At 39.3% G+C, this 576,716-nt stretch overlaps 1 protein-coding gene and 1 pseudogene across 1 annotated transcript; one reads left to right on the top strand and one right to left on the bottom strand.

Annotated features, from left to right (window-relative positions):
• The first annotated feature begins 15,297 nt into the window (after nucleotides 1-15,297).
• On the top strand, nucleotides 15,298-308,573 carry SUCLG2 (succinate-CoA ligase GDP-forming subunit beta). Its single transcript, XM_068981830.1, has 11 exons — nucleotides 15,298-15,419; nucleotides 86,243-86,384; nucleotides 159,090-159,189; nucleotides 159,878-159,968; nucleotides 165,331-165,483; nucleotides 167,012-167,101; nucleotides 174,482-174,578; nucleotides 186,081-186,242; nucleotides 188,369-188,511; nucleotides 284,560-284,680; nucleotides 307,510-308,573. The coding sequence occupies exons 1-11, from the start codon at nucleotides 15,336-15,338 to the stop codon at nucleotides 307,623-307,625; spliced, it is 1,299 nt and encodes a 432-aa protein (XP_068837931.1). The 5' UTR covers nucleotides 15,298-15,335; the 3' UTR covers nucleotides 307,626-308,573.
• Nucleotides 308,574-487,111: 178,538 nt separating this feature from the next.
• On the bottom strand, nucleotides 487,112-487,458 carry LOC138087671 (large ribosomal subunit protein eL30 pseudogene; annotated as a pseudogene).
• Between the last annotated feature and the right edge of the window lie 89,258 nt (nucleotides 487,459-576,716).

Raw genomic sequence — 576,716 nt, forward strand, 5'->3', positions numbered from 1 at the left:
GGTGGCACTGGTGTTAAAGAACCCATCTGCCAATGCAGGTTAGGCTTAAGAGACATTAGTTTGGTCGCTGAGTTGGGAAGATCCCCCGAAGAAGGGAATGGCAATCCATGCCAGAATTCTTGCCTGGAGAATCCCATGGCCAGAGAAACCTGGCAGGCTACAGTCCATAGGGTCACATAGAGTTGGACACTACTGAAGCAACCTAAGAAATAGATAAAAATAGAGTAGTGTGTGTCACTTCAGTGTGAAGTTAACTATTGTATAAGCTTAAATTATCATTTGATCTCAACTATTGTTGTATTGTGCTTTTAAATCCTTGAGTGAAAATACGGTGCTGAATTCTGAAACACCCAGAAAACTTCAGATTGATGTTCATGTTGGACCTCTTATTAAAAGGAAAACAGCATGCTTATATTATTCAATGTCATTAGTCATTCATAGGAGGGAGAAAAATGCAGAGAATATATTGAAGAAGGAAATTATAGGGCCTGGACTCCATCTTAGGCCTGTTCATGCTGATCATGCTCAGCCACCTTTCCAATGGACTCTGAACTCTGTGTTTAGTGCCTATGAAATCAACAACAGAAGGATAAGACCCCCTCCAGACAGGGGAACCTTGAAGATCATATCTAGGTTACTCATTGCCTAAGAGAAAACATACACTAATCACCCCTTCCTTCAGACAGGCCATAAATTTTTCTGTATCTATCAGAGTGTAATCTCAGGTTTATTGATTATTGGCTAATTGTTTGACTGTTTGAGCACATGAGCACATACCACGTGAATGACGGGGTTACTGGGATTGTATTTTCCTTGGTTTATGTAAGTCTCAAGGAATTTGGAGTGGTGGGTTCAGACATGTACACGTGGGGTATAAAAGATTTTCATAAATGCTGGTCGGGGTCCTTGACTAAGAGGAGACTCTGCCTTGGGCCCGCTGGTGTAATAAACTGCCCTCCATTATCTGCATTGTCCTTCTGAGTGAGTTTGTTTCCTGGAATGCATGGCTACAACAATATTACTCATAAACAAAATTCTTCCTAAAAGGAATACGTTGCAACACATCCCATGAGGCATCTGCAGATCTTTAGGGACACAAAACAATTTATTGAAACTTCTGTACAAAGTGAAACTCGTATTTGGAGCAATGCATTAAAAACCTACAGATCATTTATTCATGCTCTTCACTGAAGGAATTGCAGACATCACTTCTTTTACGCAAATGCTCCTTTAGTGATTAAAATTCCTTCTGTCTGGCATATGGGTGGAAAAGAAAGAAAGGCAAGTGAATAAGAAATGCAACCCTCTCTGATGCTGATAGATAAACTGCATATATTTAAGAACAAGGAATGTAGTGTATGCTTGTTATAGTATTAAAAAATAAAATATATTGGGAACTCCTTGAATTTCCTTCCCAGTAATGAGTGGCAAGGGTGAAAATGTCACTTACAACAATTTCATTGGCGTACCATCAGTGAGGCCAGAGTGGATAGTTGAAATAGACGTCAATAGGGTATCATTTTGATATTACTTCTGCAAACACAACTAGGAGAATTAATGTCATTTAAAACTGCATGTCAACACTTCAAAAGAATCACGACAAATAAAGGAAAAAAATCCTTGCAATTTAACTAGTTTTTCCTGGAGCTATCTTTTTCAGGTATTATCAAACATATAAGAAAAAGATGCTGGCATTTCCCAGGTCCACTAGGTAAGCTTGTATTAATTGTGCACACAACAACACCAAAGGGGCTGGCTTCAGAGTTGCAGTACAGTATAAAACATATAATTGAGAGTTACTCAGAGTTGGGTGGAACCTGACTTTGCCACTTAATACTCAATTTCTTTATTAGTCAAATGGGAATAAAAATACCTACCTTTACATTAATTATGGGAATTGAATAGGTTAATGTATAGGAAACAACCCAATATGTAGCAGATGTGCAACAGTGGTCGTTATTACAACTTTTCTAGTTAATGTCTGTCTTTGGCTTTCCCAATAGTAGCCTCTTAGACAAGTATTTGGGTGCAAGAAGTTTATTAAGAAATTACAGAAAGCACAGGGGGAAAGGAGTTGGGAAGGGAGACAAAGAAGGGAAGGAAGACATTAGCAGGTGATTTGTTGACCAAGTGGCTGGTAGCGGTAATGGGCTCAATTCTTCAGGGGAACTGTAAGAGATCAAAGCAGAACAGCTTCAGTATTATCCCCACCTAAGAGGTGAGAAAGCTAGGGTATTTATCCTATTATTGGTTGAGAACTGTTTCTGGAGACATTAACCTTCCTGCCCTGCATGCTAGACCAGTCTGTTCCCAAAAGCAAATGACCACAGGCAGAAAGAATCAAAGGGATTTCAATAACTGGCCTTTCAAGTACAGAAGTGTGCACACAGGGGATATGGGTAGAGCTCCAGCAGGATCTGGATCTCCACTACTTATGAGCTAAGTGATCAGGTATCTTAGTTCATCTCTCTGAGCCTAAATGTCTCTTTTGTAAAAAAGAGTACAGGAAGACTTACCCCACAGTATAGTGACAAGAATATGAAATATAAATGTAATTTATACATTCTTCTTAACCCAGACTTTATTAATCTCCTTAACTCCTTTATGATGATCCTACTTTATGATGTTATTATAATATAGGTAAAATCTTTCAAGCTATATTCTTAGGCATCTGCTTGTCTGGAAACTGTAGGCTGACAAGATTAGAGTGTCAACCCTCTTGTTGATTGGACTTAGAAATTTGAACTTGGACAATCAGATTTTATAACAGGGTTGGTTTGGTAGACATTCTCACAGAATTTACTATTGGAGAGATTGGACATACACAAGTAAAAAATTTAAATTTAGAAATTTAAGGTACCAAAGTAGATAGTAGGTGCGGTATAGTTTTCTAAGTGAGATGTGAGGTTTTGTCACTGGGAAAGCTGCTGAAATTCCTAATGCTTTCAACTAGTATCATTTCCCATTTCACTTTGAAACTTCAAGGGATCTAGATAGGGCACACACTTACTTAGTGCTGACTTCTTAAACTATCACCTGCGCGGCTCAGTAGTGAAATGATACATGATTTTGTGAAACGGAGTAAAAATGGCCAAAGACTGGACATGTGCTAGGAAACAGAATTATTCTGTTTCATTATTTTTAAGAGGAAAAAGAGCAGGAAATGGGCTATTTCCCAACTGCGGCATAAAGAACGCATCAAAGCTGGAGGCAAGACTTTTAAGTGAGAGTTTAAAATTGGAAAACATCTTTTGAATATGTAAATTTTGCTAATTAAAGTGAATAACAAGCAATTACTAAGTGTCAAATTTGTGTTCTTAGAAAGATGCGGAGGGTGAAAACAGCACAGAGTTTGCTGAGGGAAAAATCTGAGATCTAAGCTCCACTACTTATGAGCTAAGTGATCAGGTATCTTAGTTCATCTCTCTGAGCCTAAATGTCTCTTTTGTAAAAAAGAGTACAGGAAGACTTACCCCACAGTATAGTGACAAGAATATGAAATATAAATGTAATATGATACATAAAAGTGATCAAATCCATCAGCTGGTGAACAGATAGACAAATTGTGGTACCCCTATACAACAGGGAGTTACTCAGCAATAAAAATGAATGAACTAGTGCGTGATGCACAAAACAACATGGATTAATCTCAAGCTAAGTCAAAAAGCAGAGTATATATTGAAGGATTTCATTTATATAACATTCTAGAAAATGCAAAGTAATCTACAGTGACAGAATGCACTTAAGCAATTTCTCGAGGATGGAGGAACCAGAAAAGGGAGAAAGTGATAGGTAAGAAAGAGAAACTTCTGTAGTGATGAAGATGTTCGTCATCTTGATTGCTATAATTGTTGAATGGATGTATACATATGTCAACATTTCTCAAAGTTATACTTTAAATATGTGCCCTTTATTGTCTTATAATTATACTTCAATGAAGCTGTTGACAAAAACTGTTACTGACACAGAAGATTCTCAGTAAATGTAATTTTCCTTCTCTGAATGTGTTTGGGCTTCCATCATAGCTCAGTCAGTAAAGAATCTGTTTGCAGTGCAGGAGACCCGGGTTTAATCCTGGGTGGGGAAGATCCCCTGGAGAAGGGAATGGCAACCCACTCCAGTATTCTTGTCTAGGGAATTCCATGGACAGAGGTAATCAATCATAGAGAACCAGTACTTTGGCCACTCAGGGATAACTTATGCAGGAAACATCAGTGCTGTGTGGCCAGCCCCCAGCTTCCCTGGGCTATGCTGCAAAAGGCTGGTACCTGCAACCTTCCTCAGAGGCTTGCATTCGGGCTGCTAGAGCTGCCTCACGTCCAGAGAGCAAGAGCTGAAAGTGTCTAGGAGATTATACCCTCTCAGGGCAACCTGTAGCTAACTTACTGGTACATAGGTGACAAGCCCAGCTTCGCTGCTTCCACACAGGGACAAACTTTGACATGCAATTTATGGTCCAGAGCTCCCTGTTGGATCAGAAGGAGGCTGGCACTTCATCTGATATTGTAGCTTTGGCAGACTCTTTTCCTTCCTTTACCCTGTTTCCCCCATTTGCTTACCATTTTCCACAGGGAGAATTTCTTGGAGAAAACCACTTGTACTTGAACCCAATCTAAAATATCATGGCAGTCCTTTCTGGCCACAGAGATGCCAAGAAATGGAACTGGGACACCAGAACGCCTCATCAGAATCTTTCAGATATTCTTTTAGAACTTGAGTTAGGGAATGAGGACTCTCTTTCCTCTATAATCCAGAGGCAGTAAGGATGTGATATGGAAGCTCCTGTTACCCACTTCTTCATCTTGTGAAAAATGATTTTAAAAGCCAAAGTGAGAGAAACTCAAACCATGATGATGATGATGATAGAGACAGAGAGAGACTCCTGTGCTAAGTTGCTTCAGTTGTGTCTGACTCTTTGCAACCCCATGGACCATAGCCTGCGAGGTTCCTCTGTCCATGGAATTTTCCCAGCAACAATACTAGAATGGGTTGCCATGCCCTTCTCCAGGGGATCTTCCTGACTTGTATTTCTTATGTCTCCTGCATTGGCAGGTGGGTTCTTTACCACGAGCCCCACCTGAGAAGCCCCTTCTCATGATATTTAGGTCCGAACAGTTATATTTCAGAATAGATACTCTTTCCTTCTGGAGTGTTTTATATTGGCCAATAAATGAGTCTGGTTTAAGATTTGTCACTTGTAATAGAAGAAGTCTTGATCAAAATTTCTGGTTAAGCAATGGAACTAGGGCTTTCTGCCCTTGCCATGTGAAATGCACAGGTTAGAACAAACTGGATCAAACAGGTGGACTACTCTTATCCAGTAAGGCCATAGGCAATAAAAAATATTGTGTTCAAATTTTGCCTTTCAGAATTAGGGTTCAAATAGATTTCATATTTTTCCCCCTCTGGCAAAGAAATACAACTTGTATTCTGAGGTACGATCAAATACTTTGATAATATTTTTCATACTGTATGGCAACTGTTTTTAATAATTCAAACTGATTCTCTTTAGAATGCAAAATTCTCCCTTTGCACAGACTGATGATATAAAGTCACTAAGGGGGAATATGGAGGCTGATTTTACGTTTGTTCCATTAAAAAATATACTTTTCCCTGAGACACAGAATGATAACATAAAAACCCATTTACCAAAGGAGAAAAAAAAATGATCCTAATTGCACAGACTAACAGTAATAGTATAAAATGACTTCCTGGGAAAGTTTAGCTCACAAATGCTCTGAACTTTTACTAAATCAAATGAATAACAGGACCATCAACTGCTTGGAGAACTTTCAAATTGTAATTTTCTATTTTGTGCAGAATATTGGAATAGTACTTACTTGGCTTGGCTAAAATCAGACTAATGACTTGAGAGTTACTATTTTAATTCATTTAATGATTGCTTGATGACTTACAAAGTTTTTGCTTCCCTTTTGCTATGGCTTTTTAATGAAATTAATCTATGAAATGATTAGATTTATAAAACGAAAGTTTTGTACAATAATCTCTGTTGCTCTCAGTTTGATAATTGGAAAATTGGTGGAAGAAGAGATGTATCTAGGATTATGAATGTCCATGGGGAAATGACAATATTATATTGTATTAAGCAAAACAATAAGTATTGCATTTCTGCTCTATGAATAAGTATTTATATCAGTGGTACAAATATTTATACTACAGGAGATTTTGCTCCCTCTCCTCCTCCATTAATACCCCACTCATCTCAAGGACATTTGGCAATATACAGTAACAGATTTGATTGTTACTATCAGTCATTTGCTACTGGCATCTAGCAAGTAGAGGCTAATCTTGCTAATAAATATTCTACAATGCACATCCTAAAAATGTTAATAGTATTGAGGTTAAGATCCTCTAACTTATACGCTTGCTACCAAACATTCTTTCTTTCACTGCTTCTGAGTTGTACACTGCAGTGGTTAACTCGTTAACGCTTGGAAATGATCTGTGTTCATTGTTAAACATCTGGATTGGACTCTGGATTGAAAAGTCAGCCCTGCCCCCTTGTAGCCATATAACCTGAGGCAGATCCATATAACCTGCCCCTATGTCTTTTTTCTAATCTGTAATAGAGGAATAGCATTCATCTCACAGAGCTATTTTGAGAACTGACTCAGGTGGACACTCTTAGTAAATGTGCTTAACACACTGATTGCACATATTTTAGATCCAACTCAATTATTGTTGTTTTTATTACTATGAGAAGAACTTGGGTGGGGTTATGGTGGATGAAGCAAGGTATTTTGTTTGGTCTGTTTTAATGAAGCCATTTTGGCACTACAGATATTCTGATATAACCTAAAATATAAGACACTAGAATTTCATTTTAAAAATTATTGCATAACTTCTACCACAGACACCCTTAGTCCAGTCTTCAATCCCTAAGTGTATTTAGGATTGAAGAATGGACTATTCTCTCCCTTCTCCCTAAGTCTGAAACATCTTGTCCATCTGTCATTTTCAACCTACCCCCATCCCTATTTTGAACCTCAGTTCAGTTAAGTTCTGTCACTCAGCCGTGTCTGACTCTGCAACCCCATGGACTGCAGCATGCTAGGCTTCCCTCCCCTTCACCAACTTCTGGAGCTTGCTCAAATTCATGTCCATTGAGTCGGTGATGCCATCCAACCATCTCATCCTCTGTCACCCCCTTTTTTCCCTGTCTTCAGTCTTTCCTGGCATCAGGGTCTTTTCCAAGGAGTCAGTTATTTGCATCAGGTGGCCGAAGTATTGGAGTTTGAGCTTCAGCATCAGAGAATCAGACGGTTAGATGGCATCACTGACTCATTTAGGCTTTCTTGCTTTGTCTTCTAAAGGAAACCAGATTTTCCACCCATGACAGTAGATGCTGTGGGAAGATGATGCTGTCAAAAGGACTTAGGAATGCAACTGGGAAGAGCTGGGTGCTTCAGGCTCAGGTTGTGAAGGATGGCATTCTGGACAGGACAAAAGCTATGACTAAGTGTGCCAAGGCAGAATTTATAAGGCCTTTCCTGAGGACAAAGAGTTAATATCCAACTCTGGCTGAGCAAACCCCTCATGAGGGAAGCCATTGGGGAGACAGTTAGAAACAGGTATTTAAACCAGTGGTTCAATAGCCTTAAGCACTGACTGGAAGAATTTAATTTAATTTATAGTGATGGGAAGTATCACATGATTTAAAATAGGACATATAAGTGACAAGATGAAAAGGATCTTTTGAGTCCTTTAGAAATATATTATTTTTTATTATAATATGCATTAATTATGATAAATTTAGATAAAAATAAAGAAAAATCACCCCAATTCTACTTTCTAGATTTCAAATTATTTATGGTTATATATGGGCTTCCTGGGTGGCTAAGTGGTAAAAAATCCACCTGCAATGCAGGAGACACAAGAGATTCAGGTTTGATCCCGAATTCGGAAAGATACACTGGAGGAGGGCACAGCAACCCACTCCAGTATTCTTGCCAGGAAAATCCCAGTTAGATAGTGTACACCTGGAGTAGTCAGCAGGGCAGCCATTAGCTATGAGTAGCTATTCAAAATTAAATGTAAATTAATGAAAATAAATTTAAATAAAGAATTTATTTTCTTAGTTCCACTAGTCACATTTAAGTCCTCAAAAGCCATACATGACTGATGGCTATAATACCAGACAGCCCAGATAAAGAACTTTTCCCTCACTGCAAAAAGATCTATTGGATAGTGCTGGCATAGATTCAGTCCCAGATTGATTGAGATTGGCCTCTTCCTAATCATTATCTCAGGCAACTTACTCTCTTCCATGAGACTCAGTTTGCAAATCTGTAAAATAAGGCTGTGGGGTGGGGACTAAGTTCTGTAAGGCTTGGAGAAAGCACATACCTATTTAATAAAAGTTGGGAACAAGAGAGAGAGGTTGGGGAGAGGTGGATCTTGACGGTATCTAAGAACTCTAAAGAACAGTGAAGAAACCCATTAGTGTTCCGTCTAACACTGGGCAGGTTTTTTCCCTTCATGGACCTCAACTTCCATTCTTATTAGAAGGTATTGGCAGATTTCTAGATATTTTTGAATCTTTGAATTTTCTTTTTAGGGTGATTTTCGCACTGGTTTCATCTTCATTTTGTTATCCATCTAGCCAGGATTGGTTGAGTACCTCCTGTCTTCCAGGCACTGTACTGGTTGCAGGGTCGTAAGAGCAAGGAAGACATAGTCCTTGTCATTGTGGATTTTTAGATTTATAGCAGAAACTAACACATCATTGTACAACAATTATACTCCAATATAAAGAAAGAAAGCAGCAGACAAGAAACCACTGGGGTAATTGCCTAGTGATAACCACCAAGATGACTCCCAGCCTTGCCTTCAGGGAAGCTTCCTGAAGGGGATGGTGACTGAAGAGGAGGGATGAGATAGCCAGAGTCTGGTGGACAATAGGGAAGAGTTGTTTCTGGCAAAGGGAACAGCATGGAACCTTCTCTTGGAGTTTCATTCCATACTGTTTGATCTCATGTAGTAATTAGATTTCAGGGAGGTAGGGAAAGGTTAAGGAACATACTAGAAGTGGGGTAAGAAATGGAAAAGAAAATGAGCGAGAAAGAGAATTGGATGACTGCTTTTTTCTCTAGCCTACTCCAAGTCCCACTTTCTGGGTCAGTGCTTCTCCAGTCATGGTAACTGGATCACCAACAATACAGATGGTGGGGTGGGAGAGGTACTTATAAAAATACAGAAGGGCTTACTGAATCAGAACATACGGAGGATATGGTCCCAAGGATATAAAACAAACAAACAAACTAAACCAAAACGGGATTCTATTAAGAACTCTGCTGTGACTGCTTATTTCCCAACAAAGCAGGGCATTTGAAATGGAATGTCTTTAATTTTGTTATTTAAATAAAGGATATGTTGATAATAGTGAAAGTGCTAAATTCCACAGCTCCCAATGGCAGTGGGAATGCAGATTTTGTTTCTGAAGAGAATTTCTTTCCCACAGTCTGGTGCCAGTTTTCTCTTTCAGTACATGTTTCTTCATTATTTTTTGTATAAATGTTCCTCACTTCATCCATTTCCTAATTTCCTGACCAGTAGAATGACATTGCCTTTGTTTTTATCCTTATATCTTATTCTCCACAGCTTTTCAAGTGACCTTCTCCCCGAATGCTCCCTCTCTGAGTTTCTAGTCCTTACTCTTCCTTCTTTTTCATCTTAACTTTGATCTGTTACTATAGCTCAACCTTGCCTCCCCCAAATTTTCTCCAGGATACAATGAGAATTCCTCTTCAGTTCATTGCAGTTTTGTCAAAGAAGACATATTTAGTTTCAAATCCCTTTTCTTCTGTGCACCTTATCATTTAAATAAGCTGCTCAGAAATGCCATCAAAATTAATCATTTTAATGCATTATTGAAGAGGGAAAAAAATAACTTCAGCACAATGGCACTTCTTTCTGTGCCATTGGCAAATAACAAAATCGAAGCATTGGTTAAAATGGCTGTCACGAACAGCAACAGAGATATTACCTATATACATAATGAAAGGCCAAAGTTTCTTTGTCTGTGAATTCAAGAAATCTGTTATCCATTAAAGAAGAAATAACCAAACAAAATCCACAAATGCCCTTTATTTCATCACCATAATAGTGATTTTCATTCCTGACAGGGAGCAGCATGAACTCAAACACATTATTCATGGAAATTAGGGTTGTTTTGTAAAAAATTCTATTCAGTTCTACTGGTTATAACGAGTTTGTATTTGTCAAGTGGTTTTTATGCTTAAATGAAAAGGTAATGATAAACAACACTGGAACTGCTGGATGCATGATCCCTGTGCTAGGTTTCCTGACGTGCCTCTCTGGCAAATCGGTGCCTCACGAGTAATCACTGTGGATATGAAAATGAGCACATTATTTCACTGTTAACATGCATTGCTAAGATTAAGAGAGGGTGTGTGGGCCTACTGATGTTTTTATTTGCCTTCCTGGAACAATTAACTCAATAAGAAATAGTGTAGGCCATTTGTTCTAAATCCAAAGTTTGATCTATGAGTTTTGGAACTTAATATTTTCAGTGTGTGCAAAATTTATGAGAAGTGCTACATTGTTGAAATAAGGTGCTGTCATACTTGGCCTTCATTTTACTAATGGGGAAACAGGCTCACAGACGTAAATAGTTAACTAACAAACATGAAAAAGGATTTCTTAGTCAAGTAAAGAAAGCCTGGTGGCTAACACCCACTGGGAACTTGATAATGCACTTGTAATAGGGAAGAACCTTTTGTATTCTATCAATATTCTAAGTTAGTTACTAAAGGGATGTTGTCCATAAGCTTAAGTTATACATAATGACCAATCTCTGGGAACCCTGCCTCCCAAGTAATGAGCATCAAGCTAAAATACCTTTGTTCAGCTCTGGAAACATCCTGACCAGGTTCAACCGGTAAATGATGGCAAGGAGGAAGAAATTAACAAATCCCCTCCAGAAGGTGACCAGAACCAGGGAATGCCTGACATTACTTCTTCCCCTTTTAGTAAAAGAAGCCTGAATTCTAACTTGCACAAGATGATTCTTTGAGGCATGAGTTCATTATATTGTCAGTTTGCTGGCTTTCCAAATAAAGTCACTATTCTTTGCCCCGATAGTTTGTCTCTCAATTTATTGGCCTGTTGTGTTTGTGTGGTGAGCAATACGAGCTTGGAGTCAGTAACACACTGGCAAACTACATACTATTATAACCCCTTTTTCACATATAAAGGATTGAGACTTGAAATAACTGCCCCTGGGTCAGAACTTTTAAATTACAGAGACAAAAGCTGAACTCAGCTTGTCTAATGTCTCCCTCTGTGCTTCAATCTGATAGCAGACAGCATGGAATACTTTTGGTGGTGCTACTGCCTATGGCCACAGTTACTACTCAAGCAGTTCACAATTGCAAAATTGATCGAAAAAAGAATAGAATCACTCTTTATTCACCCTTAGCCAATGGTTCCATGCATCAGGGCTGACCTAGGCCCCTGGTAGAAGATAGGTCTTGCACCCACATGTCAAGAATCTCTAAGAGCAGCATTTAGTCATCACCTCCATCTACGATTCATAGGGTTTTCAGTCTACACTAGGAACTCAATGGAAGAACAAAGGGTAAGCTGTCTCTTGATTCACTGGGAAAGTTCTTGAGCGTTTACCACAATGGTTTGATTTGTTTGCTGCTTTTCTTTTTTTCTAGTTTTTGAACTAAAGAACCTTTTGAGAAAATTATTTACAAATGCAGATCTCAGACTCTATCCTAAATGATTCAGTAGGTCTAGAGTGGTGCCTAGGAATCTGTATTTTCAAAGCTCTAGAAATGTTAAAGGTTCCCTGACCCCTATCCTCCACCCTCTTCCAGGAGGCAACGACTTCAGACTCTTAATAGTTTCATCTGGCATGTACATACCTCTGCCCTTGTCCAATGCTATCAAGGTAAGTTACAAAGTGTCAGGGGTCTTATAACCCATATCTCAGATTGACTCTGGTGTTTCACATTAGATATCAAATAAATATTTATTAAGAACTTAGAGGAAGAAACATAACTTTTTCTTTTTTAGTTTTAAACATGAGGTTAGACTTTATTATTTAATACATTAATAAAGAAGGACATTTACCATATTAACATTGTGTTTTTTAACATTTTGATAACTATTCTAAATGTAACTAGTTTCTTTTACCATTCCAGGCACTTTTTTTATGTATTCAAAAGCATTGTTTAGAAAAGGGGTCATGGGCTTTTCACCAGGCTGCCAAAGGTGTCCATGGGCCCTGGTTACATACACACACCCACACACACACATACACACACTGATCCTTGATCCTCGTTGAGAGTGGGGTCAGTCTTTCCCTGGAACCAGAGCCCCTGCCAGGTCCAGGCAGCCCAATTCTCTGAGCATGTTGAGGAAAGTAAACCACTCCTGACACATGACCAAGATACTGCTTTAAGAAATATAACATTTATTAAGACCCTATTATGTGCAAGGTCTTTACACACATCTTATTGAATACTTACTATTGCTGTATGATGCAGGTAGCTCCTCAGATCACAGATTCATAGAAGACAGATATGGGGTTTGAACTCAATCCAGTTTCACAGAAAACCCAGTGCTCATCTCAGTAAAGTACGGTGTAGAACTCTGGTGGAATCCTTGACCTCAAAGAGCTTCCTATTTGGGAAATAAAAAGGGTAGAAGATAGGGAGAAGTCTTAGGAGGTACTCCAAAGTGTAAGTCATCCTACATGTGTTTATTTCAAACTTTCTCTAATCCTGGCCTAATGCTAAGCACTGGAAATACCATATGAAGGTCCTTATGCTCTATAGTCCCCAAACTCTTGGCTGCAGAGATGGCAGAATGAGAGAATCTGGATGAAGACACTGAAAACTTGCAGATGCAAGATTTATGCTCAAGAGCTGACGACTAGCCAGTCTTCCAATTGAAACAGGAAAACTCATATGACGCTCCCCAGCCCAAATAGTCACTAGTAGATAATGAAGCAAAGATTGCCACATATACTTGAATGGTAATCAGAAAGCTTCTGCCCACTCCATTTCTAAAAACTCTACCCCTATAGAAAAAAATTCCATCCTAATAGAACACTCCTCAAAGACTGTCTAAATAGGTTCACCTTCTTCTTTATAAAGTGTACTCTTTTTTTCAAACCCTTTCAAGTCTCGGCTGGAAAGAAAGTGATAGTAACCAACTGCTTTGCCATAGACTGTCTGAATAAGCAGACTTTGATGAATTCTACAGGTGGTCTGCTTCCTTCTGTCAACATGTTCAAAGCTCTCACCAAGTTTAAACATTCAGTCTGCAAACATTAATAAGAGTCTTTTCTCCATATTGACTAGATGGTAGAACTCAATACGAGTACTGAGGATGAAGTGGGAATTCAGATCGACTCATGTTAAGAGGAGGGTATGGTCAGCTTTGGGTCACGCTCCCAAGCTGTGATCCTGGGCAAGTTACATTTCTTTCATGCAGTTACCCCTCTGGTACAATGAGAATAATAGCATCATCCTTTACAGGGTTCCTGTGAGAATTAAATGACCCATATTCAGAGGCAGCTGAACTGAGTACATGTAAAGGAACGAACATAGGTTTGACAGTGAAAAAAAAGGGACCTGTAAGTTGATACTGATACAAGTGAAAACAAGAATAAATAAAGAGGGATTTCCCTGATGAAACAGTGGTTGGGAATCCGCCTTCCAGTGGGGCAAATAAGCCCCCATCAGGAAGACCATGAGATCTGGAGCCTGCCCTCCACAAAGAAAAGATCTTGTATGCCGCAACTAAGATCTCAGGTGTACCAACACCCGACAGAGAAAAAAATAAATATTAAAAAAAAGAATAAATAAACGTGGGGGACAATAAAGCTCTTCTGAGTAGAACATAGACTATAGAAAATCTAGAAAGGAATGGAACTAGACAATCATGATTTTACAACCATCACAGTAAAAACTGATATAAGAAATAATCATCAATGGATAAGAAATCTAGCCAGTAAAACTACTATAAAGCTACATATCTTTATCTATTAAAAACGGGGATTGAGGCAAAATGTAAACAAGTGCTATCAATAAATCTGCATAAAGGATATTTGGGGGTTTGGGGATAATATTCTTGCAACTTTTCTGTAGATTTTTTTTGGGGGGGGGTCAAAAAAAAAAGGATAGCTCAGTTGGTAAAGAATCTGCCTGCAATGCAGGAGACCCCAGTTGGATTCCTGGGTTGGGAAGATCCCCTGGAGAAGGGAAAGGCTACCCATCCCAATATTCTGGCCTAGAGAATTCCATGGACAGTAAAGTCCATGGGGTTACAAAGAGTGGGACACAACTGTGTGACTTTCACTTTCAAAGAAAACTAGCAGAAATAGTTGCTCAGTTCTGTTAAATTTGTACCTTTTCTCATGATCACAGGCTCAAGAATAAAGTAAGGTTAAAAATTCGAAAATGACACTTTATAGGAGAAGAAAGCATGAGTTTGAAACTCTTTCAGTCCTTATCAGATCTGTGACCCTCAATAAGCAAGGAAACCTCCTTGTGTCTCAGTTTTTTCTTCTGCAAAATGGGGATTTTTTCCATTGGTGCCTACTGGAAAGCTTGCTATGAACACTAAATGAGTCCTTATTTGTAAAGTGCCTGCCATATATTAAGCATATTTGCTAGCTATTTTTATTCCACAGACAGTGCTTAGAGCTATATAAACTCCAAGTAAACTCTTGGTCTTACTTGGGCGACTACACGTTTAAAATCCTTCAATACCTTTGTCTAAATCTTCACAAAGAGACAAAGTCTCACTAAAGGGTAGAGGGCCTCCACTGACCTCTTCAGGCCCGCTTGCTTCTCCCTTACTCCCTCAAGGTTCACCTCAAACACCGCTTCCCTACAGGAGCCCCTGAGGCCCCAGGACCAGAGCAGAGGCCTATCCCTCGCTTGGCATCCCATACTGGCCGCTCCTCAGAGCACTCCCTGGAACCGGCAACAGGCACTGGCCTCTCGCTCCAGGGCACTTTAAGTCCACAACCGCTGGGCTCGGGGTGGGTTTTCGCTCACACTGTGACCCGCGGTAGCGCGAAGAGGAGGCTCCAAATGCTGAAAGTGAATTTGGGGCCGAGGTGGCGGTCGTCGTGGGGGACGCAGGGCTTCGACAGGGGCTCCCTCAGGAGTGCGGCCGCGTCCCAGGGTCACCAGGCGCGCCCGGGCGGAGGGGGCGGGGCAGGCGGTAGGCGGCGGGCGGCCCCGCCCCTTCCCCCTCCCTTCCTCTTCCAGCCCCCTCCCGCCCTGCCGGCACCCCGTCAGGATCCCCTCGCTGGCTTCCTGGATAAGATGGCGGCCCCCGTGGGAGCGCAGGCCCGGAAACTTCTGAGAGACCTGGCGCTCCGGCCCCCGCTCCTGGCGGCTAGGTCCCAGGTGAGCGGACCCCTTGGTGGGGGCCTCGAGCAGCCGTTGGTCCCCTTCCGTCCCCTTCTGTCCTCCTCTTCCTGGTACCGGGTGCGCGGTCGCCGCGGCGCCACACCTGTGGAGAGGACGCGCGGTGCTGCGTCTGGGGCGCACGAGGGACCCCAGCACCCTCTGCTTCATGTGTGGAAAGGGGGTCTCGGGCTGAGGGGTTAATGACAGCCGGGGCCACCTCAGAGTGAGAGCCACCCAGCTCCCAGTTGTCGCTGACGTGGATTCCCTCAGCGTCGGGAGGGCGCCGGGCCCTGTACCTGGCGCTGCACAGGCAACTTCAGGAAAAGTTCCTGGAAACGGGGTTTGAGGTCCTGAGGTGTTATGGCGTTGCCAGCACACACACACACAAACACAACCAAAACACATGTTGCCAACACACACACACAACACCAAAACACAACCTAAAAGTTGAGAAATACTTTTTTTTTGAGGCATTTATTGAGGACTGTATCCTGAGGAAGTTTCTGGATAGCTCTGAGGAATTGTTGGAAAGAGGTAGGGGAGGAGCCAGGATGTACAAGAGTTTTTGCTGGAAAACAAACAAAACACAAACCTTGTTGTGGAAGCTTAAAAGGTTAAGACTAATCACAAAATGTAGAAATGGCAAGTTAGTGATTTTGATGCTTTTCTCCATATGGAAGCTGTAAGAGTCTGGGTATATTGAAATATTCCTTTGATATGCATCTTAACGTTATCTGCTGCTGCTGCTAAGTCGCTTCAGTCGTGTCCAACTCTGTGGGACCCCATTAGATGGCAGCCGACTAGGCTCTTCCATCCCTGGGATTCTCTAGGCAAGAACATTGAAGTGGGTTGCCATTTCCTTCTCCAATGCATGAAAGTGAAAAGTGAAAGTGAACTCGCTCAGTTGTGTGAAGTCGCTCAGTTGTGTGAAGTCGCGACCCCATGGACTGCAGCCTACCAGGCTCCTCCGTCCATGGGATTTTCCAGGCAAGAGTACTGGAGTGGGGTGCCATTGCCTTCTCCAGTTCCCCTCAGGGTGCACTGTATGGGGCGATTGCAGTGGCTACTGATTTGATGGTAGGCAACATTACTGTTTACTATAATGGTGGGAAACATTTTTTTCTTGTCTTCAGTTACCTGTTCTGAGGTAACTGCCTGTCCTCAGTTGCCAGTCCTGCTTTTGAACCCATTTGTTAGGCCATGTGATAAAGGTACCTAGAAACCCACCCCAGCCTTGCTGGTTTAGTAACTCACTTCCTGGAATGAGCTGCCTGCTCTTGCCAACTGGCAGGGTTGGGTATGGGTGTGGGGTGCTGAGATGGTGAAATGAGGCGGTCAAGGAGAATGATGGGAAACGTCTTTCCTCAATTTAGTGAAAATTCAGTCCTATCATTGGAACACATTTGAGTATTGACCTTGTCCTCTTTCTCCTTGTTTCTAGAGAATAAAATCCTAGGAGGGCCAATGATGGACACTGAATAGCTATTAGAACTTGGCCTTTAGGAGATTTTACTTTCTGTAGATGGCAAGAGCCATAGTAGCCAGAAGGCCTTTGGGGAGTTATGAGTTGGTGATGACTCTTGGAGAAATGACTCAAGTACTCAACTTTACATTCTCTGTTAGAAATATCTCTTCCCTTTTGAAGAAAACAATATGGAGCTTGACCACAGCACAGCCTTGTCCTTGTCCTTTTCCCCATTTTTAATTGATGAGAGACAATTAAAATGATGATCATTCCTGCAGTTTTATCTAGGATGTGCATAGTATTTTTTTTTTTAATTGAACGATAGCTACTGATGATTTTTGGAGTTACTCTAAACTTTGGTTAATTATGACATCTGAGTTATTCTTTTCTTCTTTTCTTTTCCTGACTTCTCATTTGTATGTTTGTGTTAATGCAAATTTAAAAGGTGCTAATAACATTACTGTAATATCTTTAACAGGCACTTGACAATATGATAGGATAGCAAAGGGAATGGTGGCTTTTGTCTAATTAAAATCACTAATAACTGTTGTAGTAGAGTAAGGGGAATACCTCCAGGTGATCAAGTTCCATTCATTAAATGTTAGAAAAAAACCAAGAACTGTGGTGCTAACTATGAGAGTAGACTTGAATTGATGAGCAACATGAGGCCTAAGGCAGTGAAAATTCAAGCAAAAGAAGTAATTGTATAGAAAAATCCAAGTGTTTATCTGAAGTATGATAGGGCTTCTTGCCTTACCAAGAAATGGGAGCCTGAATACAACACTTTAGAAAATCTGGGTGGGGGAATACCCTTGGTTTTGCAAGAAGACTGGGTAAAAGAATCTTCTGCCTCACTCTATCTGAAAACTTTGATTTACTTACTTGTAGATGAAGTGTTGTCCTGTGAACACAAACTTAGGAGATGAGAATTCTTTTTTTTTTTTTAAGGCAAGAATAGTACACAGTGTTCAAGAACTGGAAATGGGCATTAGCAAGCATCTGATCCAAAAAACTCATTTCACAGGTCGAAAAATGGAGCACTAAAGAAGTTCAAGGACTTGTTCAAGGTTATAAAGAGAGTTTGTGGCAGAGCTGATTCCAGGTTAAAGGTTTTCTTTTCAGTTTCCATTATACCAATTTCTGGTATAAGTTTCTTCATGAAAATACATTATATCAGCATGTAAGTTGGTCTGCAGAGCATAGAGTAAGTAACCATGACCAACACTACTGATTGATTTTAATTTTCTTCTTTGTAAACATCTTAGAAAAAATAAATGTTATGTAAGGAGCCCTTTTCATATTATTGGGTGTTTCTTTGTATCTGCTCCACCTGTCTATGCATTTATGTTGTGTTTGCTTACTCCCTTGCCCAGGGCAGACATTACACTTGAATAGGACCCTGTTTTTCCAGAAAACTTTATAATCCTCCCGAAGTGACTCAGAAATTGGTTGCTATTCTTGGTTCAGACCTACTTTGTGCCATCCCTTGTGCAAAACTTTTGTGTGTACAGAGATAAAAGACCCAGTTTCTCATATATGCATCAATATATGATACATGTTTTTCTGACTTACTGCACTCTGTATGCGGAGAAGGCAATGGCACCCCACTCCAGTATTCTTGCCTGGAAAATCCCATGGACGGAGGAGCCTGGTAGGCTGCAGTCCATGGTGTCACTAAGAGTCGGACACGACTGAGTGACTTCACTTTCACTTTTCACTTTCATGCATTGGAGAAGGAAATGGCAACCCACTCCTGTGTTCTTGCCTGGAGAATCCCAGGGACGGTGGAGCCTGGTGGGCTGCCGTCTATGGGGTCCCACAGAGTTGGACACGACTGAAGCGACTTAGCAGCAGCAGCACTCTGTATGACAGACTCTAATGATGACCTAGATGGGTGGGATGGGAGGGGGTAGGGAGAGCTAAGAGGAAGGGGATATATGTATACATAGAGCTGATTCACTTTATTGTATAGCAGAAACTAACATAACATTGTAAAGAATTATACTCTTTAAAAAAAAAGACCCAGTTTCTGCTGTGAGAAGTAACTTCAACCACTCTCACAGAGTGCCGTAGAATGACACTATCTATCCCCTCCTCATAGTTAAATTTGCCACATATTCTTAGGGCTTCCCTTGTGGCTCAGCTGGTAAAGAATTCGCCTGCAATGTGGGAGACCTGGGTTCGATCTCTGGGTTGCGAAAATCCCCTGGAGAAGGGAAGGGCTACCCAATTCAGTATTCTGGCCTGGAGAATTCCATGGACATATAGTCCATGGGGTGGCAAAGAGTCGGACACGACTGAGTGACCTTCACTTTCACTTTCCTGATGCTTAATGTCATTGACAAACTGGAGATAGTGAAGGACAGGGAAGCCTGGCGTGCTGCAGTCCTTGGGGTCATAAAGACTCGGACACAGCTGAGCAACTGAACAACAACAAATGTTGTTGACATTTTGTTTTCTCTGTTGTTGGACCTCACATAGTTAGCACCACAGTTCTTGTTTTTTTTTCTAACACTTAAATAATGACTTTTATTTGATGTTACATCCTTAAAGTGTCACCCTTTTGCCGTTTATTTTACATATTTTTTTCTATTCAGTTTCTACCGGGAAAAAGGCCTTTGAAGTGCTGATATTTGGGGATGGTAAACAAGACAGGTAGAGATCTTGGCCACATGATACTGTATTTTAATAGGGGTGGGAAATGGCTAGACTGTACTTACATAAACAGTAATGAAAATGACTTCAGCCAGTGACAGATGCTATGAAGAAAGTAAAACAAGGTCTTGGGGTAGAAAATGAATAGTCTAGCCCAGATGGTGTGTCATAGATTAGTTTATCAAGGAAAACCAATTTGACAACTTGTTCTTTTTATTGTTTTGGTTTAATATTTTTATTGGAGTGTAACACATATACTAAAAATATACATGTTATAAGTGAACAGTTTGAGTTTTCACAAACTGAACGTGTCCAGGTGATCAGATCCATATCAAGAAATTAATCATGTAGCAGCAACTCAGAGAACATCCTTGTGCGGTTACAGTATTCCTACCGAGAAAAGAGTAACTGGTCTCCTGAATTAAGTCACCACAGACTGGTTTTGTTTTGTACTTTAAGTAAATGGAATTATATGCACTCATGTAATCAATATTATGAGATCCTGTAGGTGGCATTTTCACATTTGAACTGAGACCTGAGTAATGAAAAGTAGCTAACCAGGTGACTTGACATTCTGGGGAAGAGAGGACAGCAAATGCAAAGGCCTTTAGGTATGGCCTAAACTCAACATATCCAGACCATTAAAGAGGTGGAACGTGATAGTACTAGTCATGGTGTGTAAGGTTGGCAGGGCCGGGATCAAGTAGGGCCTTGCAGGGACTGGTAAGGAGTTTTTAAAAACTTACAGTTCTTGCATGACCTACCCACAGTTTTTCAGCTAGTAAAAAATAGCTGAATCCCAGTCTGGCTGCCAAAGGCCAGGCATGTAATTATAGTGCGCTCTCTATTATAAATAGCACAATATAGCAAGGCACAGCCTTATTGGGCACTAAAATGAGCCGGTTACATTAGTCATGTCTTAGGAGAAGTCTTGATTGGGGGCACTGAGTTTAAATGTTTAATGGTGATCTAATCATGGTATTTAGCTTTTTAGTATGTTTACCCTCTCATAATGGTTGGGTGCAGTTAACAGAGCTGTTCTGTTGTAGGAGAAGCACATTGTGGGAAACACTGTCCCTAAGACCCCTAGCTGTACAGTCCTTGGTGTGTGGTTCTCTAAAAAGCCCACAGCTTCTGTCCAGGAACTCAGGGAGGAATGTGCCTTGTTGAGGGAAATGGAAACCATGCCTCTGCTCTTGTATACCTTACAGTAGCTGACTCCAGCTTGATTTTCTGCTCTTACCAGAAGTGGGAAAAGAAAGATAGATGCCTGGCTTTTAGAAGGGAAGGCTGAAGCTTACATGGAAATTTTTAATCAGCTAAATATGGCTGTGGAGCCTGCGTTGAAAGTTGTGACTGACCTTTATCTGCCTTCTTGCCTAGAAGAATAAATATCTGACTTTTTTTTCTTTTTAAAAAACTGCAATGTCCTTAGAAAAGGAAATTCATGTCAAATACTTTAGATGATAAACTACTGATTTCTGTGTGGGGAAGATCTTTTAAGTGATAGCTCATCCCAAGTTGGTTTCGTTTACTGAGAAGGAAGCATTTCTTTCATGTATGAGAGATGGAGTACACAGACCCACGGTCATGAGAATCTTGCTGCCCTTGTATCCTGGCCCAATTCTATAGACACAATGCCCAGAAACTCACTGACATATCTTGTAGTTTGGGGAGGAAAACCAGTTATATATGCAACTTCAGATCATTTGTCTTTCAACTTGTTTTACTATTCACTCAGTCTGGTATTGTCCTTTGCTAGCTACATCCATCATTCTCTGTTACTTGATGAAAACGTTTGCCCAAAGAATTTGAGCAACTTCTATACATTTGAGCAAATAATAAAATCAGTATGTGTGTGTGCTGGGTGTGCTCAGTCGTGTACAATTCATTTGCAACCCCTTGGACTGCCAGGCTCTCAGTCCATGGGATTTTCCAGGTGAGAAAACTAGAGAGAATCGCCATTTCCTCTTCCAGAGCATCTTCCCAACCCAGGGATCGAACCCACGTCTCTTGCATCTCCTGAACTGGCAGGCGGATTCTTTACTGCTGCAACACTTGGGAAGCAGTGCAGAAAGTCAGCATATTGATGAAATTTTGGGAAATGACAGAATTAGAATTAAAGAGGATATAGGAGAAGGCATGCCAGGTGGAGTGGATTATGGGCCAAGGCAGAGGAGAGAGAGATGGGGAGATTAGAGCAGTCATTGCAGCAGACATGAAAGCCTGGTAGAGATCTTTTAGGCAAATGAGGAAGGAAAGAAGGGCTCTAGAAAGGCCAGAATTTGCCATGATACTGAACTACATAACTGAACATCAAGCACATATTGTTCACTTAGTAAATATTTTCTGAATGCTTAGTCTTTGCCCAGTGCTATTTGTTGTAAGCTCCCTGAAGGCAGAGACTATTTATAGGGAAGACTATCTTCCCTATAAATTTAGTGCTTTAGAGAATGTACCATGAGTGCGGGAGTGCAGGAAGAGGACACATAGCCCTACCCTCAGGGGGCTCATTGTCTAGTGGCAAAACTGATGTGTAAACCAATAATCATACTGCAGCGTTGTGAGATCAGTAGAGCTATGTTTTTAGTCCTCTAAGACACTGTTAGAGGCACTTGCTTTTTCCTCTGCCTGAAACGCTATTCCCTCTGATTTCATGCCTTGTTCTCCTCTCCCATCATTCAGCTTGTCATTCAACTTTCTGATTCTAAGTAGTCTTCCAACAGGGCTTTTGCTATATAAGATAGTATCTGACTAACCTTCTCCCCTGAGACTATTTTCTGCTTCTCACCTGCTTTTTAACACTTTGTGCTGTGCTTTGTTGCTCAGTTGTGTGTGACACTTTGCGAGCCCATGGACTGTCACCCGCCAAGCTACTCTGTCCATGGGGATTCTCCAGGCAATAATATTGGATTGAGTTGCCATGCTCTCCTCCAGGGGATCTTCCCAACCCAGGGATTGAACCCAGGTCTCCCACATTGCAGGTGGATTCTTTACCACTTTTTTTGGTAGTTTATTATGTGTTTTTATTTGTTTGTTTTATTATCTGTCTTCCTTCCTTTCCCACAAATGTAAGAATGTAAAGTCTGTGAGGGTAAAGACTGTTCTTATACACTCCTATTTTACCAGTCTGCCTGACCAAGTGTCCAGTAAGCTTTTGTGGTTTAGATGAATTCATGGAGTGCAGAGAACAAGAGACAGGTAAGTAACAGAGAAATTGAGGACTGATGCCCCTGTGACTTAGTGGGTAAAGAATCCACCTGCAGTGTAGGAGATGTAGGAGATGCCAGTTTGATCCCTGGGTTTGGAAGATCCCCTGGAGGAGGGCATGGGATCCCAGTCTAGTGTTCTTGCCTGGAGAATCCCATGGACAGAGGAGCTTGGCGGGCTACAGTCCATGGGGGTGCAAAAGAGTTGGATATGACTGAAGTGACTGAGCACGCACACACACACACACACACACACACACAGATAATTTAGGCAAGTGAGAAAGGAAAAGTCTGGTGGTGAAAGGGCTTTCATAATAATAGTACTGTGCTTTCATATGTGACGATTTTTGTGCAGAGTGATTTCTGTGCATGATTTCCTTAAACCTTACATGTTACTGCAGGCAGATTGTACTGTCTTCATATTGCATGTAACAGAGCAGAGGCATGGACCAGTCACGTAATAACCTGCTTAAAATCACAGGGCCTGGGAGTCACCTGCCTCATGATGATACCTGTTAAAACAGTAAGTTATGTTGCCAGATGGTCTTGTTTGACCTGAACTGTTTAATTATGCTGATTGCCTACTTCCACATCTTTTTGTCCCTGAGGGATGGATACCTTGGTGTTTGAGCTTATGCTAATTTATTGTTGTTCAGTCACTAAGTTGTGTCTCACTCTTTGTGACCCCATGGACTGTAGCCCAGCAGGCTTCCCTGTCCTTCACCATCTCTGGGAGTTTGCCCAAAGTCATGTCCATTGAGTTGGTGATGCCATCCAACCATCTCATCCTCTTTTGGCCCCTTCTGTTCCTTAATCTTTTCCAGCATCAGAATCTTTTCCAGTGAACTGGCTCTTTGCATCAGGTGGCCGAAGTATTGGATATTCGCCTTCAGCATCAGTCCTTCCAATGGATATTCAGGGTTGATTTACTTTAGGATTGACTGGTTTGATCTCCTTGCTGTCCAAGGGACTCTCAAGAATCTTCTCAAGTACCACAGTGTGAAAGCATCAATTCTTCAGCACTCAGCCTTCTTTATGGTCCAAGTCTCAAATCTGTACGTGACTACTGGGAAAACCAAAGCTTTGACTAGATGGATGTTTGCTGGCAAAGTGATGTCTCTGCTTTTTAATATGCTGTCTAGGTTGTCATAGCTTTTCCTTCCAAGGAGCAAGCGTCTTTTAATTTTATGGTTGCAGTCACCATCTACAGTGATTTTGGAGCCCAAGAAAATAAAATCTGTCACTGTTCCCACTTTTTCCCTTTCTATTTGCCATGAAGTGATGGGACTAGATGCCTTGATCTTAGTTTTTCGGATGTTGAATTTTAAGCCAGCCTTTTTGGTTTCTTCTTTGACCCTGATCAAGAGGCTCTTTAACGTAGATGGACTAATCAACTTTTCATGATTGTCTTCTTATCTGGCTCTTTTGTTGTTCTTTAATAGTTCAGTCGTGTTTGACTCTTCACGACCCCTTGGACTATAGCATGCCAGGCTTCCCTGTGCTTCAACATCTCCCAGAGCTTGCTCAAACTCATATCCACTGAGTGGGTGATATCATCCCTCTGACTCTTATCAGGCTCTTATCTGACACCCTCCTTCCTAGGCTCCAAGGTCTGGGAAGCAGGAGAAAAGGGTATGATTTCTGTATTAAAATAGGGCTAAATTCAAATTCTAGGTCTGCCAAATTCTAGCTCTACAAATTATTGAACTTGACTGACTCTCAATTTCTTGTTCTCTAAAAGGAGATACTTCTTACAGATGGTTACAAAGATTGAGTGAGATGATATGCATGACATCTGACGTTCTGGTTAGATGGTAGGCTCAGAGTCATTATTTCTCTTGAAGTGAATTTTTGAAGCTAAATTTAGTTGCTTTATAAATTTAGGCTTTATTAAGTCAGAATAGTTTTCCTTTCCCAGATTTGGTACATATTTATCATTTGCTGCCATATCAGGGTTAGGTACTGCGTTGGCATTTCCAAATGTTTTATTTCACTTAATCCTGTAGCAACCACATGAAACAGGTGATTATTCTGTTTACATCTAGGGATCTTGAGGCTCAGAGAATTGAAGGCCTGTCTCCTGGGCCCCAGTTCTCATTGCAAAGATGGGGTGAAGGTCTGGTGAGGCTTAAGGTGGCAGTAGGGAAGGTCACATGGGGAGCTCAGTTGCACCATCCTGGATGTTGCTTCATTCCAGAAATGTTTGCACATCTTAGTGTTGACTTAGTAGCTATGGTTTCTGGACCTCATGTGCGTCAAAGATTTGAGGTGGGCAGACACCCAAACACTAGGTTACAGTGCTTGACATGTACCCAGGGGCAACTGGCATATGCCCTTCACTGTCTGGCGAGCACACAGCACTGCCTTTAGCATTTCAGGAATACTGAACGAATTGTGAAACTGGCTTTGGAGAGTGAGTTTTGGGGAATGGTGATAGAGAATAGAGTTTTCTAGTATTCTGAGTTCACACTTCGATCAATGTGCTGATTATGTTGCCAGCTTTTGTCCCTTTCTAGAAATGAGTCCAATAATACAGCACCTGAATACTAGTCACAAAAGCATAAATTTCTAACGTTTACCTCTAAAATTTATTTTTATTTTAAAATGAAGGAGTTTGATATAATGTTTGAGTTGATATTTGAGACATGGCAAAGCTTAAGGAACAGGTTTGTGTAAGTTTGGGGCATAAGAATGAGGGTGGAATAAGAGGGGCTGGATCTTCTTCTACCCTCATTTCTCCATGAGCTTATCCCATTTCCATTTCTAGGCTGTCTTAGGTCCAGGGTTGTGACTCAAGGATCCTGAGGAATTGGATAAGGTGCCTTGTGAAGTTAGAGGTCAGGGAGCAGTGAGAGACAAGTTTGGAGACATAAGCAGGGGCAAAATTTTGCTAATCTTGTGAGTCTGGTAATGCAGTTAAGATTAGTTCTTGAGGACAAGGGGAGCCATTGAAGTATTTTAGACAGTGGGGTGGCAGGTTTAGAGTATTCCTTCTGCATGTAGTGTGGAGAGGGTTGGAGGGATATAAGTATGGAAATCATTCAGGAGATTGTTGTACTGTTTGAGTGCTGGTAGTAATTATGCCCAGGATAATAGACACAGACCAGGACTGGACTCACACTGCGTGAGTTTGTCTTGCCCTCAACACTGGTTATCTTTGTGATGTGTGAAAATTATTTACATATGATATTACAAGATTCATTTTTTTTTCTTTTTCACATTTTAACACCTCTGAAAACTGAATGTGTTTGTACACTTGTGTCACAGATTGAGGGACAGTTTTTTGTTTTTCCCTAGAGTGGTGAAAGTGAAAAAAGATGAGGGTTTTGGATCAAAATCAAGGTGATCACATAATTTATTGTCAAATCAGGATACTTTTCAGAGTGAATGTGAGCACTGTGAATAATTACACCAGCACATGTAAGAGAAACCTAAACTGTGCCTAGAAAACTGATATATGGTCCTTCTAACTAAAATGGACTGAATGGTGACAGTCAGGATAGAAGAGAAGCATTGGCATTATTAAGGAAAGAGACTGAATAAGATTCATGCTTTCCCTGCTGGATCTCCATTGCTGGCTTCTTTTCTCCACTACTGTGTACTAAAAAGGTGATAAAAGGCTGTTTACTGTTCCTTAGCAGAGAAGGTGTGAGTTGCTGTAGCTATGAAAGATCCTTACTTATCTCTGCCATGGAACCAAGTGCTCTGTCCTTATGCTCAGGTGTTCTCTGGACATGTTGTTATGGCCTACAGAACAAGAACAGGTGAATAAAAGAAGAGAAGTATAAAGACCCATAAATTTGCCAGGCTTGCAAAGCACAGGTTTCTAAACTTGAGCACAATGAAGAGCTTTCCCAAGTCCCAAGTCTACCTTATCCAGTATTCACAGCATTCTGGGCCCTGTGGAATCTTGCCATCTGGCTTAGTTATTTCCTTTTGCGCTCTCACTCTTGTATGAACGATGCAGTTGGTTGTTATACCTTCTTTGGTTGAGAGATCTCCTTGGACTTATCTCAAGGGGGTAAAAAAAGAGAAAAGTTTATTGAAAGGGACACATACCAGAACTCAAGATTAATCTTCCTTGATGTTGGCTCCTCTGTGCATCTTCGTTCTCTATAACTTCCACCTGCCCATAACTTTGTCCATTTTTTGGTCCACTCCAGCTTCATAACCCTAACACATCATCCATCCGTGTCTCCCAGAATGTTATAGTTTTAATAACAAGAACATCTCATTGATCTAGCTCATCATTTTGCTCTAATGTTCAAGTCACTGACCAGCTGCAAGATTGGATGCTGCTTTGTAAAGTATGCATCTCTGCCCTTCCATTTGTGGTTGAAGTAGGGAGGTCTTAGAAAGGACCAGCATCATAGCCCCTTGAGTAGGAGGTCTCTGGGTGCGGTGTTGGTGGGGTGGCCTGATCCATTTAGAATTCCTTTATGAACTGCTGCTAACTTGTCCATCTTCTTCTCCAAGTTCACATGTTCACTTTTGGTTTGTTTCCTTTTTTGCATTTTCAAATTTCTGAAGATTGTCTCACTTTTCACTTGGCTGATCTTAGGCTAATTTATCGGAAATTAAGGTGAGGATGAAATAGTTGGATAGCATCACCGACTCAAAGAATATGAATAAAAGCAAACTCTGGGAGATGGTGAAGGACAGGGAAGCCTGGCATGTTGCAATCCATGGGGTCACAGAATCAGACACGACTTAGCGACTGAACAACAAGGTGATGTAGTGGGCTTTGTTTTAGACCATTTTCTTATGATCATAATGAAGTAATTCTCTGGAGAAAGTTATTAAGTAGGAAAAGGGTTATCATGGCAATCATCCAAATAGTCAAGTGAGTGTTTTCAAGACAAATGTAGAAAGCAGGCTTTATGTGGCCCTGGAATACTTCTCAGCTTTGTTTGGAGCAATAATCTGATTTGAAGTAACCCAACTTCTCTTGGGTTCATCTCCACTTTACACTTCCCTAAGAGGATTTGTTTGGGTTCTTTTGCCATCACTCAATAAAAACCTGCCATATTGGGCAGGACTTCCTTGAAGCTATCTGCAGAGGGTGCTGGCTCTGACATTAATCCCTGGTGCAGTCATGTGGGACTCAGGGCACCGGATTTATTTCATTTAAACCATAAGTAGGAAAACTATATTTTATCCTCCAAAGTGGGACACTTTTGATAGTTAAAGGGAGCACTGTTAATAATTGTGCCAGAATACTAGGTTTCCCAGGTAGCCCAGACAGTACAAAATCTGCTTGCTATGCAGGAGACCTGGGTTTGATCCCTGGGTTGGGAGGATGACCTGGAGAAGGGAATGGCTATCCATTCCATTGTTCTTGCCTGGAGAATTCCATGAACAGAGGAGCCTGCTGGGCTACAGTCCATGGAGTAGCAAAGAATCAGGACAAAACTAAGCAACTTTCACTTACTTACTTAATGGGCATAATTTGGAGATGGAAATGGCAACCCACTCCAGTATTCTTGCCTGGAAAATTCCATGGACACAGGAGCCTGGTTGGCTGTAGTCCATGGGGTTGCAAAAGAGTCAGACACAACTTAGCAACTTAATGACCACAACAGACATAAACCAGGACTGGAACCAGGCTGCCTGTATTCATTCTCACTTGTGACACTTAGTAGATTTGTGGTCTTGTGAAAATTACATATTTTATTATAAGACACTTTATGTTTTTCACATTTCAGCATCTCTGAAATATAGATGTGTTTTATCCTGTGTCATGGATTGATTGGCAAGTTTTTCCTAGTGGTGCATTAAAGTGGTGTGAAAAAGTTGCTTATTCTTGAAACTTGATGAAATTTCTCTGTTTTTGGTTTTCTCTTCTATAAAGTGTAGACAGTTACAGTAGTCACCTCCCAAAGTTATACTGAGGATTAACTGAGGCCCTGTATACCCTCTTAGCATCATGCCATAGATGATCAATAAATTGTAGTTATTGGTTTTTGTATTATATTCACTGACTTTAATAAATTATATTTAAATCATAGTTAATTAAGTCATATTATATAATATGATTAAATTTCATTTAACGTAAATGTGTTCATTAAATATATTATCTAAATAAATATATTAAATAAGCTATCAATTAAAATGTAATAATTAAAGCAAATTGATGATGTTCAGTTAAAATCACTACAGATGGTGACTGCTGCCATGAAATGAAACAATGTTTATTCCTTGGAAGAAAAGTTATAACCAACCTAGACAGCATATTAAAAAGCAGAGGCATTACTTTGCCAACAAAGGTCCATCTAATTAAAGCTATGGTTTTTCCAGTAGTCATGTATGGATGTGAGAGTTGGACTATACAGAAAGCTGAGCACTGAAGAATTGATAGTTTTGAGCTATTGTATGAAGAAGACTCTTGAGAGTCCCTTGGACTGCAGGAGATCCAACCAGTCTCTCCTAAAGGAGATCAGTCCTGAATATTCATTGAAAGGACTGATGCTGAAACTCCAATACTTTGGCCACCTGATGTGAAGAACTGACTCATTTGAAAAGACCCTGATGCTGGGAAAGATTGAGGGCAGGAGGAGAAGGGGATGACAGAGGATGAGATGGTTGGATGGCATCACCGACTCAAAGGATGTGAGTTTGAGTAAATTCTGGGAGTTGGTGATGGACAGGGAGGCCTGGTATGCTGCAGTCTGTGGGGTCGCAAAGAGTCAGACCTGACTGAGTGACTGAACTGAACTGAATTAAAATATTATATTAACTATGTATAACAAATATACAGTTAAGTTCTGGCTACATAAGTAAACAGAAGGGCTTTATTTTTATAATAAACCTCCTATGATGTTTTCCTTGCTTTCCTCCTAAATCCCCTCAATATTGCAACTTGAAAGGGAGATGAGCAATGTAAGCCAAGTCAGATATCAGAAGAATTGAGGTGGGGAAATGGCAGGTAAGGAGAGAGAGAGGTTCCCTGTAGTGTCATGCTGATGTCAGGAGGGCTATAAGGAAATCTGCAAGGAAATTTCTTGGGGTAAGGACTTTCTTGCACTTAGCCCCAGACTGGGAGTGGAGACCAGCCTTTTAGATTTTTTTTTTACTTTACACTTTTTATTTCGTATTGGAGTATAGCTGATTAACAATGTTTTGATAGTTTCAGGTGAACAGTGAAGGGACTCAGTCATACACATACATGTGTTCATTCTCCCCCAAACTCCCCTCCCATCCACGCTGCCACAATGAGCAGAGTTTCATGTGCTGTACAGCAGGTACTTGTTGGTTATCCATCTAAAATATAGCAGTGTGTACACGTCCATCAAGACTCCCTAAGTATCCCTTCCCACCAGCAACCATAAGTTCGTTCTCTAAATTTGTCTCTTTCTGTTTTGTAAGTTCATTTGTATCATTTCTTTTTTGATTCCACATATAAAGGATGTCCTATGATATTTTTCCTTCTCTGACTTACTTCATCAGTATGGTGGTCTCTAGGTCCATCCACATAGCCGCAGATGGCATTGTTTCATTATTTTTAATGGCTGAGTAATATTCCATTGCATATGTGTACCATTATCTTCTTTATCCATTCCTCTGTCAATGAACATTTAGGTTGGTTCCATGTGTTGGCTGTTGTAAACAGTGCTGCAGTGAACATTGGAGTGCATGGATCCTTTTGGATCATGTTTTTCTCATATGCCTAGGAGTGAGATTGCAGGGTCATATAGTAGTTCTAGTTTTAGTTTTTAAGGAACCTCCATACTGTTCTCCATGGGCTTCCCAGGTGGCTTGATGGTAAACAATCTGCCTGCCAGTGTAGGAAATGCAGGTTCATTCCTGGGTAGAGAAGATCCCTTGGAGGAGCAAATGGCAGCCTACTCTAGTATTCTTGTCTGGAACATCCCATGGACAGAGGAGCCTGGCAGGCTATGGTCCATGTGGTCATGAAGAGTTGGACATGGCTGAGAATGCAGAACAGTATTTGCCATCACTGTTTAGTTGCTAAGTCATGTCTGACTTTTTTGCGACCTCAAAGACTGTAGCCTGCCAGGCACCTCTGTCCGTGGGATTTCCCAGGCAAGAATACTGGAGTTGGTTGCCATTTCCACCTCCAGGGGATCTTCCCAAATGAGAAATCGAACCTGTATCTCTTGCATCTCCTGGATTGGTAGGCAGGCTCTTTACCACTAGCGCCCCCTGGGAAGCTCCTGTTTTCCATAGGGGCTATACCAGTTTACCTTCCCACCAACAGTGTGGGAGAGTTTCCTTCTTTACATACCCTTTCCAGCATTTATTGTTTATGGATTTTTTTGATGATAGCCATTCTCCAGCCATTTATAATCAGAAAATGTTACAGTTTTCAGCTTATATGTGGAGATATCATTACATTTTTATAAGGAAACGATCTTTATCTTTTGTTTGATGTTACCATCTATGCTAGTGTTCTCCTAATTGCTGTCCAGATGACCACTTGGACTTCGAGGGACGTATTTGGGTTAACATAACTTTGAAATGAAGGGCAGAAAAACCACGTTTAATATGCAGTCTTATACCAGCCTTAGGGCTTACTTACATAGGTCTTTAATAAGTAATATAAAGAAAGCTGAGAGTTATTAATTATTTTTGATTAAGTGTATAAACTATTAATGGTGAGTGTTTGTTAAGATTCAGAACTTTTTAAAAGTGGTTGTAAACCAACAATACAGAGAAAGAAAAGACTTCAGGTTTTAACCTTTTTATAATTAGCATGAAAAAATAAATGTGCTATTTGGTTAGTTAGAAAAACTAAATAAATTTTAAGATAGTGAAATTATAAACAAATTTTCCTTATTAATTTAAAAATAATGAAAAAAATGATGAAGGACTGAATGGCTGAGTGTGGAAGAGATAAGTTTCAAATGGAAGCAGAAGTCTTGTGACTGGTTTAGGGGAATGCTGAGCCTGAGGGCATAGATTCTAACATCAGTTTCAATGTATGAGTTTTTTAATACCACCAAGCAATTCTCGAGCAGCTGGGTGTCCTACAATGACACTAAAGTCTGACACTGTTGACATGGAAATAGCATTAGATTCACAAGTTAACGGCACAATCCAACATGACTGCCACCATCCCACTTCAGAGACCGATATCAAATCTAGGGTGTCACATGTACTACTGATCCACTGGTTATAGATTGGAGGTTCCCATGACCCCCTCCTCAGGTTTCATTAATTTGCTAGAGTGGCTTACAGAATGTAGAGAAAGATTTTACTCATTAGATTACCAGTTTATTGTAAAAGGCTATAACCCAGGAGCAGTCAGATTGAAAAGATGCCATAAGCAAAGTGTGCAGGGAGGCTTTATGGAGTGAAAAACTCTCCCTCAGTCTCCACATGTTGACCACACTTCTGCTCTCTCAATCTCCTGGTACACAGATTTTTATTACAGAGCCAGGACTGATTAAATCTTTGGCCTTCAGTGATTGAACTTAATCTTTAGCCCCTCTCCCCTGCCTGGGGTGGAAGGGTGAGACTGAAAATTCTAACCCTCTAATCACTAGGTTGGTTCCCCGGGCAACCAACCCCCATCCTTAGCTTGAAAGTGGAAGTGTTAGTCAGTCCTGCAACCCTGTGGTCGGTATCTGTCCATGCAATTTTCGAGACAAGGATACTGGAGTGGGTTGCCATTTCCTTTTCCAGGGGATCTTCCCAAGCCAGGAATCAAAGCTGAGTTCTCCTGCCTTGCAGGCAGATTCTTTACTGAGCCATCAGATAAGTCCTATCCTTAGGATCAGTTCAGTTAAGTTCAGATGCTCAGTCGTATCTGATGCTTTGCGACCCCGTGGACTGCCCAACACCAGGCTGCCCTGTCTATCACCACCTCCTGGAGATTGCTTAAACTCATGTCCATCGAGTTGGTGATGCCATCTAACCATCTCATCCTCTGTTGTCCACTTCTCCTCCTGCTTTCAATCTTTCTCATCATCAGGGTCTTTTCCAATAAGTCACTTCTTCGCATCAAGTGGCCAAAGTATTGGAACTTCAGCCTCCGCATCAGTCTTTCCAATGAATATTCAAGACTGATTTCCTTTAGGATTGACTTGTTGGATCTCCTCACAGTCTAAGGGACTCTCAAGAGTCTTCTCCAACACCACAGTTCAAAACCATCAATTCTTTGGCGCTCAGCTTTCTTTATGGTTCAACACTCATGTCCATACATGACCACTGGAAAAACTATAGCTTTGACTAGATGAGTCTTTATTGGCAAAGTAATGTCTCTGCTTTTTAATATGTTGTTTAGATTTGTTATAGCTTTTCTTCCAAGGAGCAAGTGTCTTTTAATTTCATAGCTGCAGTCACCATTTGCAGTGATTTTGGTGCCCAAGAAAATAAAGTCTGTCACTCTTTCCATTGTTTCCCCATCTGTTTGCCTTAGGATACCTAGTGGCTTTTCAAAAATTGTCTCACTTAACAAAGACACCTAAAAAAAATTTTTTTTGAGTTTTAATTGGAGGCTAATAAGTTTATAATTTTGGGGTGGTTTTTGCCATACATTGGCATGAATCAGCCACAGTGTACATGTGTCCTCCATCCCAGACGCCCCTCCCACCTCCCTCCCCATCCCACATCCCTCTGAGTTGTCCCAGTGCACTGGCTTTGAGTGCCCTATTTCATGCATCGAACTTGGACTGGTCATCTATTTCACATATGGTAATATACATGTTTCAATGCTATTCTCTCAAATCATCTCACCCTCGCCTTCTCCCACAGAGTCCAAAAGTCTGTTCTTTATATCTTTGTCTCTTTTGCTGTCTCACATATAGGGTCATCATTACCATCTTTCTAAATTCCATATATATGTGTTAATATACTGTATTGGTGTTTTTCTTTCTGACTTACTTCACTCTGTGTAATAGACTTCAGTTTCATCCACCTTATTAGAACTGATTCAAATGCATTCTTTTTAACAGCTGAGTAGTATTCCATTCCATTTTGCATTCCAAGGAAAAGAAATGCAAAAGAGCAAAATGGCTGTCTGAGGAGGCTTTACAAATAGCTGTGAAAAGAAGAGAAGTGAAAAGCAACGGAGAAAAGGAAAAATATACCCATTTGAATGCAGACTTCCAAAGAATAGCAAGGAGAAATAAGAAATCCTTCCTCAGTGATCAGTGCAAAGATATAGAGGGAAACAATAGAATGGGAAAGACTAGAGTTCTTTTCAAGAAAACTAGAGATACCAAGGGAATATTTCATGCAAAGATGGGCTCAATAAAGGACAGAAATGGTAGGGACCTAACAGAAGCAGAAGATATTAAGAAGAGGTGACAAGAATACATAGAAGAACTATACAAAAAAGATCTTCATGACCCAGATAATCACGATGGTGTGCTCACTCACCTAGAGCCAGAAATCCTGGAACGTGAAGTCAAATGGGCCTTAGGAAGCATCACTATGAACCAAGCTAGTGGAGGTGATGGCATTCCAGTTGAGCTGTTTCAAATCCTGAAAGATGATGCTGTGAAAGTGCTGCACTCAATATGCCAGCAAATTTGGAAAACTCAGCAGTGGCCACAGGACTGGAAAAGGCCCATGTTCATTCCAATCCCAAAGAAAAGCAGGAAGGAAGGAAAGTTATGACCAACCTAGACAGCATATTAAAAAGCAGAGACATTACTTTGCCAATAAAGGTCTGTCTAGTCAAGGCTGTGGTTTTTCCAGTAGTCATGTGTGGATGTGAGAGTTGGACTATAAAGAAAGCTGAGCACTGAAGAATTGATGGTTTTGAATTGTGGTGTTGGAGAAGACTTGAGAATCCCTTGGACTGCAAGGAGATCCAATCAGTCCATCCTAAAGGAGATCAGCCCTGAATATTCATTGGAAGGACTGATATTGAAGCTGAAGCTCCAGTACTTTGGCCACCTGATGCAAAGAGATGACTCATTAGAAAAGACCCTGATGCTGGGAAAGATTGAAGGCAGGGGGCAAAGGGGACAACAGAGGACAAGATGGTTGGATGGCATCACCGACTCAATGGATATGAGTTTGAGCAAGCTCCGGGAGATGGTGAAGGACAGGGAAGCCTGGCATGCTGCAGTCCATGGGGTCACAAAGAATCAGGCACTACTGAGTGATTGAACAACGAGCAGACGAACTCAGGTGGAGGGTGGCAGGTACATACTGAGACCCTAGACTGGTTGGAACCAGAAGGTTGATGAATGAGATTCCTAGAATACTATTCTTACCACACCACTAACGAGTCAAAAAGATACACCCTGAAGCCATCACGTCAGATGTAGCCTTAAAATTACTTCCCTGAAAGCCATTGAGGAATTTAGGTCTTTTGAGTACAAGCCACTCATCCTTCTTGCTTGGCCCTTGCCATAAACCTTTCTTTACTTCGAACTGCAATGTTTTGGTTTGTTTCGCCTCGTTGTGCATTGGTCACATAAACTTGGGTTCAATGACGTGTCATGTTATTCTTCCTTTTTCAGGGTGGTTAATATATGCATATGTGCATATGTAACATTTTGTTTTATGTTGTTTCATCAATGGGCCCTTGGATTGCTTCTGTACGTATGTATATGTCATGGTCTGCGTGTGGGTTGGAAAAGAATTGCCAAACGTGAGGCAGAATAAGAGGAGAATATTTTATTAGAGTGGGAGGCACTGTTAGAACAGTGGGCTGGCTCATGGAAGAGCCGGCCCCTAGCATATTCAAAAGCAGAGACATTGCTGACTAAGGTCTGTCTAGTCAAGGCTATGGTTTTTCCTGTGGTCATGAATGGATGTGAGAGTTGGACTGTGAAGAAGGCTGAGCGCTGAAGAATTGATGCTTTTGAACTGTGGTGTTGGAGAAGACTCTTGAGAGTCCCTTGGACTGCAAGGAGATCCAACCAGTCCATTCTGAAGGAGATCAACCCTGGGATTTCTTTAGAAGGAATGATGCTAAAGCTGAAAGTCCAGTACTTTGGCCACCTCATGTGAAGAGTTGACTCATTGGAAAAGACTCTGATGCTGGGAGGGATTGGGAGCAGGAGGAGAGGGAGACGACAGAGGATGAGATGGCTGGATGGCATCACTGACTCGATGGACGTGAGTCTGAGTGAACTCCGGGAGTTGGTGATGGACAGGGAGGCCTGGTGTGCTGCAATTCATGGGGTCGCAAAGCGTCGGACACGACTGAGCGACTGAACTGAACTGAGCCAATTTTTACAGCCTCAAGACAGAAAATTTCTACTGGAAGGGTGGCATTAGGTAATTGGTTAGGATGCCATAGGATGGGTGCTGCTGCTGCTGCTAAGTCGCTTCAGTCGTGTCCGACTCTGTGTGACCCCATAGACGGCAGCCCACCAGGCTCCCCTGTCCCTAGGGTTCTCCAGGCAAGAACACTGGAATGGGTTGCCATTTCCTTCTCCGATAACATGGGTAATAAGATGGATATTTTATGTAATACGGGGTCGGGAAACTGTCCTGTTTAGATCTGGAGGCTCATAGCAACAGTTGCTATGGGGCTGAGTAAGTTCCAGAGATTTTTGTCCTTTGAGCTTGGTACAGGGCTCCACAGTATACATACAGTGTGTGTATGTATAACATTTTGTTTATATTGCTTCATCAGTGGACACTTGGGTTGTTTCCATCTTCCCATACCCAGGCAAAATGTCTGTTAAGGTTAATATTTCATTAAATTTTCATAACCATTTATCCTTCTGTCAGGTATTTGTTAAATTCATAATAGGTACACTGTTAGGCCCAGAAGATAGTGGGTTGGTAGGAAGCTTGAGCATATGAAACTGCTACTACCTTCAAGGAACATATAGACTCACATGGTGGAGATCAGTGGTAAATAGACAATTACAGTGAGAGGTGTTTGGTGTTACAAGCACTCCCCAGGGCTCTCTGGCTACACAGCTGTACTGCTTCTCTTGGACTCAACTACATGGTGGCTATGAATAGTGTCTGCTGGAGGATCGGAAGTTAGTCCAGGTAGAAATAGACACTTGCCATTTCTCAAGCACATTCCTTAGGCCAGGCCTGGTGGTGTGCTCTTGAAGAGAGTCATCTGTTTGAGTCCTCACAGCCCCCTTAGGAGGTCAGCACTCTTACTGCCATCACTAAGCCCACTTTAAAATGCAACAAGCCTTGGTTCAGAGTCTTTAAACAACTCTGTTGTCGTAGCTTTGGTTCTGCACAGCTCCTTGCTATGCCACTCACACTAGGTCTCTTCAGTTGTGCCTGTTATTCAGTGAATTGTGTCTTCTCCAAAATTCATACCCTGAAGGCCTCACCACCAGTACCTCAGAATGTGACTTTATTTGGAAATAGGATGTTTCTGGAGATAATCAAATTAAAAGGAGGTCATTAGGGTGGGTCCTAGTCAGGATTAGTGTCCTTATAAAAAGTGGACATTTAGACTCAGAAATGCAGACAGGGACATTACTATACGAACATAAAAAAAGAGATAAAGGTGATGCTTCTACAAGCTGAGGAACACCAGAGATTACTAGCTAATTACTATAACCCAGCTGAGAAGCATAGTTACAGATTCTCCCCCATAGTGTCAGATGGAACCAACACTGAAATCAACCCATGATCTCAGACTTATGGTTTCCAGAACTGCGAGATGATTGTCTTGCTTTAATAGGCTTCATATGCTTGTTGTGGTACCAAAATATTGCTTCCCATTGTTCTATTCACTGGTGTTGGACTTGAGAAGCTCTGATTATTTCTGAAAGTGAAGTCAATTTAAAGGAAGACGAAAAGAATGTTTTAGGTATGGGGCACAGGCTTTGATACCAGATTCCAAATAAAAGTTCTCAAAATACCTTGAACAGTAGCAAGAAATTGGAATAAATGCACAGCCTTACTTACTCAGATATGTCAGTTCAGGTATTTTTCATTTTGGTTAAAATAACAGTAAAGCTCATTATTTTTTGAGCTCATCCAGTTTCTAATGATTCTTTTTATTCAGACAGCTCATCCAAGGTTAAATAAAAAACTACATTTTAAAACTTGTGTTACAGATGTTTTAAAAAACAGTTACATAGCTTAATCCAACTGATTTCATAATCAGAAGCATAACGCCAAGTACTGTTTTTCTTCACTAGTATAAAGTTTAAATTTAAGAATAATCAGCATGCAATCAAATGCTGATTATAAATGAACAATAATGAACTTAAAAGTGAAATCAGTTGAGGGTTATAATGAAAGAAAAAAAGGAGTAATAACAGTATTCAAAAATAGGAGAGTAATAAAAATTGAGTATCATAATGCTGAAAGGAAAATACTGGGTGAAAATCAGCCTGCAGTGATGTTCCATGAACGTCTCAAACAGTTTTGGGAAGAATGGGGGAAACAGACAGTATAAGAGAGTGAAAATCTATATACTTATATTGATTTACTGCCATTGATGAAGTCACCTAGGAAACATCAACAGTGGGTTTTTAGGAATGTGCCTCTTGATTCTAGATGCTGGCAGATGGTATGGAAAGACAAGGTTCAGTTCAGTTCAGTTCAGTTCAGTTGCTCAGTCGTGTCCAACTCTTTGCGACTCCATGAACTGCAGCACACCAGGCCTCCCTGTCCATCACCAACTCCCGGAGTTCACTCAGACTCACGTCCATTGAGTCTGTGATGCCATCCAGCCATCGCATCCTCTGTCATCCCCTTCTCCTCCTGCTCCCAATTCCTCCCAGCATCGGAGTCTTTTCCAATGAGTCAACTCTTCGCATGAGGTGGCCAAAGTACTGGACTTTCAGCTTTAGCATCATTCCTTCCAAAGAAATCCCAGGGTTGATCTCCTTCAGAATGGACTGGTTGGATCTCCTTGCAGTCCAAGGGACTCTCAAGAGTCTTCTTCAACACCACAGTTCAAAAGCATCAATTCTTCAGCGCTCAGCCTTCTTCACAGTCCAACTCTCATATCCATTCATGACCACAGGAAAAACCATAGCCTCGATTAGATGGACCTTAGTCAGCAAAGTAATGTCTCTGCTTTTGAATATACTATCTAGGTTGGTCATAACTTTTCTTCCAAAGAGTAAGCGTCTTTTAATTTCATGGCTGCAGTCACCATCTGCAGTGATTTTGGAGCCCCCAAAAATAAAGTCTGACACTGTTTCCACTATTTCCCCATCTATTTGCCATGAAATGATGGGACCAGATACCATGATCTTCGTTTTCTGAATGTTGAGCTTTAAGCCAACTTTTTCACTCTCCTCTTTCACTTTCATCAACAGGCTTTTTAGTGCCTCTTCACTTTCTGCCATAAGGGTGGTGTCATCTGCATATCTGAGGTTATTGAGATTTCTCCCAGCAATCTAGATTCCAGCTTGTGTTTCTTCCAGTCCAGCGTTTCTCATGATGTACTCTGCATAGAAGTTAAATAAGCAGGGTGACAATATACAGCCTTGATGTACTCCTTTTCCTATTTGGAACCAGTCTGTTGTTCCATGTCCAGTTCTAACTGTTGCTTCCTGACCTGCATACAGATTTCTCAAGAGGCAGGTCAGGTGTTCTGGTATGCCCATTTCTTTCAGAATTTTCCACAGTTTATTGTGATCCACACAGTCAAAGGCTTTGGCATAGTCAATAAAGCAGAAATAGATGTTTTTCTGGAACTCTCTTGCTTTTTCCATGATCCAGTGGATGTTGGCAATTTGATCTCTGGTTCCTCTGCCTTTTCTAAAACCAGCTTGAACATCAGGAAGTTCATGGTTCATGTATTGCTGAAGCCTGGCTTGGAGAATTTTGAGCATTACTTTACTAGCATGTGAGATGCGTGCAATTGTGCAGTAGTTTGAGCATTCTTTGGCATTGCCTTTCTTTGAAATTGGAATGAAAACGGACCTTTTCCAGTCCTGTTGCCACTGCTGAGTTTTCCAAATTTGCTGGCATATTGAGTGCAGCACTTTCACAGCATCATCTTTCAGGATTTGAAACAGCTCAACTGGAATTCCATCACCTCCACTAGCTTTGTTCGTAGTGATGCTTTCTAAGGCCCACTTGACTTCACATTCCGGGATGCCTGGCTTTAGATTAGTGATCACACCATCATGATTATCTGGGTCGTGAAGATCTTTTTTGTACAGTTCTTCTTTCTGGCCCATGAATCAAGTTTGTGGCTTTAGGTAAGACATTCAGCTTCTCTAAGACTCAGTTTGCTCATAAAGCTGTTTAATATTTTTATATATTGATCATGTACCATGAATTATGGTATGTGCTAGATACATAAACAGTTTTCAAAGAGGCTACTAAAGCAACACTTCCCTAGTTAAGTGCATGCCACTTGCACTACACAAGACCAAGTAACTTGGGGACATCTTTCTGTTGTCAGATACCAGTGAGTTACATAGTGAGGAAATTGCTTTTTTAAAAATATCTTTGAAACCTTAAGATTTTGTCAAGGAAAATTATTTAGTTCTGTGCCAGTGTGTTGTTGTTTTTTTTTTTTTAAAGATCTTCTGCTAAAGACTTTCTGCCTAGACTGGCCAGAGTTGAATTTCTTTTATTTTTAAATTGTACTGGCATCACCTTTTTATAATACAAGCAGAGTAGGTAGTGATATACAGCCACCTTTTAAAATAAAGTTCTTTATCTTAAAACTAGCTACATAAAGAACTTAATAATAGTATTAGTGTTCTGTGACTATGGCAAGAATTGTGTATGAGTGATTATCATTTGGGGAACTCTGAACCAGTGTAACCCATGGATTTCTCTTAGTTTGAGTTCCCTGGTAACAGATCGTGAGAAAAGGATTCATGTGATAGTGATTTTGGGGGAAGGTATTCCTAGGGCAATCTGGAAGGATTGGGAAAGCTGAACCAGAAGGAGGAGAAAGCTGAGAAGGGTGTTACTTAGCCGTTTCCAGAAGATAACTTCTTTATTTCTACAGGGCAGCTGCGGAGAAAGTACATGACAACCTCAGAGTTGTCACCATTAGGGGAAGAAGAGCTGGAGTGTTTATACACCCTCATCCCTCCCATCAGAATGTAAATTCCCAGGCATTTCTTAGGGTCTTCAGGTCTGTTGGCAAGTTGGCTTCAATACCCCATGGCAGAGGATCACAGGGTTTGACTGTTGGAAATGAGCACACAGAGTCTGTGTGCAAAAATGGTGGAGGAATCTGAGGCCATAGGTGGGGCACCAATAGAATTTATGTGACCTGTGAAACAGCAACCTTATGTCTTACACTTTTGGTTTAAGCCTTTGTGTCTTGATTTCCTCATGTTGGCTAGTATAACAGTTGAACTTGTCTCTGGGGTTTTTATGGTGTTTAAATAACAGTATTATGGATTTACTATTTTTCTGTAAATCCACAGTTAAGCTGCAGCTGAAGCAACAATATCCTTGAAATTATGAGCTTGGTAAGTAATTGACATATATTTCTTTCCTAACATGTTAACAAGCACACAGAGGAGAGTCTTGATGCAGAAAAAACACTCATGTCAGAATTATCATCTCTTAACTGAAGATATCTCTCCTTTTCTCCAGATGCATGGCTGTTCTGCGTTTCTCAGCTTGCCTTGCAGCTGGACATAGTCCTGTGACTGAACCGTAGACCAGTGGAATATGCCTAGAGGTGTGGGCCAGTCTAGCTTATCATGAATTCTTGTATGGTTCCTTTATGTTCTTGTGCCTTGCCTGTTGACTGAAATGGTGATGTTGTAATTTGGAAGCCCTGTGGTCAAGATGGCAGAACCTCTGTCACCTAGGTTTCTGAGCTCTTGTGGATAAGAACTCCCTCCCTACCTGTTTGCCCTCCCAGAACTGACTTTAGCAAAAAGGACACTTTTGTTGTGTTGAAGCACACTGTGTTTGTATGTATTTGTTACCTTAAGTTCTTGAACCTGAACTAGTACAGAGCTCAAAAAATGTTAGCTAAAATCCCACATAGGACCTTGAGCAAATCAGTTTACCCCATTTGTAAAATTGGGATAGTTAGTCTGACTTCAAGGGTGGTTGTGAAGGTCAGAATGGAAATGAAGAATGTTTGGTGGATAGTGAAGAGCTGCACATAGAGAGGGGTTATTGTGGTCTTTCAATTTGTGCCCATGAAAAGGAGGGAACCGAGGGCAGTGTTACTTGGCTGCTACTCTCACTGCTGAGATTTCTCTCAAACTTAAACATATTGACAGGGCTCCTCATTCCTTGTGACCCCCGAATTACACTGGGAGTGGTGAACGGGAATGGAGAGGGGTCCAGAGGAAAGGCCAGAATTTGCCTTGATGTGATATACAGACAGTTGGTGGCATCAAGGCTGATATTTGGGATACTTTGGTGAACATGCTAAATGTTCAATTATAAATGCAACTTACAATTGAAAAATCTCTCTCTCATTCTAAACATGTACTTTCATATAATTGCTTGAGGTGAGGTTCAAGTAAGTATTTGAGTAAAACATAGATAGTAGGCTTAAAAAAATAAGTATACTTCTGGTAAGGAGCTGTAGCAAAAATCAAGGAAGTTGGATTTGCAAGGTACTATAATGATAGAGAACAACATATATGTCATTTTTAGTTCATCTGTCTTTAGTTTATTCATTGAGCAAGTAATATGCAAGTACCTGCTATCATTTAGGAACAATTTTAGTGACCAGGGATATAACAGAACAAAACAGACAAAAAATCTCTGCCACCTTTCTAGTGGAGAAAGAGAGACATTAAACAAAGAACATGTATGGTGAGATAGATGACAGTATGTGCTATTGAGAAAAATAGGGCAGAGAAAAGACAGATTGTGGGTAGTGGTGTTGCACCTTTAATTAGGACTGTCAGTGAGGTAGTCATTGATAAGGTGGTAGTTGAGCAAAGATCTGAAGGTGGGAGAGCTGTGGAGAAGTCCGGGAGGTGAGAGTTCCAGGTAGGGAAGGGGCAGGTGCAGAGGCCCTGAGATGGGGTCATGTACCTGGCATGTTTGAGTAACAAGTAGCCAGTGTTATCTTGGGAGAGAAAGGAGCTTGGTGAGATGGACAGAACTGTCATAAATTACCACCAATGAGGTAGCTTCTGAGTTCAGAAATTTTTTTTTTCTCTTTAGAGTTCTGGAGGTCAGAAGTTCTGAATCTAGGGGTTGGGAGAATTTGCTGTCTCTAGGGTTCTAGGGGAGAATCATTTCTTGCCTCTTCTAGCTGCTGATGACTCCAGGCATTCCTTGACTTGCATCTGCATAGTTTCAGTCTTCCCCACCATCTTCATGGGGCTTTTTCCTCTTCTCCTGACTACCATCTTAGCTTTTTTCTCTTACAAGGAAACTCATCATTTGAATTATGGCCCACCTGGGTAATCCAGGATCATTTCTTCTCCAAATCTGTGTTGTAATCGAATCTGCAAAGATCCTTTTTCCAAAGAAGGTCATATTCAGAGGTTCTTGGATGTGAATGTTGCAGATGGAACCATCATTCAAGCTTTTACAGGCAGAGTATTACACATCTTTAAGGACTTGTAGGGAGTTTTTAAGACTTTAGTTTTTACTCATAAGTGAAATCTTTGAAAGATTAGACTTAGCTTTTAAAGAGACCTAAAGAAGGTCCTTTTTCTGTGAAAAGCATATACTGTGTGTGTGAGTAGGGATCAAACCCAGGTCTCCTGCCTTGCAGGCGGATTCTTTACCAGCTGAGCTACAAGGGCAGCCTGTGAGCAGGGAGACCAGATAATAATCCAGAGAAATGAAGATGGCTTGGACCCCCAGAGTGTTGGATATAGATGATAAGAAGTGGTAGGATTCTGGAAACATTTTGAAAAGAACATTGAAGGATGACTCAACTCTCCTTGCCTAATTGGCAAGATGGAATTTAGTTACCAATTTACTCAATACTGAAAAGTTTCTTAGAAGTCTTCTTTCTTAAACATTTTATTTTAAAGTAAGTATAGATTCACAAGAAATTGCAAAGATAATACAGAGAGATCCTGTAGTATTAATACAATTACGATATTACATCTTCTTTAATTAGAAGTTTGTTCCTAAAACCAGGAATTTTATACTGATATAAAATTTGTGTATTCCTGCATGGCATTACATCACACGGTAAATTTTTGTAACCACTACCACAATCAAGACACAGAACTGTGTCATCATCACAGAGATCTTCCTTGTCCTAATCTTTTATAATCTTCCTTAACCCCCCACCCGCCACTCTATGATGCCTAATTCCTGGCATCCTGAAATCTGTTTCCTATCTCTGTAATTTTTTCTGGAATTTGGAACTTAGATATCTTTGATATCATCTGTTGCAGTTGATAAAGCAGCTGAATTGCGTAGAAGTTAAATGTGGGAGACCATTTATACTGCCTTGCTCAAAGTGGGAACTTGAACCCTTGTCTTATGACTCGCATTACAGGGCACTTACAGTTTCTAACTCCAGTGAAGTAAAAGTGTTTAGGTGTTTGGATAAATTTTGTTTATGATGTAAGCTCGGTTGTTTGTGTCTTTAGATGACATTGTTAATAGTTTAGGACCATTTGAGATTCTGGAAAGAAAAGTTTTACATTTGTGCTTAAATTCCCATAGGCTCTGGGCTAAAGAACCCTGGCAGAGCTCATCTATCCACCTGCATTAAAAATATTTTACCTTAAAAACTTGGTATTTTGGTCAAGTCAGTTTATATATTTTCTGTTTAGAAGCTTTCTTCCTACAGTTTTGTAGTGTAATAGACCACAGTAACCTGGAGAATGTATCCATCAGTGATAGTCTTGGTAACATTTATAATCTGTTGATCAGATAAAAATCGTTGAAATGGGTTCAGGTGATGTGATGACAACAGATTTGTTTCAGCTTCCTTTCTCTGGTTCTCTTAGGAAAAAAATTGCTGGAAACTCGAGTTTTCCTTGACTCTTTATAGAACCCCACACGTAGATTGTAATTCTATTTTGACAGTGTTTTATAGAATTTTAGGACTGTAGGAACTTTGAAAATGCTTCAGTCCTAAGTACAGAAAATCATGGCATCCAGTCCCATTACTTTGTGTAAATAGATGGGGAAACAGTGGAAACAGTGAGAGACTTTATTTTCTTGGGTTTCAAAATCACTGCAGATGGTGACTGAAGCCATGAAATTAAAAGATGCTTGCTCCTTGAAAGAAAAGCTATGACCAACCTAGAAAACATTTTAAAAAGGAGAGACATTACTTTGTCAATAAAGGTCCATATAGTCAAACCGATGTTTTTCTGGTAGTCATGTATGGATATACATAAGTACCTAGAGTTAGACCATAAAGAAAGCTGAGTGCTGAAGAATTGATGCTTTGAACTGTGGTGTTGGAGAAGACCCTTGAGAGTCCCTTGGACTGCAGGGAGATCAAAGCAGTCAATCCTGAATAATCTTTGGAAGGACTGATGCAGAAGCTCCAGTACTTTGGCCACTTGATGGGAAGAGCTGACTCACTGGAGAAGACCCTGATGCTGGGAAAGATTGAAGCAGGAGGAGAAGGGGATGGCAGAGGATGAGATGGTTGGATGGCATCACTGACTCGAGGGACATGAGTTTGAGTAAACTCAGGGAGTTGGTGATGGACGGAAGCCTGATGTGCTGCAGTCCATGGGGTTGCAAAGAGTTGGACACGACTGAGCAACTGAACTGAACAGTAGATGAAATTTAAACAAAGAAAGTAAGATAAGAACATTTTGAGGTGTGAAGTTCCTGGGCTAGTACAGAAAAATGAAGGATACTTAATGGAATATGAACACACTGAGCAACTGAACTGAACTGAAGCCATTGCATTTAACATGGGCAATGAAAGCTTGATTATGGTCACCAGGAACAGAAAATCTGGTGTTTTTTTTTTTTCTTTTACACTAGAATATGACTGTTACATGGAATCAAATTGGTGTTTAAAAGCCTTTGTTTTTATTCATTTTCAATAGCAAGTACTGTAACTAAAGACTCTAAAAAAGTATTCATAGTTTGGTGGGTTAAACCATAGACATGCTGAGTTGGGGGGAAAAAGGAAGAGGTTGGTAAAAGGGTAAAAACGTTCAGTTTTAAGATGAATATAGTCTGAATATCTAATTGTAACTCGGTGACTATAATTGATAACCCTATTGTATGTTTGAAATTTGCTGAGAGAATAGAACTTAAATTTTTTACCAAAAAAAAAGAAAAGGATAGTAAATATATAAGGAGATTGACATGGGTGTGTTAATTAACTTGGTGTTAATCCTTTCAGAAAGTATACATACACAGGTTATCATATACTTAAGTATCTTGCCTCAATTTGGAAAACTCAGCAGTGGCCACAGGACTGGAAAAGGTCAGTTTTCATTCCAATCCCAAAGAAAGGCAATGCCAAGTAATGCTCAAACTAAGGCACAATTGCACTCATCTCGCACGCTAGTAAAGTAATGCTCAAAATTCTCCAAGCCAGGCTTCAGCAATACGTGAACTCTGAACTTCCTGATGTTCAAGCTGGTTTTAGGAAAGGCAGAGGAACCAGAGATCAAATTGCCAACATCTACTGGATCATGGAAAAAGCAAGAGAGTTCCAGAAAAACATCTATTTCTGCTTTATTGACTATGCCAAAATCTTTGACTGTGTGGATCACAATAAACTGTGGAAAATTCTGAAAGAGATGGGACTACCAGACTACCTGACCTGCCTCTTGAGAAACCTATTTGCAGGTCAGGAAGCGACAGTTAGAACTGGACATGGAACAATAGCCTGGTTCCAAATAGGAAAAGGAGTATGTCAAGGCTGTATATTGTCACCCTGCTTATTTAACTTCTATGCAGAGTACATCATGAGAAGTGCTGGGCTGGAAGAAGCACAGGCTGGAATGAAGATTGCCGGGAGAAATCTCAATCACCTCAGATATGCAGATAACACCACCCTTATGGGAGAAAGTGAAGAAGAACTAAAAAGCCTGTTGATGAAAGTGAAAGAGGAGAGTGAAAAAGTTGGCTTAAAGCTCAACATTCAGAAAACAAAGATCATGGCATCTGGTCCCATCACTTCATGGGAAATAGATGAGGAAACAGTAGAAACAGTGTCAGACGTTATTTTTTCAGGCTCCAAAATCACTGCAGATGGTCACTGCAGCCAAAGATGTTTACTCCTTGGAAGAAAAGTTACGACCAACCTAGATAGTATATTAAAAAGCAGAGGCATTACTTTGCCAACAAAGGTCCGTCTAGTCAAGGCTATGGTTTTTCCAGTAGTCATGTATGGATGTGAGAGTTGGACTGTGAAGAAATTGAGCACCAAAGAATTGATGCTTTTGAACTGTGGTGTTGGAGAAGACTCTTGAGAGTCCCTTGGACTGCAAAGAGATCCAACCAGTCCATTCTGAAGGAGATCAGTCCTGAGTATTCATTGGAAGGACTGATGCTGAGGCTGAAAGTCCAGTACTTTGGCTACCTCATGCGAACAGTTGACTCATTGGAAAAGACCCTGATGCTGGGAGGGTTTGGGGGCAAGAAGAGAAGGGGACGACAGAGGATGAGATGGCTGGATGGCATCACTGACTCGATGGACATGAGTTTGGGTGTACTCCGGGAGTTGGTGATGGACAGGAGGCCTAGCGTGCTGTGATTCATGGGATCACAAAGAGTCGGACACTACTGAGCGCCTGAACTGAAGTATCTTGCAATTTTATTCATCAGTTAGACCTCAATAAAGTAGGGGAAAAAATACAAATTAAGCAATAGAAAGGCAAATAAACAGAAGTCATATATGGCTATGAGAATTGGACCATAAAGAAGAGTGAGTGCCAAAGAATTGATGCTTTTGAATTGTGGTGCTGGAGAAGAGTCTTGAGAGTCCCTTCAACTAGAAGGAGATCAAACCTGTAAATCCTAAAGGAAATCAACCCTGAATATTCACTGGAAGGATTGATGCTGAAGCTGAAGCTCCAGTATTTTGGCCACCTGGTGTTCAAAGACTTTGATGCTGGGAAAGATTGAAGGCAGGAGGAGAAGGGTGTGACAGAGGATGAGGTGGTTGGATAATATCCCCAACTCAATGGAAATGAGTTTGAGCCAACTCCAGGAGATAGTGAAGGACAGGGAAGCCTGACATACTGCAGTCCATGGAGTTGCAAAGAGTCGAACATGACTTAGCAGCTGAACCACAACAACAGCTACAGGTAGCCTTCTAGCCCTGGCCTAACTGTGTGTTCTTAGGCAGGTAGTCTGAACTCTCAGAACTTTATTTTCCTTTTGTGTCTACTGCGGAAATAGAAAAAGGAAGTTGTAAACACTTAAAAGGTTAAAACTTCAGAGTACATAGTGAGTGCTCAGTAAATGGTGGTGATGGTGATGATATTAGTAGTACTAGTTGTTTTGTTAGGAATTATAAAAAGAATGAATTTTGTTTTCAAAGTTTAATAAGTTGAACATTTTCTTAATATATCATTTTACATATAGGGATGTTATAAGGTTGGATTATATAGTATGCTTTCTTAAAGTAGCAAGCTAAATAACTTAGGCTGTAACTGACCAGTTTGGAAAGTAAGCATCCATTCTGTTGATTTTCTCTGGATCACCAGAAGCCTGTTGCAGAAAGTAATCTTGGTCCCACGGTGGGTATTGGCCACATTCTCGTTTCCTCTCCTGACTCACTGTGAGCCTCATCCTCTTTCTCCTCCTGTATGTGGACTCACATGCAAACCCAAACTCATGTTAATATGACACTGAACTGTGAGGTCCCTTCAAACATTAGACTTGGTTGTCCTCGTATTTTTATATATGATGTTTGCTGTGCAGAAATGCCATTTCCTAACATCTCTGTTGTCTTTTAATATGTAGCCCGAACGGTACTTCTTGTTATGTTTTCTGTTTCTCACTGTTAACTTTTCTCCCACCCACCTCCAGTGGCCGAGTCTCTTTAATCTTTGTGTTTTCAGCGTCTAGCACACCGAAGTTCTTAAGAATGAATGTGTCCCATCTCTGGTTAACAGAAGCTTACACTTACTTGAAAGCAAGGAGTTTTCTGCTTCTGATGAATAATTAATTACTTTAAATTGTCCAGGAGAAAGTGTGGGTGTCTGGAAATCATCATCAGAACTTGGAAATTTGAGAGACTAATTCTGTTTCTTAGTTAATAAAAAAGTGCCCATGAATAACCAATAAAAATTTAATTGAAAGAATAATCAGATATTGCTTCCAGCCATTCTCCCCTTCCCTCTCCACATGTGGAAAACCAATTACTTCACTTTTTTACCTGAGGAACTATTTAATCAGTGTGATTTGGAATAGATTGTAATGGAGAAGTTGATAGTTTAATATCTGATCTTAATTTTCAAAACTTGGAAGCTTGGTGCTATGCCCGTAGTTGATGCTTTAATATTATTTATATTTATTAGTGTGTTTTTTCAGTACATTAAAATTTATTGTATTAAATGGCAATATTGCACATAAATGTGGGCATAGCTGGAAAAGTTTTTGGTTCTAATGTGAGGTCAGCTTTACAGAGGACAATATATTTGATTCTGCTTGTGGTGGTGGTGGTGGTGGTTAGAATCTTAGCTTTTTATTTACTGTCCAAAATTTATGTGTTACTCACATTTTAATTTATTTTGTGGCATAAAATGAAGGAATGAATGACAACAAGATAAGAAACAATTTGAGGGGGATAGTAGAGCCAAATATCTTGTCTTTTCAAAAATATTTCATTTGGGTATGAAAATTATTTCAGGGAAATCCTTTGATTTTTAAAAAATATTATTTTGTCACCTGGATATTTTGTGCCTCTTTGCCCAGCACTTCTGGTTTATTCTGTGACTAGTCTGTTCAGGTTTTTATTAACCATCTCAAAATTAAATGTCTTCTAGCTTGACAGATCCCTGGAGAAGGAAATGGCAACCCACTCCAATATTCTTGCCTGGAGAATCCCATGGATGGAGGAGCCTGGTAGGCTACAGTCCATGGTGTCACAAAGAGTTGGACACGACTGAGCGACTTCACCTAGCTTGACAGATAGCAACTGGCTCCATATCAAGCTTCAGTTCTGCTAGGAATCTGAGAATATTTAAAGAAAACTTTTTTGACAATTAAGTAATATTTTGAAGGTATCAAGTTGCTGACATAAAATGATTGATATAAGGCATAGTCTTGGAGAAAACCTATAGTGATCAGATATTTTAAATGTTATTTCTGCATAAGAAAATTTCAGTTGCCACTTATTCTAAAAAAATCTCGGGAAGCCACAGAAAAATGTTGAAAGGCCATAAAGATCCCTGCAACTAACTATGCCTTAGAGAAAGCCATCGTGAGCAGTAGTGCGTATCGTTTCATTATTTTTGTACATGTATCCCTTATGTACATACATGGATCTTCTAAACAAAGTTAGGGTCATACTGGTTAGATAATTTTGTTTTGTGATTTCTCTCCCATTTTGCATAAAATCATAGGTATTAACCTATGCATCAAAAATTTTTGCAGATACTGACGCCAAAGGTTTTGGAGAAAAAGAAGTTGTGCTCACATAGATTTCCTCATCTATTTTGCTATTTGCTTATTAGTGGGCATTGGTGTTATTTTTGATGTTCCTCTCTTTTAATGTTGTGATGAATATTCTTAAACATAAATTTCTGTTTATTAATCAAATAAATTATTAAGATGTTTTATCAAATTGGCCTCTGGAAATGCTTTACAAATTTACACTCTCTCTGTGGTGATTAGTAATAACAGCAATAATTGTGGCTTCTATTTATTGTATGTTATATGGTACATCCTAGTCTAAGCACTTTGTGTGAATTACCTAATTTATTCTTAACAAAACAGTGGCCTCCTTTCAGAGTAAGAAAACCAACATGGAATATATGTGAATGTAGGGTTTTTTAATCGCTTGACCAACATCAAATATGCTAATTTTTTTTTAATAGATGGGAAATAACTTCTCATTGATTCAGGCTGTTTGCTCTGATACTACAGAGATTGTACATTTTTTTGTCTGCCCTAAAATAAACACTATTATCTTCCTCTGTCTTAGGAAGAAATTTGTTTATGAAAATCACCTAAGACAAGTTTTAAATTCTTATGAGTCAAAAATACAGTTTTTAACTCCTGATTTCAATAGGAAAAATGCATTGAATGCATTTTGAATGCATTCTTGACTTATAAAATTAATACTATTTTATGCTAAACAATACTAAGCCCTGTTAAAATGGACACAGTTTCTTTAGGAATTAAAGTCAACAGTGGCCACATGACTGGAAAAGGTCAGTTTTTATTCCAATCACAAAGAAAGGCAATGCCAAAGAATGCTCAAACTATTGCACAGTTGCACTAATCTCACACGCTAGCAAACTAATGCTCAAAATTCTCCAAGCAGGGCTTCAACAGTACGTGAACCGAGAACTTGCAGATGTTCAAGCTGGATTTAGAAAAGGCAGAGGAACCAGAGATCAAATTGCCAACATCTGTTGCATCATAGAAAAGCAAGAGAATTCCAGAAAAACATTTGCTTCATTAACTATGCTATAGCCTTTGACTGTGTGGATCACAACAAACTGTGGAAAACTCTTCAAGAGATGGGAATACAAGACCCCCTGACCTGCCACCTGAGAAATCTGTATGCAGATCAAGAAGCAACAGTTAGAACCGAACATGGAAAAACAGCCTGGTTCCAAATTGGAAAAGGAGCATGTCAAGGCTGTATATTATCACCTTGCTTATTTAATTTGTATGCAAAGTACATCATGCGAAATGCCGGATTGGATGAAGCACAAGCTGGAATCAGGATTGCAGGGAGAAATATCAATAACTCCAGACATGCAGATGACACCACCCTTATCGCAGAAAGTGAAGAGGAACTAAAGAGCCCCTTGATAAAAGTGGAAGGGGAGTGAAAAAGCTGGCTTAAAACTCAACGTTAAAAAAATTAAGATCTTGGCATCTGGTCCCATCACTTCAATGCAAATAGGTGGGGAAACAGTGGGAACAGTGACAGATTTTATTTTCTTGAGTTCCAAAATCACTGCAAATGGTGACTGCAGCCATGAAATTATAAGATGCTTGCTCCTTGTAAGAAAAGCTATGACTAACCTAGACAGTGTGTTAAAAAAGCAGAGAGATTACTTTACTGACAAAGGTCCATCTAGGTAAAGCTGTGGTTTTTCCAGCAGTCATGTATGGATATGAGAGTTGGAGCATAAAGAAAGCTGAGCATTGAAGAATTGATGCTTTTGAGCTGTGATGTTGAGAAGACTCTTGAGAATTCCTTGGACAGCAAGGAGATCAAACCAGTCCATCCTAAAGGAAATCAATCCTGAATATTCATTGGAAGGACTAATAGTGAAGCTGAAGCTCCAATACTTTGGCCACTTGATGCAAAAAACTGTCTCACTGGAAAAGACCCGGATGCTGGGAACAATTGAAGGCTGGAGGAGAAGGGGAGAATAGAGGGCAAGATGGTTGGATGGTATGACCGACTCAGTGGACATGAGTTTGAGCGAGCTCTGGGAGTTGGTGATGGACAGCAAAGCCTGGCGTGCTGCAGTCCATGGGGTCGCACAGAACTGAGCAACTGAACTGATCATGACACAACATAACACGATGGTTTCCTTTCATTGTTTGCTCTGTAATGGGTCTGTTCTCTGAACTCCTTCAGCCTTTGTTTAGCCGTATATTTTGTTGTTCAGTCACTCAGTCATGTCTGACTCTTTGCAACTCCATGGATTGCAGCACACCAGGCTTCCCTGTCTTTTCATGGCTGCAGTCACCATCTGTAGTGATTTTGGAGCCCAAGAAAATAGTCTCTCACTGTTTGCATTGTTTTCCCATCTATTTGCCATGACGTGATACACGCTTAATATTCTTTTTAGCAAGTATTCATTGATTCTCACTGTTTATGTAATTGAAAGTTTAACACAAGCTCCATTCAAGAAAACCATAAAGCATACAGAAAAAAATCAGTGAAAACAATGCAAGCAGTACATGAGATAATTAGTATGTATTATGAACTACCACCCATGAGCACATATAAGGCTGCTTGCATGATATTTCTTGTTTTCAGCTTTCGGCTGCTCACAAGGCATGAGGTACCAAAAATTGTCCTTATAAAGAAATGCCATGTCAGTTGAACCAGATTTATTAAATGAAACTCCTCATTAAGTTGAATTCTTGTAACTTGATGGATATATCTCAGGGTCTTACTGTATTATAAATAATTGGGGAGAGGGAGGGAGTGAAGGTTATTTCATGTCATGTAGCTCAGGTAAGTGTTTTAATTGAGTTTCACAAATGAAGGTTTTGGTGCAAGGTGATTAGATTTCAGTTTTCGAAGTATCACATTGACTATTGGATGGAGAGTAAACTGCAGCCAAAAAGGTATAGAGGTAGTCCTGAGTTAGGAGGCTGTTTGGAGAGTCAAGTGGAAAGGTTCAAGTGTGATTCTTAGATCATTTGTATCAGGATCACCTGGGATACTTGTTTAGAATGCTGATTCCTGGGTCCCCATGTATATAATCTATAGTTAAAATTCAAAAATCTGCAGTGTATTAATGTTTGTCTCATTAATGTTTGAGAATTAGCGATCTAGAGATCTGTAGAATCTGTTTTAGCCCTGTATATGAAAGAAAACACTCTTTGGTCTGTTTTATGAATTTTTGAATAAAGGAAAATAAATATACCTTTCGTAAGAATTAATTTTGATACTATGTCTTGGGAAAAAAAGGATCATTTATTGGATATTTAATAGTTACCAGGCATTGTCCTAATTGCTTTTGATATCTTTTTTTTTTTTTCCTTAAGCTTTCCACAACTGGGCAAATTCAGCATTAATAACACAATTTCTAGATGATAAACTGAAATTCCTAGAACCTGAAGTTAGAATACTTTTGGCTGCATGTAAAAAAGTCTTGACTCAAACTGACCTAAGTAATAATTTTTTATCGTAATTATCAGGGATTCCATAGTAGGTTGTGCCTCAGGTTGGTGAATTTCAGTGGCTTATGTATGTTATTGAGACTCCAGGATCTTTGCTTTTCTCTGCTGTGAGGGTGTTGGCACTGGTTTTACCTTTTGGAAGCAAGGTGACTTTCACATTTCTGGGAGAGAGAGATTCTTCCAGAGGAAGAATAGAGATGTTCTCTTTTTGTTATTTTTCTGAAGGGAGGAAGTTCTTCCCATAACCCTCCCATCAGGCTTCCTTTCATATGTTTATGGAGAGAATTGGGTTACATACTCATTGCTGAAGCCATTGAGGTGGGATTCCCATCACTGGCTGGGACTACTGAATGATTTAGAAAAGGTACTGGAAGTCACTTACAGTGTCTACTATGGTCAGACTGCTGGTGAGTGGCTGAATTAGGATGTCAGACTACAAAGTCTTCTTGGTTCTTCCTGATTCCGAGTTATGTTTCAAGTATTCATTTGCAAGCCTTCCCATTCCTAGGCTGTTGAGGGCATCTCCAGTTGCTGGAGCTCATAGCCACGGTAAAAGGACTACATTTACTTTCAGCTTTCTGCTACCCCAGGGCAGTTTGAAAAGCTGTGTACTGTCCACTAAGAGGGGAAAGGTCAAATGTTACTACCAGCTGGAAATGTATTGATGTGTGTCAGCCTAGCAATGAGCAGTGATGTGGGAGGTAGTTTCTGAGCCTTTACAGAGACAGCCCATCCTTTATAGGGCCCACTAAGTGCCAGGTTAAGCACTCTAATTGTGTTTTCTACTTGACACAGCAATATCATGAAGTATGTACTATTATTATCATTATCTGTCATTTTCCTTATTTTACAAGAGGAAACTGAAGCTTCCATGGGTTAGTTTGCCTAAATTCACCCAACGTGTGAATGGTAAAGAGTCCTGATTTGAATTCACTTTTACTTCAAAGATTTTTACACTTACACTTGTATTTAAAGATTTTTACAATTGTGAAGTATAGCATAAAATACTGAAAACAAATCTGTACAATTTATGTGTAGTTTAATTTGTAATTATAAAGTGAATATCACTCCCTGGACCAAAATAGAAGGTTATCAATACACCAGAAAATCCTTATCTCACTGTTTCTACTGATCAGCTTCCATTACTACTTATTTTTGTGGTACTCTTTCAGTTGTGAGAGTTATACTCTTAATTACTCTGCTTAATTTTCCTTCTTAGGAAAATCTTAGGGCTTCCCTGGTAGCGCAGCTGTTAAAGAATACGCCTGTTATGCAGGAGACCCTGGTTCGATTCCTAGGTCAAAAATTCGCCTGGAGAAGGGATAGGCTACCCACTCCAGTATTCTTGGCCTTCCCTGGGGGCTCAGACGGTAAAGAATTCTCCTGCAATGTGGGAGACCTGGGTTTGATCCCTGGGTTGGAAAGCTCCCCTGGATAATGTAATGGCAACCCACTCTAGTATTCTTGCCTGGAGAATCCCCGTGGACAGAAGAGCGTGGTGGGATACAGTCCATGGGGTCGCAAATAGTTGGACACATCTGAGCTACTAAGCACAGCACAGCAAGTCATAAAATGGCATAAGGGGAAGCTAGATGGACCAGAAATCAGAGGCATTGGTGTTCCCCTTTTGTAATTATATTTACATTAATTAATTATATATCAGCCAAGTCATGTCTTCAAAACGGCAAATGTAAGGCCAAATAACTTCTAATAACCATTATCCAGATAAAGAGTTGGTTGACTAGGACTTGAAAACCAAGTTGGAGGGCAGGTTTTGCTTGCTTTTTTGTTTGTTAATTTAGTATTATTGGTTTTAGAAACCCTTAACAATTCGGTGGTATACATCACTCATTTTGAACAGCAAGTATTTTGTTTGCTATGTAAGTCAGTAAATTGCCCTTGCACCTTATTGATTAAAATGTCCTAGCTCTTGAAGGACTCACAAGTATAATTTCTCTAAGACAGACTGTACTTATGTTTTTTAAAATCCACCATTGAGGTCTGTCCATGATAAAGTGGAACCAAGTGATTATTAATTTTTCATTGAAATCTTCTGAATAAGTGTTTTTTTCTTGGTTGGTTTCAAAAGGAGTCATATTCCTGAATCTAATTAGAGGCAGTTCATGTACTGTAGGCTTATTAAGATTCAAGGCACTTTTTTATTTTAGCCTGTCTGATATCCCTTTTTAATTTCACTTAAATTTGAATTACTCTAAGCATCGTGTGGGCATATTGAAGATACTCAGGGTTATTAATAGTGATGATGTTGACGAATCTGTCCCATCTTACTCTTCTCAAGTTCCATAACCTTATTCTTGATCTTGGCTTGTGAATACGTGTGACTGTGCTGCTTCCCTTTTCTTCCTGTGGCAAACATCAGTAATCAATCATGACATTATTCTAGTGGGCCCAGACAAAGCCCATCGACTGTTTTCACATAGCACACTAAGCAGACAGTTCCATTTGGCCAGTTAGCAGGCCCTTTGCCATTCCTGGTCCTGATATTGGTTGTCTTAGGTCTAAATGTGTGTATCCTTCTTTATGACCTATTGAGTAAGTTGCTCTATCAGCTGTTTTTTTCTTTTCCCTCAGTTTCTGCCTTGGAGTATCATTTTTCTCCTTTTGAATGAAGATCTTTCCCTTTACTATTCAGTTGAGTCGCTCAGTTGTGTCCCAACTGTTTGCGAGCCCATCAATCACAGCACGCCAGGCTTCCCTGTCCATCACTAACTCCCAGAGTTCATGCAAACTCATGTCCATCAAGTCAGTTATGCCATCCAGCCATCTCATCCTCTGTCATCCCCTTCTCCTGCCCCCAGTCCCTCCCAGCATCAGAGTCTTTTCCAATGAGTCACCTCTTCACATGAGGTGGCCAAAGTATTGAAGTTTCAGCTTTAGCATCAGTCCTTCCAATGCGCACCCAGGGCTGATCTCCTTTACGACGGACTGGTTTGGTCTCCTGCAGTCCAAGGGACTCTCAAGAGTCTTCTCCAACACCACAGTTCAAAAGCATCAATTCTTCGGCACTCAGCTTTCTTCACAGTCCATCTCTCACATCCATACATGACCACTGGAAAAACCATAGCCTTGACTAGATGGACCTTTGTTGGCAAAGTAACGTCTCTGTTTTTTAATATGCTATCTAGGTTGGTCTTAACTTTCCTTCCAAGGAGTAAGCACCTTTTAATTTCATGGCTGCAGTCAACATCTGCAGTGATTTTGGAGCCCCCCCCACAAATAAAGTCTGACACTATTCCCACTGTTTCCCCTCTATTTCCCATGAAGTGATGGGACCAGATGCCATGATCTTCGTTTTCTGAATGTTGAGCTTTAAGCCAACTTTTTCCCTCTCCTCTTACACTTTCATCAAGAGGCTTTTTAGTTCCTCTTCACTTTCTGCCATAAGGGTGGTGTCATCTGCATATCTGAGGTGATTGATACTTCTCCCGGCAATCTTGATTCCAGCTTGTGCTTCTTCCAGCCCAGCGTTTCTCATGATGTACTCTGCATAAAAGTTAAATAAGCAGGGTGACAATATACAGCCTTGACATACTCCTTTTCCTATTTGGAACCAGTCTGTTGTTCCATGTCCAGTTCTAACTGTTGCTTCCTGACCTGCATACAGATTTCTCAAGAGGCAGGTCAGGTGGTCTGGTATTCCCATCTCTTTCAGAATTTTCCACAGTTTATTGTGATCCACACAGTCAAAGGCTTTGGCATAGTCAATAAAGCAGAAATAGATGTTTTTCTGGAACTCTCTTGCTTTTTCCATGATCCAGCGGATGTTGGCAATTTGATCTCTGGTTCCTCTGCCTTTTCTAAAGCCAGCTTGAACATCTGGAAGTTCGCGGTTCACGTATTGCTGAAGCCTGGCTTGGAGAATTTTGAGCTACATGTGAGATGCGTGCAATTGTGCAGTAGTTTGAGCATTCTTTGGCATTGCCTTTCCTTGGGATTGGAATGAAAACTGACCTTTTCCAGTCCTGTGGCCACTGCTGAGTTTTCCAAATTTGCTGACATACTGAGTGCAGCACTTTCACAGCATCATCTTTCAGGATTTGAAACAGCTCAACTGGAATTCCATCACCTCCACTAGCTTTGTTCGTAGTGATGCTTTCTAAGGCTCACTTGACTTCACATTCCAGGATGTCTGGCTCTAGGTGAGTGATCACACCATTGTGATTATCTTGGTTGTGAAGATCTTTTTTGTACAGTTCTTCCATGTATTCTTGCCACCTCTTCTTAATATCTTCGCTTCTGTTAGGTCCATACCATTTCTGTCCTTTATTGAGCCCATCTTTCCATGAAATGTTCCCTTGGTATCTCTAATTTTCTTGAAGAGATCTCTAGTCTTTCCCATTCTATTCTTTTCCTCTATTTCTTTGCATTGATAGTTGAGGAAGGCTTTCTTATCTCTCCTTGCTAATCTTTGGGACTCTGCATTCAGATGCTTATATCTTTCCTTTTCTCCTTTGCTTTTCGCTTCTCTTGTTTTCACAGCTGTTTGTAAGGCCTCCCCAGAGAGCCATTTTGCTTTTTTGCATTTCTTTTCCATGGGGATGGTCTTGATCCCTGTCTCCTATACAGTGTCACGAACCTCCATCCATAGTTCATCACACACTCTGTCTATCAGATCTAGTCCCTTAAATCTATTTTTCACTTCCACTGTATAATCATAAGGGATTTGATTGAGGTCATACCTGAATGGTCTAGTGGTTTTCCCTACTTTCTTCAATTTAAGTCTGAATTTGGCAATAAGGAGTTCATGATCTGAGCCACAGTCAGCTCCTGGTCTTATTTTTGCTGAGTATATAGAGTTTCTTTATCTTTGGCTGCAAAGAATATAATCAATCTGATTTCAGTGTTGACCATCTGGTGATGTCCATGTGTAGAGTCTTCTCTTGTGTTGTGGCAAGAGGGTGTTTGCTATGACCACTGCGTTCTCTTGGCAAAACTCTATATTTGCCTTTGCCCTGCTTCATTCCATATTCCAAGGCCAAATTTGCCTGTTACCCCAGGTGTTTCTTGACTTCCTACTTTTGCATTCCAGTCCCCTATCCCCTTCTCAGTGTGTGCACCTCAGAACAAAGTACTGGGCGTACCTTGACTAGTCTTTGTTCATTTCTTTGGAGTTTGTTCTTAAAAGTGACTCCTTTCTTAAGATGAGGACTCTTTCCTGTTTTAGTAGCATGAACTCATAAAGACTATCTCTGGTTGAATTCCTACTGCACATGTATCAGACAGTCTCTGTTTGCAGCATGGCCATGTAAACTCCTAACTTTGGCCACCGGATGCAAAGAGCCAGCTCATTGGAAAAGACCCTGATGCTGGGAAAGATTAAGGGCAGGAGGAGAAGGGGGCAACAGAGGATGAGATGGTTGGCTGGCAACATCGACTCAATGGACGTGAGTTGAGCAAACTCCGGGAGATAGTGAAAAACAGGGAAGTCTTGTGTGATGCAGTCTGTGGGGTCATAAAGAGTTGGATGTGACTGAGTGACTGAACAACAAAAATAAAGTTCTTAACAGGCTGAACTTTCCATAGCTACTGACTATATGTTCTGGACAAAATGCAAAAAGACAGAACTTGAATGTTCTGGAGAGTGAAGAAAAGCACAGGGATCCCAGAAGAGAATTGAAATTGGAAGAGACAGGCATACTGTATTCCCAGTTTTTACTTCCAAGATTTTTCTTGATAACAGGTCACACCCCAATCCAGGGGTCAAACCCAGGTCCTCCCTCATTGCTGGTGGATTCTTTACCATCTGAGCCACCAGGGCAGCCCAAAAGCAGGTCACAGTGATATGTAAAACTCCAGTAGAATGCTTCTAGTCTTTCTGCTCTGAAGAAACAGAACAGAGTTAAGGATAAGGACAGCAACCAGAAAGTAGGGGTGGGGTATCCTGAATAGGAGAGAGACTAGGGGTGAGTCCTGGGTCCTGTGCATAAACTGTGCAGATCAGAAGGTTCCCTCTGAAGGATACATGCTGAGTGCAGGTGGCCCAGCTAAAGTGAAAAGGCTGAACTAAGATCTGAACTGCCGCCAAGAGGGAGTTTGAGTCTGAGTCTGAATGTGTCACCAGTGAATCACTCTTCTCTGAGAACTCAGCTTTTTTTTTTATAACCTGTGTCTGATACACACAATGTAAATATGCTTCTTTTCCCACTGCTCAGTTGCCTGTCTGAGTTTTGTGTGCTTCGTTCAGAATTCACAGTTTTTGGGCTTAAAAGGCAGGAAAGAGATCTAATATATTTAGAGTTAGTGGAAAGCCTACCAAGGCAGGAGTTTGATATGAGATTTTTAAGAATGATGGTTCTGCCACAGTTCCCACCCACTTCTTATGCACAGTTACTAGTGTGTTGTGAAGATTGCCCCCATGTGTACTAATGCCATGGTTACCTCCTTTGTTGGCTCTTCAGCATGGTGTTGGTAGCAGTGTTGACTATATTACAAAAATCACAGTAATAATAAGTGGTAACAGCTAATATTTTCTGAGCTCTCATTACACAACAGGCACTGTTCTAAGCACTTTATATAGTAACTGATTTTATTCTTTTGGTAATCCTTTTTTATTATTCTTATTTTATAGTTGAGGTTGAATTGTTGTTTAGTCGCTAAGTCGTGTCTCTTTATGACCCCATGGACTGCAGGGAGCCAGGACCATCTGTCCACGAAATTTCCTAGACAAGAATACTGGAGTGGGTTGCCATTTCCTTCTCCGGGGGATCTTCCCAACCCACGGATCAAACTGATGTCTTGTGCGTTGTCAGGTGGATTCTTTACCACAGAACCACCACCAGGGAAGCCCCAGGGGTTGGATATATATCTATAAAGTGGTAAAGCCAGGAGCCAAGTGAAGAGGAAGATAGGTTGGTATGGTATATACACATGTACACACTCTCGGAGAAGTTTGGTTTGAATTGGGAGATGGGTATCGTCTGGACCGAGTTCCAGTAGACTCCTCAGCAAAGCACATGTGACAGATACCGTTTTCCTGCCACTGTGTCCTGTCAGGTTTACTGGCATGATGTTGGTAGGGATAAGATTAAGAAATACTTGTGTTAACCCAAAGATTGAAGCCTAATTTAGTTAAAGAGATAATTAACCAGTGAGTAGTTAGCCTGTCTTAGTTAAGTTAGATTCTATCTAGGCAACAGTTTTTTGACTCTTGTGACTAAAGTACCAATGAAATTTTTATTTGTATTGAGCAAATTATTGAGTATAGTCAGTTAGAATGAAAAGAAGAAAAGAAAGTAAGAGAAATAATAGTTCACTTTGTTTAGGCTAGAGTTTTGGATGTCTGCTCACAGGCTTACAGAACCTTGATGATGGTAGTGGTCCTGAAGTCAAGAATTGAAAAATGTACCAAAGAGCTTTTATGATACACTGAGCACTGAAAGTTACTGATGAGGTGACTCGGGGTCTCTCTGGATACAAAAGGCTTACATAACTTACAGAGGATGTCCAGGATGGAGATGTGGGGTTTCTTCTCTGTTCCATATTGTGCAGACCACGTCTGAAACTTTGTCTTCTTCTGAACACCATGGTTATAGAATAGACACTTCATCTAGTAATGGAGTAGCTAGTATTGGACTAATGGGTAAAATTTAAAACAATGATAACTTGTTGACAAAATAGGAAAAAAATTCAACAGTATTAAAATATTCGATGATGTTATTGACAAAGTGAGGAAGAGAGAGAATTCCATACGGGAGAGAATTCCATCCTTTAAGGAAGGGAAGTGCATGAGTAAGAACCACATTTATACAGCTTTGCCTTTGAAGGCTCCTCCCATGCTACCCAGAGCATTAAATATCTGTCTATTGAAATCTTATTTTTGTGTATTTGCCTAGACAAGTTTGTGTTGTGCCATGCTTAGTTGCTCAGTTGTATCCAACTCTTTATGACCCCATGTACTGTAGCCCACTAGGCTCCTCTGTCCATGGGGATTCTCCAGGCAACAATACTGGAATGGGTTGCCATGCCCTCCTTCAGTGACTCTTCCAAACCCAGGGATCAAACCCAGGTCTCCCACATTGCAGGCGAATTCTTTACTAACTGAGCTACCAGGGAAGCCCTAGACAAGTTTAGGCTTTACTATTGCCGGGAAAAGTTGTTGACACTGATAGGAAGCATTGTTTTTTAACTGATACTGATTACAGCTTTCGCTATTACAACTAAATGTTTTCCTGGCACTTCATTATGGAATATGTCCTTAATTTCATGTATACTTGGGGATTTACACTATTCCATAGGTTATAAGACATGAGGAAATCAAATATACAGTGAAGGAGTCATATGGATTTTGGTTTAGAACTTCCTTTATGAAAACATGCAAAATTCATGTGCTGTTTCTGTATTTTAAAGGTTTGACCTCTGTGTAAATGACTTCACTTCAGAAATTGATTGCAGTGTATTGCAATGTTTTTGAATATTGATATAATAAATATTTAATGGATACATCTTGATAGTAAGTACTCCATCTAGCATGGAATTAGAGAAATTTTACCTGAATCAGCCTGTAAAACAGCCAGAAAAACATAATCATGTCCTTTTGAATAACTTTAAAAACATTTAACTTTTCATTATTAATTTGTCCTTGCTTTTTGGTTTCTGGCTTAAGCTTATTAATTGAAGAACGTGGTACCTGTAAATTCATCTCTTTACATTTATGGGTTCTAGGGGTAGAGGCAGTGGAAAAGAAAAACCATACAGCTCAAATTTGTATTTGAATGTGAAGAATTATGAAGCATTTTTGTACACATCCGTTACATCTGTGGAGTACCAAACAGATTCTTTTATTGACTGTAGATGTTTATGACAATATAATAGTCATAATAGTAAAAGCATTTATTGAGGGTCTTCTTAGTGTTAGGCACTATGACTCATACTTCAAGGGGAGGATCTCATTAATGACAGATGGTAACCTGACAGGATAGTGATTAAGCTCATGAGCTCCACAAATTTGGTTAGAATTCTTGAGACCTTGGAAACATGTCTAGTCTTCTGTGCTTCAGTTTTTCACCTGCAGTTGGGGATAATCCTCTTCCTACCTTCCTGTTTCTAAATTTATGTACTGGGACAGTTATCTCTGTGGTCACTGCCTGTTAGTGGTCATGGTCATCAACATAGTAGGGCAAGGGCTCAAAAGCAGGTCTTTGCAGAGTTCATGACCTTCCACCATCCTCTGTGTCTAAGCATGGCTGACACATAGTAGGTGCTAAATAAATGTACTCTGAGGTACATCTTCCTTGTAGAGTTTGTGTTTGTTTGAACTGCGATTTGTATGTAATATATGGCAAAATGTAGAAAGAAACTTTTCACTGTTGTAGTCTTAGAGATAAGTGGTGGGCTTGTAGACTGAAAATTGGATCATTCTGAAAACATGAATACTGAACTGCTTGGAGAAGGAAATGGCTTAGCTCAGAAAGTGCCTGACCTTGTCTAATTTAGCTTCACAAGAACTGTTGTTGTCTCCTATGAAGGCAGTTTGGTGGCCCTGGTTTAAGGTTGAGATCATTTTATCTGTGGTCTTTATATCTAATAAACTGTTATCACTCTGCCAATACTTATGAAGTGCTTTGTACATACCAGGACTGACCAGGCACGAGGGATGCATTGGTGAAGCCATCAGGCCTGGTATGTGCCTTTGAGGCCATCATAATTTCTTGGGATGCCCAAACATTGACAGATCACACAAATATGTCATCACTCGCACTTTGAGAGATGCTGTGAGGGAAAATGATGGACTTCGGTGAGAAAGATTAAGCTAGAAGTGAAATGCTGATGTAGGTTTTAGGTTAGCAAATATTTTCTCTAAAGGACCATATAGTATATATTTTATGCTTCTGCTCCTTACATTCTTTATTGGAACCACTCAACTATTATCAACTGTAAAGTGAAAGCAGCCCTTGACAATATATAAAAGGATAGATGTGGCTGTATGCCAATAAAACTTTATTTACAAAATTGGCTGGTGGGTAGATATGTCCAATGGACTGTGGTCTGCTGAATCCTGATTTAGGAAATCGGGAAAGGTATTCTGGAGAAAATTACTCATTTGAAAAAGTAGTTTATGCCTTTGGTACAGAATTAAAATCATTGGGTGTTATAACAAAAATAAAATCTCCTACACCCTGTGCCCTTCCTCAGAAGAGAGCACCCTTGCTAGTTTGGGGTGTAGCATTCTGTGTATAAAGTTTACTTTATAAGCCACACCTATAAATTTAAATAAACTATTTAGAGGTTATTTATTGAATAAGCTGAGTTAGGCAAGTTTTGTGTGGGGGAAAAAGCTGGTACTGCTGCTGGATCTGCTGCTGTTCAGTGATGAGATGAGGTTAGGGAACTCTGCTCATCATTAGTCTTCCTTTTCCATCAATAATGGGACGCAGTCTTTCAGTTCTTAATACAGATAAGGATTTGTGAAAATTAGTGTCTGCTCTTGAGACTTTCTGATCATAATCTGATATTAGTGGGAGGAGAAGGAGCACCTCTGGAATTGCTGTAGAAAGGCTTAGCAAAATAAGATTTACAGTCTGGAGCTTCTCATGCTCCTTCTACTTGTGCAGTTTTAGAGAAGGAACTATTCTCAAGGAAATTGACTATATGTGGTACTCTGCAGAAAATGTGCTCAAAACTTGGATTTGATAGCTTCTGGGTGAGAATTTCCATCTTATTCCCTGTAATGGAATCACATGTTGAGTTAATTCCTGGCTGTTTTGCATTTTCTCAGTTGGGAAATAAAACAGCATACCCACAATACCCCTCCCTTTTCTTTTGCCCTGTCCCTCTACAAATAGACCTTTTATTCCATGATCTGGGCTGGTGAGAAAGGACATTTGGGCTAACAAAATGTTTCTGATGCCAGTCAGAAAGACTTATCAAAATCCATAGCTTGACTTTACTTAATGAAGTAGTGTCTTACTGTATCTGCCCTGGAAAGCCTCATGTATGCTTTCTCTTAGCTAGTGAGGTAAAAAACTCTCCTGTGGGACTCTCAGCGCTAATGATAGAGGGTATGAGGATGCAGTTTCCTTCTCTGGATTCTCAAGTAACCTGTCCTCATCTTATATTGAGGACAGGAGTCATCAAATTGTTTCTTCAAAGACCATCAGTTCAGTTCAGTTCAGTTCAGTCGCTCAGTCATGTCCGACTCTTTGTGACCCCATGAATCACAGCACGCCAGGCCTCCCTGTCCATCACCATCTCCCAGAGTTCACTCAGACTCACGTCCATTGAGTCCGTGATGCCATCCAGCCATCTCATCCTCGGTCGTCCCCTTCCCTCCTGCCCCCAATCCCTCCCAGCATCAGAGTCTTTTCCAATGAGTCAACTCTTCGCATGAGGTGGCCAAAGTACTGGACTTTCAGCTTTAGGATCATTCCTTCCAAAGAAATCCCAGGGCTGATCTCCTTCAGAATGGACTGGTTGGATCTCCTTGTAGTCCAAGGGACTCTCAAGAGTCTTCTCCAACACCGCAGTTCAAAAGCATCAGTTCTTCGGTGCTCAGCCTTCTTCACAGTCCAACTCTCACATCCATTCATGACCACAGGAAAAACCATAGCCTTGACTAGACAGACCTTAATCGGCAAAGTAATGTCTCTGCTTTTGAATATGCTATCTAGGTTGGTCTTAACTTTCCTTCCAAGGAGTAAGTGTCTTTTAATTTCATGGCTGCAGTCACCATCTGCAGTGATTTTGGAGCCCAAAACATTAAAGTCTGACACTGTTTCCACTGTTTCCCCATCTATTTCCCATGAAGTGATGGGACAAGATGCCATGGTCTTTGTTTTCTGAATGTTGAGCTTTAAGCCAACTTTTTCACTCTCCTCTTTCACTTTTATCAAGAGGCTTTTTAGTTCCTATTTACTTTCTGCCATAAGGGTGGTGTCATCTGCATATCTGAGGTGATTGATATTTCTCCCAGCAATCTTGATTCCAGCTTGTGTTTCTTCCAGTCCAGCATTTCTCATGATGTACTCTGCATAGAAGTTAAATAAGCAGGGTGACAATATACAGCCTTGACGTGCTCCTTTTCCTATTTGGAACCAGTCTGTTGTTCCATGTCTAGTTCTAACTGTTGCTTCCTGACCTGCATACAGATTTCTCAAGAGGCAGGTCAGGTGGTCTGGTATTCCCATCTCTTTCAAAATTTTCCACAGTTTATTGTGATCCACACAGTCAAAGGCTTTGGCATAGTCAATAACCATATAGTAGGTATTTTAAGCTTTGTAGCCATGCATTCTCTCTTGTGACTACTCAGCTCTGCAATTGTAGTGAGAAAGCAGTAAGAGACAATATATAAACAAGAAAGTTCATCCCAAATACCTTGTCAAAATATTCCTTCCAACTATATATCAGGGTCTTCCTGAGAGATTTTGGGAGTTGATGTACCTTTGTCCATCTTGAATGTCCACACATGACATTCATTCCATAAAAAACTGAATTGAGTACTTGCTATGTATCATACAGTGCTCTAAGCACTGAACAGTCATCTGTGAACAAACAAGTTTGGGCCTGATGGACTTGACATTCTAGCCCTATAAACATATATTATTAGTTACAGATATGGAGAAGAAAATGGCAGCCCACTCCAGTGTTCTTTCCTGGAGAATCCCAGGGATTGGGGAGCCTGGTGGGCTGCCGTATGTGAGGTTGCACAGAGTCGGCCACTACTGAAGCGACTTCGAAGCAGCAGCAGCACAGATAAGGAGTCATCAAACGGGAACAGCATTGTCTAAATTTCTCTGTATTCATACTTTTCCACTCCTGCTTTTTTCATTTGGAGTTCAGTCAACTACACTAGTTATTTTAACAAGAATAATTTAATGTAGCAAGTTGATTAAAGAAATGTTGGGAGGACTGCAGGGACAAAAGCGAACCCTGACGAAAGCAGAGATTGTAATTGTAGGAAGCAGCTACCACCCCTGGAATAAACTCTCCAAGAACTTGGAAATGGGCAGGAGGAATCCTGCAGTGCTGGGATCCAGAGCATTCAGGAAGAGGCACTGCCTGGCTGGGTTCCAATGGCTCTGAGGCTAGTCTAGGAATATAGGCAAAACCTTGTAAACTGAAAGCAGGTGCTCTTGGAACCAGCTGATACTGCCAGGGTGAAGAGCTGTGGCTCGGAGCTCTCATGAAGGAATATCATACCCTGAAAGGAGGGAATGCTTTCTCCATCCTCCAGCCTTCTCATCTTGCAGTGGTGCCATGTATTGGCAGAACATAATGGGAAGCTGGTTGGCAAAGGAGAAACTTGATTTGCAGAGTTTCAGTTAGCAGAGTGGTGGGCACCTAGACGGGAGGTTTCAGAACTGATTAAAAATAGCTTAATAACTGGCACATAGTGATAAGGCTGAAGTGTGGGTCCTCGTTCTGCACTGAATCCCAAAGAGGTTGTGCAGAACAATAAGATAAGTGGAAATACCTGAAAAAACAAATATATACTTTCACACAAAGGTGAAACAACTCCTGTTTCCTTCCATCGGATATTATGGTTAGTTGTGTACTTGAATTTTTTTGCAATCTATGGTATTTCCTAAGGGAGTAACTAGTTCCATGGGATCTAAAGCAAATGTCAAGTGAAAACTGGTTTGGGGAAAACTGTGAAATATATCTAAATATGCATAATTTTAAATGATTGGACTTCTCAGAACCTTTAGTAAGATAATGTGTGTTGAGAATATGTAAGTAATGAAGTAAAATGGTGTATTTGGCAGATATTTGACCATGAACTTCTGTCCTCCAGTTTCTAGTTCACTAATTTATCATCTGAAAATATTTATTTTCAATGGATCTCTTCTTGCCTGTTTTTTTTCCACTGATCAATAAAAAGTTTCAAGATCTTTAGATAAATTTTTTAATTGCTACATTATTCTGTGACATGTCTGATGTATTATTTTTTTAAGGCACAGTTTTGTGCTTTGTTCTATATGAGTTTTTTCTCTCAGATATTAGTTATTTTCTTTGTTTCTCTTTCCTGATGTTGGTGAGCTTCCACTGTTTATTGCTGACTTTGTTCTTACAGCACCCTGCTGTCAGTGGCTGTGGGGAGTGGACGAGCATGTATCCCCATGGAACGTGCCAGCAACCAGTCTCTTCCCAAGGTGTCAGGGGGCACCCGGGCCACTGTGTCAGCCCTTGGGCCCAGGTGCCCCAAAACACCACTTTTTGTCTCACATATCTTGTACTACCTGACATCAGTTAAGTTACCCTAATAGTTGCCTTATGAAAAGGCAAAATGATAGGATACTGAATGAGGAACTCCCCAGGTCAGTAGGTGCCCAACACGCTATGGAGATCAGTGGAGAAATAACTCCAGAAAGAATGAAGGGATGGAGCCAAAGCAAATAAAAATACCCAGCTGTGGATGTGACTGGTGATAGAAGTGAGGTCCGATGCTGTAAAGAGCAGTATTGCATAGGAACCTGGACTGTCAGGTCCATGAATCAAGGAAAATTGGAAGTGGTCAAACAAGAGATGGCAAGAGTGAACTTCGACATTCTAGGAATCAACGAACGAAAGTGGACTGGAATGGGTGAATTTAACTCAGATGACCATTATATCTACTACTGCGGGCAGGAATCCCTCAGAAGAAATGGAGTAGCCATCATGGTCAACAAAAGAGTCTGAAATGCAGTACTTGGATGCACTCTCAAAAACGACAGAATGATCTCTGTTCATTTCCAAGGCAAACCATTCAATATCACAGTAATCCAAGTCTATGCCCCAACCAGTAACGCTGAAGAAGTTGAACGGTTCTATGAAGACCTACAAGACCTTTTAGAATGAACACCCAAAAAATATGTCCTTAGGAAGTCAAGAAACACCTGGAGTAACAGGCAAATTTGGCCTTGGAATGCAGAATGAGGCAGGGCAAAGACTAACAGAGTTTTGCCAAGAGAACGCAGTGGTCATAGCAAACACCCTGTTCCCACAGCACGAGAGAAGACTCTACATATGAACATCACCAGATGGTGAACACTGAAATCAGATTGATTATATTCTTTGCAGCCAAAGATGGAGAAGCTCTATGCAGTCAACAAAAACAATACCAGGAGCTGACTGGCTCAGATCATGAACTCCTTATTACCAAATTCAGACTTAAATTGAAGAAAGTAGGGAAAACCACTAGACCATTCAGGTATGACCTCAATCAAATGGCTTATGATTATACAGTGGAAGTGAGAAATAGATTTAAGGGCCCAGATCTGATAGACAGAGTGCGTGATGAACTATGGATGGAGGTTTGTGACATTGTACAGGAGACAGGGATCAAGACCATCCCCATGGAAAAGAAACGCAAAAAAGCAAAATGGCTGTCTGGGGAGGCCTTACAAATAGCTGTGAAAACAAGAGAGGTGAAAAGCAAAGGAGAAAGGAAAGATATAAGCATCTGAATGCAGAGTTCCAAAGAATAGCAAGAAGAGATAAGAAAGCCTTCCTCAACTATCAGTGCAAAGAAATAGAGGAAAACAACAGAATGGGAAAGACTAGAGATCTCTTCAAGAAAATTAGAGATACCAAGGGAACATTTCATGGAAAGATGGGCTCAATAAAGGACAGAAATGGTATGGACCTAACAGAAGCAGAAGATATTAAGAAGAGGTGGCAAGAATACACAGGAACTGTACAAAAAATATCTTCATGACCAAGATAATCACAATGGTGTGATCACTCATCTAGAGCCAGACATCCTGGAATGTGAAGTCAAGTGGGCCTTAGAAAGCATCACTATGAACAAAGCTAGTGGAGGTGATGGAATTCCAGTTGAGCTGTTTCAAATCCTGAAAGATGATGCTGTGAAAGTGCTGCACTCAATATGCCAGCAAATTTGGAAAACTCAGCAGTGGCCACAGGACTGGAAAAGGTCAGTTTTCATTTCAATCCCAAAGAATGTTCAAACTTCCACACAATTGCACTCAGTTCACACACTAGTAAAGTAATGCTCAAAATTCTCCAAGCCAGGCTTCAGCAATACGTGAACCATGAACTCCCTGATGTTCAAGCTGGCTTTAGAAAAGGCAGAGGAACCAGAGATCAAATTGCCAACATCCGCTGGATCATGGAAAAAGCGAGAGAGTTCCAGAAAAACATCTATTTCTGCTTTATTGACTATGCCAAAGCCTTTGACTGTGTGGATCACAAAAAACTGTGGGAAATTCTGAAAGAGATGGGAATACCAGACCACCTGACCTGCCTCTTGAGAAATCTGTATGCAGGTCAGGAAGCAACAGTTAGAACTGGACATGGAACAACAGACTGGTTCCAAATAGGAAAAGGAGCACGTCAAGGCTGTATATTGTCACCCTGCTTATTTAACTTCTATGCAGAGTACATCATGAGAACACTGGGCTGGAAGAAGCACAAGCTGGAATCAAGATTGCCTGGAGAAGTATCAATCACCTCAGATATGCAGATGACACCACCCTTATGGGAGAAAGTGAATAGGAACTAAAAAATCTCTTGATGAAAGAGGAGAGTGAAAAAGTTGGCTTAAAGCTCAACATTCAGAAAACGAAGATCATGGCATCTGGTCCCATCACTTCCTGGGAAATAGATGGGGAAACAGTGGAAACAGTGTCAGATTTTAAATTTTTGGGCTCCAAAATCACTGCAGATGGTGACTGCAGCCATGAAATTAAAAGACACTTACTCCTTGGGAGAAAAGTTATGATCAACCTAGATAGCATATTCAAAAGCAGAGACATTACTTTGCCGACTAAAGTCCGTCTAGTCTAGGCTATGGTTTTTCCAGTGGTCATATATTGATGTTAGAGTTGGACTGTGAAGAAGGCTGAGCACGGAAGAACTGATGCTTTTAAACTGTGGTGTTGGAGAAGACTCTTGAGAGTCCCTTGGACTGCAAGGAGATCCAACCAGTCCATTCTGAAGGAGATCAGCCCTGGGATTTCTTTGGAAGGAATGATGCTAAAGCTGAAAGTCCAGTACTTTGGCCACCTCATGCGAAGAGTTGACTCATTGGAAAAGACTGATGCTGGGAGGGATTGGGGGCGGGAGGAGAAGGGGACCGACTGAGGATGAGATGGCTGGATGGCATCACTGACTCAATGGGTGTGAGTCTGAGTGAACTCCGGGAGATGGTGATGGACAGGGAGGCCTGGCGTGCTGCGATTCATTTGGTCGCAAAGAATGGGACACAACTGAGCAAGTGAGCTGAACTGAACTGAATGGTTTCCTTGGCCCCTCCTGTGCTCCCTGTGTACTAGCCTTCAAGTTAAAAGTATAATCCATTACTTCCACTTCTGGTACAATTCGTTTCCTAGTTGTTTTAGATGTGGGATTCTTTCAGTCTAGTTCCTATTTGCCTGACATTCTTCAGGGATTTTTCTCAACTTCTGGTCTACGAAGTGTGCTGCCTTCACTATTATTTTCTCCAGTGCTGCTTTGACTGTTTTCTTTAGACATTTTGGCCCAATCATGTGTTCTTCCTTTCTGCGTCCCTACTCTGTTTAGCTTTTGTTCTAGCCTTGTAGAGTAGGTAATGCTTACTAGTCTGATTGCTTTTGTGAGGGGACTTTGTCTCAAGGTGGCAGGTCACTTCTCCAGCCATCATTTTGGCAGTATTTCCTTTGGATGTTTCCTCTGCCTTGGGAAGGTTGGGTGCCTCAAATGTGCCAAGATCTGTGGAAATCACAGATATCCAGATCTGAGGGGAATGTCCTCCACTAGAGACAAAGGAGGAGGTCCTCCAGAAAAGAGCTTGACAACCAACAAGGGAAAGGACTTATTATTATCTTTTTGTGATATTTATTTATTGGGATGTACTGGGATTTAGTTGTAGTATATAGGATCTACTCTCGAGACCAAGGATTGAACCTGGGCCTCCTGCATTGGGAACTCGAAGTCTTAGCCACTGGACCACTAGGGAAGTCCCAAGGGTGAATTATTTAGGCTGTTTATCCTGGGATAGCCATTGGATGCTGGCTGAATCTGGCCACATGGAAAGTAATGGAGCACCGTCTTCTCATTTCTTGCCTTTCTGTGTTGTTTCTTGATCCCAGATCAGATTGAAAAGGGATGTCATAGACGTTGTTCATTTTTTTCTTTTTTCTACAGCCTTGTAAGTTTGTAATGGTTGATAATTTTATTTAACTCAAGAAGATATAAAGTCATCTACCAATGAACAGTAGGGCAAAGATGGACCACCAGATCTTCAGCTTCACCCTTTTAAGCCCATTTCTCACTGTCAGCTCCTGAACCCTTCATCACAGAATTACCAACCAGTACATCATATTTTGTAGTTCTATTTCTCATCTTCTCTGTTAACTTTTAGTTTCGACCAGATGTTTACTTGTAGTAATATTGTATAACATTTCACTCTAGGTTCTTGAAAGAAAAATAATTTGGATTAAACTTTCTTGAGATTTCTTAGGTTCTTTTGAATCCCTCAATTTTAAGAGGATATAGAATGATTAGAATATTATTTTCTTCGCTGCTCAGATATTGTGTCATGTTGTCTATTTTGCAAGTCCTTTCGTCTGTGTGCGCTTTTCAGGTTTTTCTATCATCATGACATACTTTTCAAATGAATGACAGTATTTCTTTCAAAAGTTTCCTGGAACAAAGTGAATGTCATGTATCCTATGCTGTGGGATAAATTGTCTTTTCAGGAATTATTTTGAAGTTTCATTTTCACGTTATCTAATTTTCTGAAAGCTTGCCTTGAAGATTCACTTCTGTGGATTATTTATACAGATATAGGTAAAATTTAGCAATCTCTGCCTTTCCAACTCTGACTAAAGGAACTCAGATTATTGCAAGAGAAGAGATGACTAATACGAATCAAAAGGTCTGGTGTCTATCTTTCTAAGGAGGACATTTATATGGGATATTGGGCAATCAGATTTAACACTTGAGACTGTAGTTTCTCCTAAAGTGGGAATTCTGTCAGTGGAAACATGAAGAAAGGGATACTGTATGTGTTGATAACTTTCTTAATAGACAATTCTAAGATCTCACTCCCCAGAGTAGTAGTATTTCATTCATCAACAAGAATGAAGTCTCCTTCTAAACACAAATAATGCACTTGGAACCTTGCAGACACGAATTATCATTCTGTACAGCAAACCTTCAAAATGTCAGACGATCTCAGGAATTTCAGAAGCAAAGGTTGATCATTTACTACACTCCGAGTCATTTCTTCAGTGTGCCAGGGTGGCAGGTGAACCTGTGAGATTGAGTTAGCTAGGTCACTCAAAGTTGCTGCTATAAAGAAGCCATGAGAAGTTTATTTCTATCACGTAAATCCCATTAAACTCAAATGTATCCTAAAAAGTGCTATTAGATTGTTAGAAGGAGCACAGGTGTGTTGATTGAAATAAAGTTGGCCCCTTGCAAGCTTTCAACTGAATTTATTGGAAGGGACTTCAGGGAATAATTTAAGGAGAGCTGACAAATTGGGCAATGAAGGGAATGGAGTGGGGAAGGTGGCAGGGCTCTATTGGGGAGCTGAATCTGAGTTGATACATGCGACTCATGGTAATGGCCATGCTGAATACATGTAACAAAACACCTTCACAGACCTCCTGTGTTTATATCCTCCCAGCAATCCTGGAAGATTTGGTGTTCTGCTTCACTAATATCTCTGCTTTACTTACTCAGGGTCACAAGCTCATTTGAGGTGGAGTTCTTGTAAACAGTCTTCTCACACCTTTGGGCAAGGTTGCTGAAGAAAAGTATCTTAGCATTTTCTCTTTTCTTAGTATTACATGTAATCTCCTCTGGTGGCATGTGTAAATGTATAAAATGATTGGCTGGGATTAGCTGAGTAATTAATGGCCCCAGAATACAAGGCTGAGCACTGGCTGTTGTGTTATTCCACTGTTCTGAATTTGTTTTCCAGTGAGCACTTTGCATGAAGACTATTCTTGGAACCCCAAAGCCACAGAGACTACCACAGAGACTCACTTGCATGAGTGAAGTATCTCTCTCTCTCTCTCACACACACAAACACACACACTTTTTATGAGGTGAAACAGAGACCTGATTTTCAGGAAATTACTTCTAGAGTTACTCACTCATGCTAGAAATGAGCAGAAAGACAAGTTTTATGAATGTGAACCTGACATAAAAGCAAGCCACCTGGCACAGCCCTGAGACAGTTCATGGATGAAAAGCTATATCCTCCCCTGCTTCCCTGAGCTCACCTGTTCTGCACAGCTGTAGTGCTGGTGTGCTGGAACGGCCTGAGCACGCGGGTGGATGCTTCATGCTGGCTTGATAAGGCTGTGACAGCTTGGCAGCAGGGGTAGAAGTCCTCCAGAGCTCAGTTACTCACGTACAGTGTGAGCTATTGGCACAGCATGATCCCAGATTTCTTTTAGATCTGATTTTTTACTTCTGATGAAGATTATTTCTGGCTTGTTCTTTTGTATTTTATTGATTAATAAATCCATCTTAACTCATGGAATTAGGCATAGTTATTAAATTTATTCTGTTAAGTACATAACTATTTAAAAAATGGGTAATGATGAGATTACTATCAAGTCATATGTGTGTCAAATATGAAGAAGCTTTAAATGCTGCTTTCTTTTTGTGTTAAAAATGGGTAATGATGAGATTGGGAGAAGGCAGTGGCACCCCACTCCAGTACGCTTGCCTGGAAAATCCCATGGACGGAGGAGCCTGGTAGGCTGCAGTCCATGGGGTTGCGAAGAGTCGGACACGACTGAGCGACTTCACTTTCACTTTTCACTTTCATACTTTGGAGAAGGAAATGACAACCCACTCCAGTGTTCTTGCCTGGAGAATCCCAGGGATGGGGGAGCCTGGTGGACTGCCGTCTAGGGTCGCACAGAGTTGGACTCGACTGAAGCGACTTAGCAGTAGCAGCAGCAATGATGAGATTACTATCAAGTCATATGTGTGTCCAATATGAAGAAGTTTCAAATGCTGCTTTCTTTTTATATTTGCTCAGATAATGTTTAAATAGGCTTCCCAGGTGGCACTGTGGTAAAGAATCTGGCTGCTAAGGCAGGAGACTCAGGTTTGATCCCTGGGTCAGGAAGATCCCCTGGAGAAGGAAGTGGCAACCCACTCCAGTATTCTTGCCAGGAAAATTTCTGTGTACAGAGGAACTTGGCAGGCTACAGTTCATGGTGTCGCAAAGAGTTGGACACGATTAAGCACATATGCACACAATGTTTAAATAAAGGTCATAAAGTGTACTTGATTCTGTTGAGGTCTCTTGGTGCCCCTTCCCCAAACTCATGTCTCTCTCTGACTGTCTAACTTAGTCACTGTTCTAAACTTGGTATGCCATTTTTTAAACTATTTTGATATGTTAGCTCACCTTGTTGCAGAAGGAAAAACTTTTCCTCTACCCATCTTCGGTTCATTGTCTGGGTTCCTTCAAATTAGGCTGAGAAAAAAAAAGAGAAAAACAAAGTTTATTAACAGGTGCAGTGTGCACACACATGGCAGCACTCAGTGATGAGTAACTTAAAGAGATGATCAGAATTCAGGCTTTTATAGCATCTTAACAGAACAATCAATTTGTAGGGGAGTGATAGGATGAAGGAAAAGGACTTCTAGGGGGAGCAAATTGTGGAAGGTTAAATAGATGGGGGATATTGATGGGAGGTAAGGACTAGTTAGTAGGTTCCTTGAGTTGATCCCTCTGGTGCTGTTTCTGTGGTGAGTCTAGATTTATCTTCCCTGATTAAGAATCATTCTACCCTTGGGAAAGGAGTTTGGGGGAGAATGGATACAAGTATATGGAAGACTAAATCCCTTTGCTGTCACCCTGAAACTATCACAGCGTTGTTAGTTGGCTATACTTCATATAAAATAAAATTGAAAGAAGGATCATCCTGTCCGTCCTTGTTGTGCATGTGTGTGTCAGGGACAGGAAGACAGAGAGGTAGTTGGGAGCAGAGAGTTTTTCTTGTGTCTGTTTCTTTCTGTTTACTTTTAGCTTAGAATAATCCTTATGCCTGAATGGCATATTTTGGGGGTAGCATGCTCTGAACCCCTTTATCTCCATAAAATTGTTTAATATTATTGTTTTTCCTGTTTAAGTATGCATACTCTTATGTGTCCCTTCTTGACTGTCATTTGCTTTCTTTTCCCTCTCTCTATTTTGCTTTGAAAATTTGTTTGTGTTGATCTATTTCAAGAGCTGGCTTATTCATTCGAAACATTTTAAGAAATTCCATTGGATATGCTACATTTTATTAATCTTTAGATTTTATTTCTTCTTCTTCTTCTTTTTTTCTTTTTTTTCTATTTCTGCTTGCTCTCTCTTTAATCAAGGGAGGGCTTCTGTTTTCTCCTTGGAGAGAAGCTGCATATGGGCCACTGTAGCAGGAGAGTGCTATAGGAGGGCCGTTTGCCTGTTGCCCACTGGGATCTATATTAAATAATGGAAGAAGGTTATAAGATCAAAGACCCAGCAGCTCTGATGTTGTGAAATGATGTACAGAAGTGTCAATAATTAAGTGTAATGCAAAGGCCAGTTTGGGCAAAAAAGTCCAAAGTTAAGATTGTTTCTAAAGAAATGCTTTTTTATGAGTAGCAGGTACATAAAACTCACCAGGCTTAATGAACGAACCTTGTAAAGAGTGTGTTTTTTGGGTGCATGTGTGTGTCTAATACTAGATTTCTTTTTACTTTATTCCCCACATCTAATCCATGAGGAAGCTTTGCTTAATTACCAAATTCTGCCTCCATTTCTGTTTCCATCTCCACCACCTTCTCTGTGGTCTAGTTGAGGATTCTACAAACTGTGGCCTGCTAGCCACATCGTTTTTGTAAATAAAGATTTATTGGAACACAGTCCTGCCCATTTATTTATGTATTATCTAAGCCTGCTTGTGCTACAAAAGCAGAGGTAAATAGTTGCAACTGAGACTATCTAGCCTCAAAGCTTATAGTATTTACTATTTGGCTATTTACAGAAAAAGTTGCAGGCTCTATTCTCGTTTAATATTGCTCTCATAATTGGTTTCGTTCTGTTAAACAGAAGACACAGTGATTTTTCTGAAATGTGAATTTGATCTTCTCATCCTCCCTGTGAGTGAAAATAATCTCAACTCCACTCTGTAGCTTAAAAGCACCTGCATGGCCTGGTCCCTGCTCACCTTTCCACCCTTATCCCTTTCAGGATTCCCCCTTGTTCTGGTCATACTGAGCCTTTCCTGCATCAGAACAGTCTGCTTGAATTCTCATGGTTACTTCACATGTCTCCCTGCTTTCTGACTGTAGGTTTTTGCATGGATGACATTTCCTCAGAGGTGACTGCTCAATCTGCAATTGGCCTCCATCATTTATTGTGCGTATTTTATTTCCTTCATAAGCTTCTTTGTAATTATACTCTTCATTTATGTGCTCACGTCTTTCTTCCTTGCTTCCTCTCTTAGGATGCAAACTCTGTGATGGCAAAAAACATGCCTGTACTGTTGATCTTGGTTGCCAAGCATAGTTACTGCCACATTTTAAAGTCCACTGGAAAATTGTTGAGTGAATGAACAAGGTATAGCTTCTGCCTAATTCTTTGGTAGGAGTTAAAATGCAAGCATATGTTTATGCTACCTAATTTGTTTTCTTTCTCTATATAAATAAACTTGCCCACTTCTGTTCACAGTGTAAACTTAAGGTGATTTTCCTTCAAAACATAATCAAACTGGCATACTCTTCACCAGGAAACAGGCAGGCATTTTGAAATACTGTTTCTCAGGATATTTAGAGCCTTTTATACATTTGTTTCTGCTGTTATGTTAATATGCTAATATTTTTGGAGGTTGTATTTTTTCTCTCCCTTTCTTTCTTGCTGCTGGCAGAGCAGCAGTGTGGAGTTACGGAGTGAAGCCCCCTTTGGGCATCTGTCCTTACTACAAAGAGTTTTACATTTCTTTGCTCCTTAAAAAAAGTGCTGCTTTTCTGCTGAACCTAGGATAAAAAGAATGAAGCAGTATCTTTGAGCATCTTAATTCTTTTGACTTAGTGAAATCCATTCAGGAACCTCTCTCTTATTTTGAGCTTCTCATTTTTCCCTTGAACCTCCTTTCAGCTCAGTACTGTTCTACAATGAAATCCACAAAACAGAACCTCCCGCTTCTCCTCTTGTCCCAGTTTATTTCACTGCCCAGGACCCACTTTTGTGGGCTGGGAGGCCATTCAGGATTCTGCCTTACTAAAGAGCACAGACTCTCGAGTCTGACACACACAATCCTGGACTAGAATGCGGCTTTGCCTGTAACCACTTAGCTTTCCTGAGCCTTCACTTGCTTATGTGTAAAATGGGCTTCTGCTAGTTTGTTTCCTTGTAGAGTGATTGTGAAAATTAATTGACATAGTACTTTTCTAGTATCTAATACAGTTTCTGCAGCTTCGTGGCACTTAACAATGGCCAGCTAGTATTTGGTGTAGTCATAAAATATTATACTTTGTCGAGGTACTCACAGAAGAATTAAATCTAAAATAGCAACCGTATGTGATCCAGTGTCTGGAGAGTCTGAAAGGGCAGCTTTCAATTCTTCCCTGGTAGGACAGATTATTTTATTTTTGTAACAGTTGCTGCCCCCTTTACTGTGGACCTTAGAGAAGATGTACTATCAGAGATGTATTGCAAGTGAGGCGTGAATAGCCTCAGGCTGCTAGTCTGATCCTCATCTAATAGTTTATTGTAAAGAAGAGTTCAAGTATTACTTCTCTTGATCACTTTATGGGCAGGCCACTCAAGATGGCTGTTCTCTTGCTTTCTGTCCATCTCCTGTCTGACCAGTGCCTGCTTCACCTACACCCTACTCACTTGACTGACCTTTCTATGAACTTGCCCCATGTCCCAGCTATTGATTGTTCTTATCAAAGGGGTAGTAAGGAGCATGCCCCTCTCTGGTTTCCGTGGTAACTAAAGAGCCCACCTGATGTCCATTCCCCTCTAACTGGTAATCTCCTCCTCCCCCCAGAAGCAATCCACGTCCTGCCCACTGTCCCCACACACACAATGGGGTGTTGTTGCTCCAGGACCCTGCTTCAGACACATATGTTCCCCATCTTTATTGTTTATATGGTCACCTACTATTTTTATTCTAATGATTGCTCAATGTCTCCTTGTCACCCTTTTCTCCTGATTTGTTTTTCTACGTTAAATAATAGTAGCTAACCTCTTTTTGGTGCTTATGATACACTGGGCATTGTTCTAATTGATTTGTATTTAGTTCCTCAGTTCAGTTCAGTCGCTCAGTCGTGTCTGACTCTCTGCGACCCCATGAATCGCAGCACACCAGGCCTCCCTGTCCATCACCATCTCTCGGAGTTCACTCAGACTCACGTCCATCGAGTCGGTGATGCCATCCAGCCATGTCATCCCCTTCTCCTCCTGACCCCAATCCCTCCCAACATCAGAGTCTTTTCTAATGAGTCAACTCTTCACGTGAGGGGGCCAAAGTACTAAAGTTCCCTACAGCAACCTATAAGGATTGGCCTGTTCGTTTTCTCCCTTGTAAATGAGGAACCTCATTTCAGCTGCCATTTCTCTCATCCATAGAGGGTAGCTTTCCTCTCTACTTCTGTTAGAGTTTAGGGACTCAGGCACAGGGGACTCGCTAATTGCTTAATTAACTTCCTTACAGTGTGCAAAATGGGAATAATGTGAATGGCACGTGGCCAGTTCTGGACAGAAAGGATGCTATATTTTCAAAGGTTACCCACACGAAGGCCCCACACTTTAGCTTGAACACACAGTAAATATAACAGTGTCTTGGTACTCACTTTCCTGCTCTTTCTTCTGACATTATTCTTTCCTTTCCATAGGCTTAGGCTTCAAATCATGATGCTGCTCTTCTTTATCTGTTTCTTTAGCATGTTTTCTTTGTGAAGCAGGAGTTGACCTGCTGGCATTATCACATAAAGGGCTAAATAGAAAAGTGCTATTACTATTATTATTGTTATGATTATGTTATGATTATATTATGTTATAAACAGGTTCCACTTAATCTCTTTTCCAGGGCATCAGTGAAGTTGCTACTTCATCAGAGTCTGTTTTAAGCAAGCAGACCTTTTTCTTTATGGTACTCTTACTGAGACACATCAAGTTATATCTGTCTTTTCATTGCACCAACATGTTTATTTGAAGTCTAGTATTTCCTAGGTAACGTGACTAAGGTAGATTTATGGGTCCTAATTTGCATACAGAATAACATTGGCAAAAGCGAAAATATAGCAAACGATACCAACTCTTGGCCTGCCATAGCCCACCGCGCATCTGCCTTCCTTGCCTGTAATGAGAGGGAAATGTATTTTCTTTCGAGTTTATGGTTAATTCCTTGTTTGTATTCCACTCTTGTCAATGCTTTTGAGAGCTCAAAATGAGGTTTAAGAGCCTCTTCCTGCCTAATAGCAGGCGTATGTGTTAGAGGTGGTAGTTCTGTGTCATAGAGAAAGCAAGCCTTTGCTTTCCTACCCCAGTTTCACACCTCACTTGAAGAAACCCTGCTACATTTAAGTAAGCAAGCAAACCCTTCATTGTCTAGGCAAGTGAGGTTATACATTTGGGTTAAAGCCTAGGTTTAATGACTTCCTCTCAGTGTTTTTGAGTAAATTGATTTTCATTCCACAAATAATGAATTTTTTGTCTGTTTTAAATTTAAATTAGGTTAAGTCTTTCTTTGATCACCATGTTTCTGGTCTGCCCCCCTCAGATTCACTGGCATTTCAAGTTTGGTGAACTTTTTCTGGCCCTTTTCTTACATACCTCCTTATTCATATGTTTATCCTTGAAAGATACAGAATATTTCTTTGTGTGTGGACACGTGTGTTTGAAATATATATGTTATTCTACTTTGCCATTTTCTTCTAGTAACGTGTGTTGGAAAACAGTCAGTGTTAGGCCTCCATACTTATGAGGCTAGACTAGTCAATGAGAAAGTTATTCTCGAGATCTAGATGGTCAACACATCAAAGGTTTATTTCTTGTTCATGCAAATGTGTGACTCTTAGGCAGGGGTCCTCCACATAGTAACTCAATGATCCATGCTGTTTCAAACCCTCAGACTCCGCTGTCTCCACATGTGGCTACCAAGTCCTTGTAGCCATCAGAAAAGGGCCCTGAGGGGTTGCACATGGTTGCTGCAGAGTTTTGGCACAGTAGGTACAAGAGAACTGAGAATGGAGGGAGCACATGGATACCAGTGGTAGTGTGTTGCCACAGGAGCTTTCAGTGCTTCGTATAGCTTGAATATATTGTGGTTTAATCAACTAGTCTCCTATTTGATGAGCATTTAGATCACTTTCAACTAAACTCTTTATCATGTACACCACTACACAGAAGAGCCTTGTATGTATCTCAGGTACACATGTGAGTATTCTGCTAGTTTAAGCGCTCAAGAAGTAGACGTCCCAGTTCAGAGAATGTGGGTGTTTTGGTTACTGCCATCGGTGCTGTCAACATTGTTTTTGGAGTTGGTCACTCTGGTGTTTGATCACCAATGACATTATCAGACCTTCATTGTTTTGCCCCATCAAATGGCATCTTTGTTACTTTTGGCAAAACGGCTTCTCCTTTTTGTTGTAGGTTGTATTTTCCTGGTTAGTAGTGAGTTTTCTGCTCTTTCTCGGTCTCTGTTGTGCTGCCTTCCTGAGTGAAGCAGGACCATGGACGGTCAGGCTGAAGAAAGACAGGGCGTGTGGAGAGCCCGTGGGCAGATGTGGCTCGTGTGTTCTCTCTTTGGGGATGGGGGCGCCCAGCTCAGTGACATTTCTTTCTATACCCCCTTTATTGTGTTTTTTTTCCTCCCATGGTGTTATTTCAGTAGTCTCTACACTTCTAATTTTAAAACCATGGGGAAAGATGCTTTCTTGGTCGTGTCATTTTTTTTTTTCTTCTGTGTAGCTGTCTAATTTTGTGCTTTGAGTTTTCTCATGAATTTTTGCCTGCTTAGTCATTGGCTTTTTATCTCTTGGTTCTCTTTGTCCTTTCCCTCATTTTTCATTCTTTTTCTTCTGCCTCTACTCCCTTATTCCCATAGGCCCTTAAATCTTTATGTGGTGCTTTTCTTTTAAGTTGTATTTTCCTCTTCCCCTCCAAGCTTAGAAATGCTTGCTTTGTCAAAGAAATGCAGAAGGGAAGGGAGCAACAGAAATCTGGAAGGAAACCAAACCCAGGTGCCCACCCATTTCAGCTGTTTTGAGAATATGGTGCTGTCCCTGATGTGGTCACTTTGCCAAAATCTGTATGAAAGAAGGAAAGAACACTGAAATTAGTCCCTTTCACAGTAGGGTCTCTGGGCACATTACTTCCTATCTTTAGGTCTCAAGTTTTTGAATACAAAATGAGGAGGCTGGACCTCAGTAAGGCTTCTCTAGTGGCTCAACAGTGAGGAATCCACTTGCCAATGCAGGAGACACAGGTTTGATCCCTCAGTTGGAAAGATCCACTGGAGAAAGAAATGGCAACCCAGTCTAGCATTCTTGCCTTTTAAATTCCATGGACAAAGGAGGCTATTGGGCTGCAGTCCATGGGGTTTCAGAGTTGGACACGACTGAGTGCGCACACAGACACAGTTGCAAAGAGCACAGGAAGTGATTTGAAGGCAAACAGGCAAATTTGAAGGCAAGCAGGCAGAAACAACTAAAAGGCACGGGGTCACATGATCTTTAAACTCTCTTCTGTTACATTCCAGAGTTCATAGATTCCTTCGGAGATTCTTAACTTCTTCAGTGAAGATAATAGTATAGGGTTTTAATAGGTCATTCCTCTTAGGAGACAAAACAAACTACTTACACCATTTTAGAGTCTTAGGTCAGCATCCACTCATACCTTCTCTTCCCTTACTGCAAAAACCTGGAGCAGCTACATTTTTCCTTACATGCACTGTGCCAGCATTTCATGAGGATCTAATTTCTGGTAGATTGTTGGCCTTTTGAAGACAGGAATATGATCCTGCTTATATCAATCTCAGTCTTTATTACCAAGAGGCTTCTGGGAATGTGGGGCCAGAATATAGTCACAGGGCAGTACCATTGATCAGAGAAGCTTTGCTGTGTTATAGACATCTGTCATATTGGGGCAGTGGTCAGCCCTGCAGCCTGGGTTTCCTAACTGGTAAGATAGAGTTGACTCATTGGAAAAGACTCTGATGCTGGGAGGCATTGGGGCAGGAGGAGAAGGGGACGACCGAGGATGAGATGGCTGTATGGCATCACAGACTCGATGGACGTGAGTCTGAGTGAACTCCAGGAGATGATGATGGACAGGGAGGCCTGGCATGCTGCAATTCATGGGGTCGCAAAGAGTTGGACACGACTGAGCAACTGAACTGAACTGAACTGAAGATGGTTTTTATTAGGACAGGTTCGGTGCTATAGATGGGCTAAGTTCTTCAGCAACAGCAAATAGCTAAATGTCAATGGCTAAAAGTCCACAAAGGTTTATTTTTCACTGCACATTCATTGTGATCCACCTGGGGATGGTCAGTCCTTTCTCTAACCCCTAGCTCATAGATCAGCTGCCATCTTGAATACTGACAATCTCCAGGTCATGAGAGAGAGCCTGGGTGGGTAGCAGATTGACAATCAGACGCTGGACCTGATGTGTCATGTACCATATGTACTCATGCGTTATTACCTGGATCTAGTTGCATGGCCTCACCTAACTTCAGCTAAGGCAAGGAAGTGCCTGGTAGGAGGACAGTTTGGAATATTTGTTAGTTAGCATTAATGGTAAGTACAGAGATAGATAATAATACTTCACTTTTCATGATTTTTTGGCTGTTAGATAATATGAATACTTTTAATGCCTAAACCATAGAACATGCTCAGTCAATAATAGGTGGAACCTTTATTATTATTATTGTTATTATTTAGCAGTTGATTACATTTCCAGCGTTCTTTACAACATCCTTCTACTGAGAACGTCTTTCTCTTCTTTTTTCTTCTCATGAAAATGCTAAAGTAGACTCAACTTGTTTGCCTCTAGACATATCACAGATTCTTAACTAATGAAGTTGAGTTAATGAAGTTTTAGAGCAAGACAGGGGCCCTAGTTTAGAGCTGACAGATACAGGTCATTATTCTGTAAGATGATCACTTTGTGAAGTGATGGCTTGAATATCAGCAGTGGCTTCAGAACTATGTTCACTGTGTTGGTTTTCAATTTAAGAGCCACAGACTCTAAACAGCTTTTCATTTTGAGTCAGTGCAGAAACCGTCAATATGTATTATATGTCTATGAAGCTGGTCTCCGGATCAATTGCAGTTAGTTTGCAGCAGATTGCATTAACATATCTAAAATTAATACAGCGAATGTTCTGATGAAAAGAAATTGACCACAACCACACTGTGGCTGTTTTTAGTCTCTCAAATGTTTTTTTCCAACAGTATTTCTATTCTTCTTTTGTTAATGGCTTTAAATTGGTATGTCAACTTAGACTTAATGTATTGATCCTTCCCTAATTTGCCTTTTAAAAGTGGTCCCAGAATATGGCACATTACTAATGTTCAATCATTTCTTTCTTTAGGGGACTTTTACTAAATGCCTTAAGCTTGAATTTTTTTTTTTTTTGTCATGTTACATGAGGTGCTGTTAAGACTGCTAAGTCAACAAGTACATTAATTTTTGAATTATGTTTTTCAAATTACTAATGTTTCATCAAGATTTAAAAATTCAGAAGTAAGATTAACAAATTATATATAATTAACAAATTATATACAGTAAATGTGAGCATTATGTCTAGTAGTTTATTTTTATCTTAGCATTTTCTGTTTCTAAAGAAGTAGTGCAGGCAACTTCAGTTTTAATAACATCATTACCAGTATTTATAAGGATGGAACAAAGAGACAGCTTGAAGCTTGATCATGTTGAAATGTGAATTTTTTTACAAGTGTGTATAAATTATGTTATGCTTATTTTAGATCTGAAGGAGTTTTACTTTTTTTAGAGCAAGTCAGTTTCTGGAAATGAAAATTATCTGTATCAGGGGACAAAAAGACAAAAGGCAAAATTTATTCATTTGGCTATCTTACTGGTATTTTTAAAAATTTCTTCTGTATGCCAAGTACCATCACATTCTTCATACAGATGCAAATAAGTTGAAGACACACTCTGCCCTTGAGTAGAACCCAGTCTTGCTATAAGGTTCTGGAGCCATTTTGGAATGCCTCCTATCCAAAAGAGCTTCATGAGTGCATTGTAGCTCGGAGATGCTAAAAGAACATGCTGTTTTAAGGACACATTAGAGGTCTTGAAAGCTACTGGCTCCACGTGGTAAAGCCCTGTGGATCTCAGTTTATGGTCTGTGTGTTGTTGCTCAGTCACTCACCGAGGCCCTTGCCTGGAGTTTCTAGGAGGTGTTTCCGGTGATCTTCCACCACCAGTCTAGTGATCCAGTTGTGTGACTGATTCTTTGGTTGGCTTGTGTATTAATGGCATTGTTATCTTGCCTCCTGTGAACCGTGGTTCCTTTGTATCATAGCCATGGATACATGGATATGGATACATGGATATTTCATTTCATGGATAGAAATGAAACTAAGTGTGTTTATTTTTTCTTTTCTTTTAAAAACAAGGCTTATGAATTTAATGGGCTTCCCTGATAGCTCAGTTGGTAAAGAATCCGCCTGCAATGCAGGAGACCCTGGTTCAATTCCTGGATCGGGAAGATCCACTGGAGAAGGGATAGGCTACCCATGCCAGTGTTCTTAGGTTTCCCTTGTGGCTCAGCTGGTAAAGAATCTGCCTGCAGTGCGGGAGACCTGGGTTCTTTCTCTGGTTTGGGAAGATCCCTTGGAGAACGAAAAGGCTACCCACTCCAGTATGCTGACCTGGAGAATCCCAAGGACTGTATAGCCCATGGGGTTGCAAAGAGTCGGACACTACTGAGTGACTTCAACTTTCACTTCACTTTCGTGAATTTAATAGATAATGTTATTGATCTTATTGGATAGAATGAGAAGAGTTTTTCATGTCATTCTATCCTTTGATCCTTTTCTTTCAGTACAAATGAAAGCTTACTGATCAACGCGTAACGGAAGACAACTTTCATATGATTCTTAAGCAGTTACTTTAATATACAAATTGCAGTTTTTAGGAATTAGTAATTTAATTAATGGTGACTATTTCAGATTACTGTACTCAACTTTGGTGAGTTGGAAATAATCTCATTAAACACGTAATGGAATCCATTAAAAACCACAATAAAATGGATTAGTCTGTGGCCCATTGACCTCAAAGAGTTAAAACAAATTTCCTGAGTTACCTTAATGTTTAATGATGTATATAGTTATTTAAATAATGGTATGAACTTTATTTGTTTGGAGTGGAGACAGGGAAAAGCATATGCTGTACCACAGAGTCCTTAACAGTTTTAAAGGTAATTTTTAAATAAAGTCCTTATAGACACCCAGGCAGCTGCAGAACTAGTGCAGCAGTCCCATGTCCTCTTCACCCAGTGTCCCCTCGTGTTGACTCTCACATAGTTAAACTCTAATATCAAAATTAGGAAATTGGCCTTGACTGAGCCTACAAGCCCCCTATTAACTAAATTTAGACCTTATTCATTTGGGTGTATGTGCAGTTGTCCTTAACAGTTTTGATTAGAAAAACAATTAAGCATGGAGAATTCATTATATATATATATATTTCTTTGCCTCTAAGATTTCTGTTGCTAACTGATGTTTGAGGGTACCTATAAGACTGGCCCTACCAGTTGACTGTTACTTTTCTTTCTGTTTTAAGTCTTCTTATCTCTCTTCCCCAATTTCTCTAGGTGGTTCAATTAACATCCAGAAGATGGCTGAACCTGCAGGAATACCAGAGTAAGAAATTAATGTCTGACAACGGAGTGAAAGTTCAAAGATTCTTTGTTGCCGACACTGCCAGTGAAGCTCTGGAGGCTGCTAAGAGACTAAGTAAGCTAATTCATAATGGGTGAAATATGCTTGGCCAAATTAGTGAATTCACAGGTAGTGGTTTCCCACTAGTTAAATTTTTCAGTTGCAGGTTATAGTAACAGTGACAGGTACAGTGGAGAACTTTGAGTTGTGAGGGCAAAATGCCCAGTTAAGAAAGCTTTATTCTTTTACATGAGACAGAAGCATATGTGGTTCCACTCTATAGTAATTTTTCCATGTTTCTCAGCCACCATTTCACCTAGTTCTCTTATCTGTGGTTTAGTGGCTATGAGAAAATTGGTTGAAGGGTATAAAGTGTCAAAGAGAAGCCTGTTGCAGGGTGAGTCAGGAAAGACAGTTGGCATCCTTCATTTAAGCCTCTGAGAACATGGGGAAAGTTCCCTCTGAGTGAATGGAAGAGAGAAAGGGAAGAATCTGCATTTCGAAATTCTGCTGACTTTGGTTCAGTGTTTTGCCCTTTGATTTATCAGCTCTATAACTTTGCGTAAATACTTTTTCTTTTCTGTCCCTCTTTTTGTTAGTCTGTAAATCAAGGCTAATATGTTTACCTCCCAAAGCTATTTAGAGCCTTTAAGGGAGCCTTCAAGGGAGACTGCATAGAGCTTCCCTGGTGTCTGAGTGCTGAAGAATCCACCTGCCAGTGCAGGAGGCACAGGAGAAGTGGGTTTGGTACCTGGATTGGGAAGATGCCCTGGAGTAGGAAATGGCAATTCATTCCAGTATTCTTGCCTGGGAGATCCCATAGACAGAGGAGCCTGGCAGGATACAGTCCGTGGGGTAGCACAAAAGTTGAACACGACTTACCAGCTAAACAACAACAATAAGGGAGACTGCACACTAGTACATGGTAGAAAATCTAGTTCGTTTCCCTAGTTATGGATTGAGAAATGAGGACTCAGACTTTGATGTTCTTCAGTGAACATTCCTTTAGTGCCATGTAGACTCTCTTGTTGTTGGTCTGGATAAGCACCATCCATTAGAAATGTGAGCCACACAAATATTGTTAAATTTTCTAAGTCACCTTAGTAAAGGTAAAAATAAATAGGTGAAACAAATTTTAATAATATATTTTGTTTACTCCAGTATATCCAAAATACTATCATTTCAAAATTTAATTAATATAAAACAGTTTTCAAGCGGTTATTTTATATTCTTTTCTAGTGCTCAGTTCAGTTCAGTTCAGTCACTCAGTCCTGTCCGACTCTTTGTAACCCCATGAAGCACAGCACCCCAGGCCTCCCGGTCTATCACCAACTCCCGGAGTCCACCCAAACCCATGTCCACCAAGTCGGTGATGCCTTTGAACCATCTCATCCTCTGTCATCCCCTTCTCCTCCTGCCCTCAATCTTTCCCAGCATCAGGGTCTTTTCAAATGAGTCAACTCTTCACATCAGGTGGCCAAAATATTAGTTTTAGCTTCAACATCTGTCCTTCCAATGAATACCAAGGACTGATCTTTAGGATGGACTGGTTGGATCTCCTTGCAGTCCAAAGGACCCTCAAGAGTCCTCTCCAACACTACAGTTCAGAAGCATCAATTCTTTGGTACTCAGCCTTCTTCACAGTCCAACTCTCACATCCATCCAGACATGACCACTGGAAAAACCATAGCCTTGACTAGATGGACCTTTGTTGACAAAGTAATGTCTCTGCTTTTTAATATGCTGTCTAGGTTGGTCATAACTTTCCTTCCAAGGTGCAAGCATCTTTTAATTTCATGGCTGCAGTCACCATCTGCAGTGATTTTGGAGCCCCCCAAGATAAAGTCAGCCACTATTTCCACTGTTTCCCCATCTATTTGCCATGCAGTGATGGGACCGGATGCCATGATCTTAGTTTTATGAATGTTGAGCTTTAAGCCTTTTTTCACTGTCCTCTTTGACTTTCATCAAAAGGCTCTTTAGTTCTTCTTCACTTTCTGCCATAAGGGTGGTGTCATCTGCATATCTGAGGTTATTGAGATTTCTCCCCAGCAGTCTTGATTCCAGCTTGTGTTTCTTCCAGCCCAGCGTTTCTCATGATGTACTCTGCATAGAAGTTAAATAAGCAGGGTGACAATATAGAGCCTTGACATACTCCTTTTCCTATCTGGAATCAGTCTGTTGTTTCATGTCCAGTTCTAACTGTTGCTTCCTGACCTGCATATAGGTTTCTCAAGAGGCAGGTCAGGTGGTCTGGTATTCCCATCTCTTTCAGAGTTTTCCACATTTTATTGTGATCCACACAGTCAAAGGCTTTGGCATAGTCAATGAAATAGAAATAGATACTGCTAATGCTCACAAATCTGATTTATATATTACATCTCCAGGACATCTCATTTCACATTGACCACATTTCAGGTGCTTGAAAGACACATGTTGTGGCTACCCTGTTTTATAGTACAAATCTGGACAATAGAAAGATGTGTCTGTGCATTCTTTGGTTGCAACCTTGGAGAGTGTTGTTTCCCATTAACGAATAAAGAATAGAGCATCTGCTCACTGGCATTGCCCAGGCAGTTGTAGCAGAGTTTGAGAGTACAAAACAGGCAGGTCCTGTATTTCAATTTTTCAATTTTCTTTGCTCTTTTAAGAGTAAGAAGTGAGGTACTTCAGCTAGTACTTGTTGTTTTACCTCCCTTTCAGAGTTCCCCCAGATGCTTAAATGCAGCTCCTTTATTATGTTAATTGGAATATATATGTATTCTTTCTTTCAACAAATATTTATTGTCACCCACATGTTGTAGGCACAGTGGATGCAGCTGTGGAGGATGAGCGAGCCCCTTTTCTCCTTTGAAGTTGCATTCTAGAAAGAAATGGATTTGTACTTTTCAGATGCTAAATGTAGAAACTGAGAGCAGTTTATATTTTAAGAAACGAAAATTGGTTTTATTTTCAAGAACTATCAAAATTGGTTTTTATGGTGGAAAAACATTAGACCTACACGTGGATGAGAGTGCCTCAGTGAACTGTGGTAATAAACTTGGTAAAGTTAGTATTGCAACATCTTTACATGAAAGGGTCATTTTTGTTTTATACTCCTGTGGTTTGGGGATTGGATAATGAGAGCAAGAAATGTAAAGTTCAGGTTAGTCTTTGCTCTTCATTTCCCCCATTATTTCCTCAAATGTGCTGACTCACTTGTAGTCCAGGTTGAAGAATCTTTCTTAAGGGAATTCGAGAAGCCAGCTGATTACTTCCCACCCGTTTAAGTGGAGCACAGCTAAGAGGACTTACCTTTCAGATTTTCATAGAGATGTGGAGTTAACTAATTGGCTTCTTAGCCATGGATTTGTTTTATAAGCATTTATTTAGCCACCACTTTGTGGTTGGGGCTTGTATACTGTGTCAGACAGGATTTTTGTTCTGGAGGAATTAACAAGGTGATTTCCAGTGCTAAGGGAGGGAAAGAAATGAAGAGTGAAGCAAGCTTAAATAAAAGAAAACTAAAATTCAGAAATGAATATCACCTTTTAAAGAAGGCAGTGTGGTACTTGAAGAGTGGTTCTTAAAAGAAAATGAAAGTGAATTGAGAGTGATATGGCTGTATGTGTGCCTTGGCCAGTGCATACCCATGATAATTCTTAGATGAGGTGGCCACAGGAAGGCCTTCCTGTGATCTGCTTAGAGCTAAAAGGGAATTTAGAGAACTAACAGAGCACCTCATTTGCTGCATGAATGAGTAATCCTCCTCTTACTCAGTGAGTAGTTTTGGTGGAAGGAAGAGCTCTGATTTTTGTTGTTTAATAGATACTTTTGATCAGAACAGTAATTTATAGTATTGGAGGAGGAGGTGGTACCAAGTCTAGTTGATAAAATGAAAGAAGTTAATAGTGAATATGAAAGGAAGTATGCATATCACTGAGATAGTTTGGAGAGAGCAAAACAAGAAGAATCTTGCAAAATTCCATAGTATTTTTTATATTCTTATCAGTGTAAATTGATAAGCATCAACAGCACAATTGAGAGATTCACCGAATAAATTTGAAGTTAAAGCTGGATCACACATATATGTTGCCAATTGTCCTGAAAATGGGACCTCTGCCTTATAATTATAGTATTTTAATAGGGAAAAATTATGTAGAAGAATAACATGTATAACATGCAATACCTGCCTGAAAATGGGACCTCTGCCGTATAGTATTTTAATGGGGAAAAATTATATAGAAGAATAATGTGTGTAACATGCAATAAACACTCTAGAAGATATTACTGTTGCCATCACAGGTGACAGCAGAGGCATGTAATTCTAAACGGTTCACTACTGTCATGAGGTAAGGTCACAGACAAATCAGAGACCTATGATAATGAGTATTTTGTTGATTGTATGTTCAGAGAGTTCATATTATAGTTTGCAAAGTTTGTAAGTGACTGAAATGTATTAGCTTACCTTTCTGCTTTATTGATATTTGGATATATTTTGAAATAAAATGACATTTTGTAATATATTAATATTTTGAAGACAAATATTGATATTAGCCATGTCTGTGATTTCCATTGTAATCTCTGTGTGGATCAGCTCACAGATCTCTTTGTGTTTAAACTCACACTGCTGGTTTTCTGTTTGCCATCCACTTATGGTGGTCTCCTCCTTTCCTGGCCCACGTGGAGCTTGTCATCTCTTGGTTGCTCTGAACCCATTCTCCCACTTAGCTCTTCTACTTACTCAGCTGAGATACACCTGTGTCATCTTAAATGCTTCTCATGTCTGTCATATTCATGCCTTTGCCAAAGCCTGCTATTTTTAGCACAGTATTGTTATTTTGCTAAAGCAACTAAACAGGTAGGAAAAGGTTAAAAACAGCTAATGATTGACAAAGATGGGATTTTTACCCAGGCAGATTAGATTTAATCTCCTCCTCAAACATTTTTGCTCTTTGCTAACTTGATGATGTTGTTCTTAGGAGATTTTAATAGATGGATCAGCATTTTTAAGATAGGAAATGCATACTAACAAAATTAGAAGATTGAATTAAAACTAGACGTGGCAGGTTCTAAGACAATTTATAGAAACTCTGTAATCTTCAGATATTTTCTTAATGATTCATTTTGTTGTATCTATTTGGGAAATAGAACTTTTTGCTGTGTAGTGATGGAAATCTTGTTAATTTGAACATTTGTTTCAAATGGGTAATACAAACCTTTTGTTTCTGAAACAATTAATAATGATAAGATATTGAGTGAGACCCTCATTTTCTTGCACAGAAAATGGACTTGTGTCTGATTAAGAGTAAATTTGGTTTAGGGATGTAAGTTTTTAATATGTGGATAATATTCAATTCTGCGGCATTTTTTATGAGCTACCTTTTGTAATCACGCTTTCAGGAAGGAATTGTTTCCCTTGCGTGTAATTTTCTCAGGAGACTTACTCATTATACAGATTTCTCCTGTATGGATTGCATTTAATGTATACAATCAGCAAATAATTACAGAATACCTACAGTGTGCATGACTAATTTCTGTGTTGTCTTTCAGGTCACTTTAGAAATGAAGACATACATATCTCACATAACTCTAAACTCTTAAAGGCCTGTCTTAAAGGAGATGTTTATAAAAGAATAGATGAAACTTACTTCAGACCACCACTTGTTAGTTTTTGGAATCTCCACAGTTGTTGCTTTTTTTTTTTTTTTTTTGCCTTTTTTTAAAAAATACCTTTATTTATTTGTTTGTTTTGTCTTTGGCTACGCTGGGTCTTTGTTGCTGCGCAGGCATTTTCTCTAGTTGCGGCAAGTGGGGGCTTCTCTCTAGTTGCAGTGCGTGGGCTTCTCTGGTTGCAGAGCACAGGCTGTAGGGCACATGGGCTTCAGTAGCTGCAGCTCACAGGCTTCAGAGCATGGGCTTGGGCTTAGTTGCTCCACAGCATGTGGGATCTTCTCAGATCAGGGATAGAATCCACATCTTCTACATTGGCAGGTGACTTCTTTACCACTGAGCCACCAAAGAAGCTCTTCCCTCCACAGTTTATTAATTATTCATTTCATGTTGATATGAGACTCTTGATATTTGATTAAGCAGGAAGACTGTATTTTGCAAACTCACAGTTTTATTTTTTGCCAGGAAAGAAATTAAAATATGAATGGAGAAATTAATCTTTTCTGAGCTAATGACATGTATCCTAAAATGGAGATAAGGAGCTCTTATTGAACTCTGCTAGCTTTGAATTGCTTTCAGCTCCAATGTATTTCCATTTGTCAATATGATAACTTATTCTTTTCCTTTTATATAATCACATCCTAAAACCTGGTGAATTACTTGTACCATTAAGGTATTGTATTTTATATAAAAAGGGAACTGCTGTCCATTGACTACAGATTGGCATGTACTGTTTATCCTGTAGGCAGTTAAATACATCATAAGCCTCTTTGTTGCTTTGTCATATCTGATTATGTGGTGAGGATCTTGCACAAAGATCTTAAACAACCTTTGTGTTGAGATGGTGGTCATTATGCTGTTATAACGACAGGTGAGGATAACACTGGATGCTCTGTAGTAAATCTTTTTACCACTGTATCAGCTGTCCACTATTTTGAATCTGCAGTCAGGAATGCAATTGCAAGGGTGATGGCAAATACAGGCCATTAGAGGTTAAAGCAGTGTCTGTTTTCTGGGAATCATGGTGGTGAGTCATCCAGACAGAGGTGTTTATGGTAGGTTCTGAGGCATAGTGAATGTTCAATAAATATTATTGTTGCTCACAAAATTTTCATTTGCCCATGTTTACTTAGAAATGCTCCCTAAAGGAGCATCTGAATTGATAATAAAATCTGTCCCTGACTGTGTTTATTAAGACTATGTTTATCCCATTCAAAAAAGTAGAGCCTTTAGTAATATTTCCTACTATATATATTTTGTAAAGAGATTCCCCCACTTTTATAAGCTGTTCTTTTCTATTTTTCCAAAGATTGTACATATAAACGGGCTTGTCTGGTCATCTCCTTAGAATTCCTCTTTGCTAGAATATCTTTTCCTGGTTATCTTGTGCTGCTCAGTGAATAAAAGCAGGAGGAAACCCATCGAGTGAAGGGTAAGATCAGGACAGGTTGTGGGCAGGCAGGGTTTATGGGAGTGAACATGAAGCTTCCTGTCACCTTCCTTAGAGAAACAAATGAGAACAGAGCTTTGAAAGTCAGTGCCTCAGCTTGATTTTTGTCTATGTAATAAGGTAAGGATTAATTCTTCTCACATTTTAATCAATAAAAATAATATTGGTGGGATTTAACCTTTGGCCTCTTGCCATGTTCCTGGTATCATGGTGAGCATTTTGCAAGTGCAATATCATGTCCTCAATTAAACCAAAGGGAAGGCTTTCCTTTAGGAACTGGTTCCAGATATTACTGGATCCTGTGTGTCAGTGATTGTGTATCCACGGTGACCAACAATTTCATTCAGTCTTTTCAATGTGTTTTTAATGGAGTTACTTATTAATTTGTTTTTAAAGCTACCTCATTGTGAATGAACAAAGAAGTTATGTGCATTATCTCATTTTGCATGTCTTTCCTATGAATAATTTGTGCCTGGGGGTCTTTGACTCACCCCAGGGTATGTTACGAATTCTAAATGTCCAGAGGGTACTTTGTAGGGGGTTGTAAATGTAGAAAAGCTTTGCCTAGGGTACGTTGGCATAAAAGCTAGCTTCTTATTGTCCATCTATCTGGACATACTGGTCTTTTAAAAGAAACCTTAAACATAAACAAAATGACTGCAGTGGAGACTGCAGCCATAAAATTAAAAGACACTTGATACTTGAAAAAACAGCTATGACAAACCTAGACAGCGTATTAAAAAGCAGAGACATTACTGCCTTCATTGGCAGTGGGAAGATCAAAGGAGATCAAACAAGTCAATCCTGAAAGAAATCGACCCTGAATATTCATTGGAAGGACTGATGCTGAAGCTGAAACTCCAATGCTTTGGCCACCTGATGCGAACAACTGACTTGTTGGAAAAGACCTGATGCTGGGAAAGATTGAAGGCAGGAGGAGAAGGGGACAACAGAGGATTAGATGGTTGGCTGGCATCATCGACTCAATGGACATGAGTTTGAGTAAACTCAGGGAGATAGTGAAGGACAGGGAAGCCTGGTATACTGCAGTGCATGGGGTTGCAAAGAGTCAACATGACTTAGTGACTGAACTGAACTGAAACATAAACAGATAAATCTCTTCTGATTATCAAAGGAATATTTTGATTTTGAAACTGAAAAAGCACAGAGACCTATAGTCTCATTACCCAGAGAGAACCTGCTTTCAGTTCAGTTTAGTTGCTCAGTCATGTCAGACTCTTTGCGACCCCATGAATCGCAGCACACCAGGCCTCCCTGTCCATCACCATCTCCCGGAGTTCACTCAAACTCACACCCATTGAGTCCGTGATGCCATCCAGCCATCTCATCCTCAGTCGTCCCCTTCTCCTCCCGCCCCCAATCCCTCCCAGCATCAAAGTCTTCTCCAATGAGTCAACTCTTCGCATGAGGTGGCCAAAGTACTGGAGTTTCAGTTTTAGCATCATTCCTTCCAAAGAAATCCCAGGGTTGATCTCCTTGAGAATGGACTGGTTGGATCTCCTTGCAGTCCAAGGGACTCTCAAGAGTCTTCTCCAACACCACAGTTCAAAAGCATCAATTCTTCGGTGCTCAGCTTTCTTCACAGTCCAACTCTCGCATCCATACATGACCACTGGAAAAACCATAGCCTTGACTAGATGGACCTTTGTTGGCAAAGTAATGTCTCTGCTTTTCAATATGCTATCTAGGTTGGTCATAACTTTTCTTCCAAGGAGTAAGCGTCTTTTAATTTCATGGCTGCAGTCAACATCTGCAGTGATTTTGGAGCCCCCCCCAAATAAAGTCTGACACTGTTTCCACTGTTTCCCCATCTATTTCCCATGAAGTGATGGGACCGGATGCCATGGTCTTTGTTTTCTGAATGTTGAGCTTTAAGCCAACTTTTCCACTCTCCTCTTTCACTTTCATCAAGAGGCTTTTTAGTTCCTCTTCACTTTCTGCCATAAGGGTGATGTCATCTGCATATCTGAGGTTATTGATATTTCTCCCAGCAGTCTTAATTCCAGCTTGTGTTTCTTCCAGTCCAGCGTTTCTCATGATATACTCTTCATATAAGTTAAATAAGCAGAGTGACAATATACAGCCTTGACATACTCCTTTTCCTATTTGGAACCAGTCTGTTTTTCCATGTCCAGTTCTAACTGTTGCTTCCTGACCTGCATATAGGTTTCTCAAGAGGCAGGTTAGGTGGTCTGGTAGTCCCATCTCTTTCAGAATTTTCCACAGTTTATTGTGATCCACACAGTCAAAGGCTTTGGCATAGTCAATAAAGCAGAAGTAGTTGTTTTTTTGGAACTCTCTTGCTTTTTTGATGATCCAGCGGATGTTGGCAGTTTGATCTCTGGTTCCTCTGCCTTTTCTAAAACCAGCTTGAACATCTGGAAGGTCACGATTCACATATTGCTGAAGCCTGGCTTGGAGGATTTTGAGCACTACTTTACTAGTGTGTGAGATGAGTGCAGTTTGAGCTTTCTTTGGCATTGCCTTTGTTTGGGATTGGAATGAAAATGGACCTTTTCCAGTCCTGTGGCCACTGCTGAGTTTTCCAAATTTGCTGGCATATTGAGTGCAGCACTTTCACAGCATCATCTTTCAGGATTTGAAATAGCTCCAGTGGAATACCATCACCTCCACTAGCTTTGTTCGTAGTGATGCTTTCTAAGGCCCACTTAACTTCACATTGCAGGATATCTGGCTCTAGGTGAACCTGCTTTAATATCAACTTATTTCCCTCCATTTTCCTTCTGCATTCATTGAGTCAGCGACATTAGTTTCTGTGCACAAATTTACATAAATATAATTGACAGTATGTTTGTTTTTAACTCTAGGAAAACACTGTGCATATAGTTTTGTGTCCTGCATTTAAAAGTCCACATAATAACATAAGCATGACCTAAATATTAAATAATGTTTTTCATAAATATTAGTGTGATAGTTATAATCCCTAGATTGACTGTTTCCTATTGTTACTTACTTAGATTGTTTTTTCTGTGTTTGCATGTTAGGTAGGGAATGCTAATTTATAACTGCCCAATTTTTGATGGATTAACATAGTAAGGAGTTTTTAGTCACATATGGGTTCAGTATGGTGTTCCTGCTCCTGCTGCTGCTAAGTTGCTTCAGTCCTGTCCAGCTCTGTGTCACCCGATAGACGGCAGGCCACCAGGCTCCCCCCGTCCCTGGGATTCTCCAGGCAAGAACGCTGGAGTGGGTTGCCATTTCCTTCTTCAGTGCATGAAAGTGAAAAGTGAAAGTCAAGTCGCTCAGTCGTGTCTGACTCTTAGCACCTCCATGTACTGCAGCCTACCAGGCTCCTCCATCCATGGGATTTTCCAGGCAAGAGTACTGGTGTGGGGTGCCATCGCCTTCTCCAATGGTGTTCCTGGTTTGCCTCTAATTGGTGACTCACAGATTTCGACTCCTTCATCATCTCACTCTGGCCTCTTCAACACATGTCTCTCAAAGACGACCTGAGGATTGTGTCTGTTCCAGCCACGTAAGAGAGAAAAAGAGCTAGGAGTGTTATGTGTGGAGATTGCACAGAGTGTATCACATTCAATTGCTGAAATTCATCAGATGGTCACAATGAACTGCAGGTGAGGCTGGGAAATATAGTCCCAATGTGTGTGAACGACGAAGAGGAAATGGGTTTGGTGATCATGGTAGTGGCTTCTGGAGCTTTTAGAATTTGGGGGAAATTTGTTTCTTTGCTTCTTGACTTAGAACCAGCATGGACTCTACAGACAAGACATCATCCCATGTCTACTTTGATTACCTAAGTCACAATTTGCTTGACTATAAAATTGAGGCTAATGATACATGCATTAAGGAATGATTTGGATTAAAAAATAGAAAGAAACAAAGCACATACCTCATTTACTCACTGATTTACCTTCTTTCCTTCCTTTTATTTATTTATTTTTTTGGGTCTGAACTGAGTGAATGTAAGCCATCATAAAAGGCATATAACAACAGCTATTAAAAGCATCAACAGCAGATAAAAAAATAACAATGATCAGTGCCTTTGCAGTAAAAGCAGAGTGTTTACCTATGCTTATTGCACAGCTCATCAGATGATTTGGTAATGAATATATTACTTGTATACTGTTGGTTGATATTTTTCTTGGGAGATGAAAGTATGTGAAGTCAAAAGTTGCATAATTTTGAAAGAAAATGAAAGATATTCTTTCTTTACATTCCAGCAGAATAAATATTACCTAGGGCATTATGCTTTTTAAGATGCTACTCTGTTCCCTAAGGTGGTGGTTACAGGAGTTGACAGTGTTTAACAGCTGTTCATAAATAGTACTAAGACTCCACTTGAGTTTTCTAGGTTACTTACTAAGGTCAGGTATGGAATTGAAAAAACTTAAAAAATTTCTTGATCTACCTTAGGATACAAACTAGATGAGTAAATAAGCTACTTCAATTATGTATCTTTTTTTCCCTTTCATTCTGCGTGGAACAAGCTAACAGGTTTGTGAGTCCATTATTTTTCTCAAATTAAGTGTGGGGCAAATATTATAATTTTTTTGTCTTTAAGCTTTTATTTGAGCAAATATACCAGTCACTTCAGTATGGAGGAAGAAGAAGCAGATGGGATGTGGATAACAGGGGAAAAATAATAATGCTAAAAATGTTCGATAGGCAAAAATCAAACTGTTCCCAGAGTCTTCAGGTGTGAGATGTAAAACAGCTTTGTATAATCTAAAAAACAGCTTTATATAAACATATATTATCTTTATAGGTAACCTTACTCAGAAGCCCTTACTACTCTTTCTTGTTTGTGGGTTCACAACAACCAGAAGTTCCCTTTATTTTGGTTTACTGAGTGTTTTTTCAAGTCATTAATTGACACTGAATACTGTCATGCATTTTCTGCACCTGTGTTGAACATCGCCTGTGATATTACTCTGTTAATCCATGTATTGCAGCTTGTGTGCATGCTCAGCGTGTCCAGCTCTCTGCAACCCCGTAAACTGTAGCCCATTAGGCTCCTTTGTCCATAGGATTTTCCAGGCAAGAATACTAGTGAGTTACCGTTTCCTCCTCTAGCAGATCTTCCTGAGGCGGGGATTGAACCTGTGTCTCCTGCAAATCTCCTGCCTGGCAGGTGGATTCTTTACCACTGAGCCACTGAAGAAGTCTTAATTCATGTTCTTTTCTTTATGAGTTATTAATGTAGTGAATTATGTTGGTTGATTTTTGAAGTTTGAACCAGACTTGCATTCTTAGAATGGGACCTGCTTGGTTAAGGTGTATTGTCTTTTATTTATTATGGGATTGTGTAATATAATATTTTGTTTAGAATTTTTGTGTCTATATTTCTGAAGGGTGTTGGTCTATCATTTACTTGTTTTTTTAATATATGTCTCTGGTTTTGCTATTAGGATCATGTTGGCTTTATAAAATGAAAAAAATAAAGATGGTTCCCCGCCCCCACCTCCCATATTCACCTCACCTCCTCTGGCAACCACCAATCTGTTCTCTGTATTTTTGAGTGTATTTGTTTTTTAAGATTCTACGTGTAAGTGAGCTTATGTGGTATTTGTCTTTTTCTGTCTGACTACTTAGCGTAAGAACCTCAAGGTCCATGCATGTTGTTGTAAATGTTGTAAATGTAGTATTTCCTTCTTTTTTTTATGGCTGAATAGTATTCACATATCCTTTATCTATTCATCCACCGATGGACAGTTAGTTTGTGTCCATGTCTTAGCTGTTGTAAATGGTGCTGCATTGAACATGGGAGTGCATATCTTTCCAAGTTAGTTTTTTCATTTTCTGTGGATAAATACCCCAAATGGAATTGCTGGATCATATAGTGGTTCTATTTTTAACTATTTGATGGCCTTTCATAACTGTTTTTCATAGTGGCTGCCCCAATTTGTGTGCCCACCAGCAGTACAGATATTGTCATCTTATTGCTGTGGTTTTTGCTGTTTATGCTTAGTGGGGTGCTCCACATATCAGTGTACAGGTAGTGGCAGTAGAAGCTATCATTTGACTTGTGGTGTCTTCTTTTTCAGAAAGAGAAGGCACATTACTTACGAGACAGTTTGTATGCTGACCTTTCCACACAATACTGTTCATACAAAGAAGAGATTATATGTGCTCCTGTAAACCAAGACAGGTTTCAAGAGTCATCTGGAATTTACCATTTTCTTAAGGGTCTTTAAGCATAGTTGACCATCACTGTTGGCTTGTTTGGATAGACTTATGATATGAAGGCTGTTTTATGGAACGGAATATGACAGCCTTAAGTATTGCCATATTAATTCATGTAGCTTTTGAATGAAGGATGAAGAGGAGATGGAAGGGTGTCCCTGATACTCTTAGGGATGGTGACAAGGAGCCAGAGTTTAAAAACAGTTGCATAGGATAAAGTTTGATTCTTAGTTTCAGGGCCAAGGCTGTTTCCCACCCATCGTTGCTCTCCTGGCATCCAGAACATAGTATGGGTTCAATAAGTGGTTACCGAATGGAAAAACTAGTAAGAGAACAAACCCTCCAGTGAACTTTCCATCTAGTTTCACAATTGCCAAGCAGGACTTCTGTCATGTACTCACCCAGTGGGTTTTCTTTCATGCCACTGGGTCATGTCTTTAAGCTGGGCTTAGGAAGAAGGCAAAACTAAGGGAGCAGCAGTTCCATGGGCCATGTTGATAAGGTAGGAGGTCATGATGGGGGATGTTAACTTGATGGCTTCATCCTTTGCCAGCTTTCTGGCAGAAGTTAGTTTAGGATTTTCTTCAAGCTGGTCCTCTATTGCCACAGAATAGCTCTGGTTAGTATGTGGGGTTGGTCAGGTCTTCTGATATTGCCAGGAACGAGTCTTCTTGGACAGTGTCAGCTTCACTTTCTCTCAGGTTCTCTCTGAGCTCATGGTAATGGTAGTCCCTATTTACATCACCCACTTCTGCTTTCAGTTAGAGCATCAGTGGATATTTTTCCATTTTCAATTGAAACGTACCTAACGAATGCTTCATTTCAATGCCAGTTTTTGTCACTTCATCTGCCTACTGATGGAAACAAAAATAAATATTGCACAGTATTAGCTAGTAGCTTTCCATCCTTGCCATAGTGCTGTGTTTATTACCCTTGGACAAAATAAGAGAATGGAGTATAAGGAAACAAAGGGAAGACTGAAAAACACCTGTAATTTAAGTAATCGTTTCTATGTGATGTTAATTCATCTAACAGTGATGTCTAAAATCATTTAAGCACTGAATTTGGTTGGGCACATGGATGACCAAGAATAGTTGCTGCTTCCAAGATGTTCACTGCGTTGTAGAGAGACTGATGTATAAACATCTAGGAATGCAGTGATGGTGGAAGTATGGCTTAATGGTATGGGCACACAGAGGGGAAATGGGTACCTATTCCCATTGTGGATGCTGAACAACCAGGGAAGACATCCTGGAAGAGATGAAAATTACATTTGTTTTTCTGACCCTATGAAATCTAATATATGTAATGAACAGAGTTTATTCTGATCCTAGAATAGAAACTTTGGTCTTCTTTACTTCTTCTTGTTTTTTTTTTTTTTTTTTGTCTTTCTTTGGTTCTAATGGAAATGATGTCTCAAAATGATTGGTGAGGTATTGGCAATACTAACTCTGAGGAGACAAGTCATAACTTAGATAATTTTGCTATTTGTGCATCAAGGTAGGAAAGAGAGAAGTGTGCTGCCTGAGGGAAGTGTGCTGCCTTCCAAGATATGATTCTGTGGATAGTGTACCAAGGGATACTTCTTTGAGTAAACCTCAGGCCTCTGCTTACCTTTGTAGGTTGTAAACTTTTGGGAACCTATTCAGAATTTATCAGACTGAAGAGACTGAACTCTCACAAACCAAACTTACGAGAATGATGCATAAACCAAAACCAAAAATGGAGTGTTTCTGTTAGATTGGAATGTTCATATCTGCCATCCTGATTGATGTCTTAGAACAGTGGTCCACAACCTTTTTGGCACCTGGGACTGGTTTTGTGGAAGACACTCTTTCTGTGAACCAGACTGGGGGAGATGGTTACATTTATTGTGCACTTTATTACTTTTACATCAGCTCCACCTGAGATCATCAGGCATTAGACCCGGAAGGTTGGGGACTCCTGTCTTAGAAGGGGATGCTTTGTTTTACCTTTGCGCAGGTTTTTTTTTTTTTTTTTTCCCCCCTTTTTTAAGCAGAAGACTATACTAAAACAGCAGAAGCTGAGACTTTCGTTTACTCATGTACTCAGTAGAAATTTATTGGGTAAATGCACTAGGTGGTGGAAAATACAATGACTAACATAGTCTTGAGAACTCCATGTATGTTTAACAACTCTGTTAAATGCTTTGCCTGAGTTTTCTTGTTGAATCTTCATAAGACATTTCTAAGATATGTCATTGTCCTTATTTCTAGTTTATAGAAGAATACTCTAAGAGGCCAGCACAGCAGCAGCAGTAGCAGCAGCCTCTAAGAGGCTCTAAATTATCCACATTGGCTAGACTCATACCTTGAACTAAGTGGACTTTACAAATTCCAGACTAAATGATGAACCTCTGAGTGATAGAAAAGCAAAGTCAAGGGCCCTTTACTTCTGAGCTCAAAGTCAAGGGACTAGGACCTCTAGTCTCCTGAGCACTGTTCATAAAGTTGTTTGTCTTCACCCAGGGACTCTAATTCATCTTTTCATACCTTCTTGCTCCCTAAAGCTTAGTGTAAAATGCCTTAGACTGGGTAAGCCCCAACCAGAGCCCTCCCTTCCTGCTTGAGGCCAACCCGACCACCCATCTCCTGGGTTGATTTTATTAGTCAAAGTTCTCAGAAGTCCTGGTGTCTCCCCCTTCCCTTCATGAATACTGTAAGCATCACCCATTAGCTGAACAAGGAACTGAGTCTGTTGTATTTCACATTACAGCGATACTCTCAATATAGAAATACATCCACTGTCATGATCCAGTGCCTTTTAACTTCACAGTAGTTGAAGTTTAAAGGCAACTTTTGTGAACATTGAAATCCCTAAAGAAGGTGGACAGCTAAAGTTTACCTCTAGGCCAATAGTATGGAACTATAGTGATGGAGAATGATTCTTTCATTGCTTCTGTTTTAACTTCTGTAGCTAAAAGGTCAAACAATTTTTATTTGTTCAGCTTCCTTCAGTTTAAACAAAGTAGTTTTAGAAGTGGTGGAGGGTTGTTACAAGGTTTTGTTAATGAGGTTGTCTTTCATTTGGAAAAAGCAATGCAACTAAAGTATAATTCTGTCTGGTTTTTAATAAACTTATATCCAGCTAACACTCCTCCCTCATTAAATCTGTTTGGACTTTTCGATGGATAAACATAATCTGTAGCACTACTATCATAGCGATTTTCACTTTCTGTTGTCAATAATAAAAATCTTTTACACTTCAGACCAGGACAGTTTCAGATTAGTAGATTTTCTGGACCACTGGGTACCATTCAATTGATATTGAGTAACTTACAAAATATTGAATATTTCAGCTAGGTTGAGATACAGAGTATGAACAAATTAAAAAATTAGTTACAGAATGCAAAAGGTGCAGTGATAGACATAAACAAGTGGTGAATCATAGAGGACTTAGGATGATAAAGTCTTTGAGGAGGTGATTTTAAGTTGGCATGCAAGGATAAAAAGGAGCCAGTCATGAGAAGAACTGGAAGCAAGGTGTTCTAGGCAGAGGCAGCTGGTGGGTCAGAGATCATAGGAGACCAGTGGGACTTATAGACAGTGCAATGAGGGAGGTGAGAGCACAGATCATGCAGAGTTTTGTGAGCCAGATAAGTCTTTTTGGATCACTTTTTCTTTTGGCCATGCTATGCAGTATGTGGTGTAGGATCTTAGTTCCCCAACCAGGATCAAACTCATACCCCCTGCATTTGGAAGTGTGGAGTTTTAACCGGTGGACCACCAGGAAAGTCCCAGTATTTTGGATTTTATTCCAGGTGGAATGTGAAGCTGTTGAAAGATTTTGATAAAAACATACCTGAGCTAGGGATTACTTCAGCAATTCTAGATGCCAAACCATCTCCAAGCTTCAGTGAGTCATTTGTTCTTGCTCAAACATCTGCATGCATATTGGCTTCTGTATAGAGGTCTCACTGAGTTTGGCTGTAAGCTACTATTGCGGGCCACGTCTGCTCCATATGTCTTTCATCCTCCTTGGACTATTTGGCTAGCTGGGGCAGACCTTCACAGGGAGATGTCCCAAATGCAAGAGAGCAAGCCCAACTACTAGCATATATCAAGCCTCTTTGCACTATCATCTGCTGATATCATGCTGGTTGAGCCCAAGAACAGATGACCCAGATCTCTGGTGGAGTGAACTGCAGGGGCACATGGCAATGGGTATGAATTCAAAATGGGGCCAGTGATTCATGTGACCACAAGTAGTTGCCTGATTTTATCTGTTTTGTAAAAAGTTCACAGTTGAACTAGGGTGACCGACTATCTTGCTTGCCTAGCAATGAATAACTTCCTGGGCTTCAGATCTTTCAGTGCTAAAAGTGAGAAAGTCTCAGGCAAACTAGGATGAGTTGGTTACCCTATAATGGATTGTGCTGTGGTGAGTTGATTAACAGAGCTGCAGAAAAAGTAGGGAAGAGGTAGACTGATATGATTATCCAAGTGAGAGAAGATAGTGGTTGGATGGTAAGGATGGCAGAAGAGCTAAGAAGAAGTGGATGTCTTGGGGATGTATTTTGGAGATAGAGCTCATGGGTCTTGCTGATATATGGGATATGGTGAATGAAGAAAGGTGTTGAGGATAAGTTAGACCAGCTGAATATATTGTTTTCTTGAGTATGATGATCTAAGCTAAAAAGTAGTGTCACAAGTTTTAAGAATATGATAATAAGCTAGTACTTGCAATTGCATTCTATATTGAAGTCACACAATATGGTATTTCTCTGGAAATTAGTGGAATAAATGGGGAAGTTGCTATATCTAGACCCAGTCCTAAACTAATGAAAATAAGTTGTGTCAGAAAAAAAGATGGCTGCTAACAAAGAGCAACTTCCTAATAGCTTTCACTGGCTTCCCAAGCTCAACACAGCACTTTGCTATAGTGAGCAAGCAAGCCATGGATGTTGGACAATGCGTGTGTTCTCTTCATTCTGATTTGTCAGTGGCTCATCACCTCATGATTTATAGTTTACTTTGATGTTGTAACACTGTCTTGGGTGATAGTGTGCCTAATGTGGTGGAAAGCAGGTTAGAACAGGATTCAAAAGGTGTAAATTTGAGTTGTGGCTTTCATATTCACCATTTTCTTATCTTTTCTTTTTTTTGCAGGGATGGGGACATTACATGGAATTGTGATTAGGCACTGCCAATTCCTTTTCCCCACCTGTTTAGTTTGCTATCTTAAGTGGTTAGGAGAACCATTTCCCCAGAACATTCAGGGATGCTGTGTGAATTAACATTGAGTTAATACTACTTTTCATGAGGGTAGTGCCACTAAATACTTTGGTGATCTGAATGACTTACTTGGCATATTTGGACTCTGTAAGTTCTATGTGAGCTGGGAACCACAATTTAAGTGTGTTGTGAGGATCCTGTGAGAGATTGTATGTGAAGGTGCTCTGTGAGGTCCTATCAATAATATGCTCTTTTCCATCAAGGCAGTCAATTTCCAGGCCTGAATTCATATTGGCTTCCTTTTTTTTTTTTTTCCATCCACTGTACCAGTACCCATCCATTTAGTGGTGATGAAAATGTATTTTTTGGAAGGCATGGCAGAGAAAATATCTCCTTTCTAATAGTTCTTGATTCTTCTACTTACCTCTTGGCTGCCTTTGTGAAGCTAAATCTCCTGAATTCTTCTATAATTTTTTTTTACATTAGATCTTGGAAAGGTGCTTAATCTCCATGTGCCTTAGTTTCCCCTTCTAAAGGACTAATAATATTTCTTACTTCAGAGACTTGTTGTCTTCTCTTCATGTTATTAATAATTGTAATAATGTGTTATGATTAGAACAGTGGATAAAAATTATAACTATTCAGTGAGTGTTACCTCCATTATTATTATTGCTGTTACTACTTACACGTAAGTTTCCTGCTAAATTTACTTGATTTGTAGACCTAAGAGTGAGATAGAAGTATCTGGTTATATATTGATAGAAAAATGCAGTCTCTGTGTTATGAACTCTAAGGGGTACTTCAGAATAGATTTTCAGTGTTTATTTTTTGGTGATTTGTAGTTTTTCTGGTGGTTAGTGAACCCCATTTGATGAGTTTATTGTATTGTGCAAAGTGGTTTTGATCATATAAAATGCAGTCTTTCTGAATCTCAGCCCACTGAAACCTTATTTTGTTTTCTCTTGTTGTGTATTGGCCAGAATCCGTTTTAGTTTTTACTGCACTTTGGCCAGCTCTCTGCTCTTCTTAAGTATTTGAGTTTTTCTTTCTTTGTCCTAGCTTCTTTATGTGTTCTGTTTGTGCTCTTGATTTATTAAATCTCTAGGGTCATCCTTTCTCTGGGATGGAAGCAGAGTCTTTTGGACAGACAGCCTGGGAAATCTAACACAGCCTCCAGGGTGTACTTCATGTTCAGTTCACTCCAGCAACTGATTAGAGATCAATAAATGCACAGTGCTGCTGTATATTATGTGCTTTTCCTGGAAAACAGATCTGTATTCAGTGGGCTAAATAGTAGAAGAGGCATGTTTCAGTTGGCATGGCTTTGTAACTATAAATAACTATAATTCTAGAAGATTTTTTTCTTAAAAAATAAAATTCTGTTTTAATGTTTAAACTCATGGGCAGTCTGGTATCTTTTTCCTTTTGGAAGGATGTAAAACCTTGAAGGATAGAGAAATAATTTTATGAGTACTTAACACTTCGAACAAATGAAATGAATATTAAAACTCTGTCTAACTCAAAAGTTTCTCAAGGCCACAGTAGCTTTGAGATTGGCAGTGGAAATTTTCATGGTCTTCACTTGGCTGAAATATGTATGGAGGCATATTGAAAGGAATGCAGTGATATTACATTATACTTTCTATAGGTAGTTATGTATAGTCTCATTTGTTCTTTACATAATATGGGAGGCAAGACAGGAATTACTTCTCTTTCTCTGATGACAAAACAGGTTCGTAGAGATCAAGAGATTTGGTCAAAGACTCACAGTGGCAGATAGGCCTACCCCTAACATTTGTAGGAGTGGATAGAAACCCACATCCCATATGTTCAAATACAGTTATAAATCAAGCTAACAGTTTATCGCAAAGAGTGGGGCAAAGAGTGGGACAAAGAGTTGGACATGACTGAGTGACTAAGGACAAACAAGCAACAGTTGATCAGATCAACTAACATATACCCAAAATGGAATAAAATGTCTTACCTAGACAAACAGTGGAGAAGGCAATGGCAACCCACTCCAGTACTCTTGCCTGGAAAATCCCATGGACAGAGGAGCCTTGTAGGCTGCAGTCCATGGGGTCGCGAAAAGTCAGACATGACTGAGCAACTTCGCTTTCACTTTTCACGTTCATGCATTGGAGAAGGAAGTGGCAACCCACTCCAGTGTTCTTGTCTAGAGAATCCCAGGGACGGCGGAGCCTGGTGGGCTGCTGTCTATGGGGTCGCACAGAGTCGGACACGACTGAAGCAACTTAGCAGCAGCAGCAGCAGCAGACAAACAGACTTTCATAATGACCTGGTAGATTTGTCGTGAATCTTATATTTCTGAGTTTTGTTTTGTTTTTTCCCCTGGCCACACTGTATGGCTTGTGGAATCTTGTTGCTTGACCAGGTTGATCTTGTTCATTGACCTTGGCAGGGAAAGTGCAGTGGCCCAACCACTGGACCATGAGGGAATTCCACATATTCTGGACTTTCCTGAAAGAATGTACAGTGTAAGGATTACCAAACCCTGGCCTGTGGTTTCTCTTTTCACACCAGCTCCATCCAATATTGTAAGATGTCTCATGTACATTCATGCCCAGATCCATCCTCCTCTCCTGCATATAGCCATCCCACAGGCCGAAGAGTATACATAGGGACACCATATTCTTCCCTTAGAAGGCCAGGTCTTGAGAAGAGACCCACACTGGATCATTTGGGCACAGATTTTAAAGAGATAGACGCTGGGCCCTTTTATTTTATGGACTCCTTATCCCATCCTGTCATGAAGTCTGATGATGAGGCTAATAGTGGAGTATCCAGTATACAAGTTGGATTCACAAGGATTGTTTGTCCGCTTCAGTCACGTTATTAGTAAGTTTAGAGGAAAACAAAGTTTGTTCCTTCATTCAGTATGCTTTTACTATGTGCAGGTACTTGGGGCTAGAGATGTAGCTGTGGATAAGACATTTCTTTGGAATAGTTTTATATTCTAGTGGGAGGAGATAGAAAAATAAACATGTAAATAATTGTAAAATAATGTCTGAAAATTATCAGTGCCATGAAGAAAATAAAAGAAGATAGTGAGCTAGTGATCTAAGGGGAGGAGAGGGTAAGGGGGCGATGGTCAAGGAACCCTTCTCTGAAGAAGTGACATTTGCAATGTGAATGCTGAACAGCTGCAAGAAGATCTAAGGGAAGAGTGTTCTCAGCTGGTGGAATAACGTGGGCCTTGGCTGTTAGATTGGAAGCTTCAGGGGGACAGAAAGACCATCATGGAAGCTTGGGTGTAGTTGGTTGAGGAGAGGAGAGAGTTGAAGCTGTGGAGAAAAAAGAGCTTCTAGGAGGTCACTAGGGTGTTGTCAGCCCTGTAAGGGATTTGGGTTTTTTCTGGTAGGAACTTTTGGATGATATTAAACAGGGGAGTGACAGTAAAACTTTAACTCAAAGTGACCTGTCAAAATTTTAATTAATTTTCCAATTTTAAAGGAAGCCTCCTGCCATTCAGAATCCCTCCTGTCTTGAATGTCATAGGTATATTTTGTGGACATTTTGAAGACTTAAACATCAGTGCTCCTGGCAAGTAATGTGAAAAAAAGATGGCCATATATTTAGCTATCAAGTTTCATGTCTTTTGCTAAAAATATAAAACCAAAAGAGCTTTGAGCATAAATATAAGCATGCTCTTGGTGTTGGTTATTTCATAACTATTCTTAGGTGCCAGATGTCTTCATCTTTGTGCGATTTATAGTAATGTAAGTAATGTGTTGGAGACTAACAAATCAAAATCTCATTTCAGAAATGTGACACAAATGTTGTGTGTTGACTTATTGTTTCATGTGTTAGATTTCTGATGCACTTCCTAAAATACCTTCTTGAAAGGAATAACAGGAAGAAACAATTGTGGTACCAGATATTCTGCTGTATGTACTTTCTTATTGGTAAGAGATTGCTAATCAATTCTTAATTGTGTTTAGTAACGTATTAGTGTACTTCAGTGTAGGGACATGCAGCAGTTTAAAATCTTTTGATAGCAAGGCACTGAGAAGTAGTTTGATGCTTGTTAAAAGAGAACAAAGACCAATTTTAGTTTTTATTATAATGAGGTTTTTTTTTTTACCATTAAAGATGTTTTCTCAACAATAATCAGATGTGTAACATAGAAGCAGCTGCATGAAATTTTCATTTTTATGCATAATATTAGAAATCTTAGACAAGGTTTACTGTATGTTTGGAAAATGAAATGATCTTTTCCTAGTCTGAACAGCTGTGTAAAACAGAATGAAAACATCTTCTCCTGTCTCCAAGTGACCATCTGTTTTTATGGGACTTGACAGGTAATTTATTAATTTTAAGAGGTTTGTTTTAGTGAAATGTTGGCAAATGTGCTGTAGCAGATTTTTAGGAAATACTGTAAAGCTCTGGAGTTTTTAAGGGCCATTCTAAAGGTCTGGGAGAATCTTTAAAATCTTTTTTCCTATGTTTTGATAGATAAAAATATTTGCCAATGAATGATAGAATAGGGACTACAGGCTTCAGCGACACATTTGAGTGTTTTGTTTTGCTTTTGGCTGATTTTAGGAATATTACCCGTTCCATTAAGAAAGAGTCTATTTAAAAAAATAAAGAGTTTATTTAATTTTTCTTTCATGTGTCTGTTCTTTTTAATAGAAAAATTAAAAAAATAAGTGGCAAGTTACTTTTAAAACTCTGTCATCCTCTGTTCTAGCTGTCACTACACTTTGTTAGGGTCCTCCTGGCATCTTCTCACATTTTGCAGGAGATGTCAGCTCTTTTTCATATTCATCTGTCGCTTTTAAGGTGTCACTGAATTACCCAGACTGAATGCAAAATGTTATGAAATGCCATCGTTATTATGCTGAGTGCAGACGCATGTGGGAATTCTTTATGATAGGCCCTTACTCATGTCTTCATACTTTATTTATTCCAGTGTGCTTAGCAAGCCAGACTGACCTTGTTTCTCTCCAGGTAGATCAAATGGCTAGAAACTGTCCTACCTATTTTTTTGGGGGGGAGCTGAAATGTTTTTAAGATTAGTGCTCATGGTGGATGAATAGAGTCAAGCTTCATCAGTTCTCTCTCTGCCTCAGTCACCAACTAACTCTAGAACTTAATCATCTTTAGCTTAATTCCACAATCTGCACAGTGAGATTTATGTCACTGAGATAGCATTAGAAAAATGAATTGAATGTGGTGACTGTTTTTTGGAAAACTTTTGCCTAGTGTGTCTTTTTAGACTTTAAGATGTGATCAGGTAAACAAAACAGTTTAGATTATTGTCTATAATACGGCTCTCTGATAGTGGGGATGAGGATAATGATGATGGTGGTGTTGGTAGAAGAAAAAGAGTGATTATTATAAATGGGAAACATCTTAGACTAGTGACCAAGCTCATGGACCGTGGAGCCAAACTGTCTTGATTTAAGTCCCTGTTATTTACTAGGTGTGACATTGTACAGGAGACAGGAATCAAGACCATCCCCCCAAAAAAGAAATAAAAAAAAGCAAAATGGCTGTCTGAGGAGGCCGTACAAATAGCTGTGAAAAGAAGGGAAGTGAAAAGCAAAGGGTAAAGGAAAGATATACCCACTTGAATGCAGAGTTCCAAAGAATGGCAAGGAGAGATAAGAAAGCCTTCCTCAGTGATCAATGTAAAGAAATAGAGGATAACAATAGAATGGGAAAGACTAGAGATCTCTTAAAAAAATTAGAGATACCAAGGGAACATTTCATGCAAAGATGGGCTCAATAAAATGGAACTGTACAAAAAAGATCTTTACGACCCAGATAATCCCGATGCTGTGATAACTCACATTCACCTAGAGCCAGACATTCTGGAATGTGAAGTCAGGTGGGCCTTGGCATCACTATGAACGAAGCTAGTGGAGGTGATGGCATTCCAGTTGAGCTATTTCAAATCCTGAAAGATGATGCTGTGAAAGTGCTGCACTCAATATGCCAGCAAATTTGGGAAACTCAGCAGTGGCCATAGGACTGGAAAAGGTCCATTTTCATTCCAATCACAAAGGAAGGCAGTGCCAAAGAATGCTCAGACTACCACACAATTGCACTCATCTCACACGCTGGTAAAGTAATGCTCAAAATTCTCCAAGCCAGGCTTCAACAATATGTGAACCATGACCTTCCAGATGTTCAAGCTGGTTTTAGAAAAGGCAGAGGAACCAGAAATCAAATTGCCCACATCTGCTGGATCATCAAAAAAAGAAGAGAGTTCCAGAAAAATATCTATTTCTGCTTTATTGACCATGCCAAAGCCTCTGACTGTGTGGATCACAAAAAACTGTGGAAAATTCTGAAAGAGATGAGAATACCAGACCATACGACCTGCCTCTTGAGAAGTTTGTATGAAGGTTAGGAAGCAACAGTTAGAACTGGGCATGGAACAACAGACTGGTTCCAAATAGGAAAAGGAGTATGTCAAGGCTGTATATTGTCACCCTGCTTATTTAACTTATATCCAGAGTACATCATGAGAAATGCTGTTCTTGAGGAAGCACAAGCTGGAATCAAGATTGCCAGGAGAAATATCAATAACCTCAGCTATGCAGATGACACCACCTTTATGGCAGAAAGTGAAGAAGAACTAAAGAGCCTCTTGATGAAAGTGAAAGTGGAGAGTGAATAAGTTGGCTTAAAGCTCAACATTCAGAAAACGAAGATCATGGCATCTGGTCCTGTCACTTCATGGCAAATAGATGGGGAAACAGTGGAAACAGTGTCAGACTTTATTTTGGGGGGCTCCAAAATCACTGCAGATGGTGATTGCAGCCATGAAATTAAAAGATGCTTACTTCTTAGATGGAATGTTAGCATATTAAAAAGCAGAGACATTACTTTCTCAACAAAGGTCCATCTAGTCAAGGCTATGGTTTTTCCAGTGGTCATGTATGGATGTGAGAGTTGGACTATAAAGAAGGCTGAGCACTGAAGAACTGATGCTTTTGAACTGTGGTGTTGGAGAAGACTCTTGAGAGTCCCTTGGACTAGGGGGAGATGCAACCAGTCCATCCTAAAGGAGATCAGTCCTGGGTATTCATCGGAGGGACTGGTGTTGAAGCTGAAAGTCCAGTACTTTGGCTACCTGATGCAGAGAGCTGACTCATTTGAAAAGACCTTGATACTGGGAAAGATTGAGGGCAGGAGGAGAAGGGGACGACAGAGGATGAGATGGTTGGATGGCATCGGACATGGGTTTGGGTGGACTCCGGGAGTTGGTGATGGACAGGGAGGCCTGGCGTGCTGCACTTCTTGGGGTTGCAAAGAGTCAGACACAACTGATCAACTGAATTGAACTGATTTACTAGGTGTGACCCGGGCAAATTACTTAAATCTCTGAACCTAATACTTCAGTTTTGGGATTAGGACCTACACCTGCCTTGGCTTGAGTCCTAACCCCTGTACAATGTTGCCTTAAAATAAAAACAGAAAAGCCCTAGAACATGTTCTAGAGCATTTGAAAACATCTTCTGACAGTTTAAAAATGGGAGAAATCAGAGATATTATTATATTCTTTAAAATACTCCTTAAAATTTAAACAGTATCTCATAGGCGTCCCTGGTGGCTCAGATAGTAAAGAATCTGCATGCAGTGCAGGAGACCTGGATTGGATCCCTGGGTCAGGAAAATCCCCTGGAGAAGGGAGTAGCTATCTACTCCAGTATTCTTGCCTGGAATATCCTATAGACAAAGTAGCCTAGCAGGCTACAGTCCATGGGGTCTCAAAGAATTGGATATGACTGAGTGACTAAAATTTCACTTCACTTCATAGGCTTGTGGACCGAAGCAGGTAGATTGACTCCCTGAGGACTGAAATTGGCATATTGTAACTCTGCTACAAAGTTTGCTTATTTCTTGTCTCTTACAATCAATGAATCTTGCTATTAAGAATGGTTCTTTTATTTTTTTATTTATTTAGGTAAAGCACTTCGTTTGCAAAAAGAAATTATTGTTCTGTGCATTCTAGGGTGTTTTGGTGGCTTGTTGAGAAATAACTTCCCAGGTGGCTAACTGGTAAATAATTTGCCTCAGTAAATTGGTAAAGAATTTGACTTGGGTTCAATCCCTGGGTTAGGAAGTTCCCCTGTAGGAGGAAATGGCAACCCACTCCAGTATTCTTGCCTGGAGAATCACTGGGACAGAGGAGCCTAGTGGGCTGCAGTCCATGGGATCCCAAATAGTCAGATAAGACAGATAAATGACATTTCTGAGGTTAATTGGTACTGTTATCTTAACGTGGAAGTTTCTATCCTGTTTATCTGGTAGTGCAGTTTTGGCCATAGTTATGAAGGAGCCTCTCTAGAGTGTCAGTAGCTACAGTCTCTTAGAAAGTCATTGAGATTTATAAGTAACATACTCAGTATGTGTGTGAGCGTGGTCGGTCGTGTCTGACTCTTTGCAACCCCGTGGATTGTAAACCTCCAGGCTCCTCTGTCCATGGAATTTTCCAAGCAAGAATACTGGAATAGGTTGCCATTTCCTTACTCCAAGGTATCTTGCCAACCTAGGGATTGAACCTGCATCTCTTCTACCTCCTGCATTGACAGGCAGATTCTTTATCACTGTGTCACCTGGGAAGTTTTTAAGATACTCTGTCTTTGTAACAAAAGGAATAATAAAGAGTCTGATGAAAAAGTGGAAATAAAAGTTTTTTTAAAAATTACACTGCAATTTATTTCACTGCACAAGTGGTTCTTATAAAGCGGGGACAATTTTTTGTTATTTCAAGATTGAAGTTGTTTGATTTTGGCATTATTTTGCAAATGTTGAAGAAAATCTGTCATGGAAATAATTGAAATAACTGGGCACTCGGGAGTGAGAGCAGCAGCATGGCGAAAGCATTGATAAGTGCATCCCTGGTGTAGTCAGCTAGTGACTCTAGAAGCTTATTGGCATTGGTGTTAGCTGGAGAAGGATGATGTAGTGATAATGTTTCGAAGAATGTCCTTTGCTGTCTAAGTATCACAGTGGTCAACCTTTATCGTTGTTAACAATATGATCATTTTTTCCTTATACCTTTCCTTACCCTCCTAGGAGAGCAAAAAGGAAGCCCTGAGTGTCCTCTTCCTGTTACTACGGTCAGCGCCATGTTGATTCAGAACTGATTCCAGAGAGATCTGGATCCAAAGCAGTGATAGTCTCGTTCAGAGGGTTGAATTGGGCAGGATAAATTAAAAGTGTGCTGAGGCTTGAATGTGTAGGGACTAGTCAGGAAATAGTAAGGAGGTCAAGATGGCAGAAACAAGCTAATGGGAAAGAGAGCACAGTAAGAAATGAGGTCACATTGGGATACTGGGAATTCAAATTGTGTAGGACCTTGTAAGCAGGTGGAGGAATGTTGACTTTAAATCTGCATAAAAAGAGATCACTTTGCAATGGGTTTATTTGTTTGTAACTTTTATGAAGTTTATTGAATCATGTTTTACGTATCATTAAATTTACTCACGTCAGGAGCGCAGTTTAACGACTTTTACTACATCAACATAGTCCTGTTTAGAAAATTTTCATCCTCCAATATGATCCCTCATGCCTTTTTACTGTTAACTCCAGCTGCAGACAACCATTAATCTACTTTATTTTCCTATAGATTTGCCTTTTCTGTAAATGTAATCGTATAACATGTAGTCTTGTTTCTGGTTTCTTTCACATAATGTGATTTTTTTTTTGAAGTTCATTCATGTCATTAAATGCATTAGTAGTTTCTTTTTTGTATTTCTGAATATTTTTTGAATTAGTACCCATTGTATGGATATAGCACATTTTATCTATTCACTTGCCAGTAGGTGGACGTTTAAGTTGTTTTGAATTCTTGGCTGTTGTGATTAGTGGTGCTTTGAATATTTGTGTGCAGATTCTGTGTGGAATGTGTCTATTTCTCTTGGGTAGTGTGATGGGCCGAATTCTGGCCCCATGACCTTCACCCCTGGTGTTGTACCCATGGGTCTGGGACTTGCAATGGCAAAAGGCATTTTATGGTTATAATTAAGGTTACTGATTAGTCAACCTTAATATAGGGAGATTATACTGGGTTAGCTAGGTGAATTCTGTGTGGTCAGTTCAGTTCAGTTGCTCAGTCATGTCCGACTCTTTGTGACCCCATGGATTGCAGCACACCAGTCCTCCCTGTCCATCACCAACTCCTGGAGTCTAACCAAATTCATGTCCATTGAGTCAATGATGCCATCCAACCATCTCATCCTCTATCATCCCCTTCTCTTCCTGCCCTCAATCTTTCCCAGCGTCATGGTCTTTTGAAATGAGTCAGCTGTTCGCATCAGGTTGTCAGAGTATTGGAGTTTCACCTTTAGCATCAGTCTTTCCAATTAACACTCAGGACTCATCTCCTTTAGGATACAATGGTTGAATCTCCTTGCTGTCCAAGGGACTCTCAAGAGTCTTCTTCAACACCACAGTTCAAAAGCATCAATTCTTTGGCGCTCAGCTTATAGTCCAACTCTCAACATCCATAAATGTCTACTGGAAAAACCATAGCCTTGACTAGACGGACCTTTGTTGGGAAAGTAATGTCTCTGCTTTTTAATATACTGTCTAGGTTGGTCATAACTTTCTTTCCAGGGAGTAAGCGTCTTTTAATTTCATGGCTGCAGTCACCATCTGCAGTAATTTTGGAGTCCCCCAAAATAAACTCAGCTGCTGTTTCCACTGTTTCCCCATCTATCTGCCATGAAGTGATGGGACCAGATGCCATGATCTTAGTTTTATGAATGTTGAGCTTTAAGCCAACTTTTTCACTCTCCTCCTTCACTTTCATCAAGAGGCTCTTTATTGGAGAAGGAAACGGCAACCCGCTCCAGTATTCTTGCCTGGAGAATGCCTATGGAGCTATAGTCTATGGGTCATGAGAGTAAAATGAAAAAAAAAAAAAAAGAGTCTCTTTACTTCTTCTTCACTTTCTGCCATAAGGGTGGTGTCATCTGCTTAGCTGAGGTTACTGATATTTCTCCTGGCAATCTTGATTCCAGCTTGTGTTTCTTCCAGTCCAGCATTTCTCATGATATACTCTTCATATAAGTTAAATAAGCAGGGTGACAATATACATCCTTGACATACTCCTTTTCCTATTTGGAACCAGTCTGTTGTTCTATGTCCGGTTCTTACTGTTATTTCCTGACCTGCAGATTTCTCGAGGCAGGTCGGATAATCTGGTATTCCCATCTCTTTCAGAATTTTCCACAGTTTGTGGTGATCCACACAGTCAGAGGCTTTGGCATGGTCAATAAAGCAGAAATAGATATTTTTCTGGAACTCTCTTACTTTTTCCATGATCCAGCGATGTTGGCAATTTGATCTCTGGTTCCTCTGCCTTTTCTAAAACCAGCTTGAACATCTGGAAGGTCATGGTTCACGTATTGTTAAAGCCTGGCTTGGAGAATTTTGAGCATTACTTTACCAGCGTGTGAGATGAGTGCAATTGTGCGCTAGTTTGAGCATTCTTTGGCATTGCCTTTCTTTGGGATTGGAATGAAAATGGACCTTTTCCAGTCCTATGGCCACTGCTGAGTTTCCCAAATTTGCTGGCATATTGAGTGCAGCACTTTCACAGCATCATCTTTCAGGATTTGAAATAGTTCAACTGGAATTCCATCACCTCCACTAGCTTTGTTCGTCGTGAGGCCTCTGCCCCCATATGATCACATGAACCCTTAAAAGCTGAAGAGGAAGGTAGAGGAGTTCAAAGATTGGAACAGTGAGAAGGATTTGATGCAGTATTGTTGGCTTGAGAATTAAGGATCATATGTGAAGGAAAGGAAGACCTCATCCAATGATTGATTGTAAGGAACTGAATTCTGCCAATAACCAGTGAACTTGGAAGATGACCCTGATCCCTGAATGAGTATCATGCATGTGTGTGTGCAGAGTTGCTTCAGTCCTGTTCAACTCTTTGAGATCCTACGGACTGTATCCCACCTGGCTTCTCTGTTCATGGGATTCTCCAGGCAGGAATTCTGGAGTGGATTGCCATGTCCTTCTCAGGGCATCTTCCTTACCCAGGGATTGAACTCATGTCTCTTGGGTCTCCTGCATTGGCAGGTGGGTTCTTTACCATTAGTGCCACCTCGGAAGCCCAGTGCATATCACAGTCCTGGCTAATATCTTGATTTTAGCCAGGTGAGATCCTATCACACTGTGCTTGACCTCAGACCCACAAACACTGTGAGATAATAAATGAATGCTCTTGTAAAACATAATGTTTGCTGTATCTGTTACAACAGCAATAGAAAACTTAAGAGAGTAGGTTCCTAGGATGGAATTGCTGGGTCAAATGGTAAGTTCCTACTTTAAGAAACTTTGCAGCGGTTTTGAATGGAGCAATGAAATGATGTTTTGAAAGGATCCTCTGGCCATGCTGAATTAGGCCTGTGGAGGGACCAAATGAGGACACGCTTGAGTCACAGTTATTACTTTATTGTATGCCCTTCTCTTTTAGAAACACACTTCGCCTTTATTCTCCTAAAGAACAAGTCTTTTTTGGGCAAGTCACTTGTGATTGACAAACCTCCCAATCCTTTTGACAAACAAATGTGGGAGAGTATATTAAGTTGAACACAGTCTATTTTGTGTCACGTCTGGTTGCTACCATCCTTTTTAGGAGGAGACAGCCACGCACTAAGCACTTTTGGTCTTGTGCCTTCCTAGTTTAGGGGAATATTTGGAGTTTGCTCTTGAAAATAAAACTGCTGTGGGGAAGTCTAAAGATGGTGCTAACCAGCATTGGTTAAATGGCTTACTAACTCCCTTTGTATCACTGCACAGGGATATGTGTATGAGAAATGTGTTTATTAGAAATGGACTGGACAATCATGTATTTAAAGGATAAAATAATCTTTTGAGGCAGTTAGCATGGTTTAATGTGCAAGATACTGTGGAGGGGGAAAGCTTTGGTTTCAGGAGCACAAACTCAACCAAATACACGGGATCTTCTTTTCAGAGGGTCTTGTCCAGATTTCCTGTTCATGCACCTATAAATTTCCACAAACAATTCAATTTTATTTGACATTTATTGGGTTACACTTGACATTTCCAAGTACAGCAGACATTTTTTTTTTCTTTCTGACAACTCAGTTGTGAAATTATGATTGGCACTCTGTAATGCTCAGCTCAATTGTGTTCAAAACTGACCAATGGTGTTACAAGATGAATCAGTTTCAGATTTTGTGATCCATGCATCCTCACCCTACAAGTGGAGCTAATGTTAATTGTTAATCAAAAGGCTGTCTCTGCTAGTGTTCTGGTATCTTAGACTTCATTTCTGGACTCAGTACTTTGGCTAGTCTGTATATGTCTCTCAGTGTCCTCTGAGGAGCACTGAGCAAATATTGGGTTAAATAATGAATATAGCTACTTTATATCTTTCATTATCTTTAAATTAATTTATTTAGCACTTTTCTCCCTCAAAAAAAAGATCAAGTGGAATTATGCCACCCAGAGATTTCCACTATTGTCAGTTTGATTTATGGCCTTCCAGACTGAGGTGTGAATGTGTAAGTGCATATACATAGCCACAAAATATGGCTTATAATGTACCTAACTATTCATTTCAGTTAAGACATGATGGCTATCCATGATGAGGGAGTAACAGTCTCCACTGTAAATATATACACTCATTATTTGCTGCAGTTTACCTTATCTAACCAATCCTGTTTCTTAGGCATTTAGGATGCCTTTTTTCCCCTTTTATGAACACCCCTGCTGTGAATATCCTTAGTCTATATATCCTTGTTCACTTAGGTGTTATTGCTGTAGGAGTGGAATTGCTTGTTTCTGAGTATATGACCCTTACTGCCTGTAAAATGTACCAGGGAGCCCCTTTGGAGGTATTTTGGTTTGGAATTTAGCCACAATAAATTTATTAAAATCTATTGAGATTTTTTCCCCCTTTACTTTATATTAAACACAGTATGAATGATAAGGTGTTTTTTTTTTTTATTAAAGTGATGAGAAATAAAACCTTTTGTTCTGAAGGGTGAGGTATTAAGCAGTGATGACTGTGTCAGTCTCATCCAATTTGAGGATCTCAGAAAAACAAAGTTCTCTGAGCACTTGGCATTAATTAAGTTAGGTGTAGAGAACATATCTCTCACTTAAATTAATGCCACTTGACATTCTAAATTCTTCTACTCTTAATCTTGTAATTGCCTCATTTTGCCCTGATTTATAAATTGTGAACTTGGATCCTTTATCCTACTGAAAACTCAATTGTAAAAGGATCTGTTAATGAGAAGCAATAATTTTATTTTCAGCTTTAATATACATTTGGATGTTACATACAACTGTAACTTCTAATTACTTCTTTTAAAGAACATTTTAGGATTTCATAATTTGAGTTTCAGCCTTTGGAAAACATCAAATCTCAGAAGGTACCTTGGACGAACCTTAGGATTTTCTGTAAGGGCAGAAATTCTTGGACATTTTCACAGAAGCTCAGCCTTCCCTGTACCTCCTCATGCTCTGGGTCTGAGTGAATACTAGTCTCCTCTGAGGCCCAAGCTGAATCACACCAGACCCTCTGAGGCTCAGGCTCCTCCCACCAACTTTTGGCAAACTTTAAACAATAAGAGAAAGGAGATGGAAGACAGAGGAAGCCTGCAGATAAATCTCTTGCTCTGCTTTTCTGCCCCATCTCATCCCTTCCTCCTCCTACATGGCCTGTTCCCAGATGCAGTGATACCTGTGGCCTCTCTGGAGACATCCATTCTCCATGGCCAGCCATCCAGCTGAAGCAGTAGCCACCTTGGCAGTTGCCACTTTGGATTCTTTTCCCTCATGCCTACCTTGCTGCCCTGTTCCTCTCACCCTGGCTACCCTGATATTCTACCCTCAAATACAAAATACACTTTGCATATGTTTTAAAAAATATGCTCTTGTTTTTTAGATAAGACAGTCTAAGATGTTTTGAAAGCATAAAATGTCACCATTATTTTGTGTAAATGTTTATTGAGTTACTGGATAATTTCTACAGACACAAGCTCTTATTCTTGATTAGGTGACTCAATATTTTACCTCTTACATACAAAAATAGCCTTTAAAATTACATATGTATGAAATTTATATTACTATGTATTGATTATATTATTGATTTTGTACTATTCATTGCAAATAGTGTATATTAATTGCATATATAATTAATTATATAGCAGTGTATATATTAATCATCTTAATGAAAAGTAGACTTGTGATTTTGAAGTGGTGTAACCTAATAATATTATTTTATGACTTTATCAGGAAGAAAAGCACAAAGAGAAAGGAAGAGTAAAAAAATAATAACCCCCTGGTCTTTCCTTACCCCATTCACTCTCACCAAGGTCTGTTCAATTGATTGATGATTTTTTTTTTTTGAAAATCACGTTTGATGGGTCATTCTCCTTTCCCTTCCTCCAGTTGTTCTTAAGATAGAGAACTATCCTTTAATTTTGGCCATTGGGTCTTTGGGAAAATGGAGATTTGATTTTATTACTTAAGATAAAACAGAGAAAGTGTATAATGTCTAGCATAATGGCTGGCTAGACTATAATGTGGCTGGCCCTCTAGAGTAGAGCTGTGTCTAGCCACCCTGATTGCATAATTCTCTCTTCCCATTCCTGCCATTACTAGAAGAGAAAGATCCAGACAAAACAGAAGCTTTGGTGCAGCTTCTTGACAGTCAGATATTTGCCCTGAGCATCAAAAGTTATTTTAGGTATCATTGATTTTAATGCCACCAAGTTTTGAGTCTCTGCTCTATAATAATACTGAGTCTTTTAGTTAGCATTTAGTAGCTATGAAAAGTTAATGTTGAAGTCAGATTTTCTTCTTACATGTCATTTATTTTCCATGTGTTCTTTACTTAATCTCACTTAATCTAACTTTTTCTAGCTCTTAATTCTACTTAAAATTAATAACCAAATTGTTCTGAATCTTAATTCTTTTCTAATAAAGAGTATACCTTGTTCTTGTAAAAGTCTTTATTTTTGACGTTGGATAGCTCAAAGTATACTACTTGTTTTATTTTTGTTTATGTTATGCTCACCATGGGCTCTTTTTCAACTGTTCTTTAATTTTCTCCAATGTAAACTCTCTTCTTAACAGCTTATTTTTAGCATAAGGTGAACTTTACTCTTAACTGCTATAGTTATCTTAATTCTTTACCATCCAACTGGGTTGGGTCACTCAGGTGACATCCATTGTGAGTTTTTGTCTCTTTTTAAAATCACTATTCTGGTATTGTTAGTAAAAGTTCATTTGATCAATTTGGTTATTAATCCTTAGAATGGATAAAGAATTTTCTGTCTTCTCAACCTGTATGCTCTACCCCCTAACCCATTTGGTATGAGATATTTATTTTTAGTCGGCAGGGAGAAGTAATTCTCAACTGAAATTCTCTAAAATCAACAATTGGGAAAAATGAGGCACTCGATAAGGTTCTCTGAGAAGGTTTCTATTTTCCTTGAGATAGTCTCCATGTACATAGCACAGCAGTTTTCTCAAGCAGAGGATGTTCTTGACATTTTACCAAACTGTCGCAACTCCTCAAGATTGCTCTGGGAATTTAAATAGGTTTATCTAAATCCATCTATTTACTATTTAAAGAGGAGAATGTTTCAACACATTTGTGTATGGGGAATACTTCTTAAAACTCTGTTCGATTCTAGAATCAGGAAAATTTCCTGTCTACCTTTTTCCTCTGAAAAATTTACAGATTATTTAGTAGAACACACCCACTCCAATATTATTGCCTGGGAAATCCCATGGAGCTTGATGGGCTACAGTCCACAGAGTTGCAAAGAGTCAAATATGACTGAGTGACTAGAAAACAACATGAAATGCTTTCATGTTTTTCTTTGTACAAACTGTATCCTAGCATAGTTTGTTTCTTCTTCAAAGAGAGTCTCTGGGTTATGAATGAACAATGTCTGTGTAAATTCAGTGAATGTGTCATGAAAACAAGACTTGATCTGTGATTTTGTTGAATTTTTTTCTCTGCTATTCTGTTGATTGGTAAATAATCAGGTTATTTATAGTTATGGTCACATCCACATACAACTTTGGTGTCAAAATAGCAAGGGAACACATTTTCCCTTTAATTATTCATTTATTCGTTCTTCTGTGTGTTCCTCCACTTGCTTTTATACATCTATGTGGCCATCTTTACATCTGTTCTCTTATCCATCCAAAACATATGAGTTAACACATCCAACATGCCAGGTGTGGTGTTAGGTTTTTGGGCTTGAAAGGGAAAAGTTATGCCTCTTGTCTGAGGAGTTCACTTTATCACAGAAGGTGGTGGGAGAGACAGAGCCAGAAGCAAACAAATTAAACCTTTTTAGTTCTCAGATGTAACATGCACAGGTCTGTGCCCTTAATCATTTCAAGTATTGATCAATTTGTAATTTTCTGGGAGATGGTCTTATAGTAGGGAGTTGCTTACCTGTTGGTTAACTTTACCAGGTGCTTATGTTCAACTGACTGCCCATCAGTATCATTACTGAATTGCTTGGTTTATTTTCTTTGTCATTGCCTCTAAAGTATTTCTCATGTGTGATATAAACTTTGTTTCTTGATATAAAATGGACACCAGGAAAATCTACTATGTGTGATGGTAATGAAGGCAAAGAGGGGAAAAAAGGGTCATGGACAGAGAAGACAAATTTTACATAGAAATAATTTTTTGGCAGCTCATATTTATGACACCAAGAAGTCATCTATCTGTTCTGCAAGAAATTAAGAAGAAGCTGATTTAGAAACCTGATTTTCCCAGTGTTCCAATCATTAAATTTTTTTTAATGATTTCATCATACAAGGAAGATTAAGTGACATATAGTGAACATTAAACCAATGCTTACTTTGGTCCAAAAACTTTGCTAAATCATTTTAATATATGACTTCATCTCTTCTGTAAATAATTATGAGGGGTAAATTGTAATCACTAGTTCAATTTTACAAATTAGGAAATTGGGGGCCAAAGGTTTAGAAGTTTGCCCAGTGTCAAACCCTGGTGGTTTATAGGGAATGGGCATTTGAACACTGACCCTTGGAATTTAGGTGCTGTCTCCTCACTCTTTCTAGAGTTGTCATCTCAGATCTGGGGTTTCACCCTGAGACTCTCAAGTGTCTAAAGCAGGGGTTTTAAAAATTGAGACCACTGACCCTTTGGATTGGGTAATCCTTTGTTGTGAGGGTGTTGCTGTGCTTTGTAAGATGTTTAGTAATATCCCTAGCCTCTACTCCTAGAATTTAGTAGCATCCCTAAGTTGAGACCACCAAAAATGTGTCCAGACGTTGTCAGATATCCTCTGAGGGACAGAATCACCCTGAGTTTAGAACCACTGTAACTATTAGGTTACATTGTACTGTGGTATATACTGAAAGAAATCATAATGAATGGTTTTGGACACTTAGGAAAAAATGTTATTGCAGTGGTAATATCTGAAGTTTCATTTCTAGCTGGGGTTAGCCAAAGTGCAGAATTAGAGGGCACAGTCTCCAAGAGTGTCTTTAATTCTGACACCAACTTCCAAGTTTTGGGGTTTCCAGAAACTACTCTCAGATTTGTTTGTTTGCTAAGAGGACTTGTAGATCTCACTAAAAGGTGTTAGGCATACAGGGAAAGGATATGGATTAAAAGCAGGCAAAGGAAGACATGAATAAAGCAGAGTTTGGGACGGTTCCATATATGAAATTCCTTGTCATTTTCCTATAGAGTCAGCACACATTACCATCCCAGCATTAATGTGTGATGATGGCCTCAGTTTGGTGATCAGCATTTTTACTGAAGCTCCACTGTGTAAGCTTAGTTAGTTAGTTGTTTGGTTGCCCATGTGATTAGTTTCAGCTTCTGTGTGACCCGGATCCCCGACACTGAATCGTACTGTTGTTTTTTTCTGGCGTGGCCAGCCTTTATCCTAAGACAATCCTAACAACCCACCTCCTGAACAAAGACACTCCATCAGATATGACACAGATTACTTCCTGGAAGCTGAAGACAAAACACAGACCACTCTTTGCGCAAAGCCAAACTTAACAACAGAACCCCTGAGAAAATGATGGCATGTACTCTTGTTGTTGGATGGCATATATTCTCAGCCATTAGCAATTTTGAGATAGAGTAAATGGCAGGTGTTTTGGTTTACTAGGTCTGCCACAATAAAATGCTGTTGCCTGGGTGGCTTAAACAAAAGCAATTTATTTCTCACAGTTTTGGAGGCTAGAAGTGTAAGTAAGGGTGAAGTGTTGACAAGGTTGATTTCATTCTGAGGCTCCTCTCTGAAGGTTACAGAAGGTCACCTTCTTACTATATTCTCATGAAGTCTTGTCTCTGTGCCCACCAATCCATGGTGTCTCGTTTTTATAAGGATACTAATCGTAATGAATCAGGGCTCTACTCTCATGGCTTCATTTTAACTTAATCACCTCTTGAAAAGCCTTATTTCTAAAAATGGTTGTTTTCTGTGGGACTGGGGTTGGGACTTTAACATATAAATTTTGCCAGGGACATAATTCAGCCTCTGACTTTCTGTCCTCTAGCCTTCCACACTCCCAAATTCATGGCCTTCTTTCATGTAAAAGATATATCCCATCAACCCCAAATGTATCAACTCATTCTAGCATAAACGCTAAGACCAAGAGTTCATTTAAGTATCTGTATCAGCCATGAGTGAGACTCCAGTACGATTTATCTTGAGGCAAAATTCCTGACTCTGAACCTTTGAAACCAGGCAAGTTATCTTCTTCCAAAACACTATAGTACTACAGGCATAGGCTAGAAGTTCCCATTCCTAAGGGAGAAGTTGGAATGAAGAAAGGGATCATGATTCCAAGCAAATTCAAAACAAGGCACATTCTGTTAGATTTTAATGGTCAAGAATAATCTTCCTTGTTTTGATGATGCCCTGTCCTCTGAGCCCACTCGAGTGGCAACCCTGCCTTCTGAATTTACGGGGGCAGTCTTGTTGTTCTCTCATGGATGGGCGAAAGCTTTGCCCTAACAACTCCTGGCTAAAGTAAATATGATTAGATATGAAAAATACTGTGTTTTCCTTGATCCTTATATGTTTAAAAGCTGCAGTCAAGATGGGTAGGTAAGCATCTTAATAGACAGTTGTAACAAATTAATAGTAAGTTCCATGAGTTTCAGAGAGATTTTGTATTAAGAGTTAAAACATTCTCATCTAGGATATCCTTAGGAATATTTTGAGATTTTTATTAACCTCATTTCTTATGACTGAACTAATGAATCATGAAAGGAGATAATTAATGCATTTGCTTTAGTAACTTTGATAATTTCTGGATCCCCTGTAGCTTTAGGGATCATAACTGGAAAAATTCGACAGTCTGGTCATCATTCCTTAATATATTTCTAATATAGTTTTAGCTTCCATAATCTTTCTTCAGATTTAGAAATGTTTTCCCTAAATAGCTCTGAGTTTGATCTGAGTGCTTTCAATATTTATTTTTAAAAGCTTGCTACTGAAGAAAGAGGCCAGATAATTTTAAGGATTCAAACTTTGTATTCAGAAAATATTTGTGATATGTCCTTAAAAAAGAAGTTACTTTTCCCCTCAAAAACTTGCCCATAAATGTTTATAGCACCTTATTCATAATTGCCAAAACTTGGAAGCAGCCAGGATATCCTTCAGTAGATGAGTGGATAAATAAACTGTAGAATATCAGACGACAGAATATTTTTTAGCCCTGAAAGGAAATGAGCTATCAAGCCATGAAAAGACATGGAAGGAACTTAAATGCATAGTACTAAATAAAAGAACTCAATCTGAAAAGGCTATATACTACACGATTCCAACTGTATGACATTATGCTGCTGCTGCTAAGTCGCTTCAGTCGTGTCCAACTCTGTGCGACACCATAGATGGCAGCCCACCAGGCTCCCTCGTCCCTGGGATTCTCCAGGCAAGAACACTGGAGTGGGTTGCCATTTCCTTCTCCAATGCATGAAAGTGAAAAGTGAAAGTGAAGTCGCGACCCCATGGACTGCAGCCTACCAGGCTTCTCCGTCCATGAGATTTTCCAGGCAAGAGTACTGGAGTGGGTTGCCATTGCCTTCTCCAGTATGACATTATGGGAAAGGCACAATTTTGGAGACAAAAGATTAGTGGTTGCCAGGGTCTAGCAGGGAGGGAAGCATGATCAGATGGAATACAAAGGATTTTTAGGGTGATGGAACTATTTTGTATGATACTATGATGATGGAAACATTTGTCCAAACCCACAGGATATATCCAATACCAACAATAAACTCTAATATAAACTATGGACTTGGAATGATTATGATGTTTCTCTTGATTGGGTTCATCAATTTTAACAAAGGTAGTACTCTGGTTGGGAATGTTGATAACACTGAGGCTGTGTATGTGTAAGGATAGGAAGTATAGGGGAAATCTCTGTACCTTCCAGTCAGTTTTACCGTGAGCCTAAAACTGCTCTAAAAAAATAAAATATAGTTAAAAGAAAAAGAGAAGAGAAAGAAGTCACTTAAGCTTTCTGTAAGACCAAAATGGAAAGCATTTTTTTCTCACATTTTCTCTCATTTGCCTCTTTTTGTGTTGCTATGGAATCTCAGGCTTACATTAGGAGCAAAGAATCATATTGATTTTTAGACTTTATTTTTCATTCTTTACTACTTTAAATTTTATTTGATGTTTTTCCTTCAGAGTTGTAGCTGGCTGTATTCCACCATTTGTTGGAAAACTATGTCCAGCCCTTTTTTTCTCATTTGAGGATCCCTTTGGATTCTCATTACTCTGTTGCCTTTTGTGTAACATAAATACCATTTTCTTTAACATATTTAAGCCCAGCAGTGATTTTTTTTCCCCTCTAATTAAAAAATGTTCAGTGACTCTGATACAGGTTCTTTTACGGCCGTAATCTCTGTCTCAGGTACAGTAGTCACAGGAGGCTGGCCTCTACGGTGCCCATGCTTTGCGTTTTGATGGAGTTTCAATTGTGCCTTCTGTTCTTGAAAGAGCTAATCAACGCTCATCTTTCTTCTGTGCTGAAGTGGCTAATAGTGTTGTCATTATCATCTTTTCTTTTCTCCTTTACACTTTTTGGTGTTATGTCAGTTGAAGTAAATTTCCCTAGCAATAGTTCCGAAAGCATTTTCTCAAGAACAGAAAGACAGATTTTCTTTGTGTATAAATAAAGAAGATGGTTTATTCTAGGAGAATAAAGAATCTTTAATAAAACATTGCCCCTCCTCTACTTTGGTTCAACTGGGAAAAAATCAATTTTAGGTTCTTCAAGTGCAAAGAAAGACCAAAAGAAAAAACTGAAAGTCTCAACAGAGGGCAAGCTGGGATGCTGGATTTGAGTCCCATCTCTCTTGGTGGACTTTAAGCAAACTCTTTCCAAATGGAATAAATTAAAGAGACTAGAATTTTCTTCTCTGGGAGTGGGAATAAAGAGTGATATGAACACAAAGATTGTCAAAATGTTTTTGGATTACTCTTTCAGTCTTGAAACTCTTGACAAAAGAAGCATAGTTCTGTCTTAGTAAAATGCAGTACTACCTTATATTTAAAAGTATAATTTCATTGATATTTCTTCCTCCTATCCAGAAGATGTTAAACATATTGCAGTTATACAGCATTAAAAATGCAGAGTGTAAGAAATTCATAATTATAAATGTAATCATTAATCTTCAAAATCCTAGATAATTGTATCTTTCAAATTTCTTAAAAATTCATTGTATTTGCTATGAAGAGAATCATAGTGGCTCATTTGTGTATGTGTTTTTAATGTATACAGTTCAATTAAAAGTATAAAAAGTATAATAGTGGATAATTGTGGAAAAAGTGTTACTTTTTTTTTCTTTATTTATTTTTTATTTTTTTAATTTTAAAATCTTTAATTCTTACATGTGTTTGCAGAAATCTAGTATAATTATCTGTTAGGGACACGCACTTTTTACTTTAAAAAAGTACATTATTTTCAGAATTTCTATAAGTAATGCTTGGTCCTGGTAGAAAAAGTTTGAAACCAAAGAGAATTATGAGGAAGGAAGTTGGACTTACTCATTTATCTTGTGCGCTGAGAGATAATTTAGATGGTCCCTTTTGGTTTTCTGAATGCAAGTATATACATATATTAACTATTTTCAAATAGCCTTGTTTCAGAAAATTTGATCATAGTTTATATAAATTGTAGTCTTTATATATTAACATGAAAGTGAAAGTGAAGTTGCTCAGTCATGTCCGACTCTTTGCGACCCCGTGGACTGTAGCCTACCACGCTCCTCCGTCCATGGGATTTTCCAGGCAAGAGTACTAGAGTGGGTTGCCATTTCCTTCTCCAGGGGATCTTCCCGACCCAGGGATCGAACCCGGGTCTCTCATGTTGTAAGCAGATGCTTTACCATCTGAGCCACCAGGGAAGTCCTGTATATTAACATAGTATACGAGAAATGTCTCTTGTTAAACAGTTCCCCCGAGTGTAATTGTAGTAATTATAATAAAGTCCATCAGTTGATGAATTAGCATTTTTTAAACCATTTTCCTCCTATGGCATTTTCAGATTGATTTCTCTAAATTGACTCTCAATTTACAGTCTAGGGGTAAAGACATAACTTTATAAGGTCAGGGACCATTGGAATGTTCACCATCTTCAGAGAATCAAAAAATTCATTAAAGAGGCTCATCAGCTGCCTGACACTGGAGCATCTCCTTGCAAATGCTTGCTTTAAGTTGAAAATCTTGTCTTGAGTGGACAGGTGTGTGGTTCCTCCCAGCAGGCTGTGCTCTCTCTGACTGAAGGAGCCAAGGTTGTCACCACAGTAACTGGAACAGAGTACACCTCAGTAAAGCAAAGATAGAGAAAGGAATGGTTTTCAGATATGATAGACAGTTGAGGTGGACAAGAATTTTACAGCATTTCTGGTTTAAGCAGTGAATATGCTTTGTGGAACCGTGGAGAACATTGAGTGATAGCTGCCTTGTAGGGTTTCATTCACCCTCTGTCACGTGCATTCAGCAGAGCTGTATCTAGTGACTGAAGCATGCCAGGCACTGGGGAAGGTTCTGGTGACACACCATGAATGAGGCATAGTTTCTGCACCCAAGGAGCTCCCAGTTTACAGAAGGAGACATAGCTTTAGAACAGTGAGAGAAGTACATGGTAGAAGTATGGATAAGTTATTGTGGGAAGGTGGAGGATTACACACCTTAAGAAGCAATTGGGAAGACTTCTCTGGGGCAGTGGTATTTCTCATGCTGATTAATTATGAAGGGTATTTTTTTATATACCAGTCTTAAATAGTTTGGACTTGAGCCAGCAACCAGTGATACATGTTACATTTTTAGAAACATGGCACATTTGTATTTTAATAACTAATATTGGATTACAGAGTTGGATATAAGACTGAAATCATAAAATACCTGGCTTTCACATGGATACCCCCCAAGGGATCCTGTGATGACTATTAAAAAGAAAATTATCCAATATTCAGTAGAATTTTTATTGCTAACTCTTCATAAAATCAGGAACTATTGAAGAATGTCTATGTCTTTATCAAATAGTTCGTGAAATTATTTTTGGAATGAACCACCACCCACCATTGGACTTAGGACATGAGCCCAGTGAAAGCAATGACCTTGTTTATTATATTTACTTCACTATCCCCAGCACCCAGCATAGTACCTGGCACATAACACATATTTAATAAGGCAGTAATGTCACTTTCTGTTTGAGATAATTTTGACTGATTCCATTAGGTTCCATTATTTTGATTTTCCTATGCCACAGTTTGAAAATCTAATGCATGTACATTATTTAAAAAAAATCCTGTGGGAAGAAGTACTATAATACAAGATATATTTTACAAAGGAAAAATGTTGCTCTAAGATTACAAATAGCAGTATATGTTTCTTTCAATGATTATTTTTTTTAAAATTGTTACACTTTCCTACTGGAGTACCAGGATTTCAAGCTCTGACTGTTTTGTGCAGATTCTGAACCTGATAGTTGAGACAGGGATGTAAAGGGCCGACAAGAGAAGATTTCATTTAGGAATTGCTATTCATTATGGTGAATATAGAAATTATGATTGTGGTGTTTGGTTTCTTCCCAGTTTCACTAATATAACCTGCCACGCCAACTTATTCCTTCCTTATTTTGGCAGACTTCTTTGTAGGTTGCAGAAACTCTAAATTAAGTTCCAATATGAAATATATACTGGAGTGAATACTAGCAGAAAAAACAAAACAAAAGCCAGTGAGCCCTTTAAATCAACTCAACACAGTGTCTATGCTGGAATTTCAACCTTCACATATAATATTCCAAGGAGAAGAAATCTGTCCAGAGACTGTTTACTTCTGATGCTGGCAGTGTGCTCTGTTTACAGAAAGGAAAAACATGTGAGGTTGGTCAGGTTACACTGCCATTACAGATATGCTGTTTTTCTAGTAGGAAATATTTTTATAATCTTAAAGTTTTCATCTTCTTATTCTTCCCTTTATCCCTTCATACATATTAATTGACAAAAGAAAACTTCAGGGACAGTTAGTACTTTCTTTTCTAACATCTGCTAATAGTTGAAAATGCAGGTTGTCTAAGTACTTCTGCCAGGCTTGGTCAGCCTGAAAGGTGGAGTATTATACATTCTCTTCTGTACTTTGCCTTTTTTCCCAGAACAATGCGTTGAAGATCATTATGTAAGGAACTTCTTTATTCTTTTCTGCCAGTTTGTAGTATTCCAGTTTATGGAAGTACCATATTTACTGAACCAAACTTTTTAGCCTAATAAGAATAATATTCATAGCAGTAATAGGAACCACCACCTGCTGAGCACTTAGTTTGTGCCAGGTGTTGTCTTGTGACATTGGGACAGTTTATAAAAGTCAAATGGTTTTCTTTTTTTTTTTTTGACCATGTGGCTGGGCATGAGAGATGCTATTAATATAATATGTTCCCTACCAGGGATTGAACCTGTGGACCTGTGTCTCCTACAGTGGAAGTGTAGGTTCTCAACTGTAGACCACCATGGAATTCCCAAATCAGAGCATTTTAATTCTTCAGCCACCTTATAAGGTGAATGATGTTGCCTTCATCTTACAGGCAAGGCAATTGATGTTGAAATGTTTGTGTAATTTGTTATGCTCCTGACCATTAGTATCATACTGCTTCCTTTATACATGTAATTGAGGTACTTGGGTTCTTTGGGTGCACTTTAAAGGACAAGCATGGAGGAAAACCTCCAGTGCTGAAGATTATAGAGGGAGGAGTTTGCAGTGAAAATGTATGTGCTCTGTTCGTCAGCTATATGGGAGGGTACTGAAGGGGCAGGGTGGATTTAATGAGCAGTGGCTTTTCATCCTCTTACTACATGTTCTTCTTACTGCAGAAAATGAAAAGGGAAATGGAGGCAGGGAGTAGGAACAGGACTAAAACCTTGGTGAAAATCACATGTTGGTCTCGCCTAGTCCTGAGGCCTAATGTGATCTGAGTCTCCTGGATGATTGATAAACTCTGTGTGTGTGTGTGTGTGTGTGTGTGTGTGTAATGGGTTGCTGTTAAACTCTGTGTGTGTGTGTGTGTGTGTGTGTGTGTGTGTGTGTGTGTGTGTGTAATGGGTTGCTGTTTCGTACTCCAGGGGATCTTCCCCCACCAGAGATTGAACCCATGTCCCTCTTGTGTCTCTTGCATTGTAAGGTGGATTCTTTACCACTGCACCACCTGGGAAGCCCAATATTTACAGGTTCAGTTCAGTTCAGGTACTCAGTTATGTTCGACTCTGTGACGCCATGAACCGCAGCACACCAGGCCTCCCTGTCCATCAACAACTTCCGAGTCCACCCAAACCCATGTCCATTGAGTCGGTGTCCAACCATCTCATTCTCTGTCGTCCCCTTCTCCTCCTGCCCTCAATCTTTCCCAGCATCAGGATCTTTTCAAATGAGTCAGCTCTTCGCATCAGGTGGCTAAAGTATTGGAGTTTCAGCTTCAACATCAGTCTTTCCAATGAACACCCAGGACTGATCTCCTTTAGGATGGACTGGTTGGATCTCCTTGCAGTCCAAGGGACTCTCAAGAGTCTTCTCTAACACCACAGGTCAAAAGCAATTCTTCGGCGTTCAGCTTTCTTTGTAGTCCAACTCTCACATCCGTACATGACTACTGGAAAAACCGTAGCCTTGACTAGACTGACCTTTGTTGACAAAGTAATGTCTCTGCTTTTTAATAATTACAGAATTATAATTATGACCTTCAAAAAGTGGAAAATTGGGTTTTGGAAACCTCTATAATGCGATAGCAGACTAGTAACCACTGGGTTTATTTACCCAAGTATGTATCGTGTGTATGTGTCTGCACTTTAAAATGATAAAGAGAGGAGTATAGAAACCCAGGATGCACATGATAAATACAGTTATTTCATTTCATTGGAAGTTTGTAACATGAAACTCTAAGAATTTCGTGAGTCATTTCATGGAAGTGGTGGGAATAGGGTGGAAAATAGAGGGAAACTGAGAGGAAATGATAGATCATTAAATATTGAGGGGGGAGGTGTTTGATCAGACTTGTTTTTTTAATATTTATTTTTGCTTGAATATGAAAATATACTTAATCTTTCAAACTCATTTTAGTTTATATGGCTAGCAGAGCAGGTTGGATGCTGCAGCGGTTAAGCTTCGTGCTATTCTTTTGTCAGCCATGAGAAGATTTTTGAAAAATAGTTGTCAAGAACTTAATATTTGCTGAGTGTGAAACACCACATAAAATATTGTCTTAACATTGACAGTGTTTAAGCTAAAATTAATGCAAGGAAGCAAAAGATATCAAGGAACTGGCTTCATTTTCTTGGTGTTCATCAGTGTCCACAAACAGAAGGGTGAATGGCTGTTGTGTTTAGTGGTTATTAACTTCTTATAACAAAAAGTAAAAGGCATGATGCTTATAGTTTTTGCTCATTACATTTGTAGGAGGCATTAAAAAAGATGCAAATAGCCTCTGGGAATAAGACAAACCAAATATAATACTAAATGACCGAGAAGGTTGTATCATTCGTTGTAGGAAAAAAAAAGGTTGGCTATCAAAGAGAATTTAAAAAATATTCTCCAAGCATCTGGCAGGGTCAGAAGTCTCCCATCCTAGATGAGCAAAATATACAACTGTGTTAATGTTAATTTGCTGATTTTATGTTTGTGGTGCTATTTTTATATTCACTCCGTGAGTGTAGGTGAAGGCAGAAGGGAAAAAAAAATGGGGCTAGGTGGGGAAAACTTTCTAGTATTAATAGTTATCACTGCCACCTAGGACATCTCAAGGTTGTTGAAAGACTAGAATATGGAGGTTTTGCTATTTAGTACCTTCAAAGAAGAAAAGAGTTTGTTATTCCAGGGATGTGAGAAGAGAGCTGGGCATGACAGTTCAGGAAAGTTGGAGTTACTGAGAGGAGACACTGGAAAGTCATTGGGGGTTATCCTTCAGTGGTGGAGGCTGGCTTACTCTAGGGGGTGAAGGTGGAGATGAGTAGTGTGGGAGTACACTGCAGTCACCTGCGTTGCCCTCACATAGAGCTGTGAGGAGGGTGCTGCTACTACCAAGTTGTTCTCACATAAAAATTTGATGAGTTTAGAGTTGAAAATAGTGAAAGACTAATAAAATGGAGGATTTTTATTTTCTTTCACACTATGTTGAACAGTCTTGCTGTGTTTTGCTTTGTTTTTTAACCTCTCAGCTGATGATTCTGCCAAAATTGGACTCTTAGGAATTGACAGTTATACCCTATGCTAAGTGTAAAAGGGCCATCCCCTTAGTTTCCAGAGGGAGCGTTTCTTTCCCCAGCCCTCCTCAGCCTAGAATAATTATATTCACTGCTTGAAAAAAATCACCTGCTTTCAGTGGGACTGTGTATTCTCCTCCTGGCTTGGGCAGATGGCACCGTTGTTTCAGACATCACCTTTTAGAAATGGGTCAGTAGAAAAGTTCTACTACCAGAAATCACTTGTTTCAAAAGGAAACAGTTCTTTCAGTCCAGCTCACTGATGTGAAATGGACAGCCCAGCACTTTCTCACAGCTTCCCTGAGACACTCCACCAGAGGAAGAGCGATGAGGAAGTAAACAGGCAAAAAGCCAGGTGGGACCTCAGCCCTCACCTAGCCACTGCCAAGCTAGAAGATGGAGTGTCGGGACATAATTTTGGAAAGTGGGGCATCTTCTTTCTAGAGAGCTACAGATGCTGTTGCAGTTTCAATTTTCTCTGTGGCATTTAGACCGTATGATTTTCTTTTTTTTAGTGTCAAAGAATAGAAAATTAGTTTTAATTGTTGCTTATGAGGCACCATATGGCTACTCTATAATTCTGGCTTCCCATGGAGCTGCATGTGCATATGGAAAATGAAATTAATTGGAAATCACACCCTGAAATCTATTATTAAGTTAATATAGCTAACAGCTTGTGGGGTGTCCTCATACTCAGCATGATGTAATTGCACATAACAACAAGTAACGATAAACTCATAGAGGAGACCAGGAGGGATAAACAGAGGTCAAAGGGACAGCCTTTAGAAAGGAATGGCATCAATAATGGATGCTACAGCAAACATCTTGGTTCCTCACTGTCCACAAACCCAGGGTACAAGGAAGCAGTTTAATCATATTCAAATGAATTAATCAGCAGTCTTGTGAATTTCACAGCCCCAAGGGACTTATTTTTATTTTGCCAACTAGTGTTTTAGTGAGCTAAGTTCACTCTTGGTGGAATTAGTGATGGTTGTTCAAGTCAAAAGTTCTCAAACTTACCTGTGTATCAGAATCAACTGAAAAACTGTTAAATGAACTCTGAGCCTGATTCTTGGGATTTTGATTGGTTAGTTCTGGATTTCTGATTTAAGATTGCCATAAGTATTCTGATATACCTCAGACACAGACCTTGGAAAACACTTATTGACGTGATAAGCCATCACACATGGCTCGATATATTTAAATGATGAAGCCCACAGTTAGCATGCATTCAGTTTCCCTAATTTGGTTCCTAACTTTGAAACACAGTAAAATAAGTTAAAGTAAAAACATAACCTAAGATTCAGTACTTCATTTGTAAACCTAGAAATGCTGAACAGTTTTTTATCATACATGCTTTTTATTCATTAGTTTACATTGTCCTTCCCAAGCCTGTGGACTCGGTAAGGGCAGTTATTTTAGTCATCTTGGTGTTCAAGGCTCAGTGTGGAATGAATTCAGTATATGTTGATAGACTGTGAATTTGAATGTGAAAAGAGGCAAAGTATTCATTTTTAGAATTAATAGCTGCATGCTTTCTTCATAGTAAACATTGGACACAATTGCTATTCATCATAAATTGACATGAACAGATATTATAAATGACAACACAATTTGTGATATTAGTATTTAAGTGCCTAGCCTTCTTTAGGTCATTGAGGAAAGAATCTGCAGATTTGAAACTAGGAATGATATTTTTTTCCGTTGTCTTTATTCCTTTTTCTATAAGTGCTAGGTCTGCAAACATAAGTTACATTGATAAGAGCAGTGTCTAGAATTCTAGTTGAGAGACTCATTGATTAGACTTTCTGGAAAAATACAAAGTCCAGGTAGGTTGTTTGCACTCGTGGTGGATCTCTGTGCTTGTTGTACAGGTCCCCCAGGGCTGTGGCTCTGAAAACTCGCTCTCCCTTCTGTTTTGTTGTCTACATTTTGTGCTGTCACATGTTCCCCACCTTGCCTGAGTTGTTCTCCAGTTTTCTTGGCGTGTTGCTTCCATTCTTCTGCTCCTGCTTAGTTTCAGCCTCAGAGCAGATTTGTGTCAAGAAGCTCTTAAATGCTGTGCAGATACTATGATGTTGAAAACACCTTCTTATCTGCCTGAGAATGTTACTGCCTTTGGTAACCGTGACCAGTTTGGAAATAAGGTGGGTTGGAATCTTACTGATGGACCAGAGGAAAAGGTATGATGTTGCTAAAGGAAACAGCTAGAGCAAGACCGTGGGAAGAAAGATGATGACTGTAGAGCTGAACAGAGACAAGGAAGGTATGCAGATACAGCAGCCTGATGTGTGGCCTGACCAACAGGGGCCCCTAGCTGTCTCTCACTGTCAGGACTCTCCTTCCTGAACAACAGACCTTGAGGGTTTTTTTTTTTTTTTTAATATAGTATTTTGAAATAATTTCAAACTTGTGGTGAATTCTAACTTCCATATCACTTTCACCCCAATTCACCAGCTGTTAACATTTGAGAGCAAGTTGCAGACACAATGCCTCTTCACACTAAACATTTTAGTGTGTACTTTCCACATCATTACCATTCTACCCTTCAAATCAGGAAGCCCTGGTTATTTTTAGTGGAGGTGTTATTTGAAAACCACTTGGCATGTGACTGTACTCATTATTATTGAGGTGTCATTGCTTTTAGATCATCTTAAGAGACAGTGGGGTACATATATGCACATAAACATATATGTGTGCATGTACATAGGTACAAATATATAGGTATGTAAAATTATATATTTATTCTGCTCTGTATACTACACACATTTACAAACAGTCATATATCAATAACCATTTCTTTGTCTGTGTATGTTACAAAAGACCTTGTGTTTATGTCAGTAATTCTAATCCAAACCTTGATTCTTTCTAGCTTCCCCTTTCCATGTTTGGAAATACCCTTCTTCAACAGAGAGAAACATGGCTCTCATTATCTTCTATATAAATTTGTTTCCACAGTTGATTGTGACCTACGGATATGACAGATGGAACTCTACTGTTTGACCACTACCTGACACTTTCCAGTGTCTTTAGTTTGGGGTGCTGTCAGGTACCCTATTGACTGTCTGTTTGGGGCGCCTCTTTCCCTCCTTCAGTAACTGTGTGCTCGCGCTCCAGCAGGAATGTGCCAGTGCCTCCTGACATTCCTCCTCTCCCCTTCAGCACTCCTTGTTTTCGGGTACCTGGGGGCTACTTAGTGTTTCACTAATAAGCACATGGCTACCCGGAGCAGAGACTGTGTTTCCCAATCTCTGGCAGAACTGGCCAACTATATAGGCTTATAATTTGCTTACAGCCAGTGACTGCCAGTTTGACCATGAAGTCAAAGTGATATGTTGAGGGACTTGTGATGGTTGTGGAATTGTGATACCAATTCTTAACAACTCTCCTTGGGACTTTCTGTGAGAGAAAAATAAACTATCTTATTGAAAATTTCAAAATTATTATTTAACATTTTTTGGTCCCTGAACAGCTAAGCCAAATTCTAACTAATACTACCTCTGCTAGGCAAGAAAGAAAAAAAGAAAGTCTGAATTCCATGAGACAGTAAAGAATTGTGTAAAGGAGACCAGGACCAAATTGATAGAGGTCCAGTGAGTGCTGAATTTAGTCTCCTTGAATCAAGTGACAACGTTTATAGACATTTAAAAGAATTAGAGTAGAATATAAAGGATCTTATGGAATGGCATTAAAATCCTCAGACAATAAAAAGGCAACTGAAATTCCTAAAAAGGTTAAAAAAATCCAGAAATGTAAAACACAAAACCATATATGTAGTCAGTGAAAATAATAGTTAAAGCCCTACAGAAGGTGGCCAACTTCTCTCTGCTGAAATCAAATGGAATTCAGCAGAATCAGGTTGGTGGTATTACCTGAGTGATTCTGGGTTACATATATAGTCCACGAGACCACCCTGCTTGGGATCCACATTTCCCTTGGCACCTATTAAAAATAGTTCCATCCTGCCCATCAGGAGTACATGAAAAATCGCTCCCACCCTGACTAAGAATGTAACTTCAATTCCTCTGGGTTGTTATCTCATCTGTGACATGGGATCTGAAAAGTATTTCCTTAGTCGTTATGGTACTTTTAAGCCAGGTAGATAGATACCTTAGCAAACAGGTGATGAAATTTCTAAAACCCATATGATTAATCCTAATCAATTATTCATTATCTGTATATATTGTTTTAGTTGATGTGTTTGTAATGTTTAAGAGAATTTGACATATTCAAGTAACAGTGTAGACATTAATTCTTTCTTATAAGTTTAATTTAGTAATTGAAATTGCTTATAAATTTTATGTTGAAAGATAAGGCTTTTGACAAAGATTGTAAATAGTATTGCAGTGGTTTTAAGATCCAATGAATCTTTTATTTTAATTTGTTAGGGAACTGCTGGTGCAGTTTAGTACTTGAGAAGGTTTTACTCATTGAGTCAGACAGTTAAAGTGCTTGAGAAAAGAAAATGGATACATTCAGTTTATAAATTTAGTTTAAAATGTTTAAGAAAAATTAAATGTGTAAATGATACTGATTGCTGAGGAGCAATTTAGTATGTCCAACTTGAGTTGTTTGAACCTTAATCAAAGCCACCTTGAAAGTAAATGTTAAATTTTTAAAGTAGTAGAATGTTAAGAAGTAGAAGTTGAACTCAAAGCCTTATAAAAATGAGTTAAAAAAAAAAGCAAACACCTGTCACTTTAGTAAAGCAAATGTTTCATTTAATCACAGGTGGACTGTTTGCAGCAAAGGCACCCTCAGTCTCCCCAAAACACTGACATGATGAGCCTTTCACCCTGCAGTGACTATAACTGAAGATTTGTGTTGGACAGGACTGTGGTTCTGGCAGAGCCTGGTTGCCAAAGCTGAATTCTGGCAATACCCCCTGGGCCATGGAAAGACTGGAGAACTGTCAGACTTCAGAAGATGGGCAGCTGTCCTGGGCAGCAAAATAACAGTCACATCCCCTTCTTGCTTGGGATGGAAAACTGTAAGAGGAAACGCATGGCCTGGAGGTCATACTCCATAACACATCACTTAAAACTTTTGAACTCCATTCAGTGTTTTCTTCTGTAGAATGGGGACAGCTATTTTTAAATTTTGGAATTACTGGAAGGATTGAAGATAGTAGATGCAAAGCACCCATTATATTGCTTGCTGGCTAGCAGAGGCTCAAACAGCAATGACATTTGGTAGAGAGAAATGTGAAGGCTAATGGATTTATTTAGGGAATGTGTGAGACCAAATCAGAGGATGTAAGTCATCAAACCTATAGTAGGTCACATGCTTTAGTTACTTGCTGTATTGCCAGGTGTTGTTTAAAGTATTCACATGGATTGCACATTTGAATTAACCCAAGAGATTGACTGTTATTCTGTCTGTTTTACAAAGGGAAGTTTAGAGAAGTTAAGTAACTTTTAAGATTATATACAACTAAATAAAGGAGTCGAACCGTAATTTGAATGCTAGGGAGTGAACTCCGGTGCACATGATGGCCTTTCTGTGTTATGTACAATCTCTGTCTCCAGTAGCAGTGCCTCAGAGAAGGAAGGACCAGTGTTGCCTTTGACCTTATAGAATTTCTGTCTGACTTTTGCACCCCAACAACCCAGACTACTGTCTTTTAAAAAAAATAATAATGATAAGAAAAATACAGAAAAATACACTGATAGAGTAGACTTTGTTTTATTGGAAGATAATCAGGTATCAGTTCAGTTCAGTCACTCAGTTGTGTCCAACTCTTTGTGACCCCATGGACCGCAGCACTCCAGGCCTCGCTGTCTATCACCAACTCACGGAGTTTACTCAGACTCATGTCCATTGAGTCGGTGATGCCATCCAGCTATTTCATCCTCTGTCATCCCCTTCTCCTCCCACTTTCAGTCTTTGCAGGCATCAGGGTCTTTTCACATGAATCAGTTCTTTGCATCAGGGAGCCAAAGTATTGGAATTTCAGCTTTAGCGTCAGTCCTTCCAATGAATATTCAGGACTGATTTCCTTTAGGATTGCCTGGTTGGATCTCCTTGCAGTCCAAGGGACTCTCAAGAGTCTTCTCCAACACCACGGTTCAAAAGCATCAATTCTTTGGTGCTCAGTTTTCTTAATAGTCCAACTCTCACATCCATACATGACTACAGGAAAAACCATAGCCTTGACTAGATGGACATTTGTTGGCAAAGTAATGTTTCTGCTTTTTAATATGTTGTTGAGGTTGGTCATAACTTTTCTTTCAAGGAGTAAGCGTCTTTTAATTTCATGGCTGCAGTCACCATCTGCAGTGATTTTGGAGCTCAAGAAAATAAGATCTGTCACTGTTTCCACTGTTTTCCCATCTATTTGCCATGAAGTGATGGGACCAGATACCATGATCTTCGTTTTCTGAATGTTGAGTTTTAAGCCAACTTTTTCACTCTCCTCTTTCACTTTCATCAAGAGGCTCTTTAGTTCTTCACTTTCTGCCATAAGGGTGGTGTCATCTGCATATCTGAAGTTATTAATAATTTCTCCCAGCAATCTTGATTCCAGCGTGTGCTTCATCTAGCCCAGTGTTTCTCATGATGTACTCTGCATAGAAGTTAAATAAGCAGGGTGACAATATACAGCCTTGTACTCCTTTCCCTATTTGGAAAGGTATAATACATCAGAAAAACATTTGAGTGTGTAGACAGTTGAAAGGATTGTCCGTGAAGCTGTTAATCCTTGTGAGCTACCTGATGGGCATAGCCTTTCCTTTGACTCAAAATGGGCAGTTTTTCTCATTATTGCTCTTATTGGGTCATCATGTTTTCTTCTTTGTACTTGACTGACCCCAGAACTCATGGTCAGGGATTCTGGTCACATTGGAAGTGGTTGGCTTGCCTTCTCCCTGACCGTTATCACATCACATCCTCACAAGCTCATTCACTCCTGCAAACGTGAATGGGCAAGGATAGTAGCAGGTCATGCTCAGATGGCGTTGGTGGATCTCCTCTCGCCTGAGCCTGTGCTCTGGAATTTACAGCTGTGTGATCTTAGACAAGGGATTTTATTTCTCTGAGTTCCAGTGTCCTGATAACCTAGAATATTATCTTATGCAGAGAACTAATGTGAAGATTAAATGAGATGACGTGTATAAAGTCCTTTGAATAATTCTTGGTAGACAGTCAGTGCTGAGAATTTGATGTCTTTAAGACATGTACAACAGCTTCGACGTCCATAGTAACAGTAATCACAATAGCAATAATGACACTGAAGGACAGAGAGCTATGTGTCCTGCCACTGATGTACAAAACGCCAGCCAAACTCCATGTCTAGCTTGCTTCCAGCTTATTTTCCCTCCCCTGCAGGCTGCCACAGGGTTGGAATGGACCCAGCATCAATGCTGGGGGAGGGATGTGCTGTGCTGGTACAAGCCTCAGCCTGCTAATGAGGCCTGAAGTTGAGCAACTCCAGATGGAGTCAAGCGACATGTTCTCTGCCAGGAAATGTGTAGCTGGGCCAGGGCCACTCATTCCAGGCAACAGTCATGGATATCAAAAAGCAAAAAGTAAGGAAGCATGCAGGCGTTGGAACTAAACAAACTATCCAAATGTAAATAAAAACACAGTGTGCATTTGTGGCAGGGAAATTCTGTCTGGGATCCAGAGATGGTTTTCTTACAACAGCAGTAGTCCATCTGGGACAGGAGAGGGAAGTGCTAAATGTCTGTAAATGTGAGCTTCTCCTGAACTTTTCTGACCTTTCAAAGCTTGATTTGAGCTAGTATGTTCTCATCAACCATGAGTACATTTTATTGATCATTCTGAATGATTGAAAAAATAGACATTGATATCTTAACACTTATAAAAGTTGGTAAGACTAGATTTCTTACTATGAAATATTTTTGCCCAATGTACAGCATATTCATCTTTATCATCATCATCTATTATTTATTTGAAACTTAAGATGTGAATGTAAGTGAGAATGTAAGTCAGATATTGTGTTAAATAAGTAACTTAACATACCTTATATACTCCTCTCACCCCCTTCTCCCACACAGTGCTAACTTCCTAGCATTTAATACTCATAGAAACTCTCACAGGTAAGGGCTACATTTACGAACTTCATTTCATAGATGAGAACATTGAGGTTCTGTTTTCTTCAGCCAAGATCACTCAGTTCGCTGGTGAGGAAAAAGGCCCGAGTTGTGATCCAAGGCCATCTGACCAGTGGCTCATTAACTTACCCATGTACTCTGATCATCTCCAACATGTTTTCTTCTTTGGATGGAGCTTAAGACAGTTGGTAGATTAAGTACATAGAAAGAAGATGCTCTAATTTTCCATACATGCATCTGAAGGGCACTTCAAGAGGGCACTTGACCCCTGTATGTAGCCCTTAAGGAAACTGGTGACTTGAGACCCAGTGACTCATCCTGAATGTCACAGGGATGAATCTTCATGTTTCTTGCATGGATCCGATACAGTTAATTCTGGAAAGCACAGATGTGTGAGTCTCCAGGCCCCAAGGAACACCATGGCTGACTTTGAACTGGAAGATTAGTTGCTGCATTGAGAAGTGGCTGAGTCTTGCCTTCATCCTCAATTCCAAGCCCATACTGCTTATGAAATGAAGAAAGGGTGCTAAAGCCCAGTAAAGCTGAATGACAGCATTCTGTGTACATTTCAGGCACCAGTGTAATCTAATGTGTGATAAGTGTGTTTTAAAAATGAACTATTATTTCCCCCGTTCTTTGTAGCATATCTGTAGTCAAAAAGAAGAAAAAAATTACTGGTAATCTCCCCCTCTCCAAATAATCAGTTAATAGTTTGGTATATTTTCTTTGTAGCATATCTGTAGTCAAAAGAAGAAAAAAATTAATGGTAATCTCCCCCTCTACGAATGATCAGTTAATAGTTTGGTATATTACCTATATACATATTGGTATATATATATATTTATTGCAAAAGCTTTATGCCTCTTACCCCCCCACCCTACTTAGCAATGATAATATTGTTCTTATGAGGTCACATAAATATATATTTTATTTAAATCTGAAAATAATTTTCCTCTGATTATAAAAGGCATAAGCAGTCATTGTGAAAAGTATAGGTAATATCATGACTGTAAAGAAGGAAGTAAAAATCATTTGAAACTTGACCCCACAGAGATAACTGTTGATATAGACTTCCTGTCTTTTAAGACTTAAAAAAAAATTTTTTTTATATGTATTTTTCACAGTTTGCAAATTAGTAATGTACTCTAGGTTATAACATAGATGTGTTTTGCCTTTTCTCTTCTAAATACTTTCTAGTGGTTTTCTTTCAAAAACCTTGGATGCTTAGGGAAAGTCTTGAATCCCAATATGTTAAGCTTCAGGCAGTGACAGTGACATTGATGGCCTAGAAAACCTTTGGGTTGAAGATAGTCCTTTTCATCACTCCATCACTTAAGCATCAGACCAAGGCTTGAAACATCATCCTGACTTTTCTGGAGGTTGCAAGAATACCCAAGAGAATTCACTTCCCTTTTCAAAATGAAATAAACACTCCAAAATATCAGGACACACATGGTGCAAGCAAACACCTTTGGTGCAGCTATTGTTGGAAGTGTCCCTGACCTTCCAAAATATCAGTGCTGGAAAAGTTCATATTTTAAAATAATTAATTGTTTTCCAAAAGTTCTATATGTTCGTGGTAAAAAACAAACAGAAAAAAACACCCTCTCGAAATCAGCGCTTTACATGCTACTAACTCTGACTAGGAATGTTTCAAGTAGAATTGATTGCTTTTTATACTCCCTTGAATAGTCCAATACCTGTTGGTGGCCAGACATGGATCTTTGTGCTGAGGTGTAAGAATTTAACATTTTGTTATGTTTCAATGAAAATTCAGTAAGAGACTTAACATCCCCATTGGCAGTGCTGCTCTATTTTGATATTTTGTCCCAAAGACACTTTTGTAATATGCTCTCATAAATAACAGTATATTTCCTGATTGGGAAACAGTATATTTCCTGACTGAGTCACACAGGTAGATACATTTGTCAAAATCTATGGAATAATACATTTCAGATTTGGGCATTTGACTGTGTGGAAATTTTATCTCTTGCCAAAAAGGAACTGTAAACAAGTATCAGCTCTAGTCATTGATAGCTCTGCTGAGGGGAACTGCTTTGATGCCTGCAACTTACTTTGAAATGCTTGAAAAAATAAGATGAACTGTGATAGATGCAGAGATTTGGAATAAAGTAAATGTAGTTAAATGTTAGCAGCTAAAGAATTCAAGTGGTGAGTATGCAGATGTTTACTTATAGTTCAACTTTATTTTAAAATGGGATTGGTAATTTTTATAACAAAATGTTTGGGAGGAAAAACCCAATAACAAGGCTCTATGTAGAAGAACTAAAGCACAGTCTATAGAATTATTTTTCTTGCTGAAACATTCTGACTCTGCTTCTTACTAGCTATGTGACTCCAGATAATTCAGCCTCGGTGAAGTTGTTCAATGTGAGTAATGAATACACTTAGCACAAATCTTACTCTACAGTAAACACCTGATAAATACTGTGATGATAATTCCACAGTGCAAAAGAAGTGGTGATTATAAATGAATGACCTTATGCTGAGGGCACACTGTGTGTCTGGTACTCTCGCTTGGTCATTTCCAGAGGAATGAGGCCATCATTCTGAATCACGATGTGTGTAGCAACAAACACTAGAGAAGGTGTGAGGAGCATGACTGGGCAAACTGAGAGTGGCTTCACTAAGTGTGACACAGCTCCTCCCCAGCTCTGTGGCTCCCCTTCGGTATGGCATTTGCTGTGAACTAGAAGGCTCTTCAGAGGAAAGGTAGCATCTGCTTTGTTAGACTTTGTAGCATTCCCGAGTTGACGTTGACTTAATTCATCACAAAAATCGCTCCCTTTGTGTACGGCCAAGGCATTCTATTTTGAGGTTGTCATGTTTTAGCTTTATGGACAGATACTTGGGAAATTCATCTAGGGTGGTATGATCTCCTTTTGTCCCCACAGTGGAATCATGTTTATGCATTATGACAGCCTGTTCCAAACTCCTGCTGGGAGGCCAAGAGAAAGGGTCAGGGACCTGGAAAAAGCTGCAGCTGGATTTAGGAGCACCAGCAGTGGGGGATGACAGGAACAGTTCAGGTAATTCTGTGGATGTGCTGTTTATTTCCAAGTGTCTAATATCATACTCCTGAAAATTAAAGTAAAAAACAGTAAAACAAAAAACCCCAAAAACTGCGCTAGTGAGGGAGAGTGGGGGAATAGAACAAATGTTGGCTACATTTTGAAGGGGAGGTTGGTGGGCAGGAGGAATAGACTTATTCTGCTGACTTTCCAGCTGCTGTAATGAAATCTGAATCTTGATCTAAATGTCTCCTAATGATTGGGATTCCAGAGGGTATCCTCATATAGGACTGCTTGCTGGGTGAAACCAAGTGTGAAACAGGATTTGATTTGTCTGCCACCCTAATACCTTTGGAGAGCTACTTAAAACCTGCCAGAATTTTCTTTTACCACATCTTGATCCCAGCTCTTTTACCACTTACTGATGCCGGTATTTTACTATGTTTTGGGGTTTACAGCGCCAAACTCAACTCAAAAGACTGTGTTATCTCTTTTCTCCAAGAAGTAAAATGCACATCAGCTTGTTAATTCTTTACTTTCTTCTTTTTTACATTGGAGGATAATTTACAGTTTGTTTTAGTCTTTGTTGTTGTCCATCAATGCAAATCAGTCATAATCACTAAGTCACTGCTAAGTCACTTCAGTCATGTGTGTGTATATATATACACACAAAATATATATATATACATGTATGTGTATATATATACACATGTATGTATATATATACATGTGTGTGTGTGTGTATATATATATATATATATATATATATATATATACACAAAGCTCTTCTCTCCATGGTTCTTCTGTTCTGTCTCCTGCCCTGTTTAACTTGACACTGTTTCCCTTTTTCACTGTCCTTAATTCTTGTCATTTATGAAAGCATTTGTATTTTTCAGTAATTCTTTGTTTATATCTCTTTATATCTCTTCAGTCATGTGTGTGTATATATATTTATACCCCCTCCCTTTTGAGCCATCCCCCACATTCCATCCCTCTTTATTGTCTTGTTTGTAATACTTGGCCTGGATCATTATGATATGAATTCTTATTCAAACCAGGCATTTTTTTCTTTAATGATTCAGGAAGTTCCAGAAGAGACCATCCTAATTTGAATGCTTCAATGATCATCAGAAAGGTTGTTCTGAAGACAGTCTAAGAAAGTAGTTTCTGGCTCTGTGGCTTCTGAATATGTGTTTATTTGCAGGTTAGGAGGGGGTGGACATATACTTAACTCTTGCTATCATTAAACAGCTGCTTAGCTTGAATCTCATTGACCCCTTGGAAGCTTTCACAACTCTCTTTGAAAGTGTGCCTGATTGGGGGCTTTTTAAAAACCACCATGAGAAAATTATTAGAGATGTTAAAAGCACTTAGGACAAAATAACTAAATTTAAAAAAGATAATATATGTGTTTTTTTCACTTAAATGCTTTTCTTGAATATGGAGAAATAAACTTTAATATGTAGAGTTTTTCTGAAGATCTGATATAAGAAATTTGAGTGCTGAATCCTTGGCATGCTTGACTGGTTTATTTGAAGCAGTGCTATAGTGGTTTCTAATTTAAATAGGTAACTGCAACAGCCAAGTAAGTATAGCAGAGTAGCCTTTCTTAGTTATTTACCTGTTGGTCTCTTCACTCCCTGGCTTTATCTACCTAGAAAACTCAAAGCTCTTCTCTCCATGGTTCTTCTGTTCTTTCTCCTGCCCTGTTTAGCTTGACACTGTTTCCCTTTTTCACTGTCCTTAATTCTTGTCATTTATGAAAGCATTCATATTTTTCAGTAATTCTTTGTTTATATCTCTTTCCTTCAGTAGATTTTAGGTTTCTGAAAAGCAGTGACTATGACTTTTTAAAATCTTTGTATTTCCTTAGGTCCTCAATAGATGTCTTAAAAAGGCAAAACATTTTTCTTTTGCTGTTAGTTTTCTTGCCTGACACTTAGGAGGTCACGTTGTAAAATTATGAGCCATGTTTCTTGAAGGTGTTTTCTGGAGGCCTGCTCAAATATAGACATCCCTGACCCCACAAAGAAAAACTATAAAGGCTCATATAGAAAGGAACATTTAAATATTCAAGACAAACCACTATAAATAACTGCCTATATTTATCTCACATTTTTAAAGTCTCAGTTTTATTTTTTTATGACAGCTCATGATAATTGCAAAAAATTTACATCAGTACTGAAAGGTACCAATAATACTCCTCCTTACCTCCTTAAGATAACCTTAGTTAATAATTTGATTATTGTCCATTTAGATTTCATTATGACTATATAACTATTCACAAAAGTGAATATTTATTTTTAAATATTGTTAGCTCAGTTTAAAACTTATAGTGTCTGTGGACATTTCCCTGTGTTTTTGCATAAAGATTTACTTAAACCATGTTGTTGTTTAGTCACTAAGTCATGTCTGACTCTTAGCAACTCCATAGACTATAGCCTGCCAAGTTCCTCTGTCCATGGAATTCTCCAGGCAAGAACACTGGAGTGGGTTGCCATTTCCTACTCGAGGGGATCTTCCCAACCCAGGGATCGAACCCACAACTCCTGTTTGGCAGGTGGATTTTTTACCACTGAGCCACCAGGGGCTCTAATAAATATATATAGTATTTGTATTATTTCATCATGTGGATATGTACAATTTGTTTTTCCAATCCCACATGTTCAAATACTGATGGGCATTTTGGTTGTTTTCACTGTTTCCCTCTTACAGTTACATTGCAGTGAAAATTCTTATTTCTGTAGTCGATTTTCACAGAATTGGGATTGCTCTACCAAAGGGTGTTCTGTGCATATTGGACAGATGGACCTCCTAATTGTCTTAGAACATTCCAGGTTTCTTTACCATCATGAATTTTTCAGAAGCAGAGAACAGATGCCCAGTACTATTCCTTGATTTGCATTGGACTTGGAGGTCTGTGAGAAGGATTTTGAATGTATTTTGCAATTGGAAAATCAGGGCCTGTCTGGAGAAAGGGTTTCTAAAGAGCGGAGTGGCTTAGAAAAGTGCAGGGCTCTTGTGAGGTCTCTGTAAGGAAAGGGGTTGGCTGGGCAGCAGTAGCTACAGCTCCTAGGGCACACAGGATTGTCAGATTTGATTGATCCTGGTCTCCTCTGGAGACTGTGTCCTCTGGGACAGAGATTATGCTGAAAAGGAAAAAGCTGTCTCACCAGGGGCTCCACCACTCTGCTTTAGAAGTTCTCCAGAGGGGACCCACCTGTGAGAAGTTGGGGAATCTTTCTTGAGTAGGGGAAACTGGTGACAGTGTGGCCAGTAGACCATGGGCAGCAGAATGAGAACAGCAAACAGGCAGTGGGGCTGATTCTGGACAGTGGTGCTTGGGACCATCTCTCACCAAGTAGAGAGCCAGATAGAGGAATGGATTTAAATAAGAGAAGATAGTGAACAGACGAAGTTTCTAATCATGAAAGTGAAAAATCTCAGAATACTAGTAGTGTTGCTCTGAAAGTGAAGGAAACATTTTTAAATGTGGATACAGACAGGCAATGTATATGTTACATACATTTTAAATGTTATAGTCTTTCCACTTGGCTCTGAAAATAAAACCTTTGTGAGTTTGTCTTCCCATATCAATTCCAGGCATCGCCACCTTTTCCTCCCATTCATCACTGGTTCAGATCAACAAGAGATACCCTTATGTTATGTATTATCAGGTAGCTTCCAGTTGTCTGCCTCTGAAGCTGGGATATACTCTTGCCCAGGATAGGTTCTCCAAAAACTGTCAAAAATTTTAGTTCTGAACCTGCCAACAGTCATGGTCTTTGCCTTGTGATGCCTTTATTATTAGCTCTGGTGATTTATACTGTGCCAGCGTGGTCAAGGTAGAACTCTGTCTTGCAGAATCTCCTTCCCTGTGTAGTTCAGGTTAGAATTGGCTAGATATGGGATTGCACAGAATTTGGAATGCAGCTATTACTCTGTGATACAGTGATGGGCTGATGTAGACATGCTGCCAAGAGGGTCCAACCTGTCTTTGCTGTTCTCTGCTCCATGTCTAGCAATTTTTCTCCATTGCTGACTTTGCTAATCAACATGAACACAAACCCACTTGGCAACAAGTCCCATCCCCTTCTCTGTGAATCTTGGATATGCTGGTTTCTCTGATTGGCTGGTTGGTGACTCTTGTGATCCTTCAACTTCCACTTTCACACCTTCCCTTTGTCAGTATCTTTTACAAATTCAGCTTTAATTGCTATAATGAATCTCTTATCCATAACTCACGGTGGTTCTGCTTCCCTAATTGAACCCTGACTGAACATATCTTTGCCTTAAAAGTCAGGGAAAAAATGATTTTTTTGATAGCTAGTTTTCTTTTATCATTCCTTCCTTTCAAATGTACTGCAAAACACTGTAGAAATGCTATTGATATTCATAAACGCTTTTCATCATCTGTGACTATTTCCAGGATATGTTGAAGTTACAAATGTTACACAGGTATTTTTATTACTAGTGTATATCATTAATCCCTACTATAATTACATAGAGATTTCTTCTGGAGATTTCTTTTTCTGAAGAAACTTGTTTGTTCTGAAAGATTGTCTTTTTTTTTCCCAAGTGGTTTCATTTGCAGAAGGTTTGCTTAATGTCCTGTGGTTTCAGTCTTAGAGTATTAGACTTTTTTTTTTTCCTTACTACAGGTACTTAATAAGGTCATGTTAATTTTGCCATCAGTGACAGGAAGTTCTATCCTTAACCTTTCTTTTAGAAACATATCTTTTAATCTAGTAGGCAAAATGAAAGATTGGTTTATAACTGTTAAAGGATAGAAAGGTAAGATAGCAACTGAATAGAGCCTTTCTGGAGGTAATTTTTTTCTAGCTTTGAAATTTTTATCACAAATGGAGTATGTATTAATAGTTATGAAAACAATTAATAGCACCAGTGACAAGGTCAGAAGAATAGGCTAATTTATCATTATAGATTTTAATGAAGCCTGTAACATGGTATTATATATATAGTATTTTTAAGAGTATGGCAGTTTGAAAAAAAACAATGATTTATCAAACTAATTTAGGGATTGTTCATGTGTGTGTGTGTGCGTGCTCAGTTGTTTCTGAATCTTTGCAACTCCATGGACTGTAGCCTGCCAGGCTCCTCGCTCCATGGACTTGTCCAAGCAAAAGTACAGGAGTGGGTAACTGTTTCCTCCTCCAGAGGATCTTCCAAACTTAGGGATCATACTGTGTCTCTTGCATCTCCTAAATTTGATTTTGGTCATACCTGAATGGTCTAGTGTTTTTCCCTACTTTCTTCTATTTCAGTCTGAATATGGCAATAAGGAGTTCATGTTCTGAGCCACAGTCAGCTCCTGGTCTTGTTTTTGTTGACTATATAGAGCTTCTCCATCTTTGGCTGCAAAGAATATAATCAATCTGATTTCAGTGTTGACCGTCTGGTGATGTCCATGTGTAGAGTCTTCTCTTGTGTTGTTGGAAGAGGGTGTTTGCTATGACCAGTGCATTTTCTTGGCAAAACTCTATTAGTCTTTGCCCTGCTTCATTCCACATTCCAAGGCCAAATTTGCCTGTTACTCCAGGTGTTTCTTGCCTTCCTACTTTTGCATTCCAGTCCCCTGTGATGAAAAGGACATCTTTTTTGGGTGTTCATTCTAAAAGGTCTTGTAGGTCTTCTTAGAAGCGTTTAACTTGAGCTTCTTCAGCGTTACTGGTTGGGGCATAGACTTGGATTACTGTGATATTGAATGGTTTGCCTTGGAAACGAACCAAGATCATTCTGTCATTTTTGAGATTGCATCCAAGTACTGCATTTTGGACTCTTTTGTTGACCATGATGGCTACTCCATTTCTTTTAAGGGATTCCTGCCCACAGTAGTAGATATAATGGTCATCTGAGTTAAATTCACCCATTCCAGTCTGTTTTAGTTCGCTGATTCCTAGAATGTCAACGTTCACTCTTGCCATCTCTTGTTTGACCACTTCCAATTTGCCTTGATTCATGGACCTGACATTCCAGGTTCCTATGCAATACTGCTCTTTACAGCATCAGACCTTGCTTCTATCACTAGTCACATCCACAGCTGGATGTTGTTTTTGCTTTGGCTCCATCCCTTCATTCTTTCTGGAGTTATTTCTCCACTGGCTCCAGTAGCATTTTGGGCACCTACTGACCTGGGGAGTTCCTCTTTCAGTATCCTATCATGTTGCCTTTTCATACTATTCATGGGGTTCTCAAGGCAAGAATTCTGAAGTGGTTTGCCATTCTCCAGTGGACTACATTCTATCAGACCTCTCCACCATGACCTGCCCATCTTGGGTGGCCCCACAGGCATGGCTTAGTTTCACTGAGTTAGACAAGGCTGTGGTCCTAGTGTGATTAGATTGACTAGTTTTCTGTGAGTATGGTTTCAGTGTGTCTGCCCTGTGATGCCCTCTTGCAACACTTACCATGTTACTTGGGCTTCTCTTACCTTGGATATGGGGTATCTCCTCGCTGCCGCCCTCCCTGAACTTGAACATGGAATAGCTCCTTTAGGCTCTCCTGCGCCTGCACAGCTACCACTCCTTGGACGTGGGGTAGCTCCTCCCAGCCACTGCCCCTGGCCTCGGACGTGGGGTAGTCCTCTCGGCTGCTCCTGCGCTGTTGCAGCCTGGCACTCTCGGCCCCCGTCCCTGACCACGGATGCGGGGTAGCTCCTCTCGGCTGCCGCCCCTGACCTTGGACGTGGGGTAGCTCCTCTAGGCTGTTCCTGTGCCCTCCTAGCCTGGCCCTCTTGGGTGCGGCCCCTGACCTCGGATGTGGGGTAGCTCCTCTCAGCCGCCGGTCACAGCACATACGTGTGTCACTTTGACTGTGTGGATCACAATAAACTGGAAAATTCTGAAAGAGAAGAGAATACCAGACCACTTGACCTGCCTCTTGAGAAACCTATATGCAGGTCAAGAAACAACAGTTAGAACTGGACATGGAACAACAGACTGGTTCCAAATAGGAAAAGGAGTACGTCAAGGCTGTATATTGTCACCCTGCTTATTTAACTTCTACACAGAGTACATCATGAGAAACACTGGGCTGGAAGAAGCACAAGCTGGAATCGAGATTGCCGGGAGAAATCTCAATAACCTCAGATATGCAGATGACACCACCCTTATGGCAGAAAGTGAAGAACTAAAGAGCCTCTTGATGAAAGTGAAAGTGGAGAGTGAAAAAGTTGGCTTAAAGCTCAACATTCAGAAAATGAAGATCATGGCATCTGGTCCCATCACTTCATGGGAAATAGATGGGGAAACAGTGGAAACAATGTCAGACTTTATTTTGGAGGGACTCCAAAATCACTGCAGATGGTGACTGCAGCCATGAAATTAAAACACGCTTACTCCTTGGAAGAAAAGTTATGACCAACCCAGATAGCATATTGAAAAGCAGAGAGTCAAGGCTATGGTTTTTCCAGTGGTCATGTATGGATGTGAGAGTTGGACTGTGAAGAAAGCTGAGCCCCGAAAAATTGATGCTTTTGAACTGTGGTGTTGGAGAAGACTCTTGAGAGTCCCTTGGACTGCAGGGAGATCCAACCAGTCCATCCTAAAGGAGATCAGCCCTGGGATTTCTTTGCAAGGAATGATGCTAAAGCTGAAACTCCAGTACTTTGGCCACCTCATGCAAAGAGTTGACTCATTGGAAAATACTCTGATGCTGGGAGGTATTGAGGGCAGGAGGAGAAGGGGATGACAGAGGATGAGATGGCTGGATGGCATCACGGACTTGATGGACGTGAGTCTGAGTGAACTCCGGGAGTTGGTGATGGACAGGGAGGCCTGGCATGCTGCGATTCATGGGGTCACAAAGAATCGGACACGACTGAGTGACTGAACTGAACTGAACTGAACTGAAGTTAATTGACTATCATATTCAATGGGAAATTAGGATTTAGGACTTACATAAAAAAGCCTTATCAGTGACGAATGTTTTAAGGTAAAATAATCTCTCCCTGGACAACTTCCTATTTATATCATAAAACCCCTGTACTGGAGAGTCTTATTTTCATCTTTTGCTTCTATTTGTAAATCACTGCTGTATGTACATGTAATTTAAGTCTTTGATGTAATTTAAGCTAAGTAGCATACTGATACTGGAGAAGGCAATGGCACCCTGCTCTAGTACTCTTGCCTGAAAAATCCCATAGATAGAGGAGCCTGGTGGGCTGCAGTCCATGGGGTCATGAAGAGTCGGACACGACTGAGCGACTTCACCTTCACTTTCATGCATTGGAGAAGGAAATGGCAACCCACTCCAGTGTTCTTGCCTGGAGAATCCCAGGGATGGGGGAGCCTGGTGGGCTGCCGTCTATGGGGTCGCACAGAGTCGGACACGACTAAGCAGCAGAAGCAGCATACTGATAACAGAGTCAAGTATCTCCAATTCTGTTTCATCTAGGGATGTAATCAATGGTGAAATGACTTACTCCAACATCTCATATGTTTAAAATTCTCTATCCTAGTGTTTGTGAGCCCTTGTCAGAGTTATCGAAAGTTGAAATAGTTGTTTGGTCTCAGAATCAGTCTTCTTCTCAGCGAGTGACCTAGTCACAATCAAAGGAAATAGGTAAGTCAGTCTATAGGAGATATTACAGTAATGAGTGAAGATGGGTAATTCACCAATTTCAGGTTCAGGTTCTGGAGTTGTAACGAAAACAGGGATGTTAGCTCATTTGTTTTGGGAAATTGCCACTTGAGTCTCCATTATCACCCTATAATTGTATGTTCTTTATTAAGATTCATCTTTTCATAGTATTTTTCAGCTTTTCTCTTGCCTCCCTCTCCCCTTTCACCATGCCTTCCATTTGTAATAGGTAAATCTGAAATACATTTACTTTCTTCTGTTAAGAATTCCATCAAACCTCGTGAAAGGTGATCACTAGGCTCAAAATTACACAGTGCAGTTGTGCTGAAAACTAAATGTTCCAATATTGCTTATCAGTCAATCATAGAAATCATAGTTCCCCCAAAGCTCCAGTGTTATTGACTCAAAATAGATGATCATGGTGGTAGTCATCTCGCTGTAGTATTGCATGTAGAGTAATACATTTTGTGTTTAGAAAGTATTATACTTTGAAAGAACAATGCTGAATAAAACCAGTTCAATAATACAAATATTTGGTTCAATACCAAACTGTTTAAATAAGGATAGCTGAAAATAGCTTACTCTTACTGATATTCTTGGCTAACATTTCAGCTGTTCACTGTGGCCCATTTGTGTTTCGGTTTTGAGGTATATCTTGTAAACATTATTTTGCATTAATATATTTTCAGAATTCCATCTCTGAAAAACAAAGTGAACTAGTTCTACAAAGCTTTTTTAATTAAAATGTTTTTTATTTATTCTATTTAGGCTTTGTTGTTGCTGTTCAATCACTCAGTCGTGTTCCACTCTTTGTGACCCCATGGAGTGCAGCACGCCAGGCTTCCCTGTCCTTCGCTATCTCCTGAAGTTTGCTCAGACACATGTCCATGGAGTTGATGATGCCATCCAAATATCTCATCCTTTCTTGCCTCCTTCATCTGCTGCCCTCAATCCTTGTCAGTGTCAGGGTCTTTTCTAATGAGTTGGCTCTTTGCATCAGGTGGCCAAAGTATTGGAGCTTCAGCTTTTGCAGTCCTTCCAATGAATATTCAGGGTTGATTTCTTTTAGCATCAACTAGTTTGATCTTCTTGGAGTCCAAGGGACTCTCAAGAGTCTTCTCCAGCTCCACAGTTCAGAACCATCAATTCTTCAGCACTCAGCCTTCTTATGGTCCAAATCTCACATTCTTATATGACTACTAGAAAACGGAAATCAGTCCTTTAGGACTGTACTATAATTATACAATTACAAAAAAAAAACTGTATTATAATAACACTCATTGTGAGGGAGAATGAGAGGAAAACAGTGAGAAAGCATTATTTTAATGCAGCTAATAGAATGAAATAAAACTGTGGCTTAGAGAGTTTCCTTTAGGTTTTCTTAATGGCTATAAATTTTGTTCTCTTAAGTGATAATGTATTTGGAAGTATTACATGTATATTCAGTTCAGTTTATAGTCGCTCAGTCGTGTCTGACTCTTTGCGACCTCATGCCCAACAAATTGGTGATGCCATCCAACCATCTCATCATCTGTCATCCCCTTCTCCTCCTGCCCTCAATCTTTCCCAGCGTCACGGTCTTTTGAAATGAGTCAGCTCTTCGCATCAGGTGGCCAAAGTATTGGAGTTTCAGCTTCAGTATCAGTCCTTCCAATGAATATTCAGGACTGATTTCCTTTAGGATGGACTGGTTGGATCTCCTTGCAGTCCAAGGGACTCTCAAGAGTCTTCTCCAACACCACAGTTCAAAAGCATCAATTATTTGGCTCTCAGCTTTCTTTACAGTCCAACTCTCACATCCATATATGACCGCTGGAAAAACCATAGCCTTGACTAGATGGACCTTTCTTGGCAAAGTATTGTCTCTGCTTTTTAATATGCTGTCTAGGCTGGTCATAACTTTCCTTCCAAGGAGTAAGCGTCTTTTAATTTCATGGCTGCAGTCACCATCTGCAGTGATTTTGGAGTCCCTCCAAAATAAAGTCTGACACTGTTTCCACTGTTTCCCCATGCATCTGCCATGAAGTGATGGGACTGGATCTTAGTTTTCTGAATGTTGAGCTTTAAGCCAACTTTTTCACTCTCCTCTTTCACTTTCATCAAGAGGCTCTTTAGTTCTTCACTTTCTGCCATAAGGATGGTGTCGTCTATATATCTGAGGTTACTGATATTTCTCCCGGCAATCTCGACTCCTACCTGTGCTTCCTCTAGCCTAGCATTTCTCATGATGTACTCTGTGTAGAAGTTAAATAAGCAGGGTGACAATATACATCCTTTATGTACTCCTTTTCCTATTTGGAACCAGTGTGATGTTCCATGTCCATTTCTAACTGTCGCTTCCTGACCTGCATATAGGTTAAGGTTATCAAATATGTCTCTTATAGTGCTTTTTTCTCCATATATATATATACATATATATATATGAATGATAGTAAACCAGTTTCCATCAAACCCAGTAGAAACCTTACCCTAAGCACTGTTCATTATCAGAAACTCACTGGGAAAGAAACAGAGTAAAGCAGATGTATTGTGTATTTAGGCTACTTTATGTAAGAGTATCATTTAAGAGTCAGGAATTTGGAGTTAAGTAGACTTCAGTTTTACCAGTAATATGGTTATTAATGTATATATGCAATCCATATCTAGACAAAATCCATTGGAGGAGAGTTTTACCCCCCCCCTCTCTTTTTAGCTTTATATCCTATAATACAGTTAGATCACATGCAAAAATTGAATTTCCTCATTGAGATATCATTTATTTATTTATTTATTTATTTATGGCTGTGCTGGGTCTTTGTTGCTGCATGCAGGCAATCTCGAGTTGCAGTGAGTAGGGACTACTCTTTCTTTGTAGCTTGCGGGCTTCAGTAGTTGTGGTACATGAGCTTAGTTGCTCCGTGCCATGTGGAATCAAACCCGTGTACCCTGGATTGGCAAGTGGATTCTTAACTACTGCACCACCAGGAAAGTCCCTGGAATATTCTTTTGTAATTCTCTTTGGAAACAGTGAGGTAATGTTAAAAAAGAATGGAAATTTGTATGAGTTTTTGGAGACGTTAGATTTTTAAATAAAATGGAAACAGTGACATTAAGTATGAAACCATTTGGTAAATACTAAATGAAAAAGCCAGTTACTGTTCAGTAGAATCTGGTCTCTTAATTTTCAACAGTTTGAGTAAATAATCACATGAATTAAATTACTTTATGTGAGTTTCCCACAAGACAAGACAAACTTATTTTACTTTGGTTAGTGACATACTGCTTTATTAACATTTGAGAACTACCCAGAAGAGGTGATTGTAATGAACTTATTTTTAACCTGCAAAATAAATTGCAGAAGATACACCTAGATTTGACAGTCTTTTTCTTTCCCTCTTTCTCCATGCCCTAGTATGTGTCTTCACAGTCTCCAAAGTGGTTGCTTGGTCTACCAGCTGGGTGGCATGAAGTCCTTTGATAAGTGATGTGAATAATGGACAACACTTTTATTGAGCTTACAACTTTTTCTCTGTCTTGATGGTTAGTGCCTAAAACTTAACTACTCAAGCCCATGTAATGTCAGTTAACATTGCCCATTTAGGTAATCTGCATGGCTTTGAAGTTTTGCTGCTGGAAAGCTTGGAGAGGAAAGCATCTTTTTTTTTCAGATTCATGAGGTTATGAAAAATGATAGTGGCAATGGAATGCTGGCTATTTTTAAAGAATTTGAAGAAAATGCAGTTAAAAATTGAGTAAATAGCAGAAGTCTTTTTTCCACTTAATATCTTCAAAGGGAAATGGGAAATTTCCTTCTGAATTCTACTTTTGCTGAATTGCTGAAAATAATGATGGTACTATAATAGCTATAATATTTTGACTCTTTGTTTTAAATATGCCAGACTATGAGATGAGTACTTTACCTACTTTCTTCATTTGTTTCACATCATTCTAACACTGTAAATTGTTATGACTATTTTATAGTTGGACGTGTTACTTTTACCTTTCTGAATCTCATTCTCTTCTCAATAAAGGAATAGGTAGAATTGGAGATTTTAACTAAGTCTGTTTTATACCAAAATTCTTATCTTACTACTACTTCTACATGCACTAGCCTAAATGCACAATAAATTCATTTTACTTGGTTTCATTCCTAGTAAGGATTTGATAATAAGCAGTAACGATAACTTGGCTTCTACTCAGTTTGATGGGAACCAGTTTATTCTAAGACATTGTTTGACTGATGTTGTGATGGTTCATATCCAGGGCAGAAACTGTTGTCAGAGGTTATAGAAGGCAGCAAAGAAGGAGCTGTATTTGCTTCTGAGAGAAAGTGAACCTGATTTTTTGAGTGTGAGCAAAAGAAGGATGACCAACCAATAAGATTATGAACCTTTACGATCTGATTATATCAGCTAGAGTGACTGTTTTACCCAGTGCCTTCATAGTGTCAAATCCTTCCATAGCTCTTCCATTTCCTTCTTGAAAATACCTGTGGCTCCTTCTCTTTGAACCTTTGCCTGCTTGCCTATGAGTAGTAGTAACAATGGTAGTACTGGTTAAAATAGCCAACATTTACAGACCGTGCATGAATGGTGGCAGATTCCATTACTTTTTTCCATTTCTGCTTGAAGAGAAATAATCATTTTGGTTCTTCACAATATACAAAGATAGTAAAATGAATTAATTGATCATGGTGATAATTTTTCATTACTGATAGGAGTTTTTAGGCTGTTAGGATAGTCACATATATTTTCTAATTTAATTCTTGAAACAGCACTGAGTGTTGTATCATAAAGACATTAGGTAACTTGTCCATTGTCACACAGCTGGGCAAAGGCTGAAGCCTTGATTAAAACCTGGGTCTGCAATTTTAAACCTGCTGTGCCAAACTAGAAAACTATTAGAGCCATATCAGAGATTGTCTGATTTCATTCTCTAATTTTAGATAAAACTGAATCACATACGGAGAATGATAATTGTGGCTGGAGGGTGTGTACTGTTTGGTTTATTAAACACATTTAATTTGTGGGCTGCCTCTTTTTTTTTTTTTTTTTTTTTCATTTTGTTGATTGGATAGGGGAGCATTCCTATTGGCTGATGGTCCTTTCTCTATCACTGGGCTGCTTCACACACCCAGCTTTCCCACCAGGCCCATAAACATGTTTGAGTTTATGACTGGTCTCAGATGTCAGGAGCGGACCATTCACTCTTTCCTTGAGTGTTTTGACAAAGAGAGAGTCCACAGCCACTTTGCTCTGGGATATTCTGTTACCCTGCCAACACTGATAAAATACTGCTTCCTTTTAGCTTTAATCCATTTCTTCCTCCCTTACCCAACCCTACTGATACATAGAACAACTGGTCAGAAAACTGTTGGTGTCTAAGAAAACAGCTATTAAATACTCCCTTTACAACTTTTCTTTAAAACTTTCCTCCAAGTACACCAGTCTTCCCTCTGACATCTCAGATGGCTGACAGGTAGTTAGCTCCTCTGACTGGCAGATTGGTGTCTCTGTCACATGGGAGTGTTGTTATGCAGTAGAATTAATACTTCCAGCCTGGATTTATTTAGCATCTTCTGACACTTAGAAGAATAAGGGAACACATGCCTTGTTCTCCCTTGGGATGTTTGAGAATTAGATTAAACTGGCAGGAAATATTTGAATGTCCACAGTAAACAGACTTTGTATTTAGGTGTATTGATGTTTTTTTGAAGTTCTCTATTGCCTTCATTTTCAAAGTTGTTTTGAGAGAGCTTTTGCCAGTCACTTTTGGAAGTTATGTCATTACCACTTGCTGGTTGCTAAAAAAAAAAAGAAATTTAAATCAGCTGCTAACTCTGGATTTTCTTTTGCAGATGCAAAAGAAATTGTTTTAAAAGCCCAGATCTTAGCTGGCGGAAGAGGAAAAGGTGTCTTCAGTAGCGGTTTGAAAGGAGGCGTTCATTTAACAAAAGAGTAAGCGTGGAGGTTTTAGTTCCTTATCTTTGGGCAAAGCAGTTATGGAAGATGCTGCTTATGATGGAGAGGAGCACTGAGACAGGGAGTAGGAACAGAAGGTCCCAAATAAATGATGTAGACAACAGGTAGAGGGCTCTGCAGTGTCCCAGTTTTCCTTCTCCTGTAAAAGGATTTTTGTTCACTAATTGGTGAAAGCTTGACACCTTTTCTGTTCTAGACAATCAGTGAAAACACTTTCCTCTCCTCTCCTGTCACATACCTTTCAGTGGTTTACTTTGATCCTTCCTCTTCCCTTTATCCCCATCTTTGGGCATTACTTCCCAAGTTGCCCACTATCTTACCTAAGGCTGCTGTGCATTTCAGCATGGTCTCTCTACTATGACTGTAACTTATTTGGGGGGAGGGGAGAACAAACTTAAGCAAACTTATTTTCATTTCCCTCCCCTCCTCTTCCTTCTACTCTTACTCATTCATTCATATGTACTTTGGACTCAGGGAGCGTCTGCTACACTGCTAAGCACCTGGTTTATAAACAGAAAGTACCATGCATTCTGTGAAGGTGGAAGGTGGGCCAAGGCAGGGTGGATGTGGAGGTATAGTATGGACTGTGTCTTAAAATTGTTTTCAGTATAAACATTGACTTTCTTTTCTTTCTTCTCTCTCTTTTTTTTCTCCTCTCTCTTAGCCCTAAAGTTGTGGGACAGCTGGCTAAACAGATGATTGGATATAATCTAGCAACAAAGCAAACTCCAAAAGAAGGTGTGAAAGTTAAAAAGGTAATGTGAATGCTTTTGGCCATCTTCTGTGTATGTGTTAAAAAAAAAATCATACTTCAGTTTTGACAGAATCTAATGAAGCAGTACACTTGGTCTATGTGTGATTTTTTTGAACCTCACGTAGTTTTTGGTGTAGTATGACTTTGAGGAGAGATAAAAAAGGATTCTAAATTAGTAATACTGTTTATTATCATCAGAATTTGGTAACGATGGGTAATGATTGAAATAATAATTTTTTTCTTTTAGAACACAGACACATTTTGTTTAAAAAAAAAGGACTTAACATGACAGTTCCTAGAATCAGTGAGGGACATTCTCTGCTTCCTCACAGCCCCACCCTCATCCAGTGCATCAGAATTACTGTGCTTGTTTTGGTGGTTTTTCTGAGTTCCCCTATAACTTATTTTGAAGTTATTACCATTTTGACTCACTGTTATTACTGGGAGTATGTCATATTAGTGGGATCTGTTGGGATACCCAAGTGTGTACAGGGCACATACTTGTACACACACACACACAGAAAATAAAATCTAAAGCAAAGTGGCCCACCGCAGCCATGAACCGTGACTGGTAGATCTGAGAACAGAGCCTAACTTGCCCTCCTATTATTCTGTTTAGCTTTGTTGAACTCCCTGTTATGTATCAAGGCACTGGAACTGACTGCCTGATTTGCAGGATCCAGTACAAAATGAAAATGTGTGATTCTTGTTCATATTTCAAGTTGGCTGCAGCAGAACATCAAATTAGAGACCAAGAATAGGACCCTCTGGCATGCAGGCCTGGACGACCGCACAGGTCACTCACTCTAGGCCTGGGAGCTACAGATGACTAGAAGGCCCCATCATGACATTGTAACAGCAGATTAGGGTCCAGCATTTTGGGGAGGCAACTGTCTGCTCCACAGGCACAGCATCACGTATGGATTATCACATGATAATCTCTTCCAGAGTTCCATTCTTCAGGCAGCTGAGGCAGTGCATTCCATTTTTACATTTCAGAAGGAATTGTCTGGAAAACTTGTGATATGACAGCCCCCAGAAATCACCAGCTGGGTCTTCTTAGCATACTTAGCTTACCAAGCACACTGCCTTGGTCCTGAAAAGGACACTGAGCTGGAGGGAGATGGGGATACTGGTGGGTCATTAGCCCCTTCCCTCTAAGAACACAGAGTCTTTCTGAAGGTTGAGGAGATGCACAGACAAAACTGACTCTGGTTATTTCCCTTTCCCAGTGTCTTGCAGCTAGATACAAGAACTGTTTACATTTTACAGTGGTTTTGAAGAATTATTTTTGTTCAGCTCAGCACCGTACTTTTATTTTCCCCTTTAAGCTGGTTATGAGCCTCTACCTATATAACTTGTTCAAAATTTGTTTATAGGAGATATGATTAGTGGTTTTGGTTGTAGGAATTTATTGTTTTTTATGGACACATGGAGTTTGAGATTAGAGTTTGTGATACCTTTGAAAAGCATATAAAATACACACAAGAAGATTCACACACAGACTATATATATATGCATAAAATTAGTTCATAGATAGGTTCCTGAAATCCTGGGGATAAGTGCATTCTTGTAAATAAAATCATTGCCAAGAAATGACCAGAGTGATATAGTTTTAAGTATTTATTTCCCTGAATGCAAAAATGATTAACATGAGAAAAATTCCAATAGTACAGAAATATAAAAATCAGAGAGTAAAATTTTCTTCTATTCTCACCTTCTAGAAATAATTGTTAAATATTGTTTCTGGTCCTTTTCCCATGTAAAATATGTATTACCACATACTTGAAACAGTAACATTATATATACTTTAAGGAAACTGCATTTTTTTTTTAACTTTTTAAAAAACATGTTTATTGAGGTATAATTTGCATACCATAAAATTTACTCATTTAAAATGTACAACTTCAGTAGTTTTAATAAATTTATGGAGTTGACAGCTATTACCACAATCTAATTTTTGAACATTTCCATCAACCAACCCCAAAATCTCCCATCCATTTGCAGACAATTCCTATGCCTACTCCCAGCCTGGGGAAACACTAATCCAATGTGTGTGTATTGATTTTCTCTTTAATATGATATAATTCATATACCATAGAATTCATCCATTTAAAATGTGCAATTAAGTAGTTTTTAGTATATTCTTGGGTTATGCAACCATGACCACTATCCAATACCAGAACGCGTTCATCACCCTGAAAAAGAAACCCATACCCATTGGAAGTCATTCTCCATTGTCTTTCCACCCCTTGGAAACTATGAAACTATTTTCCTATATTCATGGATTTGCCTATTCTGGATATTTCATATCAATGGAATGTTTCAAGCCTTTTTTGTCTGGCTTCCTTCACTTAGCGTATTTTCAAGGTTCATCCATGTTGTAGCATATATCAGTACTTCATACGTTTTTATGGTTGAATAATACTGATTTGTATGACTATAACACATTTGGCTTATTCATTCATCAGGTGATGAACAATTAATTGTATTGTTTACCACTTTTGAGCAAGCATAAACTTTTGTGTATACATTTTTGTGTGAACATTCATTTGTATTTTCATTCTTCCTGAGTAGAGCTTTGGGGGTGAAATTCCTGGGTTAAACGGTAATTCAGTGCTTAAGTTTTTCTGGAACCATCAAAATGTCTTCCTAAGTGACCATGCCATTTTACATTCCGACCAGCAGTGTAGGTTTAGTCGCTCAGTTGTGTCCAGCTCTTGCGACACCATGAACTGAGTCCAGCAGGCTCCTCTGTCCATGGGATTTCCCAGGCAAGAATATTGGAGTGGGTTGCCATTTCCTTCTCCATGCATTTGTAATTTATGGAATCTTGGCCATCAATCAGAAGCCCCCAGATGATAGAAACTTTAGGTCTTAGTTTGTTTTAGAAGCTATTTAAGCATATTACCTACATCTGTTCACATTGGGTTTTTTTTCCTAAGTCTGTGTTTGTAGTGTTTTCCTTGGGATAGTGATAGGAGAGGTGAGACAGTGCTACTACACATGTGCTCCACGGGTCACTATCAGTAATGGTTCCTGTTCCACAGAGAGTGACTGAGTACCGTTAATCTTATCTAATTGCTGTTCTGTTACAAATAGTTTGTGCACCGGCTCTCATCCACATACTATAGTCTGACTAGCATGATATATAAAAAACCAAACAAAATGAACAGACAGTAAGAAACATGAAAAACAGATTCATTGCTCAAGAGTAAAGTACCTTAAAAAGATTCTCCATACTGGAAGACGCCACGAAAAGGCTGTGCTGATACAGTTTCTATCCATCACAGTTAAAGATGGTTGAAATGTGTTTAACTGAGCTTCTCATGACATGAGAGTTCACAGAGTCCCTTTAAGTTCTCTCTGTCACAATTCCTAAAAGGATTTCAACATCCTGGGTCATATAAAGGCCATCTCAATGTCCGAAAATTTGTCTGTATGTAAAAGTCCATGAATTGTCTATTGAAAATCATTATTTTCTTGGGAATGTTTTCTTAAAGAGTAATGGGCTATTTCTACCAAGCAAGAGCTGTTTGAGACAGCAGCTGGTCTTTACAAATAGAAATTTGATAGAATATAGAGCACATCTGTCAACACTTGAGAAAATTAAGAATAGGACACTTGAATGACACTTATCCTAAAAACTTGTTATAGTAACTACTGAAAGTTGTTAAATCTGGTTCGTTAGACTAGCTGTGTATTAGAAAGTGAGCTTGAAATAAAAATGGTTCTATGAAAATCCTAATACCATGTGCCAAGAAATATTTCTTACAAACTCATGAGCTACCATTTATGATAGAAAAATCACTATGAAGCCCTTTCTAAGGTATTCTATTTTTAACTAGTCATAAATTCTATAGAGGTGTGAAATGAAGGAGTTAATTGTATTCATTACATTATAGCTTTCTAGGTCGTCATATATTTATCCCACTTTATGTGACTTAAAAATTAGTGCTTTTGTGGCTTCTAGGGAGCTAAACTCTATTATTATTTAATCAGGAACATTTTTGGTGAAACATATTACTGAATTCCTTTTTAGGAAAAGCAATGTATGTGATTTTATTATTTTTACTTCTAGTGCTAATTCTTTATAGATGTTCTTATTTTCTTTTAAAAAGCATCCAAGACATTTTTTTACTATTTTTGTTGGTAGTGTAAGTTGGTCCAGCATCTCTCTCCAAGGAAATTTGATAGTACTTATCAAAATTTTAAATATGAAGAATCTATTGTAAAACCTAGCCATTTTATCTTTATATTCCTTGACCAGGGGGATACTAAAACAATGGCACAAAGGTACACATACAGAAATAATCACTGAGGTAGCATCTATAGAAACACAAGTCTACATAAATGTCTGTCAGCCAGGACAAGGTCAAATAAATATTGACATATAAGTACTATGTAGTCACAATGAAGAGAGAAGACCTTGTACAGTCTAAGTTATAGTATTAAGATAATAAACAAAAAGGAAGAAAAAGAGGCATTTAAGCATGTGTAATATTTATCTGTGTGCAAGATGATTCCATGTTGGTAATGCTTACCGATGCATAGGGAAGAGGTAAAAGTTAGTAGTGGATTTTCCTGGTAGAGCTGCTTCGTGCCTTTGTTAAGGTTGTGCAGAGCCAAAGGGACCTGGCTGGAGCATGCGTGGAGAAGGAAATCCATCTGTCCAGTTTGCCTCCTGCCCAGTCATTGCCCCGGAATGTGACTACATCCTCATATAGAAAGGGATGTTTTTTTTTCTGATCATCACAAAGGTTCTGCTTGGGGCCCAAGGGGTATGTATGTGCAGGAGGGGACTGCTTTCACTGTCCCCTCTATATACTTTTAGTATTGTCAACATTTATTTTCAAACAAGCAAATATTGTGTTTGTAATTTAAGAGCAAGTATAAATTGAAATAAAAATACAGTGATCCAAGAGACAGAAGTATCCAAACATAGGAAGCATCAGACACACCATAAAAAGAATCCTTCTTTGGCAAGCAAACTTGGTTTCCCACCAGTGCAATCTGAGAAGAATCAGTGTAGTAATATATATGTACTGCTAATGCCGCAAATTAAAATAACATCTGCTTCCCTAGAGTTTTTCTCAAGTGTCAGGGTTTCTGAAGAAGAAAAGGAAGATTAAAGTGGGAAGGTTCCTTGAGGCAAACTGAATACCTGTCACTTGAAAAGTTAACAGGATCAATTAAGGAGGTGAAAATGGGCACTGTGCACCACGAGAGCAGAGCTCTCAAATCTCCCTGGGTTTAAAGAGCCTGAAAATGAAGCTGTTTGATTTGTGTAGCAAGTTTATATAGATTTCCAAGTGGAAATCAGCTCGATGCTGACTTAATTGACTTTCCCGCTAATGTGGTAGGTGATGGTTGCGGAAGCCCTGGACATTTCCAGGGAAACCTACTTGGCCATTCTGATGGACCGGTCCTGCAATGGCCCCGTGCTGGTGGGCAGCCCTCAGGGGGGCGTTGACATTGAAGAGGTGGCAGCTTCGAATCCAGAACTTATTTTTAAGGTATGTTTAGATTCCTGACTATGTTCTGTTCATGGATTGTTTCTGTACACGCTGTTAAAGACTGAATATGAGCCTGATTTCTGAGTCTGGTGTACTGTTTCTGGGATTTAAGGCATGAAGATATTGAGTCCTTTTTCATACTGGATATCCAGTAAGAAAAGGTTGGGTAGATCAAAATATGTGCTTTTCAAGATCTTTTCTGTGCCCTTCTTCTCCCTGTAGTTTCTTTCCATCCAACTTGCCACAAGAATTAACCAATGGCAGAGGAATGTGAAATTTCCATTTCCTCTTGGTTAATTCTACCTCATTTATAAATATGACCCAGAAATTGTCTCCTGGAAATCAGATGTGAACTAGAAACTTCCTCGATGTCTTTCAGTACTGGTAATAAAGCGACTTAGCACAGTGCAAAGTAGAATCTTTCTAAGGCCCAGATTGTTTGTTTCAATCCTTTAAATCTTTTATGTGTAGTTTGTTGTTGTTGTTGGGGTTGTCCTTTTTTTATTTTAGATGTTAAGATTAGTTTCTAGTCAAACAGACCTGGGGTCAAATCCTAACTAGCCAATAAGTTTCTCAGTTTTTTGAGTCAGTAAATGAAAATGGGGATATTCCCTCCCTATAGAATTGTGGAGATTAAATTAGATAATATATGCAAAGTGCTTCTCAACCTACCTCAGCTATAAGAAGAAAATCCTAAGGTCTTTAGAACTATAACCATAGCTTTTAATTCCGAGTTCTTAGTGTCAAAAAAATCACACAAAAATTTTCTGGTAAAAACCTTTATTATTTCTTTTAGAAAGTGATTTTTTTTCCTTCTAAAAAGCGAGAATTTTATTTCTTGAAACTCTTCATTTATAAGTTACTAATACTTTGAAGATTGGTTTTAAAATATTTTCACCAATGTTGCATATTTAAGTTAACTACTTTGGAAGTTAAATTGAGACTTTACTTGCTGGCTTACCAGTAACACCTACTTTTTTTTTTTTGGAAACAAGTCATTACATTTGTTAAGAGAGTACATGAAATAATATATCTAAACAACACTCATTATCTTGGAGGGAATAGCCCTTTGTAGAGCTTGGATATTATTAATAATTGTCATCATCAACAGAGTATTTAAATCATAAGGTAATATTTAACCTATATAAGACAAACTCTGAACTTAACAGCAATATTAGGCAGGAAAAACTTACTTTGGAAGCCTTCCAAAAACATGACATAAAAATTAACTGACTAAATATTCGTCACTGCCATCTGTATAGTAATTAAAAGTGAAAACTGGCATCCGATCATCTTGTCAGCATGCCACACTGAAGAATTATATGGTTTTGAAAAGGCTGTTTTATAGATGGTGTGCTAATTAAAATATACCCCATAGGCAGCTGTGGTGGCCCAACTCAGAGATCTCTGGAAAGGTGCCACACTTTTAATTACTCATTTACACATAAATACTAAGCATTTTCTTTTGAGGTTGTAAATCTTTTCATTTGATTGTCTGAATTTTGTTGATCTGATTCATTTTTACTAGGAGCAAATTGACATTATTGAAGGGATAAAGGACAGCCAAGCTCAGCGAATGGCGGAAAATCTAGGCTTCCTCGGGCCTTTGAAAAACCAGGTACTTGAGCAGTTGGAGGCTGGTTTGTCTAACATGTTTCAGAAAACGTTCGGGAACTTTGCCTAATTGTGTCTAATGTTTGTGATTATCAGGATTTAAGGCAATTTATTGTTTTCTCTTTTTTTCCTGCAGTTGTTTATGGTGAAAAAATACTTCCCTGGTGTTCCAAAGAGAATGTTTATGACGCATGTGTTTATATATATATATATATATATATATATATATAGGTGTGTACATGTGTAATAAGAGTGTGTTGCCTGCAGACACATACAGCTTGTTATGTATGTTAGTTTCTTTGTTAGTTATGTATGTTAGTTTTTTCTATAGCAGCGCATCTCCAGCACATCATTTATAAGATGCGTTATACTGGTTAGAATCACAGGCTATAGAGTTAGGCAAACTGAGTTTGAATCCTGCACTGCTACCCAGTACATGTGTGATTCAGACCATCTGAACATCACTTTCATAGTCTGTAAAATGGGGGTGATGAAATCCTAACTGAGAGTGTTATTATGAGGATTGAGTAACCTGATGTGTGAAAATACATATTCAGTACTCCAGAAAGGTCACTTCTTATTATTAATAATAATATTCATTATCTAATTAGTTGCTGTTCTTTTATAGCTAATGGGCATTTGAGAGGAATACTAATTACACAGAGGTGATACTTGACTGAAAACAGCTTGAATTATGCCAATTTAGTAATTATATCCCTTGGTTTCAAAGATAGGAAAATTGTTCTGTGAGCTATTAAGGGAGAGAGTCTGTCTTGAGCATCACAGTCCTGTACTGCCTTTGGTCCTGCCCATGGAAACTGATTTTATGTCTATGCAGGCATGCTTCCTTGTCTCATAATTAAATCAGAAAAACTTACTGGCTGTTGTTTTCCTCCTCTGTCACTAACATAAGCCGCCTTAATAACCCTTCATTGTATGTCTGTGTGTGTGTGTTGTCTTAGGGTTCTGGGATTCTTGTAGTTTCCTTTAATTTAGTTGGGCAGCATTCCTCCAGTAAAACAGTCAATTGCACACTCTTTATTTTATGTCTTTACCTTTTCTTTTGATTAAGTCTAACTTTAAAAGCTTAAGGGTAACATGAAAGCAAGTTATGGAAAGGTGAAGCACAATAAGACTTTAAAATATATTTGTTTAAATTAAGAGAGGATGGCACTTACTTGAAGATTGCAGGAAAAGCTCCAGTGGAAAGCAGAGGGTTCAACACGGTAGTAGGAAATAGGATCATCTGGGACTAAGCTGCAGGAGGAGATAGAGCCAGGATTCAGTGGACAGTTAGAGGAATTAGCCGTCATTTCGAGACTGGTGAAGAATGCCAGGTTAGTGACCTGCTGAAAGAGAGATACTGGAGGATTCATGGGTAAGGGCTGCAGTGGTTGGTGTCGCTTCCTGAGAATAAGGCCCTGAAGTATATTAGCTACTGACTATATTAACTGATCATTTGACATTTATTAAGTAACTTCTTGTGTATTGGTGGTGGTCACAGAGAGCTATAGTCGCTGTGTTCTAACCGTACCATCCTACACTCAGCTCCAGCATATGCCCTGTAACTTTGTTTATATCCTCTATACCTTGCACATCTGTATTTCTCTTGGACATTTGCAGTCTCGTTTGCTGGATCTTCATCTGCATCACGGCAGGGACTTGGTTGGTCTTGTTCACTACTGTGTTGCCAACAAAGCGTTTGGCAAATATATTAGATGTCCAAGAAATATCTATCATATGCATGAATAAGTGAAATAACACATCTGAGGTGTCTAATTGGAAGAAATTCCGGGGGAGTCAGGAATGAGTAGTTGTAAGTGGCAAGAGAATAAATTTGGAGTGGATAAAATCTACTCACCATGTGGTTTGAAAGCTCAAGAGGTAAATATACATGAAAGTTCTAGAGAAGGCAGTAGCAGCATTATGCATGTCACAAGTTCCCCCCAACCCCAAACATAATGTAAGAGACAATTAACAGTTATTTATATAGCTCTTAAATGACTAAATCATGTTTCCTGACTAAATCATGTTTCCTGACTAAATCATGTTTCCTGAGTACCTTAAATACGCCAGGTTTTAAGTGAGTTATCTATGGAAGGAAGATGAACCTGCAGATTCTCAGGGATTGGTAGTAGCTATATTGTCATTATATTTTTGATTTTATGTATCTAGGAAGGTAAAGAAGTCTTTTAATTCATGTATTTTGTATTATCATTGCCAATTATACGAAAGACTTTAAATCTTCATTTCCTCAGCAGGTTGAACCAAGCTCATTTGCTGAACCCTGTTGAACCGAGATGCTAAGAGCAGAATTGTTCCCCAGGGGCTCACAGGGAAGTGGTCCACCTGCTGACAGTGAACACAGGAAGAGGGGATGTGAAGGAGTGAAAATGGCGGGGCGAGGCGGGGGTGATAGGAGAGACAGTGATCTCAGCTGCAGTTGTGTCAGAATTTGTTCATCTGGGGACATCCATTTGTATTTGAGCAGTAGAACATGAAATGCATGGCACAGGAGCACAGGGTAAATGGGTGCTATAGATTTGGGAGTCTGTGTTTTATAGTGCTTCCTCCATACATGAGTGGGCAGTGTGCATTGAGCATAGGGGGTGCCTGAGGGGAGAAAACATTTATTTAAATGATCAACCATTGGTGATCTTTTGATAAACAAGTGGTATTGCCCCCTCGATTCAATGTGACTTTGAAAGTTACTTAATTTTCAGCTAGGATGTGGTTTGGTCCTTTGGAAGTGCCTTAGTCATGGATGAACAGTATATAAAATGATTCTCTTATAAAATTAATATCTTTCCTATGACTCATGCCTGATGTCTTTAAAATATGATGTATTAATATTAGATTTAACCAAAAATAAACATCACCTTGCATAAAAACCTACAAAATACATGTTTCTGGTGAAAATATATTTCAGCAAGAATTGGCTGAAAAGACTAAAGCCATGAGAAAACTGAATATGACTAAAATCCACAAATTCCTCAAGGATGTCTTAATTATCATCTATACTATTCATTTCTGAAAACGTAGGCTCCATGAGTTGTCAGCATGTGCCTCCAGTATTTAATCAGCTAATCAGTATCTGATCAGCCAAGTTAATACTAGCTCACTAACCCTTCTAGGTATGGTTTATATCTCTGGTTAGCTTTAAGAACCATATTTCAATAGTGCAAGTGTTAGTTCCTGGGATGCAATAGAAGTTTTTTCCAATTTTATTTTAACTTGTTAAAACATTTTTGAAGACATTGGTAAATGTGTCAGAGTTTCATGTGCACGGCTCCAAGGATGTTTGATTTTAGGCTTAATTTTTTAATTGCTTAGCATATAACCTTGACATAACATTAATTGTGGCAAAAGAATAAATATTTGAACAGCATGGTTCCTGAGGAAATAAGTGGCAGCAACAAACTGGTTCACAGCACATTAACTAGCAGAATGTTTCCTTTGACTGGTGTTTAATCTGTTTTTTAAATTGGAACACATTTAGAAAGTAGAAGAGCCAACCTCAGCTTGCCATAGGCCCTGCTATTTCCTGCTATTACACCTGGGCAGACTGACCCATTTTGCCTGGATGGCCTTTATAGTCATTTGGTGTATAGCCTCTGGAATAAGGCACGTTCTGTCTGCAAGCCAGACTGGTTCTCCCTTGTGGATATTACAACACAGATTTTATAATGTTTACCCCTTCCAGATCTTACACCACAGATTTAGTCTTACTTCAAAAAATGTTTATAGTCGCCTTTGCACAATAATAAACAGTTGTAATAATGGATACCCCCCAAGTGCTGTGTTAATGTATAACTACAGTGGCAGTAGCATGAGAAAATTCAGGCTTCATGCTAAGCGACATTAATATAGGCTTTAGAAGTTTTGAAGCTACGGAGGTGTTCATAGACAAGTAAATGGATAAATGGAATATAGTATATACATACAATGGAAGATTGTTTGGCCTTGAAAAAGAGGGAGGTCCTGACACATGCTGCATTGTAGTTGAGTCTTGAGAACATTGTGCTAAGTGAAGTTGTGTGTGTGTGCGCGCTTAGTCAGTCATGTCTAACTCTTTGTGACCCTGTGGACCATAGCCCGCTCCTCTGACCGTGGAATTCTCCAGGCAAGAATACTGGAGTGGGTAACCATTCCCTTCTCCAGGGGATCTTCCCGACCCAGGGATCAAACCCATGTCTCCTATACTGGCTGGCGAGTTCTTTACCACTGAGCCACCAGGGAAGACCTGAAATTTATGTTATGTGTACTGAAAAACAAAAACTTTTTGAAGTAGCTAGGATAAGACCTTATACTTGTATGCACTCAGAATTTATTTCTGTTATGAAGTCTCTCCATATTATTACATTAATGATTATTTCTACCGTTGTTTATTGTATTGACTGTGTAGAGAGGCTGTGTAGGTATAGTGATGCTATGGTGTCCAGAATAGACATCATGCTTTTGTCATGCAGCTCAGATTGCACATTTGTTTGATAACCTGGGAAATCTCTAAAAATGTAAAAAAGTTTCAACAATGAGTCACTTACCTGCTTTACACTGTAATTCAAATAAAATCCACTTGGATTGTACCCCTCCCCCCCAAAAAAAGTAAACATTAAATAAAGGAAATCTTAAGGTTTTGAAAAAATAATGATAGAGGTTGGGACCAACCTTTCCCAAGTCTGACACAAAGCCAGAAGCTATAAAAGAAAAGAATGACATTATTATTAATATTATTAGATTTCCATGTGGCAGAAGTAACAAAACATGGGCAAAAAAACAAATGTTAAAGGACAAAAAAAATTGCTATTTCTATGACATAAAGAGCTAAAATCCTTCATGTAAAAATGCCTCCTATACATTATATATATGAGAGACATCAAAAATATGTGAATTTTTCCTATGCAGAGTTCATAGCATAGGAAATACAGATGTCTCACTCTCATAGAATACTCAGGTCTCTTCATAATTAGAGTCTTTCAAATTAAAACCATAAATGAGATACCCAAATAGCTGATGATTGTGAGTTAAAAAAAATAAAAATCTCTATAATGCTGGTTTGTAGGAGGGGACATTAGTGAAAGCTTCAATTTAAGATAAGAACAAGAACAATTTCAGATAATCTTTTATTATGTAAAAGGCCCACCCCTTGTTCTCCACTTCAGAGAATAGATCCTATAGATTTTTAATCACTGTAGGATATAAAGAGATATATATATATAGATAGATAGATAGATATAGATACACACACAGATAAGGCAGCATTTGAAGTAATGTCAAGCTGCTGGAAACCAGATGGCCATTATTTAGGAGACAGGTTAAATGAACTATGATACATCCATACAATAAGATATTTATGTGGTCATTTACAAGATCGTGCTCTTTGTTTTGCTGCTGAAGGCTCTCTAAAATCTATCAGTAAAGAAACAAAGTGTAGAACCAAGTTTATTTTTTTAAAAAGATGAATGGAAAATGTGTACACTTGGATTTGTATAGCTGTATCCCTTAATGAACCAATAAAGTGGCTGCTACAGAAGGACATATAGGGGGCTCTGTTGCTGGGGAGTCTAGTGAAGATTCTGAGGGAGAACCTTGTGTACCTTGGGGATTATGTATTATGTACATGTACTACTAGCCACAAAAAATTAATATTATAAATACTCAGTGTAACTCATTATATATATTTGGTTATATCCACTGGCTTTCAAATTAGGATTTAAGAAAGTTTGCACATGTACATCAAACAAAATAGGGTAAAATGAATTACTTACATCTCCAAGAGTTGTTTAGTTAATACCAGAACAGAGAAATCACTCCTAGTGGTTACCACGTGCATGTGTGCTAAGTTGCTTTAGTTGTGTCCAACTGTTTGTGATGCTATGGACTGTAGCCCCAGCATGCTCCTCTGTCCAAGGAATTCTCCAGGTGAGCATTCTGGAGTGGGTAGCCATGCCCTCCTCTAGGGGATCTTCCCAACCTAGGGATTGAACCCTTGTCTCTATGTCTTCTGCATTGGCAGGCCGATTCTTTACCACTAGTGCCACCTGGGAAACCCCAGTATTGACCAGAGTGGGACTTTATTCTAGGTAATCAGTTAAGTAGGTGCTATGAGAACTGAGAAGTTTCAGAGTGACAGAGAGGCAACACAGAGAGCTAAACAGCAACAGAAAGTGGTTGCCACCTGTGTGCTCAAGGAGCAAAGTGAGGTGGTAGTGTCACTGGACTTTGAGATACCGAAGTTGGGACCCTGATGGGAATTAAAGTGAGAGGATGCAGAAAGAGAGGAGTAAAAATATCCTTTCTTTGTCCTTCTTCCCAGCTCCTGTCTCCCACTGCTGCTTCCCACTGGCTGAACTGAAGCCAGCTGGCCCAGGAGCCTTGAAAACCCTGCGTACAAGTGTCAGCTCCCCTGATAAATAGAGTAGAAATGGGGAAAAACTGGAAAGGAATCTGAGGGCAAATAATGCAGGATGGGAACCATGAAAAAAAATGTGGAAATGGGGAAAGCATGGCTGGGAAATAAGTTGGAGCTAAGAATAAGACTAAACCCCAACATTCAGCCTTGATTGCACATTACAAAGTCTCACTTTCCTGTGTTAATGGTGAACAGGCTGTGTTTACTGCAGGTGCGAGCTTTCCTGGGTGCTGTCACACCTCATTTGTGATCCTCCCCCTAGCCCCAGATCACATAGTGCCAGCCTCCTGTGACATGAACAATTAATAAATGTTGGTTGAAAAGAATGAATGAGCCAGTGAATTTCAAGCAGAGTGAGAAAAATGAAGTTAGGGTACAACACCAGGGAACTGTTGAATATTCTGGTTCTTTGTGGCGTATGCCTTTGTGACAAACTGTTTTCAGTTTGAATTGTGCTATTCAGTAAGTGTACTGTTTAGGTCTTCCATCTTCTTGTTTGCAGCCATTTCCACAGATACTCAGTAATTGTTGTTTCACAGATTATAGGTTTGGATTGATGAATATAATAGCAGTTTATTCCAGCATAATAAGGAAAAACTCATCATTAAAAATTCTCAAAATCATGTTTACCTTTTACTTAAATGGAGTTTTTTTGTATTAGTAATTGTAGCTCATATTGCAGTGTAGCTCAGCTAATAGGGACATGATAATTTTCAAAAAGAGTCAACAACATTTTTTGGCCATACTGAAAATATTTTGTTTCTTGATGATGGTCTTTTCTACTGTCTGGAGGAAAGTTGAACAATTCCTTCTAATGAATAGCAAGAAAATTAAAACAGTTATGCTTCTCTTTGTTTCCTTTCAGAAAATCTAACTGAAAATAGACAGCTTGTTATTTTTTAAGATTTCATTAATGTAGCAAAATAATTTTTTCTACTTTTATGAAATTTCATTTCACTTGATCACATTTAGGCTGCAGATCAAATTAAGAAGCTGTACAATCTCTTCCTGAAAATTGATGCTACTCAGGTGGAAGTGAATCCCTTTGGTGAAACTCCAGAAGGACAAGGTAAGAGAAAAAGAGAGAGAGAGAAAATGAATGAATTTAATTATTTATGCAAACTATAAGCTGTACAAAAGACTATAGAGCAGCCTTGCATTAATTTCTTTCAGTAATTTAATTCCTACCGTAGTTTCAAATGTTCCCATGATGCAATTGAACATATTAGCACTTGAATTTGTATCCAAATGCCAAGCCTCATGGGAAGTTACTTTTTATTTTATTTAGAAACATCCATCTACCACCATCCCCTGGTTTTCAGGTCCCTCCTTGTTGCTATGATGGTAAAGATTTAGGTGTGAACAGGAGCCACAGTGCTTGGGTGTGATGAATACACCAGCTTTTATGGAACTGGAACTTTTTAGTTTCTCTGAATCTGCTAATTTCACATTGTGTCTTCTACTGAAGTTATGTCATCATGGTAGAATCCCTAATGCCCCATCATCGATCTCTTTCACCCCTTGGTTAGCAGCTTTTGCTTCAGGTGGGAGAAGGAGACTTTTGTGGGGAAGGTTTTATCTTTTCACTGGGTACTTGTAGTGAATCAGTAACTCTCTTACATCTCAGCACCTACCACAAATGCACTGTCTTGCATATAGCAAGTATTCAGGAAGGTCTTATTAATTTGAGAGCAAAAGCTTAAAGATCTGCATGTTTAGGGTAGGAGGTAGACTATCAAGGAAATAGGATAGTGTTACCAAAATGTACTGGTAAATTCCAGGAACCTTGCCTTTTAAAATTTTATCTCAACCCCGTTTCTTACTTTTTGCTTAGCATATTGTGGGCCACCAGTAAATAAGGATTTACCACTGGACTGATAAATACCCATTATGTGCAAATAGAAATACGTTGTAGACCAGTGTGGATGATACAGTGCTTTCTCTCTAGTATATTTCAGAGACTATATAGTCAGAGTCAGAAAATCTAAAATATCATGTCCCTGAAACCTAGAGAGGCCTGGGATTACCATGTTCCAGCCACGTACATGGGCTAAGCCTCAGGGATTTTTTTGTTTTTGTTTATAAATCCAAAACAGTGAGTAAAAACATGATAACCTATCTTGTAGGGCAGTTTTCCAAGTGAAGTGACTGATGATTGTATAATAAGCATAAGCATCCAGTTTCAGACACAAAATAGGCTAGTCCCACCCATTCATAAAATATAGTTGTTCTTCTCAAGTAGTATAAAAGTAGTCCAGGAAAGGTATAGATTTTATATTTTTATCTGTTTATTTTTGTTTTGTTTGTATATTTTTGAAGGTTTCAAATTAGGACAGGCAAAGAGCTCATGTTTAAGAAGCCATTGAAATTAATGTTTCATAGTTTACACAAGTGACCTCTAGATAAAATTTTGTGGCTGGTGGTTTATAAGCAAACTACCTGTATAATTAAATATTTTTAAAATTGCTTTTGACTGTAAAATAATCAGTATTTTCTAGAGAGAGGGGAAGAAAATTGTTTCTTGATCTCATACATCCGGTGCTGTGATAAGTGTACGTGTCTTCATTTTTATCATTTAACATAAACCTGCAGAGTTAGGAGTTGTTATCCCATTTTATAGAATACTGAAAGATGAATTTGTTTTCCCCAAGGGCAGCTAGATACTAGAGCTGGGATTCAAACCCTTGTCTTTCATAGTCTGGTATGCATGTTGATTCTGATATGCCAAACTAACTTATGATGATCTGCTTTCTTTTCTTTTCTGTTTTTTCCTTCTTAAGCTATTAATTTACTTTAATCAGAGTGATCTAGAAATAGTCTCCAGTTTGAAAGTATCAGTTAAAATTCATGCTGCATGGAGTGGCTGATAATTAAATCCAAGAGAGGAAGTTCACTCTAAGTTCTTAAAGGTCATACATAGATTGCTTTTTAAGCTAATATGCATAAGCAACCTGGTTATTTCATAGTAACAAAAAATGGGAACTGAGCCACAGAATGGGATAAAAATGGTATTTTCATTTAACCCTTTGGGAAGCTGTCAGTCACAAAATGGTTTACAGCAGGGAAGAGGGATATGAGAACCTTTTCCTAGAGAATGTTTGTAAAACCTCATGAAATCTGAAGTTTTCTTTTTAATTATTAAGATAAAATATAATTATTGAGCTTCTTTGAAGGAATCCCCATAAAATACATTCCATGTATACAATTCATTAAAACATAAGTCTTATATGATATTTTTAACAGGAAAGTTTAGCTATCAATTTGTTCATTGTACCATAAAGGTTCAGCTATTGAATTATAATCACAGTTAAATGAATGTGTTGGTTTATAACTCTAATGAGCAGTAGTCAAATTAAACTCAATTAGGAAACATTGATTACTGACCAAATGTACAAATTAACTTCATCATTGTTACAGTTCCCTAAAACTTTCCTTTATTTAGGAGCTATAAAAGCAGTCATATATTTTAGCAATATTAACAATATTTATAATCAGCATATTTAAAGTTTTTCCTTTTAGATCAATAATAGGAAAATATATAGCAACCACTAATGCTGAAGAAGCTGAATGGTTCTGTGAAGACCTACAAGATCTCCTAGAACTAACAAAAAAAGATGTCCTTTTCATCCTATGGGACTGGAATGCAAAAGTAGGAAGTCAAGATAACTGTGGAGTAACAGGCAGGTATGGTCTTGGAGTACAAAATGAAGCAGGTCAAAAGCTAACAGTTTTGCCAAGAGAAGACACTGGTCATAGCAAACACCCTGTTCCAGCAAACAAGAGATGACTCTACCCATGGACATTATCAGATGGTCAATACCAAATGCAGATTGATTATATTCTTTGTAGCCAAAGTTGAAGAGGCTCTATACGGTCAGCAAAAACATGACGGGGAGCTGACTGTGGCTTAGATTATGAACTTCTGATTGCAAAATTGAGACTTAAATTGAAGAAAGTAGAGTCTTCCCTGGTGGCTCAGATGGTAAAGCATCTGCCTGCAATGCGGTAGACCTGGGTTCGATCCCTGGGTTGGGGAGATCTCCTGGAGAAGGAAACGGCAATCCACTCCAGTACTCTTGCCTGGAAAATCCCACGGATAGAGGAACATGGTAGGCTACAGTCCATGGGGTCGCAAAGAGTCGGACACGACTGAGTGACTTCACTAGGGAGAACCACTAGGCCATTCAGGTGTGACCTAAATCAAATCCGTTATGATTATACAGTGGGAGTGAGAAATAGATTCAGAGGATTAGATCTGATAGACAGAGTGCTTGAAGAACTATGGACGGAGGTTCATAACATTGTACAGGAGGTAGTGACCAAAACCATCCCCAAGAAAAAGAAATGCAAACAGGCAAAATGGTTGCTTGAGGAGATATTACAAATAGATGAGAAAAGAAGAGAAGCAAAAGGCAGAAAGGAAAGGAAAGATATACTCATCTCAATGCAGCGTTCCAAAGAATAGCAAGGAGAGATAAGAAACACTTCCTAAGTAAACGATGTAAAGAAATAGAGGAAAACAGTAGAAAGAGAAAGACTAGAAATCTCTTCAGGGCTTCCCAGGTTGCTCAGTGGTACAGAATCCGGCTGCAGTGCAGAAGACACAGAAAACACCATGGGTTTGATACCTTGATTGGGAAGATTCCCTGGAGGAGGGTAATGGCAAACCCATTCCAGTATTCTTACCTTGGAGAATCCCATGGACAGAAGAGCCTGGAAAGCTGCAGTCCATAGGGTCCTACAGAGTCAGTCATGACTGAAGTGACTGAGCATAAGCATGAGAGACCTCTTCAAGAAAATTAGAGATGCCAGGGGAACATTTCATGCAAAAATGGGCACAGTGAAGGACAGAAATGGTATAGACCTAAAAGAAGCAGAAGATATTAAGAAGAGGTGGCAAGAATACACAGAAGAACTGTACAGAAAAGATCTTCACAACCCAGATAATCACGATGGTGTGATCACTCACCTAGAGCCAGACATCCTGGAATGTGAAGTCAAGTGGGCCTTAGGAAGCATCACTATGAACAAAGCTAGTGGAGGTGATGGAATTCCAGTGGAGCTATTTCAAATCCTGAAAGATTATGCTGTGAAAGTGCTGCACTCAGTATGTCACCAAATTTGGAAAACTCAGCAATGGCCACAGGACTGGAAAAGATCAGTTTTGATTATAGTCCCAAAGAAGGACAGTGCCAAAGAGTGTTCCAACTATTGCACAGTTACACTCATTTATATGTTAGCAAGGTCATGCTCAAAATGCTTCACGTGAGGATTAAACATTACATGAACTGAGAACTTCCAGATGTACACGCTGGGTTTAGAAGAGGTAGAGGAACCAGAGGGTCCAACCCAGTGGCCAACATCCACTGGGTCATAGAAAAAGCAAGAGAATTCCAGAAAAATATCCACCTCCGCTTCATTGACTATGCTAAAGCCTTTGACTGTGTGGATCACAACAGACTGTGGAAAATTCCGTAAGAGATGGAAATACAAGACCACTACCTGCCTTCTGAGAAAACTGTATGCTGGTCAAGAAGCAATAGTTAAAAGCAGACATGGAACAATGGCCTGGTTCCAAATTGGGAAAGGAGTATGTCAAGGCAGTATATTGTCACCCTGCTTATTTAAGTATGCAGAGTACAGTATACGAAATGGTAGGCTGGATGAAGCACAAGCTGGAATCAAGATTGCCAGGAGAAATATCAATAACCTCAGCTATGCAGATACCACCACCCTTATGGCAGAAAGTGAAGAGGAACTAAATAGCTTCTTGATGAAGGTGAAAGAGGAGAGTGAAAAAACTGGTTTAAAACTCAGCATTCAAAAAGTTAAGATAATGGCATCTCCATTCCCATCCCTTTATGGCAAATAGGTGGGGAAACAGTAGAAACAGTGATGGACTTTATTTTCTTTGGCTCCAAAATCACTGCAGATGGTGACTGCAGCCGTGAAATTAAAAGACAGTTGTTCTTTGGAAGGAAAGCTATGACCAACCTAGATAGCATATTAAAAAGCAGAGACATTACTTTGCTGCAACAGGTCTGTCTAGTCAAAGCTATGGTTTTTCCAGTCGTCATGTATGATTGTGAGAGCTGGGCTGTAAAGAAGGCTGAGTGGCAAAGAATTGATGCCTTTGAACTGTGTTGGAGAAGACTCTTGAGAGTCCCTTGGATTGCAGTGAGATAAAGCCAGTGAATCCTAAAGGAAATCAATTCTGAGATCTGTTGGAAGGACTGATGGTGAAGCTGAAGCTCCAATACTTGGCCACCTTATGTGAAGAGCTGATTCATTGGAAAAGATCCCGATACTGGGAAAGATTGAAGGCAGGAGGAGAAGGGGATGACAGAGGATGAGATGCTTGGGTATCATCACCGACTCAATGGATGTGTTTGAGCAAGCTCCAGGAGATGGTGAAGAACAGGGAAGCTTGACGTGCTGCAGTTCGTGGGATCACAAAGAGTTGGACATGACTGAGCAACTCAACAACAAGCAAAGTATATTACCTTTCCCATTAAAACTTTGTGTAACAGTTACTCTTTTAATTTAGAAGTTTAAGCAAGTTGGCATTATACCAGACTTTTTACTTAAAAAATTTTACTTTAAACTTATTTATTGTATAGTTCCTTTGTAAAAACTTTCTTCAGTCTTGTCTTACTTGTTGAATATTTTTAACAAATCCAGGATACTGGTCCTGTGAATGGTACATAGTGGAATAAAAAGCATTGGCCTCGATAATATCTATACTGCTCAATCTCCCGTGGGGAATTTTTGGTAAGAAGTACACCCAAAGAATGATTTTTTCCAGTGTGATTAATAGTCTGGTTCAAACATCTAAGTTGGTACTACTGACTGTAATGTAGTTTAGTGTCTGCTAGTTAGGATTATAATGGTTGTTAGTGACAGAGACCTGCATCAGCCTGATTTTTGTTAAAAAGCCCCCTGAGGATGAGGATTCTCATTTTACTTGTGTTACGGAGAAGTTTAGGAGTGAACTGGCTAAAGGAATGAAGGGAATCAGGAATTCTCTGCTTCTCCATGGCTGCTTACTTCTAACTCTGCATCTTTGTCAGTCAGCATCTCTGGAGCTGTCAGTGAAGATGGTTCCCAGTGCCCATCCTCCTCCTTCAGCAGCCTTTAACAGTCTTTTCAGATGATACTCATTGGCCCTACTTGGGTCCTGCTGGAATCACAAGGTGTCAGAAAAAGGCAGTTTCTCTGGGGAAAAAGGACATTGAGTCAAAACATGCCTATGAAAATGACCTAACTTTTCTTGAACTGAAAGCAAGCTATGAATTAAATAGAGAGAAATGGACTGTTTTCCTTACTGTCTAATTGCAGTACCAGATTTTATTCATTAAGTCTATAGCCAGGTAAAAAACAGGGTTTTTAAAAAATATTTACCTATCTTCATTCATTTACTTATTTTGTAAGACACTGTGAGTTTATGTCCTGTTTCTTTTTGCCCCACTTTCAGTCAGATATGCTGCACATAGACGCTTTTCTTTGGTATCTTTAAAACAATGTTTCTCAGTGGCAAGGATGGGCATCGTGTTTCCCAGGGACTCTTTGGCAATGTCTAGACACTTTTTTTTTTTAACTAAAATATAATTGACATATAACCTTATGTTAGTTTCAAGTATATACCATAATGATTTGATAGATATCTGTGTCTGTATCTCTTTAGCCAAATGATCACCATAGTGAATCTAGTTAGCATCCGTTTTTGCTTGTTGCAACTTGGGATGTGTGATGTTACTTGCTTCTAGAGGATAGAGGCCAGGGATGCTACTAAACATCATATAGTACACAGTGCTGTCTCTGTCATCAGAAAATGATCTCACTCAATATGTCAATAGTCCTGAGATTAAGAATTCCTGCTCTAAGGCATTTTCATCTGTTGGAGACCAAATTCATTCACTGTGCTAAATAAATTAAACCCAATTTAAAACCGAGACTCTCTGGCCAAGATTCCATGGGAATTAAGGCTGGGTGATCCAAAGTTAAATGACATATCAAATTCCTTTCTTTCTTCAGATTAATTTCCCTAAATAACTACCCTGTTGCTCTGTGCCCATGTTGTTGGTGGGTGTTTCTCTGTATTTCTCTCTTTATACATAACTCTATTTTCGAGAACATTCTCAGTTCTTTACCTCCCTCTGAAGTTCCCTCCCGCCTAGTATCTATTTTTCTCCTTTCATAGCAACTAAAGAAAAGTATACAACTCCTCAAACAGTAACATTTAACAGAAAGTGGGACTAACTGGGACGTATCAGCGTTTTAAGGCCATCTTGGCAAAGTGCATTTCTGTAGCACGTTACGGTTATTTATCATAAATCAAATTCAGTACATTGCTGAAGACAAGTTATTTTTCAAACTAATTATGACAGACTTATTTCCTGTTGTGTTTATGTTTCTTTTATGTGTGAATCTTCCCCTCAAATGTATTTTTCTTTTGTTTAATTCTGTGGCACATTATTCTGTTAAAACTCTAGGGTCAGAGGCCGATAACTGCCAGTCACGTTGTTCATTGCAGTTGTTGAATTAGCAGCTCACAGGATCTCACACCATTAAACAAAATGACAAAAACACCCTATGAATATAAGTACCACAGCTTTCTTTGATATTTGTTCAGAAGGAAAATTCATTTGTATAATCTATCAAGCATGTAACCATGTGCTTTTGATGGTGAAAATTGTTTTATAAATATTAATAGGTGTGTTTTTTCACCCACTTTGTACATAGAATGGCCTTTGTTCAAGTTGAATTTTCTATAGAATTGAAGTGTCATTAATGTGACATTGAAAATTTTAATGTCTGAACCAAGCTCAGCACCTCCAAAAGTATATTTTACCATAGTGTATTGTTTTATTAAATGAAAAAGCCAAGGTCTGAGCAAGGAAGTTTATTTTATTATGCTCTTATTGACATAAACAATCCATTTTTAATCCACCAGTTCTGAAAGTGTTCTTGGAGGAGGTCTTACAGGGGGAAATTAGCATATAAGTATCAATCAGTGTTCAGGGATTGATCTCTTCATTTTGTGTAAGCTGCAGGTTTTGGTTTAGTTTGTTTGTTACACTGTTTTGTTTTCACATTACTGTGATGCACTTTTCTAAGTTTCTTTTTCACTAATACATATATGATACCTGTGTCTGTTTTTTCAGTTGTTAAAGTAGGATATGGATGTGATGCAAACTGGAGCTTTGTTGGGAGTGGCAACCTGTTTCTGTAAAGTGACAGTAAATATTAGGGGGTTTGGAGGCATTATAGTCTCTATTGCAGCCACTCATCTCTACTGTTGTTTTGGGATAGCAACCAGAGAGGTATGTAAATGAATGGTTATGACTGAATAACAGTAAAACTGTGGTTACAAAAACAGGCAGTGAGCTGGCCTAAGGGCTGTACTCTACCCCCACCTGACTTAGAGTCTCACTTGGGGCTTTTTTATACCCACCCTATAACCACCCTGACCTTATGCAAATGTATGCTGTGATTCAAGCATCACCAAGTCATCTCTTTCAACATCGCCCTTTAAGAAAAATGTCCTTCTCTGTCAGTTCCAAAGCCTGGAATGCCAACCATTAAAATCTTTCCTATAGGAAAAGGTAATCTGTACATGTGTAAACTTCAGTAGGCATTAGTTTAGATTTACTCTGAACAGAAGTCTAGGATTATAAGGGAGAGGAACAAGTACAGGTCATTTTCGGTGATAGGAAGAGAAGAGAATCCTGTATCCTGGGCCCTAAGGACCTGCCCTGTTTCTGAAGCCCCAAGAAAGCACTGTGCATGTAGAAGATGGCAGTGGTAACAATAAACATCACTTGTAAGTGCCAGCTGTTAGTGAGGCTAAGCGCTTGCCTGCATCCTGCCCTTCCAGCAGTGCAAGGCAGGAGAAAATGCTCTGTCCCAATTGACTGATAAGACCACTGGACTTAAGAGAGACACTGGCTCCCCGGTTAGGAAGTATGGTGGCTGTAATTCCTCCCCGGGTGTTTTTGATACCAGAGTCTACATTAAGTGGTCAAGTTCAAGGGAAAACTTTCAAATGAGGTAACATTATAAACAGAGATTGTGCTGGAAAGCACTTGTTATGTTTGGGACCATTTTAAAAATACTGAGCAGATTTAACAAATGTGTCTAACAGACTCCATGTACCTCAAAGGCCTTATTTCCCCTCTGCCACCACCCTCCCCAGAAAAAATTTAGGTATTAATGATGGCAGTTCAGTTTTGGTTATCTTTCTTTACTCTTAAGTTGCTTTATTTACTTCCTGTTTGTGTAGTGTTTTTAACTTCTAAAAGCACTTGGATATATATACATTTGACCTAATTATGTTGTTTACTTTTCTCTACAGAGAGAGAATGTTTGGCAAGGGCCCATACACCTTTTTCTTACCTACAGATAACCCTGTCATCCTGCTGTCACTATCTTTAAGTTCTTGGTTAACTCTAAAGTTCTCTCAAGGTGGTCCCCAAACAGTGAACTCTTTTCTGTACTAGGCATACATGCCATACTACAGGAAAAAGAGACTTTTGGAAATCTGACTTTGCAGACATTTAGCTGAGACTGCTTTCTGAGCTTTGCATACATACCTATTAATTATACTCTCTCTCAAGTAGCTTATAGTCTTTGCAAGGAGCAAAGATCAGCCTGGACCTATTTTGATATACTGGTTTATTGATCTTGACCAAGAATTCTTTTATTTGAAACTCTTCACTTAGGAAGTCAATTTCATAGCATTTGCCCATTCATTCTGAACATGTTGGTTCCAAGTAATCTTGACAATGAGTAATGGAGAAGCAAAGATTGCTAATAAATTAATTAAAGTATGTTTATAAACCCAGTGGAAAGCCAACAGTGGCATTGTTTCCTACTGGTTGTTATACAAGTCATTAATTGCTGAGACAGTGCTACTGTAGCAAGCAGAGAACATTGGCCAATTCCTTTGCTAACTAGAATCCTGTCATTCAGATTTCTGGAAAGTAATTACTCATTTGCTCTGTATATTCATAGTATGTGGGTAAAGTGGTTGGACATTTTGTGGGAAGACAAAGGACTCAGGCAGACATTAAATTCCATATAAAATTGTCCCTTGTCAATCATTGCTACTTTAAGTACTTTGTGGTTTGGACTTTTATTTATGCTGAGAATTCTTCAATGTTAATATGCCAGTTTTGCACAGATTTGTACCAAAATCCTTACTTATTGTGGTAAAGATACTTAAAAAAAAACCCTTTCTCTGGGGTCTTTAACTCCAGGATGCTACAAGGTAACAATACTTTCTTTTCATAAGAAGCAGGTGGTATTAACAAACCATGGTCATTACTTTCCAGTGAAATGCACATAGGTGATTGTTTTGCTGAAAAGACTAGGTGCCTATGGCAGTGCTGGTGGAGAATGAATAATATCTAAATTCATGGTCATAGATCCCTGCCTGTCGATATCCCAAGTGAAGTAGAAGATTATTATAGAGTATCATCCTAGACAATAATTTCTGCTCTAAAGGATGTAATAGAAGAGATCAGATCCAAGACACCAGAATGCCACCTCTCCCCACCGCAGTAGCTCCCTGATTGCACATGTGGAAGATCTACAAGTCAAGGAAAACTATCTGTGGTCCATTCCTGTCACTAAGTGAGTTTCACTGTGTCCGGGGCTCCTCTCCAGTAGGAGAGTTAGAGATTCCTGCCGGCACCAGCGGGTGGAGACTGTGCTGCTAATAATGCCTGGCAGCCTTCCCTTGTAACAGTCCAGTCTTGGCCACTTACTGTTTTGTAACTTTAATCACAAGAATATAAGATGGTCCTGCTCACATCAAGATCATGGTGTACTTTTAGCAGACCCCAGAGTAAGTATATCAGCAGTCTGGGGATTGTCTTTTTCTACTTTTCAAATAAGAAAACTGAGGTCCAGCAAGAAAGTAGGTTATTTTTATCAAGTTTACAGAGTTAGTTAAGGATCAAATAAGTTAAAAAATCTAATGATTCTGACTTGGCATTCTTTCCACTAAATCTTCTAGACATATTAGTGAGGATAGTGACTAAATAAAAACTTCATTTTGCACCATCAGAAGAAGGCTGTAGGAGGACAGCAATATTAAGCATTATTGTCTAGTCTCTCTTTGCACTGACACGAAAGGTTAACTACTAAAAATAGGAACTGTAATAAAAATTGCAAATCAAAGCTATATTTAGCTATGCCAGTGTATAGCTTTTAAAGAGTGATGGCAACTTATATTGTCATTCATAGAAAACCAATAGATAAAAATTATTATGCTTTTTATTAGAACGTAAGTCCCTTGAAAACAGGGATCGTGTCATATTTGTCTTTGTAGCCTTAAAGTTTAAAGATAAAGCCTTAACAGCATCTTCTGTCTGAAGCTTGAGAAAAAATGACAGTGTTCGATTTTATTTCTCTTGCACTTTTCAGCCTGGAGAACTTACTGGATTGTCCAAAAAGTTCATTTGAGCCTTTCTGTTACATCTGACAGAAAAACTTGAACTTTTTGGCCAACCCAATAATTTATAGATCCTTAGGAGATACTTAGGTATGTTTGTGTTTTCTTTATTAGTTGTCTGTTTTGATGCCAAGATAAACTTTGATGACAACGCAGAATTCCGACAAAAGGATATATTTGCTATGGATGACAAATCAGAGAATGAGCCCATTGAAAATGAAGCTGCCAGATATGATCTAAAATACATAGGACTGGATGGGAACATTGCCTGTTTTGGTAAGAAAGCATTATATCAATATAATAATTTGTGAATTTTTGCAGAGTTTAGAGACCCCTGGTTTCTAAAATGTTATTCCCTAATTGCAAGTGAACATATGAGATTTTTGTAGCCAAAAACTCTTAAAAAAAAAAAACACAACATAAAATTTCTTTCAAAAGTTCATTTTGGCCTGTGGTCACTGGTTTAAGGTAGGGTTTCTCACTTCTTGCCCTATGGACATTTTGGGTGGGATAATTCTTTGCTGTCAGGCTCTTTCCTTTGCTGCATTGTCACCAGTTGTGACAATCCAAAATGTCTCCAGACATTACCTTCTGGTAAGCATAGTAACCCCAGTTCAGAACCAGTATTTTAAAGCATCTCAGTTAAATTTTGACTAGTAAAAGTCAGAACCTTTGCCGAAATTTGTGTTTAAAATACATTGCTTTCTTAGAGGAAGTTGAAGAGAATGCATGCTTTAATCATTATACTAAAGTTTGAGGTTCTGTGCAAACCAAATGATCAAATGTTTACTCCATTATGTCCGCTTATTAATAAGACAATTGATTTTATCATAGTCATCTAAATTTGTGATACTGGCTTATTAACAGAAATAAGAATGAGTCTAAAGAGGCAATACAATTTCTGTTATTGTCCACAGCATATAATACTGAGATTTAAATGCTTCTATGTTTCTGGTGGAATCAATTCATTGCACTTGAAACAGAGGTCTCAATCTTAATGGAATTAAAATAAAAAAAGATTTGTAGCTCATTAAACCAACAGTATCATTATATTCAGAACTGAACAGACCTCATCTAGTAGTTTGCTGTTCATACAGTAGAAAATGACATCCAATTACAAGTGATACCAAAAGCTCTTTCTTTATATTGGAGCAAAAACTCTCATGTACTAGATCACTCACATCATTCTTATCTTGATAAGCTAATATGCTCTCAGTATTTGTAGGCATTTAGAAAGGGGAAAGATTTAATGGTGTGTTTAGAGCAAATTAAATGCATATTCTTTGTAGCCTCTGTAGAAGTATGCATGATTTGGTCAAGGTGGCAGTCTCAAAAGGTAGGATTAATACATTTCACATTGTTTTAAGATCATATATAAATTATTTTTATATTAGTTGTCCCAGGCTTAGTTAGTCACAGTTCACAGGCATTATCTGAGAAATACAAAGTCAGAAAATGTGAAAGGTACTTTACCTGAAGAGTTTCTATAATGTTCAGGAGACTTTTGTGTGTGTGTGTGTGTGGAGGACTTTCTAACTAAGGAAAATAATTTCCTATAATTAGGCATAGGAAGCAAAAGAAGTGCAATTGATCAGTAAAACTTAGCTCTGGAAAATAAGAATTTTGATGTTAAAACTCGTTTTTTTTTAAAGAAAGCTTCTAGGATGTTGGCGTATTTTAGTTCTAGTTTTAATGATCAGGTTGCTAGTGAACATTTCTTACGTTAATTTGAAACAGTAACAGTGCTTAGGAATATTGTTTTGATGCTGTCATTTGTTCATTTGTTTTCTTCGTTTCTCCAGAGAACACATAAACATGCATAGTTGCACTGATTGTTAAAAAAGTGTTTCAGTCCTATTGAAGTTGGAACCCCTATGGTTCAACCCCCCGAGGGATGCCACATTCAAAGGAGCGTATTCACAGCAAGCAAAAATGGAAAGAAATCACATTCTTTTCTCAAATCTCTTAAAGAATATTAAAAATGATGTAATTCATAGGCTCTAACAACTTTTTATAGCCTTTTCCCTCTCTCCCAAATCTCTTAAACTTTATACTGTCTAGAACCTGAAACTCTTCCCTCTACTAGTAGTCCAAATTTATTACTTACTGAATGAAGCTCTTCGCTTTGTCTTTCCCAGATTGACTTAACTTCTCAATAAATCCTTCTCCCCATTCCTGGGTATTTTTTGTTTATTCTTTGTATATTTTCTGTTTCTGTATTTTTAAAGTCTATAAATTTATCTGGTTGAATAGAATGTCAAGTAGGCTGGAAACAAATAAATTAATAAACTGGCTTATTAATGTCGGGTTTCTCTTTTAGTAATATGGAGAAGGGCCAAAGTTTATGCACCCTTTGATGTTGCTATATTTATCTTGTGTTGTGTACCATTTGCATTTCACAGTTAACGGTGCTGGACTTGCCATGGCTACCTGTGACATCATTTTCCTGAATGGTGGGAAGCCAGCCAACTTTTTGGATCTTGGTGGTGGTGTAAAGGAATCTCAAGTATATCAAGCATTCAAATTACTCACAGCTGATCCTAAGGTAACTTCTCTTTTTGTAGGAGAGGTTGCATGGTGTAATGATTTCTCACCATAATGATCTGCCTTGTTCTTGCTGCTGAGGATTGATAAGCCAGCACATGTATAATACTTTCCAGCCCCAGGTGCAAATACTGTCTTATATCACACTGGAATTCATGATGGCTTAAATCATCTTGGTAAAAGGCTTATAAGTACCCCTAGGATCTTACTTCAGGGCCTGTGCTTATAAAGTTCTGAGAGGCACAAGGATATTTTTTTAAACAGTGTCATGTAAATAAATATTGGTTGGCATGAAATATTTTTTGTGTGTACTTAACAATGAAGTGATTAGTTCTATGCTTATGTGAATTAGAGAGGACTGAGTCTCAGATTCCTTCCTCAAAGGTGCTGAGGTATTATAAGATTAAGACAGAAGAAAATTACAGGGTTATAATATTATGTATTACTGGAAAATGATGACCTCGCATCCTTCTATATGCTTTTTAATTTTCATCTCTAATGATTACATGTGTTACAGCTTGTGACATATGCTCTAAGTACATATAATGTTATTCCATGGGCATCTTTTCTTCTTAACTAGAATGTAGCTGTCATGCTAGGTGCATAGTAGGTACTTGGTAAATACTTAATCAGTTCAAAGACCAGTATGATTTGCATCCATTGTAGCTATTCAGTTGTCTATGATAAGATATCATTATATAGAAAGACTAATATTTTTCGAATATGTATTCAAATGTTGTCTGAACTTAATATGGAAACTTCCCATTCATAAGTAGACTGGCATTTTGGGCCTCCTGTGTATACAGTTTTGTCTTAGGTTAGTGGTATGCTTGTCTGTTTTCTTTATGACTTAGTTGGTAACCTTACATTTTTGTTAAATCTTTTTCTTATAATTACACACACACACATAAAATGGTTAAACATTATCAGCAACTTATCTTCATTTCTGCACTGCTGTTCAGAAATAGCAAAGTGACTGAAGTCCAAAGTCACTCAGCCATGAATTGTCCACAGGTGATTTTTCTGTTAATAGAAGCACCTTGTTTTCATTGATTAAGTATCAGAGGCTCCCTAATCATTTATGAATTCATTTATCCCTCTTTTCTACTCCTTTCTAAGGGAAGAATCATTTTTATCCGAAAGATTTTCAAAGCAATTGAAATCTGTAAATACCATGTACATAAAACACAGCTATTTCAACTGCTTGAACCACAAAATACCCAGAGGACAAGCAACTGTAATAAAATACTGCACATTTAGTGTTGACTGAAATTCAGTGCTGAGCATTAAAGAGAGCCAGGAAGGATTAGATCTACCAGGACAATCATATTGCATTTTCTTTGGAGTATCTTTTCTTAGTGGCTGATCCTAAATTTTAATTTTATTAAAGTACAGGAAGGGAATGAAAAATCACTTGGAAAGCTTTGTTTTTTGTTTAAAACAATCTTCAAAAATGTTGACTCTTCCTATTTTCAAGTGCTGGGAGTATTTAAACTTTTTTGAGATTGGCTGTCATCTTGGGTAGATAAAGGTATGTGGGAGTTATTTTATTTTTCTCATGCTATATCAGGAAAATAAATGCTTGGCTCATCTCACAGTACATTTTCCAAATCTTAAAATTTCAAAGTCAGTTAAAAAGCATAGAAATGTAATGGGTATTTTCAATCCTGGCGTTGTTTCACAGATTTCAGGGAACAGAGGCTAAAAAATAGTATCGATGAATTGATTGGATCTTGCAAGGAAACTGGTTGTAATTCTGGCAGTAATTATTTCAAGTAGAACCCCATCCAGTTGCTCAGAACTAGAGATTCCCCAGAGCCCAAAGCTAATTATTTCAAAGGTATTGATTTTCTTGTTAGATATAAGGATTAGTCAGTTGAATACACTAAAACTAAAAATAACAGAAGGCCCATTGTTGTTAAACTTAAATCAAGTGATAGTAGCAACTGCTTGTTTGTTATATGTTCAGGCTAATTCTATTGATCAAGTAATAAACATGCTCATTCACGAAAAATATTATGCATTGACATATATTTCCACTCATAACGTCTGCCATGGAGCTGAGACTTACATTTATTTCACTTGACTGTTAGTCCATTGCTGATTTTCACTGGGACCTAACACAAGTACCTTTATAACTAATGTGTCCCTTATTTGTTTGTAGTATATGTAAAATGAAGTTCCTGTGCCAAACTGATTAAAACAAGAATTTTTCCAAGATAGCGCACTTTCTAAACTGGATTCCCATGAAAAGTATCATTAAATATTTTATAATTCTCTTATTTTCCAGCTGGGCTTGAGATGAGAGAAAGGTAATAGAGTTTTTTCTGCTGGTGGTAGAATAGATACAGTCTCACCCTCATCATTTTAACTTATAAGATTCTAAACATAGGTGTTCTTAAAATTATAGGGAGTAAAATTGTTTTAGAAAGTAGAAGTAGGATTCTGTGCCAATCTATAAAGAATTTGAGCACATTTAAAGGAGAAATACTATCAAGAATGTTAGCATTATGTTTTTATTTTCCTGAGTCGTGCTTTTGACTTTTGTTTTTAATTTTGAACTTAGAATTCCAAAGGTATAAAAAATGAGTACAACATCATGTGGATTATGTAGAACATGTTGCATAAATGAATTAAAGGAAAAGATGGTTGATATGAATCTCAACAGTAACCTCTGCTCTGTTGTCCAGTTAAGCCAGTCTATTGCCCTCTGGAGGCCTGATTTTTGAAAAGCAGTAGCTTATGACTTGTGAAGTCTGTTCTCTTGATTTTACTGTGCTTCCTGGTTTAGGTCCAGCGTAGAGTCCAATATTCAAAGCCTTTTAGGAAGGAAATGTGCTATATAAGCACCAAATACTTGAAGAGATTTTTAGTGGGGCTCAGGTGCCAGGCAGCCTGGGTTCTATTTCTATCTTTAACATGTGTTAACTGTGGCACCTTGGGCATATCATGTAACTTTTATGTGTCTTGGTTTCCTATTTTATAAAATAGAGATAGTAATAGTACTTATTATCTCAGAGAGTTACTTCATGGTATGAATTGAGATACATATATTTCTCATTTAAAGGGCAATGGTTTCACGTGACAGTACTGTCTAAAAATTTTAATAAACTTTTATTAAAATAATAGATTTCATAAAGAACACTGTACAAACTTACTATCTACATTGTAAGTAGATAGTTCAATGAATTATGACAAAGTGAACATATTTGTGGATCCTCTGACCGCATCAAGATACAGGACATTTCCAGTGTTATGGACTGAGTATGTTTTCTCATAATTTATATGTTGAAATCCTACCCCTCAGTGTGATGGTGTGAGGAGGTGAGGCCTTTGGGCTGTAATTAGATCATGAGAGTAGAACCTTCATGGGTGGGATTAGTGCCCTTATAAAAGAGATTCCCAGAGAGCCCACTCACCCCTTCCTTGGTGTGAGGACATTGCTGGAAGATAGCCACCTGTGTACTACTTAGCAGCCACTGAATGTGCTGGTGACTTGATCTTGGACTTGCCAGCTTCCAGAACTGGGAGAAATGAATGCTTTCTAACCCCCCAGTCTATGGTAGTTTGTCACAGTTTGAATGCACTAGGACCGTCACCGTCCCAGCAGTGCTTTATACCTCCGCACTATCTCCCTCAACCCCGCTTTCTTCACAAAGCTAATATTCTCCTAGCTTCTACTATCAAAGATTTGTTTTGCCTGATTTTGAGCATAATACAAATGGAATCATGCACTGCATATACTTTTGTATTTGTCATCTTTCATTTGACTTTTATCAGATTCAACCATATTTTATGTAGTAGTGGTTCACTTACCCTTATTGCTATATAGCGTTTTTATGTCATTTTCTACTGATAGACATTTGTGTGATTCTCATTTTTTACTACGATGAATAATGTTGCTATGAACATAATCATACATGCCATTTGGAGCATATTTTTGTGGTGTATATGCTTGGATGTAGAATTTGTGGGCAATAGGGTATGCATATACTCAGTTTGAATGTATACTACCAAACAGTTTTCTAAACATGCCAATTTACATTCTGATAGGCGTGTGTGGGAAACCCTCACGGACATTTTTGTTATTCTGGTAGGCATGTGGTAGTATTTATTGTGGTTTAATGCCATTCCCTCATAACTAATCAGGATGAACACCTTTTCATGTGTTTATTAGCAATGTGAATATACTCTTTCAACTTCTGTCACCTCATGAATAAAGTAGACATGAAAATAATACCCCAAAGCATTGTTTTATTATCATTTAAGATACATGTAAAGTACTTGGCAAACCTTTCTAAAGCATGATGAAAACTTTAGTTTGTATGCTTTTTTCTTGAGTGTTCATTTTGATTATCATTTAAAGGCTTAGATTTAGAATTATTGAAACGGTGGGGAATAAATGGTTGTCTGCAGAAGTGGGAACTGTCTGAAGCAGTTCATTGATACCAGTGTTACTGCCTGGGTTGTTTTGAAATTGATGAAATGTGTAAGCAGTTTCAGTAGTGTGCAGTGATTCTCCCTCCAGACAGCCAAGGAAACAGTTTAATAAAGGGAGGATTAAATTCATATTTTAGGAGAACCACAAAATACAATTTGGTTTAAATTTGAGGAGAGGCCAGCTGGTTTAACTCTGTGGTAAGTACTTGAAAAGTCTTTAGAATTTGAGGCCGAGGATGTAAAACTGTGCTGTATTTTTGATAAGGGGTTTATGCGAATGCCATGAATTGTTTTAAGTATATTTTTGGATTAATGACATACTAAACGCCTTCTATATTGTTAATTATCATACAATTAGAGTTTATTTAAAAGCAAAACACAAGATCCTCTTTTTCCCTTAAATACATGCTTATATCAGAGGCATGAAACAAAACTCATTTTATCATTTACCACATATATTTGCTGAAATGCCTTATCTGCAAGGGAATATTTCTTTTGGGAATTAATAGAATTCTTTCAGGGATTTGTTTTCAGATATAAGGTCCAGGACTTTTTAAACATGAGCATTATTTTTTGAAATGATTACTGTGCATTTCTATTCTTACAGGCCAGTTTGAAAACTAATTTTACTTTCATATAGAGTTGAGAAGCAGCCATTCTTTATGATAATCAGCTACCTGATAGCCTAGTCTGAAGAGAGTAAAAATGGTTTTGTGCTTCTGGATCCACAACCTGTCATTTGGTTTCACCCCTTGTTTCATGTTACCACTGTGCATACTCGGGAACATGGAAAACCGTCCTCCCTGTGCTCATTTCTACTCGCAGGGATTTTCCTATTGTCATGAATTCATAAATGCTGACATTTGCTTTTCTTTTCCTGATGGCCATTTGACCCAAATTTCCAAGACTGTCTGGCTCTCCATGCCCAACTTACCTGCCAGTACTTCCCAGTAAGAGCCAAGTCCTGGCAAAGGCAGTTGTTTCTGAATCTCACACATGATCAGTGTGTCTGATAGCTACCACATTTTCAAAGCATCTGTAATGTAACACTCAATCTATTTTCATGCTCCTTGCTGACATACTCTCAGAAATAAGTAAAAAAATAAGATTTGTACTCTTTGCTCCACTTCTCAATATCCAGATTTTAATGGACCTGACTTTGTTTCATTGTAAGCGATTTAAAGAATTTAACAGATTTGGGGATATTTTAGTAAATTTTATGATTAATCTCAGTATGCTCAATAATTCATTATGAATCCTATATGAAGAGGCCTTTGTAGACTATTAAAGAGAAATGGACCACTAATCAAGTTGTAGTATCATATAGGTTGGAAATAATATCTACTTTATTAAATGTTAAGAATTTTTTTATTCTTAATTTTATTGCATTGAGAAAGGAAGTAGTTGACCTTAGCAATTAGAAAATATAGAAAATAGTGTATATCCTAGCAAGTTGAACAAATAATAGCTGAGATTAATGTCAGGCATCTCTGAATCTTAAGAATAATCTTAGGATGGATGAGTGATCAAGGCATCTGAAGGTTTTACTACTGTTATTTTTGAGGTATTGTTTTAGAATCTAAGGGATACCCTGGTCGCTCAGACAGTAAAGAATCTGTCTGCAATGTAGAAGACTTGGGTTTGATCCCTGGGTCAGGCAGATCCCCTGGAGAAGAGAATGGCCACTACATAGAAATGGCAAACTACATAGAAATCCACTCCAAGTCAAGCCAATTTCTTCAGCAAGCCCACATGGACATGTTACTCACTTAGGAAGTAGACAATGAGACAGTAACTCCTAATTCTCTGGCAGTGGTTGCAGGGTGAGGGGACACGGCATGGCAGGAAGAAGAAAGAGGATTCAGTGTCTTCAATCCACTCCAATATTCTTGCCTGAAAAGTTCTAGAGACAGAGGAACCTGACAGGTCCATGGGGTTGCAGAGAGTCCGACACTACTGAGTGACGTCACATTTAGAGTGCAAATTGCCTGGTAGAGGAAATCCCTGGATGTGGAGAGTGAACTGAGTAAAATTATTCTGGAGAACAAGGTTAAAAACCTTTGAACTGTGAATTTCTCTAGTTCCTTTGCTCTGCAGAAGTGAACTGTAGTCTGGTGGGATAAGCCCCAGTGGGTTCAGGAAATTGAAGACACTAAATCCTCTTTCTTCCTGCCATGCCGTGCCCCCCGACCCTGCCGCCACTGCCAGAGAATTAGGAGTTACTGTCTCATTGTCTACTTCCTAAATGAGTAGCATGTCCATGTGGGCTTGCTGAAGAAATCGGCTTGACTTGGAGTGGATTTCTATGTAGTGTGCCTTTTCCCCTAATTATTGAATTAGGGAAACATAAAACAGAAAAGTACAGAAATACAGTAAATTTTATATATGTGAGTGTCTTGATGAATAATATACCATTTTTGACAAAACTATTTTAAATAGTATAACTGACTATTATATAGTCTTTTTTCACTTTTTATGCACTTTTTGCGTGTCTTAGTACAGTACTAACATTTTCAGCGGCTTAACAGTGTACACATGTATAGATATATGTTTACTTAAACAGTCCTTTGTTTGGTAGTCAGGGTGTTTCCAATTTAATGCCACTGTGAACCCCCTTATATTCATAGCTTTAGAAACAGGTGAGATTTATTTACGTAAGATGAACTTATAGAAGTATGAGGGTAGAGATGAATGCAGAGGTTAAGTTTTTCACAAATTATCTCAGTATCAGTTGAAGGAACGTAGAGGGTTTTCATCAAATAAGTTTTCTTACATCCTGGCCATTGTTACTGTGACTGTTTACGGTCATGAGAAGTAACATTTTAAGTTATTTTTCTTTTATTGAACATTTTTATCACTTTTGTTATGATCTGCCTATTAATATATTTTGCCCATTTTCCATTGTGATGTCACTCTTTTTCACATTTAAAATACAGGCATGTGTGCGGTTTTGGAAATCAAAGGAATGGGCTCTTTTATATATCTTGCCACACTTTTTTTCCATGTCTTTAAATTGGTCTATATAAATTTTTATTATTTCATTGTATGTATGTCCTCCTGAAATAATATGAAGTGAGACCATTTAATGCATGTTTTGGGGGGCTATTATTTACTTAGTTTTTCATGAAACTTTTAGTAAGACTTTTTAAATTTGTTGCTTCATGAATCACCATATTAAGGTACAGTTGTAAGTGGAAGCATGGTACTCACAACTCCTCCAAATGTGACTTAAGGCAAGATGAATGTTGTTATTAAAATGGCATAGTTCTCTAGTTCTTAATAAGATTCATAGTTATTTTCAAGGAATGTTTTTCAAAGTATTGAAGGAATTTCATTGCAACCTAGTATGCATTTTTTTTCAGCCAGGATTCTTAGTACAGTTGATCCCACTCTTTGTAGGTTCAGTATTTGCAAATTTGCATATGTGCTAAACTTTATTTATGATCCTATAATTAATACTCGGTGCTTTCACAGTTGTTTGCAAAAATACACAGAATTTGAAAAATTTTAGTTACGTGGTACACTGTTCTCAGTGAATGTCAAACAAGTCAGCTTTTTCCTTTCTTATCTCAGTGCTCCTACAGTAAACAAGTGTCATTTTCATAATGTATTTAATGCCCCCTTTTTCATGTTTTATCCTTTTTGATGTGTGATTTTGCTGTTTAAAACAGACTCACATGTAGTGCTAAAGTACTGTCCAACGTGACCTGCCTTATAGAGAAAATACAACTTAGATAAGGTTTCTTGAGCCATGATTTACAATGTTGTTGGCCACAATTACACAAAAAACAAGGTTATATAGTGATAAGTTGACAAAAATGTGAACAAAAGCTCTCAGGAACCTAACCCTATATTTCCCCTAGGAGCAATGGTTCAGTATTCATTAATTCAGTGTTCACTGCAACTTATAGACCATATTGCTCTGAATAATGTGAATTGCCTTTATAAAGTTTTAGATAATTAGGACAGCTCTTCAGAATTACTTGCTAGAAACCCTCCATTTTATCTTTTCTAAGAAAGGACATTTAGGAACTCCTACTATAAAGTAAAATAGAAAACAAAAACTTTTCATAATTTACATTTATGTGTTTCCTAAGGGAAGTATTTTGATTATGAGAAACTTTGAAATGTGTCATAAATGACTTTTGAGACATAGCAGCTTTATAACTTTGGATTAAGTGAATAAACCTTGAGAACATTTTAATTTAGTTTTCACGTTTCAGTTAAGGTGATTTCCTTACCTGTTTAAATCCCTTCACTTTATGCTTTTTGACAGTTTTCTTTACATTTACAAAATTGATCATTTTTTACTTTTATAAATTTACCTTTCCTACTTCAAGTATAAAATTTTTAAAAAATGGCCCTAACTTTATTTCTATAACAGAACTGCTGTTACAGTTTGTTAAATTTTCTTCCAGCATTATCTATGCCTATCTTCTTTATAAGGTTATAACTAGAATGTTCTTCCTTTTGATGGTTTTTTTTTATTAGTCCAATATTACATGATAGACATATTCTCATGTTGGTCTCTCTGCCCATGAATTTTACTAGCAATATTAATAATCAGCTTATTAAAGCTTCTTTTTACTTTAAAGATAATTTAAAGAAGCATTCTATTTAAAATCTTTTTCAGAAACTATATGAACTTTGTAAATCAGATTTGCTAAATCAGAGTAAAATATCATAGTAAATGCAGTAATAACAAGCATAAAAAGCTTTATGGTACAAAACAAATTTTTATAACATCAAAAAAGAGAATTAGTATAATCCAAAACCACATTAGATACCTGTTCAGTGTTCTGTGCAATTACTACTTTCATGCACTGCTAATTTGAGTTTAATTATCTCAGAATTAATGGTGAATTGTTCATTAATATTTGATACAGTCATTCTGAATTGCCTGGACTTGAAGTAACCTAAAAATCCTAGAGGTGGCCTAATGCCCTTTCCTGTTTACTCAGCTCAGTATCTTCCTGATCTGCTTGCATGTGTGCTCAGTCCGGTCTGACTCTCTGTGACCCCATGAACTGTAGCCTGCTAGGCTCCTCTGTCGAGGGAATTTTCCAGGCAAAAATACTGGAGTGGGTTGCCATTTCCTACTCGAAGGGATTTTTCTGACCCAGGGATCCAACCCACATTTCTTGTGTCTCCTGTCTCCTGCATTGGCAGGTGAATTCTTTACCACTGCACCTTAACAATGAGTATTTTTAGCTTCCTGATATCTTCATGTTATATACAATTTAATATGAAAGGGAGTCAAGAATGAGACTTGGCTAGAAGTAGGAAAATAAACTCACCTTTATTTTTTAGTGCTTTTTTGGGGCGGGCGGGGGCGGGGCGCCCAGGATTCCCTAATGAATTCTTTTGCTTAAGAACTTCATGAGAATCCATTGATTTCTATTTGCATTCTCTGTAAAGGAATAAGACACCTCAGGCAAACTTCTAAAATAGGTGTTTTTTTAAATCTTTATCACCCTCATCAGATGCCACCTTGGTGATAATTTGTCCCAACTTCCCTTTTCTATATGATATTTACAGTTATAGTTCTCACCACTCAGTAATCTCCTTTATTCATTCATTTCTCTAAAGTCTCATAAAATTACCTTGAAATACTCTTTTCCACCCTCCCACTTCTTACTGATTATTCAGTAAACTTTCCATTTGCTCATATTCTTTATAAATAGCTACAAATACAGTCTCCTTGAGTTGTTTTTTTCAGTCCATAGTTTTGTTCAACTATTATTATATTTTCATTATTTCTAGCCACCCATCTCATGTGTAGAACATAGTAAGTTCTCCAAAAATGTATTTTTAGAGCAAGTTCATATCGACAATTCATATTTGTTTCCATATGCATCATCTAGCCAAATGTTCTCAGTCTGAAAGAAGAACATAATGAATCAATGAGTTGTCTTTCTGAAACAATTCATTTCCTAAACTGGACGCTAATGTCATGTTTGGCGAGACCTTAATTGGAAAGGGCTGCCTGATAAGGACCATAATCTAGAACTAGACTTTGTCCTACAAGGTCAAGTAAATGATGGAAGGAAGGAACTCATTTCAGAGGGTGGGATGAGGCTTTATCCAACTGCCAGATGCAGGAGAATAGTTGGTTTTACAGGGAGGATTGTGAGTGTGGGTAGCAGATCTTACCTGAAAGCAACATGTTAGTAGAAGACAACAAGAGTACAAAGATAGGGAGGCAATTCCTAAGTAGTATTTAGGGTTTTCTATTAACAGGTAGCCATTTCCACAGTTCACAGGCCATAGTGCAGCGATCAGATGCCATTTATGCACGATACCTTGTAAATAGAAGTTTGGTTGTACGGAGACTAGCCTACCAGGCACATAGCTAAGGCAAGAACTCAGCTAGAAGTACAAGTCAGAATGTCAACCATGAGGTTGGCAAAGGCTCATCCAACAATAAGAATGATTTTATTGAAGAGGGAGATATCCCCAGCCTGTTGGAAGCAGGTCTTCAAAGATCCCTTCTGAAGTCAAGACTTGTTCCTGAGACCACAGAATGACTAAGCTGGAGTGTTCAGAAATGTCAGCCAAACAGGAATATACCCTGTCTCCCTGGGGAGTGAAGGAGAGAAGGGATTTTGTACTCTGATAATCCAGATGGAGATATCTTGTGGTTTAAAGCAAGTATCCCACCAAAAGCAATTCATATTTCAGCAAAATTATTTCAGGTTAAAACAGAAAAAAAGGGAATATATTGTGTCTATATGCCAGGCATTCCTCTGGGCACTAAAGATAAAGCAGTGATTGAAATAGAGTCTTACTCTCTCGGAGCTGCCGTGTTAGAGGTGATAAATAGATAAATGAGTAAATTCACAGCCCAGTGAATGAATAAATCTATAATATAGAGCAAATACCTTATATATTATGTAATGATATTCAACTAATTTGAAAAATAAAATTGAAAGGGAGCCCTGAAAATGCCAGGAGTTTTTTTTTTTTTTTTTTTTTATAATAGATTGATAGGTTTGTCCAAGAAAGCCTCTAGATACATTTACGTTGGAGAACAAAATGCTGTAGCTGTTGCATGAGTTGTGGTCTAGGTTTGTGATGGTGTATTTGCCGCTAAAGAGGGAGGCTCTTCCACATCTACATCCATTGGAGTTGCCCTCCTTTCCTTTATCTTTACTCACTACTTCTTTGCCAAAGTGTTCTAATCAACATTTCTTGCTTTATTATGGATCTAAAATAAGATTTTGCTCACTTGAATAGTTTATGCTGCGACTTTAATAATTTGGGTGGCAACTCTCTTGCAATTAGAGGTCCTTTGTGAACATCGATTAATATTTTATCTACATGTCTAAGACCCTCTCCTGGGATGCTCTTTTTACCACCTTTGAGGTCTTATGAAACAGAGCACTTGAAACACATGTATTAGTTCGCATTCCCAATGGACAGCTGGCACAAATCCTAGTTAATCATTTTTCTTCCAGCTTATCTGTGAGTTCTTTCATTAATCATTATATGTAAGCATTCTGGGCACATCCCTTTTTTCTCAATTAGAGCTCCAGTAGAATATTTTTTGAGCACACATTTAGGTGTCTGCTCAGAGGCCTTAGGATCATAAACTGTGAACAGGAAATCCATTTGGAGCTTTAACCCATGACCTTCTAGATTCACTTGCTCGTTAATCCCATGCAGTACATTTTGAGAAGAGAAGGAGACTTAAGTGACTTAGAATCTTCACTATGTCAGTGTGGTCCAAGAATATTGGCACTTGGGTAGCAGTTTGGCAGGGAAATGTCCAACTCATACTGTATTTATATGATTTCAGATATTTTTCTGTACTTTGTAATCTATGATTAGTTGTTTTACTTTATAAATGGAGCTTCTTCATGAAGATGAATTTCCAGATAGCTAATCCAAATGCTCACAGCGTTAAGCATGTTCCAAAGAAGAGATGTTTGATACTCAAATGAAGAGAGAAAAAGAAGCAAAGGTGAAAATACAAAAGCCAAGAAACATGAAAAGATGTTTTACTGAAATAATAGATTCAGTCATTCCATTTTTTATCTCCAAGTATAGCATTAAAACACTACCTATTGAAAGGTGTATCAGTTTATCAAACAATGCACAATATCTTAGGAAGAATAACTGGACAGAAATTAGAGCCTCATCATCATTAAAAAAAATCTATTATTCTTTTCCCATCATGTTTTCTCATGATTCTTTTGTTCCTTTAAGGATTCTTCTCCTGTTCCCTGTGCTCTTGGGAATGCCATCAAATTCAGTGCCTCCTCTGATGCTCTGTGTCTCTGCTTGGATCCTCTGTTCCCTCGCCTGCCCATGGGGTATCCTTAACTAGGAGTAGGCCACTTGCTTTACTGCATCCCTGAAAGCAGATAACCCTGAAAGTGATACCTTAGCACAGGCCCCTCAGTCTAATCAGCTTTCCTCCTAAAATTCATGGAAAAGGCCATCTATCTCTGGGGTCATGAATGAAAACAATATGGCTGAGGAGGTGCCCTCCCACCTGGTAAAAGTCTGAGTAAGATTCAGGAGCAAACCTTCATGATGGAGACTCCCTCGGCCTTAGGACCTCATTCCTATATAGCCTGTTTTCTGTAACTCAGTGATTCTCAAAGTGGTTGACCCAGCAGAAGTAGTGTCACCTAGAACCTTTTTAGAAATGTAAATTCTTGGTCCCATTCAAGCATGTTGTATCAAAAACTCTGGGGTGGGGCCCAGTACTGTGTTTTAACAAGTCTTTGTGTTGATTTTCATGTTTCCCTAAATTTGAGAACAATGACTATTATGATTCTGCAGCTTCTCTTTACTTCTTTGAGCTGCTCTCCCTTTCCTAGCTATGGGCCAAATCATTTTTTTCCCCCTTCGAATTAGATTTCATTTTATGACACTGACAACCCAGCAAGTCTGCTTAATATACCATACCTTTAAAATTCTCACCAGACTTGAGAGCTTGTCCCAGCATTCTCTTGTACCATATACTGGCTCTGGGCCCATATCTGTTAACACTTCTATTTAGTTCTTTCCCCATGCACTCTACACCCCCATGTATTTTAACTTTTTAGCCTCTTATTTTTATGTCAGAATCTCTGTGAAACTCAGAGAAATTTTATCAATCCTAAAGTGACTTTTCTATCCCAATGAGAATTAAGGATAATCTCCTAGTTGATAGGTAAAATTCATCAACTGGGATTGTAAATGCATTTTTCTGAAGATCAACTCCCTTGTGGAGAACTTTTATTTCTCTTCTCTCTAAGAGTAGAATACAGCAACAAGTTGTGTAATTTTCAAGTGACTTTCTATAAACTTTATGAAATCACCTAATCTTGAGCTCAGTCATTGAAGAAAATCTAATTCACTTTTGTCCCGATTAAGTTACCATCAACTACTTCTCACAAGAGATTTCCTTTCCTATTATTGTTCTCTGTGCCTTTAATCTCTCTTGGTACTTTTCTTCTTCTCTCTTGATTTGTAAGTGTTTTGCTGTGATTCAGTCTCCTGTCTATTCTTGTTACAAAATACAACCTTCATTTGCTATGTGGGTTCCTAGTGCTCTTTGGAAAAAAGGGAAGTGGTCAGATCTTTCAGTATTTGATAAAAATTCTAATGTAGAGTGTTTCAAGATGGAGATGTTGAATCGAGTTTTATGTTTAGTCAAGAAAATGGATCCATGATGGTATGTGACATGAGGAAGGTCTTTACTGAATTTTCTTTTGGTTTACACGGGGTGTGAAAAAAATCATGTAAAACTATAATATAATGTTTCTTTATCTTGATGTCTCTTTGTGAAAACTCCTTTTACAAGAATTCTTTGATCAGAGAATAAGCATATAACTTGCCCGTACCATTGGATAAACCATCTTTATGTCAACCATCTTTGGAGAATTGAAATTTACCTGCTTTTCTTTTAATTTGTATGTTCAGTGTCATGGTGAAACCTTGTTGCTGATTCTTCCACCCATGAGGTTGTCACCATGAGTGCTTATGTTATTGAATGTTCATGTTACTCTTAGAGAGTGGACTAGGCAAGAAATGGGGCAAGAAATGGCCTTCCTTAAACAAGAAATGGGCTTTCCTGGTGGTTCAGTTGCTAAAGAGTCTATTTGCCATTCAGGAGACCGCCTGCAATGCGGTCTGCCGTTCAGAATCCACCCACCATTCACGAGACCTGGGTTGGATCCCTGGGTCAGAAAGATCCCCTGGAGAAAGAAATGGCGACCCACTCCAGTATTCTGGCCTGGGAAATCCCATGGACAGAAGAGGAACCTGGTAGCCTACAATCCATGAGGTCGCAAAAGTCAGACATGGCATAGTGACTAAACCATCACCGTCAGGTCATGAGCTAAGTTTTATTCCTCTGTGTGATTCCCATACATCTCTAGCTCACTGCAACCACTACATTGTGGAGTCATAATCCATGTACAGGTGAGGCTCTAAAGACAGTTCATAAGGCAAAAAGTACAATAAAAATTAGCTTTGAAAGTCCTTTAAGTTACCCATATATCTTAACATCTTTAAGCACTAGAGTCCCTGTAGTGTGGTGAGATGCCCATCCATTGAGCATTTGGGAGTGAGCAATGAATCTCAGTCCCTCCCATCTCCCTCAGGGACTCAGGTCCTTTGAATGAAATGGCAGTGGGGTCACCCACTAGATTTTACTCACGGATTTCAACTCTTTCTCACTTACTTATTCTGTCCCCATGCCTGTAAAGGCAGATTCATATAAATTAAATGTGTTTATGATGTGACTTTTTGCTGCATGAGATGAGATTAAACAAGAGTGAAAAACAAGAGCCAAGAAGTTGTTTCAGGGTGTTCTTGTCAAGCATGTTAAACTGAACTCTTAGAAGGGTCATCTGTGTGGTCATTAAGAGCTTATACTTGATTGGCAGACAGAGTTCAACTGAGATTCATTTCTGTCAGTTCCCAGCTATGTGACCTTGGGCAAATTGATTCACCTTTCTGTGCCTGCCATTTAATCCATAAAGTGGGGTTGATAATCTGTGGTACTAGATGAAATAACACATGAAGTACTTTTAGCCTGGAACTTTAGGCAGTCATTCCATGAGGGCAGTGCCAGTGGTGGCTATCCTCAGGCAGTGGTTGCTGTGGTGGTCGTTAATATAATGGGGTAGTTGGCCCCTATTATGTAGATGAATTCCATCAGAATCGCTTGGAATGGAGACAGACTGAGGCTGCAGGAATTTTTAAGTTCTCCTTGTGAGTCCACAGTGCATCCAGTTTCAGAAAGAATGATGGAGAAGGCACTATTGTGGGAATGTGAGCTAACTAGCAGATACAAGGGAGTTTGCATGCATTTTCAGATTTAGGAATCATTCAGGAATATTATAAGAAGTTGTTCTGATCTTAAAAGCCTCTTTGAGTTAATCTCAAGAATAATGCCCTTGACTATTCTGTAAGACTAGATTCAGAGCTAGAACCAGTTACCCTGGGTTTTCTGAGCTTAGTATTATTTATAATACCCCCCCCCCCCAATAAAAATAGCCATGAGTTTCAGTTTTCTCTCTTTTTGCTTCCATTGCTAAAGCTTCCAAACATACTGGCTCATACCATCTGAAGTCATCAGGTTTGGTGAATAGTCTAGCTTGATGTGCTTAGAAGAATGTTATGAGACAAACCTGCTCCCTTACATGAATTTGGACATGACTCTTGATCTCTTAGAAGCAACAAAACATTTAGGGTTAAAATTGGATTTATAAATTATGTATAAATACACATAAATTGAATCCCATTAAAATCAAGTAAATGGGCAAAATGACCTTTGCACTGAGACAGAGGGAGAAAATGTATATTCAAGTTATATAGTTCTCAGGGAGATTTTTCTGTACCATAATCATTGAAGTTATCCTTCCAGACAGTATTTCCGTTTCATAACTATGTGGACTTTCAAATGGAAAAAAAAAGCCTATTATAAAGGAGTAGATGAAGGCAGTGCATGTGCACAGCATATCAGAGTTGGTGATGGACCTGGAATAAGGCTTCCCTTGTGGCTCAATGGTAAAGAATCTGCCTACCGATGCAGAAGATGTAGATTCCTTTCTTGGGTCAGGAAGATCCCCTGGAGAAGGAAATGGCAGCTCACTCCCGTATTCTTGCCTGGGAAATTGCATGGACATTGGAGCCTGGTGGACTGCAGTCCATGTGGTCCTGAAAGAGCTGGACACAAGAGACTAAACAACAACAAAACAGCAAATAGATGGAAGCAGTGCATTTGCACAGCATATCAAAGTTGGTGATGGACTTGGAATATTTCATGCTTAGCAGATCACTTTATGCAAAGTTTTTGGACCAGAGGCCTGTCTTTTCATTGCAAATTTATAATAGGACAAATTGCAGTGAGCTGGCAAGTTCCAGGACCTCCTTGGAATTGCTGGTTCCCACTGCTTTCTATTGGTCATTCTCTTGAACTCTTCTCTGGGGGACAGTGCTTTCTGAATTGTGGTAGATTCAACTTTATCAGAACTTGCAAGTCCAAAGCTTCTGTTACATGGAAGAGAAACTCAAAAAATGTTTCTCTTCCCACTGTTAAAAGGATGAAAGATAACTCAGTTTTGGTATTTACATATGAAAGATATTTTCATTGGTGAGTTCTTAATGTCTGAAGTTAGCTATTGTTGGTATTATTTTTCTTCTTTCTCTTTGACTGATATACAGTAGACTTAACTAAACTCTCATGTTCTGTCCGGGGTTCATTTCCAACCCGTGACTTCGGCGCTCAAGGTAATAGTCTTGATGATGTTTTGTCCATTATGCATCCCATTTACTTCCATAGCACTAATACAAACAGCATGAGTACTTGGACTTTAGTACTTGTGTTTTTATTCACTGCTTGGTGGCACACTTCCTCCTTTTCTAGCTCTCATCTTTTCAGACCTGGAAAGAAAATGGTGTTTGGCACTGGATGTGCTTGCCTTGTTACTGTCAAGGGTGAGCAAGTCTGAGGACAGGGAAGGCAGAGCTCATTATGTGTGAGTTTTAAGGAACACAGAGCTCAAAAGAGATGAAGTTCCAATCCACAAGCCCCTATCTCTTACACTTCCTAGGCCTGGGATAGGGGTTTCCTGAGGGAGAAATCTCGCAAGTGGAAAAGGACCCAAGAACTGTGAATGACCTGGATGTTTGTATGAGGGCATCAAAACAAAGAAACAGATATACAGTAAAGGTAAATTAAAGGACACCTACATTAAGCCAGTAAAATCTTGTGTTTAAATTTGAATTTAAGAGAATCTTCTTTAAAAATCTGTTTTAAAACTTTCTGTGTAACAGTATTTTAGAATTGGGTGAGACCTTCTAAATATGATAAAAGCAGTATCTTAAGGCGAGTTAAATTTGAGCAAATATAGGATGATTTGGCATGTTTTCCTGAAAGGGGGCCAAACCTGTTATAGTCACCCAGCAAATCAAGTCTTGCCTCATATTTGTTAGCTTAGTTAGAAATCAGTCTTAGGAATCATCTTAGTTTTAGAAATCAATAGAAAGAGACCAGTAAAACCATAGCAAATAAGCTGCCTGTTTGGGCTTTGTTTTGAGATATCGCAACACAACATTCCTGTCTTCAGTGTAGAGAAAATATAAATTCTAAGAATTTTAGTTTTCAACACTTCCCAAATCTCTCATAATTTCTTTGGGCCATGTAGTCTTAAAATGTAATGACTGCTCAAAGATGCCCGTGCCTTTTTGCCATTTTCTGTCATCCCCAAGGATGTCAGCAGTAGCCCCCTTTAGAGAAGAGCATACAGGCCTGACAAGTCACTATGGACTCTTGTTCCATTTACTTTCTAATTTGTTCCAATTACAAATGATTATAATTAAACACCATTCACAACTTTAATGTGCTTAGCAAGTCCAGACTGGTCCCGCTGCTACTCAGAAATTATTCTGTAGGAAACAGCCTTTTGTCTTTTCCAAACAAAATCTTTTAAAAATAAAGTTGGGTCAAAACTCAAAACTCACCCCCAAATAAAGTGTGCAATGTCTGTTCTTACACAGTTTGTACTTTGTAGTTAAAGTTCTTAATGAGCACCTGGGAACTTGGTACAGAAGGCTTTTTCTTTTTGTAAACAATGTTTAAAACATACCTTTTAACAGTCATTCTTTTTGGAGTCATAAATTAATTTACGCATCACTAATACTTTTTAAAAAAGCTTGAATTAAGTGTCTGAGAGATTTATTTCATTTTCTAAATAACTGTTCCATAGTTTAATCTGTGGTCAGTATGGAGTATTTGGAATACAGAAAAGCACACAAAATAAAATAAAATCACTCATGATATCTTAGCTCAGAGATAGCTATTGTTTAAATTTGGCCTGTCTGCTTCCAGTGTTTTCTTTTTACTTCTTGTATAAATACATATGTATTTTAAATTAAATTGGAATCATACTGCCTTTTCCACATAACAATATACTGAAATCATTTTACCACATCATTAACTTTTTTCCTACAACAAGAATTTTAACATGTGTGTTATATCCCATTGTGTGAATACATCCTTATATTTTTAGACCTTTCCCTATTAAAACATTTAGCCAGTTTCCTATTTTTTGATGTCACCATAATGTGATCATCTTTTATAATTTTGTGGTATTTTGTGCATGGAATTGGAATTGTAGTGTTGTTTCCTTCCCCTTCAGAGACATGGCATTATATTAAATATATTTTTAAAATTGATTATCTGTGTTTGTGCTGGGTCTTGTTGCTGTGCTGACTTTTCACTAGTTGTGATAAGCAGGGGCTAACTCTATAGTTGTGATACGCAGGCTTCTCATTGCGGTGGCTTCCCTTGTTGCTGAGCACAGGCTCCAGGGTACACTGGACTTCAGTAGTTCTGGTGCATGGGCTTAGTTGCTTTTGGCCATGTAGGATTTTTCTGGAACAGGGATCAAACCCATGTCTCCACCATTGACAGGCTTGTTCTTTACCCGTGAGCCACCAGAGAAGCCCCTAAATGTTTCTTTTTTAAAAATTCTGCACCTAAATATGAAATAATTTTATTTTTGTTGTCCCTCCTTAAAATAATACTCTGAGAAGTTCATTAATGAAGTTCACTGAATGAAGTGTTTTACTAAATGATCCCACATGTTAAATGAAAACTGATTAACAAATAGAGGCTTAGATATTAACAGATGTCTTCAGGAGGTCTGCATATAATTAGAGGAAATAAATCTTACTCTGATAGTGACAGTTTGGTAAAAACAAATTATTAGCAAGGGCATTTCATTGTAAGACAATCCAATAAATAGAATATGTATTAAAAGTCACATAAAAATCTAGTATATCTTGTAATAAATATGTGGTTATCCGATTTTAGATCTGTTAGTAAATATATTATACTTTGTGGTTGCTATAGACTGCCTCCAGTAAGAAAAGAAACATAATCCTTTCTAAAAATAATTATTTTCTTAAACTATAATAGTAGAATATGAACATGGGTGTTTTCTAGATTTTACCTTTTCCATATATTGAAGAAATTAATACTACTGAGTTGAAACTGCATCAAATTAAAGTCCAGGAAACAGCTTTTTTGCTATGTTCTTATTGGACTGATTTTATAAATTTTCATGGATGGACAAAGTAGGTAATTGATGTGAAACTCAGCTTGATTTTTTTCAGTGATACTATTAATTTATAATGTAACATTGAATTATTTTCACTTATTTTTTATATTTTAAACCAAGGCCCTCAGGCACTATAAAGATATATTTTTTTAATTGGTAGCATTATGATGATTTTGTAAGTATTTGTGTGTGTGTCTGTGTTTTTACTATTTTCTTTATAATCACATTATGGCCTCTGGAGGGACAAGTTTCTTACATGTACTTTTTCCTCCTAACTGCTGTAAGGAGGAAGAAAGCCATGAATCAGATTTGTTTCATTAACATACATTTTGTTTGTCAGTGTCTTGGTGGACGGAATCACAGTATCCAGTTAAAAGATTTGAGAGCCCAGACTTAGTATGGTCCGTTTTGAAGGTCCTGCCTGAGAGTAACAAGAGGCCAAGATTCTCCCTCAGAGCTGTCTATATTACCTTTCCTTATTGTCCTGTTCATCATCATCATTTCTACCCAGACGTCTTCTTCTGTATTCAGCCCCAGAAAAGGCAGGACCAGTATAGAGCAGACCATTTGCTGAGTAAATACCATATGATCTCTGTCTCTCTGTCTCCCTTTCTTGTGACTGTGGAACAGTGAAGTTTCTGCCTTCAGTGGAGCAGTAACTTAAGAAACTTGGATTTAGTGCTTTGGAGTGGTGTACAGGGGAGGAGAGAGCTATGATAATGTTCTAATGTCATTGACCTATTCGGGATAAAGAAGCCCCCAACACAGTCATTCGTAAGATTTGGAAGCTCTTACCACAGCTAATAATAGAGGTCACATTGCCTTTCCTTACTTTGTTGGCATACTGTCCCATCATTGGCCTTGTGTGGCCACCTCATACTCAAGGCCGAGAGACTTCAGACTTCCCTGGGTGCTCTGGCCAAATGTCATTTCTATACCATCCTAAAACAGCACACTGGCACTATGATTTTTAATAATTATCGCTAGAGCAATTCTTATCTTAGAAAATACACAAAAGCAAACACGCAAAACAGATGAAGACCACCCAGATCCCAATACCGTTAGCATCATGTTGGATTTTCTTCAAGTTTTCTTACCACAATGATTCGTGCTTCAGAGAGCAATGTCCTGACCTCCCTTTTTACACAACCCAACACCCTCCCAGTCTGTAGGCCTCTGCGTAACGAAGGAATGAAGTATTTCAGATCTGCAACAGCTGTGCTTGGGAAGAGCTCTCCATTCTTCAGTGTGTCAGGTAGGGATGGCACTGGGCCTATGTACAGATATCTTAATAATAGTCATTAAAAATACTTGGGTGTTTTAGAGAAAAGCATGTAAACGAAGTAAGTAAATACAGTTATAGACTCAACAGAAGCAGAAAGCTGAGGCAGAAGCTCAAGTATAAGAAACTCATTATATCCACATCTTTAGTTAACTTGGGCCTGAGAAAGCCATGTGAAATGTGAAAGAATTCATTGGCGTTTCTTATTCAAACTGTGTCATTCTTTTTGTTTTCTTTTCTTTATTGAATTTAGCCACTTTCCACTCCCCAGATTATGTCAGATTTACATGTGGACTCTGTACTTAAACTTGTTGTGTCAGTGGTAAAGCTTGAATTGAGAAAGTTAATTCCCTGGACACCATACACAATTTTTTTTTTTTTAAACCAAGATGCTTCTGGACATCTGAGGCCTATGTTAAGGCTGTTTTCACTTCAGGACATCCTGCATTTGGATCTCTTAAGATCTCATGTCCAGATGGATTCCCCATTGATTCTCCTTGAGACCTGCTATGTGACAACAACAACCACAGATCTGTCATGTCTCTTGTTTGGCTCCCATTGCTCTCAGGATACAGTTCCTAGCACCCACTGTGACTTACAAGGCTCCATGTGACCCAGCTCTCCAGGCCAGCTCCTGCCCTTTTATCTATTTGGTTTAAATTGGTCACTGTCCTCCTCTCTCTTTCCAGAATGTATGAGCACATCTCCATCTTTGGAACTTTAGCTGGGCTGTTCTTTGTGCCCCAAGCTGTTTCCCTTTCATGTTTTTCTTTCTTCTAGTCACTTCTTATGTCTCATCCTAAATGTTGTTATGCAGAAAGCTTTCCACAAACCCCTCCGACCTCGTTGAAGCCAAGGGTATTACTGGTTATGATTTCTTCAATCATACTATACTACTTTTCAATTATGGAGTTGTGTTGGTGATTTGTATTCAATTCTGTTATAGTTATCCACTGCTTCCTAACAAACCACCACCACCTCACCCAGCACCCAGTGTAGTGGCTTTAAATAGCAGCTTATTCTTATTTATTCTGGTTCTGTGGGGTATTTGGGCTTGGCTGAGTGGTCTTGCTTGGATTATGTCATGAAGCTTCACACAGTGGTGGCTGGGGCTGGAGCCACACTAAGGTTCCTCAGGGCCAGAAGTTCTCAGTCGCTCTGTCACCTATTTGGGACCTCACTGTTCCTTGATCCCTCTCTTTTCTTTTTCTCCACATCAGACCTCATCTCTCCATGTGGTCTGGCCTTTCATGGTGGTCTCAATATGATTTTGTTGACGACTGGCTTCCAGGAGGCAGGAAATGGATGCTGCCAGGGCAGGACTAGTACTGTGTCAGTTCTGCCATATTCTGTTAGTCTGAAAAGTCACAGGTCCTGTTCAGATTCAAGGAGGGTAGAGAAATAGACCCTGTTTCTTAATGTGGGAGTAGCAGAACCACATTATATATGGTGGGAGACGCTGCTTCACCATCTTTGGAGACTGCCCAACCTCCACTGCTCAACTATGAAGTCAAAGTCCAGGTCTTACACTATATTGGCACATAGTAGGTGCTGAAAATATGTTTTTGAGCAAATAAATGAGTAATAACTCCAGAGAAAAGTCTTAGATAAATATGAGACCAGGAAACAAATCTCAGTGATTCAGATCTCTTGGCTCTTCCTGAGTTGAACCCCATTTTCTACCTCCCCCATCCTCTATCTTAGAATTTGTGAACATTCAGCATGCTTTTATGTTATACATTTGCCTCTCATGTAGGGGCAAATCAATAGAAACATTTCCACTTGGCTGAACAACTGCTTTCTAGTTATTTCCCCTCCCACTTGTTTCCCCCAGTGAGGTTTCTTGAGACTGTATATTCTTTAGGTGCTTAGCTCAATGTTAGATCACACAGTGGCCGGTAATAACCTGGGCCACTTACACATGTACCGGGATTGGAGTTCCATCTCTTCGTTCTTAGCTTTGTGACCTTGGTGAGTGACTAAACTCCTCTAAGACTCATTTTTTTCTTGTCAGTAAAGTGGGCTATATTTCTATATCAATAGAAACATTTCCACAGTAGTGTTACAAATACTCAGTTCAGTTCAGTTCAGTCACTCAGTCGTGTCCGACTCTTTGCGATCCCATGAATCGCAGCACGCCAGGCCTCCCTGTCCATCACCATCTCCCGGAGTTCACTCAAACTCACGTCCATCTAGTCAATGATGCCATCCAGCCATCTCATCCTCGGTCGTCCCCTTCTCCTCCTGCCCCCAATCCCTCCCAGCATCAGAGTCTTTTCCAATGAGTCAACTCTTCGCATGAGGTGGTCAAAGTACTGGAGTTTCAGCTTTAGTATCATTCCCTCCAAAGAAATCCCAGGGCTGATCTCCTTCAGAATGGACTGGTTGGATCTCCTTGCTGTCCAAGGGACTCTCAAGAGTCTTCTCCAACACCACAGTTCAAAAGCATCGATTCTTCGGCGCTCAGCCTTCTTCACAGTCCAACTCTCATCCGTAGGAGACACCATAGCCTTTAATTAGACGGACCTTTGTTGGCAAAGTAGTGTCTCTGCTTTTCAACATGCTATCTAGGTTGGTCATAACTTTTCTTCCAAGGAGTAAGTGTCTTTTAATTTCATGGCTGCAGTCAACATCTGCAGTGACTTTGGGGCCCAAAAAAATAAAGTCTGACACTGTTTCCACTGTTTCCCCATCTATTTCCCATGAAGTGATGGGGTCAGATGCCATGATCTTCGTTTTCTGAATGTTGAGCTTTATCCAACTTTTTCACTCTCTTCTTTCACTTTCATCAAGAGGCTTTTTAGTTCTTCTTCACTTTCTGCCATAAGGGTGGTGTCATCTTGATATCTGAAGTTATTGATATTTCTCCCGGCAATCTTGATTCCAGCTTGTGTTTCTTCCAGCTCAGCATTTCTCATGATGTACTCTGCATATAAGTTAAATAAGCAGGGTGACAATATTCAGCCTTGACGTACTCCTTTTTTATTAAAGTACATAATAAGACTTGTAAAGCTCTTAGCACGTACCATTGTTGTTGTTTAGTTGTGTCCAATTCTTTATGACCCCGTGGAATGTAGCCCACCAGGCTCCTCTGTCAATGGGATTTCCCAGGCAAGAATACTGGAGTGGGTTGCCATTTCCTTCTCCAAGGGATCTTCCCAACCAAGGCATTGAACCTGCATCTCTTGCACTGGCAGGTGGATTCTTTATCACTGATCCACCTGGGAAGCCTGCATCTACCCTTAGTTATTGTGTATTCCCAGTAACTGTTGGGTGTCATGTTACACTGATGTACTCATCAGTTAGCAGAGATTTGTTAGTAAATAAACATATTAGAAGTTTTGAATACTTCCTTTTAAGACATGCTACTCTGTACCCATTCAAGGGAAAATTACAGTTTAGGTTTCAAGACATAATCCTTCTACTAAAACTCATTTTGAAAAAGCTGTCATTCTAGGCCTTGCCCTTTGTTTGTTTGTTTTCATATTATAAGAGGGCAGTAGGGCTGGATTTTTCCTCACTTCATTTGTCAGAGTTGTCCCCTCAAGAGCTTACATAGGTATAATACACGCTTTGACTCAACCCGTTGCATTTGGTAAGAAAATTGTGAGAAACTGAAAAGCTTCATATGCTTCTGTGCTTGTGGTTAGAAAAAATGTAGCACAGCTATTATTTTGATTTGCAAAATTTAAGAGATTCTGACTAGAATAGCAAAACTTAGATTTCAGCTGGATAATTATGTAGGTAAGTGTATTTATCCATTGACATCAAGATTTAAGATAAAAAAAGTTTTGGACAACATTTGAAGTTCTACAGATAGCTTTGCAGGCCAGAGGTCATTAACAGTAAGAAAGGTCCTTGTTTCTGAATTCATATCATTGTGGATGGTCCCTTTCTCTATTCTTAAAAACAAATTAAATATTCTTACTTTTCAAAATCCTGACTTGTATCTCATGTTATGATAGGCTATATTTAATACATTTACCCTAAAGAAAAGAGGGTACTTTTAGAGTCTCCTTTAGAAAGGAGACTTTCTGCTGCCTGCCTTTTATAAGCTGTAAAGCAGGTTACAATATGTTTCTTTATCTTGGCTGTTCCACCAGGTAATATTTCATACCTGACCATCCACCAGTTTCTTGATTGTAATCAATCCATTCTGTCGTTATCATACTTGCTTGTACTATGACTCAGCCACCACTTTTCCCCAAAACCTTAGCATTGCTTCGAGGAGATCATGCTGTCTAATCTTAAAGGAAAAATAGGAGAACAAGGCACAGGTATTGCCACACAGAAATCGATAGCTGCAAACTTCAGAGCCGTTTCATCCTGCCAGATGCCATCTTGATAGCACCACTGCTTTTCCTTGTTAGTAATAGCAGAACATCAGATTAAGATTCCCTCGCAAGAGAGCGATATAAACTGAGAAGTTAATTTTTATTGCCTAAAAGCTATAAAATCAGTTGGATATATGGAGGCAGTCAGCCATGTTCAAGTCAATGTTTTAGAAATTCTTTTGGGTTACCTGTTAAGTTAATGTTAATTTATTAAATCCATATTTTAAAAAAATAGATGTGAAACACTGACCAGTGTTTAAATTCATTTGTTAAATCAGAGTACTTAAGCAGGGATACAGTTTTAAGGGTTGTGTGTTTATTAAATGTACTGGTTCCTGAGAAATGCACTGGGATTTTGTAAGGTTGAGTCCTGATTCTTACTCTGACTGTAATTATCTATATATTATTAGGTCCTTGTTTCTCAAACTTGAGTATATCCCAGAACCACCTCAAGGGCTTGGTAAAATACAGAATGTGGGTTCCATTTTAGATCATGTTTAGTGGTCAGTGCTAGGAGGACAATAGAGCAGGATGAGGTTTTGCTGAACTTGTAGATCGGGGTCGCAGACACCACCAAACCAGGATTCATATGCAAGGCTTTTGTTTGGGGAAGTGCTTTCGGTGGAAAATGAAGAAGAGGCCAGGAGAGGCTGGGAGGTCCTCCAGACTGTGATGGAGATCTGACTGTGAGTGAGGGAGAAGGGGAAGGAGGAGTGGGAGAAGTGTCCCATGCTGACAGGCAGAGTGAGGAACACCTGGCAAGGCTGTAGGGGTGTCCTGGAGCTAAAGTCACCTGATAGTGAAGTACCCCCCTCTCACAGGGATGAGTCAGGCCTTGTGTCCCTCCAGGCCCCCGTTATGGCTGGGAGCAGGGAAGCATGGCTCTCAAGTTGCAGATCCAAGGTGCATTCTCATGGCCTCACCAGCCAGTAAGCAGTTATTTGAGATGGAGTGACCATAGGGGGCTTCTCCCTGAGACATGTGTGCTGAGACCTGAATGATGCCAAGGAACCTGTGTTGACTTGGGGCTTAAGGAGAGAGCCGGGGTAGCAAGTGTGGACTTCAAGGGCAGAGCAATGGAGGAGAACTGAGTGGAAAGTGAGAGAGAGTCTGCGGCCAGTTCAGGAATTGCTTGTAGGCCCAAATGGAAAGTTTAAATTTTATTCTAAATAAAATAGGAAGCCTCTCCAAGTCTTTAAGCACCAAAATGATGACATCAGAGAAGGAGATAGAGGTGTGTGTCTCTCAAAGGGTAGAGAGAGCAGAAATCAGGTAGGACTTTCAGTTCAGTTCAGTTCAGTCACTCAGTCGTGTCCAACTCTTTGCGACCCCATGAATCGCAGCATGCCAAGCTTCCCTGTCTATCACCAACTCCCGTAGTTCACTCAGACTCACGTTCATCGAGTCAGTGATGCCATCCAGCCATCTCATCCTTGGTTGTCCCCTTCTTCTGCTGCCCCCAATTCCTCCCAGCATCAAAGTCTTTTCCAATGAGTCAACTCTTCGCATGAGGTGGCCAAAGTACTGGAGTTTCAGCTTTAGCATCATTCCTTCCAGAGAAATCCCAGGGCTGATCTCCTTGCAGTCCAAGGGACTCTCAAGAGTCTTCTCCAGCACCACAGTTCAAAAGCATCAATTCTTCGGCGCTCACCCCTCTTCACAGTCCAACTCTCACATCCATACATGACTACTGGAAAAACCATAGCCTTGACTAGATGGATCTTAGTCGGCAAAGTAATGTCTCTGCTTTTGAATATGCCATCTAGATTGGTCATAACTTTTCTCCAAGGAGTAAGCATCTTTTAATTTCATGGGTGCAATCACCATCTGCATTGATTTTGGAGCACCCCAAAATAAAGTCTGACACTGTTTCCACTGTTTCTCCATCTATTTCCCATAGAGTGATGGGACTAGATGCCATGATCTTCGTTTTCTGAATGTTGAACTTTATGCCAACTTTTTCACTCTCTTCTTTCACTTTCATCAAGAGGCGTTTTAGCTCCTCTTCACTTTCTGCCATAAGGGTGGTGTCATCTGCATATCTGAGGTTGTTGATATTTCTCCCAGCAATCTTGATTCCAGCTTGTGTTTCTTCCAGTCCAGCGTTTCTCATGATGTACTCTGCATAGAAGTTAAAGAAGCAGGGTGACAATATACAGCCTTGACGTACTCCTTTTCCTATTTGGAACCAGTCTGTTGTTCCATGTCCAGTTCTAGCTGTTGCTTCCTGGCCTGCATACAGATTTCTCAGGAGGCAGGTTAGGTGGTCTGGTATTCCCATCTCTTTCAGAATTTTCCACAGTTTATTGTGATCCACACAGTCAAAGGCTTTGGTTAGGACTTCAGTTAGCATTAATCTAGGCAACCCCAAACTATCTTTTGAATAGTGTTTCCTTATTGAAAATTATACCTTTGAATTACCCCTTTTTTCCTCCATGTCTTTAAGGATCCTGAAAATATAGTGAGTAGTCTGCTGATATCTGGGAAACAATTGAAGGTCCCTGTTTTCTCCCCACCTGTCTTCCATAATGTATTTCAAGCTGTGTTTTTGTCCACCCACAGTTCCAAAGAATGTTCAAATTACTGTACAATTGCATTCATATCACATGCTAGCAAAGTAATGCTCAAAATCCTCCGAGCCAGGCTTCAACAGTATGTGAACCATGAACTTGCAGATGTTCAAGCTGGATTTAGAAAAGACAGAGGAACCAGAGATCAAACTACCAACATCCGTTGGATCATCAATAAAGCAAAAGAGTTCCAGAAAAGCATCTACTTCTGCTTTATTGACTATGCAAAGCCTTTGACTGTGTGGATCACAACAAACTGTGGAAAATTCTTAAAGAGATGGGAATACTAGACCACCTGACCTGCCTCCTGAGAAATCTGTATGCAGGTCAGGAGGCAACAGTTAGAACTGGATGTGGAACAACAGACTGGTTCCAAATCAGGAAAGGAGAAGGTCAAGGCTGTATATTGTCACCCTGCTTATTTAACTACATGCAGAGTACATCATACAAAATGACAGGCTGGAGAAGCACAAGCTGGAATCAGGATTGCCGGGATAAATATCAGTAACCTCAGATTTGCAGATGACACCACCCTTACGGCACAAAGCGAAGAAGACCTAAGGAGTATCTTGATGAAAGTGAAGGAGGAGAGTGAAAAAGTTGGCTTAAAACTCAACAGTTTAGAAACATTCAGAAAACTAAGATTATGGCATCCGGTCTGTCACTTCATGGCAATGGAAACAGTGATAGACTATTTTTTTGGGCTCCAAAATCTCTGCAGATGATGACCACAGCCATGAAATTAAAAGGCACTTGCTTCTTGAGAGAAAAGCTATGACAACCTAGATGGCATGTTAAAAAGCAGAGACATTACTTTTCCAACAAAGTTCCCTCTAGTCAAAGCTCTGGTTTTTCCAGTAGTCATGTATGGATGTGAGAGTTGGCCTATAAAGAAAGCTGAGCGCTGAAGAATTGATGCTTTTGAACTGGTGTTGGGGAAGACCCTTGAGAGTCCGTTGAAATGCAAGGAGATCCAACCAGATCCAACCAGTCTATCCTAAAGGAAATCAGTCTTGAATATTCATTGAAAGAACTGATGCTGAAGCTGAAGCTCCAATACTTTGCCTATCTGATGCGAAGAACTGACTCGTTAGAAAAGACCCCGATGCTGTGAAAGATTGAAGGTGGTGAGAAAAAGGGATGACCGAGGATAAGATGGTTGGATGGCGTCACCAATTCAATGGACACGAGTTTGAGTAAGCTCTAGGATTTGGTGATGGACAGGGCAGTGTGGCATGCTGTAGTCCATGATGTCACAAAGAGTCGGACATGACTGACTGACTGAACTAACTGACTTCCAGTTCATGCCATTGGCTCTCACTTCTCATGTAATCGCTTTCCCTACTCTGTGGTCCTTTGGTTTTTGACACCAGGTGATAACATGTAGCCTCATGTTTTTTCCCACAAACATGGACCATCACATCCAAACCATCTCATTATCTTTCTGTGTATGGTCTCAGAAATTACCTGCAGTACCACTCTCAAGGGTAAAATTGAAGCAAGACATTGGTTAATATATGGAGGCAACTTTTAGAAGAAAACAAATGAGTGGAATTTGGCTAAATTTGATTCATATTAAATATTAATCAAATATTTGATTTGACTGAAATGTGTGTTTTGTTTTGGAGGTGAGTGGTGGTGTCTAGATTCCTGTTCCACCCCTGGGCACTTTGGTCTGCTTGTACCCAGTGAAGTTTTTTGACATGAACTCTTCTTCCCTGTGCCTCCTCATTGTGTTTTGAGCAGCCATGGTGAACATGGAGTAAATCCTAGCCACAGTGCCTGCAATTTGGAAACATATCTCTGGGAATGGGGATATCCCCATTTCAGAGGGGTGCCGGCTGGGAAAGTGCTGTTCCCTAGAAGGGTGTGTGCTCACAGGCTTGTAAAAGTCCTCACTCCCATGAGGACTTCTCACTTTTTTCAGTTGTGAATTTTTCTGTTCTTTAAGTAGGTGAGGAGCTCTTGCAGACCGGGAGTAGTTGGTGCTTAGGCTTTAAGTAAAGTGCTGATTGCCCTGTCAATCAGAGCACCGACGAACTAGGGACTTCTAAGATTGATTCTTGACAGAATAATTAGAAAAGTGTCAGTAACTATTTGAGCACTCTGTAAAGGAATGGGCCCAGGCGAGGTCTCTACTGTCCACATCCAGAGGTTAAATTTTCAGAAAGACAAAACACAGTGTGTCATGGGAGAAAATTGCCTCCAGTGTGCAGGATAGGATGGCCCTCTAACTCCGGAACAACAGTGCCCAGTTGTCTGGGTGTTTGCAGATGTGTTTCCTTGGCCTTCTTCCAACACTGCTGCTGTTTCAATACCTGCTTGAAGTTATTTCTTTCTCTGTCCATTGTTTGCCTTGGAGGGAAGTGCAGACCGCTGGCAAGGCAGTTTTCTCCTTGACCTTTTTGTCAGGATGACCCTTTCCCCTCAATTCAAGAAGGCTGGCCCTTGCATAACCAGAATCACAAAACTGGTTTTTTGTTTGTTTGTTTGTTTGTTTGTTTTAACTCAGACAGTCCCAGGTACTTGATCAGGGCAGTGTTTCAAGACTATCTTAAGTCTAGGGGCACATGAACATGTACTCAGAGGACAAGAAAAGAGTGGCCTCATGGACCAAACTAATTGCCTCAAGAAAAGGTAAAAAAAAATTAGTTTATGTTTTCTCCTTTTATAGGAAAATACAGCTTAGGGAACTTAAGCATTTGTAACAAAATACATGGAGATAAAGAAAAATACCTCCTGTTTTTTTATCCTTTGTCATATTTTCCTTTTTTAAAAAAATAAATTTTGGAAAGAAAGTAATTCACTGTGCACATCTGCATGTTTATACAGATATTTTTAACACATCCCAGATTCCAGAGTTTATTGGAACAGATCTGAGAAATGCTGACGTCAGCCATCATTACCCTGTCTTCCTTTAATAATCACAGCAGCAGTAGTGATAACAATGAAGAATTAACATTGCTTGGAGTACTTTGAGGCAAAGTGCAAAATGCTTTCTATGTGTTGAAATATCTCTGTTTTAAAAATCAGAAAAATTTCAGTGGTGTTTAGCTGCTTTGTTAAGTAGACAGTTTAAGGGGGAAGGGGCATTGTCATTTCTTCATCTCCTGGTTGAATTTACTGAAACCAGTAAAAGGCAGAAGCCACAGCAGCATGCCCTCTAGTTCACCTCTTAGGACTGGCTTTTTGTCACTGCTCACAAACCTGAGTTGATCCTCATTTTCTGCAGACAGAATTCTAAACTCTTGAGACAGATTCAGAAGCTATGTCATCAGGCAGAGACCCTTACCTTCCATTGCTAGCATATTCTACCATCTGTTCTAAGTACCCTTGTCTAAGAAGGTCCTCCCTACTTTTCCTGCTTCAGTTAGCACTACTGCCTTGCAAATCTTCCCATGTTGAGTGAACTGGAGGACATTTAGCATATCATTGGATCTCAACTAGAGGTCATGTTTCCCCCCAGCCCTCCCTGGCCCATGGCACACATGGCAACATCTGGAGTCTTTGTCCCAATGATTTGGGGTAGTTGTGACTACTGGCATCTAGTGAGAAGAGGCCAGTGGGTGCTTCTAAACATCCTGCAATAGTCCTGCACAGATTTATACAGCCCAAAGTGACAACAGTAATCAGGTTGAGAAAACTTGTACTAGATGTAAGGTCCTCTCATTTGATTTATCACCATCTTCTCAGTGTTTGATGCATAGAATGGGATTAAAAGCATCTTGAAATTAATATACATACTCCTTCCTTCCCAGAACACCAACTTCCTTTATACTTCTTCTGTTATACAGAAATCTAATTACATTTTATGTTTTTACTTGCCAGAATACCAGAGTCACTTAAACATATAATCTACACTTAAGATTTCAAGCAGACTTACGGAGTTGGCAAAAGAAAATGAGAATGAATTGGCTTCAGTGCATTGCAAATGTTCAAACCCTGAGTTTTGTTTGCGGTGTTAAATTCGTGTACAGCATGGTAATTTGTTAATAGTCACATTTCAGTTTTCTCTATCTTCCTCCTTGAAAGAGAAACATATAAATGCATTTTCTTAAGAGCACAGTAAAAGAAAGGGTGATCTCTCTGTTACAGAAATTTCCAGGCGTGCACATACATGGGATGTCTTATAGAAGGAAGGTTAAGACTCATGAATATGCTGGGTCACTGAATATACAGGAACCTTGGGCAGAGTGGACTTGAGTCCTGGCCCCCTGGCTTAGAAACTTGAGGCAAATTACTTAATCTGTCTCTCTCCATGTTCCCTTCCCCATCTATAAATCTTGATCAGAAAACTCCCAGAGAGTGCACACCAAAATGTTCACGTTGGTAGTAGTATCTTTGATTGGTGCTTTGTGGGAGTGAGTTTTACTGCTTTTTGGCATTGTACTGATTTTTCCTTCCAGTGGACATGTATTATTTTGACAATCAAATTGGAATTACTATTAATACATAGTCAGGATGAGAAACCAGATTTCCTAACTCTACCTCTGGGCCCATTAGGAGTCAGTGAGTAAAAACATTATTTTTTACAAATAAAATTCTACCATTAGTTTGAAATTACAGTAAATTATAATTGTAGTAAGTTGAAGCACTCTTAATTATTTGAACCTTAGTTTTATCAACTATAAAATGAGAGTATTAACGACCTTATCAAGATAATGAATAGCACCAGTATGATCAGAGGGGCACTGGTGGCATTATAGCTCTGTCTCTTCCGAATAATGTATAACCTTAGAAAAGTCACTTCCCAACTCTGAAGTCAGTGTCTTCTCTGTAAAATGGAGTTACTCAAATCCTTGCAAAGTTGTTATGAAAATTGGTTAAAATAAGGTATGGCATCAGTTAACATAAAACATGATTTTCAACAATTTGTATATAGTGTACTATTTTCTGATATTAGAAATAATTATTAATATTATTGTCATTTTTATTGTTACTATAATGTATTATGTGAACTAAATTATAACTTTTACTTGGAATTTTTTTTTAGATTTATCATTAGCACTCATTATTTTTAGCTATATGTCTGTCATTGGAAATTATAAGACCCCAATCAGGAATAATTTACTCTCAAGACATTTATTGGTATAAGGCAGAGACTCTTTGTTCTGGGATATCAAGTTTCAGTTCATTAATTCTTCTTTAGTAGCAGCATCTCAACAGAATGTCAGTCAATTCTGTGAATGTTTTTTAGCCTTTCTTTCAGCTAGATAGAATTATGTGACTGCTTTCTGGACATTGAGATATAAACCAAAATGTAGTGTGGGACTTCTGTCAAAGCTGTTTTTAATAAGCTGAAGCAGTTGGAAAAGAAGCCCTTTTGCTTTTTCCCTGTTCTTCCCTGCTGCTTGGAATGATTTGGTTATGGCTGGAGCTCTAGCAGTACTCTTGGACTCAGAAATAAACTTAGTATGGTAGTTCTGCATGGTGACAGTGAAAGATCAAGGGGGTCTGAGTGTCTGATGGGCTTCCTTGATAGCTCAGTTGGTAAAGAATCCACCTGCAATGCAGGAGACCCCGGTTCGATTCCTGGGTCAGGAAGATCTACTGGAAAAGGGATAGGCTACCCACTCCAGTATTCTTGAGCTTCCCTTGTGGCTCAGCTGGTAAAGAATCCTCCTGCAATGTGGGAGACCTGGGTTCAATCCCTGGGTTGGGAAAATCCCCTGGAGAAGGGAAAGGCTACCCACTCCAGTATTCTGGCCTATAGAATTCCATGGACGATATAGTCCATGGGGTCGCAAAGAGTTGGACACGACTGAGTGACTTTCACTCACTCACTCAGGTCTCTGATTGACTTTAGGTAGTGTCAAACCAGTCCTGGCCTACCCACCACCAGTCTTCTTTCACATGAAAGAATAAATACTTACATGTTTTAAGTTCATGTATTTCTTTGTTCTTGACTGATCCAGTTTTGCTGCTGAGCTCTTTGCCAGAGTTCCTCATATTTATCATGGAATACTTCCAGTGTTTTTGATCTTCCCTGGTAAATTTCTCTTCCAGTATAAAGCAGTTAGATAAGTTAACTCCAGTTTAAACTGGACCTTTGAGCAAATCAACAAACAAAAACTTCCATAGGAGGTGCAAAGACAAATGTACGCTGTTCCTTGACATGCATTTTAGGCTTATTTGGAAGATGAAATATTTTTTAGAGAAAGCAGTGCTTGGCTTGAAAGTCTGCTGCCTGCATTCTGTCTGTATGTGGTGTCCCAGTCCAGTTGTTCATCTGGTAGTTGATGCTACTTCAGTGCCAGTGGAAATGCGTGGCATGTGATCTGGTGTTCTAGAGGTGGTACCAGTATTTCTGTAAAGCTGTTACAACGTTTTCCTTCAGATAGATGGTTGTAGCATGAATCTGGTGAGTTCTTTGTATACATTAACTAGAGAAAGGCCATGGAGAATACATTTTTATTCTAGAAAACAAAGAACATTTAGTGTTTGTTCTCTCTTTTTAAATGTACTTTGTCAAGCAGGGCATGCTAGTTTAAATAGTAGAAGTAGAGAAAGCTGTCCAAATGTGGTAAGTAATTCATATTAAAACACACACGCACACACCACAGCTGCCCTTTGAATGGTTCACTGGCCACCAAGATCAGGTGCCTGCTGAATTAAGAGCATTTGGATAATTGACCTTCCATGTGAATAAATTAGAATAGATTAGAGTTGACTGACCACATAACAATTTAAGTCATAAAAAAGTCCCTTTCTCCTTCTCAGCTACTTTGTTGTGTTGAATCTCAAAGGTGATTAACTGTGTCGTTTTTTTCGTTGTTGTTGGAAGACTTTCCTAATCACAAATTAGCAAACTTGAAAGGAATGGTAATACGTCAATGTGCCATTTCTATTTTAATTAAAGGCCGCAAAGGACTATATGACAGATCAAGTTGTTTAAAGACATTCTAGAAGGGCAGCATGGTTAGGGTGTTTTCATTTGCATTCAGCCTTCCCTTCCAGCCTGGAGTGGTTACTGTGATTCCAATCACTGGGGCAATTAAGCTCTGATGTTTTGGAGGTTCTTTTTACCCTTTTGACCTTTGCTCAATTGAGGCCACATGTTTGTGCATGGGATGTGCTTTGATGAATGAAGGCCATGCTGTATAAACAACAAATAATTATTACTTTAAACAGTCATGAAATTATAGAGCTGGCAAGGAGCTTAGACAGCCATGGGTTCACTTGCTTTTCTTTATAGATGAGAGGCGACACAGGCCAGTAAGAGGAGATGTTCAGTCCTCAGATCAGGAAGAAAGGTACTGGATGTAGCATAATGTAAAGAATCATTCTTATACACAAAGCCTTAGCCCTAGCTCCTGCATATACTGGTGTGTGGTTGTATTCAAATTGGATAAACATTCCTATAGAAAGAGGATATTTTTAGTACCTAATTTTAGGGTTTTTGTGAGATTGAAATGAGACAGATGTCTATATAGAACTGTTTTGGTTGCTAACTGCTGTGTAGCAGACCATTCCAAAATTTAGTGGCTTAAAACATTAATCATTTTGTTTCCTCATAATCAGCAATCTGGGTTGGGATCAGGTGGCCACTTCTACTCTTCTCGCTGTTCACCCTCTTGGCTGCATTCAGCTTGCAGGTTGGCTGGTGTTGGGGCTCAGCTGTGATGCAAGGGCCGTTGGGCTCTTTGCTCATCCCCACGTTGTTTGAGGCCTCTACTTCTCCACATGATCTCTCCACACGGTCCCTTCTTATGGCCTTCCCAGCAGAGTAACCACACTTATTGCATGGCACCTCAGGGTTTCTACCTGAGACTGCCATGCCTTTTTCAGACACAGGTCTAGAACTAGTGGAGCATCTTTTTTTGGTCACATTTCTAGCAGTTAAGGCAAGTCACAGGCTCAGCCAAGATTCATGAAGAAAGCATTATAGGAGATCATATATTAATTAGCGTTGACATGGCTCAGAGTAGGACACCAATCCAGCAGATCTTGACAAGGACCCACCTCTAAGCCTGATGCATGCCAAAGACACAATAAATGTTAGCTGCTCTATTTTGATGTAGTTGTAGTACTGAGAGTTGTCTTTATTGTTTGTTGTTACTGTTGTAAGTAGCCATAGGTAGAAAACAGTTCAGGTAGAAGTTTTGAAAGATGAAAAAAAATCTTATTTCTAACATCTTTTAGTAACCAGAGTTTTCCTGGGATTCTTCTGTGAAACTACAGATGGAAACATACTATTTGCAGTAGGCACAGAATAAATTTCCTAATTCAATAATTCTCCAATAAATTCCTCAGTTCTCTAATTCAAGCAGATGTGAGTTGTGGCCAGAGAGTCTGCATTTCTGATCAGTGTGACACTGAGAATAATACAGTTAAAGTTGTTCAAGTTAGAAAATTAGTTCTATAATTTCTTCTCATCTGTAAATTATTTTATAGTTCATATATATATATCACTTTAGAGCACTACATATTTTGGAGCAGCAGGAAATTAAAAACCTTTGCTTTTCCTCCAGTGTGATCCTTCACCTTTCTCCAGATCATTTTCCTGCTGTTGACGTAGAGAGCCATACTTGGAGAAGCGAGGCTCCAGTCTGGGACTCAGAGATCTTGGCCTTTACTGTTATTGTTGTTCAGTCTCTTAAGTCATGTGCAGCTCTTTGCAGTTCCATAGACTACAGCATGCCAGGCTTCCCTGTCCTTCACCATCTACTGGAATTTGCTCTAGCTTAAGTCCATTGATTCCATCCAACCATCTTATCCTCTGTTGCTCCTTTTTCTTCCTGCTCTCAATCTTTCCCCTTTCTTTTCCAATGAGTTGGCTCTTTGCATCAGGTGACCAAAATATTGGAGCTTCAGCATCAGTCCTTCCAGTGAATATTCAGGAGAAGGGAATAGCAAACCACTCTAGTATTCTTGCCTCAAGAATCCCTTGAATAGTATAGAAAGGCCTTTATTGTTAGCAGCATTTAAAAATGAGTATCTTTAGGAGGCTCCATTCTTTCATTAAGAGCAAGTTAACTATTTCGTTTTGTAGAGGCTATTTGGGGAATATTTGGATTTGATGAGCCTTCTGTGTCTAATGTTTATACTACATTATTATATAACTCCTTGAATGCTTTCTTTTTTGCAGAGTTCTTTGTCTTAATTTAAAAATTGTTCATACACAATTTAAAATGGTTAAAGCTTGCATAAGGGTATAAAGAAGAACAGAAAATAAATTGATAAACTGGAGTCATACATGTTAGTATTAATATTTTGGTGTGTATTATCCCAGACTTTTCATTTTAATATTCCATCCCTCCCCTAACACTTGTTCCTATCAGGCAAATATGTGAATTTGCTTTTAAATATTCACAATTGAAAGTCTTCAAGAAACTTTCAAGTTTAGTCATTTTGCTTGAGAGAAAGAGATAATCTGTTTTTGCTAATACATTTTAAATTTCACATTATTTATAATTTCTCCTTAGAAGCTTGAAATTAAGTTTTCTTTCCTTACTGATTTTGATTCTTTGCTGTCTGGCTTACATTGATTTCACCTCTCTGTGTTTCTAGTGAAGCCTGAGATTATTACACTCTAGTTGAGATGAGTGTGTTTTTTCTTGTGTCTTCACCTACTATGGTTAACATAACAGCTCTCTGTTCCTGTTATCAGCTACACCTTCCTCTGTTGTCTACATTCAATCCAATGTTCCAGAAAACCTTAGAATGAGAGTTTATACTGCGACTGAGCAAACATCTTGCTTAGTAACATTGGAGGAGCATTGGTTTCCTCCATAGAGGATCCTATTTTCCTTTGGTTTCTCTGTTATTCCCTCTATAAGACCTTCCTGTATTATGACCTTTGCATGCAGTGGGCCATATATTTTTCATTCAATTAATTTTTATTTTGATGGGTAATAAGGGTGATGAATCCTGTGTAGTTTTATTTAAGATATTCATATTTTGGGGTGGGGAGTGACATAATGGCCAGACGATATGAGATGTCCTACACTGTGCTTTGGTTTATATTTCACTACCCAGAAAATATTGACTTGATTCCAAGTTGAAAAGGAGGGTGAAAAATATCATAGAATTGGTATTCTTTTGAGATTCTGCAGCTAAGGAAAAAGTAAACAATCCGTGCTGGTACCCCAGTACCCCTGCCTTATACCAGTTAATGTCTTGACAGTGAATGATCTCTGATGGAGGTCTTATTACTTCTGGTGGCTTGATGGTAGACCAAAACAGTACCCTTTACACCAGATATCCCTAGGACAGAGTGAGAATGCCATGTGAGGACTGGGGACATTGTGCTGTTCTCCTTGGGATTGGAACACAAAGTAAGAGGACAGAAATGGAAAGACTCACCCTTTCTGGTGCCCATATTTGAAAACCTTCAGTCTTCAGGTTTTCACTTTCTCTGCCACATTTCCTAATAAGATCTCTACATTATCAAATGTTTTCCTCCACACTGTACTTGGAGCACATAATAGTGTTTTTTGATTAGAGTGATAATGCTAACATTAAGAATTATAAACAGAAGTTGTTTAAGTTAGAAAATTAATTTCTTCATACTGTATCAAAAGTATTTTACATTTCCAATTTGTATCACTCTAAAGCATTCCAGGCAGGAAGAAATTAAATATTCTTCATTTTCCTTCAATTTGATTATAGAAAACAGTCTCCCGTTTTAGTCAGGGGTTTTAAAATGAATTGGTTAAGCAGTCGTAAAAGATGCTTGTAGTGGTTTATGCCCCAGATCCCAAGTGTATGTCAAGTGCAGAATTATCCCTAACCCACATGACCTCTGCTTACTGAAAGGATGGGACCCATGAGCCAGAGGTCTCCATAATGTTCTTTAATCGTAATTCATAGAGCTCAGTTTCAAGTTACAGGTTTAAAAATACTTGATGTAAGTCAGACACAAATGGAATAAAATATATAAAAGATAGAAAATTTGAAATGAGTGAATCTTAAAAACTGACTATAGGTCCTAAGAACCACATACAATGTGTGAACTTTAGTAGATCCTGTTTGTGTATCTGTGTCTATAACACATTTTTGGGATGATTAGGAAAATTTCACTATGGACTACATATTAGATAAAATAATAGGGAATTATGATAAGTTATAATAATACTGTGATTGGGTGGTAGATTGTCCCTATGTTAGGAAATGCATCCCAAGGTATTTGGGGCAGAGTCATTAAGAAGGTAAGTTACTTTGAATGGTTCAGCATAATATTTACATGGAGACACAGATAAAGCAAATATGGCAAAATATTAAAAACTATTAAATGTAGGTAGAGGACATAACAGTGTTATATGCAATTATTTCAGCTTGTCTATATTTTTCTAGATATTTAACGTTTTTTGCCCTTCAAAAGGTGAAAAAGCATTGCTTAGTAAACACCAGTACAAACAACCTGTTGCTCATGGTATTCTCCAGTTCCCAAGCTGGTGTTTGATTATCATTTATTAAACATCTGCTATACCTGCCAGATACTCTTCCAAGTGCTAGAGATAAAAATTAGTAAGAAATTGTCTCTTTACTTCAAGAGCTAATAATTTCATATGTTTCTTTTGCTTCTTTTATTTACTAATAGTTCTAAGCCAAATTTCTATAAAATCTTGGGAATTAAATGTTTAATCTGCTTACACCTAAAAATTTTTTTAAGCAGTGTATATTAATCTAAGGTTGTTGCCAGTCAGACCTGTAACATCAAATTTTTTGGATAAGTTTTGTGTAATAACAATAGGCAGTAATGAATATTTTTAAGGTGTTTGAACATAAAAATGTGCCATTGATAACCTTGGGGGGTTGCACAAGTACATGGTGACTTTCTGGACAAATTTGGACGTATTTCCAACATTTGCAGGCTTCTCTGGTAGCTCAGTCAGTAAAGAATCCGCCTGCAATGCAGGAAATCCAGATTCGATCCCTGGGTCAGGAAGATCCCCTGGAGAAGGGAATGGCAACCCACTCCAGTATTCTTGCCTGGAGAATCCCATGGACAGAGGAGCTGGCTAGCTATAAAAGAGTCACAAATAGTCTGACATGACTGAATGACTTTAACACTGTTTCACTTGCAATATTTGCCATTAGAGTTATGTTTTAACAGGATAATGTCATTTGTAACCAGTGTGCATGTGACCACTTTTTCCAAGAGGCAAAGCCTTCTTAAAAGCCATGGGCTGATATGGATCCTCCATCAGAGAATATTAAGAGTTTCCCACTATCTGGAAACAGCTGTGTTGAAACATATTTTTTCCTACTTTCTAATTGTTATCCAGGTAACCAGAAAGGAAAAAACAAAAACAAAATCCACTGTCACTGTAAATATTTTCTTTGCATTATTCCTTCGAAGAAGAAAATGTTCACATAACTCAAACATCATAGCATTTGAAATCCAGTGTTGCAAGTCCTGGCACGTCAACTCCAAGGTAAAGAAAGAGAGATATATTGAGAATGAAGGGCAGTGCAGAAAAAAATAAATGAAGGATTTCAGGATTATACTTATTTTAAGGAATTTAAAGGCAGGTCTTCTGTGGACCTTCATCTGTGGTTCCCTTTGAAAAGGAAATAATACTAGAGGCTTCCTTTCAAGGACATTAGATCTTGCAGTTGGAAATGTAACTGATTTAGCAAGAAGACTCTTACACGTATCCACCAGATCCGCAAAATTTAAACAGCATTTGTGACTTGTAAACAAAGCTACTAGTTGACCTATAAGTTTAGAATATATATCTGAATAGAGATTCAGCTGCTGAATGACAATCAGATGAATTTATTAGATATCTCTGAGATGTAGAAAGGTCTTGGATCGGATTTAGTAGCCTCTATAAATATTTGAATGGAGAGATGGAGGAAAGAAAACACGGAGGATGGAAGGGGAGTGGGAGGGCAAGCAGGCCAAGATAGATGTGGGATTATCTAGTTAACGTGATAAGGAACTTGTGATAATTAATTTAGAAACTTACTGAAAGTAACCTCTTTTCTCTGTGTAAGAAAGAGTTGGATAAACTAATAGAAGGAAAAATAGTTTAATTTGTTAAGTGAACTGTTTAAGAGAACATTGCCAGTGTGTTAAGTAACACAGAAGCACTCATTTAAATAAAATCAGTGCACTAATTGCAGGTCTGTCTCAGTTTTGTAAAAGCAGGGCCAAAAGCTTAGAAAATATTTCAATAGTTATAATTCATGGCTGCACGTGGAAAGAGATGGGAATACCAGACCACCTGACCTGCTTCTTGAGAAATCTGTATGGAGGTCAGGAACTGTTAGAACTGGACATGGAACAACAGACTGGTTCCAAATGGGAAAAGGAGTATGTCAAGGCTGTATATTGTCACCCTGCTTATTTATCTTATACACACAGCACATCATGAGAAACTATGGGCTAGATGAAGCACAAGCTGGAATCCAGATTGCTGGGAGAAATATCAGTAACCTCAGATATGCAGACGACACCAGCCTTATGGCAGAAAGTGAAGAAGAACTAAAGAGCCTCGTGGTGAAAGTGAAAGAGAACAGTGAAAAGTTGGCTTAAAGCTCAGCATTCATAAACTAAGATCATGGCACCTGGTCCCATCACTTCATGGCAAATAAATGGGGAAACAATAGAAACGGTGGCTGACTTTATTTTTGGGGGGCTCCAAAATCACTGCAGATGGTGATTGTAGCCATGGAATTAAAAGACACTTAATCCTTGGAAGGAAAGTTATGACCAACCTAGACAGCATATTAAAAAGCAGAGACATTCCTTTGCCAACAACGGTCTGTCTAGTCAAGGCTATAGTTTTTCCAGTACAAGGCTACTTGTTTTTCAGTCGCTCACGACTGAACGACTGAACTGAACTGAACGTGGGATATACTTGAAACTCATAAAATTTTAAAATATTATGCTAATTTGTACGGTTGGTTGTTGTTCATTTCCTCAGTCGTGTCCGGCTCATTGTGACCCCTTGGACTGCAGAATGCCAGGCTTCCCTGTCTATCAACAACTCCTGGAGCTTGTTCAAACTCATGTCCATTGAGTGATGCCATCCAGCCATCTCATTCTCTGTCATCCCCTTCTCCTCCTACCTTCAATCTTCCCCAGCATCAGGGCCTTTTCTAATGAGAGGGCTCTTCACATCAGGTGGCCAAAGTATTGTAGTTTCAGCTTCAGCATCAGTCCTTCTAATGAATATTCACAATTGATTTCCTTTAGGATTGACTGGTTTGATCTCCTTGCAGTCCAAGGGACTCTGAAGAGTCTTCTACAACACCACAGCTCAAAAGTATCTATTCTTCCGCTTTCAATCTTGTTTATGGTCCAACTCTCACCTCTATGCGTGACTACTGGCAAAACCATAGCTTTGACTATACTGACTTTTGTCAGCAAAGTGATGTCTCTGCTTTTTAATGTGCTGTCTAGGTTTGTCATAACTATCCTTCCAAGCAGCAAACCTCTTTTAATTTTGTGGCTGCAGTCACCATCTGCAGTGATTTTGGAGCCCAGGAAAATAAAGTCTGCCACTGTTTCCATTGTTTCCCCATCTATTTGCCATGAGTGAAGGGACTGAATGCCATGATCTTAGTTTTCTGAAAGTTGAGTTTTAAGCCTACTTTTTCACTCTCCTCTTTCAGTTTCATCAAGAAGTTCTTTAGTTCCTCTTTGCTTTCTGCCATAAGGGTGGTGTCATCTGAGGTTATTGATATTTCTGCTGGTTAGTGTGTATTTTGTTCATTCCCCAAGTTCATATAAAAGGATGGGTATTTCCTATAGACACCCATGGAGTGGGAAAATGAATTATAGGAATTCCTGAATTTAGTTGTATTAAAAGCACCAGGGAGGTTTTTTTCTGCTTGTTTCTCTTTATGGAGAAGGGGAATTTCCAGAGATTATTTTTTGATTGCTCTGGAGTGAGGCTAGGCAAAGCATTTTTGCAAGTTCCAGCTGACTCTTTAGGACTGAGAATAACTAGGTTAGACCAGGAGGCAGTTTTCCTGGCTTTTAGACTAGATACTGACCTTTTTTTTCCTGTGACCTTGAACAACTGATGTAGTTGTTGTTTTAACTCCTCCTTTGCACTTTTTTCCTTTTAAAAAAGTTGAAGTATGGTTGGCTTAAAATATGGTGTTAGTTTTAGATGTATAGCAAAGTGATTCAGTTATATAGCAAATAGATTTAGTTATATAATTCCTTTTCATATTCTTTTCCCTTTTTTCCCCTCAGATTCTTTTCCTCTATAGATTATTATAAGATATAGTTTCCTGTGCTATACCATAGGTCCTTGTTGTTTACCTATTTTATAAGTACTAGTGTGTATATCGGAGAAGGCAATGGCATCCCACTCTAGTACTTTTGCCTGGAAAATCCCATGGACGGAGGAGCCTGGTAGGCTGCAGTCCATGGGGTCGCTAGAGTCAGACATGACTGAGCGACTTCACTTTCACTTTTCACTTTCATGCATTGGAGAAGGAAATGGCAACCCACTCCAGTGTTCTTGCCTGGAGAATCCCAGGGATGGGGAAGCCTGGTGGGCTGCCGTCTATGGGGACGCACAGAGTTGGACACGACTGAAGCGACTTAGCAGCAGCAGCAGCAGTGTGTATATGTTAATCCCAAACTCCTATTTTATCCCTCTCCCATCCCTTTCCTTTTGATAACCTTAAATTTGTTTTCTCTATATGTCAATCTGCTTCCATTTTGTAATAAGTTCATTTGTATCATTTTTTTTAGATTCTGCATGTAAACAATATCATATGATATTTCTCTTCCTCTGTCTGGCTTATTTTAAAAATCCTCAGAGTGTTGGAATACATGAGTAGTGTTAGATATTTAGGAATTTTGTGGGCAAGTTGTTAAACTGTTGCTAACTTGAAATTGGCTATGGTTAGTTTATTTACACCATGGAACTGAAGTTTATACCCCATCACATAGCCAGTTTGCCAGTTATTCACAGACTCTATTCTGTCATTAAAGTCCTTTCAAAATTTAAGGCTCCGTTAGTTAAAAATCAACCTTATATCATAGAGATTCTGAGAGATTTAACTATGATTTTAAATTAACTCCATGATATTGTAGGTGCAGAAACATTTTCCATTCTCTACCAGGTTCTTTGGTTGATCTAGTAAATAAATTGACAACAGGAGCAAACCTTATTTCATATGCACAAGATCCCAATAAAATATAAGAACTACCTGCATGTCAGGCAATAGAGGCTTATATCCTGAGCTAAGGGATAGGATAGGAGCCTAGAGCTTCAAAAGGAAGGAGGATAATTCACAGGATGATAAGAGGAGGAGTTTTTCCTGCCACACAGATAGGTCATTCATATAAGTCATTTTTTGTGGTAATAGCTCCCTTTCTTGGCCAGATCACCTGTATAAATTCTTTTAGGTTAGGGGAGAAGTAAAAGTTGTTCCTAAATCTGCTTAATTGCCTTCAGCTCAGAATGACAAAATGGCACATTTTGAGGTGGTTTATTCTGCTTCTCTTCAGTATAATTATCCCCAGAAATTTAAAAAAAAAACCTAAGGAAGAGGATAGAATTTTGTATCTATTAAAATAGTTATTTTAATAGAATACCCTTTTGTTGATGATTGTATCAGAAACTGAAAAAGTCAAGGATACCAGAAAAATGATGCTTGCTAAGGCATAAACATAATATGAAGTCACTAATATCTAGTTTACCAGTGTTAGAAGTTCTGCCCTGTAGATTATTTAGAATCTCCTGGATTCCTTTCCTATAGCTAGATGTTAGAAATAGTTTCATCCTAGCTGTCTAAAGACTAGCTTATGAAAGTAAATATTTTTTATTTCATGTAGTTCATCCAGTAGAAATTGTGACCTTAGGAGTATTGTTTTATTTATTAAACTCTCACTTACTGAAATGTTTGATCACTTGTCACTGAGGAGGTAAAATTTAAATTATGTCTAAAAAATGAGTAAGATTGAATAAAGGATGTGTAGGGAATGCATTCAAGCAGCTGAAACCAGTAGTGTTAGAATAAATACATGAGGTAAAAAAAAGGCTGCTACAAAAACGAGCAGTGAGTAGAATGGTTCAATTATAGAACTGAAAATCAGGCAGATGTGGGCCAATTTTTAAAAATTTTCTCTGCTACCATTTGCTTGCTATAAATCTAGAGTGGTAGTAAAACCTTCCTTATAAAGCTCTTTTGAAGGAATATGAAATAAGCAGTTGAATTTCCTAGGACCAAACCTACCATATAGTTAGTGCTCAGTGAACACTAGCTGCTGAGTTAATAAGATCAAGGGGTGAATTATGGTCAGGCCAGAAATGGCCTTTTATGTCATACTGAAGTCTTTAGGCTCAGTGCTATAAGGAACGGAGATTGCAAATGGTTTTGTTCAGACAAGTTGTGCACTTGTGTGTCAGGAACTAGTTAGAGGAGAACAAAGATGAGAATGGGCCAGATACATTGAGAAGCCATCCCCGTGAGCAAAGGAGTTACTGAAATGATCATGTTATCTTTTAGAACCTTGTTCCCCAAATTGTGGATTAGAACCTCTCATGATTCTTGAGAACTCTCTTTAGGTGGTTAAATAGCTGCATTAAATAACCATGACTCATGAACAAAGGGATGGAAAAGTTTAGGTTTGTGATATGTGTGTGTGTGTGTTAGTCACTCAGTCATGTCCGACTCTTTGTGGACACAGAGACTGTAGCTTGCCAAGTTCCTCTGTCCATTGAATTCTCCAGAAGTATGTGATAAATACAGTAAATTCTATTATTGGTGAACTCTTGATGAAGAGTACATGGATGGTCTCTGTTCGGTTTTCCTTCTTAAACCTTTTCTATATGCTTGAAATATATCACAGTTGAAAAAAATGAGAAAGTTTGTTCACTCTTTAATTCTCTTTCAGTTGTTGAAAATCTCAGTTTCTGGGTGCAGTAAGGCATTAACACTATGCCTTGGCTCAGGGCGAATGAAGAGGTTTTTGGTTTCTAAACTTCCGCTGGTCACTGTTAAGTTTCTATATGTGGTGAAGGGTGCCTGTGTTCACATTTCTTCAGAACATTATAAAAGCCAAGCCCCAAATAAAGCTTACTGATTTTCTAGTGCTTATAACATGACATCCTTTGTGTGTTCTGTGGAACATTGGAATATTTCCTGGGGAAAATGTGTATGTATGTTTTCTGTAAATAGCAAAGAGCCGTTTAATTTTAATGATTTGCCAAGTAGGGCCTGGACCTGATATAGTCTGTCTTATCAGTGTTACTTCTTATTGATAGAATTTTCTTCTCTTAATAGAATTTTTAAAACATAAATTACATTATTTCTACAAAATAAGTATACAAAAATGTGTTTCTGTAAAGGCAAAAAAGCAAGAGATATTCAAGGTAGTGTTTTTATTTACTTCTGTCTCTCTATTGATAGGATTTTATGTTCATTACTATCTCAGTGGAATATAAGTTGTTTTTTCTTTTTTTCCACTACCACAATCAATAAGAACACAACCAGTCAGAATAACTGGAGTTTACCCACTAAAAGGGAAAGCTTTGGGGTTTTTTTCCCCCCTTTCCACACATGACACAAGAGTACCGTATTCTCATGCACTGTTTAAACAATTTAAAAGTATATTGTTTTCCAGGACCAATTTCAGTCAGAATTTAGATTTAAGTTTTCTCACTCACCACTTTGAGGTGTTTGTATGAATATACATATTCATACATATGAATATACATATATATTCATGAATATATATGTATATTCATACAAACACATGATTCTAATTTGTTCTTTAAATAAATGGACCCATCTTATAAATATTCTTCTGTGATTTGAATATTTCACCTAGTCATAGATCTTAGAGAGCTTTTTACGTTAATATACATGACCTTACTTAATTTGTTTTCATGACTGCACAGCATTCTGTAATATGAAGGTTTGGTAACTTATTACCAAGTTCCTTCATGTTGAATATTAGGTTATTCATAGTTTTTTAATTTTTTCCCCTGTGACCATCATTAATATGAGTGTTTGTGAGCATTTGTGTATATTTTTGATAAATTGTTAGAAATAAAATTGCTAAACAGTGAATGAATATCTTAACTTTAGCTGTTTTTTTAAACTGTCAAATATTTATGAATATAAATATTGATTAGAATATTTTGATTTAGAATATATTTTATTGGTGATCTAATAACCCTACGATGGGAATCAAAGTTTCTTGCTCACGTTTGCTCTGTGTGTACATTGCATTGTAATCTGTATCCATTCCCTCCCTACACACCACATTCCTTCCAACCACTCCACCCATAGATTGTGAGCACATTCAAACCAGAAGGACTGATATCTATAGTTTACTCCATCTATCTCAGTACCTGCCATATAATAATTGCCCAATGAATATTTAGAAGACAATGGGAAAAAAAACCCACTCTTACTCACTTATAAAATCATAATAGTTTTTATATTCAGACAGTTGCTTTCCTGTAATGACTTGGTAACATTTCCTCTCATTACAGTTCAAGTTTATAGTGAATTTTGTATTTAATAGCGGCATTTTATGGTACTTCTAGTATTATTACATTTGGGAAATGAGATAGAAATCCTAGAAGGGAGTAAATAAAACATTTCTTAAAAAATTAAGTCAGTTTTATAGACCTTGAATTTTAGCATGTTACCAGTTGAGAGTGATTCCTGTTAACACATACGACTTAATAATACACATTAAATAAAACTAGTGAACGAAAGTACAGTGTATTTTCATGAGCTAATTGCTACTCATGATTTTTTTAATATATCAAAAACTAATATTGATCTTTAGATTTTAATTATTTTCTTCCCTGAATATAGATGACTATTTAAAAATTTGCATCTTATTTGAAAATTATTAATAGAGGCCTATAATTAACAGATAACCTGATTTTAATAACTCATAATTGCAAATAGTTAAAATGAATAGTGATTTTAGATATGTGTGTAAATGTCCTTTTGATGGCCAACATACTTTAAGTATCTGGCATTGTTTTGCCTAAAAAGATGTGCGCATATGTACATACTGGATAGATCTAATTATTATTTATGTATGTAACTCTTTTTATAACGAGAATGGGGTACACATTGTGTCTTTGTATTTTGTCTGAATTAGGATTGGGAAATGATTAATTGTAGGGCAGTATTTCTTGTCAAGTTGTGAATAAATATGTTTAGCATTAGTATAGCTGTTTACAAGCAAGAAAACTCATACTGCTTGCCAAGCATTTGATTAAAAAATGCCTTCAATTCATCACATAGTCTCTCTGTAGGAAAGATCTTTACATTTGTGTGGCTTGGCATTTAGTAATTAAATCTCTTTAAACATTGTAATTAGGCTGAAGGCCACCCAAAGCCTTTGCTCTCATTTTGAAAACACTTTCAGCTATAATAGGCATAAAGCTGTAGGACAGCCATGGTCCCTTTCACAGGAGTCTTAAAGCAATGCTTTTCATACACAATCGTGCATAAAAATCACTTGGAAAACTTGTTAGAACACAGATCCTTGAGCTCCACTTCTAGAGATGCTGGTTCAGTATTCTGGGGTGGGATCTTCTAAGGAACTCTAGGCCTGTCCTCAAGCTGCTGATCCTTGGACCATACTTTGGGAACCACTCTACTAGGAAATTCTATTGTGATTTGAAAGTAGACAACTTTATTGATCTTCTCTAATGATTTTTTTTTTAAACCAAACTTTTTAAGAGTCTTCCATTTGGCAGGTATTTCAGATATGTCCAAATAAGATACTACTGAGTAATAAAATGGCAAAAGTGTTTTTATAGAAGATTTGTGAGGAAAAACAGAAGCAAACACTAGGGTTCCCTTTCCATTTCTCTTCATTTCGTCAGGAGCAGGGGAAACATTCTGAAAATAGTCTTAGTTCCCTTCATGCCTTCTCCAACTTCCTAACAGCAAATGTATTGATGTGGTTGAAAGCTTGACCTCTACCACTTCTTAGAAGTTACTTCGTTTATTAGTTAGCTATCTGTAACAAAATACTCCAAATTTAGTAGCTTAAAGAAACATTTAATATCACTTGACACTTTCCAAGGTTCAGATAGTCAGTAAATTTAACTTAACTCATCATTTAATTTAGCTTTGCAAAACATTAAGGTTTCAGGTTACTAAAACGATTTGGGGAAACTATTTTAAAAGTTCACCTAAAATTGTTCATCCTGATTACATCTATTTAATTTGCTTGTTTGTAGCAAACAGTCTTCACAAAAGCTTTATTAGAGATTAGACGATATCACCCTGGTTTTTTTTTTTTTTTTTTTTTTCTGACAAATTTTAGAACAGATTCTTGAGCTTACTTGATTAATAAGCCCAGATTGAATAAAAGTTTTCTATTTAATGCTGATAACTATTAGGATAAAGACATGCCTATCTTAATGAAGCCAGCAACCTTAAACTGCCTTTTATACCAAATATTTTCTTAAATCACATGGGCCTGAAATTCATTTCTGTTAGTTTTGAGAAATTCTGTTATTTCTGAGAAATTAATTTACATAAGTGCCTAATTTCTTTAAGCCAATTTTAAAAAGCTCTTTTAATTTTAGCAACACCATGCCGAGGTAGAAAATATCATACGTCTACACCACATATATATAGACACACATAAATAGACACACAGAGACCTTATAGTTTTGTTCTAAAATTTTAGTCGTGAGATGGGTAGGATAATGCAAAACTCACTAGCTTATAAAAGAACAGTTGGGATAAGTTTAAATTTATCTACTCAGATGTTTAAAGCTTTTTAGAAGATACTTAAGATTTGTATATTTGTCCTTGACAAGTAATCTTAATGTAGTTCTTCCAAGAAGGATTTTTGGTTTCCTAAGGCCAGAAGTTTTATAATGCTTGCAAGGCTTTTGAGATAAATAGGGGTGGTTTCCGGATTGCTATAAAGGAATAGGTGAAATTTGAACTTTCTCTAGAGCTGTATTTCCAGTTTTGCAAAGATGTGTAAGGTTAAGACAGTTGTCCCTCACTTCAACCTCAGTTCCCAAACTGGGTTATAGCCTGGCTGATAAAGGACTGATGTACCCTTCCACCTTTGTTGTAATGTTTTCTTTTCCTCTGGATACATTTAGCTTAGAGGAAAAGGCCTTATAATTTTTCGTGTTAGGCTGTGAATGTCAGCGTCTAGTTTGTTCAAATTTCTCGTCATAGAGTTGTTAAATTCTTTTAGATATATTGTCAGGTTTCAGATAAGACAGACAATAAATATTTACAAACAGTATTAAACAACCCCATGGACCCACGAGGTGTCCTCAAAGAGGATGCAGAGTTTATTACCTTCCCAAGCTCCAGAGTCACTCTCAGCAATAGCCAAAAGAAAGAATTGCCAGCCTGCATGTATGCCAGGCAGTTGGAAAGCCAAGCTAAGTTCTTAGAACACAAAACAACACAAGTGTGAAGGCAATATTTATTCCTAGGAGGAAAAAGATCAATAACCTATGGGTCTAGAGATGGAAAAGAAGGAACAGCATGAAATTGTATTTTCCTCTCTCAACTAGGCACTAGAGATTGAGGCCTAGGGAGCTGACTCTGGCTAGAATTTTCACCCTTGGCCTACTGGTGCCAGTTTTCCTAAAATCTCCTCTGTGGACTCCAGTGTCAAGATTTTTCATTAATTTTAGTCATTCTTGGCTGTTTAAAGGAATAATGTAGCAGTTTACCTGTATATCACTCAGTTTTGTCAACTCTGGGAGAGGTCTGTACAGAGGCTCTTCTTTGAAGGAAGAATCAGATTCTCTTAGGCCAGTAACTCAATGGACTTTTATTTGTGATTGTGTAGCCTTTTCAGCCTGGAGAAACAATTCAGACAAGTTATTACTTGAATGAGTACTCAAGTAAAGTAGCAGTAGGAGTTATTTCAGGCTTAGTTTTTTGTTTTAGATACATCTTAATTTTTCATTAGCCTTTTGCAACAAATCTTTCAGTGAAACTATTTTGGGAGATTGATGCCTTTTCAAGGCTTTTGCATGCCAGGTAAAATAGGTACCCTGTTCTGTTTATTAATTTGGCAGCTCCTGCTTTCAATCTCTTGATCTTAACTGATCTTCTCTAATTGAAATGTTTCTCATAATGGCCCTTGTAATTCTAGGTTGTTTTCTGTAGATATGTATAGCTTCCAAAACCATAACACTAAGACATAAAATAAGTAGGTGTGCTAGAAGATATCCCACTTAACCTTTGATATTTTAAAGATCTTATTATTAGCTAAAGCTTTGGGTCTCTTGGAGCCAGAGTAATATGTAAAGGAATGTGCTTTTAGGTTGAAAATTGTATGATGTTTTGCAAAGAAGTTTTCTTGAGATCGAGAGGTGACTTACAGCCAATCTAACCCATTCCATGACGAACTTTGCCTGACACAGGAGTCTTTAGGTTAGGTGGCACACACTCCAGCAGCTTTGAAATACTCAATGCATGCCCACCAGTTTTTTTGTTGTTGTTGTTGTTATTTGATTCCAAGACTTCCATTAGCAATAAACTTAAAGCAAAATTTTATTCACCCAAGGCTTTGCACTAGACTCAGTCCAGGTTAAATAGGCCTGGGTTCCATCCCAAGCTCAGTCTGGTTTTTAAGTTGGACCCAGTTTGACTCCGGCCAGTAGTCACCAGCAGTTTCCAGTGTGTAGTCTGGGGATTGGTAAAAAGATTGAACAGTAGACCTCAACAAATGGGGACTGCATGCTGGGAGCTCTACATAAATGGGAACTGCAGACTGCTGTCAACAATTCCCACATGGAACTTAAGGCAGAATTAAGGTCTGCATGTTTCCAATCAGATGGAACATTGTGACAAGTCAGTCAGATTGGGAGCTCAATGCAGAGAGAAGAACTCAGAAAGAGGATTAATTTACCACAACCCTCAGAAACAGGGGAAAAGACAGTGAACTCAGTCGGTTTGTGGGGTGCTACACCTGGGTTTCTCATTTTTTATTACTATCAGAAGTTTGCTTTTAAGCCCAGTGCTGCCACCAAAATTGTTAAATAACAAAATTCAGCTGAGAAAATTTAAAAATCAACTTGGCTTTTATTCAGTGATTTTTGAATTAGGTAGCATCCTATCTCACAAATGGAAAGAACCTCCAAGGAACTGTACAAAATGCAAAGCTTTTATAGATAGAATGGCACAGGGACAGGGAAAAAGCAGATTTTTTTCTTATCTTGTCTGGGGGCTGGAAGGTGGCAGCAGAAGGAGTCTATCAGGTGGATGACCTTACTAGTACTGATCACAGAATTTCAGACTGATTAAGCCTACATTTTGGGGAGAGGCTGAACTAAATGGCTGTTGTTATTGTTCAGTCACTTAAGTCGTGCCCAACTCTGCAACCCCAAGAACTGATGAATACCAGGCTTCCCTGTCCTTCACTATCTCTCCAAGTTGGTTCAAACTCATGTCCATTGAGTCGCTGATGCTATCCAACCATTTCATGCTCTGTCATCCCCTTCTCCTGCCCACAGTCTTTACCAGCATCAGAGTCTTTTCCAATGAGTCAGCTCTTCACACCAGTGGCCAAAATATTGGAGCTTCAGCTTCAGCATGTCCTTCCAGTGAATATTCAGGGTTGATTTCCTTTAGGAATGATTGGTTTGATCTTTTTGCTGTCCAAGGGACTCTCAAGAGAGTTTTTCAGCATCGTAATTTGAAAGCATAAATTCTTCGGCAGTCAGTCTTTATGGTCCAGCTCTTTCATCCGTACATGACTACTGGAACATGGCTTTGACTATACCGACCTTTGTCGGCAAGGTGGTATATCTGCTTTTTAATATGATGTCTGGGTTTGTCATAGCTTTCCTTCCAAGGGGCAAGCATCTTTTAATTTCATGAATGCAGTCACTGTCTGCAGTGATTTTGGAGCCCAAGAAAAGAAAATCTGTCACGTTTTCCACTTTTTCCCCTTTTATTTGCCCTGAAGTGATGATACTGTGTGTCATAAGTTTTAAGCCAGCTTTTTTACTCTCCTCTTTCACCCTCATCAAGAGGCTCGTTAGTTCCTCTTCGCTTTCTGCTATTAGAGTGGTATCATCTGCGTATCTGAGTTTGTTGATACTTCTCCCAACAGTTGATTCCGGCTTGTGATTTATCCAGTCCAGCATTTTGCATGATGTATTCTGCATAGAAGTTAAATAAGCAGAGTGACAGTATACAACCTCGATGTACTTCTTTGCCAATTTTGAACCAGTCCATTGTTGCATGTCCAATTCTAACTGTTGCTTAAACTGTGTACAGGTTTCTCAGGAGACAGGTAAGATGATCTGGTATTCCCATCTCTTTAAGAATTTTCCACAGTTTGTTGTGATCCTCACACTCAAAGGCTAGTGAGGTCAATGAAGTGGAAGTAGATTTTTCTCTGGAATTCCCTTGCTTTCTGTATGATCCAATAAATTTTGATAGTTTAATTTCTGGTTCCTCTGCTATTCTAAACCCAGAAGCTGGGTTTCTAAACCCAGCTTGAACATTTGGACATTCTCAGTTAACATACTCCTAATGCTTAGCTTAAAGGATTTTTAGCATAATCTGCCAACGTGTGAAATGAATGCATTTGTACGGTTGTTTCATCATTCTTTGGTATTGCCCTTCTTTGAGATTGGAATGAAAACTGACCAGTCCTGTGGTCACTACTGAATTTTTCAAATTTGCTGACATGTTGAGTGCGGCGCTTTAACAGCATCATCTTTTAGAATTTTAAGTAGCTCAGTCAGATTTCCATCACTTCCACTAGCTTTGTCCTAGGGCCCACCTGACTTCACACTCTAGGAAGTCTGGCCCTAGGCGAGTGACCATACCATAATGGTTATCTGGGTCATTAAGACCTTCTTTGTATAATTCTGTATATTCTTGCCACCTCTGATTTAATAGCTTTTTTTAAACAGCTAACAGGTTAGGTATTGTGTCTTGGTTTGCTGATGGGAGGCTTGGTGCAAATGACTTCCATGATGGCTGATTCTGTCTCCTTTGGAGTTGGCTACAGGTTACTACAGTGTGGGTATCTAGCCAAGAGCTGGTGAACAGAAATGTTAATTTGCTTCAGATTGCTTGGACGCCCTTACCTTTTCTCCAGGAGGAACTGAAACAAAGCAAGGCTTTGTTTCTTTTCATTAGAAGGGCATTGTGTCTGGAAAAAGAAATTTTATTTTTCCACTTTTGAGCCCTTTGTTAAAATTACCTGAACTACTTTGCTAAGATTGGAGTTCATTGCATGTATTTCTGTGATACTCACAGATAATGTTCATTCTTTGTAGTTTATTTTATCCTCTAAAGTGGTCAAACCAAATGAAATAGTTTCCAAAGTACCAAATTTACTAGAATTCCAAGATTTAAAATATACATCTATAACTAGAACATATGCATCTCTCTGATAGCAAGTCCAATTTCAGAAGCTACTTTTGGGTGATAACCATTTTTCATACACTCCTGTTTCAGACAGTTTGTATAACTTCACCTCCAAAATGCAAGAGGAAGGAAACATCAAACTATTTTAAATGGTCAATGTAAATTTCATTTAGCTGCATGCATATTTGTTCCTAAGTGAAGTTATTTATGGGGAAAAAAATCATACTTTGGAAGAGCATATAATGTTCTCCAGTCAGTACTTGGTTAGTTTAAAAAATTGATTCCTTTTAAAAAGTATTTTCCTTTAAAAATACATCATAAAAGAATGTTTTCTTTATTTTGACTAGCTTTTCTATTTCTGCAGTCTTCCAGCCACAATATGCGTGGACATAATAATAGACTAAAATAATGTGTATTCTTTTTAATCTGTAAGATGATGCATGTTACATTCTCCCTACTGAGTCTTAAGAGCTGCTTCAGCTTGAACTGTGCAATAATTTTGCATTTTCATTTTCTCTGATTTAACTGATGTCTATAAATAACGGCTACAACTTACTTTAATAATAAAAAACCCATTATCGCCATGTGGTAGAGATAATGTATTATCATTACCACCATTAACAACTGCTGGTGTTAATAATACATATTTTATGTTTCATCCCAGAGCAACCTGCATTTGAAGCAAAGAATTGAGGTATATAGTTTTTCAAATTTATTCTCTCAATTTTTTTTTCAAAAGGAAAATAATTATTGAAAGATCTTGAAAATGAATTGTTTGGATCTCAGTTACTACTACAGGAGAGCAAACTGCACTCATGCAAGTGTACTTGTGATTTGCTGAGAATTATATAGAGTAGTGGTTCCTGAACCTTCATCAACTATAACCTTCATCCACCAGGTAGAGGAGAGAGATTGCTATAGTTTCTCAACCAAGCAAACCTATAGAGATACAAGTGAGAAAAAACCAGTATAAGGTTGACTTTGAGGCTTTTCTACTGCCTTGAAAAACCCAAATAGATCATTCGTAGATTTGCATATTAAGTCATGATCAGTTGCTTGCGATGGGTTTGCTGAGCGCTGAAGAATTGATGCTTTTGAACTGTGGTGTTGAAGACGACTCTGGAAAGCCCCTTGGACTGCAAGGAGATCCAACCAGTCAATCCTAAAGGAAATCAGTCCTGAATATTCATTGGAAGGACTGATGCTGAAGCTGAAACTCCAGTACTTTGGCCACCTGATGTGAAGAACTGACTCATTTGAAAAGACCCGGATGCTGGGAAAGATTGAAGGCGGGAGAAGAAGGGGATGACAGAGGATGAGATGGTTGGATGACATCACTGAATCAGTGGACATTAATGAGTTTGAGTAAACTCTGGGGGTTGGTGATGGACAGGGAGGCCTACGTGCTGCAATCCATGGGGTCGCAAAGAGTTTGGACATAACTGAGAGACTGAACTGACTGATGGGACATGTGAAGAAAGCATACTTGAGAATAGTGGAATGTGTGTAATTAGGCTTGGCCTTCCTGGGGCCTTCCTTATACAGAAGCCACCTTCTGGGCAGAAGATGTGGGTTTGATCCCTGGGCTGAGAAGATCCCCTGGAGGAGGAAATGGCAACCCACTCCTATTCTTGCCTGGGAATTCCATGGACAGAGGAGCCTGCCAGGCTACAGTCCATGGTCACAAAAGACTTGGACATGACTTAGCAACTAAACAGCAGCAACAGCCCTTCTTGGACATAGTTCTCTTGCCTATTTGTTTGAATGGAAAGAGGAAATAAATGAAGGGTTTGAAGCTCATTCTACCACATAGCATGCATATGCACAAGTATATAAAAATTAATAAAAAGGAAATACACTTTTTAAGTGAAGTATTTGGTTTGAATTGATATTTGACTTCCATCTTCCCTCTCCCCAGCCAGTGTACAATTTCAATGCTACCCTTCCCATCTCAGTGTTGAAAATAATTTTGGTGTGTCTTTCTGTTTTGGTATCCTATATGCAGTGTTCAGTTCAGTTCAGTTCAGTTCAGTCACTCAGTCATGTCCAACTCTTTGCGACGCCATGGACTGCATCATGCCAGGCCTCCCTGTCCATCGCCAAATCCTGGAGTTGACTCAAACTCATGTCTGTTGAGTCAGTGATGCCATCCAACCATCTCATCCTCTATTCAGTTTTAGATTGAGCTTATTTTAGCTGTATCCCATTTCATAATTCATAAGAAAGTAGTACTGATCATCATCCTTTGCATGTATGTCTCTATGTGTGCATGTGTGTACTTTTTTGCTTTTCAAAGGGATTTTAAACTGATTCTTTCACTTGACCAATTTACTTGTGTAGCAGTTGTGCTCACATTAATGATTTGGGGATGCAAGGTCAGTACTCCTGATATCCATGTCTTCCCATGTGTTTGTCAACCTCTAGATTTGTGGTGGCATTTTGGATTTACTCTTATTGCTCAATTAGGTGGACTTCCCGTCAGTATGGAAAACTTTTTCTTTACAATTTTTTTCTAGGAACAAAATTAAACCAACTGTTAAACTAGCAAGTAGATAGTTTAAAAAGACATGTTACAGATGCTTTTATGGAGCCAAACTTAACCAAGCATCTCACTGCAAATTAGTTCCCTTTACTATAAATCGTGAACTTCACAATTCCTGGCTACTATGACCCTGGTTTAGAGTTCATACCTTAAGTTTAATTTATCCAATCTCTGGATTTAATAATAATTCCCTGGGGAACTATCAGTTCTGAGTGTTTTAGTGATTTGATCGATCAACTAAAGTAGTAAGCTCACTCTGCCTCACTACTCCAATCATCTTAAGTATTAGGCTCATAAAAAAGCCTCTTGATGAAAGTGAAAGAGGAGAGTGAAAAGGTTGGCTTAAAGCTCAACATTCAGAAAATGAAGATCATGGCATCCGGTCCCATCACTTCATGGCAAATAGATGGGGAAACAGTGGAAACAGTGTCAGACTTTATATTTTTGGGGGCTCTAGAATCACTGCATATGGTGACTGCAGCCATGAAATTAAAGATGCTTACTCATTGGAAGGAAAGTTATGACCAACCTAGAGAGCATATTGAAAAGCAGAGACATTCCTTTGCCAACAAAGGTCCATCTAGTCAAGGCTATGGTTTTTTCAGTGGTCATATATGGATGTGAGAGTTGGACTGTGAAGAAAGCTGAAGAATCGATGCTTTTGAACTGTGGTGTTGGAGAAGACTCTTGAGAGTCCTTGAACTGCATGGAGACCCAACCAGTCCATTCTAAAGGAGATCAGCCCTGGGTGTTCTTTGGAAGGAATGATGCTAAAGCTGAAACTCCAGTATTTTGGCCGCCCCATGCGAAGAGTTGACTCATTGAAAAAGACTCTGATGCTGGGAGGGATTGGGGGCAGGAGGAAAAGGGGACAACAGAGGATGAGATGGCTGGATGGCATCACCAACTCGATGGATGTAAGTCTGAGTGAACTCCGGGAGTTGATGATGGACAGGGAGGCCTGGAGTGCTGCGATTCATGGGATGGCAAAGAGTTGGACGCAACTGAGCGACTGAACTGACCTTACTACTAAGTTTCTATCTCACCTCTCAGTTTTCTTTAGTGAGAAATAAGTTCTTCCCCACACAGTCGCTAAAAAAGAGAAAAGTCACTCAATAACTTGTTCCTGGGCCACTGTCTTCTCTCTTAACTAAAAACGATTTTTTCTCCCTCAGCACCTGCCCTCTACTTATCAACTTTTTGTTGTTGTTGTTGATAAAGCATCACACCTAACAGAAATGTCTTTTAAGTGAATAAAATTTATCATTTTAAGCCAATTTTGACTGCTGATTAGGTCACAACTGGTAAATGGAATGAGAAAATAAACTTCAAGTAACATTCCAGCTAAATATTTTTAATCTTATCAAACAAGTGTTTGGGGAAACTATATACGAAGTGGTTTCTCTTCAAGGTCCACTTTAGGATTTTTAATATGGTTATAAAGTAATGTTTTTTGTGGGTAACTTTTATAGAAATGCTATTTTGAACTTTTATCAGAGGTTATGGCTAGCACGGCTTCTGTGGTGGCTCAGACGGTAAAGCTTCTGCCTGCAATGCAGGAAACCTGGGTTCAGTCTCTGGGTTGGGAAGATCTTCCTGGAGAAAGAAATGGCAATGCACTCCAGTACTCTTTTTTTTTTTTTTTTTTTTTTTTTTAATTTTATTTATTTATTTATTTTTTCACTTTTTTTTTAAAATTTTAAAATCTTTAATTTTTACATGTGTTCCCAAACATGAACCTCCCTCCCACCTCCCTCCCCATAACATCTCAGTGAGTCATCCCCATGCACCAACCCCAAGCATGCTGTATCCTGCGTCAGACATAGACTGGCAATTCAATTCTTACATGATAGTATACATGATAGAATGCCATTCTCCAAAATCATCCCACCCTCTCCCTCTCCCTCTGAGTCCAAAAGTCCGTTATACACAGCTGTGTCTTTTTTCCTGTCTTGCATACAGGGTCGTCATTGCCATCTTTCTAAATTCCATATATATGTGTTAGTATACTGTATTGGTGTTTTTCTTTCTGGCTTACTTCACTCTGTATAATCGGCTCCAGTTTCATCCATCTCAACAGAACTGATTCAAATGTATTCTTTTTAATGGCTGAGTAATACTCCATTGTGTATATGTACCACAGCTTTCTTATCCATTCATCTGCTGATGGACATCTAGGTTGTTTCCATGTCCTGGCTATTATAAACAGTGCTGCGATGAACCTTGGGGTACATGTGTCTCTTTCAATTCTGGTTTCCTCGGTGTGTATGCCCAGCAGTGGGATTGCTGGGTCATAAGGTAGTTCTATTTGCAATTTTTTAAGGAATCTCCACACTGTTCTCCATAGTGGCTGTACTAGTTTGCATTCCCACCAACAGTGTAGGAGGGTTCCCTTTTCTCCACACCCTCTCCAGCATTTATTGCTTGCAGATTTTTGGATCGCAGCCATTCTGACTGGTGTGAAGTGGTACCTCATTGTGGTTTTGATTTGCATTTCTCTGATAATGAGTGATGTTGAGCATCTTTTCATGTGTTTGTTAGCCATCTGTATGTCTTCTTTGGAGAAATGTCTATTTAGTTCTTTGGCCCATTTTTTGATTGGGTCGTTTATTTTTCTGGAATTGAGCTGCATAAGTTGCTTGTATATTTTTGAGATTAGTTGTTTGTCAGTTGCTTCATTTGCTATTATTTTCTCCCATTCAGAAGGCTGTCTTTTCACCTTGCTTATAGTTTCCTTTGTTGTGCAGAAGCTTTTAATTTTAATTAGATCCCATTTGTTTATTTTTGCTTTTATTTCCAGAATTCTGGGAGGTGGATCATAGAGGATCCTGCTGTGATGTATGTCTGAGAGTGTTTTGCCTATGTTCTCCTCTAGGAGTTTTATAGTTTCTGGTCTTACATTTAGATCTTTAATCCATTTTGAGTTTATTTTTGTGTGCGGTGTTAGAAAGTGATCTAGTTTCATTCTTTTACAAGTGGTTGACCAGTTTTCCCAGCACCACTTGTTAAAGAGATTGTCTTTACTCCATTGTATATTCTTGCCTCCTTTGTCAAAGATAAGGTGTCCATATGTGTGTGGATTTATCTCTGGGCTTTCTGTTTTGTTCCATTGATCTATATGTCTGTCTTTATGCCAGTACCATACTGTTTTGATGACTGTGGCTTTGTAGTATAGCCTGAAGTCAGGCAAGTTGATTCCTCCAGTTCCATTCTTCTTTCTCAAGATTGCTTTGGCAATTCGAGGTTTTTTGTATTTCCATACAAATCTTGAAATTATTTGTTCTAGTTCTGTGAAAAATATGGCTGGTAGCTTGATAGGGATTGCATTGAATTTGTAAATTGCTTTGGGTAGTATACTCATTTTCACTATATTGATTCTTCCAATCCATGAACATGGTATATTTCTCCATCTATTAGTGTCCTCTTTGATTTCTTTCATCAGTGTTTTATAGTTTTCTATATATAGGTCTTTAGTTTCTTTGGGTAGATATATTCCTAAGTATTTTATTCTTTTCGTTGCAATGGTGAATGGAATTGTTTCCTTAATTTCTTTTTCTACTTTCTCATTATTAGTGTATAGGAATGCAAGGGATTTCTGTGTGTTGATTTTATATCCTGCAACTTTACTATATTCATTGATGAGCTCTAGTAATTTTCTGGTGGAGTCTTTAGGGTTTTCCATATAGAGGATCATGTCATCTGCAAACAGTGAGAGTTTTACTTCTTCTTTTCCAATTTGGATTCCTTTTATTTCTTTTTCTGCTCTGATTGCTGTGGCCAAAACTTCCAGAACTATGTTGAATAGTAGCGGTGAAAGTGGACACCCTTGTCTTGTTCCTGACTTTAGGGGAAATGCTTTCAATTTTTCACCTTTGAGGATAATGTTTGCTGTGGGTTTGTCATATATAGCTTTTATTATGTTGAGGTATGTTCCTTCTATTCCTGCTTTCTGGAGAGTTTTTATCATAAATGGATGTTGAATTTTGTCAAAGGCCTTCTCTGCATCTATTGAGATAATCATATGGTTTTTATTTTTCAATTTGTTAATGTGGTGAATTACATTGATTGATTTGCGGATATTGAAGAATCCTTGCATCCCTGGGATAAAGCCCACTTGGTCATAGTGTATGATCTTTTTAATGTGTTGTTGGATTCTGATTGCTAGAATTTTGTTGAGGATTTTTGCATCTATGTTCATCAGTGATATTGGCCTGTAGTTTTCTTTTTTTGTGACATCTTTGTCAGGTTTTGGTATTAGGGTGATGGTGGCCTCATAGAATGAGTTTGGAAGTTTACCTTCCTCTGCAATTTTCTGGAAGAGTTTGAGTAGGATAGGTGTTAGCTCTTCTCGAAATTTTTGGTAGAATTCAGCTGTGAAGCCGTCTGGACCTGGGCTTTTGTTTGCTGGAAGATTTCTGATTACAGTTTCAATTTCCGTGCTTGTGATGGGTCTGTTAAGATTTTCTATTTCTTCCTGGTTCAGTTTTGGAAAATTGTACTTTTCTAAGAATTTGTCCATTTCTTCCACGTTGTCCATTTTATTGGCATACAACTGCTGATAGTAGTCTCTTATGATCCTTTGTATTTCTGTGTTGTCTGTTGTGATCTCTCCATTTTCATTTCTAATTTTATTGATTTGATTTTTCTCTCTTTGCTTCTTGATGAGTCTGGCTAGTGGTTTGTCAATTTTATTTATCCTTTCAAAGAACCAGCTTTTGGCTTTGTTGATTTTTGCTATGGTCTCTTTTGTTTCTTTAGCATTTATTTCTGCCCTAATTTTTAAGATTTCTTTCCTTCTACTAACTCTGGGGTTCTCCAATTCTTCCTTTTCTAGTTGCTTTAGTTGTAGAGTTAGGTTATTTATTTGACTTTTTTCTTGTTTCTTGAGGTATGCCTGTATTGCTATGAACTTTCCTCTTAGCACTGCTTTTATAGTGTCCCACAGGTTTTGGGTTGTTGTGTTTTCATTTTCATTAGTTTCTATGCATATTTTGATTTCTTTTTTGATTTCTTCTGTGATTTGTTGGTTATTCAGAAGTGTGTTGTTCAACCTCCATATGTTGGAATTTTTAGTAGTTTTTCTCCTGTAATTGAGATCTAATCTTAATGCATTATGGTCAGAAAAGATGCTTGGAATGATTTCGATTTTTTTGAATTTATCAAGTTTAGATTTGTGGCCCAGGATGTGATCTATCCTGGAGAAGGTTCCATGAGCACTTGAAAAAAAGGTGAAATTCGTTGTTTTGGGGTGAAATGTCCTATAGATATCAATTAGGTCTAACTGATCTAATGTATCATTTAAAGTTTGCGTTTCTTTGTTAATTTTCTGTTTAGTTGATCTGTCCATAGGTGTGAGTGGGGTATTAAAGTCTCCCACTATTATTGTGTTATTGTTGATTTCCCCTTTCATACTTGTTAGCATTTGTCTTACATATTGCGGTGCTCCTATATTGGGTGCATATATATTTATAATTGTTATATCTTCTTCTTGGATTGATCCTTTGATCATTATGTAGTGGCCTTCTTTGTCTCTTTTCACAGCCTTTGTTTTAAAGTCTATTTTATCGGATATGAGTATTGCCACTCCTGCTTTCTTTTGGTCTCTATTTGCGTGGTATATCTTTTTCCAGCCCTTCACTTTCAGTCTGTATGTGTCCCTTGTTTTGAGGTGGGTCTCTTGTAAGCAGCATATAGAGGGGTCTTGTTTTTGTATCCATTCGGCCAGTCTTTGCCTTTTGGTTGGGGCGTTCAACCCATTTACGTTTAAGGTAATTATTGATAAGTATGATCCAGTTACCATTTACTTTATTGTTTTGGGTTCGGGTTTATACACCCTTTTCGTGTTTCCTGTCTAGAGAATATCCTTTAGAATTTGTTGGAGAGCTGGTTTGGTGTTGCTGAATTCTCTCAGCTTTTGCTTGTCTGTACAGCTTTTGATTTCTCCTTCAAATTTGAATGAGATCCTTGCTGGGTACAGTAATCTGGGCTGTAGGTTATTGTCTTTCATCACTTTAAGTATGTCTTGCCATTCCCTCCTGGCCTGAAGAGTTTCTATTGAAAGATCAGCTGTTATCCTTATGGGAATCCCCTTGTGTGTTATTTGTTGTTTTTCCCTTGCTGCTTTTAATATTTGTTCTTTGTGTTTGATCTTTGTTAATTTGATTAATATGTGTCTTGGGCTGTTTCGCCTTGGGTTTATCCTGTTTGGAACTCTCTGTGTTTCTTGGACTTGGGAGATTATTTCCTTCCCCATTTTAGGGAAGTTTTCAACTATTATCTCCTCAAGGATTTTCTCATGATCTTTCTTTCTGTCTTCTTCTTCTGGGACTCCTATAATTCGAATGTTGGAGCGTTTCATATTGTCCTGGAGGTCTCTGAGATTGTCCTCATTTCTTTTAATTCGTTTTTCTTGTTTCCTCTCTGAATCATTTATTTCTACCATTCTATCTTCTATTTCACTAATCCTATCTTCTGCCTCCGTTATTCTACTATTTGTTGCCTCCAGAGTGTTTCTGATCTCATTTATTGCGTTATTCATTATATTTTGACTCTTTTTTATTTCTTCTAGGTCCTTGTTAAACCTTTCTTGCATCTTCTCAATCCTTGTCTCTAGGCTATTTATCTGTGATTCCATTTTGATTTCAAGATTTTGGATCATTTTCACTATCAATATTCGGAATTCCTTCTCAGGTAGATTCCCTACTTCTTCCTCTTTGGTTTGGTTTGGTGGGCAACTCTCCTGTTCCTTTACCTGTTGAGTATTCCTCTGTCTCTTCATCTTGGTTATATTGCTGCGTTTGGGGTGGCCTTTTTATATTCTGGTAATTTGTGGAGTTCCCTTTATTATGGAGCTTCCTCACTGTGGGTGGGGTTCTATCAGTGGCTTGTCAAGGTTTCCTGGTTAGGGAGGCTTGTGTTGGAGTTCTGGTGGGTGGAGCTGGGTTTCTTCTCTCTGGAGTGCAGTGGAGTGACCAGTAGTGGGTTATGAGACATCAAAGGTTTTGGAATAATTTTGAGCTGCCTGTATATTGAAGCTCAGGGGAGTGTTCCTGTGTTGCTGGAGAATTTGAGTGGTATGTCTTGTTTTGGAACTTGTTGGCCCTTGGGTGGAGCTTGGTTTCAGTGTAGCTATGAAGGCATTTGATGAGCTCCTATTGCTTAATGTTCCGTGAATTCAAGAGTTCTCTAATGTTTTCAGGCTTTGGATTTAAGCCTCCTGCTTCTGGTCTTCAGTTTTATTTTTACAGTAGCCTCTAGACTTCTCCATCTATACAGCACCGATGATAAAACATCTAGGTTAAAGACGAAAAGTTTCTCCGCATTGAGGGACACTCAGAGAGGTTCACTGAGTTACAAGGAGAAGAGAAGATGGAGCGGGTAGTTAGAGGTAACTGGAATGAGATGTGGTGAGATCAAAAGAGGAGAGAGCAAGCTAGCCAGTAGTCACTTCCTTATGTGCGCTCTATAGTCTGGACCGCTCAGAGGTATTTACGGAGTTATACGGGGAAGAGGAGAGGGAGGAAGTAGACAGAGGTGACCAGGAGGATAAGAGAGAGGAATGAGAAGGAGAGAGACAAATCCTGCCAGTAACCAGTTCCTTAGGTGTTCTCCACCGTCTGGAACACACAGAGATTCACAGAGTTGGATAGAGAAGAGATGGGGGAGAAAAGAGACAGAGGCCACCTGGTGGAGAAAAAGGAGAGTCCAAAGGAGAAGAGAGTGGTCAAGCCTGTAATCTCGCTCTCAGGTAAACTTGGGTAGTGAAGTTTGGGTTTTTAAATGTACGAAATTGACAACAAAAACCCTAAGAGCAAAGATGAAAAATCTAGAGTAGAGGTTGGACTTTCAAAAATACAATATTAAAGAAAAGAAGCAGAAGGAAAAAGGAGGAAAGAAAGATAGAAAAAAAAAAAAAAAACAAGAATTATTAAAAAACAAACAAACAAAAAAAACAAAACAAAACAAAAAACCCAAAAAACAAAAAACCACCGAGAACCATCCAAAGGCTATATATTGTGTTTGCCTTAAAAAAAAAAAAAAAAAAAAAAAATTCTTTTTTTTTTTTTTAAATAGTAATAGTAGGTTATAGTAATAAAAATTAGAGGAGAAATGACTTAAAATTAAAAAAAAGGTTAGAAAAAAAAGGAAAAAAGAAAAAAAAAGGAATGATTTTAAAAATAGTAACAATATATCTGGCCCTTCTCTGATGTTTTGGGCCGTGTGGGATCACTTCCAAGGTGGTTCCCTCTGTTTAACTTCTTCCGTTTGCTGGTTTTTCAGGCTCACTAGTTCAGTCACGCTGTGGGGAGGGGGGATGCCGCAAACAAATAGCGCTGTCGTGTGCTCACAGTGTCACAGCCCCGCTTGACCTGTCCCTTCTCGCGGCGCACAAACCGCTCCGGCTCTACGATGCACAGCCGGGAACCGCCTGGGGCCGGCCCTAGGCTGCGTGCACTTCCCCGGTCCAAGCCGCTCAGGTTCGGCGCTCAGGCTGCCCTCAGAGGCACAGATTCAGCTGGGACTGCGCTTTGTGCCCTTCCCAGGTCCGAGTAGCTCAGGAGTTTGGTGAGCGTGATCGCCGCGGCTTGTCACCTTTTCTGCCGCTGCTGCTCAGCTTTCTGGGTGGACCACTGGCGTCCCCCGTGGGGCAGATTGTGACTGTCCAGCACCCCCAGAAGTCTTAGCAAAGAAGCCTGCTTGCAGTTAGGTAAGTAAAGTCTCTCCGGGTCTGCAATTGCCCCTTTCCAGCCCTTACGGCTCTGGCTGCCTGTCCCCGGCGGGGGATGGTCTGCCGCCGGCTTTTTCCGTTCCGTCCTTTGTTCTGTGCTCGGTCCTGGCGGTGTCTTATGTTCGAGTTTTTTGCGTGGTAGCTGTCCCACAGTCTGGTTTGCTAGCCCAAGTTAGATCGTCCTGGTTGCACGTGGGGCGTTCCTGCCCGATTCTTACAAAGCACTGCAGCCCGCGCCTCCCGCGTGTCTCTGCCCTGCCCCCACTTCCCAATGGCGGATGCAGGCGTCTGTGCTGCTTTTCCGCTGGGGGAGTTACTGTTGGGCTTGTAATCTCTTGGTCTTAATTATTTCTTTATTTTTCCTTCCTGTTATGTTGCCCTCTGTGTTTCCAAGGCTCTCCACAGACTCGGCAGGGAGAGTGTTTCCTGGTGTTTGGAAACCTCTCTTCTCAAAATTCCCTTCCCGGGACGGGCTTCCCTTCCCGGGACGGAGCTCCCTCCCCACCTCCTTTGTCTCCTTTTTCGTCTTTTATATTTTTTCCTACCTGTTTTTGAAGACAATGGTCTGCTTTTCCGGTTGCCTGATGTCCTCTGCCAGCCTACAGAAGTTGTTTTGTGGAGTTTGCTCGGCGTTGAAATGTTCTTTTGAGGAATTTGTGAGGGAGAAAGTGGTCTTCCCGTCCTATTCCTCCGCCATCTTTATGCTCCTCCTGCACTCCAGTACTCTTGCCTGGAAAATTCCATGGATGGAGGAGCCTGGTAGGCTACAGTCCATGGGGTTGCAAAGAGTCGGACACTACTGAGCAACTTCGCTGGATGGCTAGCACCAGCTTTCCCCCAGAAGTAATAATACAGTGAAAAGAACAGAAAATAGACAGATGCAGTGTTCCCTGCCTTCAAGGGCTGTCCATTCAAAGGATTTTAAGAAGAAAATTCAGATGATATCAGGCATTCCTTGCAATTTAAGTCAACCTAATAAATGTGTACTGAGCTATTGTTCATTTTAAAACTCTGTCTGATGTTGTGGGAAAGGGCTGCAAAGTGGAAGGGTTGTGGAAGTAAGTAAGGTTCCATTTCTTCCTCAGACAAATTTAGAATAGGTAGTCATGTTGTATAGCTGGAATACCCATAGCTAACTACAGACAGTGTCTTTCACAGCTGTTTTCTCTGCATTTTACTACTGCATGTGAGTTGTTTGGCCTTCGTGATCATAAAATTAATGTTATCACCTATACCATGGTCCTGCACTCCTGAGATACAGCTTTTGCTGAGACCAGTTGCTGTCTGTTAAGAAACTTTAAGCCGCATGTGCATGCCACTGTATTTCAAATGGACAACAAAGAAGGAGCTACTGTACAGCACAGGGAGCTCTGCTCAGTGTTGTGCGGTGGCCTGGATGGGAGGTCAGTGTGGAGGAAAATGGTAGATGTATATGTGTGGCTGAGTCCCTTTGCTATTCACCTGAAACTTTCATAACATTGCTTGTTATTTCCCAGTTGGTCTTCCCTTTTGGCTCAGATGGTAAAGAATATGTGTATATGCCTGCAAATGCAGGAGACCTGGGCTTGATGCCTGGGTCGGGAAGATCCCCTGGAGAAGGATCAGCAAGTGGTGATCACCACTCCAGTATTCTTGCCTGGAGAATCCCATGGACAGAGGAGTCTGGCAGACTACAGTCCATGAGGTCCCAAAAGAGTCAGATACGACTGACTGACAAAGAGTACACACTTATGTAAAGTGGAAGTCACGCAGTAGTGTCTGACTCTTTGCGACCCCATGGACTGTAGCCTGCCATGCTCTTCTATCCATGGAGTTCTCCAGGCAAGAATTCTGGAATGGGTAGCCTATCTGTCCCTTCTCCAGGGGATCTTCCCTACCCAGGAATCGAACCGGGATCTCCTGCATTGCAGGTGGATTCTTTACCAACTTAGCTACCAGAGAAGCCTTATACACACTTATACCCCAATACAAAATAAAAAGTTTTTTAAAAGAGAAAACAGAAACCCTCAGTCAGTTGCTGGTTGCTTGTTTATTGAAGCAGGTTTAACCAGCAAAATGGTGATTAGCAATCTGAAAAGTGAAAGTAAAATTGCTCAGTTATGTCCAACTGTTTGCGACCCCATGGACTGTAGCCTACCAGGGTTCTCCATCCATGGGATTTCCCAGGCATGAGTATCGGCATGGGTTGCCTTTTCCTTCTCCAGGGGATCTACCTGATCCAGGGATCAAACCCAGGTCTCCTGCATTGCAGGCAGATGCTTTGCCCTCTGAGTCACCAAGTTGCTAGTTTTTGCAGTAAAGTTGCTGTTGTCAGCTGCCAGGGGTATAGCCAGTTAGGTAATCAGGCCCCCAGGTCATTTCTCATTGTTGAATCTGGCCCCTGCAAGTGCACCTTTGGCAGCTGAAAAATGCAGCTGGGACAGAGGGAGTGTGAGTACACCATCCATCATTCCTTCTTGTTCTTCTTAAGGTCACTTGGCCTCAGTGTAACATTCAGGGAGAGCAAACGGCCTTCAGTGCCCAACCAAGCCACCAGTTGCTGACCCCTAAGTGATTATTATTTGTTTATGCTTAATTTCAGTTTGAAGGTTGAACTGCGTTTTCTTTTCTAGTTGCAAACTAGTCAGTTGACCACATTAATTTCAGAGATATAATAGCCCAAAGAAGTAGTGCCGACCAACTGCTTCCTTGATAACAATGTACTTCTGAAACCAAGCATTTGTGTCCATGAACAATAAAGAAAGTCCAGGTCCTGAGTTGGTGACCTGGTTTCTATTGTTACTCTCATTTCAAGGGCCTCTCCTCCTTGGAGTTATTTTAAAACATCTTAAAGAAATAGCTTCAGTTTCCCATGTGAATTGGTGGGCTATTTTGAAAGGAAAATTTTTTTGTTAAAAAGAGAACAACAATAAAAGCATAAAATATGTTTCTGTGATCAGAATTTTATTTAGAAAAAAACTATCCTCTCTATGATAATATGCAAAACCTTTTCCCAGTCTTACTATATATAATAAGGCTAATAAGCAGGAGTAGATCCTATTGTGAATTATATTAATGCCATTTACTGTTTTTGAATGATTAAAGTAGGCAAACAATCTTTGATCAGGTAGATGTCTTTTGGTACCAATTTAACTGAAAGGATTGTCTTGTTATTAAGGAATCTAGTATTTATAAATTTGATGGTGAGACATTTGATGGTGGCAAAATGTTTGTATCTTTAAATATGTTAAATATATACTTCATAATCTTACTTAAATATATTTTTACTCAGCAAATCCTTTTTCTTAGGTAATACAAAAGTAAATTTTAAATAACTCCACATCTACATTCTGAACAAATGAAATTTGAAATGAAGAATTACACCTGTCTATGTGGAGACATTCATATTTTGAGAAGTAATCAGAGTGATCTGTCAGCCGTCATATCCTTCCTTGTATCTCTATTTGCTTGCTGACTTTTTTTTTTAATTGTATAAACCAGGCTTAACTACCCCAGGTACTAATATAACACTTGGTTTTATAAATAGTCAAATAATAGTGATGATGGCATTCTGTTGTTAGTTTCCTTGCTTATTTTGTTTGTATTTTTAGCTCTGGAAAAGGTACTGTAAAATACTAAGATTTGACAATCCTCTATTCTTGCCTAACTTCCTGGAGCAGAACTCCTTAACATTCTGCATTTCTCTCTCATACAGTCTTTCATACAGGAGTTGTGTCCTACTTCCTTTAAGTAGGTCAATTGATAAATGTGTTGTATTTTAGATTACAGGAAGTTAGGGTCTCTCTGAGCTCAGATTCCCTTCTTACTGTTCATTAAACTGCTTTTGAGATTAATAACTACGTTACATGTCTCAGCTTAAGACTAAGGGGTTTCCCAGGTGGCTCAGTGGTAAAGAATCTGCCTGTCAATGGAGGAAGATGCAGGAGACTTGGGTTCATTCCCTGGTCTGGGAAGATCCCCCGGAGGAGGAAATGACAACCAACTCCAGCATTCTTGCCTGGAGCATCCTTTGGATGGAGGAGCCTAGAAAGCTATAGTTCATAGAGTCACAAAGAGTCGAACACAGCTAAGAAACTGAATATGAACACAGGTTTAAGACTAAATCTCCTTTATTTTAGATTGCTGGAATCCTCTATGGCCCTAATGTTAAAGCAACAACATATTGTTCAGTGAAGATTTACTTCAGTTTTCAAGGTTCCTGATAGTAATTCTACAGATAATCAGCACAGTTAAAACATGTGAGCCAGTCCACTGATACTGTCTGGGTATTATTCTTCATCCCCAGAGTGATGCTAAGTGCACAAAAGGAATACCATGTAAGAATAGGAAACTCTTTACCTTGTAGTTACTTAAAGACAAGTTTAATTCATGAGTCAATTAGAAAGCCATAAATCATAGTAATTCTCTGTGGCATTGAATTTAAAACTAACAGAGCACTTAGTCAGATTTGCAATCTGAATAAAGGTGAGGAAGAGGAGATAATTATGAGTTGAAGACGTCAGGTAAGCACGATGTGCAGATTCATGGAGGCAAGAGAAGTGTTGAAAGAGTGGAAGAGAACCAGTAAGGCCTTTTATAGTGGATGCTTAAGCAGGAAAAGGCAGTAAAGAGGTTGTTCACTTTGGAAAAAAGTGAAGGGATCGGTAAGAAATTCCATTAGGTAAGAAGGGACCATGTCGTGCAGGCCCAGGAAAGCTGTTGTCACTTCTGTACGCTTTGTTGCACCAAAGCAGTGTCCATTTGGAGTCATCCATCAAGCCACGTGAGCAGTGATAAAGGTGGTGGTGGTGGTGGCGAGGGTGGTATTTGTAATGGTCAACAGTTTTTGAGTTCTTATTGTGTACCAGTCCCTTGTATATTTTGTGGATCGTTGTACCTGAAGACATTATCTATTTTATACTCAAGAAAAGAAGGCTTAATAGAGATTCTTTACTTATCTAAAACCACAGAGCTAGTATGTTATAGAGCCCAAATTTGAACCCAGGTAATTTTACACCAAAGTCCACATTCTTTAGCATTTCTCAATGTCACTTAGGTGTAATAAATATTAGAGAACAGCAGTTCAGAAGCATGATCCTACATTTTTAAAAGGGACATTGATAGCTGAAGTCCATCCAAAGGAGGCCTAGTGGGATGATAAAGAATCCTTGAATCCCTGTGAACTGAAAAGAGACATCAAGAAGAAAATCTGGTTTGTGAGACAAAGCGATGAAGTTGGCCGTATATCTCCCTTTATTCTTCTGTTCTTCAGTCTTAATGGGCTGTGTTCCCTCACCATTATATATTCTAGAGACTGAGGAATTAGGGAGAAATGTTTAAGTGAATTGCAGGATTATTTTGATGGGACTAGTTTTGCCAGTGACAGAGTTCTTAAGAGTTGTCATTCATTGGTCTTTTTTGAATGAGTCGTCATTTGCTTTTATATGGCACCAAAGCAATTCTTGAAGATTGAGTACACAGAAAACAAAATCAGGGTACCTATAAATTTCTGCAGCTGATTCTGAGACACACCCATGGGGTCCTTTGGAGACTTCATGAAACAGATGAAGAGGAGGAGAGGTTGGTGTCTGGATAGCATTGAAGTTAGTCCTGTTTTTGGTCAATATCTAAACAACAAACATGCAGTGTTCCTTCTTTTCTAGAATACTAAACTATTCTAAGATATGTCAAAAACCCCCATTCAGTAAAGGAAGACATCTGATCTAATTTGGATTCTGCTGTCAGAAGTGTTAAAATGTCTAAAGGCTTTTATCTTAGAGTAGAGGATAAAGAAGGAAGTTCTGCCCCAGTCTATACACAATCTTGTAGGGCAATAAAAAGAAAGAGGGGAAGAAAAAAAAAAAAAAAAACAGGCAAATTTGGGAGAAGGCAGTATGATTTGTGGATATTTTGTCTCTAAGAAATAAAAGAAGAATTAGAAAGACAGATTCAATGGCCAGGCATAGAAAAGATCAGAATGACATTAGTGGGTATCAGAAGGAGGGACTTCTAGTGTCTGGACTTGGATACTCTGGTCAGTTTGGCATAATCTCTGATAAAGCCTATGTTAGATCATTCCTTAAGGCCCACCCATTAACTGTCACCAAGTAAGACTAAATCAACTTTAGCAGCCCAGTCCAAGGAAATCTACCTTCTTCAGTCTAATAGATCTACCTCCAAAGACACTGGCCACATTGCCCCACTTCCTATTTTCAGATCTGAAGGCCTCAGCCTAAGGTGAGGGGTGTCTTTATGAACTTCTGACTGCTGACCATTCCTCTTAGTGTAGATGAAGGAAGTTATTCAGTGTGAATGTATGATAAAAAGTAGATGGTCACCTCCTTGTAGACATCATCCTAAGTAGGGAGTGAATAGCCATTAAATGGGAGCTTTGTCATGAATAAGGAGATATTCTTAATTGAGCTGTGCCTTTGAAATCTCTTTTTTGCCCTCTGAAAACCCACTGGATTATAAAATCAGAAAAGACAAAGACTGTGACTTTTTTAGCCACCAACTTGCTTTCTCCCTCACATCTCAACATTGTACAGTCTTAGCAAATTTTTGTTGAATGTTCTTTCTTTTAATATCCCTGTCATTCTTTAATGGTCTCCAAGTCTATCTAGGGGGAAAATGAATTTTGAAGCTTAGTCTCTGAAAGTCAGGTGGAATTGACAAAACTTTGTTTTGCATTTACTTGCCTCATTTTAGTAAACTTCCTACCTTGAAGAAAATTACATACATTTAGACTGATTAATGTACAAATCTTGAGTGCTTTTAATTCTCAGAGTTAGAAATACTTCTCATTGAAATATTCAGCTCTCAGCATAACTCATTTTAATTATTTTCCAGTCCAGTTTATGCCAAAAGATGCAGTTGAGTTTTGACAGTGTCTCTGTACTCTAATTAAACTCTTTAAATTTGCATTTCTTTTTATCAATCTTCATTTATCCATAAAAGCCAAATTTGACCTTGATATGTAATAATAGGTAACAGCACATTGAGTTTCTAATCCCTGTTCTCCCAGGGAATATTGCTTTATCACCTCTCCTTGTGTAGTATTAAAAGTTTCATAAACCTATCACAGCAGTGAAATCAACAGCCTAAGCTGGTTGGGTTCACCATGACTGGCACATGGCCTTGATCATACATTCAGTATATTTGTGCAGGGATGTTTCTCCAGGATTTCCTGAAAGGATTATGCAGTTGAGATCATGAGAGATTAAGAGATGTTTCCAAGACTCCATACTTAATTTAGGGCAGAATAAAGACCCCAGCCTCCCACTGGACTAGTAGTGGAATGTGTTATATGTTTGCTTCTTTTCTTGTTTGTTTTTTACTGAAGAAGGATAACATAAGGATATATAAAAAGACTTTTGGCATGTTTCTGGGGTCATATTGCACTATGGTAGAGTTCAGTGTACTATCCAGGTGGCAGGACAGTGGGTCTCTGAATGTGATAGATTGTGTGCCATGTTGAATAAGAGTCTGGGGCTTATGGTCAGGTTCAGTACAGTTCAGTTCAGTTGCTCAGTCGTGTCTGACTCTTTGTGACCCCATGAACCGCAGCACACCAGACCTCCCTGTCCATCACCAACTGCCAGAGGCTACCCAAACCCACGTCCATTGAGTCAGTGATGCCATCCAACCTTCTCATCCTCTTTCATCCGCTTCTCCTCCTGCCTTCAGTCTTTGCCAGCATCGGGGTCTTTTCAAATGAGTCAGCTCTTCGTATCAGGTGGCCAAACTATTTAGAGTTTCAGCTTCAACATCAGTCCTTCCAATGAACACCCAGGACTGAACTCTTTTAGGATGAACTAGTTGGATCTCCTTGCAGTCCAAGGGACTCTCAAGAGTCTTCTCCAACACCACAGTTCAAAAGCATCAATTCTTCAGTGCTCAGCTTTCTTTATAGTCCAACTCTCACATTCATACATGACCACTGGAAAAACCATAGCCTTGACTAGATGGACCTTTGTTGGCAAAGGAATGTCTCTGCTTTTTAATATGCTGTCTAGGTTGGTCATAACTTTCCTTCCAAGGATAAGCATCTTTTAATTTCATGGCTACAGTCACCATCGGCAGTGATTTTGGAGCCCCCCCAAATAAAGTCTGACACTGTTTCCACTGTTTCCCCATCTATTTCCCATGAAGTGATGGGACCGGATGCCATGATCTTAATTTTCTGAATGTTGAGCTTTAAGCCAACTTTTTCACTCTCCTCTTTCACTTTCATCAAGAAGCTTTTTAGCTCCTCTTCACTTTCTCCCATAAGGGTGGGGTCATCTGCATATCTGAGGTTATTGATATTTCTCCCAGCAATCTGGATTCCAGCTTGTGCTTCCTCCAACCCAGCATTTCTCATGATGTACTCTGCACATAAGTTAAATAAGCAGGGTGATAATATACAGCCTTGATGTACTCCTTTTCCTATTTGGAACCAGTCTGTTGTTCCATGTCCAGTTCTAACTGTTGCTTCGTGACCTGCATACAGGTTTCTCAAGAGGCAGGTCAGGTGGTCTGGTATTCCCATCTCAGATCGAAATTTCAGCTATTCAGAATATTAAGCAGCTGTAGGATCTGGGGCAAATTGCTAACATCCTCATCCTCCAGGGTCCACACCTGAACTTTCTATGAAGATAAAAGAACGTAATATGTACGATGTGCTTAAAGTTAACTCTTCTTAATATTATTTGTTTACCTGACTACTGACAAAACTTATATGTGCCTTAAGTTGAAATCTGGGCTACTGCAATGGAACAGGACAAAATGATAACCGTTTTTCTCTTTAATCTCTAGCTGGAACACACAACAAGCATATATATGTGCATGTGTATGTCTTTGCTAGTTTAGTTTTTACTAAATCAACCTCCCCATAGTAGCATTTTTTAACTTAGAAAGAAATCTTTAGCATGTATGCATGTCATAGTGTAGCACAGTAGTGGACTGGGTTGGGTACTCCTGAGGTTCCCCTTATAAAGACATTTACTAAGAAAGGTCAGTAATTTTACTTTGTGGTACATGGATTTAAGTCAATAACAGGAAAATGTTTTACTGTTTCCTACCCTGTTCTGCACTCATGCTTAATAATATCTCTCCCACCTTCTTTTTTATTATATCACTTCTCCTAAAGCCAGAGGTAAAAACTTTAGAAAATTTGCCTATGGACAGTCTAATTTATTTTGGAAAACATTGTTGTAGATTGTTATCTTCTTTATTTACTGCCATTTATGGCACAATGCACTGTTTGAAAAGAAGATCATTTCAGTAAGATCAGTCCATGGTTTTGCATGCTTTGTAGACAGAATACCCCAGTTACATTAATGCCTGACCTTAATTGGGCTGTAAGTCTTTTTGAACCAACTTCAATTCCATTTTTCTTTTTCTACCCCATCACATTTCCCCAAATGTTCTTCTGTATTTGTGATGACAAGCATATATTTCATGGAAGTAGCTCTGTGTAGCAGTAAAAACTCTCGTAGTGAAGTCAGCGCATGTTGAAACCCTATTCGACCATGAACTAGCTGCTGAGTGTTGGAAACTAGTCACCATTCTTCTGATCCTCAGTTCTTCTATATCTAAAAATAAGGGTAATAAGTCATTCCTTATGGGAGTTTGGTAAAGGCTGAATGACTTATTTGTCGACTAAACTGCCTAGCAGTGGTGGCAATTACTGAGTACCTATTTTCAAGACATTAGGCTCTGTGTTTTACTTGAGTTATCTCATTTAATCCTGACATCAACCCTGAAAGGCAAGTACTATTATTATCCTTGTTTTACAGTTGAGAAAACTGATGTCCAAAGAAAGTAACTAATTCACATAGCTTGTAAGCCTTCCTCAGTGATCAGTGCAGAGAAATAGAGGAAAAGAACAGAATGGGAAAGACTAGAGATCTCTTCAAGAAAATTAGAGATACCAAGGAAACATTTCATGCAAAGATGGGCTCGATAAAGGACAGAAATGGTATGGACCTAACAGAAGCAGAAGATATTAAGAAGAGGTGGCAAGAATACACGGAAGAACTGTACAAAAAGATCTTCATGACCCAGATAATCATGATGAGGTGATCACTAATGTAGAGCCAGACGTCTTGGAAAGTGAAGTCAAGTGGGCCTTAGAAAGCATCACTACGAACAAAGCTAGTGGAGGTGATGGAATTCCAGTTGAGCTGTTTCAAATCCTGAAAGATGATGCTGTGAAAGTGCTGCACTCAATATGCCAGCAAATTTGGAAAACTCAGCAGTGGACACAGGACTGGAAAAGGTCAGTTTTCATTCCAGTCCCAAAGAAAGGCAATGCCAAAGAATGCTCAAACTACCGCACAATTGCACTGATCTCACATGCTAGTAAAGTAATGCTCAAAATTCTCCAAGCCAGGCTTCAGCAATACATGAACCGTGAACTTCCAGATGTTCAAGCTGGTTTTAGAAAAGGCAGAGGAACCAGAGATCAAATTGGCAACATGAGCTGGATCATGGAAAAGCAAGAGAGTTCCAGAAAAACATCTACTTCTGCTTTATTGACTATGCCAAAGCCTTTGACTGTGTGGATCACAATACACTGTGGAAAATTCTGAAAGAGATGGGAATGCCAGACCACCTGACCTGTCTCTTGAGAAATCTGTATGCAGGTCAGGAAGCAACAGTTAGAACTGGATATGGAACAACAGACTGGTTCCAAATAGGAAAAGGAGTATGTCAAGGCTGTATATTGTCACCCTGCTTATTTAACTTCTATGCAGAGTACATCATGAGAAACGCTGGACTGGAAGAAACACAAGCTGGAATCTAGATTGCCGGGAGAAATCTCAATAACCTCAGATATGCAGATGACACCACCCTTATGGCAGAAAGTGAAGAGGAACTCAAAAGCCTCTTGATGAAAGTGAAAGAGGAGAGCGAAAAAGTTGGCTTCAAGCTCAACATTCAGAAAATGAAGATCATGGCATCCGGTCCCATCACTTCATGGGAAATAGATGGGGAAACAGTGGAAACAGTGTAAGACTTTATTTTTGGGGGTCCAAAATCACTGCAGATGGTGACTGCAGCCATGAAATTAAAAGACGCTTACTCCTTGGAAGAAAAGTTATGACCAATCTAGATAGTATATTCAAAAGCAGAGACATTACTTTGCTGCCTAAGGTCCATCTAGTCAAGGCTATGGTTTTTCCTGTGGCCATGTATGGATGTGAGAATTGGACTGTGAAGAGGGCTGAGCGCCGAAGAATTGATGCTTTTGAACTGTGGTGTTGGAGAAGACTCTTGAGAGTCCCTTGGACTGCAAGGAGATCCAACCAGTCCATTCTGAAGGAGATCAACCCTGGGATTTCTTTGGAAGGAATGATGCTAAAGCTGAAACTCCAGTATTTTGGCCACCTCATGAGAAGATTTGACTCATTGGAAAAGAGTCTGATGCTGGGAGGGGTTGGGGGCAGGAGGAGAAGGGGACGACAGAGGATGAGATGGCTGGATGGCATCACGGACTCGATGGACGTGAGTCTGAGTAATCTCTGGGAGATGATGATGGACAGGGAGGCCTGACGTGCTGTGATTCATGCGGTCACAAAGAGTCAGACACGACTAAGCGACTGAACTGAACTGAACTGTAATTGATAGAGCCAGTACTTATGGGTCAGAAATGAGGATCAGAACCTCATGGGTGGAATTTTACAGCACCTTGAAGTCAGGATCATAAGTTGTTCATCCTTGTATCTTGCCTTCTCATTTTGACCTCAGGAACCAAAGCTACATGTTGTTGTGTGTTGGATGAGTTCTCTCAGTATGAAGATTAAAGAATTATTTTCAAACATTTAGAGAAGACAGTAGAATGGGCCACCTTGCAAAGTAGAAGTTTCCTGTCTTTGAAAATGTTCAAGCTGCTGTTGGCTGACCTCTCAGGTCCTGTCCGCATCTGAGGTTTTGTGGTTCATTAATCTCCTTGGCATGTCCGCATTCTATAAGGTGCTTTTCCCTGCTGGAGGAGAGGGGAAGAGTACTTGTCTGTGGATTATGTGTTATGCTATTCCATCTTCTCTCTTAAAAAGTAAAATCTCCTACATAGGATCTTACCAACCATTATTGTCTAAGCTTTATTAAACAATCAGATTCTTATTTCTACTCCTAATTTTAGTTTTGAGAGCCGGGTTCAATTCCTTGCTAAAAGAGTATTGTAAATATCATGTAGCAACATTATTAAGAAATGTATTATTCGGTATGAATGGAGCACTAGATGAATTTATGTGAATTATTCCATGTCTGAGAAGGAACCATTAGGTACTTTTTCTGAATAAAATTCTTTAAGGGAAGGGAGTTGGAAATGTACAGTTTTTCCACCCCTTCTCAAAACCCTTGGCTTTGTCTGGGCAGCTAGCATGATGATTGCCCTCAAAATGAGGTTACCATGGCACTTTCTAGGTATTCCAGATCTTTAGTTATTTCAAATGCCAGTGCCAAATGAAACATTTATGGAAAAGCTTACAATTAAGCCAAGTAAGTTGAAAATTTGTGCTTACATTGTGAAATGTCAAACATTAAATAGAAATACTATTTTTTTTTCTGGAGATAGGAATTCTCTTTGCCTAATTTTTCATGAGTCATCTTTTCTTTACTCGTCTTTCTTATCCTTTGAAATTTCCTCTTCAGAGAATTAAAAAAGCTTTCTTCATCGTTTTTCTCTTCAATTCATAAGAGCTCCACTTTTAAGTGGGAGAAATAATGTTAGTTTTCCACAGGGATTGATTATAAATTCCTTCTCCATGTTGAATTACACTGGCCTCTAGTGGTTACCTGTCACAATTATGTTTCATATTGCTCTTGCTTTAACTTATTGTAACACTATACCATATATTGTAATAATTTTTGAGAATCAATTAAGCAGCACAATCAGATTTGTCAGGGGTTTGAAGTAGATTTCATAATGAAATTGATTGTACTTTATGTACCTTGTGCATCTGTGAAGATAACCACTTGGAACTACAGCATAAAACTCCTGTTCTCATACCTGCCTGTTCTCACACACAGGAACTGGAATTCCTGGTCTCACACCTGCCTGGCAGACATTATGGTTGTCCCAGCTTGCTGATAATAACTTTGGAGAACTAGATGACATGGTGTGAAAGGAAACCTTCCTGATCACACTGTGAAGCAGAAGTGTTAGCTTACTGTGGGCACACAAGAAATGGGAGATGACCTTAACTAGTCTTGAGCTGCTCCAAAGACTGTCTCAGGGTTTCTGGACTGAAAACTTGGAGGTGATTTTTTTTGTTTCAAAGTAATCTTAAAAATAAAAAGAAATTTTAAAAGAGGTACTTCAAGGCATTTAAAAGAATGTGTCTGCCTATCCAAGGAGCTGCTTTCACTTGGATACAACATTAATAGTTGTTAACCAGATTTAAGACTACCCTTTGGATTGAGCACATAGGAAAATAACACATTCAAAAAATAAATGCACTGAGGGACTGTGTGAGATGAGTGAGGTGGGCTTCCACAAAGGGACTTCTGTTCAGATGTTTCAGAGAATAAAGAGTAGTTACAGGTTTAGGGTAGAGAAAAGCAAGCACTATCAGGAAAGCAAATGCTTATCTAACTTGTGTGGATTTGGGTAATAAGCGTGCATGTCTGGCCTTTCCAGGTACTGTTCACTTCCTAAAAAGCTACATGGATCTTGTGTGATTTGAGAACTACTATTCCTTCCCTATATATTTTTTCTTTTTTGTAAAGCTATGCTATACCTACTCCCTTGGGGTGCATTTTATTGTTGACTATTAATTGCTCAATGGTGCAGTTTATTTACTTGATAAAAAAAAAATAAAGTAACTTTTGGAATAAATGTGAAGCCACTACTTGAAACTAGGCCATTGGAGTTTCGGGGAAGTTAAACGTTATCTTTTGGCTAAGGCTGCAGACCTACGTTTTTACTTTTTAACCATCTTTTCTGGTTTGTCTCCCTGCCACTTGTGTTCCTTTAGACAGACTGGGAGGCCGCATGGGGATTCAGACTTACTGAACCTATCTTTCATTATGCTGAAAATAAGAATTGCAAGTCACTTTCTAGACGTGTCTTCCTTAGTTTTTGTTTGCAGCTAATAAACCAGATGAAGTCATTTCAGTGCTGAGAAGTTCGTTTTCACCTGCAGGCTATCATTTGTCATTTATAATGGACGGGACCTAAGATAACAAAGCTTTTGGCTTGTTTTCATTTTCCTGCCTTTACCTTGAGTATAGATTCAGACAGTTAATGAACAGTAATTTCAGATATCTAGGTGTTAGCCATCTCCCAGGAAGAGCAAGAGAAAAAACTGTTTGAAAATATTCATTAAATGGCTTAAACTGAGAGCGTTCAGATATTTTTCTATTATTTTATTGTTTAAGTCATGTCCATGAAAGATGTTATAGAGGAAAAGTATAAGAAAATTAAGCTTCCAGTTTTAGAAGTTTCAGCCTCAAAAGGATTTTCTCAAATTCAAGCTGAATTCATCAAAATAAGATGTTCTTATAAGTCTTACTAGGAATTAACTACTCACAGTTTAATTTACAGAGACATTGAGAAAGAGAGTGTGGATAGAGGGTACAAAAACCATAAGAGAGAGTATAAGAACCCAGGGCAAGTCTGAGATGAAGACTTTCTTGACACTATCAGAGACTTTTGTGGAGGGACCCATCCACTCAAGACAACCTCTCTGGGAGGGGCCTGAATGAGTAGAAACACCTCGACTACCCTCTCCTCCTGCCAAGACTTCCCAGTGTCAGCAGAGAAAGGAGTCCATTGATGTAGCCCCTGGAGTCAGCCTTCTAGGACCCAGAGGAACAGGGTGGGAGCCTGGATACATCCCAAGGGACATCGTGTGACTGTTGAGTATGTGCTTCAGGTAGAATATTCTGAATCCTTTTGTCAACAACTGGAGAAATCTACTGAGGTCTACAAAAGGTTAACCAGAGATGGGAGAGTTCAGACTTACTGAACTTATCTTTCATTACACTGAAAATAAGAATTGCAAGTCACCTTGCAATTAGACATTGAGATGCAAAGAGTTTGGTTAAATTTCTTTCTTTTCAAGCTATGCGGAGTGCTTTGCCAATGTAGTGTCTAATTTGCTCCAGACATGGTATTCTGACATTTGCTGAACAGCTAAATAAACAAATCAGGCTTCCACACAACAGATTACAGTGAGGTCAGACAGTGGTATCAGCAATTTTAAAATATGGTCTACAGCAGAGCATAGTTTTTGATGACAGTGACAGCTGATGCTGCTAGTTGACATAGATTGAATTCTATAGATTTTCCTCTTTTCCTGAGTTGAAATCTTACTAGGCACCTGTCCTACCCAGACATTTCAGAAGAACTCTATTTCAAATGGGATATTGATTTTTAATTGGTACCTTTTTTGGAGTTTTTGTTAACTTATATGTTTTGCCTGAATTGATTAAAGTTTTGATGCCAAAGAATATTATCTTCAGTGAAAGTTTTGGAGATAAAGATTGTGGGTGTAAGATTTGGTGTTGGAGGTCATTTTACTGGATGAATAAAGGGTGGGATTTTAGGAAATGAATTGGAAACTTGTTCTTACAAAGAAACTTAGCAGTAAACTGATTTTCACAAATGTACTGATGAGATCTGTTATAAAAAGAAACATATGTATATGTTTTAAAAATTATATTATTTAAAACAATTTAAACATGAATTTTAGTGTATGATAAATGCCTGGTAACTTATTGAGATCTTAACTGGAAACTCATGTTACTACTTTTCCTAGTCATGTATTTTTTCATTAGGGGTTTTTGATAAGAATGTTTGTCAGCTCTTTGTTTTTCAGAAAACTAAATGATCAAGTAGGTTTGAACAGATGTATGAGGCATCACAGAAGCATTATATGCCACCTTCATCTTACACAGACATGTTATTTACAGAAACAGTGGGTTTTGCTATTAACTAAATTTATCTTCATTTCTCTGTGGTGTGAAGTGCGAATCTGTGTGGTCCTAAGTTTTGGCTTTGTCTGCTTAGCTAACTTTTTTTTAAATTTAATTCATGTCAGTCATGAATAAAAGCAAAGAAATCGTCCATAGGAGTATTTTTTCCCTTTTCTGTAGGAATACTTACCCTGTGGAGATGATAATGTTGCAACAGTAGATAGAGAGACATCCTGTTTATAGATTAATAAATGAGTCCTTCACCAAGTTGCCAATTTTATGGGTGTTCTCTATATTAACTCTCCAACTAATGATGATGGACTATACATATTCACATTTATCAACATGACATAAGTTTGAGATGATTGGCAAAATAGTGCTAAGAAAGAATGTGCCAATAAATATTCTTAATCTGCATCAATGTAGCTTCCATTACAAATAAAATATAGATATTGCATTATAAGCAGTAAGCATCCTGCCTCGAAAGCAATTATCTGTTAAGCTGGGAAGGCAGTTTTGTAACCAAAATATTTCTTAACAGTCCATTTTAATAGCGTATTTCTTAAGTGAGCTCACTCTCTCTCTTTCCTTAAGTCTTTTGAAGCTTCATGGTAAAATCATAGGACCAAAATCTCCTTGCTTTATTTTTTTTTTCTTTTTCTTTTAGTTTCAAATGGCTCTGTGGCCAAATTACACATCATAGTAGTTTTTGCAAGAGCTATTTTAAATGCAGGACTCTGAAAAAGAACCTTACATTTGCCATTGTAAATGTTCAAGTGGTTTTTGTAATCCTGGCGATGGTTCTGATTCTCAGTTCAAAAGGATTTGTAAAATGTCTCTGTAAAAGATAAAAAGTGTCTGTCTGTGCTATTCCCTCAAATCTCTGTGTTCTTCAGTCCTTTTAACTTGTCTCCTGTGCCTGCTTATAATGCCAACCAGTATTTCCATCTTTAGATTTTTCCTTCTGCTGAAAATCCTGTTAATAGTTGACTTCAACACCACCACTATGTTTACTGGTAACTGGGGAAACATTTGTGTCCCACCCATGCACTGGCCAAAGTAATCATGGTTGCTGTTCTTAATTATAAAAGCCTTCCAGTTTTGCAGATTCATGCAGATATGATCTAAATAGTGCAATGATTAGCATCTTTGGGGAGAAGGACCCTAAATTCCTATGCCACCTAACACCCCAATATATTAGCTCTTAAATACTTACCTTGACAGTTTTCTGGGGGTCAAATTTTCAGCCTTTTGACACTTTTGCAATAAATGACTGAAGTTGGGTATTCTAAGTTAGAACACACATACTCTGCTAAAGTTTTCCTAAGAGTGAACTCATACTATTTGACCAGACCATTGTTTTTTCATGCAGCATTACATAAGCCTAATGCTTCATAGACCACACTTTAGAGCACTTTGACTTAAAGAAATAGGTACTTGTCCTGGGAGCAAGAATAACTTCATATGATTCATTATGGAGAGTATGTTTTAACTTATTAAACCAATATTCATAATGGAAGGTGCCTTGGTCCTCTGTAGTGCTGGAAGTCCATATTCAATTTTTTTAAAAAAAATTAATATATATAAACATGCACAGTTAATGAGATTGTGAGTGATCATGCTGAATCTGAATTGGGTTTTCTGATTGATTATTTTCTTTGTATTAAGTAAAAGACATTAAAAGAGAACATTGTTGACAGACTAAATCTTTAAGTGTTAATTATCAAAATATCAAAATATGCATTAGGTAACTAAGTGTAAAGTTAGGGAGACATATCTCTAACATGCTTGTGCCTCTTTCCCCCACTGCCATAGCAGAAATCTCTCTGAATAGGTCACAGATCTCTCTAAACCAGGATGTGGCTCCATCGTTAGTCTCAATGCAGCACTTTGAATAGTCGCTCAAACATAGTTACCATACCTCCCACCAGCCATTCCACGGTCTGATATTTAAAATCGGTGTCTTCAGTGATGTCTCTAATGGCATGATTCTCTGTTAGAATATTCTTGGTCATAAAAATAGAAATAATAGTATTAGCAAAAGGATAAGTTTCAGTGGGTCAGAAAGGGAAAAAGGGTGGCTTACCAGTCTACAGAGGAGTCTTGTAGGGATATCTACCCCAGTTCAGGAGGGACTGTGGATTTTGAACTCACTGTAATAACATCATGACCCCTCTGCAGTCTTAAGTAGGAATTGCAAACCACAAACTCTGGACAACTCTTTCGTCAGTAAACAGGGATCTTGTTGGGTTGTGAAGAACCAAAACCACTGGTCTGTGAAACTATAAAAAATATCTTACTCTGATCCATTTTAATTGAGCAGTGAGATTTGAAAGCAAGGAGTAGTTGGCCACCAGAATTTAGAACTCAAGACTGTCCTTGAAACTTGGAAATAAGATCAAAATAGAACTGGGATTCTTGATTAATCATGAAAGTGACTAGTTATAGAAAGACTGTTGAAGGGAGTGGAAACACCATGGACTTTGAAGTAAGACTGACTTGGTCCAAATCCTGACTCCACTGCTTAATAGCTGTGTGCCCTTGGACAACTTATTTAATTTCCTTGAGTCTCAATTTACATGCCAGGGAAGGTTATAGTGCATCTCTTTTAGCACCTAGGAAAATTAATATGCAATAAATGCTAAGCCTCCATACCATTTTACTTATCCTAGTGAGGAGCAGCTCACAGGATACACGTATGGTGATTTAGACACATTTTCCTTCTTTCATCCCGGGTGATCTTAGAGGTCAAGCTTAAGGGAAACTTCGTTTTCCAACCAAGCATTGCTCATCCGTCAAATATCATTTCCATGCTATCAGTTTTGGGATAACAGATAGATACTCCAAAATTGTGTGGGAGAATGGTCAGATATTTATCTTGATCACTTAAAAATGCTGAAATGTTGTTTGGGATTGAAATGTTTACTTTAAATTCTGAGCTCTTCAGGCCGATTGTTTACTCACTAATAGTATTTCTTCCTTGCTACTGCTGCTAAGTCACTTCAGTCATGTCCGACTCTGTGCGACCCCATGGACTGCAGCCCACCAGGCTCCCCCGTCCCTGGGATTCTCCAGGCAAGAACACTGGAGTGGGCTGCCATTTCCTTCTCCAATGCATGAAAGTGAAAAGTGAAAGTCAAGTCGCTTAGTTGTGCCCGACTCTTAGCGACCCCATGGACTGTAGCTCACCAGGGTCCTCCGTCCATGGGATTTAGAAGAAACTAAAAGGGCAGAGTGGGTGGGCGTTTCTCAAGAAATACTGTTGTTCTCATGTCATGTATAAGTTTGGAATCATTTACTTTATTTAACCCAAGGATCCTAGAGCTTGATTTTGTACAAAAGAAAATAATGTCAAACTTCAGGAACAAATCAAAAGTAAAACAGCAAGCTGTGGAAGCTCACTCAGATTTCAGCAAAAGGCAGATCTCGTCCCAGTTGAACTGATCTGTCTGCCTATTTGTAAGATTACAACAAATCCCAGGATTGAATGCCTCACCTGAATCACTTCCTTATTGACTGAATCCATTTAGACTCCTCTCTAATTTAGCAGAGTGTTTTTATTAAAGCCAGGCATACAAACATCAATTATCCAAGCTGCATCTAATTTCCTTCATCATTTATTTTCCTTCTTTGGCTGCCAATGGATTAGAAGACATGATTAGAATTCAGCAGGAAAATAAAAACAACAAGAAAAAAAGAGAAAAACAGTTCGAGAAAAACAGATGCTTAAACAAGAGCAACAACATTCAGAATTAAAACAAGTTGTGATTAAAAGAAAGTCCTTATCTTCTCTAATGTAAACACACTTGCTTGATTTTTATCAGCAGTGCCTACTGCACTGGGACTGAATTAGCAGTGTGAACTGGAAGAAGCAGACGGAACCCAGTAGTGGTGCTTACTATGCTTAATGTATACACTACAGTGTGTTCTAAATGCAGTATAGTATTTAAGTGTCTGTAATAATCGTTGCAAACTGGATGGCTTATTGCCGAAGTCTCTTCTGTTTGTTCACTTCTAGCCCATGTTAGGAAGAGAAAAAGAACAAAGGCATTCAGGTCATTTTATGAACTTGTTAAAGGTACAGGTTTGTTTCATATGAGTGATATTGATGTTGGAGTGGATACATTTATTTAATTAGCCATTGCTACAGCCTAGATAGCATATTAAAAAGCAGAGACATTACCTTGCCAACAAAGGTCCGTCTAGTCAAGGCTATGGTTTTTCCAGTGGTCATGTATGGATGTGAGAGTTGGACTGTGAAGAAAGCTGAACGCCAAAGAATTGATGCTTTTGAATTGTGGTGTTGGAGAAGACTCTTGAGAGTCCCTTGGACTGCAAGGAGATCCAACTAGTCCATCCTAAAGGAGATCAGTCCTGGGTGTTCATTGGAAGGACTGATGCTGAAGCTGAAACTCCAGTACTTTGGCCACCTCATGCAAAGAGTTGACTCATTGGAAAAGACCCTGATGTTGGGAGGGATTGGGGGCAGGAGGGGAAGGGGATGACAGAGGATGAGATGGCTAGATGGCATCACCAACTTGATGGACATGAGATTGGGTAAACTCTAGGAGTTGGTGATGGACAGAGAGGCCTGGTGTGCTGCTATTCATGGGGTCACAAAGAGTCGGACACAACTGAGCAACTGAACTGAACAGCCTAGATGCATTAATGCTGTTGATAAGAACAAGAAAATGGTACAGCAAAGGAAGAGATCTTAAACTCTGAAAAGTCACTCTGAGAGAAATACAATATGATCTTAAAAAAAAAGAGAGAAAAGGAGAGGTAGTTGCAGTGAATCTGAGAATAACCATCAATCAAATTGTGTCTCTTTCAAGGGGTGGCAAACTATGACCCGTGGGCCAAATCTGGCCTCCCACTTATTTTTTGTGAATCAAGTTTTATGGAAACATGTGAAGCGAAGTGAAGTGAAGTTGCTCAGTTGTGTCTGACTCTTTGCAACCCCATGGACTGTAGCCTACCAGGCTCCCCTGTTCATAGGATTTTCCAGGCAGTAGTACTGGAGTGGATTGCTATTTCCTTCTCCAGCATATCTTCCCGACCCAGGGATCAAACCCGGGTCTCCCGAATTGTAGACAGACGCTTTACCGTCTTGAGCCACCAGGTGCCGGGAGCCAGCATGGGAGATCCCACCCATGACAGGGTCACGCAGAGAGGGCAAGGCGGGTCAGGCCTCAGGGGTTCCCCCTGGAATTTCCTGAGCATGTACCCCAAAAACCAGAGTTGGCCTGATTTTATTGTACTGTGCTTTTCCATTCTTCTGACACTCTCTGGAAAAAGTTAACTTAGGGCTTCAGTCTTCTGCATTTGAAAGGAATGTTTCAGCTCAAACCCTCTCTGATGGCTCTCTGACTTGCCTAACAGGTTCCCCCAGACTTTATACAACTTGTGAATTGCTTACAGCCCCCTAACCGCGAGAGGCACAAAGCTTAAAGCGTCTTAAAGATACAAAGCCTTTTCTAAAGAGCTAAAAATTATATTGGTGACAGGTTTTCACTGTTGACTCAATGACTGCTGCCAGGCCTCCATATTCTTTATCTTTTAGGCACCTGCGGGATATAGGAATATAGTAGTTTTGATGTTAGCAATGCTAGACTTTTGAGTTAATTACTTTTCTCTTTATAAATCACTAAACTCCTTTTACTTGTTATAAATTGTTGTATCCTTGCTATGTAAGAATGTAACTTTATTTAGTGTTTTCTGAGAGTGGCACCAGACTTTGGGACAAACAACATTTTTGACATAAATAAGTCTTCTGGTTGACAAACCCTTATCAGAAAAGGGCTGTAAAATGTTAATTGGCCTTCTGGCTGGAAGATGATGTAAATCACCTAAGACTTGTGTATACAACTAAGTATGCAGAGAAAAAGCCTGGTCTCGATAAGGGTCAGGGCTGCTGACACTGCATAATTTTGTATTACCCATTGATCTCTATGTACAATTAAAAAGTATAAAAGGCCTTCTGAACAATAGGGGATGGGCCAATCGCTGGACTGGTTTCCCCCGTGTCTCCTCTTTACTCTGTTTTCTGGCTGAATTCCCATCTGGGGCGTGGAGGCTCGCCATGTCTACTTACTTGCCCTGGCTTCTGAGATCCATGAGAGAGGGAGCCCAAGGCAGGGCACCTTCCGATATTCAAACGGACGCCGGTGGCCTAACGTAGATGGTGCAGACTTCTTGTCCTGAAGTTTTTTTGGCTTTCCACGTAAACCAAATTATTCAGCCTCTTTTCTCCACTAAATTTTCCTACTATACTATTTCTTCTTAATTTATTTTATATTTCTAATTAAATAAATAAGCTTTCCTCACCTACGCCGTTCACCCTTCTAGTTTCCCTGGATCCACCGGGGCTGGACCCCGGCAACCAGGGAAGAGGAAACGTAGTCTGCTTATTTATTTACATATTGTCTAGGACTGCTTTAATGCTACAACAGCAGACTTGAGTAACTGAAACAGAGACTGGCCCTCAAAGCCTAAAATATTTACTAACTAGCCCTTATCCCAGGTGTCCATAGTGTATGTAAAGAATCCACCTGCCAGTGCTGGAGATGCAGGTTTGATCTCTGACTTGGGAAGATCCCCTGGATAAGAAAATGGCAGCCCACTCCAGTATTCTTTCCTGGAAATTTCATGGACAGAGGAGCCTGGTGGGCTGTAGTCCATGGGGTCGCAGAGTCAGACACGACTGAGTGCACACACCATACTAGTTCCTACCAGAACAAGTGTGCTAACCTCTGGTGTATGTCAGCAGTGCCCCTAAGATCACCCAGCCGTTGTAGACAGCTCTACATGTGATATGGTGAGAAAGAGCCTCATTGACACTGTGACTGCTTAATAGCTAAGAAACCCTAAACTCTCAACCTCAGTCTATCCATGAAATAGAGGTTCTAAAACCCATCTTATAAACTTAATGTGAGTGCACTGTGGATGCTGAATAATGATAGTTCCCTTCCCAACCTCCCTGAAGTCTGCATAGACATATGGAGATGAAAGGCCTTTCAAAACTCATGACATTTGCTCTGTAAGACTCTGATTTGGTTCCTGCAGCTGTAGTCTATCTCATTTCCCACTGCTTCACACTGGAACTCCCAGCCTCTGGAGACTCCTCCAGGTTCTGTTCAGTTTTTCAGTGGCATCAAGTTCTGTCCTGCCCCCTTGACCTTTGCCCTTAGTGTTCTCTGGTCTTGAAGTACTAACTCCTCATTCTCTCAGCTACCTGTCCTCTTCTAGACTGTCCTTCAGATACTGTGCTAAATCTCCCTGCCTGCATGAGGCCCTCCCTCAGCATGCAGTGTGTAACAGGAACCTGTCCTGTGATCTCAGAGTACCCAGTCTGCCTCGCCTTCATGACTGATAATCAGTGTTTATACTTTAAGATATACATGTAGAATATTCCTGGTCTGTGGTGTAAAAATCTTTCTTGTCAAACTAGCTACCAACCACACTTTTTGGTTAAAGAGTACCTAGCACAGAACAGGCTCTCAAGAATATAATTTTCATTCAGCAATCTGTGAATACTTACCTTTCATTAAAAGGAGTCGGGATAATCTTAAAGAAAAAACAACTGGAGTTTCTGATGACATACTGGGTGCATAATTTGGTACAAGTCACTTTACATCTCTGAGCCTCCCTTTTCTCATATGTAAAATGTGATAGATAATATTTACCTCACATGTTTATGGCAGAATCAGGTCTGATAATGAATGAGACAATACTAAGCATAGTATGTATTGTGGGACCTCAATGGGTTTACTGGCTCCAAAAGACATTTGACAGTAAAGGTGCAGCTCCAGTGATTCTCCAGAACTTTGGTACTCTCAGTTTTCTTATCTGTAAAATGAAGATAAAAATTGTATCCATCTGATATACTACTTATGTGTTTAGTGTATTAATATAAATAAAATAGAATACTGCCTACTATGACCTCCTAAATACCTAATTGCTGTTTTGGTTTCTAAATCATATCTGACTCTTTCAAAACCCCATGAACTATAACCCACCACACTCCTTTGTGCATGGGATTTCCCAGGCAAGAATACTGGAATGGGTTGACATTTCCTTCTCCAGGGGATCTTCCCAAGCCAAGGATCAAACCTGCATCTCCTGCATTGGCAGTTGGATTCTTTGCACTGAGGCACCAGGGAAGCCCTTAAATACTTAGTAAACGTTAACTATTGCTGTATTTGAGATTATTATTAACATTTTGATTCTTAAAGATTTTGAACATTTTCCTGGGGAAAGTGTCCATTCTAACAAAATTTTATAAATAGTTGCAAAGAGTTCACAATTCCCCTGAAATTTACCCTATGCTTTTAAACCAGTCAATCCTAAGGGAGATCAGTCCTGAACTTTCATTGGAAGGACTGATGCTGAAGCTGAAACTCCAATACTTTGGCTACCAGATGCAAAGAACTGACTGATTAGAAAAGACCCTGATGCTGGGAAAGATTGCAGGAGGAGAAGGGGACAACAGAGGAGGTTGGATGGCATCACCAACAGAGAGGTTGGATGGCATCACCGACTCGATGGACATGAGTTTGAGCAAGCTGTGGGATTTGGTGATGGACAAGGAAGCCTGGCGTGCTGCAGTGCATGGGGTCACAAAGAGTCAAACAAGACTGAGCGACTGAAGTGAACTGATCTGTATATACTGTACATTACCTTTTGCTGTTATCTGCCTATGAGGGCACATTCTAAAGGATAGGACTTACCTAAAATTATGTCAAAGAATTTCTGTGTGAGAACTTATCTGATTGAGATTACCTAGTGTTCATTGTTGTTTAGTCGCCAAGTCGAGTCCTACCCTTCCGCAATCCCATGGATGGTAGCCCACCAGGCTTCTCTGTCTATGAGATTTCCTAGGCAGAAACACTGCACTGGGTTGCCATTTCCTTCTCCAGGGGATCTTCCTGACCCAGGGATTGAACCTGCATCTCCTGTGTTGGCAGGCAGGTTCTTCACCACTGAGCCACCAGGGAAGCCCCAGTGTTCAATTCTCAAAGTGATTACATCCCCCCAAAAGGGTTTTATTTGTAAATTTTGTTTGTTTCAGGTTGAGAACTTGTTAAATGCCAAAGCTGTAGCTTTTCTTCTTTTGAAGTTCATTCTTTACATTTAATTGTGGATTGAAATCTGCAGCTGGAGTGTATTTTGCAAAGCCAAACACATGCAAACATTTGAAAAACCTGCATTTGCACTTCCTGGCCACCTGCACAGCAGCCAACAGCTGCTACAGACCCCTCATTGGGAGTGGCTGTCTGTGGTCCAGGGACCTGTGCAGTTGATCTGACACCATAACCTTCTCACTAGATGATCTTTACTTTTATGAAACAGTAAATAGCAACCCTTGTAATCCTCACCCGAGAATTTAGAAAAGCCTACTTCTGAAAGCACTTAGGAATCTTGGGGAGAGTTTTGAATTCATGAAAAGGCCTAGTGCCAACTTTTAAAAACATTCCCTTTGCCAGAGAGGAAAAAAGACTAGTAAAAGTTTCTGTTGGTATTGTCATGGAGCAGCAGTTAGGGGTTATAATAATAAATGAACACGTGAGGCACACATTGCAGATTTGACATGCTTTATAAATGCCGAATAATAATAATGATGATGTCACAAGGCTTTCATTTTCAGACTGTCTTAATTTCATTCTCAGTTTGAGATTGCAGATTATAGTATAAATCAGCCCAAAGTGAAAGCTTAAATCAGATTTCCATTAAAGTGCTTGACTACAGAAAATTAGTTTGTAGGAGGAGACAACCACGTCATCTCTGGTGGTGTGGGGTCTTTCCGTCACCCTTGTGGTGATTTCATCGTGGTGCCCATGGTACACCATGTTTCCCAAACAACCCTGTGTCCCTGAGCTAAGCGGCCTGTTCATTTCTGTGTCTTGCTGTTCTTCTTATAAAAATATTAACTGCTTTGTTAGTATCACTCATACTCTTTCTCTCACATACACATTCTGTCATGCTCTCTCTCTCACTGGTTGTCTTTCTTAGTGTCTCTCATGCTCCCACATAGTTGCTCTATATTTCTCATCTCACATTTGCTCACATATTCACACTTCTCTCTTTTCCATCACTCCCCTTTTCACCCCAAGGAAGACTTTCAAGGCTTGTCTTCATCTAGCTCTGGGAAAGAAAGGAATAAGCCAAAAGAGCCAAGTTCCCATCCCTGGCCTCTGGTGCCTTCCAGTCTACCTCACCTGCATTTTCTCAGGTTATTTCCGCATTCAGCCTATAGGTCCTAAGTGAACCAGGTTGCATAACAGCTCTTCCTTCATCCTGGCTGCCCTCTGTTACCTGAGTTGCCGCTCTCTCTTTTTCTTTGTCACCTGGAACATCACAGCTTCCAAAAGGCCCCTCTTGCTACAATAGTCTGCACCACTGGTGGTGCCCTGGTCTTAGCTCCATGAGACTATGGAGGCAGGACTGCAGTTGACAGTTTACTAGTCTGACTCTCAAACTCCTCTTTGTTCTTTGAGTACAGTGATGACACATTACTCATCTCCATATCCCAAGGACTTAACTCTGTTGTGTCTGATATAAGGGAGATGACTGTTAAGTGTCTATTGAAATTAATTTATTCCAGTCTTTAAACTATTATTTATTAGGTGATTGCACTATGTCATGGATCACATTAGATCCTTATTAAAAAAAAACACACACACACAAAAAAAACTCCTGTTGTAGAGGAGCACGGAGGTGGCCTGCCCTGAGTGTTGTGCCTAGTGCATGGAGATGTGGGGTGGATTTACTACACTTGAGAACAGCTATTCTTCTTTCAGCACACCTAACAAGCCACCTATTCCCCCACCTTTCGAAAAGAGGACTTTTCTGAGGGTTCCATACTGGTTGAAGTGGTTGACTCACTTTTAGGTACAAGTTGTTTTATGAAGAATATCTGTTTTTATTTGTCAGATGCTAAGTAAACACAATGAGAGACTGATGTAAGAGATTCAAAGGAACTTATACTGTATGAGGCAATAGCAGTGTCACAGCTCATATCTGATACTGACTCCAGGGTACATATCTACTGAGTAGAACTGAATCACAGGGCCAGAGGCATCTTCCTGCCTCTAGTCCCCCACTCCTGCCAATGTGGGTGACTTTACGTATGTTCGTGGTATGTGGTGTGACTACTCTTTAGAATGATTATACGGTTTTAGATGGATTAAACAGAATAATTCACCATAACTTGATGATAGAGGAAAGCTTCACTGAGAATTTGTTGACATCTGAATTCATCCTTAAAGAATGTACAAGTTGGACAATGGCAGAGATGTACATGGGCCAGTGTGTGCTTTTCTAGAAAGCTTAGTTCTTGTACAGAAACTGAGTAAGCCTCAGCTGTTCCTGAGTTTCTCTCTTGGACCCTGTGGAGTCATTATTGCTCTTAAGTGTATTTTTCTTCCATTGTTCTGGCAAACTTCTCTCCATCCCACAGCTATTTGGAAACTACTGCTGTACCAAGCCTCAATACTAACAGCATTTAATAGCCATCATTAGAAAGCAAACTTCTGCTTACCAGTCAGCCTGCTGTGAATAGTAATGGGAGATTTCTTTTTTGGGAGTAGCCCCAATCTCTTAATTGGTTTGAAAAATATTGCTCATTTATTTTATTCTTAAAACATTACCTTTTTGCTGAACTTTAATAAGTTCATTTTTCTATCACATTCAAATTCAACATAGCTGCAGTCTGCTGAAAGGTTTCCTTCTTGTACATGCTGTCTGGGTAACCTGTCCACTTTCACCATTGCTTATGTCAGTAAATGAATGTATAAATATCCATAAAGTACCTTGCATGCCCAGTCGCTTCATGACTGACTCATTGTGACCCTATAGACTGTAGCCCGCCAGGCTCCTGTACAGGGGATTCTGCAGGCAAGAATAGTGGAGTGGGTTGCCGTGCCCTCCTCCAGGGGATCTTCCCAACCTAGGGATTGAACCTGGGTCTTCTGTGTTTCTAGTACCACAGGTGGATTTTTAACCACTGAGCCACCCCGGAGGTCCCATAAAGTACCTTATAGGCATGTAATAAGCATGTCATGTGTCTTATCTCATTTAGGCCTTTCAGTAACTTTATGGACTAGGTACTATTATTCCCATTTTATAGGTGAGAAAGCCATATTCAAGGTAGTGTATGTCCCTTGCCCAAGATTCTAGCTCTAGGAGCTGGCATGAATGAAGTATCCACAGGCCATCCAGAAGCTGACTTGGAGCCTCACCTCTGCTGCTCGTTAGCTGTGTAACATTGGGACAAATTGTGTGGGTTTTCTGAATGGCTTTATCTGGTATAGAGGGTTAATCCTCACTGTACTTACTATACACACTGCGAGTATCAAAATTAAAAATGAAAGTTCATGTAATGGCACTTTTAAAGCAGTTGAGTGCTGAACAAATGTGAGGTGTTCTTTTCTCATATGTTTTGTGTAGTTAATTCAGCATATTGGAATAAATGTAATTTAAAAATGGCGTGCAGCACACACATATATGCTTCGCAATTAGTGTGGCAGAATTTAATTGTCACTCCATTGTTGGAATTTTGATGCCTCCAGCTTGATGAATAGCCATGATCTGTGGGTGTTATCAATTAATCTAGGTAATGAATTCTCTTCATTATCTCATTCTTCATGTTAATTATACAGGATTTTCTTAAACCTATTTATCAAGTCAGGGCAAGTACAGTTTTTTTGGGGGGGCCCCACGTGACTTTGAATATGGAATATGTACAAACAGGTTAACATGATGAGTTTAAATTTACATTTCAGAAAAATTCTAGTCAGTAGCATGTAGTGTAAACTTGTATCTCTTTATTGGGAGGGTCTGTTTTTAATTAAAAAGGTCATTCATTATCTAAGATTATTAAGCTACATATGAATTTTAAGTATTAATATATACTTCTGGCTTATCAAAGAAATATTAAGGAGGCATAGAAAAATTTGAATTTTTACCTATTAAAACAAATAATGTCACTAGTTTTAAAAGGTACCATGACAGGTAAAAATTCAAGTATAAACTATAAAGGGAAAAGATACAAGTACATGAATTTTTTTATATATAAATTTATTTATTTTAATTAGAGGTTAATTACTTTACAATATTGTATTAGTTTTGCTGTACAAAACATGAATCCGTCACAGGTATACATGTGTTCCCCATCCTGAACCCCCCACCCTCCTCCCTCCCCGTACCATCCCTCTGGGTCGTCCCAGTGCACCAGCCCCAAGCATCCAGTATCACGCATCAAACCTGGACTGGTGATTCGTTTCATATGTGATATTATACATGTTTCAATGCCATTCTCCCAAATCATCCCACCCTCTCCCTCTCCCACAGAGTCCAAAAGACTGTTCGATACATGTGTGTCTCTTTTGCTATCTTGTATACAGGGTTATCGTCGTTACATCTTTCTAAATTCCATATATATGCATTAGTATACTGTATTGGTGTTTTTCTTTCTGGCTTACTTCACTCTGTATAATCAGCTCCAGTTTCATCCACCTCGTTAGAACTGATTCAAATGTATTCTTTTTAATGGCTGAGTAATACTCCATTGTGTATATGTACCACAGCTTTCTTATCCATTCATCTGCTGATGGACATCTAGGTTGCTTCCATGTCCTGGCTATTATAAACAGTGCTGCAATGAACATTGGGGTACACGTGTCTCTTTCAATTCTGGTTTCCTTCGTGAGTATGCCCAGCAGTGGGATTGCTGGGTCATAAGGCAGTTCTATTTCCAGTTTTTTGAGGGATCTCCACACTGTTCTCCATAGTGGCTGTGCTAGTTTGCGTTCCCACCAACTGTGTAAGAAGGTTCCCTTCTCTCCACACCGTCTCCAGCATTTATTGCTTGTAGACTTTTGGATCGCAGCCATTCTGACTGGCGTGAAATGGTACCTCATTGTGGTTTTGATTTGCATTTCTCTGATAATGAGTGATGTTGAGCATCTTTTCATGTGTTTGTTAGCCATCTGTATGTCTTCTTTGGAGAAATGTCTGTTTAGTTCTTTGGCCAATTTTTTTGATTGGGTCGTTTATTTTTCCTGGAATTGAGCTGCAGGAGTTGCTTGAAGTACATGAAATTTTAAATGACACTACTTATAATATAACATTACCAGACAGCAATATAAGACAAAGCAGAAGACAGTATATAAGAAATAAGTGGCTTATTCGTTTTGAATTCAGAGAAGTGATTGATAAGATAATTTGGGTTAATATGGTAATGTTATTTAGTGATATTTATTAATTAAGTTCTAAATTTTAACTTTCTTAACATCTTGGTCCTTTTATTGTGTTCTTTTTTTTTTTTAAGACAGGATTATTTTAATTATCTTTGTTAATTAGCTAGTTACTTGAGGGAATGCTGACTGTCAGCATTTTGATGAGCACCTTCCTATTTTGATTTCAGGTTGAAGCCATCCTAGTCAATATTTTTGGTGGAATTGTCAACTGTGCCATCATTGCCAATGGGATCACCAAAGCCTGCCGAGAGCTGGAACTCAAGGTGCCACTGGTGGTCCGGCTGGAAGGTAAGTTACCACAGATGTCCACAGTGCCAGGACATCCTTCTTCAGGATCAGGTGACCAGCATGTTCTGCATTCACAGACTTCCTGAGACAACATAAGGAAACACTGGGTTACATAAGGTGACACAAATGCAGTACACCAGTACCTCTCTGAACTTCTAATCTGGTTTGCAGCTCTCCAAGAAGAACGTATGTTATAAGTCTCCAAATTTTCCAAACATATTCCAGAGTGGAACCCTTTTATTATGAATCATATCATGAGTTGGTGTTCTGGGGAAAACACTCTGAGAAATGCTGCTCCAAGAATTTTTCATCATGAGACAGCAGAGGTTCTCAAACTTTTTCATCTAATACTTAATTGATTAATAAATTAATTTGGTAATGAAAATAACTACTTGGAAATTTTTAAGTACTTATTTTTAAGTAATAATTTAATTTTTATATTATATATTTTATATAACTATATATACTATAGTTATAAAGAATAACTATGTCTTTTAAATTTTAGTAATAGCAGTATCGCTTTATGGTTTTACAAATCCCTTTAATATCTAGCTTAATAATTGCTTCTGTATCAGAACTTTTGTAATATGTTATTTTGATAAAAGTATATGAATAAAATCTGGCCTCATAGAGTCATATATCTGGAAAAGTGAGCAGTTCTTAATATCATTTTGTATAATTCTGAACATTAATCCTTGTTACTACACTAAAACCTATAAGTAATAGTTTCTTTATTAAAGATTAGTTTTAATGAAGAATCTGAAACTATTTCAATGCACTTTTTATCCTCTGTTATATTAAAATCCATTGGTCTGTCTTAGACAGTAAGTAGATTTTACACATGTGTGACTTATTGATCATTTGGAAAATTTTGGATTGTGCAGATCTTCCAAAGGTTAGCACATTTCAACATACAGTATCAAAAAATTCACATCTGTTAATATCACACCATTATCAGTGAAGCTTCTTAGTATTGAGAAGTTGTCAAAGCGGTGGATGCAAATTTTCCAGAATTCTAATTTTCATTTGAAAATACAAATTTTTCTCAGTATCCATAGAATGGTAAACTGTTTTCCTTGCAGTAACAGTCTTAATTCATCCATTTTGGGGACAGTGTCTACCAGATATATAAGACTGAACGAGTGTATTATGTTCTTTGTTATTCCAAGAAAAAATAATATTCCATGGAAGAGTGGGGTTTTAGCTTGCTACTGAAACAATTATAACATGCTTTTCATCGTAGTTCTGTATACAGCTGAGTGCTTTTTGTATACTGCCCATTTGATCACACAGAGTATTAGAAAGATGTGTATTCAAGGGTTGAAACTTATTTTTTTTTCATTAAGGACATTCTTACTTGAAAGTGGAAAGTTTTCTTTGTGAATGTGAGGTGGTGAAAAATAAAATGAATACTAGTACACATCAGAGCTGCTTGATCCTTACTAACATGCCAGCAGTTTTATGTACAGTTACTTTTGCTTCATCAGGGCAGATGCCAACAGAGAAGTATTATTATTATTACTACTACTTTAAAAATAGTTCTTACATCACGGACCTTGCCCAGGGTTCTGTAAGCTACACTTTGAGGAACACTATAGTGGAGAAGCAGAAACAAATCAGTTTGATGTGAAAACTATGCAAAAGTCCCATCCACATCGTCAGCAAATTCACATTACAATGATCAAGCAGACTCCAGTAGTATCATTTTGGGGACAGTTTAATTTGTCCATTCACCATTCTGGTACTATAGTTCCTTAGAGACCTTCTTCTCAAGATAAAGTCCAGGGATATTTTGACACTGACTGTGTAGCACTGTTTTCTTTTGAAGTCTAACCTCCAGAACAGCTGCAGTCCATTTTTCTCTGCTTGCTTCTTTCTTTGTGTCTCTTTCTTCTCTTACCTTCTACCTCCTTGAGATTCTCTAGCTCACAGACTTAGATATACACCATATGGACTTGACAGAAATAATGATCACAAAGGAAAAATGAAAATAGCAGGGGCTCCAGTTGGCAAAGTTTAATATGGACATTAAAACATATAATTGAATTAAAAGTTCTTACAAATGTAAATGTGACATGGTTGGTCCCAATAAAAATAATTTCAGTGAAAGGATAATGATTGAAGTGATTGGCAAGGCTGCAGTGAAAATTCATCAGGTAATTAGTGTGTTCATCAGTGTATTTATAACTCTGATTAAAATGTTGGTCTCAAACTGTTTTCAGGGTCAAAATGATCAGTGAGCCTCAGATTCTAAAAGTCAGCTCTTCATGTATTCTTAAAGGGGAGCAGGTCTCCATGAGCAATTCAGGGTTTGAAATGTCTTAAGTCTGTTAGACCATCGGATTTGTATTTTTTTCTTTTTTAGATTTGTATCTTTTAAATTAAAACATTACCAAGGTATATGCTTGTGGTTTTTAAATTAATTAAGTAATATTATAAGTACTGTGTGTAAGCCATTGAGCTTTAGACATTAAGGAGTGTGCTTAGACCTATAAGAAATTATGTCAGTTACTAGATAACTGGGGAAATAAAATAAAAAGTAAAATTAACAGTGCAAGCTAATATATATATATATATAACATAAACCATTGTTTGCCCTAAGAAAATCTGCTTCTATATTAATAGCAGTAGCTTTTGGGGCATCTCACAAAATCACCAGCCTGGCTTTTGGAAATGTTCATACCTAATGGCAATCCACTCCAGTATTCTTGCCTGGAAAATCCCGTGGACAGAGGATCCTGGAGGGTGGGCTACAGTACATGGGGTCACAAAGAGTTGGACATGACTGAGTGAATAACAGTTAAGGATGTCCACCATCTCATGGGGAACTGAAGATAAGCTTGAAGAGGATACTGGGCCCCAAATATATGTAGCCTACAAATGTGGAGGGTGACATTTTCTGCCAGTCCCTTCATTTCATCGTCATAGTTTGCTGTCTTGGCTCTGATCATAGATAACAAAATACAGAAATTTGGTGATCGTATTATCCATAAAGACAACCAGATACAAACCAGGCTCTGTGCTCTTTATGCTAAGGGACTAAAGCGTGTGTTCTTTAAGTTAAGCCTGTTGTAGCTCAGCCCACGTTCATTATCATACCTTGTATTTTGTTTTCTGAAGTGTAGTTGATTTAGAATGTTGTGTTAATTTTTACTATATATATGTACTTTTTCATATTCTTTTCCTTATGGTTTATCATAGAATATTGAATATGGCATATCCTTTTTTAAAAAAAACTTACTCAATATTGACTACTGTAATTATAGTACATTTACAGATATAAATTAGCAGTGATATGTTATGAAAGGAAGATTTTCAAGCTGAACGTAGAAATAACTAAGCTTTGAGTCTTTGAAAAGAAGGAAGAAGGAGGAAATTTGTAAAGGACCAGAAGCAAGTTGTCAGATCTGTTACATATTTGGGAGTTGGTACTTGGATCATAACAGTAGCAGAAACTGAAAGCCAGAACCCGAGTAGATCAGTAGGCTTTCCTGGAGAAAGCAGTGTATTTGTAGCAGCATATTATGGATGAAAAGAACTGAGTGGGACAATTAAGTTAGTAGCCAGAATTTACAGTATTAGGTAGAATCTAAAACCCGAGCAAATTTGCCAGATAGAGATAAAATTGAATAGGAACAAGAACAGAACTAGAAAAAGAGATGAGAGAAAGTGGGGCTCTAAGGTTTAAATCTATGACTAGAAGAACAATGGCACGGTTAACGAACTTGGGAAAGTCAAAAGTAGAAACTAGATAGACTGGGAAAGGATGACATTAAGGTGTAGCCATCCTTTATTTGCCCAGACTACCGCACAGTTACACTCATCTCACATGCCAGCAAAGTAATGTTTAAAATTATCCAAGTCAGGCTTTAACAGTGTGTGAACCATGAACTTCCACATGTTCAACCTGGATTTAGAAAAGGCAGAGGAACCAGAGATCAAATTGCCATAATCTGTTGGATTGTAGAAAAAGCAAGAGAATTAAAAAAAAAAAAAATCTGCTTCATTGACTATGCTAAAGTCTTTGTGCGGATCACAACAAACTGGAAAATTCCTAAAGAGATGGGAATACCAGACCACCTGACCTGCCTCTTGAGAACCCTATATGCAGGTCAGGAAGCAACAGTTAGAACTGGACGTGGAACAACAGACTGGTTCCAAATAGGAAAAGGAGTACGTCAAGGCTGTATATTGTCACCCTGCTTCTTTAACTTCTATGCAGAGTACATCATGAGAAACGCTGGACTGGAAGAAACACAAGCTGGAATCAAGATTGCCAGGAGAAATATCAATAACCTCAGATATGCAGATGACCCCACCCTTATGGCAGAAAATGAAGAGGAACTAAAAAGCCTCTTGATGAAAGTGAAGAGGAGAGTGAAAAAGTTGGCTTAAAGCTCAACATTCAGAAAATGAAGATCATGGCATCTGGTCCCATCATTTCATGGGAAATAGATGGGGAAACAGTGGAAACAGTGTCAAACTTTATTTTGGGGGGCTCCAAAATCACTGCAGATGGTGATTGCAGCCATGACATTAAAAGACTCTTACTCCTTGGAAGAAAAGTTATGACCAACCTAGATGGCATATTCAAAAGCAGAGATATTACTTTGCCGACTAAGGTCCGTCTAGTCAAGGCTATGGTTTTTCCAGTAGTCATGTATGGATGTGAGAGTTGGACTGTGAAGAAGGCTGAGCGCCGAAGAATTGATGCTTTTGAACTGTGGTGTTGGAGAAGACTCTTGAGAGTCCCTTGGACTGCAAGGAGATCCAACCAGTCCATTCTGAAGGAGATCAGCCCTGGGATTTCTTTGGAAGGAATGATGCTAAAGCTGAAACTCCAGTACTTTGGCCACCTCTTGCAAAGAGTTGACTCACTGGAAAAGACTCTGATGCTGGGAGGGATTGTGGGCAGGAGGAGAAGGGGACAACAGAGGATGAGATGGCTGGATGGCATCACGGACTCGATGGACGTGAGTCTGAGTGAACTCCGGGAGTTGGTGATGAACGGGGAGGCCTGGCGTGCTGCGATTTATGGGGTCACAAAGAGTCGGACACGACTGAGCGACTGAACTGAATGTCAAAGAATTGGTGCTTGGAGAAGAATCTTGAGAGTCCCTTAGGCAGCAAGGAGATCCAACCAGTCCATTCTAAAGGAAATCAGTCCTGAATATTCATTGGAAGGACTGATACTGAAGCTGAAACTCCAATACTTTGGCCACCTGATGCAAAGAACTGACTCATCTGAGATGACCCTGATGCTGGAAATGATTGAAGGTGGGAGGAGAAAGGCATGACAGAGGATGAGCTGGTCGGATGGCATCACTGACTCAATGGACATTAGTTTGAGTAAACTGCGAGTTGGTGATGGACAGGGAGGCCTGGCAAGCTGCAGTCAATGGGGTCACAAAGAGTTGGACACGACTGAGCGACTGAACTGAACTGAACATCCTTTATTTGAGATGAAGCTGTAATATCAGTTGGAATCTGTGTGGCAGCAGAGATGTGGTAGTACAGGGGAAGATCCAAAGAGAGGTATGATGGACAAGTAGACAAGTCACCTCCATTTTGAAGGGCCCTGTAAACCATACTCAGGACTCAGGTCATTGGGAATTATTCCCCAATAGCACAGCTCAGTTAAAATGAGAAACCAATCAAAACCCCAAATCCCTTGTCACAGAAAGTCTTGTTCTCAGTACTTTTAGTGGGGAAGAATTTGCTAACCACAGGGCCCTCTCAGGAATTTCTCTTAGACTCAATATAAATGTTTTCATTTGCTTTCTTATTGGTTAGAACATAAATTCTGTACCTCTCACAAATCTCTCTGCATTCAGTTATATATTACCTAACCTTAGAGTATCATTTAGATCCTTCTGTATTTCTAAACATAGCAAACTTTTCTTTTCTCTGGTGACAGAGAAAGGCAAAGTGGTACAAAGAAGCAGGAACATTTTGAACAAGTCTAGTGATAGTTTTTGTTTAACTTGACACCATAATTTGTTTTAGCTGAGATAAACTTCAAAAATAACGTTTTTTGTGTTAGTCCTAAAATTGGTTCGCATTCTCTGAACACCACCATTGTCTCCCTAGTTAGTAACAGTGAGATGAGAAATGGGTGTCCACCATCCCAGCATCTTATGAAAAGCCAAGCAATGACACATGAAAGTGAAGTGTGATAGAAAAACCTTACCAGAATCTGAATTACAATAGTAAAAAAATATTGCTAATATTTATTGGCTGCTTTCTAAGATACTTTGACACATAGCTGTAGAGTCTGAACAAATGTGAGGTTTTTAATGATCCAGATAAGAGATATTTTGAAAGCCTGATCATGTGATTCATTACTAGGCTAGTATCTATTTCCTATAAACAGAGAAGGTGGCCTCTCTTGGCTGTTATGTGACTATTCAGAAGAGCCGAGTTCCTTGCCGTAATTCTCACCAGTTTGTGGGTCCACGTTTTAAAGACTGTTGCCATATATGGTGTATTAGAAATATCCAGATGTGAAAAGTTTTATTCAATCAAATCAGGCTGTATTTAGTGGGATTTTGTGGACAGATCTTTGTTCTCAGCTGTATAATAATTACAGGCTATTTTACCAGTGGATAAGGAAAGGATTACTCTCTGAAAATTTGGTGACTTTATAATTACATGTATTTACCTGCCTTATCAGAATAGACTTTATCAACTGAGATATAGGATTATTTTTATTTAAAAGACTCTTTGGTAAATTGAACAAGCACACTTTTGCAGGGAGTTTAGCTTTTATAGAACTTTGTTCTTGACATGAATAAAGAACAAATGAAATGAGTTTTATTTTTTCCTTCCTTTTTGAAATGTGTACAGACTTGGCACAGAAATTACCTAGATGGTTAGTTTAGCCCAACCTGTGATCCGACTGAGAAATGTACAGACATTTATTGACAACTTGGTGTGTTTAGTTAGCATGCAGACGTGTTTTAGCCAAGGCTCTGTATTCCACATGGGAAGTTTTATGGTGCTGGATCAGAATCTGCTAAAACCTTCAGGAGTTTTCTTTTTCAGAATTGATTTTTCTTTCTTACTATCCCACTTCAGTCTGCAGCCAACTTCTGTGTCTCAGATATGCCTGAAGAAGAATTTACTTTTCTCGCAGGTGTTCATTATAATTCAAAGTTAAGTTCATAAGGAAGTGGTAATGAGTCTAGACAATCTATAGATTGGAATCTGTTTCTCATAGCCAAATCTCAATTTAATTTTTTCACTCAGTACCAAAATTTTGTTTCAGCAACATAAACATCTTAACTTTTCTTTTGCCAAATGTCTTTAGAAACAAGAATCCCTTGTGGTGTCCCTCCTTATCCTTCCAATCTCACTAATGTTCCATAAACTTTCTAAAGTTATTGAGAATGTAAACATCCCTGAGTCAGAAACTTTGTCTTGTTTCTCTTATTAACACTTTCTTGATAAGCCTTCCTGAAATACTGACAGATTGGACCCACATCAGATGTATGCACATCAAGTGTCCTTCTTAGCACGGACACACAGAAATTGCTGCGCTGTGCTTTGGTCTGCCTAAGGGGAAAAGAAACCCTGAGCACTGAAGCATTAAGAGACAGCCACCGAGCCTTCAGCTGTGTCCATCTGCTTGGCAGCCGTCCATTCATCGAGGCTTCAGTTATGCTAGAATATGAGACCTGGAGAGGAGAGTGTGATTGTCTTTGTGACTCCCATCAGAAAGTCAGCTATGGCAGATTGACTGTGAGCGACTAGCTTGGGAAAGTTTTCATTCAGAAGGTTTGTGCTCTAGGCTTGCTGCTTATACTCTGAGACTGCAGAGACTAAGGGATGCCCCGCTGAGTGGCAGCACCATCCTGGGCAGAGTAAGCGCAGACGCCCAGCAGGACTGGCGTCTGGCTCTGTTTGATAGCACCGCTGGCCTCTGCCTTCTTGCATTTTCCTTTCTCAGTTCCTGCTCCCTGCAAGATGAGATGGGCCTGGTCCTCACCTGCACCCCAGCCTCCCCGAGTATATCTTCCCTTCTCGCTGCGTTTCAGTTCTCACGTGGCTGTCATTGGGAGCACGGCTCCTGGATGAGGGTTCTGATGTTTTCTGTCAGGACATGTCTCTCTTCCTCTCTGTTTGATTCTCATTTTTCTTCTGTCCCTACTCTTCCAGTTTCCATTTTCTGCACACCCCATTCCTCACCTGACTTTCTGCCTCACTCTCTTTGTCTCCTCCCTCCTTCAGTGTCACCAGTGGGTGCTTCTTTACTGGAACCATTTTCACTTCATGTTGACATCTGCCTCCTCTCCTCCTTTTTATCACTAGCATCTTCTTCCTGTGTCTCTTCCATCGTGTTTAATTCATCATCACCAGGTTAAACAAAATGAGCCATTGGAGAAAATCTTGTTCTGTCAACAAGACTTAAATCCTCTCATTGTCTCAATCGATAAACACTTCTAAATGCTTAAACTTTGCCACTCTTAAACCTTAGACCAAGTCTCACAGGACCTACCTAAAGTATTAAGCTAGTTAAAAGCTTTTTGTGATTTAATATTTAAGTTTCCAGACAAAGAGTCTACTGTATTTGGCAATTTGCACTCTCATTTTATCCCTTGGTAGTTTGTGTGACTAACTTGCACAAGTGAAAGCCTTCTGCACTTCAAGGGAGCAGTCAGTATAATTACAGGACTAGGGCTCCTTCAAGGAAGATGGCCTCTGTTTTATGCAGCATTTTTTTTTTTTTCAGTTTTATGGATGTTACAACTTTAAATTCTCTGACCACCTCAGTAAATCAGATGTTTAATGTAAGGTTTTAATGGCATTGTACTTGGAAACCCCCGTACTCTGACCTTCTCACTCCCTCTTTTTCTTTCTTGGTGCCTCTACCCCCTCAGCCTCTCACTAGGGCCAGCCAGCTTCCTCAATTCTGTAGAAGTCCAGATCCCACAGATTGTCAATTGTTTAAGCTTCTGTGATAACCATCCCTCCTGTTGTCCACAGCCCATCCAGCCAGACAGTGTTATTGGGATCTTTGAGGGGACCAAACAGGTTTTTCCCTGTCTGGGTTCTGATACCGTGAGAAATAAGAAAAAGGACAAAGGAAAAATATCACCTTCATTCCTGGTAGAGAAGTTGAAGTAGGTAACTTACTGTGTACTAAAAGTGAGCTGTTACTCTGCCTAACTCCCATATTAGGCAGCTGTCCACAGCCAGTCATGGGTACCGCTGGACTTGGGTGGGCCTCCCTCCCCTACCCCAGGGCAGAATGCTGAGGGGCAGAGATTGACCTGGGCTGACTGTGAGCATCACGGCAGAAGGAAGGCCAGAGGATTGGGCTGGGCCATCCCTGCCAACTTTCTCCTTTCATACATTTGGTCAGATACAGCCCTCCACTGCCACTGTGGAGTCAGTCAGAGAAGAGAAGGGGCATATTATGTCAATGACTGCCCCCTGCATGGAGGGAAAATGTCCCTGTCAGGTACATCACAGGTCATTTGTCTGCCTTAGGAGTGGACTGCCTTTTGGTCAAGTGCCCACCCCAGTCTAAGCAATGGACATCTCTTCAAAAACAAGTTGATTTTCTGAGCAGAAGCTTGGGGTGGGGCACTTTAATAAGGAGCAATGAGGACTATCATATCCTGAGTCCTGCTTATGACCTCACAGTACTGCCATCTGCTCCCTGAGTATTTTCCCTGTGACCAGTCAGTTCCTTATGTAACATTTGAAAGTCGTATTCTGTCAGCCATCATAGAGGAAGAAAGAGAAAACACATAGGTATGAGGGAAAAGACAGCAGATTCAGTCTGTGCTGTTTTACAGGTGACAGGCATGCTCTGTTGATAAGCCTCTCCCAGAGTGCACCACCTTGAGTATATCCAGAGACAGAGCTGCCCAAGCCGAGAGACTTTCTCATGGAATGTTTTAGGATAGGAATGACAAATAGCTTTCATGTCATGCCACCTTCTATATATTTATTGGCAGTAGCTGCCAGGAGTGCTATGCCAAGGAAGATTCCAAGGCTGTAGCCCTGGTCAGCAGGAAAGAGTTCTGTGATCATTATTGATGTGGGTAAGGAGAGCGAGGGCACTTGAGCCAAGTACTGACCATTGTCTATTCAAAGAGATCATAGGTGGGATCTTCATCCCTAGAAATATCACAACCCATGCACCAGAAGTAGGAAGCAGCAGCTTAAAGCTGGAGAAGCACCAGAGGAGACTGGGCCACAGGGCCAAAAATTTGGGTGGTATACCACAAGATCTGCAGACTTTTTCTGTAAACAACAGAATTTTTTTTAGGCTTTGTGAGCCATGTTATTTCCTGTAGCAATGACTCAGCTTTGCCATCATGGTGCCGAAGCAGCACAGACAATACAGAAAGGAATGGGCATGGTTATGCCACAGTAAATCTTATTTTACAGAAGCAAACGGTGGGACATAGTTTGTTGCTTCATGTAGAGAAGAGACTAGCATCAAGACCTAGAACTCTGGAAACTCACCATGGTACCTATGTCTAAATCTCTTTTTGTCCTCAGCTTTGGAAGATTTCATTGAGATCCAACAAAGCATTTGACAGGCAATATTAAGCTCTCCAAATCTAACTTCTTTTCAGCAAAACGTTAACAATGATGTCTACTCAGAGATTTCTCCCAGGTATGTTCAGAGTATGTGCAGTGATGCAGTCATGTCACGTCACTTCTTAGGCAGCAGTGGGGTTCCAAAGATAGCATATCAGACAGAAGTCTCACACCACCGAAATTATGTATGAAAACTCCTGCGATCACTGTAAGTTAGAATATATCAATACAGGGATTGAAAGCCATGAGGTGTGCTGAAGGAAGGCATGAAAGGGAAGTCCACATGCAGGTAGATGTTCAGGTGAAGGAACATTCCTTCTTTCTTAGAACATTCTTACCTGAGCAGGTGCAGACTGTAATGTATCCTACTTGCCAGAGGGCTTCTCCTATTCTAGTTTAACATAAAGACTCCCGAGCCTTTGGTTTACATTAATATCTGTGTTACTTGTCTGAGAGTTCATACAGATGAGAGGAAGAGCATAGGCATCTGTCACAAGCCCTCAACCATTATGTTAGATCTGATCCTAAACCTGCTTGTGTGATCATAAACACATACACACCATTCAAGGAAACGTAAAGAATCTGGCAGTCAGCTTCCTGCCACCTCTGGCTGTCATCATAGGAATTCTACTCATGTTCACAGCCTGGGCATTTGTTTTTTTTTCTTGCCAAGTGAGAAGAAATCATTGAAGCCAGTAGGTATGTATGATACAGCCCCACAGGCTATCTTATGTCATCTTCAATTTTTATAAAACATAAGGGATACACAGTATTCAGTAAGATACTCATCCAGCTACAGTGACTTTCCCAGGTTGCTCAGCTAGTCAATACCAAAACGAAGTTTAAATCTCAGCTTCCTCATCTGTGAAACAGGAGTAAAAATATATCAGCCTCACAGGGATATTCTAAGGAACAGATGAATTCTAAAATAACCTAGAATGATCCCTGTCTCCGTGATTGTCAGCTCTCATTTTTATCTGAGGTTTTATGCACAACTCGAGTGATTCCATATGGATGGACTCCTGCAAGGTGCTAGCTGTAAGATGCCCATCATCTTAAACGAATGAGGGGCCACAGATGCAGCAGGAGCCTTGCTTCTGATCCTCAATGAGTTATTCCATTTCCAACAATACAATCACAGGACACAAGAGATGTGATAAGCTTTCTAAATTTACGTGTCACCAAGAAAATGGACCTCCTCTATCTGATTGTCACTCGGAAGAATAATGAAGGAGGATCAAGGGCACAGGGACAGTGAACATTTGAGGAGGAAGCTGCTGCTTTATAGAATTTGGTTTGTTTCCACTGACCTCTCCTATCCTGGGGAAAATGAAAAAAAGACTCAATTACTCAAAACAGGGCTCGAGTATTTTAGGATTTATGAGCCATGCTGTTTCTGTCACAAGTCCTCAGCTCCGCCACTGGAGCACAAAAGCAGCCATCGATGATCTGTAAATGAATCACTTTGGCTGTGTTCCACTGAAACTTTATTTATGGGCACTGAAATTTGAATTTCATGTAATTTTCATGTATCACAAAATATTATTCTGATTTTTTCCCAACTGTCTAAAAAATGTAAAAACTATTAAGCTCACAGGTGGTACAAAAAGAGGAAGCAGCCTGAGTTTGTCCCCCAGGCCATTGCACCAGCCTGAGACACAGACCTGTCATCGTTTGCTGGTTGTTCGGGTACTTCATCTCACGTCTCTGGACCTCAGTTTCCTCTAGTGAGAACAAGGGACTGATCCCAAAGGAGCCCTGAGAGTCCTTCTGGCACTAAATGGCCAAGACTGCAGGGTTGTCGTGCGGTTTTATAGTCAGACAAACCTAGGTTCTAGCCTGGGGTTTGCTGAGGGACGTTGGGCAAGTTCCTAAGCCCCCTAGTGCCTCAGTTGCCTTGTTTGTAGAGTGGGGATAGCAGTGTCAGCTTTAGGGTTGCTGTGAAGATTCAACCAGTAGTATACTTGTGAACCCCTCTACTGACGTGTCCAACGAACATTTATTATACCTAATATATAGTAAGTGCTAACTATTGTATTAAAAATAACTTGCATTAATTGTAATAACTTATTTTTTTAGAAAAAGCTGAATTCCTATTAAAATAATACTTTTTAAAACTAGAGAGAAGTTTTCTTCACAGCCCTATGATAAAAAGCTGGCCTAAGTGGTGGGGAGGGGCTGCACCTTTTGAACAAAGCCCTGTAATTAGAGTCCACTACTGTTATCTTCTCTCCCACGTAATGAAAACAAGGAACAAATTTTGATAAATTAACTTTGCATCTCTGTATACAGCTCTCTCACTCCACCCAGTGGCAGGAAGTAAGTGGTAAATCATGTGGAAGAGATGGGAAATTTTTTTTTAATTTTAATAATTATTATTGTTCTTTTTATAATATCCTCTACCAATAGAGCAAGATTTCATTTTAAACTCACTCCCTTGTGACTCCCTATTGCTATTTTTAAAGCCTGCAGTGGTAGGTAACCATTTAGCTGAGTGGCTTTCAACAGGCAAATATTAAGAAGTGCCTGAACTTCAACTAGCACAAGTTGATCAGTATCTATACAGGTGGTTATTTAAAGTGTTGTCCTGCAGCCTCATTAAAAAGAAACCCAACCTTTAATAAATATTAGAAAATGTCAGCAGCACAATTTAAATGTGGGAAAGAGATCAATTTCATTTGTAATTGTGTGCAAATAAACAGTCTGTTTGGAACTCTTGATTCCGTGTCACAGTTTAGCAGCCATGATGGTTTCTATTGAGAAATAAGGACGGGAAGGGAATGTGGAGTAGGTGTCAGCCACTTCGTGAATCAAGAAGAAACTAAGCTGAAGTACTCACATGATGTCATTAACAAAAAGAATCTGCAGACTAGCAAGCATTTGTTGAAGGCTCCCTCCATTCCCCTCATCATTTCCAATGACCTCGTTTCAGTGATGGCTGTTCTTTCTCACCATCTTCTTTGCATCTCCACTTGCCCTTCCAGCTGCTCTCAGAACCAGAATGAGGAAGTGATTTGTAATTCCTCTCCAAGCCTTGGGCTGCAGGGCCTGCCCTGGCTTTGCTTCTCCCTGGCCTGTCCCTAGCCCTGCCAGCCAAGGAGAAATAGACCAGGGTGCTGAAAGGGAGATGCTGGCAGGGTCAGGGTAGGGCTGCTGTGGAAGAAACTTGGCATCCTCACTTCGTTCCCCCTCATTCTCTCTGTTTGACTCTTCATCTCTCTTTGTCCTTCATTCTCTTAGTCATCTCAATCTCTAGTCTCCTCTTTCATCCATTCTGTCTCTCATTCTCCTTTTTTTGTTTGTTTATTTGTTTTTTGGTCTCTTTCCTCTTCTCCCTCTCTGTTTATCTGGTCTCTCTGTCTCTTTCTTTTTGACTCTCCTGCCCCTGGCTCTGCCACACCCTCCATCTCATCTGTTGTGTGTGTGTTTCTCTCTTTCTTACTCTGTTTCTGACACCACCACCCCCCAACCTTGTGTGACAGATTTTCATTTGACCAAGGCTCCTCTGTATATTTCCCCTTTTTCCTCATAGTCCTATGCCTCAGCTTTCTATTCCACTGCGAGATTCTCTTCTAAAACTGCTTGGCTCTGAGCTTGCCTAGTATGTGCTTCATAATTAAGACTGCAATTGAAGTGTAACTGCAAGTATAATTAAATTCACTTTAGTGGATCCTGGAATTATGAAGAAATTAGGCCTTTTAATAGGGCCCTGCAGGAGCGGCTGGAAGGAGAGAAGGACCCTGTGTTAGTTTGGAGCTGCCCTATCCACTCTGTTACCCTGGCCACCACCTCTGGTTGTTAACCTTGAGCAGAGTGACCTCATATGCCTGGACAGCTAGAAGTGGCAGCAGCTTGGAGCCTCCCTCAAGGACACTCAACACAGCCAGCTGCTATGTGGCCCTTCTTAGAAAGAGGGGCCAGTGAAAGCATTGAGGACTCAGAAAGCTCAGAAGCAGCCCTCTTCATTTTCCCTGAGGCCATTTGGGTTTTTTATTTCAACCTCATTAAAAGAATTATTTTGAGGTGTTGGGCCAGCAAGGCGCTCAGAAGAGGAGTCACCCACACTTGCTGCTTGAAGTTCACTTTGTATGGTTGAGCCTGTCCATGGTTATTCAGTCCGTGCACAGACACATCCTTTGTGGGGGACACTGTGCCTGGAGGTACCCGGTGAGCAAACCTGAGCAATGGCAGCCCTTCCAAAGCGTATGTTTAGTGGGGACAAGAGCAATGTCAGTAAGCAGTCCTGATAGTGCTGGGATTTTAGATGTACAAAGTATTTGGGAAGTTTATTTTCCAATCCACTACTCTAGGATGGGGGTTAAGATGTGGTGACAAGAAAGCATCCCCAAAGAAATGTCATTTAAAAAGATAGTTCACAGACATGTGGCGTTCTCCAAGCAGAGAGGGCAGCAGAGCTCAGGGTAGAGGGCATAGCAGGCTTGTCTGCAGGTTCACGGGTTTCTCTGTCAGTGATTTTCCCTCTTGGGTATATCTGGTGCTAAGTTGGATGCTGCAAAGGGTATTAATTCAGGAACTGGCCAGTTGGTTATAAGGAAGAACAACCCATTTATCAGGAGGTATAATGCATATCAGGAGTATGCAGTATTCATGCATACTCACGGAAAGGAAGGTGAACCAACAGTTCTCTCAGTGGATGGGGGCCATAATAAAGCTGGCCCACAGGAAGAGCAGGGTCTGAGTTGGAGGCAGACCTCAGGAATATCATTTCAGCCCTTGGTCTCTTCACTTGACTCTCCACCTTCTGCGTATTTGCACTGTCTTTCTCTCATCTGCCTACCTATGACTAGAAGTCCTTTTCATGCTACTACTTTCTCTTTCATGGAAACCACCCATTGAGATTCTCTACAGAGCAAATCTAATTGGACTAATGACCATGGTCTGTATTTGGACTGCCCTTGGGTCAGGTGCAAGGAAGTGTCTTGGAAGCAGTCAAGGTCTGCCTTGGGGCAGAAAATATGCCATGATCCCTCTTAGAGCAGGGACTGTGGGGACAGAAGGTTTAGCCAAAAGAGCAGACATCCTAGTTGTACATGATCCTTGTTCTTGAATAATTTATAGCCTCATTGAGGTTCTGATGATCTCATGCATGGGAAAGGGCTGTGTTTTAAATGTCAAACAAGAGTCACTGGGAAATCAAAATAGAGTCCAGAAAGCAAAGGATTTTGAAACTGAATTCTGCCAGTCAGTCACTAAGCCTCAGTGCTCTTGGCTTAAAAAAACAAAAGAAAAGAAAAAGAACTGATTTATAAACATTGAACTCAAGGGTTTATTTAGAAACATCAAATTTACAAGTTCCTTTTAAGGGTCAGAGAAAGTAATATGGGAGGACTTTGTAAACCAGATGTTTTATTGTTGTTGTTATAAGGATGATGATGACAGATATTTACAAAATCATAAGAAGGACTTATTCAGGTATCAGAATGGGTGTGTCAAGCATTATTTGAATGTTCATTCCACTGCTTCCTATTACTAGCCATATGGACTAGCCTTTAACTTATTTGTGCCTCAGTCCTCTCCTCTGTAAAAGGAAGATAATAGCAGCTATCTCAGGGTTTCTACTGAGGAACAGGGGAGCAAATATGCTTAGAACCCCAGATCAATGTGTGAACTGTGTGAAACGAAAGCTGCTTTCTACTTTTATTGTTGTTATCCCCACTCCTAGCAGAACTCTTTCAGTCCAGATACGCAGAGCTTGGTGTAGACCTGTATGTGGGTGAGACCTTTACCCACAAGAGGAGTCATATCGAGGAGAAGTAGATGAGAAGGTGAGGGATGTTCAGGCAGATAAGACTGCCTCTTGGAGTGATCCATGGGGATCTGGGGAGCTGTGTGTTGAGAAAGGAAGAGGGAGAATTCTGAGTCTCCTGTAGCATAATGTAGATTTTTCTTCTCTGAAGCCTAGGTGGAGAGAGTGTTCTAAGTCCATATCTCTGTTGAAGGAGATAAAAATTTCCATCTTTAACTTTCATTGACCTTCTAGTTCAAAGACTGATTCGATTCTGTGTCTGTCAAGACTCATTCACTCTCTACCACTACTATTATACGTAAGCCTGCAGATTAAGGTTGGAATCCTTTAGGCTGGTACCAACACTTGCCACAGTCTGATCCCCTGTCCTACTTTTCAGCCTCTGGGACCTTGGCTGAAACTTTACCAAAAGAATCAAAATGCACATTGAGGTTGTTCTTAATGAAACAGTAAATCTTTTCATCTGCATTAGTTAAGTTCTAGTGTGAAACAAACTGCCCCAAAATTTAGCTGCCACTCTTGCCTGCAAAATCCCACGGATGGAGGAGCCTGGTAGGCTGCAGTCCATGAGGTCGCGAAGAGTCGGACACAGCTGAGCAACTTCGCTTTCACATTTCACTTTCATGCATTGGAGAAGGAAATGGCAACCCACTCCAGTGTTCTTGCCTGGAGAATCCCAGGGACGGGGGAGCCTGGTGGGTTGCCATCTATGAGGTCACACAGAGTCGGACACAACTGAAGCAACTTAGCAGCAGCAGCAGCACAAAAAACATTGACCATCTTACAATTTCTTTGGTGCAGAATCCAGCACTGGTTCAGCTCTGTCCTCTGGCTCAAGATCTCTCTCAAGTCCAATCACTGTGTCAGCCAGGACTGGGGTCCTGTTGCAGCTTGCCTCATGGGGGTGGCGGGAGCGGGGCTTGTTGCCTGTAAGCACATTCACACAGTTGTTGGTGGGGTGCAGCTCTTTATGGGTTGTTGGAATGAACACCTCAGTTCCTTGGTGCCTGCTGGCTGGAGACTGCCCTCAGTCCTTTGCATTGTGAGTTTCCCCATGGGGCAGCCCATAGCCCATAGCATGGCAGTTGGTTTCATTAGAGTGAACAAAAAGAAAATCAGAGAAAGCAAGACTGCAGTGATGGACTTAGTCTCAGAAGTCACCTTCCATCACATTTGCTATATTCTTCCCCTTTAGAGGCAGGCCACTGCTCTAGCCTGTACTCAAGGGGCATGAACACCAAGAGGTCGTAGTCATCTGAGAACCATTTTAGAAGCTGCCACCCACACTTAACACAATAGTATGTTAATTAAAGTAATGCTTGTGACATATGTATACCTATGTCTGATTCATGCTGATACATAGCAGAAATCAACACAATATTGTAAAGAAATATCCTTCAACAAAAATAAATGATTTTTTTAAAAATATAAATTTATTTTAATTGGAGGTTAATTACTTTACAATATTGTATTGGTTTTGCCATACATCAACATGAATCTGCCACAGGTATACATGTGTTCCCCATCCTGAACCCCCCTCCTTCCTCCCTCCCCATACCATCCCCCTGGGTCATCCCAGTGTACCAGCCCCAAGCATCCAGTATCATGCATCAAACCTGGACTGGCAATTTGTTTCATATATGATTTTATACATGTTTCAGTGCCATTCTCCCAAATCATCCCATCCTCTCCCTCTCCCACAGAGTCCAAAAGACTGTTCGATACATCTGTGTCTCTTGCTGTCTCGCATACAGGGTTATCGTTACCATCTTTCTATATTCCATATATATGCATTAGTATACTGTATTGGTGTTTTTCTTTCTGGCTTACTTCACTCTGTATAATCAGCTCCAGTTTCATCCACCTCGTTAGAACTGATTCAAATGTATTCTTTTTAATGGCTGAGTAATACTCCATTGTGTATATGTACCACAGCTTTCTTATCCATTCATCTGCTGATGGACATCTAGGTTGCTTCCATGCCCTGGCTATTATAAACAGTGCTGCGATGGACATTGGGGTACATGTGTCTCTTTCAGTTCTGGCTTCCTTGGTGTGTATGGCCAGCAGTGGAATTGCTGGGTCATAAGGCAGTTCTATTTCCAGTTTTTTAAGGAATCTCCACACTGTTCTCCATAGTGGCTGTACTAGTTTGCACTCCTACCAACAGTGTAAGAGGGTTCCCTTTTCTCCACACCCTCTCCAGCATTTATTGCTTGTAGACTTTTGAATCGCAGCCATTCTGACTGGCGTGAAATGGTACCTCATTGTGGTTTTGATTTCCATTTCTCTGGTAGTGAGTGATGTTGAGCATCTTTTCATGTGTTTGTTAGCCATCTGTATGTCTTCTTTGGAGAAATATCTATTTAGTTCTTTGGCCCATTTTTTGATTGGGTCGTTTATTTTTCTAGAATTGAGCTGCAGGAGTTGCTTGTATATTTTTGAGATTAGTTGTTTGTCAGTTGCTTCATTTGCTATTATATTCTCCCATTCTGAAGGCTGTCTTTTCACCTTGCTTATAGTTTCCTTTGTTGTGCAGAAGCTTTTAAGTTTAATTAGGTCCCATTTGTTTATTTTTGCTTTTATTTCCAATATTCTGGGAGCTGGGTCATAGAGGATCCTGCTGTGATGTATGTCGGAGAGTGTTTTGCCTATGTTCTCTTCTAGGAGTTTTATAGTTTCTGGTCTTATGTTTAGATCTTTAAGGATATCCTCTAGACAGGAAACACAAAAAGGGTGTGTAAACTCGAACCCAAAACAATAAAGTAAGTGGCAACGGGATCATATTTATCAGTAATTACCTTAAATGTAAATGGGTTGACTGCCCCAACCAAAAGACAAAGACCTGCTGAATGGATACAAAAACAATACCCCTATATATGTTGTCTACAAGAGACCCACCTCAAAACAGGGGACACATACAGACTGAAAGTGAAGGGTTGGAAAAAGGTTTTCCATGCAAATACAGACCAAAAGAAAGCAGGAGTAGCAATACTCATATCAGATAAAATAGACTTTAAAATAAAGGCTGTGAAAAGAGCAAAGAAGGATACTACATAATGATCAAAGGATCAATCCAAGAAGAAGATATAACAATTATAAATATATATGCACCCAACATAGGAGCACCACAATATGTAAGACAAATGTTAACAAGTATGAAAGGAGAAATTAACAATAACACGATAATAGTGGGAGACTTTAATACCCCACTCACACCTATGGACAGATCAACTAAACAGAAAATTAACAAGGAAACACAAACTTTAAACAATATAATAGACCAGTTAGACCCAATTGAGATCTATAGGTCATTTCACCCCAAAACAATGAATTTCACCTTTTTCTCAAGTGTACACAGAACCTTCTCCAGGATAGATCACATCCTGGGCCATAAATCTAGCCTTGGTAAATTCAAAAAAATTGAAATGATTCCAAGCATCTTTTCTGACCACGATGCATTAAGATTAGATTTCAATTACAGGAGAAAAACTATTAAAAATTCCAACATATGGAGGCTGAACAACACACTGCTGAATAACAAATCACAGAAGAAATCAAAAAAGAAATAAAAATATGCATAGAAACGAATGAAAATGAAAACACAACAACCCAAAACCTATGGGACACTGTAAAAGCAATGTTAAGGGGAAAGTTCATAGCAATACAGGCATAACTCAAGAAACAAGGAAAAAGTCAAATAAATAACCTAACTCTACACCTAAAGCAACTAGAAAAGGAAGAAATTAAGAACCCCAGGGTTAGTAGAAGGAAAGAAGTCTTAAAAATTAGGGCAGAAATAAATGCAAAAGAAACAAAAGAGACCATAGCAAAAATCAACAAAGAAATGAATTTTTTATAAAAATGTAATGCTCACTCCTATAACAACAGATATGTTCAGAAGCAATATAGTAGGGTTTTCGTTCTGATTCATATGAAGTCAGAGAGGATGAGGAGCCGGCTGCTTGGCTCTGGAGGGTTACCCAAACATGGATGCTGAAGGAGTCATTGTCATCTGAAAAAAAGCTGCCATCCAATATTTTTCTGGCTGGCAACATTTCAGAAGGCAGACAAGGAAAACAGAGGAAATACAGAGAGTAAAAGTGGAAGAAACTTCACAGGCATGTGTTTCATTGCTGTTGCTGCTGCTGCTGCTACTGCTACTGCTGCTGCTGCTGCTGCTGAGTCGCTTCAGTAGCGTCTGACTCTGTGCTATTCACAGTATATTGACCAGTACTCAGTCACACGACCCCCGTCCCCAACCTGGAACGGGGCCTGGGAATTGCAGTTCCTCTTTGGCAGCTCTTTCCCAGCATTAGCTTCCCACTGTAGCAGAGGAGCATGGAGCTTTGGTAAACAGCCAGCCACGACTGCCACAGAGACTGCCATTTACAGAATGCTTTCACACCTATTATTTCATTTGGTTCTCATGGCGATCTCTGCTACCAGCATTATTTTCCTTATTTTAAAGATAGGAAAACAGACTAGTATGCCTTTAGGACATAATTAGAACAGGATTCAAGTACCACCTCTGCCTCTTACAACCTGTGTGACTGTAGAGAAGTTTTTTAACCTCTCTGTGCCTCAGTTATCTCATCTGTGAAATAGGTACAACCAGACCTATCCACGTTCATTGTAAAGTTTTCATGTGTCACATGTAAGTCCCTTAGAACTGTACCTGACATATGCTTAATCAATATTCATTGTGAGGAAGATGATCAGAGTATTATGTCTGAAGATTAAGAAGTTGATGCTCAAAGGATTTAAATGATTTATCCAAAACTACACAATTAATACATGACAGAGTCAGGATGGGAGTCTAGGGATTTTAAGTAACAACTTCCCTATGTTTTAAGTTCTTGCTTGTCATGGAGTCGATTCATCAGATTCCTGTGTAAGGTGGCCCCGCATCAGCCTTGAGCCAAAGACACAGTGTCCAGTGTCCCCTTCAACACTGCTTTGGTGGACCCAGTGTGCCAGGAGAATCAGTACTATACTGCCTTCTCAGCTCAATTGTACCTCCTTAATTCTTGCCTTTGCATTTGGTATGAAACATGCTGACCAAGCATCTCCTTTTTATTTGTACTCTGAGGTCCTCCAAGGACTATATTTCAAGGTCTTTGTTTATAAATAGGCTCTCTCTTACTAACTAGATAAAAGCACTGGAGATGATATAAGATGAGATATTTCATTAGACACTTAAATTTTATCACATTTCTCCCAGGGGCTTGTTCACATTGAAAAGAACAGAGTGGTGTTTTGCATGTTAAATAGTCACCGAAGAACACAATTAGGTGGGATGGTTTGGCCTGCATATGCTACAGATCCACCAGAAACGGTCAAGAGATGTCATTAGAGGTTACAGTGCTCATTTTCATGGCTTCTGCCATTTTTATTAGGTATAATGAGGATGAAGCATAAAGGGACACTTTGAATACTGTCACTGTCTCCAGGCAGTGGATTTGAGCCAGTGAGCAGATTCTCTAACTTCAGATCTCAGATTAGCTCATGACTCCGAAGTTTTGTTTCAAGAGATTAAGACAAAGGACTTCTGGAATGAGCCAAAACTACATTAAATTCACTTGAGTGTGTGGATTACCAGCAGCAATTTTAGCTTTTATCAGGAAAAAAATGTCCATTAGTCTCTTGAAATCCTGTCTTTCATCTTTTTTTGTAGCTGGACTATCACTTGATACAGGTTTTGTCACATCATCTTTCCTGTCTGTGACATTGATTAGAATCTGGTTTTTTTAATTTTCTTCCTGGTGAAAAGCTATAAGTAGATTCATCCTGAGCATCTTCCTGTGTTACTGCCATACTTCATATCATTCTAATGCCCTGACTTAACCATTCTCTTGCTAATTTTTGTGTGCACGAAGTTTTCTTCTTTATATTCCATATTCAGACTATCCAGTCAAAAGATATTTCTATTTAAGAAGATTTTCCTCTTTCAAATTAGTTGAACAAGTGGTTGTTAATCTTTGTTCACGATCTTCTAAGAACCTCATTATTTGTTTTTTTTAATGCCAGAGAAAATAGAGACAATATCTTTTTAATGCCAGGCATTTGAATTAAAAAGAGGAAAAAAATAAATTTATCATCTAAATATATCTGAATAGCTAGATCTGGATCATAAAAAATTGACCTGAATTGTAATTAAATGGTGTTAGAAGATTCAGGCGATCTTCCCAGGTGGTAAAGCACCCATCTGCCAATGCAGGAGATGCAAGAGATGCAGGTTCTATCCCTGAGTCAAGAAGATCCCCTGGAGGAGGGCATGGCAACCCACTCCAGTATTCTTGCCTGGAGAATCCCATGGACAGAGGAGCCTGGCAGGCTACAGTCCATGGGGTCGCAAAGAGTCAGACACGACTAAAGCAACTTAGCATGCACGCATGTACAGGAGGCTCAGGCATCTCACGACTTCAGGTTATATGAAACTTCCTGGGGCATCACCTTCAGTTCCATCTCAGTGACTGTACAACATTCCCCCACTCCCTTCCAGGAACCAATGTCCACGAGGCCCAGAACATTCTCAGTAACAGCGGACTCCCCATCACTTCAGCTGTCGACCTGGAGGATGCAGCCAAGAAAGCTGTGGCCAGCGTGGCTAAGAAGTGATGCCTTGCCCTGATCCTTCGGAAGAAGTGCACTTACCCATAAAAAGGGATGGTTCTCTCACCACTGTGAAGAAAATGGTTATTCCATTGGGGAAAAAGGGGGGGTGGGGAAGGGGAAGAGCAAGAATTACAAGTTTTTTGTTTAAAAATTTTAAATCTGTATTTTTTGAATTAGATGTCTAGACAACTTAATTTCCCTTATAGCCTTTATTAATTTAATGACCTGCGTTCTCATAATTTTCTGTCATAGTGAGTCAGCTCACCATTGTTTTGCCAATGGAGCAGTCTACAAGGCCAGACAGTGTGTGTGTATACAGCATTTGAGATCAGGCCCTGGTTCATTTGCAGCTATTTTGGTGAACATTTGTATTGTGTTTAAAAAAAAAAATGCATGCTATAAAAAAAAAGTCAGACAAGATTACATTGAACAGATTTGCCATCAAAAAGGTGCAGCTAAGACACTGAAACAAGTAGCTGTTATAAACTGCAAGCATTTTTACTATTTTGAATTCCAAAATGTTTAGAAGATCCATGAAATGTATTTTACAATGGAAGATTCATAATTAATACCACATACATGTATCCTACCATTTGCCTTAATATTGAATATGCTGTTTACCTCATACTAAAAATGAAGCCAGAAGCCTTACTTGTGATTTTGGAGTAGAAGTTTCTCTTTTAACATCAGAACTGAAGGTTGATTCTTATGGAAATCTCTGACTGAGTCATTTCAAGATGAAACAACACTGAAATTATGCTGTGAGTGTCACTGTCTTTTCTCTCTTCCTATTTCCCCCCTGAATCTACCACCTGGGAAAATGTAATTGAGAGAATGTGGCTTTTTTGCATAGTGTCCATTTTTGTGGTGGGAAAGAATGTGATATAGGTTTGTGTTAAAATTTTGGTAAATTTTTTTCTATATGTAGATTCGAATAAAATCCTCTGTTTTATAAACTCTAAGATCTGTGTATTTCTTATTTTAATCCATTTTATTCATCAATTTTTTTTCTTTTATTAAGATACTAGTGTCTTAGGCAATATAGCCAGAGATAGAAAATTTGGGTTGTCCCAGGATTATTCCAATTCTACTCAACTTTTTCAGTGACTATATCTGTTAGGAGATTACTTAATCAAAGGATGAAAATTTTTATACACCCTGGAAGCCCAGGTAAGTGCCACAAATATCTGACAGTTAAAACATGGCCTTAGTTTGCGTAGCATTGTAGGAAATATTCAAATATAATCTCACTTATGTGGCTCAGGCTCCAACATTAGCTGTTTTCCTCTCAGTGTACACATGTGTCACAGACCATACTTTTTTTAACCAGTTTGTACGTTGTTCTCAAAACCTTCATATCTGGACAGAAGTTAAAACGCCATTGTTTTATAGATCTGTGTTTATCATGGAGGAAGAACTCATTTTATAGATCGGTCTTACATCCTTTATTAATTGTTACACAGTAGGGGTCTTCCCTGGTGGCTAAGAGGTTAAAGCATCTGCCTGCAATGCGGGAGACCTGGGTTCGATCCCTGGGTCGGGAAGATCCCCTGGAGAAGGAAATGGCAACCCACTCCAGTATTCTTGCCTGGAGAATCCCATGGACGGAGGATCCTGGAGAGCTACAGTCCACGGGGTCGCAAAGAGTCGGACACGACTGAGCGACTTCACTCACTCACATGAAAAATATTAACAGTGTCTTTTTAAGTGTGTTTCGATTGTGATAGCTTAACTAGTCAGTATTGTGAAAGAAATAATGTATACTCTATCAATTAGACAAAAACTACATATTTGAATCCTTTACCCTTTGTTAAGGCTTATGTTAATCTGGCTGTGTATATGGATATTTCTAATCAATACAGTTTGGAGGAGGGGGTAAAGAAATTAAATCATTCGTGTGATTATTTTGTTAAATAATAACAAAGAGCCCTTTGTTTTCAAAGATGTGGGAAGCTATACTTTCTTGGAAGCTCAAAGTATTGAATTGATGTGGTTTGCATAGTATCCCTGGTACTGAACACATTAGAGTTTCCATGGATTTTTATGGAGTGAATTACTGGTATGTGTTAAGGCACAGCCACACAGACTGAGGGTACACAGGAGAATTGGGGGCAATTGGTGCTGTGGATCTGAAGCCTGTATATTACCTACTCCAATGTGTCCTGTATTTCTGACCTTCTGATGTCCCCTTCAAGTCTTCAGCTGTACTATATGTAAGGGTGAAAAATAATTTCCTTTAAATCTGATCAGTATTTGTTATACATGGCCCTGTCCTAAACAAGAGTATCAATGAAAGGAAAAGAGAGTCTAAATACAGTTCTCAAAGAAGCTTTAAGAGTAATACACACTTTTTACCCAAACTGCTTTGCATGTAAGATTTTAATGGGTTTGCTAGTCTATCCTGTCAGTCTCATAGAACCAGCATCAGATTTAGAGGGGATTGAAGTCCTGACCTTCCCACTTACCACCATTCACTTCTTTCTGTTGAACAACCTCTTATATTTGTATAAGCTCTTTTGCAGTGGCAAAAAACCAACTCAAGCTTAAGAAAAAAGGTTGAGGGGGGGATGATTTTGTTCTTGTAATTACAAAAGGCAGACATTTTCAGCTACAGTTAAGGCTAGATCCAGAAACTCAGAGCCTGAGAATGTGAACTCTGCATCTCAGAGATGCTAGTCTCTGTATTGGTTTCATTCTCAGATGGGCCATTTCCACAAGGTGGCAAAATGGCTGCTGGCCATCCCAGGTAGATATTCTCAAGAGTTTGCATCCGTAAGAGAGAAAGAATGGGGCAGGAGGCAAGAAAGAGTAAAGAATGAAAGGAAGGGAAGGAAGGAGGGAGGGCGAAGGAAAAGGGAAGGAAGGAAAGAAGGAAGGTTGGTTCTCTCCTGGCAATTCTAAGAAACATCCCAGAATGTAGGTGATGATTTTAGGTCAGAAACTTACTTCTGAACCAGTCCTCTGGTCAAGAGTTTACAGGGCTCTGATGAGTCCTCTCTGGGTTAAATCCCCACTTGTTGGCCTGATAACGAGACCACCCTCATTCAAACTACCAGAGCTGAGAGTAAGAAAAGGAAGGGGTAATTCCATAAGAAATTCGAGGATCTAATAAGAAGAAACAGTATTTTCTGGAAAGGAACAATAAAAGATTACCACATTTCATCATCCATAGAGCATTGATGTTGAACAAGTTGTTCTATAAGGACTCTTCCAACTCTGAAATGTCATGATTTTATTTTATTAACTTCTCATCATTTCTTGGCAGTCCATTCTTAACCTATGCATACAAGTTACCAAGTTTTTTGAATAGATGCTGCTTGAGTCATCTAAATATTTGACCTTGATTTATTTGTCTAGAACAGTAATGTGAACTTAAGAAGTAATGGCATTGAGGCTCTTAGCTCAATTTTGGTTTTCTATTTAAGTTTAAATTCAACTCATGAATTAGTAAAATAGGTATGAAACTTTGAATGATCTTATTAGATCTATGAATCATTTAATTTGTTATTTTACAGTTTATATACTGTGACCATCCTCAGTTTGCTATCAGCATGAAAATAAAGGTATTGTCCTAAAGAATTATATTATTTATATTCAGTGTCTTAATAAAAATGAGAAGAAAAAATGTTTTGACATTTCTAAATTAAACATTTAAAACTGATTGTAGGGTACAGTGTATGTTCAAATAAAATAAATGAAAAACTCATATAATTATGGTAAAAAATACTGTGAAGAAGAGCAGGAAAAGCTATGTTCTTCCATGTCCTTCTACATATAAAGTTGGCAAATGTAGGCCTGAGGGACTATATAGTTTTATTGACACAACCATGCCATTTATTTACATTCTGTGGTGGTTTTCATGCCACACCAGCAGAATTAAGTTACTGTGATAGAAAATTCATGGCCCTAGACCATTTACTCTGGACCTTTACTGAAAAAGTTTGTCAACCCCTTCTCTGTATTAAAAAAAAAAATTACAGTATTATCCTCACAGTGACAGCCCGGATTATTGTTTCTAAATCTGGGAAAGGCAGATTTAGGCATTAAAGTGAAACAAATAAATAAGTAGGAAATAGGATCTCTGACCTTTGCATTTTAAACCCAATGAAAATTGATTTGTCTACAAATGGACATTTGCCAATGAATACCTTTTTAACTGTGTTACTTTGTTTCTTTCCATCACCCCAAGAAGTGCCTGCACATAGCTAGGTGTGCTTCTGAAATACGCTATTCTTAACTACTTACAGGTGTGTTGGAATAACATCAAATCATGGCTATGAATATTGAACTCCCAAAGATCTGTGTCTATTGAGTCATACTCAAAGTGGTCCTTGCTAATTTTTGTGCATAATTTAATCCTGGGGTCCTGGGAAGATGGTAAGAAGGCAAAGAAAAATTATTTCAGTGCACCTGATGTCTGTAATGTTGCTATAAAGGCATTATTACATTTTATCTTGAGGAACAGTAGCATAGTGAGATAAAGTTGCTCTGCTAAAATTACATAGTGGCAAGAATGTAGGCTTCTAGGCTTCTGGTTTTCACTGAGTTCTGTCACTTCTAGTGCATCATTGTTCAGTAGAACTTCTGTGATGATGGTGATGGTAAGTATTGGTGCTATCCAGTATATGGCTACTAGCCACATGAGGCTGTTAAGCACTGAAAACTTAATTTTAAAGATTACTTAATTTTGATAATAGTCTTAGTAACCACCTGAAACTTCCCTAGCCTTCCAGTGATTAAGACTCCATACTTCCAATGCAGGGTATGGCGGTTGTATCCCTGATCAGGAACTAAAATCCCACATGCCATATGGTGAAAAAAAATTTAGCCACTTGTTGCTGTTAGCTACCATTTTGGACACCATAGCCCTTCAGTCTAAATCTAGTGGGTTTTTATGCATTACGTTGACTTCAGAGGAGCCCACATTGATTCAGTGTTTACTGTGTTCCGGGAACTTTACAGATGTTGCCTTAATTAATCTTAGCATCTCTGTGAATCTCTCATTCCTCTATTACAGATAAAATGTTTTACAGGTGATATATATCTCAGGGAAGGTATAACATGACCAAGAACACAAAACTAATATTTGACCAGTCAGAATTCAACTCTGATCTTCTGAGTCCAAAACTAGTGTTTCTTTGTTTAAATCTGTCAGAGCCTAAATTCAAAAGTTTTGCTGCTGATACTGATGGATAATTGGAAAGAATGATGGAGGCAAAGATATTTAGCAAGCTGAATACTTGAGTGTTTTGCGCTTTAGTGTACCCCCTGCCCTGGGAATGAAAATTTAAAAGCTGAAAGATTGTCCTCTGCAGTTAGACAAGTTGTATAGACTATAATGGGAATGGCACATTTCCATACCCACATAGTAAAGTCTAAGACAGGGGCCACCTTCTGGAACTTAATTCCAAGTGCTTTCTTGTTAATTCACTGCCTTCTCTAATACACAGAATGATGACAAAACAAGATAAAAGGCAGAGGGATAAGAGAGGTGAAAGCTGAGACAGTGTTACCATAGTAGTAGGAGAAATTTTAGTTAAATGTATCATTATTCTTCTGGACAATTTAGATCCATAACTCTTTGTCTCATGTCTTGATATTCAAAATAGGCCAGCAGCAGTTCTCAGGTACATTATGCCAAATTCCACAAATCCAAAATTAATTAGATTTTATGTTAACTGTCAGAAAATACTTTTTTTTTCTTGTTCCTCCATTATGTGCACAGGAAGTATGTGGAGGCATTTTTTTTAAAACTGGGAGCGCTTTTAGCCCTTTTCTAGCTAGAGGAGAAAGAAATGAAGTTGAATCGTTATCTAGCAGTCATTTAGAGATCTGTTCTCAGAGATCAGACAGAGACTTGTATGGACTACAAGATTTGGAGGTTCTTATTTGGAGTTTAAGTTATATTTTAATGTTGAATATTCATGTACTCTAAATCCTTATAATTATTTTTCCTCAAAAAAATAATTTTTGACTTTGTATTAAGAATACAATCTGCAAACAAAGACAAGTTGAATATATTAAAATAACTTAAACCATTTGCAGAAAGTTTTTCCAGAGAGTGGTAACAACCCAAATGTCTATCAGCTTATGACTGGATAAATGAAATGATGTATATCCATATTCATCAATAAAACAAATGAAGTACAGGAATGGTACAGTATGGATGAACTGGAAACCTCAAAAAATTTAATGAACCTTCATTAAACCAAAGGAAGGAATAAAATCACAAAGGCCACATATCATGTGATCCCACTTTTAGGAAATGTCCACAGTTCAAAAATGTAAAGAAATAGGATGTAGATTAGTGTTTGCCAGGACTAGAGAGGAGAGGAGAATGGGGAGTGACTCCTAATGGGTTTTCATTTGGGATGACAAAAATGTTGTGAAATGAGATAGTTGTGGTGGTTACAGAACTTGAATATACTGAATACCACTAAACTATGCTTTTCAGTGATAAATTTTATACTATATGAATTCTCAATAAAGCTATTCTAGATTCAGGATGGATAGACGCAGAGATAGGTAGGAGAACTTGTAATAGGAGTTGCATGTGTTAATAAAGGCAGAAGTTGGATTTTATTTCCTGCTCATTTATATTATCTCATGGATACAATCAGGTGACCTTAGAGATAGTGATCATTTTGCACATGTGTTCATGGGAAGAATAGTTAGTAACCTTTCTTTCTGGATTTCAAAGAAACAGCTATTACTTTCTGAAAAACATTTCATCCTTTACTTTAAAAGTCATTTTTTCCTACCTTCAACATTGTGTCTTAAACATTTAGGTCTATTTTATAAATTGCCCCCAGTTTTATATAGTTGCTTTAAAAATTGCCTTTTTTTTTTTACTTTATTTTTTTTCCTTTTTTTTTTATTTTAAATTTTTATTTTTACTTTATTTTACTTTACAATACTGTATTGGTTTTGGCATACATTGACATGAATCTGCCACGGGTGTACATGAGTTCCCAAACATGAACCCCCCTCCCACCTCCCACCCCATATCATCCCTCCAGATCGTCCCCGTGCACCAGCCCCAAGCATCCTGCATCAAACATAGACTGGTGATTGGTTTCTTACATGATAGTATACATGTTTCAATGCCATTAAAGATGCCTTTTTGCACATTAATAAGAATCCTTTACATTTCTGTTAAGTCTTTAGAATATTGTACAGTTTGTGTGTATATGACATTTATAAGCTTTCAGATATTGCATGTGAATTTCAAAAAATAATCATAAATTATTTGAATACATTTGAAATACATTAAATTGCATTTTATAGTTTTAATTTTTTTACAAAAGTCCAGTTATATTAACAAGAAAGCAAATAAACAAGGTTGGCAAGAATAGAGGGAGGTAGATACATGCCTTTCATGTGCAATTGTCTTGTAATCAGTAAAACCTTTCTGGAGGGCAGTTTTTTAGTAAGGCTCAATGGCCGTAAAAATGTTCATAGTTAAGGGGCAAGTGGCCAGCATGATGGTGTAGGAAGAACCTGAGCTCACCTCCTCCCACATGCCCACCTGAATTGTAACTATTTAAAGAGCAACTATTGATAAGAACAACCTGAAGACTAGCAGAAAAAATCCTTCACAACTAAAGATAATAACTGCAGTGAGTTGGGTAAGAGGGGCCGAGTCTTGGACAAAACCCACACCTCAGGTAACTCCCAAACAGGAGGATAATCACAACTGTAGAAATTCTCCCTAAGTAACATTGGGTCCAAGCCCCACGTTAGGCTCCCCCGCCCAGGAATTCTATACCAGAAGAGCCCCCAGAACACCTTGCTTTGAAGACCAGTGGGGCTTACTTTCAGGAGAGCTAGAGGACTATAGGAAACAGATTCTGCTCTTAACGTTTGCACACAGACTCTCACAGTCTTCGAGACCCAGGACAGGAAGCAATAATTTGATCGAGCGAGGTCAGATGCACTAGCTGATCTTGGACATTCCTGGAGAGGGAGGAGGCAACTGGGACTCATCCTGAGGACATAGGTGCTGGGCATTGCCATTTTGAAGAGCTCATTCTACCATGAAAACACTGATGCTGTGTGAGTTGCATTTTGGAATGCTCCCTCTGGCTTATTAGCACTGAGATCTGATATCCCTCACTATCCAATCAACTGGAGCTTCTCCAAGATAAGCAGCTAGCCATGTGGGGTCCCAGCTCCAACCACCACTGGCATGACATCAACTTCAGGATCCCTGCAGCGCTGTAGCCTATTAGATCACAACCCAGCCCACTCATGAAAAGGCTGTCATCAAACTTGGAACTCCTGGGCCCCAGCTCTGCCCACTATCAGGCCAACACTACCTCCAGGATCCACAGATCTGCAGACAGCCACTCCAAGACCTGGCTCCACTCACAAGCAGGACAGCACCAGGACTTGGACTTCTGAGTCATGCAGCCAGCCATGCCATGACCTGGCATCATCCGCCAGTAGCCAGCAACATTCACACTAGGCTGGAGTTGGCAGCCACCTGGGTCAGGAGCAGCCACACCCATCAGAGTGCCCATAGTAGTCAACCCTATCATAACAGAAGGGCCTACACAACCCACACTCCTAGAGCATATACTTCTGGATATTTTTAAACACTAAATTCAAAAGATATATGCACCCTTATATTCAGTGGAGCATTATTTACAGTAGCCAAGATAAAGAAGCAGCATACGTGCACATCAATAGATGAACAGATAAAGATGCCACACACACACACACACACACACACACACACACACACACACACTGGAATAGTACTCAGCCATTAAAAGAGAATGAAATACTGCCATTTGCAACAACATGGATGGACCTAGACAGTATTGTGCTCATTGAAATAAGTCAGGCAAAGAAAGACAAATACTGTATAATTTATATGTGGAATTTAAAAAACAAACATAACAGTCATATATACACTTGACTGCCAGAGGGATGGGGTGATTGGAGGAGAGCAGCAAGTGAGGGAGATTAAGAGGTACAAACTTTAAGTTAAGAAATGAGTCATAGGCTGGGAGGGATTGGGGGCAGGAGGAGAAGGGGACAACAGAGGATGAGATGGCTGGATGGCATCACCAACTCGATGGACATGAGTTTGAGTGAACTCCGGGAGCTGATGATGGACAGCTGCCGTGCTGCGATTCATGGGGTCACAAAGAGTCGGACATGACTGAGCAACTGAACTGAACTGAGGTATGAAATAAAATAAGTGACGAATATAGTCAATGATTATGTAATATCATTGTTTGGTGACAGATGACACCTAGATTTATCATCATACTTATTTTGAAATGTTTAGAAATATGGAATCACAATGTTGTGTGCCAGAATTTAACATAGTGTTGTAAGTCAATTATACTTCAAAAACAGTAAAACAAATTCATAGAAAAAGAGATTAGATTTATGGTTATTAGAGGCAAGGGTTAGAGGTAGGAGGAATTGGAGGAAGACAGTCAAAAGGTACAAACTTCCAGTCACAAGATAAATATTAGGAATGTAGTGTACAACATACAACATAACTAGTATAATTAATTGTGGTATATGTTATACATGAAACGTGTTAAAGAGTGAATTCAAAGATTTTCATCACAAGGAAGCACTATTTTTTCCATTTCCTTTGTATCTATATGAGATGATAAATATTCACTAAATTCCTTACAGTAATCATTTCATGATGCATGTTACTAAAATCATTATGCTGTACACCTTAAGTTTACACAGTGCTGCATTCAGTTGTATCTCAGTAAAACTGAAAATGTCAAATATAAAAATATTTCTTAATGCTCATAATTTTACCTCTTCAGAGTTTGGAAACGACTGCTCTGTGGCAACAGGTGAATCAGAAAGAGGGGAAAACTGACTTGATCTGATTGAAGCAATGGCTGGAAGCTCTGTGCTAAAAGCAGGAATGATTTGATGCCAAAGGATATTTTTCCTCACCATCACTGAGGAAATGTGAATGGTAACTGTACACACTACTAATTACATCAAGATGACCCTGGCCCAGTGGAACAGTTTCCATCTGCTCCCCTAGAATTTTCACCACTGGCACACAGACTGAGGAAAGGAGTTGAATATCACCTTGTAGGTCTCAGACAGGTAGGCAGCTGATCTCTGATTAGGTGGGCAGTGACTAAAGAGGGTTGGCACATACTATTTCATAACAAAGACAATAACAAAGAGATCCACTGTGTCGATCATGAGCAAGAAAATGAAGAACATAATATCTGTCCTATTATAACTGACAATTGACCTCTTTTGGAAAAACATAAAACATATTACTCAAGATGGAGAAAACAAATTCTTTTTTTTTCCTTTTTTAAAAATTTCTTTATTTTAATTGGAGGCTAATTACTTTACAGGATTGTATTGGTTTTGCCATACATCAACATGAATCCACCACGGGTGTACACATGTTCCCCATTCTGAACCCCCCTCCCTCCTCCCTCCCCGTACCATCCCTCTGGGTCATCCCATTTCACCAGCCCCAAGCATCCTGTATCCTGCATTGAACCTGGACTGGTGATTAGTTTCTTATATGATATTATACATGCTTCAATGCCATTCTCCCAAATCATCCTACTCTCGCCCTCTCCCACAGAGTCCAAAAGACTGTTCTATACATGTGTCTCTTTTGCTGTCTTGCATACAGGGTTATCGGTACCATCTTTCTAAATTCTATATATATGCATTAGTATACTGTATTGGTGTTTTTCTTTCTGGCTTACTTCACTCTGTATAATTTGCTCCAGTTTCATCCACCTCATTAGAACTGATTCAAATGTATCCTTTTTAATGGCTGAGTAATACTCCACTGTGTATATGTACCACAGCTTTCTTACCCATTCATCTGCGGATGGACATCTAGGTTGCTTCCATGTCCTGGCTATTATAAACAGTGCTGCGATGAACATTGGGGTACACATGTCTCTTTCAATTCTGGTTTCCTTGGTGTGTATGCCCAGCAGTGGGATTACGGGGTCATAAGGCAGTTCTATTTCCAGTTTTTTAAGGAAACAAATTCTTGATAGAGCTTCATCAGAAGGAAAACCTTAAGAAGAATATTCAGTTAATAAACAAAAGCATGCTCATAATGACTTACAGAGAAAAAGAAGCTAAGGACACCAATAGAGAACCAGAACAACACTATTCAAGAACTAATAAATAAGTTACAAAGTTCAATAAATCTTAAATATATTGCAGTGCACAGGAGACCCCACACTCACAATGAATAGTTTTCCAGCCCAAATGTCATTAGAGTCAAAGTTGAGAAGCCCTCATTTAGCTGCATTTGTTTACATAACTATAGTAAATGTGGGTTATTTGTATCATTAAAGATACCGAAAGAAAAAATACTAAATGAGAGAAAAGCTGAAACACTGACTTAAATGAAGGATTGTATGATTCACAATGAATGCAAAGGGGGAAATAAAGAAATTAAAGCACTTAGGAGAAAATAACGAAGCCAGGAATAATACAATATAAGGAAAATTGTTGGCAGTGAAAAAGGGATACCAGCAAAAAAAAAAGGGGATACCAGCAACTGAAAATGAAAGTTAAAGATATTGATAAAAGAAAATCTCATTGAAAAAAATGTACAACTGTGCCTCAACCATGAAAAGACAGTATACTCCAGGAAATATCAGTAACAAAAATTTACATTCTAAAGCCCAAATTTCTCAACTTTGAGAGCAGAGAATCTTTTACTGCCTAAACATGGAAATGAGAATATACAAGAGAAAAGTAATCATACTGGACTTATATTTCTCTCTGTAACCAAATTTTAGACATGAAACAAAATCTGTAAAATTTTTAGGGAAAGAAAGTGTCACCCAAAAATATCTTAGCCAACTAAGTGAGTACTTTTGTCATGTTACTGTCTGTGAAAATATTAGGAATAACTTCAAAATCTAAGTACAGGTAATTGAGCAAATAAACTATATAGTTTCTAACTGGTGGAATACTATGTAACCATTAAGAATGATGAAGTAGATATGGGCTTATTTGTGAAAAAGTGTTCCTGATACACATTATAACAGTTGGACTTAATCGATACCTACAGGACATTTCAACCAAAAGCATCAGAATACACATTCTTTTCAAGTGCACATGGTATGTTCTCCAGGATAGTTCATTTTCTAGGCTATAAAAGAAATTTCAACAAATTTAAGAGAATAGAAATTATATCATTTCTGACCATCAGGGTATGAAATGAGAAATCAATTACAGAAATAAAGAGAAAGACAAACACATGTAGACTAAATAGCATGCTAATTAAAAACCCTGGGTCAGTGAGGAACTCAAAAAGGAAATCAGAAAATAGTCAGTCAGTCAGTCCAGTCTCTCAGTTGTGTCCGACTCTTTGCAACCCCATGAATCACAGCGCACCAGGCCGCCCTGTCCATTACCAATTCCTGGAGTACACTCAAACTGATGTCCATCGAGTTGGTGATGCCATCCAGCCATCTCATCGTCTGTCGTCCCCTTCTCCTCCTACCCCCAATCTCTCCCAGCATCAGGGTCTTTTCCAATGAGTCAACTCTTCTCAAGACAAATGCAAATAAAAACAACCATCCAAAAGTCTGTGGGATATAGCAAAAGCAATTCTTGGAAGTTTATAGTGATACAGGCATATCTCAAGAAAAAAAGAACAAAAAATTCTCAAACAACCTACTTTCTAACAGAATTACATAAAGAAGAACAAACAAAGCACAAAATCAGAAAAAGGAAAAAATTAATAAAGATCAGAGTAAAGGAATAAAATGGAAACCACCCCCCCAAATAAAAAGCTAGCTGAAAAGATCAATGAAACCAAGAACTGATTTTTTGAAAAGATAATCAGAATTGAGGATCCTTCAGCCAGCATCATTAGGGGAAAAAAAAGATGACCCAAGTATACAGACACAAACACAAACGAAAGAGGAGAAATTGCAACTGATATTTCAGAGATACAAGCAATCATAAGAGATTACTGCAAAGTTATACACCAACAAACTGGACAATCTAGAAAGCATGGATAAGTTCCTAGAAACATACAATCTTCCAAAACTAAATCAAGAAGTAGATAATCTGAAGAGACCTGTCACTGCAACTGTTCAATTCAGTTTGATGACCCGAGTATCACTGCAATTGAAATTGAATCAATAATCAAAAAATTCCCAACAAAGTCCAGGACCAAATGGCTTCACAGAGGAAATCTACCAAACACATAAAGAAGAGCTAATACCTGTCCTTATCACACTATTCCAAAAAACTGAAGAGGAAGAAGACTCCCAGATTCATTCAGTCTGGCCACCATTACCCTGATGCCAAAACCAGACAAAGACAAAACAAAAAAAGAAAATTACAGAGTAATAACTGGGATGAATATAAATGCAAAAATGATCAACAAAATATTAGCAAGGTAATTTCAATGATGTACAAAACTGATTCCATACCATGATCAAAAAAATAACCACCAGCAAAGGAAAAAGACAACCTATGGAATGGGAGAAAACATTTGCAAACAATATGTCTGATAGGGGTTAATATCCAAAATGTATAAGCAAATTACTGTTTGTAAAATAAATAAGATATACGAATATAATGTACAGCATAGGGAATATAATCAGTATGATAACTTTAAATGGATTATAATCTATAAAAATATTGAATCTATTTCATACACCTTAAACTCATATAATATTGCGAATCAACTATAGTTTACTTTAAAAAGTGCTCATAATATATGCTGCAGAAGGATAGTAACAATATATGGGATAATATTTTAAAGAATTTGTTCATACGTTTGTATCTGTGTGCATAGAAAATTTATGGTAAGGATATAAATTAATTTTGTTTTCTTTTAATTTAATTTATTGGTTCTCAACTGGGGACAGTTTCTCTCCCCCAAAGGTATCTGGCAATATCTGAGACTGTTTGTTACAACTGGGAAAATGCAGCTCACTTCTAGTATCTCTGAAAATACAGCTAAATATCCTCACACACAGGACAGCCTTCCACAAGGATAAATCCTTCTGCCCAAATCAATAGGGCTGAGATTGAGAAAACCTGACTTAACTGTATTTACTAATTTGCTGTAGTAAATAAGGGTTACTGATATAATAAAAAGAAAGTTTTCTTTTTTCTTTTTTTTCATTTTACTTTATTTTACTTAAAAAGAAAAAAAAGGCGAGCACAGAAAAAAATAAATAAAATTTTTAAAAATTCAAAAACTAAAAAATAAAATTGATACCAGAAATGCTGTATCAATTGAAACTGGAGTAGATTATGCTTAGTAGATGAATGTGTTCAAGTCAAAAAGATATAAATTCATTTTTATATACAGTCCTTTGTTAGGGGTGTTGGCTTAATTTGCAATGCAAATTTGCAATCTCCACTAAGTGAAAAATTAGTAAAGCATACTGTTCTTTTAAATAATGTTCTATGTTGGGAGAATAAAGACCAAATTAGAAAAGAATATATGGTCAACACAGATCCAAGTAAAATTTTATTTTTAAACTGCTCTATTTAAATAACATATTAAGATCTCCTCATTCACTTTATATTGTAATATCACAGAATACATGATAATTTAATCTTGGCCTAGGATTGGAATAATTTGTGATTCTCAGCTAGTATATATTTCATGGGTATACCCCCCAATATTGTTCAATACATATGAATTATTTTTTTCTACAGTATGAGTTATGAGATATTAGGAGTGTTCTGTTGTTTGGAGTCCCTTAAACCTTTGAAGTATGGGTGTCGAATATTCTAAGGCTTGAAATTATGCCCCATTAAGTTCAAGTGATGTATGTCAAATAGTATGTGGATCTATGTTGAAGACTTTCGTGGAGGAAAAAACTTGTTTTTTAGGTAGAAGCGTAGTGTAAGGACAAGCCAGCATTGCAGAAAACATGATTGGTTAAGGGGAACATGGCAGACTTTGCCTCCCCAGTATGTAAAAACTGTGTTTGAGCTATTCAACAGTTTTTCCCAACCAGCAACAAAGTGCTGGAGAGGACCAAGTGCTGCTTAAATGTATAATCACTTAAGTGCTCAGGCTGCAAATATGGCTAGTATTTTGCAGGGTCTACAGAGTTTTTTGTCCTTGAAAGCATATCTAAAATTCTAGTACTTGAAAGTGTGCCATGAGCACAAAACCTCTTCAGTATCCCCAGCAAATGTCATTTTAAAATTAGAGCTTGAAAAACATAGCCAATTAAGTTTAATTCAAACAAATGTTTATCTAACATCTGCTCTTCCCCAGCAATATGGCAGCTGCTGGGAGAACACAGTGAAAATGGAAGTGTTAGTCGTTCAGTCATGTCTGACTCTTTGCGGCCCCATGGACTACAGCCCCTAGGCTCCACTGTCTTTGGAACTCTCTAGGCAAGAATACTGGAGTGGGTTGCCATTTCCTTCTCTAGGGAATCTCCCAGACCCAGGGATCGAACCTGGAAATCCTGCATTGCAGGTAGATTCTTTACTGTCTGAACTAATAAAGACAAACCCCTTACTCAAGAAGTGGATCATCCACATGTGCTTAAACTACTCCCTGATACTTGACAGAACTTAGGAAAGTGATGGAAAATGAAACGCTAGAAACAGCTGAGAAAAATTTTCCGTAGATGATAATCATACCATGGGTTCATGTAATGTGTATGCCAGTGTGAGGGATTTTATGTCTTTGGGAGCAACTTTTATGCATTAAAAAGATTTACTACTATCTTTTTGCTAATTTGCACATTTTGGTTGTTTCTTGGGGTTTTTTGTTTAGTTTTTACCATTTAAAAATTGCAGTCATGCTTTTTGCAAGGTGGTTTTGAAATTAAGAAAATATACATTAAAATCTCTCATGACCCTACTGCTACTGTTTACATCTTGGTATGCTTCATTTACCTTTTAATGCATTGATAGATAAATAGATGGATAGTTTTGTTTGTTTGGTTGTTCGTTTTACTATTTAGGATTGCACTATGTGCAGCTTTGTATCATTTTTCTCTTAACACTTCATTATGGGTATTTTTGCAGCCGCCATCATCTCTTCTTTGGTTACCTTCTGAAAGCAGGAATCCCCATCTATAGATGAGATGAAAATCCTGGTAGTCAGATATCAAACATGCTTTTTACCTGGTCAGTTCTGTTGAGAATTGCATTATTATGCAGTGGTACAAATATGGAAACCCACATTTCCAGGAAGAAATAAAACTGCTGTATGCCCCTACATTTTAATAACCCACTTAAAACCTTAAATTTGAAAGAGTTAATAATTATGGAGGCTATAACCAATCCTGAAATTATTAGATATTTGTGAATTTCTGGACCCTTTGAGAAAAATGAGCTCTTAGTTTAATCTATCCAAAGAGTTATCCCAATGGATAATATTTCAGGGTTTAAAGTTTTCTTGGGTAAGTGAGAAATTCTCAACCTGAACTCATGTCTTTAGTTTGGTTTGATTGGAAGCAGAACTTGAAACAAAAATTCTTCTGCAAATAATTTATCGAAATCAAGTTCTTTGGAAAAGGGCTTCCCAGCTGATGCTAGTAGTAAAGAACCCACCTGCCAACGCAGGAGACTTAAGGATGTGGGTTTGATCCCTGAGTCAGGAAGACCCCCTGCAGAAGAAAACAGCAACCCACTTTTCTTTGGAAAAGCATAAAAGAGATGAGGGGAAAGGCATAGTCCAAAATAAGAGACTAGATAAATATGCAGTTGCAGGAGGCTGTCTAGCCTAAGCTACATCCCTTGGGAGCTCTTGAGCATAAATTGCACCACAGAAGTTGTTTCATCCAGCGGAGAGCAGGCTGGACTATTCAATACCTCCATTATCCTTGGTTATTGTATTCCCCATGGAGGAAACGGTTGGGGTAACCGTACAGGTATTTCTGAATGAGACAGCTCCTGTCATTCAAGGCTGTTCCTCTGGAGAATGATACAGATGTAAGTTGTGAAATGTCATCACCAACCGGAGGTGGAAGACTGGTACATCTGCCACAACTTCTTTATTCAGTAAAAGCTGGTGCTAGTCACTGTATCAGGTATTGCCACTGCATTCAGGCACAGTGGAGACCCAGGTAGCAGTTGTTTTCACTAAACTTTTGGGTTTTTTGATCTAGTGTAGAGGACAGACTTAAAATCAATGTCACAAACATCAGAGTATAACTAATAGCAGAAACATCTGAAAAAAAAAAAACTGTTCTAGCATAATGTAACTTGAATCTCTAATAAAGAAATTTGTCTTACCCCAGGATGGAAAGAAAGTCTTACCGGAAACTGGCTAGTAAGGGATGAATGAATTACGGAATTGGCTAATAAGGGATGAGGGAGAGAAGCCTAAGAGACAGTTCCAAGTAGAGCAGGAATGGCATGTGCAAGGATCCTGTGGTGGGGTACATGGCACATTCTCTTAAATTGGTGTGTCTAATGTTGTTTGAGTACTGAAAGCAAGGGGAAAAGTGTTAGCTGCTGCTGCTGCTGCTGCTAAGACGCTTCAGTCGTGTCCGACTCTGTGCGACCCCATAGACGGCAGCCCACCAGGCTCCCCCGTCCCTGGGATTCTCCAGGCAAGAACCCTGAAGTGGGTTGCCATTTCCTTCTCCAATACATGGAAGTAAAAAGTGAAAGTGAAATCTCTCAGTCGTGTCTGACCCTCAGCAACCCCAAGGACTGCATCCTTGTAGGCTCCTCCATCCATGGGATTTTCCAGGCAAGAGCGCTGGAGTGGGGTGCCAATTGCCACATGAATACTGTATAATAAAATATCTCAAAACTCATTGTTTTAAAACAATAAGCATTTATTTTGCTCCTGAGTCTGAATTAGTGATTTGGGCTGGGTTCTTTATGATTTGGCTCATTCACATGTCTGTGAACCAGCTAGCTGATGGTTGTTTTAGGTTGACTTTGGCTGGGGCACCTGGACAATTTGGCTCTATTCTGTGTGTCTCATCCTTCAACATCCTAGCCAAGGCATGTTCTCACAATCAGAGAAGAGGAAGAGCAAAACCCAAAACATGTAAGCACTTTTTTAGACATCTGTTTGCATCATAACCGCTAACATTCTTTTGGCCAAAGCAAGTTAAATGGCCAAATTTAGAATCAGGATATTATAAGTATTCTCTGCTTGTGGTGGGTGTTACTTAAAATCACATGCCAAAAGTCATGATACAGGAAAGGATGAAGAATTGGGCCATTGATGTAATCAATCTCATAACAAAGAGGTGAACAGGGCCCAGACCATTTTGGACTTTAAGCTCTGCCTAAGTTGCCATGACTACACAACTGCCCATTTGCAAGCCTGTGGCAAAAATCTACCTCATCTGTCTACTCAGCCCTTCCTTAGAAATTAACCCATTCCATCACTTGCATCATTTTCTTTTTTCATGTACAGGCTGCAGTTGTATTCTTCATAACCCCTATCCTGTTGGTGCTGTGTTCATGAATCACAGCTTTTATTTCCCTCTTTGTATCTCTAGACTTTGTATTTAATGTGCATTTTTGCATTCCTGTGAGAAGCTCAAAGTGATACATACTCCATCCTTTTAACTAAGCTGTCAGCTAGTCCTTTGAGATGGTAACATATCACAATAGATGGTAGAGAGCTCAATAATATGTGTGTGTGCGTGTGTGTGAGTCGTTCGGTTGCGTCTGACTCTTTGCGACCCCATGGACTGTAGCCTGGCAGGTTCCCCTGTCCATGGAACTCTCCAGGCAAGAATAATGGAGTGTGTTGCCATTTCCTTCTCCAGAGCTCCATAATAGAAAAGTATAATTACCATTTATACGTGCAACCTAGAGAAGTGCCAAGAGATTCTTGAGTAGTTTTCCACCCAGTGTCTCAAAGTCTAAGACTGAATAATTGGCCCCGTGAGTCTTGACTTCTAATCTAGATTATATTATAGTCACTCTATTCTCTGTTGTAGAAGAAAATTCTGTGTGTAGTTTTAACCTCTGTAGGGAGATAAGAAAACTCATCAGTTTCATGCTGCCTTATCCAAATGTCAGCAATCTGAGGGGACCTCAGAATTGTTTTCCTGAAAGATGAGGGAAAGAGGGGGGAAAAGTGTGGTCCTCATAGCATAATCCTCCAGTGAGAGAAGAACCAGTAATTCATTACGTTCCATCAATGAATGGGAATAACAAGGCATTATAGATCCCTTAATCTTGTATGTCTAAATGTATTACAAAGGAAAAATACCATTACAAGAATCTGACTTCAACTTTAACCTTCTTAAGAAAAGCAAGAAAGTTGTATGTACTAAAAGCAAAAAGCCAGAAAACTCAAATGGAAATATAACTGATCTCCAAGAGTATGTCACCCAGAAAAATCTAAATAAGTGTCCCATTGGCATCTTTTTAATGTTAAAGGTTAATTTTGCTAGAATACTTTTGCCAAAATTACCTTCACAAATTAATGAATATTGTCAGAATTATTTTTTTATATTTAACTTCAGCTACCCAGTAATGTAATTAGAAAATTGAAGAGAATATGTGCCCAATTCCCCAAGAATATTGTAGGATTATATCTAGGTATTTTGTGTCTAGGAAATTTGTGGAAGAAGTGTACTTCAGTTCTGGCATTTGAAAACTACGGGAAAGAAAATATTGTGTAATCAGGACTATGATCAGATTTCTAAGTCTTGGCTTCTTAATTAGATGGAAAATGGACTATGGATCCTCTCCAGACATCTTATGTAACATGATTTTGAATTCTGCTCCTTGTTCAATACTTTGATGAAAAGGAAGCAGAGAGTTCAAAAGGTTCAACAACTGTCATCCTCTAACAGCACCTCTCCATTCCTGGCTCCTAGAATGATGTTTGTTACAAGAGAAAGAAGGCTACTCAGATTGTTCCATTTTGTTTGGGAATAAAAGCTGTGAATTTTTCATTGAATCCATATTTTTAAATAAAATTTTCAAATTCAAATTTTTTAATTTAAAATAGCACAGCATACTATGTCCAATAGGATGCTTTTGGCTCCAACTCAGAATAATTTTATAAGCACTAATTAGACAGAAGGCAGTGTATTATCTCACATAACAAGAATCTGAAGGTATGACAGTTTGGGGTTGGTGATTTAGAGGGCTCAGCTCTATCCTTGTTAGTTTCTCTGGATTCGTTGTCGTCATCCATTATGGCTGCTACAGCACCAAGCATCACTTATTCAGACAACAGTCACACTGGAAGGGCTATTCTTTGTCTTGTGACATGGCTTTAGCATGGAAAAAGAAAAAATAAAACTTGGTGAAAGAGTTCTAAGAAATTTTCCCATTGTGTCTTGTTCTTTTCTCAATAATTGTCATATAACTTTTCCTATCTTGATCACTAGCAAGGAAAATGAAATTATGTTGATTCTCAGTTTAATAAATTTTTAGTGTTTGTGGTGTGTCTGTTTACTTTTTGTTCCTCTTATTGTTTATTTAGGCTATCTCTTTTTTAAAAAATTAGTCTTTCTAGAAATTTTTTTTTCAGAGAGCCACTTTTTGGTTTGTTAAACCTGCCTGTTGTATTTTTGTTTTATTGTTTTCTTAATAATGTTTATTATGTTTTCTTCTGCTTTTTGGGTTTACTTTTTCTTTTTTTTTTTAATACATCCATCTTTTATTTTTTATTTTTTTTAATTTTTATTTTTACTTTACTTTACAATACTGTATTGGTTTTGCCATACACTTTTCAAAAACACTTTTCTAATTCTTTGGTTTAAATATTTACTCATTTATATTTGGTCTTTCTTGATATTGAACATGTGTATTTAAACTTACCTCTTTTTCCCGCTGTGTCTCTTTAGTTTATGTTATCTTTTTATTGGTGCTCTATCCTAAATATTTTATAATTCTCTCACTGTAAATTTTATAATTCTCTCATTTCCTTTTGGAACATGAATTATGTAGCAGTGATTTTTGTAAGATTCTAAATCATTTTAGCTATTTTAAAGTTTTGATATATAGTTTAATTTTATTACTGTAGTTTGGAGTGACAGTGAAACTTTGAAGTCTATTGAGAACAGTGTCTGTATGATAGTGAAATTTTGAAGTTTTTAGACATTTCTTTATGACATAGTTAATTACTATAGGTGATAATATTTATATCTGAAAAGAATTTATTAGTATAGAATTCAATATTTTGCTACTAAATCAAACATAGTAATTCTGTTTTCAAGTGTTCTGTATCCGTATCAAATTTTATTAGGTTGTACTCTCCATCTTTAATAGTTACATTGAAATTTCCCAGTTTAATTTTGTTTTTATATATATATTAGGTAATATTGTCAGATGTGGCAAAAATGAATAATTATTATATCTTTAAGAGGGTTAGTCCTTGCATTATAATTGTTAGTATTCTTTATCCCCATTAATGCTTTGGACTTAGCTTCTGTTTTTTTTTGTTATTGTATTATGAACCCAGAGTTTGGAGGGTCATCATTTTACTGGCATATTTTTTTTTTTATTTCCTTACTTTAAATTTTTCCATGTTTTGTGTTAGTTTATCCATTGTAAGAAAATATATAGCTATATTTTGTGGTTTTTACCCATTTAAAAAATCTTTGTTTTTAAAAATGAATTTATTTTTTTATTGTGATAACTCGATTTATTTGTGTCTCTTTTGATAGTCTTGTTTTTTGTGTTCTGTTAAACCAGTTTTTTTTTTGTTGTTTTCCATTTCTCCTTTCCAGTTGGTACAGTAGGTAGAGTTTGCTGTATTTCATTCTTTTAACACCCTATTGCTAGCTGATGGGCTGATGCTATAGTAGCATGAGACCTGTGGGAACTTTAGAATGGTAAATGAATGTTGCATTTGGAAGGATGTGAGCTATTGGGAATCAGAGGGAAGAATGTGGTAAGCAGAATTCTAAGGCAGTCCCTAAGAGTCCTATCTTCTAGAAATTCTTACCCGATTTAATCTTCTCCTATCAAGAATGAGCAAAACTAGAGAAAAAGATGGAACAGGACAGCTTTCCAGTGATTAAGTTACATTACAGACAAAGGTGCAGGGATTTTACATATGCAATCCTGGTCTCTAATCAGCTGACTTGAAGCTAATCAACAGGGAGGTTATCCTGGTTCAGACTTATCAGGTGAGTGCTTCAAATGAAGGTCTGAAGATCAAAAACAAATCAGAGATATTCTACTGGCCTCGAGAAAGCATATAGTCACAATGTGAACTTACTATGGAGGGGGCTACATGGCAAGGACTGAAGGAGACCTTCTAGGAGCTAAGACCAATCTTTTGCCAACAGCTAGCAAGAAGACCAGGGTTTCAGTCATACAACTACAAGAACATGAATTTTGCCAGCAAAAGAGAGACTGGAAGTGAATTGTCCTTACTGAATGCCCAATGAGGGCGCAACTCAGCCAGAACTTTGCAGACTTCTGAGACCCTGAGCAGAGAGAACCCAGCTAATCTGTAACCAGACTCCTGACCCACAGAAACTCTGAGATACTGAAGGTATTTGTTTCAAGCAGCTAAATTTGCCAACAAAGGTCTGTCTAGTCAAGGCTATGGTTTTTCCAGTGGTCAGGTATGGATGTGAGAGTTGGACTGTGAAGAAAGCTGAGCGCCAAAGAACTGATGCTTTTGAACTGTGATGTTGGAGAAGACTCTTGAGAGTCCCTCGGATTGCAAGGAGATCCAACCAGTCCATTCTGAAGGAGATCAGCCCTGGGATTTCTTTGGAAGGAATGATGCTAAAGCTGAAACTCCAGTACTTTGGTCACCTCATGCGAAGAGTTGACTCATTGGAAAAGACTTTGATGCTGGGAAGGATTGGAGGCAAGAGGAGAAGGGGACGACAGAGGATGAGATGGCTGGATGGCATCATTGACTCAATGGACGTGAATCTGAGTGAACTCCGGGAGTTGGTGACGGACAGGGAGGCCTGGCGTGGTGCGATTCATGGGGTCGCAAAGAGTTGGACACGACTGAGCAACTGAACTGAACTGAACTGAAATTTGTAATCATTTATTATACAGCAGTAGAGAATATACATTGTTTTCTTTAGTTGTAGTAACAACCCTTGATTTTTTTTCCCCACAAATATATTTAACTATTACTATCCTTTACAAATATGAAGTTTTTTTAGTATTGTCTATTCTCATTTTTATCACAACTTAACTAAACTTCTCTATTCCCCATATATTGTTTTCATCTGACACAGTGCTGATTAACACACACCCCAAATAGTCAGTACTTTACTGATAAATCTCATCAGTTTCTTTAGTCATTCTTGTGTCTTGTCTTCTTAATGTATATGTCATGCTCAGTTATTTTATGGCTTTTATTCCTTTATTTTTGTCTTTAGATATTATAAAAATTATTTTAAAGTCCTTGTACTCTTCTATAATGTAAATATCTTCAAGAGGTGAATTTTATCAATAAAAATCCCAGTACCATAGTTTTGTTTGTCCTCTTATTTTGACTTTACCTCCCTCTTCCTCTATCCCTCTTTAGTTGCTGATATTCAGCAGCTGGACCCTTAGTCTTTAAGTCACTCTGAGGCTCATTCCTCACTGTGATGTCAAGGATATTGGCTCAGTTTCTACTCATCCAGATCTGATTCGGTCCTCTTGCCTCCTGGGGTATGAAAGTGAAAATGAAAGCACTAGTCACTCAGTCATGTACACTCTTTGCCCACCAGGCTCCTCAGTCCATGGAATTCTCCAGGAAAGGATAGTGGAATGGGTTTCCATTTCCTTCTCCAGGGGATCTTCCTAACCTATGGATCGAACCCGGGCCTCTTGCATTGCAGGGGGATTCTTTACCACCTGAGCCACCTGGAGAGCCCCTAAAACTGTAAGCTTCTGGCCCTGCTTGATGAAAGCTTTAGTCCCATGTAATGGTATACAACTTTTCCCCCCATCTCATTCTGTTCAGTCATTCAGTCACTTCCGACTCTGTGACCCCAAGGACTGCAGCACGCCAGGCTTCCCTGTTCATCACTAACTCCCAGAGATGACTGAAACTCATATCCATCTAGTCGGTGATGCCATCCAACCATCTCATGCTGTCATCCCCTTCTCCTCCCGCCTTCAATCTTCCCCAGCATCAGGGTCTTTTCAAATGAGTCAGTTCTTCGCATCAAGGGGCCAAAGTTAGGAGTTTCAGCTTCAGCATCAGTCCTTCCAATGAATATTCAGGACTGATTTCCTTTAGGATGGACTGGTTGGATCTCCTTGCAGTCCAACCAACTGTCAAGAGTCTGCTCCAACACCACAGTTCACAATCATCAGTTCTTTGGTGCTCAGCTTTCTTTATAGTCCAACTCTTACATCCATACATGACTCCTGGAAAAACCATAGCTTTGACTAGACAGACCTTTGTTGGCAAAGTAATGTCTCTGCTTTTCAATATGCCGTCTAGGTTGGTCATAACTTTTCTTCCAAGGAGTAAGCGTCATTTAATTTCATGGCTCTAGTCACCATCTGCAGTGACTTTGGAGCCCAAAAAAATAAAGTCTGACACTTGTTTCCATTGTTTCCCCATCTATTTGCCATGAAGTGATGAGACTGGATGCCATGATCTTGGTTTTCTGAATGTTGAGTTTTAAGCCAGGTTTTTCATGATTCACTTTCATCAAGAGGCTCTTCAGTTCTTCTTCACTTTCTGCCATAAGGGTGGTGTCATCTGCGTATCTGAGGTTATTGATATTTCTCCCTGCAATTTTGATTCCAGCTTGTACTTAATCCACCCCAGCATTTCTCATGATGTACTCTGCATGTAAGTTAAATAATCATGGTACCAATACACAGCCTTGACATACTCCTTTTCCTGTTTGAAACCAGTCTGTTGTTCCATGTCCTGTTCTAACTGTTGCTTCTTTTCCTGCATACAGATTTCTCAGAAGGAAAGCAAGATGGTCTGGTATTCCCATCTCTTTCAGAATCTTCCACAGTGTGTTGTGATCCACACAGTCAAAGGCTTTGGCACAGTCAATAAAGCAGAAATAGATGTTTTTCTGGAACTGTCTTGCTTTTCTGATGATCCAGCAGATGTTGGCAATTGGATCTCTGTCTCCTCTGCCTTTTCTCAAACCAGCTTGTACATCTGGAAATTCATGGTTCACATACTGTTGAAGTCTGGCTTGGAGAATTTTGAGCATTATTTTGCTAGCATGTGAGATAGTGCAATTGTGCAGTAGTTTTAACATTTTTTGGCATTGCCTTTCTTTGGGATTGGAATGAACACAGACCTTTTCCAGTCCTGTGGCCACTGCTGAGTTTTCCAAATTTGGTGACATATTTAGTGCAGCACTTTCACAGCATCCTTTTTTTAGGATTTGAAAAAGCTCAACTGGAATTCCATCACCTCCACTAGCTTTGTTCATAGTGATGCTTCCTAAAACTGACTTGACTTCATGTTCTAGGATGTCTGGCTCTAGGAGAGTGATCACACCATCATGGTTATCTGGGTCATGAAGATCTTTTTTGCATACTGCTTCTGTGTATTCTTGCCACCACTTCTTAGTATCTTCTGCTTCTAATAGGTCCATACTATTCTGTTTTATTGTGCCCATCCTTACATGAAATTTTCCCTTGGTATCTCTTAATTTTCTTGAAGAGATCTCTAATCTTTCCTATTCTGTTGTTTTCCACTATTTCTTTTCATTGATCACTGAGGAAGGCTTTCTAATCTCTTCTTGCTATTCTTTGGAATTCTGTATTCAAATGGGTATATCTTTTCTTTTCTCCTTTTCCTTTCGCTTCTCTTCTTTTCTCAGCTATTTGTAAGGACTCCTCAGACAACCATTCTTTTGCTTTTTTGCATTTCTTTTTTGGGGGGATGGTCTTGATCACTGCCTCCTGTACAGTGTCATGAACTTCTGTCCATAGTTCTTCAGGCACTCTATCTGATCTCATCCCTTGACTCTATTTGTCACTTCCACTGGATAATCATAAGGGATTTGATTTAGGTCATAACTGAATGGTTTAGTTGTTTTCCTTACTTTCTTCAATTTAAGTCTGAATTTTGCCATAAGGAATTCATGATCTGTAGCCACAGTCAGCTCCTGGTCATGTTTTTGTTGACTGTATAGAGCCTCTCCGTCTTTGGCTGCAAGAATGTGATCAAATTGATTTAGGTATTGACAATCTGGTGATGTCCACATGTAGACTCTTCTCTTGTGTTGTTGGAAGAGGTGTTTACTATGACCAGTGTGTCCTCTTGGCATGACTCTATTAGCCTTTGCTCTGCTTCAGTTTGTACTCTGAGGCCAAATTTGCGTATTACTCCAGGTATCTCTTGACTTCCTACTTTTGCATTCCAGTCCCCTGTGATGAAAAGGACATCTTTTTTGGGTATTAGTTTTAGAAGGTCTTGTAGGTCTTCATGGAACTGTTTGGTTTCAGCTTCTTCAGCATTACTGGTTGTGGCATAGACTTGGATTACTGTGATATTTAATGGTTTGCCTTGGAAATGCCACAATGAACCTGACTCCAACTGCCTACCTTTTGTGCATCTCGTTGGTCAGTGTTATAACATGAGGCTAGCTTTTGGCAGTCACTGTCCACAGTGAGTCCAACAGGCTTGCACTTTCAGTTCTATTTATTACTTTGTATTTCTGTTCTGTTTTTAGTTCAAATTATGCTTATCTTGTTTTTGAGCTGCAGCATATCTTATTGCCTTTTTTCTTTTTCATATTCTGCCTGACATTGTTATTTCTTTAGAGCAGAGAAAATATACTAGTGCTTAAATCTTGGATGCCATTTTGCCCAGAGGTCCCCTAGACCTTTAATTCTCAATACCATGCTTTGAAGTGGATATTATTAATACCATTTTATCTATGGAGAAACTGAAGCTTGATGATGTTAAGCAGTTTTCTGAAGAGCACACAAATAGTACATTGAAAAGCCAAAATATGAATCTTATTTTTTTTTTGGAGTGTTAGATTTAAAGTTCTAAATCTTGACATAAGAAGTTATTGAAGAGGCAGATAAGATAGCAGTGAATAATTGATGAAGCAACACTGCAGAGCCAAGATGAATAGCTCGTGGGAGGGGTTGGGTCATGGTCTAAAGGAATAATGAGTCTTTGTGGAGATAGGAAAGGTAGGGAAAGGGAAAGTGATATTACAGAAAGATCCTAAAGAAGATACAATGTTGACTGAGAAGTCTAGGCTGATATGTAAGTTCTTATTAAGTTGGAAAGTGAGGTTTTCTGCCCAGAGAAGACAGGATCTAGAGTAGGGGAAACCTGGAAAACAATCACTGTAAAAGATTTGAAAATGATCTGGAAAGATAATTTTTTTTTTTAATATTTTATTTTATTTTTTATTTATTTATTTTTTTATAATTAAATTTTAAAATCTTTAATTCTTACATGTGTTCCCAAACATGAAACCCCCTCCCACCTCCCTCCCCATAACATCTCTGTGGGTGATCCCCATGCACCAGCCCCAAGCATGCTGTATCCTGCGTCAGACATAGACTGGCGATTCAATTCTTACATGATAGTATACATGATAGAATGCCATTCTCCCAAATCATCCCGCCCTCTCCCTCTCTGTCTGAGTCCAAAAGTCCGTTATACACAGCTGTGTCTTTTTTCCTGTCTTGCATACAGGGTCATCATTGCCATCTTTCTAAATTCCATATATATGTGTTAGTATACTGTATTGGTGTTTTTCTTTCTGGCTTACTTCACTCTGTATAATCGGCTCCAGTTTCATCCATCTCATCAGAACTGATTCAAATGAATTCTTTTTAACGGCTGAGTAATACTCCATTGTGTACATGTACCAAAGCTTTCTTATCCATTCATCTGCTGATGGACATCTAGGTTGTTTCCATGTCCTGGCTATTATAAACAGTGCTGCGATGAACATTGGGGTACATGTGTCTCTTTCAATTCTGGTTTCCTCAGTGTGTATACCCAGCAGTGGGATTGCTGGGTCATAAGGTAGTTCTATTTGCAATTTTTTAAGGAATCTCCACACTGTTCTCCATAGTGGCTGTACTAGTTTGCATTCCCACCAACAGTGTAGGAGGGTTCCCTTTTCTCCACACCCTCTCCAGCATTTATTGCTTGCAGAATTTTGGATCGCAGCCATTCTGACTGGTGTGAAGTGGTACCTCATTGTGGTTTTGATTTGCATTTCTCTGATAATGAGTGATGTTGAGCATCTTTTCATGTGTTTGTTAGCCATCCGTATGTCTTCTTTGGAGAAATGTCTATTTAGTTCTTTGGCCCATTTTTTGATTGGGTCGTTTATTTTTCTGGAATTGAGCTGCATAAGTTGCTTGTATATTTTTGAGATTAGTTGTTTGTCAGTTGCTTCATTTGCTATTATTTTCTCCCATTCAGAAGGCTGTCTTTTCACCTTGCGTATATTTTCCTTTGTTGTGCAGAAGCTTTTAATTTTAATTAGATCCCATTTGTTTATTTTTGCTTTTATTTCCAGAATTCTGGGAGGTGGATCATAGAGGATCCTGCTGTGATTTATGTCTGAGAGTGTTTTGCCTATATTCTCCTCTAGGAGTTTTATAGTTTCTGGTCTTACATTTAGATCTTTAATCCATTTTGAGTTTATTTTTGTGTGCGGTGTTAGAAAGTGATCTAGTTTCATTCTTTTACAAGTGGTTGACCAGTTTTCCCAGCACCACTTGTTAAAGAGATTGTCTTTACTCCATTGTATATTCTTGCCTCCTTTGTCAAAGATAAGGTGTCCATATGTGTGTGGATTTATCTCTGGGCTTTCTATTTTGTTCCATTGATCTATATGTCTGTCTTTGTGCCAGTACCATACTGTTTTGATGACTGTGGCTTTGTAGTAGAGCCTGAAGTCAGGCAAGTTGATTCCTCCAGTTCCATTCTTCTTTCTCAAGATTGCTTTGGCTATTCGAGGTTTTTTGTATTTCCATACAAATCTTGAAATTATTTGTTCTAGTTCTGTGAAAAATATGGCTGGTAGCTTGATAGGGATTGCGTTGAATTTGTAAATTGCTTTGGGTAGTATACTCATTTTCACTATATTGATTCTTCCAATCCATGAACATGGTATATTTCTCCATCTATTAGTGTCCTCTTTGATTTCTTTCATCAGTGTTCTATAGTTTTCTATATATAGGTCTTTAGTTTCTTTGGGTAGATATATTCCTAAGTATTTTATTCTTTTTGTTGCAATGGTGAATGGAATTGTTTCCTTAATTTCTTTTTCTACTTTCTCATTATTAGTGTATAGGAATGCAAGGGATTTCTGTGTGTTGATTTTATATCCTGCAACTTTACTATATTCACTGATGAGCTCTAGTAATTTTCTGGTGGAGTCTTTAGGGTTTTCCATGTAGAGGATCATGTCATCTGCAAACAGTGAGAGTTTTACTTCTTCTTTTCCAATTTGGATTCCTTTTATTTCTTTTTCTGCTCTGATTGCTGTGGCCAAAACTTCCAGAACTATGTTGAATAGTAGCGGTGAAAGTGGACACCCTTGTCTTGTTCCTGACTTTAGGGGAAATGCTTTCAATTTTTCACCATTAAGGATAATGTTTGCTGTGGGTTTGTCATATATAGCTTTTATTATGTTGAGGTATGTTCCTTCTATTCCTGCTTTCTGGAGAGTTTTTATCATAAATGGATGTTGAATTTTGTCAAAGGCCTTCTCTGCATCTATTGAGATAATCATATGGTTTTTATTTTTCAATTTGTTAATGTGGTGAATTACATTGATTGATTTGCGGATATTGAAGAATCCTTGCATCCCTGGGATAAAGCCCACTTGGTCATGGTGTATAATCTTTTTAATATGTTGTTGGATTCTGATTGCTAGAATTTTGTTGAGGATTTTTGCATCTATGTTCATCAGTGATATTGGCCTGTAGTTTTCTTTTTTTGTGACATCTTTGTCAGGTTTTGGTATTAGGGTGATGGTGGCCTCATAGAATGAGTTTGGAAGTTTACCTTCCTCTGCAATTTTCTGGAAGAGTTTGAGGAGGATAGGTGTTAGCTCTTCTCGAAATTTTTGGTAGAATTCAGCTGTGAAGCCGTCTGGACCTGGGCTTTTGTTTGCTGGAAGATTTCTGATTACAGTTTCAATTTCCGTGCTGGTGATGGGTCTGTTAAGATTTTCTATTTCTTCCTGGTTCAGTTTTGGAAAATTGTACTTTTCTAAGAATTTGTCCATTTCTTCCACATTGTCCATTTTATTGGCATACAACTGCTGATAGTAGTCTCTTATGATCCTTTGTATTTCTGTGTTGTCTGTTGTGATCGCTCCATTTTCATTTCTAATTTTATTGATTTGATTTTTCTCTCTTTGCTTCTTGATGAGTCTGGCTAGTGGTTTGTCAATTTTATTTATCCTTTCAAAGAACCAGCTTTTGGCCTTGTTGATTTTTGCTATGGTCTCTTTTGTTTCTTTAGCATTTATTTCTGCCCTAATTTTTAAGATTTCTTTCCTTCTACTGACTCTGGGGTTCTCCAATTCTTCCTTTTCTAGTTGCTTTAGGTGTAGAGTTAGGTTATTTATTTGACTTTTTTCTTGTTTCTTGAGGTATGCCTGTATTGCTATGAACTTTCCTCTTAGCACTGCTTTTATAGTGTCCCACAGGTTTTGGGTTGTTGTGTTTTCATTTTCATTAGTTTCTATGCATATTTTGATTTCTTTTTTGATTTCTTCTGTGATTTGTTGGTTATTCAGAAGTGTGTTGTTCAACCTCCATATGTTGGAATTTTTAGTAGTTTTTCTCCTGTAATTGAGATCTAATCTTAATGCATTATGGTCAGAAAAGATGCTTGGAATGATTTCGATTTTTTTGAATTTATCAAGTTTAGATTTATGGCCCAGGATGTGATCTATCCTGGAGAAGGTTCCATGAGCACTTGAAAAAAAGGTGAAATTCATTGTTTTGGGGTGAAATGTCCTATAGATATCAATTAGGTCTAATTGATCTAATGTATCATTTAAAGTTTGCGTTTCTTTGTTAATTTTCTGTTTAGTTGATCTGTCCATAGGTGTGAGTGGGGTATTAAAGTCTCCCACTATTATTGTGTTATTGTTGATTTCCCCTTTCATACTTGTTAGCATTTGTCTTACATATTGCGGTGCTCCTATATTGGGTGCATATATATTTATAATTGTTATATCTTCTTCTTGGATTGATCCTTTGATCATTATGTAGTGGCCTTCTTTGTCTCTTTTCACAGCCTTTGTTTTAAAGTCTATTTTATCAGATATGAGTATTGCCACTCCTGCTTTCTTTTGGTCTCTATTTGCGTGGTATATCTTATTCCAGCCCTTCACTTTCAGTCTATATGTGTCCCTTGTTTTGAGGTGGGTCTCTTGTAAGCAGCATATAGAGGGGTCTTGTTTTTGTATCCATTCGGCCAGTCTTTGCCTTTTGGTTGGGGCGTTCAACCCATTTACGTTTAAGGTAATTATTGATAAGTATGATCCCGTTACCATTTACTTTATTGTTTTGGGTTCGGGTTTATACACCCTTTTTGTATTTCCTGTCTAGAGAATATCCTTTAGAATTTGTTGGAGAGCTGGTTTGGTGGTGCTGAATTCTCTCAGCTTTCGCTTGTCTGTAACGCTTTTGATTTCTCCTTCGTATTTGAATGAGATCCTTGCTGGGTACAGTAATCTGGGCTGTAGGTTATTGTCTTTCATCACTTTAAGTATGTCTTGCCATTCCCTCCTGGCCTGAAGAGTTTCTATTGAAAGATCAGCTGTTATCCTTATGGGAATCCCCTTGTGTGTTATTTGTTGTTTTTCCCTTGCTGCTTTTAATATTTGTTCTTTGTGTTTGACCTTTGTTAATTTAATTAATATGTGTCTTGGGGTGTTTCGCCTTGGGTTTATCCTATTTGGAACTCTCTGTGTTTCTTGGACTTGGGTGATTATTTCCTTCCCCATTTTAGGGAAGTTTTCAACTATTATCTCCTCAAGGATTTTCTCATGATCTTTCTTTCTGTCTTCTTCTTCTGGGACTCCTATAATTCGAATGTTGGAGCGTTTCATATTGTCCTGGAGGTCTCTGAGATTGTCCTCGTTTCTTTTAATTCGTATTTCTTGTTTCCTCTCTGATTCATTTATTTCTACCATTCTATCTTCTATTTCACTGATCCTATCTTCTGCCTCCGTTATTCTACTATTTGTTGCCTCCAGAGTGTTTCTGATCTCATTTATTGCGTTATTCATTATATTTTGACTCTTTTTTATTTCTTCTAGGTCCTTGTTAAACCTTTCTTGCATCTTCTCAATCCTTGTCTCTAGGCTATTTATCTGTGATTCCATTTTGATTTCAAGATTTTGGATCATTTTCACTATCAATATTCGGAATTCCTTCTCAGGTAGATTCCCTACTTCTTCCTCTTTTGTTTGGTTTGGTGGGCAACTCTCCTGTTCCTTTACCTGCTGAGTATTCCTCTGTCTCTTCATCTTGGTTATATTGCTGCGTTTGGGGTGGTCTTTTTATATTCTGGTAATTTGTGGAGTTCTCTTTATTATGGAGCTTCCTCACTGTGGGTGGGGTTCTATCAGTGGCTTGTCAAGGTTTCCTGGTTAGGGAGGCTTGTGTTGGAGTTCTGGTGGGTGGATCTGGGTTTCTTCTCTCTGGAGTGCAGTGGAGTGACCAGTGATGGGTTATGAGACATCAAAGTTTTTGGAATGATTTTGAGCTGCCTGTATATTCAAGCTCAGGGGAGTGTTCCTGTGTTGCTGGAGAATTTGAGTGATATGTCTTGTTTTGGAACTTGTTGGCCCTTGGGTGGAGCTTGGTTTCAGTGTAAGTATGAAGGCATTTGATGAGCTCCTATTGCTTAATGTTCCCTTAATTCAAGAGTTCTCTAATGTTTTCAGGCTTTGTATTTAAGCCTCCTGCTTCTGGTCTTCAGTTTTTACAGTAGCCTCTAGACTTCTCCATCTATACAGCACCGATGATAAAACATCTAGGTTAAAGATGAAAAGTTTTTCCACATTGAGGGACACTCAGAGAGGTTCACTGAGTAACAAGGAGAAGAGAAGATGGAGGGGGTAGTTAGAGGTAACTGGAATGAGATGCGGTGAGATCAAAAGAGGAGAGAGCAAGCTAGGCAGTAGTCACTTCCTTATGTGCGCTCTATAGTCTGGCCCGCTCAGGTATTTACGGAGTTATACAGGGAAGAGGAGAGGGAGGAAGTAGACAGAGGTGACCAGGAGGATAAGAGAGAGGAATGAGAAGGAGAGAGACAAATCCTGCCAGTAACCAGTTCCTTAGGTGTTCTCCACTGTCTGGAACACACAGAGATTCACAGAGTTGGATAGAGAAGAGATGGGGGAGAAAAGAGACAGAGGCCACCTGGTGGAGAAAAAGGAGAGTCCATAGGAGAAGAGAGTGGTCAAGCCAGTAATCTTGCTCTCAGGTAAACTTGGGTAGTGAAGTTTGGGTTTTTAAATGAACATAATTGACAACAAAAACCTAAGAGTAAAGGTTAAAAATCTAGAGTAGAGGTTGGATTTTCAAAAATACAATATTAAAGAAAAGAAGCAGAAGGAAAAAGCAGGAAAGAAAGAAAGAAAAAAAAACAACCAAGAATTATTTAAAAAAAACAAGCAAACAAAAAAAACAAAACAAACAAACAAAAAAAAAACCCCCACCAACAACCATCCAAAGGCTATATATGGTGTTTGCCTTAAAAAAAAAAAAAAAGTCTTTTTTTTTAAAAATAGTAATAATAGGTTATAGTAATAAAAATTAGAGGAGAAATAGAAGATTTAACAATTAAAAAAAAAGGTTAGAAAAAAAAAAGAAAAAAAAAAAAAGGAATGATTTTTAAAATAGTAAAAATATATCCGGCTCTTCTCTGATGTTTTGGGCCATGTGGGATCACTTCCAAGGTGGTTCCCTCTGTTTAACTTCTTCCGTTTGCTGGTTTTTCAGGTTCACTAGTTCAGTCGCGCTGTGGGGAGGGGGAATGCCGTAGACAAATAGCGCTGTCGTGTGCTCACAGTGTCACAGCCCCGCTTGACCTGTCCCTTCTCGCGGCGCACAAACCGCTCCGGCTCTACGATGCACAGCCGGGAACCGTCTGGGGCCGGCCCTAGGCTGCGTGCACTTCCCGGTCCAAGCCGCTCATGTTTGGCGCTCAGGCAGCCCTCAGAGGCACAGATTCGGCTGGGACTGCGCTTTGTGCCCTTCCCAGGTCCGAGTAGCTCAGGAGTTTGGCGAGCGTGATCGCCGCGGCTTGTCACCTTTTCTGTCGCTGCTGCTCAACTTTCTGGGTGGACCGCTGGCGTCCCCCGTGAGGCAGATTGTGACTGTCCAGCACCCCCAAAAGTCTTAGCAAAGAAGCCCGCTTGCAGTTAGGTAAGTAAAGTCTCTCCGGGTCTGCAATTGCCCCTTTCCAGTCCTTACGGCTCTGGCTGCCTGTCCCCGGCGGGGGATGGTCTGCAGCCGGCTTTTTCCGTTCCGTCCTTTGTTCTGTGCTCGGTCCTGGCGGCGTCTTATGTTCGAGCTTTTCGTGCTGTAGCTATCCCACAGTTTGGTTTGCTAGCCCAAGTTAGATCGTTCTGGTTGCGTGTGGGGTGTTCCTGCCCGATTCTTACAAAGCACTGCAGCCCGTGCCTCCCGCGCGTCCCTGCCCTGCCCCCACTTCCCAATGGCGGATGCAGGCGTCTGTGCTGCTTTTCCGCTGGGGGAGTTACTGTTGGGCTTGTAATCTCTTGGTTTTAATTATTTCTTTATTTTTCCTTCCTGTTATGTTGCCCTCTGGGTTTCCAAGACTCGCCACAGACTCGGCAGGGAGAGTGTTTCCTGGTGTTTGGAAACCTCTCTTCTTAAAATTCCCTTCCCGGGACGGGCTTCCCTTCCCGGGACGGAGTTCCCTCCCCACCTCCTTTGTCTCCTTTTTCGTCGTTTATATTTTTTCCTACCTGTTTTTGAAGACAATGGTCTGCTTTTCTGGTTGCCTGCTGTCCTCTGCCAGCCTACAGAGGTTGTTTTGTGGAGTTTGCTCAGCGTTGAAATGTTCTTTTGAGGAATTTGTGAGGGAGAAAGTGGTCTTCCCGTCCTATTCCTCCGCCATCTTTATGCTCCTCCCTGGAAAGATAATTTTTAATGTAATTAGATTTGGTAGATTAAAGAAACACAAAACAACAAATGTAAACATTTGGATCCAGGAAAATGGATTTATTTTTCAACTATTTCTTCTTGCTAATGCCTCAGGCAAGTAGATTGAGGCACTTTTTGTAAGATTATACCCTGTTCTTCTGGCCCTGTCTGTATCCATTTCAAGTGTTTTCAAAGAAGAGTTATAATTATATATTTTCCTCTCCTCTTGGTTTTCTATAATGCCTAGTGATAACAAGAGCCAGGGTGACTGCATACCCTGTTTTGGTGTAGATACCCCTAGTTTACACCCTTGTCCACTCTGAAAAGTGTCCAGAATGTGATACTATGTATCACCTTAGTAAAAACTGTTATTAATGTGCATATTCCAGATCTGCGCTCAGCATTTACATGCTTAATCATATTTCCTTTTCTTATCTACCCCATGAGGAAAGTACTTGATTGGCCTCATCATCAAATGTACTTTTTTTAGTCATTGAATATTTGTTAAGTACCTATCAGTTACCAGCTAGTATATTTAACATGGGGGATAAAATTATGAGGTCAGTAGATTATATCCTTACTCTTACATGGAACTTGAATTGAGATTTAGAAAATTTGAGTTACTTAAGATCACACCATTTGCAAAAACTCAGAATTTTAAACCCAGTCTGGTCTAACATGAAAGCCTAAGTTTTAACAACTACCCATTGTATTTTTAGCAATGATAAGTATTTTAAGTTCTATACTATTAAATGAGCCAAGTAGCTATGAAAATACTAAAAAATATCAACATGTGCAAAATTTCCGTAGCAAATTAAAGCTTCTCACACAAAAGTATTCTATGGATAAAATATTTTATTCAAATTTTAAATTTCATTATTTAATGCCATTTGGCCTGGTCATCATCTGTTAAAAGTTGGGAAGGATTAAACTAAAATGGTCCTTATTAGAAAGATTGTAGCTGGCATGATGAATACCTGCCACAGGCATTAGAAATCTCTGTACGGAATTTTTGTCAACATAGGCTTAACATTTTTTTCTCTCTAAAAAATATATCCAGTTTTCTATAATGTAGAAAATGCAAAGATAGCCTTTTATGGCTCCTTCATTTTACAAAATTACCTCTTTACAGATAATAAAAATTACAGTGCTCAGAGTATCTCATCAGTAACTTTTTAAAATATTGATTATAAGACATTGAACACATAAACCATTATGAAGAAAAGTAAAATCTCTCTCTTTTGATAGGGAAAAATTTATCTTTTAGTGCCTATTAATTTTTTGAATCAGTAGAATGATATTGGACATATTAATATTGGACTGCATGAAGGGCCCTTGGGTGACTTTCCAAGGGAGGACTGTAATACAGAAAGGAAGAAACTTGAGGAAAATGAGCATACTAGTCAAGAGCCCCACTATTCAGAGATCAACCAATCATATGTTTTCATTTAATAGCCTCATTAAAAAAGCATTTTAAAAAGCACTTTTCCAAGTAGATAACAGAACTTATTTCTTCCATGATAAAATAATTTTTTTATTTTATTGTTTTTGTTTATAATTAAGTGTGCATTTTGTTGTTATTGCATTATTCTGCTGATTTACTGAAATGAATAAATAGAAATAGTTCAACTTTAAAAGTAGTGAAAGAAAAAGTAAAATTGTTTACTTTTCATTATTTTTTATAGCTTAAGATGCAGTTGGAAGCCCATGGACTAAATATAGGCTCTGAATCTGTGTTTGCTGGGACAAGCAAAGTTATAGGTGTGAGATAACTCAGGCAGCCAAACCAGCAAATTGTGTCTAAGAATTACAGTGAGGAACGTCTGAAAGTTGGATTTAATTGGACCACTCCATTATCAATTTTTATAATAATACCACAATATATCTCATGCCTTTTATCTTTTTCAAATAATATGCAGATAAACTAATTGTGTTTTCTCAGAAAAAGAAATGCAAAAAAAATTTTGACAGTACAAAAATTGATGAATTATGTTGGTAAAGTCAGAGGAGGGCATGGCTATGGAGGTATCATACAGAGCTGCATTCTCATGGTAAAAAGCAGCAGGGTTATTTGTCTTTCTCTGTCTGATTTACTTCACTCAATATGACAATCTCTAGGTCCATCCAAAATATCATATGATATCGCTTATGTTTGGAATCTAAAAAAAGATGCAAATGAACTTATCTACAAAACAGAAATAGAGATATAGATATAGAAAATAAACTTACAGTTACCAGGGCTTCCCTCGTAGTTTAGCTGGTAAAGAATCTGCCTACAATGCAGGAGACCCCAGTTCGATTCCCAGGTTGGGAAGATCCCCTGGAGAAAGGATAGGCTACCCACTCCAGTATTCTTGGACTTACCTGGTAACTCAGCTGGTAAAGAATCTGCCTGCAGTGTGGGAGACCTCGGTTTGATCCTGGGTTGCCAAGATCCCCTGGTGAAGGGAAAGGCTACCTACTCCAGTATTCTGGCCTGGAGAATTCCAAGGACTTTATAGTTCATGAAGTCTCAAAGAGTCGGACACAACTGAGCGGCTGTCACTACCAAAGGTACGGGTGGAGGGAGGGATAAATTGAGACATTGTGATTGACATATTCATATTACTATATATAAAACAGATAACTGATAAGAACTGACTGTATAGAACTGACTGTGTAGGGAACTCTATTCAGTACTCTGTGATAGCCTTTTTGGGAAAAGAACCTGAAAAAGAGTGGATATATATATGTATATAACTGATTCAGTTTGCTGTACATGTTAAACTAATACAATATTGTGAATCAACTATACTCCAATAAAAATAAAAATTTGAAAGAAAAAGAGAAAAGATAGCACACACATACACAAAGCAGCAGAGTTAATGGCATATACACTTGGGAGAGAGAACTGAGTGAACTTTCAGCATAATTCTTTCATCAAGTGACACTGATGGCCATTATATCACGTATGCAGTGTACAGTGGGGAATACAAAGCACTGGTGTTTGAGTTGACAGGTGCTTTACATTACAGTTGGATTCCAGGCTAAGTTTCTTAGTGTGTACATGATATGTGCTATGAGAGAGAAGTGCTTAATGATTTTCTGTTTACCAATGAGCATCCATTGTACAGAAGAGATATTTTATTTCACTGATAGTCATTTGAAAGATATGAGGTGGAATAGAAAATGTATGCTGTAATCAATACTGAAAGAGCACCAATTACATGTAAATTACAATGAAGGACTTTAAAAGTTACACTTGATTATCAATCCAAAACTACTTTATTTACAGAGAGTAATTGATGGTCAATAATATGTCTCTGGATCCTGATCTAGTATTAAAGAAATGGTAAATGTATGTATTTTTATTTTATATTTATATATAAATAAAAATTGTAATATTGAATGTGTAATACATCACATATTGATACATAAGTAAAATATATCAATATGTGATATGTTGTAAATAAACATATACTTTTGCATATATTTTATATGTGATGGTGGTAGTTTTAGTCAGTAGGTCATGTCTGACTCTTGTGACCCCGTGGACTAGCTCGCCAGGCTCCTCTGTCCATGGGATTTCCCAGGCAAGAGTACTTGAGTGGGTTGCCATTCCCTTCTCCAATATTTTATATATAGTACTTCTTTTCAAATACAAAGACTATCAAATCATAGCAATTGGTTTGAACTCCTTACAGAGTATTATGCATATGTAGCAATTTCAGTGTTTTACTTTTCTACAGTGCTATTGAGGAAAAAAGATGCTAGATGGACTTTAAAACAAGAAGTGAGATTTTAAAAAACATTTCTTCATTACACTGATGATTCCAGGAAAGATTACTTCTGTGATTTCAGTTTTTCAAGTGGAAGACTTTGTTGATTTATCCAGAATCTTGAATACGTGCCTCTATCACTTCAAGGAAAAAGTGTCATTACTTTTTACTGTTGAAGATAAGACATCAAAATTTCTTAGCCACGATGTGGGGCAAACACGTCAATCTTTGCAAATTTTGTTCTTTTCAAATGCTTTGTGGGCACCCTCCCCCCGACTTATCTATGAAGGAAGTCATTGACATGCTATTGAAAGAAAGTGAAAGTGTTAGTCACTCAGTTAAAATACTCAGTCATGTCCAACTCTTTGCGACCCCATGAACTGTAGCCCACCAGGCTCCTCTGTCCATGGGATTTCCCAGGCAAGAACACTGGAGTGGGTAACTATTCCTTTCTCCAAGGGAAATTCCTGACCCAGGGATCAAACCCAGATCTCCCTCATTGTAGGCGAATTCTTTACTGTCTGAGCCACCAGGGAAGCCCTAACACATTATTGGGCATGTTTAAAACCCCATCCAAAAGCTGCTATAGGAAAAGGAAATGTACTTTATAGGGCTGAAAACAACCAGGGTGCATTGGCATTCCATTGGCTGTGATCCTTTAAGGTAAACATTCTGTCTTTCAGCCTTTGAATGTGTTTTGTGGTATTCTTATTTTAGCATCATGTAGGCTGGCATGGTCTTCAATGAGAATTTTCCCCATAATCCGTGTCTATATTTGGCCTGGATATCATTTTATAGATATAAGTTCAGTTCAGTCGTTCAGTCGTGTCCAACTCTTTGCGACCCCATGAATCGCAGCACGCCAGGCCTCCCTATCCATCACCATCTCCCAGAGTTCACTCAGACTCACGTCCATCGAGTCCGTGATGCCATCCAGCCATCTCATCCTCTGTCATCCCTTTCTCCTCCTGCCCCCAATCCCTCCCAGCATCAGAGTCTTTTCCAGTGAGTCAACTCTTCACATGAGGTGGCCAGAGTACTGGAGCTTCAGCTTTAGCATCATTCCTTCCAAAGAAATCCCAGGGTTGATCTCCTTCAGACTGGACTGGTTGGATCTCCTTGCAGTCCAAGGGACTCTCAAGAGTCTGCTCCAACACCACAGTTCAAACGCATCAATTCTTCACTGCTCAGCCTTCTTCACAGTCCAACTCTCACATCCATACATGACCACAGGAAAAGCCATAGCCTTGACTAGACAGACCTTAGTTGGCAAAGTAATGTCTCTGCTTTTGAATATGCTATCTAGGTTGGTCATAAATTTTCTTCCAAGAAGTAGGCGTCTGTTAATTTCATGGCTGCAGTCACCATCTGCTGTGATTTTGGAGCCCCCCAAAATAAAGTCTGACACTGTTTCCACTGTTTCCCCATCTATTTCCCATGAAGTGATGGGACCGGATGCCATGATCTTCATTTTCTGAATGTTGAGCTTTAAGCCAACTTTTTCACTCTCCTCTTCACTTTCATCAAGAGGCTTTTTAGCTCCTCTTCACTTTCTGCCATAAGGGTGGTGTCATCTGCATATCTGAGGTTACTGATATTTTTCCCGGCAATCTCAATTCCAGCTTGTGCTTCTTCCAGCCCAGTGTTTCTCATGATGTACTCTGCATAGAAGTTGAATAAGCGGGGTGATAATATACAGCCTTGACGTACTCCTTTTCCTATTTGGAACCAGTCTGTTGTTCCATGTCCAGTTCTAACTGTTGCTTCCTGACCTGCCAACAGATTTCTCAAGAGATATAAAGGATATAAAAATAAACTGAGTGGATGAAGTACATATACTACAGCTAATGCTACTTAAGCAAGTCGTTATATATACTTACTTAGCCTATGATATTAACATTTTATTCAGTTCAGTTGAGTCGCTCAGTCATGTCCAACTCTTTGTGACCCCATGGATTGCAGCACGCCAGGCCTCCCTGCCCATCACCAAATCCCACAGTTTACCTAAACTCATATCCATTGAGTTGATGATGCCATCTAACCACCTCATCTTCTGTTGTCCCCTTCTCTTGCCTTCAATCTTGCCCAGCACCAGGGTCTTTTCCAATGAGTCAGGTCTTTGCATCAGGTGGCCGAAGTATTGGAGTTTCAGCTTCAACATCAGTCCTTTCAATGAACACCCAGGACTGATCTCCTTTAGGATGGACTGGTTGGATCTCCTTGCAGTCCAAGGGACTCTCAAGAGTCTTCTCCAACACCACAGTTCAAAAGCATCAATTCTTCAATGCTCAGCTTTCTTTATGATCCAACTCTCACATCCATACATGACTACTAGAAAAACCATAGCCTTGACTAGATGGACGTTTGTTGGCAGTGTATTGTCTCTGCATTTTAATATGCTGTCTAGGTTGGTCATAACTTTCCCTCCAAGAAGTAAGTGTCTTAATTTCATGGCTGCAATCACTATCTGCAGTGATTTTGGAGCCCCCCAAAATAAAGTCTCTAACTGTTTCCCCATGTATTTGCCATGAAGTGATGGGACTGGATGCCATGGTCTTAGTTTTCTGAATGTTGAGCTTTAAGCCAACTTTTTCACTCTCCTCTTTCACCTTCATCAAGAGATTCTTTAGTTCTTCTTCACTTTCTGCCATAAGGGTGGTGTAATCTGCATAACTGAGGTTATTGATATTTCTCCCTGCAATCTTTATTCCATCTTGTACTGCATCCAGCCCAGTGTTTTTCATGATGTACTCTGCATGTAAGTTAAATAAGCAGGGTGACAATATGCATCCTTGACGTACTCCTTTTCCTATTTGGAACCAGTCTGTTGTTCCATGTCCAATTCTAACTGTTGCTTCTTTTCCTGTGTACAGATTTCTCAGGAAGAAGGCAAGGTGATCTGGTGTTCCCTTCTCTTTTAGAATTTTCTACAGTTTATTGTGGTCCACACAGTCAAAGGCTTTGGCATAGTCAATAAAGCAAAAATAGATGTTTTTCTGGAACTCTCTTGCTTTTTCCATGATCCAACAGATGTTGGCAATTTGGTCTCTAGTTCCCCTGCCTTTTCTAAATCCAGCTTGAACATCAGAAAGTTCACAGATCACGTATTGCTGAAGCCTGGCTTGGAGAATTTTGAACATTACTTTGCTAGGGTGTGAGATGAGTGCAATTGTGTGGTAGTTAGAGCATTCTTTGGCATTGTCTTCCGTTGGGATTGGAATGAACACTAACCTTTTCCAGTCCTGTGGCCACTGCTGAGTTTTTCAAATTTGGTGACATATTGAGTGCAGCACTTTCACAGCATCATCTTTCAGGATTTGAAATAGCTCAACTGGAATTCCATTACCTCCACTAGCTTTGTTCATAGTGTTGGTTCCTAAGGCCCACTTGATTTCACATTCCAAGATGTCTGGCTCTAGGTGAGGGATCACACCATCGTGATTATCTGGTTCGTGAAAATCTTTTCTGTACAGTTCTGTGTATTCTTGCCACCTCTTCTTAATATCTTCTGCTTCTGTTATCTTCTACAATTTCTGTCCATACCATTTATTTAGCCCAGCTTTATTATTAACATATTATAAAACCATCTCTCCCACTGACGTTTAACTTTCATTATCATTAAATAGTAAATGTTGTTGCATTGTTACATATTTTAATTTACTAAACATGGTGATGTGAATGTCTGAAAAATCTATTGAGAAATAGATTTCTCAGTAGAGAAATACTGGTTCATATCTTAAGTGAATCAGTGAGTCTAAGTCTTTCCAGTGAAAAGCAGACAAAAATAAAAGTGAAGTGCAAATCGTATGGGAAGTCTAGGGAAACCCCTAATCTGTCAAGGGAGCTAAACTAATATTTTAAAGAATCAAGTTCTCAAAATGCTCATTCTATGAAGTGATTTTTACATTTTTTTGATCATTGCCCTCAGTAAGAAATAATCCATCTAATACACATATACATCTTTATTAGTCTTTGGCCAGGTTATGCTATGGTAACAAACGACTCAGAATCTCTGATTTCTTCCTCATTATGTGATGTGTAGGCTATGCGGCCCTAGTTGCTCTGCTCTACTCTGTAGCTCTCTCTAGGCTGTAGGAAGGCTGTGATGCTGCTCCAAGTAGCTCATCATCCCAGGACTCAGGATAAAGGAGCAGCCCTATCCTGAGAGCAATTTCTCTGCCATGAGAAAGGGTCAGGCCCTGAGCCAAACTACATAATTGCTCCCACAGCTTCTTTGAGACGTGGCAGTATCTCACATGCTTATGCAGATGTTCCTCTACTTACAATGGGGTCAAGTCCTCGTAAACCCATCCTAAGTGGAAGTCTTTTAATACACCTAACCTAGAGAACATCATAACTCAGCCTAGCTTGCTTAAATGTGCTCTAAACACTCACACTGGCCTACAGTTGGGCAAAAGTATCAAACACGAGATCTCTTTTTATAATAAAGTGTTTGTGTATGTTATGTAATTTATTGACTACTGTGCCAAAAGTGAAATACAGAATGATTCGGTCCAGAGTGGTTATAAGTGTATCGGTTGTTCACCCTGGTCGTTTCAAAGCTGCCTGGGAGCTGTGGGGGCTGCTGCTGCCCAGCATCTTTAAGGAGGATCTACTGCATGCGGTAGCCTGGCAGAAGATCAAAATTCAGAATTTGAAGTACAGTTTCTGTTGAATGTGTACTTCTCTTACACCATCCTAAAGTAAAAAAACCATAAGTCAGACTGTCATAAGTCAGGGACACTGTGTTCTGTTGACTCTAGTGAGTCCCTCAGCCCCTCCCAAATATCAGTGCAGTGAGGAAGCACTCCACTCTCTCAGGAATCCTGCAAGTCAGCTGGTAACCAGGAAGGATGAATGGTCCTTCAAGAAGGAAAATGAGAGAAGAAAGGAGGGAAATACTGAGGGAAATACTGCAATCCACTTTATATGTATGCATGTATGAGTATATATGTAACTGAACCAAAATGTCACAAAATAATAATCACCCTTAGTATGTTTGATACATTCTGATATTTCCTGTTCTGTTGTTTTCTTAAAATACTGATTGCAGCTCACTAAATTGCATATTCAACTCACTAATGGGTTACCACTGGCATTTTGAAAATACTGTTCTAATATCCTAAGCAAGTTCTTGCTGTTTTTAGTGTAAAAGTTGAAGAGTGAACAGATCCTCAATTACTGCTTTCCTTATAGTTGAATGGAACAAACCCATCTTTCTTTATTCTAAATTTAGCTATATGTCATAGAAAGGGTGGGACACTAGAGTAAGATTTTGGAGAACTTAGTTCTGATTCAGCCACTGACTTGCTGTGTGGGTCATTGAGTCTTTCTAAGCCTCAGTTTCCCCTTCTGCACAATGTGGATAATGACAGCTGCCCCGCCTGCCTCAAGGGATAAATGACACTTCCATGATGCCTGGCACTATACTAAGCACCTTACATTTGCTAACTCATTTAACCCCCACAGCAGCTGTCTAGTTAGATACTACTGATTTCCTCATTTTACAGAAAAAAAAAAAAAAGAGAGAGACACCAAGAGATGGTTAATGATTTCTAAGTGGTGGCGCTAGTGGTAAAGAACCCACCTGCCAATGCAGGAGACAAGAGGTGCGGGTTCAGTCTCTGGGTTGGGAAGATCCCCTGAAGGAGAAAATGGCAACCCACTCCAGTATTCTTGCCTGAAAAATTCCATGGACAAAGGAGCCTGGAGGGCTACAGTCCATAGGGTGACAAAGCATTGGACACGACTGAAACAGCTTTACACAGCATACGTACACACAAGTGGTGAATACAAGATGCTAAGCCATGTAGTCTGGCTGTGGTCTGGCTGCACAACTGGTCACTGTTGTGGAAAATAGCTGTTTCAGTGTGTAAAACCACCACCCTTAAAATTGTGCTATATTATTATCGTTGCTCATTATCTAGGAACCGAATGGTCTGGTTTTTTACTTTTCAGAGTGTCCCTGGTGAAAATTGCACATCCACTAACAGTGGAATTGGCAACAATCGTGATGAGCAGATGTCTTGGTCCCAAGTCAGAGATGCAAAGCCAGATGTAGCTTCCTATTAACTTCTGGCATACCCATTGGTCTGAGTCTCTCTCCCGAGACAGAGTGAGAACCAGGATGTTAGGCCCTGCAAGCATGACTGTACATTTGCCTAGTAACAGTGAAAACTATGATTGCTGCACATGGACCCCAAATGTTAGATTATTAAAATTCAACCCCATTCAACCTGGATATATTAATTTTGCTAGTAAATGAGGGTCATCATCTGTCCTATGGGTTTATAGTCCTGATCTCCACAATGTAATCACTTTCTGGATTGCTTTTTAAAAGGCTTGTTTACAAAAACATCCAGTCTAGCTACAATGAGGTCATTCTTCCAGGAAAAATTCAAAAGCACCAGATTTGTGTCAAGTTTCTTTTTCTTCTTTCTTCTTTTATTTTAAAGAAACAATTTTGTCAGATTTAAAGAAAAGCATTTGAGAAAGCACCTTGCAGTGAGACAACATATAAAGACTTGACTGCAAGGAAATTTCCTGTTTCTAAGAAACTATTCTAACGTAGAAAACTCCTGTATCCAGATAAAACTTTTATTAATTATTGATTTGGGGGTTCATGTATGACTGAATGTGTGGATGTCTTTTGCCTGCCTAATAGAGGAATGCTTTGCAATGATATGTAAAGTCTGTTATTTAAAAGAAACAGAGAAAGTATTTAGTGTTTACCAAAGCTATTGAAATATTGGTACTATCACTTTGCATTGATATTCTAATCTAGAGGAATTAGGGTCTAGTAAAACCTTAAATAACTTGGCATTTTTTAACAACATCTTTTAAAATCAAATTTGCAGTATAATTTATATACATTAAAAGTTTTCTATTTTAAAAGTTCAAATGATGAATTTTGACAAATATATATAGTATATAAATGATAAGCTTTGAAAAATATTTATAGTAATGTTAAGCACCATAGCAAACATACTACAGAACATTTCCAGCACTATAGAAATTTCCTTTGGGTCCCATCACAGACAGTCCTCTCCTCCCACTCCTAATCCTTGATGAGGCCTGATCTACTTATTGGCACTGTAATTCTTTTTTTTTTTTTTAATTTTTTTTTTTTTTACTTTATTTTACTTTACAATACTGTATTGGTTTTGCCATACATTGACATGAATCCACCATGGGTGTACATGTGTTCCCAAACATGAACCCCCCTCCCACCTCCTTCCCCCACAACATCCCTCTGGGTCATCCCCGTGCACCAGCCCCAAGCATGCTGTATCCTGCATCGGACATAGACTGGCGATTCGATTCTTACATGACAGTATACATGTTTCAATGCCATTCTCCCAAATCATCCCACCCTCTCCCTCTCCCTCTGAGTCCAAAAGTCCGCTATACACATCTGTGTCTTTTTTTGCTGTCTTGCATACAGGGTCATCATTGCCATCTTTCTAAATTCCATATATATGTGTTAGTATACTGTATTGGTGTTATTCTTTCTGGCTTACTTCACTCTTGTCTTTTCTAGAATTTCATACAAATGGGAAAATGCTCCTTTAAAAAAATTAATAGGTTTAATGAGCTGTAATTCATATACCTTACAGTTCACCCATTTAAAATATGTAGTTCAATGTTTGCTTTAATATGTTCAGAGGTATGTGGAACAATCACCACAGTCAATTTTAGAAAATTTTCATCATCTTTATTTATTTATATTTTTTTAATTTTTATTTTTACTTTATTTTACTTTACAATACTGTATTGGTTTTGCCATACATTGACGTGAATCCACCACGGGTGTACATGCCAAAGAAACTCTGCACCCTTTAGATATCACTCCAATCCTAAGCAACTGCCTATCTGTTTTCTGTCCACAGAAAGAGTTCCCTGTTCTTGACATTTCACGCTAATGTAATCATGTAATGTACAGTCTCTCTGTGGCTGTGTTCTTTCACTTAGCATAATGTTTTCAAGGTTCATCCATGCTGTAGCATCTATTAGTACTTCATCTGTTTCTGTGACTAACTAACCTTCCATCATACAAATGTGCCACATTTTGCTTATGCATTTACCAACTGAGGGATAATTGGATTGTCTTCCTTAGGCTGTTATAAATATACTACTATGAACATTCATGTACCAAATTTTTGTGTGCACATATGTTTTCAGTTTCCCTGGGTGTAGTAAATTGCTGGGTCATAGGATAACTCTGTGTTTAGTTATTTGAGAAAATTCCAGATTGTTTTCCAAAGCATCTGTATCATTTTATGTTCTAGCCTTCAGTAGATGAGGATTGTATTTTCTCCATATTCTTTCAACACCTGTTATTATATGACTTCTTTTTCTATTATATGACTTCTTTTTCTAACATATGACTTCTTTTTCTAACCATTTTAGTGGATAGTGTTTGGTGACTAGTTCAGTCTCCTCACTTGTTAGAGAGGAGTGTTAAAATGGTCTGTCCTTGAATCAGTTTTGGTAGTTTGTATCTTTATAGGAATTTATACTTTTCATTTAAATTATTTAATTTGTTGGCATATAATTTTTATAACATTTCTTTATGATCAGTTTTATTTCTGTAAGTTCAATGATAATGTCCCTTATTTCTGACTCTAGTAATTTGCCTTTCTTCTCTCTTATCCTTGGTTAATCTAGCTAAAGCCTTGCAAATTTTGTTTATCTCTTCAACAACCAGGTTTTTGTTTTTCTATTATTTTTATATTCTCTATTTTTACCAATTTATGCTCTAATCTTTGTTATTTCTTTCCTTCTGCTTGCTTTGGATTATGGATTCTCTTCTTTTCCAGATGTTATAGGGTGGTGTGCATTGTAGCCCACCGGGTTCTTCTGTCCATGGAATTTTCAAGGCAGAAATACTGGAATGGCTTGCATTTCTTAGGCTATCTATTGATTTGAGATTGTGCTTCATTTTTTTTTTTAATAAAGGAATTTATAGCCATAAATTTTCCTCTTAGCACTGCTTTAGCAATATCACATGTTTTGTTTTGTCTTTATCTTTCTTCTCAAAGTATTTTCTGTTTTCCCTTTTGATTTCTTATTTGATCCATTGGTTATTTATGAGTATATTCTTTTATTTCCACATATTTACAAATTTTTTCTGCTATTCATTTCTAATTTTATCTCTTCACAGTTGAAGATCATACCATGTATTATTTCTATCCTTTCAGATTGAGATTTGTTATATGGCCTAGCATACTGTCTATATTAGAAATAAGTATTTTGTGTTTCTGGCTTCCTACATTGGTGTAATGCTTTGGGATTCATCCATGGTGCTGCATTTATAATAGTTCTACTTTTAATGCTGAATAATTGCATAGATGCCATGATTTGTTTATTGACTGTCTAACTGATGTATATTTAGTTTGTATCAAGTTATTGAGTATTTTGAATACACCTGATGCAAGCACTTGCATACAAGACTTTGTATGGAAGTATATTTTTGTTTCTCTTGGGAAAATACACAAAAGAAGGATTCCTGGATCATAGGATGTGTGTATTTTTAATTTTATTAAATACTGCTGATCTCTTTCTCCAAAGAGTCTGTATCATTTGCATTTCTACTAGTAAATATATGAGATTTCAGCTCAACAACCTTTAAAAAACTTGGTATTGTTAGTCATTTTAATTTAACCACTCTAGTCGATGTACTGGTATCTAATTGAGGATTTAATTTTAATTTCCCAAATTAATGATGATGTTGAATATAATTTTTTTTATTTTGTGTTTATGTGTATATTTATTTAGTTTTGGCTGTGCTGGGTATTCATTACTGCACACAGCCTTTCTCTAGTTTCAGTGAGCAGGGGCTACTCTTCATTGGGGTGCACAGGCTTGTTATTATGGTGGCTTCTCTTGTTGCAGAGCATGGGCTCCAGGGTGTGTGGACTTCAGTAGTTATGGTGCATGAGCTTAGTTTTTACATGCTACATGCTACAAATATTTTTCTCTTATTTTTATTTCTAGGAATTTCTTGTTTATATGTTCTTGTAGGGTTTTTGTAGATTTCTTAGGATATTCTACAAGGACAATCTTGTCATCTGCAAATTAGAGTTTGCTTTTTCCCTTCCAGTCTGTATGATTTTGTTATCTTTTTTTGCCTTATTGTATTAGCTACAATGAAATATAATTTATTATTAAACAAACATATTGAGAGGGGACATCCTTGAATTGTTCCCAGTTTTAGGGAAAACAAAATAGATATGAATATACAGTGAAGACTTTCTTTTAGATGTCTTTTATCAAGTTAAGGGAGATTTTTTATTGTTCCTAATTGAGAGTTCTTATCTTGACAGCGTGTTGATTTTGTCAAATACTTTTTCTGCATCTATTGAGAGGGCCATATAATGTTTCTTTTTTTCAGTCTATTAATACAATAAATCACATTGATTTTTGAATATTAAACCAACTGTGCCTACCTATGATCTCACATGAAATTGGATATAATGTATTATCCTTTTTATGACTCGCCAGACTCAATTCACTAATATTTTGTTAAGGATTCTTTCAGCTATGCTCATCAGCGATGTCATGTTTGACTCTTTTGCAACCCCATGGGCTGAAGCCTGCCAAACTGCTGTCCATGGCAGTTCCTAGGCAAGAATACTAGATGGGATGGCTTTTCCTTCTCCAGGGATCTTCGCAACCCAGGGATAGAACCTGGGTCACCTGCTTTGCAGGCGGAATATTGACCACCAGAGAAACCCTAATATCAGGGTTATAATAGCCTTATAAAATGAATTTAAATGTATTTTTTTCTTTTCCATTTACTGGCTGAGCTTATCTGAATTGTTCTTTTTTTCTATAAATACTTAGTAAAATTCACTGGTGAAGACTGTCGTTTTCTTTGTAGGAAGGTTTTTAGCTATAAATTTAAATTGTCAATTATTTATTTTCAAATTGAAAATAAAATTACTACTATTATGATACTGAAGAACAATGGTGGATATTTTCTTAAACAAAGCAGCACTTTCTTTGTTTCTAAAGTAAATTTAAAAGCTGTCTTTGAATATTAATAGATTATAACCGTTGCCTTCTTCTCTGTATCTTTCATTCTCTACAAGTATTAAAACACACTTTTTTTTTCTAGGAATACTATTTAAAATCACTCTTCATTCAGCTCAGTTCACTTCAGTTGCTCAGTCGTGTCTGACTCTGCGACCCCAAGGACGGCAGCACGCCAGGCTTCCCTGTCCATCACCAACTCCTGAGCATACTCAAACTCATGTCCATTGAGTCAGTGATGCCATCCAACCATCTCATCCTCTGTCGTCCCCTTATCTTCTCACCTTCAATCTGTCCGAGCATCAGGGTCTTTTCAAATGAGTCAGTTCTTCGTGTCAAGTGGCCAAAATATTTGGCTTTCAGCTTCGGTATCAATTCTTCCAATGAATATTCAGGACTGATTTCCTTTAGGATGGACTGGTTGGATCTCTTTGCAATCCAAGGGACTCTCAAGAGTCTTATCCAACACCACATTTCAAAAGCACCAATTCTCGAATCGTCAGTCTATGTTCAATACAGGATACAGGATGCTTGGGGCTGATGCACGGGGATGATCCAGAGAGATGATTTGGGGTGGGAGGTGGGAGAGGGGTTCATGATTGGGAACTCCTGTACACCCGTGGCAGATTCATGTCAATGTATGGCAAAACCAATACAGTATTGTAAAGTAAAATAAAAATGTAAAAAAAATAAAAAAATAAATAGCACCAATTCTTTAGTGCTCAGCTTTCTATATAGTCCAACTCACATCCATACATGACTACTGGAAAAACCAAACCTTTGACTAGATGGACCATTGTTGGCAAAGTAATGTCTCTGCATTTTAATATGCTGTCTAGGTTGGTCATAACTTTTCTTCCAAGGAGTAAGCGTCTTTTAATTTCATGGCTGCAGTCACCATCTGCAGTGACTTTGGAGCCCCCCAAAATAAAGTCTGTCACTGTTTCCACTGTTTTCCCATGTATTTGCCATGAAGTGATGGGACAAGATGCCATGATCTTTGTTTTCTGAATGTTGAATTTTAAGCCAACTTTTTCACTCTCTTCTTTCACTTTCTTTAAGAGGCTCTTTAGTTCTTCTTCACTTTCTGCCATAAGGGTGGTGTCATCTGCATATCTGAGGTTATTGATATTTCTCCCAGCAATCTTGATTCCAGCTTGTGTTTCATCCAGCCCAACATTTCTCATGATGTACTCTACATATAAGTTAAATAAGCAGGGTGACAATATACAGCCTTGACGCACTCCTTTTCCTATTTGGAACCAGTCTGTTGTTCCATGTCCAGTTCTAACTGTTGCCTGTTGGCCTGTGTACAGATTTCTGAGGAGGCAGGTCAGGTGGTCTGATGTTCCATCTCTTAAGGAATTTTCCTCAGTTTGTTGTGATCCACACAGTCAACGGCTTTGGCACAGTCAATAAGCAGAAGTAGATATTTTTCTGAAACTCATTGCTTTTTTGATGATCCAACGGATGTCAGCAATTGTACCTCTGATTCCTCTGCCTTTTCTAAAACAAGCTTGAACATCTGGCATTTCACTGTTCACATACTGTTGAAGTCTGGCTTGGAGAATTTTGAGCTTTACTTTGCTAGCATGTAAGATGAGTGCAATTGTGCAGTAGTTTGAGCATTTTTTGGCATTACCTTTCTTTGGGATTGGAATGTAAACTGATCTTTTCCAATCCTGTGACCACTGCTGAGTTTCCAAATTTGCTAGCATATTGAGTGCAGCACTTTCACAGCATCATCTTTCAGGATTTGAAATAGCTCAACTAGAATTCCATCACCTCCACTAGCTTTGTTCGTAGTGATGCCTCCTATGGCCTACTTGACTTCGCATTCCAGGATGTCTGATTCTAGGAGAGTGATCACACCATCGTGGTTATCTGGGTCATGAAGATCTTTTTTGCATACTGCTTCTGTGTATTCTTGCCACCTCTTCTTAATATCTTCTGCTTCTGTTTGGTCCAAACCATTTCTGTCCTTTATTGTGCCCATTTTGCAGGAAATGTTCTCTTGGTGTCTCTAATTTTCTTAAAGAGATCCCTCAGTTCAGTTCAGTTCAGTTCAGTCGCTCAGTCGTGTCTGACTCTTTGCAATCCCATGAGTCGCAGCACGCCAGGCCTCCCTGTCCATCACCAACTCCCGGAGTTCACTCAGACTCACGTCCATCGAGTCAGTGATGCCATCCAGCCATCTCATCCTCTGTCGTCCCCTTCTCCTCCTGCCCCCAATCCCTCCCAGCATCAGAGTCTTTTCCAATGAGTCAACTCCTCACATGAGGTGGCCAAAGTACTGGAGTTTCAGCTTTAGCATCATTCCTTCCAAAGAAATCCCAGGGCTGATCTCCTTCAGAATGGATCTCCTTGCAGTCCAAGGGACGGACTCTCAAGAGTCTTCTCCAACACCACAGTTCAAAAGCATCAATTCTTCAGCACTCAGCCTTCTTCACAGTCCAACTCTCACATGTATACATGACCACTGGAAAAACCATAGCCTTGACTAGACGGACCTTAGTCGGCAAAGTAATGTCTCTGCTTTTGAATATACTATCTCGGTTGGTCGTAACTTATCTTCCAAGGAGTAAGTGTCTTTTAATTTCATGGCTGCAGTCACCATCTGCAGTGATTTTGGAGCCCCCCCAAATAAAGTTTGACACTGTTTCCACTGTTTCCCCATCTATTTCCCATGAAGTGATGGGACCAGATGCCATAATCTTCATTTTCTGAATGTTGAGCTTTAAGCCAGCTTTTTCACTCTCCTCTTCACTTTCATCAAGAGGCTTTTTAGCTCCTCTTCACTTTCTGCCATAACAGTGGTGTCATCTGCATACCTGAGATTATTGATATTTCTCCTGGCAATCTCGATTCCAGCTTGTGTTTCTTTCAGTCCAGCATTTCTCATGATGTACTCTGCATAGAAGTTAAATAAGCAGGGTGACAATATACAGCCTTGACATACTCTTTTTCCTATCTGGAACCAATCTGTTGTTCCATGTGCAGTTCTAACTGTTGCTTCCTGACCTGCATACAGATTTCTCAAGAGGCAGGTCAGGTGGTCTGGTATTCCCATCTCTGTCAGAATTTTCCACAGATTATTGTGATCCACACAGTCAAAGGCTTTGGCATAGTCAATAAAGCAGAAATAGATGTTTTTCTGGAACTCTCTTGCTTTTTCCATGATCCAGCAGATGTTGGCAATTTGATCTCCAAGGCAAACCTTTCAGTATCACCATAATCCAAGTCTATGCCCCAACCAGTAATGCTGAAGAAGCTGAAGTTGAACGGTTCTATGAAGACGTACAAGACCTTGTAGAACTAACACCCAAAAAAAAGATGTCCTTTTCATTTTAGGGGACTGGAATGCAAAAGTAGGAAGTCAAGAAACACCTGGAGTAACAGGCAAATATGGCCTTGGAATGCAGAATGAACAGGGCAAAAACTAATAGAGTTTTGCCAAGAAAATGCACTGGTCATAGCAAATACCCTCTTCCAACAACACAAGGGAAGACTCTACACATGGACATCACCAGATGATCAACACCGAAATCAGATTGATTATATTCTTTGCAACCAAAGATGGAGAAGCTCTATAGAGTCAGCAAAAATAAGACTGGGAGCTGACTGTGGCTCAGATCATGAACTCCTTATTGCCAAATTCAGACTTAAATGGAAGAAAATGGGGAAAACCGCTAGACCATTTAGGTATGACCTAAATCAAATCCCTTATGATTATACAGTGGAAGTTAGAAGTAGATTTAAGGGCCTAGATCTGATAGATAGAGTGCCTGATGAACTATGGAATGAGGTTCATGACATTGTACAGGAGACAGGGATCAAGACCATCCCCATGGAAAAGAAATGCAAAAAAGCAAAATGGCTGTCTGGGGAGGCCTTACAAATAGCTGTGAAAAGAAGAGAAGTGAAAAGCAAAGGAGAAAAGGAAAGATATACCCATTTGAATGCAGAGTTCCAAAGAATAGCGAGAAGCGATAAGAAAGCCTTCCTCAGCGATCAATGCAAAGAAATAGAGGAAAACAACAGAATGGGAAAGACTAGAGATCTCTTCTAGAAAATTAGAGGTACCAAGGGAACATTTCATGCAAAGATGGGCTCAATAAAGGACAGAAATGATATGGCCCTAACAGAAGCAGAAGATATTAAGAAGAGGTGGCAAGAATATGCAGAAGAAAATATTTTCATGACCAAGATAATCACGATGGTGTGATCACTAATCTAGAGCCAGACATCCTGGTATGTGAAGTCAAGTGGGCCTTAGAAAGCATCACTATGATCAAAGCTAGTGGAGGTGATGGAATTCCAGTGGAGCTATTTCAAATCCTGAAAGATGATGTTGTGAAAGTGCTGCACTCAATATGCCAGCAAATTTGGAAAACTCAGCAGTGGCCACAGGACTGGAAAAGGTCAGTTTTCATTCCAAACCCAAAGAAAGGCAATGCCAAAGAATGCTCAAACTACCAAACAATTGCACTCATCTCACGTGCTAGTAAAGAGATCCCTAGTCTTTCCCATGGTGATCTCTAGTGTTTCTTCATAGTGGGCAGTTATTCCTGTAGGTACATGGATTACCTATTACTAAAATGTGAATTCTAGTTTCCATTTACTTATAGTTGAATTTTCTATTCATCTAACCTAGGAAAATGTGTAGTTTAATAGTAACAGAATATAGCTATGTGGTTGAAGTCTTTCAATTTAGGTATTGAATCCTGCTATATACTTTTGTGTGTTATCTTAAGAATTGTTATATAAATCACATTCATTCTGTTCTGAGTGAGAATTGGTCTTACCATCATCCTTTTTCCATTCTACTAAGAGGATTTTTTGAAAGGAATGATGCTAAAGCTGAAACTCCAGTACTTTGGCCACCTCATGCGAAGAGTTGACTCATTGGAAAAGACTCTGATGCTGGGAGGGATTGGGGGCAGGAGGAAAAGGGGATGACAAAGGATGAGATGGCTGGATGGCATCACTGACTCGATGGACGTGAGTTTGAGTGAACTCCGGGAGTTGGAGATGGACAGGGAAGCCTGGCATGCTGCGCTTCATGGGGTCGCAAAAAGTTTGACACGACTGAGCGACTGAACTGAACTGAACTGAAGAGGATTTTAATACTGCTCTTTCTAAAGAGCAAATTGATGACAGAATGGTGTTTTCAATGTGTGCAACCACACACACACACAAACATGTATATTCATATTTATATATTTCAAGCAAGTACTTGCTTCCTGGAAACTACCATCCTAGCCATTGTCATTTAGAGACCTTGGCAAAAGCTGCCCCTCTGAGTTGTTGCAGGTGCATCCATAGAATGATACTGCTGCTGGTATAGCCTTACAAAAAACACATCACTGTTAAGACTAATCTGAGTTCTTCGGCTTTACATTTTCCCAGCTTTGGTAAGATATAATTGACATGTAACATTGTGCATGTTGAAAGTATAAGGTGAACAGTGTGTAAGTCTGATACATTTACATATTGCAGTGTGTCACCTCATACCTCTTAGAATGGCTGTAATCAGAAACACAAGAGATAAGTGTTGGTAAGGATATAGAGACATGGAAACTGATCACTGTTGGAGGGAATGTAAATTGTTAAAACCACTATGGAAAACAGTATGGAGGTTCTTCTTTGGCTTTAAAAGCTCGAGCTACCAAGGGAGAAGATATACGGCATACAATAGTTTTATCTAACCGTATAGTCAGAGGAACCGGAATTAAAAGAATATTTTTGGCTTGTATGTATTGTTGTAGTTCAGTTACTAAGTTGTGTCAATCTCTTTGTGACCCCATGAACTGCAGCACACCAGGCTTCCCTGTCCTTCACTATTTCCTGGAGTTTGCTCAAACTTCTGTCCATTGAGTCAGTGATGCCATCCAACCAGCTCATCTTCTGTTGCCTCCTTCTCCTCCTCAAACTTTCCCTGCATCAGGGTCTTTTCCAGTGATAGTCAACCCTTTACATCAGGTGGCCAAAGTATTCAGGCTTTAGCTTCAGCATCAGTCCTTTCAATGAATATTCATGGTTGATTTCCTTTAGGATTGCCTGGTTTGATCTCATTGCTGTGCAAGGGACTCTGAAGAGTCTTCTCCAGCACCACAGTCCAAAAGCATCAGTTTTTTGTTGCTCAGCCTTCTGTATGGTTCAACTCTCACATCTGTACATAACTACTAGAAAAACCATATTTTTGACTCTGTGGACCTTTGTTGGCAAAGTGATAGCTCTGCTTTCTAATATGCTGTCTAGGTTTCTCATAGCTTTTCTTCCAAAGAGCAAGCATCTTTTAATTCTGTGACTGCAGTCACCATCTGCAGTGATTTTGGAGGCCAAGAAAATAAAGTCTCTCACTGTTTCCATTGTTTTTCCATCTATTTTCCCATAAAGTGATACTCTTAGTTTTTTGAATGTTGAGTTTTAAGCCAGCTTATTCACTCTTCTCTATCACCCTCATTAAGAGACTCTTTAGTTCCTTTTTGTGTTCTGCCATTAGAGTGGTAGCATCTGCATATCTGAGGTTGTTGATATTTCTCCTGGCAATCTTGATTCCAGCTTGTGAGTCATCCAGCCTGGCATTTCGCATAATGTACTCTGTGTATAAGTTAAATAAGCAGGATGACAATATACAGCCTTGACGTACTCCTTTCCCAATTTTGAACCAGTTCATTGTTCTGTGTCTGATTCTAACTGTTGCTTCTTGTCCTGCATACAGGTTTCTCAGGAGACAAGTAAGGTGGTCTGGTATTCTCATCTCTTGAAGAATTTTCCACAGTTTTTTGTGATCCACACAGTCAAACGCTTCAGTGTAGTCAGTGAAGCAGATTCTTTGGCAATTTCCTGGCTTGTTCTGTGATCCCTCAAATGTTGGCAATTCAGTGTATGGTTCCTCTGCCTTTTATCCCATCCATGTACTAGCCAAGCCCAATCTTGCTTAGCTTCTGAGATCAGACAAGATTGAGCATGTTCAGGATGGTATTACCATAGACTCCTCTGCCTTTTCTAAATCCAGCTTGCACATATGAAGTTCTCAGTTCACAAACTGTTGAAGCTTAGCTTGAAGGGTTTTGAGCATGACCTTGCCAGCATGTGAAGTGATGGCAGTTCTATGGTAGTTTGAACATTCTTTGGCATTGCCCTTCTTTAGGACTGGAATGAAAACTGACCCTTTCTTGTCCGTGCTGGGTTTTTGAAATTTACTGGCATTCTGAGTGTAGCACTTTAACAGCATCATCTTTTAGGATTTGAAATAGCTCGGTTGGAATCCAGCCGCCTCTATTAGTTTTATTTGTAGTAATGTTGCCTAAGGTCCACTTGACATCACACTCCAGGATTCTGTCTCTAGGTGAGTGGCCACACCATCATGGTTATGCAGGTCATTAAGACCTTTTCAAATAGTTCTTGTGTGTATTTGTGCCACCTCTTCTTCATTTCTTCTGCTTCTATTAGGTCCCTGCCATTTCTGTCCCTTATTATGCCTATCTTTGCATGAAATATTCCTTTGGTTTCTCCAGTTTTCTTGAGGACCTCTCTAGTCTTTCCCGTTCTATTGTTTTCCTGTTTCTTTGCATTGTATGTATTAGCTTCGGCCTATAATTTTTGCTACCATATCTAGATTATTCATGTGAGATCTTCTTTTAGAACTGTGTTCATTCCTAACTAATGCCATTTCCCCCTTTCTTCATCAACTGGCCTGTGTATTTTTTCCTACCTTTTCATTCACTCCTTCTCATAACAATACCTCTTCAGTAAGAAAAGTAAGGCAGCTTGCTGTTAGCTTTCTCAACTTGCTAACTTAATATAGCTTATCCTCACATTCACTTATTTTTTCTTTCCATTCAATAATATTTACTGCTCTCCACAGGATATAATTATTGGTGTGATTACTGATGACCTCTATGTTAATAATCTTAAAAGAAAGTTAACTTCTGTGCTGTGTGCAAAGACAGTAACCATGTTTTTGGAACTCAGATAAAATGAAATATAAATGAAATTCGCAAAACAGTTTTGATGGTTGCTACTTAATCTCTATATTTAAGTCTCATTTATTGAAGTATAATTTGTATAGAGTAAAATGAAATTATTTTATTGTAAATCTCATGGGTTTTTACCAACAAATAAGGAAAAGGCAATGGCACCCCACTCCAGTACTCTTGCCTGGAAAATCCCATGGACGGAGGAGCCTGGTAGGCTGCATCCCATGGGGTTGCTAAGAGTTGGACATGACTGAGCGACTTCACTTTCACTTTTCACTTTCATACATTGGAGAAGAAAATGGCAACCCACTCCAGTGTTCTTGCCTGGAGAATCCCAGGGATGGCGGAGCCTGGTGGGCTGCCATCTCTGGGGTCGCACAGAGTTGGACACGACTGAAGCGACTTAGCAGCAGCAGCAGCATAGTGCTCTAGTCACCACTATAATTAATATGCAGAACCGTTACGGCATCCCCAAATTCCCCCATTATTCTTTGTTATCAACCCTTCCCCCTACCTCCAAACTCAGAAAATCACTGTCTGTTTTCTGTCTCTATTGTTCGTCTTTGTAATAATGCCACATAAATGGAATTATATGGTACTTAGCCTTTTGAATTTGGCTTAATTTACTTAGCATAATTCATTTGATAGTCATCTGTGTTATTATGTGAGTCAGTAGTTCATTCCTTTTTATTGCTGACTGATATCTTACTGCCTAGATGTGTTACAATTTGTAAACATTTTTATAATTGAAGTATAATTAAGGTTTGGGCTTCCCAGATGGCACTAGTCATAAAGAACCCACCTGCCAATGCAGGAGAGTTAGGAGACGCAGGTTCAACCCCCGTGTAGGAAGATCCCCTGGAAGAGGGCATGGCATCCCAGTCCACCATTCTTGTCTGGAGAATCCTGTGGACAGAGGAGCCTGGCAGGCAACAGTCCAGAGGGTCATACAGAATTGAACATGACTGATACATGTGAAATATGTGTACGCTAGCACACATAATTAACTTACAACATTGTGTTAGTTTCAGGTGTACAGCAAAGTGATTATGTTCCATATATATGTGTGTGTATATTCTTTTTGAGGTTCTTTTCTATTATAGATTATCACAAGGCTTTGAATATAGTTCTCTGTGCTATAAAATGAGCCCATAAAATAGTCCGTCTGTTTTATGCATAGTAATATGTATGTTTGTTTAATCCCAAACTCCTAATTTATCTCCCCCCATCTGCACCCTCAACTCTGATAACCATAGTTTGTTTTCTATGTTGTTAAGTCTGTTTCTGTTTTGTAAATAGTTTCATTTATATAATTTTTTTTTAGATTCCACACTTACGTGGTGACCTATGATATTTGTCTTTGATTTCACTTAGTATGATTATCTCTATTGTTTCAAAGGCATTATTTCATTATTTTTATGACCAATATTCTGTTGTGTATGTGTGTACCACATCTTTATCCATTCATCTGTTGATGGACACTTAAGTTGTTTCCATGTCTTGGATGTTGTAAATAGTGCTACTGTGAACACTGGGGTGCATGTATCTTTTCAAATTAGTTTTGTCTGGATATATGCCCAGGAGTGAGATTGCTGGGTCAAGTGGTAACTCTGTGTTTAGTTTTTTAAGGAACATCCATACTGCTCTCCATAGTGGCACACCACTTTACATCCCCATCAACAGTGTAGGAGTGTTCCTTTTTCTCCACACCCTCTCCAGCATTTATTATTTTTTACTACAACTTTTTTTAAAGCAAGTTCATTAACTAAAGGATATTGGGTTGAGTGAACTGTCAGTTACATGGTAAATGCTTGTATAACTTAATAAGAAAATGTCAGGTTGCTTTCTAAAGCAACTATATCATATTACTTCCCCACCAGCAACATATGAAAATGATAATTGTTCTGCATTCTCATCAGCAAATGGTATTATCAGATTTTTAAAAATTTAAGCCATTCTAATATGTATAGACGCTTTACCATCTGAGCAACAAGGGAAGCCCAATATGTATAGTGGTATCTTGCTGAGGTTTTAATTTAAATTTTCCAAATGACTTGTGCTGTTGACCATTTTTTGTTTATCTGCTTATTTGCCAGGTGTACATTACCATGCTGAATAATTGGATATTGGGCCTGATCTCAGAGATACAGCTACTTGGGCCATGATACTTGTTATAACATCTATGTGTTTAAATTTGTCAAAGGTCAGTGAACGTGGATCCAACCTCAGCTAGTTCAGTTAAGTTCAATTCAGTTGCTCAGTTGTGTCCAAATCTACGACCCCATGGACTGCAGCATGCCAGTCCTCCTTGTCCATCACCAGCTCCTGAAGTTTACTCAAACCCATGTCCATTGAGTCAGTGATGCCATCCAACCATCTCATACTCTGGCGTCCCCTTCTCCTCCCGCCTTCAATCTTTCCCAGGATCAGGGTCTTTTCCAATGAGTCAGTTCTTTGCATCAGGTGGCCAAAGTATTGAAGTTTCAGCTTCAGTATCAGTCCTTCCAATGAATATTCAGGACTGATCTCCTTTAGGATGGACTGGTTGGATCTCCTTGCAGTCCCAGGGACTCTCAAGAGTCTTCTCCAACACCACAGTTCAAAAGCATCAATTCTTCAGTGCTCAACTTTCTTTATAGTCCAACTCTCACATCCATACATAATTATGGGAAAACCAAACTTTTTGACTAGATGGACCTTTGTTGGCAAAGTGATATCTCTGCTTTTTAATATACTGTCTAGGTTGGTCATAACTTTTCTTCCAAGGAGCAAGCGTCTTTTAATTTTATGGCTGCAATCACCATCTGCAGTGATTCTGGAGCCCGCAAAAATGAAGTCTCTCACTGTTTCCATTGTTTCCCCAGGTATTTGCCATAAAGTGATGGGACTGGATGCCATGATCTTAGTTTTCTGAATGTTGAGCTTTAAGCCAACTTTTCACTCTCCTCTTTAACTTTCATCAAGAGGCTGTTTAATTCTTCTTTGCTTCCTGCCATAAGTGTGGTGTCATCTGCATATCTGAGGTTATTGATATTTCAGCTAAATCTTGTCTAAATGGTACTTGTCCTTAGTTATATTTCCCTAAAAAACAATATTTGAAAACACCTTGCATGTTCAGTTCAGTTCAGTTCAGTTCATTTCAGTTGCTCAGTCGTGTCCAGCTCTTTGCGACCCCATGAATTGCAGCACACCAGGCCTCCCTGTACATCATCCACTCCTGGAGTTCACTCAAACTCACATCCATTGAGTCGGTGATGCAATCCAGCCGTCTCATCCTCTGTCTTACCGTTCTCCTCCTGCCTCCAATCCCTTGCAGCATCAGAGTCTTCTCCAATGAGTCAACTCTTCGCATGAGGTGGCCAAAGACTGGAGTTTCAGCTTTAGCATCATTCCTTCCAATGAACACCCAGGACTGATCTCCTTTAGAATGGACTGGTTGGATCTCCTTGCAGTCCAGGGGACTCTCAAGAGTCTTCTCCAACACCAGAGTTCAAAAGCATCAATTCTTCGATGGTCAGCCTTCTTCACAGTCCAACTCTCACATCCATACATGACCATAGGAAAAACCATAGCCTTGACTAGACGGACCTTTGTTGAGAAAGTAATCTCTCTGCTTTTGAATATGCTATCAAGGTTGGTCATAACTTTTCTTCCAAGGAGTAAGCGTTTTTTAATTCCATGGCTACAATCACCATCTGCAGTGATTTTGGAGCCCAAAAATAAAGTCCGACACTGTTTCCCCATCTAATTCTCATGAAATGATGGGACCAGATGCCACATCTTCATTTTCTGAATGTTGAGCTTTAAGCCAACTTTTTCACTCTCCTGTTTCATTTTCATCAAGAGGCTTTTTAGTTCCTCTTCACTTTCTGCAATAACGGTGGTGTCATCTGCATATCTGAGGTTATTGATATATTTCCCGGCAATCTTGATTCCAGCTTGTGCTTCTTCCAGCCTGGTGTTTTCCATGACATACTCTGCATAGAAGTTAAATAAGCAGGGTGACAATATACAGCCTTGACATACTCCTTTTCCTGTTTGGAACCAGTCTGTTGTTCCATGTCCAGTTCTAACTTCTGCTTCCTGACCTGCATATAGGTTTCTCAAGAGGCAGGTCAGGTAGTCTAGTACTCCCATCTCTTTCAGAATTTTCCACAGTTTATTGTGATCCACACAGTCAAAGGCTTTGACATAGTCAATAAAGCGGAAATAGACGTTTCTCTGGAACTCTCTTGCTTTGTTCAGGATCCAGCGGATGTTGGCAATTTGATCTCTGGTTCCTCTGCCTTTTCTAAAACCAGCTTGAACATCAGGAAGTTCACGGTTCATATATTGTTGAAGCCTGGCTTGGAGAATTTTAAACATTACTTTACTAGCGTGTGAGATGAGTGCAGTTGTGTGGTAGTTTGAGCATTCTTTGGCATTGCCTTTCTTTGGGATTGGAATGAAAACTGACCTTTTCCAGTCCTGTGGCCACTGCCAAGTTTTCCAAGTTTGCTGGGATATTGAGTGCAGCACTTTCACAGCATCATCTTTCAGGATTTGAAATAGCTCCACTGGAATTCCATCACCTTCACTAGCTTTGTTCATAGTAATGCTTCCTAAGGCCCACTTGACTTTGCATTCCAGGACACCTGGCTCTAGATGAGTGATCACACCATCATAATTATCTTGGTGATGAAGATATTTTTTGTACAGTTCTTCTGTGTATTCTTGCCACCTCTTCTTATTATCTTCTACTTCTGTTAGGTCCATACCATTTCTGTCCTTTATCGAGCCCATCTTTGCATGAAATGTTCCTTTGGTATCTAATTTTCTTGAAGAGATCTCTAGTCTTTCCCATTCTGTTGTTTTCCTCTATTTCTTTGCATTGATCGCTGAGGAAGGCTTTCTTATCTCTCCTTGCTACTCTTTGGAACTCTGCATTCAGATGCTTATATCTTTCCTTTTCTCCTTTGCTTTTCACTTCTCTTCTTCACAGCTATTTGTAAGGCCTCCCCAGAGAGCCATTTTGCTTTTTTGCATTTCTTTCCCATGGGGATGGTCTTGATCCCTGTCTCCTGTACAATGTCATGAACCTCATTCCATAGTTCATCAGGTACTCTATCTATCAGATCTAGGCCCTTAAATCTACTTCTCACTTCCACTGTATAATCATAAGGGATTTGATTTAGGTCATACCTGAATGGTCTAGTGGTTTTCCCTACTTTCTTCAATTTAAGTCTGAATTTGGTAATAAGGAGTTCATGATCTGAGCCACAGTCAGCTCCCAGTCTTATTTTTACTGACTGTATAGAGCTTCTCCATCTTTGGCTGCAAAGAATATAATCAATCTGATTTCGGTGTTGACCATCTGGTGATGTCCATGTGTAGAGTCTTCTCTTGTGTTGTTGGAAGAGGGTGTTTGCTATGACCAGTGCGTTCTCTTGGCAAAACTTTAATAGCCTTTGCCCTGCTGCATTCCATATGCCAAGGCCAAATTTGCCTTTTGCTCCAGGTGTTTCTTGACTTCCTACTTTAGCATTCCAGTCCCCTATAAAGTGGTCAAACAAAAGATGGCAAGAGTGAACATAGACATTCTAGAAATCAGTGAACTAAAATGGACTGGAATGGGTGAATTTAACTCAGATGACCATTATATCTACTACTGCGGGCAGGAATCCCTTAGAAGAAATGGAGTAGCCATTGTGGTCAACAAAAGAGTCTGAAATGCAGTACTTGGATGCAATCTCAAAAATGACAGAATGATGTCTGTCATTTCCAAGGCGAACCATTGAATATCACAGTAATCTAAGTCTATGACCCAACAAGTAACACTGAAGAAGCTGAAGCTGAATGGTTCTATGAAGACCTACAAGACCTTTTTAGAGCTTGCATGTAGTTATTTATTTTTAGAAAATTATCTCAAGAAGGAAGGTAGAGTTGGAGAAGAGGAAACAAATATCCAAGAGTGTTACTGAGCTGATCACTTTGGGGGCAGTCATTGCTCAGTTTTGAATCATGATTTAGCTTCAATGAAGTAGCCATGATTTTATTTTCTTCTTATTTAATTTAATGTTTTTCTCCTCTCTCATCTTCTCCTCTGCCCTCTCTCTTTACTAAATTCCTTCCCATTCTGCCATTGTAACTATAATGACAAATGCATACTCTAAAGTGAACAAATATCTATTATCCAGAAAAGACTAAAAGGGCCTACGTATTGTTACATCATGATTTCTAAGTCTGTGAGAACTGTGAAGGTAAACGATTATGCATTATTCCTTTTGTTCAGTATTCAACCTATGTACAGTACCTGGAATACAGCAGATGTTCAGAAATTGTATTTTCAATGAATTAATGAATGAATGAAGCTTTTAAGTCATTCCCAGATAACTAGAAAGTTCTCCCTCCACTTTTTTGGGTCCATTTGTAGGCAAAATTATGTAGCTAGCTATGCTACAATTTTTAAACACTCCTGAAGTTCCTAAAAACTCATTTTCGAGATTGCCTTTCTTGCTTTCATTTTATGAAGTAGAGGCTTCACAATAGGTCAGCACTCCATGTACTGCCTTCTCCAAGACTCTCAAAAACCTCTCTTTTTATATCAGAGCAGAATCTATGGAAATTCCTTTGTTACATTTGCATTGGAAGCCTGTCTTAACAACCAGTGTTTCTCTCCCTATAATTCAGTATCTAAGACACAAGTTCTTCTCACCCAGGCCTATGAACAATGCTAAGTTAGTAATATTAAGTTAAATTTATGCAGGTAGGTTTTCATCATATTTCCCATTTGGAGCTGCATTCTTCTTCCATAGCCTGCATAGAACAACAGCTTTAGTTATAAATGTTTCCCAGTGAACCAGCACTCCAGATGATAGAAATGAAATTTATTGTATTTCTTACAAAGCTCCAACATGAATCCCACCAGTCAGCATGACACTCACCTCAGAAATCTCACTTGTCTTTGTGACTAGTGTTTTATCACTCCAAAGAGAACTGGCAAAACTTTAAAGTCCTCTAATCAGGTTATGTTTTTAAGAGGGTGGGCAGAGTATTGTCAAGAGTACGAGGAGCAGAGGGACCAGTTCACTCAGTAGAATAAAGGAATTGTCATGTTCTACCTTGAATAATAGCAACAATAATCAACACTGTTTTTAGAAAGGAAACGGGGGCAGCAGAAAGCATGTTCTTAACCTCACTCTTCTGCCATCCTTTGATCACCTCCTGATGACACCCATCAGTTGAACACAGACAGAATACAGTGGGTGAGGAAACCTGTGGATGAAGTCTGGGTAGGTCAGCCTCCTGGGTACATGGAAAGATAGCGGAGATCTGGAGCAGCAAGTCAAAGGTCTGCCTTTATGGCCTGTGCCATTTCCAGTGCTCTTCAAGTGTTCAACATCCATGTCAATTTCTGAAGCCTTTTTCTATGCCAACTCTAGTACATGTCATCCTCAACTGCTTCCATTCTTGACTCCTGCAAACCCTTTTCCACCTAGTAAGCAGAATGTTATTTTTAAAGCACATTTCTTTTCTTGCTGCATACTCGCTGAGTGTGTCTATCCACCACTCTTAAAACCAAAGGCCAGTCATTTAGCATTGCCCACAAAATTCTTGATCTGATCATGTGTACACCTGCCCCAGCCTCATGCTGTGCCAGCCATCCCCTTGTTCACATCTTTCAGGTCCTTGAATAATCCATCCCCTCTTCACCTCACCCAATCCTGTTCCCTCTCCCTAGACCACACTAGCCTCGTTAACCTCTCCTGATCTTTATATCTCGATTTGAAGATCAACATCTCCTGAAAGACTTCTCTGATCCTTCCTCTGCTACTCCAGAATACTGCAGAATCCTATAGCAAATGCCTTCATAGGACTCTGCATTATTCCTCCTAGCACTTTTCTAAATTGTCAATTTTATAGAACTGTTTACTATCAATTTTGCTTAGACTGTACATTTTTGGAAGGCAGAATCTAGCACAGTATATCATCTGGCATGTAGTAGGAATTCAAGAAGTATTTATTGAATTTATCCATGAATGAATATCTGAATGAGTGAATTGGACTGTATGGGAAACGTAACAAAGTATATACCTCATACCTGCTTAAAGGGATAGGTGTTAAAAAAAAAAAAAAGTCACTGCAAATCACAGGCTTGGTAGTTCCAAGAAGTGACATGAGTCTAATGTTACTGGAACTTTCTGTGTTTTAACTGAACTCAACTATTACTTTGATCTAATGTAAAATCTTGCAGTTTTCAAATGTTAGTCACTCATTCCAACTTGTTTGAAAATACTGTACAGTCCAAGGAAAATACTGTGTTTTAATTCTTGGTATACTCAGCTTCAAAGAAGGTAAAATTTTACATCATAGTTCCTTTGTTTAGCCTGTAACCCAAGACGTTTTATTCTAATATTATTAATTAAGATATTATTAATGCCTGGGTTTAATTTATATTTATTTGTAATCAATTAATGGTCTACCCTGCTGCTGGTGCTGCTGCTGCAAAGTTGCTTCAGTTGTGTCCGACTCTGTGTGACCCCATAGACGGCAGCCCACTAGGCTCCTCTGTCCCTGGGATTCTCCAGGCAAGAATATTGGAGTGGGTTGCCGTTGCCTTCTCCAGTGCATGAAAGTGAAAAGTGAAAGTAAAGTCGCTCAGTCGTGCCCGACTCTTAGCGACCCCATGGACTTCAGCCTACCAGGCTCCTCCATCCATGGGATTTTCCAGGCAAGAGTACTGGAGTGGGTTGCCATAGCCTTCTCCTAATGGTCTACCCAAGAGCCCTAGCTTTCACTTAATCATTAAGTGAAGGGAACAATTTAAAGGAACAATTAAGTAGAATACAAGATCTATTGAGCAGTCAAACATTCCTACTAAAAATATGAATTTGTAAACATTGGCTCATCTTGCCTTTTCAATGATTAGTTACAGAAAATGCATTAATTAAAATGAGTAGTGTTATTTTTTTAATGGCAAATGATTTCTTCATGAACATAAAATTTTGCTTGAAGACAGCTTACACCAAGAGAAAACATATTTCTGTGGAATTCATCATTTATTTCAAGCTCTGTTTCTATTTTGGCCACTCAGTACGCAGTTACTAAAAAATGCTACATAGCAGAAGCGCTGAAGACAAGAAATGGAAGGGAAAATTGAGAGAAGAATATACCATGGAACAAATAAGGCTACCATGGAAACTCTCTCAACAGTATACAGTATACTTTTAGAAACATTGCACATATTTTTAATACCTTCCTGAAAAGGGATAGATTTGAGCTCTTTACTCAATACATTGTGTTTTCTGTTAGGAATGAGGATATTCTCACCACACGAAACCACATTTTTCTGAAGCGACATGCAGAACTTAGGCCTCTTTTTGCCCTTGTGTTTTCAAAAGCTGCATATTATTTCCCCCCATTCTGCCGCTACTTAGAATGAAGAAATGTATTTCAACTGGTAATGTCAAATGCTATAGACCTCAAATGTCTTTCATCCAGGATTAGGTGTCCTGGCGTCTTTCAAGCTCCTCCCCTTGGAAAAGCTGTGTGGCTTGTCACCAGTGATGTTTTCCAAGGGAAAAGGTATGTGGTGTAACAAGGTCACAGATCCCAAGGCATATGTTTTCCAGCCATCTTGCTAGTATAGGCTATAAACCAGAAACTACCTAGTAATTAGATCACCTCTGAACTGAAGATATCCTGACTGTACTACATGTCATCTTGGGGAATTACTTACAAAACCTCATGCCTTTCTGCAAATGCTAAGTTTCACCATGAAGCTGAAAGTGAACTGTCTTTTCAAACTTGGAAGCAAATTGTGAGGGGAAATTATTTTATTTTCTCTTTCATATGAAATGTCATTACCAAGAAGATTTTTATATGCAGACTTACCTGTAGCTCAGACTGTAAAGAATCTGCCTGCAATGTAGGAGACCTGGATTCTATCCCCTGGTCTGGAAGATCTCCTGAAGAAGGGAATGGCAACCCACTCCAGTTTTCTTGCTTGGAGAATTCCCCTGGACAGAGGAGCCTGGCAGGCTACACTCCATGGGGTCACAAAGAGTTGGACACAACTAAGTGATTCAGCACAGCACAGCACATAATAGTTTCAGGGATTCCTTTAAGTTGTAATTTACAGTCCTAAACCCTTTGGTGTTTGTCACTTGATGTAGATTCCCACTTGGTAAGTGGACAGGTTTTTTTTTTTATTTCAAATAAACAGGTTTATTACATTTTGAGTAAGGTAAATAATCAGTGTCTGTGAATCAGTAGTTTTACACTTTATTGTGATAATCTGTAGAGTATTCACTAAAGATGAATGAGGAAGGTGAGATGAAAAAAGAATTCCTAGCATAAAACCTTCTTATTGACACTATTATTTATGTTTCAATTTTAGGGAAAGCCCCAGATTAATTTGTTTGATACTTTACCAGAATCTTCTACCACTCCTTAGAAGAACAACAAATGCATGGGAAACCATAAAATCTTCAGAAATTTCCACTTCTATGTCACATTAAAAAGTGTTTATTTCCATAAAAAAACATATAGTAGTATATTTCATTCACCAGTAAAGAAGCAGATTAATACCAATAACTAGAATAAGCGAATTTAAGAGTGATGTACCATCTGCCTTTTCTTACTTAAAACAGTTACTTTGATGAGAAAAATCTAACACTAGAAATAAAATGATTTAACCAGAGTTAATTACTGGCAATGTTGATATAGTATGCTACAGTATGGTCTCATATCTACTAAAAGACATTGATAGTTTCCATATCCTCCTCAGTAAAATACAAAATTCTCTCACAATCAGTAATTTTTAGTGGCTGATTGAAGTTTCTCAACAGGTTGTTCATTACGCTTCCAGAAGATTGCTCCTTTTCTCTACTGCCTCTCCATTGTCTTCTTGGTGACAGATGGGATCGGATGGCATTCCCCTACTCTGTCTCTGGGAAGTTTCATTTCCTTTAATGTCAATGCCCTGGGCTGTTGTTTCTCCCGATTGTCCTACCCCCTTTCTACTTTGGAACACATTATCTCCTGAAGTATGGTGGCTTTGTTGCCTCCTCAGAATGTAGAGTTTCTCTGGACTGTTGCCCTTCTTTGTAATCACCAATCTATCTCCTTTTGCCATTTCATATTTGCTCTGTGTCCCCCTACTCCATAGGAAGTTATTGGCATTAATATCAGTCATGGGTCACAGAATTTGAAATCCATCCTGTATCTCAGAGCATTTGAAAATTGTATGTAAAATACCATTTGAGTAGTAAAGATGTAGCATGCTTCCATACTTATGCAAGTGTAAGGAAATTGAAAATAAAAAGAATCTCCCAATTGTGCACTGTATAAGAAAGTAACACTTTTCTAATGTTAATGCGGTTGAATGCGTACCTTCAGTTGCTCAGATGAAATTTGTCAGTAAATATGAATACAAAAGCAGTCATGTGTCACCTTCTTTTTCAACCTTTTCTATATTAAGAGGTGAATATGGAATAAGCGTTAGATTCCAGAAACTATATTTCTAGAAACTACAGAGGAGAAATTGGAATATTAGGAAAGTTATTCAGTAATTTCTTCCTAACAATCATTATTAACTTCCCAGTTCATCAGAGAATAGTTTGAAACCCTGACCCAGGTTACATCATGTTTTGGTTATAGAGACATCATCAGTATTTCATATGCATTAATTTTTGTTCATATAATCTCTTTCTATTTATTCAAATTACTATTGACCTGAGTATTTTTATCAGTTTCAAGAGTTGATTCTCAAAAATTCTGTCAAATATCTGCTGAATGAAGGAGGAATGGCTGAAAGACTTCTTTTTGGTGATAAAAAAATGTACTAAAGTTAGAGAGATTTGAAATCCTTCCTGTATCTCAAAGCATTTGAAAATTGCATATAAAATACCATTTGAATAATAAAGATGTAGTCATGTTGCTTTCAAAAGTGATTCCCTACTTCTGCAAGTGCAAGGAAATTGAAAATAAAAACTTATACCACTCTGTAATCATGCTAAAAACCACTGAATTGCGTACTTTAAAAGTATGAATTTTGGTATCTGAATTATTTGCCAGTAATGTATGTATTTATACCGGTAAGACTGTTATTTATAAAGTAAAAAGAAGGAAAAAAAGCTGGTGTAGTTAATACAGTGTAAAATAAAGTAGACTTTAGACCTAAGAAAATTACCAGAGACAGAGACAATACATCTATGAAACTGTCACTTTACCAAGAATAGCATAGCCATCCTAAGTGAATATGCAACCAGTAACCAAAATATGAAAAGCAAAGACTGGTAAAACCAAAAGGAGAAATAGGCAAAGTCACAATTATGATCAAAAACTTCAATATTCCTCTCAGCGATTGATAGAACAACAGCTATACAGAGAATCAGCAAGGATATGTTACCAACACTGTCAACCAACAGGATCTAATCAAAACATACAGAACACTCCTCCCAACTACAACAAAATATACATTCTGTTCGTGCATTCACAGAATATATACTAACATAAACACAGACCATAACTGGGCCATAAACCAAACCCCAACAGATTTTAAAGACTTGAAGTCATACAGATGGTACCCTCAAGTTGACAATGAAAAACATAAAGATCACAGGAAACTCTCCACACACTTGGAAACTAAATAATGCACTTCTAAATAACCCATGGGATTAGAAAAGATGAAAAGCCTCATATATTCTTAGGAAACTAGAAAAATAAGATCAAATTAAACCCAAAGAAAGCACAAGGAAGAAAATAATAAGTATAAGCACAGAAATTAAGCAAACGAAAATGCTCACACATATCACATGTGTTTGCATATGCATGTGAATATGTGCAAGGGTATGGACATGTGTTTGTGCTTGTGTGGGGGGTGTGTGTACACATATGTCTGTGTGTATCTGTTTGTAGTTACAGTGAGGCTCTGGTACTTCATTTTTCCTCTCTTAACAGCTGCTGAAGATCTTTGGCCAGATGTTCCAGTCTTCTCCTTTAAATGTCTGTTATTCTTGTCCCATCCTGGGGTGCACTCAGAGAGCCAGTTCCTCATAGCAGAAGTCTTGTTACTTCACCAGAAGAACTCTAGCTTCACATGCAGATCAGCTTTAGATAGGGTGATCTTCACCCTAACATTTAAAGGAGGGTGCCTTTGTGACTCCTCTACAGAAGGGTTTCTCCTCCTAATTGCATCATCCTGTAGATCTCCCCTGCATAAATCTTTTTTATCTGTTCTGCTTGAGCTTCAGGCACAGGTTGACTTTCAAACCTCTTTCTTTCCCTTGGAGAGAGAAGCTGATTAAGTCCAAGCTGTAAAACTCTTTCTGATTCTAGAAACATAAACTTGGTAATACCCTCCTCTCATTTCCTATAAAAGCTTAGAACCTTGCATTATTACTCTGTGACTCTGTCCTGTACACTGATTATGGCAAAAATGTGTTCACATGCACATGTTTTTACATCCACAAGTTCACAGGCTCATATGCCTGCATAACCATGTCAAGGCCAGGGAAGTGCCAGTGGATGAACCATAGAAACCATACCAATGCCTCTATGCCCAACTGTGTGTCACTGCCTCTGAGTAGTTAGAATCCCTTCTGGGTAGGATGGGCAGTGCTTTTTGATGTGATAATCCCTTCTACCTGATGAAGCCAGTCTTCCTAGTGCCTTCCTCTTGCCTGTTTGACTGGATGAATTATATTCAACAGTTCCTGTCCCTGGTTTACAGGAAAGAGCATTCCATTTACTCACATTTTAGTCATTCATGTAAAAAATTGCCATTAAGTTATCCTTAATTGCAGAAAAGACTACTCCTAGCTATTGGTGTTATACATATTTATTCAAAATCAACCATTTTGTATCTAGAATTTGCATGAAATTTCTATTCTATGCCTTACTATGTTCATGTTTATTAAGTTTTTAAGTTTCAGATTACATGGAAGAAAATTTATAAATTTAGCAACTATGCCAGTTTCATAATAGTAATTTGTTCATTAACTAGTTTTTCCTTGTTTTCCAGTTTTTCTTTGAGCAATGAATAATAAGGAAATAGTACTTCAGTGTAAAATAGAAAAGCATTATAAAATATTTTGTCCACATAAAACATACATTTGTCCAGAAAATCTTTTTTTTCTCATATGTTGTTATAAAATAGGCTTTTCAGCTCTCTCTAGCTTGATTTGTAAGAGATTTCAACAATGTCAGCCAATAACTTTTTCACTTTTTACAGACTGTTATACTTGTTTTATACAGTGAATACACACAAGTGGATATAATCTATAATCAGCCTACATATTCTTTCACAATAAATGAGACACTCAGGGATGTGTTAACAACTCTCATATCTTCCTGTTACTTAAGTGGCCCAGAAGAGATAGCAAAGCTTCCAAAAGAGGTTAGTTCACTTCCAAAGAGAAATCTGGCTCACCCATTCACAAATTAAAAAATATATAGACACTTTGACTAAGCTTTTATGACTGCAATATGTGAGAATATCCTTCCCTTTATTTTCCCCTTGTGAAAATTAGATTTAATGAACATTTATTTTAGAATGGGGAAAAAAAGAAAACTTGTGTTCCCTGAACATGAAAACAAACCAAGGACAATTTTTCCCCTGAAATTTATCTGCCTTTTTGCAGCCTCTATCTGTGAAAGCAGAGTTGTGATAAGTTCGTATATGTATTCAACAAACACTGCGGGAGGACTTACTATATAGATATAACAGTGACTAAGACAGACATTGTCCTTGCCTTCATGACAGTGATGTTTTCATGGGGGAATAGACAAAGAAAATGATCAACAAGCAAAACCATTGCAAATTTTGATAAGTACAATGAAAGAAATTGCTTGATGGGATAAAACCTACTCCAGTTGTAGCAATGAAGAAAAGTCTCTTTAGGGAGAGACTATTTTAGCTGAGATAGGAGGAAACAAACAGGGTAACAAGTGATCCAGGGAGGACAGCAAGCCTTGAAGCAGGAAAGAACTTTAGAATGGCCAAGGGTATAATGTTTTTGGCTCCATAAGCAACACGGTTAGACAGAGAAGGAGTTCCAGAAGCTCTATGCATTCAGATTTATTCTAAGTGCAAGGGGAAGCCATTGACGATTTTAAGCAGGACCAACATAATCTTATTATTCTGCCTACTTTGTGGAAGATTCATTAGGGGAGGCCAAGGATAGAGAGATAACTTTAAAAACAAAAACTTTTTTAGAAGACTAGACATCCAGGAATAATGGTGTGAGCCAGGATGGAGCTAGAAAAATCTTTGTCATGTATGTTGGAAGGGAGAATTGGCAGAAGTTGTTCATGGATTAGAAGCACGAGGAGAGGTAAAGGGAGAAAGCAAAGAGGACTCCTCTGTTTCTGGCTTGAGTGTTTGAATGGATCTTGGTGCCTTTTACTGAAAAAGGCCAGATTTCATGTCTGCACAAGGAATGCAACAGTTTTCCTTACCTCGGTGATGTTAAGCATTCAACATGAGACATTTAAATTTTATCTCACAGTTAGCAATTTTTTTTGCATTATATGGGTAATATTCATATCAATTGTTTTTAAGAATAAGAGAAAGATTCCTACTCTTAAAAGCTATTTCTTGCATATATCAAGTGGATGTGACACTAACTTTTATCATGGAAAAATAAGCGCAAGAGTTGATGTAAAGCTTTTTTCCAAGTGGCCATTGTGTGATCCATAATTCACCCTGAGAACTAGTATTGTGGGCCTCTCAAATGTATTCATAACAATATACAACCCTAGATTTCTGTTTTATACAGGTCAGTGGAGAATCATCACTGCTGAATCAATGTATCTAACTTCTTGAATGTTTGAATTTAAAAAGAATACATTCCTGCTAAGATTCCTATCAACTTTTACTGATTATGTTTCATAAAAGCAAATTCTCATATGGTGGGCTTTTAAAAGGACCAATTTTCTGCTTCTCTTGACTGTATGAGACACTCAGGAATTAATGAAAAAAGCAATGCCTGTCTGGTTTGTAAGCATCACAGTCTTATTTCTGCATAAATTCTCACAGGTCAACTCAAAAAACAGTTCAGGGTCAAAATCTCATCTAGTCACCTAGATTAAAAACTAATTTCTCTAAAGTATATCCTATATTAAAGCTTTTTCATGCAAATAAATAGCAAGGGCCTTATCCTCTCTTCCTTTATTAGTTGGGCATGTCATGAATTTGAACAGAACATTTTGTTCTGTAGTCTAATTACATGCATTATCAGGAAAAGTCTATTCCTTGCATACATATCATTAGAAACAGCTCTGCAAGTGTGGTTCTATCATAGGTCTCGTCACGGCAGTTCATCGTAATATTGACAGTTTAATCTTTTTGTTTCATACAAGATTAAAAGTCACTTGATATCCATTTCTTTATAGCTTGGACAGTGAATCCAATTGGACTCAATGCGTATCTAACTACTGTCTCTATCGTGAAGATGGACTCCATTTTCCCAGATATACCAGATAATTATCTCCTGTTATGGGGAAATGCTTTGTTGATGAGAAAACCCCACAAAAGCTGATTTTCTAAAAAATATTATTTACTCGCAACTAAGTGGCTGAACAAGAGAAATCAACACTATTCTTTCCGTTCAGATGAACAGACAAACCAGTATTGTCACCACCTCTTTATCAGTTTGAAGACACGGTGGTTCTACTTGGTCATTTGGTTTATTGGCTGTTGAAACATAATGGCTACCTTTGAAATGAAATGACTTTTCAAAGCCCTTTATTGGATCTCAGAATCTTGTCAGTAAAAAGAAACAGATGGAAATTGGACACAAAGAAAAACGACCTTCACTCAAAAACTATTTATTAAAATGATAGTAAAATGCACTTTGTCTGTGAGGTGTAGAGTCACAAATAAGAAATATGGGAAACTGTAGAGCTGTTGAAATTTAAATTATGTGGCACCTTTCCATCAGAAACGCAACAGTAATTTAGAGTTCAGCTCTCCTGACAGATTTATGTTTCAGTAAACAAACGAAAGGATTTTCTTGACTGCAGTGCCAACTGCAGCAGAACATCCACATGGATTGGAAAGAATATTGGGAAATTGATGTGGTTCATTTCACTTGTTCAATATATTTACATATTTCATCCATACTTATGTTTATACAGAGGAGCAGATTAATATGAATGAGAGTCAGCATATCCCATCAGAATACTCTGAAACACCACCTGTTGTAATAACTGGAAGATGGAGCTTTGGAAAGGAGGAAGCAATTTTCAACTTCTTCTGGTCCTGCAAAATTTCTAGTTTAATTTCTGAACCATGCCATGAATGTTATTTCCCAACTGAGGTGATTTTCCAACAAAGTGCCTAGAACTATGGAAATGAGGATATTCTCGGTTACTCAATAAAAATGAATAGAGTGGGTCTGAATAGAAAAGAGAATTTTGAACAGTGGTCTTGAACCTTTGCAGAGTGTCTTCTGTGCTTTGAAAGGAGCAGCAGAGTGGGCATCATCACTTTTTTGTTCTTGTCACCATCACAGCAGTCACTTTGGAAAACATGAGATGCTGGGAAGCTTTTCTTGGAATCCTAGGCCTTTTTATCCCAAGGCATAGGGACTATCGGGTCAGGCTATGGAAAGGTTTGTCAGCCAGTTCTCCTTGCCCAGGTAACCCTGAAGAATTGATGGTAGGAGGTGATCACACTAGCTCTTATCAGTTCAGAGGATCAAATTCAGCTACTGTGTGTCGCTGCTTACCTTGGAGGTGATTTTTCAGGATTTTCTTTTATGTCCTATCTTGTTACCGGCACTTCTAGTATGTATGGCTAAGCAGTCGAACCTAGAAGGTCTCTAAACGGTTCTTAAGGTTGTTCACTTCCGGTCGCTGCGGCTTTGCACTGCTCTAACCAAGGTGAGGCCGTATGAGTTCACTCTAATGGAGGCACTTCAGGAAAGGGTCTGTGAGTTGTGTCAGGCTGTTACGGTTATATGCACTGTTCTTAAAGTCTTAACTTGTTGGAAGCCTTTTTTTTTTTTTTTAATTCCAAAGACTTGCCCTGGGAAAAAATGTGTTTTAATTAATCAATAGCCACTTTCATCTTTTCTCTTCTGTTCTGATGTTAGTCAGCAGCTGCAACAGGGTATTTACAAAAACTAAAATTTCTCTGTCATATATACTCCTCAAATTGAAACCATAAAGTAAATGAGTTGGGATAGAGTAATCATCAAGACAGTAAGAGTACTTTTCAGGAAAGAATATTTCTTGACCTTTTCTAAATAGCAAATATCTTCTCAACCTTAGAGGAGAGGTATAATTTATTTTTTAAAGTGTAAAAATATCTGAGGGTGTCAAGACATCAAACACACAAGCAGAGCGGACATGAGAAGAGATTAAGACTTCAATTTGAATTGTCCCTTCAAGGTTGCAGGCTTCATTTCCTTATGAGTTATAAAAATTCCACTCAATTTAAACATGACAACTACCTGCGAGATAACAAAAGGTGTATTTGTAATGTAGTATCTGTGTAATGATTGATAAATGATATCTAGTTTTACATGAACAGTTGTTACTTTGGGCTTTTTGTACTTAATGAATCAGGCAAATTGTTCTTTATATGAATATATATATACATTTATGTAACTATAAATAATATAAACATATTAATTTTGGATAAACATACATTGTGTATAAATAAATAACTATATATTTTATATATAAATATGCACTTATATTTCTTTATACACATACTTAATGAAAGCCTATTGATGGGTTTTTCCTTTCCTTTTCGCTGGTGATATTCATTGGTAAATATTGTTAAATGGCAACTTTTAAACTGTGAATAATATGTATAACTAATTCCTCTCTCCATAAATCTAATTAAACAGGAAAGTGAGTCAAAGATATGCTCCCAGCTTCTCGTTCATCTTTATAGACATTTGTTAATGATGAACTGAGCAATCAAGTATCTGTATAAACTGATATAACTTTTTGTAGCATAAGCCTAATTATAGCTCTGGTTAAACACAAGCTACATAGATAGCTGATATACTTTTAACCTGAAATGCAGTCTTAATAGAGCTTATAATTACAGAATTTTTCTGGAGGGGAAGGGTGAGTATGTGGTATGTAAATTATTGCAAATATTATTCTGTTCAATAACAACATAGAACTATTGCTTTTGTAATCCATCCCACTTGAGCCCAGGAAACCCTCCTGTCATCTCTCAGTTGCCGGGGAGGCCTGGGAATAGTTCCACAACCCTAGCGTGAAATAAGGACATATTTTGCAGATTCAAAGCCAACTAGATAATGAAATCCTGCTATTCATAAAGCTTACTTTCTAGTGAGAGAAATTATCTGGCATATTATATGAATTAATATATGAAATTATATAAAATTATATGGCATATAATCATTCATAATAGTTTCCTATGATCCATTATTTGTGTTATCAGCTGTATTATTTCCTTTTTCAGTTCTGATTTTATGTATTTCAGTCTTCTCTCCTTTTTCTTAGTCAAGCTAAAGGTTTGTCAATTCTTTTTATTATTTCAAAAAATCAGCTCTTAGTCTCACTGGTATTTTAAGCTGTCTTTTCAGTCTACTTTATTTATTTATGCTCTGATTTTTGTTATTTCCTTCCTTCCACTGACTTTGGGGTTAGTATCCTTTTGTGACTAGTTCTTTGAGGTGTAAAAAATGAGCTATCTATTTGAAATATTTCTTTTTTCTTAGTGTGGGTATTTATTACTATAAATGATTTTCTTAGAACTCCTTTTGCTTCATTCCATATATTTTGGTATGATGTATGTCCGTTTTTATCTGTCTCAAATTATTTTTTAAATTTTATTTTTGATTTTATTTTTTGACCCTTTGGTTGCTCAGGGGTATTTTGTTTAATCTTCACATAATTTTGAATTTTCCAGCTTTTTCTTGCAGTTGATTTCTAGTTTCTTTTTGAGTCTGTGTGAGCTCTTAAAACTGACATGAGGCTCTTGAAGGCAGCATATGGTCGGATCTTATTTTTTTAATCTACTCTGTCTTTAATTGGAAAAACTAATTCATTTACATTTAAAGTAACTATTAATAAAGATGGACTTTCTGTTGCTATTTTAAAATGGTTTTCACGAACATAAACTCAAAATGGATTAAAGATCTAAATGTAAGACCAGAAACTATAAAACTCCTAGAGGAGAACATAGGCAAAACACTCTCCGACATAAATCACAGCAGGATCCTCTATGATCCACCTCCCAGAATTCTGGAAATAAAAGCAAAAATAAACAAATGGGATCTAATTAAAATTAAAAGCTTCTGCACAACAAAGGAAAATATAAGCAAGGTGAAAAGACAGCCTTCTGAATGGGAGAAAATAATAGCAAATGAAACAACTGACAAACAACTAATCTCAAAAATATACAAGCAACTTATGCAACTCAATTCCAGAAAAATAAACGACCCAATCAAAAAATGGGCCAAAGAACTAAATAGGCATTTCTCCAAAGAAGACATACGGATGGCTAACACACACATGAGAAGATGCTCAACATCACTTATTATTAGAGAAATGCAAATCAAAACCACAATGAGGTACCACTTCACACCAATCAGAATGTCTGCAATCCAAAAATCTGCAAGCAATAAATGCTGGAGAGGGTGTGGAGAAAAGGGAACCCTCCTACACTGTTGGTGGGAATGCAAACTAGTACAACCACTATGGAAAACAGTGTGGAGATTCCTTAAAAAATTGCAAATAGAACTGCCATATGACCCAGCAATCCCACTGCTGGGCATACGCACCGAGGAAACCAGAATTGACAGAGACACATGTACCCTAATATTCATCGCAGCACTGTTTATAATAGCCAGGACATGGAAACAACCTAGATGTCCATCAGCAGATGAATGGATAAGAAAGCTGTGGTACATATATACAATGGAGTATTACTCAGCCATTAAAAAGAATACATTTAAATCTGTTCTGTTGAGATGGATGAAACTGGAGCCGATTATACAGAGTGAAGTAAGCCAGAAAGAAAAACACCAATACAGTATACTAACACATATATATGGAATTTAGAAAGATGGCAATGATGACCCTGTATGCAAGGCAACAAAAAAGACACAGATGTGTATAGCGGACTTTTGGACTCAGAGGGAGAGGGAGAGGGTGGGATGATTTGGGAGAATGGCATGGAAACATGTATACTATCATGTAAGAATTGAATCACCAGTCTATGTCCGATGCAGTTTACAGCATGCTTGGGGCTGGTGCACGGGGATGACCCAGAAGGATGTTGTGGGGAGGGAGGTGGGAGGGGGGTTCATGTTTGGGATCGCATGTACACCCGTGGTGGATTCATGTCAATGTATGGCAAAACCAATACCGTATTGTAAAGTAAAATAAAGTAAAAATAAAAATTTTAAAAATAAATAAATAAATAAAATAAAATGATTTTCTGGCTATTTTATAGTTCCTTTGTTTCTTTCTTCCTGTCTTGCTCACTCCATTTTTGAGTTTTGAGTTGATGATTTCCTGTAACGGGATGTTTTTGTTTTTTTTTTTTCATTTATCTTTTGTGCATATACAGTAGATTTTTGCTTTGTGGTTACTGTGAAGCTTACATAAAACTTCTTATAGTTATAACAGTATATTTTCATCTAATAGCAGCTTAACTTTGAAGGCATAAAAATGGTCGACATTTTTATACTCCTCCCATGAACTTTTTATAGTTTTGATGTCACAATTTACATCTTTATACCCTATCTATCCTGTAATAAATTATTTTAATTATAGTTTTGTTTAATACTTCCCCTCCACTCTGGATTTTACTATATATTTACCTTTTACCAGTGAGTCTCAGTAGGGGGCGGGGCTACTCCAAAACTCTTGCATACATCTTATTTTCCTGGATCATTTGGCCACCTCTAACTTCACTGGGGAGAAGGCAATTACACCCCACTCCTGGAAAATCCCATGGACGGAGGAGCCTGGTAGGCTGCAGTCCATGGGGTCGCTAAGAGTCGGACAAGACTGAATGACTTCACTTTCACTTTTCACTTTCATGCATTGGAGAAGGAAGTGGCAACCCGCTCCACTGTTCTTGTCTGGAGAATCCCAGGGACGATGGAGCCTGATGGGCTGCCATCTATGGGGTCGCACAGAGTCGGACACGACTGAAGTGACTTAGCAGCAGCAGCAGCAGCAGCCAGAACTCTTGCCTGGAAAATCCCAAGGATGGAGGAGCCTGGTAGGCTGCAGTCCATGGGGTCGCTAAGAGTTGGACATGACTGAGCGACTTCACTTTCACTTTTCACTTTCATGCATTGGAGAAGGAAATGGCAACCCACTCCAGTGTTCTTGCCTGGAGAATCCAAAGGACGGGGGAGCCTGGTGGGCTGACATCTCTGGGGTCGCACAGAGTTGGACACGACTGAAGTGACTTAGCAGCAGCAGCAGCAGCTTTACTGGAGTTTGAGGAAGTAAGTTAACTCTATCTGGGAACACAATATTGTTGCCTGTACAAAATCAGCATGTAGTTAATGAAGACAAAGGGAAAAAATGGATGTTCAACACGCAATGAACAATATCTGCCATACTGTAAAAATACTACTCATATCATTCAAATGGTTCTATCTGGAAGTAATCCATGTAGTTTATGCTCATGGACACATCTTTGCAGTTCTTTACTTTTCCTTCTTTATTGTAATCAAAGCCAAAGAGAGAGTTGGCATTTCTTATAGACTGTACATGGTTGCTGTCATCTCTTTCATGGTCTCTTTCCTTTATAAAACTGATGCACCTGTTGCTTAGCAGGACTTCCCCAGCACATTGTATTGGAGGGTGGCTTTGTCAGCCTACTACCTGGTAGGGTTTTATTGAGATTTCTGTCTTCCAGAGATGGATGTGCATTGTCAGTAAGCATCTGTACTCTAATTTCTCTGGAACTTTTTGATCATTTCTAGATATCTTAGAGGGCATGACAGATGTCTAAAATAGAAAAAGGCAGAGTTAACTGAATTACTGAACAACTGAACTTGTTCTCATCAGATATATTATCCACTAAGAGACCAGAGTGACCACTGAAAATGTATCCCTGATCATGACATTACCAAATGTCATGATAGTTTTTTGCATCCCTTCCCCGCTGGTAGGAAATAATACTTGGCATGACATTTAATGACCTCTGTAATTTGACCTCTTCCTATCTCACCACCAACTAGTCCTCAGCCTTGCCCTTTTAGCCTCAAATAACATGAAATTTCTTGCCTGTCCTTGTATCTATAAGGCTGTTTCCCATTATTCTGCCTTTGTTTTTGCTATGACCTCTTTCAGGAGTTTCCCTCCCTCCACATCCTCACCTATCTACCTCTTGCTGTCTTTTTAAGTCATTGGTTCTCAATTCAGTGATCTCTCCCACTCCCAGTCAGGGAACATTAGGAACTATCTAAAGACATTTACAGTCATCCCAGCTGACAAGAAGATGCTTCTGTATCTAGTATGTAGAGGTCAGGGGTGTTGCTAAACATCCTCTAATCCACAGAACAGCTCCCTACAACAAAGAATCATCTAGCCCCAAATGTCAGCCATGCCACGGGTTGAGACATGCTTCTTTATGTAGTCATTCCTCCAGAAAAAGAAACTATTTCTGAAGTTTCCAAGACTCTTCATGTTGCTGTAAAACTATTGAGATTTCTTGAGAACCTTATGGGCTTCCCAAGTTGTACAGTGGTAAAGAACCCACTTGCCAATGCAGGAGACGTAAGAGACTTGGCTTCAATCTCTCGGTCAGGAAGATCCCCTGGAAGAAGGCATGGCAACACACTCCAGAATTCTCCTCTGGAAATTCCATGGGCAGAGGACCCTGGCGGGCTACAGTCTATGGGGTCTGTTGGACATTACTGAGCATGCATGCACACATGAGAACCTTATACTTTGGTGATAAAGAGCTTATTAGAGTCAGAACCTTTGATTTTGAATTCAATTTTACCTTTCTGTCCACTAGAAAGTTATTGAGCCTCCATTTCCTTATCTTTAAATAGAGTATCAAGGTAATGTAGCTGTGGTGTGATTGAATGAAATAATGCATTTAAAGTGCTTCATACAGTGCTGGTAACTCAGTATGGAGTAGCTGCTGTGGCTGCTGTTATTGTTGCTATTGTGCTTTTCATTTTTTATTACTCTACTTCTAAAATCTAAATTTATTATTCTAAAATCTAAATTTATTACTCTACTTCTAAAATGTGAAGAAAGCTGAGCACCAAAGAATTGATGCTTTTGAACTGTGGTGTTGGAGAAGACTCTTGAGAGTCCCTTGAGCTGCAAAGAGATCCAACCAGTCCATCCTAAAGGAGACCAGTCCTGGGTGTTCATTGGAAGGACTGATGCTGAGGCTGAAACTCCAATACATCGGCCACCTCATGTGAAGAGTTGACTCATTGGAAAAGACCCTGATGCTGGGAGGGATTGGGGGCAGGAGGAGAAGGGAATGACAGAGGATGAGATGACTGGATGGCATCACCAACTCAATGCACATGAGTTTGGGTGAACTCTGGGAGTTGGTGATGGACAGGGAGGCCTGGCATGCTGTGATTCATGGGGTCGCAAGGAGTCGGATGTGACTGAGCAACTGAACTGAACTGAACTTTAAGTCAGATGTGGATTTACCAAGAAACCAGTGAAGCTTCAACTTCAGAGCCCATCATTTTGCTTGGGGCCCTTCCAGTGACCCATACCTTTCTGTATTCAAGATTTTACATTATTGTCTCGAAGCCCCTTCCTACCTTCCTGCTTCCTTTCTGTATTGAATGAGCTTCAGGCTCTACAGAGTTTAGACTTGCATCTCTGGTCAGGACCTAGGATAAAGCCTTGATATTGGGACACAATAAATATTCATCCGTCAGCAAGTTGCCAATCAGCCTGGAGAGAAATGTGCTTACCCGTTATTGCCTGTTTTTTAAAAACCCATCAGACTTAAACTCTCATTGCTGCCTTTCTTCCTTGTTGTTGGGGTTCTCTAGAAGGCATTTCACCCTATCATTCAGGAAACAATGGCATCCCTCTCCTTTTGTTCTCTCTTTTCAGTAGAGGATTCACCATTGTCAAAAGGACAATGAGGAAAAAATAAGTATGTGTTATCACTGATTATTTAGTGAAGAGAATTCTGATATAACTGCAGAAGCAAAGGCCTGTTTCCATGGGGACTGTCTGGGTCTGGGAAATGTTTGTTAGCACAAACTTCAAGTTATTACGGCATTCACTATACAGTTATCTGGCTTGTATAGCTTCTCAATCTCAGCTGGCTCCAACATCCCACCCTACATTTTCAGAAATAAATACTTGTGTATGTGTCTGTGACGGGCTTCCAGCCTTCCAGTGTCAAGGTTGACATGCCAAGAAAAAAAGAGCTTCACAGGTCAATAAGGAAAGAACATATGGTGGTTGAATAATTCCAAAGTTTGAACTGGCATTGAAAACTACACAAGGCATTAGAATTCTGACCACAGGGAAGTCCAGTGACAAACGTAATAAAAATGGAAAGATAATAATAGAAAAAGAATCTCAGGAAAATTAAACTCTCGAGATAGCAAGATTGAAATAATAATGCAAATATCCAACTTTTCTCACTGTATGGCTGATTGTTCAAGTAGGATAGCTTATAGCTTTTCTTCCCTTAAATTTGGTATCTAATCATTATCTCATCTAATCCATCCTTTAAAATAGAAATCACACAGGTCTTCACTGAGAAACCATAGGCAAAATTTTCTTGACTGATTTCCATCAGTAACTGCCATTTTCATCAGTTCTTATTCTGATTAAGATGGAGGCTGGAGAGGGAACAGCCACATTTAATCCTTTTGATCTAAGAAAAAGTAAAAGATGAAACCAAGAAAGGAATGTGTTATCATGGTAGAAGTTTTCATTTGCTTGTCTGGGAGCCTCAATTTCCTTATCTGTAAAATGAGGTTAGTAATATTTACCCATGAGCCTGTTGGAGAATGTAAATGAGCCGTGGTGTGGGAGAGATCTGTATGATGGCACTTTCTCCTCAGAGACTCTTTTTAATGGACCTGTTGCTTTAATTAACCATAAGGACATGCCAGTGGCTTCAACAATGATGGCTTTAGCCCAGACCCCTTTACTAAGTTCTCAGTTCATATGTTCTGTGTTCCAAGAACATCTCCATTTGTCCTTCTCCAAGGCACCTTAAATGCACACAGACACACCAAAATCGTCTTTCCCCCAACATCTGGTGCTTTTCCTATATTCTCCAGTTCATGAATTTTACATCACCATTTATATGAACAAACCAGAAACCTAAATGTCACTTTTCCAATCTTCAGTGACTTTATTCTTCTCAGTATAGAGTTAAAGCATTCTGAATGTAGTCCTGGGTTTCCTTATGTCTATGAAGACAGAAATATAAAAGAAAAGCAGAGATTTTTTTTTAATATAGTGTAGTATAGTAATTTTTAAATATAGTATAGTATAGGTTCTTTAATAAAGTACTTTGTGTCTGAACCAGTTTAGCACCTGGAAGGAAATAAATACAATTCCTTGATCTGCTAACCTACAGGGATGGAACCAGTACATAGGCAAAGAGTGCTATAAAAAGGAGATTCTTACTGTGAATTAGACATGATTTCATTTCTTTTAGATTACTGAGAAAGGCAAAGGAAAACCAATAGACTTTAAAAGAAGAAAAAAGGAAGAAAGAAAGTGGAATTGAAATTTATTTTCTTGCCTCCAAGCACATATCACATTTATCAAAGGAAATAATATGCCTCTTAAAAATGTTTGTGATTGCCTTTTAATTTCTATTCAGTAACATCATTCAAGTAGCACTATGTAGCCTGTTGGAGAATATGAAACTAGCCTGAGAGAATGTTCAATTATGTTTGCAACTTGCTTTTATTTCTCATATGAGTACATTTCAATATTCACAACTGCTACTGATCTCTAATTTAAGATTTCTGTTGGAATTCTAATGCATTAACTTTTTATTAAAGTACTATCTAGAGTCACATAATTTAGGACTCAGTAGGATATTTGGGATTGTCTAGTTTGTCACCCTCACTTCCAAGAAAAAAGAAAAGGAAAAAAGTGGGATACGGTAGGGTTAAGACTTGTCCAAAGTTATCTATAGCATTTCAGAACTCACTCTGGAACCTAGACTTTGTGACTGTACCTAGTTTCCTCCCTCTGGCATTGGTATTCTCTACCTATTCTGTTTTAAACTTTTTGTTTTTTAAACAAAGAGTTCTCTCACAAAAGTTCACTGAGAAATTTGTTTTGTTAAATTCTCTTTGCATGCTTCAGGGCACTCTCGTGGTAACAAAAATAGAATGAAACCAATATAAAACCAAGTAAAATAAATGTTGTATCTTGATCGGTTCATTTCCATGTTACTCCGTATCCATTTTCCCCTAATGCCCTCTGCATCTACCATTCTGAATCTTCTTTTGACCTTGATTTTAACAGTTGCTGCAAACTTATCAGTAACGGCCCTTTGAATTCATTACCAAAATAATCTAAACCTATTATTAAAACATTTATATCTTCACTTGTCTACATTTAAGCATTAAACTTTCATTGAAAGTTGAAAGCAATAGAATAACTGTATTTTAAACCTCTTGGTAACTGGCTTCTTAACCATCTTTTTAAGGAATTTGAATTAATTATTTAAATAAAACATTATTTGCCTTGAGATTAACTGCTTGGTTTTTAAAGCCAATTTGTATGGGTAGGCAGCCTGCTGTTCCCTGCATATTAAAATTCAGAGTACACAAAGTAGATCTCAGCTTTGTTTAGCTTCTATACAGATATCACACAATATTACAGTGCCCTTGAATCCAGTATACTCATGTGAAATCCATATGTGAGGTGTATTTCTCTACATGTATCACCCTGCAACACAAGATCTCACAGACTACTAATGCTGTCTCCATCAGAAAGTACCATCTATCAGTGACGAATGTAATAAGTGAAAGTTGCTCAGTAGTGTCCAACTCAAGGAATTCTCTAGGGCAGAGTACTAGGGTGGGTAGCCTTTTCCTTCTCCAGGGGATCTTCCCAACTCAGGGATTGAACCTAGGTCTCCCTCATTGCAGGTGGATTCTTTACCAGTTGAGCCACAAGGGAAGCCCAAGGATACTGGAATGGGTAGCCTATCCCTTCTCCAGGAGCTCTTCCCGACTCAGGAATTGAACTGGGGTCTCCTGCATTGCAGGCGGATTCCTTACCAACTGAGCTATCAGGAAAGCTCTGATAAATATAATAACATATGCAATTTTTTTAAGTTAAAAAGCATTTTTACCCACCCCCACCCCACATATAAGCAAAACCAAGCAGGCATATACCAAAGCAACCTTGGGAGTATTCGTTCAACTTCATTGTGATGTTTATAACTTGACTGAAGTTTCTCTAAGTGTCCTAGAAATTAGAGGTCTTCATTTGCAAAGAGCTCTTGGGCCCTGGCCACTCTAGTTGGTTCAAAAGTAAACATTTGTGCTAATCAGAACTTCTGAGGATCAATGCTTTTTACCTGAACTATTGGGAAGGGAGATTCTTGCTTCGATAAAAATATTCTGCTGTACTATGCTTAGTTGCTCAGTTGTGTCCCACTCTTTGAGATCCCATGGACTGTAGCCCACCATGCTCCTCTGTCCATGGGGATTCTCCAGGCAAGAATACTGAAGTAGGTTGCCATGACCTTCTCCAGGGAATCTTCCCAACCCAAGGGTTGAACCCAGGTCTCCCACATTGCAGGTGGATTCTTTACCAGCTAAGCTACCAGGGAAGCCCTGATAAAAATAGTTTTCCTTTAATATGAAAACATAGTTTGTATTGCTCTTAGTTTATAATTATACAAGTCTCACAGAGAACTTTAAAGGAAATTGCCAATTCTGTGATTGATTGGATGTGGACATGATAAAATACTATGCCAATTAATATGTCTTTCAGTGCTAACAGTCATTAGTTCTAGAACTGTCTCCTTATTTTTGCTTCTTTATGGAAATCACATCTATAATTGGTTTGGCCTTTCTATTGCAAAATATAGAGCAGACAGGCTTAAATACAGAGCATCTTACCTTGCTTATTGACCAACTCAGTTATTTTCCTAAATTTCTCCTCCCTTTTGTGGTGTGAAAGAATAAGGCTGGTGTTTGGCTCTGTGGTTTATTTCTTGATTCTTTCATACCTAAATTTCTTTTGTCCAAGGTCTCTCAACCCATATAGTCAAAACCTGTCAGTTCAGTCGCTCAGTCATGTCTGACTCTTTGCAACCCCAAGGACTGCAGCATGCCAGGCTTTCCTGTACATCACCAACTCCAAAAGCTTACTCAAACTCATGTCCATCAAGTCAGTGATGCCATCCAACCATCTCATCCTCTGTTGTTCCCCTTCTCCCCCCACCTTCAATCTTTTCCAGCATCAGGGTCTTATCAAAAGAGTGGTGGCCAAAGTATTGGAGTTTTAGCTTCAGCATCAGTCCTTCCAATGAATATTCAGGACCAATTTCCTCTAGGATTGACTGGTTGGATCTCCTTGCAGTCCAAGCGACTCTTAAGAGTCTTCTCCAACACCACAGTTCAAAAGCATCAGTTATTCAGCGTTCACCTTTATAGTCCAACTCTCACATCCATACATGACTGTTGGGAAAACCATAGCTTTGATTAGATGGACCTTTGTCAGCAAAGTAATGTCTCTGCTTTTTAATATGCTGTCTAGGTTGGTCATATCTTTTCTTCCAAGGAGCAAGCATCTTTTAATTTCATGGCTACAGTCACCATCTGCAATGATTTTGGAGTCCCAAAAAACAAAGTCACTGTTTCCATTGCTTCCCCATCTATTTGCCATGAAGTTATGGGACCAGATCACTTCTGAAATGCCAATACTTTGGCCACTTGGCCACTTGATGTTAAGAACTGACTCACCTGAAAATTGGAATCAAAGAGTCACACCTTTAATGCCTTTGTAGAACAGGCTCATGGAAAGCAGGAGTGAAATTATCTGCAATGAGAGCATCTTCCTTGGACCGAAGACTTGTTTGTGAACAATCCTGATGGGACCATGTGTGGGAAGAGTTACCTAGTATTCCATGTGTGAACAGGCTGGGTAAACTGTATCATGGCTCTGTGGGATGCTGAGGTCAAGGTTGGCTAGTTCAAGGTGATGTACAGTTTTTCAAGGATGTGCACAGCTGTCCACATCCTAAGACTGAATCCTTTTTGTTGTGTTTGCAGATGCTTCAACCAGGACTCTAACTTATTTGAGAAATTTTTGCACCATATGAATAATGCCCCAAGGCTTTCAAAGAGGAAAACATGTGCACCTCGATGCAAAGATATATGGGTTTCAGTGCAAAACATTCCGGTGGGGAGATTTTAAAAATTAATTTGTATTCAAAGCAGCACAATATGGAGTATTTGAGGCATTTAAGAATTTTAAATATGAGGGAGTGTGCTGAATGAGGAAGCTGTTCATTTGAATTAGTATATCAGAGTTTAGAACAGGTGGGGAAACTCAACTTTCTTTTTTTAATGACCAAATGTTGCAAAATTGAGTTTTGCTTTGCCCACACAGGAGCACTAAGAAACCAAAGCAGCAGCCTTCAACTCTGCTAAAGAGCTCTGAATATGCTATATTGCAGTCACTTCTGCACATTCAATGCAAGCCACTATGTGTGTTTGTAAACAACTAAAAGACCCAACTAATCTTGAACAATACACAAATGAGCCATCTTTGAGAATGCCAGTCGCCTGCTAATAACTTTCTAAAATTGCTCTCTAGCACTAATTGAAATCATAAATCCTTATCACATTCAAAGCCCAACCACTGTATACCATTAGCTCACCATGGTTCTTAATCTTCTTCTTCTGGGCCACTTTCTTGCTGTATCCTTCCACTTGGAGCAGCCACATTTATTATTACAGTTCAAGCACCTGGCAGCATCCCTGCTGGAGAGTTATATAACATCATTCTAAGCACGTCACTATGAGGGCATGCTTAATAGGAACATCTACCCCAGTCCTATTGGAACAAGGTCAGAAAATGTCAGAGAAATGTATTTTCACTCATTTCATCCTAGATGCCTGTAGATAACAGAGATCGAAAGAATATTTAAATTCTGTTTTGTTAAGACAGGCTACTTCTGTTATATAGTGGAGCAGGTAGGAGGTTATGGTTGCCTCTAGACAATTTGCCAGACAAGAAAAATGGCTTTGCAGACCATCTGACAGCTTTATTCTTGTGGCTCCGGCAGAAAAATAGGCAAAAAGATTGCAGAGGCGGCTGAGTGGAATACAACACAACAGTTCAGAAAAATATTAACTGCTTGTAAAATGAGTGGGAGGATGCAGTAAAGGAACTGGCATTTCAGTTATATAAAACCACTTATTACAACATTTTTATAGCCAAATTATACTCCTTTTCTGTGTGATATCTTTGGGTCTGTTGCCTGGAATAGATGGGAAAGAATCTTTACACAAGGCAAGGAATGTTTATGTGGAAAGAAAGAGAAGGAGCAGCTATGAATCATTTTATGGATGAATTATGTTTATTATCTCAAGAAAGATCCCCTGGAAGTTTAGGTCTGATTTTACAGTGGACTGTATGCTTTTACAGATCTGTTCTGGGCCCATTTATTCGCCTGTACAACCACTCCTGGGCCTTCTAGTGGACACTTGTAATTAATGTGGAATGCTCTGATACTTGTATCAAGATGAGTCAGCTTGGGGCCTTAAAAAGCTGAGACAACAGTGAATACCTTGAAGTGGAAAAGACAGACTCCATAAAGTTTTTCTGAGGTGACGGCCCACCTGGTAGAGTCATCTTCAGTTCACCGCTTTTAACCAGCCTCTCTCATTAAAGACAGAAGAGAAATCAGCCTCTCAGCTCTCTTGTAAGAGTAATAAGGACTTGTACATTTCCTGTCAAAGCTCTTTTTTTTGGCATAAAAAGTGAAGAACACAGACCATGCACCCTCAACAATAGTACATCTTGTAGTTGTAAGTAGTGTCTGTTCAAAGAGAAAAATCTGTAATGAAATACTTGGGAAAGTACAGGCTGATACAGGATTAAGTAGCTTTTCATCCTGCAGGACTTCTCAGGTCTTTGGATATCCTAATATACATTTCAGATCTTTAAGACAGGAATATATGCATTTCTGATATTTATTTTACCACAGAGATCTTTATTTTATGGAAACTAACATGTGGCCAGTGTTCCTTTGGCTACTGTAAGGAGTCATGCACTTTTATACAAGACTCTCTTGTATAAAAAAGTCCTGGATAAAAAGTCCTGATACTTTTAAGTATCAGGCAGATTTAAATATTTGCCTTTTAAAATTTTTTTAGAATTCTCCATTGTCTCCATTTATCATATAATAATGATCAATGCCTTTATTTATTTACATTCAAAAAACCAGATGATCCAGTCTTGTATTTTCTCCCTTTATGACCCATTATGGAGCTTTCTTTGCCTCTCACACTCTAGTCCAATTTGTTCCTTGCTTTTCTCTGTGTATAGTTCGTACCTCTCACCTCTATATCCTTGAAGACAATACTTCCTCTTTCTGGAACAAGCTGTTTCTTCACTTCAGTTCAGTCGCTCAGTCGTGTCCGGCTATTTCTTACTTCTACCTATTTGGGACCTAGATATTTTTCCACCATCATGCCAGATGCCACCTTCCACAAATCCTTTGGTTTTACATTTGGAAATCATTCCTTCCTGCTTTAGTGTTTGCTATTGTATTTGGGGTGGACCTCTGCTATAACTTACATCAGCCTTCCAGTGTTCTGATTGTTTGCTAATTTCTGAGTTCTTCTGCATACATATGAGTTGTTTGAGGCCAGGGACTACCTAGTCTTGTCTTGTTCGTCTTTGGCCACAGAGCCTGTTACATTGTCGAAACAGAATCTAGGTTAAGCTAAATTGAGATATTTAACCCCTAATCCCCATTTTTACTCGGCTTTCTCTCTTCAGCTTCTCTGCAATGTTTTTGAAATGGGCCAGACCATTGGATGATGGCACGTTCCACCTTAGAGCTGGCCTAAAACCACCCTTGTAAGTCTGAATGTACTGTGCTTTGCTTCAGTGTTACACTGTCTATTTCATACATCCATGACTGACGTGCTCCTGACTGGGGGACAAATTTCTCAGGACTTTGCAGCTTACCTGCAGAATTGCTCTAGACTTACATGCATAAGGCTGAGCCTACAGGGAGGAGAGGCAGTTGAACTTACAGGAGGTCTAATTCACCCTTTGTCTCAGGTCTAGCAAACATACATGTGCACAGATGTGTCCCTGATGACGATGCTGTCTCCAAGTTCTTCCTTTACTCAGGCTTTGAAGCCCTTCCTGATGACATTCAGGATGACAGAACCCGTATAATCACAGTCTTCTGAGCTTTTGTTCCATGAGACTTCTTCACTGAGTATTGGCTTAGCTTTGTGTGGGTTCACTCCCATAGAGGTTGGTGGCAGAACTCATTTTCCATGGCTGTGGGACTTGTGGCAGTTCACTTCTTCTTCAAAGTCAACGATAGAGAGAAAGAAACAGACCCCAGTAAGATTACACTTCAGTGTGATCAACACATCTCATCCCCTTTGCCTTGTAACACTGGTTGGAAGCCCAGTCAAAGGTCCCACCCACCCTTGAGGGGAAGGGATCACACAAATGTATATATATGGCTGCCATCTTACTGCCTGTCCTCCAATAAGAGGGATGATAGCAATAGCAGTGGTTTTGTGGGTTGTTGTGGTGATTAAACGAATTAATACAGAAAAAGTGCCCAGTACTTAGTATGTGTCCTATAAGGGTTTTCTGTTTCTAATCAGACCTGTGAATGGAAGAGCAAGCTGGTTTGGAATGAGTGAATGAATGAATGAGTGAATGGGAATACATCCAAGATTTATAACTGGGTAGATTTCCCAAGCACGCTCTTTGCACAGGCTGAATTCCCCAGTGGTTTCAGATCAGCATCTGTGAGCTCTGTCGTGGGTGGTGTTGAATGTCAGCTGTAGGTGGGTATTACTTACCTTAGTCATCTGTAACTAATTTCAGACACACTCTGTTTTCAGGCAAATGTCGGTAATTGCCATTTTTGCTAATTGTGAGAATGACTTGTTTACCATCTTCTCTCACAACTCTAAGAATGTGAGTTGGGAATCAAGGAGTGGGCTTGAATGAATTGGCTTCCTCCTGTGTGAGAAACTGAGGTATCATTTTGGTGCCACACGCTGGCTTGTAGGCAAAGTTCAATCATAGAACTAGGAATCAGCTTAGAAATGCTGTGGCCAAGCACAGACTCCCTGGTCCACAGACAAAGTATACAAAGAATGAATTTCCTTATTTCAGCTGAATGCATTTTCTGTGCTAGCTGCTCAGGGAACAAAGGGAAGGAAACAGACAAAAATCATGCTTGTGGAATTTTTACCGTACGATTCCTGAATTCTTTGACACGCCTTCCATTTAAAGGGAGGAGGAATTTATGTGTCCTCTCCTTGAATCTGGGCTCTATGAATGTTGACAAATAGCCTATGGCAGAAATGATGCCGTGCTAGTTTCTAGTCCCAGACATTAAGGATTTGCAACCTCCATTCCCTACCTCCATGCTTGCTCTTGAAACCTAGTCACCATCCCGTCATGGAGAGGCCCTGTGCAGATGAAATGATAGCCAGCATCACCTGCCAGCCGTGTGAGGGTGCCATCTCAGAAGTGTATCCTTCAGGACCAATAGAACTGACGCTACATGGAAAAGGGCTGAACTGTTCCTATGAGCTCCTACCCAAATTATCACTGTTGTTTTGAGTTACCACATTTTGGGCTAGCTTGTTCAGCAGCAGTAGATAGCTGGGACAATGAGAGGAAACAGAGACTAGTCAAAGCCTCAAGCTGGCAACCTATATCTATATGATGAGATCATTGCTCTGCAGGATAAGAACATCTGTGAGACCATCAAACTAGGAGCCTCTGACTTAGGTTGTACAGCCAGAGAGGGTTTCCCTGAAGTGATGCTTGAGCTGAGATTGAAAGAAGCTAACTGGGTGAAGGTGAAGCAAGAAAGAGCTGTGGCAGGGCCTCATGGTGTGCAGGAGCACGAGATATTTGAAGAGGGAAGAAAATCAGCGTGAATTGGGGGGAGATATGGGGTGCAGGGGGTGAATCAAGGAGCTGCCGTCAAGATGGGCAGCATCCAGGTGTTAGAGTGGCCTGGTCCCCATGTCGGGCAGTACTCTGTGTTCTCACAGGATGAGATTGTAGGGCTCACAGGCATGTGTCAGATGAGTGGGAGGGAGAGTGGAGAAACTTGACAGAGGATTTGGTAAAATTTGTGCATCTTTGTCTACAAATGCTACCCGTTGTGAGTGACCTCAGTGATGGCCTGAGGTGGGGGTGCTTGATTCAGTAAGAAATTGTTTCCTGACAGGAGAAAGGCTGAAAGACTTTTTCTGAAGAGTTCTAACTCCTTTTCCAAGCTGCTTTTCTCAGCTGACCTAATTCAGTAGCAGTGTCTCTAGGAGTTTTTAATAGATTCACAGGGACTAGTGTTTCACAGACTGTTCTCTATTTTTACATCTTTACAGTGAAGACATTCTTCCTTACAGCTAAGTATATTTGCTGGAAATTTGGGCTGCTTTCTCTCCTCTTGCCTCTGTTTAGACAAGAAAACATAGAACACAGGCCTTGACATGTATTTCATTCATGTGTGTGAGAACAGTTGCTTCCACTCTGTTCTGTCCTCCAACTTTTACAATTGTCCCTTATCTTTCAGGCAGCATCTCCTGCCTTAACCCTCAGATTCACCCCTTCCTTCCTTCCCACACCCACAGCATGTCCATATTCCTTCAAACCTGACCCTCAACTTCATGTGTGTGTGCTAAGTCACTTCAGTGTTGTCCAACTCTTTTGCGACACTGTGGAGTGTGGCCTTCTAGCTACTCTGTCCATGAGATTCTCCAGGCAAAAATACTAGAATGGGTGGCCATGTCCTCCTCCAGGGGATCTTCCCGACCTAGAAATCGAACCCAAGTCTGTTGCATCTCCTGAAGTGGCAGGGAGTTTCTTTACCACTAGCACCACCTGGGAAGCCTCCAGCTTCATGTAAACAGCAAGTATGTTTTTGTGAACCGGACACTTTGATAACTAGAATAATCTGACCAGAGCAGTGGTTCTCAACCCCAGCAGCATGTTAGAATCACTGGAAGAGCAGAGGACGGAGGGAGGAAGTGAGAAGCATAAAGTATGTCGGTGCCTTTAGACCTATGTGCAGAAAGTCTGATTTTATTGGTTCTTCACTATTGGAGTTGGAGGCTACAAGTAAGATAGGGAAGTAAACTAGAATGATCCATGTGGTAATCAGTCAGACTCAGATACATAGGTACGAATTCATGTTTGGTTTACTACAGATACAGATAGTTGTGGGCCTTCCTTGGTGGCTCTAGTGGTAAAGAACCAGCCTGCCAGTGCAGAAGATCTAAGAGACACAGGTTTGATCCCTGGGTTGAGCATATCCCCTGGAGGAAGGAATGGCAACCCACTCCAGGATTCTTGCCTGGAAAATCCCATGGACAGACGAGCCTGGTGGGCTATAGTCTTTAGGGTTGCAAAGAGTCGTACACAACTGAAATGACTTAGCATTCACAAATAGCTACACATAGATAGATAGATGTATTTATATTCACATATATCTCCTTGCTCTGCCAGCTGAGATGAAATATTTATAGAAGCAATGAAACCTTAGTAGCAAAGAGTACATCTAGACCCAGATATTGGTGTCTAATTCCATTTCCAGTAAAAGGAACCAGTAATCCTTAAAGAAATGGCTGATGTTAGAATTGGGGCAGGAAATATATAAGATGAGCCTGGAGCATCTTATACTGTCAAAAAGTCTGGAAATACACAAAAATTGAACACCCCAAAACCCCACAATGATGATGGTATGTCAAAGTGGCACTGAAAAAGCTTCCAGGGGCCAAGACTAAGACAATCAGAGCAAGAAAGTTAAGTAGTACTAGATTATAACTCAAAGTATAAATATCCATGAATGAGTTCATACTGGCATACGTAAATGACTCAGTAAACAAATAAATGGGAAGAAGAGAGAAATCAGAGAACTCTCCCACCAGAAGAATTCCAAACAATCTACAGTTACACTTTCCTCTCAAGGAGGGGAAACCTAACTCCTCATTCTTTAAGTGTGGCCTGTGCATAGTGACTTCTTTCCAGAAGTATTTACAGTATGCACAGGGAGGAAGAGAATAACTTAACAGGAAAGAAATCTGACAAATAGTACCTCGGCCAGCAAGGTAATCAAGGTTAACATCAATAACGGCAAGTCTTGCAGAGTGATATACCATTGACACAATATGGTGCAAATGGTATTTTACCTCTGTCATCTTCCTCCTAAAAAAAAAAAAAAAGCCATCACTTCAGACTCTTCATGAGGAAAAATCAGACAAAGCCCATTTGAGTGACAGTCTATAAAATACCTAACTCCTTGAAACTGTCAAGGTCTTAAAAAACAAGGGAAGTCAGAGAAACTGTCATAACCAAGAGAAGCCTAAGGAGACATGGCATGCCATGCAAAGTGGCATCCTTCTCTAAGTAACATTTTTCTTTAACAGAATTGAGAAGGATTTAGTTTAAGCAAAAAAGAAGTATATTGAACTCAATTTTTATTAGATGGTCTCTAATAACATGACTGTGAGTGATTTGGTATTCTTCTAGATATATATTTTTAAATTTTCCATGATAAAATTGGAATCATGCATCACCTACCATTTTGAAACCTATTTTCACAAATGGTCAGTTAAAATTTTTCTCCCATTCTATAAATAATCTTAAAACATAAAATGAGAACTTTAATAGCTGGATGATGTTAATTGCTATATTTGCTAAAAAATACAGGGAAGGAAGAAAAAAGGCAGGATAAAGGGTAAGGAAGAGTAGAAGTAGTCTTAGGTGGTAACAATGGCTGTAGCATTGATGTCAGGAGTGCTTGATTCACTGATGTGGTGGGAGTTTGGCAGGCAGAGGGAAAACTAGTTCTTGCTCCTCTAAATCCATTTTTCTGCGGACAAAAGTCTCTAGAGAGATCATTTCAATGGTTCTCATTTTCTACTGCAAATGAGGAGGAAGGCTATTTACCAGAAAGTTGAACAGCTCCTTCAGTGCCATGTTTTTTCTCTGTCTCATTAGATGGATATCCCAAGGCTTAGAAATTAGTTGGCAGTATTGGACAATGCAGTTAGGTCTTTTTAGAGCTCCAGCCTTTTCAGTTCAGAGCCACTTCCTGGCCCATTTTTTAAATGATAGCGTGTGTCTAGGAAAGAACTAGTTGAGAGAATACTGGTTTCCCTGCCTGAATTCAACGTATATTAAAAGTATACAAAAAGTAATCAGTATGATATGGCAGTTGACCCCATGATACAAATCCTCTATCAGTTTCTGTGCTTCCTCCCCTAAAATCAAATTCCACAGTGCCTAGGCATACTCTTTCTTCACAGAACAAACTGTACTTGAGATATACTAGGATATACTAATCTTGGCCTGGGTTAGGTTGCCTAGGTTTACATAGTTATCACAATGCTTATATTTTCTTGTTAACCACAATTTCTTCTCCTTTTGGACATTTGGAAGGAAAATTGAAGGGAAACTTTGCTTGAGTGGGTTGCTGTGCGTGGAGAATTATTTTTGGCTGTCATAACAAGGACATTTATAAAACAATGAGTGTTTTCATGGAGAGTGAGGGAGGTAGTCACGGAAATGTGGGGCCAGTGTGGATTTGGGAGTTTTGAGTAGTATGTGGGTGACTGCTGACATTTGAGAACTTTTATCTGGGGTGGATTACAGATGAAAAATTATACATGTAGGCATTTTAATTGGCATTTAGTAATGCCAAGTCAATAACCAATTCAGTATGGTGGAAAAAATCCATAAGTTGATCAGTCCTTTTGAGAAAGATCATAGATCATATTAAGAAGTATTTTGAGGTGTTAGGTAATATATATGATCACTGAAAACCAACCTTTTTGAAATGCTAGAACTTCAGATTTATGGGGAGTTTTTGTTTGTTTATTTGTTTGTTTTGCTGTAAGAAAAATTTCAGAGTCCTATGAGTCCATCTTAAATTCCACCCCAGGAAGGTTAGTTAGAGAAATAATTTAAGGCTTGTCTTAAAAATTATGTTAACTCTCGAGAGATTGGATGAGTAAGTCACATAGAGAGAAAGAGATATGATGGATTAGATTCATTACTATGTTGCTAGGCAACCACAAAAAAATGCAAAATCATAAGCAATTACATGTCAGTGTGGTAAGTGATGGTAATGTAGGAACAGAAATTTGGGGTTCGAATCCTTGCTCCCTCCCTTTTTAGCTTTGTGACTGCAAGCAAATCAGAGAACTTTTCTGACCTTTTCTGAACTTCAGTCTCGTCTTCTATAATATGAGGTGGTTGTGCTGTGTGCTGTGCTGTGCTCAGCTGGCTTCAGTCGTGTCTGACTCTTTGTGACCCCACGGACTTTGGCCCACCAGGCTCCTCAGTACGCGGGATTCTCCAAGTAAGAATACTGGAGTGGGTTGCCATGTCCTCCTTCAGGGGATCTTCCCGACCCAGGGATTGAACCTGCATCTCATGGGTTCTTTACCCCTGAGCCACCAGGGAAACCCCATAAAATGAGGATACTGATAATGAATACAAGCCTCACAATCTCTACCGTGTGGTCATAAGAATGAAACAAGAAAGATATAAAAGCCTGGTGTAGAAAATTTAATTACAGTATTAAATGCTGGTAGAGACCCCAAATTGGTGTTGCTGTGGTTCTAGTTCTGATCAAGAGAGATTTAAGAATTTATAAATGTATTATTTAATAGTAAGTTGTTTTCTGGTGTTATTGTTATTCACACAAAGCCAGGCTAATGCTGTCCCTAGGGCAAAAGGAAGAGTTTTGTCTGTAGGCCGTGTCCTATGTTGGAGGAAGTCTTGCAGAAGACATGTCCTCCAGTTGACTTGTGAACTGGACCTGGGCAGACAAGAGGCTCCGCACACCTGACTGTACCCTTGGAATCCCTATTTTCCCCACAGTGGGAAATATCCTCAAGAGACTAAGATGTTGTTGAAACCATCTGGACTGAATATGTAACTGAACCCTGTTTTAAGGTCTCACATAAACTTTAAAGATTTGGCAGGTGGTTACAGAGATCTTGTCTTACGGTCACTCAAGCCTCAGAAATAAGTTTCCTTGCTTGTTGAAACCTGCCACCTACTAATCTGGAGTAATCTGCCTCTTTTCTTTGGTCTCTATGCCCTCTGTGTAGGGGGCCAGTTTGCCAACCAACACCCCACCAGAGTGGCAAGGAGGTATTCAGAAAGGTTAAAGTGTTTGCAGATGAAGGCTTGATGGGGCCAGGCACTCTGTTGCAGGAAGAGAGGTTGTTTGTGGTCACAGCATTAGGTCTTGAATTGTGAGGTGGTGCAGTGAATCAGGCCTTGGCCAGTATTCCATTTGGCCTAAGGGATAGGGAAAGGAATTCTTCCCCATAAGACTCTCTCCATGGATAACCATGAAGTCCTTAGCAAGAAGGCAACATCGACTAGGCCAGACTCCACAGCTCTGAAATGAAAAAGAGGCCAAAGGGTCCTACAACCAGAGCTCCCAGGACAGGGGCTCTAAGAACACCTTCCCCCATTTCCTATGGTCACTTAAATCTTTCTAATTTACACACTTTTGTTTTAGATCTTCCACTACTAAAGTATGAGTTCCTTGAAGAGAGGCGTGTGACTTGGTCATTAGGAAGAAAGCACATAGCAATTGAAGATAAAATACTTGATTTGGAATTGAAAAATTCAACTGCAAATCTCATCTCCAAGCAGTGAGTTTCTCAAAATTTATTATCTATATCACTTTAGGCAGTCAGTTCAGTTCAGTCGCTCAGTTGTGTCAAACTCTTTGCGACCCCATGGACTGCAGCACGCCAGGCCTCCCTATCCATCAACAACTCCCAGAGTTTACTCAAACTCATGTCCATTGAGTCGGTGATGCCATCCAGCCATCTCATCCTCCGTCGTCCCCTTCTCCTCCTGCCCTCAATCTTTCCCAGCATCAGGGTCTTTCCAAAAGAGTCAGCTCTTCGCATCAGGTGGCCAAAGTTAGGAGTTTCAGCTTCAACATTAGTCCTTCCAATGAACAGCCAGGACTGATCTCCTTTAGGATGGATTGGTTGGATCTCCTTGCAGTCCCAGGGACTCTCAAGAGTCTTCTCCAACACCACAGTTCAAAAGCATCAATTCTTCGGTGCTCAGCTTTCTTTATAGTCCAAATCTCACATCCACACATGACTACTGGAAAAACCATAGCATTGACTAGACAGACCTTTGCTGGCAAAGTGATGTCTCTGCTTTTTAATATGCTGTCTGGGTTGGTCATAACTTTCCTTCCAAGGAATAAGTGTCTTTTAATTTCATAGCTGCAGTCACCATCTGCAGTGATTTTGGAGCCCCCAAAAATAAAGTCTGACACTGTTTCCACTGTTTCCCCATCTATTTCCCATGAGGTGATGGGACCGGATGCCATGATCTTAGTTTTCTGAATGCTGAGCTTTAAGCCAACTTTTTCACTCTCCTCTTTCACTTTCATCAAGAGGCTCTTTAGTTCTTCTTCACTTTCTGCCATAAGGGTGGTGTCATCTGCATATCTGAGGTTATTGATATTTCTCCCAGCAGTCTTGGTTCCAGCTTGTGCTTCTTCCAACCCAGTGTTTCTCATGATGTACTCTGCATGTAAGTTAAATAAGCAGGGTGACAATACACAGCCTTGATGTACTCCTTTTCCTATTTGGAACCAGTCTGTTGTTCCATGTCCACTTCTAACTGTTGATTCTTGACCTGCATTCAGATTTCTCAGGAGGAAGGTCAGGTGGTCTGGTATTCCCTTCTCTTGAAGAATTTTCCACAGTTTGTTGTGATCCACACAGTCAAAGGCTTTGGCATAGTCTATAAAGCAGAAAGGTCTTAAATCCTCTGAGGCTTATTTTCTGTTTCTGAAATATTGTAGTCTCTAATCGGATAATTCAGGTTTTTTTTTTTTCTTTTCAAGTTTATTTAATATTTACACTATATGCTGAAAAATGTGTACTTCATACCTTGTATGTATTCACTCATGAAGGCTCGGTGAGGGGCAGTATTATTCCATTGTGCAGATACAGTCATTGACCGTCTTGCAGAAACAGCTCCAGGCTCAGTCACTGGTTGTTCTGAGCCCTTTTCTATTAAATTTTCTCCCTAGGTATCCTCATCTGCCCTTGTGGCTTTAAATATCATCTGGATGCTAAGGACTTCCAACTTAATATATCAAGCCCAAACCACTCCCCTGAACCTGAGACCCACATACCCAGCTGCCCCTCAATATCTAATAGGTATCTGAATTTGACCTAGGGTGAGCTCCTGCTATTCCTCCTAAATGTACTTTTTTCCAGTTATACCTTCTCAGTGAGTAACTCTGTTCTTTCAACGGCTCAACTCAAAAGCCTTGGCGTCATCCGCGAACCCTTAGTCTGGCCCCCACATTCAGTCTTTCCAGAAATCTGGGCAACCCTACCTCTAGACCCCTCTCGTCTGGGCTTCTTCTTCAACTTCTGTCGCAGCCACCGTCATCTCTGGCCTGGATGTATTGCAAGGGCCTCCTGACTGGGCTCCCTCCTTCTGACCTTGAGCCATGATGGTCTGTTCTCAACACAGAAGCCAGGGAGATGCTGCTGGAAGGTGATTAGAAGATGTGTCCCCTGGGCTCTGCACCCGCTGATGCAGAGTAAACTCTCATCAGAGTCAACTCCAAGTCCTCGTGTGATGTGAGGCCCAACACGACTGCTACCTCCGCTTGGCCCAGGGCTCTATCCTCTGCCAGCTTTGCCCTCCTGGGTCCTTCACCAGCCTTCTTGTGGCCTTGATGTTTCTCCAACACACCAGGCACATTTTTTCCTCAGAACGTTTGTGCTCATGGCTCCCCCTGCCTGGAATTCCCTGCTCCCAGATACCTGCATGGCTCCTTCACTCACTTTCTTCAGGCTCATCTCATGCTTTCTCAGCAAGGTCTGTCCTGACTCCCCTTTCTAGAACACCAGCTCTGAAACACCCCTCCGCATTCCAACCCCCTTCCCTGACTGACCTTTTTCCTAACACCTATCATTGCCTAAAATACTGTGTACTTTGTTTATAGTAGATCTTTCCCTCTAGGATGAAAACTCCACAAGAGCATACGGGTCCCCCAGTGTCCAGAACTGGCCATGACACTTAGGTGTCCAGTACATATATTTGGAATCAGTGAATAGGGAAATTAAATTTTAATCTCAGGAAGATGAAGAAATTGTCCACACTCAAAAAGGTCTAAACAGGCACTCAGAGAGTTCAGTTCTCTCAGAGATGGGGAAAGGCAGGATTCAGGCCCCCACTGACTCTGGTTCACTCATTTCTGAAAGCCCCTGAAGTGCTCTTCTTTGCAAAGAAGTGTTTTTTTTAGAACTCTGAACAAAGATGCCCCTGTGAATAGGACCCGCTGGGATGCCTGGCGCATAGCAGGCTGACAATGCTAACTCCTGGAGTTCCAAATTCATAGCCCTTGACATGGCCTGTCAGCTTTCACTGCCTTCAATTCTAAATTCGTATGATCTTAGCATAATTAGCTCAGTTTTTGTCATTCCACAACTGCTAAGTATGCAGTGGCTGTGGTGTGTTATGGCTTCTCTTGGAAGCAGATGACATATCATGAAATATTTATTAAAAAAAACAAGTGCAGGCTTTCTTAATTATTACCACTGACTGCTTTCCCCTCCAAGTCCAGGAGAGGTGAGTCTGTGTTTGACAGAACTGCTTGAATATGATAATTTCCTTTTGATCTTTCATTTTCCTCCTATGCATTAGGGTGCACTTTGTGGCTTCTTTGAAAATCTCCACTCAGCCTCACTGGCTGCTAGTTTATTTTCCCCATTCTGTACTGCCTTTTGCTTTATCATTTACACTTCTTAGGCTGTTTCAGATGAATAAATATTGCTCCAACTGCTCTAGCTTAATATAACTACTATTGCTCTTTAACTCTCTGTGCTAGAATTAGCCAGAAAATACACACCAGGGTTGTTTCCTGTTTTGTGTATTAATATTAAAAAAAATAATTTCTTTCTCTGGGATCCCTAAAGTTTATTCTTGGGAGTGGAGAGACAGATCTTTGGATATGAGTCCATGACTTCAGTTCATTGCTAAAGAGGACCCATTTTTCACTTAAAGGAATCACTAGTTCTTTAGTGGGCAAGTCAAGTTAGAAAGTGCTTCAGCTTTTCACAAGCCCCTTGTTACTCCTAGAAGAAAGATAGCTGTTGAATTCACTTGGTCTCCCTCTTGTTTTCATCCTGGGCCAAGACCTCCCTTTTGTCTCCTCCCTGTTTCTTTCCTTTTTATCTTGTCCCACTCCTCCAATGTCATGTGAATACAAGAAACTTATTTAATGGATTTTCACATGTGACTAGGCACAGGGTGTCCCACCTCCACAAAAGGTAACCAGAGAATAGAAAGCTTGTTCTTCATGAGAGTTCTAAATTCCTTAACTAAGCAGCCGCATTCAGTCATCCCTGAAGTTTCCTTTGCCCTTTCTGCACTGTCCTAAGTCTGCTTTCTTGGAGAAGCCAAGGAAATTAGAACGGATAGAAACTTTCGCAGGAACATCTATTCATTTATATTCACCTAATGAGGGACTCCCCTGGTGGCTCAGACGGTAAAGCATCTGCCTACAATGCAGGCAGGTTCAATCCCTGGGTCGGGAAGATCTCCTGGAGAAGGAAATGGCAACCCACTCCAGTATTCTTGCCTGGAAAATTCCATGGACAGAGAAGCCTGGTAGTCTACAGTCCATGGGGTCGCAAAGAGTTGGACATGACTGAGCGACTTCACTCACTAATAAGGGAAGTAGAAGCCAGCCCGTTTCATAGATGGAAAAGCTGAAGAACTGAAAAGGTAAGATCTAAAAATAAGAAGGTAAAAATTAAGGGTAATTTAGAGGGCATATTTAATACATACCAAAGAATACATGTGACACAGCAAGACACAGAAGACAATAACAAAATGATTAAACAGTATTAAACCATTGAATTTACCTCTGGATCACCCAAGAACTAACTACTATCCTAAATTTTGTGTTTATTATTCCTCTGCTTTTTACCAGATCGTATTAGTACTTCTGTATATATTTCTAGGCAATATATCATTAATATTTCATTTTTGTTATTTTCAAGTACTATAAATGATAACACATTGTAAGGAGTTCTGCGACTTTTTTTCACTCATACAATGCAACTCCATCATAACCAATACATGCTATCAAAAAATTCAGCTACACAAAATGAAGTATCATATTTCTTCCAGATTAATGAAATGAACAAAAACCTGAAAAGCTCATGGGCTAGAATTCTGGAAGTCCAGCTGCTTGGTTCAGATCGAATCTGATCCTGACTGCTGTTGGTGAGGGTTGCCTGTTCCTTTTTGGTGTCAGTGGGGACAGTTCTGTAATCTTTATCACCATTGGGAAGTGAACAAGTTGACTTGCAGTGGACTGTGGCAAGAATGTTTTTGGATCACTGAGATTAAGTTTTTTGGCAGCCAGTTTTAAATATCCTCCTCAGTAAACGTCTTTCCATTCAGGATGACTTTTTTTTTTAATTCAGATTTGTGCCTCTATCTCTTGATCACTAGAGATTTGTTGACTTTATTAGTTTTCTCAAAGAACTGACTGACTTAACAGATCATTTCTATTTAAACATTCTGTTTTTATTTCATTAAAAAATTTCCTCCTACTTCCCTTAAATCTATGTGGTTGTTGTTTCTCTAAGACCTTTAACTAATTGCTTATCTCACTAATTTTCAGCTTCTTTTTTTATTACGTAAGCATCTAGAGCTACACATTTTCTTGAAGTAGTAGTTTTGGTCCATTTTACAAGTCGTGATTTGTGGTTATGTGGGTCAGGTTGGTCTAAATATGTTTCAGTAATAAACAGCTCCTAATTCTCATTTAGTTAAAACAACAAAGGTTGTTTCTAACAAATTCCCATTTGATGCAGACAATGCTGGCTCATGGACCACATTTTAAGTTGCGCAGCCATGAAATTAAAAGACGCTTACTTCTTGGAAGGAAAGTTTTGACCAACCTATATAGCATATTAAAAAGCAGAGACATTACTTTGCCAACAAAGGTCCATGTAGTCAAGGCTATGGTTTTTCCAGTGGTCATGTATGGATGTGAGAGTTGGACTGTGAAGAAAGCTGAGTGCCAAAGAATTGATGCTTTTGAACTGTGGTGTTGGAAAAGACTCTTGAGAGTCCCTTGGACTGCAAGGAGATCCAACCAGTCCATTCTGAAGGAGATCAGTCCTGGGTGTTCATTGGAAGGAATGATGCTAAAGCTGAAACTCCAATACTTTGACCACCTGATGCTGGGAGGGATTAGGGGCAGGAGGAGAAGGGGACAACGGAGGATGAGATGGCTGGATGGCATCACCAACTCGATGGACATGAGTTTGAGTAAACTCCAGGAGTTGATGGACAAGGAGGCCTGGCGTGCTGCAATTCATGGGGTCGCAAAGAGTCGGACACGACTGAGTGACTGAACAGAACTGAACTGATTTAAATTCATTCTTTCCTCCTTATGAAATGGAACTTTAAGCTAGTAACAGCTATGAAATAAACAATGCATCTTAAGCTGTGAAATAGATAAGTATCTTATATTCTTATAGTCACTTATTCCTGTTTAGTTATCTCTTCAGATACCCTTTGGGTCTTCTCTTGATGGTGTCATTTCTCCTTTCCAGGTAGGGAAATTAGGAGACAGAAAGGGATTTCTCCACAAGGCAGTAGCAGGTATTTGGATCAGAATACTGGCCTCATATGTCTTGTTCAGCTCTCTGAACCACACATGAAAGCAATTCAGTGAGCTCATGGTTACACCATTCTAGCATGCCCTCCTCACTTTCCCTGACCTGCATGCCACTTCCACCTTGAAAGGCCACGACAAATTGAAATTCTTCTGTATAGGCTATATCTCACAATAGCTACCATGCGTCATTTAGTTTCATTAACTTTCCTCATTTGAGACATCAACTTGGGGTTTCTTATGATTCTATTTCAAGTACATGACTCAAAGGCAGCCCAGTTGAAAGTACCATGCGACAAGAATAATGAGGATTAAGTCAACTGTTGCAATTCTCATCCCCTGAGGCCAGATGTACTGTAGTTCCTGTTCTTCCCATGACACTAGCTTATGGGGCTTTTCATGTTCGAATGTTGAAATCTCTATTGTAGCAGGAGAGTTAAGAGAGCTTGTTTTCCAAACCTGTGCTTAAGGGAACATAACGCTTGATTGTTCAAAAGGGCAGAGACATCCAAGAATAAGAAGTAGGAGAGGTCTGCCCCTGGGCATAGATGAGTATTCTCAAGTTGCCTGCAGGGCGATCATAAAAAAGAAAAAATGTGGATTTTATGGTTGTTTTCACAGTTTTTATGGACAGGGCACCCTCTTATTACCTGTGTTGGGACTGTACTAGCTCTGGCCACCATTGATGTGCCATTATCAAAAGGAGGGGCTTCCAAGGATTGAGGGTGAAATTGATGAGCAAGAGATGAGCTGCACTTCCTTGGAATGATAAGGAAAGGACCATCTTCTCCCACAGAGCACCTAGGAGAGGCAGACTTATTAATAAAGTTGGCACATGTGTGTCTATAGAGTGAGCAGTATATGCTGTGGCCTGGGGAGCTAAAATCCTAAAGGGAGCACAAGGCATGCACGTCTCTGAATGAATTTTAGGAGTCTAATCAAGAAACATCCTGGCTGCCACCCATAGTGCATATGAACGTCAGAGCCTTTTCCCCCAAACTACTAGACTTCCATACACATTTCTCCAAAAACATTAAGATTTTTTTACCAATGTGTTCATGGGTAAGGTGCAAAAGTGATACTAGATTTGATTCAATTTAGAAAGAGTAAAGGATATGATGTGTCTGTGTTAAGAGGCAAAGTCATGTCTACTAATCTGTCTTGCTTGTTTCCATCCTTATTTCTTATAATATCCCCCATGGCTTGAGGAAAGCTGAGTGATCCTTTTTTCCTTGAAGCTAAGAGGGGCCAAACTGACTCAGAAAGACATTTCAAAATGAGTCTCCCTCAATCAGCTGTCTGTTGTTTCAAGTCAAAGGGGGAATTACATAGTTTCACACTGAAGTTAGTACCTCAGAAAATGAATTACCAGCCCCAATGCTTTCTTTCTAATGGGATCTGGCAGGCTTCCTTTCCTGTGAGACATTCTGGGCAATACCGAGTGTGAACCTGAGCCAAGGACAGAAAGGACAGGTGGGTTCTCAGGAGAAGGGAGGAAAATAGGGAAAGAAAAAATTATATTTCCAAAAACATAGGATTTTTTTTTTCTTTTCTTCCTGCTGAGCAAATGGCTTGTTTGGAAAATCTTGCATTTCCTCATAACTTGTTGGAATCTTCTGGACAGAAGCCAGATCCCTCCTGCCATGGTGCGATTTACATCTCCTGATGGTTGCTGGCCCAGCCTGTGTCTCCCAAAATACCATCAGTGCCTCCTTAAAGTCACCATCAGGTTATAGCAGGGCTCCCAGTATTCTTTAACATAGGCTTCCAGAAACTCCTATTTGCCTATACTTAAGGGATGGCTTTTTTTTCCCCTACAATGTGGATTCCCAATTAAGATTCAATTCAAAGCTCTTATGAGAAAGACTTCAGTTCTTACTTTGATAATCAAATGCTTTTCCTTATCCAGAGAATTAGGGTTTGGCCACAATGACTATTATCAACTCAGACAGTCTCTTAACTGAGGCTGAGAAGTAGTCTATTTTCTGAGCTCATTCATCTTCATAGGGCATCCTTCTCTTTTCCCAGTCCCCCTTGTTTCCTTGGAGCTAGAAGAGAATCTGCCACCCTCCCTGGCCTTACCTCTTTTAGAACTCTTCCTTTTCTCAAAGCTACATTAAAATTATCCTGGACTGACTTACTCAGTGCTGGGACAAATTTAAGATTAGGCATTAATGGCTGCTTCGTTTATTTATTGCTACATAAAATCAACCCCAAATTTAGTGACTTCTAAGGTAATATTTATATATTATCTCTGCCAGTTTCTGTTCATCAGATTTGGGGATATCTATCAGGTGGATGGCTCAGTAGAGGTTCTCATGTGTTTTCAGTTATATGCTGGTAACTTTCAGTTCTGTGCTAGCTGGGACTACAGTCACCTAAAGTCTTGACTGAGGCTGAAATGTTTGCTTCCAGGATGACTCATTCACATGCCTGGCAGTTTAGTGCTGGCTGTGGGTTTGGGGCTTCAGTTCCTCTCCACAGAATGACTTTAGTATCCTCAGTGCATGGCAGTTCGCTTCCCCAATGTGAGTGATCCAAGAGGGAAGGTGGAAATTTTAATACCTTCTATGTTCCAGCCTTGGAAGCCACTGCCAGTTCCACTGCATTCTGTAGGCTGAGGCACTTAGAAAAATCTTCCCAGGTCCTAAGAGAGAGAACACCAACCCTAACTCCTAATGGGGGAGTGTCACTTTGTAAGAAGTGTATATGGGATGAGCTATGTATTATCACAGCCATTTTGGGAAAATATAATCTGCCTTAATGGCTGATAAAAATTTAATAAGCTTCCTAAGGGTAACAGTTGGAAATAAGAGTTTGGTAAATTTCTGAGTGTACAAAACCTTACTACAAAGGTCTGAATGTATGATGTTAAAAAGTAGGATTGTCTCTTGCAATGTAACTGGACCAGCAACCAGAGACTCTATGTAACCAAAGGGAGTGAGAAGAAGAAATGGACACTTTTTTGGCCTAGGGTAAAGAAGCGGTTGAAAATGTACTTTGTAGGTCACTACAGGACAGTTGTTGGCTGTGAGGGTGGAAGAGGAATGAGAATTTCATGTGTTTGGACTGAGTGTTTGCTTTCCATTATTATTCTTGATGGATCTGAGCATGGGATTTGGTGGCTCAGACGGTAAAGAATCTGCCTGCAATGCAGGAGACCTAGGTTCAATCCCTGGACTGGGAAGATCCCCTGGAGAAGGAATGGCAACCCACTCCAGTATTCTTGCCTAGAGAATTCCATGGACAGAGGAGCCTGGCAGGCTATAGTCCATGGGATCACAAAGAGTTGGACACGACTGAGCAACTGACACTTTCCTCCCAAAGACTAAATCACTTGGGTGTCAGGGTTCAAGAACCAAGAAATTAAATGTGGGATTAAAAGTACAATCTCTGAGTAGCATTGAAATATATACATTACCATGTGTAAAATAGCTAGCTAGTGGCAAGTTGCTGTGTAGCACAGAGAGCTCAGCCCAGTGATGACCTAGAGGGGTGGGATTGGAGGGGTGGGTATGGGAGGGAGGTTCAAGAGGAAAGGGAAATATATATATACACACACAATTATGACTGGTTCATGTTGGTGTAGAAGTCAACACAACATTGTAAAGCAATTATCCTCCAATTAAAAATAAACAAAAAATACAATCTCTGAAGTCACACAGATCTAAGTGTATAACTTGGCTTATGGAGTACTAGCTATGGGGGTTGGGACAAATTATCCACCTTCATTGGACCTCAGTTTTATCCCCAATCAAATGAGGTTATGCATTCCTAAGTCTCCTCTATTAAAATACTAAGTCTCCTGTAGCATTTTGAAATATTAGACCTGATACAGCCCCAAATCATATGACTTCTTATAGTTTGGCATCCAAGCAAAATCAGGGCTTTGAAAAATAGAGTCCCTGAAACAGAATAATAAGAGAAGTAGCTTAAAATAGAGGTTCTCCCGCAAATCCAGGGCACAGGACTCCTCATCCAAGGCAATTAAAGATTTTCAGCCTTCTGTGGAAACTGGGACATTCCACCTGGCTCCTTGGCTTCTCTTTGACATGTCATCACATTGGGACAAAAAATAAATTGTTAAAGAATCAAGTAGAATTCTTAAACCAAACCAAACAAAACCCAAACTCTTTTATAAGTACTGATTAGGTTTTAACTATTTTTCAAAGGTATGTAAAGTAAAAGGGAAGGTGGGAACTGAGGCAAATTATCAAAGTGGAAACTGAGGCAAAGTGTGAGGGGAAACCCCACACTTAATAGTTTTGTTTGGGAAAATATTCATTTTTTCCCTTTTTTTTAAAGGCTTAGTTAAATGGAATTTTCCCCCTTTGCTACAAAAAAGAGTTTCAATGTGATTCATACACAATTTGAAGTTATTTTTTAAGAGTCTGCCTTTTCCCTATCATTTTTTGCTAACCTGCATGGTTATGCTTGAACCTAGACTCACATGATAATGGTCATAATGATACTAATTGAATATGAAAAGCCTGCAATAATCTGAAGCCCTCTTAAATCCTCAAATTACTTATTTCTTTCCTCTCTACTCTTTTTTCCTTCTTCTCTTTCTCTAGGTAATGAACATCATCATCTCAGCCATGTTTTAAGGCAGTCATCAAGGCTTAGAAATTTTCATACATGATCTAATTTTTATGATAACTCTCTTTAGTCTCATATTATTAGCTCCAACTTAGAGGTATAAAAATATAAACCCAGCATGATTAATTATCATGTCCAAGATCTCACAGCCTACAAAGTTGTAGAAATAGGATTCCTAATTCCAAAAGTATGATTTCCCTCATAACATGCAAATATTTCATTTCTTTTTCAATTTCAGTTCAGTTCAGTTCAGTCACTCAGTCATGTCCGACTCTTTGCGACTCCATGAACCGCAGCACGCCAGGCCTCCCTGTCCATCAACAACTCCCAGAGTCCACCCAAACCCATGTCCATTGAGTCGGTGATGCCATCCAGCCATCTCATCCTCTGTCGTCCCCTTCTCCTCCTGCCTTCAATCTTTCCCAGCATCAGGGTCTTTCCCAATGAGTCAGCTCTTCGCACCAGGTGGCCAAAGTATTGGAGTTTCAGCTTCAACATCAGTCCTTCCAATGAACAGCCAGGACTGATCTCCTTTAGGATGGACTGGTTGGATCTCCTTGCAGTCCCAGGGACTCTCAAGAGTCTTCTCCAACACCACAGTTCAAAAGCATCAATTCTTTGGTGCTCAGCCTTCTTCACAGTCCAACTCTCACATCCATACATGCAACTTGCCCCTTGATAGTTTGTTTTTTTTCACTCTTGAATAACATTCCTCTGTATGGATATACCATAGTCTTTGTATACATTCATCTGCTGACAGACATAATTGTTTCTTATGGGTTTTGACAATAATGAGTAAAGCTGCTTCAAACATTCATATGTTGAAAACATTCAGATTTTTTTTATGTGGACATGTTTTCAGCTCATTTGGGTGAATACCTTAGCGTGTGATTGCTAGATCATATGATAAAACTCTGTAGTTTCATAAGAAACTGCCAAAGTATTTTCCAGAATAATTATACTATTTCAATTTCTACTGGCAGTGGGTGAGACTTCCCATTGTTCCACATCGTTGCTAGAATTGGTATTTTTAGTTTTTTTTTCTTTTTTTTAGCCATTCTATAGTTACATAGAGGTATTTAAATATTGTTTTAATCTGCAATCCCCTGATGATGTATGATAATAAACCTTTTTTCACATAATTATTTGCTGTTCATATATCTTCTTTGGTGATATATATGTTCATCCCTTTTGTTCATGTTTAAATCAAGTCACTTGTTTTCTTATTGTTGAGTTTTATCAGTTCTTTGTATAATGTATTTACAAGTCCTTTATCACATATGTGTTTTGCTAATATTTTCTCCATCTGTGACTTTTTCTTTTTATTCATGTAAGCCTTCTTGCTTTATAAGAGAGTCTTTCCAAAATATCTAGAGTTTGAAATCTCCAAGTTCTACAGTTTTAACAGATGTTGCCAGTTGAAGCAAACAAAACAACACTTCAAACCTTTAAATAAAGCAAATGCTTTCCAGTATTTGTATCCAGTTACACTGATATGGAGTTTCCAAACATGAGTGCACCTTCCCCATAGTACTCACTCCATTATCACTAGAGCATTTATCATGTGGGACCATATTGCGGTCTTGACAATAAATGAGAAGTTTGACTGTTGCTCATAAAAGTAGTCATGGGGTTGTTCCTTATTCTCTGTAGCCAAATTGGATGTGTTGCCATACTCTGATAATACTTCACAAAATTTATCTCATTTAATCTTCACAATTGTACAAAGAGGGAGACGCTATTATTCCCATTTTGCAATTAAGAAAACTGAGGCACAGCCAGTAGTCAGAAGAGCTAGGATTCAAATCCAGGACTGTTGGACTCATGAGCCTATAAGGTTGGCTTTAGGCTCTACTGCCTCTGCTCATGTTCTGCTTTCATGATGCCTGGGTTTATTAAACACTTTGTTTCTAGCAAAATGTGTTGCTCTCTCTTATATTAAAAAAAAAAAAATACCTAGAGTAAGGCAACTTAACTGAAGTTAGGTAAGCTCCTTTTTCAGTCTTAGAAAAGTCGTCAAAAGATTGCTTTTAAAGGATGCTGTTTACAGGCTGATTTAACTCTCAATAATTTATTAATCTATTAGTGTCTCTCTTTTCTGTATTTTATTCTCAGAGAAAGCAGCCAAGTTTTCTTTCCGCATGTGCTTTAGTGTGAGGATATCGAGAATGGTGTGTTAATGGTTTTTCCATTGTTGCTTGAGACTGCACCCTGAGAATGGCGAAGGGCTTGGGCATGAAGAGGAATATAAGCCCACCCCAGGCCTTTTTTATCTTTCTTCTGAAATATCCATTTAGCAAAAGATCCTCTGAAATACAGGCTTTCCTTCTCATCATGGTTTGGCCTCAGATTTCTGATTTTTAATGTCTCTAACTGACTGAGCTTCCTAACTCTGGATGTGTCTCCTGGAAGCTGTCTTTCACGCTATGGTCCATCTTCATGGACTATGTAGAGAACACTTGCTGGATACAAAATACAAGGAGATTAGTATAGAGATCTAGTGTTAAAAACTGTGTTGTGTGGATCCTTTCACATCATCAGGTTGTAAATGCACAACAGTTTTATTTGTCAGCTATAGTTTAATAATAAAGCTGAGGAAAATGTATAGGGATCTAGCTGCAGAAGTTTGGAAGAGCCAACAGTAAACAGGGAAAGATGAGCCAACCCAGAGTTTAACAACTATAAGGTTCTACAGCTAGAACTGGAGGGACTTAGGACAGGAGATGCTATTGTCCAGGAGTCAGGGACACTGGAGGGAGCTGGAAACTTGGAGGAGGAGCTGGACCTGGGGACTCGGTGGCTGGAAGTGTCAGGTGAAAGCTGGAATTCTGGAGAAATCAATGGGAAATTGGGCGAAAGCAGGGGTTTCCCAGAGGGAACAAGGAGCACAGAGAAAACAGGTAGTAGAAACTGAGGAGGCACAGCCTCAAATGAGATGCCACCTAAAGCAGAGAAGGGGAGAGAAGTACCCCAGCTGCCTCTTACCTTCTGCCCTGCAGTCTTTCAACGTCACCTCCCATTAGATGAAGCTAGACACCACTTAGCAAAGGAGCCTGGGAATTGTAGTTTTCAGTATTCCACTTTCTGTGATGCAGAGCAGACTAGAGAAAGTATAGGAATGGATCTGAGAGCAACCAGACAAATAATCAATACAGAGACTAAAGGGAAATCATATCTGAGTGGCATCAAGATTGCTACAACTTACAAACAGAGGGGCCAAAAAGTCTGGAAACAAAAGAAGACATACAGCACACTGATATCACCTTATAGTACCTATGTTCAGTGACAAAGAAAAAACATGTTCAAACTTTTCATCCTAGTTAGTAGCTCACAGTTCAATGAAGTATGAAAATTGCCTCAGTTATGGTACATGAATGCATTTCTGTCAGTACTTACCTAGGAATCAGATCCGTTGTCTCCCTTGATTTGATTTTCATTGCATAAGCCAGAATTTTCAGCATGTTCCAAATTGACTTTATTCAGTCTGTTTTTAAAACAATCATCTATGTTTCCATCTGCCTTAATTACCTACTGTTGAGCATTAAATGCCACCTCCAGTTTATTCCAGAGAGAAAATCTGAGCTAAGCTCAGCAAACTTTTCCATGGTCTCACACCAAATTTCATGACAAGCAACTGAAGGCATAGTGGTCAGCATGAGTTGAAAAAGTAAGTTGTGTATAAACTCTGTTATGTGCCATGATTCATTTCAAAATGGTATATGTGATGTAGAAATCTAGAAATACTATCCATCTGGCACTTGAAGAATCTAGAAGCAGGAGAAGCAGTTCCAGAGGATCATAGTTTGAACAGAATTAAAGATTTGAAGCTTATTCATTACTTATCCAGAAAGACAAGTTTAAGGAGAGGGGAATGTAGTCATTTGTTAATATCAAAAGTTGGTCTCAGAGTCTTCAGAGACCACAAATAATGGGTAGGGCCTGGAAACTACTTTTTCCTCCACCTTCTTGTATAAATTGTTAGTTTTAGTTCTTATCTTGTTTTCCAAAGTAGGAACTTCAGCTTCCTCACTGTAAATCCTACTTCTTATGCTTTTGTTTTTCAGTCTCGCTGTCTGCTCATACTCCTGAACATGGCTTTATATCACATCCACATCTCTTCATACCTCATCCATGACAGCAGCTTCCTAGCTGGCCTCCATTCAGTACATCTTCCAACTTATATTACCATGTGGTAGATAGAGTGATATTTCTAAAATCCTGGTCTGATCTTGTAACTCCTTTTTTATTTTTTTTTATTTTTGATTTAATTTTTATTAAGGTAACACATAGATTCAGTTTCAAAAAAGTCAAAAGTATATCAAGACTTGTAACAATAGAATAGTGGTTCCCTGCTTTCCCCCTCCCTAACTTTGAATCCTGCTTCCAACAAGCAATAACTTTTTTTTAAATTAATTAATTAATTTATTTTTTAATTTTAAAATCTTTAATTCTTTAACTCCTTTTTTAGAACCTATATTGGTCTTTCTTCTTTTTAACTAAAGTCTATCAAGACTTCTCATTGAACAGGAAAAAGTATGAACTCTAGCATGACGTGCAAAACCCTTCGTCATCTGACTCTTGCCTAACTTTATATAGCTCCTCTCTAGCAGCTTTCCTCTAGTCACGTTTTGTTTGTTTGTTTGCTTGCTTGTTTTTTTGTGATTGTAAGGAATAGAACCTTATTCAAAAGTGGTCCCAGCATGGATACAAGTGTTTTCAGGCATCTGTTTTAGTCTTTCGCAAGGCTGGTTCCCTTCCTTTGTGATGCACAGTGGGATTGTACTTCCCTTTATATTGTATGGGTCTGTGTGATTAGTTCTGGCCAATGTGTTTTGTGTAGTTGTGATTGGGTCCAAACTGAAGCATTTAATTGCTGTTGAAGGACGTTCTGCAGTGTTTTTCCTCTGCTGCAACATTTGACAGCATGATGTCATGTTCATGATGTCATACTAAGCATGATGCCTGCTCTCTCAGCCTCCTGTCCCAAGCAAGGGAACTCTGAGCAAAGCTCCAGGGTGTTAGACAGCATGAGTGAGGAATGAAACTTTCTTGTTAAAAGCTTCAAAGATTTGGTACAGAGATTGGCAAATATTTTCTATAAAGGCTTTGCGGGCCACATAGGAAATTGATCTCCCTCTTCCTTTATGATCCTTAAAATTGTAAGAAAAAAAAAAAAAGCTTTTAGTTCAAATTGTGCAAATGTAGAACCTAGATTGCACTATTTCAAGGGCTATTGTTTACCCCTCCCTGATATAGTATAACCTGGTATATTTTGACTAATACAACATAAAAAATCAGGAAACAAAATACATGTAATTATTTTATTGTTGCCTTTTTCTGTGAATCTGTTCATTCTTGTTTCTGTGTAGATCAGCTCCCTCTGTTGCTTTGCCCTGCATATGACCTATTAAAGGTATAATATGGCTGCCCATGTCTCAGCTTTCCAGTTGAAATATCTCTGGTCTATTAGTTCCCATTCTCTAAAGACAATCTAATTGGTTACTTAACAGCCATGTATTGGGTAAGGTGTCTGTCTTTGATCCAGCTGTTATTCACTGAGTGGTTGCTGCCACTTGGTACATAAGGTCTTTCCTTCCAGCAGCTGAGTGTGGGACTGCCTTTTCAGAAGGGACCATGAACAGGGAATGTTTATAGATTTTTATAATAGACTACTCCAACATTTTGAACCACCTTTTCTAGCCCTCTTGTTTGGTACACCTGCTACATGTTTCTTTTCCCTGCTTCTCACTTGGCATTCCTCAGTCCATATCTCAAGGCTTAGCCTAAATATCAGTTCCTCTCTGAGGCCTTTCATGAATCATTTTGACTTCATCTCATGCCTGCCATTCAACTGAGTAGGCAATGTTAGTTGCTTCCTCTCTGTCCCATAGTACTTTACACCAAAGCATACCAAAGTAATATAGTGTAATGCTTACATGTAGATATCCATGAAAAGGGGCCAGAGCCCATCCTTTATTCACTATCATGGTGCTCCTGGCTGTCTGAATGTTGCCTTCTAGTCCTTAATGGATACCATCTCATCATAATTTCTATCACTTCATATTTAGATTTGTCTTCGGCATCCGTATCTGAGGTCCTTAGTAACAACAATTACTACAAAATAGAGATTCAGTGATTTTTTAGCAGAACATACTCTTACAGATCAGTTTTCAGAAACGCAGAAATTACAAAATCTTTATAGTCAGTCATGTATAAAACTTAGTCCCTCAAATAAAATTTTAGCCTGGAGAGCAAAAAGAATTAGATAACCACTGCCTGTAGCCTAAATGCACATGATGACTATTTTGCCTCAAGTGCAGTGCAATATACTATAGACTTTTAGTGAGCTGAGATACAGCCTCAGTTAACCAACCACCACCAACTGGTTTAACTTTAATAAAACATCAAGCAGCTAAACAGGCCATGCCTTTTTCATTCCAGAATTTAATATGTCTACTGATTGCTTACAGTTTCTGGAAGCAAGCAAATAATAAATAGAACAATATGTATAAAATACTAATTTATTTTAAGTTACTATTTGGCAACATTTGAATCCTGGAATGTCATTTTTACAACATTAAGGAACTTTTTAAAGTGTGTAATGTAATTTAAAAGTAGGATTTGCACTCTTAAAAGGTCCCTGAAAATTTGAAAATGCCCCTTTTAGACATTTCAGTCAGAGAATGGTCAACATCAGTCAGAATAATCAATTGTTGGTTGATGGTGAACTCATTTCATTGACAGATTAGCACATCGTTTTTCTTTGCTCACACATGGATAGTAAAATGTTCAATTTGAGTGGTCCTTGATATTGCTTGGGAAGAAACTTCTAGGATGATTAGCAGCAGTGTAAAGGAGAAATAAGGTGGAGTTACCAGTAGGTTGGGAGAAAAGTAGTGTACAAGGTAGGGGCATAAGTAGAGCCAAGGAAAAGGCCAGTGTTTGAGGCAAAGGAAGATGGAAAATTTCCATAGAGATTGAGAAAAAGGGGCATATTTTTCATATTTTTTCTTCATATTTCAAAGGAATTGATCATCTACCAATGAGTGCCTGTTAGACTATAGGATACGTCTAGTTTGCTACATGCCCTCCCCACAGCCAAGGGCCCCAGGAACATATAAATTCTGCCTTGGGTCAGCTGCTCATTTTCCCCATCAGATCCTCATGAGAAATGGGTGCCCTGGAACAGTTGTTAGTGACAGGGTGCCTAGTATCATTATGATTGAACTTAAACATCAAGGCATAGTTCTAGTTAGATACTTGACCAAACTGAAGTTTCTTTTTCCAAAGCCAGTTAAGACCAATCAGCCTCAGATAAACAATGTAACAATGATTGTAACAATGGCTCTGATTCTCGTCCCACATCCCAAATGATCAAACACAGGATTCTGGTTCAATCACTGTGAGATACAACTTATCTGATGTCTACCAACAGTGGGCAATGAAGCAGAACCAAGCAGCTTTAGGTTCCCCTCAAAGCTACCTAAGAGGAAGGAAAGAGAACACCTGGTACCTCAGCTGGTGCAGAATCCACCAGTTGGATTCCTGGGTTGAGAAGTTCCCTTGGAGAAGGGATAGGCTACCCACTCCAGTATTCTTGGGCTTCCCTGGTAGCTCAGATGGTAAAGAATCTTCCTGCAATGCGGGAGACCTGGGTTTGATCCTTGTGTTGGGGAGATCCCCTGTAGAAAGGAACAGCTACAGAGAATTCCATGTACAGAGGAGAATTCTCTTGCCTGGAGAATTCCATGGACAGAGGAGCCTGGCAGGCTACAGTCCATGGGGTTGCAAAGAGTCGAACACGACTGAGCGACTGAATACAACAACAAAGGAGAGATAGAGATCCTAGGCCCTATAGCCCTAGACTCTTACCATCTCCTTGGGGTTCAAGGAAGAAAGAGAAGTGTGGCCATGCCATATATGACATGAAAGTGTGTCATCACTGAAAGTCAGTGTCAGTATCCTAAAGTTTCAGCAACTCTTTCCTTTTTTGGAGGCCAAGTCTCTTCCCACTGATCCCAGGGAGGTAGGAGTCAGGGTGGTGTAAGAAAGAAAAAAAAAAAAAAAAAGATCTCGACTCCCCTCTCCCTAGAGACAAACAGTGCCTCATTTAATTCCCTGATGCTATATAAATATACTGTGGACAATATTCAGGTCATACCAGACTTTGTAAATTTCCATTGAACAAAACTTGGGATCCTAAGTATCGCCAATGTTTCAAACTTTGACCAAGCTCCTGGCCTTATATGGTTGTTCTTCTGGTATCTGACCCCTTTACTTTAATGATCTTCTTTAAAGTACTCCTCTTTAAGTTACCTCACATCTTGAACTGAAGATTTGAATTTTGAACTTTAAGAGAGTAGACATTTGAGCAGCCTGTATTTTCAGGTAGGAAAGCTTTTTATTTTTGAAAACAACAACAAAACAGCTACTTACAAGAGACCAACTTAGCAACATTCATTTCCAAACTAATTTTCTTTTTATAAGCTGTAAATAAATTTGCAAATTTGTGTAACTTCATGGTAATAACATGACCGGGAAATTACAAGGTAATTAAACTCAAAGCATCTAAGTATAGTATTCTAAGAAATAATTTACTTCTCTGTGCCAGAAGTCAGGATTTCTTGCTGCTAAGCACTAATGCAAAATGAATTAGTACAGAAAGTTCCAAGCTGCCACACTCCAGGAATTATGGGAGGCTGCCTCTGTAGATGCTGGATATAATTGATGACTGCATGGTGTAGAAGCAATGGTGTTGTAAGCATGTTTGCTGATGACTTGTTGTGAAAGTTTATTATGACTTTAAAGCAAGTACTGTATTCCTGGTGAAAGGCAATGGTAGGCATCAGAGTGGCCTATATAAAGAACCAAAAGTCAGGGTTTAATCAAACCTGGATGTATCCAAATGTTTGAAAATGGAGCCAGTAGTTTGATGATATAGCTTGAGTTTAATGATGCCCTAGGAAAGGCCTGGAAGAGATTTTTCCAGGATGAAAATAGAAAGTTTTCAGATCACAGTTTGGCCTGTCCAATCTCAGTGGAAAAGAATCCAAAACGAAGCATTTACCCTAAACCCTGTACTACAAAGGCAGCTGGCCAACAGACTTGTTGTGGCCATCTTAATACAGGCACTGTTTTCTTGGACTGTCCTTATCTGACGCACCAGATGGCTGCTACTGAAGGGGCCTCTCTTCCTCCTGAAAAGAGACAAAATACTTAAGCTCACCTCCATGTTGTCTGGTTGGGCCTTCTGAGAAAGCAGTGAAGAGGCATGCTGGTTTCCAGCCCACTGAATGGTCAGCATTGTGTATGGTGTGTTGCAGCTCAGTTGAAGTAGCTGCAAATGTTCTAGGTATTAGAGTCAATATTCCCACCTCTGTAGTGCCTCAAGATGACTGTATCCTCTAGCTAAGGTCACTTCTCTTCTGAAGGTGGCCCTTTCAGAGGACTTTTCTCCTCTAAGCTCTGACTGCCTTACCTGCATCTTGCCTCCTCAGACTCAGGATATGTAATCATTCCACTCTTATTAAACCCAGGGCACTGCACTATTCCTTGTGGTTTCCCTACATCTGCTCACATCTTTTAAGTATCTCCTTCATTAGGCCCCACTTGGATTATCCTAATTTGAATGAACCATCTGTTTCCTGTTGGGATGCTTACCAATATTCTTACTAATGTTGGGGGGGAATTTTTTAACTTAAATTTTATCGTTGATATCTATTTTAATTGTTAAGAGCATGTGGTCTGTGATATAATAATTGTAATATTCTTTGTAGTTGTCTTTATTCTTTTTTTGTGATTTGTAAGCTAGAATGTGATCCATTTTTATAATTGGTCCATAAATGTTTAGAAAGTAGTCATATCCTTTATACAAGAGGCAAGTTTCTACAAAAAACATCATTTTAAACTTTAAAAAAATTAGTCACCGACATTTCCAAGAGAAATTTTTGAAAATTCCCAAATTTGAAGCATTCCTAGAACATAATTTTTCTTCTATAAAATGTAGTCAGTGATTGAAAAACATCAGTCAACACCCTACCCACAAGTTCCTAAAGAAAGAAATCTTATAAGCTCTGATAAGTAGAAAAGAAGACCAGTGGACAGATTCATGCTGGGCCGTGTGTTCAGTTCACTTACAAGCTCAGTGTACCTGAGTCAGATCCTCAGAATTACAGGTTTCAGGAAACTCACACTTATCTGCATTCCAAAGACCTTTGGAGCGCTTAGGTATAATCAGACCTGCAAGAGATGCAGGTCTGATTATATATCACAAGGGCTCTGATGTGGGCACAGTCACAGCTGCTCAAGGACAGAGAGCACTGGTATAGTGTACATGTGTGGGGTGTGGAGATGATGAGAGGATCTGGCATGTGGACCATAAGGCACCTGTGTGCTATGGCTGCAGCCAGCCTGTGAGGACAGGACAGATGGAAACCACAGAGGAAAGAGAAGGGTGAACAATTGGGAGATTTCTGCATTTCTTTTTCTCTGGCCTTTGCTCTTAAAGCTTTTTTTGTAAGGCCAGGGTCTAGTAAGAGACATCAGTATAGATGATCAGATCTTTTATATATTTTTTATCATTTTGTCTGCTTGATATACTAGTAACTAAAAGAGAAGTGATGAAATTTTTAATTATGATTGTGTTTGTCAATATCTGCTTAGAACTTCTTTTCTCATCAATACAGTGTCTCTGTTCAGTTCAGTTCAGTTCAGTTCAGTTGCTCAGTCGTGTCTGACTCTTTGCGACCCCATGAATCACAGCACGCCAGGCCTCCCTGTCCATCACCAACTCCTGGAGTTCACTCAAACTCACGTCCATCAAGTCAGTGATGCCATCCAGCCATCTCATCCTCTGTCGTCCCCTTCTCCTCCTGCCCCCAATCCCTCCCAGCATCAGAGTCTTTCCAGTGAGTCAGCTCTTCGCAAGAGGTGGCCAGAGTACTGGAGTTTCAGCTTTAGCATCATCCCTTCCAAAGAAATCCCAGGGCTGATCTCCTTCAGAATGGACTGGTTGGATCTCCTTGCAGTCCAAGGGACTCTCAAGAGTCTTCTCCAACACCACAGTTCAAAAGCATCAATTCTTCAGTGCTCAGCTTTCTTCACAGTCCAACTCTCACATCCATACATGACCACAGGAAAAACCATAGCCTTGACTAGACGGACCTTAGTCAGCAAAGTCATGTCTCTGCTTTTGAATATGCTATCTAGGTTGGTCATAACTTTTCTTCCAAGGAGTAAGTGTCTTAATTTCATGGCTGCAGTCACCATCTGCAGTGATTCTGGAGCCTCCAAAATTAAAGTCTGACACTGATTCCACTGTTTCCTCATCTATTTCCCATGAAGTAATGGGACCAGATGCCATGATCTTCGTTTTCTGAATGTTGAGCTTTAAGCCAACTTTTTCACTCTCCACTTTCACTTTCATCAAGAGGCTTTGTAGTTCCTCTTCACTTTCTGCCATAAGGGTGGTGATATTTCTCCCAGTAATTTTGATTCCAGCTTGTGCTTCTATGTATCTCATTTCCAGATCTTGGTTCTCCAAGGTGACAGTTATCTCTGTTAGTTCCCCCTGAATCATTATTGATTGATAATGAATTAATAAGTTGTTGGAATCGGTAGGCTGTATCTAGAAAGCCCCCCTACTTACTAATAGGCTCAGTTCTGAAAGATGCTATTCATAAGTCAGAGAGATCACTAATGCCTTTTGTGGTCACATTTAATGAGCTTTTGTTCAGTTGTGTGTCTTTGCTCATATTTATAACAGCCTGCATCAATGAGAGTTCCAGTGTTGAGAGCATTTAATTAAAGGCTCTTCTGTATTCTCTCAAAACATTTCTCTGCTCCACAATGAGGAAGAGATGGAATGCACATTGAGTCAGAGCAGATTTTCTGCTCTGGAAGGGGGTCTAATTCAGATCCCGCATCCAGAAAGGACTCCTGACTTATAGCTTTTATTACCTTGTTCATCTGACCCTAACCTTTGAACCAAGATCAAGCTCTTTCCAGAGTAGTCCCAGCCGATGACTGAGTAGCACAGTGGTACCAGGGCTTAACCTTTCTGCACAGTGGAAGCCTCCTCTAAAAAGCAACCTATGGTCTGGAGTCTTGTACGGCTGCCAGATCTATATTCAGCCTCAGGACCCACCCTGGCTGATTCTGCTTCCTCCCTTTTAGTTTCACAAATGTTACTTTCCAATCAACCTTCTGCTCTCCTAGTTCACTCTTATCATCTGTTTTCCAGAGGACCCAACTGATTCGAGAGCTAACCACAAGTGTCCATTCCAATCTAATTATTTTACTTTCTCTTCATGCTGCTTCGGTAATCCTTCTAGAAGGATTAAAGATTTTATTTCAGCATTGGAGTCAGTTTTTATTTCAATCTGTGAACTAATGTGTCCAGTAGCTTCATCAGTAGGTTCAGGAAACCATTCGTTCATAGCACTCTTAAACTTTTATTCAGTCTCAAGGCATTTTGCCTGAGTAAACTCAGTAGCCTCAGGCACAACTGTTATGTTATAGATGCTGTTGAACTACTGGTAGGAAGTGATTCGATTCCATCCAGAGGTGCCAGTCTGCATCCGTGTAAGGAGACACTGTGCAGGGAGAAGCAGATTTTTGAGCCATTTTAATGCTAAATGGAAAACGTTTGAGAGTTTGATCTCTAGTTGTAGCTTTACTGGTCTTAAAAATGTGAGAGGAAGGAGGGTCCATAAACTGTACTTGGACAAGGAGGGTTTCAAAGAGTAAAGCACAGTGAACTCCAGGCAAGAGATAGTTGGATGACTGAGAACACTGAAGGAAGAAATGAGGATAGTACCAGTAAATCTGCCCTTTAGTTATCTGAGTCACTCAGAGGAGTAGCATCATGTGTCCAAAATGCAGGCAGGTCTGATCTCACCATCCACTGCATGTGGACTTCCAGACTTTAGAAACACTAGTCTCACCTCAGTGTATGTCCTAAAATAACTTAGACTTACGGTGACTATTCAGGGTAGGCACATATTATGGGATGGGGTTGAGTGATGGTATACGGTTGGTGCTGATGGCCTGGTGGGCCACATCCGATGTGGCTCATAAGAGCCCATGGGTTCTAAAAAGTGGGTCATGTTATTGTTCACCACCACTTTTTCCTTTAGTTCACAACTCAATGAAGCTGACCAGATTCATGCATTTTTAAGCTATTTTATTTTAGTTTCTGTGTTAAGCTGATAACAGCTAAACTGTGATTCCTCCTTAATTAGGAAGTAGAACATGTATGTGTGTTGGGATGGAAAGGAAGTTGAGAGTGATGATAACTTGACAGTAGTAACAAAAAGCAAAGAATTCAGTAAGCAAAGATTCATTTTTGGAAAATAGGAGCTGTGGGGAGGTGAGGGTTGCTGTGAAGGCATCATAGATTCTAAGTGATTAGGAACCAATGTCATTCCCTCTCTGTATGTCCTGAAGATAATTCTAGATACTCTGGTAGAGAAGAGCCTAGGAAGGGTGAACAGGTCATCTTGCTGTCATTAGTCACTTGTAGACAACTGGTTTCTGGAGCTCCCTCAGTCCTGCCCTGGCGTGATCTATAGTGTCTCCTGCCAAGAAGATGTGTGAAAGCTCGGCTTGTTCTTGTGCATCCTTCTCTTTTAAATGTCAGCCTCAGAGAACCATCCTCAGGAGGAAATATATATATGCCTTGTAACTCTTGTAAGTCAAAAACATCCTCTACACATGCATTTTTAGAAGAAGATTGCAACTCTTTCCTTTTTTACTTTGGATAATTCAATTAATGTGTCAGGTGGTATATAAAATGAGGATCATGTATAAATGGAGTTATTAATACTATACACTTGTCTTTCCTATTTTAAAGGATTATCTGCTAGACTTGAGTGATATGTTATTTCTACTTATTTATCACACCTTATAATCAACATTTGTCAAAATGGGTTCTGTGGAATACTGGTCCTTTGAGATGCTTATGAAGAACAGCTTTGATTCACTTTGATCTTAAGAAGCGAAGGGCTGCCCCCTATGGTTCCTTCTTAGAGATTCACAGTGCATGTTAAAGAATCTAAGGAGCCATGCAGTCAAGGAACCTCTTTCTTTAACCGAGTGTTTCCTAAGTTTACTTGATGATGGAATCCTTTTTGTACATGTATAACATTTATTAATATCCCCAATATAGAGTACTTAACCACAGCTGTGTGCTGAGGACATGCTTTAAAACCTCTATTTAACCTAAGCATTAAGCCCATGGACTAATGCTTAGGTTAAAACCCAGCTGTCATTTGCTGACTGTGTGACCTTGTACAAGTTTATTATTCAGTTTGAACTTAAGGTTCCTCATCTGAAAACTGGGAATAATATTAATAATAGTGCATTTGGGTTACTGTGAGGTTCAAATGAGTTGACATATTTAAAGTGTTAGTAGAATGAATGATACAGTAAGTATTCCATAATGTTTCCTCTTATCATTGTGAGTTTCTGTGTTTATCTTCAGAAAACAACATTGGCCTAATAGTAACAATGGATAAAAAGTAAATATAAATTATGGTTGACAAACTTTCTCATATATGCATATTTAATCTTCATATCTATCTTAATAGTGAAGCATTATTATTATACCCATTTTATAGGTTTAGAAAGAAATATTAAGAAATTTGAGTATATTTTATGAGTGGGCTGTAAAGGGGAGAACCAGGAATCAAAAAAGTGTCCCTTTTTCACTGAATATAATTGGTTTTCCAGTGATTCCAAATTAAAATGTGAAAACTGTTCACTTACAGTAGGTGAGAAATTCTGTCTCTCAAAAGGCAGATTTTGAAAACCAAAGATTAAAGGTTAAAAGATAGAATTTAGAAACCCCCAGTATTAAAGACAAAAATCAGAAAATAAAGGAATTACAGTAGATGAAATTTAAGCAAAGAAAGTAAGACAGGAACATTAGAAGTATAAAGTTCCTGGGCTAGTATCATAGAAAAATGAAGGATACTTAATGGAATATGAACACATTCATCAAGTTATAAACTAAAAATCAGTGCATATAATCTGAACAAGTTTATTATGCTTTCAGTACATGCAAGAAAAATGTCTAGATAATTGAAATACTGAATTTCTATGACAGTTTGATAATTATGGGGAAAATGAAACTGAATAATTGAGATTTGGATTTGAGTTCAAAATAATTCATTTGTCCTTACTATACCATAATTTATGATCTCCTTCAGCACATATAATCTGAAAATGAGAAAAATCAGTCTGTGGCACTTCAAGTTTTCTAGAAAACCCAGTTTGCTGTGTTAGTGCTGTAGTTCCTCAGACCAGTATGGTACTCTCACTCTTGATTCATCTTTGACTCTCTGACTAATATTGGAATAATCAAGTGATCTTTGAAGCATTTTTAAGAGGTTTATATCAACATTGCTATCGAACTAGCCAAGATGTTTATTTTCATTCAGTTCAGTTCAGTTGTTCAGTCATGTCCAACTCTTTGCGACCCCATGAACTGCAGTATGCCAGGCCTCCCTGTCCATCACCAGCTCCCAGAGTCCACCCAAACCCATGTCCATTGTGTTGGTGATGCCATCCAACTATCTCATCCTCCGTCATCCCCTTCTCCTCCTGCCTTCAATCTTTCCCAGGATCAGGGTCTTTTCCAATGAGTTAGCTCTTCACATTAGGTGGCCCAAGTAGTGGAGTTTCAGCTTCAACATCAGTCCCTCCAGTGAACACCCAGGACTGATCTCCTTTAGGATGGACTGGTTGGAACTCCTTGCAGTCCAAAGGACTCTCAAGAGTCTTCTCCAACACCACAGTTCAAAAGCATCATTTCTTTGGCGTTCAGCTTTCTTTATAGTCTAACTCTCACATCCATACATGACTACTGGAAAAACCATAGCCTTGACTAGACGGACTTTGCTGGCAAAGTAATGTCTGTGCTTTTTTAATATGCTGTCTAGGTTCGTCATAACTTTCCTTCCAAGGAGCAAGCATCTTTTAATTTCATGGCTGCAATTACCATCTGCAGTGATTTTGGAGCCCGGAAAAATAAAGTCAGCCACTGTTTCCCCATCTATTTGCCATGAAGTGATGGGACCAGATCCCATGATCTTAGTTTTCTGAATGTTGAGCTTTAAGCCAACTTTTTCACTCTCTTCTTTCTCTTTCATCAAGAGGCTGTTGATGAAAGTTCTTCTTCACTTTCTTCCATAAGGGTGGTGTCATCTGCATATCTGAGGTTATTGATATTTCTCCCGGCAATCTTGATTCCAGCTTGTGCTTCCTCCAGCCCAGCATTTCTTATAAAGCATAGCAATTAACAGAAGGTAGAAGTAGGACCGGAGAAGGCAATGGCACCCCACTCCAGTACTCTTGCCTGGAAAATCCCATGGACAGAGGAGCCTGGTGGGCTACAGTCCATGGGGTCACTAAGAGTTGAATACGACTGAGCGCCTTCACTTTCACTTTTCAATTTCATGCATCAGAGAAGGAAATGGCAACCCACTCCAGTGTTCTTGCCTGGAGAATCCCAGGGACGGGGGAGCCTGGTGGGCTGCCATCTGTGGGGTTGCAAGAGTCGGACACGACTGAAGTGACTGAGAAGCAGTAGCAGCAACCAGGGAACTCATAGCTAAACTTAGTCCGGAATATGGTCATCATTTCAGAAATCTGAAACTTGATGCAGTCTCACCCTCTTTGCAGCTGTGATTGCTTATATTAATTTATTAATATATAAATTTGAATATTTGTGTGCTGATAGTTATGTTCTTTTTTATCTGTGAAATGGGAGTAAAATGAAAGATGGATGGGAGAAAAACATTTAAGAGAAAGATTTTCAACCAAGAGCACTGAAAAAGTGCTCTTTATTTGTGCTCAATTAATCAGAATTCCCCCTCACACACTTAGCTATTTTATTTAAATGAGACTGTTAGTACTGTGTGTATGTGTCCATGTGTGTGCGTGTGTGTGTGTCTGTGCACATGTTGAGTCATGTCTGACTGTTTTGTGGCCCCACGGACTGGAGTCCACCAGGCTTCTCTGTCCATAGAATTTTCCAGGCAAAAACAGTGGAGTGGGTTGCCATTTCCTATTCCAGGGGATCTTCCTGACCCAGAGATTGAACCTGTGTCTCTTGCGTTGGGAGGGAGATTCTTTACCACTGAGCCCATAGTGAAAGTGAAAGTGAAGTTGCTTAGTTGTGTCCGACTCTTTGCGACCCGTGGACTGTAGCCCACCAGGCTCCTCTGTCCATGGGATTCTCCAGGCAAGAATACTGGAGTGGGTTGCCATTTCCTTCTCCAGGGGATCTTCCCAACCCAGGGATCGAACCCAGGTCTCCCACATTGGAGGCGGATGGTTTAACCTCTGCACCACCAGAGAAGCCCATAGTGATACTTAAAGATAAGCATTGTGAGCAAACTGAAAATATACCTTCATGTGGGGGACAAAAGGAGTGATGGAAAGGGAGGTTGGGAAGACTGAGCCTGATCAATGCCTGTGACTTAAAAAAGATTGTTTCATTTTATTTATTCGGCTGCACTGGGTCTCAGTTGTGGCACACAGGCTCTTCATCGCGTCATGCCAGTTGTTTTGTTGTGGTGCACGGAATCGCTGTTGTGGTGCAGGGCTCCACAGCATGCGGGCTCAGTAACTGCAGCACACAGGCTTGGTTGCTCTTCAGCATGTGGGATCTTAGTTCTCCAACAAGGGATTGAACCCACATCCCCTGCATTGCAAGACGGAGTCTTAATCACTGGGTCACCAGAGAAGTCCCTGTGACTTTTATTAATGGTTCAAAGGAAACTGTTGTCAAAATTAAGGTAAGCACTGCTCAAAGTAGAAAAAGCCAGCTACTCCCCTCTGTCTTCGAGCAGCCAAAAACACAAAGAGAATTGAAAAATAAACTTAGGGGTTGGGGAAGAGGGAAAAGGTACCTGTATTATACAGGTGTGTGTGGAGAATATTCTTCTTAGTTACAATTTTCTGAGACATTTAAGGTCTAAGACTGAGACTCTAAGATCTTTACATTTCCGGGTCTTTTTAATGTTTCTGTTTTCTTTAGGGCATCAAAAAGGAAATGTCTAGGATACTTAACATTTCATGACAGAAAGAGAATCCATTTCCACCGTGAATCCGCCTGCAATGCGGGAGACCTGGGTTCAATTCCTGGGTTGGGAAGATCCCCTGGAGAAGGGAAAGGCCACACACTCCAGTATTCTGGCCTGGAGAGTTCCGTGGACTGTATAATCCATGGGGTCACAAAGAGTCAGACACAACTGAGCAACTTTCACTTCACTTCACTTCTTTGGACTGGAAGTGAGTCTGACTTCATTCTTTATCTGGGGGTCCCTGCAACATTCTCCCTTCCAGTGACTCCAGAGTTTAATCACAAGGGGACTGTTAGCAACAGAAAGAGGCCAAGAGAATAAGCGAGCATCTAGGCTAGTACTTCTCTTCCCCAGAGAGTACTGAAACATGCGCTTCCCTGGGCATTTCTCAATGCCTGTGGTGTGGCGATTGTGCTGTTTTGTTTTTATTTCCTCCTGGATCTCAGTTTGCAGACTTGCATCTTTCTGAACACCAGTAACTATTTATTCATAAGCCTCAAGCAACTGGGGTTTGTATGTGGAGGTAAGTGGAATTGGTGCTGAACACATAAACTGATTTGTACCTGTAACTTACATTTATTCTCTGGGTACATTTGGCGCTAATACTGTGACTGCATTGCCATGCTGAAGATTAATTATATAAACATTTTTGCTGACTTTGTGAGTGGCCATGTTGATTGTTTTACTTGATTTTCTAAGCTTGGTGCTTAATAGCAAGATGGAAAACATATCTTGGTTTTCCTCAGCATCTTCATAGATTAACTGCCCCAGACCAATCTCACCTAATAAGCACTTGGGGAAAGGTTTATACTAGCTTGAGTGTGAGGGAAGAAGTAGAAGTTTGCTCAGTTCTTGAAATTTTGCAAACATCTGTATATGAGCAAGATTCCCCAGAATAAAACAAACATTGAGCTTCTAAAGTGAATATGAAGTGAATATAAACGTGCTTCACATGAGTAAGAAATGGCAATTTGTATCAGTCTTTTTGCTTACCCAGTAATAGCCTAGACCCCAGACATCTTGCGCTGGTGAAAGCTAGGCTCGGCAGCTCTATTTTTCTTCTTTGTAAAACGGGGATGAGTGTAGTAGCACCCAGTGCCCAGTGGACTACTCACATGGGCATTCCTGAATATGTGCTAGAGATGCAGTGTAGGGGCCCAGTTCAAGTCATACAAAATCAGAAACACCGATAGAGCCTGTGTATATGCAGGTATGGTTTAGAAGACACTTTACTCTCCCTTGAGATTATAGAAAAATACTAAGGGACTTACACGGACCCAACAGTTCTCACCAGAGTGGCCTCTAATTGTCAGCACATCATGGTCACTACTATAGGACTCATTGTCGAGGCCCATGTGTGCACTTAAAGATGGCAGCTCAGGTTCTTCCCCAAAGGACTGGCGTGGGAGCTCTTTGACAAGGTTCCAAAAACCCCAGGGCCTGAAATCTCAGGACTTTGGCATCCACAGCTCCTTCCCAGAAGTCTTGTTCTTAGGAGTAGAGTTAGCCCCCAGGCCCCTTCGAAATCTCCATCAGTACTGTTTAAACCAGCCCCAGCCTACCTCCCTGAGCATCCTCACCCACATAAATCGTATGTCTAGGTTGGGTGGTAACTGCTGTTTTCATTTCTGAGAAACAAACTCAACTTAATGAACTCCTACAGCAAGAAAACCCAAATTTGGCAAACAAAGCCTTATAACCTTTGTGCCCTGGGCTTAAAGAAAAATAGCTCTCGTTTTTCCAAGTCCCATAAGTGCGCCAAAAGAAAGCACAATTTACTATTTTCAGATATGTTCCTGCCTCTCTCGTATCTGAAATCACTTTCCTACTTTCCTATTATGGGAACAGTGTAGGGGAAACCACAGGAATACTCCAGTATCCTAGGGTTATCATCAGCAGGGAGCAGTTCCTTCCCAGTGGCTTGAGGAAGCTAGGAGAGGAGCATTTCTAGAGACTTCAAGATGAAGCAGCTGTGCAGAAAGGGATGCTTTATACCCATTTAGTTGAGGGATGATGCTGGGAGGAACTGGGGGAAACAAGTGCCTGACCTGCCTCTCTCTCATACCTCCACTCTCACACTGGAACCCAGAAAAGGCAAGGGGACCCACTGGCATGGTCCATGTTGGGTGACCTCAGGATGGGTGCAGAGATGGCTGGAGAAGGTACAAAAGGGAAAATGAGAGACACCCAGCATTCTTTCCACTTTGGTCTTTTTTTCATTTCAGTTGACATTCGTTGAGTACTAACCATGGGTGTTAACTATACTAGGCATTTCATATCCATTATTGAGTTTAACCCTCAAAGCAGAGCTATGGGATAGACAAGATTGTTTTAGAGGTGAGAAATTAGAAGCATTTGGTTTGAAAGGTCATTTCATAATCAGGACACTCACTCTATCTATGGAACAAGCAGACCAAACAGCAACACTTTAGCTTCTGTTTGCCAGTGACATGGCTGATCGTCTAGGTCTACACTCAGAACTGGTGAAAGTGAAGTCGCTCAGTCGTGTCCAACTCTTTGCTACCCCTTGGACTGTAGCCTACCAGGCTCCTCCGTCCATGATATTTTCCAGACAAGAGTACTGGAGTGGGGTGCATTATTATTTTTTTTTAATCAGCTGTCATTACAGGAGCTCAAAGCTAGCAGACAGGGACACTTCACTTTCTCTCTTTAGCCCTTATTTATTTTACTTATATATTTATTGCTTAAAACTTTTTTTCTGGGTATAACATGCATGCAGAAAATACTCATATATAAGTGCATGGCCCAGTGAAATTTCATAAATTCATTCAGTGTGTAACAGCTGAACAAAGAAATGAACACCCTCAATCCTAGGAGTATGGGCCCTCTTCTAGTACCTGGCTCTCTCCTGCTGTTCTGATTCCTAATCACTGTACATTGCCAAGTAACAAGAAAGTGAATGTACTTATTTTATACTTAGTGCAGATTTGCTAATATTTATTGTGGTAGATCAGGGGACACAAACTATGGCCTACAGGACAAATACAGCCTACCATCTATAAAGTTGTATTGGAACAAAACCAATATCCCCACCTTGGCGGAACTCTGGTTTTGTGTCACCCTGACAGGGACAATATGGATCCTCTGAAATTACACTGGATGTGTGCGTGAGCAGCCTTCCAAGAATCATTGTCAAACATCCCACATCCCTGATGCCAGGGGAGCTAATCCAGAAGACCACAGCTGAGTCGCTGTGCAAAGCTGCCTCCCAGCATTATTGCCCATGGTCTGCTTAATAACCGGAAGGTGACTTGTCTGTTCACCTTTAACCTGGAGGCCCAGACATCCCTCTCTTTCACTACCCAGTGACCTCTCCTGCCTCTCCTCTCGTGACTGTGAATTCTTTGTCCTTGTGAACCTGGCTGCCATGTATGAGTCTGACCGAAGATGGAGAGGAGCCCTAGGCTAGACCGGCAGGTGCAACCTTCCAAGGAGTATGGTAGGTTTACTTTTAATATTGTTGGGAAAGAGTTTATTTCTTTTTTGCCTCTGGGGAGTTTGCAAAGAGTGAGTATTTGGGTTTTTAAGGGAAGGAGGAAACTTGCAGTGACTTTTCCCCCTTTTGGTCCAGAATTGCATGATAGTACATGTATGGGGGAATCACACCTGGGCCTTCAGTGAGGGCAGAGGCACTGCCTTAAAGGCCTCTAGGCCAGCCAGGGGCTAACTTTTGGGTTTTGTGCTTTGATTAGTTGAAATGTTCTTCTTTTCCTTCATTATTTCCTTTTAAATATTTTATTGAAGAGAAGGGTATCCTACCCAAGCTGGTATTTCAGATCCCATGCATTGGGTTTGCAGCTCTGAGAGGTTCAGGTTTAATGTTAATTATTGGAACAGACATCTTCAAACCATCCCTAATCACAGGATGGTAGCCGTTTGAGCTTTGCATGGTCTCAGCACATCTGTAGGAGCAGAACACGGTCTTGCCCTTCTGAGCTGTCTGCTGAAAGAGAAAACTTGGAAAAGTTTTCTTGGATTTTTGTCTCTTTCTGAACAAGAGGTCTCAGAAAAACTGTCAAGAGAGGAAGAAATTTATAGACTTCTTTATAGAAATTTAGTTTACAGAAATTAGAGTTTCTTTCAACCAGGGTGACAAAACCTCCAGGCAAACTTCCACACACATTACTCCAGCCCATGTCAGACACTGAGTTAATCAGTGCACCCCTTTCTGCTGAGCTTAGACAAGGCCTCAGACTCATTCTTAACACTGTATTTCTGGTAACTGTTATCAGGAAATAAAGCACAAAGTTAAACAGGTTTGCCGTTCCTAATCTAACTGATAACTTACAGTAGAGAGCATATTGTGAATGGTAACGAGGATAATAGATAACATGGACAGAGAATTTGTTACTGTTGTGCCAGACATTATTCTATATGCTTAACATGGATTCATTTATTTAATGTAAACCACATGAGAACAAAGTTTGTTTGGATTATTGTTGCATCATCAGTGCCTGCATGAGTCTCTGAAACATAGTAGGTACTTAGTAAATCCTTGTTATTTAAACAAATTCTAAAAATAATAGTTATTATTCTCATATTACAGATGAGCAAGCTGAGTTTAAATAACTCTCCTAAGCTAATTAGGGCAGAAGCCACAATTTGACATTGCTTCAGTAATTTATTCAAACTTTTAACCACATTGCTCTACTGCTTCTCACAGCAGCTGTCTATGACCTCCACTCTTATTTATTAATATTTATTAATAACCAGTATATTGGTTGTTCCATCTCAGTGCTTCTTTGCATTCTTCTTGTTTCAATCCCTTTTAATATTTTAGGGAGTTATTTTTCTCAGAAAATAAAGGGAAAACTAAGAGTTGACATGCAAATGTCTATGAGATTTAGCAAAAAGACTAGTGAGGCAAGCAGGTCAGGTGGAGACACAGGGCTGTGGAGAGCACACGCCCTCTGGGCAGCCACTACTTAGCCCCAGCAATTGTAGCTGTAGGGAATCAAAGCCAGTATTGCCAGATCTTCCCAGTTTTCTGTAGAACTAGGAAATCTGAACTTGCATATGAAAATATCCAGTGAAAATGTCGATCTGAAAAATCCCACATATAAGATGCTGACAAGCAAGGCAATTTCGAAAACAAAATAAATACACCACAGTCTAAATTTCTCTGTGGGCTAAATCTAGCCCATGTATCTATAGTTTACAACCTGTGAAAGAGGATGAAATTGAACTTAGATAACTGATCTTTTTGTAATTGTTGTTGTTCAATCACTAAGTCGTGTCCGACTCTTTGCAACCACATGGACTGCAGACTGCCAGGCCTCCCCGTCCTTTACTATCTCCTGGAGTTTGCTCAAACTCATGTCCATTGAGCCGGCAATGCTATCTAACCGTCTCATCCTCTGTTGCCTGCTTCTCCTCTTGCCCTCAATATTTCCCAGCAGCAGGATATTTTCCAGTGAGTCGGCTCTTCGCATCAGGTGGCCCAAGTATTGGTGATTCAGCTTTAGCATCAGTCTTTTTGATATATATTCTAAGTTGATTTCCTTTAGGACTGACTGATTTGATCTCCTTGCAATCTGAGGGACTGTCAAGAGTCTTCTCCAGGACCACAATTTGAAAGCATCTATTCTTCAGCGCTCAGCCTTCTTTATGGTCCAAAGCTCACATCCATACATGACTACAAAGAAAAACCATAGCTTTGACTATGTGGACCTTTTTCGGCAAAGTGATATCTCTGCTTTCTCATATCCTGCCTAGGTTTGTCACAGTTTTCCTTCCAAGGAGCAAGTGTGTTTTAATTTCATGGCAGCAGTCACTGCTCACAGTGATTTTGGAGCCCAAGAAAAGAAAATCTGTCACTGCGTCCACTTTTTCCCCATCTGTTTGCCATGAAGTGATGGGACCAGATGCCATGATCTTAGTTTTTTGAATGTTAAGTTTTAAGCCATCTTTTTCACTCTCCACTTTCATCTTCATTAAGAGGCTCTTTAGTTTGTTCCTCCTCACTTCCTGCCATTAGAATGGTATCATCTGCTTTTCTGATGTTGTTGATATTTCTCCCAGCAATCTTAATTTCAGCTTGTGTTCCATCCATCCTGGCATTTCACATGATGTACTCTGCATATAAGTTAATTAAGCGAGGTGACAATATACAGCCTTGTCATACTCCTTTCCCAATTTTGAACCAGTCCATTGTTCCATGTCCGGTTCCAGCTGTTGCTTCTTGACCCACATACAGATTTTTCAGGAGACAGGTAAGGTGGTCTGGTATTCCCATCTCATTAAGAATTTTCCACAGTTTGTTGTGGTCCACAAAGTCAAAGGCTTTAGTGTAGTCAATGTAGATGTTTTCCTGGAATTCCTTTGCTTTAGTTATGATCCAGCGGATGTTGGCAATTTGATCTCTGGTTCCTTAGCCTTTTCTAAACCCAGCTTGTACATATGGAGGTTTTCAGTTCACGTAACATTGAAGCCTTGCTTGAAGGATTTTGAGCATTTCCTTGCTAGCATGTGAAATGAGTGCAGTTGTGTGGTAGTTTGAACATCCTTGGTACTGCCCTTCTTTCTTCTTTGTAATTCTGTTTGGTTTTTTGGTTTTTTTTTTAAAGAGCATGGTGGGTATTTTCACTATTTGTTGTGATTTTAGAATTGGGGTTTCTGGGAACAAGAACTGCAAAAAAGTATTTGGCTCAATACTTTTGTGCAGTGCTTCATATTTTTCAGTTCACTTCTATATGCACACTTGAATCTCCCTGAAAATCATTTTGGTGGTTCAACTATTTGGTTGGTATTAAGCCGTAGGAGTCAAGATTCATATCTTGCCCTATCAGTTTTCAATCCACTTTTCCTCCAGCAACACAAACCCTGAAGGGGAATGACTAACCCCCAACATTCACAGTTCTTCATGGACTGTATAGTCCATGAAATTCTCCAGGCCAGAGTACTGGAGTGGGTAGCCATTTCCTTCTCCAGGGGATTTTCCCAACCCAGGGATCTAACCCAGGTCTCCCGCATAGCAGGCGTATTCCTTGCCAGCTGAGCTACCAGGGAAGCCCATAGTTCTTCCAGGCCTGTTCTTTTTCATCTCATATCTAATCAAGAGGTAGAAGACTATGTTAAGACACAGAGCTCTTGTCCCATCTCTGATGAATATTCAGATAGGAGAGAAAGAGGACAGTTGTTTGAGGATGTCTGTATGATTGCTAAAGCATCTTATTCTTGGCAGATCGAGATGGTTGATTTACATTTGGTCTTACCCAAATCATCTCTAATTACAAAAATCTGCGCCTAGCAAAGTCCAAAGAAATAATGTAATTGTGGCTTAATCATTGTGTACATTCCTAACCACATAGCTAATGACTGGTAGGTTTGGGGTTTCGCTCCTCCAAGTGTAGCTAACTGCCAGACGGAGCTGAAATGTGGCATGTTTGCTGTTTTCCTTGGAAACCATTTTAAATTAAGAAGATTTGGAAATCATCACATGGAGGAAGATTTTTCTGATTGTTGGGTCTGTGCAGGCTTCTGGAATATCAGTTCCATGCACAAAGCGCTCTTGGCATTTGATGCCTTTCTGCCAGGTTGTGTATTTGACAGCTGTTCTGTGGTATCTTTTCCCAGTCACTGACCTGCCCACTGTCATAAAGCCAATTAAAATCTCAGGCAATTAATGTTATTTTCCTCAAGTGCTCCTGGAAATACTTATTTTATGTGGTACTCTGGCATGACATCTGTGACTTTTGGAAATACAAGCACAAGAAAGCAAACAAGCCGGGCTATGTGTGTCCTGTGCTCCATTAAGTTATGAAGAATATGAAAACAGAGCATAGTTGCTGCATGCAGAGATGTCCATGGAGCACTTTATGTCTCAGGATTCCTACAAATGAAAATATGTGCCCACTGCAAAATTCGGATAAACCCTAGCAGGTGAGAGGTATGCTGAACAGCAGTATATTCACATATGTTCCGCAAAGTATTTAAGAAAATTTGTGAATAGTAACACATTCATAATGGGGCTCCACAACTAGTACTTTACACTAATTTGCTATGTAGAAGGATATTAACATACTTGAAAAGCAAAGAAAACTCTAATACTTAAGGAAGGGTTGGTGAAAAAGGTCTATTGGGTCTAGACAGAGAAAACTTTCAGGATGGGGAAGTTATCCTCCAGTAGGTACAATGAACTCTCCATGAGAAAGCTTGTCTTAGTCCCTGGTGTACTCTCAGGGATTCCTTGTAACCCTTGGCTGAGAAGACTGGAGCATTGTTGTTGTTCAGTTGCTCAGTCATGTCAGGCTCTTTGCAACCCTGTAGACTTCAGCACGCCAGGCTTCCCTCCCCCTTACCATCTCCCTGAGTTTGCCCAAGTTCTTGTCCATTGAATCGATGACGCCATCCAACCATGTCATGCTCTGTCACCCTCTTCTCGTTCTGCCTTCTGTTTTTCCCAGCGTCAGGTCTTTTCCAATGAATTGGCTCTTTGCATCAGGTAGCCAAACTATTGGAGCTTCACCTTCAACATCAGTCCTTCTAGTGAGTATTCAGGGTTGATTTCCTTTAGGATTGACTGGTTTGATCTCCTTGCTGTCCAAGGGACTCTGAAGGGTCTTCTCCAGCACCACAGTTTGAAAGCATCAATTCTTCAGCGTTCTGCCTTCTTTGTGGGCCAGCTGTCACTCCCTAGAGGATAGGAAGTGCTTAATACAGATTTTTCAATGAATTAAAAAGGTTAATGAGTACAAGATATTTATACAAAGATGAACACATGAAAAAAGCTGTTACATGCAATGGGCTGCTTTGTGGAATGAGATCTCTGTTATTTATTTAAGCTAGGGCTGTAAACAGATTAGCTTGTGGACCATCACTTATATATGGATGGATATGACTTGCCCATTCAGTGTTTTCTTCAAGTCTGGTGTTTCTAAAAAGTTTTTGAGATGATTGTGCTGTTCTTTTTCCCTATCTGTGTCTCTCTGCCTGTCTCTCCTTCTCCCTCTCTCTCTCTCTCTCTCACACACACACACAGAGTACCCACCATTCTGCATTTCAGTAATTGGTGATATTTCTCCTCCCATTCAAAGACAGGCATAGTTTTCAGTTTTCCTTAGACCCCACGTCTCCCTGTTGCTCTAGTTAGTTCCTGTTCACTCACTGATGTTACATTCCTTGCCCCTGAAGGCAGCTGAGCCTATTGCCCTTGGCTAAAGCAGCTGTGGTGGCTCACCACCTCCTGGCTGTGGTAACCATGGTTCCTGTGTTAAGAAGGAGAACAGACCAAACTTTTTACTCCAGGATGCCTAGGTTCAGTGTTGAATACCCATGCCTTGTTCATCAGGATAAAAACAGCACTGGTGTGGTGTCAACCAACACACAAATACTTCCTTTCAAGACAATTGATCTGTCAAAAGGAGCACTGCCTCTGTCACAAAATTCCCAGGCCAGTAGAGGTCCAGAGAGCCCCAAGTGTCCTCAAGATTCAAGGTGATTAGCTAAAACTCCATCTTCAACCATTCCATGCCCCTGTCCTTTCTCATCTGCATTGGTTTTCATCCAGCTGCACACACAGATCCATCCCTCCAGGGTCAGTTCCAGGGGCTGGAGGAAGTAAAGGTGGGTCACTCAGGGAAATGAGTGGTGTCACCAGTTAGTGACGTCAACATCAGGAAGAGCTGGAGCTGAGCAAGTTTACAGGGAGCTGGGAGCAGGACTTGTTTGAATTTAGAGGTTGCCATGGTTGTACTAAATGCTAATCACTTTTCATCATACTGGCTAATGGGTGTAGAATTTTTGGCTCGAGTTCCTTTCAGCTATTCCTGGCCAGCTCTTAAGACAGCTGCAGAGTTCCAGCTCCAGCTGTGCCCCCTCTTCTTTGCTCCCTTTAAAGAACATGAATTATCCTTAGATGTGGTAGCCTAAAATACAGGCTGTGATTGACAGGAAAGCTGGAGACACAGCAAGAGTGAAGAGCAAACCGCCTGCTTAGGATTCAAGGTCCAGTTGTTGACAGCACACCTAGTCAGGTCAGACTGGTGCTACAACATTGCACATAAGTGCCTTTCGTATCTTAAAGATGCTGTATAACCATATTGGGAAAGGTCAAACTGTCATTATTACTGATTGGAGAATGGGAAACTGAACTTTTGAGGGTGGATCTAATCTATATTCACCTAACACGTGCTAAATGAATACCAGTGAGGCTGAATAGCATGTTGGCCTGCAGTCACGCTGTCAGAGATTTGTGTTTCCACTATCGCTCAGGTGCCATAAGCCAGCGGAAGGATGGTGTCCTTGGGCCACACATGTTTTGGTCCCGGAGTCAGTGTCCAATATGTCAGGCCATCAAGGCAGATGGCGAGCAGGACATTGTTTCTGAACTTTTGGAAAATATTCCACTTGAGAATCCAGCTGGGGAAATGCCTGAAATTGGAAAATAATGTAATAGAATATTTGATTTGCCACCAAAGACCTGAGCTGGGAAGACTGCCACCTTGAAATGAGAGGACAGCTTGGCTGACTTCAGTCTTTCAGCTCTACTTCGTTACTGTATATTGGTGGGCTGTGTCTTGAACTCCCAGTGGAGCCCCAAAGTGCCCCTTTTACCTCTCTGTCCCCCAAACAGCACACATGCACAGGCACACATTCCAGATGAGATCTGGAGCAACATTCACAAACAAATAGCACCAACCTAAGAACAAAGGTCAAGGCAGTGGGCTCTGAATGATTCTGCAAAGGACCTGTAGGTGGCCATCAGAATGGATGACTTGGTAAATGAGATGTCATTTTCACTTAACCTAATCTGCTTTTTCTCCATGCTGCCAGCTACTGGCTGGCCTTCTCTGAAGTCAAGTTGTCTTTTTGTGATTCACCAGCCTTTCTGAATCCAAATACCTCCAAGGCTAGCCTCACTGAGCCACTAACTTGAAAGGGTCCATTCACAACTGAGTTCTCAGGGTAAAGAATCTTGTCATTCCTCCTCTCCCTAGTATTCGCTGAACTTCTCAGTATGCACCTTACCTATGGAAAGCTGCTTACTTTAAACACCTACAAATCTCTTTTCCCTGCTTGGCTAAGTGAGTACCCTTGGCAAATTTGAAATGCTTGAGCATTACTAGTTCCAGAAGCACTCTTCAGCCAATATCAAATGGGGTCGTTGTTGTTCAGTCACTCAGTCATGTCCAACTCTTTGCGACCCCATGGATTGTATCATACCAGGCTTCCCTGTCCTGCACCATCTCCCAGAGTTTGCTCAAACTCATGTCTGTTGAGTGAGTGATGACATCCAACCATCTCATCCTCTGTCATCCCCTTCTCCTCCTGCCTTCAATCTTTCCCAGCATCAGGGTGTTTTCCTACGAGTTGGCTCTTTGCATCAGGTAGCCAAAGTACTGGAGCTTCAAGCTTTAGCATCAGTCCTTCCAGTGAATATTCAGAATTGACTTCCTTCAAGGCTGACTGGTTTCATCTCCTGACTGTGCAAGGGACTTTCAAGAGTCTTCTCCAGCACCACAGTTCAAAGACATCAATTCTTTGGTGCTCAGCATTTTTTATTGTCCAGCTTTCACATCCATACATGACTACTGGAAAAACCACAGCTTTGACTATACAAATCCCTATAGTCAAAGTAATGTCTCTGCTTTTTAATATGCTGTCTAGGTTTGTCATTGCTTTTCTTCCAGTGAGCAAGCTCTTTTAATTTCATGGCTGCAGTCACCATCCACAGTGATTTTGGAAACCAAGAAAATAAATTCTGTCACTGTTTCCATTGTTTCCCCATCTATTTGTCATATCTCCTAGTTTATAATTTTTTATATTAAAATTTTTCTTTTCAATTAGGTAGTGATATTTTTTATCTTCAACTGGTCCCTTATTTGAGAGAGCCCAGAATTAAGAACATCTTTCAGTTTCATTTGGCCTCCAGCAGTGAGATGCGTTGAATGGCTCCTTCAAATTGGAAGGAAAAAAGAAAAAAAAAAGTTTGGTTCACTTTTTGAAACCCTGAACTAATTTCATAACCCCGTGTCATATGAGGAGCCCATGACCGATCCACATTTCCCAGGCTTTGCACCTCTACCTCTCAGTGACAAAGGCGGTTAAAAATTGATACTATCACTCCAAAGAGCGGATTTCATTTTTTCTCCCAGCTCTGGTTTGCTTCAAGGTTGAGGAAATTGTTGGGATGGATAGAAAAAGATCCAAAGCAGCTTCTTAGCCCCTGGGATTTGGATAAATAGAAAAGTGTTCATAGCAAACTTAGCTAGAAGTGTGGTGGCATTTTGTGCCCCAAGACTGTATCTTAGAGCTAGTGGGATGCAGAGTGGACAGTTCGGGAGTATCAGGCCTTTGAAACACCTGCATTATTCCCTCTTGTTTATTTGTGAAGGAAGCAGTGCTGCCCAGGGCTTACACATGCAGATTTTAAAGGCTGGCTGCCTAGTAAAATCCTGACACAGGTACCTTTTTTGTGATCTTGGTCAAATTACTTCACATACCTCAGTTTCCTCATCTGTAAAATGGGGACAGTAATAGAACCTGCATCATAAAAGGCAGTTGTGAGGATTGAATGAGTTAGTACATAGGAAGTGCTTACCTGACTACCTGGTGCCTCGTCTGGAGCTGCCTTGACACGATGGTGGTGATGATGATGATGGTAATGGTGGTAATGCTAGAAGAGATAAAGGTGAAGAAGAAATGACAGGAGCACTTACTAAATACTGTGCTTGCCAAATCTCATTTAATCCTAAAAAGTAAGATGGCTTTCATTTTACAGATGAGGAAGCTTGGGCTTAAACAGGTTAAGCTCCAGACCAGAGTTAGCCAACGGCAGAGCCCATTAGGGTTAGGGATTTCGCATGTCTCCCCAGCACTGGATAGTTGCAGTGCTTCCACTTCACAGCTCTTCTTCTATCCCTGTCTGTCTTTCCACACCAAACTCCTGCAAGTTTTCTTGAGAGCAGAGTCCCTGACGGTGATCACTCCCACCTCTCTCAGGACCTCACTCCATGCTGGCCCCTTTGCTTGGGAAATTCCTTCTCCTCCTCCTCACCTAATTAGTTTCTCATCAAGTTCTTTCCCAGATGACACTGTTTACGATGATAGAATTTGTTAGGGTGTCTCCTTCCCAACCCTGGTCCCTGCTGTGAGCTGGTCTCGCTGGTAGAAGGCTTGCCTTTTCCTAATTCTTACAAGCTTACTCATGACTTGGCGAGTCCACAGGGCAAATACGCTGGAGACAGAGCCTTTTCCTAGTGCACATTACATTTGCAGATGGCATGGCCATGTCCTGGCTTCTTGCCTCAGTCCTTCCCCCGTTATGAGATCTCACAGCACTGCTGACAAGTTTTCTAATTTTTTATTGTTAAAAAATCCAGGCACATAGAGAAATTGAAAGACAAGATGATGCCTACATTAAAGCACTATCGTTAACATTTTCAATTTGCTTTTACTGTCTATATGCCTGTTTACCTTTCATTAAAATTTTGTCTAAGTGGAATACATAGAGGAAAAAAGGCACTAATTCTAAGAGTACAGTCTGACTAATGTTCACTAATGACAAAAGTGAAGGCACCTATTTACAGGGCACTGCTCTGACCCCCGCTCTGGATGCGCCTCTGGTCCACTCTCATTTCAGGCCCCTCTTGGTCCTATTTTCCAGGTCTGTTTCCAGGACCACATGCCTCCAGGCCTAGCTGGTAGTCTAGGGGTTGCTGTTTACTGAAGATGAGAGCAAGGATTGAACATATGGCCTGGAGTGTCTGAACTCCTTCATGAAAGGTCCCATTAAAGTGTGGAATAGAGTCATTCTGGGAGCCTTCAATTGTTCTCCTGTTCCAGGCCCACAGATGTTACAGGTAGGCCTACTCCTTGAACTCTCTTGAGCATTTAGAGAACATCACATTCCTCTTCATTCATTCTGTTACTCATCCTTCTATCCATTCAGCAAATACTTTACTGACCACAAGCTGCACGAGGCAGTGAAGCCCAGATAGGTTATACAACAAACAGCGCTATCGTTAACATTTTCAATTTGCTTTTACTGTCTATATGCCTGTTTACCTTTTATTAAAATTTTGTCTAAGTATATGCATCATGGGCAGAACTGACATGCAAGTCTAGGCAGTCTGACTTCAGATCCACACCTGACTACAATGTTATTATTATAGAATACTGAGCCACAGACAGTGAGAAATGAGAGTAAAAAACTAATGCACTGTTTCATTCTCTCCTCTATACTTCAACCTGTGCCAACTTCCACCCCTGCTCAAACTGTGCACAAGCAGAGGGACTAGGCACACACATAGGAAAATCCACATGGAGAACAACATTCAGCTCAGATGCTGTGTGAGCACACACACAATAAGAACCACTAGAGACAAGAATTCAGGGCAGGGAGGCTACGGGATCTGACGAGATGGGACTTTGATGGAATTTGAAAGGAGGTAAGGACGCAGAGCAACAGAGGTGGCCAAAGTACTGGAGCTTCAGCTTTAGCATCATTCCTTCCAAAGAAACCCCAGGGTTGATCTCCTTCAGAATGGACTGGTTGGATCTCCTTGCAGTCCAAGGGACTCTCAAGAGTCTTCTCCAACACCACAGTTCAAACGCATCAATTCTTCGGTGCTCAGCCTTCTTCACAGTTCAACTCTCACATCCATACATGACCACAGGGAAAACCATGTGGTAAAGAATCTGCCTGTCAGTGACTGAGATGCAGGAGACTTGGGTTCAGTCCCTGGGTCGGGAAGATCCTCTGGAGAAGCAAATGGCTCCCCACTCCAGTATTCTTTGCTGGAGAATTCCATGAACAGAGAACCCTGGTGGGCTATAGTCCATAGGGTCACAGAAGAGTTGAACATGACTTAGCTGAACATGACTTAATTGAATATATTGTTGTTTGGACTTAGCAACTAAACAACAACTCCGTCTATATACAAAGCAAGATTTGCAGCCTTTTCTGTGACCTCTTTGAGTAAACATTTTTACAGTCTGTGGGGACTGATTTCTCAATTGATTGCCCTTCCATCAGCTGGGAGGTGCCTGAAAGAGGCGGTGAAGCAGGAAGACACTTAGAAAGATTTGCTCTGGCCCTAGTGTGAGTCTGAAATGTTTTCATCAGAGCCCATATAAATGGGACCTCACAGCCCACATCTCTTGCCCAGTCCCATTGTTAATGAAAAAATCATTCTTTGCAAACAGCTGGCAGGGAACAAAATGCTGAAAACCATACCAAATTGTAGTCATCCTTCATTATTCCCCTCCAGTAAGACAGTGAGAAACAAACTTCTTACTGAGCATGTATTTTAAGATCTTTCCTAGCTGTGTAATTTTCCCAGATCTGCAGGAGCCAGCTGTAGATGCTGTGGGTATCCCACCCATATTCACTTGCTTGTACAACTTGCATGCTTACCTCCAGGTCTTCCCACTCTTTGCACCTGCTTTTCTTCCCCTGTGGGAATTCTCTGCCCACCACACAGCAGGCTGGGAATGCATTCTCCCTCCCAGAAGTCCCCAGTGAGTTTCTGATGGGAGTTGATGTATGGATACCCCAACACTGCATCCTCAGGTGGGATGACCCTGAGTCATAGAGTCTACACTGACCCCCAGAGTTTTCCCAGAGGGTTAGCTTCACTTCCTCAGGCTGATAACAGTGTGACAACATACCCTTTATTGCCTTCTGTCCCTTCCCTGTCTCACTTCCACCTCCTCCTCAGTGGTTCCCAGAATCACCTCTCAGGGAAATAACTTACCCGCAAATCCATACCTCGGGGTCTAGGTGTGGGGAATCCCAAACCAGGAATCTTTGTTCAGCTTTTTATGTTACAAAAACCAGGTACTGTAATTTAAAGAAGATCCTCTTTCATAGGAAAAAGAGCAGACACTGTTTGCCCCTCAAGCGAATGCTAGGGAATTCTGCTTGCTTTCATTTGGAACTAATTGCCCATAAATTTATTTAGATTGTGTCCAAGTCAGGGCCCTTTTCATTCTAAGTAATACAAAAACCACTTAAGCTAGATTACATTTTTGAAAGGATGGGTGAGGGGCTTTATTCTAAAGACCATGTGCTGTCTCTCAAGACCAGAAATGCGCCTGTGGCAAAGGGACAGACTGGAACGAGAAAGTGAACGGCTGTCTTGCTCTTCCCCTAGGGCTGCAGGTTCTCTGATTTTTGCTTCATTTATAGCTGCTGCTTCTCTTTCTGTAGACTGGCTTGTCCCACCCCACTGTATCAATGGACAAAACTTTTGAGTTTGCCTATTATCTCTTCTACCCTAAAGTCAATTTAGAATTCCAGGGAGAGAGCCCTGATTAGTTCACCTTGAGTCATATGCCATCACAGGTAGTGAGTGGACTGGGTTAGGGAAGGGGTGATAACACATACCTGCTGGATTGTATGCCTCTGAGGGGCTCAAAGAAGAGGGCTGAGGCCTGAGCATACCCCTAAAGGAGTGTTACACAAGCTTGGAAGCAGAGGCGGATAAGAAAAAAGGATTTTTAGTTAGCAAACTATGATTTTCTGCATTTGGTCATCACCTATTTGGACTGCTGCTACTGCTAAGTCACTTCAGTCGTGTCCAACTCTGTGCGACCCCATAGATGGCAGCCCACCAGGCTCCCCCGTCCCTGGAATTCTCCAGGCAAGAACACTGGAGTGGGTTGCCATTTCCTTCTCCAATGCATGAAAGTGAAAAGTGAAAGTGAAGTCGCTCAGTCATGTCCGACCCTCAGCGACCCCATGGACTACAGCCTACCAGGCTCCTCTGTCCATGGGATTTTCCAGGCAGGAGTACTGGAGTGGGGTGCCACTGCCTTCTCTACCTATTTGGACATTTGAAAAAATACTATCTGGTTCCAAGAGGGCAAGTTTGTGCATAAAGTATGCAGTGCAGAAATGCCCCTATTCATTAATACCACACCAAAAGTCATTCAACTGAAAAATGTTCTTATGGTAAGCAAGCTGAAAAAAAATTTTTCTAAAGTGCCTTCACTCAGAAAAAGGAGTAAAAATGTGAAGTCTATACATTGCTTGTCATAGCATCCCCAACAATTCCATTTCCAACGTGTAGTACCGTGTAGACAGGACAGGAATGCTAGCCCACAGCGGGTGACCTTAGGAGCTAAGCTTTCTGTATTAATTATTTTCTATTTCAAGCAGACCTGGATTTGAGTGCCACTTCTGCCAATTTCTAGCTATTTAATCTCTGAAAACCTTTCATTCCTCCTCTGTAAGATAGGATTATTAGTTAAAGTATTAATTGATAAAGTGCCTGGCACATCAAGAGGAGTATAGGAGTACAATAAATGCTATCTATCGTTGTTGTCATTGTTACTAATCCACTGTCCATGTAACCTTTCTCATTAAAATATAGCATTTCTCATCAAGAGGGCAATGGAAACTTTGGGAAGTCAGTGAAATGGTAGAAACAATGAGTTCCAGAGACTTTCAGCCTCAGTCACATTCAGGTTCTGACGTTTATTACCCGTATGTGTTAACTTCTCTCTGCCTCAATTTTCTGATCTATAAACTGAGGGTTTATCATCACAGTAACTACTTCTTATGGTTATACTTAGGATTAGATGAGATGTAAGTGCTTAAGATACTGTCTGGTGCATAGTAAGTACTCAGTGCATGAAAGCTGGAATAATATTAATACAAGTCATAGCTGTAGAAAGTGTTCTTGTTGGAAATATGCTTTTTAGTCTGCAAGTAAGATGAAGTAAGAGGGTGGTCTTTATAGAAATGTACATAGATGCTTGTAATTCACGCATGATCTGTCACTGGCCCTATTTCCATTGAAAGGATATCCCAATAGAATTAGATTAATATCCCAGTTATTAGTGTTGAAACTTCGTGTCAAAAATCGTATTTCTGCCTCAAGGCAAAAATAAGCCTTCTCTGTATATGAGGCCACTGGGCATAGACAAGATTTGCTTTTTCAGTATAAAATATTCTAGACCAGCAGATTCATGAATATATATATTTCAGCCCAAGTTTACTGGTGAGAGAAACTCATTCAGGTCTATTTCTGTGCATTAGGCAAGCCACCACTTTATATACTAACCTGTCTGCTTTTCTGAATTGAATTCATTCACTTCTGTGACTCTGATATACTGCTGTCCTTCATTCCAAACTCTCCACTCCATTGCCGTCATCACATCTATAGCACTGGCCCTGGGTGCAGAGCCCTGGGCTGCTCACCGTACAGTTACCTGGACCTCTGTTCTCCAAGTGACTGTGATGCACATTCAGGTTGGAGGACGCCAGGGGTAGTGGACATGAGTTCAACTTTGGATTCAGTCCACTGGGTTTGGAATCCCAATCCTACATCTCTTTAGCTGTGTCACCTTAGTGATTTCATTACCATACTGCCGTCTCTTCATTTATGATGCAGGGCAGTAATAGCTCCTCCTTCATTAGATGGTTGTGACATGTAAATGAGATGATAAATGTAAAGCATTTAGGCTAGTACCTAGCACCTAATAAGCACTCAAAAAAGAAAGTCTGTGGCCATGACTGTGAGTCTCATTTCACAGATGTGGAAATTGAAGGTAAGAGGGTGAGGGGGGTAAGAGGGTTTCATGGACTGACCTGACATTTTAAATCAGGGCTCACAACCCCAAAGTCCTCACTGCATTCTGAAAAAAGATCAAACTGTATCAGGAAGGGTTGAGATAGGGGCCGTACCCCCAAATGGCATTGACCAAATTCAGTTTTCAAGTGTTCTCTAAGTGATTTCATTCAGTGAAAGCAACTCTTGGCTTCAGTACTAGTCAAAAGAAGAATCTAGGGAAGCTCTGCTACTTATCTAGTTATTCTTGGTACTAGCCTGTGCTCAGTGAACCCTTTCCAAGAGCCCCACCTCATTTGGGAGGCTGAGGGCAATAAAGAGTCTGTGTTCAGCTCATGCAAGCAATAGAATTTTTAAAGTTTCCTCTATAACCTTTGAAAATCTGTAGAAAAACAGGTGAGGGGCCTGAAAGATAGGTAGATGTGGGAATAATAAAATCTGTCTCATTGAGCTGTCTTGGGGCTTAATGGAGGTCATATATACAGAGGTTTCTAGGTACAGTGATTGGTAATTAGCAAGTAGTTAAGAAGTGGCAGCTTTCCATGAAGGAAAGCAGTCAAACCAGCCAGAATAAAATGTCTTTTGTCCAACATAGAAAAGGCATAGTTCATTCTACTTGGGCCAACAAAATTCCCTTAAAGGGAAAAATCAGCACCCAGTGCGTGACCCTTTAAGACTGAGGCCCGTCCCAGGTCCCAACCCCCACCTTTCTGCAAAGGTCAAACTGCCCTTAACTTGGGTGCTGACCATGGGGTAGCCAAACTGCTAAGCTACTCACCTTGCCAACTCCTTGGATTTTAGTGGATTTAATCAGCAGTCGTCTTTTTTTAGTAACTAAAATCTGCATTTGATGTGGCATCTTTGCTGTTTCTGCCATCAACTCTTTGATGAGTTTTTCTTGAGAGCAAAGTGTCTGGTTTAATCATTAGGGTCGTTCAGACCAGCATTGAGGTCATTTCTTCAACTTAACTAGCTTAACTCTTCAGCACGGTGCCTAACCTCCCCAACGCCTCACCTTCTTGTCTGAAAAATAAAGATAATTATAACACTTACTTCAGGGTCATCAAGGTTAAAGAAATAATGAGCTGAGAAATGAGAGATCTGTCTCAGCGTGCAGCCCCTCATAAATCCTTTAAAAGGTGATTACTGTTATTGTTTTAATTGATATGCTATTTCTGCTGCTGCTACTACATTTTAGATTTTCTTATAGACGAGGATCAGAGAAGGCAGTGACACCCCACTCCAGTACTCTTGCCTGGAAGACCCCATGGACAGAGGAGCCTGGCAGGCTGCAGTCCATGGGGTCGCTGAGGGTCGGACATGACTGAGTGACTTCGCTTTCACTTTTCACTTTCATGCATTGGAGAAGGAAATGGCAACCCACTCCAGTGTTCTTGCCTGGAGAATCCCAGGGACGGGGGAGCCTGGTGGGCTGCCACCTATGGGGTCGCACAGAGTCAGACACGACTGAAGCGACTTAGCAGCAGCAGCAGCATAGATGAAGATACTGGAGTGAAATGGAAATAAGACAATTGACCATTGGAGTTATTGGAAGGAACAGTATAGATGCACAGTCTGTTGAGCTTCCTAAATGAACATTGATTTTAAGCAATAGCTAATATGACCATCTTATTGCTACCACCTACTCTTTACACATCTGGCCTGTATTTAGGTTGAAATATAATGACCAGTTTCAAAACTGCTACAGTCAGGGAACCATTAGTAGAAATGGCTGTTGGCTGACCCATAACATAAAGTTTTTCAGGTCATGAAGTTATGAGTTATGTTTGTCTTCCAGCCTACTTTGACAGATTGTTTTAAAGGGTCTCATATTGTCATACTGGAAAAAAAATCATCAAAGTGTGCTAAGAAAAGGATATTTGGGGCAGGTTAGAACACTAAAAATGCCTCCCCCAAATAACCCCTCCTGTGCAGCAACTGCTTATCAGTCTTACCAGGAGCACCATAAATCACCTCTAAATTGACCATTATGTCATCCTTGGGCATCAGGAGTGACAAATAATCTGAGGCAACCTCCTAGATTCCAAGGAGATTGTTTTCTTGCACAACTCAAAAGGACTTGGAAGCAGTGCCGAACTTATGCTTTACCTTTCTAATCTCCCTCTCCCTTTTTTAATGCAATAAACAAGGAGTCAGGGGAAGTTAGTCCCTGCTTCCTGACGTGATGATGGTGAATGGAAATGTGGTTGATGTAGAGACGCTCTCCTTGTCTTCGACTCTGTTTGAAACTCCACACAGGTGGTAAGAATCTGCCAAGAAAACATACTTCCACAGACATCTGAAGGGGACAGCCAAGGAGCAGAGGGAATGAACAGATGAGTAGTTAGTGGCCCATCCTTGGCCATAATGTGTGATGATAACAGATTTCAAGAGTGATCTTCCTGTGACGTTCAATCAGTCCATCAAATGCATGAGAGCAGGTGGGAAGTGAAAAGTTATTCAGGGGTGGTGCTAGGGACCCTTTATGAATTATTCATCTTAAACAAACTTGCGTGAACCAGAGCACTCAAGGGAAAGCCTGTTAGCCTGAAGGAGGCCACTAGAGCCCAGCTATCCATCTCAGCAGTGGTTTTTAAATGCTGTGTGTCACGGCTCATGTCAGGCAGGAGACTGCGTGACTCATTTCTTAGTTGCAGTCTGCTCCCATTCTCACGTGGATGGCCATCTACCGCCTCCTTCATCGTGGAGGCTTCAAAAAGCTGCACGCCTTGAATGGAAATTACTAGGGTCACCGGTCTCTTGTTTTAGGGGCTGTGAACAGGGCAGAGCAATGGACTGTAGACTTCTGAATGTCAGTGGTGCCCTAAGTCATAGAATCCAAAGAAAAGGGAAGGAGAGAGTGTGGGAAGTTCCACAGTATCTATGAAGAGGTCAGTGGTAGAGAGAAAAAAAAAGTGTATTGTAAATGGCACCCAAAGGCATTAACACTCATGAGGTGTTAATGTCATGGGCTGCTCACCTCAACTCAAGACTGGGTTTCAGTGTTGGAAAAGTGAAGTGTAATTAATTTACACAGAACTAGAAATCACAATACATGGACCGGGGATACTATCCCCTGCCAGATGTCCAATAATCAGTAGCTGAAATCAATAGGATTGGATGAAATTGAATTAAAACTATTTATTTGACCCTACACTTACTATCAGATAATCGGGGAAAATACTATGAATATCTAGCATTTATTAAGCAGTCAGTATTAGTAAGTGTTCTGGGTTTGTGCATGCACCGTCACATTTCATCCTCTTAACTATAAGGAACCTCAGACTCAAAGAGCCTGAGCAACTTTTTTTTAGGGTCATATAACCAGGAAGTAACATCACTGTGATTTGAGCTCAAACAAGTCTCTTGCTAGCCCTCTACCAAACTATGCCATATTTTCTAGCACTAGTTCTTGAATATCAAAAGGTGACCACAATCCATGCCTTACCCAGTTCACAAGGTTATTGCTGATTTCCATGGAAAAAAGACAGGAACCCAAAGTGAGCAGGCAAGTGCTGCCAAAATGAAGCACATCATTACTGTTTGACAAGTCCAGTCTATATTTGTCGTTAAGGAGGATAGGCTTCGGGGGCAGATACCTGGGCATGGAGCCAGGCTTTGGTTTTGCCACTTCCTAGCTGTGTGACCTTGGGCAAATTATTTAACTTCTCTGAGCCTCAGTTGCCCCATTTGTAAATGGGGATAATAATGGTCTTGACCTCATAGAAGTTTTAGGGGGCTTAAGTGAGATATCTTTAAGATATCAAGCACAGTGCCTTAGACATGCTCAACATTCAGGAAAGCGTAACAGAAGTTACGCTTCAAGTTAGTTCTCTCCAAACTCTGGCTGGACTCTGGTTTAAAACCCAGTAGCTGGAGCATCCCACATCTGTCCCTGAGCAGCCAATAACTCACAGTCATTCTAATTACACTCCTGCAGCACTGAACTAGCACTTGAGACCTCCTAGAATATCCTGATGGCTCGATTGCACGGGCAATGGTTTGTTCAAATTCTGATCACGATGACAGCAAAACCTCGACTTCACTGAAACACCCAGGTGCAGATTTGAATTTTTTTACAGGAATGAAATTATCCTTCTCACACCGTGCTGGTTGTGAGAAGTATAGTTTCTTTAATGATTTTTCAGTTGAAATGCTCTATAAACAAAATTTTGAATTAATTGCTGCTTTCTAAAGTACTTGTTCTGTATTATCTTTTTTCAGTATGAATTATCTAAATCTTGGACTTTTGGTTTCAAATTCTTATTTCACTGACATCCAGTGTACATATCTTTAACTCATTTTTTTTTAAATTTTAAAATCATGAGTGGCACTAGCATTTAATAAATGCAAAACTAAGGTAAATCACTGTTAGCCAGGGTTCTCCAGAGAAACAAAACCAATAAGGTATATAAAGATGTATATAAATGTTAGTCACTCAGTTGTATCTGACTCTTTGCAACCCCATGACTGTAGCCCCACAGGTTCTTCTGTCCATGGGATTCTCTAGGCAAGAATACTGGAGTGGGTTGCAGTTCCCTTCTCTGGGATATCTTCCAGACCCAGGGATTGAACTCGCATCTCCTGCATTGCAGGCAGATTCTTTACTGTCTGATTCACCAGAGAAGCCACAAAAAGATGTATAAAAGAGGTTTATCATAAACACTGGCTCACACAGTTATAAAGGCCAAGTAATCCCACAGCATGCCATATGCAACCTGGATAACTTGGAAAGTTATTGGGTAATTCAGTCCAAGTTCATAGGCCTGAGAACTAGGCGAGTCAGTGACAGTGATATAATTCCCAATCTTAGGTCAAAGGCCTGAGAACTGCTGGTCTAAGTCCCAGAATCCGAATGCCCAAGAACAAGGGGCTCTTGTTAGGACCAAACTGAAGCCAGGACAGGCTCTAAGGGGCAGGCCCACAGGCAGTGTAGCTAGACCAATCAAAAAAATATCCCTGTAGCTCCCCGCCCGCGCCAGACCCGAGCCAATCCAGATAGGGATGCGAGGTTTAAAAGTCCCACGCGCGCGTCCGGTTTAACCAATCAGCTATGCTGTTACAAAAACAAAAAACAGTCTGTATAAAAGTATAGGTGATTCAAAACTCGGGGCCCTTGTTCCACTCCACTGCGTTGGATGAAACTTGGGCCCTGGCTCGAGCTAGCAATAAATTCCCTTTTGGCGTTTGCATTGCTGTGGATGTCTTATTCTCTCAGTTTTGGGGACTCGGACTCTGGGCATAACACTCTGATGTCTGTGAGCAGGAGAAGATTCATGCCCAGCTGAAGAAGACCCGAAAGGAATTTATCCTTTCTTTGCTTGTCTGTTCTGTTCAGGCACTCAACAGTTTGGATGATGGCTGCCTACACTGGGGAGGGCACCGCTCTTTACTCAGTGTACTGAATCAAATGTTAATCTCTTCCAGAAATATCCTCACAGACACTCCTCAAAATAACGTTTCACCAGCATCCCTTAACCCAGTCAAGTTCATATAAAATTAACCATCACAATCACTATGTATTTATTATCAGTTTCAGCCCTTGCAGCCTTGTTGGGTTAGATGACCTGTTCACTCACCTGACTGTCTTGACAACAAATAATTATTGAGAAAATGATTGTAAGATGCAAGTATTATGCTAGATCCTGAGGATACAACTTTGAAAGTGATTTCCCTTGCCTCTGGGAGCTTAGACATGAAACAATGTCTTTAAAAGCCAAAAGTCACTCCCTGGTTCACTGCAGTATTATTCCTAATAGCTAAGATATGGAAACAATCCAAATATCCATCAACAGAAGAATAGATTATGAAAATGTGGTATATACATACAATGGAGGACTTCACTAGTGGCTCAGCAGTGAAGGATCCACCTGCAATGAAGGAGACTCAGGAAACTTAGATTCAATCCCTGGGTAGGAAAGATCCCCTGGAGGAGGAAATGGCAACCCACCCCAATATTCTTGCTGGGAAAATTCCATGGACAGGGGAGCCTGGCGGGCTATAGTAAACAGGGTTGCAAAGAGTCAGACGTGACTGAATGTGCACGCGCATACGATGGAATATTATTCAGCCTTAGACAGAAGGAAATACTACTCTTTGCAACAAAATGGATGGACCTGGAGGGCATTATGCTAAAGAGAAATAAACCGGTCTCAAAAGAGTTTGGGGTCGCCAAGAGTCAGGAGACAACTGAGCTACTAAGCATGCACGTTTGACATTGTGCCTCCAGTTACCAACACAGTATTGTGAATTTGACAATCTAAGAGAGTAAACCTCCTGTTAAGTGTTCTTACACACATACGCACACATGTATAACCACGCACACATGCACACACCCACACAAAGACACAAGGAAATATCAGAGGTGATGGGTACACAGATTATCATGACTAGTGATAGTATCACCCATGGATACTATCATTGCCTAATTCCCAAATACTGTGCATATGTACAAACTCACCAAATTGTATGCATTATTAAGCACACACAGTTTTTAATGAAAACAAAATAAAACTTTAAAGGTGTTATCCGTCAGATGACAAATGACCCCTGGCAAGAGTGTATGCTTTAGGAATTCTTATGAGAAACACTCACTTTGGACTTGGGTCATCCATGAAGATTTCTAGGGGAAGAATTTGAGTTGGAATTGGAGGATGCTTTGAGTATGACAAATAGAGGAGAGGAAGAAGGGCAAAGAGTTCAGTCAGCATGGCATGTGTGGAGACAGTGATGGGCTGCCTCATAGGGTTTGCTGTAGGAAGGTGGATAAAAGTATTGAAAAGCCATAACCTGGTTGTGGAAGGCCCTGAACAATAGAATAGGTAGTCAAGCTTTTCACTAGAGCCAAATGAATGTTGAACTCCTTAAAATTAAATTATATGAGTGATTTTATTCATATTAATGAAATAGCTCAACTTTTCCTGTAAGGTATGTTTAAACTGTACACATTGGTACCATGAAGTGGTAGTTTCATTTGTCTCAACAAAAATCTGGAATTTCAACCAAGCACATCAACTGGCTTTATCACAGAAACACTTAAATTAAGTATTATCTAAGCAAGAGCCAGGGTAGTGACCAAGGGAATTTCAACTTGAAGATGAAGTGTCTACAAACCGTGAGATTACACTTAAGGCTTTATAAAGTTAAAATCTTAAACATGTTGAGACTAAAAAAGTGATTCAGAAATTTTGACTAATTTGGCTGAATAGCTCATATTTAATGTAACACTTAAAATATTGATATGTCAACACAGACTAAAGCTCTTCTCCAAAATTCTGTAATTTTTTCCCCTCTGGGAGCTTATTTCATTTAATTAATTGACGCAACAATTGTTATGTATCTTTCCCTTCACAAATGGTAAGTAATGATGTTAAAAATAAACATACTTAGAGCTGTCTTCCACCAAATTACCAGCATGATTTATAAAACATTCCTAATTTTAATCAGAAAAACAGTCTTAATTTGGTTTTATTAGGTCTAAATTAGTGGATGCATTCCCATGTTCCCATCACTGTTTGGGGCCCCCCCATTTTCATCTCTCGAAGGGGATAGCAGAACAGATGTGCATTTATTGCACAGTAAACAAAATTGACTTGATAAGGGGATCTTTACCTCTCTCTGGAAATGTAGGCAGTACTCAGATCCCTTGAGTATCATGACAAAAACAAATTCTTGGTGTCTTCCCTAAGTGGCAAGCTCCATCCCACTCACTGTTTCTGTAAATAAGGCACAGACTGTAAACACAACCACACTGCCTGCCCTATACATCACATATATAGCTATGAACAAGTGCCTCGAGCCCACCCTGTATTCCTGTTTCTTCCCGGGTCTCAGTCCACCTTCCCGTCACAGTTTCTGCAACCTGACCCTTACTAGTAGTCTTATCTACTGCCTTTAGTAATAGTCACCTGGTAGTCTTATCTACTACTTTCATCTAGTAGTTTTGTTCAAGGATGATTGTTAACCAAATCAGTTATTTCACTTGCAGGTTGAAAATTGGTATTTTTCCAGTTCAACTCTTTGGTCTTTAACTGATTTTTAAAAATACAGAAATATGTGAGGGGCAGACCTTTTCCAGAATCAACAATTCAATAAAGAAAACATTTCCAGCCTGGCCTCTTGGTGGCCAAGTTTGCATTCATGATGTGTGTACATACTTGGTTGCTTAGAGCCATGGTCATATCTGATTGTTTTTTGTGACCTCATGTATGGTCGCCCACCAGGCTCCTCTGCCCATGGGATTTTCCAGGCAAGAATACTGGAGTGGGTTTCCATTTCCTCTTCAAGGGAATCTTCCTGACTGAGGGATCGAACCTGTGTTTCCTGCATCTCTTATATTGGCAAGCCCACACAAGTCAATCTTTCCTGGAAAGAGAGGCAGTACTTTTCGAAGCAACGAGTCTAGCTAGGGCACTGGGGATGGTTTCAAAACGAGGCTCTTTCTGAAGACCACATAACTTCAGATTTTAATAGGAAAAGAGATCCTAGGTTTGGGGAACCTAGAATTGTTCAGATCATACTCCACCCAAAGATATCTTCTCTATTAGCCTGTCAGAGTACCTAGAATTCAAACACTAGGAGCATTTGGACTAGTCAACATTGAATTTTTTCCACTTGTTTAAGAAATACTGTTTGTTTTGTTTTAGTTGCTGAGTCATGTCTTTTGTAACCCCGTGTTCTGAAGCCCGTCAGGCTCCTCCATCCGTGGGATTTCCCAGGCAACAATACTGAAATGTGTTTCCATTTCCTCTTCCAGGGGATCTTCCCAACCCAGCGATTTAACCTGCATCTCCTGCACTGGCAGGTGGATTCTTTATCACTGAGCCACCTGGGAAGCCCATTTTAGGAAATATTAACTGCTGTCTTTTTGAATCAAGAGTCAAGGTCAGCAGATTTCCTTGTGTTGTTACATTTCTTATTCTCTAACTGTTGAGCACTCTCTCTTTTAAAGTTATTTTTCCATTTTAGTGACTTTTTGAAGAAACTGGATCAGAGAGAGAAATCTATAAGGAGAAAGTCTAGCCTGCTAGTGCTATTCCTTGTAGAGAGAGACAGCTATATGAGGAGAAGGGCAGTCCTTCACTTTTAAATTGAAGCACTCTATGAGGACAAGGGCTAGGCAGCATGCAGCCTTCCTCCCCAGAGAGAAGAGAAATCTAATCTGATTCAGCTTCTCCATCAGCCTTATTTTCCTCGAATGGGTCTCACACAATCTTTCATCCCCTTCTTTACGTTCTTGCCAACACCTGCTGCTTTCAGTTTGTTTGTTTGCTTTTTTAACAATAGCCATCCTATTGGGTATGTGGCAGTATCTCACTGTGGTGACACCTTAGTCTTATTATCTTACTCGGAATATCTTTTCTTGAAACAGGAATACCATAGTAACAAAAACTGTGCACAAAGTGTTAGATCACTCAGATGGAGGACCGCTGACCCTATGATTTCACAACAAATCATATTTACTGAAAATAGTACCATAGGAAGGTTATCTTTGGGAACAGACTCATGACTATGGAGTAGTCTTCCTTATACATAAATTGTCAGTTATAATACCTTCTCGTGGATTTCAAAAGATTAAATATGATGTTTATAAAGTGCTTCCCACAGTTTGTGGCACATGGGATGTGCTCAGTGAAGAAAAGGTATTATTAGTTGAATTTTATGTTATCTATGCACTTTAAAGAAAAAAAAGAAAAAACCAAACTGGTAATTCTGTCAAAATCAGGGATATGGCTGGTTTGGAATGACCTTGTGCTTAGCAAATCCCTACTGGCCTCTAGTGATCACCAAATTATTTTATGAGACAGCTTATTTAATAATGCATACTAGCATTTTGTTTTTCCTCTCCAAAATGAGATATTTGCATATGTCTAATCTTCAGACCTATTTTTCCTGGTTGACACAGCCAAGGTACCTTAGTCAAATATTTACATTCCTGATACAATCTTCCCAAGACATTCTCAGAACTTTTGACTAGTTCATACATAAATAAATAAATGATAGTGTTAGGTCACTTTTTTTTAAAGCCACTCCAATAACTCCTTGTCAGTTGAGATATAACATCGCAGTTACAAAAATGTTTAAGATCTCAGTTTCTAACTGAAGTGAACTCTTTCTTTCATATGCAAACAATAGTGAACTTGCTGGTTCAAAAAATATAAAAATCAATGAGAAAGATTTAACAGAGCAATTAATGAGATAATGTCTAGAATGCAGTTTGAACCCCTGGGAAAAATGTATTTTATAGCCACAAAACATTTTTACCATTATGTTTGTTCAGGAGCCATAAATACAGTTGAATTCTTCTGTGAAATCAGGGCCTGGAGGTAGGGAAAAAGGAGGAATCAATATTTTGTGTCTCTGTATCATAGTGATGTTTGTTCATAGCCATTTGAACATTTATTTACAATTACTATTAGAGCACAACAGTCTCTTTCATATGTATTTTATTAATCTCAGATTCAAGAAAAGTGACTTCTGGTAGTCACCTTCACTGTTACCCTTGACTCTGAGGACTTCCCTGTTGTTTTTAAATTGGACTGTCTTATTTACGTTGGCTCTTAGTCTTTCCAGGAAGATTCTGGAGTGTTTTTCATTTGTACCTTCATCTATTTCTTTATTGACTTTGTGACTTATTTAAAGGACATTGGATTTCTTTATACCATCCATTGACTTATCTAGGACACTGTCTCCAAGTTACAGATAAATCTGGAAAGACTAAGCTAGATACACTTCCTAAATTTAAAATGACTCTGATTGTCCTTACCTTTGCCTAAATATGAAATAAAGAGTATAGAGAATTTTACAATAGCTTTGGTTGTAACTATGGAATATACTACTTCTTTAATCTGTCAGGTAAATAGAAAAGATAGGTAGAACATGTCATTTAATCTTGAGAGCCCATATTCTAGAGCAGTGCTTCTCAAAATTTAATGAGTATACCAGTCATCTGGAGAACTCCTTAAAAGCAGGCTGTGATTCAGTAGATCAGGGTGGAGTCTGAAATTCTGCATTTCTAACAAATGCTCTGCTGATAAGGCTTTTGGTTCATAGACCTTGCATTTGAAATGCAAGGATCTAAAATATTATAAAATACTGAGATGAAAGATGATTATTTGAATTCAGGTTCATGCTTGAAAAATATAAAGGAACACCTTTATATGTGTATCATGTACACATAATATTCAAAAGTTTATGACAAAATTTAGAACATACTCAAAAGTGAGATTTCAGTGTATTAAAGAGTAGATTATTTGCCAGATTATCCCTTTAGCATCTGTGGTGCTAATATAGACATTAGAAAGAAAATTTGATGTTCCTGAAACTCATTACAAAATTTTTAATGACCTCACAGCTGCTTAGTTTTTGAAGCATAACAGCTGCTTACGTTGGAGTAGAAATAATTCCTGATCATGAACATATTTTATAGAGAATGCCTACCAATGGGTTATTTGTTATTGTTATTACAAATATCAATTTTTCTTTTGAGCTGAGTTGTTTCTTACTTATTATTATTATTTTGCTTATTTAAATTGCTTCCCCCCCCAGCTTTATTGAAGTACAGGTGACATGTAACATTGTGTCAGTTTAAGGTATGCAGCATGTTTATTTGATACACTTCTATATTGTAGAGTGATCACTGCTGTAACGTGAGCCAACACCTCCATTACATAATTCACATAATTGCTGTTTTGTATTTTGTGGTGAGAACATTTAAGAACTACCCTCTTAGACACTTTGAAGTTTATAATACAGTATTATTAACAATAATCACCATGTTGTATATTAGACCCCCAGAACTTAATTGCCTTATAACTGAAAGTTCATGTTCTTTGACACTGCTTATTAAAATTCTGTAGACATTAGGTCCCCAAATTAGTTGAGGAAAAAAAGTTCAGATAATTCATTTTGGCCAACATTTATTGAATGACTGCCTTGGATGGGCCAGGAACTGTAAAAGACACTAAAGTTACCTAGAAAGGAGTCCAGTGCTCAATCAGCAAATTAGCAAGTGGAAGAGAAAGATAAGTACACTGCCACTGATAATTCTGTTGCTGCTGCTGCTAAGTCGCTTCAGTCGTGTCCAACTCTGTGCAACCCCACAGATGGCAGCCCACCAGGCTCCCCTGTCCCTGGGACTCTCCAAGCAAGAACACTGGAGTGGGTTGCCATTTCCTTCTCCAACGCATGAAAGTGAAAAGTGAAAGTGAAGTCGCTCAGTCGTATCCGACTCTTAGCAACCCCATGGACTGCAGCCTACCAGGCTGCTCCATCCATGGGATTTTCCAGGCAAGAGTACTAGAGTGGGGTGCCATTGCCTTCTCCAGATAATTCTGTTAGAACTACACTAAACAGTAGTAGTCAGCTAGAGCTACTGCAACAAAATTTCACAGACTGGATGTTGAAAACCAACAGAAAGTTATTTTCTTACAATTCTGGGGGCTGAAGTCCAAGATTAAGGTGTCGACAGGTTTGATTTTCTCTGAGCCCTCTTTCTTGGGCTTACAAGAGGGCCACCTTCTCAGTGTCCTCGTGTGGTCTCTCCTCTGTGCTCACATCCCTGGTGTCTCTTTGTGTGTCCAAATTTCCTCCTCTTACTAGGACATCAGTCAGACAGGATTTGGGCTGGCCCTCACAACCTTGTTTTAACTTAATCCCCTCTTCAAAGGCTCTGTCTCCAAATACTGTCACACTTTGGTACTGGGGGCTAGGGGCTTCAACATAGGAATTTGGAGGGAACAAAATTTAACCCATAACAGGAAGGCAAAATGTTTTTTGGAGCAGTGGACAGAAAACAGTGTATTATTTCTGGAGTCATGTTAGTCATATAAGGCTACTTGTATGTAGCATTTGAGGTGACCCTCAAAAGAGAAATCAGATTAGGGTCATATAGGTTAAAAATTGGAGGAAAAGTCAGGATCAAAAGTTGGAAGCAGTATTTTAGAAATTTGTTTGAAAAATGTATCAAAAAACTTGGGAAAGCAGGAAAAAAGTCCCTAACAAATGTCACCTCCTACACAATCATTGTTATTATTTTGTTTAATTTTCTTTCCATCTTTCTTACCTATTTAGTTTTATATACAATTAATGTGCATAGACACATTTAACTTTGGTTTATTTTGTTAAAACATTAACAAAATAACTATTGTTATTTTAATGTTAACTATTCTACATATTGGAGAAGGCAATGGCAACCCACTCTAGTAATCTTGCCTGGAAAATCCCATGGACTGAGGAGCCTGGTGGGCTGCAGTCCATGGGGTCGCTAAGAGTCAGATACGACTGAGCGACTTCACTTTCACACATTGGAGAGGGAAATGGCAACCCACTCCAGTGTTCTTGCCTGGAGAATCCCGGGGACGGGAGCCTGGTGGGCTGCCGTCTGCGGGGTCGCACAGAGTTGGACATGACTGAAGCGACTTAGTAGCAACAGCAGCAGCATTCTACATATTATATAACTTTTAAAAATTATGTCATAAGCATTCTCCATGTTTTAGTAAACCAATCCTACCATCCCCTTTAGTTGAAATTAAGTAGCCTCTAGTTTTATAAAATATGGCGAAGTTTTTGAGTTATTGGGTTATTTTCTGTGTTTTGGAGATTTCCTGGCATCCTGTCCCCATGGTGATATTGACAGGGCATATCTTCAGAGATGTCATATTTGTTAAATGATTGGATGAAATCGACAGTGTTATGACCCCTGACATATATTGACAAATTACCTTCCTATAAGACTACACCAATTTTCATGTCACCAGCAGAGTGTGACAGCACCAGTGTTATGCTCAAATGTCACGGCCACTGTGTCCTTCTCTGATATCCTACAGTAGCCTCCTGCTGTTCAATATTCTCCGCCCATGTCACCCTCTTTTGTTTCCTTCATGGCACTCAGGGCTGTGTGAAATTATCTCACTCGGTGTGTAATTCTGCACCTTGCTTGTCTCTCCCTTTCCAGAGGATAAACTGCATCCTGGTATCCATCTTTGTGTCCCTCCCTCCCTGGCACATTATAGACATTCATAGATACTAAATGAGTGAGTTCATTTTGCCACATTCGGTCCTTTTAATTTGATTTTTTTTTCAAAATATCTCACCTCATTTGTAACGTATTATCAGTTGTCCATTCCTTTTTGCGAAGTGGTTTTTTTTTTCAATGTAACAAGCATGTTTTTTCATAAACATGACACAAGAGTTGGATAAATGGTTTACATGAAATGATACTGGCAATTGAGTGTATGTTCCTCAGTTCTTTGTCTCGTCACAACCAAGATTTGGAGCAACGGACATTAAAGCCCTCGGCGCGTCACAACTCTCCAATCTTGGACAAACCGTATTATAGCTCTTAGGCAAATCAGTGTTACAGCTCTATTTTATTTAGAAGTTAGCAGGAGAATCCATCCTCGAAGCGTGAGGACATGCCAACCCAAAGACTTGAAGGGAAGAGAGTGGAGGAGCACGTGGGGGAGGGGGAGAGAGAGAGGGGGAGAGAGAGAAAGAGTGCACGTACATGGGAGAGAAACAGAGAGAGAAGGCGCTTCGGCTCCTCCTTTTATATGTTTTTTCCTCCCCCTGGGCCTGCCCTATGCAAATTGGGCTCAGCCAGGAGTGCTGTTTGTTCTGCCTGAAGTCTTCACTCCTGTCCTCGGACCTTCTTTTGTTCTATTTTCGCGGGCTTTTCCCTTCCTTGTCTCTTAGCCACCGCCATTTTGAACGCCGTTTCCCTATTCTACCTACCTAACATTCCCCCCTCAAGAGATGGGAGGCCCAGTTCTTTGGGAATAGGGGCGTCGAGGTCTTTCTGGCTACTTCCTGCTGAACTGGGGTGGCGAGGGGTATCGGGCCTCCGCCTCTTGCTAGTCTCAAGCCTCAGAGTCCTTATAGCGGTGTCCATCTAAGGGTGTGAGATATTTTCCATGGTCGGCTGTAGTTTTATATATTTGTTGAACTGGCACTGCATGTTGTAGCTGGTTGACCTGGGCAGAGACAAAACAGGTTAGACAATTGACAGTTCATGGAATAATCATAAGCGTCATCAATATAGCATAACAAGGACTAGTAGGGGCATTAGTCATTTTTAAATTCACATCGCCAGGATGGCTCGTCCCTCCTTGTTCAGGGATCAGACCTATCTTCTGTCTGTTTTGGAGTACAATCTCTGTCAAGCTGTGTTGGCTGTTTAGAGCTATCCTGAGAAATCTTATCCCCAGAAACTAGATTTTGGGGGTATTCATTAGAATGGCACTCATTGGTAGTCCTGAAGAGGTATCTGAGATCTCCCAGGGGCTCACAGGTGTATTGAGTGTCCTCTTCTGTTTTCATCCACGGCTTGACTTGTGAGTAGTGAATCCAGGTGTCATGTCCTGGTACCTTGATTGCTGTAGGGGTAGCAAGTATTACAGGGTAGGGGCCTTTCCATGTGGGCTGGAGTTGAGCCTTTGGGGACCCATCTTTCCAGACTTTAATTAGGACTTGAGTCCCTGGAGCAGATAGTGGTGACTCCTTAGAATCTTCTGGGTCCTAGTTTATACCCCAGAAGCGTATATCCTGTTGGAATTGCCCAATGGCCATGGTATAGGACTGGAGGGTCTGAACCTCTGGATCTAGGAAGAGGTCATTGACATAAACAAAAGGTCTCCCATATAGCATCTCATAAGGACCAAGACCAAGCTGTTCCTTAGGGGCAACGCGGGTGCGGAGGAGAGCTGTCGGTAAAGCCTCCTTCCACCCCAGGGAGGTCTCCTGGGTTATCTTTTTTATAGCTGATTTTAAGAATTGATTGGCTCTTTCTGCTTTTCCCAAAGATTGACGCATCCAAGCACAATGGAGATAATAAGTAATGCCCAATGCTTTTGAGACCCCTTGGGTGACCTTGGAAGTAAATGATGTCCCATTGTCACTTTGTGATGACCTGGGCAGATCAAATCTTGGAATGATTTCATGAAGCAGTTTTTTTTACCACCTCCTCAGCCTTCTCAGTCCTCATGGGAAAGCCTTCAATCCATCCTGTTTAAGTCAATGCAAATGCAAGTCTTGCCATGAACATGTAACATAAGATATACAGGCCAGCTGGCCTAGAGCTCAGGGTATGGACTCAGTATTTTCCTAAAACACATGTGCCATGTATATTGAAGATACACGTATCAACCAGAGTGACAGGGAGTAAAAGGGCATGGATGGATGTAAGGAAAATGAAGTCACAAAATACTCCACAAGAAAATGAGCTGGAAAACAGAAGATTATCTGTCATTGCCACTAGGGGAGGGAAGGCATGTGTTTTGTCTCTCAGAGGACACTTGGCAGTGTCTGGAGACATTTTTCCTTGAGAGGGGAAACTGCTTGGATATCACTAGTGGGAGTCCAGGGTGGCCCCCACATACAGAAACCATAATCTAGAGCAAGAGACAGGCATCAATACCATTTAAAAACTTCTTGGATAACTCAGATAATAGGCAGCTGTGTTTGGGAACCATTGGAATTTTGAAAAAATTGGTTATCAGGTATGCAGTAGCTGAGCGGCCTTTTAAAATCCATTGAGAGCATATAAAGGTATGGATTCTCCTACCCTAACTAATGCTCTCCCTGGCCCCATTTCTTCACCAGTAGGTATGAAGTGAAACAGGGCGTTCTTGTTTCCAAGAGCTCCCTGGCCATCTACTCAACGTCTAGAGCTGGGACCTCAGGTGAGTGGATAGATTAGGAGCTCAGGTGGGCAGTGCTACCCATTGCTTCCAGGTGTGTGTTTTTAGGAGAGTCCCTGCTTGATTTTTCCACAGTCAGACTGAGCGCTTTATATTGTAGTAACCTAGTACACAAGCCATAGCTTGTTTGAAGTGAGAGGAACCCTGTGGCCTGTGTGTTTTCAGGATGGAAGTTTGCTCGCCTGGGTGGCACTGGACTCTGGAGACAGCAGGAAATGAGACCACATTCCTGTTCAAATAACCTGTCTGCAAGGCCGGAGAGCTCTGCATTCAGCAGTGAGCTGTCTGGCTCCCTTTCGCTGCCTCCGTTGAACACAATAGAACTAGAAGCTTCTGAAAGCATGTGAAAGGTAAGACCCACCTGGGAAATGGCTTGTTCCACTTTACCCCCATCACTCAGCAACAGGTTTCCAAAAAAGGATCTAACCCTTTGTGTGCCCCTGCCCCTGGGTGCCTCTCCCACATATTCTGTGCCTAGCGTGGACTTCATTTAGAGATAGCTCTCAAATCTGACTTTACTATTTTACGCTTCCAGACTCCCCACAGAGTTCTCAGTTAGGCTGTGTTAGGCACGTTATCTGGGTCATCAAAGTGCCTGAACTCACTCCAAGTTTTTAAGCAAAGGTGCCTCCTACCACCTTCAGAATCACCGGGGCTGGGTGGGTGTCAGCAAAGGCTGTTCGCTTGCAGCACCAGCTGCCTCAGGCTATAGGGGTGAAGAAGCTGCACTTTGATACTTCTCGTTGTGGTTTATCGATCCTATTATCATCATCTCTTAGGAAAATCAATGCTTTGGTCTTTCAGTGAACATGTAAATAAAGTGATAAAAAATAAACCAAGGCCGGTTGTTTCCTGATGGAAAAAGGAGAGATGAATTAAGAACATTTATGATGAGCAGCAGAGGGCTGTTTGTGAGCTTAGGAGGATTTAGAAACAGTGAAAATCAGGGCCGTGTTTGGTGATTCAGTGATGCTGGCTGTTCTGTGCTTGCAGGACATCCTTGTCCCAAGTGTGTGGTCTCCTGGTTATTAATGGTGTTGCTTGGAATTTGTGCTTGGAATTTGTGATTGAAACCAACATTGTTCACTCAATTTCCCATCAGTTTTATCTTAGGAAATAAACCTTTGTCTTAACTGAGTTACCCAACTGATAAAAGGAGATACTACTAATCATAATAAGGTTAATAACAAACTATTACTGGAATCTCCTACATGTCTATTCATTTATTCAGTAATATTTTTTTCTGGGTCTGTTCTCTGTATGATTCTAGCCCCTAGGATACACTGTGACAAGACAGACAGTCCCTTGCCTCTTAGAACCTACCAGTTCAGTTGGAAGACAGAAGGTAAACAAACCAATGCAATATGATGTCAAATACTAATACGCGAAGAATAAGCAGAGTAACAGCATGGCAAGTGAGTGGGGTACAGTTTATGTAGGGAGGTCAGGGAAAGTCTCTGTGAGATGGTATCTAACAGAGAACTGGCTCAAGTGAAGGAAGGAGCCACTGAGAAAAAATGCAGACCCAACAATAATCTCATTTGGGAACCTGCAAATATACTGGAAAAATCCTGATTTTCGAAAGCAGGAATCCTGGGGTTCTGATCCTGGCCACACTTCTGATTAGCTGTATGACTTTGAGAAGTTAAGCTCGAAAAAGAAAGTATTTTGGTTCAACTTACGGGATGGTTTTGAGACTTGAATGAGAATCAAACATTTGAAACACAGTGGACTAGGATGTGGGAGGATCTTGGTGAATGTCAGGATGCTGAGGGACATATGGGCAGAAGTTCGACTCAGCTCCTGTCTTTAGAGGGGCTGCTGTACTTCCATTCAGTCTGTCACCGCGTGGTTGAGCACGTCCTGGGCAGTCTCAGGATGCACCAGTGAAGAAGGCAGACAGCATCTGATCCCACGTGTCTCCATTCAGACTGTGTTCTATGATAGCTTAGTGTTTGAGGACTAGACACCTTAGAGCCAGCCATGTGGGTACAAGTCTCAGTCCTTCCACTTAGTATATTTATGAGCTTGGCAAGTAGGTTAACATCTCTGCACCTCTATTTCCTCATCTGTAGAATAAAATGATGATAATTAATAATAACAATAATAGTAATACTTAACTCTAAAATTATCAGAATGATAAAATAAGTAACATTTGAAATGAGTAATATTTGAAATACATTTTAGGGAATTTCACACATGAAACATACTAGAAGAGTATTTCAAAGTTGAAAATAAAAACCTTGTGAATTGTTCTGCGTTGTAGAAGAGGCAGGCTAACCTTTGCTCTGCAGTTATCACCTTATTTGATTATCTCAACAGTTCATTTCACAGATGAGGAAATGGAAATTCAGAAATGTTAAACATTTTGCCCCAAAATAACACACCTGGTTAGTGTATGAGCTGGAAATGTAAACTAAGTTTGACTCTAAAACCCCCTCTTGACCCTTTTTCCTCTGGGATGGGTTACTGAAGTTCCAGATATGAGCACAGATGGGTTCCTGGCCTGAGAAGATTTAAAGTGGAGGGGAAGAGCCACGAACGGGTTACAAGACATGCACAGGGTCTCATAGCTCATGAGGAATCCAGATCCGGAATCCCCACCTCTAAGTCTGGAGCAGCTTTGCTGTTCCATTTGTAGAACTGAATGCAGTAAGCATTTATTAAATGATTCTGTGTACGAAAAGATAAAAGAGCAAAATAATTCCTGATGTATTCAGGTGACCAGAAAAGATGGTACTCTCCAGGGAATATTAAGGAGAGTCTCCCGGTTTGGGAAACTTAAGGGAAGTCTTTTTGTAGATAAACTTTTTATTTGGGCATAATTTTTTAATAGATTTACAAAAACAGTCATGAGGATAATACACGGGTTCCTACATAGCTTTAATTCAGTTTCCTCTAAAATGGTAACATCTGACCCATCTAAAGTTAACTTTACTACATTAATATTAGCTAACCTACAGGCTTAATTAGGATTTCACCACTTTTTCTGCTAATATCTTTTACCTGGGATCCACTCCAAGATACCAAAGTGAACTTAGGAAGATCCTCCTTTTGACTTAAATCTTAACTTGTACCCCTATTTGTAACTGTTGCTTTCTGGTAAAAAGATATTGCATCTTATTTAATGGTTTTCTCTTTTTGTTCGGAAAGAAGGAGCTGGGCGCTTCAGAATTTTGAATGGCACAGTTGTTCCACAGATTTGTTTCCCTCACAAGAGAAAAAAGGATCAATCAATAGAATAGGAAATTTCTAAATTTATTTGAAACAGCCAGAGTCATATATTTAATGGACAAGGAAAAAACCTGCCTAGATTTCCTCTTTTTAAATTTATTGATCTATCACCCCAAAGACAAAAAAGTGTATCTATCTATAATGTATTAATTGACCCCTCCCAAGACAGATTTCACTTTTAGTTTTAAAGCACACCTCGTGAAGTTATCCTATTCTGTGAGTGTGTGTGTTTCTCAAAGTGGGAGTTATTCTAAGGGGGATAAAATAATATCAGAGACACAGATGTATAGAACAGTCTTTTGGACTCTGTGGGAGAGGGAGAGGGTGGGATGATTTGGAAGAATGGCATTGAAACATGTATAATATCATATATGAAACGAATTGCCAGTCCAGGTTCAATGCATGATATAGGATGCTTGGGGCTGGTGCACTGGGACGACCCAGAGGGATGGTACGGGGAAGGGGGGCGGTTCAGGATGGGGAACACATGTATACCTATGGTGGATTCATGTTGATGTATGGCAAAACCAATACAATATTGTAAAGTAATTAGCCTCCAATTAAATAGATTTATATTTTAAAAAATCATGACAAATTCAAAGCAGGAGGAAAAATCTACAGAAATAATAAACCGTTAAAACATCAAAAAAAAAAAATACCAGAGAAAGCAAATGAAAGTGGTCTTTATGAGTTTCACGTTCATTTTTATTACATAACTTTGTCTGAAAGCTTGGTTAAATTAAATGTATAATGTGATCCTGGTGTATTTGCATTCATGCAATAGCTTTTTAGTTTGTTTTTAACAGAGGTCTTCCTGACCTTGGAGGTTTAGAAAATTTGCTTTCACACGGTCGAATGGCTTGGGTGTATTTCTCTGGTATATTAGGCAAAAATGTGTTGGTCTTCTCACCAGTATGATGCCCTTCCTCTTTTGTAACCTCTTGTGTATTTGTGTCAACAAAATTAATTATGACCATTTAGGAAGAAAAGTACAATACAAAGCAACTTTATTCGCGCCTAAGCTTCTGGGTGTTTTCTTTGAGGTAAGAAGCTCAGGGGAGAGGTTACCATTTGATAATTCATGCAGACTTCTCCGGACTCAGACATTTTTCATAGCACTCTTAGGTCTTCCAGTGCTGCTTCAGTGGGTACCCAGCCATTGTTTATCCGTACAGGTTAAATTCTTTTTGTCCAGTAGGGACTAAGAGTGATACTCACCTGCACTAGTAAGGATCGTGAAGGTAGACTTTTATTCCAACTTGGAAGATTGTTTTGAGAAGTAAAATGAAGATGACCAGTCAAACCAGAAATCATCAACCAAATCACCACTACTTGATGATTTCCCTTCCCTTTAGTGAATTCATCACTTGTCACAGTTTATACTCTGAAGCCTGACATTGAGATTCCCGACGGTACCACCTGAGAGTTTCCATATCTTTGAGGATTGTTGCTGTTCAGTTGCTGAGTCTCACCTGACTCTTTGTGACCTCATGGGTTGCAGCACTCAAAGTTTGCTCAAACTCATGTATGTGTCCAGTGAGTCAGTGATGCCATTCAACCATCTCATCCTGTGCCTCCCCCTTCTCCTTTTGTCTTCCATCTTCTCCAGCATCAAGGTCTTTTCCAATGAGTTGACTCTTCCCATCAGGCGACCAAAGCATTGGGACTTCAGCTTCAGTCCTTCCCATGTATATTCAAGGTTGATTTTCTTTAGGATTGACTGGTTTGATCTCCTTGCTATCCAAGGGACTCTCAAGAGTCTTCTCCAGCACCAGAAATCAAAAGCATCAGTTCTTTGGTGCTCAGCCTTCTTTTTAGTCCAACTCTCCCATCCATTGGACCATAAGCTTGGACCAAGTTCTTTCCATCCTCCAAGAGTCAGTTCAGATGATTCTGTTAATTCTGTCCTTTCACCTCTCCTAAAAAGAATTCTTTATGATACAAACATGCATTCTCCGTGGGAACAGTATTAACCTCAGGGGAGTAAAAATTGGTTCATAGTTGGAGGGGGCTAAAAGAAAAATCTTACTGTCTTTGTGTATAACATACAGATACACAGAGTACATAAACAGATAATCAGTACATTTGCCTATTAATTAATGGGGGAGGCAATTAAGAAAAAATTGATATGTAAAAAGGTTCTCAGGAGGACGATAAGGAAAAAGAAGTTGAAAACACTGGTTATAGACTAACCCTTGAGTATTCATTGTTTCCAAAACCAGGAATCATTTCTCTAGCAGGTGTCCTCTTAGGTAAACAGAACAAGAGATGCCGATAAAACATAATATTGGCCCGATGTTGCAATTAGGCAGTGCTCCATCCTCTAATCTTCCCATCGCCATGGCAGAAAGAAAGCTTTTGATGTTATCTTGTCCAGGGGCTTTGTCTGCCCTTTTGCACTTTCTGATTTACAAAATCATCAGTAAATTTGTCATTGTGTTTAAAGATTACAAGTTAACTGAAGTTTATGTGTTGTTATACCTGGACTTATCAGACAAAATGGAAAAATAGAGATGTTCTGTAACAATTGTGGGGAGCAACCAAAGGAACAAGCAGAAATGACAGAAAAGTTGTGTAAATGTGAAAGCCACAAGAAATGAGAGGGACTTTGCTTGGCTATAAAGAGTCACTTTGAAGCCTACTGTCCCTGATGCACCTCCCTGAAGGGTTGGAAAACATGAAATAGTTTTCAGCCATTCTTTCAGCCAGGGGTATCTGTGTGACAGATCTGATAGAAAGTCGCTGGTGGTAAGGATGGAAGTTCTGGGGAAATTTTTACTCTTGTATCTTTCCCTTTTATTCTGTCTTTGAATGCAAGTATAATGTCAGAATCTGGCAGCCACCTTGTAATATAATTATGAAGCAGCAAATTCAAGGCCAAAACCCTAGCATGCTGTGGATGACAGAATGGAAAGAGAGGAAGAGACAGAGTTTCTGGTCACCTCTTTGAATACTGAGACCAGTGTCAGCAGCTGCCCTACTGTTCCCTGGAATACCATGTGTCTATCCTGCCTAAGCCACTCTTTATTGGGTTTTCTATTACTTGTAGCTAAACATGTTCCTATAATTCCTTATTTAGGAGATAATATCAGATGATGAAGAAGAAAAGAGGCACATTTTTCTGCCTTGCCCTCCAAATATAAGTGATTTTTAATCCTTCAGGTTATTTCTATAACATCAGGCCTCTGCAAACTTAGCTCATTAATATTCCTTAACAAGGAGTTATTACATGTCTTACATTTCAACATAGATTACAAGTTGTGGAAAGTGGAAAGCGAAGACTTTATAGGAAGTTTTCTGATCATCTCTCCCACAGATTGTATTCTGCATAGTTGGAACCTCGGTATCCTCAAGCCTCTGAGAGAACCACCCTATGGCCTTGTCCATCCTGCTGGCAAAGAGAAACTTACCACCCTCACTACCCCTTTCTGTGCATTCTGTGCTTACTTCTCAGGAAAACAGAATCTCAGAGCGACAAAAAGATACAGAAGGAACACACACTTTTGCAGGGTCATGCAGAGCACTTTAATTCCTCCTAATCTCATTTTAAGTCCTGGCCACTCCATTAAGGTTTCACTTTTGCTTAATTGAAAGTCTCTTTGAAGGGCTGATACTCCCCTTCCTCTATATGGAAGAGCAACATTCTAACACTAACAGAAAAACTGCCAAGAGTTTTAAAATAGCTTTTTGTCCCCAGTTGTATAAATAAATACTTCCGAATTACCGAGATTTAGCCTCAGTTACGATGGTTTGATTCGTATTAAAGTTCTGTTTTTATTATTAATATAATTTATTTAATAGGTTCATGGATGAGAAGACTGCAAAGATTTTAGGGTCATTTTTTTGTGTGTCACAAGTAAATTAGAAACGAGAAAATAAAAAGGAAGAAAATAAAACTATGATACTATTATCTAGAGATGATATTTGGGGGCAAAATTTTGCTTTATCTATGTATATACATACATATATATGGATTTATATAGATAGAAAAATGAATGGGAAAATTATGCATACATATATGTATATTATATGCATAAAGATTTCAATCTTTACTTAATGTATGTTGCTTCCATTTTTGCATTTCACTCACTCAACATCTTTTTTTAATGATTGCATAAGTTTTCATTATATAAAAACCTAATGTATATTTTAAAAGGTCAATTATTAGATAAATGTTCTATTTTTATCAGTATAAATATTGCTAGAAGGAATACTTTTTACAGTAAGTCTCTGGCATACTTTAGGGTCACTTTAAATAAATTTGCTTAGATTTCATAGCAAATTAAAATCGAGAACTAATCAGAATAAACTATTATTTTATTCTGTACTCAACCATATAAAGAGATTATTATACTTTCCAGAGTTTGTCGTTCTTTACTGAGGTCATCAGTCCAATTCCGAATGATCAGAATATAAATATATTTGTGTTCTTGAACTTTTAGACCCCTTTAGTAAAACCAACCTTTTCTCAATAAGTTTATTGATCTTAACCAACCAAGAAACCATATTGCTTGATGATGAAGTGACTAAGTTTCTGGTGAGATTTGGCAAATTTAAATGATGAGAGCTTCATTTTTCTAGGCAGTTTAATCATCAAGGTTGTCAGCACAAAATGGATGCTTTTCTGAGTTAATGTTATTTTTATGTCTGTTAGGCAGTAATGATTTTACATAATTAGTTTATAACTCATTTCATATTCATCAAGTTATTAATGAGAGAAATAATCCTGAATTTGGCAGCAAAACAGTAATAATGTCACATGTAACAGACCAAGAGAGGAAAAATTGTGGTTAAGCTGATTTTTTGATAAGTAGCATTGCTTTTTTTGTTGTTGTCCAGTTTGAGACCCAGAATCATATTTATATTGTAGTTCTTCCTTCTAATTAAAATGGGGCTTCCCGGGTGGTACAGTGAGTGGTAAAGAATCTGCCTGACCATGCAGGAGACTTAAAAGACAAGAGTTTGGTCCCTGGGTTGGGAAGACCCTCTGGAGTAGGAAATGGGAAACTGCTCCAATATTCTTGCCAAGAAAATTCCTTGAACAGAGGAGACTGGAAGGCTCCATGAGGTTGCAAAGAGTCAGACACAACTGACACACCAGCACACATATAATTAAAATAAAAATCCGTTGTCATTGTGGTAAAAATGAATGCAGAAAAATGTAAAGCAGAAAATAAATATTAACTAAAATTACCTCTCAAGAAGTAATTGATAATACAGTATATTTCCTTCAAGTCATTTTTCTGTGCCTACTGAAAGATGAAAGTATATATGTTATTTTTTATTCATCATTATATTAAAACAGTTGTCCCATGTTATTAAAAACTCTTCAAAAACACCATCAGAGTAGCTGTGTAACATCCCAGGGGCAAATATGTGATAGTTTAATCAAATTTTTGTTGAGAGATATTTTTGGTAATATTTTACCACCAAGGATAATTCTATGATGAATATCTACAAACTTCTTTGTCAAAATATTAATACCAAACTACTACTACCATAGGGTAGATTTCCTAAAATGAAATTACTAGATCAGAGACTATTAACTTTTCTAAGCTTTGGCAATATATTGCTAGATTGCTTTTCAGAAAATAATTCACATTCCCATTAATCAGGATAAGAGTACCTGTCTCAACATATCCAAGTCAGCATTGCTGTTGTTTTTTATTTTAACTAATGAACAAAGCAATTTTTTTGCATCGATAATAAGTATATAAATATTTCCATAAGTGTATCAATTATTTGTGTTTCTTCTGTGAAATATAAATTCATGTCCTTCTGAGAACGAAAGAGTTGACCGTAGTCACAGTGGGAGGGGTACTGAAAAACATTTCCTTGAGGGTCATTGAAGTTAATTTTATTATAAATTATACATGTACTCTGTTATATCAAGAACTCCAATACTACTTATTTCAGATGTATAACAATTTTAAATATTAAAAAAGAAAACCAAATAGTTCTGAGAAAAATTTTGGATAATTTATATTTTCAGTAAATCTTTAAAAGGCCAGGTGGCTGTGGACCCGTCCACTCCCTCCACCCCGTTAGACTTCTTTCTGGCCTAGTTGTGAGAACTGAGATAATTAACTACAAATCTGCCAACTAATAATTTTTCTTGAAAATCTGGTGCACAATTCACAAATGCTATCTAAATTCTTATAAGACTGCTGGAGCAAGTTGGTCACCAGGCCCCAAGACCAGCTCACTTATCCATAAGTTCACAGTCTGACTTGATGATTTGTTGGCTTTACTAATGGTGTTAATTTCATTATCATTACTTACCATTCATCAAAACTGACCATGCTGACTGAGAGCTTTACCAAATGGCCCAACAAGAACTTGTGTTAATGTCCTTTCCAACCTCTGTTACCTTGATGGGCTCAGAAAACAACTCAGATAGAACAAGGACCCAGAGTCACTATTGCATTTGTGCATTTGCTCATTTAGTCCCTTACACAGTTCTTCCCCAGGGGGACTGGATATTGTGTGACCTTGGGCCTTTCGATTTTACGTAGAGGGGTCCACATCAGCCTCCACATTATCACTTGGAGGTAAAGTGGATAAAATTAAAAGTACCATATTTTTTTTCCCTCTTATGACTTTTTTTACAGCATAGATTTCTTCTTTTTACTAAAAAAACTAAACAATATAAAAAAATACCAAAAATTTTCTTGAGTATTTTTATTTTGTCTTTTCTAGATTTTCCTATAATAATAATATTAGAAGGAATTATAAAAAATACTAACCTCTGAAAACACACTCCTTAAGATTGCCCTAATGATTGCACTGTAAAGTCACTGGTCTCCGTGTCCCCTGGACGCCCATTTGTCTGAAAGGCAACCCAGACGTGTATATTGGGGAAGGGAGCTGGACAGGGAGCAGAGTGGTGGTGGGAAAACCTTAATCACAAATTCATGACAAAAATGTAAGATGGTAACGTTTCAAATAGAGTAGTGAATCATTTATACTGTAAAACTGTGATGGTAACTGTCTGTCTTCAGTTCTTCTTATGGAATTTGTCCATCTGTTTCCACATATTATTTAGTTCTGCATTTAAATGATCTAATACAAGTATCTAGTCCTGGATAAGATTTCTCCCTTTTAAATGAAGTTCCACTAGGTTATTAATAGTTCTTGATTCTCCAAACTCCTCTAGTTTACAGGAGAAATAATTTAGTGAAAACTCATTTGGGTTGTGTAGCTTTGTTAATGTAAGTGAGTAATGTGTATTGATTCTTCATGGTGTAAAAATGTTATTCGTTTTGTGCAAGAAAGTCGGTTAAAGAATTATTAATGATGCAGTAATTGCTTTAAAAAATATGCCTTAATTAAAATGGTAAATTCTTTATTACGTCTTTATTTTAATTAGATGTACAGAAAGACAATAATTTTTGCAAGGAACCTCATGTAAAATAAAATGATCTCATTTAAAAGCGTTTCAAAAACTCAGTAGTGGTGCTCTCTAGAGAGGCAGTCGAGAACTTCCTAAAGTAAAACTACTGTGACTCCACTTCCGATCAAAATTAAAGGTGTCATTCTGACTAAAATTAATAATCTTAGAGTATTTTACACTTTCCCTCCATACAAAGAAGTTTCTGCTTCTACTTTTTAACTGAAATCCCATTTTTTTAAAGTATTTTTAAAGGTTTGTATACAGAGTAAAGTAAGTCAGAAAGAAAAGACAAATATCATATATTAATGCATATATATGGAATCTAGAAAGATAGTACTGATGATCCTACTTGCAGGGCACCAAAGGGGACACAGACATTTTGGACACAGTCAGGGAAAGAGAGAGTGGGATGATATGAGAGAATTGCATTGAAACATATACATTACCATATGTAAGATAGATAGCTAGCCAGGGGGAGTTTGATGTAGGACACAAGAAACCCAAAGCTAGTGCTCTGTGACAGCCTAGAGGGGTGGGAAGGCAGTGGCAGGGAAGTTCAGGAGCGGGGAACATATGTATGCCTAATGCCAGTTCATGTTGATGTACAGCAAAGCCCATCACACTATTGTAATTATTCTCTAATTATATATATATATATATATATATATAAGAAAAGCTCAAGAAAGACAAGGAGGAAACAGGCTTATTTTTATGGAAATTATATATCAACTAGATTCAGCTTGTTTTTGCAGTTGCACTTTGCTCTATTTCTTCAATTTGCAAGACAGTGCTTTTCAGTGATTTGTCTGGAGTTGTATATATAGAAAAACCACAACCAAAATCAATAACTGCCTTCTATTTATCGTGTCACTCTGTTCTACTTGCTTTTCTGTCTTTAATTTGTATGCGTAATTATCCGAGGCAATGCTCCCTTGTGCATAATGATCACTAACTTGGAAAAGGTCTATGTGGATGGGGGATGGGGGTGCTGCTGGTTAACATTTGAGTGTAAAATTGGGGCCAGGTACTAGATTGGGATCTCTCATGACTGTTAATTAATCCTTGTGTGTGTGTGCGTGTGTGTGTGAGAGAGAGCTCAACTGTGTCCAGCTTTTTGTGAGCTCCTAGACTATAGCCTACCAGGCTCCTCTATCCTTGGAATTTTCCAGGCAAAAACACTAAAGTAGGTTGCCATTTCCTTCTCCAGATCTTCCTAACCCAGGGAATGAACCCACATCTCTGGTATCTCCTGCACTGGCCGGCGGATTCTTTACCACTGAACCACCTGGGAAGCCCCAATTAATTCTTATAACAACCAAAACTGAGAAAATATGATTTCCATTTCACAGAGAAAGGGAAGGAAGTTTGAGAGCTGCAATCATTTTGATCATTTAAACCAAAGGTCTAAAAACTATGGCCCATGGGCAGTCTCCACCTTGCCATCAAATTTTATAAATAGAGCTTTATTGGAACAGGGAGACAGCTATTTTTTCTTAAAATGACAGAGTTGAGTAGTCTAGGGAGAGAGATTGTCTGGCCTAAATTGTCAAACCTGAAATACTTACTATCTAGCTGTTAGGAGGAAGAGTTTGAAGATCCCTGGTCTAACCCAGAACTGCTCACGCAATTGGATCTGCTCCCATTCATTAGACCCCATTGTGTAACATTGTTTAAAATTATATATCCTCTTTTCCAAGCATACTCTTCCAACTTCATACATTTTTCTCTTCTTTAATTTGAATACTTAATATAGGAGTCTTTTTCCTATGAGCAACATTTCCTCTCCTTTCTGAATGAGCTGAGATGACATGCCTCTAGCCTGTCTCTCTCATAGCTATCATTATTTATTTAACTCTGCTTAGGTTATTTTAACTCAGCTTAGCATTTTCCAAAATGCTTTAGCTAGTAAGAGGATTCTTATAGCCAAGTATTGCTTCACGCTGCTCTTCATATAATCTGAATTTCTTTTTAAAGTTTCCCAGAGGAGAATGGTTATCTCACTGCTGGGGAAAGAGTCACAGGCATTTACAGTTCAGAAAAGCCAGCAGCTGCCATGTAATAAAAATCAGATCAAAGGAGCACCATGCCCAGCCAGAGAGCCTATATTTTTTTGTATGTAAAGAAAGAAAGAATTGGTTGATAGGGAGGGGTTTTCCCCACCTTAAGACACTTTAGTTGATAGATCATATAATGCCCGTTACAGCGTCTTTGCTCACAGACACTGCTTGTCATGCAGCAAAAGCTACCCCACTCCACCTTCACGTTCCGCAGGCTCAGTTAGGTAGACTGATTTTTTAGGTCCCCTACAGAGGAGGCCCAGACTGCCTTACATTCGTAGACCCTGTGAGGTTTTACATCGAAGTTCTCATTTGTCAAAAAGTGGTCAAAGGTAGTAAAAGGTGGAAGCATTCTAAGATGGTCATGAACAGGTTAATGGAATACTGAAAACAGAATACTGAAGTGGGTAGCCTTTCCCTCTTGCAGGGGATCTTCCCAAACCAGGGATCGAACCCAGGTTTCCTGCATTGCAGGCAGGTTCTTTACCAGCTGAGTCACAAGGGAAGCCCTGTACTGTAAAACCCTATGCAAAATCAATAATGTTGTGGAAGACAATGCAGCGACGATAAGACATGAAGGTTCTTACATGTGTATGTTTAATGTTGTTTATGATTTTAAAGTTTTAAAAATAAATACATTAAGTTTATACAGAAAATAGCATTTGATGATATATACCATGATATTAAGAGTGATTATCTTTGGGTGATAAAGACATGACTGACTCTTATTTTTTTTTTAATTCTTTGCTATATTTTTCCAGAAACTATGTGTTATTTTTGCACTTCCCTAGTGGCTCAGATGGTAAAGAATCTGCCTGCAATGCAGGAGACCTGGAATTTTCCCTGGGTTGGGAAGATCCTCTGGAGGAGGACATAGCAACCCACTCTAGTATTCTAAATGCCTGGAGAATCCCCATGGACAGAGGAGCCTGGTGGGCTACAGTCCATGTGGTCACAGAGAGTCTGACAGGACTGAGCAACTAAGCACAGCACAGCACATGTATTACTTGCATACTCATAAGATGTTTCTTTTCATGAGATTAAAAAGGACAACTAGGAATGTTATGACAAACAGGAGAGGAAAACAAATGCTCCCTCTCCTAAATAAACTTGAAGAGTTTTGGTAAATATGTGATGTTTCTACCATTGAGTTTGGGAAGAAAAAAAAAACAATCTTAGAAGCAGATTGCTTTTGCTGAGATGTGTTAAGAGAAAGGGTTTAGGTTGTTTCCTCTGGGTATTATAGAAGCATTAGGATAAACATTATATATGTATATATATATATTCTTTTAGTAAAAAAACATACTATACTATCACTAATTGCTGAGTTACTCACTTTGGAGGTCCTTAGAGTTCCCCAAGCTGTCCATGGACTGTGTTCTTTCTTGTTTGCAAGACTTCTGCCCTCAGTCAGGACCGTCTTATTACCCTTCTCTCCCTGGACCAGCTAAAAAGTTGCCTCTTTTCTGTATCCCTCATAACCCCTTTCCCTACCTCTTATTTCCCACTAACTGGCATTCCCTTCCTGGTCCTGTACTATTTCTATAACCATTTCTGGATTCGATTATATTTCCTTGTGTGTTTTTTTGTTTGTTTTTGTTTTTGCTTTCTCTTTTCTTTTCTACCACATTGAGGGCAAAACCCAACTTAATCATTGTCACTTTTCCAGTGCTGAGAGGAAGTATTTGAATGGCCTGTAATTACCAAATAGCTCTGCTCAGCAATATTTCATTTCCATGGGTCTGCCAGCCCAGCTCTTAGATGTGTTTCACCTTCTTCCTCTTCTGTCAGAACTTTTAGAAATGACCCAGATTCATGGCTGGAAGTGGAAGGCGTGGTGGACCAAGAGCTCCACTAGACTAAACTTGCCTAAAGTGTCACCTTTTACCAGTTTTTTAAGTAATATATTGATGCAATGTTTGTTAAAACTAAGATGAATAGATGCTAGAGAAAATAATAGGAACTTTGCAACTGAAACATTAATCTTTGTCCCCAAGACTCATAGGGAAAATAATCAAATGATGTTTCCATTTTGCCATTGTCCTCCTCCATAAACTGTATTGATCATACCCTATGTTCATTCTCACTTCCCAAGCACTGTTTTGGGGGACTTTGCTCTACCCTAACATAAGCAGGGTCTTTCAAAATTTAATCACCCTGGACTCTCTTACCTACTCTCCTCTCTGCTAATCTGAAAAACCTGAACAATTTATTTGAGGATTTTGTTGAGATGTTCTTCTTTGTGGCCTCATGAAAATGTGTAGTTTCTCTAGGGACTAAATTTTAATGCATAGCTATAAAACCAAAATTATTTATTGTTTCTCCTTTCTTCTGTATCCTTATTTCTTTGGTCTGCTTGATCTGCTAAAGATGTAATACAGTGTGTTAAGAGCTCCACTGAGGAATATTTACTGTAAATAAACTGATTAAGCTGGGCAAGGCCTTTAGTCAAGGGGGAGTTAGAGAAAAAGGATGCACTTGGCCCTTTGGGCACCTCAGTGATCCTCAAAGATGTTAAGAAGTATAGTAAAATGTGAGATTAGGAGAGACAAGGATAGGTGAGGGAAGAAAGTCTTGATGAAGAAAGTCACATTGACCTGTTTGTGGAACACCTGCTATTCTTTGGCTTCTCAAAGTAATGCTAGCATCTTATTCCTCATCTGCACAAGAAGCGAAATAGTGATTTATAGACTGTTAATCAGCCAGGCTGAGGCCTTATTAAATTGTCTTGGTTCTTTGCTGTCTGGTGAGATATATTATCCACTGTATTTATTTTCTGTCATTTATCAGACACCAACTACAAAACTTTCCTGGCTCTTGGAGCCCAAACTCAAGTGAAATCAGAAGTAATGCCCAACAAAAAGTCATCTTGAGAAGCAAAACATACTTTGTCCCTTTTTCCATAAGTTCTGTCTGTTTAATGAGCTTAAGTAATGAGTATTTTAGAGAGGGATGAATTAGGAACTCTCTGTGTAGAGAGTAGGAGATGACATTTCCATAGTGGGTTCCCCATATTTTACCTTGAACAGAAGAAAGAGGAGGATTTATAAGTTTGTAATCTCTTGCAAACAATATCCTTCATGAGGCATAAAACATTTTTTTATCTACTCTTCCTTTGGAACCTCAATCCAATGTAATTTTCATGGACAACTAAATTAAGAATAATATAATGGTAATAATTACATATATGCCAGCATGTTTGAAGTATTATATATAAATTGGCATTTTTAATACTCAGTAGCATTATTACAGTTTTACTTATGAAGAAAGTGAGGCAAAGGGATATTTGTCCAAGATTAAACAGCTTGTAAGTATCAGAGCCAGGATTTGAACCCAGGCAGTTTGCTGTAGACCATCAGGCTACCCCATTTCTTAAATGACTGTTAAGTGTTGCATGTCTCTGTGATCTTTAGGCAAAGTTCAGTTCAAGAGGTAGTTACTGAGATTCTATCGTGTGGAGGGCACTGGGCTAACTTCTTTGGCATTACTTTTTCTCAGGGAGAAATAAATCCATTTCTTAGTTTAAACTGGTTAGAGTTTAGTAGAGCGATTAAGACAAACATGCACATTGTACCTACAATGTAGAAAGACATTCGTGGTGAAAGAACAAGCAAAACACTACAACAATAAAGGCAGAACAAGTTGCGATGGTCTCTAGTAAAATTCAGTGACTGTGTTCTGTCTTTGCTTATCAGTTACAGATCCTTTTGTTGTGTTTTTCAATGTCCAGTATAAAGAAACAAAGACTTTATTGTCAACTCTTGTGCCTCAGAACTGAGCTTAATCCATCTGAAGTGTGTTACTCTTAATTGCAGTGCTTATGTTGACTGTAAGGTTTGTAAAACACGCTTTAGTACTGGCATGATATCACAAAACAAGGCAAATGTGGAAGACAGTGATAGCTCATAAATTGCACCTTATTTATTTACTTTAGCTCTTTTTCTTAACATCATTATTTCTCTTTGACTCTGCCTTGCTTTGAGTCTTTGATTTCCCAGAGTATAAGAGTGTCGTGTACTTTCTGGTGTTTTGAGACAAGCTCAGTTTGTCTTTGCTCTGCAGGGCCTTAAATATTTCTGACAGTTTCCAAACCTTAACACAATTCAAAGTGTTATGGGAGGACACATGTCGGACTCTTGCTGTGATTATTGTCATAGAGGAAGGGCTCAATTATATTTTTGTTTTTAAAAAAACAATCTCTAGTCAGTTTTATTAAGGAAAATTATATATGATTTACTTTTCACCAGTCTGTTCTGGCACGCTTCTAATGATAGTCAGAATCACCTGGATCAGTGATGGCCAGTGTGCATACTCTGTGTATTTTCCACATGCTGTGCCCAATTCAACGTTATTGCTACTGTAGTGATGGACACCAGTTTTGGCCAACATGGCATAATACTCTCTATCAGAGTTCCTCAAGACTGGGCAGTTGTTGGCAAGTATAACCAGTTTGCTTTGCCTTGGCTGCTCATTTTCAGAGTCTGCTTGTACCCCAGCACATACTTTCCACTTTTCATAAGCAGTTGGAGCCTAGAGTTGACTGACTCCAGTGACTTTTTTATTTTTTTTGTGGCCACCATCATCCTGCCTTAGGTGAGGGACACCCCAAACCAAAAGCAGCCTCCAAGATGTCCGAGGAGTGAGAAAGGCATGCTCAATTATTATTGGTTGTTATTGCTGGTTTTTTTTTTTTTTTTTGTAATTTCTGTCAGACTTCAAACCTCAGAAACCATTTCTGTCACACCCTCCTGAGTTGAATTCTGTGACAAGAGCAGAGAAAGTGTGTCTGGCAAAGAAAGTCATGTAACACAAAGTTGGGAAACTGTAGGTCATTTTGGTCAAGTCCAAATTGTCAAATTTGGTAGAGATATACTGGTAGGCTAATTGTGGATCCATGCATTCATGCCTGCATGCTGTGTCGCTTCCGTCATGTCCAACTCTTTGTGACCCTGTGGACCGTAGCCTGCCAGGCTTCTCTGTCTGTCCATGGGATTCTCCAGGCAAGAAGTGTGAGTAGGTCACCATGCATTCTTCCAGGATATCTTCCTGACCCAGGGACTGAACCTGTGTCTCCTGAATTGGCAGGTGGGTTCTTTACCACTGAGTCACTTGGGAAAGCCCAATGGTGAATATGGACTGGTAAAATAAACACAAGCGTTTGACTGCATTTTGTGACTTTTAACATTTGAGTTCTTACAACTGAGACAAATAGGCAGACCTGTCCTCTGAGAATGATGTGAAAAGTGTGATTCTTTAAAATAATAGGCTTGCTGGGAAGTTAAAAAGCAATGGAATTATGTTTGAATTTTGAATCTACTTTGTCTTTGTATCTTATTCCAGACATTCTTACCTGATTCCATAGCTTGCCCCACACTAATAAGTATCTAAATCAGTTTCACTATGAATTTGGGTAAAACATCATTAGCTGCATCTGGAATAGGTTAAATGTGTAACATATTTCATAATTAAAGTTAAGTTATTTTTAGATTATTTGCTGTTTTGGATTATTTACCCCTCTGCTTTCAGTTATTGCAAAAGGAAAATCAAGATTTGACTTACTATTCATAAAATTCTGAGTTTATCTTCAAGATGTTCATCCCCTAAAGTATACAAGTGGCATGAATAATTCTAATGCATATGTCAGCTTCTATGTGGTGTTCTAGGATGCACACATTCAATACGAACTGTGTTGGGATTCTGTTTTCCCTGGCTCAAGGCAAATATGTTCTTTGAAATGTAGATATGTATAATTAAATATGACTACTAGATTATGCGAATGAAATCTATTTTTCTTTGTAAAACAAGTTGAAAAACAGGACTTAAAGTATCTTGAGGTTTTCTTTTGAAGTCCTAGTTAGTCTATTTAAAAGCGACAACAATAGATATAATTATCTGCACCCAGAATAGAATATACTGTAATGTGTACTAATAAAATATTAACATGTTTAAGTATTTAAACATTTTGTTAAAGAACAGTCACCAATCTTGTTCCTTCCAAATATAGGGCTTAGTGGATATAAAGGGTCAAATTTTAAATGAACAAAACATATTTGTTCATAAGCAGATTCATGACTCACAGGTATAAGGAAATTGAGTTTGTTGCTGTGCAGATAAGCAGAATCTTTGGGTAAGAGTTGTTGATGGGCGTTGAAGAGGCAAAACATATAAGGAGCCATCTTCTTTTGAATAGAAAGAACATATTTATATTAGAAGGAAAGAGTATCCAAAGTCATTGCCATGGTCACAGGTATCCCGTGCATTTCTGATCTACTGCTCTGAGTCTAGTAACATCATGCAAGGGCTGCAGAAGGGTGTCGTGGACTCCAGCTCCAGAGAACAGGCAGGGCCAGGTGCACCTCGGCAGACACCTGTCTAGGGTAGCCAGGGACCAGCAGAACAGGGGACGTCTCCATGGAGGCCAGTAAAGAATGAGGATGGACAATAGCCAGAATCATATTCAACATCTTTCCCCCGGTATTAGGATGGCGCCTTCGTCATGACTGACCTTCACAAACCAGGGAAGGCAAGGAATAGGGGAATGCAGAAGCAAGTGGGCTTAAACAACAAAAAGAGAGTTATCCAAATAGGGTGGTATTGATGGAAGACATGGTATTTTAACGTGGAGCTGATGAGAAATACTCCTGTTGGGCGGGGGAGGGGGGTGGGGGGAATGGGGGGCGGGGAATGTTTATATCCTCATTCCACCTGCCAGTGTGTTTGGGCTTTAAAAGTGTTTCAAGGTCAGACCTTTGTTGTTTTGTTTGCTTTATTATCTGAAGCAAAGCTTCATCAAGTAAAACTCAGGGAAATACAGGAGCAGAGAGGAGAAGGATGACACCACAGGAGACAGGGGAGGATGCGGCGAGGTCAGGGAAAGCTTCTCCAAAGCGAAGTTGTTTGAGCATTATCTCAGCATCAGGAACCTGGAGATGGTAGAGGAAATGTCAGAATGCAGGTGTCCTTGCTGTATTTCAGTGTCCTTTACACTGCACTGTCTGTCTTCCTGCAAACCTGCTAGAGCCAGTATACTCATTGCCTGGCACCAGGCACAGAATAATAAATATAAGCGTTACTCCTGTAAGAGAAGAAAATCTGACCAGTTGTAGATTTGATTTTATTACCGGAGAGCAAAGCAAATTCATACAAATCACAGAGTGGCTCGGAACTCTAGACAAGAGGAACACATCCATCACCATGTAAGCCCCCCATGAGTCTCAGGATTCCATGGGAAACACATTTTGATGGTATGTTATAAACAAGCCCATGTGGAACTGGGGTGTACAAGTAACTGCTTTATCTGCAAAGATTTGTCCACCCCTTAGGAAAAGAATGTAACAGAATAACTAACTGCCCAAGAGTAACATCTGTAAGTCCTAGGATACTGCTTAGCCCAGCACCCTCAGCCTCACAAAGCTAAAAGCTTTGCTCCCACATCAGCTGGGGCCTCTGCAGGCCTGTGTCCTTGGCTCAGGGTCAAATGATTACATAATACTTGTTATAAGTGAGCCAGCAGAACAAGGAACCAGAAGGGCAAGAATGCTTAAAGGCACAACTATCAAACCCAGGAGACGTTCTTCAGGGGTGTCTGGGTGCTGGGTTTGGGAGCACCGTATTGATGGGAATTAGCACATCTTAGCAGAGGGGCCAGAGGGGCCGAGGTCATGGGCACAGTTGTGAAATGAGTTACTGCTGTGCACGTTTCCCCACTCTTACTACCTACTGATTGGAGTTATTTGTTAACTAAAGAGTGACCAAGAATGGTTTTGTTGTTCTGATTGTGATGAGCTTAAATACCCTTGACCAGAATGTAGAGATTGTTTGGGGTTCTTGAGGTCATTCCTCCTGCTTAGGGTCTTTGTCACACCAAAGTACTTAAACTATTAAACACTTGGCTTCTGTTCCAGTTTGGCTTCTGGAACGAGACAAAATAGAGTTCATAGACATTGTCTCCTGGTCCCAACTCCTAACTTCCTCACTCCACAACACACAGGATTCAGTTAGTAGCCCCTTCCCCTCTAGCCCCCACTTAGACAAAATTAAATTCTCTTTTATAGTTCCCCTCATTGCTTCAACCTTTAAAAAGCCTCTCTATTCTAACTTATTTTCTTTTATTTTTTTCATTGACCTCTTCTTTTATTCATTCACTCTCTGAACATTTGTCTATTGAGGTGGCTATACCAGGTACTTGGGAAACAAAATACACATGGTCCATGCTCTCGTGGATTCACAGTATAGCAGGGTAGATTGTGAGTTTCTACTTCAAAAAGAAGTAGAATCACACATATTAGTCCATAAAGAATCCAACATGGTATTTCATCTTTAGAAAGACCTTTGAAAAAATTACAAATCATATGAAATAAACCTTAGAGTGAAAAAGTATATCAAGAACCCGGAGAAAGATCTAAACACGGAAATTTACAGGGGGATTCTGAGAATCAATAAATCTTCTATTCTGGTTAGTAAAAATAAGGTTATGTCTATACTCTAATCCCACTTCAGGAGTGAAAGCTTATCTAAACCTATATTTCAGAAATGTATCATAAAAGAAGCCAGTCTCCTCTTACAGATGGCACAAATGGTACCCAGGGTCATTTCCTCTGGGTGTTACTTAGGCATTTCACTAAGGTACAAGTAACAGAGGGTTCAGCAGGAGAGTTGCTGACATAGCGAGTGGTGAGTTACCCAGGGCTGTTGCTGCAGACCCATGGCTCCATTAGTGTCCTAGCATGCTTCCTTTCCTCCTGCCCCTTCTGCTTTAGGGTATGGCATCTATCTGCAGGGTAACGTTTCAAAAATGGTTCTTCGCGTTCCAGCCATTAAACTTAATTTCCAGGTGGGAAATAGAAAGACAAGGGGACATACGTTTAAAGTATATTGTCCATAAATCCTACCCAATAGCTTCTGCTTACATCTCAGTGGCGAAAACTCATTATGGGGCCAGATTCATTTCCAATCCCAGTAAAATCCGTTAGCAAGTGTTAAGGGGAGAAAGACTGCTGGGTGGACTAGCAGATTTTACCATCCCTGCAGCTGAGACACAAGGACCTCACTGAAACCTCTAACCTGGAGGAGAAAAATGTTATGGGTATGAAAGTGGAAGGTCAGGTAAAGGAGACCAGGGCCTAAGGTTCCTCCTCTCAGAGACTCCTGTGTCAATTTCTCTCTAGCAAATGTAAAACGAAATTTGTGACTGAGTTTTAGAATTTGGTGCAAAGAAGCTTTATCACCTTTTTCTCCTCAAATAATTGGAATTCTAGAACATTTTTTTAAATAATTGCAGGTGTATACTGTACATGGATTTTTGTATGAATATAGATTTCTAATATCTACTTCTTTGCATAAACATTGAGGCCTGTGGATTCCTCTCTTAGAGTATAAATGATGTGCTGTTTTTAAAATAGTGACCCAGGAGAAAATTTGTTGACCGCATTATATTTCATATATGTTGGAAATATGTAATTTTAAAAAATGGTTTATTTTTAGATGCACCTGTTTCAGCTATTAAAGATTGTTTCCCACCTACCCGCCAACCAAAATACTCTAGGTTTTTCTCGAAACAAATATTTACAGTAGAGAAATGAAGTTACCATTTCGTCCTCCAGGTAATCTTCCCAACCCAGGGATCAAACTCACATCTCCTACATTGGCAGGGGGATTCTTTACCACTGAGTCACCTGGGAAGGCCATATGAAAAAGCATAATCCTTTAAATACAATCCTATCTCATCTTACAAACAGAATATGGAAACCTGTTTGAATGATGCAGTCAATTGCAAGGAAACTTTTACAGAATTATAATATATCAAACAGTGGTGTTAACAAGAGGGCAGCAGTTAGAGTTCCAACAGGAAACAGTACACTCAAAGCAGGCTATTTCAGGGAGGGTCCATTGTCAAAGGCACTGTTTACAAAGATGGGGATAGGGTGTGGGAGAGTCATAGAGCAGTGTAAGGGCCTGGGCCAGGAGTGGAGGGAATGCGGTTACCTCTTCTAGATCAAAAGGGGACCAAAATAGAAAGATGTTAGCAGAACCAGAGGGAGAGAGATGAGTAAGGAGAGTTGTGGTTGTAGGTCCAGGGAAAGCCAAGGAATAAATACCCCCATCTCCTGCTGAGCTTCCTTTGCTGCTACTGCTAAGTCACTTCAGTCATGTCCAACTCTGTGTGACCCCATAGACGGCAGCCCACCAGGCTCCCCCGTCCCTGGGAGTCTCCAGGCAAGAACAATGGAGCTTCCGTTAGCCACATCCCACCAACAGGCAGAGTGCCTGCAAGTCACATTGATCTGTTGCATACAGGGCAGCCCTGGGGCAGAGAGCAGAGGGAGGAGGGGGAACAGTGGACCTGGAGGGGTAAGCAGAAGTCATCCCACACAGCAGGTTAAGGATGCGTCCATCTATCATGTGCGATTTTCTACACCTTAAGATACAAAGGCTCTTCATCTTGAGGGAATATGTAATGCCACACTCTGGCAGCTTAATAGATCTCTTGGTATCACCAAGACGATTTTAAAGCTACTCTGCTACCTTTCCAGAAACCACCTCCAAAAGCTAATTAATGGTGCACCCTTGTTAACACATGCAGATTTGGCATTATTAGTATAATTAAAAGGATTTTAATAGTCTCACCTCCCCCCACCCCACTGAGTGCTACATACTCCAGTCAGAGTAAATTAAACTCATTAATCAAAGTGGTAAAAATGATATAAGATACAGGATACAAGCAGAACTGTGAGGAGACTAACAGCCCTCATTATGTTTAATTTTGTTCCCCAGCAAAGGATAATAAATTCAGATTGTAACATCACAATAAACTATTTAATTATTCAGGAGCAGGGCAAGACACATTGTAATTAATTCCCTCTTATGTATCTTCATTTAGGTGGTAATAGATGCAGTTGAGTAGCCCAGCCAGTCTTAAGTTAAAGATTTGACATGAGATCTCAACCATTCTATCCCCTTGGAAAATGTACCTGCTACTTGGAGCTCACCTTGGGTTGGGAGTGTGACACTTAACTATTCCCTCAGTGAGTTTTGATGCCCTTGATTCATTCTCAGTCCAACAGATCTCTGAGTGTCAGCTGTTTCAGAGTTCTGGGTCACGTGGTGCCAACAAGTGAATAAGTAGAGTAAGTACCTCCCCTCATAGAGCTTACATGAGGACTGAAACAAAATCCACTCTTCTCTTACCCTTGAAGCTCTCCCTGAGCCATCCCCAGTTTACTTCTCAGGCTTCATTCTGTGTCACCTTCCTATGCTCACTATTCTGCATTTTGCTGTTTCTCAAGCATACCAAACTCCTTCCTGCTTCACACGCTAGGCATTTGTTCTTCCTGTCTAGAATCTGTTTTCCCCCAAGATGTCTATGTAACTGGTTTCTTCTCATCATTAAGTTCTCTGATTAAGAGAGTCCTATCCTAACCACCTTTCTCTAAAAAGCATCCTTAAAAAAATAAATAAAAAAATTAAAAGTTCCCTTAAACCCAATTGCTCTAATTTTAAAATATTCTTTATGTCACGTATCACTATCCCAAATGAGCTTCCTGGTGTGTTTACTTTTTGTTCATCTCTTCACTCATCTTCAGTAGGACATAAACCTCACAGGAGGAAGGACCTTGTCTGTCTTCGTGATTCTCAATATGTTTGTAGACTGGCACATCACAGGTTCTCAGCAAACATTTGTGATTATGGATGATCATATTTTCCAAAGACTATGACAGTAGTTATCTCCCAGCCTCCATGTTTTTCTGTTAATAAAATCTAGTCACATCTTCACCAAGAGGTAGAGAATTAGTCTCCACATCTTCAATCTGGGAGGGGTGGAGGGCACTTTTTTGGGCTTATATCCAATAGGAGACTGTGGAAGTGATACTTTGTAACTTCAGAGATGAGGTTATACATCGTGATACATCTTGCCTTTGCAGTCCAAATCAACCCACTTGAAGAGGCCCTGAAACCATATGAAGAGAATGAGGTACCCATCCATCCCCCAGCTTCCCCAGCCCTGTTCTCTCCTCCCTCCAGCCACCATCTGACTTGAAACCAAATGAGAACCCTGAACCAAAACCACCCATCAGAGCCTTTCCAAAATTCCTGAGCCTTAGAAACTAGGAGAGGTAATAACATGATTCTTGTTGATTCAGACCAAGTTTGGGAGAGATCTATTACACAGCAGCAGGTAACCAAGAGGTGAATGACAGTGAATGAATGAGTGAACTAACAAAGTACAGCTTATTACTGCTAGTCTGATTCCAAATGGAGAAAAGGACATGCTATTAGGACGGAAGACAGTGTTTCAGAGATCTGTGTGTCTAAATAGAAATCAAATACTTCAACAGAATTCCAATATCAAGTGCCCCGAATTTAATACAGATTCATTTATCCTGTTGACTCAATAATAGCTTAAGGCATTTTTTTTCACCACTGCATAGAAATTGTATGGGACAAACCTTGTTTCTAATCACAAGGTAACGCTTTTTCATGGTAGACATTGTTAATTGTTTATGGCATTCTTTCTTGCTAACTGTGGCCTCACAGTCCTTTCCAGGCCACCATTAATAATTGATTAGCATGGTGCTCATGATTTTTGCCATACGAGCCATAAGGAGACCCCCTGTGTCCCAGATGAGCATCACCGGTTGTCTTCATTCCCCTCCTCCCACTGCACCTTTCCTGGATGTTCTCTAGTAACGCCAACACTAGGAACAGCATGAGAATTTTGAAAGCTGAAAACTTTTGTGCTCCTCTGTTAACATGTAGAATTCTTTGGGAGTATCTCCTTCCATCTCTGATGAAGGAGGTGGTATTTGATTAAAGGCTTTGGAACATCTCGCTGATTGGCAAGCAGAAATGGAGATCTCTGTTGATAAGAATTTGTGGAGAGTTGGTAGATGCTAGGTGCTAGGATGGTGCTAGCATTTTTGAGAACTTTCTTAGTTGATTTGTATTGGGAAACAGTAGATTATTAGTTCTGAAAGGATTTTTTTTACTCATAATCACCTCATGTCTTTGTATCTCTCACTCTTTTACTCACATACATATGTTTCTTCTTATCCATAAAAATGACATAGTGTCATTATTTACTTCCTGTTAAACTGAGGAAATCTAAATCCTTTTAGTCAAAGGCATTTATTTATTGTCTCAAATACTAGCTTCATCAAACAATATATCCTAGCTCCCCGTGCTGTTAGTGGTTACTCTTTCAGAATTCCAATATCAGTTGGCATTTCTTAGAGACTTCCACTATTCCATGAGATATAATTATTTTTGCAATTACTTTAACTCCTCCAATTATGCTGAAACTCCTTGAGGGCAGAAATCATTTCTAATTCATCTTTATATTCCCTGCAGAGTCTGATAAATAGGCAATTCAGAGGATCCAAAATGTCAGTGCTGCTTTGCCACTCAAATTTCTTCTAATGCATACCAATGTCTCCCTTTAACAGAAGTCCATTTATAATCTGACAAGGAAGCATATCAGGGGACCATTCTGATTACTGAGTTATGGTTCTTAACTGGTGATATAACTGAGTCCCTCACCTGCAAAATGTGGTTTTGGGAAATGCAGGGAAGGCATATTTTGTTTGTCACAAAATTTGGAGTATTTGTAGCTGATGTTTAGCACCGAAGATCCAAGAATGTGAAAATTGACATGTGAGGAACAGTCCTGTGTAACAAGAAAATATCCTGCTAAAACATCAGTAACGTACCTAGAGAAACACCACTGGACTATTTATCTGGCTGTATTAACAGCCCCCATTATTTTCACTTATTTTGAGCCAGACACTAACTAAAAAAAATTCACCCTACCCATAACTTTCCACATTTATTGTGCATACAGTCAACTGGAAGAAAGATTACACCACAGATTGCTGGGCCCCACCCCTAAAATTTCTGATTCATTAGGTTTGTGATGAGACTGAAAAATGCATTTTTTTTATAACCTCCTATATGGTACTGGTTTTGTTGGTCCAGAGATTGCACTTGAAGAAGCACGGATCTACTAGTATTTAACCTGTGTTAGCCTATCAGTGTTTAACCTCATGATTTTCCTCTGAATTACATTCTGCATAATTCCTATTTTTTTAGATGAGAAAGCCAAATTAGGTTAAGTCTACCAGTGGTCCAGAACTACACAATTATGGTGTTATGGATACTGTCTAATACATATAAGACTGAGCCGAGAAATTAATTAGTTTGGGCAATGGGCAGAAAGGTTGAAGTGAAGGTTCTGTAGCCCAGGCTACTTGGGTTTACTGTTTCTTAACTGTACAATTATGAGAAAATTACTTAAACTCTCTGAGCCTCAGTTTCTTTGATTTCATACAATGATGATAGTGGTCCTCTCTCATTGGGGTGTCATGGATTTGGAATGAGATAATAAATGGAAAACTTAGAATGTTCTAGTGGAGAAGAGTAAAGTGAACAATATCTCTTAAGGAGTTTGCATCCCAGTGGAAGAGCCTGATGATAAACCTATAAAAATATAAATAAGGAATTCCAAACCCAGAGGTGCTATAAAGAAATAGAATGAGTGATGACTTGGAGATGGGGAATAGGGATGTTGAGGTCTAAGATGGCTCTTAGATAGCATTTGAGCTGAGATGTGATTGAGAAAAGCCAGTCATGTAAAATCAAAGAATGAGTGTTGCAGAAGCAGGAATAGGTAGAAAGGCACAGAGGCAGGAATATGTTTTCCTTATTCTAGAAACCAAGAGAAAGCTGGAGATACTAGAGTGGAGTGACTACAGGGAGTTGGGGGTGGTGGTGGGGAGATGGAGGCAGAAGATAGTGGACGGAAGGGGATGACATCAGACAGGTTGGTTGCCATTGATGACCACCAACCTTCTAAGGCCTTCAAACAAGTAAGTATTTTATTCCAAAGACAGTGAAAAGGTATTGGAGGATTTCAAGTGGGTTTCAACGAGTGACTTAACTGGATTTGTTTCTGAGCAATTCATTTTGTTGCTTGATTCGAAAGGAAATGGATTCTAACAAGTCACAAGGAACCTTTGGAGGGTTACAGATAAGTTCATTTTCTTATCTCAGTTGTGGTGTTGGTTTCACACATGTACACACAAGCTAAAATTCAACACCTTACATGCTTTTAATATGTGCAATGAATCAGTTAAGCCTCAATAAACCTGTATTTTAAAAAGCTGTAAAGGGAATCATTATATGCCAGGCCAAAACATGCCATTTTGGCATAAGGATTATTTTATACTAAAGGCATCTGAGCTTCTGAAATCCCTTATCTGCCTAAAAGCAGAGCCTCTCGAAAGAACTCAATTGTCATAAATGCCCTCCTCAACTCTAATTTTCTGTCTGGGAGAAAAGTTATTATCACACCTAGAGAGACATTGTCACGAACTATCACTATCCTGTATCCCATCTGTTCTCCTAATGGTCCTGTTATCTTTACAGAAAAGTCATTTGTATTTCCATAAGGTCCCTTTCTCCCTCTGCTTCTAAGAAAGCACTTGTTCCTCCAGAAGTGCCCTTCTGTTCCTCGCTTTCCCCTATTAAGAGAGTTTGCATGAATGAGTGCCAAGTGCCTCAGTCAGGTCTGACTCTTTGCGACCCTATGTTCTGTAGCCTACCAGGCTCCTCTGAGTATGGGATTTCCCAGACAAGAATATTGGAATGGGTTGCCATGCCCTCCTCCAGGGGATCTTCCTGACTCAGGAACTGAACCAACGTCTCTTGTATCTCCTGCATTGGCAGACAGGTTCTTTACCACTAGTGCTACCTGGCAAACCCATTAAGAGAGTATATATAGTATTAATTGCTCAATCATGTCCAACTCTTTGTGGCCGCATGGACTGTAGCCTGCCAGGCTCCTCTGTCCATGGACTTCTCCAGGCAAGAATACTGGAGTGGCTTGCCATTCTCTTCTCCAGGGAATCTTCCTGACCCAGGGATCAAACCTGGGTCCCCTGCATTATAAGCAGATTCTTTATCATCTGAGCCACCAAAGAAGTTGTTAAGAGAGTATAAAAGCTCTTGAATCTTACCACTCTTTGGGTACTCATTTCTTTCTCTGATGCCTCCGTGCATAACAAAATTTAATAAATGTGTATGCCCTTTCTCCTCTTAATCTGTCATTTTTTTAATTCACAGTTCTGACAGCACTGAACCTAACAGGGTAGAGGAAAAGCTTTTCTTCCCCTGTAGTGTAAAGAACAATGAGCAACAACGGTGAGATGTTTATTCGCCAAGTAGAGGTCAGGTATGCTGTTGGATATATGCATCTGGGACAGGGCGAAACAGCTCAGGAGATTTTTCTTGATAACTTCAGAAACTCAGAGAAGAACTTGGCAACCAGTTTGTTCTAGGGCTCAGCTTGATTGAAGGAACACAGAACTAGAAGCTAGATTTGGGTTCTGATTGCTGTCAGATATATAATATTTATACTGTGGATATGGCACTTTATCTCTTCATCTAAATATATTCTGCTTTGGTAAAATAAGGAGGTCCTATTTGTCTGTTGGGAGGGTAAGATGGATGCTGCTGCAGAATCATTTGGAAAAGTTATATTACTCAACAAGAGAGTGCTTCAAAGGGTGGTAGTTTGGAGAGAGTCTCTGTTCAAAACTGAGACTAAGAGTAAGGCATGAAGCAAAACCAGTAACTTAGGATGGAAACTTTTGTGGTTTTTTGTTTGTTTGTTTTTTGATGTCCAGAGCTCAAGGCTTTCCTCTTCTGTTAGTTTTGAGTAAGACAAAACTTGGAGATTCTTCCTGGACGGAAACATATCCAAAGTCATGTTCTACAAAGCATCCCTGATCTTGTACCTTTTCAAAATCAGTAAATAATTATTGTGAGAACACTGCAATGGGAATGGCAATCAATATTCTAAATGGTGATTTCTCTGTTTCCAAAGCCTTCTCTGCAAGATTTATTATATTGTTGAGGTGTGTTTAAAAATAAATAAATAAGACAGTACTGAGCTGGGGAGTTACACATAGGCAACCAGTCGTTTAAAGACTCATTAATCACTGGTTTAAATCCCAGGGTCTCCAATCATCCAAATTAATGCCAGAGATCTTGACTTGAGTCATGAATAAGCTATTAGACCTTGAAAAAGAAAGCTAGTGGTTCCTCAAAAGATGTAAATATTCTTTCATTTCAAACACATACATTTAAGTTTACAAATTCCCTGAAATGTAAATTGATTGATTTCACATATTATACAGAGAGAATCCAGCCTAAAGAGAGAGAAAGGGTAGATTTATCACTATAGGATGTTAAAAAGAACCTAACCTGTTCACATTTCACCTGGACACATGGCCCTCCAAATTATTCTAGTATCTCATGTAATGGCAGAGTGATTAGTCACAATGCTGTAGGGAAAACTGCCTTTGTTGACTTTTTAAGATGGTAGTAGACAGAAACATTACCTACGTTAAATGGGTGATTTAAAGGAATTTCAAGGGCAATTTTAACTATCCACAATTTTAAAAATTATATGCAACCATCAGCAACTAACTGCCCAGGAGGTGATGTTTGCTTTAAGTGGCTCATCTACTTTGATCAAACCTTCACATCTAAGTACAATTAGTACTTGACAGATGAAAGCTGTAGCAAATTAGTAGTAGTAAGCATCTAGCCATGGGATCAATAGTATTAATATTAATTATGGTGGCAGATTACACAGCTAAAGAAAGGTTTCTAGGCACCCTAATTAAGAAGTTGTTCTGAAAATTAAGTGGTTTTAGAATTTGATGGTTATTCTTGTGGGAAGTTACTTCTATGGGGTGATAAATGGTCATTTATAGAAACAGTTTTTTGTTCTAGCTATAATCTCATTATAGTGACATTCTACTTTGTGATTTTCAAGAGCTGTTCATTTATCCTGCAGATTGCTTAATTATTAATTTTTCTAGTATAGTCAAAACTAAAGCATAGAAATTCTAGATTATAGGAAATCTGTAGCTTCTGCAAATTCAGCCCAAGTGTTGGGCTGAAACAGAGCTAGAGTTCTGCTCTGTGTGATATGTTATTAACATTCAGAGCAATTCTGATTAGCTTTTAGATGTTAAAGGTTAAAAGATCCTTTATTATTTTCTACCTAGGTGTATATTTAGGGATATTTAGCGGCTAAACCACCACCACCATAAATATGCAGGGCTTCACTGGTGGCTCAGTGGTAAAGAACCTACCTGCCAATGCAAGAGATGCGGGTCTGATGCCTGGGACAAAAGATCCCCTGGAGAAGGAAATGGCAACCCACTCAGTATTCTTGCCTGGGAAATTCCATGAACAGAGAAGCCTGTATAGCCCCATGGCTATAGTCCATGGGGTCACAAAAGAATTGGACACAACTTAGCAAATAGACAGCGACAACAATGATAAATATATAGGTATAGTGGTAATTGTGATGATTTTTTTAAATCTAAGTTTGCCCAAACTTTATTAGTCAGCACCATTTCTTTCATATAACTACCCAAATGAGGGCTGGCCAATTTGAACAGGTACATGCACGGTACTGTGTTGCACCATTTGTGTTATATAGGTTATAAAATGCATTCATAGCTAAGATAAAAATCTATTATTTCAGCAAATAAAATCCAGAACTAATTGGAATTGAAAAGGAAAAAGGCAGAGTAAATGGAACAGTCCAGTTTATGCTTTACTGTTGTAGACCGAGTTAATTATCTCAATCAGTAGAATATGTTCCAAATCTGGGTCCCCAAAACAAACTGGAAGGCAAGGTTTCTCTCCCCTTTTCCTCTAATCACTTCCCCCATTTCCCCTATTCTTTCTTGATTAAGAACTTGCTGAGATGCTTTCATCCTCCTCAAGAATTGGCACAGCTGCAGCCACTACTTGTTCCTAACACACTTCTGTTAACTCTGTCCTTCATCCCACAGTTTAATATGGAAGACAGAGTAGGGATCATACTGTTTATGAGACATTCTGCATTGCAGGTTATTTGGAGCCCAAGCTTATGGTTGGCCTTATGATGTACATTATTGCCAGAAAGGAATAATTTTCAAATACCAGCTTCTGGGTTCACAGGATGGTCTCTGAGCTCATTTGTTCCAATATTTCAATTAGCTGTTGACTTATCCAAAAGGCTTGGATTAATAGATGCACCAAGTTTGACTTTTTTGGTAAAGAATATGTCATATATTTCAGTTCAGTTCAGTTCAGTTCATTCATTCAGTTGTGTCCAATTCTTTGTAAGCCCATGCTGCTGCTGCTGCTGCTGCTAAGTAGCTTCAGTCGTGTCCAACTCTGTGCGACCCCATAGACGGCAGCCCACCAGGCTCCCCCGTCCCTGGGATTCTCCAGGCAAGAACACTGGAGTGGGTTGTGAGTCCTTCTCCAATGCATGAAAGTCAAAAGTGAAAGTGAAGTCGCTCAGTTGTGTCCGACTCCTAGCGACCCCATGGACTGCAGCCTACCAGGCCCCTCCGTCCATGGGATTTTCCAGGCAAGAGTACTGGAGTGGGTTGCCACTGCCTTCTCCGTTGCAAGCCCATAGACTTCACCATTTCCCTGTCCTGCAGCACAAACTCCTGGACCTTGCTCAAACTCATGTTCATTGAGTTGGTGATGCCATCCAACCATCTCTTCTGTCATTCCCTTCTCCTCCTGCCTTCAACTTTTGTCAACATCACGGTGTTTTCTAATGAGTTAGTTCTTTGCATCAGGTGGCCAAATATTGTAGCTTCAGCTTCAGCATCAGTCCTTTCAATGAGTATTCAGGATTGATTTTCTTTAGGATTGACTGACTCGATCTCCTTGCAGTTCAAGGGACTCTCAAGAGTCTTGAATGCTACAGTTCAAAAGCATCAGTTCTTCTGTGTTCAGCTTTCTTTATGGTCCAACTCCTACATCCATACATGATATATTTAGGGAAGTATAAAATACACATGTACATTTAAAAAAGTAATAGTGAAACAAATATTTAAGTACCCACCACCTGGCTTACAAGATATAACATTACCAGAATGCCACATTAACCCATCCAAGAGGCATCCATTGTTCTAACCTCTGTGATACTCACTACCTTGCTGTTCTCTATAGTTTTGCTACCTAAGCATGCATCCCTAGACCCTTTTAGAGATGAATGTATCCAACTGGACACAATTTGCATTTCTATGAAAAAGAACAATTTGTATTGCTATCAGTTTTATGAGGTTTACAGAGCTATAAAATAGCTCAAAGACAATGAAAGACATCAGTAACTTGGAGAAAGGAGTACTAAATAGGACAGCTTAATTTTGCCACCTAAACATGCATCCCTAGACTCCTTCTTGACGTTTACATAAATGGATTATAAATATATATTCTTTTGTATCTGAATTCTCTTACTAAATATCATGCTCTTTATTCATTCATGTTATAGATAGTTGTACTGTATTCATTTTTATTACATATTATTCAGTCATATGAACATATTAATAAATTAATATATAATTTATATTATAAATATAATTTTTATTATATTAATGAATTATTAATATATAATTTATTAATTGCTTCTTTGGAGAAAAATTTGGGCTTTTCTAAATTCTTTAGGGTTTTACAAATAGTACTTCTTTTTTTTTTTTTTTTGTTTTGGCCACGCCATGTAACAAGCAGGATCTTAGTTCCCTGACCAAGGATCACACCCGTGTTCCCTGCATCAGGCCTACAGAGTATTAACCACTGGACTGTTAAGGAAGTCCCCAAATAATATTTCATCAATAGTCTTATATATGCCCTCTGTTACATGAGTGAAAGAGTTTTTCTAGGATACAGGATAGTGGAGTTTCTGGATTGATCCTTATCTTGTTATTATTCAACTATTTTCTAGCTTTTACTGTTAAAAGATATTTTAAAATATAAAATCATTTGGTTTTCATACATTTATAAACTTAATGCATATCAGAGAGTTTATTTAATTTATTAATTTATGAAGAAAACTGTTAGTGTCATAATCAGTTCAAAGAAGAATCCAAAAAGTATGCAAATATATAGTCATCAAAGGTGCTGAAAAGATTTGACAAATAGATGAAAAATAGGTCAGTATACATTGAGTAATTGTTAATACCATCCAACTGGACACAATTTGCATTTCTATGAAAAAAATAATTTGTATTGCTATCAGTTTTATGCAGTTTGCTGCTGCCGCTGGTGCTAAGTCGCTTCAGTCGTGTCCGACTCTGTGCGACCCCATAGACGGCAGCCCGCCAGGCTCCCCCGTCCCTGGCATTCTCCAGGCAAGAATACTGGAGTGGGTTGCCATTTCCTTCTCCAATGCATGCAAGTGAAAGGTGAAGATGAAGTCACTCAGTCGTGTCCGACTCTTCGCAACCCCATGGACTGCAGTCCACCAGGCTCCTCCATCCATGGGATTTTCCAGGCAAGAGTACTGGAGTGGGGTGCCATTGCCTTCTCCTTTTATGCAGTTTACAGAAGTATAAAATACCTCAAAGACAATGAAAGATAGCAATAACTTGGACAGGGGCGCTAAATAGGAAAGTTAGTAAACTTATGATCCTTATCAAGGTCTTTCACAATTTCTCCCCATAGGATCACTTTGCACTCCTTAGCAGTACATGTGAATTCCTGTTCCCATACAATCTTTTCTTGAAAATATTTTTGGAATATAGTTGATTCACAATGTTGTTAGTTCCAGGTGTACAGCAAAGTGAATCAGTTAACTATATGTATGTGTATGTGTGTGTATATATATATATATATATATATATATTTCTCACATGCTAGTAAAGTAATGCTCAAAATTCTCCAAGCCAGGCTTGAGCAATATGTGAACCATGAACTCCCTGATGTTCAAGCTGGTTTTAGAAAAGGCAGAGGAACCGGAGTTCAAATTGCCAACATCCACTGGATCATCGAAAAAGCAAGAGAGTTCCAGCAAAACATCTATTTCTGCTTTATTGACTATGCCAAAGCCTTTGACTGTGTGGATCACAATAAACTGTGGAAAATTATTCAAGAGATGGGAATACCAGACCACCTGACCTGCCTCTTGAGAAATCTGTATGCAGGTCAGGAAGCAACAGTTAGAACTGGACGTGGAACAACAGACTGGTTCCAAATAGGAAAAGGACTACGTCAAGGCTGTATATTGTCACTCTGCTTATTTAACTTATATGCAGGGTAAGTCATGATAAACGCTGGGCTGGAAGAAACACAAGCTGGAATCAAGATTTCCGGGAGAAATCTCAATAACCTCAGATATGCAGATGACACCACCCTTATGGCAGAAAGTGAAGAGGAACTAAAAAGCCTCTTGATGAAAGTGAAAGAGGAGACTGAAAAAGTTGGCTTAAAGCTCAACATTCAAAAAACGAAGATCATGGCATCTGGTCCCATCACTTCATGGGAAATAGATGGGGAAACAGTGGAAACAGTGTCAGACTTTATTTTGGGGGGCTCCAAAATCCCTGCAGATGGTGACTGCAGCCATGAAATTAAAAGACGCTTACTCCTTGGAAGAAAAGTTATGACCAACCTAGATAGCATATTCAAAAGCAGAGACATTACTTTGCCGACTAAGGTCCATCTAGTCAAGGCTATGGTTTTTCCTGTGGTCATGTATGGATGTGAGAGTTGGACTGTGAAGAAGGCTGAGCGCCGAAGAATTGATGCTTTCGAACTGTGGTGCTGGAGAAGACTCTTGAGAGTCCCTTGGACTGCAAGGATATCCAACCAGTCCATTCTGAAGGAGATCAACCCTGGGATTTCTTTGGAAGGAATGATACTAAAGCTGAAGCTCCAGTACTTTGGCCACCTCATGCGAAGAGTTGACTCATTGGAAAAGACTCTGATGCTGGGAGGGATTGGGGGCAGGAGGAGAAGGGGACGACCGAGGATGAGATAGCTGGATGGCATCATGGACTCGATGGACATGAGTCTGAGTGAACTCCGGGAGATGGTGGTGGACAGGGAGGCCTGGCGTGCTGTGATTCATGGGGTCGCAAAGAGTTGGACACGACTGAGCGACTGAACTGAACTGATATATATCTCCACTCATTTTTCTTTGAAATATTTTCCCTTATAGACCCTTATAGAGTCTTGAGTAGAGTTCCCAGTGCTCTATATGGCAGGTTCTTATTAGTTATCTATTTTATAGATAATAGTGCCTACAATGTACTTGCCACACTTGGTAGTGTCAGACCTTTTAATTTGGTCAGTTTGATGGGTATGTAATGGTGTCATACCCATACATTTTCCTGATTATTAATAAAGCTAAGACCCTTTTCATATGTTCATTGGCCATGTGGAGCCTCTTTTTAAAAAGTACTTATTCAAGGTTTGGCCCATTTTCCTATTGGTAAAACTGACTCTTTCAAGAGCTTGAAGGAACTTAAGCATTCATCCATCTAGTACAGCATGCCTGCATTTTTCTCATTCTTGTGCCATGTTCAAAGTATGAAATTTATCTATATGCTTGCTATTATTTATTTGATATTTTTATGTAAATTGACACATTTTATTTTTACATACTATATATTGGTTTCTACGAGTATTATAAATGGAAAGCCAATATAAACTTGCCATAAACAGAAGATAACAGTTAAATGAATACAATGAAAGCAAAATCATGTGAAAAATTTAACTAGGTAGATTAAGTCCCATTCTCTAGTCTCTTTATTTCTAAATTCCACCCTAATGAGGAAGGAAATAAGCAAGTATTAGAGGAGTCTAAAAGAAATATTAGCACCAAACAGACCTTTTCCCTGTTTCTATGAAGACTTGAAAGAGACTGTCTGATTCATTGTGACTTAATGTTATATTCAGATACTGATCCCACTTACATTGTGATCTTCCAGAAGATGGCTTCCACACACTCTGAAGAGACAGTGATTTCACTCAGCCTGCTTCTTTTATAGGTAAAGACACTTTTACAGGAGAGGTATATGAGGGATAGGCAGAATAATGGCTGACCCCTCCAAAGATGTCTACACTCTAATCCTCAGAACCTGTGAATTAGTTACCTTATACAGTAGAACAGTCTTTGCAAATGTATTTCAATTTGGACGTTGAGATGAGGAGATTCTGTTAGCCTTTGCCCTGCGTCATTTTGTATTCCAAGGCCAAAGTTGCCTGTTACTCCAGGTATCTCTTGACTTCCTGCTTTTGCATTCCAGTCCCCTATAATAAAACTGACATCGTTTTTTGGTATTAGTTCTAGAAGTTCTTGTAGGTCTTCATAGAACCAGTCAACTTCAGCTTCTTCTGCGTTAGTGGTTGGGACATAGACTTGGATTCCTGTGATATTGAATGGTTTGCCTTGAAAACGAACAGAGATCATTCTGTCATTTTTGAGATTGCATCCAAGTACTGCATTGGACTCTCTTGTTGACTATGATGGCTACTCCAACACTTCTAAGGGATTCTTTCCCTTAGAAAGGGAAAGAATATAAGTAGACATAAGTAGATATAAGAATATAAGTAGATATAATGGTCATCTGAATTAAATCCGCCCATTCCTATCCATTTTAGTTCACTGATTCCTAAAATGTCAATGTTCACTCTTGTCTCCTGTTTGTCCACTCCCGGTTTACATTGATTTATGTACCTAAAGGAGACTGAGCATCGAAGAACTGATGCTTTAGGAAATCAACCCTGAATATTCACTGGAAAGACTGATGCTGAAGCCGAAGCTCCAGTACTTAGGCCACTTGATGCGAAGAGCCAACTCGTTGGAAAAGATCCTGATGCTGGGAAAGATTGAAGGCAGGAGGAGAAGAGGACAAGAAAGGATGAGATGGTTGGATGGCATCACCAACTCAATGGACACGAATTTGAGCAAACTCCAGGAGATGGTGAAGGACAGGGAGGCCTGACGTTCTGCAGTCCATGGGGTTGCAGAGTCAGACATGACTGAGTGACTGAACAGCAACAGCAGTGGAGAGCTTAGGTGGGCCATATCCAATCAGAATGCTGAAAAGCAGAAACCCTGCCCTGGCTAGAGTCAAAGACTTGGAGGAACAGAAGAGGCAGGAGAGATTTGAAACCTGAGAGGAACTCATGTTTCTGGCTTTGAAAATAAAGGAAACCCAGAGTTAGGAACTGTAGCTGACCTCCAGAAGCTGAGAATAACCCATAGGCAGACAGCTAGCAGGAAACCTCAGAACTACAACAGTGGAGCAAAATTCTGCAAATTATCTATAAAGAATAAATGAGCTTGGAAGCATGTATTTCCCCAGAGTGTCCAGGGAAGAGTCCTGGCTGACCAACACCTCAATTTCAGCCTTGTGGAACCCAGAGCAGAGAAACCTGTCAAGCTGGCTGGACTTAAGACCTACAGAACCATGAAATAACAAGTTTGTATTGTTTTAGGCTGCTCAGCTTGTGGTAATTTGTTGCAGGAACCATAGAAAATGATATACAGTCACTTGTTCAAAGGTGCACAGCTATTTTGAATCACAGCTGAAACCAGAACCCAGGTCTTTTGTCTTCCATTCCAAGGTTCTTTATCCCATACTGTATAATTGAAAGTGAAGTTAAAGTGTTAGTTGCTCAGCCCTGTCTCACTCTTTGCAACCCCAAGGATTGTAGCCCACCAGGCTCCTTTGTGCATGGAATTCTCCAGGCAAGAATACTGAAGTGGGTAGCCATTATCTTCTCCAGTGAATCTTCCTGACCCAGGGATTGAATCTGGGTCTCCTGTATTGCAAGTGGACTCTTTACCATCTGAGCCACCAGGGAAGCCCATAATTACATTGACTGAAAAGATTTATTGGCATATAATAAAATATATAGAGAAGACTTCTTAAATTACAATTTTCATTCAGCTCTTTCTGTCATTAGTGCCAGTGTACTTATATATTCCAGAGTCACATAATTTCAAGAGAATGTGATGTACAGAGCAATGACATTTGAACCATTTTTTGAGTTCAACAGTATTCATACTGGAATATTTTGTGCAAAGTAGATAATAATGTGAAAGATAAAGGGCAGAACATGTGAGTCACACTGCTGAGGAAATAAATCATTCTGTAGAAGTTTAAAAAAAGAAAGGAGAGAAAGAAAAACAAACTCAGGACAACAGAGTTCAGTGCTCTGGTGACTTAATGCAATCAATTTACAGTTCACACCACTTTTCCACAGAGGGCAGTGGATAAAGATTGGTTCAGCCACCGTCTATTGAATAAGATGTCCTACTGAGGAGGAAATTGAATGTCTCCTGTCAAACACATCCCAGGTTGGCTCTGATTTACCTAATAAATAGAAAACTTTCTCAAATAATAGTTTAGCCGACAGTGAGCTGTTGTCAAGAAAGATGATAGTAGAGAGTTGTTCCTCCCCCACAATCATTATTTTTTTCCTCATTATGTGCAAACCACTCTATTAATGTCCAGTGCCATTGAAGTTTGAGACAAAAGTAATACTTTTTTGTTTCTGCATTAACTCTTTGATAAAGATGCACAGGACCATGTGACTTTTGGTTCTTGGCCAACACAAGGTAACAGAAGAGGTTAGTGATGATTGCCATAAGTTATGATCATCTCTTTGTGAACCACTGAACAGGGAAATTGGGCAAAAAGGCAAGAGTTATGCTCCCTTTCAGACTGAAAATTTAATATTCTTTTGACAATCCTGAAACTCTATTGTAAGGCTACTTTTCCCTCCTTTTCGGTGACACTGTCATCAAAAGATCACAAAGATTAGCTTCACAAACCCAGTGCTGAACTTACAACTGGAATCTGAGCTTTTGCTGTGAGTATTTTTTGCCCTTTTAGAAAACAATTTTTCAAACTCTTTGTTATTAACATACTTTCTTCTTTCTTTCGATGCACATTATTTTACACTACAAAAATATGGAGAAAAAAGATAGTTCTGTGTAGTAGTTTTATAATCAACTTCAGCTCTAGTCCTTCCATCAAGATGGAATTCATATAAAATAATTAACAAGGTCTAAATAAAATATGATTTTAGGGCAAATGTTTCTCTCAGTGAACATTGCAAGTGGTTGCTGAGGGTAGGAGTCATTAAATACATTCCCAGTCAGAGGAAATCTTACATTAGCAATTTCTATCAACTCTTTTGCTATCCAAAAAGATGTCCTGTTCAATGTAAATCAGAGGCTTGCATAATTGGTTCAGAGGGCAAAATTGAACCCCTTCTGTCCTCACTGTGAAATTTTCCACCACAGTTCAACAGTGGAATGAGATCACCCTCGGGTTCCTCCACATCAATACAACCAATTACATCAACCTCGTAGTGAGCTGAGCACCTGCCAGAGTGTAAACATGAGACAATGATGGGAGGAAGGGAGTCGTAAATCTTAGTACCAGATAATTTTCCTTCTGGGTCTTTGTTTCTTCTTCTGTAAAATGGAAGAGTTTCTTGAACTAAATACTGTTTAATGAATGCTGTACTCCAAGTCAGCAAATATAACCTTAACCTGTAATTCTGTAATGTTGACTCTGTGTTTGCTTTAATTTTTTTAACTATTTTTTTTACTTGAGTCATCCTTATATTTTAAATAGCTGAAAATTAGGAAAAATGAAAAAAAAGATTTTGGAAGCTCATAATGTGCATATTCACAAATTTTTAATATTCACTGCATGTATTTTCAAACCTTTTATTCTTTGTTTATAAATAAATAATAAGATATATGTAAATATACACAACCATGTATATATATGCAAATTTTTAACATCCATTTTTTTCATGGAATAAATCACAAATATTTCTCCCTAATAGAAACAGGAGAAATATATAATTTTATATAATTTTTACTGCTGGGAAGAATTCCATTATGTAGATATACCATAATATATTTAACCAGTTCTCTATTAGTTAACATTTTAAGTTGCTTCAAGTTTTTAATTTTTACAAACAACACGGTAGTGAATACCATGTACATATGTCTTTACCTGCTTGAGCCAATTTCTGTGAGACAGAGACCAGTAAATAGAATTAATAGACCAGAACTTAAACACATCCATAGGCATTATACTGTAAATCTATTGTATGGACTGTGGATACAATGTCAGGGGCAAGAAAAAGTCCATTTCTTTCCCTAGGGCCTCACTGATGTAGTTTAGGAACTACGGGAAATAGACTCAAGTTGTGTTTATATTAGCAAGTTTTTAAATAAGAATTTGTTTTGATTTTTCACCTTGAATTTGGAATTTACCAGTTTACTTAGGAATTACATGGAAATTACATCCATATAATTTCTGAAAGTGCCAGGTATACTTAAGATATTCAGCTTGGTAATATTACTATTCTCACCCTTTTTGTGAAGACACATGAACAGGTAATATCTGCTAAATCTTCCAGATATTTAATTTTAGTTGATGTGAATAGATCACTTATTCAAACAATCCATGAAAGAATCTAAACTGACTGAATTTGCCAACATAGGTATGATCAGGTTAAGAACACACTTTAGTTTTTCCTTTATTTTTCTTTTCTTTCCTTTTTCTTCCTTTCACTTTTGTAGCCTTTTCCTCTTTCTATTTTTTTAATTCATTTATTTTTTAATTGAAGGATAATTGCTTTACAGAATTTTGTTGTTTTCTGTCAAGCATCAACATGAATCAGCCATAGGTGCACATATGTCCCCTCATATGCCTTTTTAAATAATCACAGTGATAAGACTGTGAAGTAAACCAAGCAAGGTTGGAAAGAGGGAGTTGAGTAATAAGGGGTGCTCTTGTAGCTAAGATGGTTAGGGAAGGCTTCTTGGAGGAGGTGGCAGGAATCTGAATGAAGGGAATATGTGAGGGAAGGCAGCCCCAAGCAGTGAGAGCAGCAAATGTTAAAAAAAAAAAAAAAAAGTTAAAAATATTTCTGCAATTTTATGGAACAGCAGGAAAGCCAATATATCTAAAGTAAACAAGGGAAATAGTAGTTGGACCTGAGATATTAAGTTTTCATGTGTCAAGCAAAGATGTCAGTTAAACAGTTGGATAGGCATTTAGGTTTCAGAGGGAACTAGAAACATGAGATTTTAAATTTGTGAGTCACATATGTAAATGAACCACCTGCAAAATTGTTGTAGGGTACAGCTTGAAACATGCCCATCAGGCATACACATAGTTGTGATATGTGTAAATGGAAGAGTTGATGTTTGTTTCTGTGCAGCTCCTCTGAGAGGCAGGCGCCAAGATTAAATTTCAGCATTCAAGAGATTCATTGGGGGAGAGGCCCAGGAAGGATACATGAGAAAGGAAACAGGAGGAGGTGAAGGGAAACTGCAGTATAGGTCTGATTCCTAAGAAATGAGAAAGGAAAGGAAGGGGTTTGGGGTGGGAAGAGCCTTCATCTGCAGCACTGTTCTGCAAAAGTCTTAGCAAGACTGGTGGTAGGAGTCCCCAAGCACGTGCCTTCCATTGGAAGAGAGTCACATCAGATGAGAATGGCCCAGCTCTGGAACGCCTGCTGTGCTCTAAACACTGTCTGAGTGGCTCTGGGGGCACAGGACACATACGTGAAGGTCATGATACATCTGTGAAGATAGCAGTTAGGAGCTGTCAGCCAAATGCATGCTTCTCAGCTCTTCTTCAAGAGAAAGGAGATCAAAGTGGCACACTCCATGGCCATCACAGTGTTCAAAGTGCACTTCACTTTGTCAACAAATGCAGTCTTTGGCCCTGGAAATATGACAAGTAAACTTTTCTATTTACTCTCACTTAACTTGGAAATTTTCCCTTCAAGAAAATTAGAGATACCAAGGGAACATTTGATGCCAAGATGGACACAATAAAGGACACAAATGGACCTAACACAGACAGAAGATATTAAGAAAAGGTGGCAAGAATACAGAGAAGAACTGTACAAAAAGATCTTCACAACCCAAATAATCATGATGATATGATCACTCACCCAGAGCCAGACATCCTAGAATGCGAAGTCAAGTGGGCCGTAGGAAACATCACTACGAACAAAGCTAGTGGAGATGATGGAATCCTAGTTGAGCTATTTCAAGTCCTAAAAGATGATGCTGTGAAAGTGCTGCACTCAATATGCCAGCGAATTTGGAAAACTCAGCAGTGGCCACAGGACTGGAAAAGGTCAGTTTTCATTCCTATCCCAAAGAAAGGCAATGCCAAAGAATGCTCAGACTATCACACAATTGTACTATCTCACACGCTAGTAAAGTAAGGCTCAAAATTCTCCAAGCCAGACTTCAACAATATATGAACTGTGAAATTCCAGATGCTTAAGCTGGATTTAGAAAAGGCAAAGGAACCAGAGGTCAAATTGCCAACATCCTTGAATCACTGAAAAAGCAAGAGAGTTCCAGAAAAACATCTATTTCTGCTTTATTGACTATGCCAAAGCCTTTGACTGTGTGGATCACAATAAACTGTGGAAAATTATTCAAGAGATGGGAATACCAGACCATCTGACGTGCCTCCTGAGAAATCTGTATGCAGGTCAAGAAGCAACAGTTAGAACTGGACATGGAACAATAGACTGGTTCCAAATCGGGAAAGGAGTACATCAAGGCTGTATATTGTCTCCCTGCTTATTTACCTTATATGCAGAGTACATCATGGGAAACACTGGGCTGGATGAAGCACAAGCTGGAATCAAGATTGCCGGGAGAAATTTCAGTAACCTCAGATATGCAAATGACACCACCCTTATGGCAGAAAGCGAAGAAGAACTAAAGAGCCTCTTGATGAAAGTGAAAGAGCAGAGTAAAAAAGTTGGCTTAAAGCTCAGCATTCAGAAAACTAAGATCATGGCATCTGGTCCCATCACTTCATGGCAAATATATGGGGAAACAGTGGAAACAGTGACAGACTTTGACTTTTGGGGGCTCCCAAATCACTGCAGATGGTGACTGCAGCCATGAAATTAAAAGATGCTTGCTCCTTGGAAAAAAAGTTATGACCAACCTAGACAGCATATTAAAAAGCAGAGACATTACTTCGCCAACAAAGGTCCGTCTAGTAAAAGCTATGGTTTTTCCAGTAGTCATATATGGATGTGAGAGTTGGACTATAAAGAAAGCTGAGCACCGAAGAATTGATGCTTTTGAACTGTGGTGTTGGAGAAGACTCTTGAGAGTCCCTTGGACTGCAAGGAGATCAAGCCAGTCAGTCCTAAAGGAAATCAGTCCTGAATATTCAGTGGAAGGACTGATGCTAAAGCTGAAACTCCAGTACTTTGGCCCCCTCATGTGAAGAGCTGACTCATTGTAAAACACCCTGATGCTGGGAAAGATTGAAGGCAGGGGGAGAAGGGGACGACAGAGGATGAGATGGTTGGATGGCATCACCAACTCAATGGACATGAGTTTGAGTAAACTTCAAGAGTTGGTGATGGACAGGGAGGCCTGGCATGCTGTAGTCCGCGGGGTCACAAAGAGTCAGACACAACTGAGTGACTGAACTGAACTCGGAAATGAATAAAGCTCTGTGTATGGGTTGATGATTTTCTGATTGATCATTCCATGACGTAATGAGGTTGAATGAGATTGCTGTCACTTAATATTAGAAGGATGAATGGATGGAAACTGAGGCATTTCATAATAGTCTTTTGACCTCCAAGCAGAAGGTGAAAGTGATGTGGCTGCATCAGCCAGAAAATATGCAAAGAAATCATGATTGTTGAGAATAAGTGAAAATTAAGAAATTCTGAAAGAGATAAGTGAAAGAAAGACCAGTACACATCTCACCATTCAGTCTTTCACTCTGCCCATGCAGATAAAAGCCAGCCTAGGTGCTAAAGTCATTTCTCTTCTTGTCAGCCTTAGCTGTAGTTTCAATAACATCTAGAGTTATTGGCCTGGTATTTCTATCAACCACAGTTGGTCCTAAGAGCCTAGCAGAGTTGCTCTGAAAGTAACATTATTACAGGAAGATGGGGAGCAAATCTGCAAGTGTGATTTATTTCAACTCACAAGTAAAGTCAAGTAGACTAAAAGAATTCTGTTACTACTCAGTGCTGGCCAGATATTTTGTGGCCCAGTTTTCTAACATCACCTTAGAAAGGATTGATTTTTTTTTTCTTCTCTACCAGTGATATCCATCTAGTTTAATCTCAAACATTTTAGCTTAGCATTCTTCTTCAGGAAGAGGAGAAAAGGGAAGAGGATGCACCGTAATCCCATGAATGTCAATCAGACTGCCAGGATTTGACTTCTGACTTCACCACTTACTATGAGACTTTGGGCAAGTGATTCCACCTCTCCACACCTTGGTTTCATTGTCTGTAAAATGGGGATTATATAGTATGCCTCTTATTCTTTGCTGAAAGGATTTAAAAAATTATGCATGTATAGCACATTAGAGTAGAAACTGGTCCCTAGTAAGTATTTTGTAAAGTTACCTGCAAGTATTATATACTTTTGATTAAAAATAGACATTTACCCCAACAATCAATTCCCCTAAAAGTATTTCTCTGATCAGCTTGCCATTTTGCTGTTAAACATCAGAAGTTTTTAAACAAAAAAGAAGAACTTGGGAGAACTGGCTGTGGTCGTGATACCATTGCTGTCTCCTTCGCTTTGAGGAAGTACTCCCAAAAACCTCCATGGGGCAAAGTTTGTGATGAGGAAAACAATGATCCCAACACACTGTGATTCTGTCTTCCAGGAGGTTTTTGGTCTATACTGCTGATGCTTTGTAGATGTTACATTTCAGTTATACTGAGCCATGTTAATCAAAATACTACCATGGACAGGTATTACTTGTGCATGAACAGGAACCAGACAATTCTTTCTGCTACTTTGGAGAACAAAATGAAGCCTGCATTTTCATCTTATTTTTGTATTAGTACTTCATCTTAAATTGCACCTGGCAGGCCATTAATGGGAGCCAGCTTCATGGATCTGCATTCATGGAAGTGAGAGCCTAACTGATTCATTATCTAAAATCAGCACATAATGAGGGGTTGATTTACTTATATGGTTATCTCCTCCGTATTCTTAAGACTGGTTCTCTTTGTGTCTCTGTTTAGGCCTTGCCTGACTCACATTGAGCTGACACCCACCCACTGCAGTGAAATTTGCATTTTGATATCCACACATTAATATTTTAACCACTGTACACATCCCTTATTTTTCTTCTCCTTTAAAATATTATCCAGCTCTTCTTTGTAAGTGAAAAGTCAAGCAGTGGAAAAGATATTAATGGCAGAGACACCCAGCCTCTAATGTAACAGAGGACAGGATGGTGTATAAGAGAAAAATAAAATATGGTACCCTTGCTCCCATGCAGACCAATAGTAGACTGAGTCATTGCTTTCTGGGACATCACTGAACTATGGGTACCTGCAGCCTCTTGATCTTTATCTCTTACTCTGATGACTCCCTTATTATACTCCAAAGCTTGTCAGTTTAAAGGCTATTTGTCTTAGCATTCCTTGGCAAGGAGAACTGTATTTAAAATAATAATAATAATTTAGCCAAACCCTATTCTGTGAAATCTGTAGATTTCTACATTCCCAATGAAGATGTGTATCAACATGCAGGAACTCTTTTTTAAAACTAAGGAAGTCTGGCAAAGCAAGGAGGGGTGTCATCTTGACAGCACAGATGCGATCCTGTTGCTCACCAGTTGCTCAGCCTTGTGCATGCTCTCTGCCCTGGTCAGATGTTCAGCTTCTCTGGGAGACAGCTTTCCAATCCCTGGGAAGGGACCGTCAGTCATTATCCATGGGTCAGAATTTCCAGCAATGCTGGAGGAAACATTTTGATTAATGCCTACATGGTGACCTGGGATGATGCCAAGGGCTAAAAATTGTGGTGAAAATGGGATAAGAAGTAATCTTTTTTTTTTTTCTATAACCTTGGTCATTGTCCTTTTTGTGGCTCTTACCATGAATTCTAAACTCATTCCACAGTATTAAAATCTAGTCTAAAAAGTTATTATTAATGAGCTCCTGTATCCTGAAAACCATGAGACAATGCTGTTTTGAGCCCCTGAGATGTAGAGTGTTAGGGGTTTATGTACTTTTTTTCCTTTTTTCTGAAGACTCAAAGAGAACTGATTCCATTTGGCCAAAAGAGCCATTAATAGTATACAAAATAAGGAAGGTTTTACTTCCTTCCTGATTTTGATGTGCTTTCAAGAGGCTTTTTAAGGCATCTTTATCTAAATATTTCTGAGTGGACGTTGAACACATAGGAAGGTCTGTTTGTTGTTGTTTAGTCGCTGTCGTGTCCAGCTCTGTTCTGACCCCGTGGACTGTAGCCACCAGGCTTCTCTGGCCATGGAGTTTCACAGGCAAGAATACTGGAGTGGGTTGCCATTTCCTTCTCCAGGGGATCTTCCTGATCCAGGGACTGAATCCATATCTCGTGTATTGCAAGTGAATTATTTACCACTGAGCCACTTGGGAAGCCCCATGAAGGTCTGTTAGGAGTTTTGATAAAAACGTTTACCAAACTAGAACTGCAAGAGCTGATGAATTCTTCAGTTGTAATGATTAGAGCAGTGTTCTTTTAGGTGGTGGTCTAAACTCCTTTTTGTATATGAATATGTATTAATAAAAAGCAGTGAATCTTATCTATAGATTCTGATGTGTAAGAATCATTAGTTTTTTTTATCAAGAAAAAAATAAAAAAATACCTTACTCCCCTGATATGATGAGAAGGGAACTTAACTTCCTGGCATTTGTTCCAAAAACCCATAATCTCAATCTTAATCATGAAAAAGACATCAGAAAAATTCCACTGAGGGGTTTTCTACAAAATACCTGACCAGTACTGCTCAAGACTGTCAAGATTACGAAAAACAAAGGGAAAATGAGAAATTCACAGAACAGAGAAGACTGGGGAGATATGCCAGCTAACCACAACATGATACCTGGACTGATCCTGGAACATTAGAGGATATTAGTGGAAAAATGAGCGAAATCCAAATAAAAATTTAGATACTAGTGATGTACCAATGTCCATTTCTTAGTTTTGACAAATGTTCCTTGATAAGGTAAGATGGTAGTGATAGGGTAATTGGTGAGGTATATATGGAAACTCTATTCTCTAGGCAGTTTTTCTGTAAATGAAAATGTATTTCAAAATTAAAACCCAACTCTAGCCCTTATTCTACTGGCCTGGCTGGAAATTCAGTCCCTGTCATTATTGGAGCTCCTGTACCCACAAGGCATCAAGTTTTCTGCCTACTGAAGTTAGTATTAACATCATCTTTGTCTACACCCACAAGGTCTCATAAAACTAACAACTCTGTTGTTTGGGGAGAACAGACAAGAATGGAAATCCCAGAGCTGGGGTTCTTTTTCTTAAGTGTTATGAAAGTTATGCCCTGAAGACTTTGAGTCCATCTGTAAGAAACCACACCTGGGCCTCCTGATTTCCTTCCACTTCCCAGTCTAAAATTGGGTGGGGAAAAAAAAAGAAGAAGAAGCTTTCTTTTCTCCCTGTCCTCAAAGGCAACTACCTCTCCTTCCCACTTCCTGGAAAATAACTAGCATCCTATTTTCCCTGAGCTCAAACTCTCAAAAAGCTTCACTTTCCTGCCATTACCTATGCGGCCCTGCAAAGTTCCTTAGCGCCAGGAATGGGTAGACTCTGGCTACTTGCTTGGAATAGGTAGAAGGAAAACTGCAGCAAAAATAAATACAAATTAATATATAAATAAATCATCCAGCCACTTGTGTAATTGCAAGCTACTTTGTTACAGTGGCCTAATAGCTTATTTGAAGGAGGTACACATAGTTGGGATCCCCCGCACGTCTGTCTTCAACCTTTATCGTTGCAGTGAAAGAAGCTGATACCTGTACAGCTCTCCTCTTGCCTTGGGGCACTTCCTTTCTTGAGGCTGGAGTTCCTAGCATCTTTCTGCTGCAAGAAGAGTGACAAGCCCTGTCTGCTTTTCCTGCCTTGCTCCTCTCTGTAGCAAGAGACTTAATGAGATCACTCAAGGCACAGGGAAGCCTTAAGGCCAAGCAGAGAGCAAGCCCAGCAAGAATGCAAACAGAGCCGGCAAGTGTTGGTGCTGAGAGGAGGTCACAGTAAAGAAAGGCCCAGAGTAGAGAATTAAGGGAGAAGAGAGGGCTCTGAAAAGGGGTAGAGACCCTGGCTGGTCTGGGGAAGACAGAAATGGAGCAGATCCCTGAGGCTTGGCAAGGTCAGTGAAAGAGGTATAAGCTGGAGTCACTGTCAGTTTTTACAGGAACAAAAAGTTTCCTAAGTTCTTGAAATCCTAAAATCCTTTAAGTTTGTCAAGGTTAATTGAAGAGTGAATCAGTGTTCACAACTTTTTAGCTGTAGAAATGGAGCTGTTTATGTTAAGTAGAAGGTTTTGGCTGATGATGAGTCCAATATCAACACTGCAAGTAGCCCCTTCAGGGAGTCATCATGGTCACTTCTCAAGAGACTCGTGTCACGAATTGTGGGACAAATTGTTGTTTTCCTCATTTATGTTCCTAACGTTTGTGAAGTCTGGCTGGAGCAAGAGAATAAATGGAAGTCTACATACAATAGCTCTAAATGTTTAAAAGTTGTAAATCAGTCTGACCAGGTATCAAATAGAACAATTGGCCCTGCTACCTGGGCAAATAAATCTTCATTGTGCAAAATCAAAGATACATGAAAAGGGAACTTCTTCATTTGTTGAACAGTTTGTGGAATATCAGAAGCAGCTGGATTTAATTATTGTTGAGTACTGTTCTGGGTTCTGTTAAGACAGTGATATTTGTTAGAATCATAGACAAGATTCTTAAAGCATTATGTATCTATTGCAAAAATTATTTTTCTGGTTTCACTGCAACAAAATGTTATAATTTAATTTTCATTTATTTTGCATTTTGGTGACAGTAATAAGCTAAAGAATTTAAACAATGAAAGGTGATAGTTTGCTTAATTTTAAATATATTGCATCAGAGAAATACAAATTAAATGTAAAAGTTGAACTTATAATCATTTTAAAATGCATTCAAAAAGTTTTCTTAGTTATCTAGAAGTATTTATAAAATTGAGTCAAAATATTAATCATAATTATAAATCAATACTAAATTATTTTTAAGCTAAAGTCGTATAGTATTTTATTTCAATTAAGTTATCCTTAATAACTTAAGTTACATTTATGAAAATATTAGTACTTGCCGTACTAGAGTTTATATCTGCATACTACTTACATACATAAAGCATCAGTGACACAGTTCATGAATGATACATCTAGAGTTCAGTTGAGTTCAGTCACTCAGTCGTGTCCAACTCTTTGTGACCCCGTGAATCGCAGCATGCCAGGCCTCCCTGTCCATCACCATCTCCCGGAGTTCACTCAGACTCACATCCATCGAGTCCGTGATGCCATCCAGCCATCTCATCCTCTGTCGTCCCCTTCTCCTCCTGCCCCCAATCTCTCCCAGCATCAGAGTCTTTTCCAATGGTCAACTCTTTGCATGAGGTGGCGAAAGTACTGGAGTTTCAGCTTTAGTATCATTCCTTCCAAAGAAATCCCAGGGCTGATCTCCTTCAGAATGGACTGGTTGGATCTCCTTGCAGTCCAAGGGACTCTCAAGAGTCTTCTCCAACACCACAGTTCAAAAGCATCAATTCTTCGGCACTCAGCCTTCTTCACCGTCCAACTCTCACATCCATACATGACCACTGGAAAAATCATAGCCTTGACTAGACGGACCTTAGTCGGCAAAGTCATGTCTGCTTTTGAATATGCTATCTAGGTTGGTCATAACTTTTCTCCCAAGGAGTAAGCGTCTTTTAATTTCATGGCTGCAGTCACCATCTGCAGGGATTTTGGAGCCCCCCAAAATAAAGTCTGACACTGTTTCCACTGTTTCCCCATCTATTTCCCATGAAGTGATGGGACCAGATGCCATGATCTTTGTTTTCTGAATAGCTTTAAGCCAACTGTTTCACTCTCCTCTTTCACTTTCATCAAGAGGCTTTTTAATTTCTCTTCACTTTCTGCCATAAGGGTGGTGTCATCTGCATATCTGAGGTTATTGAGATTTGTCCCAGCAATCTTGATTCCAGCTTGTGTTTCTTCCAACCCAGCATTTCTCATGATGTACTCTGCATATAAGTTAAATAAGCAGGGTGACAATATACAGCCTTGACATACTCCTTTTCCTATTTGGAACCAGTCTGTTGTTCCATGTCCAATTCTAACTGCTGCTTCCTGACCTGCATGCACATTTCTCAAGAGGCAGGTCAGGTGGTCTCGTATTCCCATCTCTTTCAGAATTTTCCACAGTTTATTGTGATCCACACAGTCAAAGGCTTTGGCATAGTCAATAAAGCAGAAATAGATATTTTTCTGGAACTCTCTTGCTTTTTCGATGATCCAGCGGATGTTGGCAATTTGATCTCTGGTTCCTCTGCCTTTTCTAAAACCAGCTTGAACATCAGGGAGTTCATGGTTCACGTATTGCTGAAGCCTGGCTTGGAGAATTTTGAGCATTACTTTACTAACATATGAGATGAGTGCAATTGTGCGGTAGTTTGAGCATTCTTTCGCATTGCCTTTCTTTGGAATTGGAATGAAAACTGACCTTTTCCATATATATACACATTTAGGAATAAAATGGATGTTTAATATTGTAAAATGTTCCTCACATGCAACTGCTGTGACTACTATGCTAACTTGCATATGTCTCAAGAACTGTAAACTGGAAAACCAAGGGTATCCAGACATTTAACCCTAATGGAAGGTGATAATTTTTGTTAGAATTATAGTTCTCCCTTTCATTTTTTAATTGAGATATAATTGACGTATAACACAATAGTTTCAGATGTACAACAAAATGACTTGATATTTGGGTATAATGTGAAATTATCAGCACAATAAGAATAGTTAACATTCAATGACACACAGTTACAATTTTTTCCTGTGATGAGAACTTGTAAGATCTACTGTCTTAGCAACTTTCAAATCTACAGTGCAGTGTTAACTGTAGATACTATGTTGCACATTGTATCTGCAGAATTTACTTATTTATTTATTTATAACTAGAAGTTTGTACCTTTCAGTCACCTTCACCCACTTTATCAACTTTCACCCCTAGCCTCTGGCAACCACCAAACTGTTCTGTGTAACTTTGAAATCAGTTTTAAGTTTGTTTTTAGTTTGTCTGTTTGTTTTAGATTCCATATATAACTGAGATTGTATAGTACTTGTCTTTTTCTGTCTGACTTACTTGACTTCATGCTTTCAAGCTTCATCCACATTTTGCAGATGGCAAGATTTCCTTCTCCTTTATGGTCAAATAATGTTCCATTGTACATACACACATACACACCACATTTTTCTTTTTCCATTCAGTCATTGATGGACACTTACATCGTTTCCATGTTTTGGCCGTTGTAAATAATGCTGCAATGAACATAGGACTGCATATGCCTTTTCCAGTTGGCATTTTTGTTTCCTTCCGATAAGTGCCCAGAATAGCAGTTGCAGAATCATACAGTAGTTGTGTTTTTAATTTTTTTAGGAGTCTGCATGCTGTTTTCCATAGTGGTTATACCAGTTTACAGCCCTACCAGCAGTGCATGAAGGATCCCTTTTTTTTTCCAAATCCTTACCAACATAAGTTATTTCTTATCTTTTTGATAATAGTGGTTTGAACAGCTGTAAGGTGATTTCTCATTGTAACTTTGATTTGCATTTCCCTGATGATTCAGTTCAGTTCAGTTCAGTTCAGTCACTCAGTCATGTCTGACTCTTTGCGACCTCATGGACTGCAGCACGCCAGGCCTCCCTGTCCATCACCAACTCCCAGAGCTTACCCAAACTCATGTCCATTGAGTCGGTGATGCCATCCAACCCTCTCATCCTCTGTCATCCCCTTCTCCTCCTGCCCTCAATCTTTCCCAGCATCAGGATCTTTTCAAATGAGTCAGTTCTTCACATCAGGTGGCCAGAGTATTGGAGTTTGAGCTTCAACATCAGTCCTTCTAATGAACGCTCAGGACTGATCTCCTTTAGGATGGACAGGTTGGATCTCCTTGCAGTCCAAGGGATTCTCAGGAGTCTTCTTCAACCACAGTTCAAAAGCATCAATTCTTCAGAGCTCAGCTTTCTTTATAGTCCAACTCTCACATCTGTACATGACCACTGGAAAAACCACAGCCTTGACTAGATGGACCTTTGTTGGCAAAGTAATGTCTGTGTTTTTTATTTAATAAAAGAGAGACGGGTCATGGTGGAGAGTTCTCGCAAAATGTGGTCCACTGGAGAAGGGAATGGCAAACCACTTCAGTATTCTTGCCTTGAGAACCCCATGAACTGTATTAAAAGGCAAAAAGATAGGACACTGAGAGATGAACTTCCCAGGTCAGTAGGTGCCCAATATGCTACTGGAGATCAGTGGAGAAATAACTCCAGAAAGAATGAAGGGCCGGAGCCAAAGCAAAAGCAAAAGCAACACCCAGTTGTGGATGTGACTAGTGATAGAAGCAAAGTCCGATGCTGTAAAGAGCAATATTGCATAGGAACCTGGAATGTTAAGTCCATGAATCAAGGCAAATTGGAAGTGGTCAAACAGGATGTTGCAAGAGTGAACGTTGACATTCTAGGAATCAGCAAACTAAAATGGACTGTAATGGGTGAATTTAAGTCAGATGACCATTTTATCTACTACTGTGGGAAAGAATACCTTAGAAGAAATGGAGTGGCCATCATAGTCAACAAAAGAGTCTGAAATGCAGTACTTGGATACAGTCTCAAAAATGACAGGAAGATCTCTGTTCATTTCCAAGGCAAACCATTCAATATCACGGTAATCCAAGTCTATGCCCCGACTAGTAATGTTGAAGAAGCTGAAATTGAATGGTTCTATGAAGACCTACAAGGCCTTTTAGAACTAACACCCAAAAAAGATGTTCTTTTCATTATAGGGGACTGGAATGCAAAAGTAGGAAGTCAAGAGATACCTGGAGTAACAGGCAAATTTGGCCTTGGAGTACAAAATGAAAGAGGGCAAAGGCGAACAGAGTTTTACCAAGAGAAAGCACTGGTCATAGCAAACACCCTCTTCCCTGATGACTAGTGGGCATCTTTTCATGTACCTTTTAAATGATGGTACACAGTGCAGAAAATCTGTTGCATTCCCACAGTCTGAGAGAAGGATTTGTAGGAGTTAATTTGTCTTATCTTTTACCTAAGATTTTCTACCACTCAAACCTCCCCAAACCATAGCAACTACCCACACATTTGTTTTGAATACATAGGAAGTGAAAAGAAGCCTTTTCCTAGACATGAACAGGGTCAGTCATGATAGTGAATGATTAAGGTTATGGATCATGCTGCAGTGATACAGAGGGCTGGATCCTGAGTGACAGAAGCCCGCCCCCTCCCCCATGTTCTTTAATAAATACATTTCTGTTAATAAACATGTTTTGAGAAGAAAGGTCTCTAACATGAGGGTCCCAGGGCTGGAGCCCTTCTTGTCCAAGTCCAGGGGCCATACTGGTTTCTCTTATTGATCTTGGTCACCAATCATGATTACTCAAATCCTGCATCATGTATCATTCATTTTAAAAATGTCTTTGTTATAACACAGGAGGGATTATATTGGTGTCACAGCACTCCAATTAGCAAAATTGCTTTGGAAAGTACAGATAGTCTTGAGGGCCTGAAAAGACCCAGGGCCTGGCAGAATAAGTATAATCACATGTATGTCTCCTTGGGCAGAGGTTGAGATGGTTAGATAGCATCATTGACTCAATAGACATGAGTTTGAGCAAACTCCAGGAGATAGTGATGGACAGGGAAGCCTGGTGTGCTGCAGTCCATAGGGTCGCAAAGAGTCAGACATAACTTAATGACTGAGCAATGTCTCCTTCTCCTTACCCAGTGTTTCAGAAAGGTTTATGAATCACAGATAGTGAGATGGTAGGTTGATAACACCTACTGGACCTCATACCCATAATCAGAGAGCTGGTTATTTGTAGATTCTGTCTCCTCTGTTTGCTGGAAAATGTGATAGAATCCTAATTGACTACCTGGGAAAAACTTTCTGGAATAAAGACACTGGCCGTTGAGCAGCAAAATTATCCATATTAACAGCTTACCAAGTGCCATACCTCTTCTCCTTTCCCGTGAATCCCTTACGGCAACCCAGCTACCTTAAGGATCACCTTGTCATCTGACATTACAGGCAGAGTGTCGTGACTGATGAGATTTATTTGGGGATATCACTGAGTTAAGTTGGAGGCAGTCCCCAAGAAGAGAGAAGATTAAGCAACCAATGGGAAATGGGATCCCAGCATCCCTCTCTTCTTTTCATGTAGGGCATCACATGCCTGTCCAGAAGCAAGTGCATGGTCCAGACTCTAAGACTTTCCCAAGGCCAGCTCCTAGTAGAGTCACAGCAACAAGCTTCATTTCTCCAAGGAACAGGATTTCTGCCCTTTTAGCTAGAAAGTAATCAGCATCCTAGAACTTCACTTTCTGCATCTCATGGTTCAAAGCTGCTATGAGGGAAATACCTCCTTTCTAAGAATGATACTCCAGGCCTCTTTTCTAAGAATGTTATGCCTCTGAAAATTATGGCCTTTTTAACTTAGCCCCCAGATCCATAAAGGCCATGTCTTTTTGTGATTTCTGCTTTCTGCAGAAACTCAGCTCTACAAGTTATGCCTATTTCGGAGCACCTTACTGTGCAAGGATCACTTATTTTGAGGTCTGCATCCTCCAGAGGGCTCAGCTGCTAGACCCTGGAGGCGTTGCTGGACCAGAGCCTCCAGTCTGCAGACCCTGGTCTAGCTACTGGGGAAACCATAAGAAACATGAACTCCACATGCTCCCTTTCCCGTTTCCCTATGTGTCTCCAGAGAAAGTCTGAAAAGTTTTGTCTACGTGGAGAAACCAGAACTGAGATGCAGAAGCACTGAGCCTCAGTGGGCTTCCTGTTTCTCTGGTTGAATGAGCTCCTTTCAGACCAGGTGGAACTAAGTGAATCATTGCTCGTTGTAAATCAGTAAGGAGAAAATACCAGATATTGGGGTTTGGGGAAAAGGAAGAAAATTGGCTGTGGGCAAGTGGGAAATTCCATGTTGCTTAGAAGCATTCTAAAGTGGTGTGTAAAAGTGTGAACCATAAGGCCAAACTTCCATGGTTAAAATTCCATGTCTGTTCCTTAATAACCATATAACCTGTTCAGGGTATTCAAGTTCTCTGTGCCCTAGAAGTGGGAAGAATCACAAATAATAGGATCGACTTCTCAGTGTTATTACCAGGATTAAATGAATCCGTGTTTGTAAAGCTCTTAGATTAGTGCTTGGTCCTTACCAAATCGTTAGTTGGTGTGATTTAGAACTATTATTATCATTCATCATAATCATCATTAGCTCTTAGAGGTAGGCCATGACAGTGCCTGGTTCCAGCCCAGCTCTCCGTGTAGTGTGATCACCACTGAACAGATTTCCTAAGGCTGAGCCACTTCCTGGTCCTTGGAGGACTGATAGGCAGCTTCTTTACAGGCTATACCTCCTCATTCTGTGGACCCCCGGTTGATGTAAAGACCCAGCTAGCTGGTGAAGTCCACAGTTTTCAATTATCTACTCATGAAAGGCTTTAAGGTGTAGGTAGGGTAGGAAGGGACTCCTGAAATGTTATTGCAATCTGAGTTCAATCTCAGGCAAGGAATATGCAAGAACAGGAAGATCCAGAAGGTGCTTAACTGAACCTGCTGATGGATAGCTCTCCTCCAGGACCCCATCACTGATTCTGATCAAGGTTTCCAGCTTAACTGTGTGGGTGTGCATCTCTGCAGAAGTAGCTCAGCTACCTGCTGCAACATGGTCCACCAGCCACAAGTCAGTGACCCCTAGTGATGACACCAGGACTCAGTTTCTTTATAGGAACAACTGCCAGCAGACCCTGGAACCCCATGTCTTTTACTAATAACACTCATTATCTTATCAGGCAGAAGGAAATCAGTAACAGGTAGAAGTATGACTTTATAAAGAAATGAACAGCACAACAATAGTAAGTCTGTGGGTAAATATAATATTTTTTATGATCTTTAAAAGATATTTGACTATTTAAAGCAAAAATAATAACATGGCATTTATAGAGTATGAAGAAATAAAATATGTAATATCAGTATGAAACGTAAGAGGGGAGAATTTATGCTTCTGATGTATTATGTGAAGTGATATTGTTTGAAGGTAGACTGTGATAGTATTTATTATGAATTCTAGAGAAAACTGAAAATATAAAGAGGAAGAGTCAACTAAGCTAACAATGGAGATAAAATGAAATAAGAAATTCAAAGGAAGATAGGGAAATAGTAAAACAAAGAAAGAAAGAACAGAAAAGGCACATAGAAAATAAATAGTAAAACTAGACTTAAATCCAAACATGTTGATAATCACATTAAATGTAAATACTCTAAACAAGGAAATGGCAACCCACTCCAGTGTTCTTGCCTGGAGAATCCCAGGGACGGGGGAGCCTGGTGGGCTGCTGTCTGTGGGGTCTCACAGAGTCGGACACGACTGAAGTGACTTAGCAGCAATTAAAACTCAGAGATTGTTAAGTTGGATAATTTGTGAGACTCAACTACTTGCTGCTTGAAAGAAAATCACTTTAAATAAAAAAACACAGACAAGTTAAATTTCAAACGATGACCATGGAAACGCTGACCTAAAAGCAGTAAGGAAGAGCATGGACCAGGATTTGGCCTTGAATCTTAGCTCTTGTGCCTTCTTGGTGGTGAACTTGGGTGAGTCACTTGGCTTCTCTGAACCTAATTTTCTTCCATTTGTTTATAGTGAGGATAAGATACCTATCTCAGAGGGTTGTGGTAAAATTTAAACGAGTTAATGTAAAACATATAACTTAGTTCCTAGTGTATATTAAGTACCTAAAAATGTTAGCAGTTATTGAGTTGTTTTTACTGTTTCTAGGTTCTGAAATGCCTACCAAATAGTCATAATGTCTAGGAAGTTCTGATTCAGCCTGGGCAGTGGGATTACAGCCAATGTACAGAGGGCATTTGTATTTTGGTGGCTGCAAAACAAAATTCAGTCTGCAGTACAGGTTCCATACGCATTCAGGGTTGCTATGGAGCTCTTGGAAAAGATCGATTGGCCTTATCTTTGAGTGGAGCTGGGACTGTCTGTCATCCCTGAGCTGGCTGGAGACTGGCTTCACTTAGCCCCCATGGAGAAAGGCATGTGTCCCACTTGACAGGGAGATGACTGGATAAGTGAGTGAAGAGAGGCAGGAAAGACACCTGGAAGCTGCATGCAGACTCGCTGTCAGTGGGGGAACAAGAAGGGAACATGGCTCTCCCATTTCTGTTGTGACATTACATAAAGATAATGAAACACAGATGCTCTGGATAAATAATTCAGGGGAGAACAAGAAATATAAAACCCAGACATCAGTAACAGCAGCTCCTGTGTACCGTGGTTGTGACAAAGTCTGTACTTGAACTTTATATCCAGATGTGAATCCTTAATGGGAAAGGGAAAACATAATAATTTCACAGAGCTGGAAGCTGTGTGATGTATTCAGCCCAGACTAGCTGCCTCAGGCACCTGCTTCCAAATACTTTGCCTTTTTCTTTCCAACAAACTGCCCTCTCTCCGGCTTTCCTCTCTATAGCCTTCATCCAACAAGTGCATAATGACTAGATAACAGACTACTGAATCACTTCCTTAACAAATAAGAACAAATAATCAGTAGTATTGAACACTTGGCACATGGCAATGTACTAAGTACGTGGTCTGTTTTATCATGTTGAATCCTCACAAACATCCTTGGCAGAAGATTCTCTTTATTTGTCCCATTTTGGAACCAAAAGAAACTGAGGTCAGACAGGCTAGGTAACTTGCCCAAGGCCATACGGATAGGATGTGGTAGGGTAAAAATTAGAAGCTGGGCCTCAGATCCGGAGTTCTTTTAATCACTGTTCAACTACTCCATAAGCTCTGCAGTAGTTGGGACATTTTTTCAATGCAGGGCGATCATACAGTGCTGGTCTGCTTGGGTGACTGTGAGTTAGCAAACCTGTAGTAGAGCGACCGACAGCATGGACTTCAGTGCCCAGGATTTCTGTCCCACCTCCCCTGTCTCCTAGTGTGTAGCCATGACAAGTGTCCTTCATCTCTTTGAGCTTCATCCCCCATCAGAATAACAGGGTCATGAGAGTGCCCACCTCCTGGATCCTTGTGGGAATTGAAAAAAATAATCCTTGTAAAAGGCATAGCCCAGTGCCTGAAACAAGCTAAGAGTCCACAAACACTCATAGAAATTAGTGAATTGCTGACAAGTGCCTAAGCTTTGGTGAATAGTCTCTCACTGAGAACAGCAGTAGCCTGAGTTCAGCTCCTGTCTGTCCCTCTACATATGAGAATCAGTTGGGCACTTATCCTGAAGAGGGCAAAATTAAAAGAACACACGAATAAAGTAAAAGGGAGGGTCTGTTCCAAACAACAATCAGTAACTGATATTTTAAAGACTTCTATTTTTGTTATTTTTTGAAGAGGGAGGTAAAAGTTATCAAGTGATATAATCACATCTCTGTAGGATGACAAAAGAAGTCTTACAACAAGATGGCATATGAAACAAACATGACAAAAATACTTTTTGGAAAAGTCAGGTTTACCAGGAATGAAGGTTCACTGAGGCAGTGTTCCTGGAGATTTCTTGTTGGGACTTTGTGGAAAGATGTAGTAGAATCGAAATGTCCATTAGGTTTAGAGCATGAAGTTTTGTACAGGATAGCACTGGCCTTTTCAGTATCCCCTAGCTTGATTGACTGACAGCCCTGAATGTGTTTGTCAGTGAGAAAGAAACATACTGGGGAGAGAATGACATCACTCACCATAATATGTGTATATGACCAAACTGCAGTTTATGGTGGAATCAAATCCAGATGCTAACTTTTTATCATTAAAATTATAAAGCAGATAGAGAAGGACATAGAATCAATCAATTTTCATTACCGAGACTACTGACTGGGGAGGAAATAATACCATCTGACTATTTCCACACAGTAATAAATATCTCTGCATCATAGAAAGGCCAACGCACTTCTCAGAAGCACTTGCTTTATTAACCAACTGATGAAACCAGAAATAGATCAGTCTTATTAGAAAAAAGCCCCTTCCCCAAACTATAGATGTTATGAATCCAGGTCCCTAATTTAAAACAAATTTTAGTAGTTCATTTTCTGTCCTTTTATGACATAGCACACTTTTTGAAGAAAGGCTTTAACATTACCCTCAGTCAGGAGAGTTCCTTAAATTATAATCAGAGGTCTATTGGACAAGTCAAGCTGTCTAATAAAGGCCCTTCAATATTTCTGTGATTAATCCTTTTAGACAAAGTCCAAATGTTTTGTCCAAATTTATTCTAAAACCAGGAAAATAATAGTGAAGTGTATTTTTTATATATACTATAGTACTTGCCGTTTTCCTCTGATTTTGTGACTGATTGTCTTTCCTTAGACTCTTAGTTATTCGGTGACAGTTTATCTTCTACACCCTCCAAGTATGCTTTAAGCAGTGAAAGTTATGTTGTATCTCCACAGTAACAGAACTAGTAGAGTGTTATTTTCATATTAAGAATGGTGTGAATACTTATTAAATAAATGTCTTCATCCAGCCATACATACATTTACACATACAGACACACACATGCACACCTTAAACAGGTAAAAAGAAATGGCCAGTAGGACCCGGAGGGATGGTGTGGAGGGGGAGGTGGGAGGGGGGTTGGGATTGGGAACACATGTACACCTGTGGCGGATTCATGTTGATGTGTGGCAAAACCAATACAATATTGTAAAATATAATAATAATAATAATAATAATAAAAAGACCTGAGGGGTGGGATGGGGAGAGAAGAGGGAGGCTCAAGATGGAGAGGATATATGTATAATGACAGCTGATTTGCATTGTTTCACAGCAGAAACCAACACTACATTGTAAAGCAATTTCCCCCAATTACAAAATAAATTTAAAAAAAGAGGAAAAAAAAAAAGAATTTTTCAGTCATTATTCAGTTCAGTTCAGTTGCTCAGTTGTGTCTGACTCTTTGCAACCCCATGGACTGCAGCATGCCAGGCTTCCCTGTTCTTCACCATCTTCTGGAGTTTGCTTGAACTCGTGTGCATTGAGTTGCTGATGCCATCCAACTATCTCATCCTCTCTTGTCCCCTTCTCCTCCTGCCTCCAATCTTTCCCAGCATCAGGGTCTTTTCTAATGAGTCAGTTCTTCGCATCAGGTGGCCAAAGCATTGGAACTTCAGCTTTAGCATCAGTCCTTCCAATGAATTTTCAGGGCTGATTTCCTCTAGGATTGACTGGTTGGATCTCTTGGCAGTCCAAGGGACTCTCAAGAGTCTTGTCCAATACCACAGTTCAAAAGCATCAGTTCTTTAGCACTCAAGCTTTCTTATAAAGAATTCTCACATCCATACATGACTCCTGGAAAAACCATAGCTTTGACTAAATGGACCTTTGTCAGCAAAGTAATGTCTCTGCTTTTTAATATGCTGTCTAGGTTGGTCATAGCTTTTCTTCCAAGGAGCAAACGTCTTTTAATTTCATGGCTGCAGTCACCATCTGCAGGGATTTTGGAGCCCAAGAAAATAATGTCTCTCACTGTTTCCCGATCTATTTGCCATGAAGTGATGGGACTGGATACCATGATCTTCTTTTTTTGAATGTTGAGTTTTAAGCCACCTTTTTCACTCGCCTCTTTCATTTTCATCAAAAGGTTCTTTAGTTCCTTTTCACTTTGTGCCGTAAGTGTGATGTTATTTGCATATCTGAGGTTATTGATATTTCTCCCAGCAATCTTGATTCCAGCTTGTGCTTCAACCAACCCAGCATTTCTCATGATGTACTCTGCATATAAGTTAAATAAGCATGGTGACAATATACAGCCTTGACATATTCCTTTCCCGATTTGGAACCAGTCCGTTGTTCCATGTCCCATTCTAACTGTTGCATCTCGACCTGCATACAGATTTCTCAGGAGGCAGGTCAGGTGGTCTAGTATTCCCATCTCTCTCAGAATTTTCCACAGTGTGTTGTGATCCACACAGTCAGAGGCTTTAGCATAGTAAATGAAACAGAAGTTAAATGAAGCAGAACTAGATGTTTTTATGAATTCTCTTGCTTTTCCTATGATCCAATGGATGTTGGCAATTTGGTCTCTGATTCCTCTGCCTTTTCTAAAACCAGCTTAAACATCTGGAAGTTCCTGATTCATGTACTCTTGAAGCCTACCTTGGAGAATTTTGAAAATTACTTTGCTAGCGTGTCAGATGAGTCCAATTGTGCGGTAGTCTGAACATTCTTTGGCATTGCCTTTCTTTGGGATTGGAATGAAAACTGACCTTTTCCAATCCTGTGGCCACTGCTGAGTTTTCCAAATTTGCTGGCACATAGAGTGTAGCACTTTCACAGCATCTTCTTTTAGGGTATGAAATAGCTCATTGTTTCAAATTTCATTATATAAATAGTGTCATTATTATGGTTAGCCTTTTCATAAAAAGTTATATGAATATTCATTGCCTTTATTACAAAGCAAGTATAGAAATTTCCTAAACCTATAGTGAATAATAACTAGCTCTTAGCTAGACACTGTGATAAATATTTAATTTCTTTTATGTAATTTTATTCTTCAGCAGCCCTATGAGGTAGGTCCTATGATCATCTCCATTTTACGAAGAAACTGAGGTTTAGCAGGACTAAGTAACCCTTGTGAGTTACTAGAAATAACAGTGCAGATCCATACCTCCCTCTCCTCTAAGTCCATTCTATCAGTCACTTGGTTAAACTCTCTTTCTTAGAGTTGCTCTGTCCAACTTATCTTCTTATGAGTCAGGGCTGAGATGTGAAACAGTCTTTCCAGCCTCTCAGAACAAATTTAGAGTAATGGAGCCAGGAAGAGAACCGCATCTCCTGATTCTTGGTTCAGTGCTTTTTGCCTGGCTCTTGAAAGTTGTGTGTGTGTGTGTGTGTGTGTGTGTATTTCCTCTCCCTCAAGTTCACAAGTCTTTTCATGGTGTCAAAAACTTCAAGCGTAACTTCCAGTTTTGCCCTTACCAAGAAAATCAGCAGCAGGCAATGGTCATGAGGGCACCACACTGGCTTTGCTGAACACACTGCATTGAATAAGGCTGTGAGAGGAAGCAACATCTCTGGGAGCATTTTCAGACCACAAGAAATTCCCAGAGGACACTGGCTGATGGAACACCAGTTGCTCACCTTGTCCTAAAATTCCCCGAGTTCCTCCAAGATGTCTCACCACGCATTTAAAAGTCCAGGCCTGCTCTGGCATGCTCTGTTTCTCCTAACAGCCATGGTGCATTCTGGAACTGAACACCTGGTGATGCCTGGGCATTTAATGGCTGCTGACTGGTAATGTGAACAGCCTATATTGATCACTCTCCCCACAGCTCTTTGAAGAAGAAAGAGAAAGAAGAGAGAAATTGTTTATCCATAATACTATTTAAACTCTTTTGTCTTTGATTTTCCTGTCTCCACATTAAACTGATTACCATGCAGCTAAACAGCTTGTGTAATCATCTGCTCAATGTCTGGCTCTGTCACCAGGACATAAACTCCATGAGGACAAGTCCTATGTCTTCCCTCACCCCCACTGCATTCCTCGAGTGCAGTTCTCCAGTCACACAGTGCAATAAACAGTTTGACTTAAAAGACATACTCTGAGGGTGACCGTGAGAAAAATGCAACGTTGCAGGTAAATTTACTGAAGCCACAAAACAGAGTCTTACTGTATTTTTGATATCAGGAGTGTGGCTCAAATGTTTGTATATGAAATCAGCTGCATACACAAAGAGATACACATCACTAGTGTGGAATTTGAAGAGTGCATTCTTTTCACATTAGAAGGGAAGAGAAGGCAAATGGACGAATTACAGAGTAGCAAACTAGAGGAACACTAATCAGAAAGGTGTGTCTTTTGTATCAAAGTAGGATATGGGTGTTCACATCTCCTGCCAGCCCAGGGCATCACCTACAACTCTGGCATCAGTTAAGTACTTACACCAAAGCCTGTGTAGTAATCTTGTTGGAATAGAAATGTTTCTTGGGTGACCGTGATAACTTGTGTCTACTGAGAAGTGGAAAGAAGTCTGTACTAATCCCACCTGGCTGCTTGTACAGAGCAATGTGGACAGTTGCAGACAGCTTTTGATGAGCCACTGGTAAAATTAGCCTGGTTCAAATTCTCATGCAAACTCTCAGTCACTAAAGCGAATTGAATTCTCATCAAGAGAGATTCAGGAGTCTTGTGAGAGAGAGTTGCAGAATTAGATGCTGATGGTCCAGCATTGATACAAAGAGTTCTGTTCTGCTGGGAATGGAAATAATGATCGATGATTTACTTTCTTTCTTAGCACCATTGTTAAGTGCATAGTGGCAAGAAAAATATCAGGTCTCTCCTCTGAAAAACAATAATAATAAAAAATATTTTAAAGGATGATAGAACAGTGGCCTCTCTCCCTAAAAGGTTTTATGAGTTTCCTTTCTTGGATGAAGCTATAGGTTTTTATTCAAGTATGATAAAAGGGAGTTTGATGGGTTTTTGTGACCTTTTCATTCAGAGTCCTATTTTCCAATGGAAAACTAAGAAAATGATATCTTAAAAGCCTGGGAAATTTTTTTTTCTCCAATTTGGCCTCATTTTGGTAGCAAATTTGAAGGAAAACTAAGAATTATGTTTTTGACCTTTCTTCTGGTTAATGAGATTTTTTTTTTTTTTTAGCTCAAATCATGTTGGCAAAAGAATTCTACACTTTGCTTCCACAGTTCATAGGCGTTAGAGTATGACATGGATGTGACATTTAAGGTTTCACACCTTGCATATTAATAGAGGGGGGACTCAGAAAGAGATATCCTGAGGGCAAAGCAAGACTTCTGTTTTTCTTCAAATGTTCATCCTGTTTTGCCCTCATCTCAGAGGGGATTATACCACCTGAATAGCTGCAGGCAGATATGCCTTGCAACTCAGCCACAGCTCTGAGAAAGAGTTTAAATAACATTTTCTACAGAATCCTCATACTTGCAGTTAATATTTTAGATTACTTCAAAAAAATTTAATCATGAACTCTTTCCACTTTTTTTTTTGGTATATGTTGCCATAACAACTGGAATCACATTATGTTCATAAGTAACTCTGAAGAATCGCATGAATTGCGCTACCAGTTAGTGAATCAATTATAACCTTATCCACCCCTAAAAAATGTTTTAGTTACTCACTCCCTGTTCCATGCCACCCTTAGCTGAATGTTGTTTAAGTGTCTTGTTTTGATTTTTTTTTTTTTTGGTGATGGTTGTAATATTTTAATTGATAACCAGAAATATAAAGTCACCTCTTGGAAAGCTTTTAGGGAGATGGTCACCAGGAGATTGATAGAAGATAAAGAGGTCATAAAACAACTGGAAACTGATAAAACTGGTAGAGATCAAGTTTGTGCTCTGATCATTAGTAGCCTCATCTCATTAAAAGAACTGACTGTCCTTATTCAGGCATATAAATTTCTCCCCTTTCCAGACATTTAACTGTTTGGGTCCATATTCTATCTGTGTGTTACAGAGCATAGAGAAAAGAGATTGACTACTTGAAAATGAAAGTAGGAAAATGAAATCCCTATACTAGAAATCTCTTCCCCTAAGAAGGCTTCCTTTCAGTCATGTAAAGGGAAGCAGTATCCATTGTGTTTATTAAAATGGCCATATCCGTTACTCAGGTTAAGGCTGAAATCCTAGTCATATCTACAAAAAAAAAGAAAAAAAAACGTGTTGTCAGAGAGTGGTGTAGTCATCAAAAGCACCTGTCCCATTTTACCTCTAAAGACTGTCACTCTATCAGTGGTTATCACTCCCAAGATTATTGCAAAGAGAACCTATTCACAATTTAAATGCCTGTGGGAGTGCATTTAAATTCTTGAAGATTTAAGCTCCTCTTGTGAAAAAGTCATACTAGAAGGCTCCTATTATGTTCTAAAAGGAGCTAATGCCTCTTTCCCATTTCCTTTTTCTCTGTTCCTGCCAGCTCCTAGGTGCATGAAGTTCTTCTAACTTTTACAAGGTAACATGATGAGTTATTATAACAACCACAGTAACAGCCACAAAGACCTCAATGCTAATTACTGTCTTTTCTTTGGGGAGACTATAGACTAATCAGGAAGGAATACGACATTTAATTTCTTGTCTCTGATATGAGAGTGCATTGTTGGTTTTTCAGGAAAATTAAGTCATCCCTCGGTCTTTCTCCTGTCTCTGTCTGTCTGTCTCTCTCTTTGTCTCCCTTCTTCCCTCTCTGTCTCACACATACACACACACACACACGCATGCATGCACTCACACACAATATACTTAACACAAACTCAGATATGAGGGAAATAGCTTTTGTATTTTAGTCCCTAGAGAAGCGTAGACTAGATTACTGCAGAGTTGGGGGATATGGCTACACACTAGAAATTCAAGGATGAACAGGGTTGAGTGTCCTGGCTTGGAACATGGCTTCTGCAGGAAAAAGGAATAATGGGTTTCTGGAGTGTCCAGGAAGTGGTAGGGCCACCAAGTTCCACGTATTTGTGAACAGCTGCAAACGTCTCCGTGCTTGCATGCTTGAGGGAGCAGAGTTACTCACCTTTAAATCACTATAAAGGTTTGGATAGGGAGTGTTTAGGTGACCATCATGGTACACCAATGCCAGAGGTCTTTTTCCAAGTGCTGTAGGTTGCCTCAGCCTCCTGAGATAGTGCAAGAAACAGGGACACCTATATAATGATTAGAGTTCATAGTCAGATTTAATGAATTGAAATGTGGTTTTGGGGCTTTTGGGTTTCTTTTTTTGCACCCAAGTGTGGGATGTAAATTTATACCAATTTACAGAAATAGTTGCTAAAATAGTGTAGTTCAATAAGATGTCACTTTTTCAAGTTCAATAAGATGTCACTTTGGTCAAATTCTCCCCTACATCACATCACAAAGTTACTGCTTTGGCTTCTGCTTCACACTTTGCTCTTAAATGTCTCATAGGCTTTACCCTAGAGTTTAGATGGTGGTTTACCTGTATGCATCTCTCCTCCCCCCAGCCCTGAATTCCATAATGTATGTGCTTTTAAAAGCAACCAATGTATACCATTCAAGATAGACCTGGATTATGCTGAGGTAATAAATGACCCTAAATCTAATAACTTTTTTTAAAAACATTGATTTCTTGGGTACATTTTCTGTCCATCATGGGTTAGCTAGAGTCTCTCCTCCACACTGTCATTGTTCACATTCAGGGACCCAGGCTGGCAAGGCAAATATGATCTGAAGCATTATGTACTGGTTGAGGAGGGGGTTGGCAGGGAGAATAAAATTAAGGCAAAGCACACAATAGCTTATGAACCTTTGATGTAGCAATGATGCATATCACTGCTGTCATTTCATTGGCTAAATCTTTTGTTACCATCTGCCAGAGTGTTTATAAAATGTCTTAATGACTGCATTTGTATTCACTTTGCCTGGCACAGAGTAGATGTTTAATAAATGCTTGATGAATGAATAAATAAGCAAGTAAATGGTTATATACATCTCTTGTATATAAATTTGTTTGATATGTATAAACTACTTTGCATAATGTAAGTTGACATACATTGAGGTCATCATTTCTCTCTATCCCTTCACAATGTAGAATCATCATCATCATTGTAGTGGTCATGATCTCTGGAGCATTGTATGCCAGATGTTAAGTCAAATGCTTTACAGACTCACTCCTCATAACAATTCTCTAAGATGTGTATTATTATTTTTCCTGTTTCATAATTGATGAAATTAAGGTACAGAGATGTTATCATTTCCCCAGAGTTACATAGAGGGTAAGTGATGGAGTCAAGTTTAGATCCAGATCTAAAGCCCATGTTCTTACCATTTTCATATGCCCCTCCCAGAACTCCCCTTTTTAATATTTTAGTAGACCGCATAATCCTAGTTCCAGACATACCCTAAAAAGGACATTTATTACTGTCATTCAATAGGTAAATATGAAGTCAGTCAATATTAATGCAAGGGCTATGAAGGGAGTTTCAGATCCAAATTGTCCAAAACTATCTTATGCTGTTTGATATTTTGCACTTGTTTTTTTGCTCTTTGATGCTGTGGCTACCAAGTATAAACCCTGAGGTGTCCACTGCAAAAAAATCCTGAAAATAAATAAAATATTCTTAAATTTTAATCCTTAAAATAAATAAAAATCTACATTTATTATCTGGAGCAATTAAGGGGTTTTGGCGCGCTCTCTAATCACTGTGAAACCGTGAAAATTGAGCTAGCTTTATGCCTGTTGGAGAATCATGTTTGGCTCTGAAGACTCTCTAAAAGTAATGATTACTCTGCCCTCTAGTGGAAGGAATATCTGCCTCTGTCCTTGGTTCTGAAATATCAGTTGCCCATAAGTCACAGCTGTTTCTCATTATTTGGGACCTGAAGAGGGATTCTGGTCTGAGCTATACCACTGTCAAGAGTTCCTTGTTTCTTTTTTCTATCTTGATAAATAGTAGAGCTTATTTCATGTAATATTTAAAGTTTTGTCATTTTTCTTACACTTGTTATTTTGATCTAGGAAGTTGGGAACACAAAAGCTTTTCTCTATGCATTCTGATCCTAATGTTTAAATCTAATAAAAATATGGAATGATTAGATGCAAGAAGACTAATTTTAGAGTAGTAGTTAAAAATACAAGCTATGGAATCAGCCCGACCATTTCTAGTCTGAGCTCTACCATTTACAATCTGGGAAACTTTTGGAGATGTCTAACTTCTCACTGGAAAAGACCCTGATGCTGGGAAAGATTGAAGGCAGGAGGAGAAGGGGATGACAGAGGATGAGATGGTTGAATGGCATCACCGACTCGATGGACATGAGTTTGAGCAAGCTCTGGGAGTTGGTGATGGACACGGAAGCCTGGCTTGCTGCAGTCCATGGTGTCTCAAAGAGTCGGACATGACTGAGCGACTGAACTGAACTGAGGTAAACTTCTCTGAGCCTCAGTTTTCTCATCCCTAAAATGAAAATGTTGCTGAACTTAGAGAGTCATGGGAAAAATGAAATGAAATAGTGCTTATAAATGTTTAGCATAGACCTTAGCTCCCAGTTAAGTAATAGTTGATAACTGTTTCTTTTGTTCTGAGGCAGCTATTATTATTTTTGTTAGTCTTATTATAATTTCTGCCAGTCATGAAGCTGATTTTAAATAACACCTGTCAAAAGTTTACTTACTATAATATTTTGAGGAAGAAATCAGAAATGTTAACTATCCATTTGCTTATTCTTCACCCCCTTGTTAAATAAGGTATGCAGTACACAGAATAGCCAAATCACATGATCTCAGCTGTTTACCACCCAGAAATGCCAATTTCATTTATGCTTTTATTTATTATAGAAGGTTGGTTAAATGATTCTTGCAGAAGTCTGTGCCTCCTACAACATTATTCTTCACTCTTAGCCCATGAACTTTTAAAAAGGATTCAGTTACACAAAAAATTTCTATCAGGGAAACTTACCTGCCTTTTTTTTTCTGAAACAAAAATGAATATTATGTAGCTTAGCATGGTTTTCTCCCTCTTAATTATGAGGTAATATATAGTCTAGGTTCATATAGTCAAGGCAATGCTCTGTCCAGTAATTATGTACTATTGTGAGAGCTGGACCGTAAAGAAGGCTGAACACTGAAGAATTGATGCTTTAGAACTCTGGTGCTACAGAAGACTCTTGAGAATCCCTTGGACTACAAGAGATCAAACTGGTCAATCTTAGAGGAAATAAACCCTTAATACTCATTGAAAGGACTGATGCTGAAGCTGAAGCTCCAATACTTTGGCCACCTGATGGAACAACCAACTCATTAGAAAAGGCCATGATGCTGGGAAAGATTGAAGGCAGAAGGAGAAGAGGGTGACAGAGGATGAGGTGATTGGATGACATCACTGACGCAATGGACATGAACTTGGGCAAACACCGAGGGATAGTGAGGGACAAGGAGACCTGGCATGCTGCAGTCCATGCAGTTGCAGTCAGAGATGACTTGGTGCCTGGACAACAATAACAATATATAGTCAAACTCATTTAACAGGAGTAATGAGTTAATTTCAAATACCTAATACTGGTACTTCACAAAATCTTTATTTTATTTTTATCAATAATTGGTTTATTCTGCCTTTCCATGCACAGCCAACTGAACATTTCTTTATAATTTATAATTCTTTCAGACAGTTTGTTTTGCCTGAAATTCTGTCAACTGCCATAAATATTTTAATGTAGAGGGAGGTATGTATTCTCGACATATGAATAAATCATAATTTCAGTTAGCTTAATAGATGGGGAAACAATGGAAACAGTGAGAGACTTTATTTTTTTGGATTCCAAAATCCCTGCAGATGGTGACTGCAGCCATGAAATTAAAAGATATTTATTCCTTGGAAGAAAAGCTATGACCAACCTAGACAGCATATTAAAAAGCAGAGACATCACTTTACCAACAAAGGTCTGTCTAGTCAAAGCTCTTGTTTTTCCAGTAGTCATATATGGATGTGAGAGCTGAACTATAAAGAAAGCTGAGCACTGAAGAATTAATGCTTTTGAACTGTGGTGTTGGAGAAGACTCTTGAGAGTCCCTTGGACTGCAAGGAGAGCCACCCAGTGAATCCTAAAGGAAATCAGTCCTGAATATTCATTGGAAGGACTGATGCTGAAGCTGAAGCTCCAATACTTTGTCCACCTGATGCAAAAAAGTGACTCATTGGAAAAGACCCTGGTGCTGGGAAAGATTGAAGGTGGGAGGAGAATGGGATGACAGGATGAGATGGTTGGATGGCATCACCAACATGATGGACATGATTTTGAGTAGGCTCCAGGAGTTGGTGATGGACAGGGAAGCCTGGCGTGCCGCAGTCCATGGAGTAGGACACGACTGAGCGACTGAACTGACTGACTGAGAAAATTAGGTTAGCATGGTTCACTCGATGTTGTCTCCTTCATGGGCATTTACAGTATACAGCAGGGACACACAACAGAAGCCTTCTGGTGTGCTGAAGAACTTGGGTTGAAGCTCAGAATGTCTACACTTTTTTCTTACTAGCTGAATCTGGATAAGGTGTGTGGTTTTCCTGATCTTTTTTCCTTATCTGTGAGAAAGAGTGGTAGTGATGATTAAATAAGCTCTAAATTAAAGGAAGCTGTTATATATTAATAGTAAGCGTTCAACAAGTATAAGCTGTGCTAGTGCCTGTAATGACATAATAATAATAACTTGTAACTAGTATCTTTCCCTGATCATCTTGTTTTAAACTGCAAGAAAGCAAACAGAGCAAAATGACACTCCTTATCTTCCTTCCCATTTTAATTTTTCTCTGTAGAACTTATCAGCATCATACATGCTATGTTTCCCTCATTTGTATTAATTTTTCATCTCCCCTCCCAGGTTGTAGACAGAGATTTTTATTGTTTTAATTTTATTTTTGTTTTACTTTCTTCCATATTCTCAGCACCTAGTAATGCCTTGTGTGCAGTAAGTTCATAATAAATACTTGAGTCAATCAGTGAGTGAATGAACAGCTCATCATGGGTAATTACTGCAGTAGTCTTTTCTGGGAGGCAGGATTGTTTAACCCACAATCTAACATTGATAAGAAAGAGATTAGTTAGCACTTCCCACTGTACCGTGGAGTGAGAAAGCAGATAATTCATCATAGAGCCAACCTGAGCATAATTATTTGTCACAACTGCAAATACCAACTGTGAGTTTCCAAGAGGGGTTTCAATATTCTCCTTTAAAAAAAATAGTGTAAATGTTTGGCACTTGACGGAGGAGAGAAGTTCTTACCATGTGACCGGGCTCTGTGTCCTAGAGGTAGAAGGCATGAAGGACACATCCTTCAGTTATTTGAGTCACACATCTGTCTGTTACAAAACCCCATAGAAATGGTAAAGTTCACCATTATTACATCTTGTTTCGCATCTAATTCCTGCTGATCTTGTCTTGCAAGTTTTCTCACTATTCTGCCTAGCAATGGCCATTCTTTTATATCAGAGTTATAATGATTCTTTTCATCTATAACTTCAAATAAAGCTCTGACCATATGATATGGAACTCTTATCCACAACATTGTTCAGCTGGGCACCTGGGTCTGACTCCTAGCTCCACCATTTACCATCTGTCCCTCCATCCAAAGTTGCTTCAGTTGTGTGCAACTCTTTGCCACCCTATAGGTCACAGACTAACAGGCTCCCCTGTCCATGGGATTTTCCAGTCAAGAATACTGGAGTGGGTTGCCATTTCCTCCTCCAGGGGACCTTCCCAACCTAAGGATCAAACCAGCATCTCTTAGGTCTCCTGCACTGACAGGCAGGTTCTTTACCACTAGTATAGGTGTCTGTTATTGAATTACTTCTGTTGGACTTCATTTATCTGGAAAATGAGACTGAGGAGCCACCTTAACTCAGTTGTGAAGGCAGTTGTGAAGAAATATTAGTAGTTACTAATATTAGTAGTTACTATATATCCCCCATTTGGCATGGCATCATTTTTAGAGGTCCTGGGAATTATCACTTGATTCTTAGCAAAACTATGAAATATTATATCTTCAGTGCCTCTCTTGTCAATGTTCTTTTTCTTGCCACTGAAGTTATTTTCCTACCACTCACTTCCCCCCAAAAGACAAGTGATGGAAAAGCACACTTCATGCTTATTAGTACTTTAACTTGGAAAATGGGGCTGAATTGTTTGTAAAACAAAAACGAGGGTTATATCGTTTCTATAGTGTAGTGGTTATCACATTTGCCTAACAAAAACTAGGGTTATAAGATGTCATTTTCAATTTTTTTCTGTCTTTTGTCTAAAAACAAATATTAGCTAAGTCAGTATTGTTTTCTCTCTGTCCTAACTGGGTCCAGCCTCAGGGAGAACCTCTTTATACTGGGAAGAGGAACTCATGTCAAGGTATCCTTCAAGTGTTATCTATGACACATAAGAAATAGTGCAAAGAGTAAGACCTTTAAGAAGTTAGAATAATCATACATACATGCCTGCATCCGAGTTTCTAAATTCTAAAGTCACTTTCTAAATTCATTTAGTCGAAATGTTCCAGGCATGTGTGAGAAGTTTTGTAGAAACTGCTTATATAGAAAGCAAAGTTTGGGATTTTGGTCTCATCAGAAATATATTTGAAGACAATAGGTACAAAGAAAGGGGTAAACTCAGTCATTGTTTAAGTTGGAACTCACAGGCTCATGGAGAAATCTAACTTATTTTTGAAAAGTTCTTTTGAAAGGAACCATTATTGAAAGGAATGATTAGCTCTGAGGCCCAAAACAGCAGTTGTATTTACTGTAGCTCTTGGTGCCCTGCCATGAACCCAAGCCCCCAAGTTCCACTGACCAGAAGCATAATCTCCCATAAATCAGCCAGGTAATTATAGCTGAAGATTTTACTTAGAAATGAACAAACTGAGTCTAAAGGAAATGGTTTCTTAACAATTGAAAAATTAGTTGTAACAAAAACACTCAATAATATTATACTTGATGACAATACCAGCCAGGAAATCTTAAGTATGTTGAAAAGAAAAGGCACATTAATAAAGTCAGCTCTTGGTAGCCAAAGGTCAGGATTTAAATTGGAGAAAGCACTTTGGGAATTTTCTTATTGTTTTGTTTTGTTTAAGGGGATCGGTCTTCTGTTTTTCTTCTTTGAGATAGTCTAGATAAGAGCAAGATTGATCTCTAGTGGTGAAAAGCTGAAACTACAAGCTATTTAAAAATCCTACGCATGAAATAATCCTGGAGAAGGAAAGGACAACCCACTCCAGTATTCTTGCCTGGAAAGTTCCTTGGACATGGACAGAGGAGCCTGGTGGGCTACCGTCCGTGGGGTCAAAAAAACTGGACACGACTACACATGCACGCACATATGAAATAGTAGCCCTGGAATTTTGTACCTAAATAAAGAGGTTCAGGAGGCTACAATCCTGAGCGACAGCAGCAGACTTGATCCTAAAAGAAAAGTCTGTTTGAAAGTACCCAGGTTTCCTCCCATATGGTGGGACTGTTATGGCTATGTCAAGGCAGCACACTGTTCTAGGGCAAATGCCAAGGGACGGTATTTTTAGATTTCTCAAAAGCAACCACTGAGTATATACCGAATATATATGAATCTACAAGGATAGCATTCATGAAGTAATGTGCTGAAAATAAAGTTTATTAAGAATTCCTTAAGTCAACCTTGACTGTAACCATGTTAATAAGGAATAGGACCAGCCTAAGTTTCATTCAGTCCACAAACATGAATTAAGCTCCTTCTCTGAGCGCTGTTTTGAGGACAGCAAGAGGTGTTAGGCAAGTGTCTTGTTTCCCTGGGGGGAAGATAATAGAGGTATAGAGAGCTTGCACAGCTAGGTCTGCCAGATGAAAAAGACTCCTAAGCCTGCTGTGAATAGCTCCCACCACATCCCGTGAAATTGCCATCCCTTAGAGTGCACTTCAGAATCTGTATGTGCTTGCCCTCATCTTTGCACAATATCACCCTGTGTCTGAATATCTGGCTCCAACTTGAAGCTGAGAGTCTATGCAGATTTCATCCAGGAAGTAGATCTGTGTTTATGAAATCTGTGTGTTATTCAGAAACAAGAGTCATTTTCTCTGATTGGTTGGTTGGTTATTTGTTGTCCTTTCAAGTTTGAGTGCACTGGTCAACAGCTCAGACTTATTGCTGAGGTTGCCATAGGAGAGGATTTCCCAAAGAAATTCAGTTTAAAAAAAAAGGTGTTGCATGTGTATTAGTGAGCCAGTCTAAAAAAGGAAGTGGTTATTGTTGTTGTTTGAATTGCCAAGTCATGTCCGACTGTTTGCAATCCCATGGGCTGTAGCATGCCAGGCTCCTCTGCCTTCTACTATCTCCCAGAGTTTGCACAAACTCATGTACATCGAGTTGGTGATGCCATCCAACCATCTCATCCTCTGTACCCTTCACCTCCTGCCATCAGTCTTTCCCAGAATCAGGATCTTTCCCAATGAGTCAGTTCTTTGCATCAGGTGGCCAAAGTATTGGAGCTTCAGTTTCAACATCAGTCCTTCCAATGAATATTCAGGGTAGATTTCCTTTAGGATTGGAGATGGGGGTATATTTTCTTTTGTGACAAAATATTAGGACAGAGTATACCTAGCCTCAGGGATAACTGGACTTAGAGGCTTTAAGGACCAATGGGTAGTATTTACTTTCTCCTTCTTTCTTTCTCTACATCTCAAGTGCAGGTCTGTGTCTAAACTGTCTTCTTTTTTGCTACACACAAGCTTTCTCATGTAACAAAAAGTATAGAACAGGCTACTTAAAAGTTATAGCATTCAATTCATGACCTAAAATACAACGGATGTCTGTCTCCAAGTTTCGGCCTTTAATTCTTGCAGATGTCCTGATTGGCCTGGCCTGGTTTGTAGGCCCACCCTTTAGACAAATCATGAGTCACTGTAGTTGTTCCAGCATGGATCATATGCCTGCCTACCACAATGCCCAAATACACAAAGTCTATATCAGAAGAAGCTGGGGTGAAATTATTGCATGTCAAGTGACTCCCAACTATGGAGTTCTTTGGAAAATGATTTCTTTGCCAGTATATATTTAAGACATTTTAAAATAAGACTAATCCAGTTCATTTACTGCAGGACTGCTCAGAACATTCCGCATGGTAATGGGAAGAGTGCTTCTCCATTAAGTGGATACAGAATGCAGCATTTGTTAATCTTTTTTGTCCACATGACACTTTTCAACAATGACTTGTGCAGGACAAGTATTCACTCAAGCACTCTTTGGGAAGTAGAACTCCATAGAAACAATACTCATAACATATATAGATTGTTTCTACTGACAAATATGTTTTGCCATCCTGGATTTCTGTCCCTTGTAACTAGGTTGTCTGATTAACAGAGCTCTTCTGGTTTGTATTTCACATTTTTGCATTCATTTAGCAAATGTTTACCAGTAATCTAGACATGATTCTAGGTGCTGGGGATATTAATGAATAAAACAAATAATCATGGGCCCTTGTAGAATTATATCCTAATAAGAAACTACAGAAAATAGATATGTTGAGTAATGATAAATGCTTCAAAGGAAAATAAATCCGAGTATTGGAAAAGAGAATAAAGGGGGCCCTGGATTAGGTAGGCTTGGCACGAGCAGTCTCTCTAAGAGGGTGAAATTAAGCAAAGGCTTTCCTGCAAGACAGGAGCCACTACTGAAACACCGGGAGAGTATCATCTTGGCTAGTGGGTGCAAAGGCTCTGGAAAGAAAAGATCCAATTTGCTTGGGGAAAAGGAAGAAGGCCAAGGATCAAGAAAGTTAAGAAACATTACTATTACCATGTAGTGGGGAAGGTGTGAAAAACTTGGGTGAAGGAGTAATGAGTAATTCTGAGCTGCTGAACTTCGCTAGGAAAACCAAGCCAGTAGCTTTGGGAAGTATTTTTAGAGGTGGGTTATAGGAAAGAAGCAGTTAAAGGACTGTAGTGGTTTGGGTAAAGTGGACTTAAGCTAGGGCAGTGCTTGTGGGACTAGAAAGGAGATCATTCAGCCTCATGTTACTAGGTTGGTGTTTTATAAACAAGCTTCAAGGGAAGGGAAGGGAAGGATTAGGAAGTATCTTTCTTTGGCCAACTTTTCTATATATCCCTGTTCTCCATGTTCCAAATCCCTACCTTGCACAGGCCATCAAATGAGAAGAAAAGCTAAATTGATCCTCACAACAAAGAACAGAGAGAGAAGGGGGAAAGCCACTAAATTTGGAGTTAGAGAAAATTGAAGGGAGGAGTGGGAGCAGAGTTTTATGTTTTTTAGCTCAACTGCCTAATATGGCAGCCACTAGACACATGTGGCTATCTATTAATAAATTTAAATTAATTTAAATAAAATTAAAGTTCATTTTCTTAATCACATGTCACCTTCAATGACCACACTGGTTAGTGGCTACCGTATTGAACAGCTCAGCTCTAAAGGGGCTTCCCTGATAGCTCAGTTGGTAAAGAATTCACCTGCAATGCAGGAGACCCTGATTTTGATTCTTGGGTGGGGAAGATCCTCTGAAGAAAGGTTAGGCTACCCACTCCAGTATTCTTAGGCTTCCCTTGTGGCTCAGCTGGTAAAGAATCCGCCTGCAATGAGGGAGACCTGAGTTGGATCCCTGGGTTGGGAAGATCCCCTGGAGAAGGGAAAGCCTACCAACTCCAGTATTCTGGCCTGGAGAAGTCCCTGGACTGTATGTATAGTCCATGGGGTCACAGAGTCAGACACCACTGAGCGACTTTCACTTTCAGCTCTAAAGCATATAATTCCACCCCTGGCTAATTTTCTCTAACTGTTACTGACTTAAGAACTCATTCATTTTTACTGAAAAGTATCTCATTATATGAATAATGCAGTTTGGATAAATTATAGTTTGGATATACAAACTGTGTTTTCTCCATTCACCTATTGAAGGACATCTTGGTTGCTTTCAGTTTGTGGTGTTTAGAAATAAAGCAACTAAAAACACTCACATGCTGGGTTTTTTGTGGACATGCATTTTCATATTACTTTGGTAAATACTAAGAAGCATGATTGTTGGAACATATAGTAAGCCTATTTTAGCTTTGCAAGAAACTGCAAAACACCTCCAAAGTGACTATACTATTTTGCACTCACCTCAGCATTGAGTGAGACTTTCTATTGCTCTGTATCTTTTCTAGAAATTAATATTGTGATTGTTTAAAATTTTTGTCATTTTAATAGATATTTAGTGATATCTCATTGTTATTTTAATTTGCATTTCCATAGTAATAAATGATATTTAAAATATTTTCATGTGTTTATTTGTAATCTGTATTTCTTCCTTCATGAGGGGTCTATTCAAATCTTTGGCCCACTTTCTCTCTGAGTTTCTCATTTTCTTATTGTTGTTCTAGTATTGTTGAATTTTATTATAGATACAAGTCCAACCTTAGATATACATTTTGCAAATATTGTCCCCAAGTATGCGACTTATCTTTTCATTCTATTAACAGTGTCTCTTGTAGAATAGAAGTTATTAATTTTAATAAAATCAATGGGTCATTTTTTCTTCAATGTATTGTGTTTCGGTGCTGTATCTAAAGAGAACCAGCATGCTGTTATCTTTACTCTGTTAAATTACCTTTGCATCTTTGTTGAAATCAGTTGATTACATTTGTATAGGTCCTCTTGATACATCTTGATCTGCATCCACTTTTTGCCAATACCATGTTGTCTTGGTTTCTATAACTTTATAGTAAATCAGGAATTGTGAATCTTCCAGTTTTATTCTTCTTCAATATTGTTTTGACTATTCTAGGTCTTTTTCATATATCCTTTAGAATCACTTTGTCAGTATCTGTAGAATTTCTTGCTTAGATTTTCCTTGGAATTATGTTGAATCTATAGATCAAGTTGGGAAGTATTACCCTCTTAATAATATTTAGTCTTCTAATCCAAGAACATGGAGTATCTATTTGTATTGTTTTGCATCCTATAAATCCCCCAAATATTTTAATTTATACCATATATTTCTCTTTGTGTGTATGTATGTTTGTGAAACTGTGATTTAAAAAAAAAATTAAATTCCAAAAGTTCAGTGCTGACATATAAGGCAGCAATTGCCTTTGTCTCTTGACATTTTATCATACAACCCTTGCTGTACTTCCGTAATAGTTCATTAATTTTTGTTGATTCTTTAATATTGTCTGTGTAGATAATTATGCCATCCATAAATAAAGGAAACTTTATTTCTTCCCTTCCAATCTGTGTACATTTTCTTTCTTTTTTTTTGAAATTTATTTAGCAGTGATGGTTCTTCTTTGCTGAGCATGGGCTTTCTCTAGTTGCAGTGAGCAGGGGATACTCTTCGTTGCAGTGCGCAGGCTTCTGAGCCTGGGGGGCTACACCCCATGGGGCTGCAAAGAGTCAGATATGACTGAAATGACTAAACACAGCACTCTTGTTGTGGAGCACAGGCTCTCGGCACTGGGGCTTAGTAAATGTGGCACTCGGGCTTGGGCTTAGTTGCTCTGGGGCATTTGAGATCTTCCTGGATCAGGGGTTGAAACCATGTTCTCTGTATTGGCAGGAGGATTCTTAACCACTGGACCACAGGGGGAGCCCTACCTTTTTTTTTCTTATTAAGCTAGCAAAGACTTTCAGCATAACATTGACTAGGAGGGCTGAGCCAGGACATCCTTGCTTTGTTTCTAATCTTAGAGGGAAAGTGTACAATCTCTGTGAGGCATGGTGTACAATCTCTTTTAAGCAGCTTTTTTATAGCTGTTACTGATAAGTTGAAGAAGTTGCTTTTAATTCCTAGTTTACTGAGAATTATTTTATGATGACTTGATCTTTGACTTTATCTAATGCTTTTTCAATGTCAACTGATACAATCATATCTTTCTTCTTTAGTAGTTACGTTAACTAATTTCCATATGTTGAACCAGCTTTGCATACTTTGAATAAATCTGACTTGATTTATGACTTTTATACAAGTGTATTTGTACCTGTATGTATTTATAAATACGTATTTGATTTGTTAATATTTTGTTGAGGATCCTGCATCTAACTTCTGGAGAGATACTGATCTGTAGTTGTCCTTTCTCAGTCAGTGTGTTTACCTTGTTTGATATTAGAGCAGAACTAGACTCAGTACATTTCAGAAGTGTTTCCTCTGCTTCTGTTTTCTGAAAGATATGAGATTATAGAGAATTGGTATAATTTCTACATTAAATGTTTGGTTGAATTTACTAGTAAACACCTGGATCTAGTTTTCTTTCTTTCAGTTCAGTTCAGTTCAGTTCAGTTGCTCAGTCGTGTCCGACTCTTTGTGACCCCATGAATCTCAGCACGCCAGGCCTCCCTGTCCATCACCAACTCCCGGAGTCCACTCAGACTCACGTCCATCGAGTCAGTGATGCCCTCCAGCCATCTCATCCTCTGTCGCCCCCTTCTCCTCCTGCCCCCAATCCCTCCCAGCATCAGAGTCTTTTCCAATGAGTCAACTCTTCGCATGAGGTGGCCAAAGTACTGGAGTTTCAGCTTTAGCATCATTCCTTCCAAAGAAATCCCAGGGCTGATCTTCTTTCTTTAGAAGGCTATTAATTATTTATTCAAGTTACTTAATAGATACAGAGTTATTCTGGTTATATGTTTGTCTATGTGCATTTTGGTAGTTTGTATCTTTTGAGAACTTGGACTGTTTCATCAAAGTTAACAAATGTGTGGGTCCAGTGTTCTGGCCTGGAGAATCCCAGCGCCGGGGAAGCCTGGTGGGCTGCCGTCTCTGGGGTCACACAGAGTCGGGCAGGACTGAAGTGACTTAGCAGCAGCAGCAGCAGCAGAGGTGGTTCATAGCATTTCTTTATCGTTTTATAAATGTCCAGGAGGTCAGTAGAGATGTACCTTTTCTCATCTCTGATGTTCTAATTTGTGTCTTGTCTCCTATTTTTTTCTTAGTTAGGCTAGAGTTTTATCAATTTTATTGATTTTTTCCTAAGAACTGGCTTTTAATTTCATTGATTTTCTCTATTGTTTTGTGTTTTCACTTTCATTGATTTTTGCTCTAATTTTTATCATTTCTTTTTCTTTTTTTTTTTTCTGCTTACTTTAGATTTAAACTGCACTCCTTTCTGTAGTTTTCCATGTGAGAGCTTTGGGTTAACAATGTTAGATTCTCCTATTCTAATACATGCATTTAATGCTAAAATTTCTCTCTGAGAACTATGTTGACATGTATCCTACATGTTTTCATAAGTTGTAATTTTCATTTTAATTCAGTTCAAAATAGTTTTGAGGTTTCTCTTGAAACTTTTTTCTTTGACCTATGATTGATTTTTAAATGTACTGTTTAAAACACAGAGTTACAGAGAATAGAGTAGTGGCTACCAGAGGGAAAGGAGTCAAAGTCTGCCTCCTTGGTCTGTCACTGACAGAGATTTTGGAGTTTCCTGCTGGAATGGTGGATTTATCTATTTTTTCTTAGAGTTCTTTTTGGCTTTTTCCTCATACATTTTGTTGCTCTCTTTGTAGATGCCTAAATATTTAGGATTGTCACTTTTGAGGGGAGGAATTTTCCATTTTATAATTATGTAACACCCCTCTTTATCCCTGATAATTGTTCTTGTTCTCAAGTATTATTGTTCAGTCACTAACTCGTGTCCAACTCTTTGTGAACCCATGGACTATAGCACGTAAGGCTTCTCTTTTGTTGGGATTTCCCAGGCAAGAATACTGGAGTGGGTTGCCATTTCCTTCTTCAGGGCATCTTCCTGACCCAAGGGTCGAATTTGCATCTCCTGCATTAGGAGGCAGATTTGTTACAACTAAGCCACCAGGGAAGCCTACTTTCAAGTGTGCTTGGTCTGAGATTAGTCTAACCATTATGGCTTCCTTTTTATTAGTAGTAATTTTGTGGTTTTCTTCACCCCTTTTCTTTTAACCTGAGTCTTTATAAAATGGGTATCTAATAAACAACATGTATCTGCAATGTGTTTTTATATCTATAGTCACAATCTCTGGGTCCCCCCCAGTTTTATTGGTAAATAATTGCCATATATCATTTTAAATTTTGTAAATTTAAAGTATACAGCATGATGGTTTAATTTAAATATATTGTGAAAAAATCAGGTTTAGTTAACATCTCTCATCTCATATAGATTCAATAAAAAAAGGAATACATGTTTCAATGCCATTCTCCCAAATCATCCCACCCTCTCCCTCTCCCTCTGAGCCCAAAAGTCCGCTGTATACATCTGTGTCTTTTTTGCTGTCTTGCATACAGGGTCATCATTGCCATCTTTCTAAATTCCATATATATGTGTTAGTATACTGTATTGGTGTTTTTCTTTCTGGCTTGCTTGGGGCTGGTGCACGAGGATGACCCAGAGGGATGTTGTGGGGAGGGAGGTGGGAGGGGGGTTCACGTTTGGGATCACATGTACACCCGTGGTGGATTCATGTCAATGTATGGCAAAACCAATACAGTATTGTAAAGTAAAAAATAAATAAATAAAAATAAAGTCAATGGAACACTTCAAAAAAAAAAAAAGGAATACAAAAGAATAACAGCAATGTCATGAGAACTTGTGGTGACTTGAAAACTCTTAGGATTTACTTTCCTAACAAAATAATCTCTGTTTTTAATTGATGCTTATGGACCACTCACACTTAAAATAATAGTTGCTATGGTTTAATTAATATTTACCCTGTCTCTGCTTTATATTCACTGAACTTATTCTTTGTTTTTCCTTCTGCCTTTTTTGTTGTTGTGTTAATTGAGCATTTTTTATAATTCTGTTTTCTCTCCTCTCTTGGAATGTGAACTATACTTCTTTTTAAAATTTGAAATGGTGGCCTTAAATTTACAGTATACATTTTTAGTGAATGTAAATCTGCTTTCAAATAACATGATACCATGTTGCCTATAGTGTAGGTAAATAATAAAAGAGACAATATTATCAACTATTTCACTTATCCATCTGCTATAAACACCATCTCTTTTATTATGGTACACATATTTTCTTGCATATTGTCTACTTTCCCATTAAGCTCATAACTCCTTACTCATAGTTATTTTATATTCCTGTCTGATTATTTCAACATGTATGTCAGACATGAGTCTGGTTTTGGGACTTCCTTTGTCCCCTCAGTTCAGTTCAGTTCAGTCATTCATTTGTGTCCGACTGTTTGTGACCCCATGAATCACAGCAGGCCAGGCCTCCCTGTCCATCACCAACTCCCAGAGTTAACACAGACTCATGTGCATCAAGTCAGTGAAGCCATCCAGCCATCTCATCCTCTGCCGTCCCCTTCTCCTGCCCCCAATCCCTCCCAGCATCAGGGTCTTTTCCAATGAGTCAGCTCTTCTCATGAGGTGGCCAAAGTATTGGAGTTTTAGCTTCAGCATCAGTCCTTCCAATGAACACTCAGGACTGGTCTCCTTTAGGATGGACTGGTTGGATCTCCTTGCAGTCCAAGGTACACTCAGGAGTCTTCTCCAACACCACAGTTCAAAAGCATCAATTCTTTGGCACTCAGCTTTCTTCACAGTTCAACTCTCACATCCATACATGACTACTGGAAAAACCATAGCCTTGACTAGACGGACCTTTGTTGAGAAAGTAATATCTCTGCTTTTGAATATGCTGTCTAGGTTGGTCATAACTTTCCTTCCAAGGAGTAAGCATCTTTTAATTTCATGGGTGCAATTACCATCTGGAGTGATTTTGGAGCCTGAAAAAATAATGTCTGCCAGTGTTTCCACTGTTTTCCCCATCTATTTCCCATGAAGTGATGGGAAATGGTGCCATGATCTTCATTTTCTGAATGTTGAGCTTTAAGCCAACTTTTTCACTCTCCTCTTTCACTTTCATCAAGAGACTTTTTAGTGCCTCTTCACTTTCTGCCATAAGGGTGGTGTCATCTGCATATCTGAGGTTATTGATATTTCTCTTGGCAATCTTGATTCCAGCTTGTGCTTGTTCCAGCCCAGCATTTCTCATGATGTACTCTGCATAGAAGTTAAAGAAGCAGGGTGACAATATACAGCATTGATGTGCTCCTTTTCCTATTTGGAACCAGTCTGTTGTTCCATGTCCAGTTCTAACTGTTGCTTCCTGACCTGCATGTTGGGACCTGACCTGAGCCATGACAGGCTCGATGGGCCACACTAGGCCTAAGCCTCAGGTTCTTGTAAGCATGAGTCATAATTCTGGGAAGCCCCACCAAGGTCCCTGATGACACCAAGCTCCCCCCCTCAATGACGCCAAGGTTAAGTCAATCACCATGATGACCCAAGGTTGAGTCAATCACCACATGCCAACTACACTATTGCTGAGACAAAAGACGGCCTGTATATAAGCAGCTGTGATTCAGAGCTCGGGGCCCTCATCAAGATTCCACTGCGCTGGATGAGACTTGGGCCCTAACTCGAGTTAGCAATAAACCCCTTTATGCTTTTGCATTGCTGTGGACGTCTTATTCTGTCAGTTTTGGGGACTCGGACTCTGGGCATAACATCTGGGGGCTCGTCCGGGATACCTTTTACCTGAGGGGAATAATACCCTCCCGACAGAAGGGGTTCCTTAACCTGAAAGAGGTCGACCTAGCTGGCATAAGGCCAAGGCCCAGCATCGTGCTGGGAAGGCGGCCAGCTCTGTGGACACCTTGTTGGTAAGATAACGTCAAGGGAAAGGAAGTTTCAGGGGGGCCCAAGAAGACCTAGTGCTGTGTTTTCAGCCGATGTGTATTTGTTATCTGTTCGTTGTGTCTGTGTGAGTGCCGGTATTGTCTCTGCTCTTTGTGTGTTCATTTTGTCTCCTGTGTTCTTCTCTGTAATCATGGGGCAAGCAACTTCTACTCCTTTGTCCCTTATGACTGACCACCTTTCTGATTTTAAGTCTAGAGCACAAAATCTATCGGTGTTAGTGAAGAAGAACAAACTAATGATTTTTTGTTCCGCAGAGTGGCCTGGCTTTGATGTTGGCTGGCCGTGAGAAGGAACCTTCAGCCTGCCAATTATTCAAGCAATTAGAGAGAAAGTGCTCACTCCTGGCCCGTCTGGACACCCAGACCAAACTCCCTATATTTTGGTCTGATAAGATTTGATAGAAAATCCACCGGCCTGGCTGAGACCTTTTATTCCCCAGCCCTTTACTTCCCTTTCCCCCACTTCATCTATCCCGCAGGTACTTGTTATAAAAACATCCGAAGAAAAAAAATACAAAGAGAGCAAACGGCCAGATGAAGCCGATATTCCAGGAATCCTCACTATATCCTAACCTAATTGACCTAGAAACCGATCTCTCCCCACCCCGCTATGCGCATCCACCTTTGCCCCCTCAGGTACCTCAGATCTCGTCCAGAGAAACGCAAAGGGATACCAACCCTCGGCTCCAACCCAGGAGGGGGGCCCCGCCCAGGGAACTCGAGAAAGAACTAGGGGAGCCCTAAATGTGGTGGATGAGGACAGCCCGGAAGCCCCCACCTCCACAGTCTGGGCACTTCCTGTTCGGCATTGGGGGGGTGGGCAGCCCGCCAAGACAGGGAACAAATGTACCAATACTGGCCCTTTTCCACTATGATTGTCAGAAGCTGTTACAAGTGCTTTTCACCACAGAAAAACGCGAACAGATATTGTCGGACGCACAGAAAAATGTTCCAGGGGTAGATGGGAGACCTACAACGCAACCTAATCTGATTGATGAGAGATTCCTCCTGACGTGGCCCCGATGGGACTTCGAACACACTAAAGGTAGGGAGTGTCTCCGAGTGTACCGCCAGACTCTAAAAGCCAGGAAACGAACAAATTTGGCTAAGGTAAATCTGGTTAGACAGGAGCCAGAAGAGAGCCCGGCAGCCTTCCTTGAGAGATTAATGGAAACTTTTAGGCAGTACACCCCCATGACCCACAGGCCAATGAGTCACGCGCGGCAGTTATGCTAGTATTTGTAAATCAGGCAGCCCCAGATATCAAGAGGAAACTGCAGAAAATAGAGAGGTTAGGGGAACAGAAAATAGAGAGGTTAGGGGAACAATCCATACAAGACCTGGTGAGGGCAACAGAGAGGGTTTTTAACCATAGAAAAACTCCAGAGAAAAGAAAAGAATGTGTTAGACGGTAAGAGGAAGTTCAAGGCCGAGAAAAACCGTAAGAATCAAAAAGAATTAGCCCAGATATTCTTTGCAGGGGTGAGACAAGGAGCTAATTCTCAGGGAACTAGTAAAGTCAGGCCGAGAGACAAAATAAAAAGACTAAGGACCAATGTGCATATTGTCAAGAGCGAGGACACTGGAGAAGAGAGTGCCCTAAAAGAAAACCGGGGGAAAAGCCCACCAGGGAAGAAGCACCTTCCCCGGGGGCCCACGTCTTATATGCAGGAGATGATAACAATTAGGAGGGGTCAGGGCTCAGTCCCCCTCCCCGAGTATACATGTGGAGGAAAAACCGGTTGACTTCATGGTAGACACGGGGGCCCAATACTCAGTCCTTACTCCTCGTCAAATGAGAGAATTTCTTGGGACTGCTGGGTATTGCAGGCTATAGATCTTGGGGTTTGCTAAAAAGGCCTGGCCATTATATGAAGGAAACAAAGAGAGTAAAAACTGGACTTGGACTGAGCCAATGAGACAGGCATTTCAAGAACTTCGGCAGGCTCTGCTGAAAGCCCCGGCCCTTGCTCTCCCTAACCCGTCTAAGCCCTTCCAACTGTTTGTGGATAAAAAACAGGGAGTAAAAAAGGGAGTTTTGATGCAACAGTGGGGGCCTTAGAAGCGACCTGTAGCCTACCTCTCTAAAAGACTGGACCCAATGGCCGCGGGGTAGCCACCCTGCCTCTGAATCATCGCAGCCACTGCTCTCCTGGTCCATGATACCGACAAGTTAACATATGGACAACAGCTCCTGGTCTACACTCCCCATGCCATTGAAGGGATTCTCAAGCAGCCCTCAGAGACTGTAAAACCCCCATATTGACTGTGAGATTGCCACTCCCGGAAATGGGAACCCTGCCCCCGACCCCCGAGTATCCCTCTTCCGATCTGAGCTGGATTCAAGAGAATGCCAACTGTCCGGAGGGCAAAGACAGATGGTATCGAGACCAAAATGACAACTTGTTGCTTCCGGCTAACTTTGGTCGACACCTTTGCACACACCTACATCAGACCACCCATCTGGGAGAAAAAAAGACTCTAGCACTCTTACAGACAGCACGTCTGCGGTTTCCCCGACAAAAGGCAACTATACAAGACATAGTCCGTGCCTGTAAGGCGTGCCAGATGATGAGACCAGGAAAAGGACAGCACACGGGTATAACGTACCAGGGAGAAAGGCCAGGACAACACTGGGAGATAGATTTTACAGAGTAAGGCCAGGCAAGTATGGGTACTGTTATCTGTTAATTCTGGTTGATACTTTCTCTGGGTGGGTAAAAGCATATCCCACTAAGAGAGAAACAGCAACAATGGTAGCTAAAAAACTCCTAGAAGAGATAGTGCCTAGGTTTGGGCTGCTGGTGACCATTGGCTCTGATAATGGACCTGCTTTTGTGAGTCAAATTGTTCAGGGACTGGCCTTAGCTCTGGGGACCGAATGGAAACTACATTGCAAATATAATCCCCAGAGCTCAGGACAAGTAAAAAAAAATGAATCAGACTCTAAAAAAAACTTTGGCAAAACTGGCAATGGAGACTGGTGGAGACTGGGTGACTCTCCTTCCCTTCGCGCTCTTCCGAGCGCGTAATACCCCCTCAAGCGGCATAAAATCAAGACATTAGAGCCTAGATGGAAGGGCCCTTATGTTGTTCTTACTACCCCTACTGCCCTGAAGGTCGACGGTATTGGACCTTGGGTGCACTGTAACCACGTGCGCTGTGCCACTCTGGAGGAACAAAAAAGGCCCAGAGAAAATGGAAGGTGACACCACATCCCTCCAACCCTTCAAAGATGAAGCTCACCCGTCGACAGGACCCAGACGAATCACCCTGGACCCTCAGACAGAGGAAGATTCCTCTATATGATCAAAAGACGGGGGGAATGTTGGGACCTGATCTGAGCCATGACAGGCTCGACAGGCCACACTGGGCCTAGACCTCAGCTTCTTGTAAGCAGGAGTCATAATTCTAGGAAGCCCCACCAAGGTCCCCGATGACACCAAGCTCCCCCCCTCAATGACGCCAAGGTTAAGTCAATCACCACGATGACCCAAGGTTGAGTCAATCACCGCATGCCAACTACACTATTGCTGAGACAAAAGACCACCTGTACATAAGCAGCTGTGATTCAGAGCTCGGGGCCCTCGTCAAGATTCCACTGTGTTGGATGAGACTTGGGCCCTAACTCGAGTTAGCAATAAACCCCTTTATGCTTTTGCATTGCTGTGGACGTCTAATTCTGTCAGTTTTGGGGACTCGGACTCTGGGCATAACACTGCATACAGATTTCTCAAGAGGCAGGTCAGGTGGTCTGGTATTCCCATCTCTTTCAGAATTTTCCACAGTTTATTTTGATCAACACAGTCAAAGGCTTTGGCATAGTCAATAAAGCAGACTCAGACTATGGTATTTTGGGTTCTTTAAAAGATTTTTTTTAGTTTACCTTCTGAAATGCCTTACAATTTTTTTTTGAAAGCTGTATTGTATCAGATAATAGGAATGGGTGCAAATTGACCTTTAGTATGTGAGGATTTATGTTAGCCTTGCCAGGAATTAGTCTGTCTAATGTACCTACAGATGTACCTACAGATGCCAGAAGCTTCAGATTGTTCTAGTGTCCTTGTTTGAGTCTCCCCTCTTGACCTTGGATTTTCCTAAGTTCACCTACTCAGAAAAATTCTGTGTATCACAATACTTGAAAATATCCTCCACTACCCTTATACCAGAACTGTTAATGTGGTGATAAGAGGTGGGGAGAGGAAGTGTTGTCTAACCTTCTGATTAAACCTCCATGCTTTAGTGGTCCAGTGACTTGGGCTGTTGCTTTCACTTGACTGTCTCCTATGGTATAGCTTTTTGCCTCTTGTCTCCTACTTCCTTCGATGGTTGAAATGTTTCTGGTCTGTTTTCTTAAAGCCTGACCAAAATTGATTTTTTATTTCCTCTTAGATGAGACAGGAAGGCTAAAGAGGGTTGAGAAAAAAGTCCTTACCCCAACGAGGGTAAGACTAGCAAGTATTTTCCTGTGGATTAGAGACCTTTGCTTGTTACGTGGAAGGCTCTGGGCATATGTCACAAAGATTATTCTTCTACTCCTTCCAGAGCCACCAGATATCTTTCTTGGATCTTCACTGTGAGAATCTGGTAGATTCCTAGCTGCAAAAGCCAAGAAAGCCTTTGGGCCTCCTAAGACTGGCGCCCAGGAGTTTCTTGCTCTCACGCTGGTCTGCACTCAGCCTCCACAACTCATCACATTTCCGCTGGAATGTTCCTCCCAGCTCATGGCTCCTGCAGTAGCCCTGTCTGCCCATGTTCTGTGGTGACAGTTCGACTTGCAACTTCAACACTCTAATGGGCCTAGCAAAAAAAAAAAAATCACTGATTTTCTGCTTGTCCATGTTTTTTCTGTTGTAAAAACAAGAGTATTGATTCCCAAGTTCTCTGCATGTCTCACCTGAAACCAGAAATGATAATATAGACTTAAACACAGTCCTTGTACGCTATTACAGATCTGCAACGAATTTTTATAGCATGGAAGAGACATTCTAGGGTCCTCATCCCTTCTGTGGCCTCTGTCCAATTTGAAATAAACTCCTGAAAGTGGAAACAAAGCTGTTTCATCCATCCTTTTGTACTCCAGTTAACAATCAGCCACTCAGGAAAGGGACTGTATTACCTTTCCTTTCCACCCTGAAAGTTGTAACCCTGAGGTTACACAGATGGTTGTTTACCTGAGTCCCCAGCAAATGGCTTCTGTGACTCATTGACTGTCCTCTGTACTTCCTTACATAGAAGACTGAGCAAATTTATGTTCGTGTGATGTTCTGAGACTCTCCTGTTGTTTCACAAGGTAGTTAGCCCCAAGCAGTGTTCTGTTTGCCTCCAAATAGATTCTGGAGAAACCTTGGCCTTGACTCTTGACAGTGACAGACACCTAATTCAAAACCGCCCTGGACTTGCTTTGTGCTTAGTGCCTGTTTCTATGGAGCGGAGATACATTTGGGGGGCTGCTTCTCATTAGCTTGTATTTCACATATTCAGAAGTTACAAGGTCATTACCACAGGAGGTGGAATCACACGAAGTCACTTCATCTATAAAAACAGTCTCCACGGATCACAGGCATGTGGGGCCTCGTCGTGTGTATTAGCTGAGGAGGGACATTTTTTACCTGCAAAAAGCCGCAGGGATTGCATAACCAAGAGCAGACATAAAACACAGAATCTCAGTGCTCTATATAAAATGGAAAGAAAGCCACAAGAGAAAAAAAGGATTCATCACTTATGCTGCGCTCTAAGTTGTCTGGATAGTTTATGATCCTTCATTAGTTATGCTTCACAGCACACTTAAGGGACAAAGTATTGGGTTCATTCAGAGGAAGGAGTATAAACTTTGAATCAGACATTTTAGCCTTTCCGATGCCTCTTCCATCCCACCCTGCAAGAATACTTGGAAGGTTGTAACCCTCAAATGATGGGAGAGCCCAGATTAATGGAAAGGTTGGAATTTTCTGTTGACAACTTGAGTCTGTCGGTAATAGGAATTCTCCTTCAGAGACCTAAAGAAAATAGATCTGACTGTGGTTCATGGGAGTTGAGGATGTTTTCATTCAGGCCTCTAACCATTATGCTTCTAGATTTGGGAACTAATATTTCTCTTTAGGGGATTCCCTGATGGCTCAGGATAAAGAATCAGCCTGCAATTCAGGAGACACAGGAGATGCAGGTTTGATCCCTGGATCAGAAAGACCCCCTGGAGAAGGAAATAGCAACCCACTCCAGTATTCTTGCCTAAAAATTGCCAGGGACAGAGAAGCCTGGCGGGCTACAGTCCAAAGGGTCTCAAAAAGTCAGACTCAACTGAGCACACACATTTCTCTTCAAAGACATGCTACCCCTGGGTTGTTTACCCTTGTTCCCAGTGGTGGAAACTCTCCCTGTGGATTCAGTTTTTAAAAAATCAATTTGTCAAGGTATGGAATAGTCGAGAGTTGGACAGTTACTTGGCTAGCATGAGCATTGGATCATTCATCTGAAGTTTTTGCATGAGCTGTTCTCGAACATTGGTTCACCTCTCCACTTTACTCTTCCTGGTAAAATACTGTCCATACGTGTGTGAGCTGGAGACCTGTGGGGTGTGATTGTCTGAGAGTGGAGCAAAATGAGGTCTGTTCTGAAGGCCAGCCTCAGAGGTAGCCATTCCAGGGAGCCATGCTGCCTGTCTCCAAATTAGGTCAGATCTGAAGAACCAGTAAATAGCTTCCTGGAAGAGGGCCAGGGGCAGACAGACTCTCTGAGCTCTGGATTGAATCAAGGGCTTTATGAGTAATTTGGAATATTTTAGGAGAGCAGAAGCCTGCCCATTTGAGGAACCACCCTCCCCCGAAATGGGGGTATGTTCTGACTCAAAGGAAAATTAACTCCTGTTAACTGTGGGTTTTTGAAATTTCCTCTTAACACCTTAGCCGGTCAACTCCTGCTCCCTGAGCAGTACACACAGCTCGGCGGGAGGGGAGGACTTGGCTTTGGGTGGAGCAGTTGAGTTTCATTCATTCAAAACACCAAGTCGTTTCTTAGTTTTGCCAAGTATTTCTCATGTACGTGGGGTATTTATTGCTTCTAAGTCTCTGTTTCCGGATCCCCCCCCGTTTTTTTTTTTGAGTAATAATAGTCTATTTTGTAGAGTTAAAAAATTGAAATGAACAATGAACAGTGTGTTTCCTAGTACATAATCTGTAGTTAGTAAACACCTAATGCTATTATAGCTTCATCATCAATCATCAACCTTGTAGTTGCCATCTTACTCAGATAAATTGCCTTGTTAAAAGCATCTAATGCCTTCTGCTAGTTTGAGGGTACCTAGTTAGTTCAGATCCTAAACAAATTTAGGAAGTTGGCATTTTGATCACCTTTCCTCCCTCTTTAATTGGAAGTTTACCCTTTAATCCTAGTCTCTTTTTCTCCCAGAAATATGGTCCACTCTAGTAAGTTTACCACACTTCATTTTAAATTACTTTAAGTAAAAATCCTGCCAAGCATTTTTGGAGTTGGAAAGAAAAAGCAGATTTTATAGAGGTGCTCCCCCAACCTCCCTTTCCTTCCTTCCCTTTCCCTCTCCCATTTCATTCTCTCTCTCTTTCTTTCTCTCTCTCCCTCTCTCTCCCACTCATTCTCTCCCTTTCTGTCTCTCTCACACACATACAGAGTGAAAAATCAGATACAGACATAGACATTAAAGAAAAGGCAGAAAGTGTTGGAGACTCTCAGATCACACCAGGCGGCATAGCTACCTGATGCATATCTATAGGATGAATTCGGGATGACAGCATTCTCCTCCCATGGACAGAGGAGCCTGGCGGGCTATAGTTCATAGGGTTGCGAAGAGGTGGACACTACTGAAGTGGCTGAGCACGCATGCACGTTCTATTTCTAGGACACAAGTTTGAAGTTAAAATTGTCCTGAAGTTCCACAGGCTTTTTAATTTCTATATGTTGTAAGTGTCATTTTAAATAAAACCACATTCCTACCAAAAGTATTCTTTATCAATGTTACACCCATTTAAAAAATACTCCCTACCCCAAGTAAGAAAAATGTTGGTTAAAGACCATATATTAAAAATAAGTATAGCTTTGGAATTCAGCTCTTTCGTGGAAATTGATCTATTTTTGTACCTGTGCACCTCTTTGAAGTCTTCAGTGTTGGGATAACTCACGGGGAATGACCATGCCTCCTTAATTGAAAAATGGCAAAAGTTATGCAAGCATTGTCTCACAATTGAATTAACTTGGATGATGAAACAATAGGCCTCCTAAAAGATACACATGCTCTACTGAGACTTTGAAAATACTGTCTTGATGATCTAAAAAGAAAAGAATGCTTTGGAAGTTGTTCCTAATTGGACAGACATTCTTGACTAATTCAGTTCATAGCTGAATGATTTCAAATGACCCTGAAGACTTCTTCAGGTTGAGAAAAGTTTCTGTTTTGTTCCTGAGATACAGGCATCTTCACAAAACCATGTGTACAAAGTCAGCTGTGATTGTTGACATTTTCAGTATATTTCTGGATAATTTTCAGTGTGAGACTACCTAATTTTTATTTAAAGGCTAAGTATTTTTTGACACAACTCCTCATATAAACATATTGGTTAATGTTTTGGCATCATTAAATGCAAGTTAGTTCATTCAAATCATTTATTCCTCCATGGAGTCGAGATTCTTACATCAAGGAATTGAAATTACTGTGGAACGGATGTCTCAGTCCATTGCTCTTGGAAGCATTGAGGACTCACTGCCAGACAACTGCCTTGGCTTCTGGTTGTCAATGAAATCAAGATCTAGCTTTGTTGGTGAGCGGAATGTCTCTCCTCAGACACTTGGGGCAGAGTCTTCTTTGGATGCTGAAAAAGGTGACAGACCCAATCTCTTTTCTGTAAAACACAGGAGAGAATCTATTAGATTAAACAAAAAGGATGTGATGTAATTTGACTCAAAACCAGGACATAACTCGTCTGTTTTACTGGTCCATTCTTCACTTCCCCTTGACTGAATTCATTTGCAGGATGCCCTAGGATTTAGGGTGTCTGTTTCTGGCAACATGATTGAAGCAAAAATCTATAATTTAAGTTTCCTTAGTTTTTATGGTTTCTCTATGCAAGAGAATTTTAAAATCATTTGGAACCTTAATCAGCATCAGAAATAGGGAAGAATCTATTATCAGTGACTAGTTATTGGTTACTGGTTATTGGTATTACAGGTGGGAAAGAGTGACAGGCATGTGGGAAAAGAAGGTGTAGCCATCTATGCCCTTCCCATCTGGTGTGCCAAAACATGGTCCCTGAATACTGAGAAAGTGACATTTTAGCCCCTTGCTATGGCCCTAAGTAGCCTCGTCCATTTTCCCCACATGCTGTATTTTACATTGTCATGTTTTATGTAGGAAGGATTGGTCTCAATCTGTGCTTCTCAACGTTTATCAGTCATCAAGATCTTTTGAAGGACTTGGTAAAAGGCAGATCTCTGCTGCTCCTCCAGAGTTTCAGATTCTGTAACTCTTGGGACTGAGAATTTCCTTTTCTAGTGAGTATTTATGGAGAAGGCAATGGCACCCCACTCCAGTACTCTTGCCTGGAAAATCCCATGGACAGAGGAGCCTGGTAGGCTGCCGTCTATGGGGTCGCACAGAGTTGGACATGACTGAAGTGACTTAGCAGCAGCAGCAGTAAGTATTTAAGTGGTGCTTTTGCTGCTGGCCTAGACAACACCCTATGAGAACCTTTGCTCTAGATGTTCTTAGAAACAAACCAAGTAATCTAGTGGGATAGCATAAGCAGATAAGAGGGTCACAGAATCTAAGTCCTACCTTGCCTTGTATTGCTAGCTGGACATCAACTGAGAGATACTCTTAAATGATTTCTTCCTGTTTCTAATTCTGGGCCTCTTGTGCACTTTGCATTCTCTCCAGTTCCTATACTTTTCTGGTCATTTTTTTCCCCATCTCATATCTTGGAAACCTATGTTCCATCCTTAAGAACACAATCTGGGCTTCTCAGGTGGCTTGGTGGTAAAGAACCCACCTGCCAATGCAGGAGACACGGATTTGATCCTTGGCTTGGGAAGGTTCCCTGAAAAAGGAAATGGCAGCCCACTCCAGTATTCTTGCTTGGGAGATCCATGGACAGAAGAGTTTGGTGGGTTACAGTACATGGGGTCAGGAAAGAATCTGACATGACTGAGTGACTAAACAATAACATGGGCACAGCCTCAGACTAGCCCTGACTAAATTCCATGTTACCGTATTCCTCGTTTTCCCAAATGGAATCTGTTTTAAACTCAAATCTTCTGAAACCTTAGGTAGACTGACTAGTCACCCCAGGGCCCAGGACTGCAGGAGTTTTTTAGGACACAAGACTTTCAGTGCTACAACCAGGAGAGTCTTAGACAAGCCAGGATGAGGTGGTCTCCTTACCCAACAGTGTGACCAAATTTTGATGCCTTCTAAATTTAATGAGTATCTGCCTTTGTTTTCCAAGTCATTTAGGTAATACCCATACCAGGAATGTGCACTGTTCTCTTTACTCTCAAGACACAGTTGAATGAAGAACACATTTTTATAACATATCTTACCTACAGATTGTCTTTATGGTAAAAAAATAAAAACATATTATTTACTTCCTTACCAGATCATAGGAACCATTTGAGAAGAAAAATGTTTTTTTACTGTAGGCCCCCCTTATCTGGTGGGAAGAAGAAAATCTTTGACTTCATACAGTTTTCTAAAAGACAAATTTGAAACACTAAATTAACCCTGACCTATAGCCAAAATTGGCTCTTAAAGTTCACATGTTTGGAAGTAAACAAAACCATTTATTTCTGCAGGCTTTCCATCTCATCTCTCTTCTGGGAGATTAATTCCATGAACTTCTCTAAAACAGTGTGATTTGCCAGCAGCAGGAAAAGTGTAACAAATTAATTATAGATGTATGTTAAATTACTTTCATTACCATCCCTGGTTTAGGGATAGGCTCACGTGAGTGGAAATGCTGATCAAAGAGTCTTTCAATCCATCCCCATGACGATAGCTACTTATGTTCTGCTTGTAATGCTGTTTCCAGATAAGGGAAGAAGCCAAGCTCTGATTTGAAGGGCTGGCTATTTACAGATTCATGAGGAAGGAATTTGGCTTATCCAGTATGATGTATCCATGTATATAGATGTGATATAACCTTCATTCTCATGAATTCTACTAGTCTGGCATTTCTGAAGTCGTGTAAATCTCAAAACATGTGCTAACTTCTAGCAACCCCTCAGTTTTCCTTACTGCCTTTTTGCCATCTCAGTTTGGGGAAGGCCTTGTGATTCCTCATGCTGCCCTTTCCAGCTCTTCAACCAAGCCTTCCTAGTTGTTGCTACTTGCTGGGTCTTGGGATCTGCTTTACTTCCTAACCAAAAGAAACTTTACCTTTTTACAGTGAAGCTAAAGCTGGAATTCACAGGAGATACAAAGTTTTTCTTTAGCCACAATATGTGCAACCTCAAAAAACTTAGTAACCTTAAGTCTCAGTTTTGAGATACTGAATAAACAAACCAGTGAACAATGGGCAGACACTATATAAAAACAGAATTTTGATCCATAACTTGCAGCAACCGGTCCAGGAAACCAAACCACATTTTCTGTAGCAATCGGTCCAACATAGTCACTTAATAGAGCTTAATAAGGTTCTCTAATACTTGACTCCATTTCCAGCTTAGGACCAGAAGGAAAAGGCCAGATATGTTTCGTAAGGCAGTCACATAGAGGCACTGTTTGTGGTTGCCCTGTCTTCAGCATCGCCATGCTGACAGCTCCGTCGGGGCATGCCTGAAGCCGTCCCTCCTCCGCTGTAAAGCTCCCCACTCCTCTGCCTGCCTCTCAGTCTCTGGCAAATTCAGATGCTGGTGGCCAACTCCTTTGTACAACAGTTTCTGAATAAATAGCCCTTGCTTCGTCATTCAGGAGACCTCTGTCTGTTTGCAGTTTTTTCCTCTATCAAAGAGGAGTTTGAAAGCAAAAAAGAGCCAGAAGGGGCCTGGGGGATTATTCAGAAGAGCACTTGGAACATCAGAGAGCTAGACTGCTCACTTGCTTTGTCCTACGAGGCTTGGAGGTGAGCGTGTCTGTGTGCCTCTCCCTGCTCACCCATCTTTTTCACAAAACACAAGTCTATGTTTAAAGAGGGTTTCACAGCTAAAACAAGAGTTTAAAACCCACCTCTGCCCTTCCAAAGTGGTAAAATAGCCCAGGCAATAGAAAATCAAGCTTAGAACTGCACTGAAGAAGTTTGTAGTAATTCATTTGCCCATTTCTAAGTGCCTCATACTTTTTTTTTCTCCTGGAAAAACCCTAGTTCAGATGAGAAAACTAAGATTTTGGGAGGTTCTCTAACTGGCTCAAAACCACGGGGCTCCTTAGTGCTGAGGCTGCAGGCAGAACTAGTGACTGTCAGCGATAAAGTCTCCATGAAAGAGGAGAAGCCAAAGTGTTGCCTCTCTCACACTGCGTCTGGATCCACAGAGCGTGTGGTCAGTGCCTCTGTCTCCTGCTGACCGCTCGCACCCACTGAGCACCTTCTGCTTCTCTGTGCCTGTGGATATCTGCATCCCACTTCTGAAGATGGCTGGAAATGCCTGAAACTTAATGTCCCTGGGATGACCCTGAAGCAATGACAGAGAAGTATTTATGGATAAATAGAACTCATACCCAGTTTACTTGTCTTTAAGTGGGACATTTCTTTCTTTATTTGTTTATTTTATTGAAGTATAATTGATTTACGATGCTGTATTAATTTCTGCTGTACAGCAAAATGATTCAGTTACATATAACTGAATATATACTGACATATATATATTATTTTTCCTATTCCTTTCCATCATGGTTTATCATAGGATATTGAATATAGTTCCCAGTGCTATACAATACAACCTTGTCTGTTATCCATTCTACTTATAATAATTTGCATCTACTAATCTCAAACTCCCAATCTATCCCTCCTCCAACCCCCTTGGCAATCACAAGTCTGTTTTGCCTGTCTCTGAGTCTGTTTCTGCTTCATAGATATATTCATTTGTGTCATAATTTAGATTCCACATAGGTGATGTCATATGATATTTGTCTTTCTCTTTCCTACCTCACCTAGTAAGATAATCTCTTGGTCTATCCATGTTGTAGCAAATGACCTAATTTCATTTTTTTTTTTTTGATAGCTGAGTAGTATTACATTGTATATATGTAACACATCTTTATCCTTTCATCCATTTAGAATATAGATGGACATTTAGAATATATAGTATATTTAGGTCTTGACTATTGTAAATAGTGGACTTCCCTGGTGGCTCAGACGGTTAAGCGTCTGTCTACAATGCGAGAAACCCGGGTTCAATCCCTGGGTTGGGAAGATCCCCTGGAGAAGGAAATGGAAATCCACTGCAGTACTATTGCCTGGAAAATCCCATGGACAGAGGAGCCTGGTAGGCTACATGTAGTCCATGGGGTCGCAAAGAGTCGGGCACGACTGAACAAATTCACTTCACTTCACTTCATTGTAAATAGTTCTTCTATGAACGTAAAGATGCATGTGTCTTTTTAAATTACAGTTTCATCCAGATAGAGGTCTAGGAATAGGATTGCTGGATTATGTGGCAGCTCTATTTTTTTGAGGAATCTCCATGTTGTTTTACACAGTAGCTGCACTGGTTTACATTCAGTGGGGTATTTCTGAGGTGTGTTCCACAGAGACCTCTGAGGGCTGTGGTTGCCCTCAGAAGTAGTATGGTAATTAACATCTGCTTCTTTATCTTCCTCCCCAGTCCTCATTGTGTCTCCTGAGATTGGATCCCAAATAATTTACTTGCTCCCAAATCCTTGGCTCAGAGATTGCTTTAGAAAGAACCCAAATCAAGACAGAGATGAAGCCATGTTTTGAAGATAATTCATCCTCCCAGCTTCACTAATCAAAGCATCCATTGTCTATAATGGTTTGAATGAAATGCAGGCATTAAAATCAGATAGGAAAATGCCAGATGTTACAGAGAATACAGCTTTTCAGGGAAGATTCTTTTTAATAAATCATTTGTCATCAAGTTACATAGCCATCCTTCTGAGGGTTTTGGAGCCAGAATTACAAGGGGTGTGTGTGTGTGTGTGTGTGTGTGTGTGTGTGTGTGTGTGTGTGTGTGTGTGTGTACCCAAATCCTTTAATCCTATGTAAATATTCAGATTTTCAGACCGAAGAAATTTAATTAACCTTTGATGATTGCACATTTCACTCATATTTTGAAGGCAAATACTTTAAAACTTAAAATATGAAGGAAAGTAAAATCTCAAAGGCAATATAAAATATATTGTGAATACCTTAATAAACCATGCTTCAGAAATAGACATAAACAACCCCAAGATCATAAAGGAAGGAAACAGAAAGAAGAGATGGAAAATGTAATTACTGAAATAAAACAATTATACTGTTAAAAGTACCTCTTTGAATGAATATTGATGACGGTGAGTCATACTAGGTTAGTGCCAGCTAAGGATCAGCGAGTTCTCCAGTTGTCTTTAGTGAGAGTTGATCTTTTCATGTTTACATAGATACTTTATTTTCATTCATGAGCTTCCTATATGATGTCTAATAAGAAATCCTTCTCTCAACAGCAATTATTGGTCAGTGATCAAGTAATAAAATAAATCAGGATATACATGTTTATTTGTATGGATGTATATTCATGCAAGGGTGTATGTGTGTATCCTAATTATAAAATATACTCATTTTAAAAAACACATAAAAATTTAAAAAGACCAGTGACCCTGTAAATAAACTCTTCGAAAGTAATAATCATTAGTATTTTAGCTTGTATATCTCAAATTTATTATATTTTTAAAGAAAACATATTTGTATATATAAACCCACACATATATATTAACAGATTTTAGATCAAAATGTATTAACTTTTGGAAATTCTTAATTTTTCACTTAGAATCCTCAGTGTTTTTCCATGACAAAAATATTTATTGAAAGCAATCTACAGTTGACTTCTTAATATCTCATTGTATTTATATCCCATAATTTATTTAACCTTCCCCTACCATTGGACATTTATGATGTTTGCACATATTTGCCATTATGAATAATGCTGCAATTAACATTTTTATCTATTGTCTTTTAGTCTCTTATATTAGTTTCTTTTGATAAATTGCTATAAGTGGAATTTTCTAAGACATGATTATGAGCATTTTAATACTCAACATATATCACTAAATTGTTTGTTTATATAACATGCATTTCTTGTCAGCAATGTATAATAGTTACTCTTTAATCAAATTCTTAACTCTATGTATTAACATTTAACTTTTATCACTTTGATACATGAAAAAAACTATCAGTTTTTAAATATAAATATGTTTGCTTACTAGTGAATATGTTTATGTTGTACGCCCATTTTTCTTTATAGTTTTAAGAGTCCTATATATTCTCACAATATTAACCCTTTGTCTTCATTTAACAAGTATTTATTGAGCATCTACTTTATGCTAAGCTTTATGCTAGACACAGGAGACACTTTATTGAATAAAATCGAAACAGTTTCTTCTTGTCGCTCAGATCTCAGTCAGCCTTTCTTCTTTGCTCATGAAGGTTACAGGCTATGAGAGACAGGCATTTGAACAAGTAGGTTTATAGCAGGAGTAGAGGTTGCTGTGGAGACCTAAAGGATCAGCAGTGTGGAGACCAGTCTGTATTAGCCTTAGGCCTAATATAGCAGGCCTAAGGCTATTTATCCTTAACAGTCCTGCCTACAAGGTTGACCCTTATATTTCATGAGAATTCCCATCATTCTATGTTAAGAAAGACTCACTGGGCCTGAACCACTTATCCAAATGACGTGGTTTATACTGAACACTTGCTCTCCTTCTGAGAGTCTTGAATCTTGGTACTTGCTTGGCAAAGGCTGCCTATGCGACCAGCCCCCCAACAAAAAATCTGAGCACTTAGTTTTCTAATGAGCTTCTAATATAGATAACATTTCACAAGTGTTGTCACAACTTATTAGTGTAAGAATTAAGCATGTTCTATGTGACTCCACTTAGAAGATCTTTGGAAGCTTGTAGCTGGTTTCTCCAGACTTCACCCCATGTGCCTTTTCCTTTTGTTGACTTTTATTTCTGTCTTTTTGCTGTGATAAATCTTACCTGTGCATATGGCGTATGCATCATATGCATACATCCTAGTAAATGTGGGGACTTTGGTGTGGCTTGAGGACGCTGGACAGTGGTACCCCACCCAGCCCTACTGCGTCTTTTGTAGGGGCATGTGAGGACATGTGAGGAACCAATAGCATCAGTTAGAGTTGTACTGATATCACAGTTTCAAAGCAATTTAACCATGTCTCAAAACAAAGAATAGTTTTAGAGGGAAGAAAAAAGATCCAGCAATCAACGAGTTAAAATGTATAGTACTTGCCATCTGATGAAAAATTACCAACATTTCAAAAAAGTGGGAAAATATAACCCATGATGATGAGAAAAATTGATCAAAACTCATCTAGAAATGAGGCAGGGGATATAGAGCAGATAAGGACATTTACATAGTTATTTAACTATTCCATATATTTATAAAGCTAGAGGAAAGATTGAATATGTAAGTAGGGACTAATAAACAAAATACCCCAATGAAAATTCTAGAGATGAAAATTATAATGTCTGAAACTTTAAAAAATGCACAGGATAGGAAAATATAGTGATTACAAATTAGACATTGCTTCAGGAAAGATCAGTGAAGTTGAAGATATAACAGCAGAAGTTACTCAGAATAAACCACAGATAACAAACAGCTATAAAAATTGAAAGGAGTGGTAGCAAACTATAGGAAATGCCAGACAGCCACATATTTGTGTAAACAGAGTCCGAAAAAGAAGAAGATAGAAAGGAAATTTGAAAAAATTTGAAAAGACACAAAGTGCCACAGAAGAGAAGTATGGAGGAGATGAAACAGACTCTGGCCAGAGATGAGCAGGAACCATTAGAAACATCCCTTTCATTCCTGATCCCATCAGACTAGCCCTGAATACCTGTGTTCTGTACAGCCTGTGAATAGATATTTTCCATGAATAAGTAACTGACTATGTCTCTTTTCATCTCAGGAAGAAGCAGACAGCTGAATGAGGCATCATCCTTGTGTTTTTTTCCATACTTCTCTGTCTCACATCCCTTCTTCCTCAACCTGAATGCTCTGAGACCGCACTTCTCTGTAAAGCATGAAAATCTGGATATTACCTCAGGCCTTTGTTTTTAGAAAACTCCATTTAGGCCTCTCTCGCATTCCAGAGATGGTCCACACTCTGTCCACGGAGTGTGTTTCCTCCCTGAATAAGCCTTTTCCCCCTTTACTCTGGCCTTTGAATTCTTCCCTGCACAAAGTCAAGAACCCATACCTCACTGTCCCAGGGACTCAGACATGACTGAGGATGTGACCATCCCCTGGAGATGCCCTCTCTCTTGCAGCAGTACTACCTGCTCAGAGGAGATGCTTCCTAAGGCATCAGGCAGAAACATGATTTTCTTCATCAAGTTTTCTTATCATGCTGCTGCTAAGTCGCTTCAGTCGTGTCTGACTCTGTGCGACCCCGTAGATGGCAGCCCACCAGGCTCCCGCATCCCTGGGATTCTCTAGGCAAGAATACTGGAGTGGGTTGCCATTTCCTTCTCCAATGCATGAAAGTGAAAAGTCAAAGTGAAGTCACTCAGTCGTGTCCTACTCTTCTCGACCCCATGGACTGCAGCCTACCAGGCTCCTCCGTCCATGGGATTTTCCAGGCAAGGGTACTGGAGTGGGGTGCCATCACCTTCTCCATTTATCATGCTACTTGTACACAATTGCTATGATACACTACTATACAGCCCTCTAAAAAGCCAAGGGTTTTAACTGAAACCCATATCAAAAGGGTCAAAAAGTGACAAAACTCTGTTCAAGAAGTGTGGAGAATAGAAGACTCCGATTTTAAGACAGTGCAATACAGGAATGGAAAGAATCACATAATGTGACAATGGGCTAGGGAATTGAAGGCTTGAGAAGAGTACAGAGTACTTGACATGAGTGCTGTAGAATATGGGCATGAGCTGATTTAGAATAAAAATAAGATTGTTGGAAGAAAATACTCAAGCTGTTTGAGGTCAATGATTGCAAATGTATATTGGCCCCCATTTGCACAGTTGTATCCACCACTTGTCAGTAACCTAAGTATGGAAAGGGGGACTCTGGGACTTGTCCAAATATGGATGGAGTTTTGGTAGGGCAAGTGTAAGAGAAGGACAAGAGGTCAAGGAGATTAAGGATATTTGCAAGTTACTTTAAAGAGAAATAGATTCTAAACTGCACAGTGAATAGAAAAGTAAATTAAGGAAGCTGCAGGGGAGTCCAGAAAGTATGTTGGGTCTCAGTGAAAAACAAAGAATTGAATTCTTGGGAATAATGGAAAGAACCAGAAGAAAAGAAGCTTGTGATCTGGGAGGAGAATGTCTGAGTTTACAGTGTCAAAAGTGGGAAAATGTCCCAAGTGTAAGTGGATTGTCATAAATGGTTGGCTGACATGGTGTAAAGCCAGTAACTCCAAAAATTAGTGGAAAAGTAAAACAAAACTGTAGAGCAAAAGCAAGAACCATCTTTTAGGATATTTTATTGATCATGTCGACTTATTTCATATTCTTTAACTAGAGTGCTTATTTTGAGGATTGTATATTGACTGCTTTGCTTCACTAACTTTTCTTCACTGTATCATATATGCTCACTTGAGTTCAGAAGAATAGAACATAGTGTTTAGGTAAATAGCAGATGAAATTTGGAGGAAGGAGAAGGAACCCACTTGTCAAGGTTGGGAGAGGCAAGTACAAGGTGAGTCAGGTTGGTTCAGTCACCCTGGTTCAGACAGTTTCTAGGTCTTACTTCTCTCATATGTAAAATGAAAATAATACTACTAGTTAAGTTGCTTTAAGGATTAAGTTAAGTAAATGAAATTAATATGTAATGCTTGATATATAAAAAGAACTTAAATAATCCAGTGCACATGGGTTGAAACGAAGTTCTATTAGTATCATCTGATATTAGAGTAAGATTTTAGTGATAGATCATAAATAGTATTACTAAAGTATAACAAGAATGGTCTCTTAATCACAATGACTATGCTTTCTGGGGGAGTGTCATAATGTGTGTCAGACTTAGCTCTTCATTATTTCTTAGTATTTCTTCTCTTCTCTTTGGTAACCCTTTCTTGCAAATTGCATTCATAAGTGCATTACTTGTCAGTCTGGTGTGGTAGGTAATTAACTCCTGAAGATTTTCTGCCTGGCGATTCCTGAAGACCCATTTAAGAGAAAATGTAATCAAATGTAAAAATGATTTTATTTAAATTATAAAGTTATAGGTTAACATTTTCATTTCTGGTGAAGATAGAATAAATGATCTACAGATCTAAGACTGAACATTGCCAAAACAAAATGGTGGCAGAAGCTTAACAATGAAAGTGAATTGCATTGAACTCTGCTTCTGACCTTTATTTCTGCTTGTTTGAAAGGTCTTGAATGGGACATTGGGATGCTGAGCCTCATTTTATCCACCTCAAAATACAATCCAGTTGTTGCTACTTACCCCCAAGGTTTTGTAGATGCCCAAGTGAAATAATACACATACCATGTGATTTTTCTTAGTAAACTCCACAGAAAAAGGAGATACCATTCACTGGTGGCACCCCAGCCAGCTGGCTCATATTTTTCAGTTACATTTGGGCTTTCAGCTGTTGCTGGGCAGGAGCCATCTCCCCTACATTTTTTTTTAAATCACTCTGTAAAACATTTTAGTTTACCAGATGGTTCTCTTTATATTGTAAAGCCCATTGTTTGCTGTTAACTTGAGTCATTGTTTTCCCCAAAGTAAAGAAAAAATACATATTGAATGCAAAAGAAGTTTCTTTCATAGAGTAGGAAGTTGATTTAATATAAAATGAGCATCTAGCCTGGCACATTTTGTTGCAGTACTGACGTCCTGGGAATTTACTTGAAAATGAGCCAAGTGCATTTAAAATTCCTATTATCCGGCAATGGGCAGTTCTGGGTTACATGCATATTAATCAACAGGGACTGCTGGAAACCCAGATGTGCAGGTGTTTTGCCTACATAAATGTGTGTGTAAAAATGATTTGCATATTCAATTTCTCATGGCAACTCATTGGAGCAGCCTGTAATTGGGTGATTTCCTGAAAATCCCAACTGAGAGTTTCCATCTATTTGGAAAAACAGAAATAGGAAGGCAGCCTTAAATTATAAAGTAATCCTTGGTTTCTGTGAAAGGCACCATGAGCCTTACTAATTATAAAATGTTTGTGTCACACAGGATAGTAAAATAATTATGATGATATGAATATAAAGAAAAACTAAACAGTTGAGTAAGTTTTATAAACTATGGATTAAATATGAATATGAAACTAAAGGTAAAAATGGTGGCAAGTGATTTTTGGCTTAAATATTGATAGTTTTAGATGTTCTCATTGAATATGGATAGACCAAGATATATACAGCATTTTCACAGAAGACCATTTATAGTATACTATCAGATACAAATCACACTCAAAAGCTATAAGATTAAATAAGTAACCTGAAAGATGACAGCTAATGTATTCATAATAGTCTCTTTAGCTGTTTTGAGGGCCTCTGGAAAACATTCATATGCTTTGTATCATTTGTGCCTCTGTGTGTGCGTGCACATGTATATGCATGTATATTTAATAGCCAATAAGATCATTGATTTCTTTCTCAAAAAACGAAAAAAGACAACTAATTTCAAGGAAATATTCAGACTCTGGTCAATCAAGGCATGTGTTCCACAGTTTGATCTTCTTGATAAATCCTATTGTTTGGCTATGGCGTATTATTCTTTGGCATACTTCAATAAGAATAACTTCAGACAATTCACACAAGCACTTTGGCTGTCGTTAACTCGAGTGATTAAATATGGAAAAACAGTCTTGAACCTCTTGCCATTCTCCTCTCACTGAACTTGCATTCACTCAGTTGCCATATTTTAATCATATTCATAGTTGCTATTTTGGCCATCAGTGCTGAATCAAGACCATGAGGCACAGTGCTGAATGTCATTTCTTCCCCGTCAATGAAGCCATGTGCATTCTGGCCCCCTTTTGTTTCCAGAGCCATGCCCTTTCTGGCCCTTATATCTCTGCCTTCCCGCCAGTGTTGACCAGAATGTACCTTTTCTAGTCTGCATCTGGCCAGCATTTGAACACTGGCTGACTGGCGAATGGCTTCTCATATGGCATGGGTGACAAGCAGAATTAAAAGACATCAAGCACCCCTCATTCTATATGTCCTAAGTGTGTGCATACAAAGGAGATTCATATTTTGCATTTTAGAGATTTCAACCAACTTAACACAGACACACACACGTGTAAGTCTGCCATTCCGGGCATAACTGGGATTGTGCTATCATCCAGTACTGTCATTAAGGAATCTGCCAGGAGGCTTTTCTCCTTTCCAACCAGATTTTGTATGTCATTAATGTTGTATTTACATGCTTCTTAGATGAAGTATGGCATTTACCGTTTGGGGCGCCATGGAAAGCAAGACACAAAGGTGTATTCTCAACGTTTCTTAACAGAGAAAATATTTAGATTATCTTTTTAGTTTATATTCACACTTTTTCTACTACCTGAGCAAAATCCTTATATTAAAGATTCACGTGTCCCTTATGATCAGGCTCACGTCCTATATACATTCATTATATCCACAGGGTTATTCTGGTTATTATTATGTAGTTGTTACATTGGCACTTTTTTGCATCACTGAATCACTTATGAGCCATTGAACCATTTTTATAAATTGTGTTTATAATATAGTATAATTGCAACAAACAAAGATGAGAGAATAACAAATGTAAATGGTAAGAAGTAAATGATGTGAAAACACATTACAGAAAATATCTGTTACCCTGTTAACTAAAAGTTAGCTGAGATGAACTGATCAGCTTTGTTCAGCCCAGACCTCAGAGCAGGTGTGCAGTGATACTGAATCATGGTTCTGTAGCATTCATATCTTACACTTGCAAATCATTGCTCAAAATCACAGTTCTGTGGCTTTCATATCTTACATGTAAGAAAAATACATTTTTCCTATTATCATATGTGCTGTTATATCTCCATAATAACTCAGTTGCCTAATGGGCCCTCAATAAAGCACCTAGACCCCCACAAACCACATTTTGAGAACATTTACTCCAAGAAACTTATATGCTTTTCTCTTTGGGGTTAAACTAACTAGATCTAGATAATTAGACAAGTTCTTTCCCCAAGGTCACACAGCTAATTAATTGCAACTGGCAAGAGCTCCAGCCTCCTCATCCCCTGACTGCTATGGCACCAGCCTCTTACTGCACCATGTTCCCACAGCCTGCACTGACTACTGGCAATTTGCCTGGATGATGGGCAGTTCTCAAATGTTGGTGAGCAGCAGCCACAGCCTGAAGGCTTGTTGAAACACAGGTTACTGGGCCCTATCCCAGAATATCTGACTCAGTAGACCTGGGATGGGGCTAAGGATCTGCATTCCTAACCAGTTTCCAGGTGATATCGCTGCTGGTCGAGGACTGTGACCCTTGGAGAACCTCTGGTGTCTTGCTCATCTCTGATAGTCCTCTGTAAGGGTGCTCCCCAAATTTTAATAAGCATACACATCACTTAGGGGTCTT

Source organism: Capricornis sumatraensis, chromosome 10 (assembly GCF_032405125.1).
Source record: "Capricornis sumatraensis isolate serow.1 chromosome 10, serow.2, whole genome shotgun sequence".
Taxonomy (NCBI): domain Eukaryota; kingdom Metazoa; phylum Chordata; class Mammalia; order Artiodactyla; family Bovidae; genus Capricornis; species Capricornis sumatraensis.

What these genes read in the sequence shown, in the direction of transcription:
- SUCLG2 (XM_068981830.1), top strand. Translation starts at nt 15,336, where the DNA reads ATGGCGGCCCCCGTGGGAGCGCAGGCCCGGAAACTTCTGAGAGACCTG. An exon ending in GGAGGCTGCTAAGAGACTAA is followed by an intron (nt 86,385 to 159,089) that starts GTAAGCTAATTC and finishes TTTCTTTTGCAG; the next exon opens with ATGCAAAAGAAATTGTTTTA. An exon ending in AAGGTGTGAAAGTTAAAAAG is followed by an intron (nt 159,969 to 165,330) that starts GTAATGTGAATG and finishes CTAATGTGGTAG; the next exon opens with GTGATGGTTGCGGAAGCCCT.